The following is a 576,716-nucleotide window of genomic DNA, read 5'->3' as shown; positions in this document are numbered from 1 at the left end:
CTAGTTTAACAGGCCTTCTTACAAATGTAGTTTGATGGGATAATGTAACATAATATTTAATTTTTGGTTGATTTACTTGCGTTTAACATATTTTTTCTTTGTGTTTTCCAGGCCTCAACATAACGGCAAATTCTGCTACGGTCCTAGTCGTCAAAACCAGCTGTGCAACACCCGCACGTGCCCACCCAACGGCGTGGACTTCCGATTGCAGCAGTGTGCCGAGTACAATAGCAAACCCTTCAGGGGATGGTACTACAAATGGAAGCCCTACACCAAAGTGGATGGTAATGTTGCTAGCTTTTATTTTGTGCATTTTACAGTCCTTCAGTTAGTACACGTGTTCCTCTTTTTTAGTGTTTCCAGATGAACAATTTGTTCACAGCCAACAATTTCCAACCCTTTTAGAGAATATATATAGACATATATTTATAGATATATAGTATTTTTTTAATAGGAATTTGACATAAGCGTAAAATGTAAGCAGAAATGACAAAATGTAGAAAAGACACTGGAGGCAAAATGTTTTTGAAGTCAGAATTCTGAGTTTAATCTCAGAATTCTGAATTTAATCCCATAATTCCAATCTCATATTGAAATAGGAGTATTTAATCTTTAATTAAAATGGCCAAGATTTCTGATTTTAAAATCAGAATTCTAGTCACTTTGAATTCAGATTAAAGACAGATATCTAAAAATTAAATTGAAATTTTGGGATTACATTCTAAATTGTGAGATTAATTTCAGATTTGTGAGATTACATTTGTAATTCTAATTTTAAAACCGGAATTCTGATTTTGTAACCGGAATTCTGATTTTAAAACATAATTCTGATCTTAAAAACATAATTCTAAATTTAATCTCAGTATTTTGAATTTAATCCCAGAATTCCAATTTCATTTTTAAATAGCAGTCTTTAATTTTTATTTAAAATGGCCATGATTTCTGATTTCAAACTCAGAATCTTTCTCATTTTGAATCCAGATTAAAGACAGAAATCTAAAAATTACATTGGAATTCTGGGATTAAATTTGAAATTCTGAATCCTGATTTTAAAACTAGAATTCAGATATTAAAGACATAATTCAGAGATTAAATACCTAATTCAGAGATTATTTCAGAATTATGAGATTAAAACCAGAATTCAGAGATTAATTTCAGAATTAGGTGATTAAAACCAGATTTCAGAGATTAAATACTTAAATCCAACTTTATTACCAGAATCATGACTTTAAAGTCAGAATTTATGGTTTAAAAATCTACAATGCAAATCCAAGACAAAAATAATTTTAAAAAAATCAGACACCAAAAAAATGAAATAAATTTTGACGTTTTAAAATCAAAGCCTTCACCACCTAATCCTCATCTCGCCAAACCATAATGAATATCACTAACATTACCACAAGAGCCAAAAATAGATGATTGCAACACAAAAAAAACCTGCAAAAAACTTTGTATATACAAGCCTTCTACGCCTTAGCCAATCAAACACATTCAGTCCTGTCATGGTTGGCCTGTCCAATGTTTAGCATTTAGTTCCCAGGAATTTAATCCTTGTCAGGATTTTCAAAATAAAGCACACAAACTTCAATCTAATTGGCTAACGCATTTTATCCTAAACACACAAAGTCTCCAATACGATTTATCCTGTCCTATTTCTTACATATTAATTTTTTTTCTATTGAGTTTTGCATTTAAAAAAAAAAACATTTTACTGTTGTGGGAAGCAAAAAAAGTCCAAAATATTTTGTATTTTTTTCTGAATTTCCAAGTTTTACCGTTAAAAAAAAAAGAACTTTTATCAGTGATTTTTGGGGGTTTATTTTGGCAAATGTATCCAAAGTGTGAGAACAGTTTCTAATGGGAGGCATGCAACCACTTGTATGCTTTCAACACACTTGGAAAACATTTGAAAAAAAACGGAGAGGGAAGCGAGGGGGAGGGGCTTTAAAGTGAAGGACAGCGATCTGTTTGGCTAGCGTCCCAGGCCTGTTTAAGATCTTGATGAATGGTAGGTCATGTTGGGAGTTGGAACTCATTGTAAATTGCCTGAGGAACCTCGGGCCAAATCAAGTCACCTGTGCCGTCATTTGTTGAGACTTGTTTGCCATTTCCACCCAGGAAGTCATTAAACTAGACTTATTATAATCGGTACTTTTCTTTTAATTCGGATATTATTTATTGGGTATTTATTAGGGCATTTTTTTCAATTGTGTGTTGTGTTTTGAAAAGTGATGATACTTTTTAAATGGACTTTTGTTACTACTTAAATTCACTTACTTGCGGGTATTGATGGTGCTAGATGTCCAATCCATTTTGGCTGGGAGGGTTGAATTTCAATTTATATTAGTTTATGAAATATATAAAAGTGGACTGATGAATTCACCAGCAATTTTTGGAATATTATTTTTAAAAAAAAATTAAAAAAAAAAAGATCTACTTATTTATTACCTATTTATTATGATGTATGTACTTATTTATTACCTATTTATTTATAACTAAAATGTTTTCCTGTCTCTAATCTAATATAAGATAATAATGTTTAAAATATGTTAAAAATGAGAGAAATTATAGATATTATATATATATATATATATATATATATATATATATATATATATATATATATATATATATATATATATATATATATATATATATATATATATCTATATCTATATCTATATATATATATATATATATATATATAGATATATAGATATATATAGATATATATATATATATATATATATATATATATATATATATATATATATATATATAATATCTGAATCATAATTTCTCATTTTTAACTGATTTTAAACATTATTATCTTATATTGGATTAGACACAGGAAAACATTTTAGTTATAAATAAATACGTAATAAATAAGTACATACATCATAATAAATAGGTAATAAATAAGTAGATAAATCATAATAAATAGGTAATACATAAGTAAATAAATCATAATAAATAGGTAATAAATAATTAAATAAATCATAATAAATAGGTAATAAATAAGTAAATAAATCATTAATAAATATGTAATAAATAAGTAAATAAATCATAATAAATAGGTAATAAATAAGTAAACAAATCATATTTAATAGGTAATAAATAAGTAAATAAATCATAATAAATAGGTAATAAATAAGTAAATAAATTATAAATAAATAGGTAAGACATAAGTAAATAAATAACCATGTTTTTATGAAATACATATTTATATATTGAATTGAATTATTTTGTCATTATACAAGTATGAGATTTATGATGTGCAAAATAACAACAATCAATAAATAATAACAATGAATAAAGATTAAATAGAACATAAATAAATAAGTCAACAACATAAATACCAGGGTAATGCAAAAATAACAACAAAAAATGAACAGATAAATACTAACTATAAAAAGGAACAATCAATGAATAAGTAGTAAATAAAACATTAAAATTAACTATAAACAGATGACTCCGCTAATATCCTGATCATTTTTTTGATAATTTTAGGAAAAACAATGAAATTGTAAAGTGCCTCTACCTAAAGTAACACAATAACTCTTATTTACTCTCATTCTTTATCTTCTTAACTGTCGAGTTAAGTTATGGACTAACTAACTAAATGTATTAATCTTTTTAACAGATGAAGACATTTGTAAGCTGTACTGCACAGCCGAAGATTTTGACTTCTTCTTCGCCATGTCCAGCAAGGTCAAAGACGGCACTTCCTGCTCCGACCACAAGGGCGACGTTTGCATCGACGGCGTTTGCGAGGTACAAACGTGTCAACACCGCGTTGATTTTCTTTAAAAATAAGACAGATTCGAGTAGCGAGCCAATCCACAGGGCGACCGCCGTTTCAATCCTAGGCGTCCCGCGTTGTTTTTTTTCCAAGGACTTTGGTAGACCTCAAGTGTTACCTTTCAGCAGCCGTCAAAACTGGAGAGTTTATTTCCGAACAATTATGTGAAAACTCTGACCGGGATTTTTAACTCGATTTTCTTGCGGTGCCACCCAAACCGACGCGTTGACACTCATTTTGTCCCGATTTCACACTTGTTGTTGCTTTTGGTGGGCCACCAAACGCGTGCTTTAATTGGAAATGACTTTAATTGGATGTGAAGTTCGGAAAATGTAGTCATTGAATGTATACGTTAAAGTTCAGTTCGAGGCAATCAGACTCATTTTTACTTTACACCCACTAAAAATATAGATTTTTTGAAAAATGGAATTTAATGCAAGTAGTAGTTTTAAAGCTAAGTGCAAAACAACAACAACAACAACAAACAAAATAATGACAATACATATTAAATATAATAATAAAATAATAAGTAATGCATAATAAAAAAAGTAGTCAGCAACCTAAATGAGTAGGTAAGTGTACAAATAACAACAACAAACAAACAAACAAACATATTCACTAAATAATAAAAATAGATAAATGATCAGTAAGTAAGAAATTATTTACTAGGCAACATAATGAAAAGTCAACAACAACATAAGTAGGGAAGTACACAAATAGCAACAAACAGATACATAATCACTAAATAATCATCGTAAATATATAATCAATAAGTAAGCAATAAATAAGTAGTCAACTTAATGAGTAGTCAGCATACTTAAGTAGTCAGCATACATAAGTAGTTAACATAGATAAGGGGTCAACATAGATAAATAGTCAACATAGATAAGTAGTCAACATAGATAAGTAGTCAACATAGATAAGTAGTCAACATAGATAAGTAGTCGACATTGATAAGTAGTTGACATTGATAAGTAGTTGACATTGATAAGTAGTTGACATTGATAAGTGGTCAACATTGATTAGTGGTCAACATTGATAAGTGGTCAACATAGATAAGTAGTCAACATAGTTAAGTAGTTAAAATTAAATAAGTAATCAACATAGATAAGTAGTTAGAATTAAATAAGTAATCAACATAGATAAGTAGTTAAAATTAAATAAGTAATCAACATAGATAGGTAGTCAACATAGATAAGTTGTCAACATAGATAAGTAGTCAACATAGATAATTAGTCATAAGTCGTCAACATAGTTAAGTCGTCAACATAGATAAGTAGTCAACATAGATACACATTCAACATAGATACGCATTCAACATAAATACGCATTCAATATAGATGAGCATTTAACATAGTTAAGTCGTCAACATAGATAAGTAGTCAACATAGATACACATTCAACATAGATACGCATTCAACATAGATACGCATTCAATATAGATGAGCATTTAACATAGACACACATTCAACATAGATACGCATTCAACATAGATACACATTCAACATAGCTACGCATTCAACATAGATAAGCATTCAACATGAATAAGTGGTCACATAAATAATAAGTTACACAAGTGACTAATGTGTTTAGCAGCCTATGGAGTTTCACTGCAGTACAAAATAAGTCTTGTTTAGGTCTTCCAAGATGCTTGGGAAGAAACCATCCTTGAGTCTGTTTATCTTGGCTGTTATGCTAAATTCATTTCCATCTCATATATCTTTGCAGGTGGTTGGTTGTGATCAAATTTTAGGATCCAAAGCTTCTCTCGACGCATGTGGCGTCTGCAAGGGAAGCAACTCCACATGCAAATTTTACAAAGGCATGTACACACTGCAGCACAGAGCTAACGGTAAGTGTGTCTAATCTTACCCTCAAAAAAATATGAAAAATCATCATGCATTTTATCCTATTTTCCCGCCCCAGAGTATTACTCCATGGTAACCATCCCCGCCGGCGCCCGAAGCATTCGCGTTGAGGAAATGGCGGTGTCCACCAGCTACCTGGCTGTTCGGTCCTTGAAAAGGAAGTACTACCTCACCGGTGATTGGACGGTGGACTGGCCGGGTAGATTCTACTTTGGAGGAGCTACATTTAGCTACCAGCGTTCCTTCAACCAGCCGGAGAGTTTATACGCTGCAGGGCCTACCAATGAAACACTCGTCTTTGAGGTAAGGCTTACTATGTGTGTCTGATCTTGGAATGAAAGCGGATAAAGTAAGGGTCTAGAACTCAGTTTGGTTTGCGAGCCACATGAATTGAATTCCAGGCTTTCACTATAATTATACTGTATTTTCACGACTATAAGGCACACCGCATTATAAGGCGCACCCTCAATGAATGACATTTTTTCCATATATAAGGCGCACTGCATTATAAGGCGGACTGTCTATTTTGGAGAAAATTTAAGACATTTAAGTGCGCCTTATAGTGGTGAAAATAGGGTAATTGCTATTGACTTCCAGGTATGAAGCACTCACAACTTCACAGTCACCTCTAGAGCCAGCCATTGTTGATGTTTTGGATTTTTTGGGATAAAATCTTGCAGTGGGGGAGGAGCTATATGATGGAAGATTTTGTAAACTAAGATGGCATCTGCATATTTAACAGTATTGTCCCCATTCAGGCGTTTGTGTTTTTTTTATTATCCGACAGTGGTGGTTTTTCGTTTTTGGTTTTCTGTTTTTTCCATATATAAGGCGAGCAAATTTAAGACTTAAGTGCGCCTTATAGTCGTGATAATACGGTAAGTATAATGGGATTTAATGTGTTGACCACATAGTGCAGAAATAACAACAACAAACACATAAATAATCAGTAAATAAGAAACAAATAACAAAGCAACAAACACACTTAGATAATCAATATATAGTAATGAGAAATAATCCATAGTATAATCAATAGTAATAGATAAGTAGTCAACATAATAAATAAGTAGTAGTAATAAGTCTTGATTTAGTTTGAGGTGCAGAACTCGAGTTGAATATGGTGACTCTTGGGAAGAAACTGGCCTTGAATCTGTTTGTCTTGGCTGTTATGGCTCTGTAGCGCCTTCTAGAGGGCTGCAGCTTGACATGGCAGATATGAATTGTCTTTTATGATGCACTCTGACCTTCTAAGGCCAACTAGATTGATTGTGGGCTGGACAAGTCTATTTTTTTAGCCCAAAAACGTGCCACCATTGATGGAGCTAGATGTTAACGGTACTGAAAGATGAGCACCTACTGCTTGTTTTAGTGAATTGGACATCTAGAATTGTCAGTAGCAGGCATTGAGGTCATTTTTTGTCGTTTTTATTTACATTTTAGGGTAGTCGCAGATCACTTCCGTCAAATTTTGTCACTTGTTTTTGGGAGAGTATTTTTGTCTTTTTAGGCCCAAGTTTTTGTACAGTATGGCCCAAAAAATAAAGACTACTTCTGGTTCAGACCCCCCAAAAAAGCAAAAAAAACATGGAAACAAAGCTTAACATCATGAAAAAATAAACGGAAAGTCAAAGGATACCAACACATCAGTAATGTAATGCGATGTTCATGCCATGTTGGCATATTCTTGTAAACACATTGCTGCCACGTGCTTTCATCTATGCACAAGCATCCCAAAGCCACGTGGCCACTGACCTCAATGCTACTTTTGTTACCAACTTGATTGGAGGTTAGCCATGCGAGAAAACGGAAAAAAAACTGCATTACGAGCGACTTTAATGCAGGAGGGCGAGTCTTTTACCTGCCTTCGGGCGGCAGGCTTGACGTGGGCTGATCCCGCCGCATAACTATGTCAGGGCAAGCTTTTATTTTCACTTGAACTCTGATCCCTGCCTGCAGAAACTAGAAGTGGAAACCAGGTGAGCGCTAGGACACTTGTTCTCACCTGAAGGACTTAAAATGCTTTGTTAAAAGTAAGCAGTTCATCAATCTTGGTGGCTTAGGACTGATGGGATAGACCTGAAATCTGACCTATTCAAAGGTCAACTGGTCATCTGCAAATGTTTGTTTTTGGCGTAAATTCAGCAATGAGGGCTGTTCGGTTAAGTCGTGTGTCAAAGTGGCGGCTTGGGGGCCAAATCTGGCCCGCCGCATCATTTTGTGTGGCCCGGGAAAGTGAATTATGAGTGGTGACTTTCTGTTTTAGGATAAAATTAAAATGAAGAGTATAGATGTATATTACATTTCCTGATTTTTCCCCCTTTTAAATCAATAATTGTAATTTTTATTCATTTTTTTCAGTTTTTAGTTCAAAAATCATTTTGTAAAATCTAAAAATATATAAAAAGCTAAAATAAACAATGTTTTAGATCTATACAACGAATATTATAAATGTATAATAGATTTCCTGATTTTCCCCTTTTAAATCAATAATTGTCATTTTTTAATCATTTTTTTCTGTGTTTTTAGTTCAAAAATCATTTTGTAAAATCTAAAAATATATTTTAAAAAAAGCTAAAATAAACATTGTTTTAGATCTATAAAATAAATATTATATATGTATATTAAATTTCCTGATGTTCCCCCTTTTAAATCAATAATTGTCCATTTTTTCAGTTTTTAGTTCAAAAATCATTTTGTAAAACCTAAAAAATATATATATTAAAAAAAGCTAAAATAAAAATTGGTGTAGATCTATAAAAAATGAATAGTAAGGGCTTTTAATCCATTTATAAAAGATAAAAGAAACTCTAAATATTATATCTAAAATGGTCCGGCCCATATAAAATCAACTTGATGTTAATAGCAAGCAAAAAAGGCCTAATTATTATGAAATAATTGTGTTTTAAAGTACCACTATTAGTTTTTGCAGAGTGATTGAATTTTTGAATCTTGTCAGAGTTTGAAAAAGTACCAAAACTGACACAGATCCATAATTACACAAAACAAAAATTGGGTAATGAAACCGATGTCATAATTAATTAAAGGCAGGGAGAGGATGACTCAATGGAAAACACTAGTTGAGACTTGTATATTTTATTGTGTGACGAATTGTAGTACAAAAGTGAAAGTAGTTCAGTCCCATATTTTCTCGCATTTTTTGCACAAAAAAAACGATAACTGAATCAATGGTACGGCTTATATGCGCATAAATTAGACTTGACATCCACAAAACTGCAAGATAATGCGGCCATTTCTTTCAAAATAAAGAAATAATAAACAAATAAAACGCTAAACTAGATTTATTTTGACGTCTGTGAATAAAATTCAACAAAAAACAAGTTGTTATACAACACACACACTTCGAAATGATCCAAAAACGTAAAAAATATGACAAAAAAAACGTATAGTTGACATATACATGTCAACTAATACGTTTTTTTGTCGTATTTTTTACGTTTTTGGATCATTTTGAAGTGTGTGTTGTATAACAACTTGTTTTTTGTTGAACATCATTCACAGACGTCAAATTAAATGTTGTTTAGCGTTTTATTTGTTTATTTTTTCTCGATTTTGAAAGAAATGGCCGCATTTTCTTGCAGTTTTGCATACGCATTTAACTTGAACAATTTAGTGCTAACTTTCCCAATACAGATCCGAGATAGGATGTGGTTGTTGTTTTTCTTTTAAAAACTCATCACATTCAAAGAGCTTGGTTGTAGGATTCTTAATCTTTTAATCTAGCCGACACCCCCACAGCCACCGCGCACTCAAGCTTTTTTTTTGTGTAATTACAGGACATACTTAGAGAGATTATAGTGGTGACATCTGTAGATCAGTATATGAATTGAGAACACATGCAGACAAGAGTGTGTATTAAGCTTCCCTTTATTTAAAAGGATCGCTTTAGGTTGTTCAAGCGTTAATTCTTTTCATATTATGGCGATGTCTTGCTCAGTTATGCTGATGTAAGGAAAATTTGGTACTACAAATGGGGTAACAGACTTTTGGGATGCAATAACTAGAGGATTTAATAGAAAGTGATTGACTCCTTGTTACTTTTTTGTCCAATATAAAATCAAGTACAGTGGTACCTTGAGATATGAGCTTAATTTGTTCCGGGACTGAGCTCGTATGTTGATTTTCTTGTAAGTCAAATGAATGTTTCCCATAGAAATGATCTAAAAATCTAATTAATTTGTTCTAAAACTATGAAAAAACACCAAAAACAGGATATTGGATTGGAAAATGTGTTTTTTTTTCAGTTTTATAGTGTATTTTTTTATCAAATTTGGTAATTATGAACTAAAATACGAATGAATGTTTCCCATAGAAATTATCTAAAAATCGAATTAATTTGTTCCAACCCTCAGAAAAAACACCCAAAACAGGATATTGGATTGGAAAAACTTTGATTTACAAGAAAATCAACATATGAGCTCAGTCCCGGAACTAATTAAGCTCGTATCTCAAGGTACCACTGTATTTTAGTTAATCATTACCAAATTTGATTTAAAAAAATACACTAGAAATCTAGAAAATACCTCATTTTAAAATACTACTATAACATTTTTCTCGCTATATTACAATATATGAATTGTTTTTTGGGGGGTACACTGCCATAAATGATACGTAAACATACACTTGAATTTTTGGCCACATTCTGTTTACACATAGTCGCTATTTTTTTTTTTAAATATGAACGACCATGCAAAAAAATATAATTTTATTCAAATTTTTATTGGCATACTTGCTCTAATTTGTCATTTTTAAATGATTGAATATTTTGTGTACACCATAAAAAATCATTGGAAGGCCGATTAATAAACTATTTCAAAATATATAAATAAATAATTATTATTTTTCTAAATTCCTTCATAGTTTCAGTTTCATATTTTACTGGCTAAAATGTCAATATCACAACTAGAACTTAGCTAAAATAAACCACTCCATTTCCCATTTGGCACTTGAACAAAAACTAATTTTTCGCCGCTAAGCTAATTAGCAAGTAACAATAAACGGCGTTCCCCCAGGGCTCCGTCCCGAGTCCTCTCTACTTTTTAAAATCCTTTTAAAAACAAACTGAGCAAAGCGTACTTTCCCATCATAGCAAAAAATAAAATCCCAATGTGCAATCTGCCCCATTAAATGAGATTAAACGTGAATGGAGGCGTATTCCAACTTTTTCCACAAACAGCTGCAGAAACAATATAACGTAGACATAATCACGCATTCCGCTTTCCATCTGTGTAACAACTCAGTCTTTGCCAAAGAAACACAATGCGCGCTAAAGTTGTCTGCCAAGATAAACACTGCACAAGTTTTCTAACAATTGTTTTAGACAAAGCCAAATATTGGTCTCCTAGGTAAACAAACGTAAAGATATAAAACCCCACCATGATTGTAAACATCGAATTAGCAATGGCGGATGATGATGATTACAAACTAAATAACGTCTTTGATGGACGGACTAGCACAAGGGTGGGCAAACTTTTGGGCCCGGGGGCCATATTGACTTTAAAAATGTGACAGATGGGCGGGGTCAGCACAAGATAGGATACATATAAAAAAGTGCATCCGTTAACAGTACATATGAAACATGAATAGAAAAAAAAGGACTAAAGTATTAACTTATTCATCACTCATCATTAAAGTCAAAAGTATAAAGTACAAAGTAAAGTCAAAAGTATAAAGTACAAAGACAAGGCAAAAGTATAAAGTACAAAGTAAAGTCAAAAGTATAAAGAACAAAGTAAAGTCAAAAGTATAAAGTACAAAGTCAAGTCAAAAGTATAAAGTACAAAGTCAAGTCAAAAGTATAAAGTACAAAGTCAAGTCAAAAGTATAAAGTACAAAGTCAAGTCAAAAGTATAAAGTACAAAGTCAAGTCAAAAGTATAAAGTACAAAGTCAAGTCAAAAGTATAAAGTACAAAGTCAAGTCAAAAGTATAAAGTACAAAGTAAAGTAAAAAGTATAAAGTACAAAGTACAGTCAAATGTATAAAGTACAAAGTACAGTCAAATGTATAAAGTACAAAGTCAAGTCAAAAGTATAAAGTACAAAGTCAAGTCAAAAGTATAAAGTACAAAGTAAAGTCAAAAGTATAAGTACAAAGTAAAGTCAAAAGTATAAAGTACAAAGTCAAGTCAAAAATATAAAGTAAAGTCAAAAGTATAAAGTAAAGTCAAATTTATAAAGTACAAAGTCAAGTCAAAAGTATAAAGTACAAAGTCAAGTCAAAAGTATAAAGTACAAAGTCAAGTCAAAAGTATAAAGTACAAAGTAAAGTCAAAAGTATAAGTACAAAGTAAAGTCAAAAGTATAAAGTACAAAGTCAAGTCAAAAGTATAAAGTACAAAGTCAAGTCAAAAGTATAAAGTACAAAGTCAAGTCAAAAGTATAAGTACAAAGTAAAGTCAAAAGTATAAAGTACAAAGTAAAGTCAAAAATATAAAGTACAAAGTTAAGTCAAGGGTTTAAAGTACAAAGTAAAGTCAAAAGTTTAAAGCACAAAGTAAAGTCAAAAGTATAAAGTACAAAGTAAAGTCAAAAGTATAAAGTACAAAGCAAAGTAAAAATGAATGTATTAAGAAATATTAAAATGTCATTTAAAAAAAATAGAGGGGCTGTAAATCACGAAAAAAAAAAAACAAATAAGAGTGGACACAGCTACTGCCACTGGCTTCCGCGTGACGGCGCCATCTTGAGGAGAAAAAAAACATTTTGGACAATGTCGGCGGGCCGGATTAAAAAGCCTAGCGGGCCGTATTTGGCTCGCGGGCCGTAGTTTGCCCATCTGTCTGGACTTTTTTATAGATGTATTAAAAGAACTGGATTAAAATCCCTGAATATTCAGTTTTTTTAGAGATCTAAAACAATGTTTATTTTAGCTTTTTTTAAATATATTTTTAGATTTTACAAAAATTATTTTAGAACTAAAAACACTGAAAAAAATGATTAAAATGACAATTATTAATTCAAAAGAGGGAATATCAGGAAATGTAATGTACATCTATACTCTTCATTTGAATTTGATCCTAAAACAGAAAGTCGGCACTCATCATTTACTTTCTCGGGCCGCATAAAATGATGCGGCGGTCCAGATTTGGCCCCCGGGCCGCCACTTTGACACCAGTGGACGAGCAGTTTCGCTTTGGGTAAAAAGACACGTTTAAAATGTAGATTGTGTGAGATCTTTGTCATGTGTGACAAGAACCAAACATGGTTACAGCAGAGACAACAGACCACAGGCCATCCACATCCCCACCGCGCCACTCATCAGGCCCAAAAAACTGGAGCTAAATTACGCCGTGGCGGTCCTCGGACTGGCACCCCACAAAAATGTCCGCGTAGGAGGAATAATCTCGCTCGGATTCCGAGGCTAAGATGTCCAGATGTCTTTGAATGTGGCGTCTGTGATCAGCTTTTCTGGACCGAGACAGTAGACTTTTGTGATGTTTGGCATTTTGGTCCAGTCCGGGTTTTCGTGGCTACCAAACCTCAGGAAGGCGGAAATGGAGTTTTTTTTTAATTTGGGGACATAGGTGAACTATGAAATCAGATTTGAGTGTAAAAACGATTCAAAATGTCAGGCAGAAAACAAAGGGTTCCAAGTTGCAACCAGTAAATATGACTATCATGAATATAATTTTGAGAGCTGATTTCAACAGTACTTAGATATTAAACTACTTAGACATTAAACAGTGCTTAGATATTAAACAGTACTTATATATTAAAGAATACTTAGATATAAAACAGTACTTATATATTAAACAGTACTTAGATATTAATCAGTACTTAGATATTAAACAGTACTTAGACATTAAACAGTACTTGTATATTCAACATACTTAGTTATTAAGCAGTACTTAGATATTAAACAGTACTTAGATATTAAACAGTACTTTGATATTAAACAGTACTTAGATGTTAAACAGTACTTATATTTTAAACAGTACTTGGATATTAAACAGTACTTAGATATTAAACAGTACTTATATATTCAACATACTTAGTTATTAAACAGTACTTAGATATTAAACAGTACTTAGATGTTAAACAGTACTTAGATTTTAAACAGTATTTGGATATTAAATAGTATTTAGATATTAAACAGTACTTAGATATTAAACAGTCCTTAGATATTAAACAGTACTTAGATATTAAACAGTACTTCAATTTCAAACAGTTTGATATTAAACAGTACTTCAATTTCAAACAGTTTGATATTAAACAGTACTTCAATTTCAAACAGTTTGATATTAAACAGTACTTCAATTTCAAACAGTTTGATATTAAACAGTACTTCAATTTCAAACAGTTTGATATTAAACAGTACTTAGATATTAAACAGTACTTAGATCTTAAACACTACTTAGATATTAAACACTACTTAAATATTAAAAACTACTTAGATATTAAACTCTCTCTCTTAAATATTAAACCCGCTCTCTTAGATATTTAACTCGCTCTCTTAGATATTTAACTCTCTCTCTCTCATGAATATAATTTTGAGAGCTAGCATCAACAGTAAACTCTGTGTCACCATTTGACCGGCGACCAAAAGGGACAAAAAGACCGGCGGCCAAAAGACCGGCGACCAAACGTCCAGTCCCGCTAAGTTTATATCTGTCTTACAGGTTTTTTCATTGTGTTCTTCTAGATTCTCTTGCAAGGCAAAAACCCCGGCGTGGTTTGGGAATACACACTACCTCGCACCGAGAGAAAGCCAGACTACAGCTGGGGCGTGGTGCGTTCCGACTGTTCCGCTCCCTGCGCCGGAGGTGAGTTGGAAGACTTTACTTTTTGCTTTCATGTCTGCGTGCTGTGATCATGTTGCAAGATTTTTTTTTTCTTGGCAATGTGAGCCTTCCAACGTCAGGATGAGTCACGCCATCAGATAGTTTTTCAGGCAAAAAAATGGCTAAAATAATCCTCAAAAAGTTAAAAATGTACACAATAACAATGAACAGTAGTCTGGTGCTGTAAAACATACGGCTCACGGGCACTTTTTAGCTCTCCTAACATAATTAATTTCATATTTTTTTGACAAATATGCCTCAAAACTAGGTGTGTGAATACTAATGAGCCCATTAGGAGTTTGAAAATGGCCGAATCCAACATGGAGGTCGCCTAGAAGAACTTTCATTGGCCCGTTCCAATCAAAATGGATTGAATGCACTCACATTTGGAATTTTAATGTAAGGACAAGGACATTTTGTCCTCAAAGTTGCAACATTATTCATGTGTCCAATGCAGTTAAAATGTCATCTTGAAGGAGACTTTTCAATCCTTGTTAATCACAAATGACAGCAAAAATGTCAAATCAAAAGTGAACTCACAGGACAGATGTCTGTTGAGCCTGTTGAATGCAAATGGGAGGACGTGTTGTCCAAAAATCAGTCTCTCAAGTAGTATTTATTTACCGTCACTGTGGTAAAAGGAGAGGACTTCTGTATCCATCCCATCGACACCATTCCAGTGTCCAATATTTTTTCCAAGCTAACATTCATCAATTCATGGTTGTTCCCAAGTAAAGTCCTTCTCTACCCACTATTTCACAATTTAGGTTCTCGTGCACTACTACTACTACTACTGGAGAACCATCTAGTCTAATCTACAAGACAACCCACTACTACTACTGCTGATCCATCTAGTTATTCTATAACACCCAGCACTACTACTACAGTTGTATGGAGTGAATGTGTAACAAAACCCCAAATCACTACTACTACTCCTCCTACAACTACCCCTCTTCCTACTACTTCTACTACCACTACTGGTATAACTACTTTTAGTACCACTACTCCTCCTCCTACTATTACTACTACTGGTTTTACTATTACCACTATGACTCCTACTGTTACTACTACTGATTTTACTATTACCACTATGACTCCTACTATTACTACTACTGATTTTACTATTACCACTATGACTCCTACTATTACTACTACTGGTTTTACTATCACTACTACTACTTTTACTCCCACTACCACTACTTTTACTACCAATACTACTACTTTTACTACCACCACTACTACTTTTACTACCACTACTACTACTTTTACTACTACTACTTTTACTCCCACTTCTACTACTTTTACTACCACTACTACTACTTTTACTACCGCTACTACTACTTTTACTACTACTACTACTACTTTTACTACCACTACTACTACTACTTTTACTACCACCTCTACTACTACTCCTACTGCTACTACTAGTTTTACTACCATTACTATTCCTATTACTACTACTGCCACTACTACTTTTACTACCACTACTACTACTTTTACTACCACTACTACTACTTTTACTACCACTACTACTACTTTTATTACCACTACTACTACTACTTTTACTACCACCTCTACTACTACTCCTACTGCTACTACTAGTTTTACTTCCATTACTACTCCTATTACTACTACTGCCACTACTACTTTTACTACCACTACTTCTACTATTACCGCCACCAGTCCTACTACTACTACTTTTACTACCACCACTTCTACTATTACCGCCACCAGTCCTACTACTACTACTTTTACTACCTCTACTTCTACTATTACTGCCACCAGTCCTACTACTACTACTACCACTACTACAGCTCTATATAGTGCAAGTATAACTCACCACCACTACAGTGTCTTATAATCTGGTGTACCATACATGTGCATCACATTTTAAAATAAGTAATTCATTGAATGTCTTCACTAACTATCAGACCAAGAATCCTCATTTGTCGTTTTTAATGTCTTCAGGTCGCATCTCCACCAAGGCTATCTGCATGCAGGACCAGAAAGTTCACGTCAACGCCACCATGTGCAATCCACTGACTCGTCCCACGCTGGGTTCTCACCTCTGCAACACGCAGCCCTGCCCGGCCTAGTAAGTGCGCTCAAACTTGGGTGTGTACATATGTGGTTTGCGGCATGTGCGTCCATGTTGCCAAATCTTGCGCCGCTTTTATTACAGGCTTGCGCACCATCGCTTCGCGGTTCAGGGGAGTCTGCACTTTGTCCGTGGTCTATCGGGTTACCTTCCTCCTCCTCCTCCTCCTCTTTAATCTCTCCTTTTCCTTTTTAAGCAATTCCCTGAGTGCATTTACAGTTCGACTCTCTACTTATAGCAGATCAATGCTTTCACATTCCTACTATTTTAACAAGTGAAAATGACAATTTCATCTACTAAATCTGACTTTTGATAACGTTATATATTCTAACTTTTGGGCCCGGGTGCCACATTGACTTTACAAATTTGAGAGATGAGCGGGGTCAGCACAAGATACGATAATATATAAAAAAAGTGCATCCGTTAACAGTACATATGAAACATAAACAGAAAAAAATGACTCAAGTATTAATATAGTCATCACTCATTATTAAAGTAAAAAGTAAAAAGTATAAAGTATAAGGTAAAGTAAAAAGTATAAAGTACAAAGTCAAGTCAAAAGTATAAAGTACAAAGTAAAGTCAAAAGTATAAAGTACAAAGTAAAGTCAAAAGTATAAAGTACAAAGTCAAGTCAAAAGTATAAAGTACAAATAAAAGTCAAAAGTATGAAGTACAAAGTAAAGTCAAAAGTATTAAGTACAAAGTTAAGTCAAAAGTTTAAAGTACAAAGTACTACTACTGCTACTACTACTTTTACTACTACTATTACTACTACTGCTACTACTACTTTTACTACTACTATTACTACTACTGCTACTACTACTTTTACTACTACTACTTTTACTACTACTAATGAATAGAAAGCATAGTCTGGACTATAAGTCGCATTTCTAAAATGTCAATATTGTATTTAAATATCAAAGTTAATGAATTCTGATTTGCATATTAAACCCAAACCAATCCCAATCTTTAATTTCATTCTTAAAACCATTTTTTCACTCCGACAAAACGTCTATAAACCATCAGCCCACCCATATCTCGCCCTTCCAAAACTTGAGGGCGTACACGCGTGAAGGCCGAAGCGCTGCGGTGGCGTTCGAGTTGAAACAGCGCCCTGGCGAACGGCCTTTTCCCCAAGTGATTTACATCCACGCCGCCATGAAAAGACAGGGTACGCCGTTTTGGGGTCAGGAAGAGCATGAGCACTTCCACTAATGCTACAATTACGCGTGGCGCTTCCAAACCACGAAGCCGAAATAGACACGGCGAAGAAGCATTGGTGGGATGCCCAAAGGCTCGGCGGCGTCCGTCGCCAACACTTGAGACGACGTTTCCTGCCGCTAATCTCGGTCGGGCATTGCCTTTCTCTTATCTCGGCCAAAGGTATTAAAAAGGGCCTCCGTTTCAAATCCAAACACAGCCCTTTTTGTTTTTTGGGATGAGGTCTGATTGGTAGATGGAGAAGGCCAGACCACTTGACCAGAATGGAATTTGACTGAGTGAATTGATAAGTGGGTGAGGAGTTAGTGTGTAAGGGGTTGTAGTTCTGGGGTTGAGGGTTTGAGCCTGGGTGGGTTCTTACTGTGTGGAGTTAGGTTAAAGGCTCAGACTCTGATCTGTTGGCGGGCCGCTTTAACGTCAAGTTGATTTCACATTTTAGATATAATATTTCTATTTTTTTTTGATAAATTGATTAAAATAACTGGATTAAAATCTCTGAATATTCATTTTTTTATATATGTTCATTTTAGTTTTTTTTTTAAATTTATTTTTAGATTTTACTAAATTAATTTTGAACTTAAAACAGAAAAAAATATTTAAAAATTACAATATTTAGTTTTTTTTTTTTTAGATATATGGATTAAAAGAACTGGATTAAAATCCGGAATATTCAGTTTTGTTAAAAGTCTAAAACTATGTTCATTTTAGCTTTTTTTATTATATTATACAAAATGATTTTTGTATTAAAAAACGGGAAAATGATTAAAAAAATTACAAAAATATTAAGATGTTGTTTTTAATGAATTAAAAAAACTGGATTAAAAATCCTGAATATTCCGTTTTTTATAGATCTAAAACAATGTTTATTTGAGCTTTTTTAAATATATTTTTTAGATTTTACAAAATGATTTTTGAACTAAAAAATTGATTAAAAGATACAATTGATTTAAAATGGGGAAAATCAGGAAATGTAATATATATCTATAAAAATTTTTTGAATTCATTCGTAAAATTCTGTAATTTCCCTGAGCTCACATGGCTTTTCTCCGGGTTCTCCAATTTCCCCCTCCACATCCCAAAAACCATCATGCTAAGCTTATTGTACGCTAAATTGATCATTTGTTTCCTTGTGCCAAGCAATCGTTTCAGTTTTTATCGTCTTTTGGGTAGTACAACTCATACTAAAGTGCGATTTATAGTCCAACAAATCCGGTCATCTCTTCCTGTGTTTCCCGCAGTTGGTGGAGTGGAGAATGGGCGGCGTGCAGTCGCTCTTGCGGCGGAGGCCAGCAAGCCAGGACGCTACGATGCATGCGGAAAGTCACCTACCAACGCGAGGAGGCGGCGGCCCACTCGCTCTGCCCCGTAGTGTCGCCGGCTCAACTCCGGCCTTGCAACACCCAGACTTGCCCACCCGCTTGGAACACAGGATCTTGGTCACAGGTACTATAATGTCTACTTCATCCTATCCCATAATTTCTATTGGACATATGGAACAGATCTTTAAAAAAAGTCACCCAAATTTTTTTGGGGAGTAAATTCAGGACATAAAAAAACATCAATAGTTGTTAAAGGCCCACATTGAGTAGTATTCACTCTGTAGTTAATTATAATAGCAATAATTAGCTCTTTATATTTATGGATATGTATAAATGCAAGTAGAGGATTCGTGGCCTTCAATTATAATTTGTTTTATAGGATGTTTGTAAAATTAGAGTTAAGGCGGACGGCCACACGCATTGGTGCACAATTTTAGTCACAATTTATGCATTGCTCATCCTTGGCACTCTAGCGCCCTCTAAGGGATTTTTTGTTAAATCACAAATTCACCTGCCTTCAAAAGGAGCCCGAATTAAATATACTTTATATCCATGAATTTTAGTAAAAAATGAAACATTCGCTTTGGAGTTTTTTGGTCTGTTAACATACTGGGCTTTATATTAACTTTAATTTTAAAACAAAGTGGTTAGTGTCACTATATTCCAAATGTATTATTTTTATTATTATTATATTTATTATCAGCGTTTTAATTATCATTATTTTATTATTATTAGTAGTAGTTGTCGTAATAGTAGTAGTAGTCGTCGTATTTTATCATTATTATTATTATTATTATTATTCGTTTTAGTATTTTTATTATTAGTAGTAGTAGTCATATTTATATCATTATTATGATTAGTAGTAGTAATCATATTATTATTGTTATTAGTAGTAGTCGTATTATTATTATTAGTAGTAGTAGTAGTATTTTTATTATTAGTCATATTTTTATCATTATTATTAGCAGTAGTAGTATTTCTATCATTATTATGATTAGTAGTAGTAGTATTTTTATCATTATTATTAGTAGTATTTTTATAATTATCATTATTATTATTGCCATTACTACTACTACTCCTACTATTACTACTACTGCTACTACTCGTTTTACTAACTGTACTACTATTATTATGATTATGGAGAAGCCCCTCCCCTTTTCTTAAACAGTGTGCCTGTATTTGTGTTTTGATTTTAAATTCGGAATTAAACAATGTGTTCTTGTAAACCTGCACTTTATATTTCTAAAATGTATTAAAGTAGTTATTTGAATTGTAATCAAGTCGTATTATTTAATATCTAATTATACGGACATTTCTGGTCATCCTATACGTACATGTGGATTTGCTTGGTAGTGACAACAATGTGTCACCAGGGGGCGGTGATGTGAACCCCTCAGTTATCATTACTCCTTACAATTTTTATTACTGAATATGGTATTCTATCATATTTTACTTTGAAAAAATACATTTAAAATTTCTACTCATTTTATATGTCCAATTAATTAAATTGGCTGGCTACTAATTCAGGCTCTAGCACCCCCTGCGACCCTTGTGAGGATAAGCGATACCGAAAATGTATGAATTCATCCATTTATATCTACATAAATATCCCTTTATTAAAATAGGACAACCTCGACTAACCTCCCAGAGGACTCCACCTGTGTCTCACCTGTTTTTTTGGCTCCGCCTACAGTGCTCCAAGAGTTGCGGCCGTGGCCTGAGGAAACGAAGCGTGTTCTGCCAAAGCGGCGACCCCGGGGTGCCGGCGGTGGTGCCCGATAGCATGTGCAGACAGAACCAGCGACCCAAAGCCCAGGACAGCTGCGTCTTGCGCCGTTGCCCTAAGAATGACAGACTCCAGTGGACGTACACTTCCTGGGGAGAGGTCAGAATGCACATTTGAGTTTGACTCAAATGTAGGAAAAAAAGCACACTACGCAGCATGCAAACACATTTCACCCAAAAAAATATATTAGCAGATGCAAAACAGATTATTTTTAAGATTTTCCCTTCAAAGTAACACACTTGTACTCCCTATTAAAACCAGGAATATGGAGGTCAAAATTGTGAATCAGGTGGCAGCTTATATGAGAGAAATTGTAAAATTCAACAATTTTATGCTAATTTTAAGGGTATGGTATATACGAGAAATTGTAAAATTCAACAATTTTAAGGGTACGGCTTATACGAGAGAAATTGTAAATTCAACAATTTTAAGGGTACGGCTTATACGAGAGAAATTGTAAATTCAACAATTTTAAGGGTACGGCTTATACGAGAGAAATTGTAAATTCAATAATTTTAAGGGTACGGCTTATACGAGAGAAATTGTAGAATTTAACTATTTTAAGGGTATGGCTTTCACGAGAGAGATTGTAAAATTCAACAATTTTAAGGCAGTTTTAAGGGTGTGGCTTATACGAGAGAAATTGTAAAATTCAACAATTTTAAGGCAGTTTTAAGGGTACGGCTTATACGAGAGAAATTGTAAAATTCAACAATTTTAGTGGTACGGCGTACACGAGAGAAATTGTAAAATTCAACAATTTTAAGGCAGTTTTAAGGGTTCGGCTTATACGAGAGAAATTGTATAATTCAACAACTTTAAGGCAATTTTATAGGTATGGCTTATTTCAGAGAAGTTGTAAAATTCAACAAATTTAAGATACGGCTTATATGAGAGAAATAGTAAAATAACACTGTTAAAAGCAAAGACAAACACAACATTTTTTTTAGCATAAGTTGATTTTTTTTTAATCGTCAGTTGTTAAATTTTTGTCATTTTTAGTGTTCCAGGTCATGTGGACCTGGCTTCCAAAAGCGAGAAGTCCGCTGTGGGGAGAAAGATTTTCAGGGAAGGTAAGAAAAAAACTCACCACAAAAATTATATCATTTCAATCCGTAAAAATTGAGGAAGGTTTGATTTAGTGTTAAATTTCCTTGCAGTTTTGTGGAGTTTCCCGTGAGGAGGTGCAGGAACATGGCCAAACCCGCCGCCGATCTCCAGCAGGCTTGCGACAGGGGTCCGTGCCCCGAGCTGGCCAGGGTCCTGCCGGGCAGGACCCTCGTCCCCGGTGCTGTGGTGTCAAGCTGGTATTCTTCTCCATGGCAACAGGTGCGTGCCCGTCTTGTCCTGCTTCTTAAAGGGTGATGACTTATCTATGTTGAGGGCTTATCTATGTTGACGACTTATCTATGTTGAGGGCCTATCTATGTTGAGGGCTTATCTATGTTGACTACTTTTTTAATTTTAACTACTTATTTAATTTTAACTACTTATTTAATTTTAACTACTTATTTAATTTTAACTACTTATTTAATTTTAACTACTTATTTAATTTTGACTACTTATTTAATTTTAACTACTTATTTAATTTTAACTACTTATTTAATTTTAACTACTTATCTATGTTGACTAAATATATATGTTGACTAAATATATATGTTGACTACTTATCTATGTTGACTACTTATCTATGCTGACAGCTTATCTATGTTGAGGAATTATCTATGTTGACGTCTTATCTATGTTGACTACTTATCTATGTCGACTACTTATCTATGTTGACTACTTATCTATGTTGACTACTTATCTATGTTGACTACTTATCTATGTTGACTACTTATCTATGTTGACTACTTATCTATGTTGACAACTTATATATGTTGACGACTTATCTACGTTGACGACTTATCTACGTCGACTACTTATCTATGTCGACTACTTATCTATGTCGACTACTTATCTATGTTGACTACTTATCTATGTTGACTACTTATCTATGTTGACGACTTATCTATGTTGACGACTTATCTACGTTGACGACTTATCTACGTTGACTACTTATCTGTGTTGACTACTTATCTATGTTGACAACTTATCTATGTTGACCACTTATCTACATTGACGACTACTTATTTATTTGGTTGACTACTTTATTTATTCATGACATATTTATTCATCATTTATTCATCATGATTTATTATGTATATGTCCCTTTGTTTGTTTGTTGTTATTTGTGCACTTTTTTGTTAAAAAAAAAAAAAAATTCTCAAAGGAAAACAAAGTAAAAAATCTGACCAAATAGTTATTTTCAAAATAAACGCCAAAGGTTTGTAAACATCAGTGCGAGCACGTTTCTGGTTTGTGGGCACCATGTGAGTTTTTTTGGTCTTCATGCATTAGAAATCAACCCGTGATTCCTGTGGCGGGCATGTTTGTTTGACCGGAGGGCAATTTTGTCCTCTAACTTTATTTTCTTTCCCGCCTTCAGTGTTCCGTGTCCTGCGGCGGCGGTGTCCAGACTCGTGGCGTGCACTGCCTGCTTCACGGTCGTCCGGTGGCCGGATGCCCACTTCAGCAGCGACCGGTCGCTTCGCAGGCTTGCAACACCCAGTTCTGCCCCGGTCCTGCCCCCGTCCCGCCGCCGCAACACCACAACCGCCTCACGGCTGACGGAGTCACACTCAGAGGTTAGATGCCCACTAAACACGCCTCTAAAAAATAAGAAAGTTTAATATCTAAGAGAAGGAGTTTAATATCTAAGAGAGAAATAGTTAAATATCTAAGAGAGAGAGAGTTTAATATATTAAGAGAGTTTAATATCTAAGAGAGTTTAATATCTAAGAGAGTTTAATATCTAAGAGAGTTTAATATCTAAGAGAGTTTAATACCTCAGAGAGTTTATTAACTAAGAGTGAGAGTTTGATATCTAAGAGAGTGAGTTTAATATCTAAGAGAGAGAGTTTAATATCTAAGAGAGAGTTTAATATCTAAGAGAGAGAGAGAGAGATTAATATCTAAAAGAGAGTTTAATATCTGAGAGAGTGAGTTTAATATCTAAGAGAGATTTTAATATCTAAGAGAGCTTAATATTTAAGAGAAAGAGAGTTTAATATCTAAGATAAAGAGAGTTTAATATTTAAGAGAAAGAGAGTTTAATATCTAAGAGAGAGTTTAATATCTAATAGAAAGATAGTTTAATATCTAAGAGATATAGTTCATCTAAGAGAGAGTTTAATATCTAAGAGAGAGTTTAATATCTAAGAGAGTTTAATATCTAAGAGAGAGTTTAATATCTAAGAGAGTTTAACATCTAAGAGAGAGTTCAATATCTAAGAGAGAGAGAGTTTAATATCTAAGTACTGTTTAAAATCTAAAAAGTACATTTGACTGGCGACCAAACGTCCGGCCGACCCAAACGTCCGGCCGACCAAACTTCCCAGCGACCAAACATCCAATCACGACTTTCCTCACTTCCCTGAACCCAACTACCATATTTCCCCTCTCCTCAGGCGATCCCCCTTGCGTGGACCGCTTCAGCTGGTGCCACCTGGTTCCTCAACACGGGGTCTGCGGCCACAAATTCTACGGTGAACAGTGTTGCCGTTCGTGTACAGGCAGAAGGCCATAACCCGGCAAGGAAAGGACCTTCCGAAGACCCTCCCGGCCTTCTAGCAGGCCTTTCCGAAACCCCCTCAGAACACACGGAACATATTAATCCTTCCTGGAGTACTTGACTACTGAACTGAGTAAAGAAGAAGAACGAAGAGAATTATCAGCAAACTGGAAAAGTAACTTTTTCTGTCCGTGGGAATTTGTAAGGTTTTCCCACTTTGTCATATTATCTTTCCCGTATTTTTTTTTAAAGGCACAGATGCTTTTATTTAACTTATTGCTCATGATGTTACATGACATTGTGCAGTGGATCTGTGATGTGTAAAACTCACCCAGACATTTTTTCCACATTTTTTAAGAAGCATTATTAGCATTTTTGGTGCACTTCTTGTGGTCCTCGTTTTCTGACACATGACCAGATTTTTCCATGCATGTTGACATGGTGGAAAACAGGCTTTTCTGTATGTGTCTTATCTCTCCTGTATCGCTTAAATATAATATAGCTTGGCCGTGAAGCAATATTTATTGGTTTGGATTTATGCCTGATGGTTGTTAAGGGTCTTGAGTTGGGGGGTGGAGTCTATTTGCATGGTAACGCGCTGGTAAAATAACATAAAAATATTTAAATGAACTTGGATTATGATGCAGATACACTCAAAAATAAGTTTAATCTAACTTTACACTAAACTTAATTCTAATTTTAGTTGACATTTTGATACCCGGGTTGGCTCTATTGGCTCCGCCTCCACCTTAATTTTCAGATGCAACCTATCGAGGGTTGTTTGCTTTTGTCTTTCCTTTAAATATTCAGAAAATGATGCACACAAATGTCGATTTTTGTTGGGATGACCTCAAATTTTAGCAGGTTGTGTAGAAATGTTTTTGTTTTTGTGTGTAACATTTGGCATTTCTATCTTTTCAGGTTAAGAAATGCCGTTTACTTCGAAAGAAAAGGTATTTTGCGTGTTAGAGTATGCTCGGACTCAGTCATTTATATACAGTAATTTAATTTTTATTAAAATTGTTTTGTTAATTGAAAAATGAAAATTCTACCAACATTAGTCCAGACTAAAAAAAAACATGGAATTTGCCCAATTTAATACCTCAGAATTTCATTTAAAAATTAAATTTAGCATGGATATTACTATTAAAATTTAATTCAATAATTTTTAATAATTTAATTAATTAAAAAATGAAAACTCTACCAACTCTAATCTAGACTAAAACTATGGAAGTCTTCTAATATAATCCCTAGGGATTTCCTTTAAAAATGTTACATAAAAATTACTTTTAAAAATGACATTTTACATAAAATTACTTTCAAAACTGACATTTTACATAAAAGATACTTTTAAAAATGACATTTTACATGAAAAGTACTTTTAAAAATGACATTTTAGATAAAAAATACTTTAAAAAATGAATTCAATAATTTAAAATAATATAATTAATTAAAAAAAAGAAGATTCTACCAATACTAGCCCAAACTAAAAAAAAAAACATGAAATTTGCCCAATTTAATACTTTGGAATTTCATTTAAAAATATAATTTTTGTGGAAGAAAAATACAGTTTTTACGTCCCAAAAGTTCTAATATTAGTCTAAAAAAATCGAGTAAAAATTCTCCCTAAAAATGAACAAAAAGTCCTTTAAAAACAAATTCAACATAAACATTACTATTAAAATCAAATTCAATAATTAAAAAAAATATTTTCACGACTATAAGGCGCTCATAAAAGTCTTACATTTTCTCCAAAATAAACATAGCACCTTATAATCCAGTGCGCCTTATATATGGTAAAAAAAATAAAACATGTCATTCATTGACAGTACGCCTTTAAATGCAATGCACAGTATATCCCTGAAAATACAGTACTTAACTAAAAAACTGAAAATCCCACCAACACATTAACCCAAACTAAAACCCCCTCATTTTCCCCAATTGAATCCCTCACCCCTCAACTACCCCTTCCAATATTCTTCCTTTTCAAATTCATATTCTTAATGGAGTGCCTTGTAAAGGCTTCCTATCAATACTCCCCTCGCCATCTGATAAATGTCACCTTGCAGGCCCGAAATAAACACATCAAGTCGACTTTCCCCCTCCATTAGTATTCCGCATGATCATCTACAGGCGCACGCTAAATGTTAAAAGCTAAGAAGACAAATAGCGGCTGTCTCTGGCAAAGACAGAAATCAAGTGTGTAACAGGGAGGCGCCACCACGTCGTCCAACGCCGTCCAATCTATCCCGTCCAAAATGGAGGCTGTCGCCCTTAATCCTTTCCACCTCGCCTGATCGATGGCGTCTTTCTACCCCGTAGTTCCTTCCACTTTTTTTTTCCTGCTCCATCACACGACTGGCTGGTTATTTTCCCACCTGCGGGTTGTCAAAGACTCCGCCTCCCCACAAACGCCGGCCCCCTCGGCGCCTAAAGCGTTGCTTTTTGTGCGCGGTGATCCATCATAAAAAGCCCTCGACCACTGACGGCGGATCTGATCACATCTTAAGAGGGTACCGTCGTTCCGGCCTTTAAAATAGCCATCTCTCTGTCTTTTTTTCGCAACTGATTTTGTAGGTGTCCAATATTTTAGGGGAGATCTTCAATGAGAAGTCCACACATGAGTTTTTAGTGCGATTTTTGTGTTTGCAGGGATTTTTTAGGAAGAAGACAGACGGAGACAGAAAACAACCAAAAACTGTATGGGATGACTTAGTATAGCAAAAAAATGGAATGTGAGGGCCTAGAATAGCAACAAAAACTGAATCTAAGGACCTATAATAGCAACAAAAATAACATGTGATGGCCTAGAATAGGAACAAAAACAGTATTTGAGGATCTAGAATAGCAACAAACGGTATGTGAGGATCTAGAATAGGAACAAATGGTATGTGAGGATCTAGAATAGGAAGAAAAACGGAATGTGAGGACCTGGAATAGCAACACAAACAGAATGTGAGGAACTAAAATAGGAACAAAAACAGAATGTGAGTAACTGGAATAGAAACAAAAAGGTATGTGAGGGCCTAGAATAGAAACTAAAACAGTATGTGAGGATCTGGAATAGGAACAAAAAACGGTATGTGAGGGCCTAGAATAGAAAGTAAAACAGTATGTGAAGATCTAGAATAGGAACAAAAACAGAATGTGAGGATCTAGAATAGCAACAAAAACAGAATGTGAGGATCTAGAATAGGAACAAAAACAGAATGTAAGGAACTAGAAAAGCAACGGAAACTGTGAGGACCTAGAATAGAAACAAAAACTGTATGTGAGCACTTTGAATAGAAACAAAAACATTATGTGAGGATCTAGAATAGGAACAAAAACAGTGTCAGGATCTAGAAAAGGAACAAAAACTGTGTCAGGATCTGGAATAGGAACAAAAACTGTGTCAGGATCTAGAATAGCAACATAAACATTGTGAGGACATAGAATAGAAACAAAAACAGAATGTGAGGACATAGAATAGCAACAAAATGGCAATGTGAGGACCTAGAATAGCAACAAAAAACTACACAAGGAACAAGAATAGCAACAAAAACAGCATGTCGGGACGTAGATTAGCAACAAAAAATGTATGTGAGGACATATTATAGCAAAAAATAATGTCATGTTCGGACCTGGAATGGCAGCAAAAATCCAATGTGAGGACCTAGAATAGCAAAAAAAAATTAATGTGAGGACCTAAAATAGCTACAAAAACGATACTTGAGGACCTGAATAGCAACAAAAATGGTATGTTAAGACCTAGAATAGCAAAAAAATAATGTTAGGACCTAAAATAGCAACAAAAATGAAACTTGAGTACCTGAATAGCAACAAAAATGGTATGTGGAGACCTAGAATAGCATCAAAAACGTTATGTAAGGACCTAGAATAGTATCAAAAACGTTATGTAAGGACCTAGAATAGCAACAAAAATGATGTGAGGACCTAGAATTCCATCAAAAATTGTATGTACGGGCCTAGAATAGCATCAAAAACGTTATATAAGGACCTAGAATAGCAACAAAAATGCAATGTGAGAACTCAGGACCTAGAAATAGCAACAAAACGGTATGTTAGAACCTAGAATAGCTTTAGAAATCCAGTTTTTCATGGTTTCCTCTGAAAACACAACACAGGGTATTCATTCCTGGTGTTTTCCCTAGCAAGTGGATCACCGTGCCAACGGGGCATTTGAAGATCAAGAAAAGTTGACCCCCCACGGTGGCTCTAGCATGATTAACAGCTCAAACGACAAGCAACGGCGGCTCGGTGTATTGGCGGCGGCGGCTCTTTGTGCTTGTGTCATGGCCGAAACGATTTAAAAAGGCCGCAGTAAAGAGAAGACCTGTGGATATCGGTGGAGGCACCAAAGCCTACAGCCCATTAGCCTCTCTTCTCCTATCGATCTGCGTGTTTGTTACAGCGTCTTCTTGTCCTCCGTCGTCTTCGTGTCACCTTGTCTGTCTCATTACCTTTGGCGACCTTTCACAAACTCTGAAAACTTTACACTTGATGGCTTGGAAAGAGGGGAAGAAGGTTATTTCACTCGGATTGTGATTTACAATGTGGCAATATGTAAAAAAAAAAAACAGCCCGTTGGTTAAGTGGTTTGCATGGCGGCTTGCAGTTCTGGTGTCGTGGGTTCGATGCCAGGTAGGTTGTCGCTGTGTAGAATTTGCAGAATTTTCTTCTTGGGCTTGTGTGGGTTTTCTCTGGCGACTCCGGTTTCTTCTCACAACCCAAAAACACACGTGCTAAGCTAATTGTATGCTAAATCGCCCCCTAGTGGAGAAAGTGAATGTTTTCTTCTCTCTATTTAGTCGTGGGTTCGATTCTAGGTCGGTCTTGGCTTGCGTGGGTTTCCTCTGGCGACTCCGGTTTCCTCCGACAACCCAAAAACATGCATGCTAAGCTAATTGTATGCTAAATCGCCCCCTAATGGAGAAAATGAATGTTTTCCTCTCTCTATTATGTCGTGGGTTCGATTTTAGGTCGGTCTTCGCTAGCGTGGGTTTCCTCTGGCGACTCCGGTTTTCCCCCACATTCCAAAAACTTGCATGCTAAGCTAATTGTATGCTAAATCGCCCTCTAGCGGAAAAAGTGAATAGTTTCTTCTCTCTATTTTGTCATGGCATGTTGTTTTACCTCAACATAAAATAGTGGTTAGGCTCCAACAACCCCCATAACCCACATTAGGGACGGTAAGCGATCGACAAAATGAATGAATGACATGCATTTTCATTCATTCATTCATTTTCCCTTTTGCTTACCCTCCCTAACGTGGGTTAAGGGGGGTTGTTGGAGCCTAACCCAGCAACACAATAGAGCGCAATAGCTTAACAATGGTTGTTTCACAACTAAAATTCTAAAAAAATATGATCATTATTCATAAACATACCCACACACCCACCCACACACACAGAATGAAAGAATAAATAAGCACATCTGAATATTATTGATCTGCATTGTTTAGCCGCACCACTCTCTGTCATCCATCTTGTTTCGAAGCGCCGGCTTCTCATCATTTTGGTTCTGAAAACGCCAGCATTGATTGGGTGGCTTCTCGGAGCCCCGTCTGGCCAACACCAGCTGCGCCGTGACCCCGCCTCCGTCTCTTGACCCGACGACCTTTTCTACTAAGACGGAGCGACATTTTCCCACTATGTCCGCCCTGTCTTTGTGTCTTACTTGTCCTCGTCCTTGTTGTTTTACTGAATTAATCAAAGTGACGGCGAGATCCTCATCTGTTCTCCCATGTTGATGTTTAGCCCCGCCCCCTGTCCTCACCCTGGGAGACACTATACTTTGTTTGACATTAATATATTCATGTATGTACACAAACATACCCACACACACACACACACCCACACACATGTAAAGTTGTATTTGAAATGACATGTAGTGTTTTAAACCAGGTGGAAAAGTGGTAACTGTATTAGCCTCGCTGTTCTAAGATCGATTCCCACTGTGTTCCGACCTTTGTGAGTAGAGTTTGCATGTTCTTCCCTTCATGGGTTTTCTCCGGGTACTCCAATTGATTCTTACATCCCCAAAAACACCACGTTGAATACTGTATTTTCACGACTATAAGGCGCACCACGTTATAAGGCGCACCATCAATGAATGACACTTTTCCCATATATAAGGCACACTGTATTATAAGGCGCACCGTCTATTTTGGAGAAAATTTAAGACTTTTAAGTGCGCCATATAGTGGTGAAAATACGGCAATTGCTCTTGACTTCCAGGTATGAAGCACTCACTCATTACACAGTCACCTCTAGAGCCAGCCATTTTGGATTTTTTTAATAAAATCCTGCAGTGGGGGAGGAGCTATATAATGGAATATTTTTTTTAAACTAAGATGGCATCTGCATATTTAACAGTATTGTTTCAGTTCAGGCGTTTGTGCTTTTTTTAATATCCGACAGTGGTGGTTTTTCGTTTTCGTTTTTGTTTTTTCCATATATAAGACGCACTGGATTATAGGACGCTCTGTCTATTTAGGAGAAATTATAAGACTTTTAAGTGCGCCTTATAGTCGTGAAAATACAGTAATTTAAATGAGCTACAAGTGATTGGTTCTCACCCACAGTTGGCTGGGATAGGCTCCAACACCCCCATGACTCTTTTCCGGATAAGCAATATGAGAATTAACAATTTTTTTTTTGTGTGTGGTTAGCGTGTTGGCCTCGCAGTTGTGGGTTCAAGGGTTCAATCCCAGGTTGTCCTTTGTCTTCTTATACCCTGCGATTGGTTGTCCACTGATTTGTAATTGGTGTTAAAATAGCTGACTTCGAGTATGGGTGACATTTTGAAGTATTGAAGATGGTTTAGGTAAGTTCATAATGTGGCCACTAGAAGGCACTGCTTACCCACGTGATGCTATGTTGCTTTTCCGCGGTCACAATGCAAATGACTGAACGGCACAATCAGAATACAATAGATGTTTGATCACACACTCCCAACAAAGACGGTAGATCCATGCACACTAATATGCATTTTGATTGGCTCTTACCTCAACCCACATCAAAGCTCAAGCCGATATGCAAATTTTTGGAGTGCATGGTCAGTTTAGGCTCCTCCTTCTCGTCTCCTGTGATAATAGAAAAAAAATATGAGGCATAATAATACAGTTAGAAACACTACCTTTATCTTCAGTTAACTCTCATGATATCCCATAATATGCTGTTTAACATCATCAAATGTTATAGGTACATCGAAAATTACTCAAAAATATATTTTGTTAATTTAAAATTAGTAGATTTATAATCCCATTATGTTAAAATTGTCATTTGTGGTCTGTAGTTCCAACACTAGCCAATAGAGGGCGACAGGGTGCTATATCACTTTAGCTAAGTCACCTTGAAAAAGGCAAATATCATTAAAAAAGACCTACGAATATTACATTTTAGATAAAGTTTTGAAAGAGTAAGTCGAGTATTTATTACCAAAACAAAGATTTAAGGATTAATCCTTTGTTTATAATGAATTTATTTCATTTTTCTTTAATGCACTTAGCTTCTGGGTATATATCTTGTTCTATTATGTGACGTAGTCTGTGGGAAGAGCAAAGAATAAACATTGGTAAATGTTTTGAAACGGCCTTGGATTCCGGTAGCCGTTAGCCGATAATGATAGACATTTAATGTATTGTTAATCTTTTTTTCACAAAGCGGAGGCCGTCATCAACCTGCCAGCTTCGATATAAAAGGCAAATGACATCTTACAGAGAGGAGAATAACTATTGATTTCATTCCTTTTAAAGGTAAAATAGCATTTCCATTTTCTACGTTTTTGGTGGAAGTTTAATAGACTTGAGATAGCGTCAAAGCGTTAAAGTAGTGACGCATGTATCGGTGGCAGGAATGTGATTAGCATCGGGTTAGCTGCTCAAATTTTATTGTATTTAATTTTTAAAAAGAGTATCATAAAGTGTCCTTGGGATAGTTTAGTTGATATTCAACTTATTCATACTGAAATATGAACTGAGAGTTCCTGGAGTTCTATGAAGATTTTGTAGTGAAGGTCTTAGGTACGTCTATGTTGTTTTTTGGGGGGAAAAATAAGACATTGGAACATAAGTATTTTTTTTAGATACAAAACGACTTAGACTTTTAAAAAAATGATGTACTATGTATTTTTCCCCCCCAGAATAACATCATGGGTACCTATGTCGATTTTTGGGGAAAAAATGTCATGGGTACATATGTCGTTTTTTTTTTGGGAAAAAACTGTCATGGGTACCTATGTCGTTTTTTGGGGAAAATTAGTCATGGGTACCTATGTCGTTTTTGGGGAAAAAACGTCATGGGTACCTATGTCGTTTTTTTTGGGAAAAAACGTCATGGGTACATATGTCGTTTTTTTGGGAAAAACGTCATGGGTACCCATGTCGTTTTTCCCAAAAAAACGACATATGTACCCATGATGTTTTTTCCCAAAAAAACGACATAGGTACATATCTCATTTTTTGGGGAAAAACATCATGGGTACCTATGTCGTTTTTTTTGGGAAAAAAACGTCATGGGTACCTATGTCGTTTTTTGGGAAAAAAAACGTCATGGGTACCTATGTCGTTTTTTGGGGAAAAAACGTCATGGGTACCTATGTCGTTTTTTGGGGAAAAAAACGTCATGGGTCATTTTTTTGGGAAAAAAACGTCATGGGTACCCATGTCGTTTTTGGGGAAAAAACATCATGGGTACCTATTTCGTTTTTGGGGAAAACGTCATAAAGTACCTATGTCATTATTATTAATTTTTTTTATAAAAAAAACCTTACTATACATGGTTGTTTTTGTAAAAAAAAAATGTCTTACTCCACATGTATATGATTGCTGTGCGCGGAGAAGACGAGCGTAGCACGCAATTGCATCTTAGACTGAACATTTCCGACACTTTTTCCATCTTATTCCACAGCAAAAAAACATCGTCTTACATTCAGACCAATATCCTATCCTTCCACAACCATCTTCCTTTTCTTCATTTCACAAACAATCATTTCAAGCAGCAATTAATCTATCCAACAGGGACCAAAACCAAACCCAAAAGGAATCTAATATCACCATGATGATGATTACAATGACAAAAAAGAAAAAAAAATCCTCTTTTTTTTAAACAAACTACTGCCTTGATTAGACTCTCCAGCATAGGCATCCGCCCAGAAAATTCTAAATATACTTCATTTCTCCGCGTCTTTTATTCTCTCCGCACTCATGTGAACCTGTCAAAGCCGATCACAAACCAAATCCAAATTCAAATGAAGCAAATCAATCAAAACGGCTCACTCCTTTGCCTTCCCCCCGGGGGGCGCTGTCATTAAAGACGAGCTAAAACTAGAATATTTTAGCCTCCTTCCTTCATTGAGCTGCGGGACGGCGAACGAGGCGAGATGGGCTCAGGTGTGTACGCCTGTTTCCTGGTTACCTTTGCAAAATTTCCCACTAATCACCCCACCCAGTGGTCGCTTAACCGGCGGGACATCGGGGCCCCTCCCATGACCGTACCTGTTTTAGCCTCAATTAGACAGGAATTAAAATCCTGTTTCAGCGGATGGGAACCATTGGGGGGTAGCGCTTCTTAATTACCAGCGCACTCTGGGTGCTGATTGCGCGAAAGGAAAATATGTCTATATTTGGAGGTTTTACAGAATCATTCGGGTTAAGAAAAAAAATGGGGAATGTTATGAATTTCTTCCTGATTTTTTTTAAAACCCTTCATTAGGCTTTTTTCTTTAAAAAAATAGCATGTATAGTAAGGCTTTTAAAAAGAAAACGATCAGGTATAGTAAGGCTTTTCTTTAAAAAAAAGTGACAAAGTATAGTAAGGCTTTTTTTTGCTGAAAAAAATGACCATGTATAGTAAGGCTTTTAAAAACAAAACGACCAGGTATAGTAAGGCTTTTCTTTAAAAAAGCGACAAAGTATAGTAAGGCTTTTTTTTGCTGAAAAAAATGACCATGTATAGTAAGGCTTTTTTAACTAAAAAAATGACCATGTAAAGTAAGGTTTTTCTTAAAAAAAGCGACAAAGTATAGTAAGGCTTTTTTCATGAAAAAAATGACCATGTATAGTAAGGCTTTTCTTTAAAAAAGCGACAAAGTATAGTAAGGCTTTTTTTGCTGAAAAAATGACCATGTATAGTAAGGCTTTTCTTTAAAAAAGCGATAAAGTATAGTAAGGCTTTTTTTCCTGAAAAAAATGACCATGTATAGTAAGGCTTTTCTTTAAAAAAGCGACAAAGTATGGTAAGGCTTTTCTTCAAAAAAGCGACAAAGTATAGTAAGGCTTTTCTTTAAAAAAGCGACAAAGTATAGTAAGGCTTTGTATCTTTAAAAAGTGAACTGCAATGTGAAAAGGAACTATATTGGGAAAAAAAGGATCCAATATACATAAAATATGTCAAAAGTCTGACTCAAACTATTAGCACTTGACATTAGTTCAAATCCAGGAAGTGATTCGGTAAAATGCTCAAGCTGAACGCAGCGTCACAGTGTCAAAAATGTAAAAGTGAAACATAATCTAACATCATTGAGTTGAGTCTTTAAGTGCTTGCAGATAAACTCATGTCATGCTCGTCGCTCACTCAAGCGCTCACGTCTAACGAGATGCTATGCATGTCATGTCATGCTGTAGCCTGAAAAGCACGCCTCCCATCTGGTCATCGACTTCGATGTGATTGAGGGAAAATGAGATACTGAGGACCGTAGATTTCCACGCACAATTCAGTATTTCTATTGGTCGCCGGTCTTTTGGTCGCCAGTCGAATGGGGACAGAGTTTACTGTTGAAGCCAGCTCTCCAAATTATATTCATGAGAGAGAGTTTAATATCTAAGAGAGAAGTTTAATAGCTAAGAGAGAAGTCTAATATCTAAGAGAGAAGTTTAATATTTAAGAGAGAGGTTTAATATCTAAGGGAGCAGTTTAATATACATGTATTGTTTAAAATCCGAGTACTGTTTAATATCCAAGTACTGTTTAATATCTAAATACTGTTAAATATGTAAGTACTGTTTAATATCCAAGTACCTTTGAATATCTAAGTACTGTTTAATATGTAAGTACTCTTTAATATCTAAGTACTGTTTGATATCTAAGTACTGATTGATATCTAAGTACTGTTTAATATCTAAGTACTGTTTAATATCCAATTATATTTGACCGGCGACCAAATGTCCTGGGACCAAACGTCCGGTGACCAAACGTCCGGGTGACCAAACGTCCGGGTGACCAAACGTCCGGGTGACCAAACGTCCGGGTGACCAAACGTCCGGGTGACCAAACGTCCGGGTGACCAAACGTCCGGGTGACCAAACGTCCGGGTGACCAAACGTCCGGTTGACCAAACGTCTGGGTGACCAAACGTCCGGGTGATCAAACCTCCGGGTGACCAAACGTCCGGCGACCAAACGTCCCGGCGACCAAACGTCCCGGCGACCAAACGTCCGGGTGACCAAACGTCCGGGTGACCAAACGTCCGATGACCAAACGTCCAGGTGACCAAATGTCCGGCGACCAAACGTCCGGCGACCAAACATCGTGTTACGTCAATTATTTTAGTGACAAATACGGCTTATTTGCAAAAAAACTACATTAGTTAAATTTTTTGATTGCCATGTTACTACTTTATCTGGATAAATGTAGGCCCGAATGTTGTTGTCACCCCCCCCCCCCCAAAAGCGCTCTCCTCCCCAAGCAATAAAAACTATAATTGAAAAATCAGAAATAAGGTGAGGCCTCCCTTAGAGACTCCTCCTGCCATGGCGTCTTCTTCACTAAGTGAACAAAAACATTCTTGCTCTTGTCTCTGCACCTGTGTGGAGGGAGCATCCAAAGACTGAAGAGCCTCCTTCAAATCCACCAATGAGCCCAGAAGAGCCACTTTGCTCAAAGGCCTTGAAGTGGTTTCAATACTGGGGAATTAGAAGTACTACACATCACCACGTATGTGTCCTTGTCTTATTTTAGTCCTTCTTATTTACATAATATGTCAACAGAGATGAGGAGGGCAGAATTCGTGCTCTCGCTTTAGGTAAAAAAACCAAATCATCTAGGCGGGAACATTTCCAAGTTCAAGGACGATGAGGTCAGAGGTTTCCTTGTTTGATTGACAGGTGACGGCCCATGCACGTGAAGCAAGGCACAGCGGTGGTGACATGGCGGCGGGGGACCGCTGCCACCAAAAATGGTTTGAAGATGGAGGAGAGGCAACATGTAAGGTTACCTTCAGGAGAACTAAACATCAAACCTGATTGAAAGTTGGCTTGAGAAGAAAGGGTGTTTGTTGGTTGTTTTTTTTCAAAGGTTTTCAAGGTGACTGATGTTAGGCAAAGTATAAAAAACAGAGGGTAATGGTCAATAGTTGTAACGCGAAAGTAGATTGATCACATGATCGCATCGGATTAAATATTTGCTACGGTTATGGTGGAAAGGGAGTGATAAAAGTACAAGGAAGACTAAATGTTTTTGGGGGAGATTTTGGGAAGTAGTTATTCAGTAAAAACTTGTGATGTGTTATCCGCTAATGTCATTTTCCGGTGCTAGGACGTTTGGTCGCCGGTCTTTTGGTCGCTGGTTAAATGTAATTAGATATTAAGCAGTACTTAGATATTAAACAGGACTTAGATATTAAACAGTACTTAGAAATGAAAGAGTACTTAGAAATTAAACTCTCTCTTAGACATTAAAATCTCTCATAAATATCATTTTGAGAGCTGGTTTTAACAGTCACCATTTGAGCTCACGACCAAAAGACCGGTGACCAAAAGACCGGTGACCAAAAGACCGGTGACCAAAAGACCGGTGACCAAAAGACCGGTGACCAAAAGACCGGTGACCAAAAGACCGGTGACCAAAAGACCGGTGACCAAAACACCGGTGACCAAAACACCGGCGACCAAAACACCGGCGACCAAAACACCGGCGACCAAAACACCGGCGACCAAAAGACTGGCGACCAAACGTCCGAGCGCTGCAAGCCATACCCTTAAAATTGCTTATATGCAATAAATTTTAAAGGTGCGGCTTATATGCAAAAAAATGTAAAATTTAACCATTTTAAGGTAATTTTAAGGGTGAGGCTAATATGCGACGTGATCGGACGTTTGGTCGCCAGACGTTTGGTTGCCTGGATGTTTGGTCGCCCGGACGTTTGATCACCGGACCTTTGGTCGCCCGGATGAAAATAATTTTGAGAGCTGGTTTAAAATGTAAACCAAACTTCCGGCTGACCAAACGTCCGTGCGACCAAACGTCCAGCGACCAAATGTCCGAGTACCATACGCGGTGGCGACTTATATGCGGGCAAATACAGCAAACCCACACAGGTGTCACTTCATCTCAATCCATGAGAATGCTGTAGCTATTTACATGTTAAATTTAACCTTGAAATTAATCTTTAGAATCACACACTTAATGGGTTGAACAAATATTTCCCTTTCAGAAATATAGCCACACATGCTAAGCTAGCCAGACCACTTCAGAAATGTACAGCCTCGCCATCTATCCTAAACGCCAGACATTAACATTTTCCATTTCTTTTCAGACTAAAAACAAAGTGTCAATCGCATCCTGAGACTTGAATTGGCCGCCTCCCCCTTTTGGCACACCGAGGGAGGGGTAAGCAAAGCAACCCAGTTCAGCACCGATCAATGGGCTGCCTCCCTTTTGTGCCGCTAAGCGACATATAAAAAGACTGTTATCGGCTTGCCAACATCAGCCACGGGAACCGGGCCTGTCGGAAGGCCCGGGAAGAAGACGGCGGGTCGTGGGGGGTGTCGGGTGTCGAGGGGATTGGCGTAAGACAAGTTAAAGCCTCGCGACGAGCTTTTACAGCTGTCAGCGGCCATCTGGACTGAAGCACTCAAAGACGGGCAGGGGAAGATTTGAGGGAGAAAACAACAGTCGGAAAAAGGTTCTGATGGGATTGGACACAGGCGATGGCGGAGGGTAACAAGCGAGTTGCCGCCCTGCAGCCAAATGAGGCGGTAGGGGGACATAAAAAGGGGTATTGAAGAAAAACCTGTGGATGCGTTTGAACAGGATTGGAGCCAAGCTACCGTCAAGCGCACCTGAGCTCCCACAAAGATGGTGAATTAATGGATCTGTAGGGGGGCTTTGGGATAGGCTCGCTATTCAAAATATTGAATTTCTAAGGAAAATGAACTATGTTATGGGGGATTTTTTGAGGGATTGGTTTTGATAGTTTTTGATGGTTTTGAAACTAGGGATTGGTCTCACTGGCTTTTAATGACAGAAGTAGCCGTTCAATCCGATACTCGGACGTTTGATCACCTAGACGTTTGGTCGCCGGACAATTGGTGGCTGGACGATTGGTGGCTGGACATTTGGTTGCCGGACGTTTAGTCGCCCGGACGTTTGGTCACCCGGACGTTTGGTCACCCGGACGTTTGGTCACCCGGACGTTTGGTCGCCGGATGTTTGGTCACCCGGACGTTTGGTCACCCGGACGTTTGGTCGCCGGACGTTTGGTCGCCGGACGTTTGGTCGCTGGACGTTTGGTCGCCAGATGTTTGACAACACTGAAACCAAGCCGCTTCCTATTCCTCCTTTTAAATCAATAATTGACATTTTTTAAATCTTTTTTTTGTTCGTTTTTTTTGTTCAAAAATTATTTTGTAAAATATAAAAATAGATGAAAAAAAGCTAAATTAAACATTGTTTTAGATCTATAAAAACGGAATATACAGGGCTTGTTAATCCATTTCTTTTAATCCATTTATATAAAAAAAATCTAAATATTATATCTATAATGGTCCGGCCCGCATGAAATGGAGTTGACAAATGAATGAAGAGTATAGATGTATATTAAATTTCCTGATTTTCCCCCCATTTAAATCGATAATTGTCATTTTTTAATCAATTTTTCTTTGTGTTCTTCGCTCAAAAATTATTTTGTAAAATCTAAAAATATAGATAAATATCTAGCCATCCACAGAGCATAATTTTGTTTGTTGTTTATAGGAGGACCAATTAGCAGATTGCAAACCTATTTGTGTCCATTTTTCAGGTAAATTACGTCTTTAACCAGTAAAAAAAACATGGGGGCGTAGTCTATAGTTTTTTGTAATACACTCATATCTGTTTTTAGTAAAAAAAAAAACATTTTACGTTTTTTTAAGTAGATTTTTAACATAGATTTTAGGAAATTACAGTTGCTATGGAGTATTTAAATAAAGTTGCTTGTGGTGGAATTTGTGTGGGCAAGATTTTTTTGTCAGTGCGACAAACTGGCGACCAGTTAAAAATGTAATTTGCCATTCAACCAAAAAGTCAGTTGGCAAAGCCTCCAGAATGGATAAACAGTGATTAAAATGGATGGATTATTTAAAGAATGTCATAAATGTGCATTGAGGAAACACATCATTTCTTATTGGATCACTGTGTCCAATTCTTTTAAAGTAGGGATATAAAAACACGGCCAATAAAAATAAACTGCTTTGTGAAGTGTGATATAAAGCTTCAGGGCTATTTTTCTTTTGCCTTATTTTTTTTTTTTTAGGCATATGTGACTTGAGGCTAAAACGGTACAGCAACAAAAAAAAACTGAAAAGACGTAAGCGCACACATCAACTTAAATTAAAAACCCTGCTAGCGTTGACGTAAATAGAAGCGCTTATTTACTAAATGGGAGGCATGAAGGAATTGGGAGAATTATTTGACAACTTGTCGGCTTCTTTAACATCATGTCGACAGAAATTGCCCTCCAGCAGGACATTTTTTCCTGCAAAAAAATGTGAAGGTGGTGCTGTTACAAAGTCATTTTGTATTTAGCACAATTATGCTAACTGTTAGCTGAAAAACGGCTAATGAATGAAGATTAAGTGCGTCAGGTGACATTTTTGGTAGCCATTTTGTGCCTGATGGAGCCGAAATGGTCTGCCACTAATTTTTTACACGTTTGCTTTATAAGGCTCTTGACAAAACGGCGGGTGCGTCGCAGATTAAATTTATGGTGTCGTTAACGTTTCGATAGTTAAATTTTAAGGCCTAATAAACGCTTGATTTTGCGATTTTTTTACTTGCTTTACTTTCTCTGCCTTCAAGACAATCTTTTTGGCAGGTTTTGTCATTTTTTATCCAATAAAAAGTTCTGTAATGTATTATTTGACTTTCTATAATTAGCGTGTGTTTATAAATTAACACCAATACAAAGTTAATTGCAATTATTATTCGTCAAATGGTTAGTTTTATTAATAAACCTTTTTAGGCATTGGATTTTTTAATGATTTATTTTAATAATTGGCTAACTTTTTTAATCTAAATAGCATGAATTGTCAGGAATTTGTTAGTTTTGTGGGCAGGCCTTTTTTCACCAAAACTTGAACTTTGTTTCCCTCCAAAAACTTCTGGTATACATACTAAGAAAATAAATAAGAGACTTTAGTCTAGTAATTTTACGTATTTTAGTGTTGTTACATCACTAAAAAGCTTTGACAGTAAAAAAAAATATATACAATATCTGTTTTTTGGGTTAGCATTATGTCAAAATTGTAGTTAACGTGATTTGTGATGATTCTAGTGGCGTTTTAACAGGATTCTTAACTCAGTTTGTGGTCTTTTCTGTGTTAAGAAGTTAGGACCATAACAGCCAAGACAAACAGACTGGAGCACAGTTTTTTTCCCAGGAACTTTTCCATCCTCAAACCGAGTTCTGGACCCAATCAAGACTTACAGGTAACCACTTTAGTCACTTTTTGTACCTACTTATTTATGTGACCACTTACTTATGTTGACTACTTATCTATGTTGAGTACAACTTATTTATTACGTTAACTACTACTTATTCCTTATGCTGACAACGTCTTTATTTATTACCTATACATTGATTATTTATTTATTACCTATCCATTGTTTATTTATTTAATACTTACATATTGATTATTCATGTATTACTTGTATATTGATTTTTTAAGTATTACTTATATATTGATTATTTATTTATTATTGTTATATTGATTATTTATTTATTATTGTTATATTGATTATTTATTTATTTCTTGTACATTGACAGAAAATATTTTTATATATTTTTAGATTTTACAACATTATTTTTAACTAAAAACAAAGAAAAACATGGATGAAAAATTGCAAATATTGATTTAAAAGGGGAAAATCTGGAACTCTGTTATACATTTATAATTTTCATTCTATAGATCTAAAACAATGTTTATTTGAGCTTTTTTATATATATATATATATATATATATATATATATATATATATATATATATATATATATATATATATATATTTTTTTTTTTTCTTTCGATTTTACAAAATGATTTTTGAACTAAAACAGACAAAAATGATTTAAAAAATTACAATTATTGATTTAAAAGGGGGAAAATCAGCAAATCTGTTATACTTTTATAATAGTCATTTCAATAGATCTAAAACAATGTTTATCTTAACTTTTTTATATATTTTTCGATTTTACAAAATGATTTTTGAACGAAAAACACAAAAAAAATATTAAAAATGACAATTATTGATTTAAAAGAGGCAACATCAGGAAATGTAGTATACATCAATACTCTTCATCGTAATTTGATCCTAATACATAAAGTCAGCACTCATGATTTACTTTCCTGGGCCACACAATATGATGCATCGACCCAGATTTGGCCCCCGGGCCGCCACTTTGACACCGGTATCTTAGTGTATCCTAGTTGAAAAATTGGATCTTTAATTAAAGTTTGGAAATGATATATATTTTATCAGTGGGTAGAAAGGCGCTTTGAAAGAGCGATTTACGTCAAGTTACCCTGGGATTTCGTCCCTTGCCCATCGTTTGATTTTCGGTCTAAAAATCAAGACAGTAAAACCGAGGCGACAGACGTCAGATCTTCCAAAACCTCTGAAGTAAAAACGAGGTAAAAAAGATGCCCTATGTGTGGGAGATTAAATCCAATCTCCTCTGTGATATCAAAGATTAATAATGTTACAAGCTTTGGATGGCACCAATCTACCACGTAAAGTAAGACTGATTTATTTCTATGTGCTGGCATTATACTTTTAATACCTTTTTTTTAGTTTGTTTGACTTCTGTAAAAAGTTTCAGTGGCTACTAGGAATCTAAAAAAAAATAACCATGGAAGGCAGTTGATTTTAGCCGCTGTTATGACAAAAAAACCTGCAAAAAAATTCGTAAAAACCAACCAAAAAAGCCTTGGAACCATATCTGCCAACTTATAAAAATATAATTAAAAAAATATTTAAAAAAATATTTTAAAAAAGTATTAAAAAAATATTTAAAAAAATATTTTAAAAAAAATATTTTAAAAAATATTTAAAAATATTTAAAAAAATATTTTAAAAAATATTTAAAAAAATATCTTAAAAAATATTAAAAAAAATGTTTTTTTGAATTAAGTCCAGATTAAGCATTTTTGAAGGGGAATCCCTACTTTGCGGAAATTCCCTTATCGCGGGTGGTCCCCATTAACCGCGATAACCGAGGGAACACTGTACATCAAAAAATGATCATTTTAAGGTCATTTTTGTTTTTTTCTGGTTTGTACAACAGTGCATTTTTATCAATCAATAAACACCCAAAGTGTAAAATGCAATTATGCAAGGTCAAGGTTTGACCAAAGGCATCCATGTTTGTACAGACACAATAACATAGAATTATTCCTCCTGGGAGAAATATAATTCCAAAATATGATTAAAATTAAATGAATAAAAGCAATGTTGAGTTTCCACTGTATTGTGCAAGGTCACATGTTCATTAACGTTAGCGATATGACTTATTTTATGGTTGCATATCGTGAACATTCAGGTAAGGGATGGAGATGAATATCGATGTGTAATAACGATAGCGATGCTCGCAGGGGGAACGTGTATTGCAGCTGCTGTAAATCCTTAAATCAATATTCTTTTCATTATCTCACTGCTGTTCTCACGCTTCTAATAGCAATGCTCCCCTCAAGGAAGGACTTAATGTATGTTTGTGACCCTTTTCTTTAGTCTTATTTGTGTTTGTTACATTTCATCAGGAGTGGTTTAATCTATTGTGTTGCAGATGATGTGTTTGTAATTATTTTCTTCTTCTATGGTGGTGGCAAAAGTCGTTGTGGTATGGTTTTAAGTTGTGTGGTTGCTAATTGTGGAGCATAGTCTAGCTAAAGTGGGTTTAAGGTCGTGATTTTATTGAAAATAGTATAAAAAAAATACTGTATTTTCTCGCATATTAGCTGCTTATATCCTTAAATTGCCTTAAAATTAACTAACTAGTGGACGGGAGTGGAAGTGCAGCCACTGGATTTTTTTTTTAATCTCCACTAAAAGATAATTTATGAGGGATTTTTAAATACGATAATTAGATTACTGGAGCGTGCTGCCAACTATTGGACGGGAGTGGAAGTGCAAAAACTGATTTTTTGTTATCTCAACTAAAGATAATTTATGAGTGATTTTTAAATACAATAATTGCATGACTGGAGCGTGCTGCCAACTAGTGGACGGGAGTGGAAGTGCAACCACCAGATTTTTTTAAAATTTCAACTAAAAGATCATTTATGAATGATTTTAAATATGATAACTGAACGACTGGAGCGTGCTGCCAACTAGTGGACGGGAGTGGAAGTGCAACCACTAGATTTTTTTAAAATTTCAACTAAAAGATCATTTATGAATGATTTTAAATATGATAATTGCATGACTGGAGCGTGCTGCCAACTAGTGGACATGTGTGGAAGTGCATCCACCATAATATTTGTTTCCACCAAAAGATAATTTATGAAGAATTTAAAATACTATACATGCACCACTTAACATCCCAATACCATGCTAAATATGGATGCCAAACTAGACCGTTACGGACACACTTTTTTGGTTTGGACTTGCAATTATTTCGACAGATTTCTGAGCATAGGCTCAAGCGTACTGCTTACTAGTGGACGGGAGTGGAAGTGCAACCACAATATTTTTTTATTTCCCCTAAAAATTATTTGCTGAAGGATTTTAAACAACTATTTTGGTTTGGACTTGCAATTTTTCGACATATTTCAGAGGATAGGATCAAGGGCACTGCCAACTAGTGGATGGGAGTGGAAGCTCAACCACCATATAGTTTATCTCCACTATAACATAATTTCTAAAAAGTGTAAAATACGATAAATGCACAAATTAACACCCCAATATCATACAAAACCAATTATTAAAAACACCTTTAAACATCTTTAAATATACTTTCATACAACCAAGCATTTATACTTGTACCTCCCACATTCCTCAAGGGTATAACACGCAGATTTACATGTACACCGTCTGTGACTGTAGACGATAACGACCAAGAAGCTGTAATAATCGCAGATAACAAGATTGAGCCTCACAAAGTGAGAAGCCATCAGACGGTGGGGGGGGGGGGGGTACGCGAGGGTGCATATCGGCAGCCTCTATCTTCCCTTCGTGACCTTGTCTCGATAGCGCATAGCGGCCATTGGCTTGACACCAACCCGGCAGTGCGACAATACTCTCTTGTGTTCCTCATTTTCCCAGCATCCCTATCAACCCCCCCCTTTAGCCCCCCCCTAGTGCCATCTGCTTGGGTTGAAAGGGTTTTAATTTGCGATCCAATCGTTTCTCTCTGGCTCGTAATGTGGCCGCATTCTGCAGCTATAAAGATCAGGGAGGGATGCCACGTTTGGGGTGGTGTTAAAAGGCTACCTGCCCCCCCCCCCCCCTACTAAACTAGTAGATAGCCCCCCCCCGGCCGCCTCTCACATCAGTCAGCCATCTTTGTCACTCGTGGTGGTGGCTGAAGCTGATAACAAGGTTTTGATGGTGAAGGTTAGACTTGGAATACTTGGATTGAGGAATGTAGTATTCCTTTGTTTTGTCCAGTGACAAAGCGGTATTCGCTTCAGATTGGTCGCCAAATGGCGTTGTGGGTTCTGACCGCCATTATTTTCAAGACCGCCCACATTGAATAACTTCCAGGCTGCGTAATGGAGGTTGTAAATTTTGCGACTTTTTCATTCTAATGTTAATTTAATCTCCTAATCTGATGCCAAAAGTAGTTTTGTGGTTGTACGTTAGCAGAAGTCTCAGACCGTGAAATTAAATGCAACGTATAAGCGTCATATATTACAAAATCTCGTAATATTTCAAATGTTACAAAATCTTGTAATATTGCAAATGTTGCAAAATCTCGTAATATTAAAATGTTGCAAAATCTCGTAATATTACAATTGTTACTAAAACTCGTAATACTTCAAATGTTACAAAATCTTGTAATACTAGAATGTTACAAAATCGCGTCATATTTCAAATGTTACAAAATCTTGTAATATTAAAATGTTATTAAATTTCGTAATATTTCAAATGTTATAAAATCTCGTAATATTTCAAATGTGACAAAATCTTGTAATATTAAAAACGTTACAAAATCTCGTAATATTACAAATGTTACAAAATCTTGTAATATTTAGATTGTTACTAAATCTCGTAATATTTCAAATGTTACAAAATCTCGTAAAATTACAATTGATACTAAATCTCGTAATATTTCAAATGTTACAAAATCTTGTAATATTACAAAATCTTGTAATATTACAATTGTTACAAAATCTCGTAATATTTCAAATGTTACAAAATCTTGTAATATTACAAATGTTATCAAATCTTGTAATATTACAAATGTTACTAAATCTCGTAATATTACAAATGTTACAAAATCTTGTAATATTAAAATTGTTACTAAATCTCTTAATATTTCAAATGTTACAAAATCTTGTAATATTACAAATGTTATCAAATCTTGTAATATTTCAAATGTTACTAAATCTCGTAATATTTCAAATGTTACAAAATCTTGTAATATTACAAATGTTACAAAATCTTGTAATACAGTGTTCCCTCGTCATAACCAAAAAAAACAGCAAAATATGTTGTCTCAATGTAATATTTGTATTTTTATTTTTTATTTTTTCCCCCAAAAAATCTGACTTACCTGACTTTCAAGTGTGAGGCAGGGGTTTGAAACTTGGTGTTTTTTTTATTTTTTTTAAGAAAAAAGCCTTACTATACTATGTAGTGTTTTGAAAAAAAAAATCCTAAATTTACCAATATTTGTAGCAGCCAAAACAATAAATACAACTGCTCACACTCACAGAGTGATGGCCCAGTGGTTAAGTCATCAGTCTTTCATCACTGTGGTCCTGGGTTCAAATCCAAGGACCTGCAAAGATTTTTTCAAATATTATTCAGTTAAATGAATAGGCTAAAAGTATAAGTATTACTACTTTCCCTCACAGAATGGTGGTCCAGTGGTTAAGTCATTAGTCTTCCACCTCTATGGTCCTAGGTTCAATTCCAAGAACCTGCAAAAATTTTCCAAATATTATTGAGGTAAATGATCAGATAAAAGTATAAGTATTACTCCTTTCTCGCACAGAGTGGTGGCCCAGTGGTTAAGTCATCAGTCTTTCATCACTGAGGTCTTAGGTTCAAATCCAAATACCTGCAAAGATTTTCCAAATATTATTCAGGTAAATGAATAGGATAAAAGTATAAGTATTACTATGTTCTCTCACAGAGTGGTGGCCCAGTGGTTAAGTCATCAGTCTTTCATCACTGAGGTCCTAGGTTCAAATCCAAGTACCTGCAAAGATTTTCCAAATATTATTCAGGTAAATGAATAGGATAAAAGTATAAGTATTACTGCATTCTCTCACAGAGTGGTGGCCCAGTGGTTAAGTCATTAGTCTTCCATCGCTGTGTTCCTGGGTTCAAATCCAAGTACCTGCAAAGATGCGACGAATGAATGAGATAAATATATTACTACCTGATTTTTTAAAGTATTTTTTTGTATAAAACAATCTTGTTGCAGCCATTTTGGCTCTTATCCGGATTGTTTCAGTCACTGGTAGCAGACGAAAACGTCATTTTCGATTGCTAATTTCTCAAACTTTGACTATATAAATATAGCGCATCAGGAAGCAATGTACCCAGACATATGTCGTTTTTTTTAAGAAAAAAAAGCCTTACTATACTATGTGGTTTTTTTAAGAAAAAAAAGCCTAAACGTTCTTTCGAAGAAAAAAAGCCTTACTATACTATGTCATTTTTTTTAAAAGAAAAAAGCCTTACTATACTATGCCGTTTTTTAAAGAAAAAAAAGCCTTACTATACTATGCCATTTTTTTAAAGAAAAAAACCCTTACTATACTATGTCGTTTTTTTAAGAAAAAAAGCCTTACTATACTATGTCGTTTTTTTTAAGAAAAAAAAGCCTGACTATACTATGTCGTTTTTTAAAGAAAAAAAGCCTTACTATACTATGTCGTTTTTTAAAGAAAAACAAGCCTTACTATACTATGTCGTTTTTTTAAAGAAAAAAACCCTTACTATACTATGTCGTTTTTTAAGAAAAAAAACCCTTACTATACTATGTCGTTTTTTTTAAGAAAAAAAGCCTTACTATACTATGTTATTTTTTAAGAAAAAAAAGCCTTACTATACTATGTTGTTTTTTTAAAGAAAAAAAGCCTTACTATACTATGTCGTTTTTTAAAGAAAAAACCCTTACTATACTATGTCGTTTTTTTAAGAAAAAAAGCCTTACTATACCATGCCGTTTTTTTAAAGAAAAAAACCCTTACTATACTATGTCGTTTTTTTTAAGAAAAAAAAAGCCTTACTATACTATGTCGTTTTTTTAAGAAAAAAACCCTTACTATACTATGTCATTTTTTTAAGAAAAAAAAGCCTTACTATACTATGTCGTTTTTTTTAAGAAAAAAAAGCCTTACTATACTATGTCGTTTTTTTAAGAAAAAAAAGCCTTACTATACTATGTCATTTTTTTAAAAAGAAAAAAGCCTTACTATACTATGCCGTTTTTTTAAAGAAAAAAGCCCTTACTATACTATGTCGTTTTTTTAAGAAAATAAAGCCTTACTATACTATGTCGTTTTTCTAAGAAAAAAACCCTTACTATACTATGTCGTTTTTTTAAGAAAAAAAAGCCTTACTATACTATGTCATTTTTTTAAGAAAAAAAACCCTTACTATACTATGTCGTTTTTTTAAGAAAAAAAAGCCTTACTATACTATGTCATTTTTTTAAAGAAAAAAAAGCCTTACTATACTATATCGTTCTTTCGAAGAAAAAAAGCCTTACTATACTATGTCATTTTTTTAAAAAGAAAAAAGCCTTACTATACTATGCAGTTTTTTTTAAAGAAAAAAACCCTCTATGGTCCTAGATTCTATAACAAGAACCTGCAAAGATTTTCCAAATGATATTCAGGTAGATGAATAAGATACAAGTATCAGTATTACTACCTGATTTTTTTAAGTAATTTTTTTGCAAAAAACAATCTCGTTGCAGCCATTTTGGCTCTAATCCGGATCATTTCGGTCACTGGTAGCAGACAAAAACGTAATTTTCGATTGCTAATGTTGTCATACTTTGACTATATAAATATGTCAAATATGTCATATACCATGTCAGCAAGCAATGTACTCAGACAGTCAAGCTGTCAGCGTCATACAGCGACATCTACAGAATCTTGAATTTATTACAGAGGTTAATAGGTATGCATTGCCTAAAATCTGGAATCTTGCCAGAGTGCTTTAAACCTTGATGTTTAAGATTTGTGAAGTATTTCAGACTAACCAGCAGCTCTACTACTATTTAGCATTCCAACATGGCAACATACTGTAGGCAAAGGCATACTCAGCACACCAGGGAAGTATGTCAAATTGCGTATCAATCATCAGCGTGATTGGACGGTGTGAAATTAGCATGTTGGCTTGATTTAGCGGGCGGAGCCATGTCACACTCCAGTCAACTCGGCTTTGTATGCTGCCATTCAACATGACGTGCGTGTAAAATTTGAATGATTTTTTCTTTGTTGGCCAATACTGAAGGAGGGCAGAGTTGTTCTGGTCGGATAAACTTCGGAGGTTATTTGTGTCTGTGAGCACCTTCACGTCAAACTTTGAATTAGTTACTTCACCAAAACACGTTGAAATTATTGGATTGAATGTGTTCATAAAGAAATACAGAATATATATCTATATATGTACGTATATGTACGTATATGTACGTATATGTACGTATATGTACGTATATGTACGTATATGTACGTATATGTACGAATATGTACGAATATGTAAATATATGTACGTATATGTACGTATATGTATGTATATGTATGTATATGTACATGCATGTATATGCATGTATATGCATGTATGTGCATGTATATCCATATATAAATATGCATACATATATACATACACACATATACATACATATACGTACATATACATACATGTACACACATACTTACATACATACATACATATATATACATACATATATATATATATACATACATATATATACATATATACATATATATATATATATATATATATATATATATATATATATATATATATATATATATATATATATATATATATATATATATATATATATATATATATATATATATATATATATATATATATATATATATATATATATATATATATATATATATATATATATATATATATATATATATATATATACACACACATACATATGTATATTGGAATTATATGTATATCGGAAATATACGTATATATGTATATCAGAATTATATGTATATATGTATATCGGAAATATATGTATAAATGTATATCGGAAATATATGTACATCGAAATATATGTATATATGTTTATCGGAAATATATGTATATCGAAAATATTTGTATATCGAAAATATATGTATATATGTATATCAGAAATATATGTATATATGGATATCGGATATATATGTATATCTGATATATATGTATACCGGAAATTTATGTATATATGTATATCATAAATGTATGTATATATGTATATCGGAAATATAGAAAAATGCTGTTTAATTATCGAGTGAATCTGCCTGACCTGGCAACCCTTCAACGAAAAAAACTTTACAAAATGAATGATTTGACCTTCACTAATAAAGTTTGAGAACATTTTGTTAATCATTTTTAAGTGCCACCCAAAGTGCAGTTCATAGAATATCTGTAGCAAATATTCAGGACTTCCATTGAGCAAAAACATTCATTGGTAAAAGGCTTTCATTATTGGCATGACACGATTTCGACTGGTAGTTCATACCGAGATTCCAGCGCGGCTTCAAGAATGGCCTCCACTCAGGCATCGTGTTGATATGAGTTGAATCAGCCAAGGCCGCGGTGTACTCTTCTGGGTGTTTGGACTAAAAAACGAAAGAAAAAAAAATGATATAATACTTCCTTTTTTTTCATGGACTGTATTTTCCGCACTATAAGGCTCAAATGAATTAATCATATTGCATCTTTTACGTATATGGATCAATGTAGGTTAATCATTGCAACCCGAATCACTACTGTTACTACTTTTACTACTATTACAACAGCACAATCTAGTGGATGTATAACACAACCCATAACCAGTACTACTACTTCATCAACATACACAACTACCTACAATTATTACTACTACAGCTTCATTTAGTAGTTGTATAATACATAAGCAGAGTTTAAATATGGCCTCACGTCTCCTATCTCAAAATTTGTCTTGTATCTCAAGGTAAATATTTTGAATCTAAAAATCTATCTCATATCTCAAGGTAAATATTTGCCGGAATTTTACTTGTATCTGAAGGTAAATATTTGCTTGGCTTTTTACTTATATCTCAACATAGATATTTTCTCGGAATTTGACTCGTATCTCGAGGTAAGTATTTGCTCGGAATTTTACTCGTGTCTCGAGGTAAATATTTGCTCGGAATTTTACTCGTATCTCAAATTATTCGTATGTCGGGGCACTTGCATGTCAAAGCATTAATGTACTCTTAGGACTCATATCTCAAGGTAAATATTTGCTCGGAATTTGACTCGTATCTCAAGGTAAAATATTTTCTTTGAATTTGACTTGTATCTCAAATCCCTCCTATGTCGGGGCACTCTTATGTCAAGGAAAACTTTCTCTGAATTTTACTCGTATCTCAAATCCCTCGCATGTTGGGCGCTCATATGTCAAGGAAAACATTTGCTCCAAATGTTATTCGTATCTCAAATCCCTCGTATGTCAGGGCACTCGTATGTCAAGGTATTACTGTACTCTTAGGACATCCTTATTTTTTGAAGAAAACTAATGTCAACATTACATAAATAATTTCACAAGTGACCTCTACTAACCTTTTATTTATTGATCTGTACGAGTATTTATTGTTCATTTTTGAATCTCTAGAACATAATTGAATCGTTTTAATGGAGTAAAAACATTGGTTAGAGTCACCTTTTAAACAAGAAAGGCTTAAAAGAAGGGATTCAAGACAAAATTTAGACTTTAAAAGAAGAATTCCAGTCTAAATATGGACACCATCATTGGTTTTCACTGGGGTGGGTGCAACCCTTTGGTTTTTCCTTCAGTAGATGGCAGTGTACCTCTTTCTATCATCAATGCAAAAGGCCCAGCAAACCCACTACTAAGGGTCTTTGGTCCATTTCAATGGGTCGCCTTCATATCACTATTAATTGTACGTCTTGCAATACCATTTTACATCTTTGTTTGCCTTTTCGTTGGCGAGGAAAAATCAATAAATAAGGACAGACATGCTAGAAATCTGCAGGCCGAATTAAAGCAGGAAAACAAATGTTTCCTGAAGAAGGAAGGCTAATCCCACTTAAAAGCGTGAATGGATATTACAAGTCCATTGAGGTCTTTTATTTTCTTGCTGATGCGGTGACGGTTAAACGCGATGGGCGAAAGAAAGAAAGGGACGCTGAGGGTCTCTTGAGAAAAGACGGAATGTCGCCGTTGCCGCAGTTTGAGTCCACGCGGTGGCTTAATGGCGGCGGGTTGGAGAGAGATTGTGTATTACTCATGATTAGGCTGGAAAGGTTTATGGTTTGGATGGAGGATCTGATTGGGATTGCGGGGTATTGCTGGTTGAGGATGAATAATAAATGTTAGGATACATGATTCATTTCAATCTTTGTCTACCTAAGAATGTGTAGAAGCATAAAATAAGAGGCTCGAGTGTTTATGGTTAGTATGTCTTATATGGTAGAATTGTTGTTATGATTTGATGGGTGGTGGTCTGTATATGTGAACAATGTCATTAAATGACATTTTTTGGTGGTAAATTATTGGATTTATGGTTTTTGAATTAGTATAGGTCACGGAGCAAAACCAGATTTTATGGTTGAGATTAGGAATCAAAGATACTTATTGTTAGGGGCTGAATATTTAAGTCAATGGTGGTGGCGGTTTGACTTTAAAGTCAAAATTAAGAGTTCTGATTTTAAAGTCAAAATGAAGAATTCTGATTTTAAAGCCAAAATGAAGAATTCTGATTTTAAAGTCAAAATGAAGAATTCTGACTTCAAAGTTAAAATCCAGAATTCTGACTTCAAAGTTTAAATTCAGAATTCTGACTTCCTAATCAAGAATTCTGACTTCTAAATCAAGAATTCTGACTTCTAAATCAAGAATTGTGACTTCTAAATCAAGAATTGTGACTTCAAAATAAAGAATTCTGACTTCTAAATCAAGAATTCAGACTTCTAAATCAAGAATTCTGACTTCTAAATCAAGAATTCTGACTTCTAAATCAAGCATTCCGACTTAAAAATAAAAAATTCCGACTTCAAAATCAAAATTCAGAATTCTGACTTCAAAATCCAAATTCAGAATTCTGACCTCAAAGTCAGAATTCAAAATCAAGAATTCCGACTTCAAAGTCAGAATTCAAAATGAAGAATTCCAACTTTAAAATAATAATTGCAACTTTATTGTGATTTTTTAAAATGTCGTCTTAATTCTGTCAGAATTTTTCTTTTAAAATTATAATTTTGTCCTGAGACTTCCGGAATTTTGACCTTAAATTCAGAATCTGGCCAACATTTTCTCCAAAAAAAAAATCTCTGATTCGTCAAAATTTGGCATTAATTATTAAAGTATCAACACACTAACACTATTTACTCCTTTAATTCACATATAAAAATCATTTATATCGTGACTTTAAAGCAAAAGTATCCTCCAACATAGACCAATAAAACAGCCTAAAAAAAACTACCCATGGTCTTCTGTCATTTTGTCAAACGCACCAAAAAAAAAAAACTGTTCCTCTTATTGTAAAATGAGATGATCATGTCGCCTTTATGTGTTTTTATTTCCTTTGGGTTCTTTCCCGACTCCACTCGCCTCTTCTGTCAGCTCCGTCACCCCCCCCCCCACCCTTTCTAAAACACACATTTTTTGACTCATATCCACACACATTCACAAACAGTCGGAGGCTTTAGGCTGCATCAATAAACCATTAAAAAAGAGAATCTGGACCGCCTCGGAGGGTCTCAAAAGAGTGCAAAAGGCCAAAAACGCACAAAGAGACGTATTCACCTTATCGGGTGTATTTTTGCGGACACCGCCATGGGAGGGTGGGGGTGTTCTCCAGCTGTGGCTTCTGGATGTCAATCAAATAGGGAGTCACTGGTCTAGGCCATATATTTAAACCCTTTGTGAAATATTTCTTTAAAAAAATCAAGATCAAGAGCTTGAGTCATGAAAGTTTGAACTCGGTTTGGTATTTATATGACGTATTTACATTATAGTACATTACTTACCGTATTTTCATGACTATAAGGCACACCGCATTATAAGGCGCACCCTCAATGAATGACATTTTTTCCATATATAAGGCGCACTGTCTATTTTGGAGAAAATGTAAGACTTTTAAGTGCGCCTTATAGTCGTGAAAATACGGTACATTGACTTTGAATTAATTTTTTTGTATATTTTTAAAGGTTCTGTGCACTTATGATTGAAATTGAAATAATCCATAAAAAGTAGGACTGTTAGATCAGATTTTTGTGCATGTGAGTAACCTGAAATTGATATTTTATTGTCTTTTTGATTGCCCCAATTTGAACAAAGTGATGTAAGAAGTTTAGGTAGTATGTCTATGGGAGCACTGGGCGGAGCGTAACATTTTTGTGTGTGTTTTTTTCCCGTTAGTTAGTGCAAATGGCAGAGTTTTTTCGCTAATACGAGAGGAGTATATACTACTTCTCGTAGGCAAGTGGTCGTGAGGACATTTGTGTGCATTATTTTCAGAATATTTTGAAGGGAATACAAAAGCAAACAATCGATAGGTTGCATGTGAAAGTCGGGTGGAGCCGGGGCTAATAGAGCCAATCCGGGAGAAGAAAGGTATCAAAATTTAAAACAAAATTATAATTAAGTATAGTATTAGGTTAGATTATATTTATTTTTGAGTGTCTGCATCGTAATCCAAATTCATTTAATTTTTTAATGCCGTTACGAGCACGTTGCCATGCAAAAAAATCTAAAGTCTAAATTTAGTACTATTAAAAAAAACATTTTAGTACAATTTAACCACTAGTTATTTATTACTTTGTTAATAGATGGCGAATTAGAACAAATATAACTATTTTACCAATTCAATAACTTGTTTTGGGTGTTTTTTCAGAGAGTTGGAACAAATTAATTAGTTTTTTGTTCATTTCTATGAAAAACATTCATTTGAGATACAAATAAATCGACATACGAGCTCAACCCCAGAACAAATTAAGCTCATATCTCAAGGTTTTATTGTTTTTTTTTTATATTATTGCCCCTGAGACACAACAAACAAACATACCATTACAACACTACCATAAAACTACGATCCTTAAAAAGCAATATCTCAACTCTCAAAAAAAAAAAAGTGTAGCCACGCCCCCAAACAAGACAAAGTACTGCCAACTGCCTTAATTGAAATATGATGATATTGACCCATGAGGGTCAATAGCTGGATTATGGCACCTGATGTAAAAAAAAAATAGGTGCCACCAAATGACTTTTGCAAAGCAATAAAGACCCAAAGTCGTATATGTTTATGTTCGGCCATACTTTTCTGAGAAAGCTCGCAAAAAGTGATAAAGAAAACGGGCGCTTGCCAATTTTACGACGGCCGTATAAAAAAAAAAGAAAAAAAAATGAGCCATGCTCTCACCCAAGTTGTTGCATATATGACATCACACACGTGTTGTCGTGTGTCATTTTAAGGCGCCGTAAACATTAATGCCGGGGGGGGGGGGGGGGGGGGGGGTTATGGAAAATAAAAAGACATTATAATGTCGGGGGGATCAATGCGATAAAAACAGGACACATGCAAATATAATGGTTTGTATGTTTTTTTTAGTAAGCAGCGCTTCAATGTAACAGAAAAATGTGAATGCTAATGATGCTACATTAGCAATTAGCTAGAAGAAGTAAAAAAATTCAATCACTAAATAATCACTGATGGAAAATGTGATACAAAAGGACATATCTAAATATAATGGTTTATGTTTTTTTTTTGTTTTTTTAGTAAGCAGCGTCTCACTGTAACAAAAAAGTGAATGCTAATGAGCGCTAAGTTAGCAATTAGCTACAAGAAGTAAATAACTGTAAATAATCACTGTTAAAATAATGAAAACAAATGCAACAAAATGGCACAATCCCAAAACATTAAAAAACAAGTACCGTATCTTCATGACTATAAGGCACACTTCCAAGTCTTACATTTTCTCCAAAACAGACAGTGCGCCTTATAATACAGTGCGCCTTATATATGGGAAAAACAGAAAACCAAAAACGAAAAACCACCACTGTCGGATATAAAAAAAAAACACAAATGCCTGAACTGAAACAATACTGGTAAATATGCAGATGCCATCTTAGTTTACAAAATCTTCCATCATATAGCTCCTCCCCCACTGCAAGATTTTATACAAAAAAAAATCCCAAAAATCAAAAATGGCTGGCTCTAGAGGTGACTGTAAAGTAGTGAGTGCTTCATACCTGGAAGTCAATAGCAATTACCGTATTTTCCCCACTATAAGGCGCACTTAAAAGTACTAGCATGCATGTTTTTGGGATGTGGGAGGAAACTGGAGTACCCGGAAAAAACACACAAGCCCGGGTAGAACATGTAAACTCCACACAGTGAGGACCAACCTGGGTTCGAACCCTCGACCCTGGAACTGTGAGACCCACAAAGGAACCACTTCTTATTGCTAAATATAGTGGGTTTGTGTTAAACTCATTTCATCTCAGATCCTTTTCTGAACCACTGTATCCTCACTAGGATAACTAGGGGGTGCTGGAGCCTATCCCATCCGACTTTGGAACACCCTAAATTGGTGGTCGGCCAATCACAGAGCACAAGAAGACAAACAACCAATCACAATCATAGCTAGGGTCAATTTTAGAGTGTCTAATCAGCCTACCATGCATTTCTTCGGAATGTGGAAGGAAACAAAAGTACCCGGAGAAAACCCACGCAAGCCCAGGGACAACAAGCAAACTCCACACAGGTGGACTGACCTGGATTCGAACCCAGATCTCCCACTGTGTCCAAATTGCAATGCTTAAAGCCATCAAGTGACATTGTTGCTATTTTACTTTGCCTTGATTTAACTGTGTTGCCAGGCACTTGGCAGATATGCAAATGATCCCGTCAAAATCCCGCATTCAACTCCTTCCCTCACCTCACGGCTGCCGGCCAGCCCCTGCAAATAAGTCATGCCCATTTGCCAGAACGGAGGGGCCTGCGACCTGAGCGAGCTGTCACAACCCATTCTGCTTCTCCTCAGTCACTTTGAAAAGAGAAGTGAAAGAAAAGAAGGCGGGATTCATTGGTATTTGGCAACGCTTATCCGCTGATAATGACAAGCGCTTTGACATCGTTTATGGGAATACATTAGACGGATGTCACTTGAGTAGACAATTTTCATGTTTTCAACCCTGATCTGGAGTCAGTTAACTGTATTAGCGAGACACGATTGGTCGCGGACATTTACAAGTGTTTGTTGGTTATTTTCAAACAAAATGACTGAGTTTTGGTCAAAATGAATGTGAGAAGAGATGACATTTGCATTTCCGTCCTATGTTTGGTGTGATATTAATCTTATTGCCACCAGATGGCGTTAATACTTATTTTTTCCATTTTGAGTGAATACAGTCAAACAAAGCTCAGATTCAAAGTTTTTGTATTAAAATGCGAGAAATTAAAGACTTTTATTCATAATTTGGCAGTTTTAGCCAAAATGTCAACAAGGACAAATGTCATTCGGCGTATTTATGCAGTTTTTTTCTTCATCTTCCATATTCAATATGAATATGAATACTCCAGTGCGACTTATACTCCAGTGCGACTTATACTCCAGTGCGACTTATACTCCGGTGCGACTTATACTCCAGTGCGACTTATACTCCAGTGCGACTTATACTCCAGTGCGACTTATACTCCAGTGCGACTTATACTCCAGTGCGACTTATACTCCAGTGCGACTTATACTCCAGTGCGACTTATACTCCAGTGCGACTTATACTCCAGTGCGACTTATACTCCAGTGCGACTTATACTCCAGTGCGACTTATACCCCAGTGCGACTTATACCCCAGTGCGACTTATACCCCAGTGCGACTTATACCCCAGTGCGACTTATACTCCAGTGCGACTTATACTCCAGTGTGACCTATACTCCAGTGCGACTTATACTCCAGTGCGACTCATACTCCAGTGCGGCTTATACTCCAGTGCGGCTTATACTCCAGTGTGCTTATACTCAAGTGAGACTTATACTCCAGTGCGACTTATACTCCAGTGCGACATATACTCCAGTGCGACTTATACCCCAGTGCGACTTATACCCCAGTGCGACTTATACCCCAGTGCGACTTATACTCCAGTGCGACTTATACTCCAGTGTGACCTATACTCCAGTGCGACTTATACTCCAGTGCGACTCATACTCCAGTGCGGCTTATACTCCAGTGCGGCTTATACTCCAGTGTGCTTATACTCAAGTGAGACTTATACTCCAGTGCGACTTATACTCCAGTGCGACATATACTCCAGTGCGACTTATACTCCAGTGCGACTTATACTCCAGTGCGACTTATACCCCAGTGCGACTTATACCCCAGTGCGACTTATACCCCAGTGCGACTTATACTCCAGTGCGACTTATACTCCAGTGTGACCTATACTCCAGTGCGACTTATACTCCAGTGCGACTCATACTCCAGTGCGGCTTATACTCCAGTGCGGCATATACTCCAGTGCGACTTATACTCACGTGCAACTTATACTCCAGTGCGACTTATACTCCAGTGCAACTTATACTCCAGTGCGACTTATACTCCAGTGAAACTTATACTCCAGTGCAACTTATACTCCAGTGTGACTTATACTCCAGTGCGACTTATACTCCAGTGCGACTTATACTCCAGTGCGACTTATACTCCAGTGCGACTTATACTCCAGTGCAACTAATACTCCAGTGCAACATATACTCCAGTGCAACTTATATTCCAGTACAACTAATACTCCAGTGCGACTTATACTCCAGTGCAACATATACTCCAGTGCAACTTATATTCCAGTGCGACTTATACTCCAGTGCGACTTATACTCCAGTGCGACTTATACTCAAGTGCAATTTAAAATCCAAAAAATACGATAATTAAATTATATCCGTTAAGCACAGATCAATAAAAACTAATTGAAATATAGTTTTTAATAAAATAGGAAATTAGTATTTAGTAGTTAAGAAAAATGTGTTCTAGTGGTAACATTCATTGTTAAAAATAAGAAGTAATAGAAACTAGTCGAAAAGAAATGTATTCATGCAGTTTTTTTCTTCATCTTTCGTATTCAACATGAATATGATCAGCAGCCATTGTGACTTTTGTCTTTCTGTCATTTCCATCTGTTTAAGGATGCAGAATACATTCACGCTTGTTGAGTTTCCACCGTGTGTGACGAGCATCCTTGCTAAATTATTCTCCCGCATTTTTCAAAAAGCGACCCGCACTCTTGCCAGTTGACTTTTTCACATGGTCTCGTCAGAAGCAGTTTCGGGGCTGTCATGCTGGGTCGCTTTGGCTTTTTAACATGACATTTGAACACATTCTTAGTCTCAATATTTTCCCTCCGTTCACCCGCGTTTCTCCGAAGTTGGGCCTTGGCATGTAGACATTCCCTTTTGTTCGTTTTTCAAAGGGTGTATAAGGACGTACATTTTGACAAAGAATGATGCAGAAACTCAGTTAAAATTGTTCAAGTGTAATGCCGAGTGAGAAGAACTTTCTTGAGGCTCCACCCACAAAAGATTTTCTTCAAAATTCAATATCTAACAAATTCTTTACTGTAAAATGTGATGAAAAATGATCAAAAATCCTTTTCCCGTATCTGGCAACATGTGTCATAAATCTGGAAAATCATATGCCTGCAATCATTCATTCGTTTTCATCCTCAGGAGGTTTGCTGGGGTGCTGGAGTCCATCTCACCTGACTGACTGAATCAGTGGTTAACCAATCACAGCACACAAGAGATGGACTACCAATCATATTCATAGGTAGGGGAAATTTGGATTGGATTGGATTGGATAACTTTATTCATCCCGTAATCGGGAAATTTCTTTGCTCTTTACTGTAAAATTAGCTTAGCATGCATTTTTTGGGATGTGGGAGGAAATTGGATTACCCTGAGAAAACCCATGCTAGCCTGGGAGGAACATGCAAACTTCATACATTGAGGAACAACCTTTGACAAGTTGAAATAGTTAAAAATTAGATTTTTGGTTGTAGGGTACCATGACATTTTTTTTGTAAAGGGTGCCGCAGCTCAAAAAAGGTTGCAAAACTGTATCCCCTTATTAAATAAATTAAACCCAAACTAAAACATTTCCAAAATATGATATACCATATTTTCTCGCATATAAGCCGCCTCTGTGTATAAGCTGAACCCTTAAAATTGCCTTAAAACTGTAGAATGTTACAATTTCCCGCGTATAAGCCTTAAAATCGACACATTTTACAATTTCTCATGTATAAGCCGCTCCCACATATAAGCTGAAACATTAAAATTGGCTTAAAATCGATTAATTTTACAATTTCTCACATATAAGCCACTCCCGCATATAAGCCGAACCCTGAAAATTGCCTTAAAATCGTTGAATTTTACAATATCTCGTGAATAGGCGGAACCCGTAAAATTGCCTTAAAATCATTAAATGTTACAATTTCTCGCATATAAGCCACCCCTGATCCACAATTTTTACCTCAATATTCATGGTTTTAATAGGGATTACAAATGTGTTACTTTGAATGGAAAATCTTAAGAAAAATCATCGCATGTGGAATTTCTGAGATACTACATGAATCAAAATCACATTATTAGAGTCATTATTATAGGGTTATTATGGCAAATGCATGCAGAGAACAATAGTTTTAAAACTATCAAACATTGTGGAGTCAATTATTCTGGCATGCCAAGTGTTACAATGACCGGCCTGGTTTAAAAAGTGGCTGCAAACTGATTGATTTCCAACAACCCCTATAAAGCAAACACAAAGCAGACGGGTGATGTTTTTCAACATTTTCAACTGTTTTATCATCAAATCGGGCTCGAGGTATCGTGTATAAAAACTCCGGAAGATTTTATGAGCAATTGTTAGACAAGGAAAACAACAATGAATGCAATTGCCTCAAATGAAACTCATCGATTGCTTAGTTGAAGAATGAAATATGGAAAATTCCAGGCTATTTTATTAAAATTACCGTATTTTCACGACTTTAAGGCGCACTTAAAAGTCTGAAATTTTCTCCAAAATAGACAGTGCGCCTTATAATCCAGTGCGCCTTATATATGGAAAAAAAACAGAAAACGAAAAAAGGAAAACCACCACTGTCGGATATTAAAAAAAACACAAACGCCTGAACTGAAACAATACTGTTAAATATGCAGATACCATCTTAATTTATAACATCTTCCGTCATATAGCTCCTCCCCCACTGCAAGATTTTATACAAAAAAATCCAAAACATAAAAAATGGCTGGCTCTAGAGGTGACTGTAAAGTAGTGAGTGCTTCATACCTGGAAGTCAATAGCAATTACCGTATTTTCACCACTATAAGGCGCATATAAAAGTCTGAAAATTTCTCCAAAATAGACAGTGCGCCGTATAATCCAGTGCGCCTTATATATGGAAAAAAAACAGAAAACCAAAAACGAAAAACCACCAATGTCGGATATTAAAAAAAAACACAAACGCCTGAACTGAAACAATATTGTTAAGTATGCAGATGCCATCTTAGCTTACAAAATCTCCCATCATATAGCTCCTCCCCCACTGCAAGATTTTATCCCAAAAAATCCCAAAAATCAACAATGGCTGGCTCTAGAGGTGACTGTGTAGTGATTGAGTGCATCATATCTGGAAGTCAATCGCAATTACCGTATTTTCACGACTATAAGGCACACTTAAAAGTCTGAAATTTTCTCCAAAATAGACAGTGCGCCTTATAATACAGTGGGCCTTATATATGGAAAAAATGTCATTCATTGAGGGAGCGGCATATAATGCAGTGCGCCTTATAGTCGTGAAAATACGGTAGGCCTTAATATGTATTGTTTTATTCCCCCTTTCTATTTTGAACGTCCAGTTTGGAGTTCAACTTGGCCACGGTAACCAACAGAGGGTGAAAAAGCTTGCCAGTGTATTGAAGTTGGCGTCAGTGTGAGCTAAATAAAACAATGGCCCAGAATGGCGGGTGTCATAAAGGTGAGGCCGGCGTACGGCGAGGTCGCGGCAGCGCCGGCCTTTGCGCATAAGGCGGTCGGCCTAATGAGGAGGAGGAGGAGGAGGAGGAACGTTGGCGTGCTGTCCGTTGCCAAGTTAGATGCTTTCCCATTCTTTCGTTTTTTGCCAGTTTAAACTTGCAAACGCGGATGATGAGTACTTAAGGGGATAAAGTTTTTAGAAATGGAGGCTCTAAAGCGGGGGTGTCAAACTGTTCTATGTTCCTGGCCATGAATTTTGAAAATTTAACTCATTGACAGCCAATGGTAGCGCGAGGCGTTTAATACAATTTGATTGGAAGAGGTTTGATTGGAACATTTATTTTGGAAAAAGTGAACCTGTAGAGGGTTGGGCTCACAGTTTTTGAGCTCAAGGGTTCGATCCCAGGTCAGTCATCACTATGAGGAGTTTGCATGTCATTCCGGGCATGTGTGGGTTTTCTCCAGGTACTCCAGTTTCCTCCCAAATCCCAAAAATATGCACGGTAACCCAATAACAAGCAAAATTGTCTAACTAGCTATGATATGTTGCCCTTTGTCTTCTTGTGCTCTGTAATTGGCTGGCCCCCGATTTAGGGTGTCATAACCTAAAGCCCGTAGTTAGCTGGGATAGCCTCCAGCACCCCAAGCAACCCTCATAAAATGAACAAACGGACTGTACACTACATAGTTGGTGCGACTTATACTCCAGTGCGATTTATACTCATGTGCAACTTATACTCCAGTGCGATTTATACTCATGTGCGACTTATACTCCATTGCAACTTATACTCCAGTGCAACTTATACTCCAGTGCAACTTATACTCCAGTGCAATTTATACTCCAATGCGACTTATACTCCAGTGCAACTTATAATCCAGTGATTCTTATACTCCAGTGCATCTTATACGCAGTTGTGACTTATACTACAGTGCGACTGATACTCCAGTGCGACTTATACTCAAGTACAACTTATACTCCAGTACGATTCATACTCCATCACAACTTATACTCCAGTGCGACTTATACTCCAGTTCAATTTATACTCCAGTTCAACTTATACTCAGGTGCGACTCATACTCCAGTACGACTCATACTCCAGTACAATTCATACTCCAATGCGACTTATACTCAAGTGCGATCCATAATCCAAAAACTACGATACTCAAACTATATCCATAAGCACAAATCAAGAAAAACAAATCAAAAGCTACTTTTTCTAACATATTTCCTCCTATCCCTACCAAATTCCAACTATACCCTCCACAAATATGACACATTAACTCACAAAAATCAGCCCCCCCCCCAGCACAAAATAACAAAAACACCCCATACTTTCCCCGTACCACACAACAAATAACACACAACAAGAACGAAAAAAGACCATTCTAACATCTTCCCACTAACACACTTTACTCCAAGTACCACGTTAGCGCATTGCTAATGGATCCATTGAACACACAACAACAACCACCAAGGCGCCGCCATCCATTCCATCATCACACCAACTAATAATACCCAATAATACCATCACAGTAGACCCCAAACAAAACAAAAAAACATGGCCACCCCTCCTACACAACACCCGACCCCCTACACACCCGCACACCTGACCTCACCCTCTCACAGACAGATAAAAGGACGTTGTCCTCAATGCTATCATGTCCCCCTTCGGCATGAATAATGAAGGTCGGCACCTTGTTTATCTTTCAATTCAATATTTACCCCTTGTCAGACGCATTTGGGGGCTTTTCATCACCACCATTTTTTTTTTTTACTTTTTAAACCCTCCATGGTATTTGTCCTCATTGTTAATGTTTGATGAATACCACAATAAAAGTACTACTACTCCCCCTTCTACCTGCGCCCCACTTGTGTTTTTTTGTATTGTTTCCGTCTCTCAGGACCGACGCCAGCATTCCACGAACCCCCCAGCCAACGTCTCATTTCCTCCCACGAGAAGAAACCCCCCCCTACCTTACTACTTTTATCCCCTTATTTTCCATCACTTCCTTTTGTTACCCTCAAGGTAAATTTAGGATGAATTGAATTAGGTAAAGAAAAGTAGGTCATCATTTCATTGTGTTGTTAGAGTGAAGGTTAAATCTGACGATGGTGAATTCCCAACAGTCGGTGAAGGTTTTATTTATTTATTTTTTTTTGTTTTAAAGTTGTAAGCTAAGTTTGAGGTTACTTAGGAGGGTGTCAAGACAAGATTTGGGGTTTTTGAGACAGGGATTTAGTTTTTAAAGTAGTTTCTGCTTGGGTGCCCTTCACAAGGGCTTATTTGCTGGAATAAACACTATCACTACAAGTACTCTATTTACAATTCAAACATGATTTTTCTTTTTAAAATATTCTTATCCATATTTTAAATCTTGGCATCTATCAGTCGTGTGATTTTTAGGTTTTTATTTTAGTTTTTAATGCTCATCTTTCATCTTTTATACATTCATTTCATTTTGTAGATTGTGTGTCAATGTTTCACATTACATTTAAATTGGAGAAATTGGAGAATATTTGTCTGCCTTTTATAAAAATATATTCTATTTTTTAAGTCATTTATTACTGAATATTTTTTAAAAATAGATAAAAACAAAATTTTTTTTTTACTTAATTAAAAAATAATAATAATAATATATTTAATGTTTTTAATGCATTTAGTTTGAATGAAAAGAAAAAAAGTTGATAAAAGGAAATATTTCATTTTAATATATAAAAAATATTGAAATAAAAAGATGTTCAAATCTAAAAAACAAAAACAATAATTAGGTTGTATTTTTTTAAATATTTTTTTTTAAATCTAAAACTAATAAAATGTGAATACTCCCTCTTTTTCCCTTTTTGTTCCAATATACAAAAAAAATACAAATAATTATTATTTATCTTTCCCTTTTTTTAGTTCTAAACCAAAAGATTCAAATAAAAATAAAATGTAAAAACCTCCCATTTTTAAATAAAAAAACTAAACAATAAAAAAATGACAATAATAGCTCTTAAGAGGCCCGAAAACTATAATATTGATCTATTAGACCACCAAAAACACTGTCAACTACTTTTACTCACATATAAGCCGCGTCCACACATAAGCCACACCCACACACAAGCCACACCCACATATAAGCCACACCCACACAAGCCACACCCACACACAAGCCACACCCACACACAAGCCACACCCACACACACGCCACACCTACATATAAGCCACACCCACACACAAGCCACACCTACATACAAGCCACACCCACATATAAGCTGCACCCTTAAAAATTGCCTTAAAATCATTGAATTTTACATTTTTTGCCCGACAAAAGCGGCTTATACGCGAGTAAATACGTTAAAAAAACAACTACCTCATTGTCAGATACAACCAGCCTCCAACCCACAACTACAACATAACTCCCTAACATCCACCCCCACACTTTAAAGCCCCACTCTCTCTCCCCCCACCCAAAAAAACCCAGAAAATATCCCTCTTTTCCACCATCACCCAAACATCCCCCCAAAAAAACAACCCCAATCCCTCGATCCTTCAATCCTTACCCTCATATTGCGACCCACATACTAAAAAGCCAACTCTTTCTTACCTCCAGGCTTCTCAAAAAAAACATCCAATGGGCCGCCTTGTAATTACTGACTTTTGATTATTCCCATTTCGTGTTTTTCGGGGCGAGCTTGGCGAGGAGATGGCCGACTGACGCCATTGATTGTCTCACTTTCGGCCCTCTAATTGAGCCAAATGGGAATGTGTGTTGCCAGAGTTCATTCTCCTCTAGTGTTTACATGCTGGTCCACTAGAGACACATTTTGTAGCAAACTCCTGCGGACATACTCGCAGATATTTTCTATATAATTAGAGTATATGTGCAAATATAATACAAGGCACTCCCTGATGATGGCGGCTGTGCGTATTACAGATGGGTCCACAGATGCTACTGGGAATGAGTGCTGTTGTCTAATGATGCACATCAGAGCTGTTATTTCTTCATAACACAATGTGTATGACTTTATGTGGGTGTGTGTGGGTATGTTTGTGTGTGTTGGCCTTTTGTAATTGCCAGCGTGTGCCATCCCCGGGTTCTAATCATTAAAATTCACATGTATACTCGACTCTGTCGGAGTTTTTAATTGTGGTCAAGTGGATTTGACGCAGGGTGGAAGAATGAGGGTGTTGTCGGTGTGGTCAAGGTTTCAAAATGGCTAAAGCGTTAATGGTGGAGGACCTTTTAATTACAAGGAAAGACTTAAAGAAATTGGAAACGTGGGTAAAGGATTCGAGGGAAGGGGAAGGTTACAGGTGTTGGCGTTGAGAGAGGTTGATTGTGTAAAATTAAGGAGTTAGGTCAGGGCTGGGGAGTCCCGTGACCGGACGTTTGGTCGCCGGTCTTTTGGTCGCCGGTCAAATGTACTATATTAAACAGTACTTAGATATTAAACTCTCTCTCATGAATATAATTTTGAAAGCTGGTTTCAACAAGAAATTGTCACCATTTGACCGGTGACCAAAAGACCGGCAACCAAACATCCGGTTACCAAACGTCCGGCGACCAAACGTCCAGGCGACCAAACGTCTGGGCGACCAAACGTCCGGCGACCAAACGTCCGCCGACCAAACGTCCGGCCGACCAAGCGTCCGGCAACCAAACGTCCGGCGACCAAAAGACCGGCGGCCAAAAGACCGGCGACCAAAAGACCGGCGACCAAACGTCCGACGACCAAATGTTTGGCGACCAAACATCCGGGCGACCAAACATCCAGGCGACCAAACGTCCGACGACCAAACGTCCGGGCGACCAAACGTCCGGGCGACCAAACGTCCGGGCGACCAAACGTCCGGGCGACCAAACGTCCGCCCACCAAACGTCCGGCCACCAAACGTCCGGGCGACCAAACGTCTGGCTGACCAAACGTCCGGCCGACCAAACGTCCGGTCGACCAAACGTCCGGCCGACCAAACGTCCGGGCGACCAAACATTATAGCACTAAGTGGAAAACCCAATTTATACCTTTATCTATTTTTGGAGAGTTTTAAATGTAGGCCACCATTTAATGTAACCACATGCAATTGAAGCCCATCCACTCAGGAAAGCTGCGGACCGTATTGATTACGGACCCGCATTAAACATTGAACTCATCACTGTGCTTGGTTAAATGATTCTATAATGAATAATAGATGAGATTGAAGGGCCGCATTGGAGGGTAATAAATGGGTCTGGGTGATATTCATTGAAGGACCGTGTTTGACTTTTTCAAACTGCTTCTGGCGTCATTAATCAGATCAAAACCCATTTCAAAAGTTTATGACTTACATCCATGTCGCCGACTCTTTAAAAGTTAGTACATTTGTTGATACAGAACAAAAACTGAAGAAAAACTCCTCCACATATTTGGATTAAATATTTGTAGCCAATCGCAAGCAAATGATGACAACAACTCCTTACCGAAAGCCATCAAAGCATTCAAACGCAAACCTTATTATATATTATACCTAAATAAATAATAATAATATGCTCACTAACTCCCATACTTCAAATCCCTAAAATTACTAAAATCAACCTACTTAATAACACCATCCAGTCTTGGAAAACCTGTTTTTTGTAAACGCCACCTTACTCAAAACCCCACTTTTGATATATATTATAACCCTATTTAGAAATACCAACCATTCAAACCCTACTTTGAAACATAAACTCTTATTTCTCATCTAGTTTGAAAATCTCCTTTCGAATTAGCTTAAGTCAAACAAACCCTTGTTCTTTTATTAACTGATTTTCATTTATTTATTAAACATTTCCCCTCCATGTTAGAGTTTGGAGTCTGGATCGAGATCAGAGCGTTCCAATTCGGATGTGAAGCCATGATGCGGGAGGATTTAGCTAGCACACGCTAAAGAACTAATTACCGAGCTGTCTCCCGTACACGGCACCCCCGAAGGAAAGATGGGGAAAGCGGGGAGACGGACTAAAGAGCAACAAGAGTGAAGTCGCCTTGTCATGATAAACACCGAGTTGACGTGAAATGTATTAGATGCGATAGAGGCCATGTTGTAAATTACGACAGGCTCTGGTGCATTTACATACATCAAGTGATTGAGAGTGTCGTCGTACCCGCACACAAAACCGCAAAAGAAAAATCTTACACTTGCTTAGACAACTCCCGATTCAAACTAAAGATTTTAGAGATATACTCAACCAGAGATCAGATCTTGTAAACCAGGAGTGATCAAAGTTTTTTTTTAGCTCACAGATCTACCGGCGGCTGATTGGTTAGCCCAAGGGTGGGCTTTAAAAAATGTGACAGATGGGTGGGGTCAGCACAAGATATGATACAAATAAAAAAGTGCATCCGTTAACAGTACATATGAAACATAAAGAGAAGAAAATGACTAAAGTATTATTATACTCATCATTCGTCATTCAAGTAAAAAGTATAGAGTACAAAGTTAAGTCAAAAGGAATGTATTAAGAAATATTAAAAATGTAATTTAAAAAAAAAATAGAAGGGCTGTAAAACACAAAAAAACAAAGAAGAGTTAAAAGAAACATTATTTGGACAACGTCGGCGGGCCGGATTTAAGATTGAAAACACAGAAAAAAATGGATTAAAAATGACAATTATTAATTTAAAAGGGGAACATTAGGACATTTAATAAACATATATACTCTTTTTTTTATTTAGTTGATCTTAAAACAGAAAGTCAGCACTCATGATTTACATCCCCGGGCCACACAAAATGATGCGGCGAGCCAGATTTGGCCCCCGAGCAGCCATTTGAATACATATATGCAAAGCTAATTGTACGCTAAATTGTTTTAATTTTTTAGTTTTAATTTTTTAGTTTTAATTTTTTTGTTGAAATTTTTTAGTTTTAATTTTTTAGTTTTAATTTTTTAGTTTTAATTTTTTAGTTTTAATTTTTTAGTTTAAATTTTTTAGTTTACATTTTTTTGTTTTAATTTTTTGTTTTAATTTTTTTGTTTTATTTTTTTAAATTTACCTGCCTCTATACAGTACACCATATAGAATACGGGTAGAGAGAGTGAAATTCATGTTATAACAAAAAAAAACAGTAAAATATGTTGTTTCAATGTAATATTTGTATTTTCTTTTCCCCCAAAAAAATCCGCGAAGCTCTGAGTCCGGGATAGCTGAACCGCGAAGTAGCGAGGGAACACTGTATTTATGAAATCTTTAACTTGATTCTATGATTAAATAATTCCATAAGAAAACTTGAAAATGCAATTTTTTTGCGCACTACACAAAAGCATTTCCAAACATTCTCCCACTTCAACCTGTCATCCCCCCCAAGTTAGTCTGTTTGCTCGTTACTTCTCCGTCTTTATTAGCTCGACTTTAATGCGGCGCCGACATTTTTCATTACGCCGCCTCCCATGCAACGAAGTAGTAGCTCGAGCCTCCTAGTTGTTTCAATATGGATAATGTTCCTCTGGGGTATCCGACGATATCGACATCGACTGGCGGATGAATCGGAGTCAAGCTAATAGACTGAAGGAGGAGTTTACACGCAGCTCCGTCCTGTTGTTATTGAGCGTTTGATATTGGCGGGAGAGTAAAGTGCTGCAGGAAGTAATAGAGTGTGCTGCCAATGGTTCCCCAGGGCCACGGGAGGCAATCATCCTGCTAAATGAGAGCCAGAGCAGGAGACAATTGACGGCTGACAAATGGCCATTTTTTTTTCCAAACTCTTCTCCCAACTCGTCTTCTTTTATTGAGTCACTTTGATTTATTCCTTTATTAACCCTACTCGGCTCTTTACCTGGATACATTAATGAATTTTAACCCAGTTTTAAGTACTAGGTTGTAAACTTTAGCCACTTGCAAAACATTCATTTAAAACGCTAGCTTTGGCTTGAAAAGATATTTTGTTACTACAGTGTTCCCTCGGTTATCGCGGTTAATGGGAAATGGGACCACCCGCGATAAGTGAATTTTCGTGAAGTAGGGATTCCCCTTCAAAAATGCTTAATTTGAATTTAATTAAAAAAAAATATATATATATATATATATATATATATATATATATATTTTTTTTTTTTTTTTTTTGTTGTAATTTTTATCTTTTTTATTTTTTTTTTTTTACTTTTTTACCCCCCTGTATACAGTACGCCATATTGAATACGGGTAGAGAGAGTGAAATTCATGTTACAACAAAAAAAAAACTGTAAAATATGTTGTTTCAATGTAATATTTGTATTTTTTCCCCCAAAAAATCTGCGAAGCTCTGAGTCCGCGGTAGCTGAACCGCGAAGTAGCGAGGGAACACTGTATTCCGTTATTAACCCTACTCGGCTCTTTACCTGGATACATTAATGAACCTTAACCCAGTTTTAAGTACTAGGTTGTAAACTTTAGCCACTTGCAAAACATTCATTTAAAACGCTAGCTTTGGCTTGAAAAGCTATTTCGTTACTATAGGCTTTTCGTTAAAAAACACGAACTTGAAGTCCCAACCCTCAAAACCCAACCTTTCTAAAATACCATCTTGAAACCCAGCTTTGAAAACCTTAGCAATCCATCTGACCAATCAGCCTACCTAACATGTTTTTGGAATGTGGGAGTAGCCACCGGAGTACCCGGAGAAAACCCACGCCAGCCGAGGAATTACATGCAAACGCCGACGTTGTCCAAATATTTTTTTAATTTTATTTTTTCCCCAAGATGGCGCCGTCACGCGGAAGCCAGTGGCAGTAGCTTTGTCCACACTTATTTGTTTTTCTTGTTTTACAGCCACTATCATTTTTTTAAATGACATTTTAATATTTCTTAATACATTCATTTTTACTTGACTTTATACTTTTTACTTTAATGATGAGTGATGAGTATGTTAATACTTGAGTACTTTTTTCTGTTTATATTTCATATGTACTGTTAACGGATGCACTTTTTTATCTGTATCATATCTTGTGCTGACCCTGCCCATCTGTCACATTTTTAAAGTCAATGTAGCCCCCAGGCCCAAAAGTTTATCCACACCTGTGCTAACCACTCATCCACCGTACCACCCATAAATACATTTAATTCACTAAACACATAAATAAGTACCAAAATAAACACACAAACCATCACATGCTGGTCTAGTCTTTTAAGATGTGACATCAAACTCCCTAACATCGAGCAACAGAGCGGCTGTGACGCCACCGTCCAAGCGGGGTTGTTCGCCAAAGCCGCGGAAAAAGCCAAAGCTCAAAAAAAAAAAAAGTCCCTGAATGACGGCACAAATCTGTCGGATGACAAATAACCTCTTTGAAGCCACACCGAGGCGAATAGGATCCCATTTGGCTATTTTGGAATAAGATGAGGGCAGCTTAAAACTAAAAAAAATATATAAATATATAAACCGTATTTTCACGACTATAAGGCGCACTTAAAAGTCTAAAATTTTCTCCAAAATAGACAGTGCGCCTTAGATATGAAAAAAAAAACAGAAAACCAAAAACGAAAAACCACCACTGTCGTATGTTAAAAAAACACAAACGCCTGAAGTGAGACAATACTGTTAAATATGCAGATGCCATCTAAGTTTACAACATCTTCCATCATATAGCTCCTCCCCTACTGCAAGATTTTATACCAAAAAAATCCAAAATGGCTGGCTAGAGGTGACTGTAAAGTAGTGAGTGCTTCATACCTGGAAGTCAATAGCAATTACCCTATTTTCACCACTATAAGGCACACTTAAAAGTCTTACATTTTCTCCAAAATAGACAGTGCGCCTTATAATCCAGTGCGCCTTATATATGGAAAAAAACTGAAAACCAAAGACGAAAAACCACCACTGGCGGATATTAAAAAAAAACAAAAAACGCCTGAACTGAAACAATACCGTTAAATATGCAGATGCCATCTTAGTTTACAAAATCTTCCATCATATAGCTCCTCCCCCACTGCAAGATTTTATACAAAAAAATCCAAAACATCAACAATGGCTGTATCTAGAGGTGACTGTGTAGTGAGTGAGTGCTTCATACCTGGAAGTCAATAGCAATTACCGTATTTTCACGACTATAACGCGCACTTAAGTCTTAAATTTTCTTCAAAATAGACAGTGCACCTTATGATGCAGTGCGCCTTATAGTCATGAAAATATGGTATATAGAAAAAGCCATAAGGCCTTCCACTGTGTCACTATGCTAGTTTTAGTCATGTCGGCTGCCTGCTTATCTAAATAAAAGTGTCACGCCTGTTCATTTTGATATTTTCTCGCAACAATACTGCCCGTGACAAGCCATCCGAGGGACTAACACAAACAATAACGTCAGTTTCCCACCCCGGCGGCTTTATACGTCACAATTCTGCATGCATGCAGGTATAAACTTAGCAAGACGCTACTACGGCGCCCTCAAATTGAAATGGACTTGCGGAGAAATGAGCAATTTCCCCAGTGGAAGGATTGCAAAGTCGGTGAGGCCGTCGCCGGCTGACCCGTCATCAATCACCCTCGTGGAGCAAAAAAAAAAAAATAAATGGCAACTGATCCTTGGAGGTATGCTTCCATCTTGGGAAGAAACCACCTGAATACACACATGGCTTAATGCAATTAATTTGTTCTTGGCCTAATTTGTATTAAAAAAAATGGATCATCCCATAAAAGGTATAAAAACAGGGGTGTCAGAGTCCCTTTGGTCTGCGGGGCGAATCCAGCTTAATTTGAGATCAAGTGGGCCGGACCAGTAAACTCATTGCAAAATTACATAGAACTAACAATAAGACCACTTTTTTTCCTTTGTATTAGTCACTAATACTAATAATTAGTGCAAAGAATGAGTAAATTATCAAAATGTTCCTTTTACATTATGAACAATATATTATGAACAAGAGAATAACATAAGAACATAAATAAATGTCAATTCATGTTGTCTGCACGTACTAAAACACTGCGCCCCTAGCGGATAATACAAGAACTACAACTTTTAAAGAAAATTCATTTTTTTTTTATTATACAATGCAACTTTCTGCCCCGGGCCGTACCAAACCACCAAACCGGCCGGATCCGGCCCGTGGGCCGAATGTTTGACACCCCTGGTATAAAACAACACATCAAATAAGCTTGTGGAGAGATCATGAACTGCATTCAAAATGTGGACCAATGAGAAGCAGGGAAATTAAAGTCCTTGATGTTAATTTGATAGCTAATACAGTGGTACTGAGAAGTAAGAGCAATTTGAGATATGAGTACAATTTTGAGCAAATATTTATCTTGAGATATGAGACAACTTGTAACAACTCCCTTGTGTAATGTCTCTACGAGCACTGGGCGGGGCGCTGTATTTTTTTTTTAGATTTTTTTTGGTATATTTTTAAAGGATTCTGTGCAGATATGATTGAAATTGAAATAATTCATAAAAAAGTAGGACTGTCAAATTGCATGTTTGTGCATTTATTTGTCTTATTGATCCCCCAATTTGAAAGAGAGCGATTTAAGAAGTTTAGGTAGTATGTGTTTGAGAGCACTGGGCGGAGCGTTTCATTTTTTCACTGTTTTTTTTTAGTGTGAATGGCATTTTTTTTGTTTTGTTTTTTAACTCGAGGTACAAATGTATTAGAGATCAACCAAATAGTTTTCTTAGGACCAATACCAATTATAAGTACCGTATTTTCACGACTATAAGGCGCACTTAAAAGTCTTAAATTTTCTCCAAAATAGACAGTGCGCCTTATAATCCAGTGTGCCTTATATATGGACAAAAAACAGAAAACCAAAAAGGAAAAACCACCACTGTCGGATATCAAAAAAACACAAACACCTCAACTGAAAAAATACTGTTAAATATGCAGATGCCATCTTAGTTTACAAACTCTTCCATCATATAGCTAGCTCCTTCCCCACTGCAAGATTTTATACCAAAAAATCCAAAACATCAACTATGGCTGGCTCTAGAGGTGACTGTAAAGTAGTGAGTGCTTCATACCTGGAAGTCAATAGCAATTACCGTATATTTACCACTATAAGGCTCACAAGTCTTACATTTTCCCCAAAATAGACAGTGCGCCTCATAATACAGTGCACCTTATATATGGAAAATGTCATTCATTGGGGGTGCGCCTTTTAATGCGGTGCGCCTTATAGTCGTGAAAATACAGTAGTTAGAGGCTGCTGATAACTTTATTAGATTAAAATATATATATATTGGTTGATATAGCAAAGATCCAACAGGTTGGAAGCCAAGTGGAACTGCCAATTCATTGCATTGTCAACGCCGTAAGCATTAAACTACTGTTCGCGGAGGCTAAGTTGCGGATACCACTGGCGAAAGCATAGCCAAATCTTCAAGCGCCCTCTCTTCTCTCCTTCTTGCACAGCTCGTGGTGCCAAATCTATTTCTGATAGCCTGCCAGCACAGTTCATGTCATTCACAATCACTCTGCGAGCCACGAGCTGAGAAAACAGCGAGAGTAGAAGAGCTGCAATTTCACGGAGTTTATAGAGGATTTAAAAAGCGGCAAACTGGACTTTCGGCTTTTTCTGCTCCTTACTCCACTACGAGAATGTCAGGTCTTATAAAGCAACATGAAGTTGCTAGGTGTTTTATAAGTAGTCTGAAAAGTCTTAAGATGGCGCTTCTGAAAAAAAAATGGCAAGACTGAGCAGTAATTTTAGGCTAAAAGTTGAAAAAGTGGTCGCAAAAAGTTCACATAGGAAATAAATAAACACATTGGGATTTATGCTCATTTGTCAGATATGTTATTTTTGATGCAAAAAATATAAATCACCCCGTTACAATGTTCCGACCGGAGGTTGTAAGTGGCTGTGCCCCGTCTGCGTAGTAAAATTCATGAATGGTTCTTCTAATTGGTTATTTTTTAGTGGTTTATGGTTCATTTTTAAGAATTTGGAATCTTACTCAATCACAGGATTACAAAAATATATTTTTAGTATTGCACATTTACAAAAAAATTTTGTCTATGTCATTCTACGCGATTTTCCCACAAAAAAAGCATAGGAAGAAAATAGTCACAAAATGTACCATGTTAGCTTTATTATTATCATTATTATTATTATTTACCCCTTTCCACATGATGGCACCGTGTACGCGGTAATCAGTGGAAGTAGTTCTGTCCACTCTTATGTTTTTCGTGTTTTACAGCATGTTTTTCGTGTTTTACAGCATGCTTTTTTGTGTTTTACAGCATGTTTTTTGTGTTTTACCGCATGTTTTTCATGGTTTACAGCATGTTTTTCATGATTTACAGCATGTTTTTTCATGTTTTACAGAATGTTTTTCGTGTTTTACAGCATGTTTTTCGTGTTTTACAGCATGTTTTTGGTGTTTTACACATTTTTTTATGTTTTACAGCATGTTTTTCATGTTTTAAAACGTTTTTGTGTTTTATAGCATGTTTTTTTCGTGTTTCACAGCATGTTTTTCGTGTTTTAGAGCACATTTTTTTTGTTTTTTACAGCATGTTTTACGTAAAAAAATAGAGGGAACATTGGCATGCACCTGCTTATGACAGGTGTAATACTGGTGTGCCTGATGATGTCACTCAGGGACATTGTCTTTCTGCCCAGACCAACGAAAAATTAGAGCTAACATTGCCCCGTTTCCAAAAGGGGTGTGGCCTCAGAGCAAGAGTTCCCTTAAAACGGTGAGATTTTGCCAGCCGAACCAAAAAAAAAAAAAAATCTAGGCCTTATTCCGAATGTTCAAACACTTCCAAATGCCAACAATAAGTCATAAAACCTCAAACTAGTATATGGAAAAGGACAAGGGTGGAAAATTGTAAGCAATACATCATTGCCAAACGTCAGAAATGAGCCTTTTGCGTTTTTATCCGTGAAACATGGCGTCGTTTTGATAGCAAACTGCTGCGTTGGCTCATGTTATTTAATGGATGACTCAATGTCCTAGTTTCCCGGTCTTGTGATGATTAACAGGGACATTGTCTCGGTCGTCGACGACAACAACAACTACTACACAATGCCTGTGTTGTGATCCCACAGGACATTTGTCTGAATTAATGTGTTTGACTCACACTGTGTTCCTGACCCTCAGAGGAACAAGCATTTTTTTTTTCTACTGGTACTAATGGTGACTTTGCAGCACTCGGTGACAATTCTTTCAGGTCTATTTATCATGTGACAAGAACAAATACCAAGAGAACCCGGGGCAATAGTAGTAATAATATGCGCTATTTGTTTTAAGCTAAATAATAACAATCTTGGGACAATACTGTTAACTATGCAGATGCTACCTTAGTTTACAAAATCTTACATTACAAAGCTCCTCCTCCACTGCAAGATTTTGTACCAAAAAATCCAATAAGTCAACAAGGGCTGGTTCTAGAGGTGACTGTGTAGTTCCTTTCAAAAAGTCTGTTAATTTAGTCAATTAGCATACACGAACTAGCCTATCTAAACCTCTTGGTCAATCATCTTAAATCCTGACTGTTAGACGAACAAAGCTCCTCCTCCACTGCAATATTTTGTACCGTATTTTCCCGACTATAAGGCGCACTTAAAAGTCTTAAATTTTCTCCAAAATAGACACTGCGCCTTATAATCCAAGTGCGCCTTATATATGGAAAAAACAGAAAACCAAAAACCACCACTGTTGGATATTAAAAAAACACAAAAAACGCCTGAACTGAAACAATGCTGTTAAATATGCAGATCAGCCATCTTAGTTTACAAAATCTTCCATCATATACCTCCTCCCCCACTGCAAGATTTTATATAAAAAAATCCGATACATCAACAATGGCTGGCTCTAGAGGTGACTGTAAAGTAGTGATTGCTTCATACCTGGAAGTCAACAGCAATTACCGTATTTTCACGACTATAAGGCACACTTAAAAGTCTTACATTTTCTCCACAATAGACAGTGCGCCTTATAATCCAGTGCGCCTTATATATGGAAAAAAATGTCATTCATTGAGGGTGCGCCTTATAATACAGTGCGCCTTATTGTCGTGAAAATACGGTACATAAAAAAATCCAATAGGTCAATAAGGGCTGGTTCTATAGGTGACTGTGTAGTTCCTTTCAAAAAGTCTGTCTTTCGATACAATTAGAATACACAAACTGGCTACTTCTCACAAAAAAATGCCAATATATGGCAAATAATTTATGTTCTTAAGCTAGTTTTACTTAAAAAAAACAAGACCTTCGATTTTCTAGATGATGCAGAAACAGATCTAAGGGCCAATATGGTTTGAACCAAACGTACATTGTCATTGGTGGGCACCTTTTGGACTGGTTTGGATACAAACTAGCAAATTCTGCTGAGTCAGGTTTTGTATTGCAACAAAATACCTTCATTAATACACCCAAAAAAACGGTGAATAATTCTGAAAAGGACAATTCTCTCCATTGAACTTCACATTGTATAAATCTGGATTACAAAAAGGAACAGGAACCTGACATAGTGCCCAACACCTCACCTCAAAACTCACCTCATCCGACGAATGGCTGACATTTCCTCAAGGTTGCTCACTGTTGGTTTTCATACTTGGGGAATCGCCGTCACCACGTCGCACAACGGTGATTTGCGGTCCAGTCGGTGGCCTGTAACACAATTTAAATCTATTAGGTTTGAACCTGCGGAGACCGGGCCCACGACCTTCACTGGACGTTTCTCTCGAGGCTTCTTTTCAAAACAAGTCGCCTTGACTTTGCACTCTTTTGATTAGTAGCAGATTTTTTCCTTGAATGCGAATGTGACGTTCAAGGTTATTGTCCCCTCTGGACTTAAGCCACATTTAAGTCATTACTCGGACCAGAACGTCATAAAGAAGTGAATCTAAGCTTTTCACCAAGTATAAGGATTCAGCCCTATAGGCTTTTTTGTTTTGTTTTACCATTATACGGTATTAGAGAAGCAGTTTGTGTTGTTTTTCCCAAATATACTCACACTAGTAGGGGTTATTGCTCTCTTTAGATCTGAGGTGGGTTCTTAACAGAGACAATATAGCCTATAGAATTGAATTATTGTATTGTCATGGTAAAAGTATAATGAGATTGTGGACTTACTGTGTGTGGCTCCATTTTTTTACCTAGGTCTACAATGTCTTGTGTGTCTGTATGGCTACTGCAAGCAAGAAATGTCCCGAATACGGGATGAAATAAAGTTCGAACCTAACCTAACCTAACATAACCTAACCAAACATAACCTAACCTAACCAAACTTAACCAAACTTAACCAATCTAAACCAATCCAAACCTAGCCAAACCAAGCCAAACCAAGCCAAACCAAGCCAAACCAAGCCAAACCAAGCCAAACCAAGCCAAACCAAGCCAAACCAAGCCAAACCAAACCTTATAGTGGTGAAAATACGGTAATTGCTATTGACTCCCAGGTATGAAGCACTCACTACTTCACAGTCACCTCTAGAGCCAGCCATTGTTGATGTTTTGGAGTTTTTTTTGTATAAAATCTTGCAGTGGGGGAGGAGCTATATGATGAAGCAGATTTTGTAAACTAAGATGGCATCTGCATATTTAACAGTATTGTTTCAGCTCAGGCATTTGTGTTTTTTTAATATCCGAAAGTGGTGGTTCTTCGTTTTTGGTTTTCTGTTTTTTCCATATATAGGGCACACTGGATTATAAGGCGCACTGTCTATTTTGGAGAAAATGTAAGACTTTTAAGTGCGCCTTATAGTCGTGAAAATACGGTCATTGCTATAGACTCCCAGGTATGAAGCACTCACTACTTTACAGTCACCTCTAGAGGCAGCCATTGTTGATGTTTTGGATTTTTTTTTGTATAAAATCTTGCAGTGGGGGAGGAGCTATATGATGGAAGATTTTGTAAACTAAGATGGCATCTGCATATTTAACAGTATTGTTTCAGTTCAGGCGTTTTTGTGTTTTTTTTAATATCCGACAGTGGTGGTTTTTCGTTTTCTGTTTTTTCCATATATAAGGCGCACTGGATTATAAGGTGCACTGTCTATTTTGGAGAAAATGTAATACTTTTAAGTGCACCTTATAGTTGTGAAAATACGGTATTTCCACTGGGATATATTTGCTGTTTGCTAGTTTTCAGGCAAAGTGAGACTTAATTCCTATAGCTTCTTCCTATCACTCGCCATCGGTGCTATAATTGTATTTATTGATTGTAGCTTTTTAGATGTCTGCTGTAAACGGATTCACTTTACCTGTGCACATTTTTCAATATTAAAAGCTTTTGGGTTTTAAGTTTCCCAGGTTTTAGCGTTTGATAGCCTCCCATCCAAGTCGTCTCCAATTGAAGTGATACGTTATTGATTTTTCTTCAGAATAAAGCTCACATAAAAAGATGGCCGTGATGTTAATTTAAGCGGCGAGCACAAAGGGTGATGTAATCACATTTTTCTGTAAAAGTGTTGGGTTGAAATCCTTCTTTGAAACATTAACCCTGGATCTAAAACTTAACCCTCTTTTGAAAACCTTACTTTTAAGTCAGTACCAAATCATAACACGGTTTTGAAATTTTAAAAAGAATAACATTAATATAAATCCACCAACATATCTTCAAAGGTTTACCTGGAATGGAGGCTACTTTGAAACCAGCTGTTTTTTTTATACCATATCCTTGTCTCAAAAAAAGAACAATATTTTTCAGGCTTGAAAATCCGTCTTCAAGCCCTTCTCTAAAGCGTCGATCCCCGTTATGGAACCCTGGCGGCCATTAAACTGACATTTTGAAACACTTGTTGAAAGCCAACCAAAGGATTTTAATTCTTTCAAAGGTGAAAGGAAGTTTTAGTCGTTGTAATCGGTTGTTGTTACAACAGGACATTGTGAAACATGTAAAACAATGTGAGAAAATACAGTAGGTTTTCAATGGACAAACCTACTGTATTTTCTCACATTGTTTTACATGTTTCACAATTTCCTATTGAAACAACAACCGATCACAACAACTAAAATGTCCCATCACTTTTGGAAGACTAAAAATCATTTGATTGGGTTTCAACAAGTGTTTCAAAATGTAAGTTTAATGGCCGCCAAGGTTCTGGAATGGAATCTAAGATTTGGAGAAGGGCTTGAAGGCGGATTTTAAGCATGAAAAAAGATTGTTCTTTTTTTAAACAAGGCTATGGTATAAACCTACTGACAAACCGACTGTATTTTCTCGCATTGTTTTACATGTTTCACAATTTACTATTGTATTGCATTAGTTGTTGTGATTGTTTTTTGTTACAATAGGACATTGTGAAACATGTAAAACAATGTGAGAAAATACAGTAGGTTTTCAATGGACAAACCTACTGTATTTTCTCACATTATTTTACATGTTTCACCATTTCCTATTGTATTAGTTGTTGTGATCGGTTGTTGTTACAATAGGACATTGTGAAACATGTAAAACAATGTGAGAAAATACAGTAGGTTTTCAATGGACAAACCTACTGTGTTTCCTCACATTGTTTTACATGTTTCACAATTTCCTATTATATTGTATTAGTTGTTGTGATTGGTTGTTGTTACAATATGACATTGTGAACCATGTAAAACAATGTGAGAAAATACAGTAGATTTTTCCATTGAAAACCCACTGTATTTTCTCTTATTGTTTTACATGTTTCACCATTTCCTATTGTAACAACAACCGATCACAACAACTAAAACGTCCCATCACTTTTGGAAGAATAAAAATCCTTTAGAATCCAAAAACTGGCAATTGATAAAATGTTCTTGTTTGACATGTTTCACAATTTCCTATTGTATTGTACTAGTTGTTGTGATCGGTTGTTGTTACAATAGGACATTGTGCAACATGTAAAACAATGTGAGAAAATACAGTTGGTTTTCAATAGACAAACCTACTGTATTTTCTCACATTATTTTACATGTTTCACCATTTCCTATTGTAACAACAACCAATCACAACAACTAAAACGTCCCATCACTTTTGAAAGAATAAAAATCCTTTGGAATCCCAAAAACTGGCAATTGATAAAACATTCTTGTTTGACATGTTTCAAAATGTCCTATTGTATTTTATTAGTCGTTGTGATCGGTTGTTGTTACAATAGGACATTGTGAAATATGTAAAACAATGTGAGAAAATACAGTAGGTTTTCAATGTACAAACCTACTGTATTTTCTCACATTATTTTACATGCTTCACCATTTCCTATTGTAACAACAACCGATCACAACAACTAAAACATCCCATCACTTTTGGAAGAATAAAAATCCTTTGGAATCCCAAAAACTGGCAATTGATAAAACCTTCTTGTTTGACATGTTCCTGCTTCACTACCAGGGAGTCATTGCCACAACCCATTAAGTTCTGGTCTGGTTTGTCCAAGCATAAACTTGCGTGTTGGTGGGCATACGGGTGCTTGCCGATTGTTGGCAAGTCCTATTGTACGGAGACCTCGACGCCATCTGTGCCAGATTGCTCACGGCCTCTTTTGTTCACCGGACCTGATGAAGAGCAGATGTTTTCCCAGTCTGCATCAGGACCTCTTCTTCATCTTAACTACCGACCATCTTAATTTTTCCCAAATAAATCTATACATGCGCAAATAATTGATCTAATCCGCAAAAAAATACAAAATTGCAGGTAAATATCAAATCATGGCGGTGAACAATTGTTAGCATCATGCGGTGGTTAGCATGTCTGTCTCAGAGTTCCAAGATGGAGGGTTCAAACCCAAGTGCATTCCAGATTTAGGGTGTGGGGTTACCATGTTTTTGGCCTATGTGGGTTTTTTCCAAGGTGCTCTGTTTTCCTTTCACAGCTAAAAAAAATGTTTGTTAGCCTGGTTGAACAATAAATTGGACTTAGGTATAAGTACCAGTCAATTTATGTATGTTTTATACATTTTTTTGATCATTTTAAATTGTGTATAACAACTTTTGTATGATATTTTTCTAAGTAGGTATTTTCTAAGTAGCTGACTTCGGGCAAGAGGCGGGGCATACCCTGAATTAGTAGCTAGCCAATCACAGGGCACAAAGAGACCAACTGGTAATCTCGTAGTATTGCAATTTAAAATACTTTTAATTACAATACATTTGTCATTTAATCTACTGTGACATGTATTGTACAAATAACCTATATAGTTAGCCTTTCCCTTAAAATTGCCCTAAAATTGTTGAATGTTACAATTTCTCTCGTATAAGCCGTTCCCTTTAAAATTGCCCTAAAATTGTTGAATTTTACGATTTCTCTCGTATAAGCCGGACCCTTAAAATTGCCCTAAAATCATTGAATTTATTATTGGACTAATTCACCCAAATAAGACAAAGCTCAGTCTCAAAATATTATTTTTCAATTAAAAAAGGCTTTAAGTTACAATGTCGTCAACAAAAAAAAATCAGTCATTTTATCGGAAAATTGTTCATATGTAGTATGTAACACACTCAGAACTTTTCAGCTATATGCATAATTCGGGTTGTAGTGCATTTTTATTACATACTAAAGCAACCAATTTGCCTGAGTGTGATTTGTGAGTATCATTTCAGCAAAAAATATGACTTCTCTTTATAAGTTGGCTCATTTTAAAGTTTGGGGTAATGAAAATGTGGGTATGAGCGCCTCATCACCGCTTACAGCTTTAATTATTATTAGAGCATTGACGGTGTTTACGCTGATGATAATGATGCCATAGAAGAGCATCTGGACTGTCTTTTGTGATGAGTTGCTGACATTTACAGAATCCAGTGTCAGTGAAGGCAACATCTGTGTCACATTGGCCAAATATCTTATTATGGAAAGTTGATGGAGTCCAACTGTGTGATTCACTGTTTGAATTTATGACTTCAGTGCAACTTTGAAGGGCTTTTTAATAGGATATTTGAGTTAAAATAAGAGTTTTATTATTGTGTTGTCAAGTATTCAAGAGAGTACCGTATTTTCACGAGTATAAGGCGCACCGCATTATAAGGCGCACCCTCAATGAATGACATTTTTTCCATATATAAGGCGCACTGGATTATAAGGCACACTGTCTATTTTGGAGAAAATTTAAAACTTTTAAGTGCGCCTTATAGTGGTGAAAATACGGTAATTGCTATTGACTTCCAGCTATGAAGCACTCACTACTTTATAGTCACCTCTAGAGCCAGCCATTTTGGATTTTTTTGTATACAATCTTGCAGTGGGGGAGGAGCTACATGATGGAAGATTTTGTAAACTAAGATGGCATCTGCATATTTAACAGTATTGTTTCACTTCAAGCGTTTGTGTTTTTTTAATATCCGACAGTGGTGGTTTTTTGTTTTTGTTTTTCTGTTTTTTCCACTTATAAGGCGCACTGGATTATAAGGCGCACTGTCTATTTTGGAGAAAACTTGAGACTTTTATGTGCGCCTTATAGTCGTGAAAATACGGTCATTGATTATTTTGAACATACTGCATTAGGGGTTTATTACATTTATGAAATGCATGTGTATTTTCATACATAACACCAGATTGATATTGTTTTTAGATAAAGTAACACTGTGTAGTTTGCTCGTTAACCGACGAAAAATTAATAATTTGGTGTAATTTCATGATCATTTATCACAATTATTCGGATATAGTTCATAATTAGACGTTAATGCGCATTTTTTGTACCGTTTTTGAAGTCTTTCTGGACAAAACAGCTCCAAAAACAAACAATACATTTTCAATATGAGTTCAAAATGGCCTCCATTTTTAAATCTACTCATTTAGAGAGAAGTTTGACCTGCAAAAGTGATTGACGAACCATGTTGACGGTGAACTTTTTCATTAAACTTGTTTTGTTTTGGATGAAATAGTGGTTACATTTAGATTTTAATCAAAGGTCACCCTTAACGTTTTTTTTTTTGTGTGGTCAAGGGAGTTCTTTCCAATGATCAATGACTCAGTGGGCAGAACTTACATTAGAAATAAATGCCAAAGGGCTGGAAGAATGTCCAATATTTATGAAGCTATAAAATGTTGCTGATTAATGTGGATATAAAATTTACAGAAGCTAACTTCAAAACGGGGAAAAAAACATGTTGGCATTAAGAAAGACCAATAAAAACTATCAAAGCGACAGAATTGACGAGACGAGAATTGCGTCATACTCAACGTTGCCACCAGGGGGAAGTGCATCAATCCCAAAGTAATAACATTAAATACAGGACTTTATAAAACAAACCGTCACAATTCCACTTAAATTAGATGATTGATCAAATCAACCAAATATAATTATAAGATTATTATTGAATTATCGTATTTTCTCGCATATAGGCCGTATTTTTAGTTCAAAAAATGATGATTGAATCAAGGGGACGGCTTATATGCGCATAAATTAGACTTGACATGGACAAAACTGTAAGACGGAACGCCATAACGCTAGATATACCCGCTGGTATGATCTTTTATTTGTAAAGAGAGAAAAGAAAAACAGATGAAACGCTAAACAAAATTTATTTTGACGTCTTTGAAGGAAATTCAAGAAAAAAAAACAAAGCGTATCTTGCATAAAACGTTAAAAAAACTCACTTGTGTCTACCATTGGTCGCTCAGGGCACCGCCATCTTACCTAGGGATGACAAACTCGACCACTATGTACACACTTCCCGGTTGTATTGCTCACATGACTTCCTTTTTTAAAATTTTCGACTGAATGTGTCTCTTAAATCCAGGAAATTTCCTTTCAATTCATATAGAATCTCAGATGCGATGATTTTTCTCAATATTTTCCCTTCAAAATAACACATATACTCCCTATTAAAACCATGAATATGGAGGTGAACATTTTGAATCAGGTGGCGGCTTATACGAGAGAAATTGTAAAATTCAACGATTTTAGGGCAATTTTAAGGGTACGGCTTATACGCAAGAAATTGTAAAATTCAACAATTTTAAGGCAATTTTAGGGTCCGGCTTATATGCGGGAGCGGCTTATACGCGAGAAAAGGTAAAATTCAACAATTTTAAGGCAATTTTAAGGGTTTGGAAAAAATACAATACTCGAGATAATTGATTAATTAAGTCTAGTCCAGGTGCCAAAACTCCGTTATAAGGCGAAATAAAGTTTTTTTTTTATAGAATGTGAGAGGCAGTGCCAGTCAATACATTCAATGAACGATTTTTGGAGGGGGTGCGAGATTGCCCTTTTGAGAGGCTGTCAATGCTATTCTCCTTATCCACATGAGGTATGTGAGTGAGGAGAATGCACCGACATCCCGCATTCGATGCCAAAAAAGGGCAGCAGCACTTTTAAAAAGCCATACCTCTGCCGCATGCATGACCTTTACCATGCGGGAGAGGTCGGATGATTCCCCATGGAGACCCTCGTACAGGCAACAGGAATATTTGATTGGACGGTAGCATAGCGAAAAAGAACAGTGTTCCCTCGGTTAACGCGGTTAATGGGGAACGGGACCACCCGCGATAAGTGAATTTCCACAAAGTAGGGATGCCCCTTCAAAAATGCTTACCGTATTTTCATGACTATAAGGCGCACTTAAAAGTCTTAAATGTTCTCCAAAATAGACAGTGCGCCTTATAATCCAGTGCGCCTTTGTATATGAAAAAAACAGAAAACCAAAAACGAAAAAGCACCACTGTCGGATATTAAAACAACACAAAAGCCTGAAGTGAAACAATACTGTTAAATATGCAGATCAGCCATCTTAGTTTACAAAATCTTCCATCATATAGCTCATTCTCCACTGCAAGATTTTATACAAATAAAATCCCAAAAATCCAAAATGGCTGGCTCTAGAGGTGACTGTAAAGTAGTGAGTGCTTCATACCTGGAAGTCAATAACAATTACCATATTTTCACGACTATAAGGCACACTTAAAAGTCTTACATTTTCTCCAAAATAAACAGTGCGCCTTATAATACAGTGCGCCTTATAATCCAGTGCGCCTTATAATACGGTGCACCTTATATATGGAAAAAATGTCATTCAATGAGGGTGCGTCTTATAATGCGGTGCGCCTTATAGTCGTGAAAATACGGTAATTTGAATTGAATTTAAAAAAAATATATGCTTTTTAAATTATTTTTTAATTTATTTATTTTTATTTTTTATTTTTTACCCTCCTCTATACACTAAACCATATAGAATACAGGTATAGAAAGTGAAATTCATGTTAAAAACTGTAAAATATGTTGTCTCAATGTAATATTTGTATTTTTTTTTCCAAAAATAAAAACGCGAGGCTCTGAATCCGTGGTGGCTGAACCGCGAAGTAGCGAGGGAACACTGTATTGTTTTTTTTTTGTATAACATCATGGCGCTTGCCCAACAATATACGGATATAATGTACGTTTTGCTAACCGCTAGGAATATTAAAGATACAGGTAGTGTAATAGCGGGAATAGCAAACGGGAAATTTGGGATAACTGTCAAAGTAGATGATTGGAAGCTCAGAAAACGACAAATCTTGAGTGTGGTTTTATGGATTGGAATGAAAATGCTTGGTGTTTGGGATTTCTGGGTGGAGACAGCCGATTTATCATTTGGCGAAGAGACGCCGGGTGGTCGTTTAAGAGGAAGATCTGATTTAGAGATGCTTTTGTTGCATTTGCCTTCTTTGGGCAATTTGAGTGGGAAAACAGCGTGATTTGAAAAACAGGCGGAAAGTGGATGCAAATGGCACCGCAGGAAATCAACTCAAGTTTTTCTTGCTGTTTTAGCCATTTTGGCTTGGACTCTAACTTCAACAGAAATCACAAAAAGTTATTGGGATTTAAATACTTGTTTTAAACTTGAAATATTTCATAACATTTGGATTGGGTTGGATAAATATTCATCCCGTATTCGGGAAATGTTGTTGTCACAGTAGCAAGAGGGTGAGAATACAGACAGAGAAAACTATATTTTAGACATAAATAGATAGTTAATAAGTAAGTTAATAAATAAATACATGAATAAATATTTAAATAAATAAGCATGTTGTTGAGATTATAATATCTAAGTACTGTTTAATATCTAAGTACTGTTAAAAAAGTACTTAGATACGAAACAGTACTTAGGTATTAAACAGTACTTAGATATTAAACCATACTTAGATATTAAACCGTACTTGGATATATTAAACCATACTTAGATATTAAACAGTACTTAGATATTAAACAGTACTTAGATATTAAACAGTACTTAGATATTATACAGTACTTAGATATTATACAGTACTTAGATATTATACAGTACTTAGATATTATACAGTACTTAGATATTATACAGTACTTAGATATTATACAGTACTTAGATATTAAACATTACTTAGATATTAAACCGTACTTAGATATTAAACAGTACTTAGATATTATACAGTACTTAGATATTATACAGTACTTAGATATTAAACAGTACTTAGATATTAAAAAGTACTTAGATATTCAACAGTGCTTAGATATTAAACAGCACTTAGATATTATACAGTACTTAGATATTATACAGTACTTAGATATTATACAGTACTTAGATATTAAACAGTACTTAGATATTGAACTCTCGCTTTTGATATTAAACAGTACTTAGATATTGAACTCTCGCTTTTGATATTAAACAGTACTTAGATATTGAAAAGTACTTAGATATAAAACAGTACATAGATATTAAACTCTCTCTCTTAGATATTAAACTCTCTCATGAATATAATCTTGAGAGCTAGTTTCAACAGTAAACTCTCTGTCACCAAAAGACCGGCGACCAAAAGTCCTAGCACCTGAATATCTAGTAACCCCATGGCAGTAGCAAAAAAAAAAAAATCTCCTATGACCACGTGGCGTCTCTCTCACTTGCAACTGGTTGTAGCGATCTTCCCTATGTAATCTCTCAACTTCTTCTTGGCAAACGGAATAAATCAAGAAGACAACTCTGTAAAGCAAAGCAGTCGTTTCTTTGGTATAGCAAGTGTCGAGAAAGCCAACACGGCTCTCCAATTAACTCTACAGCTGCATGTGGAATAACACTGTTTGTCTGACTTTCTCCCCTGGTGCGATACATTTATATTTCATGATGTCTTTGGCAATGTTAAGTGCTGAAACATCTCTGGAATCAGAGAGAGAGAAGAGAGAAAGAGAGAGAACGAGAGAGAGAGAGGCCTTTAAAGTGTTGGACATTTTCAGCCCGTTTTTCTGTGAGGGTAGACATCATATCTCTGCCGATAAGGTTCGCGTATTAACTGTCTGATGACGCAAAGTATTGCCATTGGAGCACGTTTCGGCCTTTGACCTTCTTTAATCTAGCCCAAAGGTGTCAAAGTGGCGGCCCGCGGGCCAAATCTGGACCCGGCACATCATTTTGTGCGGTCCGAGAAAGTAAATCATGAGTGCGGACTTTCTGTTTTAGGATTTAATTAAAATGAAGAGTATAGATGTATGTTGAATTTCATGATTTTTCCCATTTTAAGTCAATAATTGTCATTTTTTATTCATTTTTCCTGTGTTTTTAGTTCAAAATTCTTTTTGTAAAATCTAAAAATATGTTTAATAAAAGCTAAAATGAATATTGTTTTAGATCTATAAAAAACGGAATATTCAGGGCTTGTAATCCAGTTCTTTTAATCCATTTATAAAAAAATAAATTTAAATATTATATCTAAAATTAATGATTTACTCAATAAATGAGGACCTGAATTAAGGGTAAGGCTTATATGCGCATAAATTAGCATTCATGTTTATTTACAACCATTTTTGAGTCAAAAACATTTTGGTATTTCAAGTTTTTGTGTAAAAAAATCCTCAAAACTTTCAATTTCATTTCTGTGTGCCAAACCAAAACAAGAAAGTGACTTTCTCCTTATTGTATGACTAAATACAGAAAATTATTGCATTTCATGTTTTTTTACAACCATTTTTGAGTCAAAAAACATTTTGGTATTCCAAGTTTTTGAGTAAAAAATCCTCAAAACTTTTCAATTTCATTTCTGTGTTTGCCAAACCAAAACAACAAAGTGACTTTCTCCTTTTTGCATGACTAAATACAGAACGTTATTACTATTTTGAGTCAAAAACATTTCAAAATTCCAAGTATTCTGTAAAAAAACCCTCAATTCACTCCTCAAAACTTTCAATTTCATTTTTGTGTGCCAAACCAAAACAACAAAGTGACTTTCTCCTTTTTGTATGACTAAATACAGAAAGTTATTACTATTTTGAGTCAAAAACATTTCAAAATTCCAAGTTTTCTGTAAAAAAACCCTCAATTCACTCCTCAAAACTTTCAATTTCATTTCTATGTGCCAAACCAAAACAACAAAGTGACTTTCTCCTTTTTGTATGACTAAATACAGAACGTTATTACTATTTTGAGTCAAAAACATTTCAAAATCCAAGTTTTCTGTAAAAAAAACCCCTCAATTCACTCCTCAAAACTTTCAATTTCATTTCTATGTGCCAAACCAAAACAACAAAGTGACTTTCTCTTTTTTGTATGACTAAATACAGAAAGTTATTACTATTTTGAGTCAAAAACATTTCAAAATTCCAAGTATTCTGTAAAAAAACCCTCAATTCACTCCTCAAAACTTTCAATTTCATTTCTGTGTGCCAAACCAAAACAACAAAGTGACTTTCTCCTTTTTGTATGACTAAATACAGAAAGTTATTACTATTTTGAGTCAAAAACATTTTAAAATTCCAAGTTTTCTGTAAAAAAAACCCTCAATTCACTCCTCAAAACTTTCAATTTCATTTCTATGTACCAAACCAAAACAACAAAGTGACTTTCTCCTTTTTGTATGACTAAATACAGAAAGTTATTATTATTTTGAGCCAAAAACATTTTAAAATTCCAAGTATTCTGTAAAAAAAAAACCTCAATTCACTCCTCAAAACTTTCAATTTCATTTCTATGTGCCAAACCAAAACAACAAAGTGACTTTCTCCTTTTTGTATGACTAAATACAGAAAGTTATTACTATTTTGAGTCAAAAACATTTTAAAATTCCATGTATTCTGTAAAAAAAACCTCAATTCACTCCTCAAAACTTTCAATTTCATTTCTATGTGCCAAACCAAAACAACAAAGTGACTTTCTCCTTTTTGTATGACTAAATCCAGAAAATTATTACTATTTTGAGTCAAAAACATTTTAAAATTCCAAGTTTTCTGTAAAAAAACCCCTCAATTCACTCCTCAAAACTTTCAATTTCATTTCTGTGTGCCAAACCAAAACAAAAAAGTGACTTTCTCCTTTTTGTATGACTAAATCCAGAAAATTATTACTATTTTGAGTCAAAAACATTTTAAAATTCCAAGTATTCTGTAAAAAAACCCTCAATTCACTCCTCAAAACTTTCAATTTCATTTCTATGTGCCAAACCAAAACAACAAAGTGACTTTCTCCTTTTTGTATGACTAAATACAGAAAGTTATTACTATTTTGAGTCAAAAACATTTTAAAATTCCAAGTTTTCTGTAAAAAAACCCTCAATTCACTCCTCAAAACTTTCAATTTCATTTCTATGTACCAAACCAAAACAACAAAGTGACTTTCTCCTTTTTGTATGACTAAATCCAGAAAATTATTACTATTTTGAGTCAAAAAACATTTTAAAATTCCAAGTTTTCTGTAAAAAAAACCCTCAATTTACTCCTCAAAACCTTCACTTCCATTTCCGTGTGCAAAGAAGTGACTTTTCTCCTCTTTTGCTTATTTAAAATTACCTACAATTGCTTTGTTTTCATCTTTAAACTCACTTTAACCACCCAAAAAAACCCACAGACCTGAAAATATTAGCCACACCTCCTCAAAACCACATTACCTGAAACAAAACTAGAATACATTAAAAAAAAGAAAGTCTATCAACTCCCGCTGGCAGCGTGACAGCGATCCTGTCACCTAATAACATCCCGCACCGCATACATCATCCTCAAGATTTGATTAGAGATGGGGATTTATTTATTTGTTTGGCGCTGGGGAGCCCAACTATCATTATTCCGCCTAGTAAATAATTCAATAAAAATGACAAGCGGGGCCCTGCTCTGCATTAATAATAGGCATAATAAAGGTGGTCCAGAAAGGAAGGAGCAGGTGTGCCCAGGTACTGCGACGCCATTAATGGCGACAATATACACAAATACACATTACACACACATGTAATGTAAAATGCCAAATACGCCGCCATGTCCAAAAATGAGTGTGTGAGACGTTAGGAAAGGTCACACTGTTGGTGGCCATTCTGGTTAAGAGAGTGCCTCATATTTTAAGGATTTTTACACATCCCTATTGAATAGAACTGTACTTTCCTTAATTAAAGTAAAGGATGGGAAGCAGATATTTTTTAAAATGTATTTTTAATTGGTGTTTAACCATTTTCTTTTCAAAAAATACAGTATTTTCACGACTATAAGGCGCTCCGCATTATAAGGTGCACCCTCAATGAATGACATTTTTCCATATATAAGGCGCACTGTATTATAAGGCGCACTAGCTATTTTGGAGAAAATGTAAGACTTTTAAGTGCGCCCGATAGTGGTGAAAATACGGTAATTGCTACTGACTTCCAGGTATGAAGCACTCACTACTTTACAGTCACCTTTAGAGCCAGCCATTTTGGATTTTTTTGTATAAAATCTTGCAGTGGGGGAGGAGCTATATGATGGGAGATTTTGTAAACTAAGATGGCAAATGCATATTTAACAGTATTGTTTCAGTTCAGGCGTTTGTGTTTTTTTGAATATCCCACAGTGGTGGTTTTTGGTTTTCTGTTTTTTCTCCATATATAAGGTGCACTGGATTATAAGGCGCACTGTCTATTTTGGAGAAAATTTAAAACTTTTAAGTGCGCCTTGTAGTCGTGAAAATACGCTAATTGCTATTGACTTACAGGTATGAAGCACTCACTCACTACACAGTCACCTCTAGAGCCAGCCATGGTTGACGTTTTGGATGTTTTTTGTATAAAATCTTGCAGTGGGGGAGGAGCTACAGGATGGAAAATTTTGTATACTAAAATGGCATCTGCATATTTAACAGTATTGTTTCAGTTCAGGCGTTTGTGTCTTTTTAATATCCGACAATGGTGTTTTTTTGTTTTTCTGTTTTTTTTTTTTTTCGTATATAAGGCGCACTGGATTATAAGGCGCACCGTCTATTTTGGAGAAAATTTAAGAATTTCATTTAAAATTACTTATTCTCCGAAGGCTTTATTTCATAACATAAAAAAATCCCTGCCATAAACTTTAGCACTAATAACACCAATATATTACAAAAAAATGTCCATGTCCTATTAAATATTAAGCTCTGGCCAAGCCCCCCCCCCCCCCCACCTCCCCTTCTTCTTGACATTAAAGCTAGCCATAAATTAATCCCTGTTGCCTTTGAATTGCTAATAAGAACGCGGCGAAAAAGGTGAAAAAGTCGACGGACAATTAGCTTCACTTGACACCGGATGGACAATCTCACCACATGTACGCTAGCTAATGTATAATGACGCACAGTTCAATTAGAGTTGCCTATTATCCCACCATTTTGAAAGCACCACAAAGAGTAGGAAAAGTTGAGGGCCATTAAAGGGGTAGAAGAAAAAAAATTGATTCAAAAGAGCACACACACATACCCACACAAAAATGACCTCAGGTGAAAATGAGATAACTTCTTTTTATGGCTTCTACAATGAGGTATTATCAGTAAGAAAGGGCAGTTGCCGGGTAGAAAAGATGGCGAGGGAATGGGGGTTTTTCATTGATGGATCAATCCGAAAACGCCAGGCTTGGAAGTGATGGGGCCCCCCCAAGAGAGGCCTGCTGGAGATAAGGGGCTAGTTATTCGCTAAACTTGAATAATCCCATGATGCTAACGCTAATGCTAACCCCCTCTCTGAGGGTTTGAAAGATTTCCGAGTGTCGATTTGATATGGTGAAGTTGTGTTTATATTTGGAGGTTTTTTGGGTAATGTTTTGCTTTGGGTGATGGGTTTTTTTGGTGAATATGGGGCTGATAAGGATCGCGGGGGTGCTGGAGTTTAACCAAGCTGACTTCAGGGTAGAGGGAGTAAAGGGCAAGTAATCATAGCTAAAGGGGGGATTTTGAGTGTTCAACAAGTTCATATAAGCCACACCCTCGATTCAGTCATTATTTTTTAGCGATAAATAAGGCTTATATGCGAGAAAATACTGTATTTGAAAAATTGCATTATGGTGTTTGGTCTTTGTCACCTTGCAGTTTTGTGTGTGTCAAGTCTAATTTGTGCGCATATAAGCCGTACCCTCGATTCAGTCATTATTTTTTAGCGACAAATACGGCTTATATGCGAGAAAATACAGTATCCGCACCTTTGATTCAGTCATTATTTTTTAGTGACAAATATGGCGTATATGCAAGAAAATAAGTATAAGTAAATCATCTCTACATATGAGTAAGAGATAAACTGTCTTTTTACCTACGTAAACTACCTATTTACTACTTCTTCGTATACCAAGGGTGGGCAAACTTTTGGGCCCGGGGGCTACATTGACTTTAAAAATGTGACAGATGGGCGGGGTCAGCATAAGATACGAAACATGTAAAAAAGTGCATCCGTTAACAGTACATATGAAACATAAACAGGAAAAAATGACTAAAGTATTAACATACTCATCACTGATTAAAGTAAAAAGTATAAAGTACAAAGTCAAGTAAAAAGGAATGTATTAAAAATATGAAAATGTCATTTAGAAAAAGATTGAAGGGCTATAAAACACAAAAATAAATAAGAGTGGACACAGCTACTGCCACTGGCTTCCGCGTGACGGCGCCATCTTGGGGAGAAGAAAAAAACATTATTTGGACAACGTCAGCGGTCCGGATTAAAAAGCCTAACGGGGCCGTTTATGGCCCGCGGGCCGTAGTTTGCCCATGTCTAGTCTAACCTCTGATTCTTAACCTTGCAATGTCCCAACCCTTCAACAAAAACGAAAACCCTCCAACCTAAAATACCCCTTAAAAAAATCCCCAAACCCTTCAATGTCAAAGCGTAAAATTAATTCAGGCATTAATTCACAATTCTACCATTCTAATCTGGCGTCGAAAAAGCCATAAAAGAAAAGCGAGAGGGAAAAGGGGAGCAAATCTCAGGTGTAATATAAAACCAAATGCATTAGCTGACAGGGCATTGATGAATGTCAAATCCATCACGCCGTGCCAAGCTGGGGGTGAATTGATCTTTTTTTTTCGTTTTTTTTTCCATTTGCCACTTTTTTTCACTTCTCAGGCTGCTTCCATTACGAATGCATCAGCGTATGCAGTGTAATTCGCGTGTCCGTTTCTCCCAGAATGCATTTCACCAAAGTCAATTGGAGGTTGTCTGCAGCTGACATAAATTAAGCTTGATTGGGAGTGGTTTATTCTTATTGTTGGATATTGTTTGGGTCTCCATAATAACACAAAAAAAGCAGAAATTAGCTAAAAAATGGCAAGTTGGGTCGTTTGTTTAATGAATCTGGAAGATTTCCAGATGTGAAAATTAACTGACAGACAGTGGGTTAGATTTGTATGCCAAAAAGCAAGATGGCGGACCAGAATAGGGGCTTTGCGTTCCAATGTTTTTGTTCGAAAAGTGTACTGCAATTTAAAGTTTTTTTTATAGGAGCAAAACGTTTTTTTTTATCTTATTATGAGATTTGTGTACATAATTTTGGGAATATTTGGAAGGGAAGACAAAAGGAAACAAGTTTTGATTGGTTGGGTCTGAAAGCCAGGGTGGAGGCGGGGCTAATAAAGCCAAGCCGGAGATGAAAGGTATAAATTAAAAAAAAATAAAAAATTAGAATTAAGTTTAGTGTAAGGTTAGATTAAATGTATTTTTGAGTGACACCATCGTAATCAAAGTTCATTTAAAAAAAAAATGTAATGTTACTAGCGCGTTGCCATGCAAAAAGTCCCGCCCCCATCTCCCCTCCACAAAATCCATCTAATTGTTATACTCTACTAGTTATTTGTTACTTTCTTAATAGATGGCAAATTACAACAAAAAAACAGTTTTTTCAATACAATATCATTTTTTGGTCTTTTTAGTATACTAATAAACCACTAGTTATTTGTTACTTTGTTAATAGATGACTAATTAGAACCAAAAACAGTTTTCCAATCCAATATCATTGTTTTGGTATTTTTAGTATACTATTAAACCACTAGTTATTTGTTACTTTGTTAATAGATGGCGAATTACAACAAAAAACAGTTTTTTCAATCCAATATCAAGTTTTGAGTGTTTTTTCAGAGGGTTGGAACAAATTAATTAGTTTTTAGTTCATTTCTATGGCAAACATTTGTTTGAATTACAAGAAAATCGACATATGAGCTCAGTCCCGAAACAAATTAAGCTCGTATCTCAAGGTACCACTGTATAAGACTAGTACCGTATTCTCACAACTATAAGGCACTCTTAAAAGTCTTAAATTTTCTCCAAAATAAACAGCGCGCCTTATATATGGAAAAAAACAAAAACCAAAAACGAAGAACCACCACTGTCAGATATTAAAAAAACACAAACGCCTGAACTGAAACAATACTGTTAAATATGCAGATCAGCCATCTTAGTTTACAAAATCTTCCATCATATAGCTCCTCCCCCACTGCAAGATTTTATACAAAAAAACCAAAATGGCTGGCTCTAGAGGTGACTGTAAAGTAGTGAGTGCTTCATACCTGAAAGTCAATAGCAATTACCCATTTTCACGACTATAAGGCGCACTTAAAAGCCTTACATTTCCTCCAAAATAGACAGTGCACCTTATAATACAATGTGCCTTATAATACAGTGCACCTTATATATGGAAAAATGTCATTCATTGAGGGTGCGCCTTATAATGTGGTGCGCCTTATAGTCGTGAAAATACGGTAGTACCCCTGACTTGAGATTTAACACCCAGAATATCAGACTTGTGGCAAAGGTTGGCTAAGCCACTTCTTCCGTAGCAATTCCGTTCTAATATAGCAGTCGAATAAAAGCATGGCGTGCACTGTTAAAAGGTATTCATCTGCATGGCTTGTCAAATAACTCCTGAAGTGCAATTTCTAACCTATCAAAACTAAACTAACGCTCATCAAATAGCGAGCGGTGGAATGAAAGTGGCGGAATGTGTCCACGTGGCAGTTTAACGCCAGTGAGTTATTCGGCGGAGCGCCGTTAATCTTAACGACCTTTTTGAAAATCAACGCGCCGCTCTTCATTGGCCTCCGAGGCCACCCGCGTGGCCCTTGTAACCGTTTTCCGCCTGGACGCCCTTAAAGCTCGCCGTTGTCGAAACGCAATCGCAGACAGACGTGGAGGCGGACTACGGTTCCCACGGCGACCATTGGAGCCGTCATATTGGCATCTCGGAGACGGCGCCATCTTTTTTATTCTATACATAGACAATGAAAGGTTTCGTTTCACATATGTACTTGCGTAAAATGGATTTGTTGTGCTTATAATTAAATAGTAAAACTTGTTTTTAATGGTAAGAACTGAAACATAAAACTGAGGGATATTTAAATTGTGTGTATACGGTAGATATGGGCAAACTACGGCCCGTGGGCCACATCTGGTCCTTCAGGCCTTTTAATTCGGCCCGCCGACGTTCTCCAATATATTTTTTTCCCAAGATGGCGCCGTTACGTGGACACAAGTGGCAGTAGCTGTGTCCACTCTTATTAGTTTTTTTGTGTTTTACAGCCCCTCTATCTTTTTTTAAGACATTTTAATATTTCTTAATACATTCCTTTTTATTTTAATGAGTGATGAGTATGTTAATACTTTAGTCCTTTTTTTGTTTATGTTTCATATGTACTGTTAACGGATGCACTTTTTTATATGTATCGTATCTTGTGCTGACCCCGCCCATCTGTCACATTTTCATAGTCAATATGGTGGCACCCGGGCCGAAAAGTTTGCCCACCCCTGGGTTATAGTTTTTAGATACTTAAAACATCAAGAAAAATGTCACCTGTTCAAAGTCCGGTGATTAAATGGTTCACGCGTCGGTCCCACAGCTCTGGGGTACTGGGTAATCCAGGTTGTCCTCCCCAGCATTTTCTCCAGGTAATTTGTTTTCCTCCCACATTTAGGGTGTCCACAGGCTCTGGCTCAAAGGTCATCTGGGATGGAATCCAGCACCCCCGGCAACCCCAGTGAGAAAAAAAAACGGTTCACAAGGTTAGAGGAGTTGGTTACAGTTGATTACCTGTTTTGTTGATGTTGATTTTTTTAAAAAGGAAGATTTTATACCAAAAAAATCCAAAACATCAACAATGGCTGGCTCTAGAGGTGACTGTGTAGTAGTGAGTGAGTGCTTCATACCCGGAAGTCAATAGCAATTACCGTATTTTCATCACTATAAGGCGCACTTAAAAGTCTTACATTTTCTCCAAAATAGACAGACAGTGCGCCTTATAATACAGTGCACCTTATATATGGAAAAAATTGAAAACCTAAAACGAAAAACCACCACTGTCGGATATTAAAAAACACAAACGCCTGAACTGAAAAAATACTGTTAAATATGCAGATGCCATCTTAGTTTACAACATCTTCCATCATATAGCTCCTCCCCCACTGCAAGATTTTATACAAAAAATCCAAAACATCAACAATGGCTGGCTCTAGAGGTGACTGTAAAGTAGTGATTGCTTCATACCTGGAAGTCAATAGCAATTACCGTATTTTCACCACTATAAGGCGCACTTAAATGTTCTCCAAAATAGACAGTGCGCCTTATAATACAGTGCGCCTTATATATGGAAAAAATTCATTCATTAAAGGGTGCGCCTGATAATGTGGTGGGCCTTATAGTCGTGAAAATACGGTACAATGTTTTTTTTTAATTTTTTTTGGAAAGGAAAGTCAATTTTCCATCTTTGAGTTTTAAAGGAAGAACAAAAGCAGATTGTTTGCAATCAGTTTTGCGTCTTTTTTTTAACAGCTGCCTTTTTGATGTGTGTCACTCCTGATTGCTTTTCTCGCAGCGTGGATTCAAGGGCTACACGCCGAGCCCATCTGCGCTTGGTGTTTTCAACGCGGTCATGTCATTTCACGCGGTAAATATCTGCACACAAATTAGGTGCTGACAAGTTATCTGTCTTTACTATTACTTTTTTTAATACAGATGTCAGGGGTAATTTGTAGGGTTGTCTTTAATATTTGGAATTAGTTAGCGGAGGGGATTAGGATTCATTTTTGGGAGATTTTGGTTTATGGAGGGGTGGAATATTCAAGTTTTTTTGTTGTGAAGGGTCATTATGTCAACTAATATCAACCAAAAATGAATCAAGTAATGACGTGACATCTTTTTTGATGGTCAATAGATCATTGATTGTTATTAAATTTGGTTCGAATCCTGTTTTTGAGCCAATTTAAAGCAAATATCTGATTGACTTGTGCTGATTGACTGATGCTAACGTTCCGTGTTTTCTTGCATGATTTCCCTAAAATTATTGAATTTTACGATTTCTCTCGTATAAGCCGTTCAAAATTGCCCAAAAATTGTTGAATTTTACAATTTCTCTCGTATAAGCCATACCCTCAAAATTGCCCTACTAAAATTGTTGAATTTTACGATTTCTCTCGTGAAAGCCGTACCTTCAAAATTGCCCAAAAATTGTTGAATTTTATGATTTCTCTCGTATAAGCCGTACCCTCAAATTTGCTCTAAAATTGTTCAATTTTAAGATTTCTCTCGTATAAGCCATACCCACAAAATTTCCCTAAAATTGTTGAATTTTATGATTTCTCTCGTGTAAGCCGTACCCTCAAATTTTCCCTAAAATTGTTGAATTTTACGATTTCTCTCATGTAAGCCGTACCCTCAAATTTGCCCTAAAATTGTTGAATTTTACGATTTCTCATATAAGCCATACCCTCAAAATTGCCCTAAAATTATTGAATTTTACGATTTCTCTCGTATAAGCCATACCCACAAAATTGCCCTAAAATTGTTGAATTTTATGATTTCTCTCGTATAAGCCGTACCCTAAAAATTGCCCTAAAATTGTTGAATTTTATGATTTCTCTTGTATAAGCCGTACCCTTAAAATTGTTAAGTTTTACAATTTCTCTCGTATAAGCCTTGCTGATTCACAATTTTGTTACTTTGAAGGAACACATTTTAAGAAAAATCATCACATATGGTATTTCTGAGATACTTTAGGATTGTCTGCCGAGTTGCACATTCTGAAAGGGTGTTTCCTGCATGTAGACAAATTAAAAATGGAAGTCATGTGAGCAGTACAATTAGTAAGTGTGTCCGAGTCTCTGGTAAAAGGCACAAGTACAAGTAAGTGAGTTTTTTCATGTTTTATGCAAAATACGGCGATTTTTTTTCTTGAATTTCCTTCATAGACAACAAAATACATTTAAATTTATAAAGTTTTATCTATTTATTTTTTTTCTACTTTGAAATAAAGGACCTCCATATTCATGGTTTTTTATCAAGTACAAATGTGTTACTTTGAAGGGAAAATGATCATACATGGTATTTCTAAGATACTGTATACTTCAATTGCTATATTGCAGATTAAAGTTATAAAGTATTATCTGTTTATCTTTTCTCTATTTTGAAATAAATAACCAATTCGGCATTTGCAGTTTCATGCATGTCAAGTCTAATTTATGCGCATATAAGCCATACCCTTAATTCAGTTACAAATACGGCTTATATGCGAGCAAATACGGTGTTTTTCCCCACTAAATAACTCAAAAAAAAGTAAAAAAACGGCCCATGATCACTTTACTTCTAATTAGCTGTAATCACTGTAGATATTAAGACTCTAACTCAAAAGCCTGAATGGGATAATTAGCACGGTGGCGTTCCACGAAATTAAAAACAAAAAGATATTCAAGCGAATTGGCGAGTGTTAATAACCGCCGAATTTCCCCATCAAGCTGTAGATGGACACATCCTCCTCCTTTCAAGTCTCCGTCGCGCTTGGCAATTACACACACCTGTTATCCACTTAATTGGTCAATTAACTCATTCCTCATTATGCTAAAGTAGGTCAGCTAAATTAGCAATTAGCACGCGTTAACACCAACCTACAGGACACAGGTGTTGTCGTGTTGAATCTAAACACAAAGAGAAATACACGGGTGTTTTTGTGGTTTATTTAATGAGTGCATGTTTAAAAAAATGAAAATTATCATTTAAATTATATTTAATCTGGTAATATGAACTCCTTTAGGGCAAAACTCAATAAAAGTCATTACAAAAATGACATTTTATTAAGTTTTTTAGACTCATACCACTTTATCTATTCTAAAAGACGAACAATGGACCTGTGGAGCGGTGTTCGAGTGTATATTGTGTTGGCCTTAGAGTTTTGGGGTCAAGGGTTTGATTCCAATTGAGTCTTCAGGGTCTGTGAGTTTGCATGGTCCACCCAGGCCTCTGCGGGTACTCCAGTTTCCTCCCATATTGCCAAAATATCGTGGCCGGACGTTTGGTCGCCAGTCTTTTGGTCAAATGTACTTAGATATTAAACAGTACTTAGATATGAAACAGTACATAGATATGAAACAGTACTTAGATATTAAACAGTAGTCAGATATTAAACAGTACTTAGATACTAAACAGTACTTAGATACTAAACAGTACTTAGATATTAAACAGTACTTAGATATTAAACAGTACTTAGATATTAAACAGTACTTAGATATTAAACAGTACTTAGATATTAAACAGTACTTAGATATTAAACAGTACTTAGATATTAAACAGTACTTAGATATTAAACAGTACTTAGATATTAAACAGTACTTAGACATTAAACAGTACTTAGATATTAAACAGTAGTCAGATATTAAACAGTACTTAGATATTAAACAGTACTTAGATATTAAACAGTACTTGGATATTAAACAGTACTTGGATATTAAACACTACCTAGATATTAAACACTACTTAGATATTAAACACTACTTAGATATTAAACAGTACTTGGATATTAAACAGTACTTAGATATTAAACAGGACTTAGATATTAAAAAGGACTTAGATATTAAACAGTACTTAGATATTAAACAGTACTTAGATATTAAACCGCACTTAGATACTAAACAGTCCTTAGATACTAAACAGTACTTAGATATTAACCAGTAAACTCTCTGTCACCATTTGACCGGCGACCAAACGTCCAAGCACCCAAAATATGCATGCTAAGCTAATTGTACGCTAAATCACCCCTAGCAAAGCGTAACTGGTGGTCCGTTTCCTTGTCTCCCACCAATTTCCTACCCAAAGTCACCTGCAATAGGCTCCAGCACCCCTCTTTAAGACCTTCCGATTCAGAACAAAGCTCGTAAATCGAATCCACATAGCTATAAGCCCCCCCAAAAAATTAGCATCTGCATGCACGCATTTATAAAGAGCTTTAGACGGCTATATTTGTCCAACACGGGGCCCCCGGTGGCAGGCCACGGCTTTACGCTAACCACATTAGCGTCTCCCTTAACTGAAAAATAGCCTTTAAATGGCCTATGGCTATTATTGTCATGTTCCTGCTTCCTGTTTCCCCCGTGGCTAGCCGCCTTTACGCCTGCTGGACTGTTATTAAATCCATGTTTGCAGCCTGTTTTTGTGCGTGTTATTTCCCCTCTCACCCATTTTTTTTGCCTTTTCTCGGCCTACCGTTGACCTTTTCAACATAACCCACAGTCGATGTTGAGAAGATCCCGAGGGGCCGACAGGAAGTAGTGGCGTCTTTACGCCACCTCCATTTTTCGGTCTAAAAAATGTCACGGTGTAACACAAACAATTGCTAATGACCTTCAATAACTGAATACAATGAACAGCTAAATGCCTTGTAGAAGATAAATTACAACAATAATACAAAAAAGGTGATTTAAAGGGCAATTTGGTGTTCTCCAAGAATAGGAACCGGACACTATAAAATACCACAATGATAAAACAGGATGTACTGAATGACCCATTATAGATAAGATATGTTTTCTTAATACAGTGTTCCCTCGGTTATCGCGGTTAATGGGGACCGGGACCACCCGCAATAAGTGGATTTCTGCAAAGTAGGGATTTTCCTTCAAAAATGCTTAATTTTAATTTAATTCCGAAAAAAAAAGTTTATTATTCTTATTCTTCTTCTTCTTCTTCTTATTATTATTCTTATTATTCTTCTTCTTATTCTTCTTATTATTATTCTTATTCTTCTTCTTCTTCTTCTTATTTTTCTTATTATTATTCTTCTTCTTATTCTTCTTATTATTCTTCTTATTATTCTTATTCTTATTCTTATTATTTTCATTCTTATTATTCTCATTCTTATTATTCTCATTCTTATTATTCTCATTCTTATTATTCTAATTCTTATTATTCTCATTCTTATTATTATCATTCTTATTATTATCATTCTTATTATTCTCATTCTTATTATTCTCATTCTCATTCTTATTCTTATTCTTTTTATCATTATTATTATTATTTTTAAATTTACCCGCCCTGTATACAGTACACCATATAGAATACGGGTAGAGAGAGTGAAATTCATGTTATAACAAAAAAAAAAACAGTAAAATATGTTGTTTCAAAGTAATATTTGTATTTTTTTTCCCCCAAAAAATCCGTGAAGCTCTGAGTCTGCGGTAGCTGAACCGCGAAGTAGCGAGGGAACACTGTATTTCTATGAACGGAAAATAGAGGAGTTAGTAAATGAGACTACAATATTTACTCGCATATAAGCCGTATTAGAAACAACAACAAAAAATACGAGTCAATCAAGTGTACGGCTTATACTAATGTGAACAAAAACTGAAACAATTCATGACAGGGTTGTCATATTTGCTTAAAAACTATATTGGAAAAACCAACCCAGACCTGAAATACCCACTTTAAAACCGTAGACCAGGGATAGGAAAACTACGGCCTGCGGGCCGCATTTTGACCGTTAGGCTCTTTAATCCGGCCCGCCGACATTGTAATTTTTTTAAAAAATTTTGTTTATTTTTCTAAATGTTATTATTATTATTTTTTTACCCAAGATGGCGCTGTCACGTGGAAGCCAGTGGCAGTAGCTCTGTCCACTCTTATTTGTTTTTGGGGTTTTACAGCCACTATATCTTTTTTTAAATGATATTTTAATATTTCTTAATACATTCCTTTCGACTTGACTTTGTACTTTATACTTTTTACTTTAATGAGTGATGAGTGTTAATACTTTAGTCATTTTTTCCTGTTTATGTTTCATATGTACTGTTAACGGATGCACTTTTTTATATGTATCCTATCTTGTGCTGACCCCACCCATCTATCACATTTTTAAAGTCAATGTATTACTGTAATCTACTTGAAGCACGGACTGAACACTATAAATTCTTAAATAACTGCACTTCCAAGTATTTTCTCCTTTTTATACTTCTTATTCTGTCAGTACGTTTTAAATTGACGTCTGTTCTTTGATTAAAACCCAAAAGAGAGACAATTAGAAAACAAGCAGCATTATAAATCAAAATCATATTTACTCCAAATCCCTTTGGGATGTTGCGAGTACTGAAACAACTTCATCGGAAAAAAAATATGTGATCACACGAGTTTACCAAAGAAGAAAAAAGATGAGAAAGTACAAGTCGGACGAAAAAAAATATAATATAATAAATAAAAAAACATGTTTGAGAAGTTGCTGCCTGTCTAGTAATGGAAATATTGACAGATGATGTTGAAGATGATTTGTTGTGATGTCGCATACAGCAGAAACAGCAGAGGTGTCATGTTGACTCTGCAAATACACAACTGAGAAGTAATAAAAGACACTTTGGAGACTCAATGTGGAATTTGATTTATTTATAATTCTCTTAAAGCATAGAAAAAAAGACCACAAAAAGGGGAAGATACTTGGAAGTTTATCTGTTGATCTAAAATGACTTTTATCTACTATTTTAAACCCGGAATTAAAATTCATTCATGCATTTTCCGAGCCGCTTAATATCATAAAGTTCGCGGGGGGTGCTGGAGACTCCCAACTAATTACACCCAGGAGTTAATTTAAAATAATAAGTATTCCAAAAAACATTATTTGGATTCATAGATATGAATAATTGCTAAAACTCACTAAAAATATATATTTTTCTGATCGTTTGCCTCTGCATAGTTGATACTTTTAAATCAATAATTGTATTTTTTAATCATTTTTTTCTGTTTTTAGTTCAAAAATAATTTAGTAAAATCTAAAAATATATTTAAAAAACTCCCCAATTTTTTTCTACTGGTTCGCCTCTGCATAGTTGATACATTAAAATCAGTAATTGTAATTTTTTAATCATTTTTTTCTGTTTTTAGTTCAAAAATAATGTTGTAAAATCTAAAAATATATTTAAAAAACTCCCCAAAAATATATTTTTTCTAATAGTTTGCCTCTGCATAGTGGATACTTTTAAATCAATAATTGTAATTTTTTAATCCATTTTTTCTGTGTTTTTAGTTAAAATAATCTTGTAAAATCTAAAAATATATGTTAAAAAAGCTAAAAAAAACATTGTTTTAGATCTATAAAAAAACTGAATAATCAGGGTTTTTAATCCAGTTCTTTTAATCCATTTATAAAAAAGAAATTGAAATATTATATCTAAAATGGTCCGGCCCACATGAAATCGAGTTGACTTTCTGTTTTATAATTAAATTAAAATGAAAAGTATAGACGTACATTAAATTTCCTGATTTTCCCACTTTTAAATCAATAATTGTCATTTTTTAATCCACTTTTTCTTTGTTTTTCATTCAAAAACAATTTTGTAAAATCTAAAAATATATATTTAAAAAAATCTAAAATAAACATTGTTTTAAATCTATAAAAAACCTGAATATCCAGGGCTTTTAATCCATTTATAAAATAAAAAAATCTAAATATTATATTTAAAATGGTTTGACACCCTTGCCTTTAACCCTGTTTTGAAGCAGAAGCCCGACCTTGGAAACATAGTAAACCTTCCTTTGTGTATTATATCTTCACGTAAAGTACACTTCTTCTTCTTCTCTTTTTCTACCGCTCTAAAAGTCTTTTACACAGTAAGTGATTGAAGTCATCAAGTCATAATACGGAAAGCAGGTGAGTTTCAGAGAATGAGAAAGCCATCCCATCAACAGCAGTGTTAAAGGCTTATTATTGGATGCGACCCCGACTTCCGTGCTCCTCTTTGACTTCGGAGATTAGAAAGCTTGGCGCTACTGTAAAAAAAAAACGAAAAAAGAGCCAATTCGACATTCAGGTTGGAGACAGAAAAGGTTTCCTATCTCGGAATTCTATAAAAGATTAAGACAGCAAGCGGATTTGGAAACCCGGTGTGACTATACGGTGTTTGAAGGAAAAGTAACAAGAGCGGGTTATTACACGTGAGATTTGAGGGTTTGAAAGATGTCTGAATTTGACGTTGCTAGTCAAAAAAATGACTAAGAAGATCTTGAAGACAATTGGCTTTAAAAGAATAACGGAAACTGCAAATGGTTGGGATAATGTCCCTGTAAAAATACCCTGTATACCTGTAGATTATTACACATGAGTTTGAAGGATGTCTGAAATTTACGTTGCTAGCCAGAAACTGGTTAAGATCTTACAGAAAACGAACGTTAAAAGAACAACGAATATTGTGCAAATTATCGTAAAAATGTGTTCCTGCAAACCTGTAAATGTGATACGAAACGCCATTAAATTTGAGATTTGAGAGTTTGAAGGACCTCGGAATGTTACATTGGTAGCCAAAAACTGGCTAAGAAAATCTACCAGAAATTAACTTAAAAAAAAAGAGAACATTGTGCGAATGATCATAAAACTATGTCCCTGTAAATCCGTAAAATGTGATCCGAAATGTCACTTTAACGTGAGATTTGAGAGTTTGGAACATTGCATTATTAGCCAAAAACTGGCCAAGAAGATCTTTCAGAAAACTCACTTAAAAAAACGAAGAAAATTGTTTTTCGAATGATCGTAAAACGTCGTCCCTGTAATCCTGTAAATGTGATCTGAAACGCCATTACATGTAAGATTTGAGTTTGAAAGATGTCTAAATTTTACGTTGCTAGCCAAAACTGGCTAAGAAAATCTTCCAGAAAATTCACAAAAAAAATAAGAAAATTATACGAAGTATCGTAAAACTTTGTTCCTGTAAACCCGTAAATGTGATCTGAAATGTAATTTTAATGTGATATTCATGTTTGGATGAAGTCTGAATTGTACGTTGCTAACCAAAAACTGGCCAAGAAAATCCTCCAGAAAACTCTCTTTAAAAGAACAACGGAAATTGTTCAAATAATCGTAAAACTTCATTACCTTAAACCCATAAATGTGATCTGAATCGCCATTAGATGCAAGATTCAAAGGTTTGAAAGACGTCTAAATTTTACATCGCAAGCCAAAAACTGGCCAAAAAAATCCTCCAGAAAACCCCCTTTAAAAGAACAACAAAAACTGTGCAAATTATCGTAAAACTTAATTCTCTTAAACCCATAAATGTGATCCGAAACGTCATTTACACATGAGATTTGAGTTTGAAAGACATCTAAATTTTACGTTGCCAGCCAAAAACTGGCCAAGAATATCCTTCAAAAAACTCACTTAAAAAAAACTGAGAAAATTGTGCGAATCATCGTAAAACTTTGTCCCTGTAAACACGTAAATGTGATCCAAAATTGAATTACACGTGAGATTCTAGAATTTGGAAGACGTTTGAATTTTACGTTGCTAGCCAAAAACTGGCCAAAAATATCCTTCAGAAAACTCACTTTAAAAGAACAACAAAAATTGTTCGAATTATCGTAAAACTTCCTCACTGTAAATACGATCAAAAACGTAATTTTAACGAGAGATTCGAGAGTTTGGAACAAGTCTGAATTTCACATTGTTAGCCAAAATCTGGCTAGCAAAATCTTACAGCTTCTTACAATTAGCTTTAAAAGAAAAAACTAAATTATGTGAATGATTGAAAACTCCGTCCCTGTAAATCCGTAAATGTGATCCGAAACGTCATTAAATGCAAGATTCAAGAGTTTGGAGAACGTCTAAATTTCACGGTGCCAGCCAAAAACTGGCCACGAAAATCCTCCAGAAAACTGCCTTTAAAAGAACAACGAAAATTATTCAAATTATCGTAAAACTTCATTCCCTTAAACCCATAAATGTGATCCGAAACGTCATTTACACATGAGATTTGAGTTTGAAAGACATCTAAATTTTACGTTGCCAGCCAAAATCTGGCCAAGAATATCTTCCCAAAAACTCCCTTTAAAAGAACAACAAAAACTGTGCAAATTATCGTAAAACTTCATTCCCTTAAACCCATAAATGTGATCTGAATCGCCATTACATGCCAGATTCAAGAGTTTGAAAGACGTCTAAATTATACGTTGGGATCAGATTCAGTCTATTATCCATTTTTAATTTGAAACAATGATAAAAATTCATGAGAATGGATAAACCCACTCACATATTCAGTACACAAATGCATTCACTTTTTGTTTGGCTTTATACACTTGAGGAGCAAATACGGCTTACCCTTTGTTGGCGCAATCTGGCTCAAGACTTTACGCTGAATTTACAAGTGTGCCAAGTCCAAAAAGTGTCAAATTTATGCAAAAAAGTTCACATCATTCCATAAAAAAAGGATTTAAAGAAAACCCACCAGACTTACTGACACTATAGAGATTTTAAACACAAAAAAATAGATAAATAAATGTTAAGAAAATGTAATACTTGGTAATTAGTACCCCAAGGGGGAATGTGATGTACGTCTATATTATCGTCACACGCCATCACAGTGTGAGGGACAATATGGGGCAAAGTGGACTGTTTTTTAGTTCAGAAAATGATTCCTCGGAGGCAGAATTGCACCCGAGGCGATAATCTTTTGCTTTGAGTCGAATCTCAACAGGCAGTGCTGAAAACGATGACTTTTCTGCTTTAGCCTTTTTAGCCAAACCCCAAGAAATGATGAAAAGGAAGGGACACCAAGGCGTGCTAAGACAAATATACAAACATGGCCCCGAAAATTGAAAGGAAAAACTGATTTTTAAGGAATCTTATCATCTTATTTCACTGTGAGGAAACAGTCTGGGTATTGAATGGCTATTTTAGGCTAAGTATTCCGTTTCAGATCAAATCTACAAGTTTACAAGGTTATTTTTTTTACAGGTTTTATGGTCATTCACGCATTTTAGCTTTTTCTTTTAAAGTTAAGTGTCAGGGAGATTTTGATAGCCAGTTTTTGGATGAATTTTAAAGTTTTTGTAGATATCTTAACGCGAGGGAAAGCCATAGCAATGCTGTTTTCGTAAACAACCTCTCACATATTTGGCAACCCGGACTACCGCATCGGAAACCATGTGGTATGCTCGTATCTTAAATTTTGTCTCGTATCTCAAGGCAAAAATTAGCTCTGAATTGTCCTCGTATCTCAAATTGTTCGTATGTTGTTACACTTGTATGTCAAAGTATTTCTGTATACATATATTAATTAGCCTGTGATCAAAATGACATAAAATAATCAGCCTTTGTGATTAAATGTTTATTTACTAGGTTCCTAACCAGGGTGCCGTAGCACTCGATGTTAAAATGTAATATTTATTCTACACATTTTTTCAGCATTGGAAAATGTTAGGAATATTTTGCATCATGTTTGAAGCTATGTTACAACAAAAAATAAGCTCTCCATCCCTACTCCATCTTTTCCCATTTTCTTTCAAATTAAGAAGACAAAAAAAATATCCAGTGAGCCACTAGGGCAGGGGTGGGCAAACTATGGCCCGCGGGCCACATATGGCCCGCTAAGGCTTTTAAATCCGGCCCGCCGATGTTGTTCAATTTTTTTTTTTGAATATTCTTATTATTATTTTTTACCCAAAGATGGCGCCATCACGCGAAGGCCATTGGCAGTAACTCTGTCCATTCTTATTTGTTTTTCTTGTTTTACAGCCCTTCTATCTTTTTTGAAATGACATTTTAATATTTCTTAATACATTTTCCTTTTGACTTGACTTTGTACTTTATACTTTTTACTTTAATGATGAGTGATGAGTATGTTAATACTTTAATCCTTTTTTTCTATTTATGTTTCATATATACTCTTAACGGATGCACTTTTTTATATGTATCATATCATGTACTGACCCCGCCCATCTGTCACATTTTTAAAGTCAATATGGCCCCCGGGCCCAAAAGTTTGCCCACTGGGGCATCACTAAAGAGCCACATGATGCTCGAGAACCACAAATTTCTGACCCCCGTTGTGGCACATTGAGTCTCAACCTATAAAATAACTTCCCGAAAAAAAACAACACCAAAAATTGCTATAAAATGAACTCAATAACAACTTTTTCAATATATTTTCTTAACCTCCACACATTAGAATCCAACCAATGAATACAAACCAACATTTCCTCACTTACACGGGATTACACCAAGCGTTAGAACCCTGTCAAAGTTTTCCCCGCTGCCTTTACCCTAACAAGGAAAAGCCGCCACGAGCCTTGTTGCTACGCTAACCCAAAGTTGCGGCATGTTTAAACAGCAGGAAACACATCACCAAGGGGGGAACGTGATTAAAAGTGACATCCTGAAAAGCCAAGATCCCTGGCAGCAGGACAGGATTTTTCACACAGTGTGAAGCCGTAAGCTCATAAAAAGGCGCGAGCCGACGATGCAAAGCGCGTAGCCTCCTCGTCGGGCTTTTTTCTTTTAAAAATACCGAAGGGTGTTCCCTGTTTTCTGTGTCTTTTCTTCTTTCCGATACAATTTCTTTTCTTTAACACTTTGCTGGGTAGCTTTCCCCAAAAAAAGCTCCTTGTATCACATTTTCATATTTCCGCTTATTGGAATGCAAATGTATAATTTCACTTTTTTTGTAAGTTGCCAGTCTAAGGAAGCAGAAATAAAAGTCAAGTTTTTCTTTCTACTGATAGGAAATATGAGCTGATTTTTAGGATGGAGTCGATTTTTGAAAAGATTTGGGAGAATGTTTGGGACGTTTTTACTGGTGGATCAAATTGTTATCCAAAAAAAACTTTAGAATCCAGTTTGTAGGATGAAATAAGGTAAATTTTGTTAATCGAGCTATGAAAAGAATTGCAAGAACCAAAACTGTAAGAAAAATCTGGTTTAAAGGAAGGATTCTAATGTCTTTTGGAACATTTTAAACATTTTTTGTGTTTTTAGAGGAGCAATTTCTAACATTTACACTTCAATGACTGTCAATAATCGAATATTTTCGGGAAATATTACATACCTGGCAACCTCTCCCCTTGTTAATGATTACAATTCACATTATTAAGAAATAAAAATTGTACAAATGCTTATATTTACTTACACACTTTAAAGTCAAAAATTTTCTCCAAAGTGGACAGGGTTTGTAGGATGAAATAAGGTCAATTTTGTAGATAGAGCTATGAAAAGAATTGCAGGAACCAAAACTGTAAGAAAAATCTGGTTTAAAGGGAGGATTCTAATGTCTTTTTGGCCATTTTAAACATTTTTAGTGTTTTTAAAGGAGCAATTTCTAACATTGACACTTCAACGAATGTCACTTAAAATTCAAAAGATAAACATTTTGGGGAAATATTTCATACCTGGCAACCTTGACCTATTGCCCCCCTTATTAATGATTGCAATTCCCATTATTAAGCAATACAAAATGTACAAATGCTTATATTCACATAGGGCACACTTTAAAGTCTAACATTCTCCAAAGTGGACTGTAGATGTCGCTGAATTACGCTGTCTGGGTACATTGCTTGCTGACACACTATATTTATATCGTGAAAAGTCAGTGCCTATATCAGCCATGGGCAAACCACGGCCTGCGGGCCACATTCGGCCCGCTAGGCCTTTTAATCCGGCCCGCTGACATTATCCAAATAATGTTTTTTTTTTCTTCCCCAAGATGGCGCCGTCATGCGGAAGCCAGTGGCAGTAGCTCGGTCCACTTTTATTTGTTTTTCGTGATTTACAGCTCCTCTATCTTTTTTTAACTGACATTTTAATATTTCTTAATACATTCATTTTTACTTGGCTTTGTACTTTATACTTTTTACTTTAATGATGAGTGATGAGTATGTTAATACTTTTGTCCTTTTTTCCTGTTTATGTTTCATATGTACTCTTAACGGGTGCACTTTTTTATATGTTATCGTATCCTGTGCTGACCCCGCCCATCTGTCACATTTTTTTAAAGTCAATGTAGCCCACAGGCCGAAAATGTTGCCCATCCCTGGCTTAGACTCAACTTAATCGACCAAAACTCACCCTAATTTCTGTATCATCCCTCCTTTTTGCATCAATAGCCGATCAGAAAACCATCAAATCTAGGCCAAATAAATCCAGAGTCCAAAAATCATAGACCAGGGGTGTCAAACTCCCTTTGGTCCGCGGGCCGAATACAGTTTAATTTGAGATCAAGCGGGCCAGACCAGTAAACTCATTGCAAAATGACATAAAACTAACAATAAGCCCACTTTTTTCCTTTGAATTAGTCACTAATACTAATAATCAGTGCAAAGAATGAGTAAATTATCAAAATATTAATTAAAAAAATCATTTTACATTATGAACAATATATTAAGAACAAGAAAATAACATAAAATCATAAATCAATGTCAATTCATGTTGTCTACACATACTAAAACACCGCACCCCTAGCGGATAATACAAGAACTACACATTTTAAAGAAAATTCCTATTTTTTTATACAATGCAGCTTTCTTCCCCAGGCCGTACCAAACCACCAGACGGGCCAGATCCGGCCCGCGGGCCGTATGTTTGACACCACTGCCATAGACCAAGAAACAGGTACTTTTCTGAATTATTCAACTGTTACAACACAACAATTGTGAAGCAATCCATCATCTGACCATCTCTGGATGACATTTCACTCACCAATGTCATCTGTTGGCATTTCCACGGTCATTTTTTTCCCCCTACCTCCGACCATTTTCTTCACAATGACCTCCATCCTTCCCACAGAGAAGCCGCCAGCTAACATGAACCGGTGGTCCCAAGGGTCCCGACCCTTGGACCAGACCCGCCATTGCCAGGGAATATCGGAAATGCCATTCAGGGGGGGAGAACGACATAGACAAGTATGTCCGTAAGCAGCCCAGACATTTGTTTTGAGGGTCGGAAGAGGGTGTGTGTGGGTTTGTTCACATGTGTGGGTAATGCATTATAGATGGCCCGGAAAAGTGTGAAGTCCTCTCAAGAATCCGCTTGGTTTCACTCAGCTGTGACATCCCACAGGAGCAAAAAAAGACAAAAAAAGACACTGCCAGACTATCTTAAGTGATGTAGTCAGGGACACTTCTGGACGGACGAAAAAATACATTTTTTTTTGTGTCAACTCCTGTGGAAGTTGTTTCTTTTAATTCAGAAAAGGGAAGGCGGTAAGTATAAATAAATGTTCTAAATTGACATTAAATGTGGGAAATTGTTTTGGGCAAAAAAATAAACTAGTGTGGCGAACATGAGATTAATTTTTCCACCTCTAGCAGGCATTATAGGACCATGACAGCCAAGACAAACAGATTCAAGGAGAGTTTTCCCCATATACTACTTGAGTTCTGCACCTAGGACCTTATCAAGACTTACTGCTAACCACTATAGTCACTTAGTAGCTTCCTCATGCTATTATTGCTCACAGACACTTGGTGAAAACTAAACCGCTATGGACACACTTTCTGGTTGTACTGCTCACATGACTTCCTTTTTAAATTTGACTACGTGCAGGCAACAAACACCCTTTCGGAATGTGCAATCCGGCAATACTACAGAATTTTCCCTTCAAAGTAAAACATTTGTATTCCCTATTAAAACCATGAATATGGAAACGAAAATTGTGAATCAGGGGCGGCTTATATGAGAGAAATTGTAAAAATTCAACGATTTTAAGGCAATTTTAAGGGTGCGGCTTATACGCAGAGGTGACTTATATGCGAGAAAATATGTTATTTATTTATGTGACCACTTATTCAATGTTGACTAAATATATATGTTGACTAAATATAAATATCTATGCTGGCTACTTATCGATGTTGACTAATCTGTCGACTACTTATCTACGTCGACTACTTATCTACGTCGACTACTTATCTACGTCGACTACTTATCTATGTCGACTACTTATCTATGTCGACTACTTATCTATGTCGACTACTTATCTATGTTGACTACTTATCTATGTCGACTACTTAACTATTTCGACTTATCTATGTCGACTACTTTTCTATGTCGACTACTTATCTATGTTGACTACTTATCTATGTTGACTACTTATCTATGTTGACTACTTATCTATGTTGACTACTTATCTATGTCGACTACTTATCTATGTCGACTACTTATCTATGTCGACTCCTACCTATTGTGGACTACTTATTTATCAATTATTTTTTTTCTTATAATTTATTATTGTTGTATGTTTGTTAGCTAGTTTGTTGTTATTGAACACTGTGGTGAAGCTTCAAATCTCATTATACTTGTTTAATGATAATAAAAGCATTTAATTCAATGACAACCGCATAACTCCCAATCCGACTCTCTTGATCTGTACATATATCTTTAAATAATACTTGGACTTGAGCTAAATGACCCTTTAGTAGCCATTTAAGCAGAAACCTAATTGATCCAACGCCATCTTTAATTGTTCTACATAAATTCAACATAATGTCTCTATATTTTTGCTTCTGCCATCATGGCTAAGTTATTTAAGCCGGATAATGCCAACAATGTCCCAGACGAACAAGAGTAGGCACTTTCAAAGCCAAGTTGATGGCGAATACGAACTCTTACCCAGCTAATTATCAGCTTGGAACATAATGAAGGCTTATAGTCGAGGAAACATAATTAGTAGGCATTATGGCGACCTAATGGGTAGAGTATAGAGGGGGCTATTGAACAGGTGAGCTTTTGTTTATTAGCCAAGGGTAAACTGTAATGAGTCAAGAAAATGAGTGTTGATTATTTGTCACCGATGTCTTCTTAAAATGGCTTTGGGATTGGTCGCCACCAGTTTAGGGGTCTTGGGATATATTAGTGTGGATGAGATAGTGTGAATGGATTGGATGTTTTTACAGTTTGTCAATCAAGAGACAAATATTGGAATTATGTTGATTGAAACTGAAAAAATTAGCTTTAAAATTGACTTTTTTTGATATCAGATTAAAATGTCCAGATTAAGATTACGCATGAAAAGAGACAGAATACAGATTAAGGTTAATAGATAGTGTAGTGAGCGTATGCATGAGTGAAAAGATAAGTGTACTGCATGTAAATGGGATAACAAAAGGGAAATGTTTAAAAATTAAATAGGGATTAAATATAGATGTGATGAATACTCATGTCATTTGTTTTTTATTTATATAGAAATGTTTTTTTCATGTTGTGATTTATCTGATGGTGTTTTTGGTTTAGTATACAAGTGTCAAACTATTTTGCGTAGGCCACATCAGCGTTATTGTTTCCTTTGTAGGGCCATAATATCCGTGACAGGACATTTGGTCACCGGACGTTTGGTCGCCGGTCTTTTGGTCGCCGGTCTTTTGGTCGCCGGTCTTTTGGTCGCCGGTCTTTTGGTCGCCAGTCTTTTGGTCCTGTTTGGTCGCCGGTCAAATGTACTTGCATATTAAACAGTACTTAGATATTAAACAGTACTTAGATATTAAACAGTACTTAGATATTAAACAGTACTTAGATATTAAACAGTACTTAGATATTAAACAGTACTTAGATATTAAACTCTCTCTCATGAATATAATTTTGACTATAAATTTGAATATGAAAGTGACTTTATGTCACTTTTTGACCGGAGACCAAAAGACCGGCGACCAAACGTCCGAGCACCATAATATCGACCAATACGTTGTAAAATCAACGTTAATTGGCTGGCATTGATGATCTGAGACGTACAAAGATTTTACAAAACAGAAAATATTCTCCATAATTTTTGGGGGAAATAACGTAGAAGCACTGTTTAAGCAATTCGCTGCACCTAGTGGTAAATCTGAGGAATGCAACTGAACATTAGCTAAATTTAAGATTTTTTTTCTGGGCCAAATGATGACTTTTCATAATTTGCTGCAGACCAATAAAAACTTGGTAGTGGGCCGCCGATAGCCCCTAAGGCCCTAGTTTGGACACCCATAGAATCGTCCGATTTGTATGGTTATCTAAATGGACAGACATCTTGTTTATCTTATTTAATTTTTTTACACAGTGTTTACAATACTGTATTTAGATGGTGAATAGATATTTGTGTTTACCGTATGCTCAATTTACAACCCGATTCGTCAACACATGTCTGCCACACCAGTAATCAAAGCGTCCCTAACAATGTGGCACTGTTATTGTCCTTTAGGGAGTCAATCATTGATCATCTGGCAGAAGTATCGGCACGGTGGTCCATTTACGATGAGACATGGTCGAGCCGGGAAGGCATCGAGGGGTTGTGTAGAGGACCTAATAATTGGGCACATGTCATCCGACGAGTGAAATAGTGCTGTCGGCTGTAGCGACATTGCACTCCTACATGGAAATAAATCTGTCTTGTGGTACAGACTACAGTGTGTAGGTGCAGGCTTACACTAAATTGAGTTTGAATCCTGATACAGGAGTGCTGTAGTGAAAGGAAATTAAATAAAACAGGCGGAATAACCTTCTCGGTAAAAGACAGTGTTTGAAAATAGGGCCAATTAAAGCAGTTATTTTTTGAGGAAATGTGTTATGATGTTATTTCTTAATCTGAGTTTTTTTGTTGAAAATTTTATGGATTTTAAGTAGTTGTAGTTATGCCAATTTTTTTTTCCAATCGCAACTTGTTTGACATTAAAAATGTCCGACATTGCCGACTCATTTTGCACCAATCAGCGTTTTCCTTCCATGGCCTTTAAAGTCAAAACTTCCACTTTTCTGTTTTCTTTAAATTGGAGTTTACTAAGGCACAATTTATAGTCATTTTATTTGAAAATTAACCAAAAAAAAACACAAATTGCACTGTTTGCCAGAGTCAGTTACCAAGATTGCTTTTACGTGTGTTGCGCTCTCAACTATTACATTTTATTGCTCTGGTGGGTAGCATTTTCGTTTTTGGTGTTTTTTTTTTTAATATATTTTTTTTATTGCAAAAATTTCAACCGTTTTATCAGAAGAATGGTTAATGCGTGTTGTGCGGGAAATTACTTCAACATCAACCCTGCGAATATTTTTCTTTCAGATTGACCAAACAATGGTCTGAATGGACTGTGCACAAAAAAAGTGTAACAACCGGGGAGTAAACTTTTCTATTGTTTTTGAACAATCTTATTGAAGACTGCTTTGACAAATGGAAAATTACCAAAGAGTATTTGTAAACAATAACATGGGAACCTAATATAACATTTTGCTGTTTAATATACCCCCATTTAATATACCTGAGTATATTAAACGGCAGGGGTATATTAAATGGTGCACAAACGAGAAGGTACAATCCACTACTTTATGGTGTAATGGGTGTATCAACGTTTTGCTGACTAAAACTACTTACTACTTAGCTTAAAACTACTTACTGCTAAATAAAGTCTGACTTGGAATTTTAATAAACTTAAGTATCTATAGTTATGCCCCAATGAACACCATACAAATCTTACCAAAAAAAAGCCGAGTTGCTGTTTAATATATCAAATTTAGTAGTTTAGTATATCAAATGGCACAGATATATTAAATGGCGCACAAACTGGAGGCTCAAAAAAGCAGAAATCATTAAACATACCGTATTTTCACGACTATAAGGCAAACTGGAATATAAGGCGCACCCTCAACGGATGACATATTTTAATTTTTTTCCATATATTAAGCACACTGGATTATAAGGCGCCCTGTCTATTTTAGAGAAAATTTCAGACTTATAAGTGCGCCTTATAGTCGTGAAAATACGGTACCCGGATATATTAAACGGCAAAATATGGTACAAGGATTTAGCAAGAGTTGTTGGCAAAAAATAAATAAATGTTTTCAGATTAGTTACTAGTTTTTAATTGCTGTCATTGGCTGAAAAGAAATAGGCATAAATAAGATATTTAGCATTAAATAAGGCCAGTGTTATTGTTTACAAGCTGCTTATGTGTCATTGGGTGTAGCTTGTATCTCACTTCTGTGTGAGGATAAAGAAAACGGGTCTAGACTATAATTTCCATTGTGAATCTCGACCTTCAATTGTGTCTCCAGTTTCTACTATGCAAAGGCAAACAGTTTCTTCAATTGTTTTTAATGTACAATTCACTAGTCAGTATAATAATCGCAAATCTATTGGATTTTCTGGTTAGAATGACCAAGATGAAGTATTTTTTGTCCGGTAGAGGAGTAGCAAAACGTATCCCGGTGTCAATATACCCCAGTTTTGACCTCCAGTATTGGTAGAATTAATGTTTAAAGTTTGGCAAGACCTTGCGAGTTGCTCGTGGAGAAGAAGGACAAGACGAACGGTCGATGATGAACAACCAAGCGCACACTGGGTTCATCATCGTCACCGTGCTGTTGATTTGCTTTGAAGGTCAAAGAATCCATCTGTTTTTCCGTCACATATTCAATAGGACAGGAGATTGCGGCTACACACACCGGGGGAGGAAATACATCAACGCTTGTTTGGTTTTGCAAACGGCGTATTGACAAAGTTCTGCTACTTTTCATTGAGAATATAATGTGCCAGTACTTCACACAGTAGAGGTGAAAATATTTCGCATAAAAGCTCTTAAGAGTCCCTAAATTCTAACAACTTGTAAAAAAAAGATGGTCAGACTTTCAAGAATGTCATTTTTTTTTCGTACAGAAACTTATTTTTAACATATTTTTGGAGCAAAACTTTGTCAAGAAGAAATTATTTGAAGTTGATGGGTGTCATTGTCAATTTTCCGGTTCTGCTTGGCTTAAGATGGGTCGCCATTTCTGGTCATTCTTCTTCATACCACCAGGTCTTTCCTTACTATACTTATCATCCATTTTTTTTTTTAGGTTTTCCTCAAACTATCTTGCTTGCTAGTGACGTTTCTATATCATAATTTAGACAGGCCATAACCATGTTTAACAGAAAAATAGTGGTGGGAAAATGTCGCTTTTTGAGGCAATTTTAAAACTTTTTGGGATATCAGTTATTTTCTTTATGGTCTAAACTCTAAACCATCAAGAAAAATATTTTTTTATCAACCTGCTAATCAATAACCGCACTTAGACAGGCATGTTTCTCATGCTCAAGTATGTTATTAGAATAAATACCCTATTTTCTCACATATTAGCCACACCTGCATATAAGCCGCACCTGTATATAAGCCACACCTGCATATAAGTCGCACCTGCATATAAGCCGCACCTGCATATAAGACACACCTGCATATAAGCCGCACCTGCATATAAGGCATACCCTTAAAATTGATACTGTATGAATAATCGAAGGGATCGTCTGCTGGGTGTTGCCTGCACATAGACAAATTAAAAAAGGAAGTCAGGTGAGCAGTACAACCAGGAAGTGTGTCCGTAGTGGTCTAGTTTGTCATCCCTAGGTTAGATGGTGGCGCCCTTAGTGAGCAATGGCAGGCACAAATAAGGGATTTTTATACATTTTATGCAATATGCGGGTTATTTTTTTCTCTGATTTTATTCAAAGACAACAAAAATACATTTTGTTAAGCGTATTATCTGTTCATCTTTTCTCTATTTTGAAATAAATTATCAGGATAGCATTGTTAAGCCTAATTTGTGCGTATATAAGCCGTACCCTTGATTCAGTCATGATTTTTAGCAACAAATACGGCCTATATCCGAGAAAATACGGCATATAAAAAAACAGCATATTTACCAATAAGACATCCATGAGTACATGAGAACAAATGTTTGTGTGGGCAGACAAAAGTGTCCCATCATTTTTTCCCAAACCCACACTGATTCCAACATTGAAAAACACCCCTGCCAGCCAATCAGATCATTTCAACCACCTTCAAAACGACAATACAATACCATCAAATTCCATTAAAGAAACCTCATTGGTTAACCTGTCCACACTTGATAAGTACCCACAAAAACCTTCACCCACTGCTACCCTTTGTAGAATACCTTCCACCCCCCTTAGCTGAGAGGTCAACCACAAAATTTCCCAACAGGAATTCCAGCTAAACCCCAACCCTTAAACATTGTAAAGTATGAATACATAATTCAAAAATATAGTGTTCCCTCGCTTATCGCGGTTAATGGGGACCGGGACCCCCCCCCCCCCCCCCCCGCAATAGCTGCATTTCTGCGAAGTAGGCGTGCCCCTTCAAAATGCTTAAAGAAACGTATAACACGTGCACAAAAGCACCAACAAGCAAAAACATCATAGTAGTCCGGATGGAGGATCTTCTGCAGTTTTTTTGCACGTAAGAAACATCGTTTTTGGGAGTTGTGAACATTGTTTTTTTGGGGCGGTGAAGATGCGCCTGTAAACAGCCATGACGTCATCAATGCCATTCCTCAACTCTCACCATGTTATTGACCATTTCTTTGATGCAATTACTAATTCATATTGAATATTTTGTTTCCACCTCTTGTAAAACGATGTAATTTATAATTTTAACTTAATATCTTTACATTTTTTTCCTGAAAAAAATCCGCAAAGCTCTGAGTCCGCGATATCTGAAGCGCGAAGTAGCGAGGGAACACTGTACCATCATACAGCGTCGAGAAAAACTTGTCTTTCCTCCAACTTTTTCATTTACATTGACAGTCCATTATGCACTTGTTAGTCCTATTGAACGAATGGTTTTAACCCGGCCAATAAGAATCCGAGCCGCTCTCCCCAAGCGACCAGTCCCCCGTGGGTGCTTAACCTCATCTGTACTCTATTCCCCAACTCTAAATGTCACCCCCCCACTACGACTGACCACCAAGAATGCCCCATGTACATTATTAAAAGCCACGGCAATAGCCTACAATTCTTTCCATCTGTTGAATCCATACTCAGCAGGCTTCCTCCTCCTCCGACACCACGTGTGCTTTATCAATCCCATCGCTTTTATTCTGCCATTTTCGTACTCTTTTGTGTTTGTTTTACTGTGCAGTATCACTTAGCTCACATGTGGCGTTTGAAAAGGGCCACAAAAATCCCAAACATATGCCTTCAAAAGGCCGGCACTGTTGGAAAAAAATAAAAGCACGGCACGGCTTTTGAAAAACGGCAATAACAACAACAACAAAAAAGGAAAGTTCAATTGGTTTCTTTCTCTTTGTTTAGCCTAAAAATATACACTGATGCTTTTACTCCCTTTGGCTTTTTTTTTTTTTTACCTTACCCACGCGTGTTTGGAATGTTTATATGTCATCTTTAAAGGAGAGACAAGTAATAAGGGGACTGTAACTGATTGTTACTGGTTGTATTTGGGGATTTATCTATGCCCATGATTATGGTATTTTTCTAGGAAAAAAGAGGATACCGTATTTTCACGACTATAAGGCGCACTGCATTATAAGGTGCACCCTTAATAAATGACATTTTTCCATATATAAGGCGCACTGTATTATAAGGCGCAATGTATTATAAGGCGCACTGTATTATAAGGCGCACTGTATTATAAGGCGCACTGTATTATAAGGCGCACTGTATTATAAGGCACACTGTCTATTTTGGAGAAAATGCAAGACTTTTAAGTGCACCTTATAGTCGTGAAAATATGGTAATTGCTATTGACTTCCAGGTATGAAGCACTCACTACACAGTCACCTCTAGAGCCAGCCATTTTGGATTTTTTTGTATAAAATCTTGCAGTAGGGGAGGAGCTATATGATGGAAGATGATGTAAACTAAGATGGCATCTGCATATTTAACAGTATTGTTTCACTTCAGGCCTTTGTGTTTTTTTTAATATCCGACAGTAGTGGTTTTTCGTTTTTGGTTTTCAGTTTTTTCCATATATAAGGCGCACTGGATTATAAGGCGCACTGTCTATTTTGGAGAAAATTTAAGACTTTTAAGTGCGCCTTATAGTCGTGAAAATACGGTACTCATTCAATATGCCTTCCAAGTGGTACACTCTTAACTAGTTGAAAAATGTATGTACCACAACACCCTTTTGTTATAGAGCAACGCAGTCCAAAATATCATCAACTGGCTTCTACCTACTCTGTCCAGCATCAACAAATCCTGATGCCTAGGATAGGTAAAATAACATTTAAAAAAGACTACACACACCATAGCTTCCACCTTTTCAACTTGCTACTCACTGGCAGGCGGTACAGGACCATAACAGCCAAGACAAACAGACTCGAGTACTTCATCTAGGAGGATCTAATTAAGACTAAGTTCTTATCTTGCACTAAAACTTCATAGGCTGCTAACTACCATAGTCACTTTTGTACCTACTTATTCACTTACTTATGATGACTACAACTTATTTACTATGTTGACTACTTATTTATTGATTACTTATTCATTTATTGTTAATGACTATTTGTTTGTTCGTTTGTTTCTTGTTAGTTTTACACTTCCCTACTTATTTATGTACGTGACTACTTATTTACTTATTTTCTATTACCTATTTATTTGTTAATAACAGGTCTATTTTTTGTTGTAGTTGGTTTTGCGCTTCTATGTGACACTTTAAATGTCATTATACTTTTATAATGACAATAAAAGTATTAAATTCTATTACAATGGAAGTAAGCTATCGCTAATATTAGCAACTGAAGTCACTAAAGACTGGATGTTGTTAGCATTATCGGCTAATGTTATACAACAATTTTTGTGAAGATGTCTGCTTTTGAAATACTTAAGAGCTTGTCAATTATAATTTTTCCTCTTTTTAATTTGCATATAGGCATATTTTAGCATTTGTTTCCTCTCACAAGGTGTTTTTCATTTGATTTCCCGATTTTGATTGGTCTTTTGTACGAGTTTAGGAAATATTAAAGCTTGCAATCTGAGAAATATCCCTGCAAATTTAGGACAACAAAAACATGCAATGTCATTGGTCGACACCAGTTAGCAACTTTTCAAGCTGTCTCAACTTTACATTGTTTTAAATATATATATTTAGATATGTAAAAAAAAATTAACAGTCACATGTAACATAAGCAACGAGAGAGATAAGTTAAAATGTTCTCACATCTTTCTAAAGTGTTTCAATTGACTTTTCATCCCAAAAACTTCCCGAGTCCAGAGTGTATTTCTCCCCTTCACGCTTTAACAATTTAATTAGTTCTTCTTCTAACTTCTATGGAACCATTTGACTCAATCAGAAGACACAAAGGATTTGCTGAGGAAAAAAAAGTCTACCTTCAATTCCATGGATGGATTATTGAGTTAATAATATTTATTCACGATGGCATTTGAAGCAAATATGAGGGGTTGTCAGAGAAGGAAGTGATCCTTAACGCTGCCTTAAAATTGCTATAAAATTGAAAACATGTTTTCTAGTTTATTGTTTCTCCAAAAACTTCAGACGATTTAATATCTTGAGACTATTTTAATTATAAAAAGAGAGAAAACAAACAAAAACAACTTTGCTTTATCGGTACACCATCACTAGCCATGCGGAAAATGCTACCTAACTAGCCTGGTTAGCAGTTGTCGCTATGTTAGTGCCGAAAAACTGAATTTTAATGTCAGATTGAGAGCCACATGTAGGACTCTCTTGAGACTCTCTTGAGACTCTCTTGAGACTCCTTGAGACTCCTTGAGACTCCTTGAGACTCCTTGAGACTCCTTGAGACTCCTTGAGACTCCTTGAGACTCCTTGAGACTCCTTGAGACTCCTTGAGACTCCTTGAGACTCCTTGAGACTCCTTGAGACTCCTTGAGACTCCTTGAGACTCCTTGAGACTCTCTGATACTCCTTGATAGTCCTTGATAGTCCTTGATAGTCCTTCATAGTCCTTCATAGTCCTTCATAGTCCTTCATAGTCCTTCATAGTCCTTCATAGTCCTTCATAGTCCTTCATAGTCCTTCATAGTCCTTCATAGTCCTTCATAGTCCTTCATAGTCCTTCATAGTCCTTCATAGTCCTTCATAGTCCTTCATAGTCCTTCATAGTCCTTCATAGTCCTTCATAGTCCTTCATAGTCCTTAATACTTCTTGATACTCATTGATACTTTTTGATACTCGTTAATTAGCAGTACTAACAATATTGTCAAAAGAAATAGTTTTTCTACTTTAAAAGTGGTGAAATTACTCCAAAAAGCAAACATTTTCATTTATTTTTACTTTGTATTTAGTTTTTAGTAAATTCTGAGTATGGTTCTGAGGAATAACATTTGAAAATATGAAAAATTTAAGGCTCTCTCTAGCATAAACGTTCCCGACCCCTGACTTAGCTGGTTAGTTATCTATTAAAAAAATGTTGTTGTTTTTTTTTTAGATATCTTGTACTAGTGTTTACTCGCATATGTAAGTGATTCTACGGTAGGGTTTCAAAATAAAAAACTTGACAGAATAATTCCCCTTAATAAACCAATTAATTGCAAACTTTGATTATTTTTACTTTGTATTAAGCCCATTTTTTTACAGTATCACAACAGGTACAAACCCCCCACAAATTGATACAATCCTGAATATCACCCTGCAATGCGGGGGTGTATTTTCTGTATTTAATAGAAAGCTAGCAGTAGAGACCGCTTTTAAAGCCTTTGATTTACAGCAGGCAGCTTTAAGGAACATTTTTACGCGCTTCATTTCATACAAAAACAAACAACATCAGCGTTTATAGCTCCTGCGGTCGTACTTTGTCTTGTCCTTGATCGCCCCTCACGCCACAGCGGCCTCTTTCACATTATTCCGCGACTAGCATGCAAAAAATTACCCGGACGGTCATTTCGCCTCATATTTTTTTCCATTTTTTTGCCGTTCCGGTGTCCTTAGGGCTAGCTTGGAAAATCAATTGTCTAGAAATGACATCTGCCAGCACGTGCCAGGAGGGCCGCTCGTAGGTACCCATAAATGAAATCACGACGTCCTAATTGCGTGTTGATTTATGCAGTTGTCTCGCCGCATTTTCCCGCATCGGATCGGACTCGTCGCCCGCCGGGACCCCGCTGGGGCCCACTCGGTCATACATAACGCATTTATTTATTTAGCTGTCCCTTCAGATTCCCGGCATGGTTGAGGTATATGCAGCAGAGACACAAAAAACTGCCTTCTTCTCAAACATCGCCTTCAAAATACACAGTTGATTAATTCAATTTTCTGTCTTGGGGTTTTTTTTGGGTGTTTTGTTTGCGGCTGTGACGGCGCGTAAAAATGAAATGGCAGCGTAGACAACTGTCACTCGACTCAAGTAAGACAAATGCAGATGCCCGAGGCGTTTACAGCACTTTTACATTTGCCTGCAATCAACATCCACAACAGTGGCTTGTTTTTATACCGTGGCCATTTTTTTTTATCGTATTAAAGTTAAGTAAAGGCAGCCAGTAATGTCGTAAAATGGAATTAAGATACAAACAGATACAGTTGGAGTGTATTTGTGTCGCGAAATCAGAAAACACAGAACCAATCCACTCGGTTTATTTTTAACGTGATAAGTGAAATTTGACATATATATCGTGAAAGGACTTGGCACAACATAAAAGTCAAGAAAATTTCTATTTCGGTAGCTCAATTTATCACACTGGACTATTTCTTTAACAAAAAATTCTGAGAACCAAAAAAAAAACCTTATAAAAATGAATTTTCGTCTTATCTGGCTTTAATTTTGAATCAATTTGTTCAAATTTTGGATAAAAATATAGTTGGATGAGCCTCAAAATCTCAAAAATATGCATTAACATCACCCCTAGTGCAAAATATATTCCCTAAAATACAATAATGCTCAACTAAACCCACTTTTTATCCCGCCATCTTTTAAAAAACACATTAGCATGCATGCTAGCGTGCACGTCACATATCTATGTATCCATATAATACAGAAATTGCAACAAATGGTCGAAAATATGCTACAACGTTCTTGTATCTTTAGTGCAACTTTACGAATAACACTGAGTTACAAGACATAGATCCCTAATGATTTAAATATATATAATTTTGCTCTTTTCCAGGCTTGAAAAGTTTGTCATGATACAGGAAGAATTCCAACACATCAACAAGGGCTGGCTCTAGAGGTGACTGTGTAGTTCCCTACAAAAAAAAGTGGTTGTTACAGTTAGGTCCGCCAAAATTAATGTACTCATGAATTAAAATCAAATATGCTTAGTTAACAAAATCTTCTATCATAAAGCTCCTCCTCCACTGCAAGATTTTATACAAAAATATCCAACAGATCAACTATGGCTGGCTCTAGAGGTGACTGTGTAGTTCCCCACAAAAAAAGTGCCAGTTTCAGTTACATCTGCCAAAATTAGTGGATTCATAAATTGATATAAAATATGCTTACTTTACAAAATATTCCATCACAAAGCTCCTCCTCCACTGTAAGATTTTATGCAAAAAAAATTCCACCAGATCAACAAGGGCTGGCTCTAGAGGTGACTGTGTAGTTCCCCACAAAAAGTGCCAGTTTCAGTAACATCTGCCAAAATTAAGGACACTGAATTGCAATGAGATACGCTCAGTTTACAAAATCTGCAATTGAAAGAATTTGTACCAAAAAACTCCAACAGATCAACAATGTCTGGCTCTATAGGTGACTGTGTAGTTCCCTTCAAAAAGCCTGCAAAATTAGCCAAATCACTTTCATACCTGGAACTCAATACAAATTAGCATACATGAACTCCCATCTCTGAACCTCTTGGCCAATCATCTTAAAGCCTGGTTGTCAGACCAACAAAATTGCCATCATAACGCCCGTCTAGTATGTATCAATGTTCATCTTCAACCTACTCAAGGGACTAAAAATGGAAATTAGCCGTCAGCTACAATCTCCCATATTTACATATACATCTTCATTAACATGAATACGAACATGTTCATTAACATATGCTATCCTTTATTAAATAAATCAAACTCTAACTATACCTTGTCATTCCTCTTACTACCCACAATCGTAGAACCATTGTCCTTCTCTGTGATTCATTCAATTCCTTTTGGTAGTGGCATCCCATAGTTTGAACTTTGACTAAATAAAACATGAGACAATGGCGTCCAAAAAAGTGTCCACCAGGTTTTTGGACATGAAAAATTGATATGGACCTCAGTAGAAATGTTTCAAGTCTTCAGTCAATTCTATGAGAGTCCAATAGGGGGAGTTTTTGAAGAACCAGAGACTAGACAGACCCATTTTTTATGACATCACAACACCGGCAGAGTCGTATATACGAGAGAGAGATACACTGATTGGAAGGGAGTAGAATGAAATGGACTTACGAGAATAAAAATCAAGAGCCAGACAGCGAGAGAGCGAGTAGACCAAATGTGAAAGCAATTTCTGGGATGTAAAAAAAAAAAAAAAAAACAAGTTGCCAGTAAATGACCTCCCAGAAATTGGGCAAGGGAGGGAAAATACGAGACAAATTAGACGGTAGTCCGCCTTGAAGCCATTGCAAACACGTCAAGATGGCCTCCACATTTAAAGTGACATCTTCCAATATTTGTACTATGTTTGGTACTATGGTTGGGTAGTGGGGGGGGTGCCGTGGGAGGGGGTCTGCTATCGTTTAATGCCATGAACAGCTCTGCTTTTTCCAGCTCATTAGCCATCCTCTTCTTTGTCCCGGGCCATTTGATAACAGCATTAATCTAAGGCTCCACTAGGCTTCTTCAGCCTATTTATCGCTATTTCATAAAGAGTTACCACTCAAGCATAGAGATGTACCCCCCAAAACCCCCAATCCAATCCCCCCATTCCTGGCAAAACTGGTCGATATAATTTCTGTAACCTTGTGTCCACAAATGAACTTAATTGAAGGGACATTGAAATATTATAAAATATGAATAAACCAAAATAGATGTGTTGGCTAGAATTGAGTTTTTCGGCATTGGGAAGGTTTTACTGGACATGTTGTGTCATTTAAAAACAGATGGTTGGAGGAAATTTGTGGTGTTTTTGGGGTAAAATTTTGGGAAGTGTGAGAGGAATGGTGTTCAAGTGGTGGTGCAGGGGCAGGATCTGGGCCGCCACATTTTTAGGGTGGTCTGAGAATGTAAATTATGAGTGCAGACTTTCTTTTTTATAATCAATTTCAAATGGATTTTTTTGATGAAAAGGAATATTTCCTGTTTATCCCCTTTTTAAATTAATAATTGCAGTTTTTTAAAAATCCAAAATTGTATTTTTTTTCTTTTTGTGATGTTTTTGGTTTAAAAATCGGTTTAGATTTATAACAAACTGAGTATTTTGGATCAAGTTCTTTCAATTTCATTTAAAAAAATCTAAATATTATATCTAAAAAAATATGTTATGTATGGTCCACTTTAAAATAAATGCAATATTTACTATTTTTCGTTTTTAAATCAAAATACAAAAGGTTAAAACACATGATAGAATTAATATTTGGCCTATTTTCTGATTTAAAAAAATATATATAATTTTTTAAAATCCACCAAAACAGAATGTTTGCTATTAAGAGGCTCAAAGAAAATATTTCTACAAATTTTAATGTCAAAAAATGATTACTACTCTTTTCTTTTTTAAATAAAAAACTAAAGGTTAAAACATATGATAGACTTAATATTTGCCCTATTTTATGAAAAATTAAAAAAATAAATACATTTAAAAAATCCACCACAAGAAAATATTTTCTATTAAAAGGCTCAAAGAAATTATTTTTACTATTTTTAATGTCCAAAAATGATTACTCTTTTTCCTTTTTAAATAAAAAAAGGTCAAAACACATGATATATTTAATATTTGCCCTATTTTCAGATTTAAAAAATTAAATAAATTTTAAAAAACCCACCTCAACAGAATTTTTGCTACTAAAAGGCTCACAAAATTTTTTATACTGATTTTAACATCCAAAAAATCCTCTCCACAATCAGAAAAGCTGTCAATTCACAAACTCAATGAATTTTGTCAGCCTAATTGGAACACATAACCAAATAAAAGCGAAAAAAAAACCTGCCAAAAAATGAGTTTTTCACCCCTATACTAAAAGCAACCCTGCGACACGGCCAGCAATTTCTCCCGTGGGCTATCCGACTTTCTTAGACGGCGAGACGGGATATATGCAAAGTGCCTCTGGCTTCACCATTCATCCACAGAGAAGAGATTTAGGGGGGAAAAAGCACTTACTTTGTCATTTGAAGGACCAGGCAGTCCATTCATTGCATTATTTTCAGCACAGGAAATAGTTATTAGACATTTGTGTGGATGTGGGTGGGTGGGTGTGTATGTTACTAAAATTTTTATGATACTCTGCCCCCTCCATAATGAGTGGGAACTTTCATTTACTGTCACCTGAACACCCAGTACTTGAAATTTAGTAGCCATCAGCTGCTCATCGTTAGCTAAAATGACATAATAAGTATGCAGTATGCATAATGACGGTGATATTAATATTTGGGACTTTCCATTTTTTTCTTTGGAATAAAGATCAGGGTTTAAATTGTCACTTTGTTTGGAAGTATTTGTTTGCATTTTTTTTAATTAATCCACCTTGAATTGGACGGTATATTGAAAAGCAAGATATGAAATATATTTATTAATTGATTTTTATGATATACTTTGTCAGTTGCTGGTCAATATGGCATTAATTAAATACTTTAAAGACCTTAACTATAATATGAAGAAATCTAGGATGCAACCACTTGTTTCTGATGAACTAATAGCAGACCATAAATGGACTTATACCCTTAAAATGACATATTTACAAAATATTTATAAAATATTTTGTTTTTTTCTTAGTCCTAGCCTCGGGGACTGACTCACCGGCCTCGTTAATTTCTAACCATCCATCATTTGTCCCGTGTATCCTCGCGAGAGTTGCAAGGTAATGGAGCCTATCGTAGCAGACTATCCGCAGTGGGTGGAGTCAAAACAAAACTTGCTCCATATGTTTACTTTTTCCAAAAAAATGACCCTAAAAACTGTAAGCCCCAAAAGCTCAGAGTTGTAAAATTTGATAATTTTGGTTGACCATTTCCACTTGTTTCATGAGTGGTTCAATCCCTGGTGAGTATCTGGTTTTTATGTGGGTTTTTTACATGTTTCCCCATGCCTAGTTTTCTGCGGGTGCTCGCCTTACCTCTCACATTCACGAAACATACACGATAGGCCTGGTTAAAGACACTGAATAGTTGTATGTCTAGGCGACCAAACTTCCGGGCGACCAAACGTCCGGCCCACCAAACGTCCGGCCGACCAAACGTCCGGCCGACCAAACGTCCGGCCGACCAAACGTCCGGCCGACCAAACGTCCGGCCGACCAAACGTCCGGCCGACCAAACGTCCGGCCGACCAAACGTCCGGCCGACCAAACGTCCGGCCGACCAAACGTCCGGCCGACCAAACGTCCGGCCGACCAAACGTCCGGCCGACCAAACGTCCGGCCGACCAAACGTCCGGCCGACCAAACGTCCGGCCGACCAAAAACGTCCGGGCGACCAAAAACGTCCGGGCGACCAAAAACGTCCGGGCGACCAAAAACGTCCGGGCGACCAAAAACGTCCGGGCGACCAAAAACGTCCGGGCGACCAAAAACGTCCGGGCGACCAAAAACGTCCGGGCGACCAAAAACGTCCGGGCGACCAAAAACGTCCGGCCGACCAAACGTCCGGCCGACCAAGCGTCCGGCCGACCAAACGTCCAGCCGACCAAACGTCCGGCCGACCAAACGTCCGGCCGACCAAACGTCCAGGCAACCAAACGTCCGGGCGACCAAACGTCCAGGCGACCAAACGTCCAGGCGACCAAACGTCCGGTCACGCTCATGACAACCATATTTCTTGCCACTACATAAAACTGTCATTTAAAGTCGATTTTCGAATGAGTATATGTTTTTCTTTTACCCATACATTTCAAATTAAAATGGTTTTGATTAGCCTGTCTGGAAGGAGAATAAGCTGTGATACCAATACTAAGACACCCACAGACAATAAAGTGCCCATCGCTTGTTTAACGAGTAATATCAGTCAGCCTTTGTGGCCTTTTCCCTTTTGTTAACCACTGCTTGTCAACATTTCATTTGTAAGGAAAGGTGTCTTTTTTCCTGCGTCCTCTGCGGACGGCGGCGTCAAAAGAAGCGAGCAATTACGTGAGTGGTGAGCGCGCCTCTTCAGTTAAAAAAGAAAAAAAAATACATAGTTAACCCAAGTTTTGTGTTTACGGATAGACAAAATATAGTGTCTGTCTTTTCTTTTTGTTAGGGTTAATATTTGGTTTTCATGGTAACAGCACACATATGCATGATAAAAAAAGAGTATAAGGGTAATTTTGTTGTTTTTATGTTTGATTATAGATATTATGAGCATGATAAGAGGAACCACTACAATGTGTACAGACTACAAAACTTATACTTTCACTTACCTATTAAGTGTGATAGGTATGCCTAAAAACCATGTTTTTTTTTCAATGTAAAAGTAATATTTTGGGGTGATACTTCCAAAATTTTACCCTCAATTGACTCTCAACTTGTCTTAAAAACGATAGATAAAAAAACTAAAACATTAAAAAATAAAATAACATTTTCCCAATTCATGTTCATTAGAAACAATCAAAAACCTGAGTCGGCTAAATTATATTTTGACGCAAAAATCATATCATAACATGACCTACTGCCAAACAAGTTGGTCGTCATTTTGCAAAAAAACACTAAAACCAATTAAAACCATTTATAAACAAGCTCTAAAATTATTGGACATAAATCCAAAAAAACTGTTAGATATTTAAAAAAATGCCTAAATTGGAACAATAGTGTCAAATATTCAGACCTTAATTTACAAAATCTTCCAACGCAAAGCTCCTCCTCCACTGCAAGATTTTGTACAAAAAACCCTGCAACACATCAAAAATGGCTGGCTCTAGAGGTGACTGTGTAGTTCCCTTCAAAAAGAGTGCATTCAGCCAAAGCACTTTCTCTGTTCATACCTGGAACTCAATTCTATTTAGCATACTTGAACTCATGTCTCTGAACCTCTTGGCCAATCATCTTAAAGCCTGATTATTTGACCAAAAAATGGGAACTACTGTGAAAACTCTACATGTGAGTGTATGTCTAGTATTTGTCATTGTTTATCTTCAACCTACCCAAGCCACTAAAGACGGTAATTCGGCTACAAATCCTATATACATACATACGTTCATTAACATAAATATAAATATGTTCATTAATATGTGCTGTCCCTTATGAAATCAATCAAAATCAAACTCCAACATGCCTGTAAAGTCAAAATTACTTACTCAGAGCCATGGGTGTCCGAAACTTAAGGCGTCCAATCAGAAACTCTTAAAGAACTTGGGTTCCACATGCCACTCTTTGCTCCTGTTATTAAAAAGGAAAGAAAATATGAGTAAAAACTGCATAAACGAAACTGAAATGGTACATGCAAAACCATAACACTTTATGTGGATGTATTGAAGAGTATAAATTTGCAAGTATGGCTTTCTATTACATTTTGTCAACAATTATCGTATTTTCACGACTATAAGGCGCACCGCATTATAAGGTGCACCCTCAATTAATGACATTTTTTTCCATATATAAGGCGCACTGGATTATAAGGCGCACTGTCTTTTTTGGAGAAAATTTAAGACTTTTAAGTGCGCCTTATAGTCGTGAAAATACGGCATTTTGATGTCTATGAATGAAATTCAAGAAAAAATATGCCTTATATCGCATAAAATGTGAAAAACTGAATTAAAACCATGAATATTGAGGTGAAAAAAATTGAATTAAACAATTTTAAGATCATTTTTAAGGGTGCGACTTATATACCGGTATAGTGTAACTATCATTTTATTGGGTTTTATCGATTTGTTTGTTTTCCTTGTGTGTCCTATCTACATGATTTGTATGCATTTTCCCACTTGGCTATCCTTCCCATGTATCAATCCCTGTCTGTGTATTTAAACCCCGTGTTTTTGCTATGCCTAGTGGGAGTATTGTCTGTTGTTTTTGTAAGTTATGTTTGTCAATGGCCTGTTCAGTTGTAATTTTGTGAGCTTTATTCCACTTTTGAGTATTTTTATGGTTAATTTTGTTCATTTTGCGGTTCTAGTCACAGTTTAAATGCGCCATTTTGTTTCTAGAACAGGTCCAGGTTGTCAGAACCACCTTTTGGTGACAAAATACCACCTAAAAGTTTGCTTCAAGTGATCTCTGGGATGCAAAAAGTGAACAATGCTACACTACTTTGGCAATGAAACGTCCTTTGGCTTCTTTGGCCAGTTATTCTGGATAATAATACCCACAATGCTCATAGAAATAAACAAGTAAAATGAATCCATACCTCCAATCCAATCTCGGCAAAGCCGGAATGGCCTGTTGTCAATTGGCTGTAAATGAATCACTGACATTGCGATTCAGTCCCACGGCTCACAATCGTTGTTTGCCCTTCTTCCACATCGTAAAATGCAAGTAGTATTTATTACGGTGTGTTTTTTTTTTGTTTTTATCGGGGGGTGGGGAATGTGCGGGTTGCTTTCAGTCCTCCAATTTTGTCCCGGGAATTTTTCCTCTCTTGATGAATCTCAATTATGCCAAGGTCACCTTTCATTGTGTTGATCTCTGGGCTGCGTTATTGGAACTGGCAGCGTTTCCATGCCATCATGGCGGCGTATATTGACAGCCGGCACCCTCCTGCAAAAACACCCAGCAGTAAAACAATAAAAAAACATTTAAAAATAATCTTGACAAAACATTGTCAAGGGTTCGTTTGTATGTACCGTATTTTGACGACTATAAGGCGCACTTAAAAGTCTTAAATTTTCTCCAAAATAGACAGTGCCCCTTATAATCCAGTGCGCCTTATATATAGAAAAAACAGAAAACCAAAAAACGAAAAACCACGACTGTCGGATATTAAAAAAACACAAAGGCCTGAACTGAAACAATACTATTAAATATGCAGATGCCATCTTAGTTTACAAAATCTTCTTTATCATATAGCTCCTCGCCCACTGCAAGATTTTATACCAAAAAATCCAAAACATCAACAATGGCTGCTCTAGAGGTGACTGTGTAGTGAGTGTGCTTCATACCTGGAAGTCAATAGCAATTACCGTATTTTCACGACTATAAGGCACACTTAAAAGTCTTAAATTTTCTCCAAAATAGACAGTGCGCCTTATAATCCAGTGCACCTTATATATGGAAAAAAACAGAAAACCAAAAACGAAAAACCACCACTGTCGGATATTAAAAAAAACACAAACGCCTGAACTGGAACAATACTGTTAAATATGCAGTTGCCATCTTAGTTTACAAAATCTTCCATCATATAGCTCCTCCCCCACTGCAAGATTTTATACAAAAAAAATCCAAAACTGTGTAGTGAGTGAGTGCTTCATACCTGGAAGTCAATAGCAATTCCCGTATTTTCACGACAATAAGGCACATTTAAAAGTCTTAAATTGTCTCCAAAATAGACAGTGCGCCTTATAATACAGTGCGCCTTTAATACAGTGCACCTTATAATACAGTGCACCTTATAACACAGTGCGCCTTATAATACAGTGCGCCTTATATATGGAAAAATGTCATTCATTGAGGTTGCGCCTTATAATGTGGTGCACCTTATAGTCGTGAAAATATGGTATATATATTGTTTATATTTTCTCTATTTTGAGAAAAATGACCATGTAGGCTACATAATTTGTGCGCATATAAGCCGTACCCTGGATTCAGTCAACATTTTTTTTAGCAACAAATACGGCACGTGCAAGAAAATATGGTACAATTTATCGTTGTGAAAGGCATAATAACGATTTCCTTCATGGCACAACTCTTGGCTCATATTGGGAGTGGGTTATTGTGCCTTTTATACTCCCCAAAGGTGGACGACAACAATGACCCACATTCTTCTCGGGTAGAATCCACCTGGCTCAGTCTGATAAAGAGGTTGGAAAAAAAGACAAGGCGAGCGCGGCACCTGAAGGCATCGCAGCCAGCTGCTCCATTCTTCAGTGTTTGTTTGAGCTTCTTTCAAGGGTTTTGTCTTTGAAATGATGCAGAGGGGCACACTTGTAAATGCTTGGTCTCGGGGGTACACGGCAAACGCTCCCCCCAAAAAATGCAATGAAAATAGTTTATATACTGATTCTTAAGTGTATACTTAGAAATTCAACTTTGGCATCTTCAAACAATTGAAATTTGGTTGAGATTTGGGCAGAAATGTGGTGACGACTTTTCTATGTCAACTACTACTTATTTATTATGTTGACTACTTATTTTGTATTTATTGATTTTGTATCTGTTTGTTTGTTTATTATGTTTATTTATACACTATTTATTTATGTTGTTGACTATGAATTATGTTGACTAGTTCTTTATTTATTCATTATTTATATTTATTGATTATTTGTTGATCATTATTGATTATTGATTATTTATCAATTATTTGTTTATAATTATTATTTATCAATTATTTGTTTATAATTATTATTTATCAATTATTTGTTTATAATTATTATTTATCAATTATTTGTTTATAATTATTATTTATATGTTTTGTTTATCATTGTTATTTATTGATGATTTATCAATGATTTGTTCATCATAATTATTTATTGATTACTTATTGGTTATCTGTTTGTTGTTAATGTGTTTTGTATTTGTTTTATAATTATTATTTATTAGAGAATAGTTTATTGTTATTATTTATTCGAGAATAGCTTATTGTTATGATTTATTGGTTATTTGTTCATAGTTATTATTTATTGATTTTGTTTATTGATATTATTTATTGATTATTTATTGATTATTTTGTATTTGTTTGTGTATATTATCACTTATTGATTTTGTACGTATTGTTATCATTTGTTGTTAATTTTTTTATCAGTATTGTTGATTGATTATTTATTGATTATATGTTTATCATTTTTATTTATAGATTATTTGTTTTTGTTGTTATTCGTGCACTTTGTGGCAAATCTTTAAATCTTATCATACTTGTGTAATGACAATAACATCTTGCAATTCTATTCAACTTCAGCAAAACTCCCAAATCTACTTAGTTTTTATCTATGTACTAGATTTCATGATAATGGCCAGATTTGAGGCCATAATTTGGGGGTCGGAATTTTTTTTGCAATTATTATGAAACTGACCAAACATTCAGATAAAAATTATATAATAATTTCACACTTGATTGTAACTAGGTAAGATTTTTTTACAAAACTTACATGCATATGCAGCAAGATGTTGTTTTTAATGTTGTTTTTTAAATGTTCACATATGCAGCAGGTTGTTGTTTTTTTGTTGTTTTTTAAATGTTCGCATTTGTCCAGCCAATCAATATCTTAAAATGATTGATTCTATTGATTATATACAGCCTCGTGTATTTAAGCATGGTTTTTGACCAAAAAATAAAATAAAACTGTTACATAGAACATATTAAATTAAGTTAAATACAACATATTCTGAATGGTCCATCTTATCCAAAATCCATTTAACTCCCAAAAAAAAAATGTTTGAATTTGTCCACTTGCATGTCACTTTGAGTACTTTTTTCCACAGTGTGTCCGCCCTCTGACAAAATGAGAGAGAAATAATTGGCGTGTGGTTAATTAAAGGTTACAGCTTGACGTAATTGTGCATGACAAATCAATTAAAAACTCCCATTATTTAATCACAATACACATGAAATAATTGGTGCATTGGTCCCCTGGAGGACCGGCCAATATGGCGGCCCGTTTCGGGTCGATGGCTTCCCCTTTAAAAAAAAAATAAAAATAAAAAATGGCGATATTGCCAGATTGGAAGACCTTCACGCATATTTAAGAATTTTCCAGGTAAGGTTAAACTTTGGTAGAGTCCAGAGGGGAAAGTTTAAGGTATGTTAATTGATGGCTTTGGGATCGGCCAATCAGATCATGGGATGACTCCATCTTGGAAAAAACTTCAAATGCTGGACTTAAAGTAGCGGTAATTGATATAGTAGTGTTATATTTGGTATATTTTTTTGTCTTTAAATGGCAAATAATGTAATGTTGATGTGTTGAGTTTGTGTTTTCCAGACTGTCCTTAAACATACCATGGAAGGTTGGAAACATTTTGGTTTCATTTTGTTCGCATTATGATACTTTAAGTGTGTATCTGGTTTGTATGAAAACCATTGAAAAACTGAATTTTTATGGATAATGGTAAGTTCAGCATCTATTTTTCTTATTTGAATGCATTTCAGTATTTTGTCCTAAATTTTGACTTTAATATCGAAATACAACAAAACTCCAGGATTCTATCCCATTGAAAAATAATATTATCCGCAATAAATGGTAAATCCAAGCGCTGACTTTCTGTTTTAGGATCAAATTAAAATGAAGAGTTTAGATGTATAATACATTTTATGATTTCCCCCCTTTTAAATCAATAATTGTCATTTTTTAATCCATTTTTCTGTTTTTAGTTCAATAATCATTTTGTAAAATCTAAAAATATATTTAAAAAAGCTCAAATAAACATTGTTTTAGATCTATAAAAAAACAGATATTCAGGGCTTTGAATCCAGCTCTTTTATTCCATTTATAAAAAAAAAAAAAAGAAATATATCTAAAATGGCCAGGCCCACATGAAATCAAGTTGACTTTCTGTTTTAGGATCAAATTAAAATGAAAAGTATAGATGTATACTACATTTATTGATTTTCCCCTTTTTAAATCAATAATTCTATTTTTTTAATCATTTTTTCTGCGTTTTTAGTTAAAAAATATTTTCTAAAATCTAAAAAATATATTTAAAAAAAGCTAAAATAAACATTGTTTTAGATCTGGAAAAAACTAGATATTAAGGGCTTTTAATCCAATTAAAAAAAATCTAAATATTATATCTAAAATGGCCCACATGAAATCAAGTTGACGTTAACCCAACCCGCAAACCAACCCGAGTCTGACACCCTTGATTTAAACATATTGACCCTCAACTTCTCTAAATAAACACATCGTCGCGGCCAAAAACCCTCCGTCTGAACCCTCGCTAAAAAGGGTAGAAGATAACGTCACCCCTCCGTCTGAGCTTTCTGGGTCAGCCTTAATCAAACGTCACATTCAGTGACAGTCGTCAGTGACAGTCTCGGATAGCAACCATCACTCAACCCTAACTTCATCCTTCACCCCTCATCCTAATGGACAAGACACCCCCCGAACATTTTCCACAGGTCTCTTTTACTCTTCAAGGTAGCTTTAAATTATCAATTTCCTATTCACGGCCAATGTATTCGTCACAATTTGTCTCATTTCTGGCAGGCTAGGCTGATGAGTTTTTCGCCTTCTCGTTACCCGAAGATACGTAGACGATTGTGGATGTGACATTGGTAAAGTGAGTTAAGTTATAAATGATTGGATGTGAGGTAAAACTAGTTTTGGGATTGATGTTTATCAGTCTTTGATTATTTATGCCTCAAGGCAAATAGCAAGGGTATGGATCGGTATTCGATTTGTTATGTCTGGGCTCATATAGTTAAAACGCGGGGCATTTCAGTAAAAGTTGGCTTGAAGATAACAACAACTGACCTGTGTGATTATTTCCCACTGTTTTTTAAACGTATGTTGTCTTGTTGTAGACACCGATTGAGTGTAGGGTTAGCAAGAGACAATAGTTAGCATGTGAGAAAGAAAATAATGTTTATTAAGGTTTGTTTACTTTTTATCTGTGTGCGTGAATGTGCGAGTCTCGGGTGGAGGACGTGTTTAGCCGTTAGCAAGCTACCTTCGGCCGCCATTATAGCGTTAGCATGATAGTGTGCAGTATATGACGGTCCTAGCAAAGGAAGCTATGCTATTGAGATTTCACCAGCCTCAGGTTAATCTAGCGTTAGCATAACTGTGTGCAGTATATGATGGTCGTAGCAAAGGAAGCTATGCTATTGAGATTTCACGAGCCTCGGGTTAATATAGCGTTAGCATGACTGTGTGCAGTATATGATGGTCGTAGCAAAGGAAGCTATGCTATTGAGATTTAACCAGCCTCGAGTAGAGTACATGTAATAGCATTAACAATGTACCCTCGGCCGCCATTAGCGTTAGCATTGTGGTGTGTATGTGTGTATGACGGTAGTAGCAAATGAAGCTAAGCTATGCTATTGAGATTCCTTTGTTTGCCCTGCTAACTAGCTGGGGATTTTGCTAAGTTGGAAAACAAAAGGTAATACAAGTTACAATATTCATAAGTTATGACTTTTTATGCAACAAGTACATTGTTTTGGGTTATAACGGGTTGTTAATATATTTATATGTATAGATATATGTATATGGGTGTAATTGTATATTAAGTTTTTTGTGTGAATTGATATTTTTTTCAGTAAAAGTTGGCTTGAAGATAACAACAACTGACCTGTCTGATTATTTCCTCATGTGTTTTAAAGGCAAATAAATTGCCGAATTCAGGGGTACTACACAGAGGATAGCGTGGTATGTTGAGATCACCCCCAAAGGGTCGAGGGAGGCATTTCCGAACCGGGTGTACTTTTTCCGGCCCCCCGACTTGTCATCACTTTCACAATTACTCTCGGAGTAATTGCGCCTGGAAGTGTTGATTCATACGCCGCCTTTTTAAGAGCTCCCCGAGCTATTAATCTCGGCCAGGCTCGTTCCATAATTATGAAGTTATACGTGTTCATTTAAACTGTCAACACAGCCGTCTTGGGTAATTGACCCATTGTTTGGTCGTCTGGGTGTGTTTCTTTGGATTGTTTGGAGCTCGTCACTTTCCATTTGTTCGTAAAAAAATGATGTCCGGAGACCCTGACAAGGGGAGGGTTGCGAAAGATGACTGACAAATCCTATTAAAGGAGGGTGAATAAGTGAATACGACTGTAGAGGCAATCTTAAAATGTGTCATCGTAATATAGGAATGGCAGGTTTTGTAGTCGGGTGAGGTACACTGTCACTATTGTTTTATTTACCTTGGTTAGGGTTGTGTTTAAATACAAAATGGGATAGGGATAGGGTTGGGGATAGGGTTAGGGATAGGGTTAGGGATAGGGTTAGAGATAGGGTTAGGGATAGGGTTAGGGTTAGGGTTAGCGTTATGGATAGGGATAGGGAAAGGGATAGGGTTGTGTTTAAATACAAACTGGTTAGTGAAAGGGATAGGGTTGTGTTTAAATACAAACTGCTTAGGGTTAGAGTTGTGTTTAAATACAAAATGGTTAGGGTTAAGGTTAGGGCTGTGTTTAAATACAAAATGTTTAGGGATAGCGTTAGGGATAGGGTTAGCGTTATGGATAGGGATAGGGAAAGAGATAGGGTTGTGCTTAAATACAAACTGGTTAGGGTTAGAGTTGTGTTTAAATACAAAATGGTTAGGGTTAAGGTTAGGGTTGTGTTTAAATACAATATGGTTAGGGATAGGGTTAGGGATAGGGATAGGATTAGGGTTAGGGATAGGGCTAGGGATAGGGTTAGCGTTATGGATAGGGTTAGGGTTGTGTTTAAATACAAACTGGTAAGGGTTAGGTTTGTGTTTAAATACAAAATGGTTAGGGTTAAGGTTGTGTTTAAATACTAAATGGTTAGGGCTATGTTTAAATACAAAATGGTTAGGTATAGGGATAGGGATAGGGATAGGGATAGGGTTAGGGATAGGGTTAGGGTTAGGGATAGGAGGGTTAGGATTGTGTTTAAATACAAACTGGGTAGGGTGAGGCTTGTGTTTAAATACAAAATGGTTAGGGTTAGGGTTGTGTTTAAATAAAAAATAGTTAGGGTTGTGTTTAAATACAAAATGGTTAGGGTATTGCCATCATTTTAATACAATTGAATTCCCCTAACAGTACAACTTTTATAACACGACAAGTAAAAACAAGAATCAAAACAATTTATGAATTTAAATTGCTATATAAACAGACACCATAGTTTGAGGATACCTTTTTTTGTTAATAAAAATCATTTTATGAGAAAATACCCGACATATCATTAGGACAGATGTTATAATTGCACTCGTATTTTTTATGATTTTTTTGCTTTAGCGCTTCAGGCCGACACCACGTAGATATATCGTCTTAAAAAAACTCTTCCGCACCATTAAAAAAGCCACAAAGCAGCCAGTGAGCACCCCAAGTTACTTTCCCTTTCCTTTTGCAAGGATCTATTTCCAATTAGAATTCATCCCAGAAATCATGTCGGGGGTGCCGTGCTCCTGCAGCTCCAGACTCTATTAAACGCCTCATTCAATTTTATCATTTAGTTTCTTTATTTGACATTAAGGACTTTCCCACACAAAAAAAGGGCTGCAGAATTATTGGTGTAAAGAGAGATACTGAGTGAGAGAGAGAGAGAATATGAAATTAGATGTCAAGTTTTTTTTTTTAAAGAATTATGCCATAGCTGCGTTTGCATTTTCAACAGGGGGTTGATTTTTATTTATTTATTTTTATCTTGATTGCTTGGCATGATGTAAAGATTGCGTTCTCATCTCCACATTTAACCACGGGAGACTTTGGGTGATCTCACGGGGAGAATTTGCGTCATTTTTTAATGCAAAGTGGCAAAAAGTTTTCATATTTTCGTATTTTTCGTAGTTTGCAATTTTGAAATGATGTATTTCGGTCGTTGGATGAGTTGTTAGTGTGTTGGCCTGACAGCTTTGGGGTCCTGGGTTCAAATCCAAGTCTGTGTGGAGTTTGCATGTTCTCCCCGGGCCAGCGTGGGTTTTCTCCGGGTACTCCATTGTCCACCAAGATTCTAAAAACATGCAATGTAGGCTGATTGGAGACTCTAAATTGCCCCTAGGTGTGGGTGTGACTTTGCATGTTCTCCCTATGTATGTGTGGGTTTTCTCCGGGTACTCCATTTTCCACCAACATTCCAAAAACATTGACTGTTTGGACACTTTAAATTGCCCCTTGGTATGGGTGCGAGTTTTTCCTGTTCTCCCGGGGTTGTGTGGGTTTCCTTTGGGTACTCCAGTTTCCTCCCACATCCCAAAAAATGCATAGTAGGCTCAATGGACACCCCTAAATGCCCCTAAGTATGGGTGTGAGTATTCGTCTTCTCCTTGGGCCTGTGTGGGTTTTCTCCAGGTACTCCAGTTTCCTCCCACATCCCAAAAAAATGTATAGTAGGCTGAATGGACACTCCTAAATGCCCCTAGGTATGGGTGTGAGTGTTCATATACTTCTTAGGCCTGTGTGGGTTTTCTTTGGGTACTCAATTTTCCTCCCAATTCCAAGAAAAATGCAAGATGGGCCTATTGGACACTCTTAAAAGCCCTTAGGTATGGGTGTGAGTATTCATCCTCTTCTTAGGCCTGTGTGGGTTTTCTCCGGCTACTCCAGTTTCCTCCAACATTCCAAATCAATCAGCCTATCTCGCATTTTTTGTAATATGCGAGGAAACCAGAGTACCCGGACCAAAAATGCACTGTAGGCTGATTGGACACTATAAATTGCCACTAGATTTGGGTGTCAATTATTCTGTTCCCCCCAGGCCTGTGTGGGTTTTCTCCGGGTACTCCAGTTTCCTCCCACATCCGCAAAAATGCATATTAGGCCTATTGGACACTCTAAATTGTCCTATGACTGTGATTGTTTGTTTTTCTCCTTGTTCCACCAATTGGCCACCAGCTCAGAATAGGCTCCAGCACCCTCTTGCGACTACTTTAATAAGGAAAAAGCGGTTCCGAAAATGAATGAATATATTTTGATGTGCTCACGAAAGGCCATAGAGACTTTTAGACCCGTTTAGTAAAAATGGCTGAACGTGAAAAGGCACATAATAGGATCGGAGTGGAGAGTGAGTATCCTGTCTGGCTGGCGGGCAACAGCTTTATCATCAGCTCCATTTAGAGTAATCCGCCATGGCTGCGAGGGGGGGGGGGGGTGCCTCGCCTCGGGCTGACACCCCCCCCCCCCTGTACCCACGGCAGTGACATGTGAGTACACTGAGATACCAAAAGAGGAAACAAATAACTGGAACGAGGCCCGATCATCACATAATATACATTGAGATACTAGCGATAACTCAGCCGAAGGGCGTCGTGTTCGGCGAATGGCGGCGCCGCAAATGCGTCACGCTTAATGGTCTCCCCACAACTAGAGGAAAAACATTTATTCGGAATGATTTAGCCTTCCGAAAGTCTTGTCAGGGGCGCTCCTTCTCCGACAAGTTGGTCTGTCGGAAAACGACGACCCTGAGAGTTTGGAACGGCGAGTTGTAAATCATATTTTTTTGCGCTGAATACAATATTGACGTTGGGTGTCCCTCAAAGGCTTCAAGTACGGCGACGAATCAATTTGAAGTATGAATCTGTTCATGCGCTATTCATTGCTGTTTCTTGGAAAAAATGCCTGTAATATTCACAGAAGTACATTTATTTTTTTTTTAAATCAAACTTGTCCTAATATTTGACTTAGTTTTACCGAAGGCCAGAAAAGTATTTTCGTTATTCGTTGCTATTGTGTTATTCTACATTAGAATGCTGTTAAATATTTTTAATTTCACATAAATATCCAATTACATTATTTTCCTGATCAGCCCACTATGCATGTTTTTGTAATGTGGATGAAACCCACACAGGCCCAGGGAGAACATGCAAACAAACACACATTTCTAGGGGCAATTTAGAGTGTCCAATCAGCCTAATATGCATGTTTTTGGAATGTGGGAGGAAACTGGAGTACCCGGAAAAAAACCCACACAGGCCCGAGAAAAATATGCAAATTCACACCCATACTAAGGGGCAATTTAGAGTCTCCAATCAGACCATTTAGCACTTTTTAAGAATGTGGGAGGAAACCAGAGTACCCGGAAAAAAACCCACACAGACCCGAAGATATGCAAACTCACTCATACTAAGGGGCAATTTAGATTTTTCAATATGCCAATTTAGAATATTTTGGAATGTGGGAGGAAACCGGGGTACCCGGAGGAAACCAGAGTACCCGGAGGAAACCAGAGTACCCGGAGGAAACCAGAGTACCCGGAGGAAACCAGAGTACCCCGAGAAAACCCACACATGCCTAGGGATAGGGAAACATGCAAACTCACACCCATACCTAGGATACCCATACCTAGGGGCAAAGCCTAAAATGCATGTTTTTGGAATGTGGGAGGAACCTGGAGTACCCGGAGGAAACCCACGCATGCCCGGGGAGAACATGCAAACTCACACCCACACCCAGTGGCAATTTAGAGTGTTCAATCAGCCTACAATGCATGTTTTTGGAATATGGGAGGAAACTGGAGTACCCGGACAAAACCCACACATGCCTAGGAAGAACATACAAACTCACACCCATACCTAGGGGCAATTTAGAGTGTCCAATCAAGGCACGATGCATGTTTTTGGAATGTGGGAGGAAACCAGAGTACCCGGAATAAACCCACACAGCCCTGGGGAGAACATGCAAATTCCACACAGGAGGATCGACCTAGATTTGAATCCAGTATCCCAGAGCTGTGAGGCCGACAAACTAACCACCCATCCACCGGGCCACATCAAAATACATAAAGAGTCAAAATAATGAACTTTTGTCTTCATTAATCATTCCAATCAGTTTTTCCCGACTCCAATGCTCTGCACTGCAATTAATAATAAAAGCGGAATAAACCATTCTCACATCTATTGTCTGCGCTTGGCGACCCAAACAAAAGCCAAGTATGGGGTTGCACAAACCAAATGGGAGCATCGTCCCGGAAATGTGAAACTTCTCCTGAAGTCGAGAGATTACAACAAGGAAGTCACGCTCGACACCCTCAGAAAAGCCAAAATTTCCGGTCGGCATTTGACTAATTTGATTGGTTTGCTTACATTTCTTCCAAACATGAAATAGATCATTAAAAAGTATAAAGTGTGCACGTTTACAGTCATTTCGGCATCACTTAGACAAATTTCTGTCGCAAATTATTTACTGCTGTATTGCCTGAATTTATTTATATTCATTAAAATAATCGTTCTTTCAAATTTAGGCCATTTATTGAATTTTAGGAGGTGAAGAACTGCTGTCCATAAACATTTACTGAGCTATTTAGCAGTGACAAGCAATATAGAAATATTATTGATGAATTTGGTTTAATGACTGCTGACATTTGGTTGTGAGAAGTTTAACAAACGTCTATGAATGGAATTTTGGGGAATAAATAAACTGCATCTTAAGGGTAGGGCTTATACGTGAGAAAATATGGTAAATCATCAACAAATAAGTAATAAATAAGTAGTAAATAACATAAATAAGACGGTTCTGGGAAGAAATTCTCCAAGAGTCTGTTTGTCTTGGCTGTTATGGTCCTGTAGCGCATTTATACATTTTTAATTAAGGGTTATTATGTCATCAACAAATAAGTAATAAATAAGTAGTCAAGATAACAAGTAGTCAACATATTAAGTAGTCAACATATTAAGTAGTCAACATATTAAGTAGTCAACATATTAAGTAGTCAACATATTAAGTAGTCAACATATTAAGTAGTCGACATATTAAGTAGTCGACATATTAAGTAGTCGACATATTAAGTAGTCGACATACTAAGACTAAGTAGTCGACATATTAAGTAGTCGACATACTAAGTAGTCGACATATTAAGTAGTCGACATATTAAGTAGTCGACATATTAAGTATTCAACATATTAAGTATTCAACATATTAAGTATTCAACATATTAAGTAGTCAACATATTAAGTAGTCAACATATTAAGTAGTCAACATATTAAGTAGTAAAGATTATAAGTAGTCAACATATTAAGTAGTCATCATATGAAGTAGTCAACATATTAAGTAGTCAACATATTAAATAGTCAACATATTAAGTAGTCAACATATAAAGTAGTCAACATATTAAGTAGTCAACATATTAAGTAGTCAACATATTAAGTAGTCAACATATTAAGTAGTCAACATAGATAAGTAGTCAACATATTAAGTACTCAACATAGATAAGTAGTCAACATATTAAGTACTCAACATAGATAAGTAGTCAACATATTAAGTAGTCAACATATTAAGTAGTCAACATATTAAGTAGTCAACATATTAAATAGTCAAGATAATAAGTAGTCAACATTAAGTAGTCAACATAATAAGTAGTCAAGATAATAAGTAGTCAACAAAATAAATAAGACGACTCTGGGGAAAAACTCAGACTCTGTTTGTCTTGGCTGTTATGATCCGGTCGCGCCTGCTGGAAGGCAGCAGATAGAATAATTTGATTCTACTTCTACTACAAAATATATGACACATTTTTCAACTACAACTACTCCTAATACACACTTGAAACTTAACCACCCATTTATCAATTGTTTTTCTATTCTCTTTCCTATTTTGATGGACAACCTGTCCATTTCTCCCTGCTATTCCAACTGTTGTCAGCAACAAAACTGATGATGATCCTTCTCATCAAGAAAGTAAAAATATACATACAATTTTTTTGTTGTTGTTGAGACCACTATCTTGGGGTTAAAGCGGTGGTGACCTGCTCCAGATGTGGCGCTGGCTAGCCTGGCCTGACAGCACTCGCTGGTGCATGCTAATGTGCACCTGCGGTGTCTCTACCGACTAAATAAATAGAAGTCTTGTTATCCGCTCACACCGGCGCCGTCTGCCCTCTTTAACCCACTACCGCTGCTTCCCTGCAGGGCACAATCGTAGCATCGTAGTGCTGAATTACCAGATATGGCGCAAAAGGGGGATTGGGGGAGAAAGAAAAAAATGGCTCCAAAATATAGATATTAAAGTGCATCCGGAATTGGCGGCTACAGAATACTCATTTGTGGCCACCAAATATTTTAATTGGGGTCATGACATAGATGTGTACTCATAATATTAATTTTCGGGGGTAATTTTTGTTTTGTTTTGGGTTTAATACATCGGAACTTGAAGGTTTATTAGCTTTGTTATGATTGGATGTTTACTAAAGTGATTATATGGAGTTGGGGTATGAAAAAGGGAGGTTTTATATGATGTTATTGTTTTTTATATGATATTATTGTTCTTTATATCCGGATTGTAGGGCCGTTTTTTAAAGCAAATATTTTATTTGAGTGAAAAATACCAAATTAAATCAATATTGATGTTTCCTAGCATTGTTTAGATCCAAAATGGTGGATGGCCTGATGCATAATTTATATTGGCCCGCATAAAAAGATTAAATGCAGGCTATATTTAGTTGCAATTCCCAGTTTTAACACTAGACAGTGCTGTTTTTGCTTATTTTTCTCAAAAATGGCCGAAATTGTGTAGTTATGTGTAGCATTTTAGCCAATTTGCTAATCAAATGCGATAAATTGAGCCATAATGGCGGATGGCCTGCTGCCTACTTTATATTAGCTCGCATAAAAATATTAAATCCAGGCTATATTTAGTTGCACTTCCCAGTTTTAACACTAGACAGTGCTGTTTTTGCTTATTTTCCTAAAAAAATGGCCAAAATCGTGTAGTTGTGTAGCATTTTAGCCGATTTGCTAATCCAATGTGATAAATTGAGCCATAATGGCGGATGGCCTGTTGCTTAGTTTGTATTGGCCCGCATAAAAAGATTAAATCCAGGCTATATTATGTTGCACTTCCCAGTTTTAACACTAAACGGAGCTGTTTTTGCTTATTTTTCTCAAAAATGGCCAAAATTGTGTAGTTACATGTAGGATTTTAGCCGATTTGCTAATCCAATGCGATAAATTGAGCTACCTTGGTTGCCATTTACTTTTTCCAGTAGTAAAAATATGAATATACTGCAATATTCTTACACTTTTGGTTCATTTTTTTTGCTTTCTTCTTATATTTTTGACGTCCATTTCCAGTTATAGAATTAAAATCCATTTTAACTTTGATAATTTTGATAAATTTTCATATTTTCAAGTTGGTACTTGCATCATTTCAATTTTCTTAAAGTGATACTGCTGTTTTAATATATATGTATTTAATTGAGGATACCCCTTTTATTTTCTTTCTCAGAAAAAAACCTGTTTTCTGTGCACAACTGGCAATCTCAGCTACGAGTAAAGTGGAGTGCTGAAGGCCATCTCATTAAGTGAATATGAGGCCGGGGCCTTCAGAGATGATTATACTGGAAATCGAGGATTATGGGCCATATTCTGGCGTGTGCGTAGGTCACAAAAGGGGCGCTCAAATCTCAAATCTCAATTTAGTGGTGCGCTCGGTGTGGAAATACGCAATATGGGGGTGTTCTCTGACCAAGCTTGTGTACTTTAGCACCCTATTTTCTATTTCGGGATTCTAGAGGCATTTTTTGGGTGTAATGTCATAGTTTACGAGCTAAATTGACGATGTATTATTGGAAGTTATTAAATGTGTAGATAGCTGTGGTTTTGATTGTCATTCTTTTTCATTTGTTTAGGTTTATCAATTACATTTAAGGTGTTAAAAATATTGGGTAATGGGCCTGTTTGTTATGGATAACACAGAAATGTAAATTATATACAGTAATCCCTTGATTATGACGGTTAATATAGAGCAGACTTGATCGTGATAAATGAAAAAATGTGAAGTAGGGTCACCCCTATTTAAAAATATAATATATGTATGTGTATGCATAATATATATGTATATGTAAATATAATAAATATGAATGATATGTATGTATATGTGATAAACAATAAAATGTGAAGTAGGGTCACTCCTATTTAAAAATATAATGTATGTATGTGTATGCATAATATGTATATGTATAAGTATAACATATATATATATATATATATATATATATATATATATATATATATATATATATATATATATATATATATATATATATATATATATATATATATATATATATATATATATATATATATATATATATATATATATATATATATATATATATATATATATATATATATATATATATATATATATATATATATATATATATATATATATATATATATATATATATATATATATATATATATATATATATATATATATATATATATATATATATATATATATATATATATATATATATATATACACACACACAAACACACACTTATACACACAATACATATATATATATATATATATATATATATATATATATATATATATATATATATATATATATATATATATATATATATATATAAATATATATATAATATAATATAAGTATGTGTATGTTTGTGTGTATATGTAAATGTGTATGTAAATACATTTTTTTTTTTAGTTCTGCTAGCAAGTGGAGGGGAGTGGCTTCTGTTTGCGATTTTCAGCGTGGATTTTCACATTTTTATGAATTTGCAAAAAAGTTAAAAAATATTTAACAAAAAAAAATTTCCGCGAAAAAAAACAAACTACGATGTTGTGAAGCCGCAATATTCGAGGGATTACTGTATAACGTCTCATGGTTGTTATACTTGCAAGTATAAATCCAAGTACAGATTATTGTAGTAAAAGTACACATAATTTGTAGTAGAAGTAAATAAAACGCCAAACGCCAAATGCTTGTACACATTGTACTAGTACTACAAGTACACTCCAGTAGTACGGTAGTGTATTGCAATGGTGTGCACAGAGCCATTATATTTGTTTGCATAATATAAATATCTATGTCATACATACACAAATTGATTTCCTACTTTTAAAGGGGAAAATGTACTTTTTCTCGGTGAAAAACATGGTCACAGTGATTCAAATGTTGACACGATTTGCTCTGTAGTTTTTTCTTGAAACGGTAATTGGGACTTGCTTGAAACTGGAAGGTCAAAACTTGACACTTCCACTTGCAACTTGCACTTAAATGACTTGCACTCACATTTATCTTCACATTTATAGAAAGTATCCACTCCAATTGCTTACCTAGTAACTTGCCCTTATTCAGAAAAAAAGATTACTTGTAAGCACATATCAGCCTTTTGTGTTTTTGGGTGATTCTTTGAGGTAGCAAAAACATAAATGGTAGTTGCCAAAAATAAGCACTTTTGCTAAAAAAATGACCGTATCTTTACTCAAAAAACGAAGAAAAAAAACACTTGCTAAAAAATGACCGTATCATTACCCCAAAAAATGAAAAAAAAAGCACTTTGCTAAAAAAAAAATGACCGGATCATTACCCAAAAAAAAACACTTTTGCTAAAAAAAGACCGTATCATTACTCAAAAAAACGAGAAAAAAACACTTTTGCTAAAACTAAGCCATATAATTACCTAAAATGAGAAAAAAACACTTTTGCTAAAAAAAAATGACCGTATCATTACCCAAAAAACGAAAAAAAGCAATTTTGCTAAAAACATGAATATCATCAGCCAAAAAACGAAAAAAAAAACACTTGCTAAAAAATGACCGAATCATTATTCAAAAACGAAAAAAGCACTTTTGTCTCAAAAAATGACCGTATCTTTACCCAAAAAAATGAAAAAAAGCACTTTTGCTAAAAAAATGACCATATCATTACCCAAAAAAAACATCTTTTTTATACATGGCAACAAACACACCTGTAAAATAGTGCGAAAACATGTTTTGGATTTTTCCCTTTTCAGAAATAGCATTAGCTTCAAAACAACTTTTCACGTTTAATCATTGCAATTTTCTCACCCTTTTACAATTCAACCCATTCCTGTTTGAAGCTCTTTTTTCCCCGTGTGCTTTTCTACTGGGATTTGTTCCCTTGTGGCTTCTACTCACACCAAAGATTTTTTTTCAAACTCGGCTTTTGAGTGGGTAGGGAAGGGGGAAAACATGGAGGGGGGGGTTATGGAAGCCTCAGAGGAAAATAGGTGGTGAACTGATGAACAATTCGCCAGTGCATAGCTGACAGGAATAGCAGATTTTATCACCTTGTCTGCTGTGAGGAACACGGCATTGTGATTTCTCACCGGACGTTCTTGCGTCAATCAAACAAAACACAAGTGGAGTTCTCGACGTGAAAACTGGCGTGCGCGATGATGACCTGACGAGAAAACTCTATTGGGACAACGAACGGGCTTTTCAAAAAGTTTCTTTCAGACGTGTTGATCTTGTTTTTTCGTTGGTTGTTTTGGGGTGATGTTAGAAGTAACATTTGAAGAACAGATAAACCTTATGGTCATGTTTTTAAGGAAAATGCCGATTTGTGAGTGGCTTTTAAATGAATTTATCCACTTTTCGTATGTTAAGCTTACTCAATGTCAAATAGAAGCATAACATAACTGTTGTTTTAAGTGATACAATTCAGTTAAGAGTAACACATTTACAATCCTTTCTAGCAATCCCTCCTAAAATACAGTAATCCCTCGAATATCGTAGATATTCTAGACCAAACATGGCCGCGATAATCGAAAAACCGCCAAACTGGCTCACCCATATTATCACTACCATTTTCATGTTTTTGCGTCTATACAGAAGTACACATTATCAAGAAATGTATTTACTAAATTGTACAGCTATAAACATATGAAAAGACTAATGTATTAATATCTAAATATAATCTACATATTAAAAAAAAGAATGACTTTACTGTAAAGTGAGAAGAGTTCTTTAACACTTAACATAAATCAAGAAAAAACTGGTTTATGGGAGTTTTAGTTTAGTTTTAGTTTGATTAGATAATTTTATTTATCCTGAATTCAACATTTCCGTGACCGGATGTTTGGTCGCCGGACGTTTGGTCGCCGGACGTTTGGTCGCCGGACGTTTGGTCGCCGGACGTTTGGTCGCCGGACGTTTGGTCGCCGGTCTTAGGTTATTAAACAGTGCTTAGATATTAAACAGTACTTATACTTTAAACAGTACTTAGATATTAAACATCTACTTAGATATTAAACAGAACTTAGATATTAAACACAACTTAGATATTAAACATCTACTTAGATATGAAACAGAACTCAGATATTAAACATAACTTAGATATTAAACTCTCTCTCTTAGATATTAAACTATCTCTCATGAATATAATTTTGAGAGCTGGTTTCAACAGTAAACTCCAAAAGGGACCAAAAGACCGGCGACCAAACGTCCGAGCACCAAAATTTCACTGTCACAGTCGCAAGAAGATTTTGTGATCCAGGATTTCTGATTAGTCATCCAGTAAACAGGTATCAAGGCTTCATTCTTAATTATATTAAGTCAATTTTGTCTTTTTGTGGCCATGTCTAGGTGTACATTATCCGCAATATTCGAGGGATTACTGTTTTTCCATTTATGTAGATGAGTTTATCACTTGATAAAACCAAAGCAACAAGATAATAGCCCTCCACCTAGATGAATTGTGTCAGATGCATACTAACAAGAAAAGCCTTGGCTCACCTCCAACTCCTCTTGGGGGTTCTTGAAAAGTTCCCATTCCAGACGAGAGACCGTCTCTCCAACATTTTCTCCGGGAATTCCGCAGAGACTCCTCCCAGTAGGACATGTGCAGAGTACCAAGTCGTTTTCCAAACATCCCACAAGCTCAGCACACCTGGGAGGGCCTCAGGCATTCAGGTGAATAGAAAGATTGGTGATGGTCAAAAGGGAAAATTCCTTCAGGGTTTATTCCCCGAATACATAAAAACACGCCTTGGGAATGCCATCTGAAATAGAATAAAATAAATATATTAGTATTGTGGTAATAGTAAAAGCCATCTGTGTATGTATAGATATATAAACAAGTCACGGTGTATAAACAGGATTACTACAAATGAAGAATGTGTGTAATATATTTAAACATGCATTAGTTAATCAAGATATTTAGCCAAGTGGCAATTATGAATATACAGTGGTGCTTTGAGATATGAGCTTAATTGGTATGTTGATTTACTCGTAACTCAAATGAACATTTCCCATAGAAATTAACTAAAAATGAATTAACTTGTTTCAACCTTCTGGAAAAAACACCAAAAAATGGATTTTGGATAGGAAAAAATGTTTTATTTGTTCTAATTTGCCATCTATTAACAATGTAACTAATAACTAGTAGTTTAATAGGACTAAAATGTGTTTAATTGTACTAAAATTAGACATAATTCGTGGTGGGGAGATACTTTTTGCACGGCAACGCGCTCGTAACATAACATGAACAAATTTCGATTGAATTTTAGGCAAGCTTGTTTTTTTCATGTTAATTTGCTGATAACCTTCTGAGAGGAATTTAATGTGGAATATATTTATTCAAATTAGGGGGAAACACATTTAAATGTGTTTTTTTTATCAATTTTTCAGTGTTTTTAGTTAAAAAATAATTTTGTAAAATCTAAAAATATGTTAAAAAAAGCTAAAGTAAACATTGTTTAAAAGACTGAATATGCAGGGCTTTTAATCCAATTCTTTTAATCCATTAAAAAAATCTAAATATTATTGTCATTTTTAATCCATATTTTTCAGTTTTTAGTTCAAAAATCATTTTGTAAAATCTAAAAAATATATAAAAAAATAAGCTAAAATAAACAGTGTTTTAGCTCTATAAAAAGACTATTCAGGGCTTTTAATCCAGTTATTTTAATCAATTTATAAAATAATAATAATAATTATGATTTCTTAATCCATTTTTTCTGTGTTTTAGATCAAAAATCATTTTTAAAATTCAAAAATATTTTAAAATAAACATTGTTTTAGATCTATAAAAAACTGAATATTCAGGGATTTTAATCCAGTTCTTTTAATCCATTTACAAAAAAAAAAATCTAAATATTCTATCTAAAATAGTCCAACCCACGTGAAATCAAGTTGACATTAAAGCAGCCCGCCAACCAAACCGAGTCTAACACCCTTGCTGTAATGCAAGCTATTATTAAAAAAGAAAGAACAACTTTAACACAAAACGGCATCACCTTTGCGGTTATGATTTATGGACAGGTCGCCGCTATTCTTTGTTCACGGCCCTTTACGCCGATAAGGCAACGTGGCAATGGCCCGATTAGAGCGCGATTGGACATCGGCAGCAACGTTTGAAATCTCCTCCGTGGCTGTAATTCTGCTCCCGTGCTCTTACAGCGTAGTCTTGGATAATGTTATTGGCGCCGGTTCGTGACCAAGCCAGATAAGACAAAATACGTTTCTTTAAGCCCCTCGCAGGCTTAACCTATGACTCTACTTATATAGGACACCCTGCGGTCTCATGGAATCCCGCTAGCGTTAGCCTATTGCCTCACCTCAGGACGTGACCTGAGAAGATTCAAGACAGTTATAGAGGTGCAAAAACTTGTCAGCTTATACGTTTTTTTCCTGTATTTTATATGTTTTTTGATCATTTTGAATGGTGTATGCAGTATAACAACTTTTGTATAGGATTTTTTAAGTATTTTTTATGTAAATATAGATTTTAATTGACTCATTTCGGGTCAAATCCGGATTTTCTCGGTCACTGGTAGCAGAGGAAATCGTCAATTTTTAATATCGTCAAGTCCCGCCCTTTTTTTCACTATATACATATGGCGTGTCAGCAAGCAATGTACCCAGACAGTCAAAAAGTCACTGTTATACAGCAACATTTACATAATCTTGAATTTAGTGCACACTGATTGGACACTGAGTATACTTTGTAGAAAATGTTAGACTTTTACGTGTGCCCTATGTGAGTAAATATGTGCTTCTTGTATTTCTATGTTTTTTTTTAAATTATTGCTTAAGGGAGAGATGTCACTGTATGACTGCCTGGGAACATTGCTTGCTGACATGCTATATTTATACAATGTATATCGATTCGGCACCAAGTCCATTTTTGGAGAACATTTTGGACTTTTTAGTAAGCGTTACATTTGTACATTTTTTTTACATTTTTTTATTATATAATAAGGGGAAATAGCAATCATTATAAAGAAATCAATTGGCTGAGATTGACAGGTATGAAATAATACTACAAATATCCAATAGTTCACTATGCCAGTATTTGACAAAATACTAAATATGCATTTTGTATCAAAACTACAAAAAATAAAAATCAATATTTTTTCTTAGCACTTTTTCATGCAAAAAAATACATATTTTTGATTTTAGCTCGCCATTTAAACTCATTTCAAATTAGAAAGCATGTCAAAAATCATTGTGCAAATGGTCAACAAGTTCAATTCTTCTAAAAAGTTAAGTCGCACTTTCTTTTCAACAATTCCGTTGTTTCATACAAAGTGTTAGCTAAAACATCTACAGCAGGGGTAGGAAACTTATGGCTCGGGAACCATATTTGGCTCTTTTGATGGCTCTTTGCTAACCTGTGTATACATTTTCTTCATTAGACTCTTCTGCTTGCATCTTCTCTCATTGACACTCACTGTTTACCAACAGCTCAAAATGTTCTTAAAATAATTCAGATCCTTTTTTTTTTAATTTCCAAAGTGTATTTTTACTTTTAAATTCCTAGTGTGAATCTCAAGGAATAACATATGAAAATATGAATTGTTTACGGCTCTCTTTGTCAAAAAAGTTCCCGACCCCTGATTTACAGAGTCTTTATTGGATCTTAAGACAAGGTTTTTTCTTCTAAATTTTCTCGACATCTCCATTTTGGAATGACTTTAAATGCTGAATTAATTCAAGTTGCAAAAGTGAGTTACACTATTGACTTGATTTGTGGTGGCAAATGTGAAGATTGCAGTCATGTCAGTCTGTCTTACACTTGGAAGTGTCATATCGTGCAATAATGACACAATGTCTTGCCACGGTTCGAGATGACAGATTGCGTGTTAAGATCACAACATCGTTGCAACACACAGATAACTCGCCTCTTATCTCAACACACTTTTTTTAAACAAAAATTAAATGACTGATCCAATTCCATAAGAAATGAACAACAATTAAATAACTGTCTTATTTTTTTCGATGATCAAACCCCATATATATCCATAAGTATTGATGTTATGCAGTAAAAATATGTTTTTTTATTGAATCGCCTCTGCATAGAAGAAACCGATGATGCAATCATTAGCAACAAGTCTTTCGTCAAGCAGTCTTCAGTAAAAAAATATGTTGACCTAAACAACAGAATAAGCTACTTTCCGCCCAGTCCACTTTTTTGTACTTGCTCAATAAAGCAAGTTTCTATACATATTACTGTTTTTTTGTCCAATAAAATGATTTAATTTATTAGAAGAAAGGAAAAGACAACTTTGCGTGTCACAAAAATGAAACTATACGGATAAAAAAAGCCGTGACCGGACGTTTGGTCGCAGGACGTTTGGTCGCCGGTCTTTTGGTCTCTTTTGGTCACCGGTCAAATGTACTTGGATATTAAACAGTACTTAGATATTAAACAGTATTTATATATTAAACAGTAATTAGATCATAAACAGTACTTAGATATTAAACAGTACTTAGATATTCAACAGTATTTAGATATTAAACAGTACTTAGATATTAAACACTATTTAGATATTAAACAGTACTTAGATATTAAACAGTACTTAGATATTAAACAGTACTTAGAAATTAAACAGTATTTAGATATTAAACGGTACTTAGATATTAAGCGGTACTTTGATATTAAGTGTTACTTAGATATTAAACAGTACTTAGAAATTAAACAGTATTTAGATATTAAATGGTACTTTGATATTAAGTGTTACTTAGATATTAAACAGTACTTATATATTAATCAGTACTTAGATATTAAACTCTCTCTTAGATAATAAACAGTACATAGATATTAAACTCTGTCTTTTAGATATTAAACAGTACTTAGATATTAAACAGTACTTAGATATTATACAGTACTTAGATATTATACAGTACTTAGATATTAAACTCTCTTTTAGATATTAAACTCACTCTCATGCATATAATTTTGAGAGCTGGTTTCAACAGTAAACTCTCTGTCACCATTTGACCGGCGACCAATCGTCCGATCACCAAAAAAAGCCAACATCACTTCAGGTAAGGCCCTTAGCCACCTGCCTCATAGCCACAATGCATTAAAAGTGTGTTTATACGCTTTTTTTATGGTTTAATTTTACAATACAAAGACTACGGATTGTGTCTGGGGAGATGATCGTGAATCACAAACGTGTAGCAGTCAGGGAAAGAGGGTTAACAAAGGAGTTGTGAAGTGGGCAACTCCCATCACAGATGCTTAATTGCTTTCAACCCCCTCAGCTGGCTTCCATCATAAATTATGACATGCCTCCGCAGCCAAGTCGACTCAAGCAGCTGCCGCAATTCTTAACTAAAACTCACGTGCACGCCGATAACACTTTGTTCAATCTGCTTGGCAGACATTTATTTCTTAGGGTAGGCGGAGCCTATGGATTTTGAAGTTGATCACATGGTCAGACTCGGTTGGTGGAGTTGACGTTTTGGAGGGGTTTTATGGTCGTGAAATATGAGGGTTTGAGAACAAGTTTGGTTCTACTGATTTATTGTCGTGTGTTGGTTTGTTCAAATTACATCTTTGTGTGGGTGGCAGTTTCAAAACATAGTATATATTTCAATTTTCTTTACGTTTTTGGACTTTTTGGGCTTTTTCTTGTATTTTTGATAGATTCAGATAGGAGGAGACTGTCGATAAATAAAATAATTCAATAAAATAAGGGGAATTTGGAGAGAAAATTGGAGTACCCGGAGAAAACCCACGCTGGTATGGGAACAAAATGCAAACTCGAAACAGGAAACCCGGATTTGATCGGCGATTAAACACTTTCTTAGAACTGTGAGGCACACATGCTAACCACTAGGCCAGCCGTGCCAGCTACTTTAATAGATAACCCAATTTTTTTGCCAAGTAACATGAACTTAAATGGCTAAAATATATATAGAAATATTAATATTTAGATTAGATGAGGTGGCCTGGCGGATGAGTGGTTAGTGTGTCAGCCTTACAGTGTGGGACTTGGGTTCAAATCCAGGGTGGTCTACCTGTGTGGAGTTTGTTTGTTCTGCCTGGGCCTGCATGGGTTTTCTCTGGGTACTCCAGTTTCCTTCCACATTCCAAAAAAACATGCATGGTGGGTTGATTGGACAATCTAAATTGCTTCTAGGTATGGGTGTGAATTTGCATGTTCTCCCTAGGCCTATGTGGGTTTTCTCTGGGTACTCAGGTTTCCTCCCACATCCTAAAAACATGCATGCTGGGCTAAATGGACACTTTAAATTTCCGCTCCGTACGGATATTAATTTGCATGTTTTCCCTAGGCCTGTGTGGGTTTTATCCGGGTACTCCAGTTTCCACCCACATACCAAAAATCCATTGTTAGGCTGATTGGGCACTCTAAATTGCCCCTAAGTATGGGTGTGAATTTGCATGTTCTACTTAGGCCTGTGTGGGTTTTCTGCGGGTACTCCAATTTACACCCACATTCCAAAGACAAGCATAGTAGGCTGATTGGACACTCTAAATTGCCCCTAGTTATGAATGTGATTGGTTGTTTGTCTCCTCGTGCCTTGTGTGGGTTTTCTCTGGGTACTCCAGGTTCCACCCACATTCCAAAGACATGCATAGTAGGCTGATTGGACACTCTAAATTGCCCCTAGCAATGACTGTGATTGGTTGTTGTTTGTCTTCTTGTGCCATGTGATTGGCTGGCCCACCGATTGAAGGTGTTACCCGCATTTGGCCTGAAGTCAGCTGGGATAGGTGGTGCTGGAGCCTAGTGGTGAAAGTTGATACGGACTCGTCAAAAAGTTGGGTGAATAAATGCGGATGCGAGCCGGCCGGGTGAGCGAGCGAGTCACCAGACTGAAGGTTAAATACGATCAGTGGGATTGAATGTGACAAATCAACATTAGGATCCATCTCGGGATATTAAACATTTGAAATTGGACTAATCAGCCGGCGACGCTGGAGATGAGCACGAGATGGATGACGTTAGTCTGTCGTCAAGAAGAAAAAAAAATGAAACGCATATAATCAGTTTCAATGGCAGAAGTCTTTGACACAAATGTTAACCAAAGCCTGATTTGACCTGTTCTTTCATGCTTATAATGATATAATTGAGAATTTAAATAAATGTAACAAAAAAAGTGCAGTATATGTATTAAAAGATGCTGGTAAAAGAAAAAAAAAACAAAATGATTATTTAATAACTTTTTCATTTTCCAGTTTTTGAAAAAAAATTATAAAAAGTTAATATTTTCAGAAGTTTTAACATTTTTATAGTGCATAGTTGAGCCTTATTTATCAACCTTTACCTTGTATTTTTCATATTTAATATTGAAACTAATATTAATAGCTTCATATATGCACCTGAAAAATATGTGCTGTTAAATTAATTTTATATTTGAAGAAAAAAAATGTTGCAGCAACAATTTGATTGCATTAAACAAATGTAAATTACATTGATTATTATTTGTATTTTTTTTAGTGTTTAAAATTTTGCAGAATAAACAGAAAACGCCCCAAAAAATCTTAATATAGATAACTTATCAGAACTTGAATTATTAGACCTCAGGTTCAACTAAGTTTTATTAGTCGAGTTATGAACAAAACACATTTTGAATCATAATTTGTTTTCAAAATATTTTTTTGCAGCACAACTTATACGTAAAACAATGTTTTTATTAATGGTATGGCTTTAGTATTGGATGGAATTTTTGTTTTAAACTGGTAACATGCTATTTTATCCTTAATACATTGACAAGGTATCAAACCTGGATTCGGCCCCGTCGAGACAATCCTACAAAAAAAGTGTATTCACTCTAAAATGGTTTAAATTCTGCATATTAAGTTTCTTCATCCCAACTTTCTCCACCTGAACTCTTGATAAAGTTTCCCCCCAAAAAATGAGAGCAAAAACTTTGAGTGTCGTTTATCGGCATTTGTTTACCAACCCGTTCCCCCATTTTAGGTGTTTTTTTGCGTACGAGTCGGCGATGCCTAGAACGATTTATCCCAGACAGCTGCATTCTTGACAGGTGGTTATTAGCGAAATGATTCTTCAGTTTGCCACGTTCCCCGAGACAAACGGCAATCCTAATTGGCGCTATGCATAAAAGTTCACTTTCCAAAAAAGTGTTTGGGAACTCGGTCTAAAAGACGATGGGGGAAGGTCATTTTATGGAGTCAAATTCTGGATATAAATTGAAAGGAAAGTGATAGTTGTGTAAGGAAAGGAAAGTGCTGTAATGTAATAGAAACATTATAGAAAGGAATACAAATTGATGGAGAAGAATGTAAGAGATGGGGATTTTTGATTAAACAAAACGGACATAAAATGAAATGGAAATTGATGTAATTTGAAAAGGAAAAGCAGCAAAATGTACTTAAATTCAACAATATGATTTTTTTTTCTATTCATGAGTTCACCAATTTTGGCAGATGTAACTGAAACAAGCCCTTTTTTGAAGGGAACTTCACAGTCACCTCTAGAGCCAGCCCTTGTTGATGTGTTGGAATTTTTTTGGTACAAAATATTGCAGTAGAGGAGGAGCTTTGAAATGGAAGATTTTATAAACTAAGCATATTAGTTTCAATTCACGAGTACATTAATTTTGGCAGACGTTACTGAAACAACCACTTTTTTGTGGGGAACTACACAGTCACCTCTAGAGCCAGTCATAGTTGATGTATTGGATTTTTTTGGTACAATTTTTTTGGAGGAGGAGCTTTGTGTTGAACAAATTTGGAAACTAAGCATATTTGATTTAAATTCATACATTAATTTTGGCAGATTTAACTGAAACAAGCACTTTTTTGTGGGGAACTACACAGTCACCTCTAGAGCTAGCCCTTGTCACTATGTTGGATTTTTTTTTGGTACAAAATCTTGAAGTGGAGGGGGAGCTTTAAGATGGAAGATTTTGTAAACCAAGCATATTTAATTTCAATTCATGAGTCCACTAACTTTGGCAGATGTAACTGAAACAAGCATTTTTTTGAAGGGAACTACAGTCACCTCTAGAGCCTGCCATAGTTGATGTATTCGTTTTTTTTTTTTTAGACAAAATCTTGCTGTGGAGGAGGAGCTTTGTGTTGAAAGATTTTGTAAACTAAGCATATTTGATTTCAATTCATGAGTGCACTTATTTTGGCGGATATAACTGTAACAACCACTTTTTTTGTAGGGAACTACACAGTCACTTCTAGAGCCAGCCATAGTTGATGTATTGGATTTTTTTGGGACAAAATCTTGCTGTGGAGGAGGAGCTTTGTGTTGAAAGATTTTGTAAACTAAGCATATTGAATGTCTATTAATGAGCACATTAATTTTGACGGACATAACTGTAACAATGACGGATGGATCGGGCTTTTACGCAGTCACTTTTTGGACTATTTTGTTGGGTAAACTGGACAATAATCCTCTGAAACTTTGCACAATTGATGGTTATCAACAGACTGCACTTTTAGTTGAGAGAGCTTCAACTTGCCAAATGCAGCTTGTCTTTTGTTTGTGGAATAATACGAGGATTTTTTTTCTTTGTTTTGTTTTTTAGGGGAGGGAGGGGCACATGGTGTTCTCTCTCTGAACTGTGGCTTCTCCTTCAGTGCCAGCAGAAGGCGGTTGTTTGGCAAGCATTTCCGTGACTGGCGTCTACTTGCCAACGCCACGCGCTGGCTCGCCTCTCGCCAACGCCGGATCAAGGAGGCGAACGGAAATGATTATCCCAGGTTCAGAATGGGTTTGGCAAGCCCTCATGTCAACTTTTTGGGTTCGTAACCTAGGATAAAAGGATGTTATTTTACTTTTAGGCCGAGCTGTCAAACAATAGGAATTTTCCGAAGTTTACTATGCTAGTTTTTAAATGAACTTCTTAATATACATTTTGTATCCAAACTAAGAAAATAGTTTTTCAGCGATTTATATGAAATAAAAATGTGAATCTTCATCTTAAGTTGACATTATGATTAATTTCAAAACGCAAAGTTATGTAATAAAGAGCTTTTGCATGTTGTCAGTTGAGTTTAGCAGTGTAGACGTGTATTAGCTAAAACTAAAATGAAGGTAATAGTTTATTTGCGGTTTGTGTTTTTGTATTTCTTTGCAAGAATGAACTATTGAAAAAAGAGAATTTTTTGAAGCATTAGCTAATACAGTAGTCCCTCGAATATCGCGGTTTATGTAGACCAGACTTGGCCGCGGTAATAATAAAATAATCGAAATTAGGCTCACCCCTATTAAAAAAATAAAATTCATGCATTCATTTTAATGTATTTAAATTATTTATTTTTTTTATTGTAAATTGTTTAATTAATTAATTAATTGATTGATTTATTTTTTTATTTGTAATTTCTTTCATTTATTTTGAATGTCATTTATTTTATTTATTTTATTGTAATTTATTTAATTGTAATTAATTTATTTTTAATATATTTTATTTATTTATTTAATTGTAATTTTATTATTTTTATTTATTTTCACTTCAGTCCTGAGTCCTAATAAAAAGAGTAGCTTCTGCATACAAGTTTTAGGAACTTAAAAAATAATAATAATAGCAGAAAAAAAATCACAAAGTAGTGATTTCGCAATAATCGAGGGATTACTGTATTGAGCTTCATTTTTGCACACGTCACTGAAAAATGCCACCAGTAAAAATGGTCACAAAATCATAAAATTTTCTTTACCCACAAAATGTATAAATATGATTTTTTTTTACATTTGGCACCTTTGTTTAGGGGTACGTCGTTTTTTTAATGATTTAAATAATGTATCCTCAAAACTATCCTTACATACGATTTTAGTCCTACAAATTGAAAATCAATATTCACTGTACATTTTCAACCCAAAAAAACTTTAAAATTAAAGGCTGACCTCGTCATGGGACAAAATATATCCAATCACTCCCAATCTTAATCAATCCCTGTTCTTCTAAAATCCAACTCTAATGCCCTCAATCAATCCCTGTAATGCCATCTTTCAATATGCCGACTGTCACCATTCCACGGAGACCACCGACTCGCCATTTCACGGCGTGGAATTTAGCTCCCGCCTGAAAGGAGTTGGCCGGCGCCATCGGCGTTCACCCGGACCATCTGCACAGCAGCGAGGAGAAGAGTAAATGTATAATAATGTGATCTGTACATGATAATCGGCGTGACACTAAGATGGCTGCCAGACCTTGAATTATGGCCGTTGCACATCAACATCCAGCCCTTCCAGCAGAGCGGGAAGAAGGTCAGCGGGTGAATTTATGAATCTCATTAGCCTGTCCGACACAACGGCTTTATTAACAGCTTATGGAATACAAATCTTTAGAAGTGTTTGGCGACATATGGCGATGGGGACCATTCACAACTATTAATATCCAGCTACGTGATTGGTTGATCTATCCTCCAGAGTTGTCATTCAAGTCCTCTTAAGTGAGTCCACTAAAGTGTGTTTTATCCAGATAGATTGGCAAAAGCAAAATTGTTTTAATTTGGTCAATATTTAATATATTAGGCAGATAAGTGGAAGAGTGGTTAGCATGTCTTCCGAACAGTTATTTAATTTCTAGGGTGGAGTTTGCATGTTCTGCCCAGGCTTGTGTGGGTTTTCTTCGGGCACTCTAGTTTCCTACCACATCCCAAAAAAACATAGCATACAGTGGTGCTTCGAAATACGAGAAATTTGAGATAAGAGTAAAATTTTGGGGCAATATTTATGTTGAGATACGAGTAAAATTTTGGGTAAGTATTTATCTTGAGATACGAGTAAAATTTTGGACAAATTTATCATGAGATAAGAGTACAATTTGGGCAAATATTTTTCTCTATATGAATAAAATTTAGGGCAAATATATTTCTCTATACGAATAAAATTTTGGGCAAATATTTATCTTGAGATACAAGTAAAATTTTGGGCAAATGTTTATCTTGAGATACGAGTAAAATTTTGGGCAAATATTTTTCTCTACACAAGTAAAATTTTGGGCAAATATTTATCTTGAGATAAGAGTAAAATTGTGGGCAAACATTTATCTTGAGATACAAGTAAAATTTGGGGCAAATATTTATCTTGAGATACGAGTAAAATTTTGGGCAAACATTTATCTTTAGATACAAGTAAAATTTTGGGCAAATATGTATTTTAATATAACTTTACAAGTAAAATTTTGAGCAAAAATTTATCCTGAGATAGGAGTAAAATTTTGGGCAAATTTATCTTGAGATACGAGTACTATTTTGGGCATATATTTATCTAGAGATACAAGTAAAAATTTGGGCGAATATTTATCTTGAGATACGAGTAATTATGACAGTAATTAATACTTTTCTTTTTTTAATCGCTCAATCCACAAAATAAACACCATTTTTTTTTGTGTTTCCCAGAACACAACTACCTTTTCAATCTGAACCAACGGGCGCTTTAATTTTTCACGGAAAACCCAGTCAGTAGAGAGAGAGAACAAGACTAGGAAAGAACACTGGCTTGCTCAGAATAACCGACGAGCTGCGAGGGATGCCGAGGGCTTGCAACACGATCTGAGTGCATTGACCTGCAAAAAAAATCAAGCGCAATCGTGGTACCAGCAGCTGAACGTGTTTCTTTTATACGTCAGGCTTCATTGCAGAGGACACCACTGCCTTGGTTTTGTCTGTCTACAGTGATCACACAAGCGGTGGTCCTTGATATGGCCAAAGCAAAAAGGTTGACCTTGTGTGCTTTGGAGAGAGTGAAAATAAAAAAAAAAATAAAAAAAATAGAAACTAAGCTTGAAGATGGCAGCATCCTGCGGGCTTGCTCATCAAATATTCATGACAAACATGTCCAAACTTGTACGGGAAAGATTTCTCAGCGAGATAGACAAATGATCAGATTTGCTTGACGTTGCATCATGGGTAAGGAGGACACTTTTTGAGGGTTAGCCAATTATTTAAAAATAAATAAAGGGGTATAGTGAAGGCGGGATATAATAATATAATAAAAAACTTTCGTGGTAGGAGGCATTTTACGCGGAATTCTAAATTATGTTGGAATTTGCAAGTATTTGGTAGGCTTGTAAGTTAATGGTGGACAAAACAAGTTGTTTTGCTTATTGGGAGACACAAGAACTTTTACAAAGGACTACCATTTTAGATATAATATTTAGATTTGTTTTTACAAAAGAACTGGATTAAAAGCCCTGAATATTAGTTTTTTTATAGATCTAAAACACTGTTTATTTTAGCTTTTTTAAAATATATTTTTAGATTTTTCAAAATGATTTTTGAACTAAAAACACAGAAAAAAAATGATTAAAAAATGACAATTATTGATTTAAAAGGGGGAAAATTAGGGAATTTTATATACAGCTATACTCTTCATTTTAATTTGATCCTAAAACAGAAAGTCAGCACTCATGATTTATTTTCCCGGGCCACACAAAATGATGTGATGGGCCAGATTTGGCCCCCGGGCCTCGACTTTGACACAGGTGTCCAATCAGCCTACCATGCATTTGAATATGGTAGGAAACTGGAGTACCCGGTTGAAACCTACGCAGGCAAACATGCTAACTCCACACAGATGAACATAACCTGGATTTGAACCTGGGACCCCAGAACTGTGATGCCTCTACGCTAACCACTCACCTTAATAAAGTCCTATATTGTAAAATTAAATGACTCTAGTATGAGATTTAGTTTGTTTCTTCTTATTACGTTACTTAAACTGGAAGCAGTTTGCTTTTGTAGCCTAAGAACTTTCCTGACTTATCAACAAGTACCATATTGTCACGACTATAAGGCGTACTTAAGTCTTAAATCTTCTCCAAAATAGACAGTGCGCCTTATAATCCAGTGCACATTATATATGGAAAAAACAGAAAACCAAAAACGAAAAACCACCACTGTAGGATATTAAAAAAACAAAAACACCTGAACTGAAACAATACTGTTAAATATGCAGATGCCATTTTAGTATACAAAATTTTCCATCATATAGCTCCTCCCCCACTGCAAGATTTGATACAAAAAAACTCCAAAACATCAACAATGGCTGGCTCTAGAGGTGACTGTAAAGTAGTGAGTGAGTGTTTCATACCTGGAAGTCAATAGCAATTACCGTATTTTCACGACTATAAGGCGCACTTAAGTCTTACATTTTCTCCAAAATAGACAGTGCGCCTTATAATACAGTGCGCCTTATATATGGAAAAAATGTCATTCATTGAGGGTGCGCCTTATAATGTGGTGCGCCTTATAGTCGTGAAAATATGGTAACTACTCTAGCATAACATTTTAAAACAATATATCCAAAACCAGTAGAAAAAAATCTGTGGCGTTGACGTTTTTCAATCATAAGACCAAGACAGCTTTACCGAATCAAAACATCCGTGTAAATCCTGGTAAAATAATTGAAAAGGCCTACTTTTGTGTTTCCCTCGAAAAGACTCTACATTTACCGCTTTTGTGTCTTTTTGTGGCTCAATCCCTCAACGCCACCAAGACTCGGCAATAGCTAAAAAAAAAAGACTCTTAAGCTAGGTTCCATTCAAAGCTCATTGCTTCTCCATCTTTGGAGTAAACCGACCACCACAAAAGAAGGTGATTAATCCTTCTCTTGTGTCAGCATCCTTTTCCAATCTCTTCTGACTGTTGCACCACCGACAGCAGCTGCCAGAAAGCAAAAAAAAAAAACTGATATGTTTGGATTTTTGACGACGGCAAAGCCACGCAGATAATTTGTTCATTTATCAATCTGTCATATATCGACTGGTCGCAAGAAACGTCACGCTTTAATGGCTAGTGAGAGTTTCTTGTATCTCAGCAAATTTCCCTGATGGCTATGTGACATGGTGGCTTGCCCTCGTGAATACTGATTGCTGCTAATGCTGGCGTGGCTAATGGCCAAAAAACACTGAGCGAGATGGGGGCTTATGGGGTCCAAGCTCTATTAATCCAACCGGGGAGATTTTAAAACAAAATCCTGGAGTGGAAATCTTAGTTGTGCCCAAAGTAAACCTTTATCGTATTGTCACGACTATAAGGCACACCACATTATAAGGCGCACCCTCAATGAAGGACATGTTTTCCATATATAAGGCGCACTGTATTATAAGGCGCACTGTCTATTTTGGAGAAAATTTAAGACTTTTAAGTGCGCCTTATAGTGGTGAAAATACGGTAATTGCTATTGATTGCCAGGTATGAAGCACTCACTACTTTACAGTCACCTCTAGAGCCAGCCATTTTGGATTTTTTTGTATAAAATCTTGCAGTGGGGGAGGAGATATATGATGGAAGATTTTGTAAACTAAGATGGCATCTGCATATTTACCAGTAGTAGTAGTTCAGACATTTGTGTTTTTTTAATATTCGACAGTGGTGGTTTTTCGTTGTTGGTTTTCTGTTTTTTCCATATATAAGGCGCACTGGATAATAAGGCGCACTGTCTATTTAGGAGAAAATGTAAGACTTAAGTGTGCCGTATAGTCGTGAAAATACGGTAGATGTTTCAATACAGTTGAAATGAAAATGGATTTTGAAAGAAAATGGTTTTCGCATCACTCATCAGTCAAGTAATAAGTATAAAGTACAAAGGCAAGACAAAAGGAATGTATTGAGAAATATTAAAATGTCATTTAAAAAAAGATAGAGGGGCTGTAAAACACCAAAAAAAATAAGAGTGGACACAGCTACTGCCACTGTATTCCGTGTGACGGCGCCATCTTGGGGAAAAAAAAAACATTTGGACAACGTCGGCGGGCCAGATTAAATAGCCTAACGGACCGTATTTGGCCCGCGGGCCGTAGTTTGTCCATGCCTGGTCTATGTTGACACAAAAATGCGAGTTTTTGTCGCACAAGTATCAACGCACCATACCTTTACCGGTATTTCTCAGTTTTTTTTGTATGATGTTAAGGTTAGTTTCCAACGTGAATGCAATTATTTTGGCTAAACCTACATCCAACATTGTAGATTTTTGGGCCAAAACGAGGACTCCCTGCATATTCGGCTTTTTTATGAAAAATTACTATTATCAGACAAATTAATTCTAAGATAATTTACTCACATTTAGGCTAAATTGTTAAGATAAACGTAGGCTAACAGTGTCATTAAAACTTGATCATTCTGAGCATTCATCATCAAGCCAAGCGCACCAGGAACCCATTCTTTAATTATTATTATTTCATATGAATAAAACCCCCCAAACCTGAGATGTTACTTTAGTCATTTTCCCAAAAAAACATGCTTGAGTTATATCCAGTCATTAATCACCCTCCAAAAGACACATTGTTCTTTCTTTTCGTCACCAAAAAACTTTCTGCTGGCTTTGAATTATGCAATCCCTCCAAACAAAATCAGACATGAAATATAAATAAATCTAAATAATTCACACATCTTCTGTCGCAACTCAATTTTATGACACATCATTGAGAGAGAACAATGTTGCCGTGTGAGATTTCCCCAGATGGCAGATAAGACTTGAGATACAACAAATCATATTTAAAGCTATCTTTAACTGTCCAATAAATCAAAAAAACTGATTCTCAGTCCAAAAACCTGGAGCATATTGCTGGGGTATTGTAGTCTATCAGTGCTGGATCATCTTAAAAGGTTAAGCCACCCCCCCCAAAAAGAGATCCCACCCCGTTGCTGTCATGTACAGTAATCCCTCAAATAACGGAGATATCACTTAATTTGTTTTGGGACTGAGCTCATATCTTGATTTACTTGCAACTCAAATGAAATTTTCCTATAGAAATGAACTAAAAACTCATTACCATATTTTCATGACCATAAGGCACACTTAAAAGTTTAAATTGTTCTCCAAAATGGACAGTGCGCCTTATGATCCAGTGCGCCTTATATATGGAAAAAAAACAGAAAACCAAAAACGAAAAACCAGCACTGTCGGATATTAAAAAAACACAAACGCCTGAACTGAAACAATACTGTGAAATATGGAGATGCCGTCTTAGTTTACAAAATCTTCCATCATATAGCTCCTCCCCCACTGCAAGATTTTATACAAAAAAATCAAAATGGCTGGCTCTAGAGGTGACTGTGTAGTGAGAGAGTTTCATACCTGGAAGTCAATAGCAATTACCGTATTTTCACCACTATAAGGCGCACTTAAGTCTTAAATTTTCTCCAAAATAGACAGTGCATCTTATAATACAGTGCGGCTTATATATGGAAAAATGTCATTCATTGAGGGTGCGCCTTATAATGTGGTGCGCCTTATAGTCGTCAAAATACGGTACTCTGTCCTTTAAGCGTTATGACATTTTACAAGTTTTTCACTTTAAAAGTTTTCCAATCTGACATATAAACCAAAACAAAAAAATCAAGCAGTGTAAACCACTCATCCTTAAACAAATCTCCAAATGTTCCTCCAAGTTTTTATAGACGTTGCGGTGAGCTCGGAAACGTCTTAGAAAAAAAAAGAAACGATACACTACTTGTTTATTTTGAAACGGCACTTACAAGCGAGGCATTGGATGAGGAGTGACACTCGCCTGAAGCGCACTCCGGGCCGCCCCTGCGAGTACTGCATCCACAAAAAAACTGAAAAAAAACATGGCACCCTGTCTCCAGAGGTTACAGTTTGGAGTTGGACGAGTCAGATAAATAAAGAGTCTCCGTCCTTAAAGAACACTACACCGTCTTTTCAAGGTTGTCTTGGCACTGCGGCCTTTTTCTTCAAATTTGCGTTCAAAGATTTAAAGCTCCTTTCAACATGGTGTTCCATAAACATTAGTAAATAAAAAGTGACAAGTATGACTATAAACCAATCCCATTGCATATGCTGCGGGCCTTTTTTTTATTCTTGGTAAGTGAAAAGTGCACAAATAATGCTTTTGAAATGTGTGTTTCGCGTGACACCGAATAAATGGTTTGCAATAAATGTGGTGATAGATGTTGGAGAGACAATAAATGGGTCTCTAGAGTGCCTGCCTAGCCATCGATTGTGAAATTGCACACCGTACAAGTACGTAGCGTAGGTTACGTGTGCTGGAAAATGTGGTTGTCAAGCAAGGTCGTTAGATTCTGGAACAATTGTTACATTAAAAGCAGAATAAATGTTGGTTTCTAGGCTTGATGTTCCATCGGATGAAATTCCAAAGACAACACAGCCCAAAAGATCATCAACTGTCCCTTACCTACCCTGTCCATCACCTAAAAATACTTCACAAAAGACAATACATATACCGGCTTCCATCTCTTCAATCTGTTCCCTCTGGTAGGCGCTACAGGACCATAACAGCCAAGACAAACAGATTCAAGGACAGTTTCTTCAAAGAGCCGTCCCCATACTCAACTTGAGTTCTACATCTAGGAGGACCTAATCAAGACCAAGTTTTTATCTTGTACTAAAACTCCATAGGCTTTTAACCACGTCAGTCCCTTTTCTTACTGGACTACTTAGGTACTTTTTGATTTCTTATCTATGATGTTGACTTCTTAGCTATGATGTTGACTGCTGAGCTATGTTGACTTCTTAACTATGCTGTTGACTTCTTATCTATGATGGCTTCTTAGCTATGCTCACTTCTTATCTATTATGCAGACTTAGCTATGACGTTGACTTCTCATCTATGACGTTGACTTCTCATCTATGACGTTGACTTCTCATCTATGACGTTGACTTCTCATCTATGACGTTGACTTCTCATCTATGACGTTGACTTCTCATCTATGACGTTGACTTCTCATCTATGACGTTGAATTCTCATCTATGACGTTGACTTCTCATCTATCACGTTGAATTCTCATCTATGATGTTGACTTGTTAGCGATGTTGGCTTCTTCGCTATGTTGGCTTCTTCGCTATGTTGACTTCTTATCTATGTTGACTTCTTATCTATGTTGACTTATATATTTTGACTTCTTATATATGATGACTTCTTATATATGATGACTTCTTATATATGATGACTTCTTATATATGATGACTTCTTATATATGATGACTTCTTATATATGATGACTTCTTATATGTGATGACTTCTTATATGTGATGACTTCTTATATGTGATGACTTCTTATATGTGATGACTTCTTATATGTGATGACTTCTTATATGTGATGACTTCTTATATATGATGACTTCTTATATATGATGACTTCTTATATATGATGACTTCTTATATATGATGACTTCTTATATATGATGACTTCTTATATATGATGACTTCTTATATATGATGACTTCTTATATATGATGACTTCTTATATATGATGACTTCTTATATATGATGACTTGTTATATATGATGACTTGTTGTATATGATGACTTGTTGTATATGACGACTTGTATATGACGACTTGTATATGACGACTTGTATATGACGACTTGTATATGACGACTTATATATGACGACTTATATATGACGACTTATATATGACGACTTATATATGACGCCTTATATATGACGACTTATATATGACGACTTATATATGACGACTTATATATGACGACTTATATATGACGACTTGTTATATATGACGACTTCTTATATATGACGACTTCTTATATATGACGACTTCTTATATATGACGACTTCTTATATATGATGACTTCTTATATATGACGACTTCTTATATATGATGACTTCTTATATATGATGACTTCTTTTATATGATGACTTCTTATATATGATGACTTATACGTATGATGAGTTATACTTATGTTGACTAATTTATTATGCTGACTAATTTATTGATATTTTTGTTGTTGTGTTGACTATTTATTCATTTTCTGAACCACTTTATCCTCACTCTGGCCGTCGGGGGTGCTGGAGCACATACTTATAGTTGGAATATTTATTTGACTGTTTGTTTGTTGTAGTTTTTTTGTGCACTTTATGGTGAAACTTTAGATTTCATTATACTTCTATAATGACAATAAAAGAATTGAATTCAATATTTTTGGTCACATCGGTTTACTTTTTTGGGCCTTTTAAAACCGGACAAACATGCTACAACCACCAAGTTTTAGCCGCCATTGAAAAAAAAAATCAATTTCCTTTTTTATTTGCATGATTACAAGCATTTTACGCGCATGGCCAACACGGATGATTAGCAGTTATCTCCAAAGTGTGTTGTGAAGATAAGGGGAATTACGTGCATACCAATCAAGTGTTTTGGGTGCAAGCGCACGAAAAGCATGGTCGCTTCAGCTGGCGAGCTGTGTAATTTTGATCACATTATCATAAATAACATTCTGCATGAGACACATTGTGGCTTTGTGGACAATTGGCAAGACTTTTCCAAGACATTCACACGGGCAAATTACTTTATTTCAGGTCGGAATAACAACATTCAAATCGGAATATTTTATTTTTCTACTAAAAAACTAATGGTAAGCAAATTCTGATTTAATAAAATATGATTATTATTATTTATAATAATGTCATTATGAATAACCTTGTCATTACTGAGTTTTTTTAGTGGCACGGTGGGATAGTGGTTAGAAAAGCCGCCTCGCATTTCTAAGATTGACCGTTCAATCCCCGGTCGGTTCTGAACTTTTCTGCGCAGACTTTGCCTCTTCTAACCAAGCTTACGTGGGTTTTCTCTGGGTGTTCTGGTTTCATCTCGCATCCCAAAAACATGAATAAATTGCATTGATATTTTAACACTAACACTATTAAAGAAAGCTATGCGCTACATCTATGATTTGTTCCCGCCCCCAACCACGCCCACTTTATGCCCCAAATCCAATCCTCCTCGAGGCCGACACCCCCAGCTCATCTTTAAGCTCCGCCCCTGTGTATACAGTGTAACACAAGACGAGTACTCACTTGTAATTGTCTGTTCTTATTAAAGCAAAATAGGTGGGTGATGTCATATCTGGAAAATTTGCATTTTTAGCAAACATTCTGAAAAGCAACACCATTTTTTTTAACCATTAAACTTCAGAACTGGGGAAAACTATGAAATCAAAGTCATAATGTTTGGACCTATTTGCATTACTACTCATTAATTATTACAGTAGATGTATTTTGTATTTAAGTGACTTTTTTAACACATTTTCAGGGCCCCATAAAGACCTGATGTCCACATTTTGAACCTTTGGTAACAAATGCAACCCACATGCAATTTTAATTTACTGCATTATTTTTTTTGGTTGAAATTAAGATCTTTTTTGTCACTATGCCATGTACAGAATATGCTTTTAAAATATTTTTAAGTGTTATTTTTAGCCAACATGCAATTTTAATTTACTGTATAAATATTGGCTTTAAATTAAGAAATATTTCTTACTTTACAATGTAAAAAATATGCTTTTACAATATTTTTAAGTGTAATTTTTAGCCGACATTTATTTTAATTTACTGCATACATTTTGGGTTGAAATTAAGAAATGTTTCTTACTTTATCATGTACAAAATATGCTTTTACAATATTTTAAGTGTTATTTTTAGCTGCCTAAGAGTTAAATAAGTATGTACAGAGTGGATGAGGGTTAATAATATCACAATTTCTCCAAATATATGGAAATAAGCAGTTAAAATAGGGGACAAATTCCATTTTATGTGTTCAAAGTTCTTACTTTTGACGCCATTGGGCTGCTTTGAAAGCATTCCTGGTCCACAAAAAAGCCCTGGAAAGGTGCTTTTCATCTCATGGAGGCTTCTTTTGACACACACGGTTCACTGGAGGGAACGCCAGCCAAGCCGAGCGAGCAAAAACCACCTGACAAAAAAAAAAGGGAGAAAAAACATAAGCTTTTTGCCCTTTTATTGGGTTGGGTTTATTAAAACAGCCAGCTTCTGACAATTCACTTCAGAAGCCAGTGACTCGGGGTTTTTTTCATGTAGGTGTGTGTCGGTATGTGTGTGTGTGTGTGTGTGTGTGTGTGTGTGTGTGTAGTGACCCTCTGGAGGCTTTCAAGGGACTTCAGATGATTGACAGGTGGACTGATAACTAAAAAGCAGTCCGTGCTGAAAAATGGCTCAATACCAAGGAATATTGTGGGCAGAAAATACAACTTTATTGTCATGAGATGAAGACATTTTTTGGTTATATTTTGTATTTCCTAAAGCAACACATTTTACTTAGCGTATTTTTCAGATGTTAGATACCTTGGTGTATAGGCAGTACTCTTAAAATTGCCTTAAAATGGTTGAATTTTACAATTTCTCTCGTATAAGCCGCCCCTGATTCCCATTTTCACCTCCATATTTATATTAAAAACCTCCCGTTTAATCCTTACTCTTAAAATTGCCTTAAAATAGTAGAATTTTACAATTTCTCTCATATAAGCCGCCCCTTTTCTACTCTATATTTATATTAAATACCTCTGCATATAATTTGTACTCTTAAAATTGCCTTAAAATAGTAGAATTTTACAATTTCTCTCATATAAGCCGCCCCTTTTCTACTCTATATTTACATTAAATGCCTCTGCATATAATTTGTACTCTTAAAAATTGCCTTAAAATGGTTTAATTTTACAATTTCTCTCATATAAGCCGGCCCCTGATTCACAATTTTCACCTCCATATTTATATTAAAAACCTCTGCATATAATTTGTACTCTTAAAATTTCCTTAAAATGGTTGAATTTTACAATTTCTCTCGTATAAGCCGTCCCCTGATTCACAATTTTCGCCTCCGTATTTATATTTGACACTATAATCCGTACCCTTAAATTTACCTTAAAATGGTTGAATTTTACAATTTCTCTCATATAAGCCGCCCCTGATTCCCATTTTCAACTCCATATTTATATTAAAAACCTCTGCATATATTTTGTACTCTTAAAATGGCCTTAAAATGGTTGAATTGTTCTCGTATAAGCCGCCCCGATTCACAATTTTCGCCTCCATATATATATTAGACACTTCTGTGTATAATCCGTACTCTTAAAATTGCCTTTAAATGGTTTAATTTTACAATTTCCCCCATATAAGCCGCCCCCTGATTCCCATTTTCTACTCCCTATTTATAATAAAAACCTCTGCATATAATATGTACTCTTAAAATTGCCTTAAAATGGTTGAATTTTATAATTTATCTCATATAAGCCGCCCCCTGATTCACAATTTTCACCTCCATATTCATGGTTTTAATAGAGAATACAAATGTGTTACTTTGAAAGGAAAATCTTAAGCTAAATCATCACACCTGGACTAATTAAAAAATTAAGCCACGCGAGGAGTACAACCAGGAAGTCACCAATTCTATGGATGCATTGATAGCATGAGATAGACATTACACAGTCTGATATTTTAATGATAAATCAGCCTTAACAAGTATTGGGATATGCTGACATGGTAAACACTATGAACACATGTATCAAGGCTACTGGTGTCTGGCCAATCAGAGCACGTTACCTACGGTAAGATGGCGGCACCCTGAAAAAGCAATGGCATTCACAAATACATCAGTTTTTTCACGTTTTATCCAAGTTTTTTTTTCTTGAATATCATGGACATCAAAATAAATCAGTTTAACATTTTATCAGTATATTTTTCTCTATTTTGAAATAATTGACTGTATAAGCCACACATTTTTCACCTAATTTATGCGCATATAAGCCATACCCTGAATAAAATCATTTTTTCAGCAAAAAAATACCATGTAAATGCGACAAAATACGGCACACATGCAAACTCCACTAAGGAAGGTTAGTACACACCAGGGTTTGAACTCACGATCCCATAACTCCGAGCCAAACATCCTAACCACTTTCACACCATGCCCACCATTTTGTAAATTAAAGAACAAAATCAAATTCACACCCTAGTCTGATCCTGTTATTGTAATTTACTTGTTTGTTCCCTCAATATTATTTTTTTATGTCTACCAACTGAAAAAAACGATAAGTTATTTTTCTGCTCTTTCATATCAAAAATTGTTTTATTGTTTTAATCAAAAAAATGCCCACAGGGTCAAAACGCAAATGCCAAAACAATTTTTTCTGGCGCGTTTTACAGTCTATCAACAAAAGAACATGGCAAAACAAAGTAATAAAAAAAAAACAGGTTTATTGCAGGACAGTTACATGAAACAAACTGCAAAACATTTCTTCCATATTAATGAGGCTTTGCTAGCTATCACAACCAGACAGATTATCACAGTTATGAATTTATTACAAACACGAGTCAGTAGACAATGTGAGTGTAATTATGAGCTGCGAATTGAAATAAAGATACACATCATAAGCTCTGTTAAAATTGTCAACATGGGCCTAATGTAGAGCGAGTTAGCTTATTTTTTTTGTTGTTTTTTTTGGTACGTCACTCATTTTCTTGTTTGATGCTTTATTTAAAATGCATATGTAATGTCGCGTCTCTGATTTGCATATGTTCATATTCTTGTAACGGTAGAAATGAAAGAGAGAAACGTTTGTGAGAGTAAAGATTTTAGAGTTTCCCCCTGAGGCGACATGTCATATTACGCTGAATGCACCAAAACGACAAATACTTTGTATTTTTTTTCTGTCATTTGCAAGGAGATTGTAGTGCCTTGATGTAGGGATGTTTGTTTTTTTTTTTTGAAATATTATTGGGTTTTTTTCTTGACATATGAATTTATTGCAATGCTTTGTAAGATTCAGCAATTTTTAAGTCAGATTTTGACTGTTTTGTATGGTTTGCTAGCAATGAAAGTAAATATGGACAATGAAAAAAAATTGGTCTAAAATTAGTTATTTGTAAAATGCATGTTTTTAGAGACAATGTTTTTTTTTTTTTTTTTGGCCATAGAACATTTTGTAGGAATCCACAAGTTTCGGTGGTGACGTAAACGCAAAGTATATTGCTTGCTGACACGCTATATTTTACATGTGGAAAGGGACTGTGATTGAGCATATCATGCTTAAAGCATAAAAATATGGTATCATATTTTGCACTTTGTTTAACCCCCCTATTTAATAAATATAGTATATTAAATGGCGCACAAACGGGAGGCTCAAAAAATCAAAAATTATGTATTATACCCGGATATATTAAACGGCAGGGGTATATTAAATGGCACACAAACGGGAGGCTCAAAAAAAAAAAAAAATTTAATATACCCGGGTATATTAAACAGCAAAATATGGTAAAAACAACACTTGTAACTCTAACACTAACAACAACACTAACAATAACATTACCTAAATATATTTTTTAGATTTTACAATACCATTTTTGAACTAAAAACACAAAAAATAGATTAAAAAATTCAAATTATTCATTGAAAAGGGGTAAAAATCCGGAAATGTAATATACATCTATACTCTTCATTTTAATTTGATCATAAAACAGAAAGTCAGCACTCATGATTTACTTTCCCGGGCCACACAAAATAATGTAGCGGGCCAGATTTGGCCCCCGGGCCGCCACTTTGACACAGTTTCTAAAACATCCCTGCTGGCAAAGCATCATTTTCTGTGGCCTGGGAAAGTAAATGATGAGTGCGGACTTTCTGTTTTAGGATCAAATTAAAATGTATGTATGAATGAGTATAGAAGTATATTATATTTCCTGATTTCCCCCCTCTTAAATCAATAATTGACATTTTTTTAATCATTTTTCTGTGCTTTTAGTTCAAAAATCATTTGGTAAAATCTAAAAATATATTTAAAATAAGCTAAAATGAACAGATCTAAAAAAAACGGAATATTCGTGGCTTTTAATCCAGTTATTTTAAATCATTCATTCAAAAAAAAAATCTAAATATTATATCTAAAATGGTCTTTTCCAAAGTTGCATTTAAACATTCACATTTACTTATTTTTTTTTGGTGTAGAAAAGTTTAGTTTAGCTCCTTTTATCCCTCCCTAAGGAAAGAATAAACTTCTCCTTCACAATACACAACAGCATATAAATCATCATGTGAAAACCAACTAGCCTTTAAGAATACATTCCGAAAAAAAGAAAAAAAATAGTAATTGACTGATGGCATTTTTATGTGGAACAAATACATCCATCCACCCGAGCCGGTGAGTCCGAGGACTGAATTTTTTGTGTCGAGGCAAGACACGATTGAACGAAAGAGGCCCAAATCTCTAAAGATCTCATTAGAACGGTCATAACAGAGGCACAATAGTAGAAGGCATATTCATTGGACACCCCACCACTCCTCCACTCCACTCCGGCACCCCTCAATTCCCCTCCCAGTCTTCGTCAAGTCTCCGTCGACAAAACATTCTTGTTTATTACTGCGTGTGCTACTCGTGGATGCAAAAGTTGATGTGCTTTAAACTAAAGGGAGTACATAGTGTCCGCCTTATGTCCCCAAAGAAGAAAGTTTCAGCCAATGGGAACTCCCATTGAAAGTAAAGTTAATACTGCGGCCTGATGGGTGGGTGGTTAGTGCATCGGCTTTAATGTTAGGGAATTGGGTTCAAATCTATGTTGGTTCAGCTGTGTGGTGTTTGCAGGGTATCTCAGAGAATGTGTGGGTTTTGTTGGGGTAGTCCGGTTTCTTCCCATATTGCAAATACATGCATGGTAGGCTGATTGGTTACTCTAAATTGGCCCTAGGTACGAGTGTGAGCGTTCCTTGTGATTGGCTTATCACCAATTCGTGTATAAGTCGCACCCTTAAATTGTCTTAAAATCGTTGAGTTTTACAATTTCTCTCGTATAAGCCGCCCCCTGATTCACAGTTTTACCCCCATATTCATGGCTTTAATAGGGAGTACAGATGTTTTACTTTGAAGGGAGAATCTTAAGAAAGCCTAATTTGTGCGCATATAAGCCGTACCCTTGATTCAGCCTTCATCTTTTTTAGGAATAAAGAGAGCTTATATGCGAGAAAATACGGCTTACATGCGAGAAAATACGGCTTATATACGAGAAAATACGGCTTATATGCGAGAAAATACGGCTTATATGCGAGAAAATACGGCTTATATGCGAGAAAGTACGGCTTATATGCGAGAAAGTACGGCTTATATGCGAGAAAGTACGGCTTATATGCGAGAAAGTACGGCTTATATGCGAGAAAGTACGGCTTATATGCGAGAAAGTACGGCTTATATGCGAGAAGTACGGCTTACATGCCAGAAAATACGGCTTACATGCCAGAAAATACGGCTTATATGCCAGAAAATACGGCTTATATGCCAGAAAATACGGCTTATATGCCAGAAAATACGGCTTATATGCCAGGAAATACGGCTTTTATGCGAGAAAGTACGGCTTCTATGCGAGAAAGTACGGCTTATATGCGAGAAAATACGGCTTATAAAAAATAAACAAAAAACACCAAAAAAATCAACTTCCAGAATATTTCATCTATTTAACAAATTCAAGAAGGTATATTCAAGATTAAAAACAATTAGCAAATCCTTAAAATTTAAAAAAAATGACCCAATTAAACCACCAAAATATGTAGTGGACTCTCACCTTACTCACCATTATTATTAATATTTTTTTTTAATCTTTATCATATACTTTCATTCATAAATGAAAAAAAACATTACCTATAAACCTAGCCTTCAAAAATCATATTAAATTCTTCATTCCTTAAGTAAAGTATTAAATATAACCACCATTTTAAAATTAAATTACCTATTCCCACATCATACAAATCCACAATTATATACACAACACACACACTTTCCCCAATATCATATTTTTTCCTCATGTTTGCTAAATACTCATCAATCATTGGCATGGAAAGAACAAAACTGCGACTTATTTACATGAGAACACACATTGCGTTCTTCTTCTTCTTCTATTTTTTTATTCCGGTAGTGCCAATGTCGAACAATCCGGCTGTGAGATAATGAGCGAGACTGCTGACTCTGGATGTGAAAAGAATGGATGAATAGATAACAAAATTACCTGAAATATTTATAACCTCTGCCTCTTTCATCAGCCGCCTTCTTCATAAGGATTTAAAGGGTCCTTTTGGGACCTCTTAATTGACTTCCTTCTCACAAAAGAATATGAAAGGCTTCTTTTTTTTCTCGTTTTTTTTGTAAGCCATCATTCTTCGCACCTCTTTTCATCTCAAGAATGGACTGATGAAAACAGGGAAAGTTGTGGCGCATCATAATGAGCGATTATCGCCACTCATTTTATGCGCCAGGTAGAGTCCGTGATGGGATGCCGCTCGACTCTAAATTCGACAAATTTGGAATTTAATTGACTCAAACTCTCTTTTTTTATGTAAAACTATGGTGAATTAACATACAGGGATTTTTTCAGAAGGGTTCGGGGCAAATCAATCTTGCTACAATTAATAAAAGTATTATATTTTATAAAGTCAGGCTTTTATAGTAGAATTTTTCAGCCTGGACACGCCCCCTTTTGATGCAACTGAACCAGAATGGACCGTTCTATGGGCTTACCGTATTTTCTGGCATATAAGACGTATTTTCTGGCATATAAACCGTATTTTTTCGCATATAAGCCGTATTTTCTGGCATATAAGCCATATTTTCTGGCATATAAGACATATATTCTGGTATATAAGAGGTATTTTCTCGCATATTAGGTGTATTGTCTCGCATGTAAGACGTATTTTCTCGCATATAAGACGTATTTTCTCATAAGCCGTATTTTCTGACAAATAAGCCATATTTTCTCGCATATAAGCCGTATTTTCTTGCAAATAAGACATATTTTCTGGCATATAAGACATTTTCTTGCATATAAGTTGTATTTTCTGGCATATAAGCCATATTTTCTGGCATATAAAACGTATATTCTGGTATATAAGACGTATTTTCTCACATATTAGGTGTATTGTCTCGCATATAAGACGTATTTTCTCGCATATAAGACGTATTTTCTCATAAGCCGTATTTTCTGACAAATAAGCCGTATTTTCTCGCATATAAGCCGTATTTTCTTGCAAATAAGACATATTTTCTGGCATATAAGACATTTTCTTGCATATAAGTTGTATTTTCTGGCATACAAGACATATTTTCTGGCATATAACACGTATTTCCTGGCATATAAGATGTATTTTCCCGCATATAATAATCTTACACTTGTTGAATTTGACATATCTAAAATACTCCAAAAAATACACTATTTTAAAAACAATATGTGAACTGAAAAGATGTTTTTTTATTATTTTATGTATTTTTTTTTTAAAGTTTGCCTTGTTAAATAGACAAGATATTTATTTGTATTTAAAAAAAAAATATTGGTATTTTTTGTTTCTTTTTTTTCTCAATTTTACATTAAATTTAACGTCTACCAAAATCAGAAAAAAAATGTTTTATTTTAAAAACACTTAATGTGACCTGGAAAGGAATGTTTTTATTTTACTTATTTATTCATTTTTGAAGTTTACTTTGATAAAAATATGGTTAGTCATTTTCCTATTATTTCCCATTAGATATAAAAACATGACTTGAATTAATAATATTCATACTGCATAGAAAAAATGTCTTAAATAACAATATTCTTCGTCAATCAATACATATTTTACATCATTAAAAATGCCGATTTACACATTACCACACTGTAAAAAATGCATAAAATGCGACTAAAATAAAAACTCCCAAGGTCAAGGACAAGCTAAAAATGACGTACCTTTGAGCATATAATTCGTTAAAAAAAAGTCACTCACCCCAACGTTACATCACCAGCAACTTTACGATCTAAACTATGAAAAAAAATATCTTTTGTGCTCTTTATCACCAGACTCGGGACATTTCACTTCCACAATTACCTGGAAAAATATACACTAAATCGAAGTATGAGGAAAATAACGGCTTTCACGGATCATGGAATGGACATTTTACTTCGCGGGTGCCCGATCACCAAAAAAACTAGACTCATCTACTCTTCTATCCGTGATGTTTTGGCGTTAAGTGCCGCCATTTAACTGCCCCACAGATCCTCAATGGGAATCTTTGCATAGCACGTGACACAGAACTGTATTTACTGCTTAATAAAATCACAATGTCTTCATAAAAGTGGAGCGCTCGGTGTGGAAAGTCATCTCCAAAAGGCCTTGGTGTGTAAAATTGGATTTTCCATAGGAAGCCACAGAGGGAAACGCTTGTTGATGGAGGCCGATGCACGCTGTCATGTGAGTGGTTTTGGACGGCTTTTTTAACGTTGAAAACTAAAATATACTCATAATGGTCATGTGGCAGGTTGTTCACAAGTCCTTAAAAGCAATATAAATGTCATAAAAATGTGATTGAGACACAAATGTTATGGTTTTACTGCTTAATAAAACGTATCCATACTTGTCAACTTTTGTTTTTATACTTTTTCTGATCATTTTAAATTATAACAACGTTCGTATGGGAAATTAGTGTTTTTAAAAAGTATGTTTTTTTGTGAAAATGATTTAGTTTTATCCGTTTTGGCTCTAATACGGATTGTCTCGGTCATAATTAGCAGAAGAAAATAGCATTGGGATCATGCTTTAAGCCTTTTGACTGTATAAATATAGCGTGTCAGCAAGCAATGTACCTAGACAGTCATACAGCGACATCAACTGGATTTTGAATTTAGTGCATACTAATTGGGCACCCTGTCCACTTTGGAGACCATTTTAGACTCTTAAATCCACCTTATGTGAGTAAATATATCCCGTGTTGCATTTTTTACGTTTTTATTTTTTGCTTAATATGAGGAATTGCAATCCTTAATAAGGTGAGCTATTGGCCACGGTTGACTACATTTGAAATTAATTTCTTTAAACTACTCTCAATGTAATGCAACAATTGGCTGTAATGATTCATTAGAGTATGCGTGATTATGAAGTATTTAGGGATATGGAGTTTATAATTTAGCAAGGTATTTTTGTCATGTTATGCACGTTGTTGGATGGGTGTGTTTTCCTGGTGTGTCCTGTCTGTGGGATTTGTATGATGAGTTCCTCTTGGCTAGCGTGAGTCAGGTGTTTGTGATTTGTCATCAAACCATGTCTGTGTATATAAACCCTGTGTTTTGGCGTGTTGTGTGGGAGTATTGTTTTCCTGTTTCCGTAAGTAATGTTTGCCTATTTGTCAGTGTACGTTCTTCCATGTTTAGTTTTATTTTGTTAATTTTGTCCGACTTTTTATTTGTATGATTCCTTTTCTACTGGAAGGTAGGAATTTTAGAGAACGTTTGAAATTATGTGCTTAGATTTCCAATAATGATTGAATTATTTATTTAGTGTAGTGTGTCAGTGCGTAGAGTCAGTGCGTAGAGAGTCAGTGCGTAGAGAGTCAGTGCGTAGAGAGTCAGTGCGTAGAGAGTCAGTGCGTAGAGAGTCAGTGCGTAGAGAGTCAGTGCGTAGAGAGTCAGTGCGTAGAGAGTCAGTGCGTAGAGAGTCAGTGCGTAGAGAGTCAGTGCGTAGAGAGTCAGTGCGTAGAGAGTCAGTGCGTAGAGAGTCAGTGCGTAGAGAGTCAGTGCGTAGAGAGTCAGTGCGTAGAGAGTCAGTGCGTAGAGAGTCAGTGCGTAGAGAGTCAGTACGTAGAGAGTCAGTACGTAGAGAGTCAGTACGTAGAGAGTCAGTACGTAGAGAGTCAGTACGTAGAGAGTCAGTACGTAGAGAGTCAGTACGTAGAGAGTCAGTATGTAGAGAGTCAGTATGTAGAGAGTCAGTATGTAGAGAGTCAGTATGTAGAGAGTCAGGGTAGAGAGTCAGAATGTAGAGAGTCAGAATGTAGAGAGTCAGTATGTAGAGAGTCAGTACAAAGAGTCAGCACGTAAAGTCAGTGTAGAGTCAGTACGTAAAGTCAGTGTAGAGTCAGTACATAGTCAATATCATCAATGATCAATAGCAGGAAACACTTTTTTAACGATTAACTTGACTACTGAAACGTTCAAAAATGAATTCAACATCTATCATCGTCAGTGGCGTCGGAACATGATCATGCACCACCAGATGACAAGAATGCTTCTTCATAAGATCCCATTTTGAACCTTTTCTTGATAATCCTTAGGATGACACGAGTACATCAGCCTTGACTGACAGCCCCCTTTCATGACATTACAAAGCCTTATTCCCTCAACTTGTGGCCTAATTAGCTTCTAATCTTCTTTGTGCCAGGCCAAAGGAGCGCACCCTTGCCTTCATTTAACTCAACGACCAAGGACACGTGTTCAATTAACTTTCGACCATAGCCAAAAAGTCCAGTAACATAATGTATTCTGGAGTATACTTTAAAAAAATCCATCAAGTTCTTATCTTGAGACAAGTTGTGGTTTTGTTCGGGCCTAACCTGGCTAAAAACAAGATGGCAGGGGGTCAAACATGAACCTGATTGCCAGCCAATCGGAGGCCACGTGTCGACAAACAATCTTTCTACGTCATAGTACCGAACTGTGAAGAATTTGGAGTACAAATTGCAAAAAGTACAATAAAACAAACAGTAAAAGTGAAGTATTTTGAACAACGTTGGGTAATCGAACCCAAGGCCTTCAGGTTGGGGAGCGAATACTCGACCATTGAGCAATGGTGCCTCGAGATGAATCAATTGGCGAAATAAAGCCGCTACTTTTCTGCTATTTGTCGACATTTCCAAAATAAAATATGTGATTATACATATCAATTCCTGGATTTTTTAATTATTTTTTTAATCTCAGGGTTGATTACATTAATTGATTCTAGATTTATTATTGCCTCAAGGTGCTGAGCTAGCCAATAGTCATTTTTACTCATTATTGTATTTTTTGAATGTTTTTTTTAATTGTTATAAACAATTTAATTTAAGGTGCTGAGCTAGACATTTGTCATTTTTACTCATTGTATTTTTTTAAATGTTTTAATTTTTTATAAACAATTTAATTAAAGATAAAAACAGAATTAGACTATGTTATGGACCCCAATAATTCAAGACCCTATCAAGAACAAAACAGCCCCAAAAATGAATAAATTAATGTTTAAAAACAACACCAATCCCCATAAGTTCCTTAAAAAAAATAAATAAAAAAAAGAGAAAGAAAAAAAATGGTTGTCTATATAAGCTCTGTCAAATGTGGCGTGTTAACATGTTTATTAGGCCTGAAAAAAAAATACAAACACAAAAAGAAGGGAGATAAAAACTCCTCCATCATTGCAATGCAATCTTAAAGCAACAGCGTACGACGTCCCAAGAAGCTTATTTATCTTGGCTCACCGCTGGCCACCCCGGGGCTGTAAACAAAGCGCTTAATAGCAAACCAGTGACATCAACAACAACAACAACCACATACACACATATATACACACGCCTTCCGAGCCTTTCCACAGTTATCTAAAAACAGAGCTGACCGGCGGCCCGTGGCTGTTGTTAGCGTCATCGCTGACTTACGGCGTTATGTCAAGGCACCCCTAGGAGGGGCCAAACGAGGGTGTCGTATAAATTAAGGCCTCCCGGAATAACCCACGCGATTAAGTCTGTGACACAAATGATGTGGTTTTTATCTGCAGTGCTGTAAAATGCTGCACGACAACAATTAGTAGGCTATTTATGTTATAATGAGCAATGAGTAGCTCATTAGACTGTGGCCTGCTCTTGTACAAACAAGCATTACATTGCTACACATAGCGAATTGCATATATCAGAATATAATAAAGGCTAATAATGTGTGTATGTATATACATAAATAAATAAATATATTCTTTTATTCTGTCGACATGACAATGGATTCATTGTATTAAGTTCATTTTGCCTTCTTGTAGTTATCTATGTTTTTCCTGATTCCTTTATAATTGTTTTTATGTTGTTTTGTTACCCGTGGGTAATAAAATGATCCCAAAATTGTATTTTTTGCTTGTTTTACTACCTGTGGGTAACAAAATGATCAAGAAAATGTGTTATTAGGTTGTTTTGTTACTTATTGTTAACAAAATGACCTAAAATTGTTGTTTTAGGTCATTTTGTTACCAGTGGCTCACAAATTATCTAAAATTGTGTTTTTTTTTGGTGGTTTTGTTACTTATGGGTAACAAAATGACCATAAAAATTGTGTTTTTAGGTTGTTTAGTTACCTATGGGTCACAAAATGACCTAAAATTGTGTTTTAGGTCATTTTGATACCCGTCAATGGGTAACAAAATGACCCAAAATTGTGTTTAAAGGTTGTTTTGTTACTAGTGGGTTACAAAATCAACTAAAATTGTGTTTTTTTCAGGTATTTTTGTTACCAGTGGGTAACAAAATCAACTAAAATTGCGAGTTTAGGTCATCGTGTGACCTCTGGTTAAAAAAATGAACCAAAAGTGTGTTTTTAGGTTATTTTTTTTACCCGTGGGTAACAAAATGACAATAAAAAGTGTTTTTAGGTCATTTTGTTGCCCATGGCTCACAAAATGACCTAAAATTGTCTTTTTATGTCGTTTCGCTAACTATGGGTGGTTAACAAAATGACCTAAAATTGTGTTTTTAGGTAATTTTGTTACCTCTGGGTCACAAAATGACCTAAAAGTGTTTTTACGTAATTTCATTACCTGCGTGCAACAAAAATACAATTGTCTATCATAAACGAATCAGTCAAAACATAGATAAAAATTGATAAACCCACCCTTGTCCATTAATAAGCATAACAAATAAGCCAAAAAGTGATCTACACCTTCACCCTATTACATTTTAATGTCAGGTCTTGATCCCTAAATACAGCGAACAGCAAGATCACTGATTTTATTGAATATGCGTTTGAAGTTCCTTTTCAAAGAAGGCTGTAGCGACAGGATTTTTCACTAAAGGAGACCGTCGTGTTAAATGCATAACAGCAGTCCTGTCTAAAAAAAAGTGGAGTGAAGCAGCTCCAGCTCGATGAGCGTCTGCTCTTATCATCTGCCAAAAAGTCGTGTTTTTTTCTCTCTTTCGCCCATTAAGGAAATTCAGGAAGATTCTTGGCAAAGACTCACCAAGGCTCTTTCTTTCGGGAGCCTGTTGAGCAAAGGCGAGATAAGAATGAAGTGGCTCCACACGGCGTTTATGCAGAATTATTATGCATGCGTGTAAGGCTACCTGGCCAGATTGTACATGTTGAAAAGATCTAAAGGCAACTTCTGACCTCCATTGTAGACATTTCATTCCCTTTCATGTGATTGTCTGACTTAATATTGTTTGAGTGGTTCCTGTAGACCACACGGATTCATGTGGATCCTCTTCAGAAGTGCTTCCTTCCCCTGCTAAGGGGAAAACTTCAAAGATGTAAGAACAGCTGTTATATGGAGGAAAGATGGTTGGAAAAGAATGTGGGTGAGTCATTTAGATTAGGATTTAAGTTTGGGGTACAGTTATTGGATTTGAGATATTCTAATACGAGCATTTTTTGGGAACTTTGGGTAGGAATGGGTCGCCATTTTGGCTCGAAGAAGATGTTTTGAGACAAATTACAGATCTCATACTTGTTTTTATGGGTTTTTTGCATTTTTTGCAGGTCTTGGGGGTGACTGAGCCTATCCTGGCAAAGTATGGGCAGAGTTACAAGGGAATTGGTGGCCAGCCAATTGCAGGGCACAAGGATACAAAGGACAACCAATCATAGCTAGAGGCAATTTAGGGTAATTTAGCTTAGCAGGCATGTTTTGGGGATGTGGAGGTAAACGGGAGTACCTGGAGAAAACCTATGAAATCCTGGGGAGAAAAGGCAAACTCCACAATGTGTGGACTGACCAGGGATCGAACCTACGACCTCAGGGGTGGGCAAACTTTTCAGGCCCGGGGGCCACATTGACTTTAAAATTTTTGACAGATGGGCGGGGTCAGCACAAGATAGGATACAAATAAAAAAGTGCATCCGTTAACAGTTCATATAAAACATAAACAGAAAAAAAGGACTAAGTATTAAGATACTCATCACTCATCATTAAAGAAAAAAGTATAAAGTACAAAGTCAAGTCAAAAGGAATGTATCAAGAAATATTAAAATGTCATTTAAACAAAAATAGAAGGGCTGTAAAACACCAAAAACAAATAAGAGTGGACACAGCTACTGCCACTGGCTTCTGCGTGATGGCGCCATCTTTGGGAAAAAAAAACATATTTGGACAACATTGGCGGGCCGGATTAAAATGCCTAGTGGGCCGGATGTGGCCCGTGGGCCATAGTTTGCCCATGTCTGCCTTAACCACTCATCTGCCGATCTGCCCATTTGAAAACTTTTTAGCCCAAATAACGCCTTACAGTTCTGAGGTCAAGGGTTCAATCTCCGCTAGATTCCAACCTTTCTATGTATGTTAGTTTACCTGTTCTTCTCTGGGCCTATATGGATTTTCTCCGGGTAAAAACTGATAGCATATTAGCCGCTAAAAATCTTCTTTTGGTTCCTTACTGCTTTTTGCTTGAATTATTCCACTTTTATCAACACGCGTGGGTCATCTCATCACGTTGGTTTCAGCTTTACATCCCCGTGCTGTGTAATCTGGTGTAACATGGTGGGATATGGCGTGGGATACGGCGTGATACGGTATGATGCTGTGTGGCCAGTGAAGCTCCCTCTCTCAGCGACAGCTGAAACAACGTTTCATGTTGCGCCTTTCATCTTCACTTCAGGCCAAATAATATTCCATTACATGATCACCATTCCCATTAGATCCCCATTAGATCAGTGCACTGTCTATTGAAGTCTTTTGTAAATGCAGCCTATAGGCTTTCAACAGCCTTTTGTAGGCGTCATATAAAAGAAAAAAAAAGCTCTGATATACAAAAATCGGAATTAGCCATAAAAAATGACTGCTTGGAAAAGAACATCAGTAATGTTTGTGACAACACACGTAGGATTATTATATGTTGTATATAAATATACACAAAATACAGAGTAGCTGTCCAGATCACATTTTCTTTACATAAGAGTCCACTACAAGTCACTAGATTTTTTTTATTTGCTATAATGAGTTGTAATCTGATTCTTTGTATTTGTAGAGTGAAAAATAACATGTCAAAATGCCCTTTTTTAACTCCAATTTATATAAAACTGTTCAACTTTAAATTTACTGTATTTTCTCGCATATTAGCCGCATCTGCGTATAAGCTGTACCCTTAAAACTACCTTAAAATCATTGAATTCTATAATTTCTCGCATATAAGCCGCCCCCCGGTTCACAATTTTCACTTCCATATTAATGGGTTTAATAGGGAGTACAAATGTTTTACTTTGAAGGGAAAATCTTAAGAAAAATCATCAAAAAGGAGGTCATGTGAGCAGTACAACCAGGAATTGTGTCTGTAGCGGTCTAGTTTGTCATCCCAAGGTAAGATGGCGGCAGCCTGATCGACCAATGGCAGGTACAAGTGAGTTTTTCATGTTTTATGCAATAAGGAGTACAAATGTTTTACTTTGAAGGGAAAATCTTAAGAAAAATTATTAAAAGGGAGGTCATGTGAGCAGTACAACCTGTCTGTAGTACTCTAGTTTGTCATCTCTAGGTAAAATGGAGGCGCCCTAATTGACCAATGGCAGGCACAAGTGATATTTTTTCACATTTTATGCAAAATCCGGTTCATTTTCCTCTTAAATTTCATTCAAAGACATCAACCTAAATTTTGCTTACCGTTCCCTCTGTTTATATTTTCTCTATTTTGAAATAAATGACCATATCACCCACATTTTCTTGCGTTATATCCACATCACCCATCTTATTTTTCCCCACTAACATGTTTAACCTTGAAACTTTTCCATTTTATAATGTTTACGATGGCGAAAAATGTCCAACAACCGAGAAATGGATGTACCCTATTTTATAGCTTTTACTGTATTCACCGATCATTGACGTTGACAAACTGTCGGATTTGGTCTCTTGCACACACACACACAAAAACACACAAAAACACACATACACATTCATGTGTGATGGAGATTGATGGCACCTCATGACTTTTCTTTCCCGAGTGTCGGCCTTGAGATAAGTGAGACGTCCGTCTGCCAGCCGAGCGTATAGAATACTACTTGTTTAGTATATCGTAGCAAGGACACTGGCCTCTTCTACGGAATGCCACGTTGATGTGATAGTCAAGCTTATTTAACACCAGTACAGAAAAGAATACAAGTTCAACTACAGTGGTTTTCTAACCAATGATCACTGGACCACCAGTTATTTTCTAGTTTCAAATTTAGGGCTTACCATATTTTCCCTCCATTCAGAATAAAGGTGCATTTTAAATAATATAAAGCAAAATGTTACTATAAGAGTCTATTATTTTGATTGACATGTTGAATACCTGTCAACCTCGGTCAATTGCTAATCCCTTATTTATGATTACAATACCTGTCAACTTATTTTTAATACTTTTTTGGATCATTTTAAGTTATAACAACTTTTGCATGGGATTTTTTTTTTTTTAAATATGTTTTTTTGTAAAAATGATTGTTTTATCCATTTTGGCTCTAATCCGTATTGTATCGGTCATAAGTAGTAGAAGAAAATAGCATCATCGTCATGCTTTAAGCCTTTTCTTTGTATAAATATAGCGTGTCAGCAAGCAATGTACCCAGGCAGTCATACAGTGACATCTCTCCCTTAAGCAATAAGTAAACAAAATAAAACATACAAATACAAGGGGCACATATTTACTCACATAAGGAGCACGGAAAAGTCTAAAATGTTCTACAAAGTGTACTCAGTGTCCAATAAGTATGCACTAAATCCAAGATTATGTTGACGTCACTGTATGACGCTGACAGCTTGACTGTCTGGGTACATTGCTTGCTGACATGCTATATTAAAATATGCTCAAATCATGACATCAGTCTATTGGTCCCTTTTGGTTGCGGGTCTTCTGGTCACCAGTGAAATGTACTTAGATATTAAACAGTACTTGGATATTAAACAGTACTTAGATGATAAACAGTACTTAGATATTAAACAGTACTTGGATATTAAACAGTACTTAGATATTAAACAGTACTTAAATGTTAAACAGTACTTAGATATCAAACTGTCTCTCTTAGATATTAAACTATCTCTCATGAATATAATTTTGAGAGCTGGTTTCAACAGTAAATTCTTTGTCACCGTTTGACCGGCGACCAAAAGACCGGCGACCAAAAGACCGGCGTCCAAAAGACCGGCGTCCAAAAGACCGGCGTCCAAAAGACCGGCGACCAAAAGACCGGCGTCCAAAAGACCGGCGACCAAAAGACCGGCGACCAAAAGACCGGCGACCAAAAGACCGGCGACCAAAAGACCGGCGACCAAAAGACCAGCGACCAAAAGACCAGCGACCAAAAGACCAGCGACCAAACGTCCGAGCACCCATTCTTCTTATTCAGCTTGTCTTGAATCAACAATCTCATTACTTGACCTTGGATACTGACCCGACTTGACTTGCCATAACCTTGTGATTCAACTTCACTTTAGAAAATACTTGGGACTCTCTTAAAACTCCCATCAAATGATTTTCCAACTCACTGATGACTCAAATCACAAGTCTGTGAAGCCCATTCATTTCTTTGGCTCTTACCCTTCCAATGAATTTAGAATATGTACTTTAACTCCAGACATTTGGCAGTTCAATGGCCAAGGTGGGCGTACGTGTCTGCCAAACAAACGACTTCCCTTTTATATATTGATGATATGCCTGCGACCAAAAAGCAAACAGAGTGCATTTTGTAGTCATTTGGGTAGTATTATCTGCTCTTATTCCGCCAAGACAAAAATGTCTGGTGTCGACATTGTCTTTTCAAGCTGCCAGGATGAAACCCTTCTGCCATGAATTGTGCAAACTAAACTACTTTAGAAAGAGTTTCGGGAAAACTATTTCATTTGTAGTATTGCTAAGGACACGCAAGAAAAACCATGTTCAATGAAGCGAAACAAGTGAGCCAGCTGGCTAGCTCAGCTAAAAGGCTAACATGTCACTTCCTAGCAAATGTTAGCTCCCTGGATACCAAGTACGTGTCATTTCTTGCTTTGAGAAGCTGATCAAAAAACGTAGACCCAGACCAGACTTTTCAGTGATCCGCAAAGCCCTTATACATCAAGTAAAAACTCTTATGTCTATGTCTTGTTTACTTCAAGGAAGGAATCCGCTACAAAGAGTCGTTCAGAGAGTCACTGAGTCGTTCAGAGAGTCAGTGAGACGTTCAGAGAGTCACTGAGTCGTTCAGAGAGTCACTGATTCTCTTCCATCCATTCACATTGGAGGTTTTCGATCATCTGGGTTTTGGATTTTCAAGAATCAATCAATTGTATGATATAAAAATTCAGTTTTTTGAATCCAAGTCACCATTGGATGGTGTGTTTTTAACACCGTTAATGAGCCACAAATGTTATGCGCGGCCGTATCCGCTAGGCAACTCCTTGCCAAAACAAATAGTCATCAAACAGGCCCAAGTGGTAAAACACCAAAATGACAAGGTCTCATCAGGGTGGCTATTTAACTAAAAAGTGGAAAATAATGAGGCTCTTTAATATGGAATAAAAACCTATTATACTCAAAATCCCTGGCCTAATATATGAAATTACAGTTTTGTACCACAAAAACACACGAGTAAAAAAATCTACATCCGTACATTATCTGTATTGTTAAGAGTGGTGGGGTGCTGGAGCACAAGTAGTCAATCATTCATTCATTTCAATTTCTCTCATATAAGCCGTACCCTAAAAATGGTTGAATTTTACGATTTCTCTCGTATAAGCCTTACCCTTAAAATGGTCAAATTTTACAATTTCTCTCATACATTATAGTGTTTCATCCTTTTCACCTTGCAGTTTTGTTCGTGGATGTCAAGTCAAATTTGTGCCATATAAGCCGTAGCCTTCAGTCATCATTTTTTTTAGCAACAAATACGGTGTTTTAAATATACGGAATTGTAGTAATTTGCTACTCATGGCTTACTTTTGTCAAGAACTGAGCATATAGTTGGAAAACCGGTAATATTTCACTGGCTTAACGTCACTACTAGGGCAGTTCTAGTTTGATATACTTTTAATGCTTTAAAAATGTTGAAATATGCTTTTCTTTGGTATACATAACGACTGTAAAACTGTCAGTATAGTTGAGCCTTGATCCTGTTGGTTAATGGCCAGGCGGTAAACCGTTAAATGCTTATTAATTAAATGTCAACTCACCTTTGCAAAAACACGGACTGCTTTTTGAAAGGAAACTAATTTCAAAGCGTGGACAAGTGGATTTTCTCCACGACACTTGACACCACCTCAGCTGCACGCCGGCTTATATTGGAGGTAAATATATGCCCTGGAAAATAAAAAAAACAGAAGGTAGCAATAGTCAGTAAAGCTGCAGTTTCACATGTGCTTCTGGCTTCAGCTGGGATGGGTTTCAGCACCCCCCGCGAGCCTAATGAGGATAAAATGGTTCAGAAAAAGAATGAATGAAAACTAGCTTACAACGTTAGCTTTCCGGTATGTTTTGCAGTGGAGAATTTTCTTTAGATTTTGACACAATGAAAATATTTATATTCATGTTTATGAACATATATATTTAAATATGTACAATTGTATGTGAGGGCGAATTTCCATCTTTAGTCCCTTGTTTAGGTTTAAGACAAACAATAATACAATAGACAGATAAACACACACACACACACACACACACACACACATACACACACAGAAACACGTGAAAACACGCCACAGTTTTAGACAGTTATCACCCAAATCCAACACTTGTTCTTCTATTTACATCTACTCCGATAACTATTCCACCTTGAAAGAACCGCTTTTCTTACTTACTTAGGCTTGTTTCGCCATCATCGAGGCTTGGCTTCAACTCCATTGAACCGTTAGCTTCACGCCAACACATGTCACCTGCAATTGACGCCTAACTAAGGCAGCCAATCAATGTCGCTCACATCTTCTCACAACCCAGAAGTAAACACACGTGGCGTGAATTGCATCATATGATTGGCTGGACGCAGTGATGGTGAAAACGTATGCCGTAATTAGCGTTTGATAGTGACAAGCTGCCACTCTATGTTGCGTTGAATAGTAGCACAATTCCGGGTAGATTTTAATGTTTGCGCCGCATATATTTGTTGTGCGGAGATCACGAAAATAGTGCGCAATTGAGCACGCGTGCAGTTTAGAAAAAGCAATAAATACAAAGCAAGCTGATCCAATATATGGAAGTAAGAAGAAAAAGTACATAATAATCAATATTAAACATGAAATAATAGAGATCCACGATGGCGTTGCACGCGTGACTGAGATGACTCGTCAAAGATAGATTAAAACTTATTTTTAAGTGTGTGTATATTGATCTAAGTTCATTTAAGTTAAATTTAAAGTCTGTTTTCTTGTGTAGTGCCACAAAAGTGAACATCCACCGCACGAATAAAGGTAAGAACTCCATACAATAATATTGTCCTATTTTATTGTAGATCATAACCACTAAATATGTAGTTGTTAATTTATGAGCATAGATGGTCAATTAGAACAATTAAAAGTGTTTTTCCATTGCAATATCCTATTTGAGATGTTTTTATAGCGGGTGGGAACTGATTTATTTGTATTTAATTTAAAATGTGAAAAATTGATTTGAGATATGAGTAACTTGACATACTGTTGCGCAATGAGATCATATCTCAAGGTATTACTATACATATGTCCTTATAGTATACTGTATGTTAAAATATATTTGAGATAAGAGTGATGTGACAATGTTGCACAATAGAAGCTCGTATCTCAAGGTATTACTGTACATATGTTCACATAGTATACTGTATGTTAAAAGTGATTTGAGATATGAGTGACTTGACCTACTGTTGTGCAATATAGACTCATATGTCAAGGTATTACTGTAAATATGTTCACATAGTATACTGTATGTTCAAATTAATTTGAGATATGAGTGACTTGACCTACTGTTGCACAATATAAGCTCGTATCTCAAGGTACTACTGAACTCATATTCACATAGTATCCTGTATGTTAAAATTGAATTGAGATAAGAGTGACTTGACCTACCGTTGCACAATATAAGCTCATATGTCAAGGTATTACTGTACACATGTTCTCATAGTATACTGTATGTTAAAATTGATTTGAGATATGAGTGACTTGACATATATTTGCGTAACAGTATACTGTATGTTAGCATAGGAGCATTTGATTTTAAAATGGCATCCTTCATTCTGTTTCTACTGATGTTATCTTGTCATTTTTAATAATGATCGGCTTTTATTATCAATTTTCATTACGAGCCAAGAACGTTTTTAACCAGAGCACAACAAAGTGAGTTCATAAAGTGAGGATTTAAATTCTGTAAGGTGACAGATTGTAACCAAAACCATTTGACAGGTCGGATATCTTCATTTTGACCTAGCGGTGAAGTTTAAAAATATGCGACTCATACCTGCTTGTACCTTGAGATGCCTGGAAAAAAAAGAAAAAAAAGCAATTATCTGAGACACCAGTGTGCCGCAAAAAGCCTTGGAGGATTTGATCAATTAATCACAAAAAAACGTCCCTGTAAAAGAATCATTCATCACACGCTAATGCTTCTCTGGCCAAGAGCAGACTAGTGAATACGACTAAAAAAAATGGATCGTTTCAAGGGTTTTCGGCCTTCCATTATTGGCCTTTTGTTAACGAGGTATTGAGGAGATGATGACTAGATGTCGGAGATTTTTTGCAGAAATGTTTGAGCTATAATTACTGATAATGTGGGATAGTGGCTGAGCTTGTTTATGGAGTTATTGTTGGAAATATGATGTGATATTAGGGTTTGGAGTTTTGAAGTTTTGTTGGGTTGTTTTTTGGAGATTTTGGTTTATGTTCTTTGTTGTCTGTGTTGGAATCCTAAAATTTGGCGAAAGATAAAGTGGGGGGTGGGGACATAAGTATAACAAATTGTTGTGAGGCTGAGAACAAAGATGCACAAATATGTGGGAGGGATGAACTATTGGCTGTGAAAAGCACGTCTTGTCATGTTGATGGAAAATGTGTGGTGGGAAAGAGGATTTATCAATGGTGGCAAGGACAAATAAGAGGCCATTGTATATTGTGATGTTTACAAAAAATATATATTACATATAATATAGGTTATGAATAAAATAAAACATAAAATAATTATAAAAATATTTTTTATATATATACATATATATTTTTTAAATTATTATTATTATGTTTATTTATTCATATTTTTATTTTTTGTTAAATATAGTTATATATAATTATATTTAAAATAAAACAATAAATAAATAAACATAACAATAATTTAAAAAGATGTACAATTGTATATAATGTATTTTTTTTCAATTTAAAATAAAAAATAAAATAAGAAAATTATAAAATATATTTATATATATACATATATTTATTATTAGTGTTATGTTTATTTATTTATAGTTTTATTTTTTTTAAATATATTTATATATATAAATATATTTAAAAAATAAAACAATAAATAAATAAACATAATAATAACAATAATAATTAAAAAAATATATATAATTGTATATAATAGATTTCTTTTACAATTTAAGGTTTATTTAGATTACCATTTAAACCTGCAGCATTCAAATGAGTGTAAATGACAAAAATCACACTATCAGAACCCAAAAAGTCAGTTGAAGTCACATTCATTCATTTTCTGAGCCACTTAATCCTCATAGGGGTCACTTAGGGGTGCTGGAGCCTATCCCAGCTGACTTTTGGGCACAATGCGGTGTACACCCTAAATTAGTAACCAGCCAATCCTAGGGCACGATGATACGATCAACCAATCTGTCCTATCAGCCTACCATGGATGTCTTTGGAATGTGGGAGGAAACCAGAGTACCCTGAGAAAACCCACAAAGGCCTCAAGAGAACATACAAACTCCACAAAAGTGGACCAACCTAGATTTGAACCCAGGACCCCAAAACCGTCAAGCCGACACACTAACCACTCAACCGCTCATCCGCCAAATTGCAACTTACTGTGAAAGCTACTCTATTTATTTTGCTGATTTCTCCTGAAACCACAATTGATTGGTCCAAAGCTCCGACTACCAAACCCAAAACAAATCTCCTGGCAATCAGTCATCATCAAAAAATGGGCTGTGCTAGCATAGCCCTAAAGTAGAGCATTTTTACTCCATTGTTCCCCGATTTGCGCCCTTGATTTATTGGGTCTCCCGCCTTAAAACAATCACATATTATGCTAAAATGAAATGTACAACCCCTGCCTTTACTCGCCTTCATTATAAACCCATCAACTAAACCCCGCCCACAACCTCCAGATTCTAAAAAAGCTAATGTTAAACACACCGCCAACGAGAATGTTGACAAATGGCCCATGTCGTGCATGGGTAGAGCATTCACCAAGGGGGCGGAGCTTAAAGTTAATTTGAGATCAAGCGAGCCAGACCAGTAAACTGATTTCAAAATGACACAGAACTAACAATAAGCCCACTTTTTTTTCCTTTCTATTAGTCACTAATACTAATAATTAGTGCAAAGAATGAGTAAATTATCAAAATGTTTATTAAAAGAATTGTCCTTTTACATTATGAACCATATATTATAAACAAGAGAATAACATAAGAAAAGAAATAAATGTCAATTCATGTTGTCTGCACTTACTAAAACACTGCGCCCCTAGTGGATAATACAAGAACTACACATTTTAAAGAAAATTCATTTTTTTTTTATACAATGCAGTTTATTCCGCGGGCCGTACCAAACCATCAGACGTGCCGGATCCGGCTTGCGGGCCGTATGTTTGACACCGCTGAATTAGACCGTAAATTGATTAATCTTTAGCTAAGCGTCTTGGAAATGTAGCTAAAACTGATGTGTCTGGATTAGTGTCAGACAAGTAGCTGAAGGACAATAAAGACGCTCACCAGGGGGAGACGTGACCTTCTTCGTAGACGTACATACCGACGCGGGATTCGATGGCGGGAATCCAAGAGCTCGGGGAAATGTCGTCATCCCAGACGGCGGGTTTAAAAAAAAATGGGTACGAGGCAGGGTTGCCATTGCAGATGTTTCAATTCGTATTCATTAGCATGGCTTTCCATTACTGACTGGAAATGAAGATAGTGCGCTCACACACTCTTTGGCACACATACTTTTTTTTGCATAAACACAATCTAAGTCACAAAGCATTCAGAGTACAATTTATTCCGACTTGCCTGGATGGAAGAACGCCAGTGAGAAGGCGGCTTGGTTTAACGGAGTAAACATTGGACGAGACAATAGGAGAAATATGGTTTTTCAATGGAGAATAGGGAACATTCAGTGCTTAAAGAATAAAGGAAAGTTACAAGTAAAATCTTAAAATAATTGTGAATTTAATGTAGTTTTCTTCCTTTCTGTTATTTGTCAAAAACTGTCTTACACAACTTAGGTCTAGTTATCTTATTTTCTCACATATAGGCCATATTTGTCACTCAAAAAATGATGACTGAATCGAGGGTACGGCTTATATGCGCACAAATTCGACTTGACATGCACAAATCTGCAATGACGTTTTCTTCCTCTGTTATTTGTCAAAAACTGTACAATTCAGTTCTAGTGACATTATTTTCTCGCATATAAGCCGTATTTGTCACTCAAAAAATGACTGAATCGAGGGTATGGCTTATATGCGCACAAATTAGACTTGAAATGCACGGACCTGCTATGAGGTTTTCTTCCTTTCAGTTATTGGTCAAAAACTGTCTTACAAAACTCACCTATAGTTACCTTATTTTCTCGCATATAGGCCATATTTGTCACTCAAAAACTGACAATCGAGGGTACGGCTTATATGCGCAGAAATTAGATGACATGCACAAAACTGCAAGAAAATAAATAAATTAAAATATATATATGTATATATATCTTGGATAAAACAGGAAAAAAAACAGTGGAGCCATGCTTAAATAAATGTTAGAGCAATACAGTCTTTTATTTCAAAATAGAGAAAATCAAGAATGAAAATCGAGAAAAAATATGCGATAAAATACGGACAACTTTAAAGTCAAATAGCTTTATTTGAATTTGGGTAAAAAAGGCATTTAGATATTTTATTTGTCACTACATTTCCGAAAAATCGGATCACGGCTCGGTATGGCAAATCAAAAAAAATCTGATCCCAATAATGTGATCAGAACAACTACTATATCCCTTCTTTTTTGGTGTATATAGATTTTTTTTCAATTTCAATGATTTTAAGGGTATGGCTTATACGCAGATGCGGCTTATATGCGAGAAAAGAATCATTTTCACCTGAATTATGTTAATTTTTTGTTCCCTTTTCTTCGGCCTCCATTTTTTTCACATTATGGAACACAAAATAATAAAAAAAATAACAATTACCACAGAAACAAAGCTTAAGTTACTCAAGTTAAGTCAAGCTAGTTAGTCAAGCTCAAGTTACTTGTAAAAATAAATAGTATCTATACAAAATATATGTATGACTAATTTCAAAAATTGCAAAATAGTATCAGACATAAGTGGTGCAATATGAAATATCCAACAACGCCATTTTTTACTAATCACCTAAAGGAGTTAAAACATTGTTGAAACACATTGTGATGAATGGTCAGATATAACAACGCTAGCTAATTAGTCCAAATACATTTGCGGCTTTAAATCAACCGCTGTCGACTCATCTCTAAACTAATTGGCTGTCCGAGTCATTTAAAAGCGCCGGGAGATTAACAAAGAGAGAGTCAGAGGGGTGCCGGTGCTTGCTTTTTCTGTCCGGATTCCCGCAAATCGGCGAATCAGCAGATCGCTAATCGTCTTCATCTCTGTGGCGTTAGTCAGAAAAAAATGTGCTAATGAACGCTAGAAGCTGTCAGGGGGGCTAGCCTTGGTTGTGAATATCTGACGAAGTAAGAACCAAGATGAGGATTCAAAGGTGGAAGGAATACGTGGAGAAGCTCCAGCAGGGAAGAAACTTTTTTTAGCGTATCAAAGCAGACATATTGGAAATGTTTATTATTAAATACTTATTTCTTTTTGTTTTCATTTTCAATGGCATTTTCACTCATCATTCAAAAAAATATCAGGAAAACTATATATTTTTGTATATTTTTTTACTTTATAAACATTTACAGTAAATGTTTTTGTTTATTTTTAAATGTATAAATAGACCCTGATTATTTTTTATTTAGTAAGAGACATGATAGTACAAATTAAATGAAGCTGTTCAGATTTGAACTATTTTCTCGCATAATAGCCGCATTTGCCTATAAGCCGTACCCTTAAAATTGCCTTAAAATTCCGTTGAATTGTTGAAAAATCGTTGAATTTTACAATTTCCCTCGTATAAGCCGCCCACTGATTCATAATTTTCACCTCCATATTCATGGTTTTAATAGGAGTACAAATGTGTTACTTTGAAAGAAAAATAATAAGTAAAACAATCGTAAATGGTATATACGAAAAAATATGATACTTTTGTAGGCCAAACAAAGTGAAGTAGGGGGCCTGATCTGGGCCCCGGGGCCGCCAGTTTGACACCAGTGGACTAAACATGGTAAATAATGGAGACTTACTCTTTATGTTTTAAAAATGTAAGCCTAAAAAATGTATGCGTATTCATTTCATTTAAAAAAAATAGTTTCAGTGAGAGACATAATTTTTTGGTAGTTTTCTTTCAAAACTAGACATAAGGAAATTTGAAAAAACTGTAATATGATTAGATTAAAGTGGCCATTTTCATATTAGCATCATAATTTGATCAAAATGCATTTTTAATTTCGGACTCATACATTTTCTTACATTCTCTTTTTCAGTGGTTTTGACAAAAAAATGAATTCATTAAAAAAACTGAATATTATACTCTGTTAGTATGTTTGGGATATATATAGTTGTTATATTTTGTTAGCATGGTAGCTAATACAATATCAAGCAAATATGTGGGAAAAACACATTTTTCCATTAAAATACTTGAGTTTACTAAATATTTCCTTTTAAATTTACTGCAAAACCCCCAAAAAACAAAAGCTGAAACCAGAAAAGAGCGCAAAACAAACCCGCATAATTGGAAACCACTTTACTTTGACGACTTTACACGTCTTCCCCCCCAAAAACCGCAACAATTTCCAAAACACATTTAATACCTCAACAATCTTATAACTAGAATTCACATAAAAATTCCTATAATTGCATGACAGAAAGGAGTAACAACAACCTTTATTTCAAGCAACTCTCTCTCTCTCTAGAGCCAAGATGGCGTATGACACCCATCCAAAAGTCATTCTAATTGGAAAGGCAGGAAAAAGTTTGTCAGGAAAGAAGCACATTGGCGAGGGACGTCCCCCGCACTCAATGTGTCAATCCTGTGTGAATAAACGTGTGTATTTGTGTGTTTTTTTTTAACACAACGCCAAGCCAAGGCACGCAAATTTGTCTTTGTTTTGAAAGCTTTTATTTGGACATGAATTAAACATGCGGGCAGTGCACTGCCGACTCTCCCTGACATGTGAGGAAGCGCTCAAGTGACAAGTTGCACCTTAATTGCCTTGATGGCATCCTCGCCGACATGTCGTTGTTTGTGTGCATGTACGCGTTTACACACTCAAAACACACCAGGGATGGAACGGCGTGGTAAAATCACGGTTTGCTCGGTAAGGGGTTCAAAGTTGAAGAAATGCAAAGTATAAAGGTTGGTTTGTGTAGATGGGGAAACATATTTGTGTGCCTTTTTAATGTCCAAATTAACTATTTGTACAGGATTAATTGCATACCTGGCAACCAGAGAATCGATTTATATCTATAACACGTGTCAAAGTGGTTTTAGTGTTGTCTTGCGGGCCGATGAACAACTTGGTAGGCCACAGGTGTCAAAGTGGCGGCCCGTGGGCCAAAACTGGTCCTTCGCATCATTTTGTGTGGCCCGGGAACGTAAATCATGAGTGATGACTTTTTGTTTTAGGATCAAATTAAAATGAAGAGTATAGATGTATATTAAATTTCCTGATTTTTACCCCTTTTAAATAAATAATTTGAATTTTTTAATATTTTTTTTCTGTTTTTAGTTCAAAAATCATTTTGTAAAATCAAAAAATATCTATAAAACTTAATATTCAGGGCTTTTAATCCAATTATATATAAAACATCTGAATATATTATATTAAAATATATTAAATTTCCTGATTTTCCCCCTTTTAAATCAATACTTTGATTTTTTTAATCCATTTTTTCTGTATTTTAGTTCAAAAAGAATTTTGTAAAATCTAAAAATATATTTTAAAAAAGCTAAAATAAACATTCTATTAGTTCTATAAAAAACTGAATATTCAGGGCTTTTAATCCAGTTCTTTTAATCCCTTTTTAAAAAAAAAATCTAAATATTATATCTGAAATAGTCCAGCCCATGTGAAATCGATAACATAATGGAGGGTTTGATTCCAGGTTGGTGCTCACCGTGTGAAGTTTGCATGTTCCCCCTGGCTTGTGTGGGTTTTCTCCGGGTACTCCAGTTTCCCCCCACATCCCCAAAAACATGTCTACATTGTCCTTAAGTATGAGTTTAATTGGTATTCTATCTCATTCTGCCTTGCGATTGGCTGTCCACCAATTCAGGGCGTCTCCCTCCTGGTGCCTAAAGTCAACTGGGATAGTCTCCATCACCCCCCTCAAGACCCCGTTACAGAAAATGAATGATTTTTTAAAACAAAATATTGCATCACTTTCTGTGCTGAGCATTAGTTGAACCAAGCTGAATTACTCATAACCTCCAGAGGGCACTACTGACTACTACCTCATTTTTTATTTAAAAAAAACCCACTTTATTTCTACACACAAAATTCGCTTGAAGATGTGCGGGTATGATACGATCTTATCTTAATGAACGCATTATTAGCACGTGCTCACCTGCATAATTTGCGCCTCCCGTGAGCAAATTTGTGTTTCCTATCGACACATTTAGAAATAATATTTAACAAAATTAATCTAAAATCTATGTAGTGACCAGGTGGATGAGTGGGTTAGGGTGTTGGCTTCGCATTGCTGAGATAGAGGGATCAATCCCACAGATATTCCTATGTTGAAGGTTTTCCCAGGGACTGTGTGGTTTTTGTTCGGGTTTTTTTCCCACATCGCAAAACCACATAGGGTTGAATGCTCTAAATGAGCTCACAGTTCTAAGGCCGTAGGTTCGATCCCCGGTCAGTTCTCACTTTGTGTAGTCTGACTGTTTGCCCCGGGCTTATGTGGGTTTTCTCTGGGTACTCCCGTTTACTCCCACATCCCTAAAACAAGCATGCTAAGCTAATTGTATGCTAAACTGCCTCTAGCTATGATTGGTTTTCCTTTATCTGCTTGTGCTCTATGATTGGCTGGCTACTAATGTAGGGTTTGGTGAGCTTAGTTGGTTTGGATCAGCTCTAGCACCCCCAGAGAATTGCACATTGGTTGGAAACTACTCATGACACGTGTAGTTATTGCTGAATTAACTTTTTGAATGGGTTTTAAAATGGTAAATTATGTTTTTGTGTGATTGTAAGTATAAATAACAGTGTTCTGATTGACAAATGTCAACCGAATTATCCATGTTGTACCCTTGAAATTCTTTTAAAAACTTTTAACAGACCTCACGCAGTTTAAATCGACTCATCCAATTAAAATACCCCTCCACGCTTTTGTTAAAGTTGATAATGAACAAGTATGGCTGTTGAATACAAGAATAACTACAATGGTCTGATGGTAATTGTTATGTGACTGACCACATGTCCTTGAAAGTAACTCAATCAACGTGCTCTGATTGGTTTAAACATCCCGCAATCAATTAGACAGTTGTTTGGAACAATGTCAAAACATCCACAGAGAGTGAGAAGGACTACTGATGAAGTCACTTTCTTGTTTATCAACCTTTTTTTTTATTTCCGATTCGACCTCATTAGCACCAGGTGGGAAGTATGTATTTCCAAGTCATTGACTCGTTTGACCGTTTCTCCTCACCTGGCGACTAATGTTACCTCTAATTTTTCATATATCTGCACATACAGACAACACTAAGGACCAGTGTGAGCATTTTAATGGACATTTGGTCGCCCGGACGTTTTGGTAGCCGGACGTTTTGGTAGCCGGACGTTTTGGTCGCCCGGACGTTTTGGTAGCCGGACGTTTGGGCGCCCGGACGTTTGGTGGCCCGGACGTTTGGTGGCCCGGACGTTTGGTGGCCCGGACGTTTGGTGGCCCGGACGTTTGGTGGCCCGGACGTTTGGTGGCCCGGATTTTTGGTGGCCCGGACATTTGGTCGCCTGGACGTTTGGTCGCCTGGACGTTTGGTCGCCTGGACGTTTGGTCGCCTGGACGTTTGGTCGCCCGGATGTTGGGTCGCCCGGACGTTTGGTCGCCCAAATTTTTGGTCGCCCGGAGGTTTGGTCGCCCGGACGTTTGGTCGCCGGATGTTTCGTCCCTTTTGGCTGGCGGTCAAATGTACTGAGATATTAAACAGTACTTAGATATTAAACAGTACTTAGATATTAAACAGTAATTAGATATTTAACAGTACTTAGATATTAAATGGTACTTAGATATTAAGCAGTACTTCTATATTAAACAGTATTCAGATATTAAACAATACTTGGTTATTAAACAGCACTTAGATATTAAACAGTACTTAGATCTTAAACAGTACTTAGATATTAAACAGTACTTGGATGTTAAACAGTACTTGGATGTTAAACAGTACTTAGATATTAAATAGTACTTCGATATTAAATAGTACTTATATATTAAACAGTACTTAGATATTAAAGTGCGTTCACTTGCGCTAAATAGGTTTTCTTGTGCCAGTGTGCACCTTGTGCGTAATTGCGCATTTGCCCATCTTAGAGGGAACATTGATCGTGACCAACAGAGACATATTTTGTTAAAAACTATCAATGACTTTGAGCTTTATCCTGATAAATAGAATGCAGAGCTACAATCTGATCCATTGGAGACATTATACGACAACACATTCATCTCAGTTGTGAAATTCCACTCGGCAAGATTGTTTGTGTGTATATTTATACAACTACCTTTGCCCGGAACACTGAAAGATGGAAAATTTGAATGTGAGAATAAAAAAAAGCTGCATCCAATCACCTGAACCGGAGAAGGATCCCAACCTTGAACGGCACCCCCCGCCCACCTTTAGCCTCCCCGACAACAAAGCTTCCAGATTACACTTGCTACACGGCGACCAATACAGGGATTGTAAATTTTCATACTGGCACCTTCGAAAGATAGATGAGGCAATCTAGAAAAGTTGAACCGGGAGATACATCAGCAGCTATGGGATGCGGGAAAAATAAAAATAAAAAATTATCTGAGCTACCCTAAGATCGTACACAAGAATACATATTCACGAGAAGTGAGAGCAGCATGCTAACAGCTTGTTTTGCAAAAAAATAGATGGATTGTTTAATTTGCAGCTAGATTAATTAGCATATAGAACACGGAAAAGTTTTATTTTGTAAAATTATATTTTTGCAGTGCAAGTTTGGTTGTTTTTAGCAGTTAAAATACATTTACCATATTTTCACGACTATAAGGCGCACTTCAAAGTCTTAAATTTTCTCCAAAATAGACAGTGCGCCTTATAATCCAGTGCACCTTATATATGGAAAAAAAACAGAAAACCAAAAACGAGAAACCACTGTCGGATATTAAAAAAAAAACGCCTGAACTGAAACAATACTTAAATATCCAGATGCCATCTTAGTTTACAAAATATCCCATCATATAGCTCCTCCCCCACAAGATTTTATCCAAAAAAATCCAAAATGGCTGGCTCTAGAGGTGACTGTAAAGTAGTGAGTGCTTCATACCTGGAAGTCAATAGCAATTACCGTATTTTCACGACTATAAGGCGCACTTAAAAGTCTTAAATTTTCTCCAAAATAGACATTGCGCCTTACAATACAGTGCGCCTTATATATGGAAAAAAATGTCATTTATTAAGGGTACGCCTTATAATACGGTGCGCCTTATAGTCGTGAAAATATGGTACTTGTTAGCTGCGATGGGCTTTCGGACTCTTATGCCCCTTGTGGCGCTAGGCAGTATGCAAAATGAGTGAAGAAATGATAGCGATAATGCTAGTTCTTTATTTTTCGTTTTTTAATGGATAATTATTAATTTGGTTAACATTTTGGTTAATTTATGAGTTGAAGTACATTTTCCTTTGTTGCAATTACTGTGAATTTCCCAATTTTATGACTCACTTCCATCAATAATTTTCGGTTTTCGTCGATTTTCCGAATTTTGCTAAAAATAGTTTTTAAGTTAATGGTTATTAACTTACACATACACTTGGTATGACCTTTGGATGTAGAGCTTTCATTGTCATATTTGACATTTTCTAATGATACGACTGACCACTCCATCATCAATTTAGAGAGCAATTTAATTTCTCAACTCCGGTGATGAATGTGAATAATTTATTGTCCAGCGAGACTGACATTTAATGAAGCCATTGGTGATTGTGACCTAACAAATTTATCAATGTCTAATTTATTAAACACACCAGAGGGGCTGCGGTCATCCATCTTATGGAGAGCATCACGTGGTCGGTCGATGAAAATAAAAGTATATGGTCGCTATACCTTTTATCAGAACTAAGTACAGCGGTACATCGAAATATGAATGTTTCCCATAGAAATGAACTAAAAACTAATTAATTTGTTCCGACCCTCTGTTAAAAAACACCAAAAAACAGGATATTGGATTGGAAAAACATTTGTATTTGTTCTAATTTGCCATCTATTAAAAAAGTCACAAATAACTAGTGGTTTAATGCTAATTTTGTTTGATATTTTGATACCTTTCTCCTCGCGGGTTGGCTCTATTGGCTCCGCCTCCACCCTGACTTTCAGATGCAACCTATCATGGGTTGGTTGCTTTTGTCTTCCCTTCCAAATATTCTGAAAATAAGTAGTAGTCCACATGGTAAATAAGTAGAAGTCCACATGGTAAATAAGTAGTAGTCCACATGATAAATAAGTAGTAGTCCTCATGGTAAATAAGTAGAAGTCCACATGGTAAATAAGTAGAAGTCCACATGGTAAATAAGTAGTAGTCCACATGGTAAATAAGTAGTAGTTCATATGGTAAATAAGTAGTAGTCCACATGGTAAATAAGTAGTAGTTCATATGGTAAATAAGTAGTAGTCCACATGGTAAATAAGTAGTAGTCCACATGGTAAATAAGTAGTAGTCCACATGGTAAATAAGTAGTAGTCCACGTGGTAAATAAGTAGTAGTCCACGTGGTAAATAAGTTGTAGTCCACGTGGTAAATAAGTAGTAGTCCTCATGGTAAATAAGTAGAAGTCGATATGGTAAATTTGTAGTAGTCCACGTGGTAAATTTGTAGTAGTCCACATGGTAAATAAGTAGTAGTCCACTTACCAAACACGTAGTAGTCCACTTACCAAACACGTAGTAGTCCACCTACCAAACACGTAGTAGTCCACCTACCAAATAAGTAGTAGCCAACATAGATAATTTCTGACTAGAACTGCGCAATTGATCCAATCTGATACTTATTTAATTATTTCAAAATCCGAGAACTGACCTGACCTTTAACCCTTTCACCTTCTTGCTTCTTGTACTAGATCTTGGCGGGGAATAGCTTCTGGCAAACCTGCAATACATAATAAATAACAAACTTTTTGTTCCAAAAAAAAAACATGAAATGACAATACAGACCAGGAAGAGAATTATATAAGCATGTCCTGGTCTACGGGGACTGGCGGTCACGTTGGCAGGCGCCACGCATACTTGTCTCGCGTTATTGCCTCCACTTTTCTTCCGCTGGGGAAGACGTCATTACGGCGCATCGGCACTCTCGTGCGGCGGGCTCAGTGGGCCGCGAAAAATCTGACTAATTCCGAGAGAAGTTGCGGCGGCGGCTCGTCACGCCGTTGACTAATACCCGGGCCCAAAAGACCACAGGCAGCCATTTGATTGCTTTTTTTGTGTTGTTGTGGGCAAAACAAATGATTTTTTTTTTCGCCTTGCTCGATTGAAAAAAAAAAAAATAATAATGTACAAAGGAAAATGTAACTATAAATTAATGGTGGGCTGTGTATTGTGTGTGAAATTATTTTTTTGTGTATATATATCTATAAACATAGTGGACAAACTGTTTTATTTTCCATAGTTAATCTATTGATCGATTTTGCGGAGAAATGCTAACTGTCGCTACGTTCAATTATTCAGTGTATTGTGGTATTATTAAAGATTATGCATTATTTTTAAGTTTTGAAAATGTAATCTGGGAATTTATATATACTCGAGGGCAATTTTAAAAGGCTTCTGATTGATTCTGGGCATGACTTTAACAATATTTAAAAACTAAATATCAAAATATACCCAAACATTAGCACATAAGTGCTTAAAAATATGATTTAGAATTGAATTGAATGCTTTTATTGTCATTATACTACTATAATGAGATGTAATTCTTTCACCATGTACTGCACAAAAACAACAACAAACAGACGTATAAATCATCAATAAATAGTAATCTATAAATAAGTGGTCTACATAATTAATAAGTAGTATAAGTAAGTAGTAGTCAACATGGGTAAGTAACCACTAAAGTGGTTGATTTGGTCTTAATTGCGGAACTCGAGTTGAATTTATTGACGGTTCTTGGAAATAAACTGTCTTTGAGTCGGTTTGTCTTGGCTGTTATGGCTCTATAGTGCTTTCCATAGGGCAGAAACTTGAAGTAGTGGACATAATTGCGCTAAAAGTGAGTTTGACAAACTCGGTCGAAAGTAATTGAGACCTAAATATATAAATACATCCTTGTTGTTCTTGAGTCTGTTTGTCTTGGCTGTTATGGCTCTATAGCGCCTTCCATAGGGCAGAAATTTGAAGTAGTTGACATAATTGCGCTAAAAGTGAGTTTGACAAACCCGGTCGAAAGTAATTGAGACCTAAATATATAAATAAATCCTTGTTGTTCTTGAGTCGGTTTATCTTGGCTGTTATGGCTCTATAGCGCCTTCTCGATGGCCTGAACCTGAAGTTGTGGACATAATTGCGCTAGAAGTGAGTTTGACAACCTCGGACTATAATAATTGAGACGTAAATGTATAAATAAATCATTGTTGTCCTTGAGTCAGTTTGTCTTGGCTGTTATGACTCTATAGCGCCTTCTAGAAGGCAGAAACTTGAAGTGGTGGACATAATTGCGCTATAAATGAGTTTGACAACCTCAATCTATAATAATTGAGACCTAAATGTATAAATAAAACCTCGTCAATTCACTCAACCATTTCATAATGTTTTTTTGCTCATTTTCGCTAACCTTAAACAGCGACTTTTCAAAATGTTCAGTATTATTGTCAGTCATAATGATACCATTTTTAATACTCCAAATTTATACTACTACAAAAGTAGCTACTTTTATTGGCTGCAGGGACAATTCCAATTCTCCCCTTGATACCAAAAAAATGGCTCAAATTCTTCTAAACTTGCCACACAGATGGTTCCATTTTGAAAAGTAATGTCCAACAATCCATTTTCTGAACCCTCCTAAGTGATAATGGCCAAGAAACATGAACACTGTGTACTTGTTGCTTGCCAATAAAAAATAATAAATACAAAACAACCTTTTATATTCACACCTACGGACAATTTACAATGTATTCCTAATGTTTATGTTTTTTTGCACCGCGGGAGGGAAACGAAATAAGCCCAGGGAAGCACAAAATGGAAGCCCTTGATCTCATAAATGTGAGGCGGACATGCTAACCACTAATCCAACGTTTGCCAGAACTCTTAAGTCACAGTGGCAGAAACTAACAAGGATAATTACCCTCTTTGAATCATTTGAAATGTGTGATCAGAGTATATTTTTTCATGCCAACTAATAATGACCCACCGTCTTTTCTATATTACCGCTACTCATTTATATCTAGGAGATAAAATATGAACATGGGAGTTTTTAATATTGATGTTATCAAGGGATTTGGTTTTGCTTTGTGTTGTTTTCAAATAGAAATCAGTTGTTATGGATATATTTTTATTATTTTGGCTATGAATTGTGATTGTGATCATTTTAATGTTGTGATTATACAACAGTATATTGTTTTCGCTAATTAGAGTACAATGGAAAACCATTAACAACAACATAGACAACACAGTATAGAGTTCGACGTCAAGGGAAATTTCGGTCATATATTTTTGGAACCCAATCTGAATCCGATACTTGGGTCATCCACATGTTAAGGAGAAAAAAAACTGTAAAATATATCCATACTATGGAGTTGGTGACTTTTGGAACATGTTATCTTAGCATTAGCTTTCTGTGAGGGCAACCAGAAGGTTCGCCTTTAGACTGTTTAGTTTGGAATATTTACATGTACATCTGGAATATTTTTGTTGCCTTTTTTACCCTAAAATAACATTTGAAAAAAATCACTACCTACACCTACACTACCCACACCTACACTACCCACACCTACACTACCCACATCTACACTACCTACACCTACACCACCTACACCTACACCACCTCCACCTACACCACCTCCACCTACACCACCTCCACCTACACCACCTACACCACTTACTCCTACACCACCTACATCTACACCACCTACACCTACACCACCTACATCTACACCACCTACATCTACACCACTTACATCTACACCACCTACATCTACACCACCTACATCTACACCACCTACACCACCTACACCTACACCACAAACACCTACACCACAAACACCTACACCTACACCACCTACACCTACACCACCTACACCTACACCACCTACACCTACACCACCTACACCACCTACACCTACACCACCTACACCTACACCACCTACACCTACACCACCTACACCTACACCACCTACACCTACACCACCTACACCTACACCACCTACACCTACACCACCTACACCTACACCACCTACACCTACACCACCTACACCTACACCACCTACACCTACACCACCTACACCTACACCACCTACACCTACACCACCTACACCTACACCACCTACACCTACACCACCTACACCTACACCTACACCACCTACACCTACACCACCTACACCTACACCACCTACACCTACACCACCTACACCTACACCACCTACACCTACACCACCTACACCTACACCTACCCCACCTACACCACCTACACCTACATCACCTACACCTACATCACCTACACCTACACCACCTAAACCTACACCACCTACACCACCTACACCACATACACATACATCTACACATACATCTACACATACATCTACACATACATCTACACATACATCTACACCTACATCTACACCTACACCTACACCTAGACCTACACATACACCTACACATACACCTACACATACACCTACACATACACCTACACATACACCTACACCACCTACACCTAGACCTACACCACTTACACCTAGACCTACACCACTTACACCTAGACCTACACCACCTACACTTAGCCCTACACCACCTACACCACCTATACCTACACCACCTACACCTGCATATACAAAAATCAGTGGCATGAACAAAAATCATAATAATTTAAAAACGGGAAATTTCATTCTAATTGTGGACACAGTTGCGAGTCATTTGAGAGTTGGTCGGAAATTGTCAAGAGCTGAACTTTTCTCTTTGGACTGTCAAAACCAAGTTATTCTAGTCTCCACTTCCTCTTTTTAATTTTATTATTAGCTCAGGCCATTCGGTGACTCGTCTGGATTTCAAATGACGAGAAAATTGATTCTTTTAGTCTTCGCATCCCGTGTTTTATTTACCGAGACTTCATCATCGGTTTTATTTATGAACTCCCTGCCATAGCAGGTTGTGTCACTCTCGGAATATATTAAATTCACAGCCAACTTTGTCTCTCACGGCTCATTTGGGGGGGTTGGAACGATGGTTCTGAAAACAGAGAAGAAGTGTAAAACCTTCGCTTTTGTGAGCTTGGCCGTCAGGTTGGCATACCGCGGCCGGGAATTCCCGCAGAGATGAGGCTGTCTTCCGGAAAAAGAAAAAAAATGGCAGCCAATCCCCTGCCTTCTCGTCTACCTGGGAACAGCTGCAGACACCATCTGTCGAATTTGTCGTGGTCGCACAACTCCTGTGGGGGCACTCTGCCCCTCCATTTTGATATTTTGAAATGAAAACTATCCATTTTTTTCAGTTCTACCTTTGTGTTTGTTTGGATGATAGTACATTTGAAAGGGGTAGTCTCAAAATGTGGCCACAGTGGTATTTTCTCGCATATAAGCCGTATTTGTAAGAAAATTAAATGACTGAATTGAAGGTACGACTTATATGCGCATAAATTAGACTTGACATGCACGAAACTGCAAAGAAAGTTGACAAAGATGGCCGATATGGTCATTTATTTCAAAAAAAGAGGAAAGATAAACAGATAAAAAACATGATTTTGACCTCTATGATTGAAATTCAAGTACTACTTTTCTTAAGACTTTGCCTTCAAAGTAACACATTTGTACTCCCTATTAAACCCATGAATATGGAGGTGAAAATTGTGAATCAATGCTTTTAAGGCAATTATGTGGCCACAGTAAATTAGTTCCTGTATTTTCTCGCATATAAGCCGTATTTGTAAGAAAAAAAATGATGACTAAATCGAGGGTGCGGCTTATATGCGCATAAATTAGACTTGACATGCACAAAATTGCAAGGAATGTTGACAAAGACGGCCAATACAGTCATTTATTTCAAAAATAGAGAAAAGATAAACAGATAAAACACTAAACTAAATGTATTTTGACGTCTATGATTGAAATTCAAGTACTACTTTTCAAAGTAACACATTTGTACTCCCTATTAAACCATTAATATGGAGGTGAAAATTGTGAATCAATGCTTTTAAGGCAATTACGTGACCACAGTAAATTAGTTCCTGTATTTTCTCGCATATAAGCCGTATTTGTAAGAAAAAAATGATGACTGAATCGAGGGTGCGGCTTATATGCGCATAAATTAGACTTGACATGCTCAAAACTGCAAAGTAAGAAAGACCAAATCCCCTAATGCAAGACAATATAGTCATTTATTTCAAAATAGAGAAAATATAAACAGATAAAACAGTAAACAAAATTTATTTTGACATCTATGATTGAAAATCAAGAAAAAAATTACCATATCTTGCATAAAACGTGGAAAAAAAGACCCATTTATGCCTTCCATTAGTCCTTCAAGGCATCACCATCTTACTTAAGGATGACAAACTTGACCGCTACAACACATTTCACTGTAGTACTACTTTTCTTAAGTCTTTCGCTTCAAAGTAACACATTTGTACCCCTATTAAAACCATGAATATGAGGGAGAAAATCGTGAATCAACAGTTTTAAGGCAATTTTAAGGATAATTATTATACGTGGGTGCGGTCTATATGCCATAAAATACGGTGCATAATATTCACAGTTGTGCTTTCACAAAAAGTACAGTTAACTAAATACACCATGTTCAAAACAAACCATTACATTACCATTCAATGGAAATGATTACTTAAAGCAGCATCATTGAACTCGAAGCTTCTTTTCTAATGAAATTTATCGTTTAGGACAAAAAAAATCTAATCTTTTCTACAACTATCCTACCGTCAGCTTTTCCAATTGACCAATGAACATCTTTGGCGCAACCAAAGAAATAAACTGTTGGGTTAATGGCCTCCGCAAGACTCCCCTTATTGTGTATTCACGTCTTTCCGGTTCGAATATGGCAACAACAAAGCACCGTCAGCGCATCCCAAGCTCTAAAATGATCTTAATTAGTGTTGGCTGTTAATTGTTGTCCAGATTTTAGGGACGTTTTCCCGGTTAATGGAGCTTGACAACGCCTGAGTCGGAGCTTTTTCTTGTTTCGGTCAACAGATGGAGTGAAAGCCATTTTTTCCACCCCCTTTACTGAATGTGCTGACAATGTTTATATGTGTATATTGACGGAACATTGATTTTTCTCCTGGACGAAACATCACTGGAAATCAGTCCAGTTACAATCGAGACCGGATGTTTGGTTGCCGGTCAAATGTACTTAGATATGAAACAGTACATAGAAATGAAACAGTACTTAGATATGAAACAGTACTTAGATATGAAACAGTGCTTAGATATCAAACAGTACTTGGATATTAAACAGTACTAAGATATTAAACTATCTCTCTTAGATATCAAACAGTACTTGGATATTAAACAGTACTTGGATATTAAACAGTACTTGGATATTAAACAGTACTTGGATATTAAACAGTACTTAAATATTAAACAGTACTCAGATATTAAACAGAACTTTGATATTAAACAGTACTTTGATATCAAACAGTGCTTAGATATTAAACAGTACTTATATATTAAACAGTACTTATATATTAAACTATCTTTCTTAGATATTAAAACAATACTTGGATATTAAACTCTCTTTCTTAGATATTAAACAGTACTTAGATATTAAACAGTACTTAAATATTAAACAGTACTTGGATATTAAACTCTCTCTTAGATATTAAACAGTACTTTGATATTTAACAGTACTCGGACATTAAACAGTACTTTGATATTAAACAGTACTTTGATATTAAACAGTACTTACATATTAAACAGTACTTACATATTAAACAGTACTTATATATTAAACTCTCTGTCTTAGATATTAAACAATACTTGCATATTAAACAGTTTTTATATATTAAACTCTCTGTCTTAGATATTAAACAGTACTTGGATATTTAACAGTACTCCAATATTAAACAGTACTTCAATATTCAACAGTACTTATACATTAAACTGTCTCTCTAAGATATTAAACTCTCTCTTTCTTAGATATTAAACTCTCTCTCTCTTAGCTATTAAACTCTCTCATGAATATAATTTTGAAAGCTGGTTTCAACAGTAAACTTTGTCTTGTCAAACGTCCGGCGACCAAAAGGGACCAAAAGATCGGCGACCAAACATCCGAGCACCAGTTAAAATACCTGTTAAAATGTCGACATTTAAAATCATCCAAACAACAAAATAGATCCGTCTTCTGGCGGCCATGGCCTTAATCCACTTTAAGTGATTCCCGTCAGCGCCATGACGTTACCGTTATCCGGTGACCATATGTGTCTTCCCCGCGGGGCAATTTAGTCAAAACGAGGTGCTTCCAAGCATTCCTTAAATGACATTTAGCTTCCGTTGTCCTTCTCTATTATGAGTTTCCCTCAGTGAAAGCCCGACTCGAGTCTTTGATTAGATTGCTGTTTGGCTTATGCGCTAGCATTACTTACCTTAATGAGTCGCCGCTAATTGTAATGAATTACCCTGGGGTTGATACATTAGCTCGGCGACATAGAAACACTCTGTCGTATGCTGTGACCACCCACCAGATTCATCAAAAAAAAATACAATTAGACATAAATACATTTAAGATTGTGTACGTAGCGTAATTAGCGGTAATCGTGGCCGGGAAAAATATTGAGCTGGGTTCTCAATAAGGGTAAAGAAATTGATATATAATGCATTATTGGTCTTTATTATATTTTGCATCGAGCAGTGATATTGAATTGAATGATTTTTATTGACATTATTCATGCATAATGATATTTAAAGCTTCAAGTGCACAGATGGCAACAAAAAACTGAAAAATAAATACACTATAAATAGTCGATAAATGATAAATAAATAGCCAACACAACAAAAAAAAATGACAAATAATCAATAAATACATAATAAATGATTGATAAATTTTCAAAACAACAACAAAATAATAGATAAATAATCAATACATACATAATAAATTGTAAATAAATAGTCAACACAACAACAAATACATATATAATTAATAATTTGATATTAACTGATATATAAATCGTCAGCACAACAACAAACATTGATAATTAATACATAAATAAATATTAAATGATAAATAAATAATCAATACATCAAGAAACAAATAGATACATATCTAATCAATAAATAATAAATCATAAATGCATAATCAACAGCAAACAAATAGATGACTAATCAATAAATAAATAATAGATCATAAATAAATAGTCAACACAACAACAAACAAATAGATAAATGATCAATACATTATATATAATAAGAAAAAATCAATGAATAATAATAAGTGAATAAGTAGTAGTCAACATAATATATACATAATAGTGAATATAGATAAGTAGTCAACATTAATAAGTGGTCACATAATTAAGTAGGTTTTGGATAGTTATTTTAGCACTGTTTAATAATCTGGCATTGGATACAAATATGTCTCATTCTTATAGATAATGTCAATTTTTATATCCTTGTTTATGATAGCGAACATATCGGCAATTTATTGTCAATGAAAAATCGAGAAGTCAATTTATTTCAAGTAATAAGTACTGTTTAATATTGGAGTACTGCTAAATATTCAAGTACTGTTTAATATCTAAGACAGAGAGTTTAATATACAACTACCGTTTAATATGTAAGTACTGTTTAATATCTAAGACAGAGAGTTTAATATATAAGTACCGTTTAATATGTAGGTACTGTTTAATATGTGATTACTGTTTAATATCAAAGTACTGTTTAATATCTGAGTACTGTTAAATATCCAAGTACTGTTTAATATCTAAGAGAGAGTTTAATATCTAAGTACTGTTTAACATCTAAGTACTGTTTAATATCTGAGTACTGTTTTAATATCTAAGAAAGAGAGTTTATTATATTAGTACTGTTTAATATCTAAGCACTGCTTAATATGCAAGTACTTTTTAATATCTAAATACTGTTTAATATCCAAGTACTGTTTAATATCCAAGTACTGTTTAATATCCAAGTACTGTTTAATATCTAAGTAATGTTTGATATCTAAGAGAGATAGTTTAATATCTAAAATAAAGTTTGTATCACACTATAAGTCACTATTTTGATAATTAAAGAAGGCCTAGCGTCTACATGACATTTTAGGTCATGACCTTAAATCAGCAAATTTAGCCAACCCAACTAATAGAAAATGGAATGCCATCAATGGCAGCCAATGAGCAGGCTGAGACCATTTTTTTCTGTCTTTTCTATGTAAGTCAACTGGGATCCATCAATCTGGTTGCAGCCGCTTGTTGAGTTCCGATTCATCAGAAAATTGCTCATCCGTCACCGAGCCCACGACGAGAGATTCGTCATGCACATTTACGTCGGGCTAAAAAAAAAAAAAAACACCCGCATCACAGCTTTGTTAATTATGCCCACATTGTCCTCTGAGAGAACACCAGTCATCACAGACTGCACTAGCGTTTCTTCTCATTTTTCTTAAAATGGAATCAAACCCAAGAAAGTTCATGTCTGTTAGTCGATTACGCAACATAACTTTGCCTATTAATCAAAAATTAATCCTTTCACAAAAATATTTTAAAATAAAAATCAAGCTGAATATACATGTTCGTTCATAGTGTGAACCAATTTATCCTCATAAGAGTGGCATGGGGGTGCTGGAGCCTATCCCAGAGGACATTCACTGTGTTTATGAATGTTTTTGGAATTTGGGAGGAAACTGGAGTACCCAGAGAAAGTCCACACAGGCCCAAATACTGTATTTTTACGACTATAAGGCACACTGGATTATAAGGTGCACCCTCAATGAATGACACTTCATTTTATTCATATATAAGGCGCACTGGATTATAAGGCACACCCTCAATGAATGACACATTGAATTTTTCCATATATAAGGCGCACTGGATTATAAGGCACACCCTCAATGAATGACACTCCACAGTCACCTCTGGAGCCAGCCATTGTTGATGTTTTGGATTTTTTTGTACAAAATCTTGCAGTGGGGGAGGAGCTATATGAATTGCATTTTCCATATATAAGGTGCACTGTATTATAAGGCGCACTGTATATTTTGCTGAAAATGTAAGACTTTTAAGTGCGCCTTATAGTCGTGAAAATACGGTAATTGCTATTGACTTCCAGGTATGACACACTCACTCACTACACAGTCACCTCTAGAGCCAGCCATTATTGATGTTTTGGATTGTTTTGTATAAAATCTTGCAGTGGGGGAGGAGCTATATGAATGGCATTTTCCATTTATAAGGTGCACTGTATTATAAGGCGCACCGTCTATTGTGGAGAAAATTTAAGACTTAAGTGTGCCTTATAGTGGTGAAAATACGGTAATTGCGATTGACTTCCAGGTATGAAGCACTCGCTACACTACACAGTCACCTCTAGAGCCAGCCATTTTTGATGTTTTGGATTTTTTTGTATAAAATCTTGCAGTGGGGGAGGAGCTATATGAAGCAGATTTTGTAAACTAAGATGGCATCTGCATATTTAACAGTATTTTTTCAGTTCAGGCGTTGGTTTTCTGTTTTTTCCATATATAAGGCGCACTGGATTATAAGGCGCCCTGTCTATTTTGTAGAAAATGTACGACTTTAAAGTCCGCCTTATAGTCGTGAAAATACGGTATATACATGTTGATATATTGATAACATTAGCTTTGACTTGAAAGTATGCCTCATTATGTTTTGTTTCAATTGGATCAAGTCATTTTTTTCTTCATAGAAACAAACTATTAGCATAATTTTACAGCTAGACTTGTAACACACAATATGTCTGCTGTTGTGTGTGTCCTATGTGGGTAAGAAAGTGTGTTTACTACTTAGTCGTCGAGTCATATGAGGTGTCGTCTTGGAATTAATTAAAAGTCAGCAGCGTGAATCGTCAGAACGCTCATTAACGTCGACACTGCCTGATGTGAATTTTGTTGACAAGTTATCAGTGTGACAGCATCACACTCAAGTACATCACACACTCGTACACACACCCACATACACCCACACACACTCTCATATACACACATGGTGTAGTCAAGCGAAACCAGATGAAACCATCCCTCATCCGGGTCCAAAATGTTACCCCCCAAAGACTCCTCCCCCTACCCCATCATCACTATCACCCTCGTGCTGCGAAACATTAAATTTCTCCTTCAATCTTCTCGCTGTAATCACGCCATATTAATATAATGTAATTGAGCGAGACAGAGCAGTGGGATGCACTGACACACTTATTGACATTAGTGTGCTGTGATACAGTTCCATGGCTTCTAATAAAAAAAATAAGAAGAGGCCGGGTCTAATTATGGTTTGATTAGCGGTCACAACTATTACTTGGACTACTTTTGGTAATTTTTTTTTATCTATAAGGTTTTTCGGGATAACTGACAGTTGAAGTAATCCCATTAAATTCATGGCAAGTGTCTGTGGTGCTTTATTTTTATATCTTAAATACTATTTTATTACATGTAAGCCATATTTGGGACTGAACAAATGATGACTTAATAAAGGGTAAGGCTTATATGCGCATAAATTAGAGTTGATATGCGGTCAACAGATAAAATGCTAAAGGAAATGTATTTTGAGGTTTATGAATGGAATGTAAGAACAAAAAAAAAATGATATCTTGCATAAAACGTGAAAAAACTCCTAACTACAACCAAATATTACAATATGAAGTGGGAAAACATACTTATAGAAGTCGCTTTTGATTATTAAGATAGCCAAACTACAAAAAATGTGACTTATAGTCCAGAAAACTGTGTTTTTTATTTTAATTTCCTTAACTTTATACACTAATAGAAATACTAATATATAAACAAAGGGCTGACCATTGCACTAATATTCAGCAAAATTACATATGTATAAAAATCTTTAATTAATTTATTAACTTTTTTAAATTAGTATTTATTTTATTTGTGTATTCATTTAATTTATTGTATTTGTATTTTTTGTATTCTGTTTTTTATTTGTATTGTTTTATTTATTTTATTTGTATTTTTTATTTATTTTATTTGATTTTTTATTTATTTTATTTGCATTTTCTATTTATTTTATTTGCATTTTTTATTAATTTTATTTGAATTTTTATTTATTTTATTTATATTTTTATGTATTATTTATTTTTAATCATTTTTTTAATTTTATTTTCAAGCTATATTCCCCACAAAAATTCCAATTCCACCTTTATATAAAGTGCCGCTTTATTACCATAGCTAATGACCGAGATCAATAAAATCCCCAGATCCAAACCCTTAAAAGAGTAAGAAAAATCTTAATCTGAAAAGAAATAAATGAAAAAGAAGTTGCTTATGATGAATCGAGTCTGCAAAACAGTTTCAAAAGCAAGGCTTTACTATGTAATAATAGTTTCATCTCCCACATCTCACACAAGTTGTTTAAAAATGCTGTGAAAAGTGGCCTTTTGAGCCACGCTGGCCACACACGGCTCCACCGTATCAATCATACGATTGTGGCCACGGCAATCTCACCGCTTGAGAAAACGCTCCTCGGCTCACCTGATTGTCTGTTTTCTCGGGACGACATCTCGCCCAGTGATAAGACCTCAATTACCCGACAATGCGCCACCAACGTGTCAGGGGCAGCCGTCCTTTTACTGCTAGGAATGAGTCTCGGAATGTCATCTCTTGCTCGCGTAACTCCCCGACTTTGCTTCACTGGCTATGTTCTTTACTAGCGGGAACCAGTAAAAAATGTAGTACAATCTTTCTACTCACAATCAAACCACCATGCAGAATGGCAATTACCGTATTTTCACGACTATAAGGCGCACTTAAAAGTCTTACATTTTCTCCAAAATAGACAGTGTGCCTTATAATCCAGTGCGCCTTATATATGGAAAAAACAGAAAACCAAAGACGTAAAACCACCACTGTCAGATATTAAAAAAAACACCTGAACTGAAACAATACTGTTAAATATGCAGATGCCATCTTAGTTTACAACATCTTCCATCATATAGCTCCTCCCCCACTGCAAGATTTGATACAAAAATATCCAAAATGGCTGGCTCTAGAGGTGACTGTAGAGTAGTGAGTGCTTCATATCTGGAAGTCAATAGCAATTACTGTATTTTCACGACTATAAGGTGCACTTAAAAGTCTTAAATGTTCTCCAAAATAGACAGTGCGCCTTATAATCCAGTACGCCTTATATATGGAAAAAAACAAAACCAAAAAACAACCACCACTGTCAGATATTAAAAAAAAAAAAAAAAAACACCTGAACTGAAACAATACTGTTAAATCTGCAGATGCCATCTTAATTTACAACATCTTCCATCATATAGCTCCTCCCCCACTGCAAGATTTTATACATAAAAAATCCAAAACATCAGCAATGGCTGGCTCTAGAGGTGACTGTGTAGTGAGGGAGTGCTTCATACCTGGAAGTCAATAGCAATTACCGTATTTTCACCATTATAAGGCGCACTTAAAAGTCTTACATTTTCTCCAAAATAGACAGTGTGCCTTATAATACAGTGCGCCTTATATATGGAAAAAATGTCATTCATTGAGGGTGCGCCTTATAATGCGGTGCGCCTTATAGTCGTGAAACTATGGTAAACATTTTTTTCCCCATCTCTTTCAGATATATGTATAAATGGATTCCCTGGGAACCAATTTAGGCCAAACGCCATTTGGCCACAGTCACCTGGGATAATCTCCAGCACCCCTATGACCTTTGTGAAGATAAACGGTAAGGAAAATTTATTATTGGATGAATATATAACAATTTGGTGAACAAGTTAGACACAAATAGCAAAGACTGTGAGTGTCAAAGTGCCAGGTTAAAAACGATATAAAAAAATACAATCTACCAAGTTATTTTTCAAATTAAATTTTCTTTTAATGAGCCTTGGTGAATTTAAATGTGTTTTAAGAGAGATTAAAAGTAAGAGAAACTTTATACTTTATATATTTATGGCAAAGAGCCACATAATATACACAACCTGATCAAAAAACAAGATCCGTCACCCCTAATGTCTAAAATGTATTTTCTGTGTATTTTCTGCATTTTCAGAAGAAAAAAAGAATATTGAATATGTCTCTTAGTATTAATCTTAGTATTTATCTTAGTAAATGTTTAATAGTTTTATTTGTATGCTGGGAAGGTTATATTTATTAACATTTTTTTAATATAATTTGGATTTTTACTAAGTAATTTCACATTTATAATTTGGATTTTTATTAAGTAATTTCACATTTATACGCAAGTTAATTTTTTTTCTTTTTTTTTACCTCACCCTCTTGCTACTGTGACAATGGAATTTTCCGAATATGGAATGAATAAAGTTCTCTAATCTAATCTAAGGTACTGTGACAATGGAATCTAATCTAATATAGAATATACTCTGTAGTAAATTTAAATTAACAAATCATATTTTTTCAATTTCGTACGGCCAGTGAGGCTTTTTAATCCACCACCAATCACTCGTTGTACTTTTACACGTTGTTTTTTTTTTACAAAGTAGATAAAGAATCTTAACTAAGAACCGAAAGTATTTCATAAATCAGTGTCAAAATTTGACCATCATTTTATCTATCTGTCTTCAAGTTCTACAAATTCGACCTCATTTATTGCCGTTTTAGACTTCATTTTCCTTTCCAGCTGTTGCTTTTTTCCCCTCTCCAAGTTGTTGACTATTTCAAAGTACACAAGTTCAAGCATTCCTTAAAGCAAGCACATTTAGAAGCTCATAATGATGAATAAGCTCACCTGTGATACGCCAGTACAGCCCGCAGTAGCAATTAATACCGCCTCCCCAAAGAAACGGTAGTAAATCTGAAAAAAATATACTTTTCATTCCGCCCTCGTCGCTCTGCGTACTCAGTAAGTGTGTATTTTTGTGTGTATTTGTGTGTCGGCCCAAGCCGGAACTTCACAGATGTGCTCCACGGGGTTGTTCATTGTTACGCTGTAGTCAGCAATTTTCTCAGCACTGAGCATATGTGGGAGCTCGGCCTGGAACGCATCCACGAGGTTGAATCCAGGAAGCATTGCTGACCCCAGACAAAATTGTGTCTGTATTTGTATGTGTGGATGGGTGGGTGTGTATGTTAACGTGTTTGTGGGTGTGTGGGTGGGTGGGTGTGTATGTTTACGTATTTTGTGTATGTGTGGGTGGGTGGGTGTGTATGTTTACGTGTGTAGGCGGATAAAAGTTTTATGATTTGCCGCCTATTGACAAAATGGTTGGTGTTGCCGTCGTATGATAGTTCACATATCATAAGATTCTATGATGTCCAGCTGTTATGCTTTATGAGGAACTTTAAATGAAATGTGTGGTTGGGTTAAAAAGGTCAACAGGTTGAATGGGGGTGGGTAGTAAAAAGGGGGGAATTGTGGGGGGATTGTAGAATGTTGGTAAAATAATTATTAAATGGGATGAGGGGCAGGGTAGTTTGTGTTTTTGTGTACTGAAAATGTGTAGGGAAAGATTATTGAGGTACTCTTATTCTACATTTATGTCTTTGGACTTAAAATCTAAATGTTAGATTAAATATGTTTTCCTTTTCATTGTTACTTTCATACCATACACAACATTTATCTCCATTCATTACTATTTTATTGAGAAAAGATGGATTTTACATTTTCCGATTTTTCACTTGTTTTTAAAATTATTTCTTTATTACTATACTTATATATTATTGGGGTTTTATCAGAGAAATAAGTATTTTATCTAAAATCAAATGAATTTAAATGTTATTTCCATTAATTTGCTCATATTTTTCCCAAAAAAATGTCTCCAGTCTAATTTTAATTGCTGTTTTTCCTTCCAAAAATAGACCTTTAATTAAATATTTTACAAATACAGTCATACCTCTGCTTACGAATGCCTCTAGGTGCGTAAGTTTCAGCTTACACATTTTTTACATGCACATCAGTTACGAAAAATATCCAATTTACGAAATACCCCAAAAAGTAAATGTATTTCCTTATCCATGATTCCATTTTGAATTATTTTTTTTGACACTTTGGCCAATTTTAAAGGCTCTAGTTGGTAGTTATGTGAGGACCGTGGAATGGATTAGATAATTTACATATAAAGTACACCTCTACTTAGGAAATGTTCAAGTTGGTAGTTTGTGAGGACCATGGAATGAATTAGATAATTTACATAGAAAGTACACCTCTACTTACAAAATTTCCAAGTTGGTCGTTGTGTGAGGACCATGGAACGAATTAGACAATGTACAGATAAAGCACACCTCTACTTACAAAATTTTCAAGTTGGTATTTGTGTGAGGACTGTGGAACAAATTAGAGAATTTACATATAAAGTACACCTCCTTACAAAATGTTCAAGTTGGTATTTTTGTGAGGACCATGGAATGAATTACATACTTTACATCTAAAGTACACCTCTACTTACGAAATGTTCAAGTTGGTAGTGTGAGGACCGTCGAATGAATTAGAAAATGTACATATAAAGTATACCTACTTACAAAATGTTCAAGTTGGTAGTTTTTTGAGGACCATGGAACAAATTAGATAATTTACATATAAAGTACACCTCTACTTACAAAATTTCCAAGTTGGTAGTTGTGTGAGGACCAGGGAACGATTTAGAGAATTTACTTATATAGTACACCTCTACTTACGCAATTTTCAAGTTACGAAAAATGTCTTGAAGCTAAATTCATAAGTAGAGGTACAACTCTACTCTTTATATTTCCACGATACTACTCTTCTCTGCTGTTGTTACATAAGAACTGCAATACACGGTGGGCCCACTGCTGGCAGTAAAAATATCCTGCTGACCTTTAAAGGCAGGCGAGTCTGTCATATCATTTAACCTCAAGACAGAAGCGCAAGTGCGAGCGGCGTCGCGGCCCGGCCCGCCGTGGCGCGGTCCTCATTACCGGCCGCTCTGACAGAGCAAAACTCTCCTTAAAGCCAAAGCAGCCAGTGGCGACAGCGCCAGCTTGCCGTTACCAGCTTTAATCAATGTCGGTTGGTTGAAATCCAATGACTAAACTCTATGTGCTTAAAACCCTCTTGTACGACATAGTCACTCATGTGAAACTTTTCTTACTAGTAAGTGACTCCATACAAGTCCAATTGAATTGAATTCAATGGTTTGAATTGTCATTCTATGAGAATAATAGCATTTTAAGCTTTAACACAATGTGCATAAATAAGAACTACAAACAAAGAGGGAAATAAATAATACTAAATAATAACTCTTATTAAAGAATACATAAGTAGTCAATATAATTAGTTGTTAACAACATAAGAAACAGACACATGGATAAATTTTCAATAGATAATATATATAATAAATACATAAAATAAATATGATAAATAAATATGAAAAAAGATGATAAATATAATTTATACTAATAAATAATAAATAAGTGTGAAAAAATGTAATAAATATAATTAATCAATGAATAAAAAATAAATACATATAATTAATATTAATAAGTAAATATGAAAAAATATAATAAATATAATTAATCATAATAAATAATCAATAAATATACTTTATTATAATAGATAATCAATAAATTATCAAGAAGTGAGTCATAAATTGTAAAAAAGTAAATAGAAAATGGTCAAAAAATAAATAAAAATAGTCAAAGTAAATAAAAAATAGTAAAAAAATAAGTAATAAATAGTAAAAAAGTAACAAATAAATTAGTAATAGTCAACAAATAAATAATCTATGAATAAATAGTCACTTAATAAGTAGTCAACAAGAATAAGTAGCGACATTCACAAATAACAACAATAAACAAACTGATCATTCATTTTCTGAACCGCTTTACCCTCACAAGAGTGGGGGGGGTGCTGGAGCCTATCCCAGGTGACTTTTGGAGAATAATAGTCCAGCTAATGGCAGAAAGATAAATAATCAATGAATAATCCAGAAATAACGGGAAGGTAAAAAATGACATAACATGTATAAACATATCTAAATTGTTATTTTAAACTACTTATTACTACTTATCCTCACAAGGGTCGCGGGGGTGACGATGCGCACTAACAGATGACAAATGAACGAAACAATCAATTCAATTAATCATGTCAGTGTCTTTGGGACATTTATTTTATTTCTTACAACTTAAAAAAAATCAAGTCACCATCTAAGGTCAGAGTAGAGAGGTCGTATTGGATGTTTATATTGGATTAAGCCATGTCAGGTACTGATGAGCCCCGCCGGGTTTGTAAATCAACCCCCTCCCCACCCCATCGGGAAAACATCGTCCGTCAATGCAACTTCAGTTCGTCCTTGCGTTGTGCAAATTGATCGTCTTGCACAAACGTCGTCTTTTACCCAAACTATTCCCGAGCCTACATAAGATAGACAACACACCCGCGTACCAACACGCATTTACCCAACGTAAACACAAAATGTTAAAATGGCGGCATGGCCCTGGAGGCCACCAATTGCATATTTTGGACAAAACAATTAGCATCCTACAGACAGTCTGCCCTTTAACACAACACATCACCTTCATTATTCTCGACCTTCTGTATGTTGTGTGTGTTTTGATGTGTTAAATGCAAGCCCCCCTCATAGCACCCCCTCCCTAGGAGCGTGGCGAACATTTAATGTGGTGAAACAGGTGCAGCCGGACAGAAAGCATCGCACTTTGACCCCGAGCCGCCATCGGCTTTGTGGGGAGAGGCGCAAATTGGTCTTGCTAACTGAAGCTGAAAAGTGAACAATGTGTGTGTTTCTGTGTGTGTTTTGTGTTCACATGTCTAACACTTAGAAGATGTACTTTGATTATTTTTAGTAAAGATGGTGGTCAATATGAAGGTAGAGACTCAATTAATGGGTTAGAATTGAAGGTTTAGTCAAAGTTGGGTTATTGGGAGAGGTGTGTATGACGTTGCCTATAATTCTATTTGTATGAATGAAAATAATACAAATGGTGTTTTTAAACACAAGTTTACTGTAAAAATGGGTTTGCTTGTTTTGTTTGGTATATTTTTTGTCTAATCGAAAAACAAAAACAAGCTTCTTTTAAATAATAAAACATAGCAAAGAATGGGGACCAAACGTCTGGCAACCAAAAGACCGGCGACCAAACATCCGGGTGACCAAACGTCAAGCGACCAATCGTTCGGCGACCAAAAGACTGGACAACAAAACATCCGGTTGACCAAACGTCCGGGCGACCAAACGTCCGGGCGACCAAACGTCCCGGCGACCAAACGTCCGGGCGACCAAACGTCCCGGCGACCAAACGTCCCGGCGACCAAACGTCCCGGCGACCAAACGTCCCGGCGACCAAACGTCCCGGCGACCAAACGTCCCGGCGACCAAACGTCCCGGCGACCAAACGTCCCGGCGACCAAACGTCCCGGCGACCAAACGTCCCGGCGACCAAACGTCCCGGCGACCAAACGTCCCGGCGACCAAACGTCCCGGCGACCAAACGTCCCGGCGACCAAACGTCCCGGCGACCAAAAGACCTGCGACCAAAAGACCTGCGACCAAACGTCCGGTCATGAACAGGCTAAATAAGCGCCTGTTAATTTAACATTTACATTTTTTTGGATAATTATAACAAAAAAAATGGATTTTGGTAGTCAGAGAGTGTAAAAAAAATATAGTATTAGTGACAGGCCTGGGTAAAGTGCGACTTATAGTCCAGAAAATAATAAAAATCCAAATTCGAGCAAAATTTTTACAGATTTTCATACCACTTTTATTGTATGATGTTTACCTCACTTTACGACACTGATACACGAAAAATGAAAGTGTTACAGTTGGTAAAATTGTAAAAATAAAGTCTTGGAAATCAAATTTTCTCGCATGTGGGAGGTCTCTGGAATCTCTAAAATGAGATTTACAAGCAATGCAGCCAAGCAGTTTATCGCACACAATTTATCAGGGATATAAAAATGTACTTTAGGTAGATTTGCAGGCCCGTTTGGATCACAAGTTACTCACTTTATCGCCACCAATGCAGAACTACTTAGCGTGTATCAGTTGCCAAACCACCAAAGCGGAACCACCCAACCACATGAAATGTCATAGTCATTTGCCATATTTCTCTCTTAAAGTGAACAGGTGGGGGCGCCAGATAAATCTAGGGGTCCGACAAGGTACCCACATTTTTGTGTATTTAATTTCACACGTATTTGCACAAGAAAATTACATTTGACTTATCTTATACAGGTAAATATCAAGGGCTAACATGACCCCAAGAACTTGATTCTTCTCGCACTATTCATGAAAAGTATACCCACAAAAAAGCCGCTTATGAAGGTGATTTTATTATGTTTTTTTGCTTTTTTGGAGGGGCAAGGTTTTTTTTTTTTGATAGTGGGTATTCCCTTCAAGACAAGTTAAGTTCATAATGTTTTTATCGATGATGAATGTTGAATTGAATGTTTTTATTGTTATTATAGAAGTATAATGAGATTTAAACGTGGGTAGGTAAATTAGATAGCTTTGGTAGCAGAAATTTAAGTTGGGCAAGAAATGGTGCCTTGGAAATAGATTTTGTGTTCATATACTGTTTTTTCTCGCATATAAGCCGCATTTGTGACAAAAAAATGTAATGATTGAATCGAGGGTACAGCTTATATGCGCATAAATTCGACTTGACATTCACAAAACTTGATTTAACATGGGTCGGTAATATTTAGATTTTTTTTTAATAAATGGATTAAAAGAACTGAATTAAAAGCCCTGAATATTCAGTTTTTTTATAAAGCTAAAACAATGTTTATTTTTGCTTTTTTATGTATTTTTTTTTATTTTAAAAAATGATTTTTGAACTAAAAACACAGAAAAAACTGATTGAAATATTACATTATTTTTTGGATTTTTTTTGATGAATGGATTAAAAGAACTGGATTAAAATCCCTGAATATTCAGTTTTTTATAGATCTAAAACAATATTTAGTTTATCTTTATTTATATATATTTTTTATTTGAAAAAAATAGTTTTGAACTAAAAACACAGAAAAAATGATTAAAAAATTACAATTTTTAATTTAAAAGGGGGAAATAAGGACATTTAATATACATCTATAATCTTCATTTTAATTTAATCCTAAAACATAAAGTCGCCACTCATCATTTTCTTTCTCGCTTTTTTAATTTTTTTAAAAAAAATTTAAATATTTTTTAATTTTTTAATTTTTTAAAAAATATATATTTTTTTATTTTTTTTTTAAATTGTTTACCCCCTGTATACAGTACACCATGTAGAATACGGGTAGAGAGTGAAATTCATGTTATAACACAAAATAATGTAAAATATGTTGTTTCAATGTAATATTTGTATTTTTTTTTCCCCAAAAAATCCACGAAGCTCTAAGTCTGCGGTAGCTGAACCGTGAAGTAGTGAGGGAACACTGCAATTCATTAATATGCCGTCCCTTGTTAAACAAACCAAACTCAAAACCCAGATTTCTTCACTACATTAATGTCTATGACACAATTAACTGGCATATATGTAAAAAAAAAACATTTTAAGGTACATGCAGTTTTTTTTATCCAACCTATTCTTCGTCAAAAAGCTCCCTGCTGATTTTAGCAGTGGCGTGTCAATCCACATTTGTCACAACACGACGGCGTGACTTCATAATAAAAGAACGCAAGTCTTCTACTGATCTCCCAGAAAGTCTCGGAGGGATAATGTCTGACACCTGACTCTTGCGTAACCTAAGCTGTACATCAAGCAAGAATAGAAAACTCCACCTTAGGAACTGAAACAATTTGTCCTCAGTTCCCAAATGTCTTATGAGGGTTGGAGAAAAGGAATGATGTAACATGGTTGTAAACATATTCTTTGCTTCAAGTGGATTGCATATAATTCCCAAGATTAATGAAGGTAGTTCATTGGAGTTTTACACAAAATATGGCATGGTATTTTGTATATATTTCACAGTAGGACATGAAGTTTTTTTTAAAATCTGTAATGATGCATGGATACAAATATTTATTGCACCTTGGATTAGCGTGTAATATGTTCCCTATTTTGAAATTAATGGTATTGTCTTGCGTTATGGTGTTTCGTCTTTGTTAACTTGCAGTTTTGTGCATGTCAAGTCTAATTTGTGCGCATATAAGCCGTACCCTCGATTTAGTCATATTTTTATTTAGGGACAAATATGGTCTATATGCGAGAAAATATGGTAGGTTCGTTTCTGACCCACTTTCAGTTTTGTATTTTGATTTGTTGCATGTTAAAGTCAACAAGTTTTAACTACTGGTTAACATGGTGTTAGGTGGTCGTTGGTCTTTTGGTCGTTGGTCTTTTGGTCGCCGGTCTTTTGGTCGCCGGTCTTTTGGTCGCCGGTCTTTTGGTCGCCGGTCTTTAGGTCGCCGGTCTTTTGGTCGCCGGTCTTTTGGTCGCCGGTCTTTTGGTCGCCGGTCTTTAGGTCGCCGGTCTTTTGGTCGCCGGTCTTTTGGTCGCCGGTCTTTTGGTCGCCGGTCTTTTGGTCGCCGGTCTTTTGGTCGCCGGTCTTTTGGTCGCTAGTCTTTTGGTCGCCGGTCTTTTGGTTCCTTTTGGCCGCCAGTCTTTTGGTGGCCGGTCAAATGGTGACACAGTTTACTGTTGAAACCAGCTCTCAAAATTATATTCATGAGAGAGAGTTTAATATCTAAGTATTGTTTAATATCTAAGTACTGTTTCATATCTAAGTACTGGTTCTTATCTAAGTACTGGTTCATATCTAAGTAGTGTTTAATATCTAAGTACTGCTTAATGTATCAGTACTGTTTAATATCTAAGTACTGTTTAATATCTTAATACTGTTTAGTATCTAAGTACTGTTTAATATCTAATTACTGTTTAGTATCTAAGTACTGTTTAATATCTAAGTACTGTTGATACCAACTCTCAAAATTATATTCATGAGAGAGTTTAATATCTAAATATCTATTGTTTTCAACAGTACTTAGATATTAAACTCTCTCTCTCTCTTAGAATATTAACTCTCTCTCTTAGATATTAAACTCTCTCTCTTAGATATCAAACTCTCTTTCTGAGATATTAAACTCCCACTCATGAATATAATTTTGAGAGCTGGTTTCAACAGTAAATTCTTTGTCACCATTTGACCGGCGACCAAAAGACCGGCGACTAAAAGACCGGCGACCAAAAGACCGGCGACCAAAAGACCGGCGACCAAAAGACCGGCGACCAAAAGACCGGCGACCAAAAGACCGGCGACCAAAAGACCGGCGACCAAAAGACCGGCGACCAAAAGACCGGCGACCAAAAGACCGGCAACCAAAAGACCGCCGACCAAACATCCGAACACTGTTGTCATGGTATTGTTCAGGGTTGCTTTTAGACATGATACATCCTTTGACGATCCATCATTCTCAAAGAGAAGCATTTCAAATAGTGGACAACTCCAGGAATTTGATTGCGTAAGACAGATTGGTGTCTAAAGCTAGTAGAACCACCACGATAAATATTGCAGTAGTTGTGGGACGTGTGTCTCCGCTTCGGTTGTGAAGTTCATATCGTTCTCAGCGGGGTAGGCCAGGAGTTCCTGTGGCTTCTCCCGCTGTATGCCTCTGTTTTCCCTCCTCCCTGCTAACAGGGATTGCTTGGTGGAAAAGGGAAGGAAGCGCGTATATACGGCAACACAGGCATCCATTTTTAATGCCACTCTTTAAACATGCCGATTGCATTGTCGGAAATACGACTACAGAGTGCATTTATGCTATGTGCTATCATTGAAAGTGTGTTCTATTTACAGTGTTCCCTCGCTTATCGCGGTTAATGGGGACCGGGACCACCCGCAATAAGTGCAATTCCGCGAATTAGTGATTCCCCTTCAAAAATGCTTAATTTGAATTTAATTTAATTTTTTATTTTATTTTTTTTATTTTCTATTTATTTATTTATTTATGTATTTATTTTTAATTTTTTACCCCCCTGTATACAGTACAACATATAGAATACGGGTAGAGAGAGTGAAATACATGTTATAACAAAAAAAACTGTAAAATATGTTGTTTCAATGTAATATTTGTATTTTTTTCCCCAAAAAATCTGCGAAACTCTGAGTCTGCGGTAGCTGAAGCGCGAAGTAGCGAGGGAACACTGTACATAGATATCAACAGACTTGCCCTGGCTCACTGTTTATGAACACTATTCATTCATTTTCCGAACCATTTATCCTCACAAGGGTCGTACGAGATCGTAGAGTTGATCCCAGCTCATTTTGGACACCAGACGTGGGACATTCTGAAGGAGATGGACTACAATTTACGCTCACACTCATACCTAGGGACACTTTAGCATATAATTAGCTTAACTTGCTTGTTTATGGGATGTGAGAGGAAACCGAAACGCCCAGAGAAACCCCCGTAGATGTAAGAATAAATTTAGTTTAGCGTTTAATCTTTTCTCTACAGTGTTCCCTCGCTTATCGCGGTTAATGGGGACCGGGACCCCCCCGCAATAGCAGCATTTCCGCAAAGTAGGCGTGCCCCTTCAAAAATGCTTAAAGAAACGTATAACGCGTGCAAAAAAGCACCACCAAGCAAAAACATCATAGTAGTCTGGATGGGGGATGTTCTGCAGTTTTTTTGCACGTAAGAAACATCGTTATTGGGAGTTGTGAACATTGTTTTTTTGGGCGGTGAAGATACGCCTGTAAACAGCCATGACGTCATCAATGCCATTCCTCAACTCTCACCATGTTATTGACCATTTCTTTGGCTTTTTTTGGATTCAATTACTAATTCTTATTGAATATTTTGTTTGCACCTCTTGTAAAATGATTTAATTTATAATTTTTACTTAATATCTTTAAATGTTTTATTTTTTTTTTCCTGAAAAAAAATCCGCGAAATTCTGATTCCGCGATAGCTGAAGCGCGAAGTAGCGAGGGAACACTGTATTTTGAAAAAAAATGACTGTATTGGCCGCAATGTCTTGCATTATGGCATTTCGTCTTTGTCACCTTGTAGTTCTGTGGATGTCAAGTCTAATTTATGCGCATATAAGCCGTACCCTCGATTCAGTCATTTTTTTTATTGACAAATGCGCCATATATGCGAGAAAATTCATTTTTAGTTGATTTTTCAAGATTTGCATTGAGCCTGAAGGCATTTGTCCTAAATAATTGCACAATCAAATTGATTTCAGTTTATAGTTTGTAGTACTCTTGGAGTTTTCTTTTTACTTTGAGAGAGAAAATTCTGTATTTTCTTTGCCTCATTAATAATTGGCCTCCAGGCTCTCGGTTATTTGAAGTGCTGGTTCACAATACTAGCTAGAAAAATACTACACATCAGCCAAGATTATATATAGATAATTGGTTTAAATATGGTGGATAATTTGTAGATATTGTGTTAATTTCTAAAATTGCAGTTTGGTGATTATCATGATTTACCCTAAAAAAAAATCTTGAACCGTTTCATATGTTGGATTGAAGTTTGCTAGCTTCTTACAGGCGGAATATAAAATACAGTTTGGACTTTAGCCCACGTACTGTAGCCCAGTTTGACCTTTCGTTCTACTCCTTTAGATCAATAACAGCTTGTATATGTTATAAACTTTCACATGCTACCAATATCGACATGCCAGAGCTTGGGAATGGATTATTTTGAATTTTTTAAAGATTTGTTGGTAATCAAGTCAGCCATGAGAAAGAGTTAATGGTTTTAGCGAATGGTTATTCTTAACTAACTCAACTATTTCAGACAAATTAATTTTTTTGCATTTTGAAAGCACAAGAGGGCACGTAAATACAAGAGTATCTGTCTAACTGAAAATCTTTCCTTACCCAAATTGTTATGATTTAATTATTTATAGAAGATTAATCTGATTTACTGAAGTTAAGTGAAGGGAAAAAACTGGTAAGGCAAGTTTTCGGAGTAGGTTTGTTCATTTTTGGATTCAAGAACTGATTCGTATTAACTGCTAATGAAAATTATCATGTACAGTGGTACCTCGAGATACAAGCTTAATTTGTTCCGGGACTTAGCTCGTATGTTGATTTATTTGTAACTCAAATGAATGTTTCCCATAGAAATGAACTAAAACCAATGATTTTGTTCCAAACCTCTGAAAAAACACCCAAAACAAGATTTTGGATTGGAAAAACATTTGTATTTGTTCTAATGTTGCCATCTATCAACAAAGTAACAAATAACTAGTTATTTAATTGTATTACAGTGTTTAATAATATTTAAATTAGACCAATTTTATTTTTTGCATGGCAACGCGCTCGTAACATAACACAAAATATTTTAAATGAACTTGGATTACGATGCAGACACTCAAAAATAAGTTAAATCTAACCTTACACTAAACTTAATTCTAATTTTATTTGACATTTTGATACCTTTCTTCTCCTGTGTTTGCTCTTTAAGCCCCGCCTCCACCCTGACTTTCAAATCCAACCTATCGAGGGTTGTTTGCTTTTGTCTTCCCTTCAAAATATCCTGAAAATGATGCACACAAATATCCTCACAATAGGATAACGCACAACCACTTGCCAACAAGAAGTATTATATACTCCTCTCATATTAGCGAACAAGCTCCGCCATTCGCTCTAACTAACAAGGAAAAAAACACTTAAAAAATGCAATTCTCCGCCCAGTGCTCATAGAGACATTACACAAGTGAGTTGAGTCCAGAAAAAACAGTGGCCATGATGTTCTTATGTAGTTATGTTCTATATACTCATATATCAAAATTTGTCTCATATCTCAAGTTAAATATTTCCCCAAAATTGTACTCGTATCTCAAATTGCTCATATGCCGACCCACTCATATATCCAGGTACCACTGTAGTTAATGTCTTTACTATTGATATTCAAAGCCAACCATGTTTCCATATGACACCCCATTTTCTCCCCAACTCTCTATTAACTGTCCGTCCAGCATATTCTGCAAAACCGTTCTTATTCTAATGCTCTCTTCGTCAGCTCCAGTCAATTATGGGATATGCATTATCCTTTGAGCATTTGTGTCTTGTTTGACCTCTAAATCTGCAAATAGCTCCAGACAGCACAAACAAGCGCATATGTCTTTGTTTGAAACAAAGCGATGCACCGTATTGATTATTTGCCTTTGCCAAACAGCAGCTTCAATATGCCTTATCCATATTTATCACAGAAACAAGTACCGACACGCGTTTGTGTATTTTTTTCTTTCTTTTCCTGGTGGGCACATGGTTTTCATGATTGTTATGCATAGAGTGACACGACCTGCAGGCGTAGCTTCAGATTCTTATCGCCATGGCCGCTCTCATCTGATGGCGAAGCGGCGTTTTGGACAAAAGGCGCCCCCCTCCTAGACGTCGTTCGTATCTGCTCTTTAACAATTCCATCAACGGAGGATAAGCCGGCCAAGCAATAAAAAAAATGGCGTGGCAATACTTGGAGGGATCTACTAGCGGGGATGACAGATCGCTTAGAAGATGGATGAAACATCCAAAAAATGTGCTTGGAAAAACACATTGCATGAAATAGGAGATAAAACAGGGTGGTAAATGTCAACGGGAAATCTGTAAGGGCTGTTGAAGGTGGAGTAAAAGATCAAGGAAGGGAGGTATAATCCCCTTTTGCATTGCTGTAACTATTAAATGAAGAGTTTTGGGTTAGTGTTGCTGTTTTCTATTAGTTAACTGTTTTTATAGGTTTTAATTGCATTAAAAGGAGAAAGGCTATAGACTAAAAAGATGAACTAATGAACTAACATTCTACTTGTACGTGACCGGACGTTTGGTGGAAGGTCTTTTGGTGGCCGGTCTTTTGGTGGCCGGTCTTTTGGTGGCCGGTCTTTTGGTGGCCGGTCTTTTGGTGGCCGGTCTTTTGGTGGCCGGTCTTTTGGGGGCCGGTCTTTTGGTGGCCGGTCTTTTGGTGGCCGGTCTTTTGGTGGCCGGTCTTTTGGTGGCCGGTCTTTTGGTGGCCGGTCTTTTGGTCGGCGCTCTTTTGGTCGCCGCTCTTTTGGCCGCCGGTATTTTGGTCACTGGTCAAATGTACTTGGATATTAAACAGTACTTAGATATTAAACAATACTTAGATATTAAATATTACTTAGATGTTAAACAGTACTTAGTTATTAAACAGTACTTAGATATTAAACAATACTTAGATATTAAATATTACTTAGATGTTAAACAGTACTTAGATATTAAACAGTAGTTAGATTTTAAACAGTACTTACATATTAAACAGTACTTAGATGTTAAACAGTACTTAGATGTTAAACAGTACTTAGATACTAAACAGTACTTAAATATTAAACAGTACTTACATATTAAACAGTAAATAGATTTTAAACATTACTTATATTTTAAACAGTACTTAGATATTATACATTACTTAGGTATTAAACAGTACTTAGGTATTAAACAGTACTTAGATATCAAACAGTACTTAGATATTAAACAGTACTTAGATATCAAACAGTACTTAGATATTAAACTTTCTCTCTTAGATATTAAACTCTCTCTCTCAAATATTAAAGTCTCTCTCTCAAGAATATAATTTTGAGAGCTGGTTTCAACAGTAAACTCTCTGTCACCATTTGACCGGCGACCAAAAGACCGGCAACCAAAAGACCGGCGACCAAAAGACTGGCGACCAAAAGACCGGCGACCAAACATCCGGCCACCAAACGTGCACTGATTGTTTTACCTTGGATAAAAACATTGGGGGTCAAAGTTAGTTGGTCAGAAGGTCTGGTGAGGATGGCGATTGGTAAAAAAAAAAAAAAAAAACTGTATGGTGAGAGTGAAAGAAAAATCCTTCCTTCGTGCGTAGAAAGCAGTTTTTATTCCCCTGGGGGATTGGCGTCCTTGGTTAGTAGTATGCAAAAGAGTCCCTCATTGTCTCGCTACCGCTTTGCAAATGTGCTGTGGGTCCTTGGAAACTTTGCGACTTCGGTTAAAAAAAGGAAAGTGGGGGCATCTGGTGGAATTTTCAAACTTTCCTATCACTCTGTTCATTTTGAATGACATTCAGTATTTGTGGCGAGGAAGCAGTAGCGGTAGGGGGGCGGCATTTCGGGCAACCTGTCAATCATAAGTCGGCGAGTGAGTGTGGAGCAAAGAGGAATTTGACAGCATGGAAAGTTGCATTGTTGGCTGATGGGAAATAACGTGACAAATTGTAGAAACAAATACAAGTTGTCGTGAGGAAGCCAGTGTCACATGTGACTGATGGGGTCCTTCCTTGTAAAAGATATCATTTTGATTTGATATGATATTGTCAGAGTTGAAGAGAGAGGATTTGATGCAAAATCTTGTGTATTTGTGTCCAAAGGAAATTGTGGATTGGATTTTTTATTCAATTGCAATTTTCAATGAATCTGATTTATATGGATTTATGTTGGGTTTGGTGTTACTTTAAGAGGATTTTGTTTATTCTTGATTTGGATGGATTTTTTTTTGTTTCTTTATATTTTATATTTTATACTTGAATGATGAGTGATGAGTATGTTAATACTTTAGTCTTTTTTTCTGTTTATGTTTCATATGTACTGTTAACGGATGCACTTTTTTATATGTAACGTATCTTGTGCAATAAGGCCCACGGGCCCAAAAGTTTGCCCACCCCTCCTTTTGACTCTCAACTTGTCTTTAAATGATAAAAATTATCTGAACAGAATTACATTCACATTGCTCCAAAATATTTCCACACAAAAACAAGGGCTGGCTCTAGAGGTGACTGTGTACTTCCCTTCAAAAACATGCTTTTTTATGTTACATCTGCCAAAATTTGTGGACTCATGAATTGAAATCAAATTTGCTTAGTTTAAAAAAAATCTTCCAACACGAAGCTCCTCCTCCACTGCAAGATTTTGTCCCCAAAAAATCCAATACATCAACAATAGCTGGCTCTAGAGGTGACTGTGTAGTTCCCTTTTAAAAAAAAGTGCTTGTTTCAGTTACATCTACCAAAATTAGCGGAATTATGAATTGAAATCAAATATGCTTAGTTCACAAAATCTTCCAACACATTTCTCCTCCTCCACTGCAAGATTTTGTCCCAAAAAAATCCAACACATAAACAAGGGCTGGCTCTAGAGGTGACTGTGTAGTTCCCTTTTAAAAAAGTGCTTGTTTCAGTTACATCTACCAAAATTAGTGGACTCATAAATTGAAACCAAATATGCTTAATTTACATAATCTTCCAAAACAAAGCTCCTCCTCCATTGCAAGATTTTGTACTAAAAAAATCCAACACATAAACAGGGGCTGGCTCTAGAGGTGACTGTGTAGTTCGCTTAAAAAAAAGTGCTTTTTTATGTTACATCTGCCAAAATTTGTGGACTCGTGAATTGAAATCAAATATGCTTAGTTTACAAAATCTTCCAACACAAAGCTCATCATCCACTGCAAGATTTTGTCCCCAAAAAATCCAACACATAAACAAGGGCTGGTTCTAGAGGTGACTGTGTAGTTCCCTTTAAAAAAGTACTTGTTTCAGTTAGATCTGCCAAAATTAGTGGACTCATTAATTAAAACCAAATATGCTTAGTTTACAAAATCTTCCAACACAAAGCTCCTCCTCCACTGCAAGATTTTGTCCCAAAAAAATCCAACACATAAGCAAGGGCTGGCTCTAGAGGTGACTAAGTATGTAGTTCCCTCAAAAAAAGTGCTTGTTTCAGTTACATCTGCCAAAATTAATGAACTCATGAATTGAAATTAAATATGCTTAATTTCAAAAATATTCCAACGCAAAACTGCATTATTGTGTACTAAAAAAATCCAACACATCAACAAGGGCTGGCTCTAGAGGTGACTGTGTAATTCCCTTCAAAAAAAACTGCTAAATTAGCCAAAGCACCTTCTCTGGAACTCAATACAAATTAGCATACATGAACTCCCGTCTCTGAACCTCTTGGCCAATCATCTTAAAGCCCGTCAGTTCGACAAAAAAAATTGCAATCACAACCCTACACACATACCAATGTCTGTAGGGATTTACAACCTATCACCTCCACATCTATTGGGGTTGGCGGTGTCATCTGCATGTCATTTTCATGAATACCATGTAGCATTCTGTCTGGGAGGATTGTAAACACAATGCTCATTTCAATAGGATGAGCCGTGGCACGTTTTTGTACAAAACAGTCCAATCCGACATGAAGCAAAATAATAGAACAACATGATATACAATGAGATCCAATGTAATACCATATGGAGCGATATGATTGAATACAATTTGATATGGCGACATGAAGTCATGTGTATAATATGATCTAAATTGATCCAATCTGGGTTTCAATAAAAACTAAATTGACGATATATTGCCGTGCCCAATGGTAACATATGTTGCAACACAATATGGTACTATACTGTAATGTACTACGCTATACCTTTAAATTTATTGTCATGTGATATGAGCGAGCGAATGGGAAACAGGCAGGGCAGGAAAATGTTTTAATTAAATAGAACAAAAAGTAAATGCTAACAAGAATGCGGAGATGCTAAATTAATTAGCAACAGTAAAAAATATGACAAACTCAACACAACTGTAAAAGCATAAAAATACACCTTACAATACAATATAATTCCAATGTGCACTGATACAGTTGAGAGTGGTTTGCAATACCGGCTCGCAGTTATGAGATCGAGGGTTCAATTCCCGCTTCTGAACGTCAATGGTTAAATTTACATTTTCTTAATGTGTCTGTGTAAGGTTTTTTAAAGCTTCTTTTCCGCAATCTGATTGGCTGATTGGATGGAAATTAGCATTCTGGTGTTATCTTACATATTTAAATATATTTGTTCATTAACATACATATGTAGTATAGTTTCTTTAATATCTACTGTCCCTTTATTAACTAAATGAAACTCAAACTGAATTATCCATTGGTCTGATTATGACTTGTCCGAAGTTAGTACGTCAAGGCTCCAGCACCTCCGTGTACCTGACGATAAGCGATACAGAAAATGAATGACATAATGCCACTTACCAATTTTGTCATATACACAGCTGGGTATGATGACAATTAGGATTTTGTCAAGTCAATGATGATGATGATTTTTTTTAAATTATGATTTGTAAATTATGATATGTTTTGTTTATTTTTTTCAATTTTTTATTATTTTTTATCATTTATGTTTTCTATTTTTTAATTATTTTTAATTATTTTATATTATTTTTTCTATTTTTATTATTTTTTATTATTTATGTTTTCTATTTTTTTAATTACTTTTTATTATTTCATATTATTTTTTTCTATTTTTTATTATTTTTTATTATTTATGTGTTCTATTTTTTAATTATTTTTTATTATTTTATATTATTTTTTCTATTTTTTATCATTTTTTATTATTTATGTGTTCTATTTTTTAATTATTTTTTATTATTTTATATTATTTTTTCTATTTTTTACTAGTTTTTATTATTTATGTTTTCTATTTTTTTATTTTTTTTATTATTTTATATTATTTTTTATGATTCTTTAAATTATTTTTTTAAATTTTTTATTCATTATTTTTTATGTGATGCATTTTTAGAAGATGACATGCAACATGATGCAAAATAATTCAAACATATATGATTGAATGTGATTCGATACAAATAGTGCGTATAACAAAAAATGACTTGGACAATGGTTTACGTATCCAGTCATATTTGACTTGACTCTAGCATTCCTCAAATTCATTTCCAGCGCCTCTGAAAAGTAATAACAGAGTATCTACACCGTGGAAGAGCTCCATTGGAAATGACAAGTGAATTATTCCCCTTGCCGTATAGATTTTATGCACTCCCAAGTTAAAATGGCGCTGTTTGTCAAGGCACAGTTCGCTAGTGATGTCATCACTCTGGAAAATGCATTGACATGTGATTTGAAAAAAAATATGACACAATGCTGTAGAAAACTATAAAAAGTAATACGGTATAGTACAACAAAAACATAGGCTAGAATTTCAATTGGTAAAATCCAACAAACTATAATTTGGAAAGATGTTAATTCACGTGAAATAATGAAACAATACAAAATAAATGATATCTAGTTATTGTTATGCACTGCAACACAATTGTAAGATTTGAAAATATGAGATAAATATGATATATATATATATATATATATATATATATATATATATATATATATATATATATATATATATATATATATATATATATATATATATATATATATATATATATATATATATATATATATATATATATATATATATATATATATATATATATATATATATATATATATATATATATATATATATATATATATATATATATATATATATATATATATATATATATATATATATATATATATATATATATATATATATATATATATATATATATATATTTAATAACAAATAAAATAAAATAATAAATATATGTTTCCCATGATACATTACAAAGTAAAATATAATAAAAACTGTCCCATGATTGACTGGTGACCAATTTAGGGTGTTCCCTGCCTACTGCCTATATTTAGGGTTGGCTCCAGCACCCCCGCGACCCATTGTAAGGATTAGCAGGACTGAAAATAAATGAATTAATATGATACTGTACAAAATAATGGTAAAATATGAGTCAGTAAAGTCTATGATGCAATATATTTTCCCATAATACATTATGAAGTAAAATATAATAAATAAAACATACTGTGATTGGCTAGTTTTCAATTCAGGGATTAGCTCCAGCACCCCCACGACCCTAGTAAGGATGAACAGGACTGAAAATGAATGAATGAATATGATACTGTACAAAATAATGATGAAATATGAGTCAGTAAAGTCTATATAACATGATGTAATATATTTTTCCCGTTATATATTAGAAAGTAAAATATAATTAAAAAAAACATGCTATGACTGGCTCGTGGCCAATTCAGGGATTGGCTCCAGCACCCCCACAACCCTGGTATGGATGAACATGAAAGAAAATGAATATGATACTCTACAAAATAATGATAAAAAATGAACCAAAATCCTAAACGACAATTTTCCAAGCGAAAATCTTAGCAAAATTATCAACTATAGTTCAATCCTTGACACAAAAAGATGAAATATAAAATCGTCCAAGTTGATATGATACTACATGACATATTGCCTTGAGTTTATGCCTTTGCATAGAAAACTTGATGACAAGATATTACAGAACGCAAAAATGGCACAAAACCATTTTACACTCCAACACAACTGATGCAACATCATGCAATAACGATACGAAACGATACTCATCCGCCTGATAAAACCCGACCCAACACAATCTGATTCTAGATGACACTCTTACAATAAAGTACCACGCAACAATCACAGAAAAAACGGGTTGAAAAGTCCAATCAGCGCTATGTCGCTAACATAAGATAGCGCTTCGATACTTCCAGGAAGAGAAAATGCTACGCTAATTCCCAACGGCCACGAGAAATATCAAGAAACCGTAAGAGAGAGAGAGAGGTTGAGATAGCAAAGATGGCTGACACAACAAAAATTTGGGGGGTTCTTGAAGAAAATATGAGCTGAAGGGAAGAAGAAGTCAGCCAAAAGCATTTTTTTTTCAACCCGGTTTTATAGTAGCTTACGAAACTGGGTGAAAGCATATGATCAAACGGTCTGTTGCCTAGCAGTCGTCAAATCACTTGAAAGTATTATGTTAAGCAATGTGTTTCTGTCATAACGGGCTGCTGTCCGTCATACATTTGTAACTTGATGAAATGAGCGTGTTTTCTATTGATCAGGAGTTGGGGAACATTATTTTATTATGAGACATTTCTCACTATGAAAGTTGGTTGTAAAATCATACAAGGAATTGCAAAGATGCCAAGTACTGCAAATACTTTGGAGTTTATTATGTCAGTTTTAGACAAACTACAAAGTAGGCATTTTGAACATTGTTTTGAATGCTATTTCGCGTTCTGGAATATCATAAAATGCCAACAAAACTAAGAATAATGTCAATAATTTTGAAATACTATTTGAATCTTTACACATTTTTTTGTTGAAATTTTTAATCAAAACTAAGGATGACAATTGATTTTGAAGTACTTTTTGAATTTTGCATGTTTTCAAAATGTTCAATTATGTTGAAATTTGAAAGTGATCGTCATGTTATAAATAAAACAGGCGTTTTCAATCAAAACTAGGGATGACGATTAATTTTTAACCAGTTTTAACCAAACTACAAAATAGGCATTTTGAACATTGTTTTGAATGCTATTTTCTATTCTGGAATATCATGCCATGCCATCAAAATTAAGAATAATGTCGATTAATTTTGAAATACTCTTTGAATTTTTACACGTTTTTATGTTGAAACTTGAAATGGAGCATCATGTTTTGAACAAAATAGGCATTTTGCATCAACACTAAGGATGATTATTAATTTTGAAATACTTTTTGCATTTTCAAAACGTTCAATTTTGTTGAAATCAGCATCAAAATAAAGATGACAATTATTTTTTTTACATATTTTTAGCATTTTACATGTCAAAACATTGAATTATTTAGAAAATTAAATAGCTTCACTTTTTGTGTAGACGTTTGTGAGCCAAAACAAACAAAACGTGAGTAAAAGTTGATTTGCCGTTTGTGGTTTTGGTTGTGGAATAGAGCAGTGGCATATCTTCCAAACCAGTTCTAAACCAGATATAATATGAATCAGGGCAGCAGCGTGTTGAGCAATCAATGTGCGACAATATGATTTTTTGATGTTTGGCAGCTCGGTAAACGTACCATAAACATCAAGATGGATAGAGCAGTGGCTTATGTTCCAAACCAGTTCTAAACCAGATTTAATGTGAACCAGGACAGTAGCTTGTTGAGCAATCTAGGTGCGAAAATATGGTTTTAGACGTTTGGCAGCTCGGTAAACGTACAATAGACATCTTGATGGATAGAGCAGTGGCTTCTGTTCCAAACCAGTTCTAAACCAGATTTAATGTGAATCAGGGCAGTACAGTATTGAGCAATCTAGGTGCAACAATTGAGATTATTTTAGTGTAAACAGTTGTAAAGTAGTCATGATTCTGTGGACATACAGTTTTTACAAACTGATTAAAATCATTGAACTGTGTCTTTGAGTATTCGGAATTGTCAAAGCTCACACAAATCCAGGACTTTTCGAAATTGTGCACTAAAAAAAATCCGTGCTGGGATATATCAGGACAAGTTGCACTCTACTCTTTTCACTCCGCTGGAGAGGAGAGTAACTCAAGAAGAAGAAAACTTGAATTTGTCTTGGTAGGAGCACACAAGATGTCCAGCAGTGTGTCAAAGACACATTTTTTTGTCCTGTTGGACGGAACAATGCGATGTGTTCCTGACAGTAAACGCAGTCATCCTTCAGGAGACTCCATTTCACCGACGATTCTTGCTGACTGATGCGACTGTCAAAATGAAAAAAAAAAAAATAGAAGGAAGTCTACCCACCCACATGCCAGCCTGAGGTGTGTATTTTCAGTGAATAAATGTACAGTACAACCATAATTTATAAAATGTGCAAGAAAACTGTAATCCAATTTCTGTAGTTTATGTTATTTGATGTTTATGGAGAAATAAAATAAGTACATTCACTTTTGTCATGTCATTTATCAATATTTTTTGTGTCTTTGATGTTTGTAGGAATGTGTTTTTTCCTAAATTGATTCAAATGTTTGGTAAATATCAATGATTAGAACAATTGTAATATTTTTTTTAATTAATATTGAGGCGTTGACTAAAAATGTGTCTTTGATGTTGTAGAAAATATCGGTTATGAATATCAAAGACAAAAAAAAACTTTAAAAAATGGCATCCACTTTAAAATATTTTATTTTCATGAAAAAATCTATTTACATTTGTCCTGTCATTCATCAAAGACATGGTGTTGCTTGTTACAAACATCAAAGACAAGAAAACATTCATCAAGTAAATTTTCAAAAATGGCGTCCACTTTAAATGATTTGATTTTCTTGAAAAAATACATTCATGTTTGTCCTGTCATTTTTCAAAGACTTGTGTCTTTGATGTTGTGGGAAATAGAAGTACAATCGAAGTACAGACAATTTCAGCAAGACTATCAAGGTGTTGCTTGTTACGAACATCAAAGACAGGTAAACCTTAATCAAGTACATTTTAAAAATGGCATCCACTTTAAATTATCTGATTTTCCTGAAAAAAAAATCCATTCACGTTTGTCCTGTCATTCCTCACATATTTTACGTGTCTTTGATGTCTGTATGAATGTGTTTTCTCCCTAAATTGATGTAAATGGTAAACGTCAATGACTAAAATAATATTTGAGAAACTAATTGACAAAAAAATACACATGACACGTGTCTTTGATGTCGTGGAAAATACAAAAAAGTACATCCGATTACAGCAAGACTATCAAGGTGTTGCTTGTTACAAACATCAAAGACAAGAAAACCTTAATCATGTAAATTTTAAACAATGGTGTCCACTTTGAATTATTAGATTTTCATGAAAAAAATGCATTCAATTTTGTCCTGTCATTCCTCAAAGACATTGTGTCTTTGATGTCTGTATGAATGTGTTTTCTCCCTAAATTGACATAATGGTAAACATCAATGACTAAAATAATATTTGAGAAACTAATCGACAAAAAACATGTCTTTGATGTTGTGGAAAATACAAAAAAAAAGTACATCCGATTACAGCAAGACTATCAAGGTGTTGTTGCTTGTTACATACATCAAAGACAATACAGTCTTCCGAGTGTATTTTCACAAACCTCAATTACGTCTTTGATGTTTCGGGGAAAAGAAAATTAAATCCTTCAGCCTCTTCATTTACACAGAGAATAATTATGCTTTACACCCGGTGTTTTTACAAACGTCTTTTTGAGCCCGGTTGTTGGAACCGCCCGCAATTCTGTTTCAGCTATTTTTACTCTTGCTCCTCGTGCTCGTTGTGCGTGTCATTTCATTCATCCCTGTCGTCTTTGTGACGAAGGAAGACGAGTCCTGGAGAGAGGAAATATGTCAGGCTTGAACATATTGGAATATGTTAAGCATACTGAAGGAGGTAGAGTCTAAGGTTTGAAGACATTTAAGACTGGTGGTATAACGGGGGCAGGGGTGGAAATATATAATACAATGGGAGTGATGCAGCTGGGAAAGTTCGTTCCGGGTGACCCTGCAAGGATGAGGAGAGGTGTTCATCCTGGTGGGGGTGACCTCACTGGTCCTGGGTGACACTGAGGAAGGATGGTCCAGGTGGAACCTTTGACTTTTCATAGAACAACGGAACTCGGTGGCCATAATTAATCTTCATTAAAAACTATGTTGTCTGCTCTTCTTGGCCTTGCTATACCAACTTTGTTCATGTTGGTGGACAAACTTTATTGCTGTAGAACAATATGTGGAACAATATGACGTTAGGAAATGGTACCAAAAAGGTACTTTATAAAATTTGCGGTGACATTCACACTACGTAATGCAGTTTTTTGTTTTTGTATCTTGGGTAAATGTGTCGTTATTATTGAAAGATTTTAGTCGATGTTTGGGAAAATAATGGTGTATTTTGTTAAGAGGTGGTAACAAAAATATAAGGTGTACATTCTGAGATGGTAAAAATCAAAAACACTGTTCTCCTTAACATAATTTGGCCCGTTAGGCTTTGAAACGGGAATAACATAAATGTTAATGTTACTTGTAAAAATAACATGCTTGGTTATATATTTAAATGAACAAAACTGCACACTTTATGTTAAGACATTCCTGGAAACATAATTTTATTTAGAATTGTTGGTAATAATGTATTCCGATTTCCTATTTTTTGTTCTGGAATAAGGCAAATTAGTCGTTATTTCCTCTAAATGGTCTTTGATGCTTGCTTATATATTTTAAATGAACATAACTGCACACATTGTGTTAAGACATTCCTGGAAACATAATTTTATTTAGAATTGTTGGTAATAATGTATTCCGATTTCCTATTTTTTGTTCTGGAATAAGGCAAATTAGTCGTTATTTCCTCTAAATTGTCTTTGATGCTTGCTTATATATTTAAATGAACAAAACTACACATTGTGTATTAAGACATTCCTGGAAACATACTTTTGTTAAGAACTATTGGTAATAATGTATTCCAATTTCTTATTATTTGTTCTGGAATAAGGCAAATTAGTCATTATTTCCTCTAAATTGTCTTTGATGCTTTCTTATATATTTAAATTCACAAAACTACACACATTGTATTACCAGATTCCTGTAAACATACTTTTATTCAGAACTGCTGCTAATATATTCCACTTTCTTATTCTTTGTTCTGGAATAAGGCAAATTAGTCATTATTTCCTCAATTTGAGTGTCCAACATCAAAACAACTTTATTTTAGATTATATTTATCTACTTTTTTTGCGTGTGTTGGCATCATTGTTGCTTATTTTGTGGATATTCTGTACAACTCATACAATTGCAATTTTCAAATTATTCCCGATTTCTTCGACAACAAACATCTACTGAATGTACTATAAAATTGCTAAAATGCTAATCATTGTTTTAGACAAGAAAATACATCAATTTTAAAGTCAAAACACGAAACTTTGTTAGGTTCATCAATGGCAAACATCTGAATAATTACGGACATTTAATTTTTATAGCATCTCTGATGAAATTTTTGCTAAGAACTGCAATTTCTTCTGCCCATTTAAGGCCACAAATCAAAACAATTACAATGTTATTGATTAATCCCATTGCATAAGCAAAAACAACAGCTGTAACCATCATTGCATATCATTAGTATCCAAAAATAACAATTAAGGTCAGAACTATATAACAACTCCATTGGAAATTAAACAAACTATTAGGTTCATTAATAATTACCATCGTCCGTAATTATCAATAACTGCAGGCAGACATCTTATTCAATTATTGACATTTAATTAAATAGAATGGATAACAACAGGTAAAACCTCAGAGGGGAGATTCATTCAGCAAGCCAGAGTTTCTCCTTCAACTTCCGAACGTCTCACCGAATAGACATTTTCGTACGACTCCTATTGCCATAAATCAAAACAATTTACATTGTTGTTGATCATTCCATCACGTATGAGTAAAAACAACATCTGGAACTACAATAACAATCAAAGTATTTTACCAAAAACAAAAACAGGAGAATAGACCTAACAACATTTAGATTAGAACAATTATGCTTTCCTTGACCTAAGAATCATATAATATAATCATAATCATATAATAATTACATAAAGAAAAACCCGAAGTGCACGGGTAAATAACACAAACAACATTCTTGTTATTGGCCGAATAGCCCTGGCTAAAGATGACTTGGCGGTTATTCGTGACCTCGCAACACTTTGAGAATAATAAGAGAATGATTTAACAAAGAACTTACTTAATACAACTATATTTATAATCGTAATACAGAATAAACCCAACACAAACAAACCTCCATTCGGCAAAATAACTCCATAATCAACCAAAAACAGCGTCACAATTTACAACAATACACAAGTAATCACGAAGGTTGTTGTATACCCATCACGCTACATCAGCAATTTCTTAAACGTCCTTCCAGGTCTGCATTCTGGTTCATTGGTATCAAACCCTCACCAATATTAAACATTATGACAATACTATGGAATAAAACAATTTATTCTCAGAACAGCAGTTAGAAAATCTCTCAAAAAAAACCCATTAGACTCAATTCCAGACAGCAGTCTCTAGTGAGCTTTGAAATAATCAAGCCGCCCGCTCAAAACTATCAAAACGCCAAACAACTTGGCATTGTTCCTAAGGGGAAGTCCTTTCGTTTTTGATACCGTGTTTTTCTTCGCCATAAATTGCTATGAATTCTTTTTTGTGACCAACAATGGTGCTGATATGACAACTCTTTGATTTGACAAAAAAAACTGTGACGTGTCAGAGGACTCGTGTCATCCAGACGACAATGTTTGGCGACTTCCTGGGAGAAATGACTTCACTCGATACAATTTCCTTTAATGAGGAAGGGGAAAACATCTAAAAGAAGCAAAAGGGGCAGGAAGGGTTCATCATATTGCGTAGAAACATCCATTTTGGATCCAAATGAGCTACAGTTTCTTGTTTTGTTGGTCTGTTTTTTTTAGATTGGACACAATGTCTGTGAAGTAATAGAATCTGAATATCTATTTCATGTTTTAGGTCAATTACATCTAACATTGTTATTTTCAGTGGGCGGAGCTATACTTTACTTCACCTGTTCATGTTTGTTACCCTACTGGACTGTTTATGTATTATATGCTAAGTACCAGATCTTATGAAGTATATTTTTCCTTTAAAGATAATTTTATAACCATAAGCCTTGCCTTAAAACTCAAAAATGTTCAATAACATGGCGTCCATTTTATACGGACCTCCATTTGTGTGTAACGTATTTTCACGACTATAAGGCGCACTTAAAAGTCTTAAATTTTCTCCAAAATAGACAGTGCGCCTTATAATCCGGTGCGCCTAATATATAGGGGAAAAAAGAAAACGAAAAAACACCACTGTCGGATATTAAAAAAACACAAACACCTGAATTGAAACAATACTGTTAAATATACAGATGCCATCTTAGTTTACAAAATTTTCCTTCATATAGCTCCTCCCTCACTGCAAGATTTTATACAAAAAATCCAAAACATCAAAAATGGCTGGCTCTAGAGGTGACTGTAAAGTAGTGAGTGCTTCATACCTGGAAGTCAATTACCGTATTTTCACGACTATAAGGCGCACTTAAAAGTCTTAAATTTTCTCCAAAACAGACAGACAGTGCACCTTATAATACAGTGTGCCTTATAATACAGTGTGCCTTATAATACAGTGCGCCTTATAATACAGTGCACCTTATATATGAAAAAATGTCATTCATTGAGGGTGCGCCTTATAATGTGGTGTGCCTTATAGTCGTGAAAATACGGTATTACAAAATGTTGTAACGTAAACAGCGCCTTTTGATACACGCCCAGAAAAATCTGGTACATATATTTAAGTAGTATTTTGTACAATTTGTTTTCTGTATGTGTTTATATAGATTTGTACTTGTTTTCCTTAACTGTTTAGTGGGATTTAGGTCAGGGGAAATGATAGCCTTATAATCCAATCTGCCTTTTACATGCATTTTTATTTTAAAAAAAAAGTATTTTGAACAAATTTTTGACTGATAAATGACAACTAATCAGCAAGGTGCCCGAAATCTTGATCTAATCCTGATTATTTTATTCAGGTGTGATTGTGGAGTGAGAAATGGAAAACAGACTAGATACGGCACCCTCAGGACTGGACTCACAACCCCTCAAAAATCTGGTATGTAAATTTAATTCATATTTGGTATGGTTGGTTTCCTCTACTTTCCCTATGCAAATCTTCTAAGTTCCCTATGTAGTTTTATGTCTTTATTTGGCTGTTTGGTGGGGTTTAGGTCAGGGGAAAAGGGTATCATTATAATCCAAACCATGTTTTGTATGCATTTTAATAGAAATCCGGTACATAATTTTAATTTAGATTTTGTACACATGGTTTCTTCTACTTTCCCTATGTAGTTTTATGCTTTTATTTGACTGTTTGGTGGGGTTTAGGTCAGGGGAAATTGTGTCTTTATAATCCAAACCGTGTTTTGTAGGCATTTTAAAAGAAATCAGGTACATAATTTTAATTAATATATTGTACGCATGTTTTCTTCTATGTTCCCTATGCAGTTTTATGTTTTTATTTTGTTTTTGGTGGGGTTTAGGTCAGGGAAAATGGTGTCTTTATAATCCAGAGTGTGTTATGTATGCATTTTAAAAGAAATCCGGTACATAATTTTAATTAAGATTTTGTACGCATGGTTTAGCTGTACTTTTCCTACGTAAATTTATGTTTTTATGTGGCTGTTCGATGGGGTTTAGGTCAGGGAATGTCAATGATCTCCTTCTACAGTGGGTTTGTGAAGCTTTTGAGACTTTTTGAGATCGAATTTCGCAGAAATAACGCCATTTATTTGTCAAATTGAGATATTCTCCACACAAAATCCAACTCAAGTAAGTATTAGCCATTGCTTTTGAACTCTTCCCAACCGAACTATAGTTTTCTCTCCTCTGCAAAGTCACTCTGAGTAAAAGTGACATTGAATCAAGCTGATGATCACATCTTGTGATTGTCACTCGGCTGTTTTGTGTGAGTCTGACAAGGAGGCGAAGGTGCCCTATAAAAAGCCCAAGGAAAAAAAATGGCCGTAAAGCTGTACTTAAAATGAGATACAGTGCTGTTGTTCACAGGTGCATAAAATTTTATTGTCCTGACACAAGGGGACGGTTTTCAGGGGTGGTGTTGGAGGTGTTGAGGTTGACTTGCTGCATCTTTTCCAGACCAGTGGCTAACGACCGCTCTCCTCCTCCTTTCCTGGCGAGCGATTGATTTGAAAGAGTGGTTCTGCTTTACAGTCAGTGAGACTGAGTTAGTCGTTGCGGATGATTGGAATCTTAGCGCTATACAACAAAAAAAAAAAAAAAACGAATACAGATGTCAATTACGGTCGTCATGAAATTAAGGGGCTTTTTTGTTGGGTACGAAAGAGATCAAAACGTATGATGCAATTTAAATGTTGTTGCAGGTTTAGTACATTTTTAGGAATATATTCAAATGGGGACTTCAGTGCTAGGACGTTTGGTCGTTGGTTTTTTGGTGGCCGGTCAAGTGGTGAGAGGGAGTTTACTGTTGAAACCAGCTCTTAAAATTATATTCATGAGAGAGTTTAGTATCTATGAGAGAGAGTTTAATATCTAAGAGGGAGAGTTTAATATCTAAGTACTGTTTAATATCTGAGTACTGTTTAATATCTGAGTACTGTTTAATATCTAGGTTATGTTTAATATCTAAGTACTGTTTAATATATAAGTATTGTTTAATATCTAAGTACTGTTTAATATCTAAGTACTGTTTAATATCTAAGTATTGTTTAATATCTAAGTACTGTTTAATATCTAAGTTCTATTTTATATCTAAGTGCTGTTTAATATTTAAGTACTGTTTAATATCTAAGTACTGTTTAATTTCTAAGTACTGTTGAAAACAGCTCTCAAAATTATATTCATGAGAGAGTTTAATATCTAAATATATTCTGTTGATTCATAAGAGAGAGAGTTTAATATCTAAATATTTTCTGTGTATTCACGAGAGAGAGTTTAATATCTAAGTATTGTTTAATATGTAAGTACTGTTGAAATCAGTAGCTACTTGAATATTAAAGTCTTTCTCTTGAATACAATTTTGAGAGCTGGTTTCAACAGTACTTAGATATTAAACAGTCCTTAAATATTAAACAGTAATTGGATATTAAACAGTACTTAGATATTAAACATTACTCGGATATTAAAACGTAATTGGATATTAAACAGTACTTAGATATTACACATTACTCAGCTATTAAAAAGTACTTGGATATTAAATAGTACTTAGATATTAAACTATCTCTCTTAGATATTAAACTCTCTCTTATGAATATAATTTTGAGAGCTGGTTTCAACAGTAAACTCTCTGTCACCATTTGACCGGCGACCAAAAGATCGGTGACCAAACGTCCGGTCACAAATGACTTTGTAACAACAAGAAAACACGATTGTCATACCGGATTGTGTTTCTGGATGTATTTCCCATCAATGCCCATTTAAAAAATTGTCAAAATTGAAGTAAGTGATATGTTATATTATCCATTAACAAATGTAGTTCCTTTCCGCCAATATGAAGTTTACTTGTTCATTTATTCATATTTAAAAAAAGGTAATATTTAGTTTAACTCCACAAACATTGTCAGCAATTGACAGCTCGAAAAGCAAAATAACAGCGGGGATAGACTTTGAAAGTAAAAGTGTGTGTTTGGTTTTATGTAGGCTGACATTTAACGAGACAGATGGGCCTTTTGGAGCAGTATGTTTATCATTAAAGAAGATCCTCAATCTGTTTCTTCTTCTTGCCAATTGTATAAACATCACTAAGTATTATACCATACCCTTGCCATAACATGCCAGATATCTTATACTAATACCGTTTTTTCCAGTATTTTATACATTTTTTTATCTTATATACATACCGTATTAGTATTTTTTATGTTATACACACCGTTTTTCCAGTATTTTATACTTTTTAAAAAAATATTGTTTAGATACCGTTATTCCAGTATTTTATACGTTATTTTATCTTATTCGCATACCGTTTTTCCAGTATTTTATACGCTTTTTTTCATCTTGTACACACAGTTTTTCCTGTATTTTTAAGTTTTTAAAGTTTTTTTTATCTTATATACATACCGTTTTCTCCGTTTTTTTATGTTATACACACCGTTTTTCCAGTACTTTATACTTTTTTAAAAATATTGTACACACACCGTTTTTTTCAGTATTTTATACTTTTTTTTTTATCTTATACACACCATTTTCCAGTATTTTATACGTTGTTTTATCTTATACACATACCGTTTTCCAGTATTTTATGTTTTTTTAATCTTATACACATACCATTTTTCCAGTAATTTATACATTTTTTTTTGTCTTATACACACCGATTTTCCAGTATTTTATACATTATTTTATCTTATACACATACCGTTTTTCCAGTATTTTGTTTTTTTTATCTTTTACACACTGTTTTTCCAGTATTTTATACGTTTTTTTATATCTTATACGCATACCGTTTTTCCAGTATTTATGTTTATTTATCTTATAGACATACAATTTTTCCAGTATTTTATAAAAAAAAAATCATACATACTGTTTTTCCAGTATTTTATACATTTTTTTTAATCTTATACACATAACGTGTTTCCAGTATTTTGTTTTTTTATCTTATACACATACCATTTTCCCAGTATTTTACACATTTTTATCTTATATTTAAGTGCTGTATTTGTTTTACCTGTTAAATAAACATTTTGGCTTAAAAAATAAAAAATACAAACATTTACGAGTCTAAAAATGTACAAGTTGGGTAACTACATTAGCTTCTACTGATACCAATGTACATTTGATTGTCATTTAGAACATCACATGATCATCTTTTCTGCTGCTTGTAAAGTTAATCTAGGCTTCACATAGTCGTCATTTTACTATTTTCAATCGTTTTCGCCATACTTTGTATCTTCACAAGTTAGAAATGACCTTGCACGGGACAAAGTGCGAAAACGCCAACACTGGCTGCGACTGATAAAACAAGAGCGGATGGAATTAAAGCCTGATCGTGACATTTAAGGAGACTAAGGTGCGAACCGATAAGGATGAAGTCGAGCTGATGGAAGAGCAGATGCGTGCCGGCAGATGGACGTGATTTAAGTAGGAACTAGTAAAACTCAAGCCAGCTGCTCACTTCCCGACTCTGGAGAAGGAAACTAGGAGACAATAATCCTACGTTTTGATGAAAATCCATTCCCGTGCCGCCTTGACAAATTAAATCACTTTAGGAGCTGATGAAATTGACCTCTAATTCGACTTGATGTAGCCTAGCCCAAAATGATATTTAGTTGTCTCCCAGTCATAAAAAGAATAGTTGTTCCAGTGTGGAAGAATGATAGGACGCAAAGTATTTTATAAGAATGATGGTGGAAAATTTGCTACAACATGGTTGTTGGATTCCATCAAGGTTGATAGGGATTTTGATAAGTTGACCTGGAAGATGGGTGCTCTGATGTTTGGTCGCCGGTCTTTTGGTCGCCGGTCTGTTGGTCGCCGGTCTTTTGGTCGCCGGTCTTTTGGTCGCCGGTCTTTTGGTCTCCGGTCTTTTGGTCGCCGGTCTTTTGGTCGCCGGTCTGTTGGTCGCCGGTTTTTTGGTGGCCGGTCTTTTGGTCGCCGGTCTTTTGGTCGCCGGTCTTTTGGTCGCCAGTCTTTTGGTCGCCGGTCTTTTGGTCGCCGGTCTTTTGGTCGCCGGTCTGTTGGTCGCCGGTCTGTTGGTCGCCGGTCTTTTGGTCGCCGGTCTTTTGGTGGCCGGTCTTTTGGTGGCCGGTCTTTTGGTGGCCGGTCTTTTGGTGGCCGGTCTTTTGGTGGCCGGTCTTTTGGTGGCCGGTCTTTTGGTGGCCGGTCTTTTGGTGGCCGGTCTTTTGGTGGCCGGTCTTTTGGTGGCCGGTCTTTTGGTGGCCGGTCTTTTGGTGGCCGGTCTTTTGGTGGCCGGTCTTTTGGTGGCCGGTCTTTTGGTCGCCGGTCTTTTGGTCGCCGGTCTGTTGGTCGCCGGTCTTTTGGTCGCCGGTCTTTTGGTCGCCGGTCTTTTGGTCGCCGGTCTTTTGGTCGCCGGTCTTTTGGTCGCCGGTCTTTTGGTCGCCGGTCCTTTGGTCGCCGGTCTTTTGGTCGCCGGTGTTTTGGTCGCCGGTCTTTTGGTCGCCGGTGTTTTGGTCGCCGGTCTTTTGGTCGCCAATCTTTTGGTCGTCGGTCTTTTGGTCGCCGGTCTTTTGGTCGCCGGTCTTTTGGTCCTTTTTGGTCCTTTTTGGTCACCGGTCAAATGGTGACAGAGAGTCAAAATTATATTCATGGGAGAGAGTTTAATACCTGAGAGAGTTTAATATCTAAGAGAGTTTAATATCTAAGAGAAATTTTAATATCTAAGAGAGAGTTTAATATCAAAGAAATAGTTTAATATCTAAGAGACAGAATTTAGTATCTAAGAGACAGAGTACATTTGACTGGCGACCAAAAGACCAGCGACCAAACGTCCGGTCACGGAAAGATGTTGTCCGCTGTTTGGTGCCACACCTAGGGAAGAATGAGTGGTTAGTTATTTAATTTATGGACAATAACAACTGCTTGAACTATGTGTATCTTATTTTTATCTTACGAACTACATGCAGAATTAAAATAAAAATCAAGTATTCATATAGGATTCAAGTACCGTTTTTTTCTCGAATATTAGCCCCCTCCGTGTACAAGCTGTACTTTTAAAATGGCCTTAAAATCGTTGGATTTTACAATTTCTCGCGTATAAGCCGCCCCCTGATTCACAATTTTCTCTTCCATGTGCATGGTTTTAATAGGGAGTACAAATATGTTACTTTAAAGGGAAATTATTAAGAAAAAATCCTCGTACTTGCTATTTCTGACTGTATAAATCGATAGCTGGATGTTACATTGCGAAAGGGTGTTGCGTGCACGTTGACAAATTCAAAAACGAAGTCATGTCGGCTTATATGCGAGAGATACAGTAAATAATAGCAACATCACATGACCTAATAACTCCTTAAAGTCTCTTCATTTTCTCCATAACCTACATCCACCCCAAAGACAGTTTTCCCACCCAAAAAAACCCGCAAAAAACAACTTTCCCCTCTGTCAACCGCCTATGATTCATAATCATTTGGCTCCCACAACTGATTCCATGTTTACACGCCCGTTCTCAACCATACGACTCGTATAATTAGCAACGCAGACAAAAGAAAAGCGTTTTCCGCATTGGCGAACATCCGCTCACACGGAACACTCATACATATTAACCGCAACCAACCAACGGGGGTGCCATATTTTGGTGTATTAATAATATAGAAGAGAGATGACAGAGAAGCCTTGTTTTACACACAAGTGAGGTTTTAAAAAGCTTTTTCCTCTGTCAATGTATTCCGTTATATCCTTGTAAAGTATTAATTCTTTGCGTCACCCCGGCTGTCACTTTTTAACCAACTCGCTTGCGGTTGGTTGGGTGTGATGTTTTCCGATAGTGCCGTCAGAGGCGGTGTGGTGGTCCCAACGGACCCCCCCCTCCATGAGTTTGGATCATTAGAGATGGTGGATGAAAGTAAAAACTGCAGACATCAAAACATCGGTTAATTGTGGAGAAGTCCAGACAAATAGAAGTTTGGATTAGAGATGGATAAGTGGAGGGAACCCCTATATTTGCGACCTATCATATGTTGGGTGATAAAAAATTTAAACATTTGTTTTTTTAGGTCCATATGTGATTTTGTCTGGAAGTTAATTTTGGAGAATATATTTTAAATACTTCCATAATGGATTTTTTGCATTAGTTTTCTGGACTTTCTAAAATAAATAAGTTCATATATTTTTATACCGGTGGCAAAGTGAAGGCCTGCGGGCCAAATTTGGCCCGCCGCATCATTTTGTGTGGTCCAGGAAAGTAAATGATGAGTGCCGACTTTCTGTTTTAGGATCAAATTAAAATGAAGAGTATAGATGTATATTATATTTCCTGATTTTGCTCCTTTTAAATCAATAATTGTCATTTTTTAATCAACTATTTATTTCAAAAATCATTTTGTAAAATTTAAAAATATATTTAAAAATAAGCTAAAATAAACATTGTTTTAGATCTATAAAAAACTGAATATTCAGGGCTTTTAATCCAGTTAAAAAAATCTAAATATTATTGTAATTTTTTAATATTTTTTTTCAGTTTTTCGTTCAAAAATAATTTTGTAAAATCTAAAAATATATTTAAAAAAATCTAAATTAAATATTGTTTCAGATCTCTAAATAATTGAATATTCAGGGCTTTTAATCCAATTCTTTTAATCAATTTATTAAAAAAAAAAAATCTAAATATTATATCTAAAATGGTCCGGCCCACGTGAAATCAAGTTAACGTTAAAGTCTGACACCCTTGGCATAGACAATTTAAAATCATCAAAAAATTTATAAATAATACTGAACAAGTGTATAAATTGACAGAGATGTGTATCAACTAACATATCTCACCCGAAAAACACAAAATAATCCTTGTTTTCCTGCTAATAACCCCCCCCCCCCTAAAAAAATCACCCTGACACCTGAACACCCATCTTTTACCTCCAATCCAAATCCACCTAAAAAGCAGCCACTCTTCCCCAGTTACGTTTTGGGTAAAGGTCGGGTAGATCGACATAAGTCATACAATGCACTAGGAAACATCCACTTGTTATTAGGAAGGACACCAAGGAGGAGGCGGAGCAATAGGAAGAGGCGGGATTGTCGACCCAGCCAGATTGTGTGGTCTGAGTGGCTATTAAAAGTGACAGCACTGAGGCCTTGGAGTCAGCCAGGCGCCTGATTACACCTCACCCCTCCGTCACCCCCCCACCAACCATCCTATTGACTGTGCTTAGGATGTAGCCTTCCATTTCCTGCCCAAATAAATTGAAAGTCAGAAGTAATTTGCCTGATGGGATGGGGAAGGGGGGTGCAGGTGTGTTTTCTATCCCTACCCGTCCCCCCCCCTCCTGTTTTTTTTGATCTTCAAAGTTGCTGAATATAAAAAAAAAAAAGTGGAAAAAAAGGCTAGCCTTGGAAATCAATTGAACCCGTGGCTCTTTGATAAGGACAGGCCTTATTCTCTGGCTGCTGACACGTTTGTGGTTGGCAAATGCACAAAAAAAGCTCCTGATTTGATTAAAGGGGAGATAGGCCTAGATTGAGGTCTTGTTATTTGCCTCAGGACAGATCAAACCCGGTGATTGCCGCCGTCGGGGCGACGTGGCGGCCTCTGACGCCCATCAACACACACACACACACACACACACACATACAACGCCACTACACACAATAGCCTTCTATTGAGTACAAATAGAACTTTCTAAACCATTCTTTACCTGAAATACCAGCCAAGGATTTGTCATGACAGTTATTCAATGGTTCATAGTTGAGTGGATTTCATTCATTCATTCATTTTATGAACCATTTTATCCTCATTTGGGTCTTGGAGGGTGCTGGAGCCTATCACAGTTGACTTTGGGCCAATTGGGGTGGACACTGCCAGCCATGACTGGACATTTGGTCGCCGGGACGTTTGGTCACCGGACGTTTGGTCGCCGGACGTTTGGTCGCCGGACGTTTGGTCGCCGGACGTTTGGTCGCCGGGCGTTTGGTCGCCGGGCGTTTGGTCGCCGGACGTTTGGTCGCCGGACGTTTGGTCGCCGGACGTTTGGTCGCCGGACGTTTGGTCGCCGGACGTTTGGTCGCCGGACGTTTGGTCGCCGGACGTTTGGTCGCCGGACGTTTGGTCGCCGGACGTTTGGTCGCCGGACGTTTGGTCGCCGGACGTTTGGTACCCCTGCCAGCCAATGAGAGGGCATGAGGAGACAAGCAACCAATCACACTCATGGCTAGGGGCAATTTAGAGTGTCCAATCAACCTAATGTGCATATTTTTGGAATGTGGGAGGAAACCAGAGTACCCAAAGAAAACCTACACAGGCCCGAGTAGACCATCCAAATTCCACACAGGTGGACCGACCAGGATTTGTACCCAGGACCCCCCTTTCCCCCCAAAAAAATAAAAAAACAACAAAAAATTCATTGATTTTCTGAATTGCTTGAATTCAAGGGTCGCATGGGGTGCCGCAGACTATCTCAGAACCAGTGGCCAGCCAATTGCAGGGTTCAAGGAGACAAAGGACAACAGTTAACTCATACCTAAGGACAATTTAGCGTACGATTAGCCTAGCATGCATGTTTTTTTGGAATGTGGGAGGAAACCAGAGTACCCTTAGAAAACCCACACATGCCCAGTAGACCATCTAAACTCCACACAGGTGGACCAACCTGGATTTGAGTCCAGCACCCCCACTGCCAAACCACCCAGTTTATTTCCCTTATACATAATAGAAGCAGTATTTAATTCTAGGCTCCCATGTACAAATATTGGCATATTCTGATTTTTTGTAATCTGGCAAAGTATTTTTTCCCCCATTCGGGTATTCCGGTTCTTGTAAGGTTCCAACATAACCTTGAAAAATTTCCATAAATATTTCCCTTCCCAAAGCGTACATTATCTAAATAGCAGTGCCTTTAACTGTCAATAACTTAGATTATCTGTAAACACCCCCATAGTAGATAATAGTACAACCCCCCTTTACTACCACCCATATATCTGCAGGGCAAGGCCTCTTCCAAAACCTAAACCGCCTCCACAGAGATTTCAACCACCCGCTGTGGTTGGATTTATGGCAGTCACGAAAATAGAGCTCTACGAATCCGACTCCCAAGTTCGATTCGAAACAGCAAATAATCACTTTTAAATAATCCTTGAGAAGAGTCACACTCCAAATGAAGTAGGCTAAGACTATTAAAGGAGTCAGGGTGAAACTGGGGTCTGTCTATTGCCTGGAACGAGTTGTCATGTACCAAAAAAAAAAAATACAAAAACAAACATAAAAAAATGACTTCAAACAAAAACATGTTTCCATGCTTAACAGGTGCAACAGGACGAGCAAGACAAGTAAAAGCCTCGTTGTAGGACTCTGGGGGATTTGAGGGGGGGGTGTAGTTGGCATCAATCAGTCAGAGGTCTTGACAAGGACACATCGAAATTGCCTTGCACTATAATAAATGCACTTCTTGTCAGATGTTCAATCTAATTGGACCAAAGCACTCATCCAGGGATGGGAAAACTATTCCACTAAGTTTAAATTCCTAGGGGACACCATACCATGTTTTTTGATCATTTTTTAGTATGTTTTTTTTTGTAAAACTGATCTCGTTTTAGCTGTTTTGGGTCTAATCTGGATCGTCTCGGTCACTGGTAGCAGACAAAAATGTCATAGTTGAGTGGTAATGTTGGCATGCTTTTAGCATGATATGTGCATGCATTTTCACCATATAAATATAGCGTGTCAGCAAGTAATGTACCTAGACAAGGGTGTCAGACTCGGGTTGGTTTGCGGGTCGCTTTAATGTCGTTTTCATGTGGGCCGGACCATTTTAGATATAATATTTAGATTTTTTTTTAATAAATGGATTAATAGAACTGGATTAAAAGCCCTGAATATTCAGTTTTTTATAGATCTAAAACAATGTGTATTTTAGCTTTTTTTATGAATATATTTTAGATTTTACAAAATTATTTTTGAACATTTTTTTAACAGAGATAAAATTGATTAAAAAATTACATTAATATTTAGTTTTTTTAAAATAGATTAAAATAACTGGATTAAAAGCCCTGAATATTCTGTTTTTTGTAGATCTAAAAGAATGTCTATTTGAGCCTTTTTTATATATATATATTTAGATTTTACAAAATGATTTTTTAACTAAAAACCCAGAAAAAATGGATTAAAAAATGACAATTATTGATTTAAAAGAGCGGAAAATCAGGAAATTTAATATACATCTATACTCTTCATTTTAATTTAAAACAGAAAGTCGGCACTTATGATTTACTTTCCCGGGCCCCTTAAAATGATGTGGCGGGCCAGATTTGGCCCCCGGGCCGCCACTTTGACACAGTCGTCATAATCTTACAGGAAATTTTAGACTTTTAAATAGATTGACAAATGTAATTTTAAGATAGTCAAATGTCAACATAGAGACATGCATCATAGTGACTAATCGGTGTATTGGAGGTTTGTTTATTGTACGATTGTAAGTCTTTTACCGCTTCAGGAGAAAATCAACCGCGGGACAAAGTGTGTGGCGACACATGCGGGGGTGGAAGACATGGAATGTTTATTTTAAACTGTGTGGAGGAGATGTTGGAACTACTTTGTGACACTTTCATCATATGTCGCAATTCCTCCACCGAATGATGCCATCCAAGTAGATCAAAGCATAAACGAAGCGACAGACGTTGGTAAACACGTGTTACACACAGAACAACAATATGACAGATCTTCAAGAACAACATCACAGACAAAAGTAAAGTGATAGAACTACTTTTCATAAAGCATTTTACACATTAAACGGGTCAAAATGTAAGTACAGTGGTACCTCGACATACAAGTGCCCCGACATACGAGCAATTTGAGATATGAGTCAAATTTTGAGCAGATATTTATCTTGAGATACAAGAGAAATTTGGATATACGGGTAGACAGTGGACATGATATGCTGCTCATAAGAACATCATGGCCACTGTCTTTCTGGACTCAACTCACTTGTGTAATGTCTCTATGAGCACTGGGCGGAGCATTGCATTTTTTTCAGTGTTTTTATTCCCTGTTAGTCAGTGCAAATGGGCGGAGCTTGTTCGCTAATACGAGAGGAGTATATAGTACTTCTTGTTGGCAAGTGGTTGTGCGTTATCATATTGTGAGGGCATTTGTGTGCATTATTTTCAGGATATTTTGAAGGGAAGACAAAAGCAAACAACCCTCGATAGGTTTTATCTGAATGTTAGGGTGGAGGCGGGGCTAATAGAGCCAACCCGGGAGAAGAAAGGTATCAAAATTGAAAACAAATTAGAATTAAGTTTAGTGTAAAGTTAGATTAAACATATTTTTGAAGTTGTTAGTATCGTAATCCAAGTTCATTTAATCGTTTAATTGCCATGCTAAAAGTCTGATTTTAGTACTATTAAACCATTTTAGTACTATTAAACCACTAGGTATTTGTTACTTTGTTAATATATGTCGAATTAGAACAAATAAAAATGTTTTTCCAATCCAATATCCTGTTTTGGGTGTTTTTTTAGAGGGTTAGAACAAATTAATTAGTTTTTAGTTCATTTCTATGAGAAACGTTCATCTGACTTACAAGTAAATCGACATACGAGCTCAGTCCCGGAACGCATTAAGCTCATATCTCGAGGTACCACTGTAATTTGTTTAAATCAGTTTGATGCAAGCAGTTAAAATTGTGGTATTAACGTAGTCTCTAGATCTCATAGCTACATGTGGCAAATATGGGAGAAAATACGGTGGTTTGGTTGATAAAAACAAGAAAAACCTTCATTTAGAAGTTAATACACATGCAAAATAAGTTGAATTAACTTCAGCTGCGGGAGTGAATCAAGTCGAGTGAGTTTGGGGAGTTTGTTCGTGAAATGAGTCTTCTCACTGACATGGTAGTTATTAAAAATTCTGATGAGTAGATAATCTGCCGTTCAGTGCGTTCTGGGAGCAGCACCTGCTAAAAGTGCCTTGCGCATCTCGATCTTATCATGCGTACAACGGGAGACATTTTAATTCCTTTTTAATACACCGGACCAATCTCAGTACATGTTAAAAGTCATACAGATCAAAGACAAACAGTAGTACCAGTAGATCTTGTCAGAAATGTAAACTATAAGCTGTTTTAACAATGTTTTGGAGATTTGGTGTGTGGGTGTATGTGTATGTTAACATATATGTTGCAAGAAAAGTAGTTCTGAGCATTATATATGTATAAATATAATGAAATACAGTAAAATGATTGTTGGGTCCCGGGTTTCGGCACCAAAATATGATAGATCTGAAAATACAACTTCAGGATTAAGGTTAAGAACGAGTGAGATCAATTTAAATTTAAAACACTGTGCCCCCTAGCGGATAATATAAGAACTACACATTTTAAAGAAAATTCATATTTTTTTTATACAATGCAGCTTTCTTCCCCGGGCCGTACCAAACCACAAGATGGGCCGGATCCGGCCTACGGGCCGTACGTTTGACACCCTTGTTCTAGTAGTATGTTTTCACTATGTTCGTGAAGTTGTAAGATTTTAAAAGCCTCCAATACATTAAGCCTAGGAAAAATGGCAAAATATTAAAGCACCCCGAGAGACTTTAGCAGTGCAATTTTGTTAGCTGCTCAACCTAATCAAGTCTGCCTCTGTCGTACGACGATCCCCATGGAAATATGGAGATTCATCATCTTTTATGCTCCACGCTCTACTGTCCCCGAGTACGAGGAAATAATTTCAATTTCTCCCCCCCCCCCCCCCCTTGATGAGCTTCCACTGCTGGGCAATTATACGGCAACAATAGACAGCACCTGGGTGAACAATTTGGCGGTTGTGGGATGGCCTCAAAAAATGATGCAGATGGCCGACGGCGATGGGGGGTGGGGGGGGGGGTGCTTGTAAGTGGCTGGAGGTCCGTCGTCGGAGAGCCCGGGATTGACGGAAATGTGACGGAGCCACAATCACTTGGCGTTTGGAGGACATACTTCAGCAGCACTATTGTACAATTGGAATTTTTGAAAAAGGATGCAAAACCTTTGCTGTTTAGGCAATGTCATTTCAAACAACCTTTAAAAAACCAAGCCTACGCAGTTGTAGTACTTCAAGTATTATCATTGAGCTCTGTTGAATGTATTATGCATGTGTTTCTATTAATATTAACATGGGAATTTACATCGAATAAAAAAAAATGGGGGGACCGGTGGGTTAGTGGGTGGCTCGTTGGGCTCGCAGTTATGTGGTCGAGGGTTTGATCCCAGGTTGGGTCCTCATTTGGTAGTTTGCATGGTGTCCTTGGGCTTGAGTGGGTTTTTCTCTGGGTAGTCCGGTTTTTGCCAACATCCCAAAAAACATGCTTGCTAAGCTAATTGCTTGCTAAGTTAATTGTTTGCTAAGTTATTTGCTTGGTAAGTTAATTGCTTGCTAAGCTAATTGCTTGCAAAATTGCTCCCATGGATGACTTTAATTAGTTATTTGTCTCTTTGTGTGCTGTGATTGGCTGGCAACTAGTTCAGGGTGTCCTCCGCTTGGTGGTTGCAGTTACGTGGGATAGGCTTCAGCACCCCCGGCGACCCTGGTGAGGATAAGTGGTAAAGTAAATTAATTAATTTATTTAATAAAACCAAAAATGAATGGAATATTAGGCGGTGATATTAGACAGAATATTAGGCGGAATGTTAGGCGGAATATTTGGCGGAATATTTGGCGGAATATTTGGCGGAATATTTGGTGGAATATTTGGCGGAATATTTGGCGGAATATTAGCCGTATTATTAGGTTTGATTACATAAATCAAAGTCAAACTCAAAAATAATGATTAAAAATAAGTTTATTGAGGAATAGTGTGAATACTGAAATATGTTTTTTTTATAGAAAATACAAACCTCAGCCGGGTGACATTTGACACACGTCAATCAAAATGTTAAGTCAAGGTGATTCTCAATTTCATTGTGTAAAACAATAAAGATAATTGTTATTGTTATCATAATGTACCGCTTCTAGGAAGTACAAGCATATAATATTTGATAGTAAATATTTGAGACTTTTGCTAGACTGTAGTTCTAAAAGTACACCACACTCTTTTTTTATGATTATTATTTTTATGGAATGATTCGGCCCGTCACCAGTTGGGTGTCAAAAGAGCATATGATTATTCTGTTGTGTGACAAAGCCCTTCGCCAAAGGGGGACAGTAATTACATCGTTGTCTGCTTTCCAGTCGACTCGCAGCATGGGAATTATTGGTAATCATCCATGTAATGCTCTGCCACTCAGCTTTTGACAGCTGAGTGGAGCGCATGGCGGATGGCGCATGGCGGATGGCGGATGGCGGAGAACCCGCAAGCAACGGCGTGACTCCATCTGCTCCTCGCGCCGTTTGCCGTCTTTGATGTCCCCCGGAGCGGCGGGACGACACGAGGACCAGCGTTTCCACTGTTCCGGCAGCAAGGACAGCCAGTCAGACAACTTGTGACAAACTACAAGAAACTCACTGCGCCTTGAAAAGAAACATCCCACTGCCTCGTCAAAATGAATCAATATGGTTCATAGTGTTTTTTTTTTTTTTTTTTTTTTGGTGCTCGGACGTTTGGTCGCTTGGACGTTTGGTCGACGGATGTTTGGTCGCTTGGACGTTTGGTCGCCGGACGTTTGGTCGGTGGACGTTTGGGCGGTGGACATTTGGTCGCCGGGAGTTTGGTCGCTTGGTCGTTTGGTCGCTTGGACGTTTGGTCCGTGGACGTTTGGTCCGTGGACGTTTGGTCGCCGGATGTTTGGTCGCCCGGACGTTTGGTCGCCGGACGTTTGGTCGCCCGGACGTTTGGTCGCCGGACGGTTGGTCGCCCGGACGTTTGGTCGCCCGGACGTTTGGTCGCCGGGGGTCCATCTGCTCCTCGCGCCGTTTGCCGTCTTTGATGTCCCCCGGAGCGGCGGGACGACACGAGGACCAGCGTTTCCACTGTTCCGGCAGCAAGGACAGCCAGTCAGACAACTTGTGACAAACTACAAGAAACTCACTGCGCCTTGAAAAGAAACATCCCACTGCCTCGTCAAAATGAATCAATATGGTTCATAGTGTTTTTTTTTTTTTTTTTTTTTTTTGGTGCTCGGACGTTTGGTCGCTTGGACGTTTGGTCGACGGATGTTTGGTCGCTTGGACGTTTGGTCGCTTGGACGTTTGGTCGCTTGGACATTTGGTCGCTTGGACGTTTGGTCGCCGGATGTTTGGTTGCCGGATGTCTGGTCGCCGGACGTTTGGTCGCCGGACGTTTGGTCGCCGGACGTTTGGTCGCCGGACGTTTGGTCGCCGGACGTTTGGTCGGTGGACGTTTGGGCGGTGGACATTTGGTCGCCGGGAGTTTGGTCGCTTGGTCGTTTGGTCGCTTGGACGTTTGGTCCGTGGACGTTTGGTCCGTGGACGTTTGGTCGCCGGATGTTTGGTCGCCCGGACGTTTGGTCGCCGGACGTTTGGTCGCCCGGACGTTTGGTCGCCGGACGGTTGGTCGCCCGGACGTTTGGTCGCCCGGACGTTTGGTCGCCGGGGGTTTGGCCGTCGGACGTTTGGTCGCCGGACGTTTGGTCGCCGGACGTTTGGTCGCCGGTCTTTTGTCTAATTAGCTTAGCATGCATGTTTTCCGGCTGACCTGGAATCAAACCCTCGACCCCAAAACTGCGAGGCCAACATGTTATCCAATCCACAGTGGCCTTATTTTGATTTTATTGCACTGAAAAATAAATAAATGTGAAAGCAAGTGATTAATAAATGTTCAGAAACGAGGCTAGTGTGTATTAATGGCGTAAAACCATTCAGACTTTCAGACTTATAGACACCTCTGGGCTTTAGTGGTTTGGTTTGAGTTGGATCTGGCACATGATCACAGGGGAGCTGACATCCAATTCTCTTTTTCTTACTACATTGTAGGTGAGCGCCGAGAAAATGGGCTGTCAACAGGTGTTCAACTTGTCATAAAAGCAACTTTGGATTGGTAAACAGCCTGACAGGATCCTACCATCTTTGTTCCGCCACAGGGGGGGCTTCATACCTGCTTCCTTCCAGAAAGGTAGGTGTTTGATTCATTTTTAGAGGTGCTTTATCACACTTCACCACAGCTGAGTACTACTTACGTACTGTAAAAAAAAAAAAAATCCAGGGAAAACATTGATGTGACCCACAGACGGATTTGGGCTTGGACATCTGGTTCCATTCGTTAGGGTCCGCCCTGCTAATTCATTGCAAACGAAAGATCCTAATGATTTATAGATGTTTTCTTTAAAAAAAAGTCATCTGCATTAATCCCATGGCTCATTGGGCTTTTAATTAGAATTAAATTATCTGTGTTAGATGTTTTTTCTGATAGGGATGCTGTCTATTTGCCCTTGTTTTTCTCCGAAATAGTTAAAAATTGAAACCAGATACAGGTCTTAAAAAAACTAATTGTAAACTATAAGGCTAAAAACCTTATTTAAAAATGGATTGCGTCATGAATGTTATTAATAATTCTGCATTTTTCCCAAATACCTGTTGGTTTTAAGTTTTTTTTTTTTTTTACCGGAAAATGTCCGTACATCATTATTTTATTGCTGGGTAATCTTGCGTCCTGATTGGATGAAATCACCCAATCATCCTAAGAAAGGCATTTGTTGGCACGAGGCATTTTTTTTTTGTTTTAAAAATGCTTCCCAAAAAGTGATTTTCACAAATCTATTTGTGAATATAGAACACAGGTGTCAAAGTGGCGGCCCTCGGGCCAATTTTGGCCCGCTGCATAATTTTGTGTGGCCCGGGAAAGTAAATCATGAGTGCAAATTTTCTGCCTTAGGAACAAATTAAAATGAAAAGTATAGATGTGTATTATATTTTCTGATTTTTCCCCTTTTAAATCAATAATTGTAATTTTTTAATCAAAATTATCCGTGTTTTTAGTTCAAATTGTCTGAAAAAATATATACATTAAATGGAGGCACTGGCCAAACCATTTGTGTCTTGGCTATCTGGCAACCCCAACAGTCGTAGTCATAACTCAACGTACAACTTATCTGACCTGCATCTGACCGAGCAACAAGTGAACGTTAGCGTAGCACCAGCTTTCAGCACTTTGAGCCACTGTTTTTTGTCTAAAAATGAAAGAACCCGGTGCTCAACCGAGCATAAGCCCGGAACGAAACATCAACTCTGTTGAAAAGGGGGCTATTAGGCCACTCTCCTTGCAGTCCTGTCCAAATCCATCCAGGTTTTTTGGCGGAAATACACAGAAATGAGAAAAACAAACAATATTCTGTGATGGCATGTCTTTTTTTCCGTATATTACAGCTATGGGATGCAAAAAAAATGTAGCACTGTATTTTCACGACTATAAGGCGCACAGCATTATAAGGTGCACCCTCAATGAATGACATTTTCCATATATAAGGCACACTGTATTATAAGGCGCACTGTATTATAAGGTGCACTGTATTATAAGGCGCACTATATTTATAAGGCGCTATTTTGGAGAACATTTAAGACTTTTAAGTGCGCCTTATGGTCATGGCAATACAGTAATTGCTATTGGCTTCCAGGTATGAATCACTCACTACTTAACAGTCACCTCTAGAGCCAGCCATTGTTGATGTTTTGGATTTTTTGGTATAAAATTTGCAGTGGGGGAGGAGCTTTATGATGGAAGATTTTGTAAACTAAGATGGCATCTGCATTTTTAACAGTATTGTTTCAGTTCAGGCGTTTGTGTGTTTTTAATATCCGACACTGGTGGTTTTTGGTTTTCTGTTTTTTCCATATATAAGGCGCACTGGTTTATAAGGCGCACTGTCTATTTTGGAGAAAATTTAAGACTTTTAAGTGTGCCTTATAGTCGTGAAATACGGTAGTTATAAAATGGCTACAGTAAATGCATTTTTTTTGTGTGTGTGGATGTGTGTGTGGGTATGTTTGGATGGAAAAATAATCCCATTCTGGATAAAACACCCTTTCTCAAATTGTCTTTGTGCAGTGGCCAGCACTTACGCACTTACTTAAACGGAGCTGTGTGATACAACGCAATTAAGAGGCACTTCATCACGACACGAGGACGCGTGTACTCATCTAAATGGCTTTCTAAATGCGTCTGTTACCCAATAGGTGCTTTCAACCCTACAAAAATCAACTTAGTGGGACAGTGAAATAGATTGATTGTAATTCAACTCCATTTACTTTTCTCTGTTGGTTTGTTCGGTATTTTTATTAAAAAAAAAAGACGTAGAAAATGCATGTGGATTCACTTTATCGGACAAGGTGGGTTTTAAAAGTGCTGGGAATTGAAAGTGGGTCAAAAGGATTAACTAAGCTTTACAGATATGTGGAATAAGTGGGCTTGTAGTTGAGTGTATGTGGTATGGAAGAAGACATATTTTAGATTGTTAAACCAAGGGAGGTTGACAAAGAAAGATGGAATATGGGGGACGGAACCATTGGGATTGAAGAACTGTTTATCTTCAAAAGATATATATTTTTTGGTCAGAATTCTTGCAATCGGCCAATCAGTGACAACATTTTCGGATATGTTACATCGGTACAAGAACTGCTGTCTTAGCTTCGAGTAATATACCTGTCAACTTGTATGTTTTTCCCGTATTTTATACGTTTTGTTGATCATTTCAGATTGTCTACGCCAGGGGTGTCAAACATCTCAATTTACATACATCTTTATTTATGTTCTTATGTTATTCTCTTGTTCATAATATATTGTTCATAATGTAAAAGGACAATTATTTTAATAAACATTTTGATAATTTAGTCATTCTTTGCACTAATTATTAGTATCAGTGACTAATACTCTTTAATATGCTAAAAAATAGTTTCTTCCCTGCTGGAGCTTCTCTTAAAAAAATGCAAATACTTTATTTATGTTCTTATGTTATTCTCTTGTTCATAATATATTATTCATAATGTAAAAGGACAATTATTTTAATAAACATTTTGATAATTTACTCATTCTTTGCACTAATTATTAGTATCAGTGACTAATACTCTTTAATACGCTAAAAAATAGTTTCTTCCCTGCTGGAGCTTCTCTTAAAAAAATGCAAATACTTTATTTATGTTCTTATGTTATTCTCTTGTTCATAATATATTATTCATAATGTAAAAGGACAATTATTTTAATAAACATTTTGATAATTTAGTCATTCTTTGCACTAATTATTAGTATTAGTGACTAATACTCTTTGATACGCTAAAAAAGTTTCTTCCCTGCTGGAGCTTCTCTTAAAAAAATGCAAATACTTTATTTATGTTCTTATGTTATTCTCTTGTTCATAATATATTGTTCATAATGTAAAAGGACAATTATTTTAATAAACATTTTGATAATTTAGTCATTCTTTGCACTAATTATTAGTATTAGTTACTAATACTCTTTAATACGCTAAAAAATAGTTTCTTCCCTGCTGGAGCTTCTCTTAAAAAAATGCAAATACTTTATTTATGTTCTTATGTTATTCTCTTGTTCATAATATATTATTCATAATGCAAAAGGACAATTATTTTAATAAACATTTTGATAATTTACTCATTCTTTGCACTAATTATTAGTATCAGTGACTAATACTCTTTAATACGCTAAAAAATAGTTTCTTCCCTGCTGGAGCTTCTCTTAAAAAAATGCAAATACTTTATTTATGTTCTTATGTTATTCTCTTGTTCATAATATATTGTTCATAATGTAAAAGGACAATTATTTTAATAAACATTTTGATAATTTACTCATTCTTTGCACTAATTATTAGTATTAGTGACTAATACAAAGGAAAAAAAAGTGGGCTTATTGTTAATTCTATGTCATTTTGCAATGAGTTTACTAGTCCGGCCCACTTGATCTCAAATTAAGTTGTATTCGGCCCGCAGACCAAAGGGAGTTTGACACCCCTGCTCTAGATAAACAGCGATACTACAGTCTTCCACCACTAGATTTTTTCGGAACCCTTCATCTATCTCTACGCTTTTTTGTGCTTTGGGCAAAAAGCGACCATGTAAGCATTGTCGTAGCCCAAAACTCTGTCTCTCTCTCGCTATGTCTGGCCCTTCGTTAAAATTCTGAGAGGTGCCGCTAGCTCCCCGAGGAGGCCTCTGGCTGCCGTTCAGAAGCCCTTTGAGCTGCCAAATCAGCGGAGGCTGCCAGTGGCCCAAGGAGCGTTCCTCCGCATGGGCATTGGCCCATTGATTTAGTGCCGTGGGCTAGAAAAGCTCTCCCAGGAACGTTAGCTAGCCTGACTGGAATCTTATTTATTCCCGTGTTAGGTTTTGGGGCCAGACGGACTATCTAGAACCCTACTTGAAATGCATCATGGCGAGACAAAAACAAAATGAAGATTGTTAAAAAATGCTGATGCCATTTTTAGGGAGGGATGAGTGAATATGATATAAGTAAATATATAACGTGTACTAGATGTATTTTGTGTTTAAGGCCACCTGTAGTGAACCTGTAAAGTGAATCATTTTTGCTTATTTTTTAACTGGAACAGTTTTGAGGGAAAAGAAGGAAAAATATTACGTCTAGTGCACATGTGTCAAAGAAGCGGCCCGGGGGCCAAATCTGGCCCGCCGCATCATTTTGTGTGGTCCGGGAAAGTCAATGATGAGTGCTGACTTTCTGTTTTAGGATAAAATTAAAATGAAGAGTAAATATGTATATCATATTTCCTGATTTTCCCCCTTTTTGAATCAATAATTGTAGTTTTTAAAATCATTTTTTCTGTGTTTTTAGTTCAAAAATCATTGTGTAAAATCTGAAAATATATTTTAAAAAAAGATCAAATAAACATTGTTTTAGATCTATTTAAAAAATATATATTTAAGGCTTTTAATCCATTTAAAAAATAATCCAAATATTATATCTAAAATGGCCCACATGAAATCGAGTTGACGTTAACCCGGCCGGCGAACCAACCCGAGTCTGATACCGTTGGGTGGTACTACCGTATTTTCTCGCATATAAGCCGCCTATAAGCCACACCCTTATAATTGCCTTAAAATTGTTGAATTTTCCAATTTCTCTCGTATAAGCCGGCCCCTGATTCACAAATTTCAATTTCATATTCATGGTTTTAATAGGGAGTAGAAATGTATTACTTTGAATGGGAAATTTTGATAAAAATGTGGTATTGCGTTATGGCACCTGTAGTTTTGTGCATGTCAAGTCTAATTTATGCGCATATAAGCCGTATCCTTGATTCGGTCATCAGTGTTTTTTAGCAAAAAATACGCCATATATGCAAGTAAACACGATATTTGGTCTTTGTTGGTACTTGTACTGTTATAAGAACCTGAAAAATGAAATATATTCACTTATTTTTTTATCTGCAACAGTTTTGCAGGGCAAGAGGAAAGCAAAATATATTCTGTCTGGTGTTAAATGGAAATTTAAAAGGATCTGACGGAATTGTGAAAAGGACATAAAAAGAGCGATGAGGACAACCGCTGTGGAGGCGTCGGAATTCAGGGAAATGAGTCAGGATATTTGTTAAAGAAAATTATTGCACCAAACACTTTTCCTAGCAAGGATGAGAAAGGACATGCCGGGACAGAATTGCCATCTTGAAAAACACACTGATAAGTTAAGGATTACTTTTATCATGTCGGGTCATTTGTAAAATTCAAGGTTTGGTGCTATGTGTTGAGCTAGGCCAGGGGTGGGCAAAATTTTAGGCCTGGGGGACCACATTGACTTTAAAAATGTGACAGATGGGCGGGGTCAGCACAAGATATGATACATATAGAAAAGTGCATCCGTTAACAGTACTTATGAACATAAACAGGAAAAATGGACTAATGTATTAACAAACTCATCACTCATCATTAAAGTAAAAAGTATAAAGTACAAAGTAAAGTCAAACGTATAAAGTACAAAGTAAAGTAAAAAGTATAAAGTACAAAGTAAAGTAAAACATATTAAGTACAAAGTAAAGTAAAACATATAAAGTACAAAGTAAAGTAAAACATATAAAGTACAAAGTAAAGTAAAAAGTATAAAGTACAAAGTAAAGTAAAAAGTATAAAGTACAGAGTACAAAGTAAAAAGTAAAAAGTATAAAGTACAAAGTACAAAGTAAAGTAAAAAGTATAAAGTATAAAGTACAAAGTACAAAGTGCAAAGTAAAGGAAAATTATAAAGTACAAAGTAAAGTAAAAAGTATAAAGTACAAAGTACAAAGTGCAAAGTAAAGGAAAAGTATAAAGTACAAAGTAAAGTAAAAAGTATAAAGTACAAAGTAAAGTATAAAGTACAAAGTACAAAGTAAAGGAAAAGTATAAAGTACAAAGTACAAAGTGAAGTACAAAGTAAAGTACAAAGTAAAGTACAAAGTGAAGTACAAAGTAAAGTACAAAGTAAAGTTAAAAGTATAAAGTATGAAGTCAAGTTAAAAGTATAAAGTCAAAAGTATAAAGTACAAAGTCAAGTCAAAAGGAAAATGTATTAAGAAATATTAAGATATAATTTAAAAAAAGATAAGGGGCTGTAAAACACCCAAAAACAAATAAGAGTGGGCAGAGCTACCGCCACTGGCTTCCGCTTGACGGCGCCATCTTGATGTAGCCCGCGGGCCGTAGTTTGCCCATGTCTGTGCTAGGCTAATTGTACGCTAAATTGTCCTTAGGTATGAGTGGACAGTTGTCCTTTCTCTTTTTGAGCCCTATGATTGGCCGGCCACCGATTCAGGGTTACCCCAGCTTGGTTCGCGTAGTTAGCGGGACACCGCTAACTAGTCTGGCACCCGATGCGACGCTTGAGTTTAAGCAATTCAGAAAATGAATGCATTTTAGAATTTTTTTTAAAAAAATTTTTTTATTGGGGTGGAAGTCCTGGGTTCAAATCCAGGTCAGTCCACCGGTGGGGAGTTTGCATGTTCTCCCCGGGGCTTGCGTGTGTTTTCTCAGGGTACTCTGATTCCCTCCCGCATTCCAAAGAAATGCATGATAGGCTGATTGGACACTCTAAATTGCCCCTTGGTTTGATTGCGATTGGTTATTTGTCTCCTCATGCCCTGTGATTGGCTGGCCACCGAATCAAGGTGTCCCACGAATCTGGCCTGGAATCAGCAGGGATAGGCTCAAGCACCCCCTACGACCCTAATGAAGATAAAGAGGTTCAGAAAATGAATTAATGAATAGATTTTTAGTTCGGTGAAAGAAAGACAACAAAGCACTGAGGCTACAAAGTGTTAGCTTGCCTTAGGAGTGCCTACTATGAATTTTAATGGGCCGACTATATTTAAATTTGTATATTTGAACATTTTTCTTTTGGCCCTGTATGACCTCTCTTTGACAGACACCTGAAACATCGCATTTGTAAGTAGGCGTCCGTGGGAATAAGCTTTGAAGCGATTACATTTGATGGCAATCTTCAGCGGGACCTTGAATGACAGCTTGGCGTCTGTTTGGAGACAAATGCAAAAACAAAATGCTGCCACTCAACTGCGTCGTTTTCGTCCCCCCGGCCGAGGCACCACGAACCCGGGCTGGAAAAAACATTTGAGCGGAAAGATGGCAGTCTGTATTTTCATTTGGGGAGTTTGATTTGGTAATAAAATGAGGTGACGTTATCACCCTGAAATGTTTAATAAGTTACAATTTCACTGTTGTTACCCTCATATTTTTCAGTGTCTTTTTGCTTAAATCAGGGGTGGGCAAATTTTCGGGGCTGGGGGCCATATTGACTTTAAAATTTTGACAGATGGGCGGGGTCAGCACAAGATTTGATACATGTAAAAAAGTGCATCCGTTAACAGTACATTTGAAACTTAAAGAGAAGAAAAGGACTAAAGTATTATTATACTCATCATTCATCATTCAAGGTAAAAGTATAAAGTACAAAGTAAAGTATAAAGTACAAAGTAAAGTATAAAGTACAAAGTAAAGTAAAAAGTATTAAGTACAAAGTAAAGTAAAAAGTATAACGTACAAAGTCAAGTAAAAAGTATAAAGTACAGAGTAAAGTAAAAGTATAAATTTCAAAGTAAAGTAAAAAGTATAAAGTACAAAATAAAGTAAAAAGTATAAAGTACAAAGTAAAGTACAAGGTATAAAGTACAAAGTAAAATAAGAAGTATAAAGTACAAAGTAAATTAAAAAGTATAAAGTACAAAGTCAAGTAAAAAGGAATGTATTAAGAAATATTAAAATGTAATTTAAAAAAAACCCAAAAACAAATAAGAGTGGACACAGCTACTGCCACTGGCTTCCGCTTGACGGCGCCATCTTGGGGAATTAAAAAAAAAAAAAAAAAAAATTATTTGGACAATGTCGGTGGGCCTAACGAGCCGTATGTCGCCCGCGGGCCATAGTTCACCCACATCTGGAATAGAGGCTTCTGTTTTAGGCCACTATCTTCCTCTCTGTGGTCGATTAGCTTTAGCTGGCTAGAAATCCCCTATCCCAAGTTACCCCCCTTGTGCTCACCGTCTCTACTCTCACGGTGCCTTTGCCGGTCCTTAATTACAGCTGGTGGGGGGCATGTGCTCCCCGGAGTTGGGCAGTCTCCTTCCCAGGTAGTTAGTCCCTCATTTCCAAAGCCCAGTGGTTGGCTGGCTCCCCCTTGGTCTTCTAGGGGTGTGGGTTGGTATCCTGCTAGGCGGTAGTGGGACTAAGGGACTATTGTAGGTCCCAGGTCGGCTATGACTTTGACTCGATACCCAGTGGAACAGATACAGTATGCAAGGCATAGCTCATATATGGGCAAACTACGGCCCGCGGGCCACATCCGGCCCGCTTGGCGTTTTAATCTGGGCCGCCGACATTTCCCAAATAATGTTTTTTTTTTCCCCAAGATGGCGCCGTCACGCGGAAGCCAGTGGCAGTAGTTCTGTCCACTCTTATTTGTTTTTTGTATTTTACAGACCTTCTATCTTTTTTTAATGAAATTTTAATATTTCTTAATATATTCCTTTTTTACTTTACTTTGTATTTTATACTTTTGACTTGAATGTGATGAGTAAGTTAATACTTTAGTATTTTTTTTCTGTTTATGTTGTTTATGTGTACTGTTAACGGATGCACTTTTTTATTTGTATCGTATCTTGTGCTGACCCGGCCCATCTGTCAATTTTTTAAATTCAATATGGCACCCGGGGGCCCTAAAGTTTGCCCACCCCTGGCCTAGCATGCATGTTTTTGGAAGTAAACCAGAGTACCCAGTGAAAACCCACTCAAGTCCAGGGAAATTATGCAAACTCCACAATATGAGGCCAGTATTGCGCTAGTACTATTTCTGTAAAATCTGTTCCTAACTAGTACTTTATTTTGGATTTGATTGATTGTGTAGTACACAAATACTACAATTTTTAATATATAAGGGTGGATTTTGACCTTTCTAGTGTGTAAACCGCTTTGGTTTTATCTACGCGAAATTCAATTAAATTGATTTTGGGACAGATAATGAATGAATGGATTTGACGTGAAAGTATTTTAGCTCGTATTAAATGATTGTTGTCCTGTCTAATTTCGTAGTATTGCACTTTTCTTGGAAATATTTCTAGACTTGCAAATCAATTTCTAGTCTGGCGTTTGTAATATTTGGAATCAATCAGCCGGTGGCTTAGTATAGATTTACAATAGTGCCCCCTTCAGACCCCCCTTATGAGAAATGATGGGCTTTCAATCATAGTCTACTATCACCTCAGGGTGTTAGAAAAAAAAAAGAAATAGGAAAAAAAAACTCGATCTGGAGATGTTGCCATTTAAAAACCATCACGTTCTAAAGTGCAGCAGATAAAGAAAATTGTTTTAAGGTCAAGGCTGGCATATAAAAAGCATGTCGACAAAGAGGGTGAGATGTGAAATGCCTGATAAGCGGCTGAAATTACGTCGGGAAAAGCATTTGTGTATGAAAACAGGAGAATGCAGGCAGGCGGGCGGGCCTGTCATCTTACAACTTTTCAAGTTCATGTTATTATTTGATTCTGGCTTGTGATTGGCTTTGAAAAGTTGGTGGCCCGACACATCAGAAAGACAATTCCCCCCTCAGTTGACCCGCACCAGTTTGCTTATAGGGAAAACAGGTCCACTGAGGATGCTATCGCCGTGGCTCTTCACACAGCACTGAGCCACCTGGAGCACCAGGGGAACTATGTGAGGATGCTTTTCATAGACTACAGCTCAGCCTTCAACACCATCAAGCCGGACATCCTGAAGGACAAACTCTACCACCTTGGACTATCCTCTTCAATCTGCTGCTGGATAAAGAACTTCTTGACTGGTCGACCACAAACGGTCAGAATGGGTCCACACCTCTCTTCCTCCATCACACTAAACACAGGCTCACCACAAGGCTGTGTACTGAGTCCTCTCCTGTACTCCCTGTACACATACGACTGCACACCAGCCCACCAGTCAAACTCTATCATCAAATTCGCCGATGACACCACTGTGATCGGACTCATCTCTGGCGGGGATGAGTCAGCTTACAGAGACGAGGTCGACAAACTGTCTTCTTGGTGCTCGGCGAACAATCTTACACTGAATACCGCAAAGACTAAAGAAATAATCTTGGACTTTCGCAAGCGCAGCGCAGACCTGGCCCCACTCCTCATTAACGGAGTATGTGTAGACAGGGTCCAATCGTTCAAATTCCTGGGAGTCCACGTCACGGATAGGCTCTCCTGGTCCACAAACACCACAGTGTTAGTGAAGAAGGCCCAGAAACGACTCCACTTCCTCAGGGTACTGAGAAGGGACAAGTTGGACACCAAGCTTCTGGCAACCTTCTACAGAGCCACTGTGGAGAGCATCCTGACTTACGGCATCACAGTGTGGTATACCGGAAGCACGACAGCAGACAAAAAAGCCATACAGAGAGTGATAAACACTGCCCAGAAGATCGTCGGCTGCTCTCTGCCATCGCTAGAAGACATTGCCAACCCCCGATACCTCAGAAGAGCCGGGTCCATTGTTGGAGACCCATACCACCCTGGACACGGCCTGTTCCAGTTGCTTCCATCTGGCAGACGCTACAGGTCCTACAAAGCACGGACAAACAGGCTCAAGGACAGCTTCTTCCCAACTGCCATCAGGTCTCTGAACCTGCAGCAACACGTGACGTGACGACTACACATATCCCTACTATGAAATTAAGTCAAGTCGAATTGAAGAAACAGGAAGGTTGTTTGGTGCAGATCTACCTTCCACAGGATGACTGAGGGAGGGTAAGTATAAAGACATGAGGTAAGTGATCCAACTTATTCTTGTTGGCATCGGTGAGGCAACTTGTAGTCGCCGGAAAATGGCGCTCAAGGCGGAGAGCTAACAAGTATGAATATGTCATAAATAAATGTCATAAATGTGTCTGGCCTGGGAAGACGAACTTGTGGAGAAGCACTATACAATTTCGTCATACGCTGCTGAGGGTATGATGACTACTAGGCTTTTTGTCAAGTCAATGATGACGACAATGCCTATGTCTGATTTTCATTTTCAATTGACAGTGTAGCAGTCCATACAATTTGTTATATGTATTTGAAATATTTACATTTTATGACCTAGCCAGATCTGAGGCATGGTAATTGTAGGAATTGAGGTTTAAAATTGTTGGGAATTGAGGTTTAAAATTGTTGGGAATTGAGGTTTGAAATTGTTGGAATTGATGTTTGAAATTGTTGGAATTGAGGTTTGGAATTGTTGGAATTGATGTTTGAAATTGTTGGAATTGAGGTTTTAAGTTGTTGGAATTGAGGTTGAAAATATTTGAATTGAGGTTGAACATATTGGAATTGAGGTTGCACGTATTGGAATTGAGGTTGCACATATTGGAATTGAGGTTTAAAAATGTTGGAATTGAGGTTTAATATTGTTGGAATTAAGGTTTGAAAATGTTGGAATTGAGATTTAACATTGTGGGAATTGAGGTTTAAATTTGTTGGAATTGAGGTTTAAAATTGTTGGAAATGAGGTTTGAAATTGTTGGAATTGATGTTTGAAATATTTCAATTGACGTTTGAAATTGTTGGAATTGAGGTTTAAATTTGTTGGAATTGAGGTTTAAAGTGGTTGGAATTGAGGTTTAAAATTGTTGGAAATGAGGTTGAAAATGTTGGCATTGAGGTTGAAAATTGCTGGAATTGATATTTAAGATTGTTGGAATTGACGTTTAAGATTGTTGGAATTGACTCTAGAATTTTTTAATTGACATTTAAAATGGTTGGAATTGACATTTAATATTGTTGGAAATGGCGGTTAAAATTGTTTGAATTGACATTTAAAATTATTGGAATTGACTTTTTTAATTGTTGGAATTGCACCAATGATTAATATTATTTTTTAGTTTTAACTGTTACAGGCCATTCTTTTAATATAAAAGATGGATAATCCTGGTAATTATGAACCATTTTAGAAAAAAAACTATTTTTTAATTAACAAAAAATGGTCACTTGCTCTCCAAAGAGTGCACATTAATAAATACATAAATCATTTTTATCCCTCTCACTTTTATCAAAAGAATCTCGTTTGTAAAAAAGCAACATATATATCTGTTCTCTTCGTTCTTTACAATTCGAACAAAATCATCGCCATCCCGATCATGGCGGTCATCTGATGATAAATCCTCTATGGAATGTTCATATTTCATTTCGAATCTAATACTCTATCACAGCCGCGTAAATTGCATTGAAGCATAAAGCCGTCTTTCTCTCAGCGATCACAAATGCATTGGACGAACACTTCCATGCATTTCTAACGAGCCGCGCCTCACCAAGGGACGACCAACGTGATCAACAAGTTGTTCCCGGCTGCCGGCGACCACTCCTTCGTCTACGGGAGCCGCATTCCCGAGACGCACGCCATTCTTACGCCCAAAAAAATGCGAACTTTCTACTTTTTTCTTGCCCAATATAGCATTAACATTTTTCCCGTCGAGTATAAGACGACAACGTCAAAACTATTTTTTTAAACATTTTTTTCTCCTAGCTTTACTCAGTAAAATATAGCAATTACCATGGAAATGAAGTTTAAGATGATAAAAAGAAAGGAGAGAAATGCAAATATTTTTTTGTAATTATTGGACTTTTTAAAACTAGGTTGAACTTAAAGTAACTTTCCATTGTTGTTTTATATAGTATAACTATATTCCCCCTGGTGTCCATGAATTGAATTGTTTTTTCATCATTATACAAGTTTAATGAGATTTAAAGTCTCATCACAATGTGCATAATAACATGGAGAATGAAACAGACAAATTAATAATCAATAAATAATAAAAATGAACCATAAATAATAATGGTCGGACATAGGCTAATGAATAGTTGAATTGAATTGAATGCTTTTATTGTCATTATGCAAGTTTAATGATAATTAAAGAACAAATAACAACAAAAAAGACAAATAAATAATTAGTTAACAAGTAATCGTTAAATAAGTAATACATAAATGAGTAGTCAACATAAGTAGGGAATTACACAAATAACAACAACAAACAAACATATACAAATAAATAATTGAATTGCATGTTTTTATTGTCATTATGCAAGTATAATAGGATTTAAAGTTTTTATGACATAAATAAAATCAACAAATAAATTATGAGTAAACAAGTAAATCACTAAATAAGTAAAAAATTAAAGGAGTAGTCAACATAAGTAGCAAAGACAAAAATAACAACAGCAAACAAACATAAATAATTTAAATAATAGTCAACATAGATAAGTAGTAACAAATAATGATTGGTCACATAAATAAGTAGGTACAAAAAATGACTAAGATGTTAGCAGTAAGTCTTAATTAAGTCCTCCTAGGTCCCGAACTTGAGTATGGGAAGGTTTTTGGGAAGAAACTGTCCTGGAGTCTGTTTGTCTTGGCTGTTATGGTCATGTAGTACCTTCTAGAAGGCAGTAGGTTGAACAGTTGGAGACCAGGGTTGTGTATTATCTACAAAATTGAATAGTATTACTTGTGGTAAATTATGTTTTAGTCTATAATCATCCTCACAAGGGTCGCGGGGGTGCTGGAGCCAATCCCAGCTATGATGTACACTGACAATAGAGTGTTCAATGACCCTACCATGCAAGTTTTTGGGATGTTGTAGAAAGTTAGCCTACCTGGAGAAAACCCAGATGCCACAAAGTCTCTTGGACTTGAACCCTCGACCTCACAACTGCGAGGCAGTCGTACCAACCACTTTTCCGCCTCGTAGATTCACTTGCTAATTAGGAAATACTGGAGTTTTATACATGCGTGTAATCAGTGCTTGGACCTTCAAAAAAATGTTCAAATGAAGTTCGTCTGATAAAGTAATTGTGCAACGGGAAAAATATTGTAACCTAATTAACACCAGACTGTGGCCTTTTGCCGCGTTCCCATGTCCGGCTTTGATATTTTCCATGATGCGTTGTGACACCGTCGTTAGGGGAGTCGCTTCTGTGCGTATGGTGCTATGAGCAGCGTAATTGCACTTTAGGGTTCAGACTTATTGCATTATGTAAATGACTTGCGGAGTCGTGCAGCGGATAACTTAATGATGTCCCTAACCAGTTTTACTTAACGTGATGGAGGGGAGTTTTTAAGGTTTAAGCGTTGGATAATATTGCCTTTTTCCCTTAAGGATGCGAGTTGGTTGGGTTTTTCTTTATGATCTTTTGTTTTTTGCGTTTTTAAATGGAAGTATTTTGTTTAAACTAGAGGTTGGGAACCTTTTTTTGACAAAAAAAGCCACAAACAATTAATATTTTCTAATGTTTTTCCTTGTGAGACATACTACGAATTTAAAAGTCAAAATACATACATTTAAACGAGTGCCTTATCTTTTTTTTTCTTAATTTTACCACTTTTAAAGTGGAAAAAATGAATATTTTTAAAAATATTGTTTTGATTTTGCAAAAATATGAAGATTAAAGCAGTTCTAGATGTAAAATCTCAGTTCTGTCTTTAGCGGTTTCCATATTTTAGCTAACAGGTTAGCAAAGAGCCAGATGCACTCATTAAAAGAGCCCTATGTGGCTCCTGAGCCATAGGTTCCCTACCCCTGGTTTAAACGGAATTACTTATTGCTGTTTGGTTCCTATTTGTGGATGAAGACTGGTTTTTATAAGGTTAAGGTTTTGAAATGAGTTGTGGCCTTCTCTAATTGGCTGTCGTTCATCCATTTTCTGAGTTGTTCTTTTTGAGACAAAACTGCAATCTCCAGCGACCCTATTGAGGATAAGCATCTCGGAAAATGAACCAAATTGTGAGGACTGGCCTGAAATTGAACCCACAAACCCAGAACTGTGAGGCCAACGGCCATTTGTTAAAATAATTAAGTGTTATTTTAATTTTTGAGACAAAACTGCAATCTCCAGCGACCCTAGTGAGGATAAATATCTCAGAAAATGAACTAAAATGTGAGGTCCAGCCTGGGATCGAACCCACGACCCCAGAACTGTGAGGCCAACATCCTTTTGTTAAAATAATTAAGTTTTATTATTGTTTTTGAGACAAAACTGCAATCTCCAGCGACCCTAGTGAGGATAAACATCCCAAAAAATGAACTAAACTGTAATATTCCAATATAAAAGTCATCTTGTTGCTTATTTTACCAAAATATCAACCAAAAATTATCAGTTTTTGGCGTAATATTTTGAAAATTAAAACAATTTTGACAAAAAAATATCAAAAAATAACAAAATTGAACTCTCAAACGCTACATATATTTTAAACACACCACCAGGAAGTTCTTCAGAGTAGCCATACTTCAAACTTCCGCCACGTAAAGGCCGTAAACAAACCAAAAACTGAAAAAAACATGGCGTCCCTGAACGCACCACTCATCCCGTGACCACAATTAAAATCCTCCATGATATTTCCAATGTAACATAAAAGAAAACAACTGTTGCGCTAAATGGAGCCAATGGAGCTTCCTTTAAAGTGGTCCCGAGACCTCTCCCCGAGGCTTTTTTTTTTTTTTGGGGGGGGGGGGGGGGTGCTGTTAAGACTTCACGTGGCTGAACAGCTGATGGATCACACAGTCTGTTTCATCCTTGCCTGCTTTACATTTTCCCTCAACCTCATTACCAGACCTCACTTGGCAGTGGAACTTGTTTGCGCTATGCTTTCGCCGGCTAAACACTTCAAACAACGTTTGCCTTTAATGAGCAACAAAAGCAACAACATACCTAAGGGGGGGTTGATTATGTTTTTATTTTATATATTTTTTTTTTACATTTTTTTTGCGTCTGAGAGTCACTCATTTGTCATGTTCTCATCAAAAACTGGACATATTTTGGAGATTTCAATTGTGCTGTTATAAATGTTGGCATTATGCCTGTCTTTTTCCTATGAATAGATAGGAAGAAAGAAGAAGAAATACAAGGGGGGGGGGGCCCACTATGTCATTGTAATTGGCAATTTTTGCGGCAAAACTGTCACTGGAGGGGAACAGTGTCAGGAAAATGCACGGTGGATTTACAACAAATGTTGGAGTAATTGAATAGTTACATATAATCATCTTTTTGGGTGAAAGTGTGCTAGTAGTGATTCTTTTGAATATGTTGAATGGTCCAAAAATGTAGATGGTTATTGTTTTTTTTTAAAGGATGATTCCATTTCTTTGACTTATTTAGGGAGTTAGAAATTGAATTGAATGCTTTTATTGTCATTATACAAGTGTAATGAGATTTAAAGCTTCACCAGAAAGTACACAAATAACAACAAACAAAAATAAATAAATGATAAAAAGTAATAAATAAATATGTAGTCAACAGAACAACAAAAATATAAGGAATAAATATTTAAAAAAATGTTGGCAACATAATAAATAAGTTGTAGTAAATGTAGATAAGTAGTCAACATAGGTAAGTGGTCAACATAGGTAAGTAGTCAACATAGATAAGTAGTCAACATAGATAAGTAGTCAACATAGATAAGTAGTCAACATATATAAGTGGTCAACATAGATAAGTGGTCAACATAGATTAGTCAACATACATGAGTAGTCAACATAGATGAGTAGTCAACATAGATAAGTAATCAAGATAGATAATTAGTCAACATAGATAAGTAGTCCACATAGATAATTAGTCCACATAGATAAGTAGTCAACATAGATACGTAGTCCACATAGATAAGTAGTCCACATAGATAAGTAGTCCACATAGATAAGTAGTCAACATAGATAAGTAGTCAACATAGATAAGTAGTCCACATAGATAAGTAGTCAACATAGATGTGTAGTCAACATAGATATGTAGTCAACATAGATATGTAGTCAACATAGATAAGTAGACAACATAGATAAGTAGTCAACATAGATAAGTAGTCAACATAGATAAGTAGTCAACATAGATAAGTAGTCTAAATAGATAAGTAGACAACATAGATAAGTAGTCAACATAGATAAGTAGTCAACATAGATAAGTAGTCAACATAGATAAGTAGTCTAAATAGATAAGTAGTCTAAATAGATAAGTAGTCTAAATAGATAAGTAGTCAACATAGATAAGTAGTCCACATAGATAAGTAGTCCACATAGATAAGTAGTCCACATAGATAAGTAGTCCACATAGATAAGTAGTCCACATAGATAAGTAGTCCACATAGATAAGTAGTCCACATAGACAAGTAGTCCACATAGATAAGTAGTCCACATAGATAAGTAGTCCACATAGATAAGTAGTCCACATAGATAAGTAGTCCACATAGATAAGTGGTCCACATAATACATTAGTCGTAGTCAACATAAGTCGTCACATAAATATGGAGGTACAAAAAGTGACTAAAATGGTTAGCAGCCTACGGGGTTTTATTGCAAGATAAGAACTTAGTCTTGATTTGGTCCTCTTAGATACAGAACTACAGAGTATGGTGACTGCTCTTGGAAAGGAACTGTCCTTGAGTCTGTTTGTCTTGGCTCTTATGGTCTTGTAGCGCCTACTACATGGCAGCAGGTTGAAGCCGGTATTTGAATGTGTATTGCATACTGCTCCAAGATTACCAGATTTAGGTTCAGAAATAAATAAGTAAATAAATAATAATAAATAATAATAAATATGATGCTAATGCTGTACCTAATGAAGTTTCCTAATGCTGGTATAATCTGTCTTGCTGGATTTTGTCTAATTCTCCCAAAAGTTATTTTTAACTTTCTAATCATGAGCAAAACGCCAAGTCAGATTCATTTTATTTTTGTTTTGTTTTGTTTCTTTTGTGCTCGTTTGTGTGTGTATGGAAAAGCTTTGTTTCTTCATCCGTCGCAAATTTGTAACGGACTTGGCCAACATGTTCCCCCCATCTTGCAAACATAATGACCATCCGTGGCTCATTTAGATTTGGAAACCAAGGCAATGTTGTTCCACTGGATTTAATTACCTCCCTTCCTAACGCCATATTGTAACCCACAAATGTCACCAGTCCCTGAACGCTACCCCCTGAGAGAGAAGAGGGCAGGTGCTACATTCTGCCATCATGTTATCTCGGCCATTGGATAACCTGTTTTTCTCATCTTCCCATTTTCGTTATAATGTCCAAACTAAAGGGCGATTTAAACTTTTAAAACAGTACCACACAAACAAAATAGCTTGCTCTAAACATATAAATAAATATATTGGATATAAATACCCCAGGGAGTGAGCTTCGGGTTTTGGGCAAACATTCCAGCAGGGAATTTAACCCACCACTTGATTTTTGAGACAAAACTGCAATCTCCAGCGACCCTAGTGAGGATAAACATCTCGAAAAATGGACAAAATTATAAGATTTCAAGATAAATGTCATTTCTTTGCTTATTTTACCAATATATCAATCAGAAATTATCGTTTTTTGACGTAATATTTGGAAAGTAAAGTAATATTGACAAGAAACTGTCAAATAATTACTAAATTGAAGTCTTAAACGTTATATTTTATTTTAAACGCGCCAACAGGAAGTTATTCAGGCTAGGCGTACTTGAAACGTCGGTGTTCAGACGTTTGGTCGCCGGACGTTTGGCCGCCGGTCATTTGGTTGCCGGTCTTTTGGTCGCTGGTCAAATGGTGACAGAGAGTTTAAAGTTGAAGCCACCTCTCAAAATTATATTCATGGGAGAGAGTTTAATTCCTAAGTACTGTTTAATATATAAGTACTGTTTAATATCTAAGTACTGTTTAATATCTAAGTACTGTTTAATATCTAAGTACTGTTTAATATCTAAGTACTCTTTAATATCTAAGTACTCTTTAATATCTAAGTACTCTTTAATATATAAGTACTGTTAAATATATAAGTACTGTTAAATATATAAGTACTGTTAATATCTAAGTACTGTTTAATTTCTAAGTACTGTTTAATATCTAAGTACTGTTGAAACCAGCTCTCAAAATTATATTCATGAGAAATATCTAAGAGAGATAATTTAATATCTAAGTACTGTTTAAAATCTAAGTAAATTTGACCAGCGACCAAAAGACCGGCGACCAAAAGACCGGCGACCAAAAGACCGACGACCAAAAGACCGACGACCAAAAGACCGACGACCAAAAGACCGGCGACCAAAAGACCGGCGACCAAAAGACCGGCGACCAAAAGCCCGGCGACCAAAAGCCCGGCGACCAAAAGACCGGCGACCAAAAGACCGGCAACCAAAAGACCGGCGACCAAAAGACCGGCGACCAAAAGACCAGTGACCAAAAAGACCAGCGACCAAATATCCAGTCACACCCCAAGGCACTCCCAGACCATCCTAATTCAAATATACCATTCATTTTCCAACTGGGCACAAACCTTTGAGATCTGAAGGTTCTGATTACAATGGTTAACAATATTAATCCCCCATTGACTGCCATGTTTCTTTAAATAAGCTAAATCAAAATGGAAAAACAGACACAAGGATTGACTAGAAAGGCTGTCAGTTGCATCCACACTGTTTATTGTTCAAGTCGAGCTCTAGTACGCCTACTCTTTATTGAAACAAGCACCCTAAAGAGTAAGCTGGGATTCGCTTGGGCACATGCCAGCTAAAGTAGGACACGGTTATTATAATATGTTTTCAATACGCAGGTGAAAATAGAACTCAACCCTTTATTGTTCTGTTAGAGGAGGAGTGATTTTTTTTCCGTTTTAATGTGGGAGATGGGTGGTAGTTGATGGGGGATTAATATTGTAATTGCCTGTGGATTGAGAAAGGGGTCACTACTGCAGGCAGGCATATCAATGTAATATTTCATACTCTGAGCATGAACCTCTATATTTTAAAATGTCAAATATCCACATATTCATTGTACTGCATTAGTACTTAAAACCACCCACAACCATTCATATTGTCATCTCAGTCAAAGACATGGCTTAAAATTCAAACATTTTGATAATCTGTACATTTTAGGCCTGAATAGGCAAACTAGGGCTCGCGGGCCATATACGGGCATGCTAGGCTTTTTAATCCGGCCCGCCGACATTGTCCAAATAATGTTTTTCCCCAAGATGGTGCCGTCACATGGAAGCCAGTGGCAGTAGCTCTGTCCACTCTTATTTGTTTTTGGTGTTTTACAGCCCTTCTATCTTAATTACATTTTAATATTTCTTAATACATTGCTTTTTACTTGAATTTTTACCTTATACTTTTTACTTGACTTTGTACTTAAGACTTTTACTTGACTGTACTTTTTGTACTTTTGAGTTTGTACTTAATACTTGACTTTGTACTTTATACTTGACTTTATACTTTATACTTGACTTTATACTTAATACTTTTACTTGACTGTACTTTTTGTACTTTTGAGTTTGTACTTAATACTTGACTTTGTACTTTATACTTGACTTTATACTTTATACTTGACTTTGTACTTTATACTTGACTTTGTACTTTATACTTGACTATGTACTTTATACTTGACTTTGTACTTTATACTTGACTTTGTACTTTATACTTGACTTGATACTTTATACTTGACTTTGTACTTTATACTTGACTTTGTACTTTATACTTTTTACTTTACTAGTACTTTATACTTTTTACTTGCCTTTGTACTTTATACTTTTTACTTTACTTTGTACTTTATACTTTTTACTTGACTTTGTACTTTATACTTTTTACTTGACTTTGTACTTTATACTTTTTAGTTTACTTTGAACGTTATACTTTTTACTTTACTTTGTACGTTATACTTTTTACTTTAATGATGAGTGATGACTACGTTAATACTTTATTCCTTTTTTCATTTTATATTTCATATGTACTGTTAACAGATGCACTTTTTTATATGTATCGTATCTTGTGCTGACCCCGCCTATCTATCAAATTTTTAAAGTCAATATGGCCCCACCCGGGCCCAAAAGTTTGCCCACCCCTGTTTTAGTCACCCCGACAAGGTTCCCCAAAGTAGCAAATACAGTTCCAACTTGAAATTTTGAGTACTAACGAACACAAAAAAGAACTTATCGCCTCAATTTATTAAAAATCCCGACTCAACATATTAAGAAAACCAATCATAAAAGGCCAACTTAAGGTCCCTGTTTCCATGTTTGATAAATACCATCTTAACTACTAAAGACAAATCCCCAAATATCTCTTGTCCAGTTCTACATGACCACCATGAGTACATTTCTGCAGGTATTCTCTGGATCACTGCCTAGTTTGAGGTCACATACGATGCCTTATTAGCTCATGAAAGAGCACAAAAGAGTGCCAGGCAATTGTTTTCCATACCCTAGATGAAAGGTTCCATGGCTAATGAACATCTGCCAACCGGCATAAGGACCCCGACAGACATAAAAAAAAAAAAAAAAATGGAAAAGTACTCGCGTTGACCATAGCTGGGAGCAGCTGCTCCCTTCAGACAGAGCTTGATGTAAATTTGGTCGGAGGGTCGGCCATGCCGTGGCGGTAATAGCGCGGGACAGAATGGGAGGGAGCGCATACGGTGTTGCTCTTTAGTCTGCCTGAAACGCCAAAGTTGGTAAGCCTGACCGCCGTGGAAGAAGAGCGCTCATGGCGGCCAAGGATGTCCATTTGAAAAACATGTATTCACTCTCATCTCGGAGGAATCACAAGTGATATTGCGTTTACCCCCTCGGTATGCTGGTAATTATTTCCACTGGAGGTTTTTGGGTACTGAAAACAAGGCTGTGCATAGAAATTCTCTTGAAAATATCTCGAGAGATAAGTGGTTCGATGTTTCAGTGGTTGTGTGTGTCCACAATTTGTGGAGATTGTATGTTCTCCTCAAGGTTTGTGTGGGTTTTCTCTGGGTACTCCGGTTTTTGGAGTACGAACATTCATGTTAAGATAATTATTTGACAACTAGTTGCTATGTATGGGTGATTGGCTGTTTGTCTTCTTGTGCCCTGTGATTGGCTGTCCCGTTTCCCGGAGTCCAAGTTAGCTGAGCTCCAGCACCTCCCGCGACCTTTGTGATTATTTGTGTTTCCTGTATTTTATACGTTTTTTGATAATTTTAAATTGTGTACGCCAAGGGTGTCAGACGTCAACTCGATTTCATGTAGGCCGGACCATTTTAGATATAATATTTAGATATATATTTTTTATAAATTGATTAAATGATCTGGATTAAAATCCCTGAATATTCTGTTTTTTAATAGATCTAAACAATGTTTATTTTAGCTTTTTTTAAATATATTTTTAGATTTTACAAAATGATTTTTTAACTAAAAACACAGAAAAAATGATGTAAAAATTTCAATTATCTATTTAAAAGGGGAAAATCAGGAAATTTAATATACATCTATAGTCTTCATTTGAATTTGATCCTAAAACAGAAAGTCAACACTCATGATTTACTTTCCCGGGCCACACAAAATGATGCGGCAGGCCAGATTTGGCCCCCGGGCCGCCACTTTGACATCTATGCTATATAACAACTTTTGTACAGTATTTTTTAAACTGGTAGTGGACCAAAACATCATCATCAACTGCCAATATGGTCATACCTTCACACAAATACCTTTCCACTATATAAATATAGCACATCAGCAAGCAATGTACCCAAACAGTCAAGATATCTGCATCATACAGCGACATCTACAGAATCTTAGTGCATACACAAGGCGCACCAACAGATTGGGCGCTACATCTACTTTTGTGAACATTTTATACTTTTAAGTGCGCCCTATGTGAGTAAATATCTCCCGCATTGTGTTTTTAAGGTTTAATATCTCTTAATAAGGGGAATTGAAATCATTAATAAGTGAAGTAATTGGCCTAGGTTAACAAATATGGACTGAAATCTCGTAATATTTCAACTCTGCTGTATTGCATTGGAATATTTGGATTCCACAAGGTAATAAATACCATTTAGATTATAAGGAGGAGTCTTGGAAAACTAATGGGGTCACTAGACTCCAAAATATTTGAAATACCCTGATGTAACATACTGTACACGCCAACCCATCATGTTGAGGATTAGAAATGGCTCGCCAGCAGATTTGCTCTATTTATCGCGCAAGTTTCTTGATGATAACTTGGGGGCCCTCCCCCTCGCCCAGAGGCAGACGGTGGGAATTGATTTTTGACGTGTTGAGATTCACTAGAAGGCTGATCCAGACAGCTTCGCTAGTCACACTCTATACAAACAACCATTAGTCGTCCTGATAGCTCCTTTTGTCTTCTGCACGGTGTCGTTTTCCAAGATGGGTGACGCGAAGGTGAAAGCGCCAGAGTAGAGAAATTACAGGGAAATTAAAGCTACTGACGAGATGGCCTTGAGTTTGCCTGTTTTCAGGGCTAATTGTCAAAAGAAGGTTGTTTTTAAGGCAATGATCGGCCTACTTGAAATGGTAGAGGTTTAATTAAATCAGGGTAAAAATATTTTAGGTAAATACCATATTTTTACGATTATAAGGCGCACTTAAAAGTCTTAAATTTTCTCCAAAATAGACAGTGCGCCTTATAATCCATTGCGCCTTATATATGGAAAAAACAGCACCAACCATCACTGTCGGATATCAAAAAACAAAAACGCCTGAACTGAAACAACACTGTTAAATATGCATATCTAAGTACTGTTTCATATATAAGTACTGTTAAATAGCTAAGTACTGTTTAATATTTAAATACTGTCTAATATCTAAGTCATGTTTAATATCTAAGTACTGTTGAAACCAGCTCTCAAAATTATATTCATGAGAGAGAGTTTAATATCTAAATATCTACTGTTGATTCATGAAAGAGTTTAATATCTAAGTACTATTAATATCTAAGTACTGTTTAATATCTAAGTACTGTTTAATATCTAAGTACTGTTTAATATCTAAGTACTGTTGTTTATATAAGTACTGTTTTTTATCTAAGTACTGTTTAATGTCTAAGTACTGTTTAATATCTAAGTACTGTTCAATATCTAAGTAATGTTTAATATCTAAGTACTGTTGAAACTAGCTCTCAAAATTATATTTATGAGAGTTTAATATCTAAATATGACCTGTTGATTCATGAGAGAGTTTAATATCTAAGTACTGTTTAATATCTAAGTAATGTTGAAAACAATAGATATTTAGATATTAAACTCTCATGAATATCATTTTGAGAGCTGGCTTCAACAGTACTTAGATATTAAACAGTACTTCAATATTAAACAGTACTTAGATATTAAACTCTCTCTCTCTCTTAGATATTAAACTCTCTCAATAATATAATTTTTAGAGCTTGTTTCAACAGTACTTAGATATTAAACAGTACTTAGATATTTAACAGTACTTAGATATTTAACAGTACTTAGATATTAACCAGTACTTAGATATTAAACAGTACTTAGATATTAAACAGTACTTAGATATTAAACAGTACTTAGATATTAAACAGTACTTAGATACTAAACAGTACTTAGATATTAAACAGTACTTATATACTAAACAGTACTTAGATATTAAGCAAAACTTAGATATTAAACAGTACTTAGATATCAAACAGTACTTATAAATTAAACTATCTCTCATGAATATAATGTTGAGAGCTGGTTTCAACAGTAAACTCTCTGTCACCATTTGACCGGCACCCTAAAGACCGGCGACCAAACGTCCGGTCACGATCCAGAACTGGTCACGAGATAAACACTGGGTTGACGACAAGTCTCCCAGCCTCTATTTGGGGGCCTTGGCTATCTGACATAGTCATTCGGTGTCACACGGCGTGACAAACGAGGCGGTCTGCCACACGCCAAGCCTCCACCAGGCCGCACTTCATAAAAGGGGAACAGTGCACTCGAGGGGGGATTCCACTGGAGGGTTATGGCTTCTCTACTACATCTCTGATAGATTGCACTAATATAACCTCAATAAAAGAGTTTGAAAACAACTTTATGGATGTTTCTCATCTTTTGTCACTTTCGCACCCCCCCTTTCCGTCTCGTTTCATCTCTTTGCATCTATTTTCTCGGGGATTCTGCCCGACTGTCAATCACGTTGTTGCCAGGCGTTTGTCGCGGGATGACAACCGCGGAGGGTTTCATCTAAAGTTTCACAACAAGAACCTGGAGCGGAGAATTTTTTTTTTTTTTTTAAACTTGAAGACATAGCAAATAAACGTATGTTCCTAAAAGAACCATCGTTCGGATTCCTGCGGGTTTTTACTTCTCGGATTCAATATCAGTTGGAATTCTATTGAATAAAGATGTTTGTTTGTCTTTCTATGGAGAAATATGCTGGGAAATACGGAAAATATGTAATTAGTTATTCACTGGACGTAAAAAAGACGATGAAAAATTCACTTAGAGCTCATTTGTAGGGATTTTGGTCGTCATAACAACGTTGAAAATGTTGGTAGGAGATGAAAAAGTGGTTTGTCTGAAAAATGAATGGATGATCCTGAATGAAATGCATCATAAAAGTCAGAGGCAGTGTTTAAAAGATAGAGTTAAAGTTGCAGTCATCAACTTGGAAAGCAGTTTTTTGGTGAATTTGATCCATTCTAGACATTAACTTGCAATTTTTGAATCCATTGATTATATAAAACATGACCTTTTACCCAATAAGTCAGTCATTGAACTGCAAGACAACACTAAAGCCAATTGAAACTGTTTCTAAGGAAGTTCTTAAAGTATTGGACAGAAAACTAAAAATGTAGCACCACTGTCAGATATTTGAAAAAAAATGCAAGTACCTGAAATTAAACAATACTTTTATACATGCAGATGTCACTATAGTTTACAAAATTTTCCATCACAAAGCTCCTCCTCCACTGCAAGATTTTGTACCAAAAACATCCCAAACATAAACAAAGGCTGGCTCTAGAGGTGACTGTGTAGTTCTCCACAAAAAAAGTGTTTGTTTCAGTTATATCTGCCAAAATTAGTGGACTCATGAATTGAAATCAAATATGCTTAGTTTACAAAATATCCCATCACAAATTTCTCTACTCTACTGCAAGATTTTGTACCAAAAACATCCCAAACATAAACAAAGGCTGGCTCTAGAGGTGACTGTGTAGTTCCCCACAAAAAAGTGCTTGTTTCAGTTACATCTGCCAAAATTAGTGGACTGATGAATTGAAATCAAATATGCTTAGTTTACAAAATCTTCTAACTCAAAGCTCCTCCTCCACTGCAAGATTTTGTACAAAACAATTCCAACACATCAACAAGAACTGGCTCAAGAGGTGACTGTGTAGTTCCCTTCAAAAAGATTGCTAAATTAGCCAAAAAAAAACCTTCATAGCTGGAACTCAATACCAATTAACATACGTGAACCTCTTGGCCAATCATCTTAAAGCCTGGCTATTATACTAACAAAATTGCGATCACAATGCTGTTTAAAACTGCTACTTGTGGGTGTGTGGATGTGTATGTTAGCATTTCCCCTCAACCTACACAAGAGATTAAAGATAGAAATTAGCCCTCAGCTACAACCTTACATATTTACATATATATGTTCATCAATACTACATGCAGTCCCTTATTAAATAAATCAAACTTTACCTCAACCATTCCTTTAACGGAAACCTCAATTCCCACAAAACGACTACAAGTGTTCCAAAAATAGCTAGTCCCCTAAAACCGACTATAGTTCAACTCACCATCTTCATCCACAAAGGCCTCAGCGGCTGGCTCCGTCACCCTCTCCTCTTTCCCCGCATGATCGTCCCTGGCTGCTCTCGTTCAATCACCTTCGACCCGCTGCTCCTTTAATGGTGTCTAGACTTTCCCAGAAGCACCTGCTCTCCGTTTAAAAAAGAAAAAATCAAATCAAATAACAAAATAAAAAAATCAGTTCTGCCACTTCTCCCGAGACTTTGAACGCTTTTTGGGTTTGTTTACAAACTCGTGTTGGGAGGGTCCGAAGGAGCGAGAGGCGTACGCCCGGAAAAAAAAAAAAACATATGGCACTACTGGGATGCACACACCTGCCTTTTGGAAATCATCGGAGACCATTCGCTCAGAATCATCAAGAATTAAAGGCATTTAATCACCTCACAGGCCATGCAAATTTATTTCCTTGGTGCTTTTTTAACGCCCGAGTGGGTGACTTATCGCCACTGTAATGATTCCTACTTCGCCTCTAACTATCCAGCACCCCTTTCGGCCCTTCGAAATGACGGAAAAAAAATTCACGGCTCTCCAACGACTCTTAATTCTCACGACATTTGTAGATTGCCATGATCTACGATGCAGGGGAGAGATAAACTGTGTCAACACATAGTTAGGATAAAACGATGAAGTAATGGCTTATGGGTTGGAGTGGGCGGGGCCTGTGGAGATGGAGCAACTAAAGACTGGTTTGGACAGGCAAATTATTTTTTTGCTGCTAGCATTTGTGATTTAAAGTGTGTGAAGGTATTTTCAGTGGAAGACATGAATATACAGTGGTACCTCTACTTACAAAATGAATACTTTCCTGTGCTACCTCTACTTGCAAAAGTGGTACCTCTACTTACAAAATGATTTTTTTCCAGAGGTGTGGTACCTCTAGTTACAAAATTAAATATTTCCTGTGGTACCTCTACTTACACAATGGGTACCTCTACTTACAAAATGGGTACCTCTACTTACACAATTAATTATTTCCTGTGGTACCTCTATTTACGAAATGGGTACCTCTACTTACAAAATTACTTCTTTCCAGTGGTCCCTCTACTTACAAAATGGATACCTCTACTTACAAAATGGATACCTCTACTTACAAAATGGATACTTCTACTTACAAAATGGGTATGTCTACTTACAAACTTAATTCTTTACATAGGTGTCATTCCTCTACTTACAAAATGAATTATTTCCAGAGTTTTTTTGAAGTTTTTCAGATTTTTTGTTAGTAGAGACGCATTTTTGATCCATCAAACAATAGGCAGCCATTCATTCATTTTCTGAAGCACTTATCCTCACAAGGGTCGCGAGGGGTTGCTGGAGCCTATCCTTGCCAGGTTCGGGCCCACACCCTGAATTTGTGGTTAGCCAATAGCAGAGCACAGGAGACCAACGACCAATCATGGCTAGGTGAAACTAGGTTTAGAGTGCTCAACCAGCCTACCATGCCTGTTTTTGCAATATGGAGGTGAAACTGGAGTACCCAAAGAAAACCAACACACGCCCAGGGAGAACATGCAAACTTCACATAGCAGGACCAACCTGGGATCGAACCCCGGACCCCAGAACAGCAACATTTCTGTCCTTAGAAGTCTCCTGTATTCTCTTTAGCATTTATTCAAGGTTAATTCTCAAAGAACACAACTTTACATCTTAAGGCGGTTAATAGAAGGGTGTATTTTTTGGCATTTTTGGAGCGAATGATGAGGATCAGCAACCTACTTTTCATAAGTGAGCACTTCTTTGCGGCATGAAGAGGCATGTGATGTAGCGTTGCCGCCTCTTTAAAGTACTCTCCTCCTCTTCTTTGAAGTGTATAGAAACTGATTCTTGATTAACAATTGTAATCAATGCCAGGCTGTCTCAAGTCCACTCTCGCCGGGAGCCAATCGAGACGGCCGAGAATACCCGCCACCGCCACCAGCATTTGCCACCAATCACATGAAGGGTCATGAAGACTTGAATAGAGATAATCAGCTAAAGGAAGGAATGCTATCTTGGGAATCTTGGACTCTTATACTTTTGATTGGAAGTTGAAGTGAACTTTTAGTTGAGGGAACTTTTTATATGTTCCTTTTTTTTAACGATAGGACATCATATGCTTTGGTGGTTTAGAGAAGGGGTGGGCAAAGTTTTGGGCCCAGGTGGGGGCCATATTGACTTTAAAAATGTGACAGATGGGCGGGGTCAGCACAAGATATGATACATATAGAAAAGTGCATCCGTTAACAGTACATAATAAATATAAACAGAAGAAAAGGGCTAAAGTATTAACATACTCTTCACTCATCATAAAAAATACAATAATATTTAGATTTTATTTTTGATAAATGGATTAAAATAACTGGATTAAAAGCCCTGAATATTCCATTTATTTATAGAGCTAAATGTTTATTTTCACTTTTTTAAATATATTTTTAGATTTTACAAAATTATTTTTGAACTAAAAACACAGGAAAAATTGATTAAAAAATTGCAATTATTGATCTAAAAGGGGGAAAATCAGAAAATCTAATATACATCTATACTCTTCATTTTAATTTGATCCTAAAACAGAAAGTCAGTATATTATATATATTTTTGATAAATGGATTAAAAGAACCAGATTAAAAAATCCCTCAATATTCAGTTTTTTATAGATCTAAAACAATGTTTAATTTAGCTTTTTTTAAATATATTTTTAGATTATACATAATTATTTTTGATTAAAATCACAGAAAAAAATATTTAAAAATTACAATTATTGATCTAAAAGGGAGAAAATCAGGAAATTTAATAAGAAAGTCAGCGCTCATAATTCACTTTCCCGGGCCACACAAAATCATGCAATGGGCCAGATTCGGCCCGCGGGCCGCCACTTTGACACACCATGCAGAGGCAACCCATTCTAGGAATTATTTTTATTGCATTATTTATTTAACTCTAGAACTGCATTAGTCTTGATTGATTTTTTTAAGTACCCGTTGACAAGATCCGATCATTTAATCAGTCTGTAAAAAAAAATGTGTGATAATATGTCTTTAAAAGAGTAGCATTTCCTCATTTACAAAGTGTGTGCATGATTAAGTCTAAATTTGCCAGCGGGCCAAATGTTAATTAGGGCTGATTATCAGTATCTTAGTTGATGTCTCTTTTGTTTAAATATCGGGCAACGGATCAAGTATCTTTTTACAGATATTTCATCTCAGGACTGATTTGACAGGTGGTATTTTTTGAGCCGTAAAATAAATTCACGGTGAGTTAATTATTCCAGGGTTTATAAGGATTCCATAGCTTTGCGCCACAGACCTGCTGCTTTCTGTCAAATGTTTACACAGAAACCGTGTTTTCTTTGACTTGATGGAGAAATATATCTTGCGAGTACAAACAAATAACATTTGCAGTAGCCAAAATAAAGCTCACAGAGATTTTGATAGGAAACAGAATCTCTCCCAAAAAGTTACCTGGACTTTAACTTCAACTACACAAAAGAGGCTGTAAACGGTAGATTAATTATGTCATGCCTCCAGATGCAAGCAGTACGGATATACGGAGTATACAGAACACGGCCTCGGGCTTGCCAGAGGGCAATTAGTCTCTTGAGATTTAATTCAAAGCGAAATCTATTTGGAAATATTTCCCATGCAAAAACCTTATTAGCCGCCTTTTTAATGCCAGAACCAAAAAATGCCAGCCTCGGGCTGATTTTAATAAAGCACAACCTGCCCAAGTCCGAATTATCAAGACATTTTATGTCATGTGAGTGGAAATATTCACATAATGCAGAAATAAAAATACTTTTTAATATGTTTTTGGTGCCCTGTGATTGGCTGGATACCGATTCAGGGTGTCCCCCAACTATGGAATGAGTTGGGATAGGCTCCAGCACCCTCCGTGAACATAATGAGGATAAAGTGGTTCAGAAAATGAGATGAGTGTTTTTGGCCTTGACTCATTGGATACTTCAATCACCAGGAAGCAAAATTTCAAAAAAATAACTAATTATCCCAATGAACGGATGGTCATTATTATTGGACAGAAAGCCAAAAATTAACAACTACTATTAGATATTTAAAATAAATCACAAATGCTCGAACTGGGACAATACTGTTACATATGCAAATGCAACTTTAGTTTACAAAATTTTCCAACTCAAAGCTCCTCCCCCACTGCAAGATTTTGTACAAAAAAATCCACCACATACAACAATGGCTGGCTCTAGAGGTGACTGTGTAGTTCCCTTCGAAACAAATGCTTTTTTCAGTTACATCTGCTATAATTAGTGGACTCATGAATTGAAATCAAATATGCTTAGTTTACAAAATCTTCCATTACAAAGCTCCTCCTCCATTGCAAGATTTTGTACCCAAAAAATTCCCACACATGAAGGGCTGGCTCTAGAAGTGACTGTGTAGTTCCCCACAAAAAAGTGCTTTTTTCAGTTATGTCTTCCAAAATTAATGGACTAATGGACTCATGAATTGAAATCAAATATGCTTAGTTTACAAAATCTTCCATCAAAAAGGTCCTTCTCCACTGAATACAATTTTACAAAAAATCCCAATAGATACCCAAGGGCTGGCTCTAGAGGTGACTGTGCAGTTCCATTCAAAAAGAGTACTAAACTAGCCAAATCACCTTCATACCTGGAACTCAATACCAATTAACATACATGAACTCCCTTCTCTGAACCTCTTGGCCAATCATCTTAAAGCCTGGCTATTATACTAACAAAATTGCGATCACAAAGTTGTTTAAAACTGTGCTACTTGTGGGTGTGTGTGTGGGTATATTATCATTTCCCCTCAACCTACACAAGGGACTAAAGATGGAAATTAGCTTTTAGCTACAACTTGACATATTTACATATATATGTTCATTAATACATGCTGTCCTTTATAAAATAAATCAAACTTTAATTTACGCTAGAGTGTAGATGTATTCAATTGTAACAATAGCATGCGCATGAAATAGTTTTGAGCACAAATATGTATAAAAGTGCACAAATTCTCAGTGGAAAATACCCATCATGCATCTCAATGAAGCTTGGTGCATGATTCCTCCTCCCTTCACCCCCCAGCCACCTTTTGTCATCTCTGCCTTCTAAACATTTCACTTACATTTTGTTTGCGAGAAAGGTCGAAGAATCCCATTAATAGAAGCGGCTCGGCACAGAAACTGTGAAGACGAGCTGGTCTATTTACTCATTTATTTTCTTGCTCGTTACAAATGAGTCTCAAGGATGGCCAAAGATTTGCCTTCAGAGGTGGCACGCGCCCTTGACGGCGGCAAGCGAGCTTCGGCCCGCTTTATCTTATGTACCTTCAATTACAATGTGTCAGAGCGACTACGTGAATATTTTTCTTAATACTGGGCTTTCAATGAAAAGCTCTTGTGTTCGTTTTTTTTTGCTTTTATACGTGGTTGAGATGGTATTTTATACACTTTTGCTATGGAGATCATGATGATATTGACTTATTTAATAATTGTTAGGCTCTAATTACTGTCTGAATTGAGGTAGCATTAGCTGACGGCTAACTTAAACGACCTGTCATGTTTGCTTTTCAAGTCATTCCTTTAATTTTGAAAAGATAAGAATATTCTTGCTTTATTTCGACGCCATTTGTTGGCTTTTCTCTAAAATGTTTGATCTATGTTTATTTATTTTACTATTTTACACTGTAAAGTTGTTTAGCTGGATGTCAATCTTTATTCATTGAAAAGGAGTGTACATTTTATATCACAATTATTATGAGCAACTGTTTTGGAAGCAAGATTAAAATAAATGGAAATATTTTGGGTAAAATACAGAGTGGCCCAAAAATAATCCTGAATTTTTTAAAATGCATAATGGCAGACATGAACATGTTTTGTATTTTTTTTTTTACTATAGACAAGCTAAAATTTTGGGTAGTTTCAATAAGAAATTATTTGTATAGTCGGACATTTAGCACATGCAATTTTTAAAAGATGAAAATTCCATCATTGATTCTTAGTAACAAACTCAGTTGGATCATCGACCATACTTTTAACGAATGCACTTTTTTATATGTATCATATCTTGCGCTGACTCCGCCCATCTATCAAATTTTTAAAGTCAATGTAGCCCTCAGGCCTAAAAGTTTGCCCACCCTTCTGGTCTAGAAGAAAATATCTTCATTTTCTTAAATCTCACTTAAATCTACCATGTCTTTGTCTACCACAGATCAACTTAATTCACCTCAAACCGACCAACAAAGTCCAAAAATACCCCCACAACATCTCTCTCATCTTTTGCCATCTCCAACAAAGTGTAAACTTCCTCTGCATGTCAAGAAGCTTGACTTCCCGACCGAGATATTTGCAAACATAATTACAAGAGTGCCACTCAGACCTTGCTGAGAATTAAACCATGCCAATCACACCATCCTCCCCAGATGGGGGAAACAAAACCCGAGCCAGGTTTTTTTTTTGTTTGTTTCAGGACGCCATGTTCAACACGGCAAAACTCAACGACAACCAAGGGCATCGGATACAGACGCTCTGTTCGTTAATTAATTATCTTCCAGGCCATTGAACTCATCTGTTTATGCCATGCCGAACCACAGCAGATCCCAGGACAGGTTTTTTAGAGATAATTGTCTTGCTTGAATAGCACTGGTCTGCACCACCTGAGCCTAAAACGCCGGAAGGAACCTTTGAGACGGTTGGACATATGTGTCCCGATGATTTAACGGAAACACCTGTAACGTTAGCGCCACAGCTGCCTTTCATCATCTGTCGGTCTTAAAGGACAACATTTTCAAGAAACCCAAGGGGAACAAGCTAAATCAATTAGCTGGCCTTGATTTACTTCTCGTATTTCACATCTGTAGACAAGTGGAGTGAGATAATTCTCCCCCTCACTCTAGGGAGGTGACTGCCAATACGTTGTGGGAAATATACCAATGAGAGTAAGCGTCCAAGTCGAGAGAAAGCATGCCACTTTGTCGGTATGCCATGAGCCAAACATTTGGATCTCGAGGGATGCCATGTTTCCTCCCACAAGATCTTGGTGGGTGAACTTTGTTTGGAGATAACTTTTTAGTTATAATTAAGAGCCAAGTTCAAAACTAATGATATGTATTCCCAAGGATAAAATGCTGCCATGTCACTACAAACTGTTTGCAAGGTTTTTGTTGGGGTTTGTATGGTGCTTGTAAGTTTTTTGGGGGGTTTATACGGGGAATCATAATCATTTATAAGGGCAGTTATCGGCAGAGGTTGTTGACAGGTATGATATGATCAAATTAAATGTTATAATCATGTTCAAAAATGCCACAAATTGCAAGAAGTCATACAATGTGATATTGAGAGAGAAAAATTAATATGAATATAAGATTAAAATGGAACTATTACAAGGTTCAAATCAAAATATGATGGAAGTTAAATTGTAGATTATACTATTATTTGATTCAAGTTGTGAAACACTAATTTTTTGCTTATTTTTCTCGAAGTCGAAACGGAAGTTGTCTGGTTTCTAGGGCATCAACTTTTGCCGACGTAAAGTCTGTGTGAGAACAATTTTTTTTTGCGGAATATTAGGAGATTTAAGTAATATTTAGAGAAAAATCATAAAATGATGCGATCAATAACTTTACTTGGTTATTTGCATCACTCAAACCGGAAGTTGTTCAGGGTCCACAGGCCAAATTTTCGTGACATTAGGTCATTGTGAAAAATTAGATTTTGGAATAATTTCTGATGCGATTTCTGCTGATAAAACTTCGATGAGAATAACTATTATAAATATAGGCGACAAAGATTTTCAGATGGTTGTGTCCCTTGAGATTTTTTTCAATGCAAAAAGTGTGCCTCGGCTCAAAAAAGGTTGGGATACACTGGCCTAGCGGGCCGGATGTGGCACGCGGGCCGTAGTTTGCCCATGTCTGTTCTAGACTGATTAAAAATGTGAAGAAATTATTATGTTTTCGTCACTTAACAACAGCTTGTGAGAGTTCAACCCGTCACAAAATGGTGTTCAGATAATTCTGTGTACCCTGAACAATTTGCGGTTCACATTATGTCAAAATAAGCAATCATTTTCAACGACTTTTTGGGCTTTTTCTCTTAAAATTACACCAAAAGTACCGTATTTTCACGACTATAAGCCGCACCCTCAATAAACACATTGTTTTTTCTCATATATAAAGCACACTGGATTATAAGACACCCCTGTCTATTTTGGAGAAAATTTAAGACTTTTAAGTGTGTCTTATAGTCGTGAAAATACAATAGTTTTGTGTTGACACATTAGCATTTCTCAGAGCGTTAAACCAAACATCTTCCAGTTCATGTAACACATGAAAAACACCTGTAACCGATGTCATATTTTTGAAGTTATTTAAAAACAGAACAAAAAATGATATACATAACACAAATGACATAAATGCACATACGCAGAACTACATCGAAACAATTTTCAACGGTTACCAAAATCTAACTAAAGAAATATAAATGTTATACCCTCTTTGATAGCATAATTTAAATGGAAATTCTTAATTCATTTAAATCCAATGTGTTTTATTTTAGAAAGTTCATATCAGACAGTCAGACTCTGAGTAGCTCGACTTAACCTGACAGCTGTGACACCGGATTGATGCTTAGTATTTTAGTTCTCAGTGTTATTTTCAGTGTGTTTTTTTCTTCTTTTTTTCAGGCCACTCTTCAGAGGCAATCAGTGAACCTTCAAGTGCACAGACAAGCAAATGCAGGCAAGAAACACCGAGAAACACCGAGAAACATAGGCCAAGCAATTTGTCCAGATCCTGATTGGCTCTCTACTTTTGCTTCTGGGCGTATTTCTACAGATGAACAAACACGGTATGTTTTTTTTTCTTAGTTTTTTGTGTAAAATAAACATTAAATCAATTGGTTTCCAAGGAAATGATAACAACACCCAATCATATAGGCTTAAATGTGCATAAATTAGATTTTACATGCAAGAAACTACAAGGAAAAATGCCATAATGCAAGACAATATGGCCGATATGGTCATTTATTTCAAAATAGAGAAAATATAAACAGATAAAACGCTTAAGATTTTTTTTTTGATGTCTAGGAATGAAATTCAAGAAAAAAAAAAACATATTTTGCGTAAAACGTGAATAAAAAACTGCCATTACTTGGTCAGGGTGCCGCCATCTTACCTAGGGATGACTAATTAGACCGCTACAGACACACTTCCTGGTTGTACTGCTCACATGATCTCCTTTTTTAATTTGTTTACGTACAGGCCACACCCTTTCGCAAATAACATAATATCCAATCCAATATGCAATCCAGCAAAATTGATTTATTACAGTATCTCAGTAATACCACTTGTGATTATTTTTTTTGGATTGTATTGAATAACTTTATTCAAGATAACCTTTTTTTAAAAATGATTTAATTATTTGTATTTGTAGATTATTTTGAAGTATTTTAATTGTTTTAATATCCATTTTCTAATTCTATTTATTTAATTATTATTTTACTTATTTTTGTTTTCATTTTTAGACAATTTCAATTGTTTTAATTTCTTTTTTTAAATGTATTTTCACTTTTTTAAATTTTTTAAACTATTTAATTGTTTTAATTTATTTTTTGTGTTCATTTTTTAGTTTTGTTAATTTTTTTAACTATTATAATTGTTCAATTGTTTTAATTTCTTTTTTATATTTACTTTCATTTTTTTTTGTTTTTTTAAACTATTTTAATTGTTTTAATTTCTTTTTTTATATTTACTTTCATTTTTTTTAAACTATTTTAATTGTTTTAATTTCTTTTTTTGTGTTTATTTTTTGTTTTGTTTATTTTTTTTCGAACTATTTTAATTGTTTTAATTTATTTTGGTTAATTTATTTTAATTTATTTTATTTTTTAATTTTTTTATATTTTAAAGTAACACATTTGTACTCCCTATTAAAACCATGAATATGTAGTTGAAAATTGTGAATCAGTGGTGCGGCTTATACGCGAGAAATTGTAAAATTCAACGATTTTAGACCAATTTTAACAGTCCAGCTTGCACGCGAATACACCAGAATATCCATTACCCTGCATTTGTTGAACTCCACTCATGATTTGACCATAATTAGCCCATGAATAGTGCAAGATATTTCTCCTTCTCCCCACAAGTTCTGGAGCTCTTTTAAATTTGTCCAATCTATCATAGCTTAAGAATGAATCAATGCATTCCTAATGACCTCGGAGCCCCCGCGGCGTCTCTGGCGGCGTTGCAACCAAATAGGATGCAAAGCTGCGATCCTCAAAGAATTTCCATCACAGAAATAATGCGCTCCCCGAAGGGGCCGCTGCAAAGGCTCCGCCCCAAGCGCCGGGCCCCGGATAATTTCAACACATAAGCAGGTTCTTAGCACACCTTTAATCAATGCCAACGGTGCCTTTTTTGTCGAGGGGAGGGCGGTGAAGGCAATGAAAAGATAACGCCATTGTAACCTGGGGACTTGCCGTAGAGGAAACATGGGGCAGCAAAGCCCTCTGGGTAATAAGAAACAAAACTCCTGACAAAGACTTCCTTTGGTAGGAGTTTTTTGGGGGTGCAGAGGCAACTAATGAGCAAGATTGTTTTGTTGGATGCATTTTTTTTACGAAGTTTGCAAAGGAACACAATGGAATTGGCGGATTTTAGAAAAAAAATGGATTTTTGCAGTTTTTGGGGTTTTGAATGGGGATTTGAATGTGTTTTTATTACCAGGGGTGTCAAACTTCCTTTGGTCTGCGGGCCGATTACAACTTAATTTGAGATCAAGCGGGCCGGACCAGTAAAACCATTGCAAAATGACATAGAACTAACAATAAGACCACTTTTTTACCTTTGTATTAGTCACTAATACTAATAATTAGTGCAAAGAATGAGTAAATTATCAAAATGTTTATTCACAGAATTTTCCTTTTACATTATGAACAATATATTATGAACAAGAGAATAACATAAGAACATAAATGAATGTCAATTCATGTCGTTTGCCCGTACTAAAACACTGCACCCCTAGCGGATAATACAAGAACTACAAATTTTAAAGAAAAATTGTATTTTTTTTTATACAATGCAGCTTTCTTCCCCGGGCCGTACCAAACCACCAGACGGGCCGGATCCAGCCCGTGGGCCGTATGTTTGACACCACTGGTTTAAACTTTTATGGAATATTTTGGGTTTAACACTTTTAAAGTAGCAAAAAGTATTACAGTTTTTAGTTTGTACTGATTGCAATGAATTTTGTCAATGTTTTTAGACTTTGTGAATGATGCTGGATCGTTAAATAACTTTATATCTCATTATAATGAGTTTATATTTCTATTTAATTGACCCAAAAATTGATATGTACAAGTTCCCTTCCCTAGTTTGCACTATCGTACCAAAATTGCGTAAAAAGAGCAAGTAGAATACTTACACAAGTCTTATTTTGGTGTCATTTTTAAGGCTTTTTTAAACAGTTGTAAAGTCATAATCTAGTATATTATTCCCTGTACAAAGTGTGGATAGAGTGCAGCTGAAAAGTATGGCTTTTAATTATATTATTTTACAATTATGGCCCGTCTTTAGCTTCAAGATTGTATTGCTATCTTTATACTACATACGACATAAATTATACATCAATTGAGTATAGCAGTCGTTAGCCATATTAGATCATATAATTTTTAAATGAGTCTTTAAACTTGCTTGACTCTATACTTTAATATTCTTTGAAGTATATTGATCTTAATAAATTGGTCAGTAGCAATTTAGACTTCATCCCTTTTTAATAAGCTTTACATTATGTTGATCTTTATTGGCCATTGGACGATAACACTGTTTCAAGCCAAATGGACACTCAAAGTTAAGATATAAGTGAATTGAATTGCCTAAACAATCATCAACTGTCTAAAGGACAATAACAGCCAAAACAAACAGACTCAAGGACAGTTTCTTCCCAAGAGCTGTCACCATAGTCAACTCAAGTTCTGCATCTAGGAGAACTAAATCAAGACTAAGTTATTATATTGCACTAAAACTCCATAGACTGCTAACCACTTTAGTCACATTGGTAGCTACTTATCTATGTTGACTACTTATCTATGTTGACTTCTTATCTATGTTGACTTTTTATCTATATTGACTTCTTATCTAGATTGACTACTTATCTATGTTGACTACTTATCTGTTGACTACTTATCTATGTTGACTAATCTATGTTGACTAATCTATGTTGACTTATCTATGTTGACTAATTATCTATTTTGACTACTTATCTATTTTGACTACTTATCTATTTTGACTACTTATCTATTTTGACTACTTATCTATTTTGACTACTTATCTATTTTGACTACTTATCTATTTTGACTACTTATCTATTTTGACTACTTATCTTCTGTTGACTACTTATCTATGTTGACTAATCTATGTCAACTACTTATCTATGTTGACTACTTAACCATGTCAACTACTTATCTATGTTGACTATGTATCTATGGTAACTAGTTATCTATGTTAACTGCTTATCTATGTCAACTAGTTATATGTTAACTGCTTATCTATGTCAACTACTTATCTATATGTTGACTTATCTATGTCGACTACTTATCTATTTTAACTACTTATCTATTTTAACTACTTATCTATTTTAACTACTTATCTATGTTGACTTCTTATCTATTTTATCTACTTATCCAAGTCAACTACTTATCTATGTCGACTACTTATCTATGTCGACTACTTATCTATGTCGACTACTTATCTATGTCGACTACTTATCTATGTCGACTACTTATCTATGTCGACTACTTATCTATTTTAACTACTTATCTATGTTGACTACTTTAATTGAAATGAAAACAATCAATTCAATAATCAAGACGAACAACAGAAATAAATAAATATATTATTCATTATCTAGAGCTATGATAGTAAAAATTAGGTCAACATTTTGTCCAGATTTGTGTCTTCTAAAATCGGCTAAAACTGAACACCCCCCAAAAAGTTATGTTTCTCTTTGGTTTCCAGTCCAAAGACCTCCCCTCATACCCCTCCTTCTTCTCCCATGAAACGTGATAAATGAAACCATTTCCTCCGAAGCAAACATGCCTGGAAACATTACGAGTGCCATTTCCTTTTCTCGTATGAAGCTGAAGAGTCGTGAAGGCAGTTCGTGGAGGGCCTTTCCCGCGTGATGAAGTACCTTCCCTCGCTTGCACTTTCTCACATCTCACAGTAGAAATGTACGAGATTTATCAGCATTGGCCCTCCCGAGACATCACATTTTGTTTTATTCCGGGTAGCAGCTGCAACTCTGTTGTTGCTTTGAATTAAATCCTTAATAACATAGTCACAATCTCCAAAATAAGAGATGAATAACTTGAAAAACGCAGATGTGACAGTGTATAAATATGTTGGCGGGATTGTATTGTATCTTATCGATATTAACGATGTGGAAACGACGTAAAATAAAGATAGCCTAGCGTCTCGAACCGCCTTCAATTTTTAAGAGCAGCTGTTTGTAACGATACCCGTGGCATGTCTGAGATTAAACTGTTTGTTTTCGAGGGACTCGTACTAACAGGACACCTTCTAGCATCTGGCTCTGGCATGACAAAATTACCAGGATGTGTTGTTTTTGAAAAGATAAAAACATAAAAATAAAAAAACTGAAAAAGTTTATAGATCAGGGGTGTCAAACATTGAGGTTGCGAGCCAGAAGTAGTCCGCTAGTGGGTCATATCTGGCCCATGGGTTCAATGTCAAATCCCCTTAAACTGGATGTAGGTGGTTTAGTGCAGGGGTGGGCAAATCTTGGGTTCGGGGGCCATATTGACTTTAAAAATTTGACAGATGGGCGGGGTCAGTGCAAGATATGATACATATAAAAAAGTGCATTCGTTAAGAGGACATATGAAACATAAACAGAACAAAATGACTTAAATATTAACATAATTGTCACTCATTATTAAAGTAAAAAGTATTGAGTACAAAGTAAAATAAAAAAGAATGTACTAAGAAATATTAAAATTACTTTAAAAATTGACAGATGGTCAGCACAAGATACGATACATATAAAAAAGTGCATCCGTTAACAGTACATATGAAACATAAACAGAACAAAATGACTTAAATATTAACATAATTATCACTCATTAAAATATTAACATAATTATCACTCATTATTAAAGTAAAAAGTATTGAGTACAAAGTAAAATAAAAAAGAATGTACTAAGAAATATTAAAATTACTTTAAAAATTGACAGATGGTCAGCACAAGATACGATACATATAAAAAAGTGCATCCGTTAACAGTACATATGAAACAAACAGGAAAATGGACAAAAGTATTAATATACTCATCACTCATTATTAAAGTAAAAAAAGTATAAAGTACAAAGTAAAGTCAAAAGGAATGTTTTAAGAAATATTAAAATGTCATTTTAAAAAAGATAGAAAGGCTGTAAAACACAAAAAAACAAATAAAATTGGACACAACTCCGCGTGAGAGCGCCATCTTGGGTTTAAAAAATGAATAAATAAATAAAAATGGACAATGTTGGTGGGCCGGATTAAAGAGCCCAACGGGCCGGACGCGGCCCGCGGGCCGTAGTTTGCCCTGAGCTAGTTTAGTGCCTGGATGTCCAATCTGCTTGGAGTGGGAGGAGCTAATGAACGCTCGGTCGTGGCAATTAAGTTAAATTTTTGGGATAAAAATAAGAGATATATAGTTAGCATTAATGTGGACTGCCAAAAAAGTCGGACTTCCTTGGTTTATTAATTCCATCTTAATTCTATACCTGTCAATCTTGGCTAATTGCTTCCATTATTAATTATTACAATACCCCTTATTAAGCAATTAAAAAATGCAAAGTGGCGGTTATTTACTCACAAAGGGCACACATAAAAAACTTTGCTACATCCGCTTATGTAAGCAATAAAACAATAAAAAAGTTGGCGCACTTTAATGACATCACACGTGATGATATCAGAGTTAAACCAACCTCACATTGAACTGTAAACTTCTTGGATGGAAATTCGACTCAGATACAATGACCAAAAGGTTGCGTGGCGGTGACCCGATCAATACGTCTCCTCCTCGGGGACTAATATAGCCAAACTGTGAAAATGGAGGAATATTAGCAACCAGTCTATATAGCAAGTCTGCATGTGACCTGGTGGTCGATATCAAAGAGCAAATATCGGAGGGTGACGCTTGGATGCCCTTTACCTAGCGAGTATTCACATGGAAAGAATAGTGATCGAAGAGTATTTGTAGTTTACTGGGATTTTAAGACTACAAGTCTTATATTTTCTCCTTTGTGTATCCACAAAGTACAAAAAACAAAACAAAACATGGGAATTTCACATTAAGGTAGCTATGTTTTGGTTAGTTTTGCTTGCTCCTTCGTGTGTTACCCAGTTTTTCCTAATTGTAATCATCCCACTACTGTCTATTTAAATCCCGTGTGTTTGTGAGTCCTGTTCAGATCGTCTGCTTTGTTTGCGTCAAGCTAATTTGTCATGTTATGTTTCAAGTTCCTAGTTTTCCAATGTCTTCCATGTCAGGTTTGTGTTTGTTATATATTTTTGTAAGTACTTGTTATTTTCTTGAATTACTTCCTGCCTCAGTCAGTGAAGTTTTCGTTTTAGCACTCCACACACTCGGGCCTTGATTGCTTTCCCCGAATTTGGGTCCTCGTCTACGTTCAGCACATGGCGTAATAATAACTTACATTTGCATGACGCAAACAAAGCAGATGAACAGGACTCACAAACATACAGGATTTAAATAGACAGATAGGGGATGATAATAATCAGGAAAGGGACAATTTCCAATTAATTACTGTTTAGCTGTGAATCACTAATAATTAGTTAATAATAATAATATCAAGGCTAATTTGTTATCTTGCACTTGCACTAAAACTCCATAGCTAAGTATTTAGTCACTTTTTATACCTACTTATTTATGTGAACACTGTTTTATGTTGACTACTTATCTATGTTGACTACTTATCTATGTTGACTACTTATCTATGCTGACTACTTAAATATGTTGACTACTTAAATATGTTAACTACTTAAATATGTTAACTACTTATGTTAGCTATTTATCTATGTGGACTACTTATAAATGTGGACTACTTATGTATGTGGACTACTTATTTATGTGGACTACTTATTTATGTGGACTACTTATTTATGTTGATTACTTAACTATGTTGACTACTTATTTATGTTGACTACTTATCTATGTTGATTACTACTTATTTAATGTGTTGACTACTACTTATTTAATATTTTGACTACTACTTATTTAATATGTTGACTACTACTTATTTAATATGTTGACTACTACTCTTTTAATATGTTGACTACTACTTATTTAATATTTTGACTACTACTTATTTAATATGTTGACTACTACTTATTTAATATGTTGACTACTACTTATTTAATATGTTGACTACTACTTATTTAATATGTTGACTACTACTTATTTAATATGTTGACTACTACTTATTTAATATGTTGACTACTACTTATTTAATATGTTGACTACTTATCCATGTTGACTACTTATCAATGTTGACTACTACTTATTTAATATGTTGACTGCTTATCTATGTTGACTACTTATCAATGTTGACTACTTATCTATGTATTACTTATTTATTGATTATTTCTTTACAATTATTATATTTTGATTCTATTTAGATATTTGTTTGTTTGTTTTTCGTTGTTATTTTACACTCCCCTACTTATTTAGCTATGTGGTTGATTATTTCTTAGATTAGATTAAATTTGATTCCTTTATTCATCCCATATTCGGAAATTTCACTGTCCCAGTAGCAAGATGGTGAGAATACAGACACAGAAAAAATACCTTTTAGACACAAATAAGTAATATGTGGTACAGACATTAAGTTGACTACTTTTCATTAATTATATATGTATTTTAAATTGTTATCATTTTGTTGTTATTTCTGCACTTTGCTGTGAATCTTTAAATCTCATTAGTTGTAAAAAGACAGTAAAAGCCTTCAATTCAATTCAATCACCATCCTTATATATTTATATACAAAGTACATTGATTAATCCACGTTAGCATTTTCTTTCCTCATTGTCCTTTTGAGGATAGCCATGTCTTGCACTTGAGCTTAATCCTAAGCAAAATGGAGTCTTCAGAGGGTTATTCCGACATCTCCACGCCTTCTAGGCATTCACCATCGGATGCTTGACTCCCGCCTCCTCCTTCAGTCAAATGTCTGCTGGGGGAGTTTTTAAAGCCCCCACATTCCTCTTCTGACTGACAAATTCCAGTCGAAAGAGCGACTATGTTTAGAAGAACGTAGGCTGGCCGCATCAGGAGAGGGCTTTACATTCATGCCACGTGACGAGGGAAAACAACATTAATCTTTTTCTCCTGCCCTTCACTATGGACAACGGGTTCATCTGGTTCGCGTTTTATCCACGTCGTCTCGTAACAGACTCTACACTTGTCTAAATGACAGAAAACATAGAAGACCTTGTTGAATTTTATGTCCACTTCATGCGCAGTTGGACGTCTTTAGCCATCGATGGCAGCTAATGAGTGGCAGCAGGGATGTCAAATGTGTGGCTCACAGGTCGTATGCGACTCACTAGGAGCTCCGGTGTTTCTCTGACAGTTATTTTGTAGCTTAATCATATCTTGTGCTATATAACTAGGAACGTTAGTGCCGTAAAAGCAAAGGAAAAAAGGTATGTGAGCATGTGTGTGCTATGGATTTAATGTCTGCAGTCACATCTTAACATTAGTTTGATAAATAAGTGGTGGTGGTTTTGGTAGTAGGGGATTGTGTATTACATGCACTAGATTGAGGTGTAGTAGTAGTGGTAGTGGTTATAGTTGTGGCGGTAGTGGTAGTAGTAGTAGAGATTGTGTTTTACATCCACTAGTTGGAGTAGTAATAATATTAGTGGTGGTTGTGGTCGTAGACGTGGTAGTAGTAGGAGTAGCAGTAGTAGTAATGGTAGTAGCAGTAGTAATAATAGTAGTAGTAGTAGCAGTAATAGTAGTGGTAGCAGTAATAATAATAGTAGTAGTAGTAGTAATAGTAGTAGTAGTAGTAGTAGTAGTAGTAGTAGTAGTAGTAGTAGTAGTAGCAGTAATAGTAGTCGTAGTAGTAGTAGTAGCAGTAATAGTAGTAGTTCTAGTAGTAATAGTAGTAGCAGTAGTAGTAGTAGCAGTAATAGTAGTAGTTCTAGTAGTAGCAGTAGCAGTATTAGTAGTAGTAGTAGTAGTAGTAGTAGTAGTAGTAGTAGTAGTAGTAATAGTAGTAGCAGCGGTAGTAGTAGTAGCAGTAATAGTGGTAGCAGCGGTAGTAGTAGTAGCAGTAATAGTAAGAGTATGAGTAGTAGTAGTGGTAGTGGTGGTAGTAGTTGTAGTAGTAGTGGTAGTAGTGGTAGTGGTAGTAGTGGTAGTAGTGGTAGTTGTAGCAGTAGCTGTAGTATATAGCAGTAGTAGCTGTAGTAGTAGCTGTAGTAGTAGCAGTGGCAGTAGTACTAGCAGTAGTACTAGCAGTAGTAGTAGCAGTAGTAGTAGCATAGCAGTACCAGTAGTAATAGTAGTAGTAGTGGTAGTAGTACACTATTTCCAGTGTATTCCCTTGTCCTTCAATTCATTCAGTTTACATGAAAGACAACTTGCTTAGTAGTTGGAAAAATAATGCATAATTGTCAAAAAGTTGCCATTTTTTAGTCTTTGCATGTTTGCTGAGTCTCCGCCTACCGCAAAACTTTAATAACTCAACTCAACAAGATCAGACGGAACAGTAATAAAGCACTTTACGTACCACAAAACGCTGTCAAACATTCACATTTAATCCGGCGTAGTAGAAGCGACTTGTTGAATAAAATGAACTAGAAAATGCAAAATAAACCACTTGGATGCAAATATTGGGATTCTACACACATCCTGTTGTAATGGAGTTTTCTTGGGAGGAGGAGGAGGCACTTAAATATTAGTAAATTGGCGTGATGGCCTCATCTGAGGCGGTCCCAATGAGAAGGCAAACACAGAAAATTCAATTACCCCAATGTAGGTTTTTGTCTTTATTTCCATAATGTGGTCCTTTAATGGAATTACTCGGCTAAGCGCTGGATTTCCATTCATCATTTGAAATTCAGATTTAGACATTACGGCAATCCTGCTGACAAAAAAAAAAAAAAAAAATGAAAGACGCTAAAGCCAAATAGGGGAATTTGCTTTGCTTGCATTTAATTACACAAAAAGAACCAGTGACAGTTTGGATGTTTAATATTCTGCCACATCATTAAAGAAATTAGTGATTATTAAGACAAAATGTCGTCTCTGTTATGTTGCCGTTATTAATATTCGGGTTTAAAGTCGGTTGGAAGGGAAATGCAGGGGCTGGAAAAGGCAAGTTGCTCTAATTAGGAGTCGCGGTATTGTCTTTTTTGCTGTGTTTTCTTGCTCATTTGCATATTTTTTGGGGGGTGGGTTTTAAAGGCTGTGTATGTAGATGAGTCATTTTTTTAGTGTTTTATTTCCTTGAAATGAATGGAGCTCTTGGTTGAGATGGACAAATGACAAACGACAAACGAGAGATGTCGGAGATTCCTTCGAATAATTGGAAATAGGGGTGTGGCCTATAAGAGGATCAGAATTTAGAGTGTCCAATCAGCCGAAACTGCATGACCTTTTAAATCAAAGACAGTCATTTTTTAGTCATTTTTTTCAGTTTTTAGTTCAAAAATAATTTTGAAAAATCTAAAAATGTATTTTAAAAAAAGCTAAAATAAATGTTGTTTTAGATCTATAAAAAAATGAATATTCAGTGCTTTTTATCCAATTCTTTTAAACCATTTATGGAAAAAAAGATCTAAATATTCTTCAGTTTATTCTGTGTTTTTAGTTCAAAAATATTTTTTTTAAATCTAAAAATATATATAAAAAACCCTCAAATAAACAATGTTTTTTAGATCTATAAAAAACGATTAATCCATTCATCCAAAAATAGATAAATATTATTGTAATTTGTAATCTAGTTTTTCCGTGTTTTTACTTCAAAAATCATTTTGTAAAATCTAAAAATTTATAAAAAAGTTAAAATAAACATTGTTTTTAGATCTATAAAAAACAGAATACTCAGGATTTTTAATCCTGTTCTTTTAATCCTTTTATCAAAAAAAATCTAAATATTATCATAATTTATAATATTTTTTCTGTGTTTTTAGTTCAAAAATCATTTTCTAAAATCTAAAAAATATATATAAATAAAGCTAAAATAAACATTGTTTTAGATCAATAAAAACTGAATAATCCAGTCTTTTAATCCAGTTCCTTTAATCCATTTATCAAAAAAAAAAATCTAAATATTATTGTAGTTTTTTTACAATTTTTTTGTGTTTTTAATTTAAAAATAATTTTGTCAAATATTATACATTAAAAGAAAAGATAAAATAAAAATTGTTTAGATCTACAAAAAACGGAATATTCCGTTTTTTTACTCCAGTTCTTTTAATCCATTTATCAAAAAATATCTAAATATTATCATACATTTTTAATCAATTATTCCTTTCTTTAATTCAAAAATAATTTTGTAAAATCTAAAAATATATATATAAAAAAAGCTAAAATAAACATTGTTTCAGATCAATAAAAAAACAGAATATTCCATTATTTTAATCCAGTGCCTTTAATCCATTTATTAAAAAAAAATCTAAATATTATATCTAAAATGGTCCGGCCCCCATGAAATCTAGTTGACATTACCGCTGCCTACGAACCAACCCAAGTCTGACACCCTTACTCTAAATATACCCCTAAAATATTCCTACACCATACAAGACAATATCATTGACCCTTTAAAACTTAAGTCTTCATAACGAGTAACATTGCTGCTACGGGTTAGCATCTAACAATAGCAGGAAATAAAATATATATTTTTTAAAAAGATGTGTAATGTTGAAGAGGATTGCTCTCCTCTACGTAGGTCTTTATATTTGAAGAGGCTAACAACTGGAGTTGAAGTACAACCTCTTAGCCAATCCCAACGCGTAACCTCTTTACCACTTATCGAAAATCCTCACTTGGACGTCACGGTTGGCGTATACGACTCGACGGCAACTGGTTGCTTAGAAACCAATTCATCAAAAGCTCCCATATTTCCTCGTTAAGTGCAGAACCATAAATACTTCGTATATGATAAAAAAAAATAAAAACATCCGGGCTTCTTCCTGCTTAACAGAATAAAAGATTGATCAATCCGTTTGGTCCCAGCACCCCCGCTGTGCATCAGCTCGGCAGCTTCCCGCCATTTGCCAGCTCACCGGGGGGGCCTTTAGATCCCGCTCCCGGTGGCCATCTTGTCGGATATCGTCTGTGGAACGCTAGCGTCTGTTTTTTTTTGGAGATATGTTTTAATAAAAGATGGTGACATTGGATGTGAGTCACCAAACTGACTTGGAATTGCAGATGGGTTGTCGATTTATGCTTTCTTATATGCGTATATTACGGACTATAAGTCATTTTTCTTAGTATTCTTAGGGGTTAAGTAAGGGTTAGGTTGTGTTTAAATACAAAATGGTTAGGGTTTGGGTTAGGGTTAGGGTTAGGGTTAGGGTTAGGGTTAGGGTTAGGGTTAGGGTTAGGGTAAGGGTAAGGGTAAGGGTTAGGGTAAGGGTTAGGGTTAGGATTAGGGTTAGGGTGTGTTTAAATACAAAATGGTTAGGGTTAGGATTTGGGTTTGGGTTAGGGTTAGAGGGTTAGGGTTGGAGGGTTAGGGTTGGAGGGTTAGGATTAGGGTGTGTTTAAATACAAAATGGTTAGGGTTTGGGTTAGGGTTAGAGTTAGAGGGTTAGGGTTAGAGGGTTAGGGTTAGAGGGTTAGGGTTAGAGGGTTAGGGTTAGAGGGTTAGGGTTAGAGGGTTAGGGTTAGAGGGTTAGGGTTAGAGGGTTAGGGTTAGAGGGTTAGGGTTAGAGGGTTAGGGTTAGAGGGTTAGGGTTAGAGGGTTAGGGTTAGAGGGTTAGGGTTAGAGGGTTAGGGTTAGAGGGTTAGGGTTAGAGGGTTAGGGTTAGAGGGTTAGGGTTAGAGGGTTAGGGTTAGAGGGTTAGGGTTAGAGGGTTAGGGTTAGAGGGTTAGGGTTAGAGGGTTAGGGTTAGAGGGTTAGGGTTAGAGGGTTAGGGTTAGAGGGTTAGGGTTAGAGGGTTAGGGTTAGAGGGTTAGGGTTAGAGGGTTAGGGTTAGAGGGTTAGGGTTAGAGGGTTAGGGTTAGAGGGTTAGGGTTAGAGGGTTAGGGTTAGAGGGTTAGGGTTAGAGGGTTAGGGTTAGAGGGTTAGGGTTAGAGGGTTAGAGGGTTAGAGGGTTAGGGTTTGGGTTAGAGGGTTAGGGTTTGGGTTAGAGGGTTAGGGTTTGGGTTAGAGGGTTAGGGTTAGAGGGTTAGGGTTAGAGGGTTAGGGTTAGAGGGTTAGGGTTAGAGGATTAGGGTTAGAGGGTTAGGGTTAGAGGGTTAGGGTTAGAGGGTTAGGGTTAGAGGATTAGGGTTAGAGGGTTAGGGTGTGTTTAAATACAAAATGGTTAGGGTTTTGGTTAGGGTTAGGGTAATGGTTAGGGTTAGGGTGTGTTTAAATACAAAATGGTTAGGGTTTGGGTTAGGGTGTGTTTGGGTTAGGGTTTGGGTTAGGGTGTGTTTGGGTTAGGGTAAGGGTTAGGGTGTGCTTAGTATTCTTGAATATTTTCTTAATATTCAAAATAGAGAAAATATAAACATATAAAACGCCCCCCCCCCCAAAAAAAAAAATATTGACTTCTATGAATGAAATTTAAAAATAATGTATCTTGCATAAAACATGAAAAAACTTGTCTTGTAACTGCCATTGGTCGCTCTGGGTGCCACCATCTTACCTAGGGATGACAAACTAAACCACTATATACACACTTCCTGGTTGTACTGCTCACATGACCTCGTTTTTTAATTAGTCTACGTCCAGGCCACACCCTTTCAGACCGTACAATCCAGCAGAGGACCATTTTGGTTCATATAGAATCTCAAAAATACCATGTCCAATGATTTTTATTAAGATTTCCCCTTCAAAATAACACATTTGTACTCCCTATTAAAACCATCAATATTGATGTGTAAATTTTGAATCTTATATGCGAGAAATTGTAAAATTGTACGATTTTAAGGCAATTTTAAGGGTATGGCTTATTCGCGGAGGCGGCTTATATGCGAGGAAATATACTTTTAAAAAAATTTGACATCAACAAGATGATTGAAAGTACATTTTCTTGAGAATAACACTACATTTTCTAGTCTTCTTTAATGTTGTATAAATGAGAGCATGAGTGTTAAGCGTCTGAGGTCTTTTTGCGGCTCAACTAATTAGCTTTAATGATTAAATCCGGCCTAAAAGAAAAACGGTAATTAGTAACACTCTTGTCACTGCCACAACGCTAAATAATGAAACATGATTCTTCTCGCCTTAATTCTCATTTAAGTAATTAGCTGGAATGATTAAATCTGACAATCGGAAGCGTATTGAAATCAACTTTTGCCCTGTCTTTCATTTTTGGTTAAATTATTTGTTCGGTATTAAAGATATTGTTTGAAAGGAAATGTCTGACCTTTGACCTTTTAGAAAGTCATCAAATCTTCTTATGCTAAGTTTTTGTGGAAAAAAACAACCGTCAAGGGCACTAAAATGCATTTTTTTCTGAATTATGATTATGTATTGATTGTATGTGCTTCATTAGGTAAATGGGTCGCCATCAAAGGCAAGTTTTCAATGCAAAATAGAGCGTTAAAAGTAAATAAGGACATTACTATAAAAATAATACACATAATTAATCACATTTTTCTGAAAGACTTGACACTGATTGGCTGTGATGGTGACCTAGTATCTTGTATGCTACTATCAAATGATTACAATAGACAGAAAATCCAGGAAATAAAAACAAAATTAAAAATACTATGAATATATATTTTTAAAACAAACTACTAAATACACTTTTTGTATCAAAATTACAAAAAAATACATGGATTTTTTTTTTTTGCAATTTACATGTTCTGTTGTTTTCAGCAGTGTAGATGTGTGTAAGCTAAAACTAAAATATCATATCATATAATATATACATATATATACATGTACATATGTATACATATACACATATACACATACACATTCATTCACAGTTAACTATTAGAAAATTACCGTATTTTCACGTTTATAAGGCGCACTTAAAAGTATTAAATGTTCTCCAAAATAGACAGTGTGCCTTATAATACAGTGCGCCTTATATATGGAAAAAACTGAAAACCAAAAACGAAAAACCACCACTGTCGGATATTAAAAAAACACAAACGCCGAAACTGAAACAATACTGTTAAATATGCAGATGCCATCTTAGTTCACAAAATATTCCATCATATAGCTCCTCCCCCACTGCAAGATTTTATACAAAAAAATCCAAAACATCAACAATGGCTGGCTCTAGAGGTGACTGTTAAGTAGTGAGTCCTTCATACCTGGAAGTCAATAGCAATTACCATATTTTCACGACTATAAGAAACACTTAAAGGTCTTACATTTTCTCCAAAATAGACAGTGCGCCTTATAATACAGTGTACCTTATAATACAGTGCGCCTTATAATACAGTGTGCCTTATATATGGAAAATGTCATTCATTGAGGGTGCGCCTTATAATGCAGTGTACCTTATAGTCGTGAAAATACAGTATTCAAAATGTTAATCATATTGAGTTTTATTTTTGGATGGATCACTGATAAATACTGCTAAAAAAGGCTAAAAAAAATATTTTACCCACTAAGAAATATCATTTTTGACATTGATCAAACTTTAAAATATTTTGGTGTCGTTGGACTTACTGATTGGTCACTGTCAATGTTCTTGGCCATAGTTTGTCTGAAACCCCTAACATTCACATAACCATTCATTTTGATAGAGCAAAAATATTATTATTATTATTTCAAACTCTCCGTGATTCACACTAAAAAGTGCCGTGCAAATTTGTCGTCAAAAAAAAAAAAAACATTCCAAAATACTTTAATGTGAGATGTCGTCTAAAGGTATCATTTTCGCCTTCAGCAAAGATGTTGTTTTTGTACTTTAAGTGCATTATTTTTCGCTTTTTCTTGTCACTAAATGTTTCTAAAATAGAACAAATTCTGTCTTATTCTTTCTTCTCATTATCATACTTAATATTTGCCACCATTTAGCATAAAAATGTCATACTTTACCAATAACTGGGCCTAAAACTTGTTGAAAAAAAGTTTGCAGTTTTCCTATTGTTTGTAAACCAGAATGTCCTACAATTCCTGGCATGTACTACAAGGTTTGCATACAACAAAACAAGTTCATTAACCTCCACTAGCTAATAAATTAAAAATAAAACCTAGGTACTGATTTACTTCAACAAAACCTATTTCTTACCTTTTTTCAGCATAATAATCAGATCCCAACAGAATTCTGAAATAAACCCCCTGACTCTTCTATATCTCTCATTACGATTGAACTTATTCAAGCGAGCTAACCTTCACGCTAGAATTCATCAGCGTTTGCGTGTCTAAATTGGTCCACTTTGATCTTTGCAGGAGACACAGAAATACCGCGGTAAACAATGGAATCAGGTGTGCACTAGTCGAGTAAGAAAGTTCGTTCCCGTGGAGTCGACAGTTTTTTTGCGGAGCGCTGAAGAACTTTCATTTTCTTGCACCGTGTCCAAGTCTCATGTTTGGTATGGTATTGGTAAATCTCTAAAGGTTTATTAACAGGACCATAACAGCCAAAACAAACTAACTCAAGGACAGTTTCTTCCCATAGTCAACCCAGGTGGACCTAATCAAGACTTATATTCTACTGCACTAAAACTCCATAGGCCGATTACCACTTTAGTCCCTTGTTCTACCTATTTATCTATATGTCCCTTATTCATGTTGACTACTTATCTATGTTGACTACTTATCTATGTTAACTACCTATCTATGTTGACTACTTATCTATGTTAACTACCTATCTAAGTTGACTACTTATCTATGTTAGCTACTTATCTATGTTGACTGCTTATCTATGTTGACTACTTATCTATGTTGACTACTTATATATGTTAGCTACTTATCTATGTTGACTGTTTATCTATGTCAACTTCTTATCTATGTTGAGTACTTTTATATGTTGGCTACTTATCTATGTCGACTACTTATCCATGTCAACTTCTTATCTATGTTGAGTACTTATATATGTTGACTACTTATATATGTTGACTACTTATATATGTTGACTACTTATCTATGTTGACTACTTATCTATGCTGACTACTTATCTCTGTTGACTACTTATCGATGTTGACTACTTATCTACGTTGACTACTTATCTATGCTGACTACTTATCGATGTTGACTACTTATCTACGTTGACTACTTATCTATGTCGACTACTTATCTATGTTGACTACTTATCTACGTTGACTACTTATCTATGTTGACTACTTATCTATGTTGACTACTTATCTATGTTGACTACTTATCTATGTTGACTACTTATCTATGTCGACTACTTATCTATGTTGACTACTTATCTATGTTGACTACTTATCTATGTTAACTACTTATTTATGTTGACTACTTACCTATGTCAACTACTTATCTATGTTGACTACTTATCTACATTAACTACTAACCTATGTCGACTACTTATCTATGTTGACTACTTATCTATGTTAATTAATCATCTATGTTGACTATTTATGTTGTTGACTACTAATCTATGTTAACTACTTATCTATGTTGACTATGTTGTTGACTATGTATTAATTTATTACTTATTTATTGATAATATTTTTATTATTTTGTGTTTTTCTGTGTCTGTGCTATCCACAGGTGATCGTGTGCTTTTCACCTCTTGTGTCCCTCCGGGCTCCCTTTACCTGTGTCAGGTATGTGTGATTACTAATTTGTCCTCGTGTGTGTATTTAAACCACTTTGTCTGTCTGACATGTCTGGTCTTCACCTAAATCATGTTTTTTTTCCTCTTCCTCACAAAAAATGCCTGAAATAGCTCCCAGCATGCCCTCTTACGCCCGCTAGAAACCCGGGCACCCTTAGCACCCCCCCTAAACTCCGCCCCTGTGACTGACAAAAATGGTCACAGTGAAAATGAAAGGGCAAAATGATTGTTTTTAATCCTTATCACCGCCAAGAGAAGCTTTGTATAATTAATCCGAATGGTAATATTGCATTACAGTACAACTCATCAGCCTTCCTATTTACTTTTTCTATGAGAAGCGGAGATTAGATACGATGCAATTTCCCCTGACTTACTTTTTTTTGTTGTCACTTTCATTTGATTTCTATTTTTGAGCGTGGATATGGTCATGCCTCCCTGCTAATCTTGTCAGGAGATTAGACTTTGTTAGCCTTTATCTGATTCTCAGCATTCTCATAAATAACAAAAGCTGCTGATCTTATCCATTACTGACACGCAGAACAACTCCATGTGTGCCTTTAGTGGGCGCACATGCACATTTGTTTTTTTTTTAGCATATGACCATAGCGCATATTTGTTTTTCATTTCAGTGAAAATATAATAGTAAGCTTATTTTCTTGAAAAAAATGACCATGTATAGTAAGGCTTTTTATTGAAAATTACGACCATCTATAGTAAGCTTATTTTCTTGAAAAAAATGACCATGTATAGTAAGGCTTTTTATTGAAAATTATGACCATCTATAGTAAGCTTATTTTCTTGAAAAAAAAATGACCATGTATAGTAAGGCCTTTTTTATTGAAAATTATGACCATCTATAGTAAGCTAATTTTCTTGAAAAAAAAGACCATGTATAGTAAGGCTTTTTTATTGAAAATTATGATCATCTATAGTAAGCTTATTTTCTTGAAAAAAAATGATCATCTATAGTAAGCTTATTTTCTTGAAAAAAATGACCATGTATAGTAAGGCTTTTTAATTGAAAATTATGACCATCTATATAGTAAGCTTTTTTTCTTGAAAAAAATGACCATGTATAGTAAGGCATTTTTCTTGAAAAAAATGACCATGTATAGTAAGGCTTTTTATTGAAAAAATGTCCATGTATAGTAAGGCTTTTTTATAGAAAATTATGACCATCTATAGTAAGCTTATTTTCTTGAAAAAAATGACCATGTATAGTAAGGCTTTTTTATTGAAAATTATGACCATTTATAGTAAGCTAATTTTCTTGAAAAAATGACCATGTATAGTAAGGCTTTTTGATTGAAAATTATGACCATCTATAGTAAGCTTATTTTCTTGAAAAAAATGACCATGTATAGTAAGGCTTTTTAATTGAAAATTATGACCATCCATAGTAAGCTTATTTTCTTGAAAAAAATGACCATGTATAGTAAGGCTTTTTAATTGAAAATTATGACCATCTATATAGTAAGCTTATTTTCTTGAAAAAAATGACCATGTATAGTAAGGCATTTTTCTTGAAAAAAATGACCATGTATAGTAAGGCTTTTTTATTGAAAAAATGACCATGTATAGTAAGGCATTTTTTCTTGAAAAAAAATGACCATGTATAGTAAGGCTTTTTATTGAAAAAATGTCCATGTATAGTAAGCCTTTTTTATTGAAAATTATGACCATCTATAGTAAGCTTATTTTCTTGAAAAAAATGACCATGTATAGTAAGGCTTTTTTATTGAAAATTATGACCATTTATAGTAAGCTAATTTTCTTGAAAAAATGACCATGTATAGTAAGGCTTTTTGATTGAAAATTATGACCATCTATAGTAAGCTTTTTTTCTTGAAAAAAATGACCATGTATAGTAAGGTTTTTTAATTGAAAATTATGACCATCCATAGTAAGCTTATTTTCTTGAAAAAAATGATCATCTATAGTAAGCTTATTTTCTTGAAAAAAATGACCATGTATAGTAAGGCTTTTTAATTGAAAATTATGACCATCTATATAGTAAGCTTATTTTCTTGAAAAAAATGACCATGTATAGTAAGGCTTTTTGATTGAAAATTATGACCATCTATAGTAAGCTTATTTTCTTGAAAAAAATGACCATGGCTTTTTTATTGAAAATTATGACCATCTATAGTAAGCTTATTTTCTTGAAAAAAATGACCATGTTTAGTAAGGCTTTTTAATTGAAAATTATGACCATCTATAGTAAGCTTATTTTCTTGAAAAAAATGACCATGTATAGTAAGGGATTTTTTCTTGAAAAAAATGACCATGTATAGTAAGGCTTTTTTATTGAAAAAATGACCATGTATAGTAAGGCTTTTTTGTTGAAAAAGAAATTACCATGTATACTAAGGTGTTTTCATTGAAAAAAATTAACATGTATAGTAAGGCTTTTTTATTTAAAAATAATGACCCACTATAGTAAGGTTATTTTCTTGAAAAAAATGACCATGTATAGTAAGGCATTTTTTCTTGGAAAAAAATGACCATGTATAGTAAGGCTTTTTTATTGAAAATTATGACCATCTATAGCAAGCTTATTTTCTTGAAAAAAATGACCATGTATAGTAAGGCTTTTTTTATTGAAAAAAAATGACCATCTATAGTAAGCTTATTTTCTTGAAAAAAATGACCATGTATAGTAAGGCATTTTTCTTGACCATCTAGTTCCAACAGTGGAAACTGTAATTCCAAATTCAACCCGGCATGATTGGGGAATTCAAAAGGTTTGCTTCACATTTAAAAAGGACAAACCCAGAAGCCTTTGAGTTGTCCTTCATTTTATGCAGCACAGGTTCTGACTTTCTTGTAAATGCTTCATAATGTCAACCAGATAAAAAATAAATAACAAAAAAAATGTGCAGGTAACAACTTGGAGGTATGAAAGACACTGTCAGACATTTAATGCTTTTTGCTTGCTCTCCAAGAGATAAGCTTTTTGGGTATTTTCTTTAAAAAAATCACTTTTTTGGTGCAAAGCTGTAATATTAGCATGTCAAGTCAAAATCGATGAAAATCCAATTTTGCGAATGTGTTTTGCACTAGAAAATCAGTTTATGGATAAGATTTTATATCTTAATATTTATAAATCATCTGTATGTGGAGATATTATTGATTAAAATGTATTATATACATGATAATTATACATAAAATTTATAAAGTACGAACCAGGCTCGTAACCAATTCTAAATAAATTGATAAAAATTCACCCATTACTTCATATAATTGTATTTATTCCATTTCCTGAGGCAAATGGGGAAGAAGAATAATGATATTAACAATAATTATACTGCAAGTACATTGAGGCCATGAATTGTATGTACTATTTACTCAACTGATGATTTCACGGTAGTTTATTTCAACGGTGAAGGGTTGCATTCATCATTAATAACTGAATAACTTCCAAAGAATGATTACTCGGTGATTGTATGGGTGTGCCAATGCGTGACATTGAATTTTTTTCTTCGTTTTTTTTCCATAGTCATTTACAGTATCATGCATATTTCTATTGGGGAAAAAATGACAGAGTAGAGTAAGGCTTTTGTCTTGAAAAAAAAAATAACCAAGACTTTTTAGTTGAAAAAATGACCATGTTAGGGTGTTTAAATACAAAATAGTTAGGGTTAGGGTTTTGGTTAGGGTTAGGGTGTGTTTAAATACAAAATGGTTAGGGTTAGGGTGTGTTTAAATACAAAATGGTTAGGGTTAGGGATAGGGGTAGGGTTAGGGATAGGGGTAGGGTTAGGTTAACGGTAAGGGTTAGGGTTAGGTTAACGGTAAGGGTTAGGGTTAGGGTTACTGTTAGGGTTAGGGTAACGGTAAGGGTTAGGGTGTGTTTAAATAAAAATGTTTAGGGTTTGGGTTAGGGTGTGTTTAAATACAAAATGGTTAGGGGTTAGGGTTTGGGTTAGGGTTAGGGTTAGGGTTAGGGTTAGGTTAACGGTAAGGGTTAGGGTTAGGTTAACGGTAAGGGTTAGGGTTAGGGTTACTGTTAGGGTTAGGGTAACGGTAAGGGTTAGGGTGTGTTTAAATAAAAATGTTTAGGGTTTGGGTTAGGGTGTGTTTAAATACAAAATGGTTAGGGGTTAGGGTTTGGGTTAGGGTTGGGGTTAGGGTTGGGGTTAGGGTTGGTGTTAGGGTTGGTGTTAGGGTTGGGTTAGGGTCAGGGTGTGTTTAAATACAAAATGGTTAGGGTTAGGGTTTGAGTTAGGGTTAGGGTTGGGGTTAGGGTTGGGGTTAGAGTTGGGGATAGGGTTGGGGTGTGTTTAAACACAAAATGGTTAGGGTTAGGGTGTGTTTAAATACAAAATGGTTAGGGTTGTTACTATTTTAGAAAAAATATCTGCCTTATTATTTTCCCTCCCTCTACTCTACTCTACCTCACTCCACTACTGTATTCACTCTCTTTATTTGAGAGCTGTGAGTGGATTTGAACCCACTCCTGAATTGAACTTCACCATCTCAAGTTCTGAGCAAAGTATTTGCCACTACACCACAGTGACTTCTGAAGTTTAGTAGTTGGAAGTTATATTTATCCTTTAAATTACTTTAATAAACAATTTAAGACTTGCAAAGAGAGGATTTGAGCCCACTCCTGATTTGTACTTTACCATCTTAAGTTCTGAGCAATGTATTTGCCACTGCACCACAGTGACTTCTGAAATCTAGATTTTGGAACTTATACTTATCCTTTAAAGTACTTTAATAAAGAAATTAGGACTTGCAAAGAGAGGATTCGAACCCACTCCTGATTTAAACTACATCATCTCAACTTCTGAGCAATGTATTTGCCACTACACCACAGTGACTTCTCACGTTTTCTATTTGGAAGTTATACTTACCCTTTAAATAGGATTTTCTTGAAAAAAATGACCATGTATAGTAAGGCTTTTTCTTTAAAAATTGACCATGTATAGTAAGTATTTTCCTTGAAAAAAATGACCATGTATAGTAAGCATTTTTATTGAAAAATAATTACCACGAATAGCAAGTATTTTCCTTGAAAAAAATCACCATGAATAGCAAGGCTTTTTTTTCATTGAAAAAAATGACTATGTATACTAAGGTAAGTAAGTATATATTTCTATTGTGAGTGTAGTTTTCAAACCCTTCTTTCTTTGTTAGCGTACAACGAGAGAAAGGCAATGTGACATTTACAGCAGTAAGGGAAGCAAATAAAAAGTAAAGTTGGTAAGTAAGTGAAGAGCGGCGCAGGAAATGGGAAGCTACAGGGCCGCTTATCCCGCTGTTAGACCAAGCATAAACCTGCCACTGCTCTTCTTAGAACAGATTTAACAGGACTGGTCAGTGCTGTTGTTTCTTTGCTACTGCCTCCGTTTTAAATCACAAGCTTACGGCGGTTATGCCACTTTCTTTTTTTGATGAAATGTTCCAATTTTCTTGTTTCCTTTTCTTCACAAAGCTGTTTTTTTCCTGTTTTTTTAGGATTAAGGGAAACGAGAGGATCAGTTCAGACTGGGATTGCTTTACACTACATTTCAAGGTTTGTTGTTCTTATTTTTAGAGGTTTAGTAGTAGGAATTGTATGAATATTTACTACATTACACGGAAACCTTTAGTTTTACTATGTTCTTTAATGGTTGTTAAATACTTTAAACCTGGAGTCTAAACTATGGTCTGTGGGCCAACTCCGACATGGTGCATAGTTTAAATTGGCCTGCAGCAAATGATGAAAATATTGAATTTGGTCCGCACAAGAAGCTTAAATGTAGATTGCTCTTTTAAATCTTAACAATAGTTGTTGCTTGTCCGTTAAACAGCATCAATTGAAAAATTGACTTTAAAATCTGACAAAATCTTTAAAGGAATGTATAATTTCATTTCTAAATTTTTTATATGTACATAATTTCAATTTTTAACCAAAAATAAATACTCTTGTAAATATAAAATATAGGTATTTTGAAATATATTATTATTTTCTTGTTGGTAGCGCTCTAGCAAACGAAAAAACATTCAAACTCCAGGGTACTCGGACATTTGGTCGCCAGACGTTTGGTCGTGTGGACGTTTGGTCGCCCGGATGTTTAGTCGCCGGGACGTTTGGTCGCCCGGACGTTTGGTCGCCCGGACGTTTGGTCGCCAGACGTTTGACAACATGACAGAGTTTACTGTTGAAATAAGCTCTCAAAATTAATCAAACGTCCGGGTGGCCAAATGTCCGGGCGACCAAACGTCCGGGCGACCAAACGTCCAGTCACGAAAACTCCACGCAGGTATACTCACTTGGATTTGAACCCAGGCCCCCCCACTGTGAGCCGCCGGGCCGTCCATCTATAATATTACAATATATTAATTCAATTTCATAACATTAAGCCGTCAATTTTTAATGACAATTTTCCTTTCCATCACATTAAGATGTATGACTTGATTCTAAGTACATTTAAATATTTTCTTCATATTTGGAGAGTACTCTAGGCTATATTTTGGCTAATTTATTACTGATTATTTATTCATATGTTTATTTTTCTTGTTATTTTCACACGCTTAAAATCTCAAGGTGAAAACACATTTGATTGGCTAGCACTCAATTAGCAGACAGACCCAAATCAGCGCTATTTATAAAAATATATTTGACAAAGTAGTAAACAATACAGGGTAATCTGTAGAGATACCAGTACAGAGGAGTAAATAATTGAACATACACACTGATAAGCATTGAAAGCACAGTAGAAAAAAAGTGAGCCTAAACTCAAACATACGTCTCGTTATGCTTTGTCAATTTTCTACCAGCCTTATCTAAAGCTAATGATATTAGCAATAATGCTATGTACAGCAAAAAAAGCCTGTTTTCTTCACTCCTATCATACAGTGTACACAAAATATGCACTCCGGGCTGGACTGTGTTACTTCTGGGCGCGGAGTTAGCACGTAGCATGTAAAAGCGCTAGCGCTGCGACTAGTCTACGTTTTGCTCGTAGCCCCCTTGTGGAGTACGTGAGGAAGGATAAGATGTACAAAAACAACGAAATTAAATGAAACATTAGGTTACAATGGAAGTTGCTTCCGTAAAAAGAAGGCCTCAGAGTTCCTACATATTTTTTTTCTCGTTGTCGTCAGCACAATGTCTTTTTATAGGCTAGCGCAATGGCAACATGGCCACCTGTAGCATGTAAATACAAAGAGTTGTATAAAGCGTAGTTTATAAATGCGGCCACCAGAGAAAGAGAACATATCAAATGATAACAAAGTCACTTGTTTTTTTTTTCAAAGCCAACATCGTTTAGTCTTTTGTTGTTGTTGTTGTTCTTGTTGTTGTTGTTGTTGCTGCTGAAATCCTCACATACATTCATTGTTGTAAAGTAGACCATGTATTGCTTTAAAGTCCATTCCAGATCCTTAGACTGAAGTTGGCGGTGCTCGGACGTTTGGTCAGCGGGTCTTTTGGTGGCCGGTCTTTGGTCGCCCGTCTTTTGGTCACCTATCTTTTGGTCGCCGGTCTTTTGGTCGCCGGTCTTTTGGTCGCCGGTCAAATGGTGACAGAGAGTTTATAGTTGAAACCACCTCTCAAAATTATATTCATGAGAGTTTCATATCTAAGCGAAAGAGTTTAATATCTAAGTATTGTTTAATATCTAAGTATTGTTTAATATCTAAGTATTGTTTAATATCTAAGTACTGTCTAATATCTAAGTACTGTCTAATATCTAAGGACTGTTTAATATCAAAGTACTGTATAATATCTAAGTAATGTTTAATATCTGAGTACTGTTGAAACCAGCCCTCAAATTATATTCATGAGAGAGTTTAGTATCTAAGAGAGAGAGTTTGATATCTAAGAGAAAGAGTTTGATATCTAAGAGAGAGTTTGATATCTAAGAGAGAGAGTTTGATATCTAAGTACTGTTTAATATCTAAGTACTGTTTAATATCTAAGTACTGTTGAAAACAGTACATATTTAGATATTAAACTCTCTCTCTCATGAATGTAATTTTGAGAGCTGGTTTCAACATAAACTCTCTGTCACCATTTAACCGGCGACCAAAAGGGATCATACATCCGGGCGACCAAACGTCCAGGCGACCAAATGTCCGGCGACCAAACATCCGGGTGACCAAACGTCCGGGCGACCAAACGTCCGAGCAAACAAACGCCCGGCGACCAAACATCCGGCGTCCAAACGTCTGGCGACCAAATGTTCGGCGACCAAACGTCCAGCGACCAAACGTCTGGCAACCAAACATCCAGTCACTGGAACTTGGCCTATCGGCTTTCTGCTATTGGAAGTCGCGGCCAATGACTAACACCCAAAACACTGCTAGATACTCCACAACGGAATCTAAAGTTTTTTCGTTTTTTTTTTTTTAAAGTTTACACTCCACAAGAATCTCCTAGCAAAAAACACAGTTGATTTTGTCTGGACAATTACAATGTGGATGACTGCTATACCTCGAGTCTAGGAAGAATATAAAAAAAAGTGGCCTTTGTTTTTCTTTTTTTTTTCCCGGGTTTTCGGTTTCTAAAAGCTGATAGGGCTCTAGCGCTTAATACACACGTGGACGGAAAACCAAAAAAAAATATTAGATAAAGTCGTTTTTTTGTGTTTTTTTTCTTCCGGTCAGGTTTCACGATCACTCTCACCCACAGAGTAGAGTTCCCCAAGTCTCCTAAAACGAGGACCCCACTCCCTGAGGTAGTCATAGTTTTGATCCGAATCGGAAGACGCCGTTTCCAACGAACTCAACGAACCGGCGATGGATCCTCGACCTTCGTATCCGTAGATCTGAATCGAGTCATACGGTGGCGCTGTGGGGTCGTTATCAGCCTCGTGAAGCCGTACGTTGATGAACTCGTCTACGTCCACTCCGTTAGGACCCGAGTGATGGCCGGCGCGTGGCATAAACTGCAGATCGGGTTTGATATCCTTACGTGGAAGGTAACCGTTGACGCCGTCTGGGTTTTGTAATGTGGCGATGTCGAAGGCTTCCGTGTCTTCTTCGCCGCCGCCTTCGTCGTCGTAGCGGATGATGTTCTCGCGGACGTCTTCGTCGTCTTTGATGATGAGTGGTTCGTTCTTGTGTCGCCTCAATGTCACGAAGAGCACCACTATTACTGTCCAAGAAAGATAGGAGGGATAAGGTTGTGGGGGAGGAGGGTATAATGGGAGAAATAAGGTCAAGTTCCTTCATTGGAATGTGGAGTCATAGTATTTTTTTGCATGTTAGTCAGTGGGAATGGCGGAGCTTGTTTGCTAATATGAGAGGAGTATATACTACTTTTTGTTGGCTAAGTGGTTGTGTGTTATTCTATTGTGAGGACATTTGTGTGCCTCATTTTCAGACTATTTTGAAGGGAAGACAAAAGCAAACAACCCTCGATAGGTTGCTTCTGAAAGTCAGGGTGGAGGCGGGGCTAATAGAGCCAAGAAAGGTATCAAAATGTCAAAAAAATTAGAATTAAGTTTAGTGTAAGGTTAGATTAAACTTATTTTTGAGTGTGTCTGCATTTTAATAGAAGTTCATTTAAATTTGTTTGTTATGTTACATGTGTTGTCGTGCAAAAAGTCTCCCCTCCGTGAAATTTGTCTATTTTTAGGTACTATTAAACACACTTTAGTACTATTAAACATATTTTAGTACTAATGAACACATGTTAGTACTATTAAACAAATCTTAGTACTATTAAACACATTTTAGTACTATTAAACACATTTTAGTACTATTAAACCACTAGTTATTTGTTACTTTGTTAATGGTTGGCGAATTAGAGCAAATAAAAATGTTTCTGGTGTTTTTTCAGAGGTTTGGAACAAATTAATTAGTTTTTAGTTCATTTCTTTGGGAAACGTTCATTTGAGTTACGATTTAATCGGCATATGAGCTCAGTCCCGGAACGAATTAAGCTCGTATCTCGAGGTACCACTTCACAGTGGTACCTCTACTTACAAATAAGAAATTTGTATATACAAATGACCAATCCAACATACAAAAACAAGATCCAAGTTAAAAAATCCCCCCTAAAATGCAATTACATTTCCGGTAAAACTTATAAAGTAATGCATTACTTATGAAAAATCAAGTTCTGGAACCAATTAATTTTGTAAGTCGACCAAAAATCAATATCAATAACAGCAAATCCCAAATTAAACATCCTTAAAAAACTACAAAAAAAAGATTGACCACTGGGAATGGAACCCCCCAAAAAGTGCTAAACCTCACCTAAGAGCAAGACGATGCAGGCCAAGATGGCGATGAGAGCACCCATGCTGAGACCAATGGGCAGAACATAAGCCTCCACATTGCAGGATTGGACGATGCCGTCTTTGCTACACCCGCACACCCGGATAGTCAGGGTGTTGGTGCTGCTCATGGGCGGGTTGCCATTATCCGTCACCACGATGGGCAGGAAATACATCTCCTGTTTCTGCCGCCGAAATGTATCGTGCTTAGCCAGGACGCTGATGGAGTTGTCTAAGGGAAGACCAATGGAGAGAAGTTTACAGTGTACCCTCGCTACTTCCACTTCGCTACTTACTTGTGTAATTGTTATATGATTGTTAGGTCAAATGAAGGCGTGATTGTTTTTATCCAAATACCTTAAAACCGTACGCGATATACTGTTCGAGAGGATACTTTTGAAGACATCCTCCCTTAAGGTTCTTATCTGTGATCCAATCTATTTAAATAAATGTCAATCATTGAAGATGTCAGCCTGCAGTTATTGATAATTACAATGTGAAGGGCAATTATTACTGAACCTATCAAGGTTGTGCACGTGTTATACGTTTCTTTAAGCATTTTTTGAAGGGCCACGCCTACTTTGCGGAAATGCAGTTATTGCGGGGGGTCCCGGTCCCCATTAACCGCGATAAGCGAGGGAACACTGTATTTCAAAAACGGTCGCCGCCCCGCTCGTTTCTCCTTGATGGATTCCTCCCGGATTTTGCCCGACTGCACAATTTGGGCAAAACCACGGGAGGCAAAAAATGGCGGCGTGTTGATACAAGGGAAAAGGTACCGACTGCTCTTTTGATAACATTCGCCGGAAGCCGCCCGCTCATTAGTCGCCTCGTTATTAAACGCTCGGCCTCCTCGTCTTATGAAAACTTGCCAAAGTCTAACCTTTGCCGTTTCTCGCTGCAGGGTGGAAACAACATGGAGGAATGATAGTTGCAATCTAGATCAAAATAACTCTGCGGGCGGGATGAGTTGAGTAATTGATGCCAACATAGCTCACATTGATTGACTTGCAAATGGCAGGAAGAAGTGGAAAAGATTCCACTTCCTGAACCGGAATGTCCTATTTCATTTGGATTAATCGAAATTTTCCTTTAAGATGTATTGTTTTTTTTATTTTTTATTTTTTTGGAGTGACACAGGTCACTTTTCCAAACAGTATTTGATCGTAAAAATAGAAGTAACACACTTTGAATGAGATGCAGTGTCCGTTTTATACAGTTTATCTTTGATAAGAAGCAGTTTATCATGACTGAGTGACCAACTGTAGACTGGTTTTGCTGCCAGTCATTTATAAAGTAAGAAAAATGGGTATTTATATCATTACCGTATTTTCACGACTATAAGGCGCACTTAAGTCTTAAATTTTCTTAAAAATAGACAGGGCGCTTTATAATCCAGTGTGCTTTATATGTGAAAAAAATGTCATTCATTGACAGTGCGCCTTAAAAATGTGGTGCGCCTAATAGTTGTGAAAATATGGTAATTACTATTGAATTCCAGGTATGAAGCACTCACTACACAGTCACCTTTAGAGCCAGCCATTTTGGATTGTTTTGGGTAAAATCTTGCAGTGGGGGAAGAGCTATATGATGGAAGATGTAAACTAAGATGGCATCTGAATACTTAACAGTATTGTTTCAGTTCAGGCATTTCAGGTGTTTTTTAATATCCGACAGTGGTAGTTTTTCGTTTTTGGTTTTCTGTTTTTCCCATATATAAGGTGCACTGTATTATAAGGCGCGCTGCCTATTTTGGAGAAAATTTAAGACTTTTAAGTGCACCTTATAGTGGTGAAAATACGGTAATTGCTATTGACTTCCAGGTATGAAGCACTCACTACTTTACAGTCACCTCTAGAGCCAGCCATAGTTGATGTTTTGTATAAAATCTTACAGTGGGGGGAGGAGCTATATGTTGGACGCTGTTGTAAACTAAGATGGCATCTGCCTATTTAACAGTATTGTTTCAGTTCAAGCGTTTGTGTTTTTTTTAATAACCGACAGTGGTGGTTTTTCGTTTTTGGTTTTCTGTTTTTTCCATATATAAGGCGCACTGTATTATAAGGTGCACTGCCTATTTTGGAGAAAATTTAAGACGCCTTATAGTCGTGAAAATACGGTACTCATAATTTTTCCAAGTTCCAAATACAGCTTATATGTGAGAAAATACAGTATTTATCTTAACATTCGTCTATTTTTTCTCAAAAAAAAAAAGTCTGTGAAACTGCTTTCTCGTTCCGCGCAATTTCCCCCACACTCAATCTTAGGTTAGCAATATGAGCTTTTCATTTTATTGACAGATCAAAGTAGTCAATAGCTAGCACTTTAAGTTCAATCTGTCCAGGCATTTTTTTCCTTCCGGTGTGTGGGCAGTTTCCCGCGATTACACTCATCATCCCAAACAAAAGCGGCACACGGGGGCCCGACTGACACTCATCAGTCAAGTGTCTGCCGCCGCCGTTGTTGCCGCCACCTCCGCCAGACGGAAATAGACGCTAGAGTGGCGATGGCGGGCCCCTTTTTCAGGCGTACAAGACAAGTGGCTGCTGTGGCGTGTGCTATATAGAGGAAGAAAGCCTGAATATTTGCTTTGATTCCCGCTAAGGTTACATTGTGTGTGAGAACAAATGCGCCCTCCACTCTAGCGAGAAGCCAGCAAAACAAAGAAGGAAAGAATAGCGGCGGCGGTTGTTTTGATCCGACGTGTCGCCTTAGGAGTAGAAGGAAAAACGAAAAAAAAAAATGGTAAAAGAGCGTAACCTAACCCTACTCGCATTTGATCCAGTGTTGTGTAGGTTAAACATTGACCTAAGCTGTAGAATAGAAAGTGAAATACAGTGGTACCTTGATATATGAGTGACTTGGTATATGAGGAATTTGAGATGTGAGTAAAATTTTGAGCAAATGTTTATCTTGAGATATGAAGCAAATTTTTATATATGCTTATAAGAACATCATGACCACTGTTTTTTTTATATATATGAGCGGCCTGGTATATGAGGAATTTGAGATATGAGTAAAGTTTGAGAAGATATTTGTCTTGAGATATGAGACAAGTTTTTATATATGCTTATAAGAACATCATGACCACTGTTTTTTTGATATATGAGCGGCTTGGTATACGAGAAATTTGAGATAGGAGTTAAATTTTGAGCAAATATTTATCTTGAGATATGAGACACTTTTATATATGCTTATAAGAATATCATGACCACTGTTTTTTTGATATCTGAGTGGCCCGGTATATGAGGAATTTGAGATATGAGTAAAATTTGAGAAGATATTTATCTTGAGATATGAGACAAGTTTTTATATATGCTTATAAGAACATCATGACCACTGTTTTTTTTTTGATATATGAGCGGCCCGGTATATGAGGAATTTGAGATATGAGTAAAATTTGAGAAGATATTTATCTTGAGATATGAGGCAAGTTTTTATATATGCTTATAAGAACATCATGACCATTGTTTTTTTTTTTATATATGAGCGGCCCGGTATATGAGGAATTTGAGATATGAGTAAAATTTGAGAAGATATTTATCTTGAGATATGAAGAAATTTTTATATATGCTTATAAGAACATCATGACCACTGTTTTTTTGATATATGAGCGGCCTGGTATATGAGGAATTTGAGATATGAGTAAAATTTGAGAAGATATTTATCTTGAGATATGAGACAAGTTTTTATATATGCTTATACGAACATCATGACCACTGTTTTTTTGATATATGAGTGGCCCGGTATATGAGGAATTTGAGATGTGAGTAAAGTTTTGAGTAAATATTTATCTTGAGATATGAGACACTTTTATATATGCTTATACGAACATCATGACCACTGTTTTTTTTGATATATGAGCGGCTTGGTATACAAGAAATTTGAGATAGGAGTTAAATTTTTGAGCAAATATTTATCTTGAGATATGAGACACTTTTATATATGCTTATAAGAATATCATGACCACTGTTTTTTTTGATATATGAGCGGCCTGGTATATGAGGAATTTGAGATATGAGTAAAATTTGAGAAGATATTTATCTTGAGATATGAGGCAAATTTTTATATATGCTTATAAGAACATCATGACCACTGTTTTTTTGATATATGAGCAGCCTGGTATATGAGGAATTTGAGATATGAGTAAAATTTGAGAAGATATCTATCTTGAGATATGAGGCAAGTTTTTATATATGCTTATACGAACATCATGACCACTGTTTTTTTTTATATATGAGCGGCCCGGCATATGAGTAATTTGAGATTTGAGTAAAATTTTGAGCAAATGTTTATCTTGAGATATGAGGCAAATTTTTATATATGCTTATAAGAACATCATGACCACTGTTTTTTTTTTTATATATGAGTGGCCCGGTATATGAGTAATTTGAGATATGAGTAAAATTTTGAGCAAATATTTATCTTAAGATATGAGGCAAATAGAACCAACCTGAGAGAAGAAAGGTATCAAACTTTAATACAAATTAGAATTAAGTTTAGTGTAAAGTTAGATTAAATTTATTTTTGAGTGTTTCTGCATCGTAATCCTAGTTAATTGAAATTTGTTTATGTTATGTTACGAGCACGTTGCCATGCACAAAATCTTCCCTCTGCAAAATATGTCTAATTTTAGTACTATTAACCACATTGTAGTACTTTTAAACATATTTTAGTCCTATTAAACACATTTTATTACTATTAAACACATTTTAGAACTATTAAACACATTTTGGTACTATTAAACCACTAGTTATTTGTTACTTTGTTAATAAATGGCAAATTAGAACAAATAAAACAGTTTTTCCTAATCCAATATCCTGTTTTGGTTGTTTTTTCTAGAGGCTTGGAACAAATTAATTAGTTTTTAGTTCATTTCAATGGGAAACGTTCATTTGAGTTACAAAAAAATCGACATACGAGCTCAGTCCCGGAACGAATTAAACTCGTATCTTGAGGTACCACTGTATAAACCATATAAAAATTTCAAGTGTGCATATATAGAGCACATGAGTCATTAAAGTACTTTTTTTCCAATAATTCTTTGAGCCCACGTTCTCTTTCTGCCGCAACCCCTTGAGTGAAACTCATCTTTTTTGTTATTTGGGAATACTACGTAGTAATACGGAGTACTGCAAGTGAAATGGAAAAATGCCTGTAGTGCTTGCATTGATGAAATTGTTCATTTATTCATTCATTTTCTGAAAGGCTTTGCCTCACAAAGGGTTGATAAAATAGCATCTTAAAAAATAATAATGAATAATGCGATAAAAAAGTGTTGTTGTAATAGCCTTTAGCATTTTGATTAGCATTTTATTTGGCTTTTGTTGTTTTTAGAAATTTTCAAGATTTTCTGTTGATTTTTGTAGCCTAAAATAATACTAAAATACAGCTTTATTTTAATGCCCTATTTGAAAAATAGAAATAATGAATAATCTAATAAAAAAAAGTTTTGTAGTATTAGCCTTTAGCATTTTGATTAGCGTTTATATGTTGATCTTCTTTTAAAAAAAAATCTAAAATGTTTTTGTTGATTTTTATAGAATAAAATAGTACTAAAATACAGCCTTATTGTAATGCCCTATTTGAAAAATAAAAATAATGAATAATGTAATAAAAAAGTTTTGTAGTAATAGCCTTTAGCATTTTGATTAGCGTTTATATGTTGATCTTCTTTAAAAAACAAATTCAAAAAGTTTCTATTGATTTTTGTAGACTAAAATAATACTAAAATACAGCCTTATTTTAACACCGTATTTGAAAGGTAAAAATCATGAATACTCCTATAAAAAGGTTTGTAGTAATAGCCTTTAGCATTTTGATTAGCATTTATATGTTGTTCTTTTTAAAAAAAATCTAAAATATTTCTGTTGATTTTTATTAACTAAAATAATACTGAAATACAGCCTTATTTTAATGCCCTATTTGAAAACTAAAACTAAAAAATAATGCCATCAAAAGTATTGTAATAATACCCTTTAGCATTTTGATTAGCATTTTATTTGGTGCTAATGTTTTTTAAAAAAACTTCAAAAATGTTTTGTTGATTTTTATAGACTAAAATAATACTAAAACACAGTATTATTTAAATGCCCTATTTTAGCTTGTCCAGGCTAAACCTTAGCATTAACAGCTAACAAACATTAGCTTGTAGCTTCTTATCCACAAACAAGGCTGCTAAAATCTTCACCTAGAGCGCAAAATACATGACAATAAACACATATTTTTCACTTCTACTCTCCTGACTGAAAGAAATAAAATAAAGCATTTAAAAAAAAAAAACAATTAGCATATTGTGTAGTTAAACGTGTCTACATCTGCTACTTTATAGCGAGGAAGTCACCCAACATTAAGCGTCAAAACTAGCAGGACGATCCCATTAGCATCTCGTTTCGTTTATCTTCACTCACATGTTCAACATCTGTTACGCGGGTTCGACTTTTTAACGCAATCCATGGTGTTAAAAAATAAAAATAATGAATAATGCAATAAAAAAAAAAGTAGTAATAGCCTTTAGCATTTTGATTAGCGTTTATATGTTGTTCTTCTTTTTAAAAAAAAATCTAAAATATTTTTGTTGATTTTTATAGAAAATGTCTTAAAATCGTTAAATTTTACAATTTCTCTCATATAAGCCGCATTCAGGTATAAGCCACACCCTTAAAAATGTCTTAAGATCGTAGAACTTTACAATTTCTCTCGGATAAGCTGCATCCAGGTATAAGCCACACCCTTAAAAATGTCTTAAGATCGTAGAACTTTCCAATTTCTCTCGTATAAGCCGCATCCAGGTATAAGCCACACCCTTAAAAATGCCACTAGATTGTTGAATTTTACACCTTATCTCGTATAAGCCGCCTCCACGTATAAGCCACACCCTTAAAAATGTCTTAAGATCGTAGAACTTTACATTTTATCTCGTATAAGCCGCATCCAGGTATAAGCCACACCCTTAAAATGTCTTAAGATCGTAGAACTTTACAATTTCTCTCGTATAAGCTGCATCCAGGTATAAGCCACACCCTTAAAATGCCTCAAGATTGTTGAATTTTACAATTTCTCTCGTAAAGCCGCATCCAGGTATAAGCCACACCCTTAAAAATGTCTTAAGATCGTAGAACTTACAATTTCTCTTGTAGAAGCCGCTTCCACGTATAAGCCACACCCTTAAAATGTCTTAAGATCGTAGAACTTTACAATTTCTCTCGTATAAGCTGCATCCAGGTATAAGCCACACCCTTAACAATGCCTTAAAATCGTTAAATTTTACAATTTCCCTCGTATAAGCCGCATCCATGTATAAGCCACACCTTTAAAAATGCCTTAAAGTCGTAGAATTTCACAATTTCTCCCGTATAAGCCGTATCCACATTTTATAAAAATCAAATTTACGCATTGTTTTTGTCCAAAAAAGGCTCATTTTTTAAAAGGTAACATGGAAATTTGCTCACCTTGATTGTTCTTGATGGTAAAGTTAGGATTGTTGAGCATTTCAGGTACTAGACGGTACTCAAAATAGTGTCCCTGGATTGGATCGTCTTTATCCACAGCACTCACCGTTTGGATCACCTGTGTTAAATTCAACAAAAAAACGGATATAAGATACTCATCTTATGTGATAAAATATCGGCTGTTCACCACTCGGAGATTTGGATTCTTATCATCAAGTTTTTTCCGTCTGCCGTTAGCATCTTAGCGCCGCTTATCCGTCATCAAGGTTTTTATCGCAAACTTGGATTGATCGGGAATTAGAATCTGAAGACCCTCGGGATAGTTTGGGCTATTTTTTTCCAGTCGGTCCAATTAAATCGAAAATTAATTCCAACGTTATCCTGATGAGGGGGGAATACTGAGCACCATTTTGAAAGTTTTGGCAGGTCGATTTTTTGTGCCATCTGGTGGTCCACATGAAAGATGACCTCAAATGGCGAGGGGCTGATCGGACTTGACAGATAAGCCCCTCCCCTTTTCTCTATGCCGGGATCTGATAATTAAGGCCATCATTCACATTATCATTATTTTTCTAAGTCTTGTTGCTTTCATTTTGCTTCTTGTTGCCGGGGAGATCTCCGGGTCAAAAATCCCTAATAGGTGAACTGTCAATCAGTTTTGTACCATCAATCAGTAAATTTTTTGCATTGGAAAATTTAAGGATTTCAAAAAAATCCAAAACAAGCAAGGGTTGTCAAAACTGTAGTTTCTCGTATATAATCCACGTATAAGCCGCACCCTTAAAAATGCCTTAAAATCGTAGAATTTTACAATTTCTCTCGTATAAGTTACATCCACGCATAAGCCACACCCTTAAAAATGCCCTAAGATAGTTGAATTTTACAATTTATCTCGTATAAGCCTCTTCCACATATAAGCCACACCCTTAAAATGCCTTAAAACCGTTTAATTTTACAATTTCTCTCGTATAAATCACATCATTAAAAATACCTTAAAATCGTTGAATTTTACAATTTATTTCGCATAAACCGCCTCCACGTATAAGCCACACCCTTAAAATGCCTCAAAATCGTTACATTTTAAATTTTTTCTCGTATAAGCCGCACCCCTAAAAATACCTTAAAATCATTGAATTTTACAATTTCTGTCTTTAAGCCACACCCTTAAAATCGTTGAATTTAAGCCACACCCTTAAAATCGTTGAATTTAAGCCACACCCTTAAAATCGTTGAATTTAAGCCACACCCTTAAAACCGTTGAATTTTACAATTTCTCGCGTATAAGCCACCCCCTGATGAAACAATTTTCACCTTCACATTCATGTTTTTAATAGGGAGTACAAATAAGTTACTTTAAAAGGAAAAATTATTTAAACATAACTTATTCACAACTTTATTTTGCGTGGAAAACATTATTTTGAAGATAAGTCAGCTATTTTCTTATTTAAACTTAAAAGTCCAGCCTGTTGGACACAAGATAATTAAGGTCATCATTCACTGCGACCAATCATTAAAGGGAAGAAAAGCAGGAGAAAAGGAAAGGGATGGATGAATGCTTTTGATTAATGATAGTGTTCTTTTTTTGTGGCCTTACCTGTCCGGGTTTTCCGTTTTCACACAAAAAGGCTTCGTATTCGGTAGCAAACTCCGGAGCGTTGTCGTTTATGTCCATGACCCGGATCGCCACCACCGCTCGGGAAATCTGACTGTGGTTACCTAGGAGACAGATGGATGAAGTCAGAAAACGTCGTCGCTAAAATGCAAACGAAGAGAACACACACACACCCCGAATGAAAATGGCAGGAATGGTACATTACATGACCTAGTTTTAATTTCCCTTTGTTTTTCCGTTTATAATCCTTCCTTCATTTCCGGAGCTGATAGAAGCGAAGTATGATAGGGAGTGTCAATATTCCTATTTCAGTCATGCAAAAATACAATAATGACAATTCAAAGTGGTTTTGGAACCCTTATTTGCCAAACCAGATTCCCTAAAGTCTAAAAAATGCGGGTTTAAACCTTCATTAGGGCACTAATTAAACTCATTAGGCATCTTTGATCATGCTTTAACATGTTATTTTCCATACAAAGGTTTTCGGGGGTTGGTTTTTAGTCTATCCCAGTCGGAAGACAACCTTAATCGGTCACCAGCCAATCGTAGGGCAGAAGACAGGCGACCAGTCATAGCTAGCGGTAATTTAGAGGGTTTAAACCAGCATAATTTGCATGTTTTTGGATTCTGAAGGGGAACCGGAGTACTCTGAGCAAACCCATGAGAGGATCCCACATGTCAGGATCTGGGATCGAACTCTCATTCTTAGAACTGCGAAGCCAAAGTGCTAAACACTCTCCACCAGACCACCCTTAACATTAAATGTAATTTAAGCAATACTTGCAATTGTTTTTAATCAATTTTTCTCAGTTCACAAAGTTTTTTGTAAAATCTAAAAATAAATAAAAAAATATATATAATTCCACTTTATTATGAAACATAATTAAAAAGATTTGGTTTCCTTTTAAAATGAAAAATAAATGATTATAATACATTTTCCCTCACTAAGAAAAATAATTCAAATAAACATTGTTTTAGATCTATAAAAAATGAATATTTATTATATTTATAGAAATATACTGTTATTTTATATGTATTTATTTGTATTTATTAGTTTTATTTATTTTTTATGTATTTTTCAGCAACAAGCTTATTTATTTATTTACGTGTATTCATGTATTTATTTACTTATTTATTTATTAACTTATTACCTATCTATTTATGCCTAAAATGTCATTTTCTGTGTCTGTATTCTCACCCTCTTGCTACTGTAACAACAAAACTTCCCAAATACACAATCAATAAAGTTATTCAATCCAATCAAATCCAATTAAAATTAGTACAAATCCACAACTATTGATTTAAAAAGGGAAAACACATCAAATATACCTGATAAATCTATAATTTCCATTACAATTTGTTCATAAAACAGAAATTTAGCATCATAATTTACCCATTTGGGCCAAACAAAATGATACAGCGGGCCATATATTGCCCACAAGCCGCCACTTTGACACCTGTAACCTAACACTATCAAAAAAAATTAAAAAATCGATAAATTAAATGGTAATGGTCCACTATTTTTTTACTCAGCACTATGTATTATGTAAACATTAAACACTATACTAACAACAATAAGCATTTAAGCCAAAACATTCATTAAAACACTCTCATTTCCTGGGTTTTGATTGAATTAAAACAACTCACGAGTCAATTTGCGCAAAAGAACATTAACACATATCAAGTAAACACGTTTTTTCTCTCTCTCAAATGACACGCCTTCTAGATTAAAGAACATCCGCAAAGTAGAAAAAAAATAAAAAAAACTCACTGACGAGGTGGAAAATCTTTGCCGGCAGAGTTACAAACAGCTTTCACCCGAACGCCAAGCTTTTTTATTTGCATACAGATTGTTTCAGGGGGGCTGTATGTCGCGATAAAGCTTAATGTAGCCCTTAAAGCTACTGAAACAGAAATTTACACTGCTTGTAACTTGTCCGTCTCCACCTCCTCGCGTTTAATCAAAAGAAGAACACGTTAATTGCCGAGCTAAATGAAAGTTGTCGCAATGTTTTTTTTTTTTTTTTTTTTGCGTTTTGGGGAGGTTCATCCCGCCGGCGTTAAGGAATCGAACGTCTTGTTCTGATAAGACGCCGCCGCTGTTGTTGTCTGGCAGGCGGCGAAACAGCCTGCTGGCGAAGGGACTGCGGGCCGTAGATATCGGTGGTTCATAACAACAACATCGTGTTGGGATTAATGCTAATGTTGGGAAAAAAACAAATGCCTGAACTGGGACAATGCTGTTAAATATGTCGATGCTACCCAAGTTTATAAAATATTCCATCACAAAGCTCCTCCTCTACTGCAAGATTTTGTCTAAAAAAATCCAATAGATCAACAAGGGCTGGCTCTAGAGGTGACTGTGTAGTTGCCCACAAAAAAGTGCGAGTTTCTGTTATGTCTGCCAAAATTATTAGACTCATGAATTGAAATCAAATAGGCTTAGATTACAAAATCTTCCAAGACAAAGCTCTGCCTCCACCGCAAGATTTTATACAAAAAAATTCCAACAGATCAACAAGGGCTGGCTCTATAGGTGACTGTGTAGTTCCCCATAAAAAAAGTGATTGTTTCAGTTACCTCTGCAAAAATTAGTGGACTCATGAATTGAAATCAAATATGCTTAATTTACCAAATCCTCCATCACATAGCTCGTCCTCCACTGCAAGATTTTGTACAAAAAAAATCCAACACGTAAACAAGGGCTGGCTCTAGAGGTGACTGTGTAGTTCCACACAAAAAAAATGCTTGTTTCAGTTACCTCTGCAAAAATTAGTGGACTCATGAATTGAAATCAAATATGCTTAATTTACCAAATCCTCCATCACAAAGCTCGTCCTCCACTGCAAGATTTTGTACAAAAAAATCCAACACGTAAACAAGAGCTGGCTCTAGAGGTGACTGTGTAGTTCCCTACAAAAAAGTGCTTGTTTCAGATACATCTGCCAAATTTAATGGACTCATGAATTACAATCAAATATGCGTAGTTTACCAAAATCTTCCATCACAAAGCTCCTCCTCCACTGCAAGATTTTTTACAAAAATATCCTACAGATCAACAAGGGCTGGCTCTAGAGGTGACTGTGTAGTTTCCATCAAAAAAAGTGTTTGTTTCAGTTACATCTGCCAAAATTAATGTACTAATGAATTGAAACCAAATATGCTTAGTTTACAAAATCTTCCATTACAAAGCTCCTCCTCCACTGCTATATTTTATACAAAAAAAATCCAATACATCAACTATGGCTGGCTCTAGAGGTGACTGTGTAGTTCCCTTCAAAAAGAGTGCTAAATTAGCCAAAGGCCCTCCTCAGTTCATACCTGGAACTTAATACAAATTAGCATATGTGAACTCCCATTTCTGAACCTCTTGGCCAATCATTTTAAAGCCTGGTTATTAGATAAAAACTAAATTGCGATCACAAAACTGTCTAAAACTGCTACTTGTGGGTGTGTGGGTGTGTGTATATTATCATTTTTTACCTTCAATCTGCACAAGATATTAAAGATATAAATTAACCCTTGGCTACAATCTTAGATATTTACATATATATGTTCATTAACATATGTTCATAAATATGTGTTGTTTCTTATTAAACAAATCAAACTCAAAGCTTTTGTGGGGCAATGCGGTGTCTCCGTGTGAAAGCAACTCAACATAAAAGTGTAGTAGTACAGAGAAGAGTAGTAGTACATTTCAATTTTCCTCCATTTAGGGGACACCATTAGCCCCTTTAACAGTAAATTGGCAAATCTGAGGCGGAACGGCATTTATTGGCCTGTGTCTTCTCGCCAGAAAAGAGCTGCCAGTTGAGATGCGGTATGACTAATCGCATTCTATTCCTTGAGTGGTGGGGTAGAGGGGGAAGAGTCGCAAAGTAAGGAGTGGGGGTCGACAAAAGGCTGTTGGTCCCTGCCCTTAATCCATCCATCACTGTCGCACTTCAATTGAGCCTTTTCTTTACAATTTACCTTTCTCTTACTTACATTACAACGGGTCGTGTGCACAGTAGAGCATGAATCGGGAAGGGATTTTTTTTTTTTTTTACTACTGTTCCCTCTGGCTACCAGAAAAAGAAAATATAGGGTTCCACAATACTATGGATCTTGAATTAAATTGGATGGAATTGAGTGCTTTTAGTGTCATGAGGTTTAAAAGCTTCATCATGAAGTGTGCATAGAACAACAAATAGACAAATAAATAGATAAATAAATAGTCAATAAATATGTGCAAAAGTAAATAGTTGATAAATAATAAAAAAACGAATCAATAAACAATATTAAATAAATAATCAATAATACATTTAAAAAAAATCAATAAATAATAATATATAAAAAACAATAAAATAAATAAATAGTCAATAAATGATAATAAATCAAAACAATTAATACATAAGTAATAAAAAATAATAATAAACAAACTATAAATGAATAATAGATAAACACTGGATGAATAATAAATAAATACATAATAATAAACAAACAATAAATAATAGATAAACACTAGATAAATAATAATAATAATAATACATAAGCAATAGATAAATAATAATGAATGAGTATTCCAAAAAATTGTCATAAGTAAATAATTGATAAATCACAATAAATATGTAATTAATAAGCACTAATAATTAAAAACATAATAATAATGATGATTAAATAATTGACAAATGATCATAAATAAATAATCAATAAATAATAGTATGTAGATGATTGATAATTAATAATAAATAAATAATCAATAAATAATAGTAACTAAATAATTGGTGAATAATAATAGTTTACAAAGCCAGGATCGGCCAAATTACACAAATTTAGTATAAAAAAATGAATTAAAATAATTTAAACAATATTTTTTTCTATAATTTGCATGAAAAAAAATTATGTTAAAAAATCGCTGACTTAATTTACCGTGCTGATTACTTTCAAAACGCAACGCCATGTCCTAAATATTTTCTGCATTCTCCAAGTTGTTAAAACTTCCCATTATTTTGAAAGTACCCTACTCACTTCCTTTTCAACTGTATTAATAGAAAACCAATGGAAAGTATGTTTTTTTCTCCTTTTACCCATTCGACTCCAAAACATTTCTCCACCAGTACTTTTCAAGCAAAATCCCAATAAAAATTGTTTAAAAAAACCAGAAAATGAACTTAATTTAGCCTTGAATATACTTACGGACTTCAGTCGCAGTAACGGTAATGTTATGCCACAAATCCGTCTCCCGGTCCAACGGTTTGGCCAATGTGATCTTGCCGTCATCAACATTAATGTTGAATTGCCTCTCCAAGTCAGTGTGCCGGTCAATAAAGTACCTGTAGACGGAGAAATAAGAAAAAAATATGTTATCTGAACCAAAACACAAATGCCAATGGAAGTCGTTGAAAATGAATAATTATCACAAGAGGGATAATTAGACCAAAAGCACGGTTGGGGGCTTTAAAGATTAATCAGGTCGAACAGAATACATTGAATTGCCTTGCGATTAACATCATTCGGGATTGGTCAACAATCAATACAAAAGGATAAATGTACTTGAATTAAAAGAGTACCTTGGATTAGAAATGTGATTGTGTGATCGGGTTAGGTTAAGGGATTTTTCATACCTGTCAACTGGTACGTTCTCGCCGTAATTGGTACAACTGAAAGCCCATTTTTATATTGGTACGCTGTACACATGAAAATGGTACGCTAAACGGTGATTTTGAGAAAAAAAAATAAATTAAGGCACTTTCTAGCCATTTTTCACCATCCGCCATTGTTTCTTCCCGGAAACGCATGTCTGCCAAGTGATATATGTACCGGCGCCTCTGATTGGCTAAAAAACGCATGTCTGCCAAGTGATATATGTACCGGCGCCTCTGATTGGCTAAAAAAAAAAGATCATGATAAACATTTCGTTTTGTAACACTTTCACCATGTGATTTCCGTTTCCTGTTCCCTTGTTTATGTTTACTTTCATTTTCACTTGTTGTTCGTGATTTTTTACAAAAAAGTAAAGTGGTAAGATTTTCCATGTATTTATACATATATGTAAGGGCGAAAACAAAATTTGGTAAGATCACAAATGGTTCGAGGTTGACAGGTATGATTTTTAGAGGATCAGAATTGTGTTAAAAATGTGTTTTAAATGGTTAAAAAATGTATTTATTTAACTTTAAGTATTTATTTACCTGTTGATCAGGATTGGAATTGTGTAATTTGTTTTTTTAAATGGATAAAAATGTATTTATTTAACTTTCGGTATTTTCCTGTTGACCAGGATCAGAATTGTGTAAAAAAAAAATGGTTAAAAAATGTATTTATTTAACTTTAAGTATTTACCTGTTGACCAACCTGCTATACATCTGAATAACTGTAAAAAGTAAAAAAAATATCCTGAAGAATATTGCTAAATATTTATAAAATGTACTGAGCTATATATATTTATATTTACAAAATTTGAAAAAAAAAATCAGAAAAAAGAGAAAATTTCCAGCGACAATATAAAAGTAAAAAAAAAATAGAAATATTAAAAATATAAATTAAAATACTGCAGAGGCATACTGCAATAAGAGTGTTTTAAAAAAATCACAATAATATTTTAAAATACTCGAAAGGTATACTGTAATAAAAGTTTAAAAAAAATCTCAAATTAAATTATTTCAGAGGAATACTTCAAAATAATACATAGTGTGTATTTGTGTATTATATATTAATGTGTACACTATAAAAACAAACTTTGCAAGACATAAAAGTCAAGAAAACCACAATCAAAAGAGATTAATTCTTCATATAGAACTATTTTACATGTTTATTTATAAGAACTAAGTATTTAAACAATTTATTCCCAACCATAATAAAAATATTGTTTACCTCGCAAAAAATACATTTAATTCTGCTATTTTTCCTTCCTTAATACATTTCTAAACCACAATAAAAATACGCAACCAATACTACGAATACCACAACACAATGCTGAAACCATATTTTTTGCCAAAAACTCAACTACCAATCCCAGTCTACAATTTTTTTTTATCCAATTTCAAAAAGAAAAAATAATAATAATGATATCAGTACCCCAGATTCCAATAGTTAAAGAAACATCTCAAGTCATGACATTTCCATTTTTTCCGTTGTTAAAATCTATTTTTAGCCAAAACCGTGTAAACTCCTCAAGACGGCAACCAGGTGAAAATGTCCACTAGGTCCTCCCAAAAAACTGTACCCCCCAATGTCCTCTTTCCCCCCTTTGTCGGCCCCCCTGCAAGAGCACCTTTTTTTTTTTAAGACAGGCCGACGGCGTCAAACCACTTGGGAACGCGGCAGTAGCAACGGAATCTCTTCTCGGGTTTCTTGACAGCCTCACTCACGCCCGAGTGACGAGACACCCACCCTGAAATGTTCTGCCACCTGTCACTCAAACTGGCAGCTCGCTGAGACAAAGAATTAAAAGCAAATAAAATAAAAAATGCTATTTCACTTTGCCATTTTTCCCCGAAAATGCGATGTGATACGAGAAAGTTTAACGGTACAAACGAGTGACCTCACTTTTAACGATTCCTCGTCATAACAACTCGTTTTCCAAATGTTGCTCCTTGTTGCCGTGGAGATCGCCGGGTCAAAAATCCCTAACAGGTCAACTGTCAATCAGTTTTGTACCGTCAATCAGTAAATTGTTTGTATTGGAAAATTTAAGGATTTATAAAAAAAAAATCCAAAACAAGCAAGGGTTGTCAAAACTATGTAGTTTCTCGCATATAAGTCGCATCCACGTATAAGCCACACCCTTAAAAATGCCTTAAAATCGTTGAATTTTACAATTTATGGCGTATAAGTCGCATCCACGTATAAGGCACACCCTTAAAAATGCCTTAAAATCGTTGAATTTTACAATTTATGGCGTATAAGTCGCATCCATGTATAAGCCACACCCTTACAAATGTCTTAAAATCGTTTAATTTTACAATTTCTCGCATATAAGCCGCCTCCATGTATAAGCCACACCCTTAAAATGCCTTAAAATTGCTGAATTTTACAATTTCTCTCGTATAAGCCGCCCCCTGATGCACAATTTTCACCTTCACACTCATATTTCTAATAAGGAGTAAAAATGTTACTTTGAATGGAAAAATTTTAAGAAAACTGTATTTAAACAATTTATTCATAACTTTATTTTTTTGTGGAAAACATTATTTTGAAGGAAAATCTGCTAAATTTATATTTAAATTTAAAAAAAGACCAGCCTGTTGGACACAAAATTTGGAAATCTATTCATTTATGTCCTGGTTATCATCAAAAGGGTCACAGGGGGGGTGCCGGAGCCTATCCCAGCTGACTTCAGACACCAGGTCGTGGACACCCAGAGTCGGTGAGCAGCCAATCATAGCTAAGGGATATTTAAGGTTCAAACTGAGGGACACACAATAAGGAAATGTATTCATTTTATCTACAATTTATCCTCACAAGGGACATGGGGGTGCTGGAGCCTATCCCAGGTGACTTCAGGCACCAGTTGAGAGACACCCTGAATCGGTAACCAGCCGATCACAGGGGCCAAAAGGACAAAAGACACCCAAAGTGTTCAACCAGCTTATGTTACATGTTTTTGCGATGTTTGGGGAAACTGGAGTACCCGAAGAAAACCCACACAGTACTAAATACTGCATTCAAAGTAGACATACACATTTTCTGACTAAAATACATTTTGGCAAGATGCAAAACAAGTGCTTATAGAGTGAATTATTCATTTTTTTTACCCCCATATTTATGTTTCTGTCAACAACATCAACAAGTATGAAAATGTCCCCATTGGTTATTAAGTCACTTTTCATATAACGGTTCATAATTCAAATATCACACAAAGATATTGGCCAAGTAATAACTTCACTCTGTTGGAATCCCACCGGCGACATGTCAGTTCACACTCTTAAATAAATACCGTGACTTTTTATAAAGTCAAATAAATTCTTTTCAAAGCTTGTCACACCCGCCAAAATTTTGCCAATGAAGCGCAGTCACGGCACCCCACCGGAAACTGGTGGGATGTCACGTTGCGTCTTTTTTGTGATCCCTCAGTTAGAAATAATGGCGGTGAGCAAGCATGGCTGGAGGAGTGGTTTTTTGGTGAAGTGCATTAAGCCAGGATGAGGGTGTGTGTATTTATGTGTGTATGTGTACCCTGAGTAGTTTCTAACCCGGGTAGTACAACACTGAAAGCTTCTCTGGGGAGTTCAAGGGGGGGAGGAAATATGCAGGTTGTTCATCCCCACATCATTCAAGAATGATCGATGGACTGACATCCAATGACATCCGGAAAGACATTTTGTCAAGGTGACATTTCAAGCTAAAATTTTTAGACTATTGTTTTAGACTAGGGCTCACTTAGCAAAACATGTTGAAAGAGTTGTATTGGGTGAAGACAAACAAATATGTCTGGAGCCGGAAAAAATGACAATAGACTAGGATAGACTAGAAAAGAATAGTGTAGAAAAGAATAGAATAGACTAGATTAGACTAGAATAGTCAAGGTTAGACTAGAATAGACTAGATTAGACTAGATTGGACTAGATTGGACTAGACTAGACAGGCATACATGACAATAGACGAGACTAGACTAGATTAGACTTGATTGGACTAAATAGAGTAGGCTAGACAGGCATAAATGACAATAGACTAGAATAGACGAGGCTAGACAGGCATGAATGACAATAGACGAGAATAGACTAGATTAGTATAGGCTAGACTAGACTAGTATAGGCTAGACTGGACTAGTATAGGCTAGACTAGACTAGTCTAGAGTAGAAGTGACTATAATAGTCTAGGGTAGACTAGGGTAGACAAGGGTAGACTAGATAGACTAGATTAGACTATAATAGATTAAAATAGACTAGATCATACTAGATAAAACTAGATTAGAATATACTAGATTAGACTACAATAGTCTAGAATAGTCTAGGGTAGAATTGACTAGAGTAGTCTAGAGTAGAATTGACTAGAATAGTCTAGAGTAGACTAGAGTAGACTAGATAGTCTACAATAGACTACAATAGACTACAATAGACTAGTTTAGACTATAATAGATTATACTAGACCAGAAAAGACTACATTTGACTAGATAGACTAGAATAGACTAGAATAGACTAGAATAGACTAGAATAGACTAGAATAGACTAGAATAGACTAAAATAAACTAGAATAGACTAGAATAGACTAGAATAGACTAGAATAGACTAGAATAGACTAGAATAGACTAGAATAAACTAGAATAGACTAGAATAGACTAGAATAGACTAGAATAGACTAGTATATACTACAATAGACTAGGATAGACTACACTAGACTAGAATAGACTAAATTAGATTTTATGATTCATATTTTTTCATGTACAATTACATTAAATGAGATGAGATTGGATTGGATTACAATAGATTAGATTAGATTTGTATAGATTAGATTAGAATTTTATTTCATCCCGTATTCTGGAAATTTCTTGGTTGCAGTAGCAAGACAGAAAAAAATATATCAGTTATGTTTATTATTTTGACATGATTACTATTTAATAGCACTTTTAAACTCTTAAATGTAAGCAAATTCATTCATAATGGGTTCATTTCTTTATCAACATTTTCATGTTCATTATGTTAGAAATAAGTCTTTTGAATTTTTTTAAAGTACTCTGCATTCATATTCGTCCCTGAAAATTATCTACCAACTCCACAATACAATAATAAATAAATCAACTTTCATATTTAGGGCAAAAAACAACAACAAAAATCACTTTTGATTACATCTTACAAAAAAAATGTGATTTTGTTGACGCTCCCTTTTTCTAATATTCAAAAATGTCATTTTGATAAACAACAGACAATTATTCAAGTCAACAGAATACGAAATATGAAAGAATATGAAAAGCCTGGAGACCAAAAAACAACAATGCAATTTTTGCACTTCTATTTTTTTTTTGGGAGGGGGCGGAACTTCATTCCCTGGATTGTCGCCTCTGATTATTATAATATTATAAGCCTTCAAACAATTCAGTTCTTTGTGACTTCGCTCGACATTAATTGGAACAGCGAGTACTTATGATTGCAAGAGACATAATACTACAGAGAAAACTATCTTTTGTTAGCTAGCGACAAGAACTAAGATCTGGGGGGGAGCTACATAATGATAGCGCTTCATACATGGATTCAATGTGATTCCATCAAAGCTAATCTGCATAGCAACTGAATAGTATTATTAAAAAATAAATAAAAATGAGGGTTTCAGGCTGAAAATGAAAATGTGGAGTTTCACAAAAATGAAAACATATCTTAACATATAATATATTTATCATTATTCTGGAGAAAAGTCGTGTTTTGACGTTAAAGACAAGAAAAGGTTAGCTTAGCATGCATATTTTTGGGTTGTAGGAAACTGGAGTACCCAGAGGAAACCCACAAAAGCTTAAAAAGAACAGGCAAATTCCTCAAGTCATGTATTGATGTCAGAGAAATGAAAAGATTAGTTTTGCATGCATATTTTTGGGTTGTAGGAAAAAGGAGTACCCAGAGAAAACCCACAAAAGCCCCAAATAGAACAGGCAAACTTCATAAGTCGCATATTGATGTCAGATAAAAGAAAAGGTTAGCTTATCACGCATGTTTCCGGGTTGTAGGAAACCACAGTACCCAAAGAAAACCCACAAAAGCCCAAAAAGAACAGGCAAACTCCACAAGTCGCATATATATGTCAGAGAAATGTAAAGCCTAGCCTAGCATGAATATTTTTGGGTTGTTGTAGAAACTGGAGTACCCAGAGAAAACCCACAAAAGGCCAAAAAGAACAGGCAAACTCCACATGTCACATATTGACCCAGAGAAAACCCACAAAAGCCCAAAAAGAACAGGCAAACTCCACAGGTCGTGCATTCACGTCAGAGAAAGGAAAAATCTAGCTTAGCATGCACATTTTTGGGTTGTAGGAAACCGGAGTACCCAAAGAAAACCCACCAAAGCCCAAAAAGAACAGGTAAACTCCACAAGCTATGTATTGACCCAGAGAAAACCCATAAAAGCCCATAAAGAACAGGCAAACCGCCACAAATTGTGTATTGACGTCAGAAAAAATAAAAAACCTAGCCTAGCATACATTTTTTTGGGTTGTAGGAAACTGGAGTACCCAAAGAAAACCCACAAAAACCCAAAAAAGAAAAGGCAAGCTCCACACAAGAAGATCTGGACCTGGAATTTAACCCTCAATCTCGGAACTGTGAGGCCGATGTGCTAAACACTTGTCCACCAGGATGCCAACAAAAGATAAAACTATCAAATGGCTCCCATAAGAAGCTTAAATTCAATTTACATTGATTACTCTGAGGTTGTTCAATCCCACATTTTTAAAAATATTTGTTTTAACCTGTTTTTGATCATCTATTATCCTTTGATTTATTTAAAAATAGCCCTCTGACATTTTTTTGGACAACCCCTTTCATAAATACAGTATTGTATTATTCATAAGCAATACTGAAACAAAACAACCCGCATAGAAACAGCCTCACCTTCCAAAATCCAAATGCATCTGGTGGTTTTACCGAGTGTAAAATATGCTGACTGCTTTCTAATGCGGCCTTCCGCCATTTGACAATGTGATCTCACAGAGTACAAACTCACAATGCGTCATGAAATAAAAAGCCCACTTGGATAATCTGGCATTTAAGAGAGACTTAACAGAATTATGTAAAAGTCACTTCCTACAAAAGCTAAGGCATGCCTTTAGTTTACTTCCTAATGCCCACAGGGGGCATGCCTGTTTATACCGCTTAATATTACACACGCGTGCACAAGCGAGGAGACTTTCCAGCAATGTGAGCTACTTTTTTATGAAAAGACATGGATTAAAATATCAGTTGCTGACAGAAGTAATGTTATTAAACATTTTTTGGGGAAGCCAGAATGTAACCACCATGGCTGACCTAATGCCGTTATAGGGAAACTATTTATTAAGAGTGTAACAATAAGCTCATTCACCATAAAGGTAATGGGTTGAAAAATAGGACAGCGATGCATTTTTCATGTTTATATGTGATGGGGACACCTATGAATGAGTGGGCGGGACTAAAACTACGACTACCACTACTACTACTATGACAACTAATACTATGACAACTACTACTATGACAACTACTACTATGACAACTACTACTATGACAACTACGACTACCACTACTACTACTATGACAACTAATACTATGACAACTACTACTACGACAACTACTACTACGACAACTACTACTACGACAACTACTACTATGATAACTACTACTACGACAACTACTACTACTTATATGACAACTAATACTATGACAACTACTATTATGACAACTATGATTACCACTACTACTACTATGACAGCTACTACTATGACAACTACTGCTACTACAATGACAACTACTACTACGACAACTACTACTACTACTATGACAACTACTACTACTACTACTACTACTACTACTATGACAACTACTACTACTATGACAACTACTACTACTACTACTACTATGACAACTACTACTACTATGACAACTACTACTACTATGACAACTACTACTACTATGACAACTACTACTACTATGACAACTACTACTACTATGACAACTACTACTACGACAACTACTACTATGACAACTACTACTACGACAACTACTACTACGATAACTACTACTACGACAACTATTACTGACAACTACTACTACAACTACTACTACTTCTATGACAACTAATACTACTACCCCTATTACTACTACTACTATGACAACTACTACCATAACAACTACTACTATAACAACAACTACTACTACTATGACAACTACTACTACTAAAATTACTACTAAAACTACTATGAAAATGACTACTACTACTACTATGACAACTGCTACTACTACTACTATTACAACTAATACTTCTACTACTATGACAGGTACTACTACTACTACTACTATGACAACAACTACTACTACTATGATAACTACTACTACTGGTTTTTGCCACCTTTGGGCATACCCATGAGCTATGCCCACCACATGGGTTTTATATTCCTATTAAAAATGACCCATGAGGATGATTTCTAAAATAATAATGTAGCATTCAGCCGGTTGCTTGAATAATTCACACTAGCCTTTGCAGAGGATATGAACGTTAAATTAAGGAAACCCAATAGTAATGGGTTTCTCTGCATGGTCATATGAGCACAGATTTGTAAATTGCAAATTCACTAAACTGGTTAAATGTTTCTCTGGCACCAAAATAGGGCAAGCAGGTCCAAAGGATGCCATTACATGCATTTTTTTTTCCTACCAAGGGAAAAACATCCTGCAACCTCCATTTCCGACGATCTCATCAATAAACATGAGGATGCCACCATGCATGCAGAACAAGAAAAAGTCCAATGGCGTTTTTCTCTCTCTCTCTCGCTCTCATTTTTTTAACAGCCAATCTATGAAAGCCAGCCCACCGCCACACCATAATAGTACATACAACTTGATGACTTTCCATCCCTGGGAAAAAGTCATCAGGGGAATTCTACGAATACCAGGACGACAAATAAAAATGGGTTGGAGCAGTTACTTATAAAACCTCACATCAAGGTGAACTTATCGTTGCTATGTGGGATAAATTGCGTCAGTTTTACCTCAAAATCTCAGTTTTTTTGTTAAATTTTATGCATTTTTTGGAAACAAGTCATCCTTAAGATTGAATTGAATGTTTTTATTGTCGTTATAGTCAAATGAGGCCAATTTTTTATTAATTGTTTCCTCATTTACGAGCAGACGCTTGGGTAAATCATCCATTTTCTGAACAATTTATCCTCACAAGGATCGCTAGAGCCAATCCCAGGCAAACAGGCGGAGGACAAAACCTGAATCGGTAGCCAGACATTCATTTTCTGAACTGCTTATCCTCTCAAGGGTCTAGGAGGGTGCTGGAGCCTATCCCAGCTGACTATGGGCAACGTGAACCAGTGGTCGGCCAATCACAGGCCATAAGGAAACAAAGAAAAGCCAATCAGACCATGGGAAAAGTGTTCCACCAGTCTTCCATGCATGTTTTGGGGATGTGGGAGGAAACTGGAGTACCCAGGGAAAACCCAAATAACCCCAGGGAGAACACGCAAACTCCTCACAGTGAGGACCCACCTGGAATCAAACCCCAGACCATATAACTGTGAGCCTGACATGCCAACCACTCTTTCACCGTGTTTTTCTTGTGACTGGACGTTTGGTCGCCAATCTTTTGGTCGCCGGTCGAATGTACTTAGATATTAAAAAGTATTTAGATATTAAAAAGTATTTAAATATTAAAAAGTATTTAGATATTAAAAAGTATTTAAATATTAAAAAGTATTTAGAAATTAAAAAGTATTTAGATATTAAAAAGTATTTAGATAGTAAACATTAATTAGATATTAAACAGTACTTAGATATTAAACAGTACTTAAATATTAAACAGTACTTAGATATTAAACAGTACTTAGATATTAAACAGTACTTAAATATCAAACATTATTTAGATATCAAACAGTACTTAGATATTAAACAGTACTTAGATATTAAACAGTACTGAGATATCAAACAGTATTTAGATATCAAACAGTACTTAGATATTAAACAGTACTCAGATATTAAACAGTACTTAGATATCAAACAGTATTTAGATATCAAACAGTACTTAGATAGTAAACAGTACTTAGCTATTAAACAGTACTTAGATATTAAACAATACTAAGATATTAAACTCTCTCTAAGATATTAAACTCTCTCTAAGATATTAAACTCTGTCACCATTTGACCGGCGACAAAAAGTCTGGCGACCAAAAGACCGGCGACCAAACATCCAAGCACCATTTTTCTTGGTGAAATAGGTACTTTAAAATTCCATTCACTCCACTTAGACTCCATTAGGCTTACCTGACTTGACTCCCACTGGAATCCGGGTCCCTGGCAGCGACGGTTCCAATGACGGTGTTGACGGGTGCATTTTCGTTGACCTCCAGCGTGTAGAAGGGCTTGACAAACACGGGTGGCTCGTCGGCATCCTCCACCACGATCTTTACCGTTGCCGTGTCCTTGAAGGGTCCTCCCGCACTCCCACCGAGGTCGGATTCCACGTTTGCGGCTTCTACTTTGAGTGTGTATGACCTCCTGCTTTCAAAGTCTAATACCTACGAGGAAAAAAAACAGCCACTGTTAAGATATTTATTCAACCGATGGTATTTCTCACAGTTTGTTGTTATGCTATTATATTTAATTCTCATTTTAAAGGTTTAAGGCAGAGGTAGGCAAACCTTTTGACCACATTGACTTTAAAAATGTGACAGATGGGTGGGGTCAGCAAAAGATATGATACATATAGAAAAGTGCATCCGTTAACGGTACTTATGAACATAAACAGAAAAAATGGACTAAAGTATTAACATACTCATCACTCATCATTAAAGTAAAAAGTATAAAGTACAAAGTAAAGTAAGAAGTATGAAGTAAAGTAAAAGTATGAAATAAAAAGTAAAAAGTATAAAGTAAAGTAAAAAGTATGAAGTATAAAGTAAAGTAAAAAGTATAAAGTACAAAGTAAAGTATAAAGTACAAAGTAAAGTAAAAAGTATAAAGTACAAAGTAAAGTAAAAAGTATAAAGTAAAGTAAAAAGTACTAAGTAAAGCAAAAAGTACAAAGTAAAGTAAAAAGTACAAAGTAAAGTAAAAAGTAAAAAGTACAAAGTAAAGTAAAAAGTACAAAGTACAAAGTAAAGTAAAAAATATAAAGTACAAAGTAAAGTAAAAAATATAAAGTACAGAGTAAAGTAAAAATTATAAAGTACAAAGTAAAAGTATAAAGTATAAAGTACAAAGTCAAGTAAAAAGTATAAAGTACAAAGTCAAGTAAAAAGTATAAAGTACAAAGTCAAGTAAAAAGTATAAAGTACAAAGTCAAGTAAAAAGTATAAAGTACAAAGTAAAGTCAAAAGGAATGTATTAAGAAATCCTGTAAAACAAAAAAAACAAACAAATAAGAGTGGACACAGCTAAAAAATAAAAATAATAATAATGATAATAAAAGTAAAAAAATATATATATATAATTTGGACAACGTCGGCGGGCCGAATTAAAACGCCTCGCGGGCTAGATGTGGCCCCCGGGCCGTAGTTTGCCCATGTCTGGTTTAAGGGACGGAAAGGAATGATGCCAATACATTAAATAATGTAAACAGATACAGAGTGACCTGAAAAAACCTGGATTTTGGTGATGGCAACATTGAGCGGCTAAATACGCAGCAGACATTTTTGTAACGATGATTAATTTGGGATATAATTTACAGCTGAGATATTGAAGCCGTCAATATGGATTCACAACAACGTATTCATTTTAAAAATGCATTTTTGGCAGAACACTCGGATGGACGTCATTTTACACAATTGCAAATTTCATGAGTGTTTATTAGATGGTATTTTTTTGTTGGTTTTATTTACAAGGAACTAAATATGTAGGTTCCATAACTCTTGTTTTTATTGGATCGTTAAAAAAGTTCCTGTTTATTTTTTGTGTGTCACCTTGTACAACTGATTTTTTTGGTGGTTATTATTGCCAAGTTTCCTTGTTTTGTTTGGATAAATAGAGCTGTCAAAAAAACTATTTGTTGTCGATCCCTCGCAGGAGTCGCCAAACTATTTCAAGCAAACAAGACGACAACTTTGTTTTTTTTTCACCAAGCGGACATCTTGCAGTTGTAATTGCTCAAATGGACTCAGGTGCAGTTTGTTTTAGGAGAAAACCTGGTTGGTTAAACAGCATTGTTTGGAGACACCTGGTTTTTTAATCCAAAACAAGCAAGGGGTGTCACAACTACCGTAATTTCTCGAATGTAAGACGCATCTATGTATAAGCCGTATCCTTAAAAATGTCTTAAAATTGTTGAATGCTACAATTTCTCGCGTATAAGCCGCCCCCCTGATTCAGAATTTTCACCTCCATATTCATGGTTTGATAGGGAGTACAAATGTGTTACTTTGAAGGGAAAAACTTCAGAAAAATCAATGGATATGGTAATTTTGAGATACTATATAAATCAAAAAGATTGTTTGCTGGATTGAAATTTACATTTTCCATCTTATAAGATGCCCTCTGATTCACAAATCGCTTTCTAGTTTGTCAGTTTATCAGTTCAGGATACATTTTACCGTATTTTCTCGCATATTAGCTGTCTCTGCGTATAAGCTGTAGCCCTAAAAATGCCTTAAATTGTTGAATTTTACAATTTCTCTCTTATAAGATGCCCTCTGATTCAAAAATTGCTTTCTAGTTTGTCAGTTTATCAGTTCAGGATAAGTTTTAGCATATTTTCTCGCATATTAGCTGCTTCCACGTATAAGCCATACCCTTAAGAAAGCCTTAAAATTGTTGAAATTTACATTTTCCCTCTTATAAGATGCCCTTTGATTCACAAATCACTTTCTAGTTTGTCAGTTTATCAGTTCAGGATACATTCTAACATATTTTCTCGCATATTAGCCACCTTTGCGTATAAGCCATACCCTTAAAAATGCCTTAAAATTGTTGAATTTTACAATTTTCCTCTTATAAGATGCCTTTTGATTCACAAATCACTTTCTAGTTTGTCAATTTATCAGTTCAGGATACATTTTACCGTATTTTCCCGCATATTACCTGTCTTCGCGTATAAACCATACTCTTAAAAATGCCTTAAAATCATTGAATTTTACAATTTCTCGCATATAAGCCGCCCCTTGATTCACAATCTTCACCTTTATATTCATGGTTTTAATAAGGAGTACAAATCTGGTACTTTGAAGGGAAAATCTTAAGAAAAAATATCATTTATGAGATTATGTATGAACTGAAATGGCCGTTTATTGGATAGGACATCCCTAAAAGGTGTGGCCTGCACATAGACAAATTAAAAAAGGAAGTCATGTGAGCAGTACAACCAGGAAGTATGTCCGTAGCGATCTAATTTGTCATCCTTAGGTCATGTTTTAAGCAAGATACAATATTTTCTTCTTACATTTCATTCAAAAATGTCAAAATAAATGTAGTTTAGCCTGTTTATTGTTTTTCTAATTTAAAATAAATGACCGTACCGGCCGTATTATCTTGCGTTATGGCGTTTTATCTTTTTCAATTCGCAGTTTAGTGCATTTCAAGTCTAATTTGTGCACATATAAGCTGCACCCTTGTTCACAAAACGGACTTATACGCGAGCAAATACAAAAAATCCCAGTTTAAACTTTTTAAACAATCAGCACCTGTCTACAATCAACTTTCCACACTTTTTAACACCATATGAGTAAAAAAAAACATCTATATAACCTTGAGGTTGTATTTTAAATAAGACATCGGTTCTTGTTCCATCAGAGCCAGAAACGTAATTGATTTACATTTAGACGTGTCAGATGTAGTTATGTTCCTTTTTAGAAAATGAGCCCTTGTCAAGTTGAGGAATTAATCTGTGAATCTTTTTATTTACACTCTCGCTGACATCACATTATTAGCGCCCGTGTGCTCTGCCCGGCTAACACAAAATCAATAATAACAAGAGCTCTGCGTAGGCTTCGGGGGAAGAAAAAAAAAAAAAACTCCCCAAAGAGAAGTCAAGACATCTTGTCCGGGTTATGTTTTAAAAGAGCAATCCTGTTCCAAACTGTTTTTTTTTTTTTTTTAAAGTACAGACATTCCTCTACTTACGAACTTTCAACTTATGAACAAACGGTATACAGTGTTCCCTCGGTTATCGCGGTTAATTGGGACCGGGACCACCCGCGATAAGTGAATTTCAGCGAAGTAGGGAAAAATGCTTGTTTTGAATTTAATTCAAAAAATGTTTTTTTTTTTACATTTTTTTTATTTTTATTTTTTTTATTATTTTACCCCCCTGTAAACAGTACACCATATAGAATACGGGTAGAGAGAGTGAAATTCGTGTTATAACAAAAAACTGTAAAATATGTTGTTTCAATGAAATATTTGTATTTTTTTTCCAAAACAAATCCGCGAAGCTCTGAGTCCGCGATAACTGAACCGCGAAGTAGCGAGGGAACACTGTATACGAACATTTCTGGCAAATTGCGTCTATATAGAAAAATCTTCGTAAGTTGATGCGCATGTCAAAGTGGTGAAAGTTGCACGGGAATACAATTTGAATCGTTTGACTGTCACTACCATTTATAAACAAAAATACCGAAGGACCCAATTATTGAACGTTAATACAGTACTACCACATTTATGATGATAAAAAGAAGAAAACTGTGCAATCGTCATCAGATAGTTTATTTTGGCCATTTCTAGTAAATCTCTCCATTTCTCTAATGTATGTATACAGTACTGTATGTATTCTTTGTATGTTATTAAATGTTTTTTTTAGTACAAACCAATGCTTGTTACTTATATAAACCTTAAACATACAAATGCACTTATATAAACCTGAAATATACTTGTATAAACCTGAAATATACTTATTTAAACCTGAAATATACTTGTATAAACCTGAAATATACTTATTTAAACCTGAAATATACTTATATAAACCTGAAATATACGTATATAGGCCTGAAATATAAATTATATTACAAAATACTCGTAGGTAGGGGAGCGTATGTACGGCATTTTCACGACTATAAGGCGCAATTAAGTCTTAAATTTTCTACAAAATAGACAGGCCACCTTAAAATCCAGTGTGCTTTATATATAGAAAAAAAATGTGTCATTCATTGAGGGTGCGCCTTATAGTTGTGAAAATACGGTCGGTAATCAATAAATAATTATTAACTAAATATGTAGTCCTATAATAAGTAGAAAAGTGCACAAATAACAACAAACGAACAGATAAATCATCTAAAAATAATCATAATAAATCAATAAATAAGTATTAAATAAATAAGTAGTCCGATAATAAGTAGGAAAGTGCACAAATAACAACAAACAAACAAATAAATCAGCTATAAATAATCATAATAAATGAAAAAGTATTAACTAAATATGTAGTCCTATAATAAATACTCAGCAACAAAAATAAGTAGGAAAGTGCTCGAATAACAACAAACAGATAAATAATAATAAATACCATATTTTCACGACTATAAGGCGCACTTAAGTCTTAAATTTTCTCCAAAATGCGCCTTATAATCCAGTGTGCTCTATATATGTAAAAAAAAAAATGTGTCATTCATTGAGGGTGCGCCTTATAATGCAGTGCGCCTTATAATGCGGTGCACCTTATATTTGTGAAAATATGATATTCTTTGTATATTTATTTTAGAACTTTTTGGGGCCAAACACATAGCATCACATCTTCAATTTGAAAGGAGGTCTAAACTGGTGGACCCAGGCTATTCCCTCCATGGGGGAGCTGGAGCTTGGTTCCTCCACGGTTTGAGGAGCTATTTGGAAGACTTTCATCCTCCGTCTTTTTTTTTTTCTCCCTCTGATCCGTTTTGCGGCAAGAGAGAGAGATGGAGACGGAGTCGGAGACCCCCACCCGGTGGATAACACTTTAATTCAAAGGTTAGCAATGGGAAACGAGGCCGTGTTCGGCTGCGCATGGATGGTCGGAGAGATTATATGGAAATGGAGAGGTAAGCTTTTGATGACTTTTATTCACCGTGCAAAGGCATTCAAGATGGGCTAGTCACATGAGAGAAAAGGTGCTAAAAGAGACACGGATATGCCGGGAGGAAATAACCGTACCAATGTGTAGATTAGTGTCAGGTGAAAGGAAATTATAGTTTGCAGTATGGTCGTTTTTATTGACCTGTTTTGCTTAGTTTTGTCTTTCTGTTATCAAACAGTTGTTGAATTGAATTGAATGCTGATATTGTCATTATTAAAAGTACAGTGGTACCTTGACATACGAGTTTGATTTGTTGCGGGACTGAGCTCGTATGTCGATTTACTCGTATCTCAAATGAATGGTTCCCATGGAAATGAACTAAAAACTAAATAATTTGGTCCAACCCTCTGAAAAAACACCTAAAAATGGGATATTGGATTGGAAAAATATTTGTTTTTGTTCTAATTCGCTATTTAGTAACAAAGTATTAAATAACTAGTGGTTTAATAGTAATAAAATGTGTTTAATAGTACTGGATATGTATGTATATGTATGTGTACATGTATATATGTACATATGTACATATGTATATATGTACATATGTATGTATGTATATATGTATGTATATGTATATATGTACATGTGTATGAATAGATGTATATATATGTACATATGTATGTATACATGTATATATGTACATATGTATGTATACATGTATATATGTACATATGTATGTATATATGTATGTATACATGTATATATGTACATATGTATGTATATATGTATGTATACATGTATATATGTACATATGTATGTATACATGTATATATGTACATATGTATGTATATATGCATGTATATGTGTATATGTATATATGTATGTATACATGTATATGTACATATGTATGTATACATGTATATATGTATGTATATGTGTATATGTATATATGTGTGTATATGTGTATATGTATATATGTATGTATATTTGTGTATATGTATATATGTATATATGTATATAGATGTGTATATGTATATATGTATATATGTGTGTATATGTGTATACGTGTGTATAAGTGTACATGTGTATACATGTGTATAAGTGTATATCTGTATATGTGTGTATAAGTGTATATGTGTATACGTGTGTATAAGTGTATGTGTATATGGGTATATATACAATAAAAACTTCCATATAGTAAACTGCATTGAATGAGGAAGGGAAATGCCATTCATTTTTTTGGTTTGTTTTTAAAGACTTTACTACAATACAAAATAAATAGGTTTAAATCTTACCTTTTTAAGTCGCAAAATCCCTTCTTGCGTCTGCAAATCAGTGACAATCTCGAACACACCTTGCTCATCTCCTTCAATGATGTTGTACGTGGATCGGGCATTTTCACCCACATCCCGATCATTCGCCTTCACTTTGCCTCCCATCTGCCCGATCGGCAGATTTTCCGGGATGACAAACTCGTATAAATCTTTAAAAATGCACAAAAAATACACAAGTTAGAAGCAATTACAAGCTGAAATGTTGTTTTATATTGCCAAGACTCACTTTTTGAAAACTTAGGCGGGTTGTCGTTGATATCGGTGAGGGTGACGGTGACAGTGGTGGTCCCAGATAAGCCCCCCATGTGACCACCCATGTCTTTGGCCTGGATGACCACCAGGTATTCTTCTCGCATCTCTCGGTCCATCCCATGAAGAGCGATTTTGATAGTGGCTGTTGAGTATAAAATTATATTTTAATGAAAATCAATGCTAATGTAAATAATAAACAAGATTTGAACCTTTACTCATCGATTTATACATACACAGTGCTAAAATATACATATTCGTAAGAAAATATTTTCGTTGATGTGAGTCACGTGAGTTTGAATCCCGATCCGATACTTTGGAAATTGATTAAAAACGAAAATTATCAACGTCAAATACAGTGGTACCTCGACATAAGAGTGACCCGACTAAAACAACTCTCGATATTGACTGAAAGTCAGTGTGGAGGCGGGGCTAAAAGAGCCAACCCGGGAGAGGAAAAGTATCAAAATGTCAAAGAAAATTAGAATTAAGTTCAGTGTAAGGTTAGATTAAACTATTTTTTGAGTGTTTCTGCATAGTAATCCAGGTTTATTTAAATTAGTTTATGTTATGTTACGAGCACGCTGCGGTGCAAAAAGTCTCTCCACAAAATCAGTCTAATTTTAGTACAATTAAACACATTTTAGTACTATTAAACCACTAGATATTTGTTACTTTTTTAATAGATGGTAAATTAGAGCAAATAAAAATGTTTTTTCGAATCCAATATCCAGTTTTTGGTGTTTTTTCCGAGGTTTGGAAAAAAAATGAATTTGTTTTTAGTTCATTTCTATGGGAAACGTTCATTTGAGTTGCGAGTAAATCGACATATGAGCTCAGTCCCGGAACAAATTAAGCTCATATCTTGAGGTACCACTGTGTAAACTATATATAAATTTAGTGTACTTTGTTAATAGATGGCCAATTAGAATAAATAAAAATGTTTTTACAATCCAATATCCTGTTTTGGGTGTTTTTTCAAAGGGTTGGAACAAATTTATTTCTTTTTATGGTCGTTTGAGTAACGAGTAATTCGACATACGAGCTCAGTCCCAGAACAAATTAAGATCGTATCTCAAGGTACTACTGTATGTTGGAAGAAGCTCTCCTATAATAAAGATATATGAATAGATGAGTGATTATTTTTTCTTAAAAAAATTCTGTAGCATAAATAAGGATTGTGAACAAATTATGTTTGAATATGTGGTTAATAAAATACATATTTTTAAAAAAATCCATTGAGCTGTCTTGATTACGGTTTTCCTGACTTTTATGCTTTCTTTCTTCCAAAATGTTTATCTCACTAGTGTAAAAATACAAAAAGTACAACATGTACTAGAAATTTACTTATGCAAAATACCTCTGGTAATTTAATATATAAAAATAGAACTCTCTTGATTGTGATTTTCTTGACCTTTATTTAAATTACCGCTGGAAATATTCCCTTTATTCTGCATATATTTTAAATATTATCTTACTTTAAAATACCCACATTTTTCAACCAAATAACCAAATACAACTTACAGTATTCCTGTCCAAAATAACGTCAAAAACAGTAGCAGGATTGCTTAAAAAGTATATATTTTATACTTAACTGTAAATGTCAGATTGTACAATACAATAACCTTCACTCCAACCTTTATTGACAATTTGTTGACGCACATTATTTCCCGAACAACGACTTTTTAGCAAAAAAACAGAGGTGAAGAATTCCCCGCAGGTGTATCGTGTATTTTTTTCCCCTCATAAATAAAACTTGCTACTTTTTTTGCGCAGTCTTCCATCATTTGTATTCGGATTGAGTCCAAATGATGCTGTCTGTTGTGTATAATCTGGGATACTGTATGCGGAATGGACTTTATTGACTCTGCCACAAGCGTGGAATATAAAAAGGGGCTCAACGGCTAGCATCTCTGGATAATCCACTAAAGAAACAGATACCCACAGGCTCATCAAATGAATATGAAATTGAGGCTTTTTGGTCCCCTTTTTAATAAAAAAACAATAACATTAAGGCTTGTCTTTTCAACAATAAAAACTGTCTTTGCATTGGTCATCCACAGGGGGCAGATGTTCTTTTTTAGATGTCATAAACAAAGGTTAGATTGACCAATTTATAGGTTTTACTATCTGAGGACACTACTTTTGTAAAAAACAGGTAAGTTAGACTCTCGCTAAGAAAAGGAGAGGTCAGTTTTTTATAAAAGTTCTAAAAAAATCAGGAAAAATTCTAAAATTATTGATTTTATCGACTTATGGTTGGGAAAAGGTATGCTAAGCTAGGCTAAGTTTAACCTGCATTGTTTTTTTCGTGTAAAGATGGTCAAGAAATTAAGCCAAATATAAGTAAAGCTAAGTAAAATTGTACCTTTTATTGTTAATTTGTATATTATTAAAAGTTTTACGTGTTAAACCAGATATGGGCAAACTACGGCCCGCGGGCCATATACGGACAGTTAGGCTTTTTAATCCGGCCCGTTGACGTTGTCCAAATAATGTTTTTTTTTGTTTTTTTTCCCCTAGATGGCGCCGTCACGCGTTAGCCAGTGGCAGTAGCTGTCCACTTTTGTTGTTTGGTTTCTAGGGCATCAATTTTGGTGACGTAAAGTCTGCGTAAGCACATTTTTTTGCATTATATTTGGAGATTTAAGTCATATTTGGAAAACAGTCATAAAACCAAGTTGTTTGGTTTCTAGGGCACCAATTTTGGCGACATAAAGTCTGCGTAAACAGTTTTTTTGCATAATTTTAGTAGATTTAAGTCATTTTTGGATAAAAGTCATACAATTAAGTTGTTTGTTTTCTAGGGCATCAATTTTGGCAACATCAATTCTGCATCAACAGTTTTTTTGCATAATTTTAGGAGATTTAAGTCATTTTTGGAGAAAAGTCATAAATTAATGCAATTAAAAACATTACATTATTCGAACCGGAAGACATCAACTTTTGGTGACATTAAGTCAGTTTAAAATTACATTTTGTAATAATTTTATAGGTTTTAATGAGTCATGCTGATAAATTTTTGATGACAATGACTATTATGAATATAGACAACATACAAAAAAAAGGGTGCCACAACACAAACAAGGTTGCAAAACACTGAAATAGAGCAAAAAATATAAAAAAAACAATACCGTAAATAGCATTGACATATTAGCATTTGTTATGTATATATTTTTAAAAATCTACCAAAAAACATGACATCTCTCTCACACACAGGACCATAGACATTAAATATAAGGTGCACCATCTACTGGACATTGGAAAGCACCCCTAAAAAAATCTGAAGGACACAAAACATATCCGGTTCCAACTTGAATATTCCATAAATATTACATTAGAAGCCATTATATTCCTTCTATACCAGCTCAAATATTCCAAACTATCCTTAACTCCTCATTCAGCCTCAGGAAAGTTTAGTATTCCCGGTGTGTGTTCGTGCGTGGTTTGTTCGTGTGTGTATATGTGCAAAAAGAGGCATCTGATTGGACGATAAACCAGCTGTTGGTAACAGGCGACAAAAACAAAACCCCAAAATAAGACAAACACATTTTTGCTGCTCATCTCTCGAGTTGATCTTGGTTAATTATTCAAATTAATTCCTAATCACTCAAAATGGCAGGATAGACAAACACTCATTTCCATAGTAGATCTCCCCCACACCCCCCCCACCCCTACGTACACATCCACCTAACTGACTGATAAAGTAGGCCGCCATGTTTATTTATTGATTTATTCATCCGCGGCGCTTCATTTCTAAAGTGTCAAACACTCCTTAATCATCGCTTACCGGTTTTATTTTTCATTAACATTCATTATAACATCTGCCGGATGTGAACGAGCCATCTGCACGGGCCACTAGCATGGAATGCTAATACTTAGCGGTATCGTGTATGATCTTATTTTGAAAATTCGGCGCAGTGAGATGGTTCTACCCTGACTTTGTTAGTTAGAACCAGTGTTCTGGTTAATTATGTGCATAAATATTCCCACTTTTTTTTGCTTTTCTCCGGGTTGTTTACCGATTTCCGTCTCATCTATTATTAATGCAATTCATGTAAACCAGTCGCTTATGGATAGATATATATTAAAATCGAAAAATGCAAGTTTTAAGCCTTTGTCGGACATGTTTTAGAGTTGGAAATATCTTTATGTAGTAGCAGAAAAAAGAAAATTATTTTCAGAGACCCTATAAACAAGTCGGTAGTTCAAGGTCAAAAAAATTGTTGTAGGGATTAGAGCTCATGTGTCAAAGTGGCGGCTCGGGGGCCAAATCTGGCCCGCCACATTATTTTGTGTGGCCCGGGAAAGTAAATCATGAGTGCCGACTTTCTGTTTTAGGATCAAATTAAAATCAAGTGTATAGATGTATATTAAATTTCATGATTTTCCTATTTTTATATCAATAATTGACATTTTTTAATCATTTTTTCTGTGTTTTTAGTTCTTTTTTTTTTTGTAAAATCTAAAAATATATTTAAAAAAGCTAAAATAAACATTGGTTTAGATTTATAAAAAAAACTGAATATTCAGGGATTTTAATCAGTTTATATAAAAAAAAAATCAAAATATTATATCTAAAATGGTCCGGCCCACTTGAAATCAAGTTGACGTTAAAGCGGCCCGCGAACTAACCCGAGTCTGAAACCCTTGGATTAGAGTATGAATATACATATATACTATATATACAAAGTTGAAATTCAATTTTGGTACTTAGATTATATAATTTAGAGTTGTTTTGTAATAGTTTGTTTTGAAAATGTGTACTTTGCGCTTTTTCGAAGTTACACTGCCGTCTAGTGGTAAAAATAGGTAAAAAGATTGTGAATGTGCAAAGCAAGCACTAGCAACAACTAGCATTACAAAATGTAATGCAAAAAATGATGTAAAACAAGTATTATTATCATTTATAGTGATTTTTAAGTAGTTTACTTACTTGTTCGGACAAAGTTTTTATGTTGACGCAAGTAGCTATGATTAATACTTAATTTATATTCCGATATGTTAGTTAGCTAAACTTTATTCTTATTCCAGACTTCTTAACAAAACAATAATAGTTCTGGAAATATGGAATACTATTATAGATATTTTATTATCATGTCAATTATCATTTTGCTTTGCAATTAAGACAAAACTTTAGCTTGTAGCGAGCAGTTAGCACAATCTAGTTACCAATGGTCAAAATAAATATCATTACACGCATAAACATTAAAATAATTCTGCAACACATTAAATATTTATCATCCAACAACTCGATTCATCCAACGAATTCATCGATTACTCATATAACAAATAGTTACATCTCGAAATGTGTTAAAAAATCATTTAATGGCGGCGCTATAGTCTTTTCTCTCTGATAAACAGAACACGCCATTATCATTACTGCCGCCATCAATATGAATTCATAACAATGCGACAACATTGCATTAGGGACGGCCATTCGCTAGATAGCTTGCGAATCCTGCAATTATCTGGATTTAATAAGTCCTGTGATGCCGTGTATTGTCCAAGTACGCAATATATCACAGATGATCGCTTGACCTGGCTAAATCCCGCCCAAACGACGGCGGAGAAAAGAACTGATGTGTCCAATTGATATCGGGGTTGTCCCGTCTTTTGTCCTCGTCTAGTCGGCGGCAGTGGCCATTAGATGGTTGTCAATTGCGTGGGATGCTATGATCGTATTTTCCATTTGAGCTGCTTTATTCGAGCTAATTATGGTTTTCGGATTTTGGAATACATTTGATGGGGGGTTTAGTCAAATGAGAGTCTTTGGAAAGGGGAAATAGGAATTATGGGAGGGTATTTTTTGGAGCAAATTATTCAAAAAAATATTGAACAAATTAATATTGAATGGAGTAATATTGAACAAATTAATATTGAATAGAGTAATATTGAACAAATTAATATTGAAAAAATTAATATTGAACAAATTATTATTGAAGAAATTAATATTGAAGAAATTAATATTGAAGAAATTAATATTGAAGAAATTAATATTGAAGAAATTAATATTGAAGAAATTAATATTGAAGAAATTAATATTGAAGAAATTAATATTGAAGAAATTAATATTTTACTAATTAATATTGAACAAAATAATATTGAATAAAATAATATTGAACAAATTAATATTGAACAAATTAATACTGAAAAAAATAATATTGAACAAATGAATATTGAACAATTGAATATTGAACAAATGAATATTAAAAAATAATATTGAACAAATGAATATTGAACAAATGAATATTGAACAAATGAATATTGAACAAATGAATATTGAAGAAATTAATATTGAAGAAATTAATGTTGAAGAAATTAATACTTAACAAATTAATATTGAAGAAATTCATATTGTACAAATTCATATTGAACAAATTCATATTGAACAAATTCATATTGAACAAATTAATATAGAACAAATTAATATAGAACAAATTAATATTGAAGAAATTAATATTGAAGAAATTAATATTGAAGAAATTAATATTGAAGAAATTAATATTGAAGAAATTAATATTGAAGAAATTAATATTGAAGAAATTAACATTGAAGAAATTAATATTTTACAAATTAATATTGAACAAAATAATATTGAACAAAATAATATTGAACAAATTAATATTGAACAAATTAATATTGAACAAATTAATATTGAACAAATTCCTATTGAATAAATTTATATTGAACAAATTCATATTGAACAAAATCATATTGAACAAATTCATATTGAACAAAAGACAAATAGGCTTTCATTCAATTTATCAATTATGTTAAATACTTATTTACATATGACTTATTTATTGATCATTTTTATAATTATTTAGATTAGATTAGATTACATAACTTTATTCATACTGTATTTGGGAAATTTCATTGTCATAGTAGCAAGAGGGTGAGACATATTATACCTGTTGTAATAGACATATTTACTGTTACCTTTAAATTATAACATATTTTCTATGGCAAATGCAAGAACCACTTAGCGCTCTGACGCTAAATATAAAATTAAACATTAAATCCTTACGCACGACCTCAGCATACATTGTAAGCCGGTTTATCTTGGTATCAGCAACTAATGAAATACGACAATATCGGAATAGCAAAAGAGTTCCTGCCCCATTGAAATAATCCAATAAGATGTTATCTTTCCTCCACCTCTTGGTGAAACCTATCTCACCCTCATTGTTGTCGGTTGTGGGCGTGGCTACATTCATTCATGCACCGTTTTGTTCGACATGGTGTCAACTTGGAAGCGGTGAAAAGAATTGGCGATTGGGATTATTAAAAGCGGCCATTAAACTTAATGAGCCACCTTTCAGGGATCAGATGGAGGCTAAACAATGGGGAAGTGCATAGAAAGGAGCCTTTTTTTAGCATAACGACGTAGCATTTAGAAGTAGAAAGACTGTTATACTTTGTGGAATGCTTAGAAATACTAATACTTCTTGTTATACTTTGGTTGGTGTTGTCCAAACTTTGACATTTGTGACTTGTTTGCATTTTAAGGAGGCTTGTATCGTATTTTCCGGACTATAAGGTGAAACTAAAATATTTTTTGGGGTCAAAAGTATGCCCTAAATATAGATTAACATTAATAAATCATTGTGTGAAATTCCCTTTAGCACAATTTCATGTAGTTCATTCAATCATTCAATCACTAGGGGTGCCGGAGCCTTTCCAAGCTGACTTCAGGCACACCCTGAATTGGTGGACAGCCAATTGCAGGGCACCAGGAGACAAAAAAAACTATTCACACTCATATTCATACATAGCGGTAGTATAGTTTGGTTGATGGACGTTTGGTCCACGGTCTTTTGGTCACTAGTCAAATGGTGACAGAGAGTAATGACTGTTGAAAACAGCTCTACACAAGAGTTTAATATCTAAGTACTGTTCAATATCTAAGTACTGTTTAATATCTAAGTACTGTTTAATATCTAAGTACTGTTTGATAGCTAAGTACTGTTTAATATCTAAGTACTGTTTAATATCTAAGTACTGTTTAATATCTAAGTACTGTTTAATATCTAAGTACTGTTTGATAGCTAAGTACTGTTTAATATCTAAGTACTGTTTAATATCTAAGTACTGTTTAATGTCTAAGTACTGTTTAATATCTAAGTACTGTTTGATATCTAAGTACTGTTTAATATCTAAGTACTGTTTAATATCTAAGTACTGTTTGATAGCTAAGTACTGTTTAATATCTAAGTACTGTTTAATATCTAAGTACTGTTTAATGTCTAAGTACTGTTTAATATCTAAGTACTGTTTAATATCTAAGTACTGTTTAATATCTAAGTACTGTTTGATAGCTAAGTACTGTTTGATAGCTAAGTACTGTTTGATAGCTAAGTACTGTTTAATATCTAAGTACTGTTTAATATCTAAGTATTGTTTAATATCTAAGTTATGTTTAATATCTAAGTACTGTTTAATATCTAAGTACTGATTAATATCTAAGTACTGTTTAATATCTAACTACTGTTTAATATCTAATTATGATTTAATATCTAAGCACTGTTTAATATCTAAGCACAGTCTAATATCTAAGCACTGTTTAATATCTTCGAACTGTCCGGGCGACCAAACGTCTGGCGACCAAACGTCCGGCCAGGGAAGGACATTCATACCTAACATCAATTTGGCGTACAATAATCTCATAATGCAAGTTAATAGATCACCTGAATTTGGTTCCACCGAAAAGTAGGGCTGCCCCTCCAGTATGCTGTAGACCAGCTTGGCGCTGTTGCCGTACACGGGGTCGTCGGCGTCGGTGGCGGTCACTCGGGTCACTGGGGTACCTGCCAAAGTAAAGTGGAACTTAAATATTTTGTAAGATTCTTTATTTCCATGTTCTTGTTATTCTTGGACAGTATTATTATGTATTTTAGGTTAAATTAGAACTTTATTTCATCCCGTATTTGGGAAAAATTTCTTGGTTACAGTCGGAAAACATACACAAAAGACACAGAAGACATTGTAGAACTAGTTATATGTACATTATGATTGTTTAATAACAATAAAAGCATTGAATTCAATTCAATACTTAAAACCAATACAATTAATTCTCAGTTATTGCCTTTCAGAGTGATTTTTTGCCGCCATTTTTATCAATTTCTTAGTCTAAAATACATTTCTAGAGGTATTTTGAAATACCCGTTCAACATTAATACTCTCATTGAACAACTTGGCAATTTACCACTGTTAATTTGACAGTTTTTACTTATTTTTGGGGCATATTTGAATCAAATCACTGTTCCGAGTCCCCAAATTTAGCTAAAAAACAAATCTCTAAAAGAAAAGAACACTTTTTTATTTGTTTTTAAGCTAGTTCACAGGTCCTCAAGACATATTAAACCTGTTGTCATATTATGATTTAAAAAAATGATGAAAAAGACCTATAAATGCATGTATTTATTTGGCATAGTCATTAAAAAAATGGCGACATGTAACGTTCACCCACTTGAGACGACTCATGATGAGTGTTAAGCTTTCTTAAGCATTCTGTGTTGATTAGCTGTCTCACGCTAGCCTCTAGCTAGACTGATGGATATACAATTTATCAATAGCCGCCTTTCAGGCAGAGTAATTTGTCAACTACAAGCCAAATTACACACATTTTTGTCTGTGATGTTTAGTAACAGTTGACTTTGAAGGTAAATGTTGACTCACCTGACCATAAAAAAACGTTTTATTATTATTATTCCGACAGCTATTACATGCAACCTCTAAGGAAAATCTCCAAATAGATTAGCTTCCATTCAACCCATTGAAAAGGCACTGGTAAACATACTATTTAAGACTTTAAATAGTAATTAAACCCATTCAAGCTTAGGTATTGAGAGTGAGGACCTTGTAGGGAAAAATACAAACTGGAAGCTTCAAATAAAAATGTAAGTGGTTTCTATGAAAAATGTTTAAAAAGTAGGCTAGCTACAAAAAAATAAGCCTCGCTAAGGGACAAAGTCGCCATTTTTTTTGGCCTATTTCCAAGTTTTCAGACTGTAGAAAGATAAAAAATATGCTAAAGTACCCAGGGAAAACCCACACAAGCCTGGGGAGAACATGTCAACTCCATACTGTAAAAGCACCAACCTGGGATCGAACCCTTCACCCCGAAACTGCGAGCCTGAGGTACAAAACACTAGTCCACCGAGCCGTAATAAAGTCGCCATATTGTTGGCCTATATCCCAGTTTTCCGACACTCCAGAAAGATAAAAAATACCCAAGGAAAACCCACACAAGGCTGAGAAGAACATGCCAACTCCATACCGTAAAAGCACAAACCTGGGATCGAACCCTTCACCCCGAAACTGCGAGCCTGAGGTACAAAACACTAGTCCACCGAGCCGTAATAAAGTCGCCATATTTTTGGCCTATATCCCAGTTTTCCGACACTCCAGAAAGATAAAAAATACCCAAGGAAAACCCACACAAGGCTGAGAAGAACATGCCAACTCCATACTGTAAAAGCGCCAACCTGGAATCGAACCTTTCACCCCGAAACTGCGAGCCGGAGGTACAAAACACTAGTCCACCGAGCCATAATAAAGTCGCCATATTTTTGGCCTATATCCCAGTTTTCCGACACTCCAGAAAGATAAAAAATACCCAAGGAAAACCCACACAAGGCTGAGAAGAACATGCCAACTCCATACTGTAAAAGCGCCAACCTGGGATCGAACCTTTCACCCTGCAACTGCGAGCCGGAGGCACTAAACACTAGTTCACCGAGCCGTAATATTAAAACAGTATTCATTTATAATGGAATTTAGTTATTATAAATACAATAACATTAAAAAATAGCACTTACGTATAAAATCTGCAAAAAAATCTCCAAAAATGCTAGGCATATTTTTAAACCGTAATATTTAAAATATGGCCGCATAGATCACTTCGTTTTGGTTAAAATTAATATTAATTACAAGGAAAAATCCCAATGACAAAGTTTCCCAATGACAATGACAGTGAGTCATACAGAAATTAATGTTATAAAATGTGTCTTAAATAGCACATTTTAATTCTTGAAAAACTGCCAAAAAGCCATTTTTGGTTTATCACCACTTATTCTGAAAAGAACAAAAACAAAAATGGGTCTTCAACATATCTTAAATAAACTTGAGGGTTGTCCAATTATCAAATTTTATTTCCAATAGTATTGCATTATGACCTCATATTAAAGCTGTTGGCAATAAATTTTATTCATATTTCATTTTTTTTATGTGATAACAGTGTCCATGACACTTTTTTTGCTTGAAAGGGAAACCACTCGTTCCTCAGTTAAGTACAAAACCTTTCAAGAAGGTTTTTGAAATATATAATTATTTGCCTACTTGTCTCCTATTTGATGTAACAGTAACAAAAAAATGTTTTTTTTTATGGTGACCAGAAACGTCTTCTCTAAGTATGTATACTATTTGTTTTATTTGCCAAGCACCCATTTTTCAAGAGAGATCTTTTTTAAATTCTATTTTGGTTCTAAACAAGGTCAAAGGGTTAAAATTATTAAAATGAATAGGAATATGTTCAATATATGTGCTGTATTTTTTCCATAATCCTTATAAAGTGTGATTTAAAAGTGTGTGTGTGTGGGTATGTTAAGATTCCCTCGCTATGTTTGTCCAAACCGTGCAATATAGAGAGGTGAATTTTTTTATGGTGACCAGAAATGGCTTCTTTAACTGTATAAACTATTTTTTTTATTTGTTAAGCATTAATTTTTCAAGAGAGAATTTTTAAAATTGTCTTTTGGTTCTACACAAGCATGTAGGACCGGCAACATATTAAATAATCAAACTCAAACTAAGAAATCTAACATATTTTCCCTTTTTTGTGATAGAATGCATTAGAATTTTGGGATTCACAATCATTAAAATCATCCCACACGTGAGACCTCGTGAAGGAGCAAATTAGATCCTGTGTGGCGCCCATGTTTGGCAATTGTCAAATGAATAACAGGAAAGACAGCTAAAGGAAATTGCACCTTCTCCCGGAGATGCCACGTCTTATCTCTCTGCTGTCGTTAAATTACTGCCACTCGAGTGAGAGAAGAAGAAAACGGCCAACCACACATACTCACTCACTGGCCTAATTATGAAAAGTACCTTTGTCCTTCTAAAAGGTGTCTGACTACTGCAAACTAGCTTTTATAAATCCTACACAAGGGGACATCGATGGCGTTTTGGTTCATAAAAAACGTTGTAAGCGGCCAGCCGTGAAATAGCTCCATCTTTCTTTCTTTATACAACACTCTTGGATTTAAAAAAAAAAAAAACAAGGATTAGAATGTCGGGGTTTTGGTTTGTTTTTGGTCCTGTTTCAAATCAGAAGATTAGGTTTTTCCACAAAAAAAAATAACAACTTGGCATGGAGATGTTAGTGGAAGGAACATTTTTTTTCTCCGTCTTTTTACATGATAACAAAGCTTGGCTGGAAAGTTCTGCGGGTGTAGAGAAGGCCCGGGAAAAAAAACAAAGGGAGATTATCTGTGTTAAAAAGCCCACTAGGGGGAAAATGTAATATGCCAGAATGAGTGAGTATAATGACTCATGGTATGTAAACACCAACACTTTTACGATATAAGGTATTAAATATATGCCAGGTTTTGTTTTCATGTTTGTGTGATAATGACCAGTGAAGTGAAGAACAAAATGGGAATTTTTATTTACCTTATTTCACGACTATAAGGCGCACTTAAAAGTCTTAAATTTCCTCCAAAATAGACAGGGTGCCTTATAATCCAGTGCGCCTTATATATGGGAAAAAACAGAAAACCAAAAAACGAAAAACCACCAATATCGGATATTAAAACAACACAAAAAAACGCCTGAACTGAAACAATACTGTTAAATATGCAGATGCCATCTTAGTTCACAAAATCTTCCATCACATAGCTCTTCCCCCACTGCAAGATTTTATACAAAAAAATCAGAAAATGGCTGGCTCTAGAGGTGACTGTGAAGTAGTGAGTGCTTCATACCTGGAAGTCAATAGCAATTACCGTATTTTCACGACTATAAGGGGCACTTAAAAGTCTTATTTTTTCTCCAAAATAGACATTGAACCTTATAATACAGTACGCCTTATAGTCCGGTGCGCCTTATATATGGAAAAAACAGAAAACCAAAAAACGAAAAACCATCGCTGTCGGATATTAAACAAAACACAAACGCCTTAACTGAAACAATACTGTTAAATATGCATATACCATCTTAGTTTACAAAATCTCCCATCATATAGCTCCTCCCTCACTGCAAGATTTTATACCCAAAAAATCCAAAACCTCAACAATGGCTGCCTCTAGAGGTGACTGTGTAGTGCTTCATACTTGAAAGTCAATAGCAATTACCGTAATTTCACGACTATAAGGCGCACTTAAGTCTTAAATTTTCTCCAAAATAGACAATGTGCCTTATAATCCAGTGTGCCTTATATATGGAAAAATCAGAAAACCAAAAAGGAAAAACCAACACTGACGGATATAAAAAAACACAAACGCCTGAACTGAAACAATACTGTTAAATATGCAGATCAGCCATCTTAGTTTACAACATCTTCCATCATATAGCTCTTCCCCCACTGCAGGATTTTATACTTTTTAGCGCCCCCTATGTGAGTAAATATGTACTGCATGCATTGTACATTTTTTTTGTTAAATCGCTTAATAAGGGAAACTTCAATCATCAATACGTGAATCAATTGGCTGATGCTTGAATTGAAAAAAATATTTGATCGAATAACTGAAATATTTTTCTTCTCATCTTAATTCCATCTAATATTTTCTCCTGCACCCCCTGTTCTTTTAAAGCCTTTTTTAAAAAGTTTTAACTTACCCAGACAGTCAATACAAGAACTAATTCAACTTGATTTAAGTTGGAGAACAAAGCCACACACCTCAATTGTTCTTCTAATTACCTGTCAAGTTAACAAATAAAGTAGCGGGCTTGCCTCCCTCCAGCGACTCCACATCTTTCTGCTTTTACCTTTGCTAACACTCTTCCATCATGCCAACCTCGGTCTTTTCTGGCCATGTTTTATCTTGAAAAATGGCTTTTACAATAAAAAAACACTTGTTTTTTGCAAATAAATAATAAAAAAACACTATTTACGACTTACACATGCATATTCAGGACTGTTTTAACCGCATAGGTGTGCTGGAGTTTATCTTAGTGGACTCTGTGGGAGGTGGGGTACACCTTGGATTGGTCGCCAGTATATTAAAAAAACATATTGAGAAGTGTAACCATTCAGAATGGTGAAAAAATTGCTGTAATATTGATTTTGGGAGTTATTCTTGGACTTTAAAGACGAAAGAATGTGTATTTTTATAAAAACTAAAGTATTTGTGCTGTTTTTTTCTGAGTTTTCACAATAAAAATATTTTTAAAATGAACCTATCTTAGGTTAATCATGAATATAGTAAAAAAAAGACATTTTTTGAAGAACACTGATTACATTTTAATAAACACCAATGGTTATTTTATCTATTAATTTAACAAGGCAGCAAAAAAATCTGATGCTTTTGTCCTAGCCTTTTTCTACCCAAAAAAAATGATTTCCACAATACAAAAGATTTTAGAGATTGGCAAAAAAGTTATGCACCATTCCACGACCAAAAAAAAATCTGTTTTAATAGCCTAACTTCACATGCTAGCTTTTGAAAAATCACTCAATGCTTCAAGGCGTTTTCTCCAAGTGATATTATTTCCCACCATGCATTTCTCAAGTGGTTTCATGGCCCTCCACCGTGGAAAAAAAATCAAAAACACGGCAGTCATGTGAGGTGGAACAGAAGCGTGAAGGGCAGTCACACGGCATTCATATGCATGCGGTCAGCGAGCCGTGTGGAGGGATTTTGCCGATGTAAGTCGGGGGTGGACGTGGGGGGGCGGGGGAGATTGTCGGGGGGGGCTAATGGCATCCCGCAGCCAACACGAGCCCTGCTAAAACAATAGTGTTTATATCTGACTGGCTGCGCGCCCCGGGGGGCCGCGGAGAGGGGTGGCACGGCCACTGGAATGAATAAAGATGGGCACAAAGTCAATGTGAGTGTTCTGGTTATTCTGGTGGTTTGTTGGGAAGCTTAGTTGTGGACAGAAATGGTATTGCAGTTGAGTTTTGTTAATTATTTTGGCAGGTAAATACATGATTTGCTTGTTTTTTTATTTATTTATTTTTTTTAGTAGGTGTCAGGGGGAATGAGTGGTGATTGTGTCGGGCCTCACAGATCTGGGGTCTTGGGTTCAAAGCCAGGTTAGTCCACCTAGGGTAAATTTAAAGGTGGGTATACGCGAAGGGCTAATTTGCGAGAAAATGTGATAAGTTTAAAGTTAAACATCTTAATTTAAGTTGGGGTAAAAAGGCATGTAATACGTCCTTCTTGTTTTGAGTATATAGAAAAAAAAATGTAAAATTAAATGATTTTAAGGCCATTTTAAGGGTGCAGCTTATACACAGATGCGGCTTATATGCAAGAAAATACTGTAAGTTTAAAGTTGAACATATTAATTTAAATTGGCGTAAAAAACGCATTTACTACATTCCTACTATTGTTTGTATATAGAATTTTTTTTTAATGATTTTAAGGCAATATTAAGGGTGAGGCTTATGAACAGATGCGGCTAATATGCGAAAAATATGGTAAGTTTAAAGTTGAACATCTTTATTTAAATTGGGGTAAAAAACATTTAATACATCCTTACTATTGTGTGTGTATATAGATTTTTTTTAATTAAATGATTTTAAGGCAATTTTAAGGATGCGACTTATACACAGATGCGGCTTATATGTGAGCAAATATGTTAAACGCATTGGCAGAATTTTGTGACCTTAAAGTTACTGATCATTCTTTGACGGAATTAAGTTGACGGTTTTAAAGTTGAACAGCTTAATTTAAATCGGGGTAAAAAAACACATCCTTACTATAGTTTGTATATAGAAAAAAAAGATAAAATTAAATTATTTTAAGGCAATTTTAAGAGTGCGACTTATACACAGATGCGGCTTATATGCGAGAAAATACGTTAAACCCATTGGCCGAATTTTGTGACCTTAAAGTTATTGATCATTCTTTGACGGAATTAAGTTGACGGTACAGATGAAGCTACCGCTAATGCACTTTAGCCCAAATGAGCCGTGATGTTTTTCCGCCATGGCGTGTGTGTGTGACACCACGGCCAGCGTCCACCAATTTATGCCCTTCGCTGCTTCTAGGAAGATTCCTATTGATTTCCTATCTGGCAGAGTAAATAGGAAGTGCTCGAGCCATTTTTTTTCTCTCCGACTGGCCAACGTGTCATTATTCGACAGAAATCCCTGCAAGCCGACACGTGTGATCCCGGAGTTATTAGCGTAGTATATAACATAACAGCACAGTGTGACTAACGCTATTACGGGGCATAATCATAACTCGTGACAGTAAATGTCGGCCTGACGGCTGAAAAGACGGAAAGTGGACTTGTATAGATTTTAGATTGGATGGAAAGATGATGTAGTGGTTAAAAAAACGTTCATTTAATCATCTTATGTGGTATACAGATGTCGTGGGGGTGCTGGAGCTTAGCCCAGCAGGTGGATTGGTTGCCAGATAATCAAACAGCCACTGAGAGGGAATCGAACCCAGATTTTTGCAATGAAGAGCGACCACTTGGGTTACGGGAACCCAGATAAAAAAAGTATACACATATATACTTTATATATATTCTTAATTACCAAGAGTTTCTTGCTATTTGTAAAATTGCATCATAAAGCAAAATATCAATCAAAAATCCACCAAGTGGGAATCGAACCCAGATTTTTGCAATGAAAAGCGACCACTTTGTTTGATAACCAAAATCCCAATTCATCGTAACGAAGTATATACAAATACTACATATGTTCTTATTTACAAATAGTTTTTTTAACTAAAATTTGTAAATTTGCCCAAAAAACATCAATCAATCAAACAGAGTGGGAATCAAACCCAGATTTTTGCACTGAAAAGCGACCATTTAGTTTGATAACCAAAATCCAAAATCATCATAACGAAGTATATATACAAATACTACATATATTCTTAATTACAAAGAGTAGCTATTTTTTGAACTAAACTTTGTAAAATCCCAATTAATCATAACAAAGTATAAACAAATACTACATATATCCTTAATCACAAAGTTGCTATTTTTAACTAACTTTTTGTAAATTTGCACAAAAATCAATCAAACAGACTTGGAATCAAACCCAGATTTCAACAATGCAGAGCGACTACTTTGTTTAATAACAGAAAAACCAAGAATGTCTTACTATTTATGAACTAAACTTTGTGAATTACCATCAGAAAGAAAACAAAAACATTCCCACCACTAGGGAATATCATGTTTATCCCAAAAAGACGGCCATTTTTGTTCCCGTTTTTGCATTCCTTGATGCTTTAACCTTTTAATTCGTCGACATGCGTCAAGGTAACAAAGGCATCTTTTAATTATTTAGTTCCTCCTTACATTGACTCATGCAGAAGAGGATGTCAGAAACAGACAAGGACATGAAAAAGCCCAATCACAACACCCGCCTACCCTCGTCATCCTCATCTTCCTCGCGCTGTGTCTTATAAAAAGACTGGTAATTGCACTACAACAATAACAGTGTCGGTGTTAAGTGTGACGATCCCTTTCCTCTTCACAAGCGTGGCGTCCCTTATCCATCATTGGCTCTGGGGAGCAATTTCTGAGGCGCTGACAACCATATCTCATCTTTGGAGATGTTTTTTTTCCGTCATTTTTTCTTTTCAACGGACCGCAAGTGTCAAATTACAACCTCATACTGGATACTGTGTCCCAAACTGGCAACCCGCCACTTTATTTTGTATGGCCTGAATTAGTCGACTTCAATTTTTTGGCTTGAAATAAAATGTTACATTTTTGTCTTACAAAAATCATATAATTTTAAAATATGATTTTGTTTTTTTAAATAATAGTACTTTATAAATAAATAAAATAAAATTAAGACAAAAACATATATCTCTCTATTTAGTGGTTAGGGCGTTGCCACACTGTCCTGAGGTCGAGGGTTCGAACCCAGGTCGCTCCGAGTTAGTATGTTCTCTCTGGGACTGTGTGGGTTTTCTCTGGGTACTCCGGTTTCCTCCCAGATCTAAAAACAAATTATGCTAGGCTAATTCTATGCTATATGTTCTCTAGGTATGAGTAAATAGTTGTTATTTTTCTCATCGTGGCCTGTGATTGGCTGGTGACCGATTTGGGGTGTGCCCAGCTAGGTGGGCGATGTTAGCTAGGATAGGCTACAGCACCCCCTAAGCAATTTTTGTGAGGATAAGCGGTTCAGAAAATGAATGAATGAATATTTAGTGTTAAAGTCCATTCATTTGTCAAATAGCTCTGACGTAAGATGGCCGACAAGTAACAACCTTTGTCCCCATCTACACTAATACATTCCAGGACCAAAATACGACTTGCATAACAACAACAAGACAAAAAATCCAAATATTTATACTCGAAAATAATCATAAGACCGAAATGCAAATGAAATTGTGTTAGTGAAGTAGGAAAAAACTTTTCCAAATATATTTTCTATTCTGCTGCAACGTAAATAAACAACTGTTAACATATTCCGAAGGTCAAATTCATTTTCTGCAATTAGCAGGAAATCATGTGCGTACAGACGAATACGGAAAGGCGTGTGCTGATTAGTTCACAGTGAGGATGAAAGAAAAGGCGCTGGAACAATTTCCACCTTGTACAGTATATTTTTAACCCAAATTCTCTAAAAATAATCAGTGAAAAAAAATGGAAGGCTGTCACTCTTCTCTGTGTCTGATCACCGTCATTCATCTCACAGCTGAAAGGCAGCGATAACACAATTTCTGGCTTATTACCTCGATAAAAGCAAAGTACTTGGATATTTTTTTTCTGGAGAATAGGATTGGAATCTGTAATTTTATTTTTATGATACAGTAATACCTTGACATATGAGTGTCCCAACATATGAGTGTCCCAACATACGAGTGTCCCAACATACGAGTGTCCCAACATACGACTGTCCCAACATACGACTGTCCCAACATACGAGTGTCCCAACATACGAGTGTCCAGACATACGACTGTCCCAACATACGACTGTCCCAACATACGACTGTCCCAACATACGACTGTCCCAACATACGAGTGTCCCAACATACGAGTGTCCCAATATACGAGAAATTTGAGATACGAGACAAATTTGAAGTAAAAGAATACGAGAAATTTGAGATATGAGGGAAATTCCAAACATGTTTTTGCCCTGAGATACAAGGCAAATTCCAAGCAACTTTTTTTGCCCTGAGATATGAGACAAATTTGAGATACGAGCATACAAGAAATTTGAGATATGAGGAAAATCCCCAGCATTTTTTTTTGCCTTGAGATAGGAGCATACGAAGAATTTTAGATACAAAGAAAATTCCGAGCAAATATTTGCCCTGAGATACAAGCATATGGAAAATTTGACATATGAGGAAAATTCCAAGCATTTTCCGCCCTGAGTTACGAGACAAATTTGAAATGAGAAGCATTTGAAAAATTTGAGATACGAGTATATGAGAAATTTGTGATATGAGGGAAATTCCCAGCATTTTTTTGCCTTAAGATAGGAGCATTCGAAGAATTTGAGATACGAAGAAAATGCCAAGCATTTTCCGCCCTGAAATACGAGACAACTTTGAGATACAAGCATACAATAAATTTGAGATCTCAGGCAAATTGCAAGGAAATTCCTGCCCTGAGATACGAGCATGCGAGAAATTTGAGATACGATGACAATTCTGAACATTTTTCCCCTGAGATAAGAGAAAAATTTAAGATTTTATCTCCAGAATAATTTCTCTTTATAAAAAATCGTAAATATGAGCGATTTGACTCACGAGCTTGGTCCCAGAACACATTAAGCTCATATCTCAAGGTATTACTGTAGTTTTGTTTCTTTATATATATAAAAGGTGGTTGTGTACGTACAAAAACTGTGTAGCAAGCATAACCAACATTGTCTTCTTTTATTGTCAGTGATTTGTTTTAATTATGCGCGGGTGTAAAATGCGCATAATTCCAAAAAAGTTTGCAAGGACGGAAAGTCGGGGGGTGGGGGGGCAACCCCTTTTGGCTTCGTTTAATTGTTCCCAAGGCGAAGTAATAAGGAAGCCTAACGGCCGAGCTGTGTTGTGTAATGAACAACTTGGTCAAAAGTACAAGTGCCAAATGTTTCTTAATTTGAGAGCAAGCTGCCACCAGGCCCGCGTGTTTAATGTGAATTATTTCTCAGAAGAAAGCCAGAAAACAAGATTCAGCAGAATATAAATGCAGGGAATGTTGCAGTTAATACCCGAATATGCGCCACTAGCCCACCAGAGGGGAGACCTCGGATCAAAATATCTGCTAAACACAAGAAATGTATTATTTTGTGTTGACGCAGTCACTAAAAGTTTCCTGAGTGGAGTTCAAAAGGTGAGTTCTGGTTGCCAGATTGAAATTGCATTAAAAAAAATGGAGTGACAATAGTTCATTTGTGCAATGATGTCATGTTTTTGTCTAATTTTGAAATGGCGCCTGTCCTTTTTACTGATTAGCCATTGTTTTGTTTGTTAGTTTTTGTGTTTTTTTTGCTTTGTTATAATGGGGCGCCGGATCCAGTAGCCTCCCCCTTAATATCCACCCCTGGGCTCACATTACGGTAATGCCTTGACATATGAGTGTCCCAACATACGAGGAATTTGAGATACATATAAAACTCCCGAGCAAACATTTGCCTTGAGATATGAGACACATTTTAGATATTAAACAGTACTTAGATATCAAACTGCACTTAGATATTACACACTACTAGATAGTACACAGCACTTAGATATTAAACAGTACTTAGATATTAAACAGTACTTAGACATTAAACAATACTTAGAAATTAAACAGCACTTAGATATTAAACAGTACTTATATATTGAACAGTACTTAGATATTAAACAGTACTTAGATATTAAACTGTACTTAGATATTAAACTGTACTTAGATATTAAACTCGCTCTCTTAGATATGAATCTCTCATGAATAGAATTTTGAGAGCTGGCTTCAAAAGTAAACACTTTGTCTCTAAGTACTGTGTAATATTTAAGTACTGAATAATATCTAGGTACTGTTTAATATCTAAGTACTGTTGAAACCAGCTCGCAAAATTATATTCATGAGAGAGTTTAATATGTAAATATCTACTGTTTTCAACAGTACTTCGATATTAAACAGTACTTAGATATTAAACAGTACTTAGATATTAAACAGTACTTAGATATTAAACTTTCTCTCTTAGGTATTAAACTCTCTCTCATGAATATAATTTTGTGACCTGGTTCCAACAGTAAACTCGCTGTCACCATTTGACCGGCGACCAAAAGACCGGCGACCAACAGACCGGCGACCAACAGACCAGCGACCAAAAGACCGGCGACCAACAGACCGGCGACCAAAAGACAGGCGACCAAAAGACCGGCGACCAAAAGACCGGCGACCAAAAGACCGGCGACCAAAAGACCGGCGACCAAAAGACCGGCGACCAAAAGACCGGCGACCAACAGACCGGCGACCAACAGACCGGCGACCAACAGTCCGGCGACCAGCCAGCCGGTGCAATGAAGGGTGGTGCGAACAAAGGGCCTATGACATTTCATCATCAAGCTTTCCAGTTCATTTGGTCTTCTTGCATGGTCGACATTATCCGCAATATTCAATGGGATGACTGTTTTCATGTATTTTTTACTTTTGACTTCATTTTTTTTTGTGCGAGGGGTTTGCTTTCCCAAACTACAGATCACATTGCAAAAGTGTAATAGAACAAACAGAGACACAGCGTTGGAGGCAAAAGCTCAACACTCGTATCAACACCCCCAGGTTGTAACATAGTGCAAGATGTTCTGAGTCAATTTTTCCATTTTTAAACCCCCGCCACAGTCGAACCAAAATAAAACAAAAACAAAAAAACCCGGAGCCCCACGGCTGACACCGCTAAGGTCTGTCAATAGGGTCTTCGACAGAATGTGACAGTCATCCTTCCCCGCAATACCGAGCCAATCCAGCAGGGTTGGCAGTTCCTAAGCAGCGTCAGATTTTCACCTGACAGCCATGTCGGAGCGAGCAGAGTTAAAAGCATTTTCCACCTCAGAAGGGCGTCGGAGTGCGGACGTGACCAGTGACTCAATGTGACCGTCTGACAAACGAATCTATCACTCACGGCGTCCACTCATGCGCCATGACGACATCCTGCTGTGTTACAATTTGGTGGGACGCCATGAAAAGTAAAGGGAGTTTCGTTGGACGGCCATTTTTTTCCTACTTGTAGTTTTTTGCATCATTTGTTCATCTTAGCAGAATCGCGGGGGGTGCAGGACCCAAGTGCTCGGACATTTGGTCGCCGGTCAAATGGTGACAGAGAGTTTATTGTGTAAATCAGCTCTCAAAAATTTTATTCATGAGAGAGTTTAATATCTAAGTACTGTTTAGCATGTCAGTACTGTTTAATATCTAAGTACTGTTTAATATCTAAGTACTGTTTAACATCTAGGTACTGTCTAAGATCTAAGTACTGTTTAATATCTAAGTAATGTCTAATATCTAAGTACTGTTTAATATAGAAGTACTGTTCAATATCTAAGTACTGTTTAATATTGAAGTACTGTTCAATATTTAAGTACTGTTTAATATCGAAGTACTGTTTAATATCTAAGTACTCTTTAATATCTAAGTATTGTATAATATCTAAGTACTGTTCAGTATCTAAGTACTGTTTAATATTGAAGTACTGTTTAATATCTAAGTACTGTTTAATATCCAAGTACTGTTTAATATCTATGTACTGTTTAATATCTAAGTACTGTTTAATATCGAAGTACTGTTTAATATTGAAGTACTATTTAATAATGAAGTACTATTTAATATCTAAGAAGTGTTTAATATCTAAGTACTGTTTAATATCTAAGTACTGTTTAATATCCAAGTCCTGTTTAATATCGAAGTACTGTTCAATATTGAAGTACTGTTTAATATCCAAGTACTGTTTAATATTTAAGTACTGTTTAATATCCAAGTCCTGTTTAATATCTAAGTACTGTTTAAAAAAAGCCAAAATAAACATTATTTTAGATCTATGAAAAAACTGAATATTCAGGGCTTTTAATCCAGTTCTTTTAATCCATTTATAAAAGAATAAAAATATTATATCTAAAATGATCCGGCCTACGTGAAATCAAGTTAACGTTAAAGACTTTGGAATGCCCGGGAGAATATGCAAACTCCACACAGTGAGTACCAACCTGGGATCGAACTCTCGACCCCCAAACTGCGAGCCTGACATATTAACCACTGTTTATATCATAGATGTACAAAAGTATGTAAAGAGTTGGTCACTTTCTGGACAGACTCTTAGTAAAAGTGTCAGTTTTAGGTGAGAACATTGTCGACTTTACAATAATAATAATAAGCATAAACTAGCTTCCATTTGTCACATTTTCAAACAAAAAAAATGTTTTCATACATTCGCTCTTACTGGCACAACGGCAAATAATGCTAAAAGGTGTCTGTGTTTTACACCTCAGCTAACCCCGAGCTGTGTTTACACTCCCACCGGTGAGATGAATTTTTTTTTAAGGGCCATCTTTACAGCGTGCTGGTGACCGAGTTCGGCCAATTACGCGATGGCCCCCGGTGTGACATGGCTAACCTGCGGTAGGGTTGACGATGAGAGCCCACGTGACTTTGTGCATGTGTGTTATAAAAGCCTAGACACAATAAATTCATGCAGTGGTTCAAATCCCCCAAAAAATCCAGCAAAAAAACAATTAAAATAAACAGCAGCTATGAGTGGTCACTTGTTGCTAGGCAAAAGTTCAAATGGGAATAAATTATGTAAATATATGAGGCATAGCGAGTTGAGTGGTTAGCGTGTCGGCGTCACAGTTCTTGGGTACTGGGTTCAAATCTAGGTCGGTTTACCTATGTGGAGTTTGGATGTTCTCCCCAGGCCTGCGTGGGTTTTCTCCGGGTACTCCGGTTTACGCCCAAATTCCAAAAACATGCATGGTAGGCTGATTGGACACTCTAAATTGCCCCAAAATTGTCAATGAAAAAAATGTAAACATTTAAAAATACACAAAAATATCCTAAATTGAATTATTAATTTTATTTTTTTTCATTCACAATTTTGCCTAAAAGTGTGGAGGGCAAAAGAATAAAAGTAAACTGAAAGATTTGTTCTTATTTTTGATTAAAATACACAAAAAATATCATAAATGGTATGTTTATCAAAAATAAAAACAAATATTTCAGTTTAAAAAAAAATAAACTGAAAGATTTTTCTTATTTTTGATAAACAAACACAAAAAATGCCATAAATTGTATGTTCATCAAAAATAAAAAACAAATCTTTCAGTTTCAAAAAAAAAAAAAAAATGAAAGATGAGTTCTTATTTTTGATAAAAATACACAAAAAAATCATAAATTATATGTTTATCAAAAATAAGAACAACTATTTTAGTTTAAAAATGGTTTTTGCCTACCACACTTTTAGGCAAAAAAAAACACAATTTATGATATTTTTTGTGTATGTTCATCAACAACAAGAACAAATATTTCCATTAAAATATCATTTTTTTTTTGCATTCCACACTTTTAGGCTACTTTAACCTCCCTAAAATTTGCCAATTTTTATTTATTCCATCATACATACCCAAATAAATGCACCTGCCTAGCACCCCCATGGGCAAACAAACAGCAAACCACAGGGCAAAAAAATGTGATTATGTAATGCAATTTCATCAGGTTAGAGTTTCAATACACCTGCAAAAAAAACAAAAATAAATAAATAAAACAAACACAATAGCCCCCACAAAATGGTGTACTTACAATTCAAGTAACCTCGCCAGTATTTCTAGTTATAACAACTGTCTTTTTGCATTATAAAAATAACCAGACTACCAACTAACTCACACAAATACACAAAAAAATCCCTTGCACACTTGGTTTCACCCAAAAACCAATCATTGGAGGGAAAATATTGGTGTGTGATGGTAGCAGCACAGTTTGTTTTTGACACAATTTGGCTGTGTTGCTTTTGGAAATTCACCATCAAAACCACCATATGGCTTAAAAGAAACTAACAGATGAACTAGAAATGCATTAAATTGTCAAAAAAGGGCTCATTAAGCTACATCTAGGACAAAAAAAAACATATTTTTTGGTTGAAATTTTTGCTGTTGCATTTTCTGGTAGAATTCCAGAAAGCCACACCCACAAATTCAACATGAACCTGTGGGATCAAACTACATTAACACAAATATACACAATCCTATTCTACCTTCACCACCCTCTACATCAGGGGTGTCAAACATACGGCCCGCGGGCCGGATCTGGCCCGTCTGGTGGTTTGGTACGGCCCGGGGAAGAAAGCTGCATTGTATAAAAAAAATATGAATTTTCTTTAAAATTTGTAGTTACTGTATTATCCGCTAGGGGCGTATTGTTTTAGTACGTGCACACAACATGAATTGACATTTATTTATGTTCTTATGTTATTCTCTTGTTCATAATATATTGTTCATAACGTAAAAGGAACATTCTTTTAATAAACATTTAAACCCCCAACACCCCCCCACCCACAGTTCCAATATTTACCAAACATTAGTCAACATTTTACCCTTTTTTTCCACTGCAGCTTAATTAAATGTACACATTTTTTTCACTAGCCGAACAAACTTTAAATAGTGTCAGCATTGCTTTTCATTGGAAGCTACAGTCAGCAATGTAATGTTGCCTGAAGGTCTGAAAATGAAGCACGCGTTTGCTCTGTGGCATACAGACAATTAATAATGCAGACATGTGAGGATTAGAGAAGGAGGGGATCCTGTTAAAAGTTTTTTTTAAAGCACCCCGAGTGTAAAAAAAAAAAATTAAAAATCGTACTACACTTTTATTTATGTATTTTTTAAATATATTTATTTTTTTAAGCATGTAAATCAAAGGTTTCAGAGATGGAACATGGCCAGGAAAATCGATAAAAAATAGGATTTTTTTTTAATATTATCAATTAGATGACTTAGGAAAATTATGGGTTACATATTCCAACCCACATAGAATATATCGTATTTTCCGCACTATAAGGCGAAAGCATACTTTAATTTTCAATTTTCGGTTGATTGGCAATGAATGATCAATTTTTTTAAAGCACCCTGAGCGTGAAAAAAATGAATTAAAAAATAATAATAATCATACTACACTTTAATTTATAGATTTTTTAAATATATATTTAATTTTTTAAGCATGTTAATAAAAAGTTTCAGAGATGGGACATGGCTAGAAAAATTTAAAATAATAAGGAAAATATTTTGTATTGTCCATCAGATGACTTTGGGAAATTATGGGTTACATATTTCAACCCACATAGAATATATCGTATTTTCCGCACTATAATGCGCAAGCAAAGATACTTTAATTTTCAATTTTGGTTGATTGGCAATAAATAATTATGTTTCAGTCTTATTGGCAGAATTAGACGTCAAATTCATTGATTGACAAAAAATGTCCAGTGGCTCCTCCCACTCAGAATAGTCAGAATGGGATTGAACGTCAAAAAATTGGCAAAATGAATAAAAAAACTACAGCAACTGGTCCAAAGCAGATCCAAATATTGAATTATCTGCTTATGAATTACATGTATGATTATGAAAATTAAACATGTCAAAGTTAAACATGTTAAGTTGCTTCCGTCATTAACGTCAGAATCGTAAATATGTAATATTTTCACAGCGGCGGCAGTAGCAGCAGGCGTCTCGTCAATTTTCTGACACTGCCGCCAAGGTTTTCACATAAAGTCAGAGAAAATCACTTTAAAGCTGCTCCACATGGAAAATGACGTCACTCCACAGCAGGTGGAGCTCTAATGAATGTTACTACATTTGGAGAATAAAATTCCTTCCAGCGCACTTTAGCACAAAAGCTAAAAATGGCATGCAATGATGTGCTATAGGTCATGTTTTTTTTTATATGAGGTATAAATGTTGAGAGATATTAAAATCTATCTATGGACCGCTGATGAGTCAAAAGAATTTCATTCAACTTAAATCCAAAACTAAGCTTTATATTTTATTAGTATAGTGGTACCTCGAGATACGAGCTTAATGCTTTCCAAGACTGAGCTCGTATGTCGATTTCCTCGTAACTCAAATGAATGTTTCCCATAGAAATGAACTAAAAACTAATTAATTTGTTCCAACCCTCTGAAAAAACACCAAAAAACAGGTTATTGGATTGAAAAAAACATTTTTGTTTGTTCTAATTCACTATTTATAAACAAAGTAACAAATAACTAGTGGTTTAATAGTACTAAAATGTGTTTAATAGTACTACAATGTGTTTAATAGTACTACAATGAGTTTAAAAGTACTAAAATGTGTTTAATAGTACTAAAGTGTGTTTAGTAGCACTAAAATGTGTTTAAAAGAACTAAAAAGTGATTAATAGTACTAAAATTAGACAGATTTTGCGGAGGGGAGACTTTTTGCATGGCAACGCGCTCGTAACATAACATAAATAAAATTTAAAAAACTTGGATTATGATGCAGACACACCCAATAAATTTAATCTAACCTTACACTTAACTTAATTCTAAATTTGTTTGACATTTTGATACCTTCTCCCGGGTTGACTCTATTAGCCCCGCCTCCAACCTGACTTTCAGATACAACCTATTGAGGGTTGTTTGCTATTGTCATCCCTTCAAAATGATCAGAAAATGATGCACACAAATGTCCTCACAATAGGATAACGCACAACTACTTGCCAAGGAAAAGTAGTATATACTCCTCTCATATTAGCGAACAAGCTCCGCCATTCGCACTGACTAACGGGGAAAAAAAACACTGAAAAAATGCAAGGCTCCGCCCAGTGCTCGTAGAGACATTAAACGAGGGAATTGCGACCAAAAAGACAGTGGCCATGATGTTCTATCTGCTCGTATATACATTTTTTCCTCATATATCAAGATAAATATTTGCTCAAAATGTCGATCATATCTCAAATTGAAAAAAAAATGCAAGGCCCCGCCCAGTGCTCATAGAGACATTACACGAGGAAGTTGCGACCAGGAAGACATTGTCCATGATGTTCTTATGAGCATTTTCTCAGTCTGCTCATATATCAAAATTTGACTCTTATCTCAAGGTAAATATTTGCTCAAAATCGTACTCGTATCTCAAATTACTTGTACATATGCCGAGGTACCACTGTAGTATTTATATAATAGTTTTGTTGCTTTTGAAGTAGTGATGTTCCCCCCGACGAATCACAAATGGCAAAAAATATCTTCCGTTATCTCACTATTTGTTTTGTTTAAACAAGAACTCAGGTGACCTACGCTTAAATAGTTTTTTCTTTGTTTTGTTTTTTTTACCTGCTCCCCCCCCCCCCCCCCCCCAGAAGAACTATAAATAAAATATAGCCTCAGCAAAGGTGCCAAATCAGAGTGTTGACACTTCATCTGCAGTAGCTACCGGCAGGAGCACTGAAGACAAATGGCCAAGCAAAACAGAGAAAAATAAAAACAAGCAGCTGGATTGCTGACAGGTGACGCTACTCGTATGGCTCAAATATTGGAAGGGACGAAATATGCCAGGTGACAGACTTGTATATGGATGTTTATAGGAAATGGCGTGAAAATGTCGCCTTATATACTTATAAAAAATAAATATAGGGGAGAGACAGAGACTATTTTCAAGGGATATGCTGAAAGAGTAGTACAGTAGTCAGTTCCTTTATTGTGGATTGACTACTTTGTGATTTTTTTCTGCTATTAATGATAAAAAATAATATAAATTGTCTATTGATGTATTTTTTTACTTCAGTGTTGAGTCCTAGTAGCAAGAGTGGCTTCCGTTGAATCGAAGCTGAAACTCGTAAGCGGAAGCCACTCTTGGTAGTAGGATTCAGTATTGAAGTATTTGAGGGATTACTGTAGTGGAAGTAGTAGTGGAGGGAGTAGCCTCAAGGGAAAAGGGTCATTGTCCTAGTAGTCATAGTTGTAGTAGTAGTCCCAGTAGTGGTCTTAGTAGTAGGGATAGTAGTAGTCATGTTAGTAGTAGTAGTAGTCATGGTAGTAGTAGTAGTCCCAGTATTGGTTTTAGTAGTAGTAAAAATAGCAGTCATGGTAGTAGTAGTCATAGTTGTAGTAGTAGTAGTAGTAGTAGTAGTAGTAGTCTCAGTATTCGTTAGTAGCGGCCATCTAGTAGTAGTAGTTGCAGTAGTAGTTTCAGTAGAAGTAGTTTCAGTAGAAGTAGTTTCAGTAGTAGTTACAGTAGTAGTAGTAGTTGCAGTTGTAGTAGTAGTTGCAGTTGTAGTAGTAGTTGCAGTTGTGGTAGTAGTTGCAGTAATAGTATTAGTAGTAGTAGTATTAGTAGTAGTAGTAGTAGTAGTAGTAGTAGTAGTAGTAGTAGTAGTAGTAGTAGTAGTAGTAGTAGTAGTAGTAGTTGCAGTTGTAGTAGTAGTTGCAGTTGCAGTAGTAGTAGTTGCAGTAGTAGTAGTTGCAGTAGTAGTAGTAGTTGCAGTAATAGTAGTGGGCTTCTAAGCAAAGTAGAAACGGAATAAAATATTATTACCAAAATGATAAATATTTCTTTGACCAAAAAAAAAAAAAATGTAATAAGTGATTACAGAGTACGGCAAAGATAGTAGGGACATGTTTGTCCATTTATCTTTTCACCGGTACCGCATCAAAAACAGCAACATTTTTGAAGCAGTCTCCATTTTTCCCCCCTTTATCCAGTCGCCTGAAAATACATTTGTCAAGCATCTTTCCTCTTCCCCGTTTGGCGCCGTGATCTTTGATTCCCCGAGTCGTCCTGTGGGTACTCATAAGCAGGCATCTTTCGGAACTAGGTCTTCCCTAGGTGCCACTTCCAAATTATTCACACTCCAACTCGGCCATGTTCTTTGCGGCCCGACTGTGCTACATTCACACCGACCCACACAAAGGCCAAGTGAGCCAGAGTTCAGGCTTTTGGCCCAGTTCGAACCCCCCCTTTGCCCAGCTGCCCACCGCATTAAAGGGCCAGAGACCCCCCAACTTCATCTGTCAAGCGCCACAGAATCCAAATCCGGCAGCCAGATTTTGCTTTTTTTAAATAACTTCTTTATTAGCCTGACCTGGAAAAAACATTGCCAGATTATTATTAAAGAGCAATTTAATGATCCCCGATTTTCAGAGATATGATCATCACTTCCTGCGTAGGAAGATTTTTTTTTTAAAGAACATCTGGGCTAAGTAGAGCGTGAAATGCCCTTTAAAATGGTTTCATTTTTTTTTTTTTTTTTATGGATTGGAGAGATAAATAAATGGTCCCATCAAGCGTTTTTTTGACCAAAACGGTCTGATTCTTATAATGAGGTCAATGAATTCATGCTAATGAAACAGTGGGTCATAATAATGTTGTTTTTAAATGTTTTTGCAGTTAAAAACATGAATTCATAATTTGTCAAATGTTCATCCTGTTGAAATGTGGGCATATTTTTGTATAATTTTGAAAATATTCTTTATAATACCCCCCCAAAAAACATAATACATGTAAAAAATGTCCTAGTTTTCTTCAAAACATAATTCATATTGTTCATTTTTACGTATTTGAACCCTTTTATGCTAATTATGGTAGTCTTTGTGGTAAATCTATTTTGAGTGGGAGGGGCCAATGATTGTGGGAGGGGCTAATAATGTCCATTGGCCCCTCCCACTTTAAATGGATTGGATGTCTAGCACCAAAAATGACATGTTTTTAAATGTTTTACAGTTAAAAGCATCAATTCATAATTTGTCAAATGTTCATCCCGTTGAAATATGGGCATATTTTTGTATTAATTTAAAAATATATTTTATAATACCCCGAAAAAAACATAATACACGTAAAAAATGTCCTTGCTTTCTTTAAAACTGCATCATTGTTTATAAATTAATTATTGGCCACTCCCCTTTTCTCCACTTGCAACTAGAAATTATTTTTTCTTCATTTATGTATTTATTTTTTAAATAAATTGGCGTGACCTTAATTAGCAGTTTTAAATTTATCGTGCCCATGTTTGTTCTAAATTAACGACGATAAATGGGGGATTACTGTATACATTTGCTAATCTAGTTATGCGATTCACATGAAGTTTTGGTTGTTTTTGCACAAAAATCCCATATTTTTTGACATGGCAGTCTATTTTTCTGCAAAATAATCATATCTCTGCTAATAAAAAAATTCACATGGTCACCACATTAGCATAATAAAAAAAAATACCATTACGCACTAACCCTTAACACATAAAAATGCTAATTAGCTCTTGCTAATCTATAACTCAGCCGCAATGGACACATTTTTGGCTACAGGTGATCAAGAAGCGAGGTTTTTTGGGTTTTTTTTTTTGCTACCCATCTGGGCTCACCAGCCTGTTTATCAACCGCGGCGATAATAGCGCACCTGAGGCCTCTACTTGACATCAGCATGCAAGAAGTTTGGGTGTTTTTGATGGCAATTTAGCAAAAAAAGGGAAAAAAAGCATAATAGCAATTCCCGATTAAGCCTCACTTAAGCTGACTTTGTCGTTTTCAGCGGAGTCGCCGCCGTGCTGTTAGCCGCCGGAGAATTTTGCCGCCTGCCGACATGAACATATGGGCGTGACAATGTGTGGCGGGGAAAATTTGTCAGCTCGTAAATGGCCTTAAAGTCGGAAATCGGGTAATCCGGTGAGATCTGTGCGAATTCACACAAATTCATTAACATCTTAATTGTGCTTAAGCCTGCACAAATACAGCAAAATGATTATTTTTAATTAAGTGTGACGATCAACGCACTGGAGCTTTTTTTGAGGGTGCAAAAATACTTTCTGAGAAGACAGCTTTGTAGAATAATAACACCAAAAAAAATGAGTCAATCACGATATAATTCAAAGTGTATTTTACTATTAACCCATTCAAATAGCAGTGCTATTATATTATGCTAAAAAAATGTATTGTGGAAGTCACTCACTTGCTACCAGGACTCAGCACTGAAGTAATTGAGGGATTACTGTAGTAGTGGCAGTAGTAGTGGAGGGAGTATCCTCAAAGCAAAAGGGTCATTGTCCTAGTAGTCATAGTTGTAGTAGTAGTCCCAGTATTGGTCTTAGTAGTAGTGATAGTAGTAGTCATGGTAGTAGTAGTAGTAGTAGTAGTAGTAGTAGTAGTAGTAGTAGTAGTAGTAGAAGTACCAGTAGTGGTCTTAGTGGTAGTGATAGTAGTAGTCATCGTATTAGTAGTAGTCCCAGTATTGGTCCTAGTAGTAGTGAAAGTAGCAGTCATGGTAGTAGTAGTCATAGTAGTAGTAGTAGTCTCGGTATTTGTCTTAGTAGTAGTGATATTAGCAGCCGTGGTAGTGGTAGAAGTGGTAATCGTGGTTGTAGTAGTGGTGGGAATAGAAGTGGTAGTAATGATAGTGGTAGTAGTAGTAGCAGTAGTAGTAGTGGTAGTAGTAGTAGTTGCAGTAGTAGTAGTGGTAGTAGTAGTAGTAGTAGTAGTAGTGGTAGTAGTAGTAGTAGTAGTGGTAGTAGTAGTAGTAGCAGTAGTAGTAGTTGCAGTAGACAGTAGTAGTAGTTGCAGTAGACAGTAGTAGTAGTTGCAGTAGACAGTAGTAGTAGTTGCAGTAGTAGTTGGAGTAGTTTCAGTAGTAGTTGGAGTAGTTTCAGTAGTAGTTGGAGTAGTTTCAGTAGTTGCAGTAGACAGTAGTAGTAGTTGCAGTCGTAGTAGTAGTTGCAGTAACACCAAAAATGAGAAAAAATTACTCAAATTTTAATTTTAAATTAATTTTTCTGGGGAAAACATGCAAACTCCACACAGGGTGGTCCAAATCTTGGTTTGAACCCTCGATCTAAGAAATTGTGACCACTAGGCCACCACACAGCCCCATGATGCCCATTATTATGAGAATTTTTTTTTTTTTTTAAATACTAAAATTTAAATTGTATTTCATTTTTTTTTTAAATATGCAAGCCTTTGGAGAACATGCAAACTCCACGCACCTTGGTTTGAACCCTCAATCTAAGAAATTGTGACCACTTAACCACTGGTTTGCCCTACAATGACCATTATCTTAAAAAAAAATCATAAAAAAAAATACTAAAATTACTAAATGTATTTATTATAATGGACAATCATAGCATTTCTATGGACTATAAGACTAATAAGAATGGCACAAACGAACATTTAAAATAAATTAAAATATTGAACAGCAAAATCCCCCAAAACGAAATCGGAAATATTACAAAATGATACAAGAATCCCCCAAAAAATCCAGTTGGTGTCTAAATCAAAGTTATTCCCATTTGCAGTTTGCATTTTCAGTGTCGGCAGGGAAAAAAAATGAGAACGAGCAAAGAGTTGCCGTGTAAACACGAGAAAAATCATGGCGTCGTTCTCGGAGGGTATTTTTTTGGAAGCAAAAAAGTCGTACTTGACATAACTCTGCAACTTTCCATTTGGGATTAATGCATAAGAAATGGAAATCGGCATCTCTTTGTTGACTGTTGTCCCCTTTTGTCGCGACTGATTAATTAAACATTCGGGAAGGCTCAGTTGTTTGCTTGAAAGGCTTTTGCACTGTCACTCTTTCTCTCTCTCTCTCTCTTGGTGACTCAACCACGTTTTCCACCGCCGTTTTCCTTAATCGTGCCGCGTGGAAAAAAGCCAAAACAATAGCGCGTGGCATTGGAACGGAATTGAACATGAAACGCAAGGTTAAAGAGCCCTTGCTAAGATCCATGCCAAAGAAAAATGACATCTATTTCATCATTTTGTAGATCAATGACATTATTCAGAGTCATTTTGGTGTGTGGGTTTTCTCTGGGTACTCCAGTTTGATCTGAAATCCTTAAAAAAATGAATGCTAGTTTAGCAGGTTGAAGATTATAAATTGCCCCGAGCTATGATTGGTTGTCATTGCATAACATTCAACTCAAGAACTAACTATGCTAGTCATATCTGGCAACCTTTTAAGTATGTTAATAAATAATGAGAAAAATAGACAATACATTGACAGGTATGGGATTAAAATAACCAATGTGGCCAAGAAAGTTGTCAAATAAATATGTTTTTTCTGTGTTTTATACGTTTTTTGATCGTACAACTTTTGTAAGGGATTTTTTAAAAAATATGTTAATAAATAATGGGATAAATAGACAATAAATTGACAGGTATGGGATTAAAATAACCGAGTTTTTTCCTGTATTTTCTAAAAATTTCCTGGATTTTATACATTTTTCCTGTATTTTATACGTTTTTCCTGTATTTTATACATTTTTCCTGTATTTTATACGTTTTTCCTGTATTTTATACATTTTTCCTGTATTTTATACGTTTTTTTTATCGTAGAGGGTGCCGGACCCTCTCCCAGCCGTTTTTTTTTTTTTTTTTAAATCGCTTAATAAGGAAAATAACAATCATTAATAAGGGAGTAGGAACAATTGATCCGGGTTGCCAGGTATGATATAACTCACTTTACTATAAAATAATTCTGAAATAGTATTATTTTCAGTTTATAAAGAATTAATCCTACATTTATTCAAGCATTTCCCCGAGTAATTTACCCTCGCCGAGGGTGCCGGAGCTTACCCCAGCCATTTTTAAATCACTTAATAAGGGGAATTGCAATCATTAATAAGGGGAACAATTGGCCGAGTTTGACAGGCATGTCCTTGTGCCCTGTGATTGGCTGACCACCAAATCAGGGTGTCCCCCACCTGGTTCGTGTAGGTAACTGGGATAGGCTCCAGCACCCTCCACAACCTAGTGAGGATAAGTGTTCCAGAAACTACGGATTTTCCCAACATGGCATTCCTGGGGTTTTTGAGGAAGGCCTGATGCTTTTCGGGGCACCATGCTGGTGACCCTAATAAACACGGTGGTTAAACTTGAGCCCAGAACTTTTCAAAGCAGTTCAATCATGGTTTGGGAAGCTAGTTTTCCTTGGCAATGTGACATTTCATTTTTTAAAGCCATCTGCTTAATGAGTGCCCAAGTTTCAACTGCCCGCTGTGCGCCATTTTGGTTTGAAGTCGCCGTTTTGGGGTTACCAAAAAAAAAAAAAAATCCTGTGAAACTCCCATCTTTGGAAAGTTTATTTTTATTTTCTGTACCGCTATCCTCACACGAGGGGTGCTGGAGCCTATCTCGGCCTTCTATGGGTAGCAGGTGGCAGACATAAAAAATAAATTGGTTGCCAGCCAATCACGGTGTACAGAGAGACAACTAATTCTGAATGTTCAATCAACCTACCAGGCATACCCAGAAAAAACCCACGCAGACACTGGCAGATGATTGAAACCAGCTCTCAATATTATATTCATGAGAGAGTTTAATATCTAAGAGAGAGTTTAATATTTCAGTACTGTTTAATATCTAAGTACTGTTTAACATCCAAGTAATGTTTAATATCTAGGTACTGTATAATATCTAGGTACTGTATAATATCTAGGTACTGTATAATATCTAAGTACTGTTTAATATCTAAGTACTGTTTAATATCCAAGTACTGTTTAATATCCAAGTACTGTTTAATATCTAGGTACTGTATAATATATAGGTACTGTATAATATCTAGGTACTGTATAATATCTAAGTACTGTTTAATATCTAAGTACTGTTTAATATCTAAGTATTGTTTGATATCTAAGTATTGTTTAATATCTAAGTACCATTTAATAACTAAGTACATTTGACCGGTGACCAAAGGGGACCAAAAAGACCGGCGACCAAATGTCTGGTCATGTATAAGGCGCACCGCATTATAAGGTGCACCCTCAATGAATGACACATTTTGAAAAAAATACATATATAAAGCACACTGGATTATAAGACACCCTGTATGTTTTGTAGAAAATGTACGACTTTTAAGTGAGCCTTATAGTCCAGAAAATACATCATTTCAACCACTCAATCTGTTTCCCAACTTCCTCACTCCCCACCAACACACACAAAAACCCACCAAGTCCCAAATAAAATCCACAGGAAAACCAGCTATAGTCCTAGCACTCACTGATGAAGTCGAGTTCATCTCAGCGGCGTCTACATGCCGAGTAGCATTAGAATGTAATTATGGTGCGGCTCTAACGAGACGCCATCACAGACCTCGCCACCCTTCCCTGCTGTGCGCCAAGCCACCTGCGTCGAACAATCAGACATCTAATCGGAACTGTAAAATAAAAAAAGGCCGCCTCCCACTTCCCCCCATCGCCTGTCAACCCTACCGTATTTTCACGACTATAAGGTGCACTTAAAAGTCTTAAATTTTCTCCAAAATAGATAGTGCGCCTTATAATCCAGTGCGCCTTATATATGGAAAAAACAGAAAAACAAAAATTAAAAACCACCACAGTCGGATATTAAAAAAACACAACAAACACCTGAACTTAAACAATACTGTTACATATGCAGATACCATCTTAGTTTACAACATCTTCCATCATATAGCTCCTCCCTCACTGCAAGATTTTATACAAAAATCCAAAACATCAACAATGGCTGGCTCTAGAGGTGACTGTAAAGTAGTGAGTGCTTCATACCTGGAAGTCAATAGCAATTTCCGTATTTTGAAGACTATAAGGCGCACTTAAAAGTCTTCAATTTCCTCCAAAATAGACAGTGCACCTTATAAAACAGTGTGCCTTATATATGGAAAAAATGTCATTAATTGAGGGTGCACTTTATAATAGAGTGTCTTATAATACAGTGTGCCTTATATATGGAAAAAATATCATTCATTGGGGGTGCGCCTTATAATACAGTGCGCCTTATAATACAGTGCGCCTTATATATGGAAAAAGGTCATTCGTTGGGGGTGCACCTTATAATACAGTGCGCCTAATATATGGAAAAACGTCATTCATTAAGGGTGCGCCCTATAATACAGTGCGCCTTATAATACAGTGTGCCTTATATATGGCAAAATGTCATTCATTGAGGGTGCGCCTTATAATTCAGTGCGCCTTATATATGGAAAAATGTCATTCATTGAGGGTGCGCCCTATGATACAGTGCGCCTTATAATACAGTGTGCCTTATATATGGCAAAATGTCATTCATTGAGGGTGCGCCTTATAATTCAGTGCGCCTTATATATGGAAAAATGTCATTCATTGAGGGTGCACCTTATAATACAGTGTGCCTTATATATGGAAAAATGTCATCCATTGAGAGTGCGCCTTATAATACAGTACGACTTATATATGGAAAAAATGTCATTCATTGAGGGTGCGCCTTATAATACAGTGCGCCTTATATATGGAAAAATTTCATTCCTTGAGGGTGCGCCTTATAATGTGGTGCGCCTTATAGTCGTGAAAATACGGTACTCGTTATCAACCATCGTAGCAACAAACGGACTACACCACTTGGCTTTTTATCCATCAAGCGCCAAAACCGCAATAGCAGCCCCTTCCTCCTTATTGAATGTCACCGTCTACCCTCGCCGTTCCCCCCCCCCAAACAGGCAGGAAGCGCTCATCCTCGCCGCCGGATGAGATATGTGACACGGGGCGGCGAGGTGGCCGTGTTTCCTGTACGGCGAGGAGTACTGGGGTTAATGGGAAATGAAGGAGGAAGACCTTTTGTTCTTCCTTCTAAAAGGCGAGCTGGGATAAGACGTGTGACTTTTCTCTGACTTTCATTTTCCTTGCCATAGAAGCCATTTTAATTGCCATGCAACAATAGACTGAAGTCCAGGGTGAAGGTAAAAAAAATGGTGTTGAGGGGTGGGGGGAGAAGACAGGTTGAGTTTGCTTAGAGAATAAGGGGAATTATACATTTAAATTGGCGTTAATTACAGGATCGGAGGGGTTTGTGGGTGAATTGGAAAAAGTAGGGACAATAAAAGACTGATTTATACTAGTAGGGCATTTTGCCTTTAGTAAAAAATAGGGAACTTCATTTAGTAGGCAAGTGCCCAATGTCAATTTGTAATAAAACCTACTTTTTAAAATAGATTTTTTTTTTTATTGACATTTTTGAACTAGGACAATATTCTTAAATATGTAGATGCCTCCTTAGTTTTCCAAAACATAGCTCCTCCTCCATTGCAAGATTTTGTCCAAAAAAATCCAATAGATCAACAAGGGCTGGCTCTAGAGGTGACTGTGTAGTTCCCTTCAAAAAAAAGTGCTTGTTTCAGTTACCTCTGCCAAAATTAGTGGACTGATGAATTGAAATCAAATATGCTTAGTTTACAAAATATTCCAACACAAAGCTTCTCCTCCACTGCAAGATTTTATACAAAAAAGATCCAACACATAAACAATGGCTGGCTCTATAGGTGACTGTGTAGTTCCCTTAAAAAAGTGCTTATTTCGGTTATTTCTGCCAAAATTAATGGACTAAAGGACTAATCAATTGAAATGAAGTATTCTTAGTTCACAACATTTTCCAACGCAAAGCTCCTCCTCCAGTGCAAGATTTTGCCCCAAAAATTCCAAAACATCAACAATGGCTGGCTCCAGAAGTGACTGTGTACTTCCCTTCAAAAAGAGTGCTAAATTAAATCTGCACTACTACTACTTAGCCCTTAGTAAAAAATATGAGACTTCATTTGATAGGCAAGTGCCCAGTGACTATTTGTAATAAAACCTACTTTTCTTTAAAAAATAAATAAAATCTATTTACTTTTTTGACCGGGGACAATACTCTTAAATATTTAGATAACACCTTAGTTTACAAAATCTTGCATAGCTCCTCCTCCACTGCAAGATTTAGTCCCAAAAAATCCCAACATATAAACAATGGCTGGCTCTATAGGTGACTGTGTACTTCCCTTCAAAAAGAGTGCTAAATTAACCAAATCACCTTCATACCTGGAACTCAATACCAATTAACATACGTCAACTCCCATCTCTGAACCTCTCGGCCAATCATCTTAAAGACTATCTATTAAAACCAACAAAATTGCGATCACAACATTGTTTAAAACTGCTACTTGTGGGTGTGTGTGTGTGTGTGTATGTTATCATTTCCCCTCAACCTACACAAGGGACTAAAGATGGAAATTAGCCCTTAGCTCCAATCTTATCCATATTTACATATATATATATATTCATTAACATGAATAAGAATATGATCATTAATACACACTGCCCCTTATTAAATAAATCAAACTCTAACACATACATTATCCAACCCATTATTGCAGTTCCTTCAAAAAAAAAGATACTTTGAATACTTCAACCTTCTCAACTCAAGAAAATACTTTCCTTCTAGCATCAATTTAACCGTAATTATTGAACTCCTTCCATTACACATTTCAGGAAATGAGAAAAGACGCCGAATTTCTATTGGCGTTCTTGTTCGTGGCGCTTCTACGGCACCACCGGAGATGAGAATGTAGCCCGTTGTTTTATTTTTGCACTTCAACCCACGCAGAGTTGAGAAAGTTCCATTTTTTTTTGCGGACGCTCAAACAAGGAAACGCCACACTTGTGGGCAATGGCGTCCTCGGTCGACTTGTCCGCTGTCAAAGCTCCGCATAACGATGCTCTGATCTCCTTCTGAAGGAGACCCCCTGTTGTTACAGAGTCCGCCAGGCAGCAGCAGACTGAAACACTAGCGGGGGTCTTTGTCAGTCTCATCCATGCATTAGAATTGTGTGATCACGCCAATGCGCTCCTTTGAATGCGTGACCGCCAATGAGAAGATGAATCTATGAATATATTAGCATTGAGTGAGAGACGAGGATGGCGTGCTAGCCTGGCGGCATCCCGCGAGAATGTTAGCTTCTGGCAATTAGCATCATTCAGGTCTGTTATCATGTATGACAGCTTGGTACGTTTTGGCAGGGAGATGTGGCGCTTATCCAGAAAATAAAATCCAGGTGAGGCTTATATATGTATGCAGGTATCAGGTAGGTGGCGCCGATTAACGGCGTGGAACATTTTTGTGCCGGAGTTGGTCAGAGATGTTTGGATAACTGGAAAAAGGGTGCTTTTATGGAGTTGATGAATGACGAAAATGAAGAATTAATAAGAGGAGAGGCAGTTGTGGTGAACCAGAAACTAGCGCTAATTAGTATGAAGATGAAAAATGGTCAGGCATTTTGTTCTGGTTGACATGTGGATTCAGTGATGTGGAGTAAGTGGGCAAGAAAGAAAGAATAATAATTAATGTATTTTCTCATGTATAAGTCGCGCCCATGTATAAGCCTCATCCTTAAAAATTTAGATTTTGACAATTTCTCACATATAAAATGCGCCCACATGTAAGACACACCCTTAAAATTGTTGATTTTGACATTTTTCATGTATAAGCCGCATCCTTAAATTGGTTGATTTTGACAATTTCTCACATATAAGCCACATCCTTAAATTTGTTTATTTTTACAATTTCTCACATATAAACTGAACCCTTAGAATTGTTTATTTTTACCATTTCTCACATATAAACCACACCCACGTATAAGCCGCATCCTTAAAATAGTGGATTTTGACAATTACTCACATATAAGCTGAACCCAGGTATTAGCCGCATCCTTAAAATTGTTGATTTTGACAATTTCTCACATATAAGGCGCATCCATGTATTAGCTGCATCCTTAAAATTGTAGATTTTGACAATTTCTCACACATAAGGTGCATCCATGTATAAACCACATCCTTAAAATTGTTCATTTTGACACTTTCTCACATATAAGCCGCACCCAGGTATAAGCCGCATCCTTAAAAGTGTTGATTTTGACAATTTCTCACATATAAGCAGTGTCCATGTATAAGATGCATACTTAAAATTGATGATTTTTACAATTTTTCACATATAAGCCGCAAACATGTAGAAGCTGCATCCTTAAAATTGTTTATTTTACCATTTCTCACATAAAAGCTGTGCCTACATATAAGCCGCACCCTTAAAATTGTTGATTTTGTCAATTTCTCACATATAAGCTGCGCCCACGTACAAGCCACAGCCTTAAAATCGTCAATTTTCACAATTTCTCCCATATAAACTGCACCCACGAATAAGCCACATCCTTAAAATTGTTAATTTTGACAATTTATCCCATATAAGCCGCACTCAAATACAAGCCACAGCCTTAAAATGGTTAATTTTCACAATTTCTCCCATATAAGCCGCACCCACATATAAGCTGCATCCTTAAAACTGTTCATTTTGTCAATTACTCTCATATAAGCCCCCCCCCCCTGACTCACAATTTCTACCTCCATATCCATAGTCTTAATAGGAGTACATATGTCTAACTTTGAAGCGAAAATCTCAATAAAAATAATCGCAAATACTATTTCTAAAATTCCATATAATGGTTCCGAATAAATGAATGCTTTCATCATGCTACATTTTCTATGTATTCATTTGAAAATTAATAGGAGTCACTTATGGGAAATTGCAGTTTAGCGGGTGGTGGACTTTTTTTAAGCGAAAACACGGATGATTTCATGGCAGGTACATAAAAGTACGCCATGTACGAAGAAAAGAAAAGAACGGTGATGTGACGGGAGAGTTTAAAATGGAGGTGGGACTCTATCAGGGATCAGTTCTGACCCTTTTTCCTCTTTATAACAGTTGCACAGCAAGGCTTGACAGATGAGGTTGGAGACCAATCCCAAGGGAATGTGATGCTCACAGATCAAATAGTGATGTGCAGTAAAAAGCAGGAAACTGGCAGTACAAGAGCCAAAATGGAGGAAATGGAGGTATTACAAGGTGAGCCGGAATAACTACAAACGTTATGTAAAAGGATTAGTAAATAAATAAAAACATCCTTCCTGATGACTTTTGGCCTGGCTGTTTTTTTTTGTTTTGTTTCTCATCCATCCATAAATATTAATTATAATTACTGTGCACGCTAGCGAAAATCTGCGATATGACATGACTCAGTGAACAATATAACGTTGGCATTTTTTTTTCGATTTTACCATATATATAGATAGATATATATTTTTTTTAGTAGTATTTTTTTGCTTGTCAGGCAGTTGCAATTTATATGCTGATGTCTCTAAAAAAGGAACTTTTATTTTTCCCCGACTGATCGTTTTATTTATAATGGAAGAGAACTGCTCACTTAATTACTGGAAATTCACAAAACAGTTCTTAGATATTAAACAGTACTTAGATATTGAACGGTACTGAGATATTAAACAGTACTGAGATATTAAACAGTACTGAGATATTAAACAGTACTGAGATATTAAACAGTACTGAGATATTAAACAGTACTGAGATATTAAACAGTACTTGGATATTAAACAGTACTGAGATATTAAACAGTACTTGGATATTAAACAGTACTTAGATAATAAACAGTACTTAGATATTAAACAGTACTTAGGTATGAAACAGTACTTTATAATACAAAGTACTTAGATATTAAACAGTACTTAGATATTAAACAGTACTTAGATATTAAAAAGTACTTAGATATTAAACAGTACTTGATAATACACAGTACTTAGATAATAAACAGTACCTAGCTATTAAACAGTACTTAGACATTAAACAGTACTTCAATATTAAACCGTACCTAGATATTCAACAGTACTTAGATATTAAACAGTACTTCAATATTAAACAGTACTCTATTAAACTCTCTCTCTCTCTCTCTTAAATATTAAACTCTCTCTCTTGGACGTTAAACTCTCATGATTATAATTTTGAAAACTGATTTCAACAGTAAACTCTCTGTCACCATTTGACCAGCGACCAAAAAGACCGACGACCAAACGTCCGAGCACCATTTCATCATATGCAGTCTCTGGGTGTGATGACAATTAAGCTATAGTTGCGTCAATGATAATGTCCAATTAATATCATTATATCTGCAAGGAATGGATGCAATATATGCCGCTTAAAGCAATATCCCTATTTGTTTACACATATAGTTTGTTTACATTATGCTATATGATTATTACAATAAACCCGGGACCCCAGAACTGTACGTCCGACCTACTAACCCCTTCACCTGCTACCATAGTATATAATTTGGATTTATTTTGTTCTCGTCTAAAAGTTTTCATGCAAATCACAGTGCCCCCTTGCTCTCGGGCTCATTATTTTTGATTCCCCGACCACACACACCGGGAACAAAATTTTGTGACTCACCGACAGCCGACATCTCCGCCACGGACGCCCGATACGGGCCTTGGATGAACTGCGGCGGGTTGTCATTGATGTCTTGCACTTTGATGATGAACTCGGACGGCGGCTCCAGTGGCTGGTCGGTGTCAGCGTTAACAACCTGGGCCGTGAGTGTGTACTCGGCTTTCTCCTCACGGTCCAGTCTCTTCATGGCGTGGATGTCACCCGTCAGCTCATTGATAGCGAAAATGGTGCCGGCACCCTCGCCGGCCAGTACATACTTGATACGTTTGCCGCCGACGTCCAAGTCTGTGTGGAGCTGGTGGAAAAAAGAGGGATGTGTTAAATGAGGTGGTGCTGAGGTAACGTAATGCTAGGCTAGTAGAGTAAAGGGTTGAAGTTATTCAAGGAAATGACGGAATTTTGTTAATGAAAGACAGATGCTGTCAAGAACCGTGGTATTTGTATCTGTCAACTTATGTTTTTCTGGATTTTATGTTTTTCCTGGATTTTATATGTTTTTCTGGATTTTCTACGTTTTTTTTCTGGATTTTATACGTTTTTCCTGGATTTTATATGTTTTTCCTGGTGTTTATACGTTTTTTTTCTGGATTGTATATGTTTTTCCTGGATTTTATACATCTTTTTTCTTGGATTTTATACGTTTTTCCTGGATTTTATACGTTTTTCTTGGATTGTATAGTTTTTTCCTGGATTTTATACATTTTTTTCTGGATTGTATACTTTTTTTTCTGGATTTTATGTTTTTTGTGGATTTTATAGGTTTTTCCTGGATTTTATACATTTTTCATGGATTTTATACATTTTTCCTGGATTGTATACATTTTTCCTAAATTTTATACGTTTTTTTTCTGGATTGTATATGTTTTTTCTAGATTTTATACGTTTTTTCCTGTATTTTATACATTTTTCCTGGATTGTATATGTTTTTCCTGGATTTTATGTTTTTTTTTCCTGTATTTTTTACATTTTCCCTGTATTTTATACGTTTTTTTTTACAGATTTTATACGTTTTTCCTGGATTGTATACGTTTTTCCTGGATTTTATATTTTCTTATCGCAAAAAATGAACAAACTTGTTTAGTTAACACTTGTGAAAACTGAAAAATAAACTAAAATTTAAATTGATGGAATTTTGTCCAAAAAAACAGGCAAAATGCTCGACTTTAGCGAAAAATCGGATTTTTATCAACACTTCAACGGTCCAAATTTACGGACAAAAGTTACACCAAAGCTAACGCAGAGTCTGCTAACCTATCTTAAGTGAAGTTTAAACTGCAATCCCGAGACTTTAAGATTAACTGAACACTTTCTGATCTAATATTGAAAAAATGCCAACAGCAGTTCAACCAAAACAAGGGAAAAATAATCATTTGGACAGCACAATTCTATGTTAAATGTATTTTATAGCTGGATAGAAGCAGCTAGCTTGATATGGTCACCTTGAAAAAAAATAATAAAGTCACCTAATAGTCTTTTAGATGCTGCATGAAAGAAATCGTGAGTAGAAATGCAACGAAGACTGTACAAATCACCAGACGGAGAAATGCCTACTCCTCATTATTTTTTTAGGAGGGGTGGGGGGGCGTAATTATACCCTCATCTTTGTACTAAAGCCACATTATCCCAACGACAGCATTCGGCTCACGCAACAATGAGTAGAACTAATGAGTCTGACAATGCGACACTGGCTTTGGATGGATGAACAGTCAGTAAAAAAAAAAAGGATTTTTTTTTCAACAAAAAAAAAATCCATCTTGATTGTCTGGCCGCTTTATAAAAGTCGCAATGTTTTAGGTCCAGTGAGATTATGAATTGTCTTTAATGTTGAGAAGAAGGCGAATAGTGATACTGAATTTTATCCCCCCGAGAGCTTCAATTTAAATGAACCCACAGCTTTGTTTTACGTTGGGTATTAGCAATTTAATGGACATGAAACTTTAAATGGGAGGAAGAATGAGCTGCTGTATAGTCATCATTGGACCACCGACTTCTTTAGAACCAATGAGCAGGCTTCTTTGCCTAAACCTTAAAGTGTGCTTAGTTCATGGAGCATTGTTGGAAGAGAAGATAGACAAATGATAGTACAGTGGTACCTCGAGATAGGAGCTTAATTTGTGCTGGGACGGAGCTCGTATGTTAATTTACTCGTATGTTAAATCATTGTTTCCCATTGACAAACAATCGTACAGTGGTACCTCGAGATAGAAGCTTCATTTGTGCTGGGACGGAGCTCGTATGTCGATTTACTCCGTTTCCCTTAGAAATGAACTAAAAACTCGGATCTCAAGATAAATATTTGCTAAAAAATTCACTTGTATCTCAAGATAAATATTTGCTAAAAATTTTACTCATATCTCAAGATAAACATTTGCTCAAAATTTCACTCGTATGTCAAGATAAATATTTGCTCAAAATTTCATCGTATCTCAAGATAAATATTAGCTAAAAAAATTCACTCGTATCTCAAGATGAATATTTGCTAAAAAAATTCACTCGTATCGCAAGATAAATATTTGCTAAAAAAATCACTCGGATCTCAAGATAAATACTTGCTAAAAATTTGTTTGTATCTCAAGATACATATTTGAGAAAAATGTCACTCGTATCTCAAGATAAATATTTGCTAAAAATTTCAGTTGTATCTCAAGATAAATATTTTCTCAAAATTTCACTCGTATCTCAAGATAAATTTCTGCTAAAAAAATTCACTCATATCTCAAGATAAATATTTTCTCAAAATTTCACTCGTATCTCAAATTGCTCGTATGTCGGGGCACTCTTATGTCGAGGTACCACTGTTATAGACTAGCTGGTGTAATATTGATATGAAAAACTTTAGGTCAGTTCATGACTAAATTGTCTATTTAAACTGTGTATGTAGAATAACAGTCATTTTTTTTTATTCTGTTTGTTTTTGATGAATGTAAAGTTTATCGGAAGAGGGATTTTTTTTTTTACGGCCATATTAAAATGCCGTTTGCATCGACCGCAATAAAAAACAAAAATGTCTCAACTAGGCATGAAAAACCTCAACATTCAGCATCTTTAATTGAATATCCAACGTCAGCTGTACGGCAAAAAAAAAAACGGTCATGCTGCAGGATGACAAAAAAAAAAAACACCCCAAAATAAATAAATAAATAAAACGATGACCTCTAGCGCCGACCCAACCGAAATCCGTTTTGCCTCAGGGTAGCCATTTTTTTTTCGTAGACACTTGACAAAGCAACATTCACTTTAATTGTCACACCTTGCACTTTTTGTTTGTCTAATTATGCCATCATTCTGGATGAACGATGTGGCTCATTAGCAGAAAAACGCCTCGCCACATCCCGCATGCTGAGAAACTCTTTAAATGGACGCAAATTAATGACAGCCTTTTGTCTTTTTTATTTAAATATTTTTTTTTCGCTAATATATTAACATAAGTTGATGGTTATGTCCCTCCCCGAAAGGGAATTGACTATTTTAGCAACCGTTTTTAAGCAGAACAGAACTGTCATTTATGGAAAAATGGGGTCTTTTTACCCCCAAAAAAATTAAAAATAAAATACACTCGTTAGGGAGGGAATTGCCTATTTTAGTAATCATGTTTAAGCGGAACAGAACTGTCAGTTGTGGCATTTTTTGTCTAAAAAAATAAAATTAAATACACTCAGGTTTACTCAAATGAAAATATCTTAAATAGATATTTTTTGCTAATATATTAACATAAGTTGATGGTCATGTCCCTCCCTGAGAGGGAATTGACTATTTTAGCAATCATTTTTTAACAGAATTGAACTGTCAGCTATGGCGAAATTGTTTTTTTTTTTTATTTATTATTATTTTTTTTTTGGCAAAAACATAAAAAATAAAATACACTCGTTGGGGAGGGAATTGACTATTTTAGCAATCATTTTTTAGCGGAACAGAACTGTCAGTTGTGGCATTTTTTTGACTAAAAAATTTAATAAAATACACTCTTGGGTTTTACTCAAATGAAAATATTGTAAATATATTTTTTGCTAATATATTAACATAAATTGTTGGTTATGTCCTTCCCTAAGAGGGAATTGACTATTTTAGCAATCATTTTTTTAGCAGAATAGAACTGTCAGTTATGGAAAAATTGTTTATTTTGCCAAAAACATAAAAAATAAAATACACTCACTCGTTGGGGAGGGAATTGAATATTTTGGTAATTATTTTTTAGCGGAACAGAACTGTCAGTTGTGGCATTTTTTCAACTAAAAAATTAAAGAAAATACACACTTCGGTTTTAATCAAATAAAAATATTGTAAATATATTTTTCCGTATTATATTACATAATTTGATGGTTATGTTCCTCCCAGAGAGGGAATTGACCATTTTAGCAATCATTTTTTTAGCAGAATAGAACTGTCAGTTATGGAAAAATTGTTTTTTTTTTGCCAAAAACATAAAAAATAAAATACACTCGTTGGGGAGGGAATTGAATATTTTGGTAATCATTTTTTAGCGGAACAGAACTGTCAGTTGTGGCATTTTTTTAACTAAAAAATTAAATAAAATACACACTTCGGTTTTAATCAAATAAAAATATTGTAAATATATTTTTCCGTATTATATTACATAATTTGATGGTTATGTCCCTCCCAGAGAGGGAATTGACTATTTTAGCAATCATTTTTAAGCAGAACAGAATTGTCAGTTGTGGCAAAATTGTTTTTTGTGCCTAAAACAATTAAATAAAATATACTTTTTGGTTTTACTCAAATGAAAATATCTTAAATATATATTTTTCCCTAATATATTAACATAAGTTGACATCTAATTGACTATAATAGTAATCATTTTTAAGCAGAATAGAACTGTCAGTTATGGATCTGTTTTTGCCTAAAAAATACACTTTAGTTTTACTCAAATGAAAATATCTTAAATACGTTTTCCCGAATATATTAATAAAGGTTTATGGTTATGTCCCTCCCCGAGAGGGAATAGACTATTTTAGAAATCATTTTTTAGCTGACAGTGGTGGTTTTTCGTTTTTGGTTTTCTGTTTTTTCCATACATAAGGCGTACTGGATTATAAGGCGCATTGTCTATTTTGGAGAACATTTCAGACTTTTAAGTGTGCCTTATAGTCGTGAAAATACGGTAATTGCTATTGACTTCCAGGTATGAAGTACTCACTACTTCACAGTCACCTCTAGAGCCAGCCATTTTGGATTTTTTTGTATAAAATCTTGCAGTAGGGGAGGAGCTATATGATGGAAGATTTTGTAAACCAAGATGGCATCTGCATATTTAACAGTATTGTTTCAGTTCAGGCATTTTTCTTTTTTTAATATCCGACAGTGGTGGTTTTTTGTTTTTGGTTTTCTGTTTTTTTCCATATATAAGGTGCACTGGATTAAAAGGCGCACTGTCTATTTTGGAGAAAATTTCAGACTTTTAAGTGTGCCTTATAGTCGTGAAAATACGGTAAGCCGTCAGAGGGGACTAATGATTGCGCTGTATGTCAGGGCAAATGCAGGCTAGGACGAGTACTCCGCCCATGTATGTAGCAAAAGGGGGAAGGAAGCGTTAGCGTGAAAATGGGAACACCGAGGGCGGAGACGGTGTCACTTGTCATGGTGGAATGTCAGCAAGACATCTGTGTGGAGGTCTTTGGAGAACTGCATGTGATATGTACTTCGTCTTCAAGTTAAGTGGGTAATGCTAAAGTTGCTCGCTTGATTAGTCTCATAGTGACAAATTAGACGTTAATCTTCAATGGGAGTTGGCTAGTTTGAGTCAGTAACGGCTTTGTATCAAGGGTTTTTTGTGGAAAAAGTGGTGGTGCTTTCAGATTTTTGTATCTACAGCGTCATTTTCTTGACCAGAAGTGTATGAATGTTAACATTGGCTGAATATTCTACTTATTAATGATTGCAATTGCCCTTATTAAGCGATAATAAACGATCCAAACACAACGTGCGGTCATATTTACTCACATAGGTCGTACTTAAAAGTCTAAATATGAAATAAATTCAAGATTTTGTAGATGTTGACAGCTTGACTGTCTGGGTACATTGCTTGCTGACACGCTATATTTATATAGTGAAAAGTCAGAAGGCTAAACATGACAACATTAGCAATGGACGATGACGTTTTCATCTGCTACTAGCGACCGAGACGATCTGGATTAGCGACAAAATGGGTTAAAAAAAAGATCGGTTTTACCAAAAAAATTATTAAAAATCTTGTAAAAAAGTTGTTGTACGGCGAATACAATTTAAAATGATTAAAAAAAACGTATAAAATATGGGGAAAAAAACTGTAAGTTGACAGGTATGTCCAAGTTACCTGATTTTGCCAAGATGGAAGTGACGGAATATTTGAATACACAATTTGAAATTATCAAAATAGGGCGTATAAAATAGGGGTAAAACATAAGTGGTTTTAATTTTTAAACTGTGATTTTAAACAGTTTTAAACTGTTTTTTCAGGGCTAGTAAGACAGTCCAAAAAAATTAAAAACATAAATTGAGAGGTATGTGAATGGATTTTGATTTTAAACTGATTTTAAACAGTTTTACACAGTTTTTTCAGGGCTAGTAAGACAGTACAAAAAAATGTTTTAAAGCGAAATTGACCAAAGTATTAGCAATTTGTGGATTAGCAATCAGGGATTTACCGCCTCATATCTTAAATATTCCAAATAAATAAATAAATAAATAAATAAATAAATAAATAAGGGGAGTTCTTACGTTATTAATAGGCTATCATAGCAGGTATGAAGCACTTACTCACTACACAGTCACCTCTAGAGCCAGCCATTGTTGATGTTTTGGATTTTTTTGTATGAAATCTTGCAGTGGGGGAGGAGCTATATGATGGAAAATTTTGTAAGATAAGATGGCATCTGCATATTTAACAGTATTGTTTCATTTCAAGCGTTTGTGTTTTTTTAATATCCGACAGTGGTGGTTTTTCATTTTTGGTTTTCTGTTTTTTTCCATATATAAGGTGCACTGGATTATAAGGCGCACTGTCTATTTTGTAGAAAATTTAAGACTTTTAAGTGTGCCTTATAGTCGTGAAAATACGGTAAACTGACAATCAAATTGTCTCCGCCACCTGCGAAAGAACAAAAACATTGCTAGTCCTTTCGTGATAATGTCTGGGAAAACGCGATGATATCACACGGAGACGATGTCGTATCTCTACAAGGAAATTTCCCATGAGGAAATGTAGCCACAAGCAAATCAATAGAGTGTTTGCCTAACAATTGAATGTAAAGAGGAAACATCCCCCTTGATAGACAGTTGACGCTTTCAACAAGAAAATACTCCAGGAATAATCCACAAAAATGGATTTTGTCAATGAGAGGTGTCTAAATAAATCAAATAAGAGATTTTGTACTAAGGTTTTATCTGCAAAATGAGATTTTTGAGTAATAAAAAGGCAGCTAAACATCATTTGACTCCAGTTTCTTACACAGAAAAATCGCAATTTTCAAAATAAAGGACATATTTTATAACAACGGAATTTACGGTAAGTAGAAAATGTACTTAAAATTAAAGTAAATGCATTTTAGATATAATATTTTGATTTTTATTTTAATGAATGGATTAAAATAACTGGATTATACTCTCTGAATATTCAGTTTTTTATAGATTTACAACAATGTTTATTTTAGCTTTTTTTTAAATATATCTTTAGATTTTAATAAATTATTTTTGAACTAAAAGCAAAGAGAAAATAATTTAAAAATTACAATAATATTTAGGTTTTTTTTAAATAAATGGATTAAAAGAACTGGATTAAAATCTCTGAATATTCAGTTTTTTTAATAGATCTAAAACAATGTTTATTTTAGCTTTTTTAAATATATTTTTAGATTTTACAAAATGATTCTTGGACTAAAAACACAGAAAAAATGAATAAAAAAAATGACAATTATTGATTTAAAAGGGGGAAATTAGTTTCTTGGACCACATAAAAATGATGTGGCGGGCCAGATTTGGCCCCCGGACCGCCACTTTGACACACATGTTTTAAAGAGTCAGACAAAGGCTGATTATGAGAGAAAGGGAAGCCCAGAGGGACAAAAAAGGACAATAAGCAAAACAAACCAACCACAACCACTTGTCCTCGTATCAAAGTACTTCAATAAAATTGTCTAATTTTCTTACGAGGATTTTTCTCTTAGAAAAAGTCTAATTTCTCTTTTTTGCTTTCTCAAGGACATCTTCAATTGATAAAAAAATAGGTATGACATTCACAATCTCTAAATACCCTCAATCAAATGCCTTATCAGATAAATATCCTCAAAACTAAAATAAATGGAAGAACCTAATTACTTCTAACCATCAATAAAATCCTGAATATTTCCCCTTCTAAAACGGATGTAAAAGTAGAATTCAAACCCATCCAAATCCTCCAAAAAAACCCCACTACATTATCGCCCGGGTGACGCCAAGGAGGACCGTGTGATGTCTGGGCGCCTCGCCGCTAAATGTCACGATTGTGCCGCGACTCCAATGTGACAAACACGACGTGCTTGTTAAAATGAGGCCACAACCAGACGGGCTGTTGGGGTGGAGGGGGGGGGGGGGGGGGGGCTTGTTGGGGTGGGTGGGTGGGTGGGGTTGAATGTCATGTTAAACATTAACTATGCAAGACTTTGCATCTTGTTATGTAAAAATGGATGGGAAAAACCCAAGGCTATGCCTTCCTATAGTAGTTTACATAACGCCATAGTGAATGCCAGATGTTGACCTCCTTTGGTCCTATTTGCCATTTTATGCTTTTCCATAGAATTACAAGTTGGCGCCACATAGTGGTAAAGTGGATATCACGTGTGCCTGATGGTCGTCAAAATTTGGGTTCAATCCAAAGGTCAGGAACCTTTGTGACCAGAAAAGCCGTAAACATATCATATATTAATTTTTCTGCAAATCATTTATTCATTTTCTGAACAAGTTATCTAGGCTTTTGATTTGTTTGATGATTTGATTTGGTGATTTGATCTGATGATTTGATCTGATGATTTGATCTGATGATTTGATCTGATGATTTGATCTGATGATTTGACGATTTGATTTGATGATTTGATTTGATGATTTGATTTGACGATTTGATTTGACGATTTGATTTGGCGATTTGATTTGACAATTTGATTTGACGATTTGATTTGACGATTTGATTTGACGATTTGATTTGACGATTTGATTTGACGATTTGATTTGACGATTTGATTTGACGATTTGATTTGACGATTTGATTTGACGATTTGATTTGACGATTTGATTTGACGATTTGATTTGACGATTTGACGATTTGATTTGACGATTTGATTTGACGATTTGATTTGACGATTTGACGATTTGATTTGACGATTTGATTTGACGATTTGATTTGACGATTTGATTTGACGATTTGATTTGACGATTTGATTTGGCGATTTGATTTGACGATTTGATTTGACGATTTGATTTGACGATTTGATTTGACGATTTGATTTGACGATTTGATTTGACAATTTGATTTGACGATTTGATTGGACGATTTGATCGGATGATTTGATCGGATGATTTGATCGGATGATTTGATTTGACGATTTGATTTGATGATTTGATTTGATGATTTAATCGGATGATTTGATCGGATGATTTGATTGGATGATTTGATCGGATTATTTGATCGGATGATTAAAACGGATGATTTGATTGGATGATTTGATTTCATATTTGATTTTTTGATTATTATTTGAATTTTTTGATTATTTTGATTAATTTTATTTTTTAATTTTTTTATTTTTCTATTTGATTGAAAAAATGCCTTATTTGGCCCTCCAGCCATAAGTTCCTGACCCCTGGTTTAAATCCTGGATTTTTCAGGTGCACTTTATATTGGGGTGTAAATGTAATTTCCCAAGTATGGGATGAATAAACTTTAATCTCATCTAATTCCTTTTAACGAACCTTCTTTTCAAGTAAGTACGCTAGCTTCCCTTAACCAAGGCTCCCTTATGAGGCACATGATTGATAAATATCTGAAATGCAACATTAGGGATGTCAGATTAGAATTTACTAACCAAAAAAAAAATCATGTGGATGAAGGACTGTTTTTTCTTTCTTTCTGAAGACGGAGATGATTTAAATAATTCAATGGCTGTTTGGCCTGCCACCAACTAAGGCACCATATGGCATTTAACACCGACCATCAAGCAACAACATTGTTATGTCTCCAACAACAGCTGAGGAAGGGGAAAGTTTTTGCAACAGATTGTTGCCTCAAAGATGACATCAATGTCGTCCTAAGTAAGGCATTTACGAAAAATTTTGCGGAAAAACAGGGTTCATGTTTCATGTTAATTAAAAATATGATGTACTAATCAGTTTAACTTTAAGTTACATGGCAGAATTATTCAGTAAAGGACCATAAATAGGTTTAAATGCATAAAGTATCTACATGTATGACATGTTAGTGTTCTTACTTTTTCCGGGATTATAAAAAATGAATTTATTCTGGAATAAAAATGGGAATAATCATGTTTTTTTTAGCAAACAGAGCGTTAATGAGGAGAATGAAGAGGCTTTTCCAAGACATTTGAAAGCAGTGTAGTTAACTTGTCAAGATGGAGGAGCAAAAATGTATGTTTAGGTTTTACCATCTCAACTATTTTGGGATACGTGAATGGCAGTGAGGAACTTACTCGTTTATTAGTCTGGAATAATGGAGTGTATTTTTCAAATACTGACAACTGAGTTTCTTGACATTTGCTAGTTTTACAGTATTCTGCTAAATTTTCTCCAAATAAAATCACTTAAGCCATTTATTTGAATTAAATATGATTTGATTAGAGGTTCTGTATTTTCTTGCCTACTGACAATAAGCAATACCCTTAAAATTGCCTTAAAAACGTTGAATTTTAATGGTTTCTCGCGTATAAGCCGCCCCCTGATTCACAATTTTTACCTCTATATTCATGTTTTTTTTTATAGAGAGTACAACTTTTACTTTGAAGAGGAAATCTTAAGATCTTATATATCCACGTATAAGCCATACCCTTAAAATGGCCGTAAATTCGTTGAATTTTACGATTTCTCGCGTATAAGCCGCCCCCTGATTCACAATTTTTACCTCCATATTCATGGTTTTAATAGGGAGTACGAATGTGTTACTTTGAAGAGGAAATCTTAAGATCTTATACATCCACATATAAGCCATACCCTTAAAATTGTCTAAAAATCGTTGAATTTTACGATTTCTCGCATATAAGTCGCCCCCTGATTCACAATTTCAACCTTTTGATATTCATGGTCGATATAGGGAGTACAAATGTGTTACTTTTTACATAGACAAATTAAAAAAGGAAGTCATGTGAGCAGTACAACCAGGAATTGTAGTAAATAGTGGTCTAGTTAGTCATCCCTAGGTAAAATGGTTGCACCCTAAGTGACATATGTCATTCACAAGTGAGTTTTTTTTCACGTTTTATGCAAGATACGGTTAATTTTTTCCCTTAAATTTCATTCATAGCCATCAAAATAAATTTTATTCATCATTTTATCAGTTTATCTTTTCTCGATTTTGAAATAAATGACCATATAGGCCACATTTTTTTTAGCATTATGGCGTATTTTGTCACTTTGCAGTTTCCTGCATGTCAAGTCCAATTTATACGCATATAAGCCGTACCCTCAATTCAGTCATCACTTATTTTCTGCGACAAAAACGTCAAATATGCAAGAAAATATAATATATTCCTATCTTTTTTTTTTAAACATTTGGATGGTAAGCCTGCCTGTCCATTTATTCCCCAATTTCTGACAGCCACAAAGCGAACTCCAGGGACAAACTGAGATTCACTTTATTACCCGCAGATCAAAGTAGAGGCGAGTAGCAGCAGCAGCTATTTCCTCTGCCAAAAAAAGCAGTGAAATTAGTGCCACCATTTCTCTCCATCTGCAACCCCTAAGGCCGCCCTAGCCTAAATAGTACCTTTCGACTCAAAGTATCTCTGGAAATGAATTGTAGCTTTTTTTTGTACGTCCCTTTTGTTGGATTTGGACTCCGTTAATTACACCACCATGAATAATCTGTAACTCTAAATATTGCAATAACATTTGGAATCCACTGAGCAGATGGCGCAATGCATGATATATGATAGACTTGGCTATTTCTGGCAATGTAGCTCCACCCCCTTCTGACCCAACACCAATGACATACCAAGTCTTGGTTAATGGGAAATTGGCTGTTTTTTTAATACAGTGTTCCCTCGCTAATTCGCGCTTCAGCTATCGCGGACTCAGAGCTTCGCAGATTTTTTTCAGGAAAAAAATTAATAAAAAATTTAAAGATATTAAGTTAAAATTGTAAATTACATTATTTTACAAGAGGTGGAAACAAAATATTCAATAAGAATTAGTAATTGCATCAAAAAAACGCCAAAAAATGGTCAATAACATGGTGAGAGTTCAGGAATCGCATTGATGATGTCATGGCGCATCTTCACCGCCCAAAAAAACAATGTTCATAACTCCCAATAACGATGTTTCTTACGTGCAAAAAAACTGCAGAAGATCCTCCATACGCACTACTATGATGTTTTTGCTTGGTGGTGCTTTTGAGCACGTGTTATACGTTTCTTTAAGCATTTTTGAAGGGGCACGCCTACTTTGCGGAAATTCACTTATCGCGGGTGGTCCAGGTCCCCATTAACCACGATAAGCGAGGGAACACTGTAGTCTTTTAATTATTATTTCAAGGAAATTAGAGATATGATGTTAGGAAATGCATTAGAATTGATTAAGTGGGAATTTGTTTGGTTGTTTTATTGAGAAGTGATGGGAATATTGTTATTTAATGTTTAGTTTTTGTTTTTTTAAAGGGTCGTGCTAGTTTATTAGATATGATTATGAGCAATAATACTAAAGAAAAATAATTTAAAATTATTTTATTATTAATATAAATGAAATGCTAATTATAAAGTCTTCTGAAAAAATAAATATGTGTATATATCTTTTGCTTATGGAGACTGGGATAGTTTTGATACTGATTCATGGATTTTGTCAATTGTATTAACTTTAAATTGACTGAGCCCTAATATTAAAGACAAAAAATGATTATTATATCATTAATATTCATAAAAATACTTACAAAGTCTTAAAAAAATAATAATAATAAACAACTGATACTGATTTAAGGATTTTGTCATTTTTTTAAAACTTTAAATTGATTATGAGCCCTAATACTAAAGACAAAAAATATTTTAATTTCATCATTAAGTCTTAAAAAAATGCCTTAAAAAATTATTAATAATAAAAATATGCATTTATGGATTTTGTAATTTTTTCACTATAAATTGATTATGAGTGCTAATACTAGATAAAATAATTATTATTTGTCATTAATATTCATAAAATACTAATGTTAAAGTATTCTAAAAATATAAATATATATATTTTTATAAAATTTAATTCATAGACGTCAAAATAAATGTTGATTAGCATTTTATCAGTTCATCTTTTCTCTATTTTGAAATAAATGACCGTATTAGCCCCATTTTTTTGCGTCATGACGTTTCGTTTTGGTCAATTTTCAGTTTTGTGCATGTCAAGTCGAATTTATGCGCATATAAGCCGTACCTAACGATTCAGTCATTATTTTTTTAGCGAAAAATACGGCCTATATGCGAGAAAATACAGTAAACCTCAACATCTTCTGTAACTGTTGATTGACACACTCCAAAGTATTATTTGCACGAAAAACACTTTGCTTTGCAGTTAAGTGGTACAATCAGTGCTTTGTTTTATTTATTTATTTCTGGAAACGGGGTGCAGATGGGTCGCGTAGCGCGTCGGAGTGTGATTTCTCGGCCCAGATGGAGCCACTCGGCTTTTGTGATTCATCTTTTTAGCAATGCACTCGCACGCTCTCCTTCTTCATTTCACTCTCAATCCGCAACAAATGTCATTGAGACATTGGCGGGACATGTGGTCTCGTCAAATGTCATGTGACATGTAACACCTGAGGTGAAACTTTGACTTCAAGTGCAAATTGAATGCACAACTTACAAAACTGCATTTTACTCCGTAATTTATCATCTAAAGTTCAATAATAGGATTTAAGATGGAAGTAGGAAGAATGAATTGAGCTAATGCTAACTGCAAATTTAGGGTGCTCGGACGTTTGGTCGCCGGTCTTTTGGTCGCCGAGTCTTTTGGTGGCCGGTCTTTTGGCCGCCGGTCTTTTGGCCGCCGGTCTTTTGGCCGCCGGTCTTTTGGCCGCCGGTCTTTTGGCCGCCGGTCTCTTGGTCGCCGGTCTCTTGGTCGCCGGTCTTTTGGTCGCCGGTCTTTTGGTCGCCGGTCTTTTGGTCGCCGGTCTTTTGGTCTCCAGTCTTTTGGTCTCCAGTCTTTTGGTCTCCAGTCTTTTGGTCTCCAGTCTTTTGGTCTCCAATCTTTTGGTCTGCAGTCTTTTGGTCTCCAGTCTTTTGGTGTCCAATACTTTGGTCTGCAGTCTTTTGGTCTGCAGTCTTTTGGTCTCCAGTCTTTTGGTCTCCAGTCTTTTGGTCTCCAGTCTTTTGGTCTCCAGTCTTTTGGTCTCCAGTCTTTTGGTCTCCAGTCTTTTGGTCTCCAGTCTTTTGGTCTGCAGTCTTTTGGTCTGCAGTTTTTTGGTCTCCAGTCTTTTGGTCTCCAGTCTTTTGGTCTCCAGTCTTTTGGTCTCCAGTCTTTTGGTCTCCAGTCTTTTGGTCTCCAGTCTTTTGGTCTCCGGTCTTTTGGTCTCCGGTCTTTTGGTCTCCGGTCTTTTGGTCTCCGGTCTTTTGGTCTCCGGACTTTTGGTCTCCGGACTTTTGGTCTGCGGACTTTTGGTCTCCGGACTTTTGGTCTCCGGACTTTTGGTCCCTTTTGGTTGCCGGATATCTAAGAGAGAGAGTTTAATATCTAAGAGAGAGAGTTTAATATCTAAGAGAGAGAGTTTAATATCTAAGTATTGTTTAATATCCATGTACTGTTTAATATCCAAATACTGTTTAATACCCAAGTACTGTTTAATATCCAAGTACTGTTTAATATCTAAGTACTGTTTAATATCTAAGTACTGTTTAATATCCAAGTACTGTTTAATATCTAAGAACTGTTTAATTTTCAAGTACTGTTTAATATCCAAGTATTGTTTAATAGCGAAGTACATTTGACCGGCGACCAAAAGACCGGCGAACAAACGTCGGGTCACGTAAATTTAGCCCTGTCTGGCATTCTCACATTGCTATTAATTGATAACCGGCAAGGATAGGCTCTAGCACCCTCTGTGAGGGTAAATCACTCAGAAAATGCTTGAGTACATGTATGAGTTATTCTCTATAAAATGAAAATAATATTATTTCAGAGTTTTTTAGTTAAGTAAAGTGAGTTATATCTTACCTGGCAACATTGCTTGCTGACACGCTATATTTATATCGTGAAAAGATGGACGATAACATTTTCATTTCCTAGAGCCGAAATGCTTAAAACTATATCGGTTTTCCAAAAAAACCTACTTTAAAAAAATCCGGTACAAAAGTTGTCATACAATTTGAAATACAAAAAAAAAAAAAAAAAAAACGATAAAATACAGGAAAAACATAAAAGTTGCCAGGTATAGTTATGATCTAAATAGAGTGATGCCCTTCATCCATGGTCATTTATTCTTCCTTGGCCATTCAGTATCCAAAAAAGAAAAAAAATGATCCTTTCACTAAAATGTTAAATACATTTTGATGACCTTAAAGGTTTAAATTGCAGAAACCTTAATCCCACAATTCATCTCACATTTTTAAATGTTATAACCGATAAATATCAAGGTAAGAAAATGAATGTCGGCAACGAGCAGATAATTAAAGTGAATATAAAGCACTATGTCAATGTAGCACAAATGGACATCTTCTCTTTTCTATGCATACCCACTCAAATTATACGCACATATTGTATGTACATGAGCATATTTCCATAATTGGATGGCATATCTTTGGCGCTTATATGCAGATGTTCTCAACAGAAGCCTGTTGGGTCTGTCAGAGCATTTTTTTTTACCGCCCGTCAATTGAGGAGTAAATTAGCGAACTTGCCGTGATGTACATTCTCCGGCATTTTTTTTTAATGATCAGTGCATGGTTTAAGAAAAATGAGATTTTTGTGACCATTTAATGTCACAGTAGGAACCAAACGACTTGTCATGATATTGAACATCTGTACATGGCTTTATTTTGAGATGAAATAGTGCTGTATGGCGCAAAAACTCGGTGTTGGTTAAGTTGACAGTTATTTTCTTATTTGGCGGATAAAAAAATGATATATAGTGTGATGCCAAAATAATGAACACTGTACAAATAAAGTTACCGTATTTTCACGACTATAAGGCGCACGCATTTTAAGGTGCACCCTCAATGAATGACATTTTTTCCATATATAAGGTGCACTGGATTATAAGGCGCACTGTCTATTTTGGAGAAAATTCAAGACTTTTAAGTGTGCCTTATAGTCGTGAAAATACGGTAATTGCTATTGACTTCCAGGTATGAAGCACTCACTACTTTACAGTCACCTCTAGAGCCAGCCATTGTTGATGTTTTGGATTTTTTTGGTATAAAATCTTGCAGTGGGGGGAGGAGCTATATGATGGAAGATTTTGTAAACTAAGATGGCATCTGCATATTTAACAGTGTTGTTTCAGTTCAGTCGTTTTTATTTTTTTTCAATATCCGACAGTGGTGGTTTTTCGTTTTTGGTTTTCAGTTTTTTCCATATATAAGGTGCACTGGATTATAGGGTGCACTGTCTATTTTGGAGAAAATTTAGGAGTTTTAAGTGCGCCTTATAGTGGTGAAAATACGGTAATTGCTATTGACTTCCAGGTATGAAGCACCCATTACTTCACAGTCACCTCTAGAGCCAGCCATTATTGATGTTTTTTGTATACAATCTTGCAGTGGGGGAGGATCTATATGATGGAATATTTTGTAAACTAAGATGGCATCTGCATATTTAACAGTATTGTTTCAGTTCAGGCGTTTGTATTTTTTTAATATCCGAAATTGGTTGTTTTTCGTTTTTTGGTTTTCTGTTATTTCCATATACAAGGTGCACCGGATTATAAGGCGCACTGTCTATTTTGGAGAAAATTTAAGACTTTTAAGTGCACCTTATAGTCGTGAAAATACGGTATTACGGATAGGACAAAAAAATGAAAAAATATCCCTGACATTAATATTCAAATGAAGATTGGAGTAGACTAGAAGAAGAACAAAAGGTAAATTTCAAGTAGTGTTTGCCTAAGTCCAAGAACAAAAGGGTGACGGTAAAAGCGAGCTCCATCGACCGTTAATAATCATCTGCGCCTTGTCCTTGGAGAGGCCCCGTGATATGGAGTATCATTAGACATGCAAATAACAGCTCTTCTTCCTTGGGATTACGAGTGGGGGGGAAATGAGCGAGAAACACGACGCTGGCAGAAACAATTAAGCTCCGCCGGCCGAGTTCTTGGCAGCCGGTTTCGGCCTGGCGCTGCCGCCATGCCGACGTCAACGCCCTCGACTGAGCGAATGTGACACGGTGGTGGGCGTCGTTTGATAATGTGTCGCCCTGGCTGGCGCTAGTAAGATGAAGAAAGGTCGGCTTTCGCTAGCGTACTTGTAGGAGTCGCCGGAAACGTTTATGTTAACAGTTTAAGACAACAATGAAACAAAAAACGGAAACAAGACCATTTTCGTATTTTTGTTTGTACGCGAGTTCACAAAAAAATGATAAATTATCTCCCGTTACCTAAATAAAAGTTGCTCATTCAATAACGGAAACAAACCTTACCGTATTTTGCTATTTAATATACCCCCATTTTGATATAAAAGGGTATATAAAAATGGCAGGGGTATATTAAATGGCACACAAGTGGGAAGGTACTATCCACTATGCCGTGATGGGTTACATCAATGTTTTGTAGACTAAAAATACTTACTAGTTAGCTTAAAACTACTCCAATAACTGCTAAAAAAAACTTCTCACCATGTCCAACCAATTTCCAAAGTCATAATTTAACAAAAACTCCCTCAAAATAAATATATTACCAGACAATGAAACAAAAACAAAGCCCTAGTACATTTTTTGTTTGTGTTTTTGGTCAAAACGTCCAAAAAACTACACAATTTCAAAACTTTCAATTCCAATAACTGCTAAAAAAAACTTTTCACCAAGTCCACCCAACTTCCAAAGTCATAATTTAACAAAAACTCCATCAAAATAAATATTTATAACAAGATAATGAAACTAAAACAAAGCCCTGGTACATTTTTTGTGTGTTTTTGGTCAAAACGTCCACAGAACTACAAATTTTAAGAACTTCCAATTCCAAAAACTGCTAAAAAAAACTTCTCACCAAGTCCACCCAATTTCCAAAGTCATAATTTAACAAAAACTCCATCCAAATAAATATATTACGAAATAACGAAACAAAAACCAAGCCCTAGTAATTATTTTGTTTGAGTTTTTGGTCAATTCACATAAAAACAAAAACATCAATAGGCTAATTTCCGTGTTTTGTTTTCCAAAATGAGAAAAAAATGGCAGAAAAATGCAAATTTTCAGAACTTCCGATTCCAAAAACTGCTAAAAAAACTTCTCACCAATTTCCCAAGTTATAATTTAACAAATACTCCATCAAAATAAATACATTACGAAATATTGAAACAAAACCAAGCCCTAGTAATTATTCACATAAAAACGAAAACGTCAATAGGCTAATTTCCGTGTTTTGTTTTCCAAAATGAGAAAAAAATGGCCAAAAACTGCAAATTTTCAGAACTTCCGACTCCAAAAACTGCTAAAAAAAAACTTCTCACCAAGTCCACCCAACTTCCAAGGTCATAATTTACCAAAAACTCCATCAAAATAAAAATATTACTAGATAATGAAACAAAAACAAAAGCCCTAGTACATTTTTTGTTTGTGATTTTGGTCAAAACGTCCACAGAACTGCAATTTTTCAAAACTTCTGATTCCAATAGCTCCTAAAAAAACTTCTCACCAAGTCCAACCAACTTCCAAAGTCATGATTTAACAATAACTCCATCAAAATAAATATATTACGAAATAATGAACCAAAAACCAAGCCCTAGTAATTATTCACATAAAAACGAAAACGTCAATAGGCTAATTTCCGTTTTTTGTTTTCCAAAATGAGAAAAAAATGTCCGAAAGGTCCACAGAACTGCAAATTTTCAGAACTTCCAATTCCAAAAACTGCAAAAAAAACTTCTCACCAAGTCCACCCAATTTCCAAAGTCATAATTTAACAAAAACTCCATCAAAATAAATATATTCCCAGATAATGAAACAAAAACAAAGCCCTAATAAATTTACCTTGCAAAACTGAAACCCGCATCCTCCTTCCCAATCCCTTGAGAAAATGATGAATTGCATGTTGGAAATTGCTTCTCATAATCCCCCAATTCTCTTGTTACAGTCGCCTTTGTTCCCTATTTACTTTGTTTTAATCACGAGCAAAAGCTGAGAAAACAATCACAATATGAAAATAAAACCGTCTATATTTATGTTTAAAAGGTTACCTGGTGCAAAATAAAAAATAAAAAAAAAACAGGCTAAAGCCCTAAGGGGCATTATCATTGGAATATTAAGGTTCTTATTTTAAGAACAAGGCAACAACGGATAGTCTCAATGCGCCAGCTCATAAAAAAACGAGAAAATCTTTAACAAGGCAAATGAGAAAGAGACAGCGGGGATGAAACCCACCGAGTCCACTCTGTCATCCACTAAAATAAGCCCCCCGAGTCTGAAAATAAAAAAAAATACCGACACTAACGTCAAAAGGATTTAATGTTCGCGCAATTCCTGGAATTTTGGATTATTGCTGGTGTTGGATTCTGTTGTGCAAGGTGGCTGTTTTATAAACCTGGTAAGGGAGATATCTTTAACGTCAATGTGGTACTTTTTGGAGGACTTGGAGGTACTTTGAGTTATTGTATCCATCTTTAAAGTTCTTAAGAGTAAGAAGAGAAGAAGTATTGAGATGGGATTGAATGTTTTTTGGGATTTGAAACTTGGAACCTGAAGCTGTAGGTAATCTACATTTATGGAATGGTGAATAATCTTACAGTATTTTGTATAGTGTACTTTAGGAAAAGACTTGATGAGTGTATAGTGGGACTTTTTTGCATGGCAACGCGCTTGTAACATAACAAAAAAATTAAATGAACTTGGATTATGATGCAGACACTCAAAAATAAATTTAATCTAACCTTACACTAAATTAAATTCAAATTTAGATTGAAATTTTGATGCCTTTCTTCACCCGGGTTGGCTCTTTTAGCCCCGCCTCCACCCTGACTTTCAGATGCAACCTATTGATTGTTTACTTTTGTATTCCCTTCAAAATATCCTGAAAATGATGCACACAAATGTCTTCACAATAGGATAACACACGACAAATTACCAACAAAAAGTAGTATATACTCCTCTCGTATTAGCAAACAAGCTCCGCCCTTTGCAACGACTAACAGCAAAAAAAACCACTGAAAAAAGCAAAGCTCCGCCCAGTGCTTATAGAGACATTTACAGTAGTGAAATGCGTCGAGAAAGACAGTCTGCTGAAATAATAAGCATATGCTCTTATCTCAAAATTTTGCTCTTATCTCAAGGTAAATTTTCCCGAAATTTTACTCATATCTCAAATTGCTCATACGTCGAGGTATGAATGTACATCATTTTTAAAGAAAATTTTAAACACAATATGTAATGTGATTGTGACACACTACATTAGCAAAATAGTGAAATTAAGTCTTAGTAGTAATTTAATTACATTAATATTTACTACTAAATGGGTCAGAAAATCCATGTTTGCAATTGTTAAGGCTTAAAACATAGTTCGATGTGTACAATATTGTGTTTTACATGTTTTCCCCAAGTGAATATGATATAAAAAATGTAAAATATCATTCAAAAAAATACACAAGAAAACTGCACAGGTCTAAAAAAAAAACACATACATTGACCGAACTTACATCCTCGTAAGTACAGACGTACTACGGCAAATACCGGGCCATCCCTGCTAAGCGAAACATGTCAAGCCGAGGCTAACGGGTCGGAAAGCGTTATTTCAGACATGTCATTTGTCTCCCGTAATAAGACATGAGTGCTCGCAGACATTTGAAGGAAACAAGTCCTTCCTGGAAAGGCGCATATAATGCCAGGAATACTGTGTGTGTGTGTGTGTGTGTGTACTATATGTGTGTATGTCCTCCCTATTACAGCTGACTCCGAGATGGATGTTGGCTGTCACACCTGCCTGACTTTGTTCCCGCCAGATGCGGCAGTGGGGTCACCGGGAAAGCGCCCAAACACTCATCAATCTCAAGCGTTGTCCGACGTTTCTTCCAGCTTGGTGGCTTCCAACATCCATTTAGAGGATGGGAAAACAACAAAAACACGCTTAGAGACACACAGGCACATGTGATGCTCTCTCAGATACCCGTAAAGTCTCTCACAAAGATACTTATACAGACCAATGGTGACTTGGGTACTGTCAGAAATACACAGGTTCTCACTTTAAGGCAGTGCTTCTCAATTATTTTCTGTTAGGCCCCCCCTAGCAAGAAGAAAACTATTCGCCCCCACCCACTTCCCACCGTGACTATAAATAAAATAATTTTATAAAATTGTTATAAGTACAACATTTTATCCTTATTAACATTAAAGAAAGGGGGGAAAAGAAAGAAATATAGTCAAAATTACAAAGAATAACTTTATTAAATCTTGTTTTAAGTCTGCAACAGAAAATATTTTAAGTGCATCAATGCCTGAAATCAAAAATAAATGAGAGCGCCACTGCCAACTACTGTAGTGGATGCGCAATTACACTTTATACTAGTACGGCCAAATAAAATCCTGTTCCCCAGGGTTACACGCGCCCCCCCCCAGGTATCGCACCACGCCCCCCCAGGGGGGCGCGCCCCACTATTTGAGAAGCACTGCTTTAAGGTATGAATGTGCACATATGATTATTCACATTCTCTCATATACAATAGTCTTGCCACAATGTGCTCTCACACATATGTCTTTTGGCTCATACACTTAATATAATGTACTCTCATGTACTCTCAGTTGTGTACAAGACCCCAAGATACTTCAACTCCTCCACCTGGGGCCTATCCCAGCTGGCTTTGGGCACAAGGCTAGGGACACCCTGAATTGGTGCCCAGCCAATCACAGGCCACAAGGAGACAAACATCCAATCACAGTCATAGCAAGGGGCAATTTAGAGTGTCCAATCAGCCTACTATTCATGTGTTTGGAATGTGGGAGGAAAACAAAGGACCCAGATATACTTGGAATATGCAAACTGACACAGGTGATGTGACAGGTGGACTTGAACCCAAAGCTGACATGCTTACCACTCATCTGCTGATTCGGCCTAAATCTTGTTAAATACTTGTATAATGCCAATAAAAGCATTCAATTGAATTCAATACTTCACACAATGCATTCTAAAACTCATATTTTTTGTCCTTACACTGTGTATGTGTATGTGTATGTGTATTAGTGTATGCATATATGTGTATATGTATATGTGTATATGTGTATATGTGTATATGTGTATATGTGTATATGTGTATATGTGTATATGTGTATATGTGTATATGTGTATATGTGTATATGTGTATATGTGTATATGTGTATATGTGTATATGTGTATATGTGTATGTGTGTATATGTGTATGTGTATGTGTATATGTGTATGTGTATGTGTAAATGTGTATGTGTATATGTGTGTATATGTGTGTGTATGTGTATGTGTGTGTATGTGTGTGTATGTGTGTGTATGTGTGTGTATGTGTGTATGCATATATGTGTATATGTATATGTGTATATGTGTATGTGTAAATGTGTATATGTGTGTGTAAATGTGTAAATGTGTATGTGTATATGTGTGTGTATGTGTGTGTATATGTGTATGTGTATATGTATATGTATGTATGTATGTATGTATGTGTATATGTATGTGTAAATGTATGTGTATACACAGATACACACATATTTACACACATACACATACATACATACATACATACATACATACATACATACATACATACATACATACATACATACATACATACATACATACATACATACATACATACATACACATATATATGTACATACTTACACATGTACATACTTACACATGTACATACTTACACATGTATACATACATACATACACATATATATGTACATACTTACACATGTACATACATACACATATATACATACATACATACATACATACATATATATATGTACATACTTTCACATATATAATATACACATACACATATATTTACACATATATATACATACACATAGATGTACATGCATGCGCACGGTAGCTCCATTAACTCATTTACACACAAGCACACTCTAAAAAACATTACAAAAATAACTTAATCGGTAAGGTCGGCGAGCCTTTGTTGTGTGTCTATACTGCTATACTTTTAAATGACACCACAGCGTGCATGAGTCAAAAACTCTTTCAATCTGTCCGCCGAATTTTGCGAGTTAGAAAACCTCCGAGTCACGTCGGACTCCAACCAACCCCCCCCTAATGCGTGTCCTTTCGACTTTGTGGCGCCGTTGTTATTAAAAAGGCGGCGGGCTGCCGGCACCTTGGTGCACCAGGCCCAAATTCAATTACCTTGAATGACGGCGACGACCTCGCCCAAAAAAAAAAAATCACTTTTTTTTTATTTTTCAAGCCTGGTCTCTTGCGTCTAAAAACGCCCTACGACAACGCCTCTGGAGGCCCCCACAAACCTGTGACACACTTTAAAAACTTAATTTACGAGTAAATTGACATACGAGCTCAGTACGGGAACAAATTAAGCTCATATCTCGAGGTACCACAGTGTAAAAAAAATAAAAGCAAAATAAGTTTACCAAATGCTAAATAAATGGAACAATATGAAGGTGGTGAAGGTTTAATCACTAATTATTGTGTATCCCCATTTAAGACCCATAGAAAGCAACAATTATCCATGATAATGATACTAATATTGATATTATTCATCACTCAATGCTAGGATGCTAATGAGGGCATAGCGTTCCAAGGTGTAAACAACGAATGTCACTGTGATGTGGAGATGATATGGAAAAAATTATGGGAATAATATTATAGAAAAATTATGGGGAAAGAATTATGGAAAAAATATGGGAAAAATATGGGAAAATTTATGGAAAAATATGGGAAAAAATATGGGAAAACAATTTATGGGAAGAAAATGAGAAAAAAATATGGGAAAAGTATGGGAAAAGTATGGGAAAATTATGGGAAAAATGATGGGAAAAAAATTATGGGAAAAAAATATGGGAAAAAATTATGGGAACAAAATTATGGAAATATTATGGAAAAAAATATGGGAAAATGATTTATGGAAAAACAATCCATGGGAATAATTATGGAAAAAATTGGGGAAAATTATAGAAAAATTATGGGAAAATTATGGAAAAATTATGGAAAAATTATGGAAAAATTATGGAAAAATTATGGAAAAATTATGGAAAAATTATGGAAAAATTATGGAAAAATTATGGAAAAATTATGGAAAAATTATGGAAAAATTATGGAAAAATTATGGAAAAATTATGGAAAAATTATGGAAAAATTATGGAAAAATTATGGAAAAATTATGGAAAAATTATGGAAAAATTGTGGAAAAATTGTGGAAAAATTGTGGAAAAATTATGGAAAAATTATGGAAAAAATATGGAAAAAATATGGGAAACAAATTATGGAAGAAAATATGGAAGAAAAATATGGGAAACAAATTTTGGAAAAAAATATGGAAAAAATTATGAATAAAAAACTATGGAATAAACAACGCCAAATGTGTCATGAAAGAAAAGCGACCAACGACACCCCTTGGTGTGCCCCCCTCCCCAAGCCACCGACAACAAACAGAATATTCAAAAGCTGTGAAGCAAAGGATGGCGCGGAATGAAAACGTCTCACCCGCAGAGGATCCCACATTTGCCCGTTTGAATAAAGCAGCACGCTTTACAAATCACATTCCAAACCAATTTGCGCTCCTCAGGATTTCCAGAGCTTGTGTGGATATGCATGTGGTTATGTTACATATTTTTTTCTACTGTATGTCCTGAAAATAAGCCCCCCAGTACACGACCCGACAGAAAACTCTCTAAAAAAAAAACTCCTCTAGTGTTACATCTTTTCTACTTTATTACAAGTCTGCTGGGAATAAAAAAAAATGGTGGCTATCTGTTTACATTTTCTTTACAGGACTATATTGGAATTATAATTGTGTTCTACGCTAGTTTTTTTTTTTTTCCGCACTCTGTTTTAAAGGTCCTGTGGACTTGCTGAGATGAAGAAAAATAGAAGCCTTCGGAGAGATTCGATTACTGGGGAACAAAATGCACCTGCACCAACCCAACGCCATTTTTGCTCGTTTTCCTGCAGGTGGCAATCTCATGGGATGCTAACATGTCAGGGTTGCTGTAAATGTTTCATTTTTTGGGGGGAAATATGAGTTTGGAGGGCAAAACAGACTTGAAAGGCATTGAAAAGTGTTCTAGAGATGTTAAATTGGCTTAAATTTGTGCTATTATAGGTTTTTATTTAGTATTTAATTATGTATAGGATGTTAAATAATGAAGGTTGAAGTTTATTTTATGGGACGGTTTGCTTCTGCATAGTTGAAATCGAGGAAGGAAAGACAAAAGATGCTGGTAGAGTAGATATGGGTAAACTACGGCCCGCGAGCCACATCCGGCCTGCTGATATTGTCCAAATAATGTTTTTTTTCCCCCAAGATGGCCGTCACACGGAAGCCAGTGGCAGTGGCTGTGTCCACTCTTTTAAATGACATTTTAATATTTCATAACATATTCCTTTTTACTGTACTTTGTACTTTATACTTTTTACTTTAATGATGAGTGATGAGTATGTAATACTTGAGTCATTTTGTTCAGTTTATGTTTCATATGTACTGTTAACGGATGCACTTTTTTATATGTTATCGTATCTTATGCTGACCTGGCCCATCTGTCACATTTTTAAAGTCAATATGGCCCCCGGGCCCAAAAGTTTGCCCACCCCTGTGGTAGAGGGATTATGACTTATTGGAAAACCGTAGTTGATACTTGTTGTGTTTACAATGTGGTGAGTTGGAAGATAAAATTGAAAAGTAAGCATGTTTCCTAGTAGATTTTGCCATAAAAGTTCATGTTTTGGGAAGTTTAATTGACCAAATTCAGTAAAGTAACCCTTGAAGTGATAGTTTGACTTTAAAATTATATTTTTATATCAAAAAATGGAGATATTCTGTGTGTTTTAAGACATATTAACTCCCTGTTACGTTTTTTATAGCTTATTTTGTAATTCTCCAAATAATTCTTTGAATAAGTCAGGGACAAAACCTCACCCAAAAATCGTTCATTTTTTTGCACATTTTTTTGAAAAACTGATCAGATTTTTGTCTTGTCACTGATTATAGACTATACTTATGCGACGCCATTTTTTAAAATGAAAATGTCTTGCACTACTACATTGTAAAGGGAGAAGGTATCATGCATTTAGAACAGAGAGTGAATTCAATCAAAAAGTGAGGCGTACCCTGTGTACTTTTTGGTACTCAAGGTTGTTGTAGGTCACGGAATTGATGCGTTGCCCAGATGCACTTCCTTTGATGCAGATTGCGTAGTGCTCACTTTAAGTGTGGATCTTAAAGGCGCGCATTAATTTACTGCCGGTTTGAATGCCGCCTTTGATTTATAATTCAGCGGAGGGATCCCCACGCCGGAATACACTAAACAGGGGCAGGCCTCACACTAACACCATGGCCATTAGAATAAATAAAAAACGGATTTTCGCCATCAACTTTTACTGCCGAGCTCAAGCCGCAAGTAGCTGGGTGATCTTTTTACAATTTATCGTAATTCAGTGTATGTAAGGCAACTTGTTTATGTGGTTGCAAATTCATGGCAATTGCCGTATTTTCTGCAGTATAAGATGTAGTGGAGGTGGGCCTTCAATGAATGTCCTATCTTGAGATTTGTTTCATATAGAAGTGGTAATAGAGGTGGTAGTAGGGGATTGTGTTATATATTCACTAGATGGAGATTAGTATTAGTACTGGGAGAAGGATTAGTAGTAGTGGTGACGATAGTATTAGTAGTATTAGGAGAAGGAGTGGTGGGAGTAGTGGTAGATGTCGTAGTCATAGTGGTAGTGGTTGTAGTAGTTGGAGTAGTGGTGGTCGTAGTAGTTGTAGTATTGGTGTGGGTAGTAGTTGTAGTAGTGGTTGTGGTAGTTGTAGTAGTGGTGATCATAGTAGTTGTAGTATTGATGCTCGTAGTAGTCGTGGTGGTAGTGGTAGTAGTAGTGGTAGTAGTAGTGGGTGCGGTAGTAGTAGTGGGTGCGGTAGTAGTAGTCATAGTGGTAGTAATAGTCGTAGTAGTAGTCGTATTAGTAGTCGTGGTGTTAGTAGTAGTGGTAGTAGTAGTCATAGTCATAATTGTAGTAGTAGTCGTAGTTGTAGTAGTAGGTGTAGTGGTTGTAGTAGTAGTCATAGTCTTAGTTGTAGTAGTAGGTGTAGTGGTTGTAGTAGTAGTCATAGTGGTAGTAGTAGTCATAGTCGTAGTGGTAGTATAAGTCATAGTCTTAGTTGTAGTAGTAGTAGTCATAGTCGTAGTGGTAGTATAAGTCATAGTCTTAGTTGTAGTAGTAGTAGTCATAGTCTTAGTTGTAGTAGTAGGTGTAGTGGTTGTAGTAGTCATAGTCTTAGTTGTAGTAGTAGGTGTAGTGGTTGTAGTAATCATAGTCTTAGTTGTAGTAGTAGTAGTCTTAGTTGTAGCAGTAGTAGTCATAGTCTTAGTTGTAGTAGTAGTATTAGTCATAGTTGTAGTAGTAGTAGTAGGTGTAATGGTTGTAGTAGTAGTCGTAGTTGTAGTAGTAGTAGGTGTAATGGTTGTAGTAGTAGTCGTAGTTGTATTAGTAGTAGGTGTAGTGGTAGATAAAGAATAATATATATAATACATATAAGATAATAGAGTAAAATGTATTGTTCAAAACCTAATAATTCCACGAGCGTATACACATAATATCTAAAGCCCTAGGAAAACACACATTATAATATACAAATATTCATTTATTGCTCTACTTTGATTGAAATAGTGCCCTTTGACCTCAAGGAGGCCTCAAGCATTTGCCTCATTTGCTTACATAGTGCGACAGTACTGCAACTTGTAATGGAAATGTTCACCAAATGTCATTTTGCCAAGATAAACTGGTCCTACAGTCCGATTTTTTTGTGGCCAGTGACAGCCAATCGTTTTTTGAGTCTTTTAATCACGAGTCGGGGTTTGCTAAATGTCGTGTTTCTCCGTGAAAATGACTTTTTTTTTGGGAGAGTTTTTTATTGCCGAGTCGTCACCAAGCCAATTGGTCACGTTCCACAAACACAGCATAAATATTGCAAGTCAATATGGAAAACTGGCACCAAACGCCAACCTCATTTGCCCCGGTGTCGTTGTGCGGCCGACTGTACGCTTGTAATTCGTATCCCTGACATTTTTTTTCAGAATTAATTAAAAAAATAGCGGTGAGAGAGAGCCCAAGCACAGGTGGCGCCAGCGAGAGCTGCTCACTCACGTCCATTTTGCTGATGACTTGTAATTGTATTCTTGTTGTTGTTATTTGCGGTGACATTTCAAATGAGATGGCTTCTTCGCCTGTTCTTCTTCTTCTTGTTTTTTTTTTTTTAATTTCCATAATACAATTTCCACTCTAATATGACTCTGTCAATAAGTAATTACTCGCTCGGTAAATTGCGGCGCACAATGTTCATCGGAGAGGAGGAAGATCCATATCGGTGTGGTTATTTGCATAATGCAAATTAATCTTTGAAGGAGAAAAAAAATAACAACAATTAAAGATGTGTGGGACAAGGAATTGGTATGGCAAACCTCCGTGACCAAATTTTCAAAATGGTGGCATTTTTGATTCAATGCTTGGCCTAAATTGGTGTTTTTTTTTTTTGATGAATTTGAAACTGTTTTTTTTTGGGGTTATGTATTAAGATTTGTTTATATTATATAGAAATGAGATACCCAAAAAAATAAAGGCATACATTGTAATATATTGGGAGAAATATAGTCATATTATGATCTAAATATTGAAAATATGATGAGCTAAAATATGAAAATATATGAGCTAAAAATTGAAAATAAAATGAGCTAAAAATTGGAAATATGATGAAAGAAAAATTGAAAATATGACGTGGTAACAATTTAAAATATGATGAGCTAAAAATTGAAAATTTGATGAGCAAAAAATTTAACATATGATGAGCAAAAATTTGAAAATATGAGCTAAAAATTGAAAATGTTATGTACTAAAAATTGAAAATGTGATGAGCTAAAAATAGAAAATATGTTGAGCTAAAAATTGAATATATGATGAGCTAAAAATGTAAAATGTAATGAGCTAAAAATTGGAAATATGATGAGCAAAAAATTTAAAATATGATGAGCTAAAAATTGAAAATATGATGAGCTAAAAATTGAAAATATGATGAGCTAAAAATTGAAAATATGATGAGCTAAAAATGTAAAATGTAATGAGCTAAAAATGGGAATATGATGAGCAAAAAAATGAAAATATGATGAGTTAAAAATTGAAAATATGATGAGCTAAAAATTGGAAGTATGATGAGCTAAAAATTGGTAATAGCATGAGCTAAAAATTTAAAATATGATGAGCTAAAAATGGAAAATATGATGAGCTAAAATATGAAAATATTATGAGCTAAAATATGAAAATATGAGCTAAAATATGAAAATATTATGAGCTAAAATATGAAAATATTATGAGCTAAAATATGAGCTAAAATATGAAAATACGATGAGCTAAAAATTGAAAATATGATGACCAGTGAATAAGAAATTGTACCATTACAAGATTCAAATTGTAATATTATTTTTGTTATTGGATTCAAGTCTGACAGCTTGACTTTCTGAGAACATTGCTTGCTGACACGCTATATCTAAATAGTCAAAAGGCGGACAATTCTTATATTATGACAACATTACCAATGAACGATGACACTTTTGTCTACTACCAGAGACCAAGATGAACCAGATTAGAGCCAAAATGGCTACAGTTTTACCATAAAACATATTTTAAAAAACCCATACCGAAGTTATTACACGGCATACACAATTTGAAATGAACAAAAACATATATAAACTACAGGAAAAACTAGTATGTTGGCAACTATGTGGTTTCTAAAGAGATGTTGCCTAGTGGTTAGATCAAAATGCAGTAGTCCATAGTACATTGTACTTATGCTAGTGGTCTATTCGGCTCAGAAAAGGAACAAAACTCGCTCCCTTAAAAATCCCCAGCGGCAGTTTGGTTGTGCTCATTTAGTTTCCCTCGCAAGGACTCTGTGCCGCCTTTTTGCAACTAATCAACTGATAAGACCAAAGGCCTTTTTGCATAGCCCGTGGAGGATGAAAAGCACATTCCTAATGGTCATTAGGAGCAATTACATTCAGTAACAGGCAAGTGTACTAGCTGAACGTGGACCCTGAATGCACCACCGGAGCATCTCCAGAACTTGCTAGCTTTTATTTCAAGGCGGATAAGCTTTGTTTCCTGTCTGAATGGGGCTATTATTGCCATGTGATAGGGCGGACTCAAAGAAAACGGGCGGAAGTGAAGCATTGCTGATGTCTAGAACAAGGCTAGGGCATCTAGCATCGCTAATTGGATATATAATTGTAGTTTTTTGCATGTATACTCTCATTGATACTAATTGATGAAAATACTCATGGATTCTCAGATATTCTGGGGTACTCTGGGGTACTCTGGGGTAATCTGGGGTAAACTGGGGCACTCTGGGTTTCTGGGGGTACTCTTTGATACTCTTTGATACTCTCTGATTCTCTCTGATTCTCTCTGATTCTCTCTGATACTCTCTGATACTCTCTGATACTCTCTGATACTCTCTGATACTCTCTGATACTCTCTGATACTCTCTGATACTCTCTGATACTCTCTGATACTCTCTGATACTCTCTGATACTCTCTGATACTCTCTGATACTATCTGATACTATCTGATACTCTCTGATACTAAAACATATATATCAGATACTCTCTGATACTCTTCGATTCTCTTCGATTCTCTTCGATACTATTCGATACTCTTTGATACCCTCTGGTACTCTTCGATTCTCTTTGATACTCTGATTACACTTTGATACTCTTTGTTACTCTTTGTTACTCTTTGTTACTCTTTGATACTCTTTGATACTCTTTGATTCTCTTTGATACTCTTTGATACTCTTTGATACTCTTTGATACACTTTGATACACTTTGTTACTCTTTGTTACTCTTTGTTACTCTTTGTTACTCTTTGTTACCCTATGATACTCTTTGATACTCTTTGATACTCTTTGATACTCTTTGATACTCTTTGATACTCTTTGATACTCTTTGATACTCTTTGATACTCTTCGATTTTCTTTGATACACTTTGATACACTTTGATACTCTTTGATACTCTTTGATACTCTTTAAAATATCTGCTAATCATTATCAACCGTGTAGTAATGTTTTAAACAGATTTCTTGGACTTTTTGGACTTTAAATACATACATTAACAAAAAAATACACACTTTAATTTCTTTATACTTTCGCAAATATCACGGCCAAGTTTGGTCTACATTAACAGCAGTATTTGAGGGATTACTGTATACAGATGTACTATTATTTTACCTCAATATTATTCCGATATATCGGGACATTGTTTTTATCAACTGGTGACAATAACAACAACAGCAGTGTTTTCAACCCACAAAAAACATTATAATTGACCTGAAGCAACCCTTTCTGAAAAAAACAAACAAATAAACGTAAGGACGGTCAATTCTGAAAGACTCTGAGTGTCTCCTGGGAGGATGTCTCGCATGTCAAAGTGGGCTAGGGTGCTATTAGCTGATGAAGACCACCGCCATTGTTATGTGGAGGCAGCAATATTTTAATAGCTCCTCCATGTTGAAGTGAAATGGGAATCCTTATAACGTCCATATTGGTTTCCAGTCACCGAATGTCCAAATAAGAAAAAATGACATGATATTTTCTGAGGAATTCTGCCTAAATTTTACTTTATTTTACATATTTCGGGAAACCAGTTTCAAACGACTCTAAGAAAACAATGAAGTCTGAAAACTGAATTATCTCACCTTACTCCGACACCCCCCCCCCCTACACACATGAATGAAGCGATGCACAAGCTGAGTCAGCTAATTGGAAGGAGGCAGTGGCTAATGCAATGCATGCTGGGATGGATTTACACCATCCAGGCTTGCATGCTGTGTCCTCAAGATGCCTTTGACCACCACCAAGTCCGTTGGCAAGTCGGCATTTTTGTAGTCAGCTAAACACTTTCCTTTTGTTCCTGTTGTTTGTTCTCGCTCTTCTCAGTACCAGTTGCTCGTCTTCTTTTATTCATGCGTTTTTAACCATCGTCTCAAAAACTACACGCGGTGAACTGTCGTAGATTTAAGATTCCATGCTGTTTAACTATGTAAGCTATTTTTTATTACTTTTTCACAACCATTGACAATGAGTTAGCATATTTACTCGAATATAAGCCGCCTTTGCGTATAAGCCGTACCCTTAAAATTGCTTTAAAATCGTTGAATTTTACAATTTCTCTCGTATAAGCCGCCCACTGATTCACAATTTTCACTTCCATATTTATGGTTTTAATACCCTTAAAATTGCTTTAAAATCGTTGAATTTTACAATTTCTCTCGTATAAGCCGTCCCCTGATTCACAATTTTCACTTCCATATTTATGTTTTTAATAACCCTTAATATTGCCTTAAAATCGTTGAATTTTACAGTTTCTCTCGTATAAGCCGTCCCCTGATTCACAATTTTCACTTCCATATTTATGGTTTTAATAACCCTTAAAATTGCTTTAAAATCGTTTAATTTTACAATTTCTCTCGTATAAGCCGCCCACTGATTCATAATTTTCACTTCCATATTTATGGTTTTAATACCCTTAATATTGCCTCAAAATCGTTCAATTTTACAATTTCTCTCGTAAAAGTCGCCCACTGATTCACAATTTTTACCTCCATATTTATGGTTTTAAAAGGGCGTACAAATGTGTTACTTTGAAGGGTAAATCTTAAGAAAAATCATTGTAATTGACAATTTCTCCGGTATAAGCTGCACCCTTAAAATAGTTTTTTTTTTTTTTAATTTCTCTCATATAAGCCGTCCCCTGATTCACAATTTTCACCTCCATATTCATGATTTTAATAGGGAGTACAATCGTGTTACTTTGAATGGAAAATCGTAAGAAAAAATATTGCACATGCGATAGTGTTTCATTCAAAAAAGATTGTCTGCTGAATTGCAAATTCTGACATTACCTGCTTAAAAATGCATAGAAAAAAGTAAGTCATGTGGGCAGTACAACAACAGGAAGTGTAGTAAATAGTAGTCAGGTTTGTCAGGTAAGATAAGGGCGCCCTGAGCGACCAATCGCAAGCACAAACAAGTCAGTTTTTCACGTTTTATATAAGATACGAAAAAATTATTGACTGTCATCAATAGACACCTAAATAAATTTTATTTTGTGTTTTATCTGTGTATTTTTTCTCGATTTTGAAATAAATAACCATAATTTTAAAAAATAGAGAACGCAAGAGCCTTCCACTTGTTTTAATAGTTGATCAAAATCAAGTTTAAACATAAACAAAACAATTCCGATTTAAAATCCAGCCTATTTTATAACCAAAACAGGCCCATATTGACAAAATTTTCCAACCACTCGCCAACAAACCCCTCCCCCTTTTCCACAGTACCCCCTTTCCACAATATTACTAAAATTACCCCGTCTATTATTCATAAGAACAAAAAATCTTGGAGTACAACATTTCATTAAACGCCAATAACACAGCAGGTTTAAAAAAAAAAAGGTGGGCCAACGATGTAAGCGCGGAAACCCGCACAACGGGGGGTCCAACGACCACGCTACAACAACAACAACAACGACGAAAACAACAAGCGTTCATGGCAAAGATAAAGGCAATTAGCACCATTTAAAAAACAGTTAAAAGCTTGTTGCTGGCGTTGAATACTCGCCGTTCCCCCAACACCTCATTACCAGCCAGAAGGGAAAAGGGGCGGGGCCAAACTACTCTACTACAGTAGCCCTGGCATACAATGCTAACACCTAGCGCCAGGATACTAGCGGAACAATTTAAACATGCATACAAACAGCTAGCTTGCTCATTAAGTATTCATGATTCATCTTGATTTTGTATTATAAGCGTTTGAATTTTTTATGCAATTTTTTTTCCGGATTCAGCACACACATAAAAAAAAAACACACGGAAATACACACAAATAGTACAGCGCACAACCGGAGATTTAATCAAGCGCCGCAGGAGAAGAGAAAGTGTCACTTTCACACAGGAGGAGATTTCAATCATCATCCGGCACCCCCGTACACAAAAAAAAAAAATGACAGGCGGAGGTTTTGTCCGAGGGGGTGTTGGTGTACAAAGTGGTGTACGCGCGGCGGAATTTTTAAGTGATGGGGCATTGGGGTGTAATTGAATAAATGAGGTTTTTGTTGGGGTTTTCATATGGTGAGAAAACTCACTTGAATTAAATTTGCCCCTGAGAGACGTTTCAATGATTGACGGGAAATTGATTGTTTTGGTAGAATTCAACGACAAACAACTCGATGATGAGAATTGAACGGTTTGGCATCCATTTTGGCTCAAGGAGCCAGTTGGGATTTAAGGAGTTGATCTTTGACCTTTGATTTTGAGATCTGATCTTATCACACTTTGGAAGTTATTTAAATGAATTAAATATAGTATAAGTATAAGAATAAAAGTATCAGAGGTAGTTGACTGGGGTGGCTCAATCACCCCTGCAACCCTCATGAGAATAATTGGTTAAGGAGATGAATGAGATTTTTTTTTGTAATTTATAGTATTTAACTCATTGATTGGCTGGCTGGCCACCAGTTAAGGGAGTTTTCCAACTGGTGCTTATATTTAGATGGAGCTCCAGCACCCCCTGCAACCCTCATGAGAATAATTGGTTCAGAAGATGAAGAATGACATTTTTTTAATTCATAGTGTTTAACTCATTGATTTGCTTGTCACCAATTAAGGGAATTTCCCAACTGGTACCCATATCTAGTTGAAGCTCCAGCACCCCCTGTGACCCTCATGAGAATACTTGGTTCCAAAGACAGAGAATGATATTTTTTTTTTCCTAGAGTTTAAATCATATTGATTGACGGGCCACTAATTAAGGGAGTTTCCCAACTGGTGCCCATATTTAGATGAAGCTCCAGCACCCCCTGCGACCCTCATGAGAATAATTGATTCCGAAGATGAATTAAATTTTTTGTTTTACTCATATTGATTGGCTGACCACAAGTTAAGGGAATCTCCCAACTGGTACCCACATTTAGCTCCAGCACCCCCTGCAACCATTGTAATTATAAGTGGTTCGGAAAGTGAATAAAACAATCCCTCATTTACCAACAATAGTAATTATTTAAAGAAAAATTACATCTTAACATGAATCCTAACACTTGAGTCATTAACCAATCACTTCCAACCACCCCAAACCGATTGGTCTTCCCCAACAACAGCCAATGAGCACCTCCATAAAAAGCAGTAGACTCATAACCCAGCCATGCTTTTGCCCACACGGGGTCGAATAAGAGCCCACCCGGGATCGGACGCGTGGGTAGAGGCCCCCTTTAGCCATTATTTCGGCTGGCCTTCTCGTGGCGTCATTAAAGCGAAATAATTCATCCACACGAAAAGGTCAGCGGCACGTTAAGACAGCGGCGAGTCAGAAAAAAAGACGCCGAGAAGGTGGAAGTCGGCGTCAGTGATTGAGGTGAGCGACCCTCGCCACTGATGATCATCACCATCTTTAATGGCGGTTCAGCGTGATGATCTTCAATGAAATGTCACACATACACATTTTACCTACAATATACACACCTGTACTACCGTCTAAAATCAACAACAAGGTGCATTATGGGCCAGAAAATGAAAGTATAGGAAGACGAACATAAGAAAAGAACGGCAGCCAATTAGAAGGTTTCAAATGATGATAATAATACGTAATCTCCATTTAAATGATCACATGTGAGCCATTAAGGCCTTTTTGAAATTGCTTCATCTGCTAAGCTCTCATTTTATATTCAGTTTTTTTTTTTTTTTTTTGCAATCCCCAGGCACGGTTTCACTTAGCTATTTGAATTTGTGGCTGTAGACTCACAATAAGTTTAAGCGGTGGTGTAAAATGTACGTCTTGTGGGCTAGAAATGGTCCGTGAGGGGGGATAAGTGTTGTAAAAGTAGAACTTTGTGGGTTTTGTGATTAAAAATTGTACGCTATACCCTTAAAAATTGCTTTAAAATCGTTGGATTTTGCAATTTCTCGCGTATAAGCCGCCCACTAATTCACAATTTTCACCTCCATATTTAGAGTTTTAATAGGGAGTACAAATGTGTTATTTTGAAGGGAAAATCTTAAGAAAAATCATTTCTGCTGAAACATTTCAATATATATATATATATATATATATATATATATATATATATATATATATATATATATATATATATATATATATATATATTTTCTTTTTTACATTTACCATATTTTCTGGACTATAAGTCGCACCTAGCCAAAAAAATGCATAATAAGAAAGAAAAAATATATATGAGTCGCACCAGTCACATTTTTGGGGGGAAATTTATCTGATAAAATCCAACACCAAAAACAAACATGTCATCTTGAAAGGCAATTTAACATTTAAATAAAATAGAGTAAAAAACAGTCTGAATAAGTGCACTGAGCCAGCAATGGCAGCCACAAATAAGTGTTATTTGTTTACCTTTTATGCAAGATACGTTTTTTTTTTGTCCTTGAATTTAACTCGTAGACGTCAAAATAAATTTTCTTTAGCATTTTATATGTTTATCTTTTCTTTATTTTGAAATACTGTATTTTCACGACTATAAGGCATACTTAAAAGTCTAGTGTGGTACAACCAGGAAGTGTATTTGTAAGGTTCTAGTTTTCACTAGTGTACAATAATTTTCTCAACCTTATATTTTCATCATTTGCCGCCAACCAATAAAATCTGGCCCGCGGGTCATAGTTTGGACACCCGTGTTACGTTTTGAGTCATGCTAGCACTACAAATTCTAAAAAAAATGGCTGCCGTAGGACAAAAAAAAAAAAACGCATGGGCAATTACATTAAAATATGACATTGTGGGTAATAACGACAGTAAGAATGTCATTTCAACCCGCGTAAAGTTCACCCTGGCCACAATGTCACCACTGACAGGTGTACGGACCATTTAAAACAAAAAAAATGGCTTCCTGTTCCACGTGTGAACTACTATGATCACAAAAAACGGTCGCAATTGCGGTCAAAACGTAATCCCTCCCTGGCAGCACAAGTTTGGCGAAAATCAGCGGAGCGTTTTTACCCATAATCCTTTAGTACAGTATAGCGAACAAACAAACAAGGCGACTAAAACCCCTTTCCTTGGCAGACGTAATCACGGCTGTGTCTTTGTTTGCATGATATGCTCTCAAAAGCTTCCAAAGATGCATTTAGCACGACTTAAAGCCCTTCTCTTCGAGCGCTCGCTGAAATTGAACAACTGGATGTAATTATACGTTCAAAGTGATCTGACTGTGAGTATTAAAAATAAACATTGAGCGCTTTTTCTGCTTGGTTAAGAATCCATCAAGTTGTATCAAATATAACTGTGTAGATTAAATTGGTTCACATGCTATTGTGTACATAGTGTCAAACTTTGTGCAGATTCATGCATTTTTTTGCACATTTCTCGCATATAAGCCATATTTTTTAACTAAAAAATATATTACTGGATCAAGGGTACGGCTTATATGCGCACAAATTAGATTTGACATTGTTAACATGGCATTGTTTACATAATTTCCAACTTTGTTAGGTTTGAGGTGCAGATTCATGCATATTTTTTTGCATATTTCTCGCATATAAGCCATATTTTTTAACTAAAAATATATTACTGGATCAAGGGTACGGCTTATATGTGCACAAATTAGATGTTACATTGTTAACATGGCATTGTTTACATAATTTAAACTGTTAAGTTTGCGGTGCAGATTCCTGCATTTTTTTTTGCGTATTTCTCGCACATAAGCCATATTTCTTAACTAAAAAATATATGACTGGATCAATGGTACGGCTTATATGCGCACAAATTAGATTTTACATTGTTAACATGGCATTGTTTACATAATTTCAAACTGTTAGGTTTGCGGTGCAGATTCCTGCATTTTTTTTTGCGTATTTCTCGCACATAAGCCGTATTTTTTAACTAAAAGATATATGACTGGATCAAGGGTACGGCTTATATGCGCACAAATTAGATTTTACATTGTTAGCATGGCATTGTTTACATAATTTCAAACTATTAGGTTTGCGGTGCAGATTTATGCATATTTTTTGCATATTTCTCGCATATAAGCCATATTTTTTAACTAAAAAATATATTACTGGATCAAGGGTACGGATTATACGCGCAAAAATTAGATTTGACATTGTTAACATGGCATTGTTTACATAATTTCAAACTGCTAGGTTTGCGGTGCAGATTCATGCATATTTCTCGCATATAAGCCATATTTCTGACTTAAAAAAATGAGGACAGAATCAAGGGAAGGGTTTATAAGCGCAAAAAATTAGATTTGACATTGTTAACATGGCATTGTTTACATAATTTCAAACTGTTAGGTTTGCGGTGCAGATTCTTGCATATTTTTTGCATATTTCTCGCATATAAGCCATATTTTTGAACTAAAAAATATATTACTGGATCAAGGGTACGGCTTATATGCGCACAAATTAGATTTGACATTGTTAACATGGCATTATTTACATAATTTCAAACTGTGTTAGGTTTGTGGCGCAGATTCATGCACATTTTTTGCATATTTCTCACATATAAGCCCTATTTTGTAACTCAAAACAATTATGCCTGGATCAAGGGTACAGCTTATATGCGCACAAATTAGATTTGACATTGTTAACATGCTATTTTGTACTTTGCGTCAAACTTAGATAGGTTTGCGGTGCAGATTCATGCATATTTCTCGCATATAAGCTCCATTTGTAGCTAAAAAATGATGACTGGATCAAGGATAGGGCTTATATGCGCACAAATTAGATTTTATATTGTTAAAATGCCATTGTGTATTTAATGTCAAACACAGTAAGGTTCATGGTGTAGACTCCTGCATATTTCCCACATATAAGCCGTATTTGTAACTAAAAAAAATGACTGGATCAAAGGTATGTATTATTTTTCCTTCCAAGAAGTGAAAATCATGTTTCTGTGGCGAATCCCTGTCATGGCCGCCAGCTCTCTCAGTTGCAATAATAATTTAACGACAAAGCGCGACCATTCGCTGGACTCCCCAAAGTCCCCAAGCCAAATAATAAGCTGTCCTTTATTACTCACATCTGTGGCCTCGGTGTGATTAAATCCAGGTTGTCACATGGAGTTGCGTGTTGACTTCCCGACGGCATTGTTAATTCGTCAAACCTTTTTGAACGCAAACTCGTGTTTTAGCGTTTGACAAGTTCTCATGCACCCCCCAATTTCCCGCCTACCAGCCACATTGCTGGACTGTGTGTGGGTGGATCATTTAGTCTGTTAAATCATCTGGCACTCTGCCTTGAACTTTGCTCTGACTAATTTATAGGAATTAAAGCAGATGACCTGACATGCTTGCTTGATGCATCGCTTTGCTTAAATGAGCTTGTTTTCATTGTGGATTATGCAGAAAAGGTGTGCTATATTCTATCTAATTTGTCACGATTTAGCTCGTATTATAACACAAAAGCCAAGAGATGAGAAATAATATAAGTTTAAAAAATTCAAAGATACTATGATTTATTTTGTAAGTGCTAAGAAAATGAATTGCTACGCTATAATAGCTAAAATAAGACATGTCATTTAAATAATACATTTATTAGCCATTATCAGAGGAGTAGAGCAAGGTTGGGAGGGTGTTGGAGCCTATACCAGCCGACAAAGAGCAGTAGAGCAAGATTCGGAGGGTGCTAGAGCATATGCCGGCCGAAAAAAGCAGTAGAGCAAGGTTGGGAGGGTGCTGGAGCCTATGACGGCCGACAAAGAGGAGTAGAGCAAGGTTGGAGGGTGCTGGAGCCTATGCCAGCCGACAAAGAGCAGTAGGGCAAAGGGTAAGAGGGTGCTGGAGCCTATGCCAACCAATCTATTTGTATGTTGGAACGGTCGTTTGCTTGTCAAAGCGTTGCACAGCTAAAAAAAAATGTAAGTAGAGGTATTTGAAAATAGAGGTATTTGTGAGTGGAGGTATTTGTGAGTGGAGGTATTTGTGAGTGGAGGTATTTGTGAGTGGAGGTATTTGTGAGTGGAGGTATTTGTGAGTGGAGGTATTTGTGAGTAGAGGTATTCGTAAGTAGAGGTATTTGTAAGTAGAGGTAATAGTAAGTAGAGGTATTTGGGAGTAGAGGTGTTCGTGAGTAGAGGTATTCGGGAGTAGAGGTATTTGCGAGTAGGGGTATTCGCGAGTAGGTGTATTCACAATTAGAGGTATTTGTAAGTAGAGGTATTTGTAAGTAGAGGTATTCGTAAGTAGAGGTATTTGAAAGTAGAGGTATTAGTAAGTAGATGTATTCATAAGTAGAGGTATTCATAAGTAGAGGTAATAGTAAGGAGAGGTATTTGTGAGTAGAGGTATTCGTGAGTGGAGGTATTCGTGAGTAGAGGTATTCGTAAGTAGAGGTATTTGTAAGTAGAGGTATTCGTAAGTAGAGGTATTCGCGAGTAGAAATATCCGCAAGTAGGGGTATTCATAAGTAGAGGCATTCCTAAGTAGAGGTATCCGTAAGTAGAGGTATTTCTAAGTAGAGGTATTTCTAAGTAGAGGTATTTCTAAGTAGAGGTATTCGTAAGTAGAGGTATTCATAAGTGGAGGCATTCATATGAGTAGAGGTATTCGTAAGTAGAGGCATTCGTAAGTAGAGGCATTCGTAAGTAGAGGTACAACTGTATCTAGAATTAAAAAACTTCAAACAGGCATACTCTGATATTTTCAACTAGTACATCCAGCTAGTTATTGTATGTTTTTCCCCGAAACTGCAACCAATAATAATTGCGATCACAAGACAGATTTTAAGCCAAGGTGCGACATGATGTTTTGTATTCACCAGCAGACCTCGTACACCACCACCTTCACACTAATCTGGTCCCAACAGCTCAATCCTTGCCTGTGTTTTATGACACTTCCTGATATAACCGATCCCCGGCGGTATGGGCGATAGGCCACACAGCCTCGGGGAGAGAAAAAAAGAAAAACCAAGGCAGAGGAACGAGGAGGTTATTTCCCGTTAAATCACACAAGAAGGCGGGAATGAAGATCTAAGACAGCGGATACTAAAATTACACCGGTGGGTTCCCCAAAAAAAAAAATCTTGTGGATGTGAGTACAAACAAAATAAAACAAAATATGAATGAAATTCGGATAAACACTGATGGGATTCACCCACCTGAATCCAATAGAAATAAATACAAAAATATGGGAATCCTCTAGAGTAGGGTTGCCAAATAAGTTTGGTTTCAGACCCAGATTCTTTGTATCCCATTTTTAAAGAAAATTTAAAAGACAATATGAAATGTGATTGTGACACACACTACAATAGCAAAAGAGTGAAATTAAGTCTTAGTAATGTAATAATGTACTATTTACTACTCAAAAGGGTCATTGGGAAATAAATGTATGCTCGTATCTCAAAACGTATATCTTATCTCAAGACAAATATTTGCCCAACATGTTACTCTTATCTCAAGACAAATATTTGCCCAACATGTTACTCTTATCTCAAGACAAATATTTGCCCAACATGTTACTCTTATCTCAAGACAAATATTTGCCCAACATGTTACTCTTATCTCAAGACAAATATTTGCCCAACATGTTACTCTTATCTCAAGACAAATATTTGCCCAACATGTCACTCTTATCTCAAGACATATATTTGCCCAACATGTTACTCTTATCTCAAGACAAATATTTGCCCAACATGTTACTCTTATCTCAAATCTATCTCGTAGGTTGGTCTACTCTTATGTCGAAGCATTTTCAGTATTTTTGGGCTAAGTTATAGTGAGTTATAGTGTAAAATTTATGGTAGATTGCCCTTATTGCTAGAAAACCGGCCTTGGTTGACAACCATACAATAGTTCAGTGGTGGTGGTGGTAACAGAGTGTACCTTGAGAATAATAGTGCTCTCTGAACCACTTGCTATTTTACCAAAAGTCTACAGACACTGTATTTATAGACTAGGCGTCCTACATCTTAGTTTCCGGGTGTGTGAAGTCTGCTCGTGGCAAAGATAAGCAACAAAGAACCTCCAAATGTTGACTTTTATCTCTGCGAGTCATTAAGATCTCTTAGAAAAGGGAACATCTGTTAAATATGAATAAATAGCACAGAAAATGAGACGCCATGAATCTTGATTGTGATCTCTTATCACCTAAATCGCCGAGGCCGGATTTTTCAATGGGTGACAAAGCGGAACGTGGGAAGGGGTGAATGGTTATGGGATGGCGGAAGGTAAGAATTTAAAGACTGTGTGGTTTTTAGACAGGTGTTGTGTTATTTTAACCATTGGAAATGTGCTTGTTTTTGGCAGTTAGACTTAAAAATAACTGAGATGTATGTCATTTTTGTTCAAAATAATGTTATCTTGGCTACGCAAAAACGTAGCGTAGCATAATCCAACATTTTTTGAATGTTCCGCCCTTGGCGCTATTTTTTTTTTTTTTATGTCGGTAAAATTTGATAGGCTTAGAAAAAATTCTAAGAAGTGTGTGGAAAGATACAGGAAGGGTTTTCCTTTGGTTATTTTAAAGATTTTTTTGTGTGTTTTGTGGGGAATTGGATGAAGTATGTTTTGAAGAAAAGTCAGGGTATTTGAAAGGGTAATCGGACGTTTGGTCGCCGGGACGTTTGGTCGTCAGGACGTTTTTGGTCGCCCGGATGTTTTTGGTCGCCCGGATGTTTTTGGTCGCCCGGATGTTTTTGGTCGTCCGGACGTTTTTGGTTCGCCGGACGTTTTTGGTCGCCGGGACGTTTTTGGTCGCCCGGACATTTTTGGTCGCCCGGATGTTTCTGGTCGCCCGGACGTTTTTGGTCGCCCGGACGTTTTTGGTCGCCCGGACGTTTTTGGTCGCCCGGAGGTTTTTGGTCGCCCGGACGTTTTTGGTCGCCAGACATTTGGTCGCCGGACATTTGGTCGCCGGACGTTTTGGTCGCCGGACGTTTTGGTCGCCCGGACGTTTTTGGTCGCCCGGATGTTTTTGGTCGCCCGGACCTTTAGTCGCCCGGACCTTTGGTCGCCCGGACGTTTGGTCGCACAGATGTTTGGTTGCCTGGACGTTTGGTCGCACGGTCGTTTGGTCGCCTGGACGTTTGGTCGCAGCAAACAAGGGAGATTTTTCACATTTAATGTAAGATAAGGTTTATTTTTTCATGAATTTCATTCATAGATGCCAAAATTAATTTGGTTTAGCGTTTTATCGGTTTATCTTTTCTCTATTTTGAAATACATTACCACAAATACTGCATTAACTTGTGTTATGGCATTTCGTCTTGGTCACTTTGCAGTTTTTGTGCATGTCAACTCTAATTTATGCGCATATAAGCCATTTTTTGCGATAATTACGGCCTATATGCGAGAAATTTGTTCTATCAGACCTGCAGCATTAGTTTAACATATCCTATCAATGTTGTTTTTTGGGCGTTTTACATAAACAAAGAATTAAAAGTTCAGAAAAACTTTTTTTTGTGTGTTTTCAGACTTTATTTCCACCAGGGAAGCTCTGTCAACTAGCTTGTTTCTACTCTCCAAAGAACACTACTACATCACGCTACGCGTACTTCTCAGCAGGATCGATAATCAAAGCCGTATTGCCGTCAGGCCGGAATTGATGAATGCTAATGGTTGATTATCAGCGGCGGATGAAAAGCCTGAACGATGCGCCGGGCAAAAAAAAGCGGCCAATCATTATCAACCCACCCTCGCTAAGCGATGGTTGGCTAAGATGTGCATTGAAAGGAGATTTGTAGGGAAAAAGTTATGGGAAATATCTACACTACAACGGCCATTAATTGGCAACAAAGAAGAACACAAAGCAGATTTGTCTTTGTTGAAAAACGCCGTCATTTACTCGCCGTTTTGGTGTCTTTGTTCCGTGGATATTTAATGGCCGGACGACACATGCTGGCATGCATATTGTAAAAGAAGCTTTGATAAAAAAATGCTTCAAAAAGTTTGGAAGGCTCGTTTATATTAGGAACGAAAACATGTATCATCATTTTCTGCCTCCTCTCATTTAAATGTTTCATTTTCTGCCTACCCTCATTTAATTCTCTCAAATTCTGCCTCATTGAATTCTCATTTTCTGCCTCCTCCTCTCATTTAATTCTCTCATGTTTTGATCTTCCACTCATTTAATTCTCTCATATTTTGCCTCCTCATTTAATTATCTCATTTATGCCTCTTCTTATTTAATTCTCCCATTTTGTACCTCCTCCTCTCATGTAATTCTCTCATTTTCTGCCTCCCCCTCTCATACAAGTCTCTCATATTCTGCCTCCTCTCATTTAATTCTCTCATATTCTGCCTCCTCTCATTTAATTTTCTAATATTCTGCATCCTCTTCTCATTTAATTCTCTCATTTTCTTCCTCTTCTCATTTAATTCTCTGAGATTATGGATCCTCCTCCTCATTTAGTTCTCTCATAATCTGCATCCTTACATTTAATTCTCTCATATTCTACCCCCTCCTCTCATTTAATTCTCTCATTCTGCCTCCTCATTTAATTCTCTCACATTCTACCTCCTCTTATTTAATTCTCTCATATTCTACCTCCTCCTCTTATTTAATTCTCTCATGTTCTGAATCATCTCATTTGATTTTCACATATTCTGCATCCTCCTCTCATTTAATTATCTCATATTCTGCATCCTCCTCGCATATAATTTTTCTCATATTCTGCCTCATCCACACATTAAATTATCTCATTTTCTGGCTCCTCTCATTTAATTCTCTCATATTCCTTCCTTACTTTTCCAATTTTTCCTTGCTCTCTCTCTCCCATTCTCCCCCACCCTCTCTCTCTCCTGTTCCTTTTCGCCCTCCCCTTCACTCAACCACACCCCCACGCCATTGTCTCCCCGTCTTCCCCGAAACAAAGTAGCAATCCAAACTAGCCTCACACGCCATATCACAATGTCAGAAATACGCTGAGCTGAAGAAGAACATCGGCAAGGAGACGATGGCGGTGGGGTGGGGTGGCGGGGAGTCGGGCCGGTATTCGGGAGAGAGAGGGGGGGGTAGTGTTACGCTTCACGGCCGTCCTTCTCACTTGTCTACACACCTACATACACACACACACACGTCTACCCCTCCTGCATTAATGCTAATCGTCTGTGCCAGGCGAGAAGGCAGTGAATGACACGCAGCTCCAAATCGATGGCGCCCAATCTCCTTCGCGGCCGCCATGATGATGTCGCAAGAGCAGACTGGGGGGGGGACGGGGGGGACGCGTGTGTAATTAAAGTGCAGCCCAGTGCAGTGCATTTTATTACCTCCGCAAAGGCCTGGAAGGAAAGTCTGCTGTGTATGTGTGTGTGTGTGTGTGTGGGTGTGTGTGTATTGCAGTTTTCGATATCGCAAAGCAATCAACATGTGAGTTGCACTAAAGTATGCTGTCGATGCACCAGCTTGCAATTTGTAATGTCCTAATAAGAAGACATGAGATAAGACAATTCCTTAATGTTCAACCAGAGAGGAAATTTGGGCATAACAGCAACGTAAGTATAAAGTATGGTAGAACTATATAGGCGTGTTTAGATCTAGTAGTAGTATAAGGGGACTCTAAAGTCGAGATAATTGAGGATATTCATTAAAAAAATGGAGTAAATGTAAGTATTGTATATATTTAAGTATAATGTGCAAATTTTTGTGCAAAAACTGAAGTAAAGGGTGTGTGTTATACACAAATCCCGGTGAAATACTGCCCTCTATATGTGGAAACTCCCCTTTGCGGCTATTGTGTATAATGGGAGATGTAAAACCTGTCTTTGGCCGCTAGGGGGTATTAATCTAACCTTTTTTTGCAAAAGTTAGCCTTCTCCAAATAGCTTTTGGCAAGTTTATAGAGTAATAGTAGCGGTAAAAAAATGTTTAAAAAGTTGTTCCAGGGAAATGAAGAGTGCTATCCTTGCTTAAGAAGAATGAAATCATTTTTTAGTGGATCTGATGATGATGAATTAGACCAAAAAATGTTAAATATTATGATGATGAATTAGACTTTAAGGATTTAGAATTGTAACTTCCATTTGAGAATTGTGTTCATACTAGTAGTAGTTTATTTTACCTGGTTTCCGTCCGTATGTTGTGAATAAATATTTTGTCATGGCGACACGTATTCAGCAAAAAAGTTACACAATTTTTTGGTAACAAATTATGAGTGCGCGTTATAGATGGGTGCGTGTTACATTCGAATAAATATGGTACTTTAAAATGAGGGTAAAAAACACATTTTAAAAATTATTTTCAAGCAAAAAAATGATTTTTTAGTCAAAAATTATGTTTGCACGTTATACACGGGTGCACTTTTCCCTTGATTAAATACAGTACTTTAAAATGAGAGAGTAAATCACACATTTTTAAAATTATTGTCAAGCAAAAATTTGTAGTCAAAAATTATGGGTATGCGTTACACTCGAATAAATATGCTATTTTAATTTTAATGAGAGAATAAACCACAAAATATTTGAATTATTTTCAATGTATATCATTCTCAGGGTCATAGGGTACAACAAAAATGAAAAAAATATTTATTTATGTGTTATGCCAAACATTCGGCATGCCCATATTTGGCCAGTGTTTCAAATTGCTCTTTTGGAGACTTAATTACCCACAAATTGACTCGAAAAAACCTGCAAAAAATATCTAACCTGATTAAAAGAATAAATTAAATTAAATTAAATAATTTTATAAAATCCACTTTAGCTAAAATCTTATTTAAACATCGCATGGTCACCTCATATGACGTATTTTTAAATTAAAATATGTCTAAAAAAAAGTCCATGAACATCTGCGCTCTACTGCACTCTTCTATTCCCGTCTTAATTGAGCGTGAGCTTCACTGAAGTGTGAAATAAAATGGTCTTAAACCAAAAATGCCGCTTGGGCCAAGTCTCCTTTTTAATACTCAAGTTATCCGTAATGAGTACTTCACCTTGCTCTGAATCATCATCATTATCACCTTGCAAAAAAATATACATAAAAACCTATTTTTCCAGTTCCAGTACTTTTCCGAGTCCTATTGAAATTTTAATGTCCAAGCCTGGAGACTTTAAAACATCTGTGATGACTACCAATGTATTTTTTTTAATATATTTTAGTTATTTTTACGCAAAGTATGCGTAGAATTTCAGCATGTAGTCAACAAATGTTACTAAAACGTACTTATGGAGCTCTTTATTGTGTCCTCCTACGTAAGGTACCTTGCAAAATTTTAGGCCAGTCAATGTGTGGGCGGAGTTTAGTCAGCAATGGAGTCTAGTCAGATGGGTAAAAATAGTGTGGGTGGGTTTCTATTGGTCGAGAAGTAGTGAGTAGGTAATATGTAGTCAGGTAGGTAGATAGAAACTTGTCAACGTATATGTTTTTCCCATATGTTATGGTGTGTGGGACAGGTGTCCAAGAGGCGGTCCGGGGGCCAAATCTGGCCCACCGTATCATTTTGTGTGGCCCGGGAAAGTAAATTATGAGTGGTGAGTTTCTGTTTTAGGATGAAATTAAAATGAAGAGTATAGATGTATAATACATTTCCTGATTTTCCTCCTTTTAAATCAATAATTGTCATTTTTTTGTCCATTTTTCTGTGTTTTTAGTTTAAAAATATTTTGGGGAAATCTAAAAATATATATAAAAAAGCTAAAATAAAAGTTTTTTTTAGATTTATAAAAAAATGAAAATTCAGGTCTTTTTAATCCAGTTCTTTTAATCCATTTATAAAAAATAAAAAAAATCTAAATATTCTATCTAAAATGGTCCGGCCCACGTGAAATCAAGTTGGCGTTAAAGCAGCCCGCGAACCAACCGTTGGTTTATGCTTATAACAACTTTTGTACTGGATTTTTTTTAACTACGTTTCTTGTAAAACCGATCTTGTTGTAGCCATTTTGGCTCTAAACCGGAACGTCTCAGTCACTAGAAACAAACGGAAACATCATCATCATTAAAGTAACAATAGTAAGCGACATTTTAATAATTAGCAACAACTACAGAATTTTAAAATGTTTGCATACAAAAGGTGCACCAACTGATCGGACGCCTCGTCCACTTTGAGGTAAAGTTTTAGACTTTTAAGAACGCCCTTTGTGAGTAAACATTTGTTTGTTTTCCGGATAAAGGGATTAGTATTAGTTATAACTATTTTTTACGTGCAACTTATAGTCCAGAGAATACGGCACATACTCATATTGTGTAGTTTAGTTTTTTGGTGAATTGTCCTTGAGAAGCCATTAAAATTTCAAGGATTTAGATTTCTGTCTATCGTAATCACTTATGCAAATATTAAGTCATTCCTTCAATCAACGAGGACGCCTAGTGGTTGAGACGTCAATTATTCATATCATATTTTTACAGATTTTCCATCCATTTCCTATCCAACTACTTAAAAAAACATCCTCATCCTTTTCTTTAAATGTCTGGCAAGTTGAACAACTACATGATTCATAGTGTGCAAATAAAACCGATTTTTAAAATTATAGTGTCTTGAATATTTAATATGCGATTCCTTCAAATGTCAAGATGAAGATGACACCATCATCATCACTTTGGCGACATATAGTCAGTTATTACCGAGTATATATGTAGCATTTAGTATTTAGCCTTCATTTTAATCATAAAACACCATAAAAAATGAAATAATAAATAAATCTAACTGTCAAAAAACACACTGACTTTTATACATTTATATGTCAGTTCCGCCCGGTAACAGGCATTGTCAAATCCATCCGAGCTTCCTAATTGGCTGGCCTTTAAAAAATTAATGTGCCACTTAACAGCATTTTTGTGTTTGTTTAAAAGGCCGACATCAACACACAGGTGCGAATCCCCTACGGCAGCCATGTTTAATTGATGCGACCATATGACGACGGCGCGCAAAAGTGGCGCAAAATGGGCGCAAAATGGGAACGGAGGGGGTGAAAGAGCAAGTTGAATGCTAGTAAAAAAAAGGGAAGAAAATGGAGGCTAGCATTTACGTGGAATAAAATGAGCGAATGGGGGGCTATGTGCCAGCTAGGATGACTCGCCCCGCAGGTGAGGCCCAGAAACGAGCTGTGAACAAGCTGCTTTGGCCGGGACGACACCTCGAGACGGGCCAGGGAACAGGTGGCCTGAACCGCAGGAATAGCCCGCGGTTTTGCCCGTAAGCACTCTAGAACGCTAATGACAATGGCGGGTATGTGCCACTAAAACACTAAAAATCGAAGAATTTGAATGAGTTACTTCATTTTTCTGGATCTAATTTTTATTTGGGAGAAAATTAGGTAAAGAGAAATGAAATAAGTCATCTAAATTGTTCGATTTTTAGTGTTTTAGTGATTGAAACACTAAAGAAATTGCACAATTTGTGCGACTTATTTAATTTCTCTTTATCGAATTTTCAACTAAAACAGTAAAACTCAAACAATTTATTAGACTCATTTTATTTCTCTTTATCTAATTTTCACGACAAAGGAAAGTTAGATAAAGAGAAATGAAATAAGTAATCTGAATTGTTAGATTTTTTTGTGTTTTAGTGATTGAAACACTAAAAAAATGCACAATTTTTATGACTTATTTCATTTCTCTTTATCTAATTTTCAATTAAAACAAAAAAAAATCTAAGAATTTAGATGATTTATTTCATTTCTTTATATCGAATTTTTATTTGGGTGAAAATTAGGTAAAAATAAATGAAATAAGTCATTCAAAATAGTGTTTTAGTGGCACCAACCTTTTGTTTGATTTATGGGTGGGTAATGCATTGTTTTTTGTTGTTGTAGGATGAACCAAAATATGTTTTTAATTGTATTTTATCAAGCTATTATTTAACTAATCTTACTTAGTATTAGGCGATTTTTCGGACTTTAAGTCGCACCACATTCTAAATTGAATTTTTGTGATGGCATTTCTTATTTTATTTGATCAGAAACCTGGATTAAACACATGTTAAAGTAACAATCTAAAAATGGAGAAAATAGGCTTAATAAGTATTGGTTAATATAATAGTTTTGTCTAAAAAAACAACATAACAGGTGGTCGGTGGTCAGAGGAAAAAAACAAAAACATACTTGAGTATTAGTCGCAATGCCCAGCAAAAGTATGACAAAAAAGTGCGACTTATAGTCCGCAGAATACTGTAATAGTAGTAAGTATTCGTTTTTTGCTTTTTGGCAACATTAATTTAAGTTTTCATTTCCAAACATGGCATTGCTCGACTTGTTTTCACGAATGTGAAAACAACTTAGCAACATTTAAATATAAACTTTCCACATTCCGACATATTGCCAGACTTTTACAGACATATTTTACCTTAGCTTAGCTTCCTAGCATCATCCACAAATCCCAAATTTCACTCACCTTCTCCAACCATCAACCCAAAAACATACAACCACCATTCAAAATATCGTCATTTACCGTAACCCTCATCCCCCCCTTGTCAAACCATAACAAGACGACAAAGCTCCCTCTATTATCCTTTACTCCCTCATTGAAACCCCCCCATAAACAATCCTAAAGCTACTCAATGCCTCTATCCTATTGTCCACCGACTGTATTATTATGAAGGACATGTTGGGCTGTTTTTTCTTTATTCACAGCCAAGAAGCATTTAAGCTCTTTCCATATCTTGGCTTCCCCGCGACAAGCTAAAAATTCTCTAGGGGGGGAAGACGTAGGAGAAGATGGAAGGAGGGGGCGGGGTATTTCAAACGTCCGAATAAATGTTCCCGTACGATAAGCGAGCTTAATATAAAACGACGACAAAGGCCGCCACTTACCCTGCCAACCAAAATTGGGTCTGGTCCAGAAAATTCTTCCAGCACAAACATTTGGTTCCAAACCCATCCTCTCTTGGCTCGGTTGAGCGGTCGCTGTCCTTCTCCGGGATCGGCGGTATCGGCAATGGCGGTGGTATCGGCACCCCCGATGGGCGTCGTGGAGGCGTAGCAAAGCAAAGTAATCCACACCAACAACGAGGATAAACGCGCATCCTTTAGCATCTCTTCGGATTTCCTCCACATCTTCGGTTTGCGTTGTTGTTTGGTTTTGTTTTGACGGCAGAAAAACTCTGGCCGGGTGCTGGGCGGCTTTTCAGATGTTGGATAAAAGGTCAGTGGCGTGAAAGGTCATTTGGTGGGGCCTTCCATAGGGCGAGGTATCCAGCACAGCGTCCATTTGGCCTTAATCTGAGCGGGAGACCTAAAGCAAAGAGAGAGTGACTATTATTAAGCATAATAAAGCCTTTGTTGGTTTCATTTTGTGTTATCTTATAGGTGAGTAGGTTAACAACGAGTCGCCAATGAGTACTGATTTTTTTCTGCATAACCCATAAAAAATCACATGATTCGTGGATCAATCAATAATGGTTAATCAAGGAGTGAAATTCCGTTTTAGTACAGCGCCATCTAGTTGGTGTACAACACAATCCTCTACTACTACTACCATCAGCACCATCCCCACTACTATTGCTACTACTACTACTACCATGACTGCAACTACTACTACCATGACTGCAACTACTACTACCATGACTACTACTGCTACTACGACTGCAACTACTTCCACTACTACTACTTCCACTCCTATGACTGCAACTACTACTACTTCCACTCCTATGACTGCAACTACTACTACTTCCACTACTACGACTTCCACTACTACTACTGCAACTACTACTACGACTTCCACTACTACTACTGCAACTATTACTACGACTTCCACTACTACTACTGCAACTACTACTACGACTTCCACTACTACGACTGCAACTACTACAACGACTTCCACTACTATGACTGCAACTACTACTACAACTTCCACTACTATGACTGCAACTACTACTACTACTTCCACTACTATGACTGCGACTACTACTACTACTTCCACTACTATGACTGCGACTACTACTACTACTTCCACTACTATGACTGCGACTACTACTACTACTTCCACTACTATGACTGCAACTACTACTACAACTTCCACTACTATGACTGCAACTACTACTACAACTTCCACTACTATGACTGCAACTACTACTACAACTTCCACTACTATGACTGCAACTACTACTACAACTTCCACTACTATGACTGCAACTACTACTACAACTTCCACTACTATGACTGCAACTACTACTACAACTTCCACTACTATGACTGCAACTACTACTACAACTTCCACTACTATGACTGCAACTACTACTACAACTTCCACTACTATGACTGCAACTACTACTACAACTTCCACTACTATGACTGCAACTACTACTACAACTTCCACTACTATGACTGCAACTACTACTACAACTTCCACTACTATGACTGCAACTACTACTACAACTTCCACTACTATGACTGCGACTACTACTACTACTTCCACTACTATGACTGCAACTACTACTACAACTTCCACTACTATGACTGCAACTACTACTACAACTTCCACTACTATGACTGCAACTACTACTACAACTTCCACTACTATGACTGCAACTACTACTACAACTTCCACTACTATGACTGCAACTACTACTACAACTTCCACTACTATGACTGCAACTACTACTACAACTTCCACTACTATGACTGCAACTACTACTACAACTTCCACTACTATGACTGCAACTACTACTACAACTTCCACTACTATGACTGCAACTACTACTAAAACTTCCACTACTATGACTGCAACTACTACTAAAACTTCCACTACTATGACTGCAACTACTACTACAACTTCCACTACTATGACTGCAACTACTACTACAACTTCCACTACTATGACTGCAACTACTACTACAACTTCCACTACTATGACTGCAACTACTACTACAACTTCCACTACTATGACTGTGACTACTACTACTACTTCCACTACTGAGACTGCAACTACTACTACTTCCACTACTGAGACTGCAACTACTACTACTTCCACTACTGAGACTGCAACTTCTACTACTTCCACTACTATGACTGCAACTACTACTACTACCACTACTATGACTGCAACTACTACTACTACCACTACTATGACTGCAACTACTACTACTACCACTACTATGACTGCAACTACTACTACTTCCACTACTATGACTGCAACTACTACTACTACTACTACCATGATTACAACTACTACTACCATGACTACAATCTCTATAAATAACAAACAAAAGGAACTTAAATCCACAGACAGGTTAACGAGACAGCAGGTGGGAGACAACAGGTGAAAGCAACAGACACTCAGGACAAGTGACGCAAGGAAAAAAGTCCAGCCTAAATCAACAAAACAACTTGCTGTTTTTGGAACTAGTTCAATTTCAAACCCAGAATAAAAATCAAATAAAAAAAAAAAGATTACTAACTACTGCAAGGCACCGAAACCCGAGTCCATCTCTCGTTAATTTCATTCCAAGCATTCGTTTTGCTTCAGCGTGTAACACAAAATCTATACAATATACAACAGCCAAAAATGAATTTGCCCTTGAGGGCTCATAAAGAGTTTAATATATTTAAAAAAAAATAAAAGAATGGTACTACCTCATACATTATATTTTATAAGCTTATCTGTAATCGTCCCTTTGGTTCTCGTTATAAATGCTAAAACGGCCTCCTAAGGTTTAAAGACTGAGCAGAATAACAACAAATAGCGTGCTGTCACTTTAATGGATGGAGTTGTTTTTAATACGATTTATGTAGCGTTAGCCACCTGTTTCAAAACAAAGGTAGGAAGAAACTTGATTGTTTTACATGCTGACTCGCCTACGGAATTCTACTTTAGATTTAACTTAACTAAAAAATGTTTAAAAAAGTTGTGTGGTACGGTGGAGGAGTGGTTTTCGAGTCGGACTCGCAGTTTGGGGGTCGAGGATTCGATTCCGGATGGGTTTTTGCTATGTGGAGTTTGCGTTTTGTACCCGGGATTATGTTTTTTTCCCCCAGGTACACCGGTTTTGTCCAATATTCCAACAAAAAATCCATGCTAAGCTAATTGTATGCTAATTGGACAAAAAAAGTATGCTAAGCTAATTGTATGCTAATTAAGGAATTTTTTTCATTCATAAACAACTCTAAAACAAATGCTAGAATGCAAATTTGCTATTTAGAAGGAATTAAACATTAAAAAACTTTAGTTTGAGAAGGATTTGTGTTAATAAAAATGATTTATATATAGTTATATTATAGCATATTCCATATTTTTAAGGGGAAATATAAGAGTGACCAAAATACTCTTAACTTCAGAATACAAACTATCCAAAATATTACTCAAAAAACATATTTTTTCTTGATTTACGTAAAAAATGACCACATTTTAGAAGAAAAAAAAATCAGCATATACTGAAAATAAGTGAAATTATTTGACATATTTATATTTACTCCATTTTATATGCTAAATTTACAGTGTACACAAGAAGAAAAACATTCTGAATTATGGAAAAAGGGCGTAATTTGCCATATTTTTCATTGAATTTCCATTTTTTGCCATCAGCATTTTGGGGAAATAATGTTTATTTGTGTAATCTCGCTCTATTTAGAAAGTAATTTGAGAGAGAGCGCTAACCGCTATTTGGCTAGCGTCTTATGTAACCCCTTTTCAGTAAAAAACAGTCCAAATGAGCATGTAAAAGAACGATATCATGATTTATTCATGAGCAAAAAAAAGCATGGCGGCGTGGATTTCTTATCACAAAAGTTCTGGCGGGTTTATTCGCGTTTTTTTTTATTTATTTAATTTCACCCGGTGTTAAACTAATTAACGAGCTATTTATTGTAAAGAGCTGGTCGTAATACAGTGGTGAGCCCAATACTTACTCTCTTTAAACACATGCTATTAAAACAATATGTTTTTTTATGTTTATGTATTTATTTATTTAATACCCATTGGCAGCAGTTGGATCACTTAATAAACGTATTTATTGGTTATTTTTTTGTCTGTGTTTGCTGTTATTTGTACACTTTCCTACATATTTATGTTGTTGACTATTTATGTATTTATTAGTATTGATTATTAATTTATTGGTTATTGTTATTTATTGATTTATCTGATTCTTTTTTGTTGTTATTTGTGTATTTTACTACTTATTATATTGTTGACTACTTATTTATTACTTTTTTATTGCTTTCAGTGCTATTATATAAATATTTTTTTATATTTCTATTTTTGTTTTGTTGTTACTATTGTTGACTATTTAATAATTTATTAATTATAATTATTATTTTTATTTTTTTAATTGGTACTTCAGGTTGTTGTTGTTTTTTGTGTATTTATTTTGTTGACTATTTAAAAAAAATCATAACAATAAATAAATCAGTTTTTTGTTGTTATTTGTCCACTTTCCTACTTATTTATGACTCATTTATTGTTATTATATATATTTTTTTAAATGTTTCCATTAGTTTGTTGTTGTTTTTGTGCACTTGTTATTGACTACTTATTTATGTATTGTTATTATGATTATTTATGTCAGTTTTTTTGGTGTTTTTATTTGTGCACTATCCTACTTATTCTTGTTTTTGACTACTAATTTATTTATTACTTATTTAATGTTAATATAATTATTTTTTTTTAAAAGTGTCCATCAGTTTTGTCTTGTTCTTCTGTGCACTTATTTATGTTGTTGACGACTTATTTATTTATCATTAAAATAATGATTTTTTTATTTGTATGTTTTTGTTGTTGTTGTTATTTATGCACTTCCCTACTTATTTATGTTGTTGACCACTTATAATATTCACTACTCATTTATCATTTATTGATCATCCATTGTAATTATTTATCGATATTTCCAAATGTATCTGTTCATTTGTTGTTGCTATCCGTGCACTTTGTAGTAAAACCTTAAATGTCATTACACTTGTATAATGACAATCAAACCATTCAATTCAATTCTGTAAAGTCGCCAATTTAATCAACGACAAATGTCACTTTCATGATTTGCTTTCTCTAACTCAGTGCTTCTCAAATAGTGGGACGCGCCCCCCTGGGGGGCGTGGTGCGATACCTGGGGGGGGGGGGGGGGCGCTTGTAACCCTGGGGGGGGGGCGTGGTGCGATAAAAATATTTTCTGTTGCAGACTTAAAACAAGATTTAATAAAGTTATTCTTTGTAAGTTTGACTATATTTCTTTCTTTTTTTCCTTTTCTTTAATGTTAATAAGGATAAAATGTTGTTCTTATAACAATTTTATAAAATGATTTTATTTATAGTCACGGTGGGAAGTGGGGGGGGGTGTGTGTGAATAGTTTTCTTTTTGCTAGGAGGGGCCTAACAGAAAATAATAGAGAAGCACTGCTCTAACTTAATGTAAGGTGGACAACTAAACAAAACAAAATAAAAAAATAACAAATTAAACTTTAGACAGGGTTACTATTAGAGTTGCTTAACTCTCTTATGAGAAATACACACACACACACACACACATATGGGGAATGCATGTCACTGCTTTGGGGAGTAATATACACACACACACACACACACACACACTCTCTCACACACACACACGCAGTCAGTCTCTCTGCAGCAAGGCACTTTCCAAGACAATAAGTGGCAGCCTACTGCACCTCCAGCCAACTGCAATATCGTAAAGTGTGGAGTGATCCGTGCCGCTACAGCCTGGAGATGGATAGGACTTGCTATACTAAAGAAGGGGAGAGGGGGCTGCTGCTTTAACCCTTTAGACACCTCCATTTTTTACTGTTTGGGTGCCATCGGGGGTGTCGTAGCGTCTAGCGGCGTCAATGGAATTGAAAAGGTGAGGATGCAAAGAGGTTAAAATGTTATTGTTGGGAAGGTAATGGATGAAATATTGGGGGAAAAACTTGATGTTTTGGGTTTTTTGGGGGAATTTTAGGTTTTTTTTTTCGGATTTTGTATTGAATTTATTTGTGACAATGTGTTCGAGTGGGAATCGAACCCACGCTGTAGATAGCAAAGTCAAAAGGAAGAAACACTGCACCAATGGGTGGTCTAGAATTATAACTGAGTGGGTGAATACTATTAGATAATAAAAAAATTGACTTATTTGGTGTTATTGGGACATAAGAAGTATGTGGTTTCGTTTGGGAAAGACTTGAAATATGTAAATGTTCATATTAATATTGTTAATATTGTGTTCTATGTGATTTGAAATGTGTAATTTTAGCGTCTTGGAAAATTTGGACAAGGCGATATAGATGGAAATGAGCTTTTAGACACAATTGTACATATTTATATACACTATATGTTCATTAATATCAATGTAAAATGTATTGTTGTTAAATAAATGCACTTAAAGTCAAAGTTTAAAGTCTTATAAAGGTTTTTGGGGTGTTTTTTAGGACCAAAAATGGTCACTAGTGGGTGGGTAGGGGGTGAGTCAACATGAGGTGAAAAAAATTGGGGTGTTTTTGGAGGAAAATGGGGTGCGGGATACTTTTTTGAAGAAAATGGGGGATTTTTGGGGGGAAATATTCCATAATAAGGACATGAGATTACTTGATAATTATTGGTGTGCAGCAATTGGAATTTTGTACAAAAATTTGGGAAAAAATAGTCAAAAAAATAAGTATGAGTTTGCCATGTAACATAAGAAAATGTCATTTAACTGTATGAGTAAAATAAAGGAATGTAAAATGTTGAATAATGAGTTGCGATTCCTGGGGCTGTGATTGGCCGAATCGGCAGGTGACTTATGACCCACAAAACAAGAGTGGATGTAAATAGGAGAAATTGATACAGGTGAAAATAATAGTGATTGATTGGTTTAGAATGAGGAGGATTGGGGGGAAAGTTGTTGGATGAGAATGGCAGTTAGGGCGGGTTGAGAATAGCGGGGGTGCTGGAGGCTTTTTGGGAGAGAATATCATGTGTAATGTGGGGTAATGTATTGGTAAAATAGACTTGGGAGGATGGATGTTCCTTTAAAAAGGGTGAATGTCAAATAATTGATCAAAATGAACAGGTTTTGATGGTTTTTGTGGTAGTCAGAAGACGCCCGGCTGGATTACGGACTGGAAAAAATTGAATTTGGGACGGTGAAGTGCTTCGGGAAGAGGAAAAAGCTTTTGGGAATGGGTAGATTTAACCTGAGTTTGGTTATAGTCGTGTTTTTGGGCGATGTGTAGGGGATTTTTTCAAAGTGAGAGACATAAAAGGGTGACGGTGAAGGATTTTGGGGGGGAAAATGCCACATTTGTACCTTCAACAGGGGGGAATTCTTGAAAGGAGGAGGTTGGGAATGGGAAAATGGGATTTTGGAGGAAAGGGGGGAGTTATATGTGGTTTATAGTGCAAATAATTTGGGTTATTTCAAGTTTTTGAGGCAAAAAAAATGCTGATAGTACATTGCAATAAGTACAAAATACATTGAAAGCCATGCAGGATATTAAACACAGACACAGTTCACTCTGAAAAAGATGGAATCTTCCATAAAACTGGATATTGCATAAAAAAGTAGAAAATAAAGCAGAGTATTATCAGAAAAAAATCAATTCTGGACTCTAGGAACAGATGTAGGACATATAATGGGTACAGGTTGCTTGAAATGATGGCTAGAGAGGACTTTAGAGGACATTAAAAATGAGAATAATAAGTAAAAGACACTTTATAATGTTAAATGAGTGAAAAGTTAAGAAAGTTGTGAAAAAGGATGAAATTGAGCCGAAAAATGAGAGTTTTTTAGTGAGTGAACGGATCACTTTCAGCACCACGGTGACTGAACAGCTCCCCTACCGAGTCGGGCAGCTGTCCAAGGTACCAGATTCGCTCAAGCCCGTTTATCTTAAAGGAGGAAAATCTCGGGAATGAATTATACCCTTTTTAAAGTTACGTGTGGGAGTTAAAGGGTGGGGGATGAGGGGGTGTTGGGGGGGTGTCCATTTTGAAGTTTGAGGGTTAGTTGCGGAGCAGCAGGTGCACGCGGCGCATGCCGTTAAAACATCTAAGTTAGCGTTGTCGGGAAAAATGTGGGTAGTCGGTTTTACTTACGGGTGTCACATGCGTTTTTCTTCTTTGCGGCATATTTTTTTTTCAAGATGTGAGGTGAGCGGAATAACAAGTCCAACGAGAAGGAGATGACGGGGAAATGAGCAATTCGACCTCCCGGCGAGAATGAAGAAATCCTTTTTTGCGGCGCTCGTAAAGCTCCGACGGGCTCACTGGTCGGGTGGAGGAGTGACGAAGAGGAGGAGAGAGACGAAGAGGAGAAGCTAGATCGGAAGGGAGAGAGATAGGAGGGAGGGAGAAGGGAAAAAAAAAGACCCCCACCCCACCCAAACGGCGCTCATTGGGTCAACAGGCGCGCAAATGAATGGCGTTGATCAAATCGGAGCGCTTTTGAGGATGTTGGAAAGGGATGGGGGTGCTTATTTATTGGGGGGGGGTCAGTTTGAAGGGGTAATTAAGGGGTGTATCTTTTAAAAATGATCAGGATTTCAAATTAAAAGGATAATGGGTGTTAAAAGGAAAAAAATGTGATTATTTTGTATTGTATTATGGCATTATTCACCTTGTTTAATTGTGTGCATCCAGCTATAACTGGAAGGTCATTTGAGAATATGACAATAAGTACTTTTGTTTTAATTATATTAAATATTAAAGTATTTAATTGCCCTGTTCGGCTCGGAGTTGGATTTTTTTGGTATTTTGATGATGATTGTAGATGTTGTTGTTGTTTTGGTGGGGTTTAATTGTCTATATTTGAGTGGTTATTTATGATATTTCTTATTCTTTGTGGTGGAATTAGAAATGAAGTAAAAAAGTGAAGTACTTTAAGACATTAAAAGTCTCCCATTGTGTTTTTTACTTCACTTAACGGAAAGGTCATGCTCATCTTGTCTGTAAATGAGCCAGTGTGTGTGGTTTTGTGTGTGTGTGAGTGTGAGTGTGTGTGTGTGTGTGTGTGAGAGAGAGTGTGTGTGTGTGAGAGTGTGTGAGAGAGAGACTGTGTGTGTGTGAGGGAGAGAGAAGAGGTGGAGAAAGCAAAAGAATGAGAGACGGAGATGAATGAGAAAATGTGAGTAAAAGATGGTTGTTGTTGTCTCCCTCTAGCGGACACTATTGGTAAAACTCTGACATGTGGGATGGGGTGGTTTTAATGTTATGCAGTCTCTATTGTTCTAGTGATCTGTCTGTCTGACACAAGTGCCCTAAATTATTGTGCAGATACGTCAACTCGATGCCATGTGGGCCGGACTATTTTAGATATAATATTTAGATTTTTTTTTAATAAATGGATTAAAAGAACTGGATTAAAAACCCTGAATATTCAGTCTTTTATAGATCTAAAACAATGTTTATTTTAGCTTTTTCTAAATATATTTTTAGATTTTACTAAATGATTTTTGAACTAAAAACTGAAAAAAATGATTAAAAAATTACAAGAATATTTTGATTTTTTTTAAATGGATTAAAAGAACTGGATTAAAAGAACTGGATTAAAAGCCCTCAATATTCAGTTTTTTTATAGATCGAAAACGATATTTATTTTAGATGTTTTGATATATTTTTAGATTTTATCAAATGATTTTTGAACTAAAAACACCCAAAAAATTGATTAAAAAATTACAATTATTGATGTAAAAGGGGGAAATCAGGAAATTGAATATATATCTATACTCTACATTTTAATTTAATCCTAAAACAGAAAGTCGACACAAAAAATGATCTGCCGGACCAGATTTGGCCCCCGGGCCGCCACTTTGACACACTGGTTAGCGTGTCGGCCTCACAATATTTCTACCATAAAAAGTTAACTTACTAGCCACTATTAACATCACTAGAAATATCCAAAACTTTTTTGACTGACAATTTTAAATTGATTGGACGTCTAGTGCCGTCAATAGCACTGAAATATTAGCATTTAATGGCCATTTTTTTTTAGTGAATTGGACAGCCATCATTGTCAAAGGCAGGCCATGATATCACTTCATTCCTTGACATTTTAGGGTATATTTTTTTAGATCATAGCAGTGCTCACACAACTCACAAAATTGTGTTTTTACGGCATCCGTGTCCACAAAAAAAACAGCATCTGATTTTGTATGTATAGTATGAAAGAGCATCAAAGTGGCCGTCAGTCAGTGTGACCAAAGATGCCGCATTGACTTTGCATCGACCAACCCACCAAACCAAGGTCGGAAATGGATTTCTAACCATGAGGCGTGGGTGTAGCGAGTCAACCATTTTTTTTCACAATCTTCAGAGAAAACCATCAAAGGGGTATTTTGCTGTTACTCAAAATTTGGCTGTAAAATGGTCGTTTTGTGTGAGAAAATCTGTGTAAACAGTAATGTCACAAAACCTCCAATTGGTTGATGTAGTATGCACTCCCAGTCTGTAGGTGGCACTACCAACTGAATTTGACCCTGACCTATAACTTTTCCAATTTTGTTTCCTCTTCTGTCAATTTTTCGTCAAATTTCTGTCAAATTTCCGTCAAATTTCCTTCAATTTTCCGTCAATTTTCCGTCAATTTTCCGTCAATTTTCCGTCAATTTTCCGTCAATTTTGTGTGAATCTTACGTCAATTTTCGGTCAATTTTGTGTCAATTTTACGTAAATTTTCCGTCAATTTTCCGTCAATTTGCCGTCAATTTGCCGTCAATTTGCCGTCAATTTTCCGTAATTTTTTCGGCAAATATACCTCTAGTTACAAATGTTTCTTCTACATACACATTTTTCTGGTTACGAAAAAACTTGATATGTAAATGATTGTTCCAAGATACAAAAATAAGACCCAATATTACAAAATGCCCCCAAATTTAAATTATTTTATTTTCTTTTATTTTGAAATTGCGTCCAATGTGATGATCTCCCCAAAAGTAATTGTTTTTTTTTGGAGTGACCCTATTTGCCGTTTGTTTTCATTTATCGCGGCCATGTACATTAATCACGATAATCGAGGGATTACTGTATTGCATTTTTAAAATTGTATATATTTACAGTGAAAAATTAAAGAGGAAAGACTAAACATTTTAGATATATTTAGATTTTAATTTTATTTTTTTATTTTTAATAAATTGGAATAAAATGCCCTGGAACAAAAGCCCAAAATATTGAATTTGTTGGAGATCTAGAAAAAATGCTTTTTGAACAAAAACAACACAAAACACACACAATTTTGGATTTGAAATATTGCAATTGTTCATTTGAATGATGTAAAAAAAATATAAACTGGAAATATCCTCTATAAATCTATTATCTCCATTTAAATTTACTCAAAATCTACTTTCTTGGCCCAAACAAAATGATTTGGCGAGCCATATTTGGCCCACTGGCCACCTTTTGGACACCAGTGGCTTACATGTTAAAAAAAAGACTAAAATATGGCATAAAAACAGTAAAATATTTCCAGACAAAGGTTTTTAAGGAAGTAAAAATTGATTTTTAGTGCACAGTTGAGTTTATTAGTACAATTTTTCGAGTCTTTTTGTCAAATCTGAGCAGTAAATGTTAAGTTTAGCCTTTACGCCATTAAGCATCTGGTCTCGTGTCTTTTACAAAAATCCCAAATAATTTAAGTCATGTCCCAGTCAAGCAAAAGTATCCCTATTTTATCAAAAAGTGACATTGCTAATGCTTTTTTAAACATGGTATTATTTGAGAGAATGGTCAAAAAGACCTCTATTGACGTTATCACAGAGCAACTCATCATTCCAAATCACCCATCTTACAAAGCTGATGTGGGCCAAATGAAAAGGTCAGCGCATTAAGCGGGAGAGCAATTTAGCCGCCGTGACCACCTCGCCCACCATTACACCCCCCACCCCCTCTTCACCCTGATAATCAGACGGCGTTAGAGTTAGCGGTGAGGAGACGGTCTTGCGGTGCGGACAAATCGCCGATCGATCATCGGTCACGGACGTCATCGCATCGCTAGTGTCTGGCAGATGTTTTTGGACAGCCATTTTTGAGTATAAAATTGTATATGTATCTACATATTTCTATATCTTTCTATATCTTTCTATATCTTTCTATATGTTTCTATATATTTCTATATCTTTCTTTATCTTTCTATATCTTTCTATATCTTTCTATATCTTTCTATATCTGTCTATATCTGTCTATATCTGTCTATATCTGTCTATATCTGTCTATATCTGTCTATATCTGTCTATGTCTGTCTTTATCTGTCTATATCTGTCTATATCTGTCTATGTCTATGTCTGTCTATATCGGTCCATGTCTATATCTGTCTATATCTATGTCTATATCTATGTCTATAGCTATGTCTATAGCTATGTCTATAGCTATGTCTATAGCTATGTCTATAGCTATGTCTATAGCTATGTCTATAGCTATGTCTATAGCTATGTCTATAGCTATGTCTATATCTATGTCTATATCTATGTCTATATCTATGTCTATATCTATGTCTATGTCTATGTCTATGTCTACGTTTATATCTATGTCTATATCTATGTCTATATCTATGTCTAGATCAGACATGGGCAAACTACGGCCCGTGGGCCACATCCGGCCCGTTAGGCTTTTTAATCCGGCCCGCCGATGTTGTCCAAATAATGTTTTTTTTTCTTTCTCCAAGATGGCGCCGTCACGCGGAAGCCAATGACAGTAGCTGTGTCCACTCTTATTTGTTTTTCGTGTTTTACAGCCCCTCTAGATTTTTCTAAATTATATTTTAATATTTCTTAATACATTTCTTTTCACTTGACTTTCTACTTTCTACTTTTTACATTAATGATGAGTGATGAGTATGTTAATACTTTAGTCCTTTTTTTATGTTTATGTTTCATGTGTACTGTTAACGAATGCACTTTTTTATTTGTATCGTATCTTGTGCTGACCTGGCCCATCTGTCAAATTTTTAAAGTCAATGTGGCCCCCGGGCCCAAAAGTTTGCCCACCCCTGGTCTAGATCTATGTCTAGATCCATGTCTAGATCCATGTCTAGATCCATGTCTAGATCCATGTCTATCTCTAGATCTATGTCTAGATCTATGTCTAGATACATGTCTAAATCCATGTCTATGTCTGTCTATGTCTATGTCTATGTCTATGTCTATGTCTATGTCTATGTCTATGTCTATGTCTATGTCTATGTCTATGTCTATGTCTATGTCTATGTCTATGTCTATGTCTATGTCTATGTCTATGTCTATGTCTGTCTATGTCTGTCTATGTCTGTCTATGTCTGTCTATGTCTGTCTATGTCTGTCTATGTCTGTCTATGTCTGTCTATGTCTGTCTATGTCTATGTCTATGTCTATGTCTGTCTATGTCTGTCTATGTCTGTCTATGTCTGTCTATGTCTGTCTATGTCTGTCTATGTCTGTCTGTCTGTCTGTCTGTCTGTCTATGTCTGTCTATGTCTATGTCTATGTCTATGTCTATGTCTATGTCTGTCTATGTCTGTCTATGTCTATGTCCATGTCCATGTCCATGTCCATGCCCATGTCCATGTCTATGTCTATGTCTATGTCTGTCTATGTCTGTCTATGTCTGTCTATGTCTGTCTATGTCCATGTCCATGTCCATGTCCATGTCCATGTCCATGTCCATGTCCATGTCTATGTCTATGTCTATGTCTATGTCTGTCTATGTCTGTCTATGTCTGTCTATGTCTGTCTATGTCTGTCTATGTCTGTCTATGTCTACATATGTGCATATATGTATAGATATATATATATAGTCATGATCGGATACATCAAAGTTATGTAAATTAGCAAAAAATATCACAATTTGAAAAAGGCTATCCAACATTCAACTTTTATCCATTTTATTGGCAAAAAAAATTGCTAAAGTACTTAAACATTTGGTTCTCATAAATAAACAAAAAAAGTTAAGTGTCATGAATTAAGCTATGTTGATTGATTTTATGCTTTATAGTTTATTTCACGAGTGTAAATACATACTATAAAATGTACTGTACATGTATTTTTTGCAACTATCGTAATTCACATAAGTAATAATGCAGTGTGATGAATGGATCTTTCATATTTATGATTTTATTTTTTTCCTATAGGCTCCAGCACCCCCCGCGACCCTTTTGAGGATAAAATGGCTCTGAAAATGATTGAAAAATGACCTTTTATGACAGGCTTTTTATCTCAAAAGATAAAAAAACTAAATGCAAATGAAAAATTACAGTATTATATTTTAAATGGAGAAATGTAACACTATTAAGTAGATTAATAACAAATGTATAGTTAGTCGTCCAATGGGAAATGTTAACAAGAATTCCATATAAAAGAAAAAAATGAATTAATAGAGAAAGAGAGAGCAAGAGGCAATTTAATATCAAAGAACTTTTTTTGATATAAAAACATGGATTTCCATGTTTGTATTCATCCAGCTGGGACAGAAGGGAACAAATTTTTTTTGCTTCACTTCCATGTTTGGACATAATTGTTATTTTGCAAAAAAAAAAAAAAGCTCCCAGGAAAACACATTTTTACATGTCGTTATTGCAATTTTTTATTATTTTTTTATTTTTTTCATGACTAGAGTTCCTCTGAAGCGACTCCCAAAGGATTGTGGGTCGCCTCGGAAAGATTGGGAAGAGTTGGGGGGGGGGGGGCCAGGGGGGGAGTAGGCGGAGTTTTGCGACTTCAAATAACACGCACACACGCGTTGGCGCATGCTAGTTATTAATTAGAAAGCGGGAATCCCGGTGAGGTTTGCTCTTGGTGTGAGAAAAGAAAGAAATGCGGCAGTCCCGCGGCTGCCAAAGCCGCCGCCGCCGCCAGCCAGCCATTTCAAGTCCGTCTTCAAATACGCTTTCCCGCTGCCAAGTATCCACATGAGAAGGATCCGTCCAAAAACATCTCCACTTCACGCGTGTTTACACTGACACACTTTAACCAAACTGCACTTTAAAAACAATTGTCGTGGTAAACAACAATGTTAGCGTCAGTCTTTTGAAGTACAGTGGTACCTCGATATACGAGTGGCTCGACATACGAGCGATTTGAGATACGAGTGAAATTTCTCCCTAGTCCAGATATGAGCAAACTGCGGCACGCGGGCCACATCCGGCCCCCGTTAGGCCTTTTAATTTGGCCCGCTGACGTTGTCCAAAATGTTTTTTTTCCCCAAGATGGCGTTAGAGGCAGTAGCGGGGTCCACTCTTATTTGTTTTTCATGTTTTAAAGCCACTCCATCTTTTTTTAAATGACATTTTAATATTTCTTAACACATTCTTTTTTTTACTTTACTTTGTACTTTATACTTTTTACTGATGAGTGATGAGTATGTTAATACTTTAGTCCTTTTTATTCTGTTTATGTTTCACGGACCCTAACGGATGCACTTTTTTATATGTATCGTATCATGTGCTGACCCCGCCCATCTGTCACATTTTTAAACTCAATATGGCCCCCAGGCCCAAAAGTTTGCCAACCCCTGAGCTAGCTTGTAGGTAGCGATAATCAAAGTACAGTGGTACCTCGATATACGAGTGGCCAGGCATAAGAGGAATTTGAGATACGAGTAAAAATGTCTCTCTTGTCGCAACTTTTTCGTGTAATGTTTCTATAAGTACTGGGCGGAGCTTTACATTTTTTTCAGTGTTTTTTTCCCCGTTAGTCAGTGCAAATGGCAGAGCTTGTTCGCTAATACGAGAGTACTACGTACTACTTCTTGTTGACAAGTGGTTGTGCGTTATCCTATTGTGAGGACATTTGTGTGCATCATTTTCTGAATATTTTGAAGGGAATACAAAAGCAAACAACCCTCAATAGGTTGCATATGAAAGTCAGGGTGGAGGCGGGGCTAAAAGAGCCAACCCGGGAGAAGAAAAGTATCAAAATGTCAAACAAAATTAGAATTAAGTTTAGTGTAAAGTTAGATCAAACATATTTTTGAGTGTGTCTGCATCGTAATCCAAGTTCATTTAAATTTGTTTAAATTTGTTATGTTACGAGCCTGTTGCCGTGCAAAATTTTCGGATTACCCAACACTTCTATATACAAATGACTGCCTCAATATAAGAAAACCAGATCCAAGTTACGAAATCCTCCCAAAAATCATTTTTTTAAACTCCGAAATCAATGTTACTTGGGGTTTCTTGAAGGGGGATTTCAAGGAGGCGGAGTTTCATGGGGGTGGGGGGGGGGGGGGGATTGAGGGGTTAGTGTCCTGTATAATTGCCAAGCCAGTGGATGAGCTGTATGAATTTGAATAAATAAAGCCAATGTAATTAATGGGCGCCAATGATCCAACCGGGCGATAATTAAATCGGCTGTTGTATTCCAATTTGCATGATTAAGGCGCTAGTTAACGTTGGTGTTGTTGCGCTTGCCCAAATGTCAACACATCACAATTCTCGCCACTGCTCTTAATTAGAATTCCAATCTGCTAAATCAATTAGCCTTAGTCTGCCAATTTCAGACTTGGAATTGGAATTTTGCGGGACATTACAGTTAGGTGGCATCGTCAAAAGGCCAGGGCTTTTTTTTTTTGTACTAATAACCTCACTATGGGTTTGGATAATGTTTTCAATTAGTATAAGAAAAACACATTTTATGGCATTTGTTGTTTAGAAATGTCAGATGTCAAATTAATGGCAGTAGTGTATTTTCCGGACAGCAAATTTACAATCTAACAATGATATTTTGACACAAATGATCATATCAGACATGACTTACTGGCTAACAAGTTAGTTGTCGGGTTGCAAAACAACATTAAAACCAATTGAAACCATTTATAAGCAAGCTCTGAAAGTATTTGACAGAAAACCATTGACACGCACCACCACTGTCAGATATTTAAAAAATACAAATGTCTAAACTGGAATAATACTGTTAGATATGCAGATGCCATCTTAGTTTACAAAATCTTCCAAAACCAAGTTCCCCACCACTGCAGGATTTTGTACCAAAAACTTCCAGCACGTCAACAAGTGCTGGCTCTAGAGGTGACTGTGGAGTTCAATACAAAAAAACTGCTTGTTTCAGTTATGTCTTTCAAAATTAATGGACTCCTGAATTGAAATCAAATATACTTAGTTTACAAAATCTTCCATCTCAAAGCTCCTCCTGCATTGCAAGATTTTGTACAAAAAAAATTCCAACACAAACAGTGGCCGGCTCTAGAGGTGACTGTGTAGTTCTCTACAAAAAAAACTGCTTGTTTCAGTTATGTCTGCCAAAATTAATGGACTCATGAATACAAATCAAATATGGTTAGTTTACAAAATAATCCATTAAAAAGCTCCTCCTCTACCGCTAGATTTAGTACAATATAATTCCAACAGATCAACAAAAACTGGTTCTAGAGGTGACTGTGTAGTTCCATAAAAAAGTGCTTGTTTCAGTTACCTTTGCCAAAATTAGTGCACTCATGAATTGAAATCAAATATGCTTAGTTTACAAAATCTTCCATTACAAAGCTCCTCCTCCACTGCAAGATTTTGTACCAAAAAATTCCAACACAAACAATGGCTGGCTCTACAAGTGGTTGTGTAGTTCCCTTAAAACAAACTGCTAAGTTAGCCAAAACACCTTCATACCTGGAAGTCAATAGCCCTTAACATACTTGAACTCCAGTCTTTGAACCTCTTAACCAATCATCTTAAAGCCTGTCTGTTAGACCAAAAAAATTGCAATCACAAAGCTGTTTAAAACTGTGCTACTTGTGGGTGTATGTGTGTATATGTTATCATTTCCCCTCAACCTACACAAGGGACTAAAGATGGAAATTAGCCCACGGCTACAATCGTACGTATATTTACATGTATACTTTCATTAACATGAATATAAATATGTTCCTTAATAAATAAATCAAACTCAAACCTGACGGCACCAAATTCGACACTATCCAATATTCCAAATACATTCGTATCGGTCACCAATACCGATATTAAGTATCAGATCAGGACATTACTATCACTAGTACTATACACTAGTACAAAAAAACATTTCCACCGCACTACCCTGGTGAAAGAAGACAACTCTTGCGACAAACTATGCTGATATTTGTACTCAAACGCCTTCACTTTATTGCCAAGCAATGATGTCATAGCTGCGACCACTCGGTGACCTTCGACAAACATCAAGCAGTTGACTAGAAAGCTGGTGGAGGAAACTACAGTCGCCGTGCTGCCACTTGGGAAATCTTCAGCAAGTATTGCTGCTTATTGTTCCGTTGCCTTTTAAATGGCCGACAGCCGCTTTAGTACTGAATTCTGTCCGTCGCATTGTTCCCAAAACGGGAAGCTGATAGCTGAACATGAAATTGTAATTCTGTCAGAAAGTGTCCAAGTTGGGTAAAAGAAATGCATAGTATTTTTCAATACATGAAATTAAATTAAAAAAAATAGCTTGTTAATATTTACTAGTGTGTTTGTCCTGGTGGTTATTTTCAGTTTCACAATTTTTGGATACTGAAATGAGTCAAGTCATTCTCTTTTGGAACATTAAAAAAATAAAAGGCCCAAAGGCATTCCATTTTACAACTCCAAAATTGGGTAAAAACATTATTACATCAAAAAATTGACCTGCAAAAATGACACTTATGATATAAATATGAGAGGAAGACAGTGTAGAGTATAGATGTATATTAAATTTCCTGATTTTCCCCCTTTTAAATCAATAATTGTAATTATTTAATCGTTTGTTTCTGTGATTTTAGTTCAAAAATCCTTTTGTAAAATCTAAAAATATATTTTAAAAAAGCTAAAATAAATATTGTTTTAAATCAATTAAAAACGGAATATTCAGGGATTTTAATCCAGTTCTTTTGATCCATTCATTAAAAAAATATATAAATATTATTGTAACTTTGTAATGCATTTTTCCTGTTTTTAGTTAAAAATAATTTTGTAAAATCTTAAAATATATTTTGAAAAAATCTAAAATAAACATTGTTTTAGACCTATAAAAAACTGAATATTCAGGGATTTTAATCCAGTTCTTTTAATCCATTTATCAAAAAAATATCTAAATATTATTGTAATTTTTTAATCTATTTTTCTGTGTTTTTAGTTAAAAAATCATTTTGTAAAATCTTAAAATATATTTTAAAAAAACTAAAATAAACTGTTTAATATCCATAAAAAACGGAATATTCAGGTCTTTTAATCCATTTATATAAAAAAATCTAGATATTATATCTAAAATGGTCCCACATGAAATCAAGTTGACGTTAACGCAACCCGCGAACCAACCCGAGTCCGACACCCTTGTTCTAACCCCAAACTTGACAGCAAACACTTGTGAAGCCTAGCACACTCTCAAACAGTATTTTGTTTGTTTTGTTTTGTTTTTTGTCATTCTATAAAGTGCACACATTGATTTCCAAGTGCAAATATATCTGCTTACTTTTTGGTGAATGTCTTCTTTGCTGTGATGATGTAATAGATGACTCCATACAGTGAAATATCATCTTTTTCAGTCATATCGTTGCTTTCATGCATGCAAATTGCTCAAAAGTTGCTGAAATTGTTTCCATATACACCACACCTGCAAATAAAGAACATATAATTTTAATTCTGTGTAATAACGGTGCATCAAAAACACCTAGAAATGATTTTCTTGTTGCTAGGCAGATCAGTCCTCAAATTTAGAAGGAAAAACATTTAATTCTTGTGATATTTGGTATAAAAGTGCTGGTTTAAATGGAATAAACATCCGTTTGAGGACATTTCAGGAGAGATAATGAAAGTATAGTATGTGAGAGAAGGCAAATAGACTTGAAGGAGGATTGGAAAAGCAGCAGGGCAAACATACACCAAGACTATTGATTTATCGGTTGGTATAGTCTTAGAGACGGAGTGCAAGATTCATCAAATGGAAGGTTATCCTTACTCACAGAGCCAAGCTGTTTGCCAATATCTATCACAAATGGCTTAAAGTTGGGGTGGCAAATGTACGGGTCGTGGGCCAGAAGCTGCTCGCTAAGGGAGTCCGATCCGACCCGATTGTTATTAAGAATGCAAATGTAAACATCAGGTGTGTCAAAGTTGCGGCATGCGGGCCAAATCTGGCCCGCCACATCATTTTGTGTGGCCCGGGAAAGTAAATCAAGTGTGCCAACTATCTTTTTTTGGGATGAAATTAAAATGAAGAGTATATATGTATATTAAATTTCATGATTTTTTCTACTTTTAAATCATTAATTGTAATTTTTTAATCATTTTTTTTCGGTGTTTTTAGTTCAAAAATCATTTGGTAAAATATAAAAATATATTAAAATAGCTAAATTCAACATTGTTTTGGATCTAAAAAAATGAATATGCAGGGCTTTTAATCCAGTTATTTTAATCCATTTAAAAAAAATCTAAATATTATTGCAATTTTTTAATTTTTTTTTCTGTTTTTAGTTCAAAAATAATTTGGTAAAATCAAAAAATATATTTAAAAAAAAAGCTAAAATAAACATTGTTTTAGATCTATAAAAAATTGGATATTCAATGATTTTAATCCATTTAAAAAAATCTAAATATTATTGTAATTTTTTAATCATTTTTTTCTGTGTTTTTAGTTCAAAAATCATTTTGGCAAAATATAAAAATATATTTAAAAAAATCTAAAATAAACATTGTTTTAGATCTATAAAAAACTGAATATTCAGGGCTTTTAATCCAGTTCTTTTAATCCATTTATCTACAAAAAAAATCTAAATATTATATCTAAAATGGTCCGACCCACATGAAATCAAGTTGACGTTTAAGGGGCTTGCGAACCAACACGATTCTGACACCATTGGTCAACATGTAAGGGTGTGTAGCACATAGTTTTTTTAATTTTACATTTGACCTATAACTGAAAAAAGGTTGCACTGAAATGACTTGAAATAAAACAAATTAGCCAACAAGTGAAGACTAAACTCAAAATGTAGCCTCTTAGAATGGCCTTCATTACCAGGCAGCAATATTGCCGCTCCCTTCTTTTTTTTCTCTCTCGCATTTGCACTCACAAGTAAACTGAAACCGATGGTATTATCTAAAGCCGTGATTCAATAATCTGGCTAATCCCGCGGGACTTCTTAGGACGGCATCTTGTAGAACTCGGAATGCTCGCTGTGCTCTGGGAAGGCTAAGGCGCCTTAGAGTCACGAGTTGAAAGTTGTGGCGCACCAGGATAAAAACTATTTCTGGGATTTAGCACTATTTCATCAGTGGCAAAAAGAGGGGTGGGGGGTGTAGAAATTAATGAACTTTGTTGCCGGAAAACTTTCTTAACTCTCCCGTAATGCTGCAGATCAAATACAATGAAAATAAATACATTTTCAAATCCAGCGAGAATTCTTCCTTTTCTGTTATTTTCAGAACTTGTGAGTAGAACTCACTCCAACCCGTCTCTCTGAGTGTGTCTTCCGACTAACTGAGTACTAATTAAGGCAGGGGTGGGCAAAGTTTTGGGCCCGGGCGGGGGCCATATTGACTTTAAAAATGTGACAGATGGGCGGGGTCAGCATAAGATAGGATACATATAAAAAAGTGCATCCGTTAACAGTACATATGAAACAAAATCAGGAAAAAAGGGACTAAAGTATTAACATACTCATCACTCATTAAAGTAAAAAGTATAAAGTACAAAGTAAAGTAAAAAGGCATGTATTCGAAAATATTAAAATGTCATTAAAAAAAGATAGAGGGGCTGTAAAACACCAAAAACAAATGAGAGTGGACAGAACTACTGCCACTGGCTTCTGCGTGACGGCGCCATCTTGGGGAAGAAAAAAAAATTGGACTACGTCGGCGGGCCGGATTAAAAAGCCTAAAAAGCCTTACTTTGACCTGAGTTAAGGGTTAGTCTCCAGAATTCAAGGCTCTAAATCTCTGATCCCGGCCTCTAGGGGGCCCTGTTTTGGAACATGGAGCATGGCATAGCAATGTGTCATGAAGCAAAACAAGGTAAAGCAGATAATCTGACAAATACATACAAAACACAGGTTTAAATAGACAGACAAAGGCTGATTACCAGTCCCACACAGCTGGTTATAGGCGGAAGGGAAGCCTGGAGAGACTTAAGAGCCAAAAAAACAAACAAACTAACCAAATCCCGAAATAACCCTAATAACTAGTATAGTAGTTTCAAATTGAGGAAGAGTTTTTGGTATTTTCCTTTCATTATTTGCCTGAAAAACAAAAAAATGGCGGTCCACGGTTTAAAAAAAATCTCCATCAACTCTGAGATTGGACTCCACCATCTTGTCAGGTGACCCCAGAAACCAGCCAGGGTAAAAAGAGATTTACCTACATAATATATTGATCGAACAAATTGGCAACCAATCCAGGTTGTACTCCTCCAAATCCAGTCAAGTCCACCTTTGACCTCACTGACAATAAACACTTTACTGCATCGAGTATAAGGACACATCAATGAAATATTACACCCATTCCTTCAAAAATATACACCATAAAAATATGTCTATCCATCCTACACGTTCTTTTAGAGCCTTTAATCAAAAATGTCCATACTCAGCACTTTTCTGTCTTACTTTAGCTCCTGTTAACACATAAATGGTGCACAATGTGTGGCTACCATTAGAGTATAACACTCGGGTCATAAGAAGCTTTCAGGCGGAAATACCCCCACATACCCACATATATACCAGCTACCCTCCATTCCTAGTTCCCGTCACACTTCTGGCAAAAACCTGCCTTTTTTTCAGAGTTTTAAAAATAGTATTAAGCTTGTTCTGGCTGGGTTCAATTGAGTGGCCCAGTTCGAAGCCCAACTGGAAACAAGGTAAAGGGGTCCTAATACCTCCCAACTCCATCCACATCCACTTACATGTACAGTGGTACCTCGACATAAGAGTGCCCCGACATACGGGCAATTTGAGATACGAGTCAAATTTTGGGGAAATATTTATCTTGAGATACGAGAAAAAATTTTGGGCAAGTATTTATCTTGAGATACAAGGAAAAAATGTTGGGCGAGTATTTATCTTGAGATACGAGTAAAATTTTGGGCAAATATTTATCTTGAGATACGAGTAAAATTTTGGGCAAATATTTATCTTGAGATACGAGTAACATTTTGGGCAAATATGTATCTTGAGATACGAGTAAAATTTTGGGCAAATATTTATCTTGAGATACGGGTAAAATTTTTGGCAAATATTTATTTTGAGATACGAGTAAAATTTTGAGCAAATATTTATCTTGAGATACGAGTAACATTTTGGGCAAATATTTATCTTGAGATACAAGTAAAATTTTGGGCAAATATTTATCTTGAGATTAGAGTAACATTTTGGGCAAATATTTACCTTGAGATATGAGTAACATTTTGGGCAAATATTTGTCTTTAGATACGAGTGGGGGCGGGTGAGGGGTTTACCTATGTGAAATCTGTCTAATTTTAGTACTACTAAACACATTGTAGTACTACTAAACACATTGTAGTACTATTAAACACATTGTAGTACTACTAAACACATTTTAGTACTACTAAACACATTGTAGTACTACTTAACACATTTTAGTACTACTAAACACATTTTGGTACTACTAAACACATTTTAGTACTATTAAACCACTAGTTACTTCTTAGTTAATAGATAGCGAATTAGCACAAATAAAAATGTTTTCCCATTCAAATATCCGCTTTTTGTTGTTTTTTCAGAGGGCTAAAACCAATTAGTTTTTAGTTCATTTCTATGAGAAACATTCATTTGACTTACGAGTAAATCGACATACGAGCTCAGCCCCGGAACACATTAATCTCATATCTCAAGGTACCACTGTATAAACATGATTAATTCCCACACAAAGAAGTCTGATACAGCAAGCACAATTTTAAGTGACTGACAGTTTTTTAAATAATATGTTTTGCAACTCAGCCTCATTATTTGCATAGCGAGAGACTTACTTTGGGGTTTCGGAATGCTCAACGCGTACATTAGTCCAGGCGGAAAGATAATGGAGATTTATGAGGGTGTGTGTTGATGTTTTTTTTTTTACCCGAATAAGAACGCTTATTGGATATAATGACCGCAAGGGTCATCTTTCATTCTTGGGGAACTTTTTTTTTCGACACGGGGCGGACAGTTTAAATTCGACAGGACAGGCAATGGTTCTCAGAATATTGAAAACACAAACAAACCAAGAAAAATACATTTTATAGATTTTAATATAACGTCGCATAACTGGTTATTAATATTCTGAAAAACAGCCATTTTGAATGTTGAGTTGAAATATAAGAAAACATGAAAATTGCACCTAACTGACTTATTACACTTTATAGGAATTGTGATTGATGGATATCGCATTTAATTAAACAGTAAAATAGGTCAAAACATAATTTAATATGAAATGTATGTTCAACAAACCTGCTTTAAGATTTCTTAATACATTCCTATTGACTTTGTACTTAATACTTTTTACTTAAATGAGTGATGAGTATCTTGATACTTAAGTCCTTTTTTTCGGTTTATGTTTCATATGTACTGTTAACGGATGCACTTTTTTATATGTATCGTATTCGCTTTTATTTATTATTTTTCCACCCAAGATGGCGCCGTCATGCAGAAGCCAGTGGCAGTAGCTGTGTCCACTCTTATTTGTTTTTGGTGTTTAACAGCCCCTCTATCTTTTTTTTAAATGACATTTTAATATTTAATACATTCCTTTTTACTTTACTTTGTACTTTATACTTTTTACTTGAATGATGAGTGATGAATATGTTAATATTTTAGTCCTTTTTTTCAGTTTATCTTACATATGTACTGTTAACGGATGCACTTTTTTATTTGTATCGTATCTTATGCTGACCCGGCTCATCTGTTACATTTTTAAAGTCAATATGGCCGCCGGGCCCAAAAGTTTGCCCACCCCTGGACTAGAGCAACAATCATTATTCTTTCAAAACATTAAAGTTAGAGTTTTGAGACCGATTCCAAGTTTTTTTTGTTTGTTTTTCGTGTTTTTACAGCCCCTATATCTTTTTTTTTAAATGCCTTTTTAATATATCTTAATACATTTCTTTTTACTTGACTTTATACTTTTTACTTTAATGATGAGTGATGACTACGTTAATACTTTACTCCTTTTTTTCTGTTTATCTTTCATATGTACTGTTAACGGATGCACTTTTTTATTTGTATCTTATCTTGTGCTGACCCCGCCCATCTGTCAAATTTTTCAAGTCAATATGGCCCCCGGGCCCAAAAGTTTGCCCACCCCTGGACTAGAGCAACAATTGTTATTCTTTCTAAACACTAAAGTTGTAGTTTTGAGACCGATTTCAAGTCTTTGGTGTTCAATAAGAACCTAAGCAAGTTCTTTAAAAAAAATCAGTGTATATTGTATTTCCTCACTCCTTGTCACATCACAGTAGCTTGCCTGTCATGCTCAGGGACACGGATTCATTTATTTCCCCTCGTCAGGCAGTTTGTCCTTTTCCGCCGTCACAAAGCCGTGGTGGAACCGATGGAGGTTGACCAAATAATCTGCCAATTCCCTCCTGAGAAACGCACAGACGACAAAATTCTGGGGGGGAATGAACATATAAGTCTCTCAAGCCCTCATCCCCAAAAGCTGGATCAGCAGTTGTGTCACTGACTCCCCCACTAAGAGCTCCAGATTTGAACTTTAAGAGGAGGAGGAGGAGTGCTCGCCATTTCATGGCTTCACTTTTAATTCACGTTTAATCGCAACATCTCGCGCGGGATCACAAAAGCGGAACGCTGACGGCCCGTAACATTGGTTTCTAACCAACGCCTCATTCAAAATGTCAATGGGTCGTTGTTGCTATGCAGACTTAAATTAGCGTTTTATTTATATATAATATAACATTCAAGTTATGCTAAGTCAGTGTTTTACAACCATTTTTTTTGTATTGTAAAAATTAAAAAAGGGTAATTTAAAACTGTCCCATATTCAGAATACAAAGTTATTCTCTTCAATGTTGAAATGAATGTTTTTATTGTTATTATACAAATAAATAGAGATTTATAGCTTTAAAAAGGAATCAATTAAACACTAAATGTATTTTAATATATAATATTTCAGTGCTGTAAACCATTTGTGTCACTTTTTTAATTTTTTTTTGGTATATTATTCTTTTTATGGCTACATTTTATACTTTATTGTGAAATGTTGAATATCTTTGTAGTTTTTTAATTAAAATAAAGGCATTCAATACAATTCAAGTTGATGTTTAATTAATTTCTCGTAATTTAATGATTTTTTGACAATAATCGCTTCATATTACACAAAAAATATAGTTTTGTTGCATACACTTTACATTGTCAAAATTTGAAACCAAATCCATATTGGTTTACCTTGTGTGGAGTTTGCATGTGGTTCAGGGCCCGTGTGGGTTTTCTCCGGGTACTCTGGTTTCCTCCCACATTCCAAAGAAATGCATTATAGGCTGATTGGACACCAATTGGATGGGCTCCAGCACCCCCAGCGACCCTGGAGGACAAAACAGTTCAGAAAATGAGATATGAGATGAGATTAATTATTTTAATAATTTTCTGGGTGATTTTAAGATTCAAAAAGAGGCAAAAAAAAGCATTTACGGTTCATAAAAAGCAGTCAATATTAAATTTTTCGGGTTATTACTTCATTCTATATGGCCAAAAATTACTGTGATGTACTTCCATTGATAGAGAAAATATTTTATTCAACTTTATGACAAATAAATATTGTAATTAGATTCCTCTTTTTTTCCGAGGGACCTTGAACGCCTCATCATTTAAAGCAATGTAGTTTGCTGTCAATTATTTTTCTGCAGTTTGGGCTTTAAATGATAACGAGTCGTCTAAGAATGTTGAAATTGTTGCCAGTCGAGTTAAGCTTTCAAGTTAAGATGATTTCTATTTCCATACAATTCCAATAGGGAGGATGATGCTTTGAAATGGAAGCAAGTTGTGCCCCGGAACGCTTTATGTTCCAATTTATTTTAGCACATCCCACAGGGTGCTCTCATTTGTCCGTGACAAGCTTTGGGGCTAAACATCGATTTCCTGTGGCGTTAATTAAAGCATTTACAATGCGTCTCCTGTCAGCTGCTGATTTTTTTCATCCATTTTTTATTTATTTATTTTATTTTTTTTACCAGCGTATGTCTCGTTAGTCCTCGCTTTCATTACAGGTGTATTTATATATTTTATTTGATTTATTTATTTATTTTTCACCCCTGGAGTTATGTTAAATTGTCCAACCGGATCGTGAACACAACGCTATTTTTTGTCATCTTCACACAGGAATAATCATACACCTGAAGGCCAAAGTATAAAAAATAAAAAAAACACTTGATCGAGGGTATGAGATTATATTTCTAGGCTCAGATCGGTATTACAGAAATGTCATGATAAACGTCAAAAGTGATATTTCGTAGTGGGTAAAGAGTTTTCTGATTCTGTGACCCTTATAGTCCTAATGGCATTTACCGATGACGCATACAAAAATAAAGTTCAATCGGATCTAACGATTCAAATAGTTTACTTTTATCAATATTTCATTTTTGTAAAGAAATCAAATACACAATCAGCAAGTTTACTCACGTTTTTATTGTAGCAAACACGTCTAGCGTGTTAAAAACATTTGATGGGAATGCGCACCTGGATAAAACGGAAATGAGACCGTTACTTTCAAAATAAAACAACGTTTAGACAACGTGCAAATAGCAACATGTATTTCCAACATGACGTTTCGAAATTAAATATTTACCAAGATATTTTACAAAAAATCCCTTTAATTACAACTATAAATTGATTGACGAGCCTGTTTACTTGAAAATTGTGGAGTTTAAACTAAATATATTTAACTTTTTTTTCTTTACCATTTTACTGTGTAATTCATTAAGTGGGAGGAGTCCAGCCAATCATGGGGAACATCGTATCGCAGCCAATCACGGCATTGACAATGTTTGTGAATGAAGCTTAAGCTAACTAAGCTAACGTCAACGTGATACTTGGACTCCGCGAAACAGCATTAAAAAGTACTAACTGCTTATTTTAAATTGGAATGGATGTCGAAGTATGTGCATGTACAAATAGAAGAACAAGCGTTAACTGGGGAGCATATTTTGTTTTTCGAGTTAGAAATGTTTGTCCTGCAAAACATGAGGTGAAGTTAAAGTGAGTGAGTTTTCAGATAGTAAAATATGGACTACTAAATAGAAGCTACACTACATCAAGCAAAGACGTAAACAAATCGGGTAAGTCAGAATTGTGCATATTTTAATGCTATTTATTAAAATGATTTATGTATGGATATTAATGATTTAATGTTATGGCTAGATCATTTATGGGTAGTAAAAAATATACCTGGTGATGGTAGGTGCAGGGGTTAGTTTTAGGGGGTTACTCCAGAAAACTCCTGAGAAACTTCCTAAAATCCCTTAAAAAATTCTCAAGCAATCATTTGAGAAAAGTACCAAATTTCTAATTTAAATGCCTCAAAATTCACACAATCTGCCATCTTACTTACGCATTTGATTGTGATTCATCTGAGTTACAACTTCTGACGAATGATTCGTCTTGTGCGACTTCAGCATGGCAATTAATTTGTAATTGATTGCATAGGTAACCTCTATTTTATATAATATAATATATACAGGGTGTCTCAAAAAAATGTACTCACTTTTAGAATAAAATGTACTCACTTTTAGAATAAAAGGTCATTCTAAAAGTCAGTAATTTTTTTGAGACACCCTGTATATATATAAAACAATTCTTAATTTTTTTAATTATTAATTGAAATGTATCCATATATATATATTTTAATGTATTTGTTTTTCTATTTTTTTAAATGTATACATATATTTTTATGTATATATATTTTTTAATGTGTATATATATATGTATATTTTTTTAAATATATATATATACACATATATTTTTTTAAATATGTATATATAAATATATTTTGGGGCTTGTTTTTTAGTAGAGTAACTTCTGATTGTGAATATCAGCGTGAATTTTTAAATTTTTTGATGAATTTACAAAAATATTATTAAAAAATCCATGATGTAGTGAACCCATGATATCTGAGGGATTACTGTACTCACATTTTTGTTTAAGCTAACGCGTCTACCCTGCTACAATCAACAGAATGCACAAATTAGCGCGCTACACAAAAAATAATACAACATTTTGACAACCTCCAAATAGCCAAACTTATTTCAAACATAACATTGCTTTCCGAAATGAACCTTTTATCAAGATGCCTAACGAAAAATCCCTATAATTACAAACTTAAATATACCCAGTGTATTTACATGCATTTTTTAAATTGAAATTTGGGGTAGTTGAAACCCTTTGTGATGCTGGCAGTAAATTCGACTGTGGTTCGGCATGCAGATGTTGCCCACTGGCGCCAAACGGTGGCCTGAATGCTAATGGGATGTTGTAATGAGACCTTTGAAGTCGGCAAAAGCACACTGTTACAGAATGGTAATGCGGAGAATAAAAACTCCTCCTATTTGAACGGTGAGCGCTTTATGAGCTTTCTCTCCGACGCCGCATTTCTCTCTACCCACCACTTCGCTCCGATAGATCCGCCATCGCAACTCGGCCCTGCGAAAAAAAAAACGACGTAGCGATCCGTGGGAAAAGAACGAGTACGAGGACCCAACAGGGATGGAGCTGGATTATTGGTTTAAAGAGAAGCGGTGAGAGTGGAGAAAAAGAAGAATACACGAATATGTGGGCGTCAAACTGTTGCGGGCCGCTTCGTTGTTACCGGTTTCCTCCGGATTGCCTTTAAAGCGATGCAGGATGTTCAATAACAAAATGTTGAATATTTCCTATTACAGTTATAACTTGAGATATGAGCTTAATGCTTTTCACGACTGTGCTCTTATGTCAAATCAAAAGTTATCATTTAAAATGACTAAAAACTAATTACTCTGTTCCAAACCCTCTGAAAAAATAAACACCAAAATTAGGATATTAGAATGGAAAGACATGTTTTTAATTGGGTTATCGATATTAAAAGAAGCCCCGCCCTCTTGTCGTGTATATCACTGCGGAGCCACCTCGTGGCCGCATGGTATGCTCTTATCTCAAAATTTTCTCGTATCTCAAGGTAAAAATGTGTTCTGAATTTTCCTCATATCTCAAGGTAAAAATGTGCTTGGAATTTTCCTCATATCTCAAGGTAAAAATGTGCTTGGAATTTTCCTCACATCTCAAGGTAAAAATGTGCTCTGAATTTTCCTCATATCTCAAGGTAAAAATGTCCTCTGAATTTTCCTCATATCTCAAGGTAAAAATGTGCTCTGAATTTTCCTCATATCTCAAGGTAAAAATGTGCTCTGAATTTTCCTCATATCTCAAGGTAAAAATGTGCTCAGAATTTTCCTCATATCTCAAGGTAAAAATGTACTCTGAATTTTCCTCATATCTCAAGGTAAAAATGTACTCTGAATTTTCCTCATATCTCAAGGTAAAAATGTGCTGTGAATTTTCCTCATATCTCAAGGTAAAAATGTGCTCTGAATTTTCCTCATATCTCAAGGTAAAAATGTGCTCTGAATTTTCCTCCTATCTCAAGGTAAAAATGTGCTCTGAATTTTCCTCATATCTCAAGGTAAATATGTGCTCTGAATTTTCCTCATATCTCAAGGTAAAAATGTGCTGTGAATTTTCCTCATATCTCAAGGTAAAATGTGCTTGGAATTTTCCTCATATCTCAAGGTAAAAATGTACTCTGAATTTTCCTCATATCTCAAGGTAAAAATGTGCTCTGAATTTTCCTCATATCTCAAGGTAAAAATGTGCTCTGAATTTTGCTCATATCTCAAATGTCTCGTATGTTAGGACACTCATATGTCAAGGTATTACTGTATCAGCATTCCTTAATGTGTACGCATTTGTGCATTTTATTTTGGGCAAAATTCATCTTATTTTTCATTTTCTGAACCGCTTCATCCTCATTAAGTTAGCTAGGGGTGCCAGAGCCTATCCCAGCTGACCCCAGGGGCCAGCCAATCGCAGGACAGCAAAAAACTTAAAAACTACTACTGAAAACTACTAAAATGTACTTTTATTTCTGCATTGTGTGAATATTTCCAAATTTTTGAATGTGGGAGGAAACTGGAGTACCTGTAGAAAACCCACACAGGTGAACATGCTTACTCCACACAGATGTACATGACCTGGATTTGAACCCAGAACCCCACAGCTGTGAGGCCAACACGCTAACCACTTGCCCCACCGGGCCACTAATTTAATTTTACACGCCACGAAAAATAATGCCACTCATTTGACACCTGTTTCTCAACTTAAACACGCCCACTTTTGCCTTCTGAAAAAGAACATAAACTGAGTTCAGCTATCAAAACAGTGTCATTTCTTGTTTGAGAATTGACCAGGGACTTTTGTGTCTCTATCTGTCTTCCAAAAACACCGCAGAACAAAAATTAAAGTCGAAAAAGAACAACTTTAATCCACCCGTTTGCTAGAAAAGTGAGATTCTTTTACCCTACCGTCGCCTGCATTACGGTGATAGGTGAATGTCATTTTCAAACAATGACATCCTAACAAGCAGTTTAAATAAATGTCAACCTGGAGACACCATTGTGCTGGCTTCTTTGTGCGCTTTTGCTGTAATTGTCGACAACCTTGAGAATGTTGACAAGCCACAGACTCGCTTTAGTTCCTTTCCTACTTGACAAAGTCATTAGAACTCAACAAAAAAAACTTCTTTACTGCATTGGATCAGTGCAGTTTAGCTTGTGGACTTCAATAAAAATAAAAATAAAGCATTCCAACAGTGTGTTTGAGTTTGATTTATTTAATAAGGGACTGTACATAATAATAAACATATTTATATTCATGTTAATGAGCATATATTTGTAAATATGTGAGATTGTAGCCAAAGGGCTAATTTCATCTTTAGTCCCTTGTGTAGGTTGAGGTGAAATGATAACATACACACCCACACACCCACAAGTAGCACAGTTTTAAACAACTTTGTGATCGCAATTTTGTTGGTCTAACAGCCAGGCTTTAAGATGATTGGCCAAGAGGTTCACGTATGTTAATTGGTATTGAGTTCCAGGTATGAACAGAGGAAGGGCTTTGGATAATTTAGTACTCTTTTAGAAGGGAACTACACAGTCACCTCTAGAGCCAGCCCTTGTTAATGTGTTGGATTTTTTTTGTATAAAATCTTGCAGTGGAGGAGGAGCTATGTTTTGGAAGATTTTGTAAACTAATATTACTTGATTTCAAGTCGTGAGTCCATTAATTTTGGCAGATGTAACTGAAACAAGCACTTTTTTTAAGGGAATTACACAGTCACCTCTAGAGCCAGCCCCTTGGATTTTTTTTGTACAAATTCTTGCAGTGGAGGAGGAGGTTTGTGTTTTAAACTAAGCATATTTGATTCAAATTCATGATTCCACAATTTTTTGCAGAGGTAAGGTACCGTATTTTCAGGACTATAAGGCGCACTTAAAAGTCTTACATTTTCTCCAAAATAGACAGTGCGCCTTATAATCCAGTGCGCCTTATATATGGAAAAAACTGAAAACCAAAAACGAAAAACCACCACTGTCGGTATTAAAAAAAACAAACGCCTGAACTGAAACAATACTGTTAAATATGCAGATTCCATCTTAGTTTACAAAATCTTCCATCATATAACTCCTCCCCCATTTTATACCAAAAAATCCAAAACATCAACAATGGCTGGCTCTAGAGGTGACTGTAGTGAGTCCTTCATACCTGGAAGTCAATAGCAATTACCGTATTTTCACGACTATAAGGCGCACTTAAAAGTCTTACATTTTCTCCAAAATAGACAGTGCGCCTCATAATACAGTGCACCTTATAATACAGTGCGTCTTATAATACAGTGTGCCTTATAATACAGTGCGCCTTATATACGGAAAAATGTCATTCATTGAGGGTGCGCCTTATAATGTGGTGCGCCTTATAGTCGTGAAAATACGGTATTTGACAGTGCGGGTGTGTTTTTAGCTTTCTCTTCTGGCTTTCTTCTTTACACTTATTTTTTATTCTTCCCTTAAATCACACCCATTACAGCCCATTTCCATGCCAGCATTTGCACTCTGGGACCTCTACCACACTTTAAAACTGTTTCTGTTTCATGGTGCTTTTCGTTAGCACTCTTGCAACCGGGTTTTTTTTTTCCCCAAAAAACTTCCCCACACCCCTTTCAACAGCCCACGTGTCACTGTTCCCTTGCCTTATTTTCCCTCTAAATTGTTTTTTTTAAGGCGATAATAAGGCTATAACTGACAGTAAGCGAAGGAAGAAAACAATGGGTTGCGTTTTAGAAGTTCGTCATGCACACTAACGAAAGTCATTTGGTGGCGTAAACCTCGTTTTTGTGAGCCATTTGGGCAAGTTTTTAGATGAAAACAGCATAAAAATATTTCTAAAATGGGAACGAAAATGGATGTTCTTGTGATATTGTTTTATATATTCAATTAAAACCAGGAATACAGAAAAAATGTTCAAACTAAGGAGCTAACGTTGAACCCTTATTCATGCATTAGATAACAGATTTTTTTAAAAAGTGCATTAAAAAACACTTTTGGGGAAATGCAGTAGTGGACAAACTAGCTAAAGCAGCGAAAAATGAACAAAAAAAGTTACTAGACTATCACCTTAGTTTCTTTCCAGTGAAATTTAAGGTATTTTTTTCCATATATAAGTCGCAGCACAAAATGAAGATGGCAATAAATAGTCACACTGCAGTATAGGACATTTTTAGAGGGGCAAATCTACATTTTTATCCAAAACGAAAAACAAACATATGTTAATGTAATAATGATACAATGGGAAACAACTGGCTCAAGAAGCAAAACATTATTTCAGATATTTCAAGACTTAAAAAAATAGAGGAAAAACAATACATTTACCGTATTTTCACGACTATTAGGCGCACCACATTATAAGGTGCACCCTCAATGAATGACATCTTGTCCATATATAAGGCGCACTGTATTATAAGGTGCACTGTATTATGAGGCACACTGTCTAATTTGGGGAAAATTTAAGACTTGTGAGCCTTATAGTGGTAAATATACAGTAATTGCTATTGACTTCCAGGTATGAAGCACTCACTACTTTACAGTCACCTCTAGAGCCAGCCATTGTTGATGTTTTGTATAAAATCTTGCAGTGGGGGAGGAGCTATATGATGGAAGATGTTGTAAACTAAGATGGCATCTGCATATTTAACAGTATTGTTTCAGTTCAGGTGTTTGTGTTTTTTTAATATCCGACAGTGGTGGTTTTTCCTTTTTGGTTTTCTGTTTTTTCAATATATAAGGCGCACTGGATTATAAGGTGCACTGTCTATTTTGGAGAAAATTTAAGACTTAAGTGCGCCTTATAGTCGTGAAAATATGGTACACATAATTTACAGCCAAAAAACTGACCAATACAGTAATTTATTTCAAAATAGAGGAAATATACGCAAAAAAACACAAAACAAGTTTTATTTTGACGTCTATGAATGAAATTCAAGAAAACAAAAATACTTTAAGTAATATTCACCATCAAAAGAATTTAGATAAATTTCTGCAAAAAAATGCCAGCCAAACTATGGAAAAAGTGTAAAAATACACAATATTTATATATATTATATTTATTATATCAAACTTTAATGGCATATTCATTGAAAATACCGTCATTTTTCACCAAGTTGTCTCAATTTGATGGAGTATCCATATCTGACCCAATGTCAAAAAGTATTACATATAAAAATCAATAGAGTTCATGACAAACTGATCTCGGACCACAACTCACTATGGGTCCATAAAGGCATCACATCACGCAAGGTGCTTCGCTAACGAGACATATAAAAAATAAATAAAAGGTGTGCTTTCAATTTTTAGTGGCGCTTAAAGCGACTCATCTTTTTTCAAGCCCATCATTCCCCTACCGTCATTCCTTTCAATCTCATGGACGCACTTATGGCGGCTTTGACTTATGGAGTGCTTTCATGATGCGTGCCAGTGCCATTGAACCCGACCCGGGCCGGCAAAACACGACAGCAACGTGCTGACGGATGCTAATGTCAAACATCACCTTGCTGAGCCAAGTGGATCAAAGTGTAGCTGCAAGTATATATATTCAAATAAATATGAATTGTCCAATTGTAATCATATGTTTTCATCCATTTTCTGGTACTTGAAAGTGCTAGTGTTAAGTGTTTATTATTTTCGTATAATCTTGACGACGGCAATTGCCTCTTCATGCCTGTGACTCAACAATGTCAATATTAATTTAGAGAGAATTATTTTTCTGCTTTTGTATTGGATTTTGACCACTTATGGAGAAAAAATGACTCATGTTTTATATCTTTATAAAACATGATTAATGAATGTGTGTAGGTATGTTAAGATTCTCTCGCTACGTTTGTCCAAACCGTGCAATGTAGAGAGTTGGAAATTTGTATTGTGGCTAGGTCAAAACTAAGGAAATTTTTTGTAGAAAGTTTTCGAATGGAAATCAATGACACAACTTGAACATAATTGGGTCAATGTAAATGAATGGAGATGTTTTTTAATGGAATGAATTTATTGTTGTTATACAAGTATGAGATTTAAAGCTTCACCATGAAGTGCACAAATAAATAATCCATAATAAATACGCAGTCAACATAAGTAGTCAATTACATAAATAAGTGATCAACATAAGTAGTCAACAACATAAATATGGTAGTGAACATAAGTAGTCAACTACATAAATAAGTATTGAACATAAGTAGTCAACTACTTAAATAAGTAGTCAACATAAGTACTCCAAGATAAATAAGTAGTCAACATAAGTACTACAACATAAATAAGTAGTCAACATAAGTAGTCAACAACAAAAATAGGTAGTCAACATTATTAGTCAACAACAAAAATAGGTAGTCAACATGAGTAGTGAACAACATAAATAGGTAGTCAACAACATAAATAGGTAGTCAACAACATAAATAGGTAGTCAACAACATAAATAGGTAGTCAACAACATAAATAGGTAGTCAACAACATAAATAGGTAGTCAACAACATAAATAGGTAGTCAACAACATAAATAGGTAGTCAACAACATAAATAAGTAGCCAACATAATTAGGCAACAACTTAAATAAGTAGTCAGCATAACTAGTCAACAATATAAATAAGTAGTCAACATAGATAAGTAGTCAACAACATAAGCAGTCAACACAGATAAGTAGTCAACCCAGATAAGTACTCAATGTCAGTAGTCAACATATCTAAGCAGTCAGCAACCTAAGTAGTCAACATAGACAAGTAGTCAACATACATAAGTAGTCAACATAGTCAACAACATAAATAGTATTTGACATGAATTAAAGAATGTTGACATGTATGTTTTTGTCACTATTCTTAAATCACGTGTGACGATTGGCGCTTTGAAAAAAATCAGTGTATTTGGTTTACTCATTTTACACGTTTCCACATTATTTTTCCTCAGTCAGGGCATTCCCCTAACTCATAGTCCCAAAACTGCCCGGACTGATGTCAACTGACCTTAATGGCCAAATTAGCCCGTCAACTGGAATAAGAGGTTGACACCATCTCACCCCCCAGCCGTCCATTACAGCTGAAGCCACCGTGGCATCATCACAACGGACTAAAACGCTAAATCCACCAGCCGTGGTGTGTCTTTCTACCGCTGTTTTCTTAAATGCCAGCGTCAGTCAGCGATAGGTCAGGACAACAAGCACTTAAATACGGCTTGTCGCTGATTAATGAGAGGTGTTGCTGGTGGTGGTGGTGGTGGTGGTGGGGGATGTTTTGTAAATAGCCGCGGGTGAGTCAGGCAGGCGTTCGGGCACCTCTGGGAACGTGTTTGGACTGACGGCAAATCCAATCAGATCCCGGCGAGCCCACAGTGGCCCAATTTGCCACCGCTACGGCATTAAGAGGCACCGATGGACTAATGGTAGCAGATTAGCGTCACTTAGCACAAGATTGGTGTTCGCACGTCGCTTTATTCGATGAGAGGCCAAGTGTTGATTGGACGACTGTGAGGAGGTAGTGGTGGCGTCCAGTCTTGGATATTACCACGCGGTGGGAAATCAGTAATGTCATACATGGTGTTTGTTGAGTAAAATTGCTTAGTTAGGGAATTGGGTAAGGATGTTGGAAATAAAAATGTGATGTGTTAAGGTTGCATGAGAGCTTTTTGGTTGATTTATAAACTATGAGAAACTTTTTTAAAAGTCAGTGACCAATCGATTTAAAGATGGCTGGACCGGGCCGATTGGTCCATTGCATTTGAGATAAAATCATTCAAGATTAAAAGGTTTTAGCCGGCTGAGGGTTGAAAGGATCAAGCGGGAAAATGGTTTTGGGGTTTGAATGGGAATAAATGATTGACGTCTAGTTTTTGATAGGAAATGAATTGTGTCAAAATAAAATGTTCCAGAGTTGCAGAGGTAGGTTAAGTGACGTTGGGTTATGTGAAAAATGAAGGGTTATGTTACATTGTGTTATGTTACATTGCGTTATGTTACGTTGTGTTGTGTTACATTGCGTTATGTTACATTGCGTTATGTTACATTGCGTTATGTGTACATTGCGTTGTGTACATTGCGTTATATTACATTGTGCTATGTTACATTGCATTATGTTACATTGTGGTATGTAACATTGCAGTATGTTACATTGCGTAAAGTTACATTGCGTTATGTTACATTACTTTATGTTGCATTGCGTTATGTTACATTGCTTTAGGTTACACTGCTTTAGGTTATATTACATTATGTTACATTGCGTTGTTACATTGCGTTATGTTACATTGCGTTATGTTGCATTGCGTTATGTTACATTGCGTTATGTTGCATTGCGTTATGTTACATTGCGTTATGTTACGTTACTTTGCGATGTTATGTTATGTAAAAAAAATAAGCATTATGTTACATTGCGTTATGTTGCATTGGTGTATTTTGTGTTGCTCTACGTTGGTTATGCTATGTAAAAAAATAGAGCATTATGTTATAAGGCGGTGAAAGAATTTATGCCAAAATAAAATGTTCAAGAGTTCCAGAGTACGTTACGTGACGTGTTCCGCAAAAAAATGTAGCGTAATGTTACATTGTGTTATGTTATGTTACATTGTGTTATGTTACACTGTGATATGTTATGTAAAAAAATTAAGCATTATGTTACATCGCGCTGTTACGCCTCTTTGCGTTATGTTATGCCAAACAATTGAAGCATTATCATATATTTTAAAAATATTTATTATGTTACATTGTTTAAAAAAAATCTATTATTTCACTTTGCGTTGTGCTAAAAACAAAGTTTTATGTTACGTTGTATTACATGAACTAAAAAATGACCTCTTCAGTACTTACACAATGTTATGTTAGGTTAACTCATGATATGTTATGTTATGTGAGTACACAATTCAGTGCTTTTAGAGTTTTTTTGCGCATCATACATAGACCAAATAGATACATGTGTACATTAGAAGCACAGATTGTATTTTAAGACCCACAAATGCGTCATCGGCTTGGTTTGACAACTTGGATGTCTGTGGTCTGGAGAGTAATTGCTCCTATTAGTCCAGAGTGTGTCTTTGTCTCCTGCCTAATTCATTTTCTCTCATCCGTGCCCAGGTGGGAGGATCCTTTGTCCACTTCTTTTTCTCCTTCTTCTGCTTCTTTTTGTTCTGCTGCTTGACACAAAGCAGACGGCGCGGGGGCCCGATTGTTTGTTGTGTCGCTGTGATGAAGAGGATGATTTAGAGCGCTGTGGCACCGGGCCCTGACCAACGAATCTTTTAATTCCCTCACATGGTTTTTTTTTTTGTGCTGGCTTTTCAAGGACAAGAGGCAGGAAAATGTTATTAGCAGTTAGAAAAGTAACTGTAGCGTCAGTAGCCTTGCGAGGTAAATACTCCTGGCCCGATTCATTGATTCATTGTACAGTCACGTCTTGCCAACCAAAGTGTATAACTGATTTGATGATTGAGCCAATCAGATGCAGTCGTGACCAGGAAGCCGCTATCTGCTCGGATACGATGGTGGAATGAATAAGTGAATAAGTTGTGCTCCAGTTTAAGTCATAGAAGAAGCTAAACTATGGGAAGATTGTGTGATGTTCTGTCCGAAAAGAAATCTCGAGTATTTTCTTTACTATAAGGCGCATATTTGATGAATGGCTTATCTTATAATTTGATTTAGATGTATGGTGCGGTGGATTGTAAGAGGAAGTAATAGTAATGAAGGAGGTAGTGATATTGGTTGTATTAATAGTAGTAGTGGATTGCGTTATACAGTCATTAGAATGTGCTGTGGTAGTAGATAGTTGAGGTAGTGGTAGTGGAAGTTGTAGTTGAGGTAGTGGTAGTTGTAGTTGAGGTAGTGGTAGGTGAGGTAGTGGTAGTTGTAGTTGAGGTAGTGGTAGTGGAAGTTGTAGTTGAGGTAGTGGTACTGGAAGTTGTAGTTGAGGTAGTGGTAGTGGTAGTTGAGGTAGTGGTAGTGGTAGTTGAGGTAGTGGTAGTTGAGCTAGTGGTAGTTGTAGTTGAGGTAATGGTAGTTGTAGTTGAGGTAGTGGTAGTTGTAGTTGAGGTAATGGTAGTTGTAGTTGAGGTACTGGAAGTTGTAGTTGAGGTAGTGGTAGTGGTAGTTGAGGTAGTGGTAGTGGTAGTTGAGGTAGTGGTAGTTGAGCTAGTGGTAGTTGTAGTTGAGGAAATGGTAGTTGTAGTTGAGGTAGTGGTAGTTGTAGTTGAGGTAATGGTAGTTGTAGTTGAGGTAATGGTAGTGGTAGTGGTAGTTGAGGTAGTGGTAGTTGAGGTAGTGGTAGTTGAGGTAGTGGTAGTGGTAGTTGAGGTTGAGGTAGTGGTAGTTGAGGTAGTGGTAGTGGTAGTTGAGGTAATGGTAGTGATAGTTGTTGTTGAAGTTGAGGTAATGGTAGTGATAGTTGTAGTTGAAGTTGAGGTAATTGTAGTTGAGGTAATTGTAGTTGGTTGTTGTAGTTGTAGTGATAGTTGTGGTAGTGGTAGCAGTAGTTGTGGTAGTGGTGATGGTAGTAGTGGTGGCGGTGGTGGTAGTAGTGGTGATGGGGGTAGGAGTGGTAGTAGTAGCGATGATGCTCAGAGTGGTAGTAGTGTTAATAGTAGTTGTAGTAGGTGGATGTTATACTTATTCACTAGATGAGCTTGTAGTAGTAGTAATGGTTAAGGGTTGGGTGATACATCCACTGTGTTAAAGGGAATTTCATACAGTGATTAACGATATAGATTCATATCTGAGGCACACTGCTGGTCTCTGAGTTGTGCCTTATAATGGGGAAAGTACAGTACTTAAAAACGTCAGCTAGAGTCGTCGACCCCTGCCATTGTGTGCTTGTTCCATTCCCAGCTCACTTTCCGTCTGTCCCGTTTCAATGGGATCGCTTTGTGCCAACTTCTCCACCACATGGACAAAGACCATATGTGTTTCCTGAGCAAAAGGCCATCACTCTCGCTAATTAGCTGTTCAAATCACCTCTGAGGCTCTTTCCCTCCATCCAGTCGCCCCCTAATTTTAACAACACCCCTCGGAATTTTAGCTGAAGTCTTTGTCCCGCTCGTTACGGAGGAAGACAAATTAGGCTCAACCTGGACGGTTGTCCCTATAACTGTTGTTGCTCCTCCTCTTTTAGGCTGATGAAGTGATGAGGGAAGACCTGATAAACTAGTGTATTGCCCCAAATATAAGACGACACCCTCTTTTTCAAGACCTAAGTATAAAAAGACCAAATGTAATTTTTTACACACAAAAAAATGACAGTACTTCTGAAACAAATTAGAACAGTATATTGGACAAAAAAAACTTATTATTTAGCGCCATTCAAATCATGCAAAAACTGTCTATAACAGGCATGGGCAAACTACGGCCCGCGGGCCACATCCGGCTCGCTAGGCCTTTTAATCCGGCCGCCCGACGTTGTCCAAATAATGTTTTTTTTCCCCAAGATGGCGCTGTAACGCGGGAGCCGGTGGCAGAAACTGTCTACTTTTAGTTGTTTTTGGTGATTTACAGCCCCGATATCTTTTTTAATTACATTTTAATATTCCTTAATACTACTTTACTTTACTTTGTACTTTATACTTTCTACTTTAATGATGAGTGATGATTATGTTAATACTTTAGTCCTTTTTCTCTATTTAAGTTCCATATGTACTGTTAACGGATGCACTTTTTTATATGTATCTTATCTTGTGCTGACCCGGCCCATCTGTCAAAATTTTAAAGTCAATCTGGCCCCCGGGACTAAAAGTTTGCCCACCTCTGGTCTATAACATATCTGAACATTTAAATATGTAAACAAAAGTGCACTCACATTGGTAAATAAATGTTTTTTTAAATGTAAATTAACCAATTTACTGTAACCAAACAACACAATTGCAATATGTGCATTAACCTTCAAAATATTTAACAATAGCTTGAAACATATCTGGCGCCATCTAGCTTTATGAACGACTATAACTTCTAGACCCGAATTTAAGACGACAGACACTTTTTCAGTCTTATTTCAATGCAAAAAAAAGCATTGTCTTATATTCAGGGCAAAACTGTATTTTTTTATAATGTCACACAATGTTGAATTGGCAGCTGACTATGCTAATGTAGCACATTAGAAAGATCAAGACAGCTCTGAATACTGAATCATGAAGTGTGAAGGTAAGGCCAATTACTGCCTGTACACAAATGAAGAGAGTAGACTGTAATTGGGTCAGTACTTATTGCCTGTAACACACCTGAACTGAAGGGAAACAGCGTTCATCAATTCTACTCACTGCAGCACAAATTTAACATATACATCAAGACCATAATTAAGGCATTAGGATGGTGATGATCACTTTACAGAGTGTCAGATGATAAGTTGAAATCCCAGAAGGCACCGTTTTATTTTTAGTTGCTTTTTAATCTTTCATCTCACGTTTCTCCATTTTCTCTCATGAGTTGGCTTATTTGTTTTTTGAAGCAAATCAATGTAGTATACCTAAAAAAAATAGTCATTTTCTCAGCAGTGTCGTTTCATTTTCGTTTCTCATTCCGAAATGGGCGGAGCTACCTTTTCCAGGTCAATGATAAAAACCGGGTTCATAAGGAAGGAAAGTCGTTTAAAGTCTCACTATCGCCTCAGGGGGATGAATTCAATAGATTGGATGATGCTGAGCTACAGACGGTAGTATTTTTCTTTTAATGATAAAAAGAAAAAGCACAAAATATAGTTTTATCCCATTTTTATAGTGGCTAGAAAATCTGTTGTTGGTAGAAGTTATATACCCGAAGGTAGGATTTTTTGTGCATTTCAATTGCTGTTTTAATTGTTTTTGTTTGTGTTCAAGTAAGTGCATTGCAAAAAAGGCAGGGTGCCATTGGGTCATGGCGTCAAGGCGCCATTGCGTCATGACGTCAAGGTGCCATTGCGTCAAGGAGTCATTGCGTCAAGGAGTCATTGCGTCAAGGAGTCATTGCGTCACGGAGTCATTGTGTCACAGAGTCATTGCGTCACGGAGTCATTGCGTCACGGAGTCATTGCGTCACGGAGGCATTGCGTCAAGGAGTCATTGCGTCAAGGAGTCATTGTGTCAAGGAGTCATTGTGTCAAGGAGTCATTGTGTCAAGGAGTCATTGTGTCAAGGAGTCATTGTGTCAAGGAGTCATTGCGTCAAGGAGTCATTGCGTCACGGAGTCATTGCGTCACGGAGTCATTGCGTCACGCAGGCATTGCGTCAAGGAGTCATTGCGTCAAGGAGTCATTGCGTCAAGGAGTCATTGTGTTAAGGAGTCGTTGTGTCAAGGAGTCGTTGTGTCAAGGAGTCGTTGTGTCAAGGAGTCGTTGTGTCAAGGAGCCATGGCGTGAAGGTGTCATGGCGTCGGGGAGTCATGGCGTGAAGGTGTCATGGCGTCGGGGAGTCATGGCGTCGAGGAGTCATGGCGTCGGGGAGTCATGGCGTCGGGGAGTCATGGCGTCGGGAGTCATGGCGTCGGGGAGTCATTATGTCAAGGCGCCATTGCGTCAACTTATGCGCATACAAGCTATACCCTCAATATAATCAGCAGTTTTTGTCCGACAAAAGTGGCTTATATGTGCCACATTGCATTTGTAAAGTTTTTTTTAATCATTTAAAAATGGGAATTGCAATAATGAATAAGGAGAGCAATTGGCTGGAGTTGACAAGTGTGGTTTCTGAACTGATTTAGGGTTTGAGAAAGAAGCGTTTAGGAGGCACGTTTCTTCTTTTGAGCTCCTTTTCAATAAATGGCCGAGGACAAAAAAATCGAGCGCTTTCCCAACTCGACTGTTGTGGTGATGATTTGCAGTCAGAACCCCCGCCGAGCTGCAGACTATTCAAATACCAGGCAGTCCCACCCGGGAGCCTGTGGCAGGGAAAAGCTATCGTGACTTCTCCAAAAAAGCTCATCTTCAACTCGGCGGGTGCGCCGGTGTAAAACTCCTCTTTGCTTTTAGCTCAAAATGAGCCGAAAAATGATGTCCCACAAACCTTTTTTCTTCTCTCCCTCACATGTTGATAGGTATTTTTTTTTCTTTTCAGATATGGAAATGTCATTCATAAAATGAATTTGTCACTGGTTGGGAATGGCACACATGTAGTTTATAATGAAAATGGGGGGAAAAGAGCATGAAAGGTTGTATTTTCTATCATTGTAGAGGGGAGATCCAGGCCGGACATTTGGTCGCCCTGGACGTTTGGTAGACCGAACGGTTGGTCGACCGGACGGTTGGTCGACTGTATGGTTGGTCGCCCGGACGTTTGGTCGACCGGACGGTTGGTCGACCGGACGGTTGGTCGACCGGACGGTTGGTCGACCGGACGGTTGGTCGCCCGGACGGTTGGTCGCCCGGACGGTTGGTCGCCCGGACGGTTGGTCGCCCGGACGGTTGGTCGACCGGACGGTTGGTCGCCCGGACGGTTGGTCGCCCGGACGGTTGGTCGACCGGACGGTTGGTCGACCGGACGGTTGGTCGACCGGACGGTTGGTCGACCGGACGGTTGGTCGCCCGGACGGTTGGTCGCCCGGACGGTTGGTCGCCCGGACGGTCGGTCGACCGGACGGTTGGTCGACCGGACGGTTGGTCGACCGGACGGTTGGTCGCCCGGACGTTTGGTCCCCGGTCTTTTGGTCGCCAGTCAAATGGTGACGGAGAGTAAGCACTATTAATAGCTCTCAAAAAAAATGTAATATCTAAATATCTACTGTTTATTCATGAGAGAGAGAGTTTAATATCTAAATTTCTACTGTTTTCAACAGTACTTGCATATTAAACAGTACTTAAATATTAAACTCTCTCTGTCATGAATCATCAGTAGATATTTAGATATTAAACTCTTGTGAATATAATTTTGAAAGCTATGAGATTCAGTCATCATTTTTTGTCCAACAAAAGCGGCTTATATGCGAGTAATTCTGGTATGTTAGCTTTGGTCAATTTTCTTAATACAATATGATTTCTGAGTATGTGGGATGATGCATAATGTATCCCAAAAGAGCAATTTGGACTTAAATTTCTCACTTACTCCATTTTTTCTTGTCTTCTTGCCTCAGGCAGCCCACAAGCGACATTTCAAAGATGAAGACTTGTTAATAGGAGAGGAAAGAAATAAGTGGAAAGTCATCTGTGAAAATTTCTGTCATCTTTTGGGTGTCATGTTGGATCGTCAGAAGGTAAGATTGCTTTGAGATACATTAAAATCTGGTGTGTGCTAGTCAAAACTTAATAAATGAAACTAATGCTTGGATGGCATCCAAATAAATATAGAATTAGCTTTTCGCATTAAATAATAGGCAACAGCTGGAAAATGGATGAATTGATTAATTAAAAAATAGGATATTTAGCAAGGTAAGTCTACCAAAACCTTAAATAATAATTGACTAGCGAAAAATGTGCTTTTAACTATAAATCAAATTGGAAGAACTTCAGTGTGAATCAATGGCATGATGGACAAATGCAGATCTGATGGCCAATCAATAGCGCAGTCTACTTTTTGAACAAAATCCAAACAAAATCGAATTAACATGCGGTAGGGACTAATTCAGGATACAGAGTGACTTTCATTGAAAAGGAATAGATGGATTATTTTGGGCTTATATCTGTGTTTTGTCAGTTTTTTCTTTCTTATTCCAATTTGGGGAGTTTGTGCTTTTGTTGTACTCTACTATAGTACAAATATTATTAGGGAAATTAGCTATTACTAAAATGTTGGTTTTATTTAACACACTGCTGAAGAAAACTGGTGAGAATCCAAACATGTTTTTAAAAAGAAAGTGAGCTTTCAAAATAAGTGAACGTTTTGACAAAATGTAAAACTTGACGTTGCGTTTCGGCAAGGTAAGTTAAAGTGGCGAACCAAAACTGAATACTTTCAATATTTTTGTTTATTTTCCATGTAAATTGCTGGAAATTGTTTCATTTTCTAAATGATTTTTGTCATTATGCGTATTTTGTATGGTTTGGTAAAGACTGACAAAGCAAACTACTAAGAAAAAATTTAACAGATGGGTGGGGTCAGCACAAGATTTGATACATATAAAAAAGTGCATCCGTTAACAGTACATATGAAACATAAACGGACTAAAGTATTAACATAATCATCACTCATAATTCAAGTAAAAAGTATAAAGTACAAAGTCAAGTAAAAAGGAATGTATTAAGTAATATTAAAATGTCATTTAAAAAAAGATAGAGGGGCTGTAAAACACCAAAAACAAATAAGAATGGACACAGCTACTGCCACTGGCTTCTGCGTGATGGCGCCATCTTGGGAAAAAAAATTATTTGGACAACGTCTGTGGGCCGGATTAAAAAGCCAAGTGGGCGGTATGTGGCCCACGGGCCATAGTTTAGCAGCTCTATGGTACTAAAAACGAGGAAAGTGGATTGGATCGGATCTATACCGAGTATCGGATCTGGACATCACTAATTCCAATCAATACACATCTTTTTGTGGTCTTGCAACTGAAGAAATGGGTTGGTCCTAATCCCTATTAGCAACCAATCCCGCGTAAAACCCACCTTTCGACCCAAAACCAACAGAAAACCCACCCAACTCTACTCTCCCTGTCACCATTTTACCCCAAATACTAAAACAGTGTTCTCTCCAAGCGAGCGCCCGAACTATGGCGCATCAGTCCATTTGGCGGCCATTACCGCAGTGACCTCCCGGTTCAGCGCAGCAGGGGTGGTGTATTACAAGATATTCCAAGAACCGACGGGACGTGCTGTTCTGCCAATAAAACTTCTACCGACCGGGGTGAGCTTTGAGAGAGAGCGAGGTGCCCTTGTCAGCCTTTTGAGCTTATCACCTGCAAAGCCAGGGGGGCTCCCGCTGCTTTGGAAAGTCACCGGGAACAATTTAGCCTCCATTGTTGAGTACACTACGAATACGCCAGCGCAGCAAGCCAATTCCGCAGAGACCACACCACCCCCCCACACCCCTCAGCCAATCAATAGCCCGTGACTTCTGGAAGACAAAGAGACGAGACCTTGCGCCAAGCCAGGAAACGTTGGCCACCGGGTGGAGTGCTAGCTAGCTAGCAAGCGTCTTTATGTTTGGACACCGGCCAGTGACATTGGAGGCAATATGTCATGGAACTGCCAGAATTCAATTGGAAGTCGACGTAGATTATGTGGATGTATAGTGTGAGAAAAGATTGGTATTGTTAGTGATATTGTTGTGTTGTACAGGGTCAATATAGCAGTCAAGATTGATGGAGTAACATTGTTACTTGGTACTACATGGGAGCGTGACTGGATGTTTGGTCGCCGGATGTTTGGTTGCCGGTCATTTGGTCGCTGGGAAAATGTACTTAGACATTAAACAGTACTTAGCTATTAAACAGTACTTAGATATTAAACAGTACTTGGATATAAACAGTACTTGGATATTAAAATCTCTCAGATATTAAACTCTCTTTCTTAGACATTTAAATCTCTTTCTTAGATAGCAAACTCTCCTTCTTAGATATTAAACTCTCCTTCTTAGATATTAAACGCTCTCAGATATTAAACTCTCCTTCTTAGATATTAAACTCTCTTTCTTAGATATTAAACTCTCTCGTGAATATAATTTCGAGAGCTGGCTTCAACAGTAAACTCTGTCACCATTTGACCGGCCACCTAAAGACCGGCGACCAAAAGACCGGCGACCAAAAAGACTGGCGAACAAAAGACCGGCGACCAAAAAACTGTCGACTGAAAGACCGTCGACCGAAAGACCGTCGACCGAAAGACCGTCGACCGAAAGACCGGCGACCAAAAAGACCGGCGACCAAAAAGACCGGCGACCAAAAAGACCGGCGACCAAAAAGACTGGCGACCAAAAAGACCGGCGACCAAACGTCCGACCACCAAATCTTGCAGTGGAGGAGGAGCTTTGTGTTGGAAAATTTTGTAAACTAAAACCTTTAACAGTATTGTTCCACTTCAGAAATGTGTGTTTTGCAGAAAAGTTGCTGAAATCCATTAATGTAAACATCATTAGAAAGAACATGTTTGATTCATGCCTTATATCAACTTGAATTATTTTACTTGGTGAAAAAAAACTAAATAATACGCCTTCACCAACCACAATATCAAGGTTATCGGATAAATGTTCAAACAAGATTCCAGATTTTTCACGTCTCATTCCTCTGCTTTGTAACTCAAAGCGAAACTACACACTGTATATAAATGCAAGTACAAAGCCCACTCAAAACAAAGCGCCCACCCACATATAAAAAGACAAAAAAGCCAGTGAAAATACACACTAATAATCTTCGATAGCATCCAGGTCAAAAAAAATAAGAACCCCAAACTCATAGAAAGCAATGGCTGTCTTTTTCGTGTATTTTCACGGATGACAAACGACAACGACGTGTGATGTCACACACGGTAGTGAGGACGACAGGCATCTTGTGTGGGAGGCTCTCCCGCGGTCGATGGGAGCCGCAAATCCGGGGGTACTCTGATGAGTTTGTCTGGAGCCCAGCTGTGGTTTGCCTGAAATCCATTAGAAATCCTCCGTGTGTTTTTGGCTGTGTTTTTGTGTATGTGAGATAGAGGTTGCACTTTGACTGGGAACCAGGCGACCCATCTCAAGTGTGTGTGTGAAGGGGGTTGTCCGGAGAGGCAATCAACAAGCCTAGAAAGTCGCAAAGGGCATCAGAAGAGGCCATGACTAACATCCCACGAGAGTCCGACAGAGGCCGGCTTTGGAAAAACAAGATGTTTGGATGGGAGGTGATTAGGATTTTTTTTTTTTGGTGGAATACAAGCTTTGACTACAGCTTGTGTTCTTTTGTAACCAGTATATGGCGAGAGACCATGTTATCTGGTGCTTGGACGTTTGGTCGCCGGTCTTTTGGTCGCAGGTCTTTTGGTCGCCGGTCTATTGGTCGCCGGTCTATTGGTCCCTTTTGGTCCACGTTTTTTTGGTCCCCAGTCAAATGGTAACGGAGAGTTTACTGTTGAATCCAGCTCTCAAAATTATATTCATGAGATCGAGTTTAATAACTAAGAGAGAGAGTTTAATATCTAAGTATTGTTTAATATCTAAGAGAGAGAGTTTAATATCTAAGTACTGTTTAATATCTAAGTACTGTTTAATATCTAAGTACTGTTTAATATCCAAGAGAGAGAGAGTTTAATATCTAAGTACTGTTTAATATCTAAGTACTGCTTAATATCTAAGTACTGTTTAATATCTAAGTACATTTGACCGGCGACCAAAAGACCGGCGACCAAACATCCGGTCACGTGTTATCTGGATGCTATTAGCTAAAAAAAATAGCTAACGTCGTAGCTCTCTGATCTGTAAGTTAAAGGATTGTATTGTTGGTGTTACACACTAGGGTGCTAATAAACTACATTATCAACAAAAAAATCAATGCATTTTGATTAATAATGTATTGATACACCCGTATCAATAAAACCGATAAGACTATGAATCTTCATTTTGTGTAATATTGTATTGATATGTCGTTGTTGTGTTTTGGCGAGAGACGAATTTCTTAATGAATCATCGTTAGGTCTGATGTAAACATTAAATGTTGCTGATTTTTCTGTTTTTTTCTGATAATAATTTATTGATGGATACGCTAGGCCACAGGTGTTAAAGTTGTGGCCCGAGAGCCAAATCTGGACCGCCACTTCATTTTTTGTGGTCTGAGGAAGTAAATCATGAGTGCTGAATTTCTGTTTAAGGATCAAATTTCAAAGGTTATAGATCAGACATGGGCAAACTACGGCCCGCGGGCCACATAGGGGCCAGTAGGTGTTTTAATCCGGCCCGCCAACGTTGTCCAAATGTTTTTCTTTTCTTCCCCAAGATGGCGCCGTCACACGAAAGCTTTTGGCAGTAGCTCTGTCCACTCATTTGTTTTTCGTGTTTTACAGCGCCTCCATCTTTTTTTAAATGATATTTTAATATTTCTTAATACTACATTCCTTTTTACTTGACTTGGTACTTTATACTTTTGACTTTAATGATGAGTGATGAGTATGTTAATACTTAAGTCCTTTTTTTCTGTTTATTTTTCATATGTACTGTTAACGAATGCACTTTTTTATTATTATCGTATCTTGTGCTGATCCCGCCCATCTGTCACATTTTTAAAGTCAATATGGCCCCCACCCGGGCCCAAAACTTTGCCCACCCCTGATCTACCGTCTACTTTAGACAATAGAAATGATTTGTATTCTTATATATTTTAGCAATATTGGGTAAACTCATTCATTGATTATAACAGCTCATTTGTATAAGATAGTTATCATGATCCATCGTGTTTTTGGGTTTTTTTTTTCTTCTTAAAGCAATACATCTTAGATAGGTGTTAAAAAATCTCAGCAGTCTGTAGCGTTCACACGATTGACATTGCGCGCCATGTTGCCATTCGAAGCACGCGCGCCGCCAGCTGATTTGTATGAGCGGCGCATCACGTGGATCAGGGCTCGCAGGCAGCCGGCATTAAAAGGAAGCTGTCAAGCTAAGTGCACTCTTCAACCCGTGTGGGGCCACTCTGACGTGTTTCCTGACCCGTGAATTGAAGTCTTGTCAAGATCTGCTTGCGTTTTTTTTTTTTTTTTTTGTCTCAGGTTGTGATGGAAGGAAGGGCTTGTGTGATAACATCGGCCACCTCCAAAAAAATGCTTCCTGACCTGTATCACTTTCATTTGCCCCCAAAAAAGAGCCGCAGTTAGCAGCGAGCTAACCCGAGGGTCAATTTCAGATGTGGTAGTCGGGAATCTATGATTTACTGTTTTGGTATAAATTGGGTCGTAAATGCACATTTCAACAATGATACTACATGAATAAACTAGTGTTTTGTATATATTAATGAACTTTAACAAGTTTTTTTTGCTGGAAAACAAGTTATTTCGCAAAAACTTTAAAATGTGTATTTATTTCTAGCAAAATGAGGATTTATTTACTAGTTTAGTCTGTATTTTATCAGAAATTAATGATGTTATTTTAAAGTATTTTCATTTAGGTCATCAGGTAAATTTCATTAAAGTAGGGACAAAGTTCTTGAATATTTATCATTACATTTTTTATTAAGTTTAAAATAGTTTCCAACTGATTTAGAGATTTAGATGTAAAAAAAATAAGTATATATATTAGTTAGTACTCAACAAGAAAATGAAAATGTTTTGATAAACCAGAATATGTTATAGAAAATGTATCAATATAGATATGATACTGTATTTTTTTACTACAGTATACGTACATGGTCAAAGAATAACCTAGTACTACAAACCCACATAGTTTGAGATATTATAGTACTAATACTGCAACAGGAGAACCAGGTTTTACATCATTTGAAGTCAAAAGTACTTTTAAAATTATTGAAAATTTATCAACATAGGTAAGATGATGTATTTTTTATCTACAGTATACGTACATGGACAAAGATTAGCCGAGTACTACAAACCCACATAGTTTGAGATATTATAGTACTAATACTGCAACAGGAGAACCAGGTTTTACATAATTTGAAGTCAAACATACTTTTCGAATCATATAAAACGATAATTTCACAATAAATATACATGTTGGGATTAAAGACTTTTAGTAGTATTACCCTGTATTTTACTACGACAGCACAAAAGAACGTTAAGTACTTCATAAGCGTGTGATGTATCATTTTGTAGTACTAATACTACAAACCAGGGAGCAATAAGTACAGCATGTGACATATGGTTTGATATGATACAAAATCTTACAAAAGAAATACCGTATTTTCACGACTATAAGGCGCACCACATTATAAGGCGCGCTGTCAATGAATAACACATTTTAATTTTTTTTCATAAATAAGGCGCACTGTATTATAAGGCGCTCTGTCTATTTTGGAGAAAATTTCAGACTTTTAAGTGCGCCTTATAGTCATGAAAATACGGTAGTCTCACATATTTCCAGCAAAAATGGAACAAAAAATACTATCAAGCTATTATTAATCAATTCTTATCCTGCAAATGATTCCACCGTCATTTGGAGTTGCTTTCACAGGTGACTTGATCACAGGGGAATGAAAAATACAATGAAAAAACGAAAAAAAAATGATGGCCGAGCACTTGCCGTTTTTTTTTATACTTTACTTTGATGTATTGCCAAAAAACTGATGCTAAGCAGCAGAGATGCACCCCCGAGAGGACCTGGAAAGCCCGGAGGCAGGCGGGGGTGGGGGTGTAGGGGGGGTTTTTTAAAGAGGTCAGTAATGGTAGCGTGGAATGATACTGGCAAAACATGTCTAGGTAAAGTCAGGTTACAGTTTTAGTACTCTGACTAGAATATTAATATCCAGGCCCTATGAGCTCATTTTCAGTCCATTGCCATCAATTTTCTATAGGAAGAGATTTCTGTTTAATTGATTGCCAGGCAATAACAATGTATTTAACTACTGTATTTATATTTTCTCGCATATTAGCCGCCTCTGTGTACAAGCCATACACTTAAAATTGCCTTAAAATAGTTGAATTTTATAATTTCTCGCGTATAAGCCGCCTCTGCGTATAAGCCGTACACTTAAAATTGCCTTGAAATAGTTGAATTTTACAATTTCTCGCGTATAAGCCGCCTTCTGATTCATAATGTTCAACTCCATATTCATGGTTTTAATAGGGAGTACAAATGTGTTACTTTGGAAATTATTAAGAAAAATCATAGTACTTGGTATTTCTGAGATACTTTATAAATAGATTGCTGGATTGTACATTGCGAAAGGGTGTTGCCTGCATGTAGACAAATTCCAAAAGGAGGTCATGTGAGCAGTACAACCAGGAAGTGTGTCAATAGCAGTATAGTTTGCCATCTCTAGGTAAGATGGTGGCGCCCTGAGTGAGCAAAGACAGGCACAAGTAAGTTTTCTTTTCACGTTTTATGCAAAATATGTTATTTTTTCCCTGTAAATGTCATTCATAGACGTCAAAATATATTTTTTATTGTTTTATCACTATCTTTTCTCAATATTAAAATAAATGACCGCATAGTCTTGAATTATGGCATTTCATCTTTATCACCTTACAGTTTTGTGCATGTCAAGTCTAATTTGTGCGCATATAAGCCGTACCCTTGATTCAGTCATCATTTTTTCTGACAAATACGGCTTATATGTGAGTAAAAACAGTAAACTTGTCATGAATGTCTTCAGATGTGAAGCCAAGTCGAACCTAAGAACAAAAAGCAGAAAAACTGATGCAATTACTGATTCAAAACTTACGATTTTAATACCAAATAACCATACAAAGCATCAAAACCAGTTCAAAGTTAACAATATAAAACAACGTCACCATACTACCGACAAATTCAAATATTTAAACCAATCCGACTTATTTTTCCAACCGCCCTGATCTTGACCTTCTATGATTTTCCAGTCAATACCAATCAACACTGTTAATATCCGAGATTTGCTCATGAAACACTTTGTATCGAAGCTCGCGGCTTAGATGTCGCAAAAGAATCAATACAGTTGTTTACCCGGATTCCGTATGGGTACGTACACAAGAAACATTTGCTCAGCTGGAAAGATGACACGAGTAAAAAAAAATAGGCTGTAGAGAGGCATCCCAAAATGGGTGACGGCGTTCTAAACCAGGAGAGGTCAACGGGGATAGCCTGAAGCTCTCAGCCCACCGAGAAGAAGCAAAGAGATCCTGGCAGCTCTCATGACGGATAACAAGTCACCTGAAATGGCTTCCTGGGTGGCAGCCATTAGACAGACAATTTGCAATCATCCCTGGCCCAATTTCTACCCCTTAACCGCCCCCCACTACCCATCGCCACCAACCTACCTACCACCTCTCTGTCTTAGTCGTCCCTTAAATTATAGGCCACCTCGCTCCGGAGCCCCGTAAGACCTTGGCGCACTTTGAGTGACAGCAACTTAACTAGTTTGGTCAGAGAGAGCGAGAGAGAACGAGAGTGGGAGTTGTACTCATCTCACATATGCCATATCACTCGGGGTGCTTTGGACGCTTGACTAAAAGGATGTTTTGCCCTTGGCAGAAGTCTGAGTGACATGGCCGTGGTAGTCCTTTCCTGTGGTTAGCATGTCCGTGTCATGGATTCTGAGATAGAGAGTTCAATACTTGATGGGTTGTGTGGGTTTACTCGGGGTACTTGGTTTACTCCCACATCCCAAAATGTGCATGCTTGGTTGAATGAATACTCTAAATTGTTTTCTATGTGGCTGACAACATAATGATCGGACATGACAATCGGACATGACGATCGGACATGACAATCGGACATGACAATCGGACATGACAATCGGACATGACTATCGGACATGACGATCGGACATGACGATCGGACATGACGATCGGACATGACAATCGGACATGACAATCGGACATGACGATCGGACATGACGATCGGACATGACGATCGGACATGACGATCGGACATGACGATCGGACATGACGATCGGACATGACGATCGGACATGACGATCGGACATGACGATCGGACATGACGATCGGACATGACGATCGGACATGACGATCGGACATGACGATCGGACATGACGATCGGACATGACGATCGGACATGACGATCGGACATGACGATCGGACATGACGATCGGACATGACGATCGGACATGACAATCGGACCTGACGGTCGGGCGCGACGGTCGGGCGCCACGGTCGGGCGCCACGGTCGGGCGCCACGGTCGGGCGCCACGGTCGGGCGCCACGGTCGGGCGCCACGGTCGGGCGCCACGGTCGGGCGCCACGGTCGGGCGCCACGGTCGGGCGCCACGGTCGGGCGCCACGGTCGGGCGCCACGGTCGGGCGCCACGGTCGGGCGCCACGGTCGGGCGCCACGGTCGGGCGCCACGGTCGGGCGCCACGGTCGGGCGCCACGGTCGGGCCTCACAGTCGGACATCACAGTCGGACATAATATATATTTATAATAAATCAAGGATTCTACCAACAACAATAGCTTACACCAGAGATAAAACTAATATTTTTGTTTAGAGTTTTAGATATTGTATTATTGGGATACCAGAATTATTTGGTTCAGGGTTAAAGCATCAGTCTCACAGTTGTGGAGTCCAGGGTTCGATCCCAGGTTGGGTTCTCACTGTGTAGAGTTTGCATGTTCTCTTCGGGCTTCCATGGCTTTTCTACGGGTACTCCGGTTTCCACCCACATCCCAAAAACATGCATGCTAGCCTGGTGGAACACTTCAAATTGCCCTTAGCTATGATTGGTTATAGTTTGTCTCCTTGCGTCCTGTCATTGGCTGGCCACCAATTCAGGGTGTCTTCTGCCTGGTGTTCATAGTAAGCTGGGATAGGCTCTAGCACCCCCCCATGACCCTTGTGTGGATGCTCGGTTTGGAAAATTGAAGAATATGGAGTGAGTTATGGAGAAATATACTATGTTAAGTGTTTTGTACGTCCTCATTTGGACACCAAACTGAAGGAGTGTTTGTTTGGAAAGGTGACAGACAAGTTGATGATGACATCTTCGTGCTCCCAAATGACATTGTGATCGACAACGAGGGGGAGGGCACTCGCGTATAGCTCCAACGGCAATCCGAAAAGGTGTACGAAATCATGGAGTTAAAGTGCATGGAAAAGGTGGAGGTGTAATGGAGTCGGAGGTGTATGACAAGATAGGTGATGAGAGCACAGCTCCGGAGGTGTGCCAGCTGCTGACACTGACAAGTAACCAGAGAGTGGAGACCAAGTGAGGAGGGAGGAGGTGGAAATGATAAGAGTCTGCATGGAGGATGGACAAAAAAAAGTCTAGTTGGAAAAGTGGAAATAATAAATAAGATGGCTGGAGGATTCGGGAAGTTGGGGAAATGTTGTGAGGGAAGTACGACAAAGTCAAGCTAGTCGGGTAATATATAGTACATGTGTCAAAGTGGTGGCCCGGGGGCCAAATCTGGTCCGCCGCATCGTTTTGTGTGGCCCGGGAAAGTAAATCATGAGTGCCGACTTTCTGTTTTAGGGTCAAATTAAAATTAAGAGTATAGATGTATATTACATTTCTTGATTTTTTTTCCCTTTTAAATCAATAATTGTCATTTTTAATCATTTTTTGTGTGTTTTTAGTTTGATAATCTAAAAATATATTTAAAAAAATGCTAATATAAACATTGTTTTAGATCTATAAATAACTGAATATTCAGGGCTTTTAATCCAGTTCTTTTAATCCATGTATAAATAAAAAAAATCTAAATATTATATCTAAAATGGTCCCGCCCACATGAAATCAAGTTGACTTTCTGTTTTATGATCAAATTAAAATGAAACGTATATATATATATATATATATATATATATAAATATATATATATATATATATATATATATATGTATATTAAAATTCCTGATTTTCCCCCTTTTAAATCAATAATTGTCATTTTTTTCAATTTTTTTTCCATCCTTGACCACATCGGTCGGTTTCCACTATGCAGATGTAAACTATGACATAAATCGTATTTATTGTAAATTCCCAATACTACCCATATATTGCTGTTTAATATACCCCCCATTTAATATACCCGGCCGGGTTTCAGTTTGTTTTTAATAACTCCTTGAAAAGATTCAATCATTTCCTGACATGAATAAGTTCCAAAAAACCATCAGGGAATCTGTCAATCTTACCCATTTCCGATTATACTGAAATGAACTGTAAGCTCCGCCCCCTCCCACCCACTAGCATTTTCCGTTTTCACACATGGGCTCATAGCCGCTCATCATGATGTTAATTTGTCGGCCAATGTCTGAAGATGTCATTAGCGCCTGTGACAGACGCAGACTCTCCATTTTTCCTTGCTGATGATGTGCTTGTCACTGAGTCACTGCACTGAGCCGGCTTGCTCTTCCTTTGCTTGTAATTAAGCATGTAAAACTATTAAAAAACATGTCATTGGCTTAATGGCTTGATTACTGCCTTTTACTTGCTCGTGAATCACATTGCATTCAATCTTTTCACAAGCTGTGGAATTGATTTTGTATATTTTATTTGAGTAAATTTACACCCGATGGTTCAATGGTTCTTCCACCCGGCTTGGGTGTGGGAAATCTGGGTTTGATTCCTACTCGGTGAGCGTGAGTGACAAGCTATGGAATAGATTTTTTTAATATTTTATTTGAGTAAATTTACACCCGATGGTTCAATGGTTCTTCCACCCGGCTTGGGTGTGGGAAATCTGAGTTCGATTCCCACTCGGTGAGTGTGAGTGGCAAGTTGTGGAATAGATTTTTTTATTTTTATTCTAGAAAATTGCGACACGGTGGTTCAATGGTTCTTCCACCCGGCTTGGGTGCGGGAAATCTGGGTTTGATTCCCACTCGGTGAGTGTGAGTGACAAGCTGTGGAATATATTTTTTTTATTTTTTATTCTAGAAAATTGTGACACGGTGGATCAATGGTTCTTCCACCCGGCTTGGGTGTGGTAAATCTGGGTTCGATTCCTACTCGGTGAGTGTGAGTGACAAGCTGTGGAATATATATTTTTTATTTTTTATTCTAGAAAATTGCGACACGGTGGTTTAATGGTTCTTCCACCTGGCTTTGGTGTGGGAAATCTGGGTTCGATTCCTACTCGGTGAGCGTGAGTGACAAGCTGTGGAATATATTTTTTATTTTTTATTCTAGAAAATTGCGACACGGTGGTTCAATGGTTCTTACACCCGGCTTGGGTGCGGGAAATCTGGGTTCGATTCCCGCTTGGTGGCAGTGTGAGTGTGATTGTGAGCGTGAGTGGTTGTCTGTTTCTTTGTGTTCTGTGATTGATTGGCGACCAATTCAGGCTGTTCCCCTACAAACAAAAAATGAAATACAATTTTAAATCATACACTTATTTTTGTACATTTTCTGACAAAATTAAAGCCAGCTGCTTTTAATTTAAAAAAATGAAATACAATTTTAAATCATACTCTTATTTTTGTACATTTTCTGACAAAATTAAAGCCAACGCTTATGTTTTTAAGCAAAAAAATTGCTTGAGAAGACAGCCAATAAAACAAGGTCACAGACCATAAACGCTGCATCAGATCCCAAACAAAAATGGCCGCCTAACCCAACCAATGCAAAACAGGACATCATGTATTTTGCAGCAGCTCACGGCCCTTTCGGCGCACGTTATTCATCGTATCTAACCACAGCCAATAGTCCGCTAAACTCGCTCGATACTCCGCCCGCAGGCAAAAAGACGTTTTACGCGACAAGGCGAGCCGCAAAATGAGGAAGACGGGAGTCTGACGGCCTGATCTCAAGCGGCAAATTAGGACCCGGCCCCAAAAAAATCAATGAAAACAGCACACGCAGATTTGATTAGCGCGCCGCTAGCATGCAAAACACGCATCGATGTTTCGTCATCGATTTGAAACCCAAAAAAAGTCTACGTTGAGTGACAACGCACTTTGTTTTTGGGCTTTTTTTATTGGCTGTGTTGTACCCCGTGCCAGCTCTCCATCTTAAACAGCACTTTGACGTTGACCTTTTCCCCGCAGAATAACAAACTTGCTTTTTTATTCTTGGCCAGACCTGACTGGAAGGTGGCAGAATGTCACGGATGGGTCGCTCCCTCCTCCCTCCTGTCTTTTTTTTTTTTTTTGTGGCCTGGTGGAATATTTCTCTCTGTAGATTTTGAAAATCAATAAACAAAAAAATGATATTCAAAACCAGGCCAATAAAAGTTGAGTGGAAAAATTCAGGTGGTGCTTTTCTACTTTCGACAGATTAGATTTGACTGGGACACAATACACAGCTATCACAGTTATTTAAAAAAAACATAGGTGTAAGAAACCTATGGCTCGGGAGCCACTTGTGGCTCTGAGGTTGAATATAGAAAGTGCTGGTGAGAACGCACCAATAGTTGAAACTACTTTTAGGGCCCCTTTAATCCTATACTTTGTTAAATAGAAACTTTCTGCACGCAGAACTCGTGAAACAGTACTTAGATATTAAACAGTACTCGGATATTAAATTCTCATGAATATAATTTTGAGAGCTGGTTTCAACAGTACTTAGATATTAAACAGTACTTGGATATTAAACAGTACTTGGATATTAAACAGTACTTGGGTATTAAACAATACTTAGATATTAAACAGTACTTGGATATTAAACAGTACTTGAATATTAAACAGTACTTAGATATTAAACAGTACTTGGATATTAAACAGTACTTGGATATTAAACAGTACTTAGATATTAAACTCTCCCTCTTAGATATTAAACTCTCTATCATAGATATTAAACTCTCTTATGAATATAATTTTGAGAGCTGGTTTCAACAGTAAACTCTCTGTCATCAAAAGACCGGCGACCAAATGTCCGGCGACCAAAGGACCGGCGACCAAACGTCCGGCGACCAAACGTCCGGCCACCAAACGTCCGGCCACCAAACGTTCGGCCACCAAACGTCCAGCGACCAAACGTCCGGCGACCAAACGTCCGGCCACCAAACGTCCGGCCACCAAACGTCCAGCGACCAAACGTCCGGCGACCAAACGTCCGGCCACCAAACGTCCGGCCACCAAACGTCCGGCCACCAAACGTCCGGCCACCAAACGTTCGGCCACCAAACGTCCAGCGACCAAACGTCCGGCGACCAAACGTCCGGCCACCAAACGTCCGGCCACCAAACGTCCGGCCACCAAACGTCCAGCGACCAAACGTCCAGCGACCAAACGTCCAGCGACCAAACGTCCGAGCACCGTAAATTTGAGTCATCATTACGGTTAAGTTCGATTTTTTTTTTTGCATTTCACTTTATTGATGGCTTCAACGGATCCAACAAATCTTAAAATAATTTTCCTATTTGTTGGGCTAGTTTTGTAATTGAGTACTTTGAGTCAAAGTGTCAATCCAGGTTTAGAATAAGCCACACAAAAATAACTGTGGTTAAAAAGTCTCTTTTTTTAGTCATGAACGAATGCTAAGCTATTAGCAGACTAATTGACTTTTCCATTTTCATCATAAGGTGTTTATCTTCACCGAGTCGCGGCTTTCTGTAAACAGAAGCAGTTTTATCACCCACTAATATTCCTACAAGACTAATTAAAACCTGGCAGCGACAGACAAGCTTGACATTAAAAATCTACCAAAAAAAAATGATATATTGACAACGAAGGGTCTTGACCTTTAACAAAAAAACGTCTCCTTTCCCTAACATCATTTCAATCCTGACATTTTTCCCACACAACTTTTCCCAAACTGTATAAATGCCGCAATCCCTGACGATGAAATATTATTCGGGTTTTGCGATAAAAAAAAACAAAGCACATGAGAACCTTTAGCTTTTGAGCTCTGGCATCAATCGTATGGTGACGGCTGCCAAAAAACAACACCCTCAAAAACCTCAAGAAAAGGTGCTGATGTTTCAAAATGTCAAATTAAATCCACACTAATGTCTTTGGGGAATATCGGGGAATTGGGGAGCAGCTCACGATCAGATTAGCGACCCCCCGTCTTGGTTTATGACCCCCGTTCCATTTGTGGTGCTGAAAAAGGGGGATTTTTGCATCATTCTTTTTAGCGCTTCTATACTCACGATGCACATTTGCCAACAATAAAGGCCTAATTGACCCCGGCACCGCAGGAGGCGTAGGATTGATATCCCAAAGAGGAAAGCCCAAAGGCTGCCACTTATTTATATATATATTTATATTTATTTTTTTACTCAAAGGCTAAATGTTTTAAGATATTCATTCTTTTGTGTGCTATATAGCTTAGTTTCTATATTTTCCTTAAAGCGCCTGTAAGGTTAAATTTAAATAATGACATTGTTGGATGGTGCTTGGATGTTTGGTCACCAGTCTTTTGGTCACCGGTCTTTTGGTTGCCAGTCTTTTGGTCGCCGGTCTTTTGGCCGCCAGTCTTTTGGTCGCCGGTTTTTTGGTCGCCGGTCTTTTGGTCGCCAGTCTTTTGGTCGCCGTTTTTTTGGTCGCCAGTCTTTTGGTCGCCAGTCTTTTGGTCGCCGGTCTCTTGGTCGCCGGTCTCTTGGTCGCCGGTCTCTTGGTCGCCGTTTTTTTTGGTCGCCAGTCTTTTGGTCGCCGGTCTTTTGGTCGCCGGTCAAATGGTGACAGAGATCTTATTGTTGAAACCAGTTCTCAAAATTATATTCATGAGAGAGAGTTTAATATCTAAGAGAGAGGGAGAGTTTAATAACTAAGAGAAAGGGTTTAATATCTAAGAGAGAGGGTTAAATATCTAATTACTGTTTAATATCTAAGTACATTTGACCGGCGACCAAAAGATCGGTGACCAAACGTCCGGTCACGAAATTTACATGTCCCATATCTGTCTGATATTGAAAAGAACAGTAAACCATATCAATAAGACAAGGCTCCAATCCTAACTCAAATTATAGTCTAATAACTATTTGTGTGATCTAGTCTGGTAACCATAACTATTGATTACAGTTCCTCCAACAAATGACCATATTAGATATAATATTTACATTTTTTTTGATAAATGGATTAAAAGAACTAGATTAAAAGCCCTGAATATTCAGTTTTTATATAGAACTAAAACAATGTTTATTTTAGCTTTTTTTAAATATATCTTTAGATTTTACAAAATGATTTTTGAACTAAAAACACAGAAAAAAATTGAATAAAAAATGACAATTATTGATTTAAAAGGGGAAAAATCAGGAGATTTAATATACATCTATACTTTTCATTTTAATTTCATCCTAAAACAAAAAGTCATCACTCATCATCTACTTTCCCTGGCCACACAAAATGATTCGCCGTGCCAGATTTGGCCCCCGGACCCCCACTTTAACACACTTACTCTCCCCAGAAATCTTCAACATCATTGGCCCCAGCATCTTCCCACTCTTCCCACTAAAAACCCTGACTAACTGTGGGAAAACTCTTAAAAACCAAATTTGATTGTAGAGCAGGGAACAGTCTAAATCCTGGCACGTGCTAGGTTTTAAAGATCACAGCAAATACCGTGAATAAGGCTACCATACTGATGAGCCAGAACAAGAAAAAAAATGCAATATTTGCCAATGAGTGAGCTTTTCTTTCGGGCCGACGTGTCAAATTCTTCGTTTTCCAAAGCGCTGGCGTGTAGGGCGCATATATATTGGCGTTCCTCGCCGCCGAGCTGTCGACCCTCAGCTCTTCGAACCGCCTCCTCGTCCTTGTTTACTGCCTCGTGAGGCACATATGTTTACCAAAGCACTATCCTTCCTGTGGTGACTCACCCCCAACGAGTAGAAATGGAGGATGGGGGGGGGGGGGCAAGCCTGTACTCCCCCCCCCCCCACCACTGCCCACCATCTCTTCTTTGCAAGGTTAATCTGGTCCACATCCGAACCTAGCATGTCATCCTAATGAAGCCCCTGAAGACCAACACTTAATAAGAGTTAAGAGTAAATTAACCTTGAAGACTTTGTTAGAATCCCTTTAGCCTGTTTTTTACCCGATATTTTTTTTCTTACCTGTGTCTCATATCCAAGGACAAGTCCTTTTTTTTTTAGTCAAGGATAGGAAATATCCCCTTGAAGGCCCATTTTTTTTACTCGGACATAAACATTACAGTTTGGGTTGGTACTTAAAACAAGGAGAGGTTGAAGAGTAGATAGGTAGGTAGGTATTTATCATCACAGAAAACACCAAAGATGGCCAAATTGGAGCATATATTATTGTGGGACATGTTTGAAGTGTCCAGGATCAAGTTATCACTTAATTAGCAGCAGTCATTGATGTGCAGTCTTAAGTTGTTGATGGTAGAAAAAGAGAAATACAGAGAGTCGGGGAGACAAAAGTTCTCAATAAAACACAGAGGGCTGGGTTAAAGAATATAATTGTGAAACATGTTTGAAGTGTTCAGGATCAAGTTATCACTTGAGGAGTTGGCACTGCTATGAGGTCTTAAGTTGTTGATGGTAGAAAAAAGGGGGGATAGAGAGAGAAAGAGTGACAAAAGAGCTCATTTAAACAACAAAAAGGGCTCAAGTGAAGCATTTATAATTGTGAAACAGGTTTGAAGTGTCCAGGATCAAGTTATCACTTGAGCAGTTGTCACTGATATGCAGCTTGAAGTTGTTGACAGTAGAAAAGTGGCAGAGAAAAGTTACAAAAGTACTCATTTAAATAACAAAAAGGCTGCATTGAACCTTATATAAATTGTGAAACATGTTTGAAGTGTCCAGGATCAAGTTAGCACTTCAGCAGTTGTCACTGCTATACAGTTCTAAGTTGTTGACAAGAAGAAAAGGGGAGAAAAAGTGACAAAAGTGCTTATTTAAACATCAAAAAGGCTGAATTTAAGCATATATAATTTTGAAACATGTTTGAAGTGTCCAGGATCAAGTTATCACTTGAGCAGTTGTCACTGATATGCAGCCCGAAGTTGTTGACAGTAGAAAAGGGGAGAGAAAGAGTGACAAAAATGCTCATTTAAACATAAAAAAGGCTGAATTTAAGCATATATAATTTTGAAACATGTTTGAAGTGTCCAGGATCAAGTTATCACCTGAGGAGTTGTCACAGCTATTGAGCCCTAAGTTGTTGACGGTAGAAAAGGGGAGAGAAAGAGTGACAAAAGTGCTCATTTAAATAACAAAAAGGGCTGAGGTGATGCATATATAATTGTGAAATACATTTGAAGTGTCCAGGATCAAGTTATCACTTAACAAGCAGCTATTTCTGCTATGCAGCCTTAAGTTGTTGATGGTAGTGAAATAGAGACACACAAAAGTACTTAAAAATACTTTACTTGCATATAAAAAGGCAGATATATCTCCCAAACAATGACCTCTGATAATAAAACTATTATATGTTCTTTAATGCAAGTATTGTGATTTTATGGTTCAAACGGGACGTTGCGGTTTGTTATAAGTGTTGATGATTAAACTTGGATTCAGAGTTGGCTTGTACAACACTCTTGGTAGGTACTGGACTATAATAGAAAGGCAAGTCCAAGGTGGGTTGCCAGTACTTTTTTTGGGCTTCTTATTGTTGCTCCAAGCGCATTAGCCGGCTGATCTTTTTGCTGGATTTTCCTTGGCTAGTGATCAATGCTCCTAAGGATGGCGATCAATCATGAAAATGAAAGATTTACTCCTTGATATTCATTTTGCCGGCCATCGATTTGAGGCGTGCAGAGTATTACGGCCATTTACGCCTCCCCAGCTGCCGTATTGAGTCGTTGGTCTGTACAAAAACAAGCCGTTCATCTTCTCATTTCAACACTTTTACTGCCGCTTTAAAGATAATTAGAAACAGATACCAATCACCCCGGGTGATGTTTAGTCAACTCTATGAAAATGCTATTTGTAAGTCTTAATTGCATTTTCATCAGTCAAATCCTGAGCAGTAAACGATACTTCAACCCGACAACGCTAGGCTAAATGGAGCACGGAAATACTCTTTGACGCAGTGTTTTTTAATCAGGCTTGACGTGTTAGGATTTTAACAATGTGCTAAGCCAAGATGCGCTTCTTATATGGCAACTTGTTGTTGGGCGGCAACTTGAGGGATGCTTGTTCACTACGGCACCCCCACAGCTGGTTGATAATGAGGGTAAGGTCAGAAATTGTCATTCACAGTTTTGGGGAATCTGATAAACCGAGATGGATCCACGTAGCGTAGTGTAGCGTAGCGTAGCATAGTGTACACTTCCTTGTTGTACTGCTCACATGACTTCCTTTTTGAATTTGTCTACGTACAGGCCACACCCTTTCGTAACGTGCAATCCAGCAGATGATAATTTCGATATATATAGTACCGTATTTTCACGACTATAAGGCGCACTTAAAAATCTTATTGTCTCCAAAATAGACAGCGCGCCTTATAATCCAGTGCGCCTTATATATGGACCAAAACAGAAAACGAAAAACCACCACTGTCGGATATTAAAAAAACACAAATACCTGAACTAAAACAATACTGTTAAATATGCAGATGCCATCTTAGTTTACAACATTTTCCATCATATAGCTCCTCCCCCACTGCAAGATTTTATACCAAAAAAATCCAAAACATCAACAATGGCTGGCTCTACAGGTGACTGTGAAGTAGTGAGTGCTTCATACCTGGAAGTCAATAGCAATTACCGTATTTTCAAGACTATAAGGCGCACTTAAAAGTCTTACATTTTCTCCAAAATAGACAGCGCGCCTTATAATACAGTGCGCCTTATAATACAGTGCGCCTTATAACAAAGTGCACCTTATAACACAGTGCGCCTTATATATGGAAAAAAATGTCATTCATTGAGGGTGCGCCTTATGATGTGGTGCGCCTTATAGTCGTGAAAATACGGTATCGGAAAAAATATTTTTCTTAAGATTTTCCCTTCAAAGTAACACATTTGTACTCCCTCTTAAAAGATCTTGCAGTCAATCATTAAAACATAAGCCTTAATACCTGCATAATGTGTATCTCATGCGATCATTGCACCCATAGAAACTTATTGAAAACTAGACATAACAAAGTATAAAAACCCATCCTGAATCTCACTATCTCTACATCTCCCTTCCAAACACCCACCAGAACAAAAAAAAACGAGTGTGCGACATGGTTGAAAACAAAAAAAATGCTAATAATAGGTAGCCAGCTAGCATTTAAACCTAGAAATCTTATCTGGTCGGATCCAGGTGCTAGAAAGCAAGTAGAAAAGAAACCCGGGAAAGATCAGTCAAGCTTATCTGTTTGCAGTACTGAAGAGGGAAGGGAAGGATGGGGGGGTTTGGGGGCTGGTATAAGGGGGGAAGGCAATAATGAGGCTCACTCACCCATAGTAGAGAGCTTAATAATTCAATGCAGGGGAATCCTATCACTTTACAAAGGAGGAAAAAAGGCTTCTATGCTAGTAATGCTTCAGACAGAACACTTTCTCTCTAGTACATTTCTCTATGGTACACGCATATACTCATTCTCATACCTCAGAAACACACACACATATATAAATATATATATATATACACACTTTTTCGGAGAATTCTGAGATAGCCAAACTGCGCCGTTACGCATAATCGCACAAAAATTGGTCACTCGGGCAAGAAAAGGGCCGCCAAGAGAAGCGAGCAACTGTGACAAAACTTCAGTTCCGACCCTAAAGATGATATTTTTGATGAAAAATACCCAATTTTACAGTCAAAGCGTGAACTCTTCTACTTTGGAAAGGGTGTCGAGACAAGTTGGTTCAAAGGGTTTTGGGGAAAAGATGCTTTTTTGGGCTAAATTTTAGATCAAATGATGGAAAAGGTGGATTAAGGAATTTTAACTAGATAATTGGTTAAATGTTTAGGAACAAATGTTAGCCAAAATAACAGTTCTACTATGGCGTAATGTAGTTTGTTTTGTAGTACAGCCAGAGGATTGTTGGAGTATAATTTTTAGCATTTTTTTTACTCATTTATTAGAAAATGTTTACAAAAATAGCCATTTAGATAAAAACAAGAAATTCCTAGAACTGTCATGTAAAAACAACAAATCAACTGTAACAGTGAAAAACTACTTTGCAATCACTAGCACTGCAAAATAACTTTGAATCAACAATAACATCACCGTTTTCACCAATATTCCATTAATTACACTTTTTTGGATCGAGCATGCAGTGTTGTGGTCATAAAAGTACATATGAAACATAAACAGAAAAAAAGGATTCAAGTATTAACCTACTTATCACTCATCATTAAAGCGGAAAAGTATAAAGTACAAATTAAAGTATAAAGTACAAAGTAAAGTATAAAGTACAAAGTAAAGTATAAAGTACAAAGTAAAGTATAAAGTACAAAGTAAAGTATCAAGTACAAAGTAAAGTATCAAGTACAAAGTAAAGTATCAAGTACAAAGTGAAGTACATTTTACTTTGTTCTTTATGAAGTACAAAGTAAAGTAAAAAGTGTAAAGTAAAAAGTATATAGTACAAAGTATATAGTACAAAGTATATAGTACAAAGTATATAGTACAAAGTATATAGTACAAAGTATATAGTACAAAGTATATAGTACAAAGTATAAAGTAAAAAGTATAAAGTAAAGTATAAAATACAAAGTAAAGTATAAAATACAAAGTAAAGTATAAAGTAAAGTATAAAATACAAAGTAAAGTAAAAGTATAGAGTAAAGTAAAAAGTATAAAGTAAAGTAAAAAGTATAAAGTAAAGTAAAAAGTATAAAGTAAAGTAAAAAGTATAAAGTAAAGTAAAAAGTATAAAGTAAAGTATAAAGTAAAGTAAAAAGTATAAAGTAAAGTAAAGAGTATATAGTAAAGTAAAAAGTATAAAGTAAAGTAAAAAGTATAAAGTACAAAGTAAAGTAAAATTATAAAGTACAAAGTAAAGTATCAAGTACAAAGTCAAGTAAAAAGTATAAAGTAAAAATTAACGTATAAAGTAAAAATTAACTTATATAGTAAAAATTAACGAATAAAGTAAAGTATAAAGTACAAAGTAAAGTAAAACGTACAAAGTAAAGTAAGAAAATGAATTAAATAAAAGATAAAAATTAAAAAAAAACATTTGGACAACGCCTAGCGGGCCGGATGTGACCCGCGGCCCATAGTTTGCCCATGTCTGCTCTATTCTCTAATTCCCTCACCTACTCTATATCGAACACATTTGTATTTTTCTAAAGAAGAAGAAAAAATAGGTATGCCTTCTACCCTAACACCCACCAAACCAGCAGTTCCTAGCTGTACGTCTCTCCTAAGTTTTCAAAGTGAACAAAGGCACGAGGAAGGATAGAGGAGACCCGGGGATTATTTAAATACGAGGTGCATTAGGAGCCCTGGTGTGCCTTCCATCCCTTAAGTCATCAACAAAACCTGCTCTACTTTCCACTATTGTATGAAACGGGGGGAAAAATGGGGGGGAGGAAAGACAGAATGAAAGAAATTAAGAAAGAAAAGACAGGAATCAAGAAGGATCCTTTGGCAAAGAAGTATTAGCACGTGTTATGTGAACGGCAAACAGCCCAAAGCCACCTTATCCTTGCCAAAATGGAAACCAGAGTAGCAATAAGCAGTTACCGACCACAACTTGACAGTCACACATATCAAAGCTTTCCTTGTTGTAAAATATACCGTATTTTCACGACTACAAGGCGCACTTAAAAGTTTTAAATTTTCTACAAAATAGACAGGGCGCCTTATAATCCAGTGCGCCTTATATATGGGGAAAAAACAGAAAACCAAAAACCACCACTGTCGGATATTAAATAAACACAAACACCTGAACTGAAACAATAATGTTAAATATGCAGATGCCATCTTGGTTTACAACATCTTCCATCATATAGCTCCTCCCCCACTGCAAGATTTTATACCAAAAAATCCAAAACATCAACAATGGCTGGCTCTAGAGGTGACTGTAAAGTAGTGAGTGCTTCATACCTGGAAGTCAATAGCAATTACCGTATTTTCACCACTATAAGGCGCACTTAAAAGTCTTAAATTTTCTCCCAAATAGACAGTGCGCCTTATAATACAGTGCGCCTTGTAATACAGTGTGCCTTGTAATACAGTGCGCCTTATAATACAGTGCGCCTTGTAATACAGTGCGCCATATATATGGAAAAAATGTCATTCATAGAGGGTGCGCCTTATAGTCGTGAAAATATGATACTAACAAAAATAAGGAGGTAATACATGAAAATGGAGGCGAAAATTGTGAATCAGGGGGCGGCTTATATGAGAGAAATTGTCAAATTCAACGATTTTAAGGCAATTTTAAGGGTATGGTTTATAGGAGAGAAATTGTAAAATTCAACGATTTTAACCCAATTTTAAGGGTACGGCTTATAGGAGAGAAATTGTAAAATTCAACGATTTTTAATCCAAAATTTGGAAAAAAAACATAACCACACAACTACTATGTTACTCTACCTTACATAACCTAAAAAAAACCTACAGTTTTACCCCAAATACTGACCGTCACAGCTATTTTTTTTCAGTTCAAATCAGGTTTTTGCGTTAGGATTCAGTTACAACCCAGTTTTTTTTTCTAAATGGCTTCACCTGCAGGAGCATATTGCTTTTATTTGTGCTTCTCAGCCTGAGACAGCAGCAGAAGCTTGTTCAAGGGTCTCAAGGGCAAAAGAGTAACTGTCGACTGCAACGCACCCTCCCGCTGGCAGGGGTGTCACATTTACTCTTGTAAAGAGGAATAAAAGCACCCTTTCTCCTCTCCGACACCCTTGTTTCACGCGGACCTTTTGCTCTGCTCCTGGAACAGCCTGCTGGCATTTCACTCATTATTTATTTTTTTTAGTTAGGTCATATTTTACGTCCATGAAAACTCCATTTCGGCTCAGATGTTTTTTAACAAAGATGAGGACGCCTCTGTTTGAGATATTTTGGACCGACTGTCTGTAGATGTGTTAGAGCAGGGGTGGGTAAAGTTTCCGGCCCGGGGGGCACATTGACTTTAGGGGAATTGTGACAGATGGGTGGGGTCAGCACAAGATAAGATACATATAAAAAAGTGCATCCGTTAACAGTACTTATGAAAGATAAACAGAAAATAAGGAATAAAGTATTAACATACTCATCACTCATCATTAAAGTAAAAAGTATAAAGTACAAATTAAAGTAAAAAGTCAAAGTAATGTCAAAAGTATGAAGTACAAAGTAATGTAAAACGTATATAGTACAAAGTAAAAAACACAGTCAAGTAAAAAGTATGAAGTACAAAGTCAAGTAAAAAGTATAAAGTACAAAGTCAAGTAAAAAGTATAAAGTACAAAGTCTAGTAAAAAGTATAACGTACAAAGTCCAGTAAAAAGTATAAAGTACAACATCAAGTAAAAAGTATAAAGTACAAAGTCAAGTAAAAAGTATAAAGTACAAAGTCAAGTAAAAAGTATAAAGTACAAAGTCAAGTAATAAGTATAAAGTACGTCAAGTAAAAAGTATAAAGTACAACATCAAGTAAAAAGTATAAAGTACAACGTCAAGTAAAAAGTATAAAGTGCAACATCAAGTAAAAAGTATAAAGTACAATGTCAAGTAAAAAGTATAAAGTACAACATCAAGTAAAAAGTATAAAGTACAACATCAAGTAAAAAGTATAAAGTACAATGTCAAGTAAAAAGTATAAAGTACAACGCCAAGTAAAAAGTATAAAGTACAACGTCAAGTAAAAAGTATAAAGTACAAATTCAAGTAAAAAGTATAAAGTACAGAGTAAAATAAAAAGTATAAAGTACAGAGTAAAATAAAAAGTATAAAGTTCAAAGTCAAGTATAAAGGAATATATCAAGAAATATTAAAATGTAATTTTAAAAGATCGAGGACAACGTCGGTGGGCCGGATGTGGCCCGCGGGCCGTAGTTTTCCAATGTTTGTGTTAGACCCAGACACGAGTTTGGGGACGGACTGGAAGGACCTTGCATGATTGGGGGGGGGGGGGGGGGGGGGATGCATAGGTGAATAGATTTGGAACTAATGGAGAACTTGGCACGGATCCACCATTTCTTTGCAGACTCATAACTCCTCCTGGTCACCCCTAACCCGAGAAAGGACACGTCCCACGCTCTCAATGTTCACATTAGCTGTCACGGGTTGCTATCGCTACGTCCACGTTAGGAATATTTCAAGTCCAACGTTGTTTTTATACACTAAATGATTGAATCTTGTCAGAGTATTCCAAAATACTGAGTATTGCAACAGGATTGACCCCCCATTTTAAATGTCCATATCTCGGAAACTACTCGATGGATCTTAATGAAATTAAATATATTTCGTGTTGAAGGTTTTTAGTTTAATTGGTGAAATTTACAAAGAAAAGTATGAAAGTTTGTTGGTTTTATGACAGATTTTCATAAATGTACATTTTCAAGAATAGCACAGTGGATGTAGCTATTGAAATGGGTGCAATGAAATGGTTTTTCTAATGGTTTGCCTCTGCATAGTTGAAACCGATGACATATTCAAAGGCAGGAATTTCAGCTGTAGTCGAGACTTGTTAATTTTATACTGCAATGAGTCTGATTTTTTAATAAAATTTTGGTCAGTGGAGGAAGCAGGTCATGAAAATTATTTTACCAAACGCCACGGGAACGAGATAACCCACAAAAGTGATCAAATTCACCCAAAAAAAATAAGACTAGTCTTCACTCTTGCTTTCAAAGCTAATAGTTTAAAAAAAGGCACCATTAGACCAATTTTCTCATTTTTTGGCGGACTTTTGCTACGCCCAATCCGGTCTAACAAACTTAGCTTAGCCACGCTAAGCTACGTTAGCTATTTCCTCAAGTCGCAAGGTATTTTTTATTTTTTTTGCTGCCCTCTAAGACGGCCATAAAGATTCTCAGTGTGGCAAGTCAAACTTCATTGGATCAATGGCGTCAATAAGCAGTTGCTTGGCACAAGCATTGATATGCTGACAAGCCGCAGAATGGCTTGTTTGTCAAAAGGCTTTTGTTCAATCGATGCTCTTGTCCGAGTTCACTGACCTTATGTTCAGCTGCCCGTCGTTGCCGCGCTTAATGACGCATCGTGCGTGGCTTTAGAGACGCCGAGAGACGCTCTTATTCTGGGATGCATACATCTGTGCCGGGCCATTACCATGACAAAAAGTACAGCATTTTAACTCGTACCACAAATAATGCAGGTTACGTATCGGAATTGTGATGGGACGTTTGGTCGCCGGTCTTTTGGTCGCCGGTCAAATGTACTTAAAAATTAAACAGTACTTAGATATTAAACAGTACTTAGATATGAAACAGTACTTAGATATGAAACAGTACTTCAATATTAAACAGTACTTGTATATTAAACAGTACTTGGATATTAAACAGTACTTGGATATTAAACAGTACGTAGATATTAAACAGTACTTAGATATTAAACAGTACTGAAATATTAAACAGTACTTAAATATTAAACAGTACTTAGATATTAAACTGTACTTAGATATTAAACTGTACTTCGATATTAAACTGTACTCTAATATCTAACAGAGAGTTTAATAAACTCTCTCTTAGATATGAAACTCTCTCATGAATATAATTTTGATAGCTGGTTTCAACAGTAAACTCTGTCACCAAAAGACCGGCGACCAAACGTCCGGCGACCAAAAGACGACGACCAAAAGGGACCAAAAAACTGGCGACCAAAAGACCGGCGACCAAACGTCCGAGCACCATCGGAATAGGCAAAGCATTAAGCACAGGTTGTGAGAATTTATGTTAAAAATAGGAAAAAATGATAATAATTCATAGCGGGGAAACATTTTAACTTCATAACCACCTATTTTTGGTGTTTTATCAGATTATTGGAACAAATTAATTAGTTTTTAGTTCATTTCTATGTGAAACGTTAATTTAACATACAAGTAAACCCACATACGAACTCAGTCCCGTAACGCATGAAGCTCCTATCTCAAAGCACCAATGTAGTTAACACCAAACAACCACACAAGCACTGACACACATCTTTCCAACTACCTCCATAAATCCCACCCACTCCCTCCCCACTATTTACCGGGCTTCCAAATGTCCATTCCCCACAAGGTCAAAATCATGACAAGATCAAGCACCCCCTGAGTTACAACACCCTTCCCAACGAGCTAACGTCTTAGCGCTAACCTCCTCCTGAACTAGCATTACATTTAAAAAGCGCTTTATTTACTACAGCCTGCTTTTTTTATTTACTTGTAATTTCTTTTAAGTGCAGCATAAATATCCGCCGATCCCAACCAAGTACTCGTACGTGTACTACTACGTACGGTAAGATTGACTTTGGCCCGTTGCCTGGGTCACTATATTACTCGGCCCGTTTTTAATCATGTGGCGTTATTTCGACCTCATTATTCTTGTCATGTCTGCTAAAATCTTGCTAACATGGAAAGGGTCAATGTAATGATGGTAATGAATTGAAGTAGATTGGTCGCCAATGAGAGGAAAAAAAGGAAAGGGCTTAAAGGGAAAGGTGAAGGAGGGTAATATCATCATTTCATAATATGGTTCATAATAATCTTTAATCGAAAGGTGCCAGTTAGTGGATAATAGATATAAAAAAAAGAGGATGACTGCTTATTGGATTTATTGTCGTTTTTAATAGAATTTTATACTCATTTTTTTTAAATGCTAATCCTCACAAAGGGTTGTAAGGGGTGGAGCCTATTCCAGCTAAGTAGGTGGCCAGCCAATTGTAAGGCTGAAGTGAGTTAGTAGAGTTGTACCTTGAGATAAGAGCTTAATTCGTTCCGGGATTGAGCTTGTGTGTCGATTTATTTGTAACTCAAATGAATGTTTACCATAGAAATGAACTAAAAACTCATTAATTTGTTCTAATCTTCTGAAAAAACTAAAAAAATAAGATGTTGGATGGGGAAAAACATTAGATTTTGTTCTTATTTGCTATCTATTAACAAAGTAACAAATAAGTAGTGGTTTAAGAGTAATAAAATTAGACAGATTTCACTATCTATGTATAATGACAATAGCAGCATGCAATTTAAATCAATCCAATTCAAAATTTAAGTACCGTATTTTCACGACTATAAGGCGCACTAGAAAATCTTAAATTTTCTCTAAAATAGACAGTGCGCCTTATAATCCAGTGCGCCTTATATATGGAAAAAACAGAAAACCAAAAACGAAAAACCACCACTGTCTGATATTAAAAAACACAAACACTTGAAATGAAACAATACTGTTAAATATGCAGATGCCATCTTAGTTTACAAAATCTTCCATCATATAGCTCCTCCCCCACTGCAAGATTTTATACAAAAAAACATCAACAATGGCTGGCTCTAGAGGTGACTGTGAAGTAGTGAGTGCTTAATACCTGGAAGTCAATAGCAATTACCCTATTTCCACCACTATAAGGCGCACTTAATAGTCTTACATTTTCTCCAAAATAGACAGTGCGCCTTATAATACAGTGCGCCTTATATATGGAAAAATGTCATTCATTGGGGGTGCGCCTTATAATGCGGTGCGCCTTATAGTCGTGAAAATACGGTAAGGCTAAAATCAACAAAAATACCAAAAATTATACATTTTTTATAAGGGAAACTGTATTTTAGCATTTTGGAGCGTATCAGAAGGCTACCTATTTTCCTCCTTTTAATTTTAGATCATTTTATTTCTTGATTTGGTTCCTTAAAAAGCCAATCCTAGTTAGGGGCACCTGCTGTAGAATTGGCACTGCCAAGGCGTAATATTTCCTAATTAATGAAACAATGCGATTAATCACGTTCGGCTGCGTCTTGGTCGCACGCCAGCTGTCATCATCGATTATCGGCGGGATAAATGGCCACTCCGGAGACGGCAGGAGTGTGGGATGCCTTGATGAAGAGTGATGACGGCACCGAACGCCGAACATGACAGTAGAAACGTGCCGAAGATTGGACGCCGAAAACCCCTCCCTATCAGTTGTATTCTGATGTGTGGGACAAGTTCTATTTTTTCTTTCTAAGAATTGAATATTGAACAAATTAAGTCGTTTTGAAGAGCATTAGATTATATTGAAGATGGAGTCTGAGTGGTTTGCACGTCGGCTTGACGGTTTTGGGGTCGTGGGTTCGATCCCAGGTCCGTTTTGTATTGAATTGAATGCTTTTATTGTCATTATACGATAATAATGAGATTTAAAGCTACATCACAAAGTGCATAAATAACAATAACAAGATAAGAAAATAAATAATAAAAATTAATGATAAATAAGTCATAAAAAATAAGTAGTCGCATAATGCATAGTCAACAATAACAAAAGAACGAATGTACAGATAAATAATCGATAAATAAGTAATATATAAATAAGTAGTCAACATGAATAAGTGGTCACAAAAATAAATAGATACCCATCATTGTGTGGGTTTTATTTGGGTACTATGGTTTCCACCCCAAAAACATGCAGGCTAGGCTAGGCTAGCTGGTTGAACATTGTATAAGTTGCCCTTAGCTTTTGATTGGTTGTCCTTTTGTCTCCTTGTGTCAACTGGGATAGGCTCCAGCACCCCTCCATGACACTTGTGAGGATAAGTGCTTCAGAAAACGAACGAATACTAGTTAAAATAATAATAATAAAGTTTATTTTGTAGGCTTTGCCGGTAAATGTCTCTAAGAAAAACGCTTACCAAATCAGAAAATTCTGTTTACCCGCTACGATATATTTTATTTTTTACGATTTTTTTTTACGATGTTGACAGAACAGGTACAATTTTAGACTTAATTCATCAACAAGACGAGAACTAAAAACAAGAAAGATACAGCGAAGAAACGAACTATTGGGTGCAACTTTGTATTGTCATCACCGGAAGCTAAAGGTCATTGTACAACCCGCATAATGCTGATCTGACCGCATCCATCCGAGCCCATTTCTTGCATCCGTCACCCCCTCAGCCGATACTTTGCGTCGTGGCGCTGATAGATGGATAAATAATGACGCGCTGACACTTTTGGAGGCGGTGAAAAACCGCTGACTCGGCTGGTTGGATCATGTCCTTTTTTTTTTGGAGAGGGGTGAGTGGGGGTGGTGGGGGGGAGAACTTAGTTTGTGACACTTTTCCTTTGGAAGGTCAGAGTTACGCTGACAGCTGGCTGGATCACAGGAACAAGTTGAGGTTAAAAGGATTGGGGCGGATTGACTCACTCCGACTGAACGACTCTTTATATTGACTCAATGGGTCGTTCATTCAACTTTTTGTGGACTGGATTATTTCCGCTTAGTTATTTGGTTGATTTCTTTTCTGGAAGGTAGTGGTTTTTTAGAATGGATAACAGCTGTGATGAGTCGTCAAATGACAGTTTTTTTTTCACAATGTGAGGCATTGGAGTGAGAATAAGACTTGTCTTCAATGAATGGCTTATTTTGACATTTGTTTTAGGTATAAGATGCACTGGATTGTAAAACGCTATAGTAGTGCTAGTAGTTGTGGTGGTAGAAGTGGTGGTGGTGGTAGAAGTAGTGATGGTAGTGGTGTTAATGGTGGTAGTGGTGATAGAGCTAGTGGTGGTGGGGGTGGTAGTGGTAGCAGCAATGGTGGTAGTGGTTGTAGTAATTGTAGTAGTGGTGGTAGAGGTAGTTGTGGTGGTGGTTCGTAGTGATGGTGGTGGTGGTAGTGATGGTAGTGATGGTTGTGGTAGTGGTGGTAATGGTGGTGGTAGTAGTGGTGGTTGTAGTAGCAGTGGTAGTAGTGGTGGTTGTAGTAGCAGTGGTAGTGGTGGTAAAGGTAGTGGTGGTAGTGGTAGTGGTAGTAGAGGTAGTGGTGGTAGTAGTGGTTGTTGTAGCAGTGGTAGTGGTGGTAAAGGTAGTGGTGGTAGTGGTAGTAGAGGTAGTGGTGGTAGTGGTGGTTGTTGTAGCAGTGGTAGTGGTGGTAAAGGTAGTGGTGGTAGAGGTAGTGGTGGTAGAGGTAGTGGTGGTGGTAGAGGTAGTGGTGGTGGTGGTAGAGGTAGTGGTGGTAGAGGTAGTGGTGGTGGTAGAGGTAGTGGTGGTGGTAGAGGTAGTGGTGGTGGTGGTGGTGGTAGAGGTAGTGGTGGTGGTAGAGGTAGTGGTGGTGGTTGTGATAGTGGTAGTAGTGATGGTAGTTATGGTAGTGGTAGTGGTAGCAGCGGTGGTGGTAGTACACGATTCATGATATTTGTCATGAATCTAACACAAATTTAATCTACATTTCATCTCATCTAAAATCTACAGAAAAATAATACTATATATTCACAACAACAAAACAAGAGCACAAAATACAATCTAAACAAAACCAAGTCATCATGGCAAAGTGCAGAGTTTAAATGCACATTTCTACCTCCCACTAAACTTGATTGATAGCATACTGATGAAATTTGACATTTTTTGGACTGTGACTCGGACCTTGGCAAAAAAAAGCCCAGGTAAAGAGAAAAAAAATGCGGAAAAAAGTTTCCCGAGACTCGGCACCCCTGCTCCCCCGAGACCCGAAACGCCATCACTGATTGCATTCCTGGCGAACGTCCGTTCTCAGGGGGTGTCGGAACCATCCCGTCCATTAACCAAGTCAGACCTCTACATCTCTGAGGATATCTCTGTGCTATTTATACCATTCAAGGAGGAAAAGATGCAAAAAAGTACACACCTGCTGCTTGATGAGGTCTACCGGTTCTCCATTCCCACTGAGGATTCTGGGTAATTTTCACCCTGGCCTCCCAGGGACTTCCACTTCTTCCTCCCTCCATCAACAGCAAACACCATTCTCCTCCTCCTCCTTCTTGGACGGCCCCCTAGAGGCAGGCAAACACAGTGCATAATTACCCGGTGTGAACATTTCCCGCGGTGAGTGTGTGTCTGTCACACGTTTGGGTGTCATATTTCCTTTCCACTCATCGGTGATGTTTTTGAGGATACGTGACAGAGCTTCTGTGTTGATGGCTCTTTTGGAGGGTTTTTTTGTCAATGTAGTGTTGCTAAAAATAAGGCTTTTTAGCTTTTATTCTTAAAAATGGACCGAACTGGAAATGGTTGGATGGGTGTAAAAACATTGGACCTGCAAAAAAATTGGCATTACAAATGGGAAATTTGGGTCATTTGATGGGTTGAAACTAAGGTCATCACTTTAATCAAAATCACATTAGACTATTGGTCCGAATATAAGACGACCCTGATTATACGACCGCTTCTTTTTCAAGACTTTTTGATTTTTTTTTAAATGTCTAGGACCATTAATGGCACTTAATGATAAGCATCCACAATTTTAGTAAAATTAGGACATTTATTATTGTCAATGGGAGATGATTTTTTGCATTGTTTTTTTTCCACTTTCATTTTCGGGTACTTACATGTCACTTTTGGTAAATTTACAGATTATTTTTGATTTATTTTGGGGGATTTAATGTTTGTTGTTCGATACCTGTGGATTTCTGGCCTTTTACATTTTTTTTCCTTAAAATTTTGGGGCGTTTTAAGGTTCTTGATTAAGAGAAAACTCACACAAGCCCGGGTAAAACATGCAAACTCCACACAGGAATGTCTGAACCCAAGATAGAATCCTCGATCTTAGAACTGTGACTGGATAGCCACTCGGCCGCACATGGATTTTATAAATATTTTTAAAAAATATTGATAATTTTTGAATTCCACAGGCTGGAAGAAAATATACAGTCATACCTCACCTTATGAATCCCTATAAGTACGGAAGTTTCAGGTTACAACATTTTTTATATGCAAATGAGTGACTCGAGATGCGAAAAAGATCCACTTTACGAAATCCCCCAAAAAGTAAATGCATATCCTTATCTGTTATTTTATTTTGAAATCCCCTTATTAAGCTGTTAAAAACTACAAATGCAACATGGCACATATCTTCACACACACACACACACATACCAATAGGGCACACGTAAAAGTGTAAAATGTACTATAAAGTGGACGTCTTCCAGCCTTGGTAGAACTGGCTCTTGACACTATCTGGTGGACAAACATGGGTATTACATCTAAAACGGCAGCGGAAGAAGATAATACTATATTTTAAGACATTAATAAATCATTTTCTTATAATGTTCACTAATTTTTGTGGGTTTCTTCACATCTTTCATCCAAAAATTTGGACATTTTGATAAATTTTAAATTGTTTAGTTGGTAGTTGTGTGAGGACCTTGCAACGAATTAGAGAATTTACATATAAAGTACACCTCTACTTACAACATTTTCAAGTTACTAAAAAGTCTTAATTCCGTAAGTAGAGGTACGACTGTATTCCAGCTGTTCTACAATCCCTGTTTTTTGCCAAAACAGTATTTTATTGGCTCTGTGTATTTTCTTGCACTCGATGCCTCCGATTAGAGAACCCCTTCATTTTACCACGAATGGCCAAGGGCCAGCAAGAGGGTCCGTCGCCCCCTCCTGCGGTCAAACAAGCAAAGATTTGGCAGCAAAACACGGATTAGGCAGAGATTATTAAATGTCAGCGCTTAAAACGAATACTTTTTTACAGCCTCCGAGTAAATCAATACTACTTATCTTTGATAAAAGAGGTGCAGACAGGCAGACGCGGTGGTGTGACGGGCGATGGGGGGGGGGCTTGCATCTCGCCTTGTCTCCCGCCGAACAATACCGCTAATAATCTCGTTGGGAGATCCCTAAGGAATGTATTGGATATAGATTATTATGACGTGCTGCTTTTTTGTCATTATGGTTCTATATGTTACATTACATATTATCACATAAGATAACATGTGATTAATATGTCATTTGAATCATATGTTGTCAAGAAAGTGTTTATAGTTGTAATATTTATTTTTAAAAAATAGGGTAAGTGGTTAGGGTGTTACTGTGTGGATTTTGCATGTTTTTTTCTGGGATTATGTGGGTTTTTTTCTGGGTACTCCAGTTTTCAACCCACATTTCAAAACATTAATGCTAGGGTAGCTGGTTGGACACTCTAAATTATCCCTAGGGTCTCCTCGTGCCTTGTGATTGGCTGGCCTGCAATTCAGGGTGTGCCCCGCCTGGTGCCTGAAGTCAGCTGGGATTAGCTCCAGCACCCCCCGCGACCCTTGTGAGAAAATGAATTATTGAAGCATCAAACTAAAAAATCCCCATATCTAAATAAATATTCAATGACTAAGTTACTGAAGTCATGATCCATCACATAACTTCACCTGAGCTCACCTGGCATAGGCTCCAGCACCCCCCGCGACCCTTGTAAGAAAATCAATGACTGAATCATAAAACAATACAAAACACCATACCCAAGTCCCTAACCAAATCATAGTCCAATCACCTGACTTCTCCTGAGCTCAGCTGAGATCGGCTCCAGCACCCCCCGCGACCCTTTTGAAAAAATCAATGATTGAAGCATAAAACAAAACTAAAATGCTACACCGAAGTCCCTGACCATGTCATAGTCCAATCGCCTGACTTCGCCCAAGCTTAGCTGGGATCGGCTCCAGCACCCCCTCCCCCCCGCGACCCTTGTGTAAAAATCAATGATTGAAGCATAAAACTAAAATAAAATCACATCTCTAAATAAATCTTCAATGCCTAAGTCACTGATGTCATTTTTCAATCCCATAACCTCACCCGAGCTCACCTAGGATCACCTCCAAAAACAAAACAAAAACACCATACGCAATTCCCTCACCACATAGTCCAATCACCTGACTTCCCCCGAAACTCACCTAGGATCACCTCCAGCACCCCCCGCGACCCTTCAGAAAAACCCAATGACTGAATCATAAAACAAAAACACCATGCCCAATTCCCTCACCACATAGTCCCATCACCTGACTTCCCCCGAAACTCACCTAGGATCACCTCCAGCACCCCCCGCGACCCTTCTGAAAAAAACCCAATGACTGAATCATAAAACAAAACAAAAACACCATACCCAATTCCCTCACCACATAGTCCCATCACCCGACTCCCCCCGAAACTCACCTAGGATCGACTCCAGCACCCCCTGCGACCCTTCCACCTTCCACCACAACCCAATCCTCATTCAAACTACTCCATTTTAACCATAATTTGCGCAAAAAACCCTATCTAAATGCATTCCACCACCACTCCCATACATTTTCCGCCTTTGAACAACAACACACTGTTCCTTCCCATCAATTCCAAATAGAACCAACTGACCCTCAAACACATATTTAACCCACCACATGAAGCTACCAAAGGCCTTCAACCAATCACGGCACACCATTCTTATTACCCAGCATACCGCCAATGGTCCGCCCCCTTTTTTTTTAACTCCCATGATTGACGTGTAGAAATATTGATGTAAACAAACCAATCAGAAGTCTTTGTAAGGAAGCCCACTGAAGTATAGAGAGCCCACCGACTGGCAGCAAGTGTGCTTCATTACCTTACATTCGCCGCGCACACCCGCGTTTGTACGTACGTACGTGCGTGTGTGTGTGCGTGGGTTCATGAATTTCTAGTGCCCCCTCGCTGCCTTCATCCAAATCATAATTACAATGTAATATCACGCGTAAGGCAGCGCCCCTGCTGTTGTTTCTCTTCCATGAATATCAAATGTTGTCACGCTGAGCTCTCAAAAGCTGCGCAGATCCTTGCCAGGCACACCGTTTGTGTGCGGGTACGTTTGTCCAAGTGTTGAAGTGTGTGTCCGTGTGGGTGTTTTTTTGAGGGTGCTTGTGGGTGTTTGTTTACGGTGTTTACCGGGGATGGTTACTGAAGGTGTTTTGTGTGGGATTATCAGAGGGTTTTTAATGGAAGTGGGTATGGCGTTTAGCGTTCATAAGTGTAGATGTGTATGTTTTTTTCTGGGGTTTTGAACAGGTTTTTTGATCATTTGGAATGGTGTGGGAAAGTGGTGGTTTGGGGGCTAAATTTGATCCGGTGGATCATTTGGTGTGGTCCGGGGAAGTGAATTATAAGTGCTGATTTTTTTGTTTTAGGATCAAATTAAAATGAAGAGTATAGATGTGTATTAAATTTCCTGTTTTTTCTCCTTTTAAATCAATAAATGTAAATTTTTAATCATTTTTTTTCTGTTTTTAGTTCAAAAATCATTTTGTAAAATCTGCAAACATTATTCAGGGATTTTAATCCTGTTCTTTCAATCCATTTATAAAAACAATCATATATATATAAGCATATATAATCTATGTATGTGTATATATATGTATATATATATGTAAATATATGTATATATATATATATATATATATATATATATATATATATATATATATATATATATATATATATATATATATATATATATATATATATATATATATATATATATATATATATATATATATATATATATATATATATATATATATATATATATATATATATATATATATATATATATATATATATATATATATATATATATATATATATATATATATATATATATATATATATATATATATATATGTATATGTATATATATATGTATATATATATATATATATATATATATATATATATATATATATATATATATATATATATATATATGTGTATATATATTTATATATATATATATATATATATACATATATATACATATATACACATATACACATATATACACATATATTTACACACATATATACACATTGAGCTACATATAGATATACAGTTGGGACAGATATTTATATTTAAAAAAAAATTACATTGGCGCATGCCTTGTGCTACCTTACGTACTGTTTTAAAACGCTCAGTAGTACAGATACCTTTCAAGAAATGGATAACGAACTTCACTTTTATTTCTAGCCTGACTTTTAGTGGCGCGGGGAATCAAGCGCTCGCTCTTTTGCGCTAATTACACCTCGAAGAGATAATAACTGCATTTATCGTCTGAGGTGATCCAATTCTGTTATTTATCAAATACCTTGATTGCAAAATCAATTTTGGAGACTGGCAAATTAATTTGCTTAGCTTCCAAGAGACGACAGGCAGCGGGGGCCCCTTTACAATTTACTCAAATGGATTGCTTGATTTTTTTGACAGTGCCCAAGGGTAAAAAGTATGCATGATTATGATGTATCATATACAAAAATATATATGTTTATGTATTTATCCTGGTGAAAATACAAACAAAGTAACTGAAAAAATATATATAAAAATGCAACACGGCACATATGCACTTAAAAGTCTAGAACACGTGTCAAAGTGGCGGCCCGGGGGCCAAATCTGGTCCGCCGCATCATTTTGTGTCGCCCGGGAAAGTAAATCATGAGTGCCGACTCTTTGTTTTAGAATCAAATTAAAATGAAGAGTATAGATGTATATTACATTTTCTGATTTTCCCTTTTTAAATCAATAATTGTCATTATTTAATCCATTTTTTCCTGTTTTTAGTTCAAAAATGATTTTGTAAAATCCCAAAATATTTTTTAAAGTACTTTTTTCATAAGACCGATTTTGTTTTACCCATTTTCGGCTCTAATCCGGATCATTCCGGTCACTGGTAACAAAAAAAATCGTTGATACTAATATTGTCATTGCTATTAGCATAATACACATAACTTTTCACCATATAAATATAGCATGTCAGCAAGCAATGTACCCAGAAAGTCAAGATTTCAGCGTTTTATAGCGACATCTACAGAATCTTGAATTTAGTGCGTACAAATTGGGAACTATACGTCCATTTTGGGTAAAAAAAAATGGTACGTTTTTATTTTTTATCACTTAATAAAGGGAATTGCAATCATTAATAAGGGGGGAATTAACCATGATTGACAGGTCTGGCTTTGGATGGTTAGTCTTTGTTTCCCATTTAAATTTAAGAAGATATTAAGTACTTTTTCAAGTGGGACACTTACTCCGCCGCCATCTTTATTTACGACTTGTCCGCGACTTTTCTAAAATTCATTTTCTGTCTTGAGTGAACTTTAAACTCCACTCTTGTGGCCTCCTTTTAAAATTCATAGAATGTTAAATTCGACCACTTTCCACCAACTCGAGTATCTTTTCAATCCGCCCCGCCAAGTAATACTTGAGGATTTTTTCGCCGTGCGGACAAATTTGCGGGCGACAATTGTTTTTTACCACCGCCTCGTGTTGGAAGTCGAGAGGGGGCCGAGAAGGGCGCCGAGTGGAACGGGCGCCCCGTGACACACGGATCACTCTAAATGTAAATGAGGGGGTTTTTAGCAGGGCGCCGGTCGTCAAGCAACAATCGACACGCGTTGCTGAGACATGCCCACGTCATACAAATAAATGACTACCGTATTTTCAGGACTATAAGGCGCACTTAAAAGTCTTCAATTTTCTCCAAAATAGACAGTGCGACTTATAATCCAGTGCGCCTTATATATGGAAAAAACAGAAAACCAAAAAACACCACTTACGGGTATTTAAAAAAAAAACACACAAACGCCTGAACTGAAACAATACTGTTAAATATGCAGATGCCATCTTAGTTTACAAAATCTTCCATTATATAGCTCCTCCCCCACTGCAAGATTTTATACAAAAAAAAATCCAAACCATCAACAATGGCTGGCTCGAGAGGTGACTGTAAAGTAGTGAGTGCTTCATACCCCTGAAAACAATAGCAATTACCGTATTTTCACGACTATAAGGCGCACTTAAAAGTCTTAAATGTTCTCCAAAATAGACAGTGCGCCTTATAATTCAGTGCGTCTTATATATGGAAAAAATGTCATTCATTGAGGGTGCGCCTTATAGTCGTGAAAATATGGTACAGTGTTCCCTCGCTACTTCGGGGTTCAGCTACCGCGGACTCAGAGCTTTGCAGATTTTTTGGGAAAAATAATACAAATATTACATTGACAGAACATATTTTACAGTTTTTTTTGGCATGTGGGAGGAAACCAGTGTACCCAGAGAAAAAAAACCACATAAACCAAGGGCTAACACGCAAACTCCCTAACAAGACAGTCCGGACCTGGTATCGAACCCCTCAACCATAACACACGCTAAAATCAACCCACATTTTGCATACTACCATATTTTCACGACTATAAGTCGCACCCTGAACGAATGACACATTTTAATGTTTTTCCATATATAAGGCGCACAGGATTATAAGGCGCACTGTCTATTTTGTAGAAAATGTAAGACTTTTAAGTGCGCCTCAACGGATGACACATTTTAATGTTTTTTTTCCATATATAAGGCGCACCACATTATATGGCGTCCTGTCTATTTTGTAGAAAATGTAAGACTTTTAAGTACGCCTCAACGAATGCCTCATTTTATATTTTTCCATATATAAGACGCACCACATTATAAGGCGCACTGTCTATTTTATAGAAAATGTAAGACTTTTAAGTGCGCCTCAACGAATGACACATTTTATATTTTTTCCATATATAAGACGCACCACATTTTCAGGCGCCCTGTCCATTTTATAGAAAATTTAAGACTTTTAAGTGCGCCTTATAGTCGTGAAACTATGGTAAACAAACAGATTGGGTATCAAAACAAAAAAATGGCGCCCATGAACTGCAAATCTACTTTACCGAGTCATAAAAAATAAAGATAGAATAAGCAAGTATCCCACTTTTAATTAGTCCGTCTTTGTTGTCCTGCAGGGACGCGTGTTCGAGTCCATAAATGGCCTCCATTTGCAGAAATTAAATGATTAGCTAACAACCACAAAAAGCTCTTCTTTACTTTAAGCTAACACCACTCTCATTTTCTTCCTTTGGAAAATATCTTTCATTCATTTAGAACTCTTTCACCGTGGCTTTTGCGTCTTTTGTCCCGCTGTACATTAAGAACTCAGCCAGCCTTTCACGCGGTCATTTGACATCTTATTTTGTCCTTCATCTCCCGAACGACTCAAAAAAAAAAGCAATTTGGTCGGCAACGTAGCGGCTGAATGGAGCCAAGGAAGGACAATACGTCGTTTCTCATTAGCGCTAACGCTATAGCCGCTACGGAGGCGGACGTAGAGGCCGACGCCACTCAAAAAAACAGCCTCGGTTCTGAAAATTGACTCACCCCGGAGGTCAAAAACACGATGGATGCTAAAGTCTTACCTACAAATAAAATACGCCCACCCGTATACGGTCGTAAAACCCTCACAAAAACGAACATACACAAAGATGCTAACTTATAGCTAGCAAAATGATACACACATATTTTCCTGCTGACTTTGGATGGTTCATACGGCGGGTGTTCCCGCAGTGACAGGCATATGATTGACAGGTAAGCGCCGGCGCCGTTTACAGCTTTGTGTTCTCCCTGGGCGGCAAATCCCACGCCGTCCTTGACCCCCCCTCCCAGTACTGCACCTGAGTCGCATATATTTGGATTAAACGGTACTGTGAACAAAAATGGTGAACTCAGGATGCAATATTTTTGGTTGACATTTTTGAACACTGCTAGTATTTTTGAGGAAGAGGCTCTAGGTCTACTTGGACATCTCTGTTCGACTAGAGCAGGGGTGGGTAAACTTTTAGGCCCGGGGGCCAGATTGAGTTTAGAAATGTAACAGATGGGCAGGGTCAGCATAAGATACGATAAATGTAAAAAAGTGCATCCGTTAAAAGTACATATGAAACATAAACAGGAAAAGGGACTTAAGTATTAATATATATTCATCACTTATTATTCAAGTAAAAAGTATAAAGTACAAAGTAAAATGGAATGTATTAAGAGATATTAAAATTGTATTTAGAAAAAGATAGAGGGGCTGTAAAACACGAAAAAATAAATAAGAGTGGACACAGCTACTGCCACTGGCTTCCGCCTGACGGCGCCATCTTGGGAAAAAAATAAAATAAAATAAAACAAAATAAAAACTAATCATAATAATAATTTTAAAAAATAATAATAATAAAAACAACAATAATTTTAAAATAATAATAATAAAAATAATATTAATAAATTATTAATAATAACAATAATAATAAAAAAAGATGATAAAAAAATGATAAAAATGATAATAATAAAAAAAGATGATAAAAAAATAATAAAAATGATAATAATAAAAAAAGATAATAAAATGATAAAATAATAATATTGATATAATAATAATAATTAAAATTGTCATTTAAAAATAGATAGAGGGGCTGTAAAACATGAAAAACCAAATAAGAGTGGTCACAGCTACTGCCACTGGCTTCCGCGTGACGGCGCCATTTTGGGGAAAAAAATAAATAAAAAACATTATTTTTACAACGTCGGCGGGCCGGATTTAAAAGCCTAACGGGGCCGTATCTGGCCCGCGGACCGTAGTTTGCCCATATCTCTCACTAACCACTCGTCCATCGTGTATTCCAGAAGTCAAGAAAATGAAACTGCACAGGGTGCCGGATTAAGAAGCCATACTGGGCCATGCTTTCCTAGAAACCATCTAAGAGTTTTCCATCAAGGATGATTGACTGCATTGTCAAGAAACAATCAACAACATCAAAGACCTCATGTGGAGAAAGGGGCGGGCTTGCAGGGGCTGCCACCTTAACTGCAGGTGAGGGTTCTCGGGGTCCCGCTGGGTGCCGGATGGCGGGTTGGGGGTGCAGTGTAGTATATTTTTTTTGCTTTGCTCCAATGTGGCGTCCGGAGGGGAATGTGGCGGCTTCTGGTGGCGAGTAGATAGCGGGGGGTTGAATGTCAGCGACACAATCACACGCTGAGGGCACCTTCCCGCAAACTGTCAATCAGTAACCGTGAGAGCATCTTCAGCCAGAAGGGTCTCGGTGTTGGGGGTGGAGAATCGGCAACAAAAACAGCCCAAAGCTGCACTTTGATCACTAAATCACATCAAAGACACAACAAAGGTAATGAGCAGAAGTCATTAGAAAAAAGATATTTTTGACTGGGTTGAGTGGTTAGGGCAGGGGTGTCAAATATACGGCCCGCGGGCCAGATCCGGACCGCTAGGCTTTTTAATCCGGCCCACCGACGTAGTCCAAATAAACAAATGTTTTTTATTTATTAATTTATTTTGTTTTATTTTTTTCCCAAAGATGGCGCCATATTTTTTATTTGTTTCACTTTGTATTTTTTTCACCAAATAATTGAATTCAATTTTTTACCACTATTATCTTGCCAAAGGCTATTTGAATAGTGCTGTTTTTTTGTAAAAGAACGTAGATTATCGCCATCTGGTGGACAAAAACAATATTTTAGGTCTACTTTTATACGTTAACAGCTGTGCAGGGGATTTTTTTCACCTGTAGAGGCCAGTGTTTCACCGGGATGCGTGTATTTTGCTTCAGTTTTTGGTACAAAATTTGTGCGTTATACTTCGATTAAATACGGCATCTAGTAAAAATGTGTTTGCTCATATTATGATCAAAATATGACAATACTATCCTTATTACAACCATAATTTTTACAAAAAAAATGTACTTAAAAAATCCTGTACAATAGTTACGATTTACACAATTTGAAATGAATAAAAACCCTATAAAATACAGGAAAAACATATAATGTGACAGATATGGCAACCTCCTCTGTGCAGTTTGCATGTTCTCCCCAGGCTTACGTAGGTTTTTTCTCCGAGAAGTAAAAAAGTTTCCTATTATTCGTCGGTCATGTCCATACATTTTGATCAATTTTGTGCATTTTGATCGCACACAGTTGGATGACAAATAGTTTAAAGTGGACGCCCTGGGCAGTACATTTGAAAACAAATACATCAAAATGTGGACATTCTTTGGCCAATTCGGTGCTGGGGGAGATTAGCTAGGAAACAAGATGGAATTTAATATACCGTATTTTCACGACTATAAGTCTTAAATTTTCTCCAAAATAGACAGTGCGCCTTATAATCCAGTGCGCCTTATATATGGACCAAAACAGAAAACCAAAAACCACCACTGTCGGATATTAAAAAAAACACAAAAAACGCCTGAACTGAAACAATAATGTGAAATATGCAGATGCCATCTTAGTTTACAAAATCTTCCATCATGTAGCTCCTCCCCCACTGCAAGATTATATACCAAAAAAATCCAAAATGGCTGGCTCTAAAGGTGACTGTGTAGTGAGTGCTTCATACCTGGAAGTCAATAGCAATTACCGTATTTTCACCACTATAAGGCCCACTTAGAAGTCTTACATTTTCTCCAAAATAGACAGTGCGCCTTATAATCCAGTGCGCCTTATATATGGAAAAAAATTCCATTCATTTAGGGTGCGCCTCATAATGGGGTGCGCCTTATAGTCGTGAAAATACGGTAGCCATTAATAAAAATAAAAATGGTTTCAAAGTTGATAATGAAGCTGCCACAACAAAGTTTTTTTCAAGCCTTCCACAGAAGTAAAACAATACGTGGCGGCTGTTTGGATGATTTAATGTCAAGTCCAATCAGAGTGAGAGCGCAGATCCATATAATAGATCTCCTCGTTATTACCACTGGGAGATGCAGTCGGCGGCGGCATCGGCGGCGGCGTCGAGGCTTCCAGCTGCGGCGCCAAAAAAGCGCCTCATCACGTCGCCGCCATTGCTCAATTGCATGTTTATCATCCATGACATTGGCGGAATGTTTTTTATCGGGATTGCTCCTCATAAAAAGAGCCATTTGATAAGAGTTGAGCCGGGATTTGAGTCCATTAGCCAAATTACCAGAGACCGTTGGACCCCCCAAACCCCGCCCCCCCAAACACGAGTCCACGTCTTCAATCTGATGCTCAGCATGAGACGAGAGGCGGGAAATGGCGAGTTAGAAACGAAAGGGAGATAGATGATAGGCCGGATTTGTCGTCTTTTAGATAGCGGTTAGCGCTAGATATGGGCAAACTACGGCCCGCGGGCCACATCCGGCCCACTAGGCTTTTTAATCCGGCCCGCCGACGTTGTCCAAATAATGTATTTTTAATTTTTTATTCCCCAAGATGGCGCCGTTACGCGGAAGCTAGTGGCAGTAGCTGTGTCCACTCTTATTTTTTTTTTTGTGTGTTTTACATAATACTTAATACATTCCTTTTGACTTGACTTTGTACTTTATACTTATTACTTTAATGAGGGATGAGTATGTTAATACTTGAGTCCTTTTTTCGGTTTATGTTTCATATGTACTGTTAACGGATGCACTTTTTTACATGTATCGTATCTTCAACAACATAAGTGCACAAATAACAACAAATAAACAAACTGATAAATAATATATTAATAAGTAGTCAACAAAATAAATAAATCGTAAGCCAATGACTACAATCTGTATGTATCATTTGGAAAAAAATGAATCAAATGGATAGAAAAATACATTTATATCAATTTATTTCCAAAACATTTTCATTTATATTCATATTTATAGTATTTACAGCCTTTATTGTATAATGTTATCAATTTTTAGTGCAAATCCGCTTTATTCCAAACCTTTTTAAATGCATTTTAAAGGATTTGACATAAAACTTGAGCTGGGAAACAGCGCCCTCTTGTGTCCAAGCATGATTTTGATATTTAATGGCACAACGGTTGACTGCTGCTCACTAGTGGACACAAGTGGAACTGTTGTCGCATATTAGCTCTCATACCACAACACTTGACTGCTGCCTACTAGTGGATGGGTGTGGAAATGTAATCGCCTATAAGCTCTCATAGCACAACACTTGACTGCTGCCAACTAGTGGACGGGAGTGGAAATGTAATCACCTAAAAGCTCTCATTGCACAACACTTGACTGCTGCCAACTAGTGGACGGGAGTGGAAATGTAATCGCCTAAAAGCTCTCATTGCACAACACTTGACTGCTGCATACTAGTGGACACAAGTGGAAATGTAATCGCCTATTAGCTCTCATAGCACAACACTTGACTGCTGCATACTAGTGGACACAAGTGGGAATGTAATCGCCTATTAGCTCTCATAGCACAACGCTTGACTGCTGCCAACTAGTGGACTGGAGTGGAAGTGATGTCGCCTATTAGCTCTCAGAGAACAACACTTGACTGTTGCCAACTAGTGGACAGGAGTGGAAGTGCCATACCCTATTACAGGGGTGGCCAACCCGCGGCTCGCGAGCCGCATGCGGCTCTTTGCCCGGTTTCATGCGGCTCTTACGTCCATATCAAAGTTTGTATTTGTGTTTTATTTGCGTGTGCGCTTCGCTTGAGTTCAATACGGTATTTTCGTCAAATGCACATGTGCTTGGGATGAAAACACCTCAAAGTTTCCCAGTAGGAGCAAGGTCATTTGAGTAAACGTTTTTAACAGAGTGGGAGAGCTCCCGTGAACCAGAAGCGACAATGAACGGCGTCGCGCACACAAAAAGTATCCCAAAGATCGAGCGTCGGCTGAAAAAGCCACACCCCCTGCGAGGCAGACCAAGGCGAGAGTGCTCAGCCGGGAGCAGGCCAATAGGAGAGCGAGGTGTACACCCACGTGGTGGGCGCGCTAGTTAAAAGCCATTCATAATAAATGACAGCTCACAAGGAGCGAATGTTGCGCAAAAATAGGCTCTGATTTTATGACAGAAGTCCCACTAAGTAACATGCATAGTAAAAGAAAAACGCTATTGTAAATTATTATATTTTTGTTTGTGGACTTGGTTGAACTGAGAGTTTGTCTGTGTGAGACAGTGCACACAATGTTCATTGTTGATAATGACTGGCCTGTGCTGTTAGTACTGTAGGAGTCAATTTATGTCATTACTATTCTGGTGTGTGACATTTACAATAAATCTGTGTGATGTGGCTCTTTGCGGTAACACGGTAAAAAATGTGGCTCTTGGTCTCTGACTGGTTGGCCACCCCTGCCCTATTAGATCTGAGAGCGCGACACCTGACTGCTGCCTACTAGTGGATGGGAGTGGAAGTGTCGTCTCCTATTATACATTTCCACATTTTCACCAAAAAAACACATTCCGATTTTTCCAACAAAATAACTAGCAAAACCAGCAATCGTATTAATCATCCGACATTTTTTTAAGTCCGCAGATTATTTCTAGTCGTTCACATTTGGCGTCCTCGAAGCAGACGGCGTGTGTCAAGTAGGCCCAAGCAACGCGTTAAGGTCTTGCCGAGTGTGATTACACGATGACGCCCTTTTCCAGATGAAAACTTTCATGAGTTGGAGGCGGAGAATGACTCTCACAACCTTTAAGGCAAAAAATAGAAGGTGCAGATAATGTCAGCATACTTCACAAAGGCCAATGAACGAAAAGCTGCCTGCCACTTAATTGTCACGGCACAGCTGATGATAAGAAGGCAAATATCACCATAATCAGCATATTACTTATTGGCTACCCGCGGAAAAACCAAATGATGAACTCCTTCACCTTTGCCAGAGGTAGGCGTCCAATCCAAGGGGGATTGGAACTTTCACCGTGATTATTCACCAATGAGTTTTTAAACCGCAGGCTAGTTGATTTCCAACCCTTATTTCAAATATACGGCTCGCGGGCCGCATGTGGCCCGCTACAGGGTCTAATTTCGGACTGCCGAGTACTGTGTAGCTCAGGGGTGGGCAAAGTTTTGAATTAAAAAATTTGACAGATGGGCGGGGTCAGCACAAGATAGGATACATATAAAAAAGTGCATCCGTTAACAGTACATATGAAACAAACTGAAAGAAGGACTAAAGTATTAATATACTAATCACTCATCATTAAAGTAAAAAGTATAAAGTACAAAGTAAACTAAAAAGGAATGTATTAGGTAATATAAAAATGTCATTTAAAAAAGATAGAGGGGCTGTAAAACACGTAAAACAAAGAAGAGTGGACAGAACTACTGCCACCGGCTTCCGCATGATGGCGCCATCTTGGGGAAAGCAAAAATATATATCTATATTATTTGGACAACATACTCATACTCTACCAATTAGTACATATTAGCTTTCTTCCAAACTCAATTGCCAAAGTACCTCAGCAACCTTCCTCGTTAGTATAGTGGACAGTATCTCTGCCTGTCACGTGGAAGACCGGGGTTTGATTCCCTGACGGGGAGTATCAACTTTTAGCCTCTGCTTGGGTTAGGGTGTGTTTAAATACAAAATGGTTAGGGTTAGGGTGTGTTTAAATACAAAATGGTTAGGGTTTGGTTAGGGTTATGGTTAGAATTAGGGTGTGTTTAAATACAAAATGGTTAGGGTTAGAGTTAGGGTTAGGGTTTGGGTTAGGGTGTGTTTAAATACAAAATGGTTAGGGATAGGGGTTAGGGTTAGTGTTAGGGTTAGGGTTTGGTTAGGGTTTGGTTAGGGTTAGCGTTAGCGTTAGCGTTAGAGTTAGAGTTAGGGTTAGGGTTTGGTTAGGGTGTGTTTAAATACAAAATGGTTTGGGTATGTTTAAATCCAAAATAGTTAGGGTGTGTTTAAATACAAAATGTTTAGGGGTTAGAATTAGGGTTAGGGTTTGGTTAGGGTTTGGGTTAGGGTTAGGGTGTGTTTAAATACAAAATGATTAGGGTTAGAGGTTAGACTTAGGGTTAGGGTTTGGTTAGGGTGTGTTTAAATACAAAATGGTTAGGGTTAGGGTGTTTTTAAATACAAAATGGTTAGGGTTAGAGTTAGGATTAGGGTTTGGTTGGGGTTAGGGTTCAGGTTAGGGTTAGGGGTTGGGGTTAGCGGTTTGGGTTAGGGTGTGTTTGAATGCAAAACTTTGTCGAAAAAGATGCGGCCAATCGTAAAACCCCAATGAGGTCAACCAAAAAATTAAAACATCAAGACATTCTCTGAATGAATGTCTGTCCCAGATGACCATCCCATCATTCCGCAGAACAATAACTCCCTTTTCAATGTTTTTCAATGTGAAATAGACGACCTTTGACCCCCTCATTTACATACATACCCACATGGGTCTATTTGCCGGGACATATGGCGGATGTTTGAAGCGCCAAGGTCTGTATCTTCCCCATACAGTCGTCTCCGGGGAGAATTTGAGTCCCTTTCATGTGACATTCTCCAGGTGTCACTCTCCACCCCGCGTTATCATGGCCGCCGCCGCCGCCGTCATCGTGACAGCTTCAAGGCACCAGAAATAAAAAGCCAAACTCCAAAGCTGGGCTCAAAGTGTTTGCCGGGGAAACGTGAGTGACGTTTGCTTTATGCTAAGGCGCCGAATGAGACGCCATTGTATTGTTTAATAAAAGGCCATGTGGTAATTTGTTGTTATCCACGAGTAATTCGGGGATTAGTTTTTCTCAGGTGGTGGGAATGGGGATTTTTTAAGTACCTGTCAAGGCATTTTGGGACTATGTAAACATGTTGGTGGGTGTACAAGGGGAAATTGTGGTAAAGTTGAGATTGGGTTTTTGACAAAGATTTTTGAGAGGTCGCAGATTTTTGTCAAAATGGGCCAATCCATAACCTGAAGTATTTTTGTTTCAAACTCTGTCACCTAGAGATGGAATGTCAAGTTTTTTCTTATCAAAGTTTTAGCAACGAGATGGAATAAAAAATGGATGACATCATTTTTGACGTCGACCTAACTTTGGGTTCATGTGATGTAGAGATTTTATTCTTTAATTTTATGGCTTTTTCTACCAAGATGACTGAAATGTATTAATATTGGGCAAAAAACAATTTTGTGGTAAAACAAGATTTGTTTTGCCAAAAGTTGATGCCCATAAAAAAAATTTGGTACATTCTAAATGAATTATAAGCAACAAAATCACTTGAATCTTGTAATATTACGATTTGAGTTTGGTAATATTATAATTAGAATTTTGTAAGATTATAATTAGAATTTAGTTATATCACAATTTCAATCGTAATATTACAATTTGAATCTTGTATTATTACAATTTGAATCTCGTAATATTACAATTTGAATTTTGTAGTATCATATTTTGAATGTTGTAATATTATCATTTGATTTTTTTAATATTATAATTGGAACTTTGTTATATCACAATTTGAATTTTGTAATATTACAATTTCAATCGTAATATTACAATATGAATCTTGTAATATCACATTTTGAATCTTGTAATATTATCATTTGAATTTTGTAATATTATATTTAGAATTTTGTAATATGACAATTAGAATTTTGTAATATTACAATTTCAATCGTAATATTACAATTTGAATCTCGTTATATTTCAATTTCAATCTTGTAATGTTATAATTTGAATCTGATATCATAATTTGAATCTTGTAATATTACAATTTGAATTTTGTAATATCACATTTTAAATCTCATAATATTACAATTTGAATATCTAATATTACAAGATCAACTTATTGTTGAAATGAATTGAATCTAATGCTTTTTATAATATAATAAACGTATAATGATATTTAAAGCTTCAACACAAAGCTTGTTTGTATTTTCCATTTCCATTTCAATCTTGTAATATAACCATTTTCATCTCTGAACATTAATATTATAATATATGTCTTTGCAGGTGACTCCATATCAACAAAAGGTTACAAAAATGAAGCTTTTCAACCTCAAAGGAAAGACTTGACAAGCAACTTTAACAGGTCAGTTATGTCTTCACCACATTTTAATTGTTAAATGAATCAGAAGTGCATATTAAAAATGAGTATAACTATTAAATGTGAAAAAATAGATCATATAATGCTTTAATATAATTTCCATTTAATCCCCACAATTAAATTTTACGTTAATTTGCGTTAATCTTACTATCAACAGAATACAAACATATTTTTTCGAAATCTACAACATGCATAGCTGAACGATTACTGCCACCCGCAGGCCTGGAGTGGAACAACCACATTTTTTTCGTACAAGGTGATGTTCTGTAAGGCTAACCTCAAATGTCTTGTCTAATTTTTACCGCCATAACGACACAAAACAGCCCTTAAACTTCGATTAGCTCGCGTTCATTCAAAGAAAAACGCAGTTTCGGAAACTCGGCAACGATGAAGACTTCAAAGAACGTGTAAACAAGAAAGCGGCAGGATAAGAACTTTGTTACGACGTAGTACAATGCCGTTGGGGGCTTTTGAGCTTCGCCAAATCGAGGACTTCAGGTGATATGCGAAAAAATGGGGCGGGGCGGAGGATTTCCATAATTTGGTCGGCATTTTCTACGTCGGGATCGAATGAAGAATGTGAACGGAAGAGATTACGACAATTTTTAGGGAGTTGGAGGGATTGCTTCAGAAGCTTTATATTTCTCTTTTGGGAAGTGGTGTAGAATTGGGGGACGTAACGAGTATCTGGCAACAAAGAGTTTCCTGGAAAAGTGGAAGAAATGCTTAAAAATGTTGAATTTTGTTGTTTGTTTTCGGGATTTTGTTGGTTTTGGGATTAGACATTGGCTGTTAGATTTATTACTTATTTATTGACTATTTATCAGTTTGTTTGTTGCTGTTATTTGTGCACTTCTCTCGTTATTTATGTTTTGATTACTTTTTATGTGAGTACTTATTTATTACTCATTTATCTAATTAACTTATTTAAATAAGTAATCACATAAGTAGTCAACATAAATAAGTAGTTAATAATACAGTACAGCATTCACATATGCATATAACTGTGTTAAATATTTACACATCTTCATATCGTATAGGCCATATGTGGCAAAGTGGCGGCCCGCGGGCCAAATTTGGTCCGCTGCATCATTTTGTGTGGCCCGGGAAAGTAAATCATGAGTGCTGACTTTCTGTTTTTAGGACAAAATTCAAATGATGATTATAGATGTATATTAAATTTCCTGTTTTTCTCCCTTTTAAATCAATAATTGTAATTTATTAATCATTTTTCTGTGTTTTTAGTTCAAAATTAATTTTGTAACATCTAAAAATATATTTTAAAAAGCTCAAATAAACATTGTATTAGATCTATTAAAAAACTGAATATTCAGGGTTTTTAATCCAGTTCTTTTAATCCATTTATAAAAAAAAAATCTAAATATGATATCTAAAATGGTCCGCCCCACATGAAATCAAGTTGACTTTCTGTTTCAGGATCAAATTAAAATGAAGAGTATAGATGTATATTACATTTCCTGATTTCCCCCTCTTAAATCGATAACTTACATTTTTTAATCATTTTTTCTGTGTTTTTAGTTCAAAAATCATTGTGTAAAATCTAAAAATATATTTAAAAAAGCTCAAATAAACATTGTATTAGATCTATTAAAAAACTGAATATTCAGGGTTTTTAATCCAGTTCTTCTAATCCATTTATAAAAAAAAAATCTAAATATTATATCTAAAATGGTCCGGCCCACATGAAATCAAGTTGACTTTCTGTTTTAGGATCAAATTAAAATGAAAAGTATAGATGTATATTAAATTTCCTGACTTTCCCCCTTTTAAATCAACAATTGACATTTTTTAATCCATTTTTTCTGTGTTTCTAGTTCAAAAATAATTTTGTAAAATCTAAAAATATATTTAAAAAAAGCTCAAATAAACATTGTTTTAGATCTACCAAAAAAACTGAATATTCAGGGCTTTTAATCCATTCATAAAAAAAGAAAAATCTAAATATTATATCTAAAATGGTCCGGCCCAAACACCAGGAGTGTTTATTGCACTGGTGTCAAAGTGGCGGCCCGCGGGCCGAATTTGGCCCACTGCATCATTTTGTGTGGCCCGGGAAAGTAAATGATGAGTGCCGACTTTCTGTTTTAGGATCAAATTAAAATATTATAGAGTATAGATGTATATTAAATTTCCTGATTTTGCCCCTTTTAAATCAATAATTGTTATTTTTTTAAATCCATTTTTGGGTGTTTTTAGTTCAAAAATAATTTTGGGAAATCTAAAATAAACATTGTTTTAGATCTATAAAAACTGAAAATTCAGGGCATTTAATCCAGTTCTTTTAATTAATTGATAAAAAAAAATCTAAATATTATATCTAAAATTGTCTGACCCACATGAAATCGAGTTGATATTAATGCTGCCCGCGAACCAACCCGAGTTTGATACCCTTGCTATAGACACAAAAACATCCTACTTTGCGGATGATCAATTTTCGTAACCATATCGAGTCTACCCACAAAATTTGAGGGAATACTGTATTGCATGCTTGACTAGTTTCTCTGTTAAAACCACCCAGAGGCGCCTCCCTATTTGAAAGAAACTCAACTACACAAATAAATTGAAAATGTCGGTCACACAAAACACACAAAGACACACACAAACACACACACACATCTAATTTGTTTGTTATATGCCTTCAGACATCGGTGCGGGCTAATAGGTTTTTTTTTAGCGTGAAGGTAATGTGTCACAAGTGCAAATCCCAACGGCAATACCGTGTGTCTGGCCGCCATTTCAGCTCACTCCATCATGCTCTTTTCCCCCCACAAAATGCTCAGTCTTCTCGGGGGGAGGGGCAAGGGCAGGATTGTACCTGCCCCCAGGTGTCCATCAGTTTCCCAGATAATGCCGGACGGCAATTTCCAGGCGCACAATTGTGTTTGTCTGGGTTTTATCGTCTGTTTGTAGTTGTCTGTTTGAGTGTACCGTAGTTGCCCGACTATAAGGCCCACTTAAAAGTCTTACATTTTCTCCAAAATAGACAGTGCGTCTTATAATCCAGTGCGCCTTATATATGGAAAAAACAGGAAAACCAAAAACGAAAAACCACCACTGTCGGATATTAAAAATAGACAAACGCCTCAACTGAAAAAATACTGTGAAATATGCAGATGCCATCTTAGTTTACAAAATCTTCCATCATATAGCTCCTCCCCCACTGCAAGATTTTATACAAAACAATCCAAAATGGCTGGCTCTAGAGGTGACTGTAAAGTAGTGAGTGAGTGCTTGATACCTGGAAGTCAATAGCAATTACCGTATTTTCACCACTATAAGGCGCACTTAAAAGTCTTAAATTTTCTCCAAAATAGACAGACAGTGCGCCTTATAATACAGTGTGCCTTATAATCCAGTGCGCTTTATAATCCAGTGCACCTTATAATACAGTGCGCCTTATAATACAGTGCGTCTTATAATACAGTGTGTCTTACAATACAGTGCGCCTTATAATACAATGCACCTTATATATGGAAAAAATGTCATTCATTGAGGGTGCGCCTTATAAAGCGGTGGGGCCTTATAGTCGTGAAAATACGGTATGTGCTAATGCTAACCGCTAAATGCTGTCTGTTACGTTAGCACTTCAAACGAGAGGCGGGAGACAAATCAAAAGGTGGGATTGTTAGAGGGTTTTTTTTGTTTTTTTGCTGGAATCAGAGACACTACTTCCACTTTTCTTCTGCCTGTGTGCACCATGTCATCTTTAATCACCGTCACTGACATCAGGAAGCTTTTTCATTCGCCGCACACGCTTTTTGATACACTCGTTACTTGACATGTGGGTTTTGCTTCCGTCTGTAGAGGAGAGGCAATCATTTCTGTTTGTGGAAAGCGACTGAAAAAAATAGGCGCAAAATATTTGGATGATTTTGGGGGCGTTTTTTGGTGGGTTTTTTTTTAATAAAATGAGATTGTAGGTTTTTTCGGAATGTATTCAAGTTTAGATGCAGGCTTGTTTTATTCCAAATATATATATTTTTTTAATTTGAAAAGTCGAAATTAATAATGACTATCCGAATTTGGGCAAGGTTGTTTTCATACTGTAAAACATGTGTCCAAGTGGCGGCCCGGGGGCCAAATTTGGCCCACTGCATCATTTTGTGTTGCCCGGGAAAGTAAATCATGAGTGCCGACTTTCTGTTTTAGGCTCAAATTAAAATATTATAGAGTATAGATGTATATTACATTTCCTGATTTTCCCCCTTTTAAATCAATAATTGTCATTTTTAATCATTTTTTTCTGTGTTTTTAGTTCAAAAATAATTTTGTGAAATCTAAAAATATATTTAATAAAAAAGCTAAACTAAACATTGTTTTAGATCTATTAAAAAAAACGGAATATTCAGGGATTTTAATCCTGTTCTTAAATTTTAGTTTTTGTTAGGGGTAGTTTCTTCTATTCTGTGCAATATTTGGGAAATTTATACTGGTAGTAATAGTCCTTAAACGTGTAAAAAAAAAACTGCATGATTTTTTTTGTTTAACTGTAGTTGACACATTTGATCCAGTTTGATAAATATTGTAAATTTCAATTAAAACAATTACCGATCAATTGGAATTTAGACCGTCCTTGAATTTCTTCGTAATTACTCAAAGCTTTTTGCTCAAATCAATGGTACGGCTTATATGCGCATAAATTAAACATGATATGCACGAAACGCCATAATCCAAAACAATGTGGCCATCATTTATATCCAAATAGAGTCAAAATAAACAGATAAAATGCTTTAAAAAATGTATTTAGACGTCTATGAATGAAATTCAAGAAAAAATAACCCTTATTTTATACCCAAAGGCGGCTTATATGCGAGTAAATACGGTAATAATAAAGATAAAAGCTTATTGTGGCAGTTGTTAACAATAATTGAGAAAGAGTGTGAGTGGCTACATCAGTCAAGATAGCTGAGTGAGTGTTTTGACATGGATTGGTCGCCTCTGTGTGTGTGTGGGGGGGGGGGGGGCTTGGGGGGGGGGCAGTTACCAATCTGATTACTGGCCAATGTCGATACCAAATAGGGAGATGTGAGGAAGTGTCCCCGCTGAAGTGGAAAATGAACATCTCTGACCTCATCAAGCCTTCGGAAGCCTCTCCATTCACTAATTAAGATTGAGCAAAGGAAGCAACGTCGGCCATCTTTGTCGAAACTAATCAAGTGCAGCTCACTTGCCTTCGCCTCCGCTGCACTTTTTGTCCATAAAGTTGATCGAGTTAGGTAAAGAGGAAAAGACTTGAGTAGAAGACGGCCTAGCTAACTTTCCAAGTTTAGTCAGGGTTGGGGAGACCAATCTTTAATAAATCCATGCGGCTGTAGTTGATGGTAAAGTCAGGTATTGATGGAAAGACACAAAAAACACATTTTTCGCTCAGGGTACCGCCATCTGACTCCAGGGATGATAAACTAGACCAGGGGTGGGCAAAGTTTTGAGCCCGGGTGGGGGCCATATTGAGTTTAAAAATGTGACAGATGGGCGGGGTCAGCACAGGATACGATACATATAAAAAAGTGCATCCGTTAACAGTACATATGAAACATAAACAGGAAAAAAAGACTAAAGTATTAACATACTCATCACTCATCATTAAAGTAAAAAGTCTAAAGTACAAAGTCAAGTAAAATTTTTAAGGGTACATCTTATACAAGGATGCGGCTTATATGCGAGAAAATACAGTATATGTTCATCAACATGCAAATTCCTTCAAAATAAAACATTTCTACTCCCCTATTAAAATATAAAGGTTCAAATTATGAATCTGGTGCGTCTTATACGAACAAAAATATCAAATTCTAAATTTTAAAGTAGTTTTAAGGGTGCGACTTATATACGAGAATGCGGCTTATATGCGAGAAAATACGGTATATGCTCATTAATATGAATATATTCTTTAATGTGTGCTATCCCTTAATAAATAAATCAAACTTAAGTAATGATACGTCATTTACCCTTGGAAAAAAACGACCAAAAACTGGTTAAACTAGAAAACAAAAAAAAATCTGATGTTTTCTGTACACCAAACTCGTTATTCCCAATTAAACTTCCCTAAATCCATCCTCAAGTCTACACAGTTAGCATGCAGCCATTACTACTTTCCATTAATACTGCATCAACCAACGCAGCCCTTTCGAGAGCAGTTTAATCCACCGGCATCTCTCTTTAAATATTCCACAGCCAATTTGCGGAGGCCCATTTTGATTTACAACGCCAAGAACGCCGGCGAACATACTTGCGCCGCCTCTACGGGTTGTGCAATTAGCTCGACAAATAGCCCGTCATTCCTAGCCAGCATCACGTCATCCTGGCCAAGGACTCGCCTTGAAAAAAACGGGTAAAAACCTCAGTTTTTCGTACTTGGAAGTCAAGGAATGGCGCCATCTTGTGACCCAGATGCTAATTTATCGGAAAAATGAGAAATCCCGCCAGACGTGACATGGTGGAGGTCAAAATTAGCGGTGGAAAAACATGGCGTACGCAGGAACCTTGAAGAAGGTGCCCTTTGTCCAATGAGAAATAAGGGAAGATCAGTTGCCGGGTAGAATTTACAGCTGTAGTGTTAAAGTGCAAGTCGCATGACAACCGGGAATGGCGCTGAGTGCCCGAGGTGGTCGGCGTACTCCGTTGCCGTACTCCGTCGCCCCCGTGAAGGTCATGACGGCGAGTGGCCCTCGGAGCATCGCCGAGTCGGTGTTTACCGACTGTTTTTTTCCGAAAGCCAATTACGTGGTGGCAAGCGCGGTGCCAGTCAAAGACGCCAACGCCGGTGGGCCTCGTGCCACTTACTCGGGCGTCGGAGGTTAGCGTGCGACTTCTTTTTTAATGGCCAATTTGCCACATTTTTATCTTTTAGGATTTCATACTTGGACGTTAACAACTTGTAGGAACAAATGTGGGTTGGAGCATAGGCAAAAAGAATGTTTTGGCGGGTTTTTTTCTTTAGCTTGCTGTGTATACAAAAGAAATTGACTGTGCGACTTGAAAAAAATGGAGATGGCAGTAAATTTGTGCCGGTTCAAAAAAAAGTAAAAATGTGTTTTTGATTAGATCAGATTAGATTAGACTGGATCAGAATTGATTTGATTACATTAAATTACATTACATTGGATTACATAAAATTAAATTACATTAGATTACATTCAATTAGATTACTTTAGATTATATTATATTAGATTACATTATATTACAGTACATTGGATTACATTAGATTAGATTACATTATATTACATTAAATCATATTACATTAAATTATCTGACATATTACATTAAATTATATTACATTACATTAGATTACATTAGACTAAATTACATTATATTAGATTTGATTGATTAAATTAGATTGCATTATATTAAATTAAATTGCATTAGATTAGATTACATTATATTAGATTAGATTGCATGATCTTAATTTACATTACATTAGATTCGATTACATTATCTTAATTTACATTACATTACTTTACATTAGATTACATTGCATTAAATTATATTAGATTAGATTAGATTTACATTATATTACATTAGATTACATTAGGTTACATTAGATTACATTACATTACATTACATTAGATTACATTAGATTACATTAGATTAGATTACATTGGATTAGATTACATTGGATTAGATTACATTAGATTGCAATACGTTAGATTACAATAGATTAGATTACATTAAATTACTTTATATTACATTAGATTACATTATATTAGATATGATTGATTAGATAAGATTCATTAGATTACATCACATTAGATTAGATTAGATTTTAGAATACACAGGTTTATATTAATTTATTTGAAAATTACGTAATATTAGAGTTTAAGAAAAATACTGTAACTTTCCTTAGCATTTTTCTTATAGCAGCCCATATTAAAGTACAGCCATATTTCACCGTATGGATCCATTATCCAACGCATGCTTGTTGACCATTATAGTGCACTGAATGCAAAGTGATTATAAAGCCGTCTTCATTTGAGTGAAAAATGTTCAGTAACGTCCGTGTTAATGTTGGCGGATTTGTATTCCGGAAACCCCCGAGGGTGCGGCGGCGGGTGATTTACGTGGGCTCGCGGACGCGGTGCACGCACGCTCTTACAAGTGTTTGGCTATTGATGATGACGAACGAGCGTTGGCGCTTGTCGACGCTTACTTTGGCTTTTTAGCTGACATCTAATGGCCTCGTCTTGACAGCCCCAAAAGACGATGGCCCAAGAAGAATGTCCATTCGTCCAAATGTGTCAGCTAAAGGCCGAGAGTCGGGTATATACGAGACAAATGTCCCCCTTGACTGTCCTTGTTGTGCTCATCCATCCACGGAGTCCCGGGACAACGGTGAACACCTGCCCGAGCCACTTTGCGTTGTTATTCAAGGGGTATTTTCTAAAAAAATGTCAGAAAATGAAAATGATTCTATTATGGAAAGAATTTGGTGGAAAAACAAGTGTCCCGGTCCACAAATTGGCTTTTCGAAAGTTTTGTTTCAGTTTTTGGTCGGCAGTTCTGGGGCCGTGGGTTCGATCCCGGGATGGTCTTCACTGTGTGGAGTTTGGTTGTTCTTACTATGATTACGTGGGTATACTTTGGGTAGTCCGGTTTAATCGTACATCCCAAAATTATGGCTGATTGAGAACTCTTAATTGCCCCGAGATTGGTTAGCCACCGAGTAGTTAGCTGGGATAGGCTCCAGCACCCCCTGCAACCCTTGTGAGGATAAACAGTTCAGAAAAAAAATAATGTTTTAGTTTTTTTTTTTCATTTTCAACATATTAACCTATTTTCCCATGAATTTTGCGCTTTTTGGGTTTATTTTAGAAAGAAAAAAGTCTGTGTTATGGCTCGGTGTTGTCCAATAGAATTCAGCCAATAAGGTTATACAGTAATCCCTCGATTGTAGCGATTAATGTAGACCAGACATGGCCATGATAAACAGAAAAAATGCAAAATAGGGTCCCCCGAATTAAAAAAAGTTTTTTTAAATAATAATAATAAGTTTTAATTTTTAAAAAAATATATAATATTTTTTCCATTTTTTAAAATAATATTAAAATATTTAAAAAAAATGAAATTAAGCATTTTTGAAGGGGAATCCCTACTTGGCAGAAATTCACTTATCGCGGGTGGTCCCGGTCCCCATTAACCGCGATAACCGAGGGAACACTGTACTTCACATCCAAAACAAACTCTCATCCTATTTCAAACCACCTTAAAAAGCAAAACAATCAAAACAAAACAGAAAAATACCCCTAAAAACCCCCTCTAGCCTTTATTATTTACCACCACTTCCCAATTTAGACATACACACAGAAGATATAAGGATCAAGAAAGCCTTTTTTACAGGTACACTGGTGTGTTTTCATTTTAACATGGCAGATAGGCCACTGTGTCCTTGACACCCAAGGAGATGGATGTAGCGCCGGTCAAAGGAAAGTCATTTATTTCCTTTGACCCGCTCGGTCAAGTGGATTGAAGTCGAGCCTTTTGATTTGCCCCCCTCCCCCTCTTCACCGAATCCACGCCGCCACCGCGCAATTACCGCAAACAGAGAGGGTGATGGCTCCAAGATTTTGTCCCGATAAGGGAGTCTATCTCTCGCATTCCCTCCTGTTGACAGTATTAAGCTATCACTAAGATTGGCGCTGCTAGCCGAGGGTCTTTGGGGGGGTGTAGGGGGGGTACCCCGCCACTCAAGGCCTGTCAGTCAACGCTTACCGCCACGTTCTTGTTTAAAAGCCGCGCAATTCCCGGCGGCCTCTTTAGGTGGCGCCGCTATGGTCTACACGGGTTGCCAGATTCGTTTTCAGTCTTATCAGGGGGAAAGCTGAGTATGTTCAGGGTAGAAGAAGGTAGAAAAGCGCTTAAGGGTTATTTGTCACTTACCGCCAAAGCTGGAAAGCGGGAAAAAAATGTCCGACGACGATACAGGTTTTTTTTTATCAGCTGACACGAAGGTGGGTTCAATGCAGTCACCGTTTTGGACGCTAATCCGGCATCAGCGACATGTGGGGGGAGCGAAATCTCTCCACGGTACGACTTATCAAACAATAACAGATGCTTTGCAGATCCATTTTGTGGCTCAGAGAGATTAATTTTCATGTTGTGACTCCAGGTTAGAGTTAACTGTGGTGGGTATTGAGATCAAAATTCCATACAAACATAACAAAGGAACACATTTAAGTATCCTTCATCTGTCATAGAGTTGTTGATGTTGGAAGGAAGCCCTCCAAAGTTCATTCGTTCATTCCCTTTCTGAATTTTTTTTTTGTTTAATCCTCACAGGAGTTGTGCGGAGGGTGCCGGCGACTATCCCTGCTAACTATGGATAGCCTGAATCAGTGGCTATCCAATCACAGGGCACAAGGAGATAAAGGACAACCAATCATAGCTAGTAGCTATCTATTTAGTTAGCTAGCTAGTTTTCTACCAGACTATACTACATATTTTTGAGATGGAACCACTAACAACATATTGTTACACCCCTCTCCCAAATACATTTCATTCATTTTCTGAACCGCTTATCCTCACTAGGGTCACGAGGGGTGCTGGAGCATATCCCAGCTAAATATGGACACCCTGAATCAGTGGCCATCCAATCACAGGGCACAAAGACAACCAATCATTGATAGGAGCAATTTAGAGTTTTCAACAGCTTATGCTACATATTTTTGGGATGCGGGAAGAAACCAGAGTACCCAGATAAAACCCACGCAAGCCCGGGAAGAACATGAAAACTCCACACAGGTAAAACAACCTGGATTTGAACCCTCGACCTCAGAACTGTGAGTCCGACACACTAACCACTAACAACATATTGTCAAACCCCTCCCCCAACTACTTTTCATTCATTTTCTGAACCGCTTATCCTCACTAGGGTCACCAGTGGTGCTGGAGCATATCCCGGATAAATATGGACACCCTTAATCAGTGGCGTCCAATCACTGGGCACAAAGAGACAAAAGACAACCAATCATTGATAGGAGCAATTTAGTTTTCAACCAGTTTACGCTACGTACTTTTGGGATACGGGAAGAAACCAGAGTACCCAGAGAAAACCCACTCAAGCCCAGAATCGAACCCTCGAACCCAGAAATGTGAGTCCAACGCACTAACCACTAACAACATATTGTTACACATACTTATTAGTATTGGAGAAAAATACAAATAAAAACATTATTTGGACAATGTCGGCGGGCCAGATTAAAAAGCCGTATGTGGCCCGCGAGCCGTAGTTTGCCCATGTCTGCGCTAACTTATCGTGACACCTGTCGTTAGCTTACGGCGGGCGACCATTCGGCATACGAAATCAAACGGCAGCCATCACAGATTTAATCGGCGCCGGCGCTAAATCGATGCTGGGTGATAAAGGAGACAAGTGGGCGGGGCAATGGGCGGGGAAACATTCGGGGGCTAACTGGCAGCTGAATCGGATTTAGCGAGTGTGAACAGAGACTAATTAACGTTTGGAAAATCTCGTTGATGATGGCGGAATTGAAAAAAAAAAATAAAAGAAGTAATTTCCTCCTCATTTCTTGATTTTATCTTCAATCCAATTTTCTTTAAAAGAAGCACTTAACCAAAACAAATTTGCACTAAAAAAAATAATCACTTAAAACACACCGGTGTGATGAGAACGTCGAAAAAAAATTGTACTTTTTTTGCGGTTTAATAAAGATTGTTTGTCAGCAATGGAATTAATGCTCTCTTATGATTTAAGATTAAGATATAATTAGGTTTGATTACTCGGTGGAGATAATTTTGTATAATTATACTCATTGTTTCGACATTTTAATTTTTTTTTTTTGCCAAATTGCCGGAAATCATTTGATTTGCTTCCTTGGTGGTGACAGACATTTTGTGAATATAGTGGTAATTTGAGATATGAGCTTGATTCGTTTCGGGATTGAGGTTGTATGTCGATTTACTCGTAAGTCAAATGAACGTTTCCCATAGAAATGAACTAAAAACTAAGTAATTTGTTCCAACACTCTGATAAAAACACTCAAAACAAGATATTGGATTGGAAAAACATTTTTATTTGTTCTAATTCGCCATTTATTAACAAAGTAACACATAAATAGTGGTTTAATAGTGCTTAAGTGTTTAATATTATTAAAATTTTATGGTTTTTGAGAGACTTTTTGCACGGCAACGCGCTCGTAACATAACAAAAACAAATTTAAATGAACTTGGATTACGATGCAGACACTCAAAAATAAGTTTAACCTAACCTTACACTAAACTTCATTCTAATTTTACTCTTATCTCAAATTGCTCCTATGTCAAGGCACTCGTATATCGAAGTACCACTGTAATAAAAAAATATATATATCAAATTCATATCGGCAAATCCATTTGTTTTACTGTAAATACTTGGACGACTTTAATGTCACTCATTGATCTCTCTAATTTTACTCTCATCTCAAATTACTCATATATCAGGGCACTCGTATGTCAAGGTACCACTGTAATAAAAAAAAATATATATATATAAAATTCATGTCGGCAAATCAATTTAATTTACTGCAAATACTTGAAAGACGACTTTAATGTGACTAATTTGTCTAAACACACCAAAATAAATGTCATTTAACCTTACACTAAACTTCATTCTAATTTTACTCTTATCTCAAATTGCTCGTATGTCAATGCACTCGTATATCGAAGTACCACTGTAATAAAAATATATATATCAAATTCATATCGGCCAATCCATTTGTTTTACTGTAAATACTTGGACGACTTTAATGTCACTCATTGGTCTCTCTAATTTTACACTTATCTCAAATTGCTCTTATGTCAAGGCACTCGTATGTCGAGGTACCACTGTAATAACAAAATATACATAGCAAATTCATGTCGGCAAATCAATTTAATTTACTGCAAATATTTGGACGACTTAAATGTCCCTCATTTTTCCAAATCTGGTATTGAACCCTCGATCTCAGAATCGCGAGCCGTCCCTGATAACCACTAATCCACTGTTACACACCCGATTCTTTTAAAATACCTAAGAGAGCACCTCTCTTCAAAAAAGAAGAAGAAAAAATCAATTAAAGCGGCGTATTTTTAGACGTCGATTTGACACGCAGCCGGCGGCCTTCAAGCCGCCGTCGTCGTCCCGCCCAAACGGCAGACTCTTAATTAGACGAGGTTAACGAACGGAGCGAGACTTTTGCCGCCGCCTTGTCACGGCAGCTGGAAGGATGTTTTCATAACAGCCGCCGACTGGCGTGATTAATGCTGGCGTGTCAAGGGCCGTTTCTTATCCCTTTTCTCCTATTTGAAGGGGATGGGAGGGGTAGTCCTGCCTGCCTGACATGTCTGCAAAGTTCAGGTGGCTTCCTGAGCGCCACTTCCCTCCCATTCAAATGAGCGCATCAGACTTGCAAATGCAGCAGAGAGAGAGTGGCTTCCAAGTTCAGCACCCGATGTCTTATTAAGAGGAATTTAAAAATATCCAAAGTGGGATGGGGATAGAGTTTTGAAAAAGAATTGTGCATGTGGGTAAAAAAAAAACTGAGGCAAAATCAGGCATGGGGAAACTATGGTCTGCGGGCCAGAACTGGCCTGTGAGGCGTTTTAATTTGGCCCGCTGACTTTGTCCAAATAATGTTTTTATTTTATTTTTATTATTATTATTATTTTATCATTATTATTATTTTTATTATTATTATTATAAATATAATTTTATCAGTATTATTGTTATTAGTAGTATTTATTATTATTAATATTATTTTAGCATTATTATTAATATTATGTTACCAATATGATTATTATTAATTATTATTAATATTATTTTATTATTATTATGAATGGTATTTTATCATTATTATTAATAATAATATTTATTAATAATATTATTTTATCATTATTATTAATAATATTATTTAATTATTATTAATATTATTTTATCATTAATGTTATTAATATTATTTATTATTATTAATAATATCATTTTATCATAATTATTCTTGATATTATTTTATTATTATTATTAGTTGTATTTATTTTGTTTTATTTTATTTTATTTATTCCCAAGATGGCGCCGAAGTCCGCTCTTATTTGTTTTTGGTGTTTTACACTATCTTTTTTTAAATGACATTTTACTATTTCATAATACATTACTTTTTACTTTACTTTGTACTTTATACTCTTTACTTGAATAATGATTGATGAGTATGTTAATACTTTAGTCCTTTTTTTCTCTTTATATTTCATATATACTGTTAACGGATGCACTTTTTTATATGTATCCTATCTTGTGCTGACCCCGCCCATCTGTCAAATTTTTAAAGTCAATCTGGCAACCCCAGGCCCAAAAGTTTGCCCACCCCTGGTCTAAATAGCCTGGACGTCAGTTCCAATTGTCTCCTATAAAAAGCCAAAGAGCTTTTTACCCAAAATGGACTCTGTCGTGCAGTCGCAATTCATTCCGACAACGAAGAGAGGAGAAAATGGACTATTTTTGCGGGTAATCACGGCGGTATTTTCTCCCTAGACTTGCCAAATATTTCTCGCTGTTGAGGATTTTCATTTGCATGCTAATGAAGGTGAAGGGCGGAAGCCACTAATTATACTCCAGTAAAGGCCTGCCTAATGGTCCACTAAAGACGTAGCATGGCTGAGCCCATAATTCCATTATGCAAATGTGGTGTCGGAAGTGGGAGGGGAGAATAAAAAAAATAAATAATACAAACTCTGTCGTCAACGGGGCGCCATTGTCGCTTTTTAGTCTCGGAAGACTGACTAACATTTGAGAAGATGCTAGTTTCGTGTATTTTTTTTTTAGTTACAGCTCGAATGCTGATGCTTTTTGTCATGCACCCAAAAAACTATGCCTAAGTGTCTATGCTAGGACATTTGTGTGCATCATTTTGGGAATATTTTGAAGGGAATACAAAAGCAAACAACTATTGATAGGTTGTATCTGGAAGTCAGGGTGGAGGCGGGGCCAATAGAGCCAAGAAAAGTATCAAAATTAAATTACAATTAAGTTTTGTGTAGGGTTAGATCAGGGGTGGGCAAAGTTTTGGGCACGGGGGCCACATTGACTTTAAAGATTTGACAGATGGGTGGGGTCAGCACAAGATTTGATACATGTAAAAAAGTGCATCCGTTAACAGTACATATGAAACATAAACAGAAAAAAAGGATTCAAGTATTAACATACTCATCACTCATCATTAAAGTGAAGTATAAAGTACTAAGTAAAGTAAAAAGGAATGTATTAAGTAATATTAAAATGTCATTCAAAAAAAAAGATAGGGGCTGTAAAACACCAAAAACAAAGAAGAGTGGACAGAGCTACTGCCACTGTCTTCCGCGTGACGCCGCCATCTTGGGGTAAAGAAAAAAAATAATAATAATTGGACAACGTCGGCGGGCCAGATTTAAAAGCCTAATGGGCCGTATATGGCCCGCGGGCCGTAGTTTGCCCATGTCTGGCGTAGCTAAAACTTTTTTTTAGTGTCGTAATCCAATTTCATTCAAATTATTTTTTGTTATGTTACGAGCGCGTTGTCATGCAAAAAGTATCTATCGTAAAATCTGTCTAATTTTAGTACTATTAACCACATTTTAGTACTTCTAAACACATTTTAGTACTATTAAACACATTTTAGTACTATTAAACCACTAGTTATTTTTTACTTTGTTAATAGATGACAAATTAGAACAAATCAAACATTTTTTCCAATCTGATATCCTATTTTTGGTGTTTTTTCAGTGGGTTGGAACAGATTAATTAGTTTTTAGTTCATTTCTATGGGAAACGTTCATTTGACATACGAGTAAATCGACATATGAGCTCAGTCCCGGAACAAATTAAGCTCATATCTCAAGGTACGACTGTATAGGAACACCACGAACAAAAGTCATACAAGCTCATTGAAAAGAAGCAGTTAGCACTTATACGACACACCAGAGAGACAAAGTGAATCAAATCCAAAGCGGAACATAAACTTTAAAACGAAATTACGTTAATGCAGAATTGAATTTGATGAATATCAAAGCATTTATTGCTTTTGGAATCCATCTAACCAACGATAGTTTACGCCAGTTCATTCTTCAAATCACGCAGCGGTGAACAATGAAAATGACATTCATAATGGATTCATTCATAATAAATGAATCCTTTTTCCAATGTGAACTCGCATTGGTGAGTGCGTGTCTTTTTAGGAATGCAATGACTTTTTGATATAAAGACTCGACTAGACTTTTTTTTGTGCTCTACCGCACAGGATTTTTATTTGGCTACTCTGTTATCAATCGAAGGACTGCTTTCAGTTCAGTTTGTAAACGTGTCATGGCAGAAAAAATGGCGCAAGAAGCAAATAAAATTCTTTGTTTTGGCTTTGGTTCTTCCTGATTGGCTCCAATGAAACATTAAATTCACTTGGACTTGTTCGAGAAGCAAATTTTTGTCTAAATAATTATGTTTTTATACATAGCTATATATTTATATGTATAGATATATATATACACACCATATTTTCTCACATATAAGCCCTATTTGTAATTTTTTTAAGGGCTTATATGCGCTTTATATGGCTTATAAGCAACTTTTTCACTAAATACTTTTTTAAATACATATCTATATATTTATATGCATAAATATATATATATATATATATATATATATATATATACACACCATATTTTCTCGCATATAAGCCCTATTTATATTTTTTAATGGCTTATATGCGCTTTATATGGCTTATAAGCAACTTTTTGACTAAATACTTTTTAAAATTCATATCTATATATTTATATGCATAAATATATATATATATACACACCATATTTTCTCGCATATAAGCCCTATTTATATTTTTTAATGGCTTATATGCGCTTTATATGGCTTATAAGCAACTTTTTGACTAAATACTTGTTTTTATACATAGCTATATATTTATATGTATAGATATATATATACACACCATATTTTCTCACATATAAGCCCTATTTATATTTTTTAATGGCTTATATGCGCTTTATATAACTTATAAGCAACTTTTTGACTAAATACTTGTTTTTAATACATATCTATATATTTATATGTATAAATATATATATACACACCATATTTTCTCGCATATAAGCCCTATTTGTATTTTTTTAATGGCTTATATGCGCTTTATATGGCTTATAAGCAACTTTTTGACTAAATACTTGTTTTTAATACATATCTATATATCTATGTATGTATAAATATATATATACACACCATATTTGCTCGCATATAAGCCCTATTTGTATTTTTTAATGGCTTATATGCGCTTTATATGGCTTATAAGCAACTTTTTGACTAAATACGTGTTTTTAATACATATCTATATATTTATATGTAAAAATATATATACACACACCATATTTTCTCGCATATAAAACCTATTTGTATTTTTTAATGGCTTATATGTGCATAAATTAGACCTGACATGCACAAAACTGCATAGTAACCAAGACGAAACACTATAACGCAAGACAATGCGGCCAATATGGTCATTTATTTCAAAATGGAGACTAGATGAACAGATAAAACACTTAAACAAAATTTGTTTGACGTCTATGAATGAAATTCAAGAAAAAACAAACCATGTCTTGCATAAAATGTGAAAAAAACTAACTTATTCCTGCCATTGGTCACTCAGGATGCAATTATCTTACCTAGGGATGACAAACTAGACCACTACTTACTACACTTCCTGGTTGTACTGCTCACATGACCTCCTTTTTGTATTTGTGTACGTGCAGGCAACATCCTTTCGGAATGTGCAATCCAGAAGACAATCCTTTGGATTCATACAGAATCTCACGATGATTTTTCTTCGGATATTCCCTTCAAAGTAAGACATTTGTATTCCCTATTAAAACCATGAATATTGAGCTAAAAATTGTGAATCAGGGGGCGGCTTATACGCGAGAAATTGAAAAATTTGACAATTTTAAGAAAGAAAACCAGAGAACCCAAAGAAAACCCAAGGAAAACATTCAAACTGACCTGGATTAGTACCCAGGACACCTAACCTGCAAACCACTTTTACCTACCAAGCCACCTTGACTTATTTCTATTGTACAAAAATGGCAACTATATACCGTATTTTCACGACTATAAGGCGCACTTAAAGGTCTTAAATTTTCTCCAAAATAGACAGTGCGCCTTATAATCCAGTGCGCCTTATATATGGACCAAAACAGAAAACCAAAAACCACCACTGTCGGATATTTAAAAAAAAACACAAACGCCTGAACTGAAACAATACTGTTAAATATGCAGATGCCATCTTAGTTTACTAAGTCTTCCATCATATAGCTCCTCCCCCACTGCAAGATTTGATACAAAAAAATCCAAAACATCAATAATGGCTGGCTCTAGAGGTGACTATGTAGTAGTGAGTGCTTCATACCTGGAAGTCAATAGCAATTACCGTATTTTCACGACTATAAGGCGCACTTAAAAGTCTTAAATTTTCTCCAAAATAGACAGTGCGCCTTATAATACAGTGCGCCCTATATATGGAAAAATGTCATTCATTTAGGGTGCGCCTTATAATGCGGTGCGCCTTATAGTCATGAAAATACAGTAGCCAAGAACTGAAGAATTTAATTCCTGAAAATGACCCACACTTTTTGGATTAGCTACTAATTTACCAACAACAATCTCAGCAAGAACCCACATTCTAGAAAAATTTAAAAATACACACACTTATACACACTACTGTGTCGCAATTATGGGATGGAGTCGGCTAGGGAGAAAACGAGTCAAAAGTCTGAGGCCCAGCACATCTGCTTTTGAAAGACAAAACGATAAAAAATGTCTTAGCCGTCCATCTGGCCAATTAGATGACAACTCCTCACGGGTTCCCGCCTTCATGACCACCCATGAATAGAAGCGTTTAACCGTTAAAAAAAACTGCTCGGCACGATCATAAAAGACAAAAAAACGAGGATTTTGTCGCTCAAAAACGACACTTTGCCGCCGGGTTGTGTTATGAATAAATAGGTAAACATGGTGTCAAACGCCGTCCCTCTGGGGGTGCCTGACAAAGCGGCTTCTCCGTGGGAATAAATCATCTTGCTTCCGCCAGATTGAAATACGCGAGAAAAGACGAAGCCCGAAGCTAGGAATTCATTTTTATTTTTTTTCTATGGCTCACGAGCAACAAGGCTCCTCAGGGAGCGGCGCTATTTCGCTATATTGCTAACGTCAATATGTCATTTCCAATGTAGGCTTTAATTCAAATGCTACCATGTTTGAGATGACTTGAATTGGATTGGTCGCGCGATTTTTGACAGTTAAATGCTACCTATCTATAGTGACTACTACTTATTTATGTTGTAGTCTACTTATTTATGATGTAGTCTACTTATTTATGATTTGACTACTTATTTATGATGTAGTCTACTTATCTATGTTGACTACTACTTATTTCTGATGTTGAATACTACTTATTAATGATGTTGACTACTACTTATTTATGATGTTGACTACTTATTTATGATGTTGACCACTTATCTATGATGTTGCCTTCTTATTTATGATGTTGACCACTTATCTATGATGTTGACTACTTATTTGTGATGTTGACTACTTATTTATGATGTAGTCTACTTATTTATGATGTAGTCTACTTATTTATGATGTAGTCTACTTATTTATGATGTAGTCTACTTATGTATGATGGTAACTACTTATTTATGATGTTGACTACTTATCTATGATGTTGACTACTTATTTATTGATTATTGATTTGTTGTTGTTATTTATAGATGATTTATCAGTTAGTTTGTTGGTATTTGTGCACTTTTCTACTTATTTTTGTTGTTGGCTACTTATTGTAGGGCTACATATTTAGTTAATACTTATTTATTGATTACCCCCTACCACCCTGTCTATTTTAGAGATAATGTAAGACTTAAGTGCCTTATAGTTGTTAAAATATGGTATTTATTATTATTTATAGCTGATTTATCTGGTCATTTGTTGTTATTTGTCCACTATTTGTGCACTTTTCTACTTATTTTTGTTGTTGGCTACTTATAATCGGACTACTTGTTTATTTAATACTTATTTATTGATTTTTTTATGATGATTTATAGATGATTTATTTGTTCATTTGTTGTTATTTGTGCACTTTTCTACGTATTTCGTTGTCGGCTACTTATTATCGAACTACTTATTGATTTAATACTTATTTATTTATTATGATTATTTATAGATGATTTAGCTGTTTTTTGTTGTTATTTGTGGATTTTTCTACTTATTTTTTGTTGGCTACATATCGAACTACTTATTTATTTAAACTTATTTATTTATTTATTATGATTAGTTATCTGTTCATTTGTTGTTATTTGTGCACTTTCCTAATTATTTTTCTTGATAGCTACTTATTATGGGACTACTTATTTAGTGATTATTTATCTCTTTGTTCGTTGTTATTAGTGCACTTCCCTCCTTATTTTTTATCATTGAATTTTGCGCATTATACTAAAAAAAATACATTAAATTTTACCCCACAATTACAATACCGCTTCAATAACCACTCGCCCGTCTGCAAAAAAATATCCAACAACATAAATACATCAAATGCGATTTACAAATGCACTTATTTATTTGCCGACACTCAATAAACCAACATTACTGTGAACAATTAGCACAAACGACTTTTGGACAAGAAAGCTGGGTTGCAACATGCCGTCTTTCCACACTTTATCCCCGCTGTTTTATGAATGCGCAATTACGCCTTGTTAATATGTCATTTGCATAATTACAAGAAATGAGGACAGCCATCACCATGGGAATACAAACCTTACCTTTAACGTGCCTATGCTTATTTATAGGCCTTGTTTCTATGATGCCAAAAACCCAAATGGGTAGATTTATCTCAAATTCTTACCTTACTTCATATTTTCCCGATAAAAAATACCCCCGTAGATGAACCCACCTTCACCAGGTTTCCCTTTTAAGATAAATGGAATACCCCGAAACAGATGACAGGTCTTTAGTTGGACTAGAAGATGCAATTAAGCGGCAAATGAGGCCGGGTGAGGCGGCCATGACCATTTGGCATTAGCGGTATCAAGAAGGAGGATAAAGAGAGAGGAATTCAAAAGCAATCTGCTAGAGACCAATCAAATGCCCGTATAGTTGTCCAGCTCTTAAAATGATGTCAATGATATGGAGTTTTAGTATGCGTGATTTTGTATGTGTACTAATATGAGGGAGGGAGTTTTTGCATGGTAACGTGCTGGTAACATAACATGAACAAATTTAAATTAACTTGGATTAAGATGTAGACACTCAAAAATAAATTTAATCTAAGTTTACACTAAACTCAATTATAATTTTGTTTAAATTTTGATAGCTTTCTTCTCCCGGGTTGGCTGTATTTGGCTCCGCCTCCACCCTGACTTTCAGATGCAACCTATGGAGGGTTGTTTGCTTTTGTCTTCCCTTCAAAATATTCCTAAAATTATGGTACATGTGATGTTGACCCTAATAATGTGCTATTGATTCATATGGTATCTCATAATTAGGACGTACAATGATTTTTCTGAAGTTTTTCCCTTCAAAGTAACACATTTGTACTCCCTATTAAAACCATGAATGTGGAGGTGAAAATTGTGAATCAGGGGGCGGCTTATATGCGAGAAATTGAAAAATTGGACGATTTTAAGGGTGCGACTTAAACATGGAGCGGCTTATATGCGAGAAATTGAAAAATTCAACGGTTTTAAGGCAATTTTAAGGGTCCGACTTAAACGTGGGGCGTCTTATATGCGAGAAAATGAAAAAATCAATAATTTTAAGGGTGCAACTTAAACATGGAGCCACTTATATGCGAGAAATTGAAAAATTCAACTATTTTAGGGCAATTTTAAGAGTGCCACTTAAACGTGGGCCGACTTATATGCGAGAAATTGAAAAATTCAACTATTTTAAGGCAATTTTAAGGTGTGACTTAAACGTGGGGCGAATATATGCGAGAAATTGAAAAAATCAACAATTTTAAGGGTGTGACTTAAACATGGAGCCACTTATATGCGAGAAATTGAAAAATTAAACAATTTTAAGGGTGCTGCTTAAACATGGGGCGGCTTATATGCGAGAAATTGAAAAATTCAACTATTTTAGGGCAATTTTAAGAGTGCCACTTAAACGTGGGCCGGCTTATATGCGAGAAATTGAAGAATTCAACTATTTTAGGGCAATTTTAAGAGTGCGACTTGAACATGGCACGGCTTACATGCGAGAAATTGAAAAATTAAACAATTTAAACTATTTTAAGGGAATTTTAAGAATGCGACTTAAACATGGGGCGGCTTATATGCGAGAAATTGAAAAAATCAACAATTTTAAGGGTGCGACTTCAACTTGGTGCGGCTTATATGCGAGAAATTGAAAAAATCAACAATTTTAAGGGTGCGACTTCAACTTGGTGCGCCTTATATGCGAGAAATTGAAAAAAATCAACAATTTTAAGGCAATTTTAATTTACATTTGCGACAAAATAGGGTCTTTTTCTCCATTGAGCTAGCTTTTTTTTGCTCACGTTCATGCTAGCAAGTCTCCCCAGCCTACCAACATTAGCCTAGCTAACATCATTTTAAAGATGTTTGTTGAATTTAAAGCTAATCATCTTTTTTTTAATACCATTGTGTTTTGGATTGTGGGTAATCATCTACAAATCAGTGCAACAAAGCTAGCCTACGCGCCACCTGGGACGACGTATAGCGAGCGGCGTAGCACCGGCATTCTTCTTCTACGCCATAATCCATCTTTATTAGAATAATCCCGTTGCTCACATGCGCCATTACTCTCTGTTGCATCAGCAAAGACTTTTAACAGCTCGTATTTGCACCACGTCGAAGAAAATAAAGCCTGTCCGGGCTCGGTTCACATTCAAGCGCAAGTCTGGAGATTAATGGCGATGGTCTTGAGGGGAGTTTTTTGCATCCCTCCATTTGTTTTTGCACATTAGCGACGTTGGCCTTAATGCGCCGACGGCGTCCCCCGGAGATGCGGCGTATGGCGGCGTTCTTTTCTTCACGCTTGGTTCGGTTCCGCCATAGACGCTTCAGTCGGCCTCCTCTGGAGATCCGACCTGACATGAAGACCCCAGTATGTCTCTTGAGGGGCTATTAATATGTTGAAAGAGGAAATATCCATCTGGATAGATAATATATTTGGGGAACACTTTATGGGGCAGGTGGATGAGTGGTTAAAGCGTTGGTCTAACTGTTTTTGGCTCCCAGGGTTTGAATCTAGGTTGGTTCTCCTGTGTGGAGTGTGTATGTTCTCTCTCCAGGCCTGTGTGGGTTTTTTCTGGGTAGTCCGGTTTCCTCCCACATTACAAAAACATGCATATAGGTTGGTTGAGCACTTTAAATTTCCCCGAGCTATTGATTGGTTGTCCTTTATTTCCTTGTGTTGCGATTGGCTGGCCAGGGATTCAGTTCATAGTTAGCTGGGATAGGCTCCAGCACTCCCTGCAACCCTTGTGAGGATAAGTAGTTCAGAAAATGCTAGCTTAAGGGTAACACTCAATGCAAAATACACCAGTTGTAATATTTCAGCAACAGATATTTTTATATTGATAACAATATGTGTGTGTGTGTATATATATATATATATATATATATATATATATATATATATATATATATATATATATATATACACATAAATACACATATATATGCATAGATATACAAATATATACATACATGTACATAAATACACATATATATGCATAGATATACAAATATATACATACATGTACATAAATACACATATATATGCATAGATATACAAATATATACATACATGTACATAAATACACATATACACATACACATAAATATGTAAAAACTATGTATACACATGCATACACATAAATACACATGTATACACATGTATACACAAATACACATATATAAACATATACACATATATATGGATTGATATACATTGATATACATATACATACATATATACACATACACAAATACATATATACAAACATATAAATGCATATATTCACATATATACACACATTTATACACATATACACATATATACACACATTTATACACATATACACATATATTCACACATTTATACACATATACACATATATACACACATTTATACACATACACATATATACAAATATATACACACATATACACATTTATACACATATACACATATATACACACATTTATACACATACACATATATACAAATATATACACATTTATACACATACACATATATACACATATGAATGCACGCATATACACACATATTTATACACATATATACATATATTATTGCGAATTACTAAATCATTGAAACTTTTCAGTGTGTGCCTTGTACCCCATCAGTTTATTTTTTAATGGAAATCATTGTAAATTATTTTCGGTCCAACACATAAATTTCACCTCTATACCAGCATGAAAAGATGCTTTAAACATTGCCAATTATTTTCTGACTCACTAAATTGATCATTTCAACAATTAATTAGTGAAAAATCATTAATGAAAACGAAAGAGCGTCTATTTTGTAAATCACAGGCATTCTTAGTGTACCTAAAAATCGGAATTGTTGGTGGAAAATGTCAAATATGTCAAGTTTATTCATCTTTTAAATGCAACGGACTGAATTAGCATGAGGACTATTGTCCTTGCGTCTCATTTGCAATTATTTCTGATGGGCAATTCCGCAGCTGTAAACATCTCGGCCATTCTTTGCTAGTTTACATAACATAAGGACAATGGCGGGGCGATAAATCTTTATCGAAGCAATTACAGAGCAAATGTTATTTATACTTTCTAATTGGGTGGCTGTATCTCGCCCACTGAAAATGGACACCAATTAATTTTACCTGAAAGAATTTGTCTAACACTACGCACTTTGTTTTCCTCCCTTACAAAGACGCAAGGTAAGAATGTTCAAATGTGATAAGGCCAAAGGTGTGTCAAAGTGGCGGCCCGCGGGCCAAATGTGGTCCGTCGAATCATTTTGTGTGGCCCGGGAAAGTAAATCATGAGTGTCGACTTTCTGTTTTAGGATTAAATTAAAATGAAGAGTATAGATGTGTATTAAATTTCCTGATTTTCTCCCTTTTAAATCAATAATTGTAATTTTTTAATCATTTTTTTCAGTTTTTTTTTGTTCAAAAATCATTTTGTACAATCTAAAAATATATTTTAAAAAACTAAAATAAACATTGTTTTAGAACTATAAAAAACTGAATAATCAGGGCTTTTAATCCAGTTATTTTAATCCATTTATTTAAAAAAAAACAATCTAAATATTATATCTAAAATGCAATTCAATACAAATTGCAATTTTGTTCTTCTAACACAGCGGTGTCAAACATACGGCCTGCGGGCCGGATCCGGCCCGTCTGGTGATTTGATGCGGCCCGGGGAAGAAAGCTGCATTGTATAAAAAAAAATGAATTTTCTTTAAAATTTGTAGTTCTTGTATTATCCGCTAGGGGGCGCAGTGTTTTAGTACGTGCAGACAACATGAATTGACATTTATTTATGTTCTTTTGTTATTCTCTTGTTCATGAATATTGTTCATAATGTAAAAGGAAAATTCTGTTTATAAACATTTTGATAATTTACTCATTCTTTTGCACTAATTATTAATATTAGTGACTAATACAAAGGAAAAAAGTGGGCTTATTGTTAATTCTATGTCATTTTGCAATGAGTTTACTGGTCCGGCCTTCTTGATCTCAAATTAAGCTGTATTCGGCCCGCAGACCAAAGTTTGACACCCCTGGTCTAGACTAAAAACAAGCCAAATAAGGACTTTCCTGGCGTGAATACATCAGTCAAAAATCATAAAATATAGCACAACTGTGAACGCAGATAGCCGTATTAAAAAAAATGGATGCTAGTGTGTGTTGACTGACCGGTAGAGAGGGAAAGAGTGTGGGTGCGGGGGGTGTTGGGGAGGGGGTTTAAATGGCGGCTAGTAAATGTCAAGCACACATACAGGACCACACGCGGCTTATTAAAAAGCTGTCACCGCGCTAACAGGATGCACCTGACGTGATGAGGATTTATTACCCGCTGACAACACCGCTAAGTGACATACACATAAACACACACACACACACACATGCAATACAATGTATGTGTGTGTGTGGTTGTGGTGGGGGTCAAAGGTCGTATTAGTTTGTCTGAATTCGTTAAATGTGTCAGGATTTAACTGTCAGTGGGTTTTCCGTGTTTATAAGTTGTGTTGGTATTTGTGTGATTTAAAAGGGGGTGGATGGATAGATATATTTAATCATACATAATGGGAATATATTATTTGTTTTATTATGTTGTTATGACACGGTGGATATGTGGTTAGTATAATGGTCTTGCAGTTTTGAGATCGAGGGTCGAGTCCACGTTTGGGCGTTTGTATGTGGAGTTTGTTTGTATGTGGGTAGCATATTGGTCTTGCAATTTTGAGATCGGGGGTTTGATTCCATGTTCGGAACTTCGTGGGTGGAATTTGTGTGTATGTGGTTAGCATATCGGTCTTGCGATTTTAATATCGAGGGTTTGATTCCGAGTTTGGACCTTCGTGTGTGGAGTTAGCATGTATGTAGTGAGCATGTTGGTCTTGCAATTCTGAGATCGGGGGTTTGATTCCAGGTTCGGACCTTCGTGGGTGGAATTTGTGTGTATGTGGTTAGCATATTGGTCTTGCGATTTTGAGATCGAGGGTCGAGTCCAGGTTTGGGCGTTTGTATGTGGAATTTGTATGAATGTGGTTAGCATGTTGGTCTTGCAATTTTTAGATCGAGGGTTCGATGCCGGATTTGAACCTTTGTAGGTG

At 36.0% G+C, this 576,716-nt stretch overlaps 2 protein-coding genes and 4 long non-coding RNA genes across 11 annotated transcripts in view; 4 read left to right on the top strand and 2 right to left on the bottom strand.

Annotated features, from left to right (window-relative positions):
* adamts18 (ADAM metallopeptidase with thrombospondin type 1 motif, 18) overlaps nt 1-25,248 on the top strand; it is a 58,758-nt gene extending 33,510 nt beyond the window's left edge. For both annotated transcript variants that reach the window (XM_077714184.1, XM_077714185.1), the window contains 12 exons: nt 112-284; nt 3,644-3,774; nt 5,531-5,654; nt 5,729-5,973; nt 14,331-14,451; nt 16,438-16,564; nt 19,029-19,233; nt 20,803-20,994; nt 21,898-21,968; nt 22,056-22,224; nt 23,384-23,582; nt 24,405-25,248. In XM_077714184.1, coding sequence (XP_077570310.1) covers nt 112-284; nt 3,644-3,774; nt 5,531-5,654; nt 5,729-5,973; nt 14,331-14,451; nt 16,438-16,564; nt 19,029-19,233; nt 20,803-20,994; nt 21,898-21,968; nt 22,056-22,224; nt 23,384-23,582; nt 24,405-24,523 — 1,876 coding nt within the window. In that variant the 3' untranslated portion in view covers nt 24,524-25,248. The remainder of the gene's footprint in view (nt 1-111; nt 285-3,643; nt 3,775-5,530; nt 5,655-5,728; nt 5,974-14,330; nt 14,452-16,437; nt 16,565-19,028; nt 19,234-20,802; nt 20,995-21,897; nt 21,969-22,055; nt 22,225-23,383; nt 23,583-24,404) is intronic.
* Nucleotides 25,249-131,223: 105,975 nt separating this feature from the next.
* Nucleotides 131,224-191,634, bottom strand: LOC144194537 (uncharacterized). Its single transcript, XR_013325912.1, has 5 exons — nt 191,509-191,634; nt 172,154-172,296; nt 151,159-151,424; nt 132,274-132,623; nt 131,224-131,306 (listed from the first exon to the last, which is right to left on the bottom strand). It is a non-coding gene; the product is annotated as an uncharacterized LOC144194537 (long non-coding RNA).
* A 28,126-nt stretch (nt 191,635-219,760) lies between these two features.
* On the top strand, nt 219,761-264,921 carry LOC144194711 (uncharacterized). Its single transcript, XR_013325954.1, has 3 exons — nt 219,761-219,870; nt 248,275-248,354; nt 264,782-264,921. It is a non-coding gene; the product is annotated as an uncharacterized LOC144194711 (long non-coding RNA).
* A 27,914-nt stretch (nt 264,922-292,835) lies between these two features.
* LOC144194630 (uncharacterized) lies at nt 292,836-324,347 on the top strand. Its single transcript, XR_013325939.1, has 3 exons — nt 292,836-292,920; nt 300,452-300,615; nt 324,188-324,347. It is a non-coding gene; the product is annotated as an uncharacterized LOC144194630 (long non-coding RNA).
* Nucleotides 324,348-326,906: 2,559 nt separating this feature from the next.
* Nucleotides 326,907-482,107, bottom strand: cdh8 (cadherin 8). 4 transcript variants are annotated; one of them, XM_077713448.1, is made up of 13 exons: nt 481,978-482,107; nt 475,062-475,202; nt 455,583-456,003; nt 404,313-404,607; nt 369,847-369,966; nt 361,134-361,301; nt 360,869-361,056; nt 353,927-354,180; nt 343,180-343,316; nt 337,984-338,105; nt 336,390-336,507; nt 328,919-329,170; nt 326,907-327,812 (listed from the first exon to the last, which is right to left on the bottom strand). In XM_077713448.1, exons 3-13 carry the CDS (start codon nt 455,823-455,825, stop codon nt 327,319-327,321), a joined length of 2,391 nt encoding a protein of 796 aa, XP_077569574.1. In that variant the 5' UTR covers nt 455,826-456,003; nt 475,062-475,202; nt 481,978-482,107; the 3' UTR covers nt 326,907-327,318. The 4 variants fall into 4 exon arrangements, with proteins under 4 accessions (XP_077569574.1, XP_077569575.1, XP_077569573.1 ...); XM_077713449.1 differs by lacking the exons at nt 475,062-475,202; nt 481,978-482,107 and adding an exon at nt 463,768-464,002 and having other exon boundaries at nt 326,907-327,806; XM_077713447.1 differs by lacking the exons at nt 475,062-475,202; nt 481,978-482,107 and adding an exon at nt 463,768-464,001.
* Nucleotides 482,108-483,536: 1,429 nt separating this feature from the next.
* Nucleotides 483,537-541,800, top strand: LOC144194824 (uncharacterized). Of its 2 annotated transcripts, none has more exons than XR_013325995.1 (3): nt 483,537-483,863; nt 500,214-500,333; nt 541,747-541,800. It is a non-coding gene; the product is annotated as an uncharacterized LOC144194824 (long non-coding RNA). The 2 variants fall into 2 exon arrangements; XR_013325994.1 differs by lacking the exon at nt 541,747-541,800 and adding an exon at nt 525,563-525,683.
* Nucleotides 541,801-576,716: the final 34,916 nt, after the last annotated feature.

The sequence above is a fragment of the Stigmatopora nigra genome, chromosome 3 (assembly GCF_051989575.1).
Source record: "Stigmatopora nigra isolate UIUO_SnigA chromosome 3, RoL_Snig_1.1, whole genome shotgun sequence".
Lineage (NCBI taxonomy): Eukaryota > Metazoa > Chordata > Actinopteri > Syngnathiformes > Syngnathidae > Stigmatopora > Stigmatopora nigra.
This window is presented reverse-complemented; position numbering and strand designations above follow the sequence as displayed.

Bases quoted from the DNA above. Each gene is read 5' to 3' on its own strand.
- cdh8 (XM_077713448.1), bottom strand. From the start codon at position 455,825: ATGTGGAGGAAATCCGAAGAGATGCTAAAGGATGCGCGTTTATCCTCG. The intron at 343,317-353,926 runs GTAAGCCTAATG...CTCCGTCTACAG, and splicing joins TCCAGTGGGAGTCAAGTCAG to GTACTTTATTGACCGGCACA. The intron at 338,106-343,179 runs GTAAGTATATTC...TCTGTCTCCTAG, and splicing joins CGTTACTGCGACTGAAGTCC to GTAACCACAGTCAGATTTCC.